The sequence below is a fragment of the Mustela putorius genome, unplaced genomic scaffold (genome assembly GCF_011764305.1).
Source record: "Mustela putorius furo isolate JIRA1106 unplaced genomic scaffold, ASM1176430v1.1 tig00003850_pilon_pilon_pilon, whole genome shotgun sequence".
In the NCBI taxonomy this organism is placed as follows: Eukaryota; Metazoa; Chordata; class Mammalia; order Carnivora; family Mustelidae; genus Mustela; species Mustela putorius.
This window is the reverse complement of record NW_025422002.1, coordinates 11,479,685-12,056,400: the sequence shown is the minus strand read 5'-3', so window position 1 is coordinate 12,056,400 and position 576,716 is coordinate 11,479,685. Positions and strand designations below refer to the sequence as shown.

At 41.7% G+C, this 576,716-nt stretch overlaps 3 protein-coding genes, 2 long non-coding RNA genes and 1 pseudogene across 27 annotated transcripts; 4 read left to right on the top strand and 2 right to left on the bottom strand.

Moving 5' to 3' along the window:
- The first annotated feature begins 77,985 nt into the window (after positions 1 to 77,985).
- TAMM41 (TAM41 mitochondrial translocator assembly and maintenance homolog) lies at positions 77,986 to 138,428 on the top strand. 9 transcript variants are annotated; one of them, XR_006601560.1, is made up of 11 exons: positions 77,988 to 78,406; positions 81,096 to 81,278; positions 83,658 to 83,750; positions 91,622 to 91,772; positions 106,499 to 106,644; positions 115,951 to 116,116; positions 117,561 to 117,623; positions 128,648 to 128,695; positions 133,481 to 133,765; positions 137,074 to 137,156; positions 138,336 to 138,428. XR_006601560.1 is itself a non-coding variant. In XM_045063320.1 (8 exons), exons 1-8 carry the CDS (start codon positions 78,257 to 78,259, stop codon positions 128,592 to 128,594), a joined length of 969 nt encoding a protein of 322 aa, XP_044919255.1. In that variant the 5' UTR covers positions 77,986 to 78,256; the 3' UTR covers positions 128,595 to 128,651. The 9 variants fall into 9 exon arrangements, 6 of the variants coding, with proteins under 6 accessions (XP_044919255.1, XP_044919256.1, XP_044919254.1 ...); XR_006601559.1 differs by lacking the exon at positions 128,648 to 128,695; XR_001178932.2 differs by lacking the exons at positions 128,648 to 128,695; positions 133,481 to 133,765.
- Positions 138,429 to 171,683: 33,255 nt separating this feature from the next.
- On the top strand, positions 171,684 to 326,241 carry VGLL4 (vestigial like family member 4). 6 transcript variants are annotated; one of them, XM_013054628.2, is made up of 6 exons: positions 171,684 to 172,028; positions 186,432 to 186,508; positions 282,987 to 283,176; positions 317,506 to 317,728; positions 322,923 to 323,046; positions 323,491 to 326,241. In XM_013054628.2, the coding sequence occupies exons 2-6, from the start codon at positions 186,445 to 186,447 to the stop codon at positions 323,760 to 323,762; spliced, it is 873 nt and encodes a 290-aa protein (XP_012910082.1). In that variant the 5' UTR covers positions 171,684 to 172,028; positions 186,432 to 186,444; the 3' UTR covers positions 323,763 to 326,241. The 6 variants fall into 6 exon arrangements, with proteins under 6 accessions (XP_012910082.1, XP_044919252.1, XP_004738594.1 ...); XM_045063317.1 differs by lacking the exon at positions 171,684 to 172,028 and adding an exon at positions 172,871 to 173,108; XM_004738537.3 differs by lacking the exon at positions 171,684 to 172,028 and adding an exon at positions 175,640 to 175,764.
- An 898-nt stretch (positions 326,242 to 327,139) lies between these two features.
- On the bottom strand, positions 327,140 to 570,912 carry ATG7 (autophagy related 7). Of its 9 annotated transcripts, XM_004738540.3 has the most exons (20): positions 570,821 to 570,912; positions 553,658 to 553,830; positions 552,917 to 552,971; positions 544,881 to 544,998; positions 542,832 to 542,909; positions 538,990 to 539,106; positions 537,332 to 537,481; positions 528,549 to 528,637; positions 526,832 to 526,953; positions 522,520 to 522,610; positions 521,571 to 521,715; positions 517,891 to 518,049; positions 511,612 to 511,806; positions 509,936 to 510,139; positions 508,072 to 508,187; positions 503,504 to 503,579; positions 490,372 to 490,452; positions 453,364 to 453,486; positions 345,312 to 345,375; positions 327,140 to 327,415 (listed from the first exon to the last, which is right to left on the bottom strand). In XM_004738540.3, exons 1-19 carry the CDS (start codon positions 570,895 to 570,897, stop codon positions 345,337 to 345,339), a joined length of 2,208 nt encoding a protein of 735 aa, XP_004738597.2. In that variant the 5' UTR covers positions 570,898 to 570,912; the 3' UTR covers positions 327,140 to 327,415; positions 345,312 to 345,336. The 9 variants fall into 9 exon arrangements, with proteins under 9 accessions (XP_004738597.2, XP_004738599.2, XP_012910053.1 ...); XM_004738542.3 differs by lacking the exon at positions 345,312 to 345,375; XM_013054586.2 differs by lacking the exons at positions 327,140 to 327,415; positions 345,312 to 345,375 and adding an exon at positions 441,049 to 443,588 and having other exon boundaries at positions 553,658 to 553,827.
- Positions 358,772 to 359,880, bottom strand: LOC101686392 (annotated as a pseudogene).
- LOC123387234 lies at positions 400,074 to 427,323 on the top strand. 2 transcript variants are annotated; one of them, XR_006601557.1, is made up of 3 exons: positions 400,074 to 400,191; positions 400,680 to 400,750; positions 426,724 to 427,323. It is a non-coding gene; the product is annotated as an uncharacterized LOC123387234 (long non-coding RNA). The 2 variants fall into 2 exon arrangements; XR_006601556.1 differs by lacking the exon at positions 426,724 to 427,323 and adding an exon at positions 404,099 to 404,521.
- Positions 570,913 to 570,946: 34 nt separating the features above from the next.
- Positions 570,947 to 576,054, top strand: LOC106005517. The gene is made up of 3 exons (XR_006601558.1): positions 570,947 to 571,015; positions 571,301 to 571,395; positions 575,341 to 576,054. It is a non-coding gene; the product is annotated as an uncharacterized LOC106005517 (long non-coding RNA).
- Positions 576,055 to 576,716: the final 662 nt, after the last annotated feature.

Here is a 576,716-nt window from a genome sequence, read left to right as displayed (position 1 = left end):
GAATTCAGAGAAGTGGAATCTGGTCTTGTGCTACCCTCTGCTCTTCCCTGGCCTCTGCAGTTCTCTTATCTGGTCCCCATTATCAAGCTCTGGTAACTGCTGCTAACATCTATAGTCCTCTTCTGGCTGTCAGTTGAGAAGTCTATGTACTCCTGGCCTTTTCCCCAATTATTATAAATTTTATTATAGATACTATTACATAATATAATTATTATTTCATTATAAATAAATTTTCCCAATTTATTCTCAGCCTCTTTGGTACCCATTACAGAAGGTCACTGGGGAATTCCTAAATGCTTTCCCTCATCTAAAAGAATGCCTTCATCCCGGCCACCCTTACCCAAGCAAATTTGCCCTTCAGAGTGTCAGGTTTGATACAGAGTGACTTCAGTGAATTTACACCCTGGTAAGAGAGGCTCAAGTGCCTCTGTACTTGAATTCTCACTGAACCTATTTAGAATTCCTAATACCCATTTGCAGTCTCAGGGGCGGGCCAGAGCTCTGAGTCCCTCCTCCAAATCTAGGTATTATGTCAGCTCAGCTTTCATCCCTCTAATGCTCATTTTCATCTCCAGATATTCCAACTTATATATCTTTTTTTGGACCTGCATTTTTCTTCATCTGGGGCTTATCTTCCAAACACTTCTCTAAGGTTCTCGGGTTTGCTCTTTTATATATAAAATCAGACTGCTGTAAATCTAGAGATAAACTTTTTTTTTTTTTCTGTCAAAAAGTCCTGGCTCTTGTGTATCAAAAGTACTTTGGCTTCCAAATTTCTGTCCCTGCTGTACATTTCAAATCACCTTAGGAGTAACCGAGAATTAGGCCTTTTTTTTCTCATTTATTTTCCCTCCTGGGTAATGCCCAGAAAATGCTTGAATAATGAGCATAGAACATGAAAGTGCAGGTCTATATATCCTGTAGCATGTGTGTTAGGAGGCAGCATGTGTTAGGAGAGAACAACCTCTTAATAATTCAAAATAGTTTTCTGGGAGTGTGTGGGTGGCTCAGTAGTGGGTCAAGCATCTGACTCTTCACCTCAGCTCAGGTCTTGATCTCAGGATCATGCGTTCAAGCCTTGTACCGGGCTCCACAATGGGTGTGGAGCCTACTTTAAAACAAAACAGAACAAAAGTTTTCTGACCCGTTTGCATGAGAAAATATCTAACAAGATGCAGGCTGGGGTGTTACCAGTTATGATCTCTGGGTGATGGGAGTATATTAATGTAACAGTTATGATAGAAGTTACAGAGAGCCCAACTAACAGTGGCTTAAAATAACAAGGGTTTATTCTTCTCACAAAATAAGAAATCTGGAGGGAGGTGGATGCTGGCTGGCATTGGTTCAGCAATACAACATTGTCAGGGCTAGCATCTGTACAGTTCTCTTGGCCTTTCTCTGTGGTCTCAAGATGGTTGTAACTCACACATTACACTCCATATTCAAGGAAGTCAGGATGGCACAAACCTCATCTGTTCATTTGAGCTAGAAAAGCAACAGCTTGACACTTTTGTCTCTTTGGCCAGAACTGGGTTACATGGCTACCTCAGGTTTGAGGGAAGCTGAAAAAACTAGGGGGCAGGTTGGCGTCAGGTTAGCCAGCCCATGGTGCCTACCACAAAGAGTATTTTCACAATTTTTAACGCTTGCTTCTTTGTGTTTTCCAATTTTTCCACTATTGACAAATAGTGTTTATAATAAGTGCTATCTGTAACTAAATATAAAAAAATAATGCTTAGAAATCAAATGCACTGCCTCATTTGATCCTCCCAATGCCTTGTCCTGTCAATCTGACCCTTGTTTTAAGAGAACATAAAGCTCAGAAGTAAAATGACTCTTCCAAGGACATATGGCAAATTTTTGATAACACTGAACAAAGAATGCGGCTACCCAGACTTCAAGTCCTCTCATTTTTGCACTAAACCAACTTGCTATTAAACATCAGGGGCTTTATAAATGCATCTTCACAGTTATACTGACAAAGAGGCAAGTGAAGGTTAATTAAGCACAACACAAAAGACCCATTGCCCATGTTTCAAGCAACACTGGGTGGAGCTCCCATTAAGCCTGTACTGCCCATGCCTCTTGACTTCCATCCTTCCCTCCCTTCCCTCTGCCCTCCCTCTCACACTTTCTGCCCAGCCTTTCCCACCTGCCACCTCCAGGAAAATGTCAGTCAGTGGAAAGAGCTCCAGCGTTGCCTTCAGCTACATCTGAGTCTGATTCCTGATTCCTCTCCTTAGAATCCATGATACCCTGAGCAAGTTACTTCAGCATTCTGGGTCTCAAGTTCTTTATCTTTTAAATGAAAATAGTTATCCCATAGAGCTAATTTAGTAATTTTATGAAACAGCATGAATGAAATCTTCTTATGTGGTATCCGATGCTTAGTATATGCTCAGTTAATCACAAGAATAGTAATTCTTGCCATAACACAGAAGCTCAACCACTTTGGAAATTTTGACCTTGCATTATTAGGAACTAGGGTAAGCATGAGCCAGAGGAGAAAGGCATTGACTACTCTCTGTTAACAAAGCAGTCACTGGTACAGTACCATTTAGACTTAAAGCAAATGAATTTAGGAGCAGATTTTGAGAACTCAGTTTGCTACATAAATCTCTTAGTATTGTAGAGTTTTGAGCACAAATGGTGGAAATCATGGCTCAAACATTTATCAGCTTTGTGTCAAGTTACCTGACGTCTCTGTGTCACCGTTTGCTTGGGATAATAACAGTACTTAACCTTACAGGGCTGTTGTGAGAAGTCAGTGAATTAATATATGTAAAGCACCTAGAACAGTGCCTGAAACACTAAAGAGTTATATAACTCAAAAAAGAAAAAAAAAGTGTTACATAAGTCTTTGCTATTAATATTATTGTCATATTGTAGTGAACACCTGCTACATGTCCCTACATGTCCAGGGTTATGAAGCCAGGATTTACACTCAGCACTGATTCTGAATCAGCTCTTCTAACCACTCATCAGCCTTTTAGGGAGGAGGGTTCAGATGCATACCAGGCTTTTTGTTTTGCTGAACAGAGATGTGAGTTTGAACCCAGAGCTGTTTTGCTTGGACAACAGAGCGATTATTGCCAAGAGGAATATTTGTTTGCATTCTTAACACCCAACAACATTCAGCCTCTTCACTAAATTCCTTTACCAAATATTTGAAGAATAATGGTTTGAAGGAATGCCAAATTATTAGCCTGCCTAGGATAGACAGTACTTGTACTCACCATTATCTGACCTTGTTTTTCACAAGAAGATTACGCTGTTCGGCCTTCTTGCAACTCTATGGGACTACATGTCTAGTTCTGGATAGCAGGCCCTAGGTATAGTCCACATGTGTCACTTCTAGGCCTAAGCACCTACCAGCAGATACGAGTTCTCATTGCTTCTCTCTTCCCCCTGCCATGATGAATGCAGAGGCCTTATGTTGAGATAATGAAGCTACAAAACCAAAGTGGCCCAACCCAGTGAGTGTAGGCACATGGAAGACACAGTTCTAGGGGTTGGATGGAGTCTCAGTGGACTTGGACCAATCAAGAAATAAATTTTTCATAATAGCCCAGGAGTAAAACAACACAAATGTCCATCGATGGATAAGTGAGTAAATTAAAAGCAGTCTATCCATACAAAAACAACTGATATACATTACAAGGTGGAAAACAGGTCAGACACAGAAGACCACATATTGTAGGATTCCATTTATATGAAATGTCCAGAATAGACAAATCCACAGAGACAGAAAATAGATTAGTGGTTGCCAGGGCCTGGGTTGGGAGAGGGAAGAGGGAGCGACTGTTAATGGGTGGAGAGTTTCTTTTTGAGGTGATAAAATGTTCTAAAATTAGATAGTGGTGACAGTGGCACAACTCTGTGAACAGACTAAAAGCCATTAATTGTGCACTCTAAATGGGTGAATTTTACAGTGTATGAATTTTATCTCAATATAGCTGTTAAAAAGAAATGTTGTCACATTCAAACACAGAGATTCATGGCTAATTTGTTACTACTAAAGCCTAATCTGGTTCAGCGCAGATAAAACGCTGTCCAAGGTGCCCACAGGTGTGTCCTCAGCTTTGGCCACACTTAAGTATGAATAAAGTAGCACGGGAGCATAGAGTAGGGGTCAAGTAACTCCAGCTGCATAGTACTGACAACATCCGAGCTCTGTATTTAATAATGAGTACAATACTCCTCTCCTCCCCCAAAATGGATGATGGATAGGTAGATAGATGATTGGTGGGTGTGTGGGTGTGTGGATGGATGGGTGGATAGAGCATGAGTCACTAATGGTAAGACATGGACTCACTGAAAGAAGTAGTGAGAAAACAATACATAGGCTGGGAGATACAGATCATCAAAGGGTCTTCAATTCTTGGCCAAGGTTTTGGGACTGGATCCAATCAGAGGGTTGTTTTTGTTTTTGTTTTTGTTTTTTACAGAGTGTTAGACTGGGACTATTTGTATTTTAGATCATTCTGGTGGCAGGGCAGACACTGGCTTCCTGTCAGTGAAACCCTGGGTCAGAAGCTGACAGCTTGAGTCTGTAGGTCCCACGAACACATCCTGCTGCTGGGCCTTCAGGCATGCTGGTGCCTCTGCCTGGGACACTGTCCCCCTCACCTCTTTGCCTGGTAACTCCTGCTCATCCTTCAAGCCTCAGCATCAAAGCTACTTCCTTCAGGAAGCTGTCTTGGCTCCACAGACTAGATTAGGGTACCTTATTTTCCACTTTTAGAGTGTGTGGTCCTTCCACACTTGTCTCAGTTGTATTTAATGACCATCTGTAGGATTACTTCAAGACTCTTTGTCTCCCTCACTGAACTCTAAGCTCCAATCAGCGGCCCTTGCCTTCCTCACAGCTGCATCCCCACTGCCCAGTACAGTGCCTGGCAAACAGTAGGTGTTCAATAAATACCTGGTGACCAGGTGAGGGGGTTCAGGAATTGGTAGGTAAATCTGAAATTCTAATAGTCTACTTGAAGGCAAAATTTCTTCTTCTTGACGGAGAAGAAAAGCATGAATTGAACTTCACATGATGGCAGGAAGTGATGAAGAGTTCAGACTTTAAAGCCAGCCTGACTCAACTGTGCCCCAGCTGTGCAATTTAGAGCAAGTCACTTTCCTTCTCTGAAACTCAGTTTCTTTCTCTGTACAATGCAGACAATATTTATCTCATGCAATCAGAATGTTCACAAAGCAGCTAGCACTGCCTCACACAATAGTAAACCCTTGATAACTGACAATAATAAATAACAACAAAAATAGAGCTTTGTTTTCTTAGTCCTGACAATACTCCATTGAGGATTAGGAGTCTGTATTTCCCAAGCTTGCCTAGTTATAAGAATCACCTGGAGGGAGCACTAGGCATTCATATAAATTCAGAGAGTCTTGCCCAGATTCAGTGGGACTGCTGTGAGGTCTAATGAATTTGTATTTTCTTTAAAAAAAAAATTGTAGTTATTTATTTGTCAGACAGAGAGAGTGCACAAGCAGGGGGAGCGGCAAGCAGAGGGAGAAGCAGATTCCCCACTGAGCAAGGGGCCAAATGTGGGGCTTGATCCTAGGACCCTGGGATCATAAACTGAACCGAAGGTGGATGCTTAACCAACTGAGCCAACCCAGGTGTCCCAAATCTGTATTTTCATCACACACTCCAGGTGACTCTTCTGAGTAGGTAAGTTTGAGAAACACTACAGGTGTTATTACAACCTCTACTTTACTGATAATGATGAAGGAGCGGGAGGCTGGCTGAGGACAAAGCAAAAGCTGGCACATTGCACCCCTCTCCACCCGCTCCCCTCAGTAATACGCGTCACATTCCTCAGGCACCCCTGACTACCCTAGAAGGAAAACAAATAGTTAACTTGCAGAGATCACAATCCTGCAAGGCAGGAGTCTCCCTTGGTTTACAAATGTCTTTGAGATTTATAACAAAGAAGTTACCTTATCAATAGCCCAATTTCCAAAGGCACATAACTCAGTTCCTCAAGCCGTAATGTCACCCTCCCCTCCATAAAAACTGAAGGAGGCTGAGGCAGAAGGAAAAGTAAATAAAGTTATATTTCTTCTAAACCCAAATCTCACTAACAAGGACACTTGATAGGAGAAATGTGAAACTTTATCTCTAGATCTCCAAGATAGTGTTGAGAATCATTCCCAAGCATATGGCCCACTGATAGACATCTAAAGGATCTCACAAGAAGATTTTTACTACTAGTAATGAATAACCTTTCTCCCAACAATAGCTAGCCCCTCAAGGTCCTGGAGACCTTGCTTCCAAAATTCCTTAGAGACTAACATCACCCTCTTTGTCCTCACCTACCCAACTCCTGTGTATATAATCAGCCACTTCCCAGGATAACAGGGCAGCAGCTCCTTCTGCCCACTGGTCCTGTCCCTGTGCTTTAATAAACCACCATTTTGCACCAAAGATGTCTCAAGAATTCTTTCTTGGTCATCGGCTCTGGACCTCAGCCCACCGAACCTCACCTAGGTTCAAGAACTTCATCAATAAGGAGAGCAAGTCTTCCCTCTGTGCTTCCCCCATGTACTTTAGTGTACAGAAGAATCACGTGGGGATTCCGATTCAGTAGGTCTAGGGTGAGGCCTCAAGTGCCCCAAGTTTTAGCATCTTTTTTTTTTTAAAGATGTTTATTTATTTGACAGAGAGAGAGAGATCACAAGTAGGCAGAGAGGCTGGCAGAGGGGGAGGGGGAAGCAGGCTCCCTGTTTAGCAGAGAGCCCAAAGCAGGGCTCAATCCCAAAACCCTGAGATTATGACCTGAGCCAAAGGCAAAGGCTTAACCCACTGAGCCACCCAAGCACCCCAAGTTTTACCATCTTTGGAGGTAGAAGTGACACAGTTGGTCTGAGGACCATACCAAGTAGAAGGCGAGAGCCTGGGGAATCAGCTTACTGGTCCCCAGAGCTACATATTGGGTTTAGCTAAAAATGATTATGCCTGGATTCTGCCCCCCTCCTTCCCCACAGATTCTGATGCAATCAGTAGGGCCTGGGCATTGGAATTTTCAAAACCTACATGGATGATTCTACTAAACAGCAAAGTTTGAGAACAACCAGTTTAGGTAAAAGCCATATAGTTCAAATTCACAGAGCTAATAAATGGCCAGGTCAAGATGTGACCCCACAGTCAAGGATCTTTTGAGAAGAGAATACATAATGGTAATGGATATCATTACTAATATTATTATTATTTGAGGGGGGAGTCCCAGAAATAAGGCACAAAGAGGTAGCCTAGGCTGGGCCCAAATCTTCCATCTGCAACCACAAAGTGAGCCAGACCACCAGCACAAGCAGGATATAGTTTAGGAGACAGACGCCTGCTCTTACTCTGCCAGCTGTGGGCAGACAAAAGCAGACAGACGTGGATGTATGCCACTTCTCTCTCCCTCTGGCAAGCCTCCCAATGGCGCAAGCAGCTACAGAGGCCTGAAGTCACCTCACACCCACGCTTACAGCTTTTTGAAGATGGAGACAAAAGCCAGACTGCCCTAGCCGTGAGACGAGAGACGCATGATTGGACAACCTTGAGAAAATTGTAGCAGCCCCTAACTCAATTTCTTGCCAATTATCCTGGCAAAATGTCTCCAAGGAACAGACATCCCCGGCCTGATTAGCTAAGATACCAGACCACTGGAGACAGACAAACATTTTAACAGTAAAATTCATTTGGAAGATTCAAAACAGAGAAGAAAACTGGCTATAATTTCAGAAGCCACAAGAGTTATCACTTGACATGAATAATAAAACTAAAAGCTGTCCTTTTCTGAGGGTCTGCCACGTGCCAGACCCCATGCTAAGTATTCTCCACAAGTTATCTCTTTTAATCCTCACCACCTGATGAAGTCCGTGTTCTTGGCCCTTATGAACCGGTGAAGGGATTCAAGTTCACCAGCTCCCAAGGTCATAGAGCTAGTAAGTGGCAGAGCTGAGGTTTGAACCTCACTCTAAGTTTTCCTTCTCACTCTGTGTAGCTGAGCCTCATAGATCACTGCCTACTTTGGCCTTTAAACAAAGAAAGAAATATTCTTCCAACTAAGCAGTGTAATAATTATCCCCACTGAGCTAATGAGACAAAGAGCCCAGCTGTTCTCTGTACCCACATCCATCTCTCCAAGTGCCTGCCCTCCAGCGAGGAGAGTGACTGATTTTGAGATGGCTGAAAGTCCCCAAAGAGAGGAACAAATGAATATAAGGCTCAGCTTTGAAGGGCACCAGCTCCAGAGAAAGTGAGGTCGCTTGGAGCTGCTTGTCTTTGGTTTTTCATCAGAGCTTTCTGCTGTTTTAATTTGCCCTGGGGATCTGGAAAGACAAGCTCTGTTCTAAAGGCTTCAAGCAGAAACCACTACAGGTGTGGTCATTTAATTTCCTATCTTAGGAAAAGTTAAAAAAAAAAAAAAAGCAGGTGACATTTTGAACCAGCTGGCAGGTTTGGGTTCCAAAGAGCAGGATTGTTCCTAGTTCTTATTTGATGTCTCCACCCCAGGGCACACTGTGGTTCTCTGTCCTCTACCAAGGTGATTCCCAGGATACAGTGTTATCTACCACCCAGCTGATCTCTGAAGCCCAAAACCCTTTCACAGAAGGACAAAAGCTTTCCTTCCATAATTACAGATAAAGCCTTAAGGGATAGCAGAAAGAGCAGAAAGACAGACAAGGTGAGGCCTTTTCCAACCTCTGAGCCGGCAAAGACCTAAGAATCATAAAGTGTGCTTTTCGCAACTCACAACTAAGAATGTCTTAGCAAAAGAAGCTAAGGAAAAGGCTGGGAACAATCTTCAGTTTTAGACTTTTAGTTCACTAACAAAGTAGTGAGCAAAGGATTTGAATTGCCTTTTTTTTTTTTTAACTTGCAAATTAATGAGGAAACCTCTTCCCTCAAATTCAGAGCCAACAGACAAACAAGTGAGTAATTGGAATCCATGGTGGATTTCAAGCTCTTTTGTTGGCTTGAATGCATGTCAGTTGGGAAACTCTTCAGCTAGCAAGCATACAAGCAAATAGTTTGGGAGACCATCTTGGTGGGTTTTTTTTGTTTGTTTGTTTGTTTGTTTTTTGTTTTGTTTTGTTTTATCATTCTGGCTTCCAAACCTAGACACTAACCTCTTCCCAGTTCCTTCCCCAGCTATCAAGTGTAACCTTTGCTTCTCACCAGCTTAGTTTGCAAATGGGTCACATAATAGGAATAATAATAATAGCCAGTCTTCAGAGAATGCTTACAATTTACCAGAGATGGTTTTAAGGGTTTTATTAGAAAGTACTATTTTCATTCCAATGGACTTGCGAAAAAACTGAGACATTGGTACTGGTAACTTCTCCAAGGACACAGACAGTAAGAGGCCAAGTCAGGACTTGAACCCAACCCATCTGATTCCAGAGCCCACACTCTTTTAAAGTTTTCATTGTAAACATTTTACAGAAGGATAACAGAAATGAGGAGAGTGCGTGAGTCATATGGGTACAGCCTCAAGAACTTTCACTGGGTGAATATTGCCCATTAGCAATACTCAGATCGAGAGACGTAGCACAGAAGTGTCCTCCTGCTCAGTTGTAGCTGCTAAACCCCACCCCAGCTAACTTCTACCCAATTTCCTACAATCTAACATCCTACTGTCTTTGCCCTTGTTTGAACTTTATATGAATCTAATCATATAGCATGTACCCTTTTGCGTGTAGCTTTTTTCATTCCTTTGCTTTCAAAGAATGTCGTTAAGTAATGATAATGCAGATGGCTCTCTATCCCATTCTTTTGGCTTATCCTTGGGCCAGTACCACACTGTCTTAATGATTATAAGCTTTATGTTGTATCTTCACATCTGATAGTGGCATAAAGCTCTAGTAATTAAGACAACTTTGTTCTTCAGGATTGCTTTGACAATTCCTCTTTGCCAAGTTTGTTGACCTTCCCAAAATACCTGTTGGGATTTTTTAAAAATTGAGATTGCACTAAAATTATGACTAAATGTAGTGAGAATTATCATGTTGACAATAGTGAGTCTTTCAAGTGAAATGTCTTTTTTTTTTTAGTTCTTTAATTTCTCTCAATAATGTTTTTCAGGTTTGGTGTATTTTTAGCCCTTATACAACTTTCATTCAACTTACTCCTAGATAGTCGATGCCTTGTACGCCATTATAAATAGATTTTTTTTTTAATTTCATTGTCAATTTGTTTGTTGCTAGTATTTAGAAGTAAGATTTTTTAATAAACTGTGTCGAGGGCAGATGCTCCAGGGACCCGGAGATCCGACAACCGCAGAGCTTTGCAAAATGGCGCCTGGCGATTTGCCAGAAGGTGTGTCTAGAGTGACTGATTGTAAACAGGAAGTACTACCTATTGGCTGTTGAACTATTGCTATGCTGTGGGTACTTGGTAACAAGCTTAAGATTGGTGGATGCATATCGCTGTCTATGCTGATTGGCTTAGCCCCCCTATATAAGCGATGGCCATATGAAATAAAGGGCCTTTTTTAAAACCCAACCGGACAGAGGGTCGTTATTATCGCTGCTGGATGGCGATAAAACTGGTCTTATGGCCAGTGACCTTGCTAAATTCATGTATTAATGTAATCATTTTTGTGTAGATTCTTTTGGATTTTTTTATACACACGATCATAATATCTAGAAGTGATGATGTATTTGTTGCTTCCTTTCCAATAACTATGCCTCTTGTCAATCTTTCTTGCTTCAGAGCTCATTCATAAGTACAACGGTATAATCCAAATTGCTATACAGAACACCAGAGCTCTCTGTGGAACAGACTTCCCTCCCAACTCCAACATTTCTGGGATCCCACAGCTTGTATTCTTTATGTGTATTTACTTATCAAATTACAAGTGCTTTCCACCCCAAAGAACAGAAAACCTGATCTTTGTGGCATAAATGAATAGAAGGGTGTTCCATTTTGTTTTGTCTTACTTTGTTTTGCCGGAGTCACCTAATGAGGAGTCTAAATAAATGGCTGCTGCAGCTCCAGCCATCAAATCCACATTCGTGCAGGAAAAAAAAGAAAGGAGGCCATGCTGATACCCTGATGGTTCCAATAATGGAACTGGCGCCTATGTCACATGTCATTTCAACTTCAAGAGAGATGGGGAAAGAGGGGGGCATGCTATTGTGATAATTGACTTAGACCAAATCCATAATTTGGGCCAGACACATTGCCTCTTTGAACAAGATGGTAATTCAGTTATCAAAGAAGAGGGAATGGTATTGGGTGGACAACTTGTCGTGTCTACAACTCAAATAGACTTACCTCCACCAGGACAGGCTTCTGCCTGCTCTCTTATACCCACTGAATATCCCTGTGTCCCCTCTGGACACCATCTTCTGCCACAGCTGAAGCCTGGTCAGTTGTGGCAAACTTCCCTATGAGGTAGCCAGCAAGTGAAGTCAATGCTTTCCACCTCTTTTCATGCTACCCTCTGTTAGAGATGTCAGAATAATGCTGTCTGTGCTCAAAACATCATAGAATTTTTAGTAAAATAAAACACTTAAAATCCTCTCCTTTGCAAGGACCTCAACATAAGTGTCTGGATCTGAACCCAAAACCAAGGGAAAACCACCACTCTGGGCACATGGCCCTACCTGGAGACCATAATATAGTAGTGAGTCAAGCTCATTATGCTAGGTGCCTTCTCTCCTTAGGATAAGTTTCTTCCCAGGAGGCACTGGGATGCTAGTGAGCCAGAATTCTCATCTGAATCCCCACTCAGTCTTGAGCTGGGACCCTGGCTGCACACACAAGGAAGCTTAAAACTAGGAAACCATTTTGGTTTTGACCATATTTCAGCTTGGATGATAAAGCAGTTTTGATTTTTTTTTTTTTTTTTTTTTTTTTAGCTAGCTGGCAAATCAAGAAACCTGGAGTCTAAACCCAATCCTGGCACTACTTGGCAAATTTAATCTTATGCAATTTCATTCCCCTCTCTGGGCTTCAGTTTCCCCATCTGAAAACATAAAAGAAGTTGGACCAGATAGATTCTCATGTTCAGCTCAGCTCAACTCTTTTTAGAACACACTCCCGCAAGAATGTGCTAAAGAAATGTCCCTGTGGGCCCTCAGTATTTGTCAGCTTATACCCTAGGAAGCAGTCCTAATATTATCCCCATATTAAAGATGAGGCTAATTGTGAGTCACCACAGTAAGGCAACTTGCCAATGATGGTACAGCTAGTAAGCAGCAGATTGGCATTTGAACCTGGATCTGTCTGACTCCATCCCAACCTCTAGATCACATAATGTGACCTCTACCAATACTGGTCCCATATTCTCTGAGCATAAAGTCTTGGGAACCACTGTGCAAAACCTTGGCTGCAGCAAAGATATTCTTGCTTCTGGGTGAGTTGAAACAGCTCCCAGGTGAGGGGGAGGGCTGTCATCCACCTACCCATTCTTCCTTTGCATTGTCTGCCTACATGATTACAATTTTCTGTTAAACTTTCAGCTTTCATCTGCTTTCCCCTACCATGCACGTCTTATTTCATGATTTCAATATAAATGATTTCCTGAGAATTGTCATTCCCTAGCCTGCTCAGCCTGCTATAGAAATCAGATTGCACAAATCCACAGCTAAGTTGAATAGAGGAAGTAAACATATGTTTAGCTCCAAGGATCCAGAAAAGATAGCAAGCAGTCCACCACACTTGCCATCTGTGTCATTCACTCAGTGATACATCTTAGGGCCTGCCACATCTGCATGTGTACATTCTCTTCCCTTAGTTTCCACGGGAAACTTACATACACATACCAACAACTCTACCTTGGAAACTTTTTGTGAGAATTTATGTTGTATTGGTTGAACTGTCTCAGTTTTTCCAAAAGCAATCAACTTTTAGGAGGACAAAAAGAAAAAAAAAAGGCAAATGGGAGTATTCAGATTACTAACCATTCTCCAAAGCAAAGGCAGCCAGAATTTCAAACTTGAACTCTGCCCCAGTTCTTACTTAACTGCTGCAGGTTCCTAAGGGAGATTTGCAGAAATCTAAGCAATACAGACTTCTTTTTTTTTTTTTTTTAAGATTTTGTTTATTTATCTGACAGAGAGATCACAAGTAGGCAGAGGCAGGCAGAGATGGGGAGGAAGCAGGCTCCCTACTGAGCAGAGAGCCAGGACCCTGGGATCACGACCTGAGCTGAAGGCAGAGGCCCTAAACTACTGCGCCACCCAGGCGCCCCAGCAATGCAGACTTCTTATGTTGTTGTCTGCTTGGTAGTCCACACTGGAGCAGAAAAGACTCCTATTGCCCCTCTCAGCAAAGCTCTCAGCCAGTGCTTTGGTGAAGAACGATTTTTTTTCCTTCAATCTGTCTTGGACTGATAATTTCATAAAATGTAATAAAAGTGAATTACTAGAAAAAATAAGAAAAAAAGATATTCAAAATAAAAGCCTGAATGTTTTATAATTAGATTCAATAGATTCAATAAATTCAATAGATTTGATTAGATTCAATAAAATTACTCTGTCAAATGGCTATAAAAATTTTTAAACATGTACTCTCAATTCTGCTCTTACTTTGTCACAGACCAGTTTCTAACAGCTTAAAGATCAGCTGTTCTTGAGCCACACTTTGTCAGGTCACAGGGTGGCAGCTATGTGGCAGATGTGCCTCCAGTTACCTCTCCTGCAACCACACCAGGCATTGCTAATTGATCACAACACTCATTCTTGAATGCAGCCCCAGATTCCTTCTCAACACATTCATCCACTCCCCAAATCAGATTGAGTATGGAAAGTGAGAACTGATGGCTCTTCCTATTCCCTCTTTCCAGCCCACACTCTGATCCAGCTCTTCTGACTCTGTGCAGAGCTGCTGTGCTGAGCCATCTACTCTAGGTAGCCCTCTTTTCCACTCTACCAAACATGGATAGGTCTTCCAAGGGTTTAGAGCCTGCCTGCTTGGGACACAGCCCCAGCACTGGATTCATTGAAGGGAAGAAATAGAAATGGGATTCTGAAATTTCAAGGAAAGAAATAGTCAAGAGAATTCTTCCCCCACCCCACCAGCCAGTTTTATTTATGATCTCTTTACACCCCCACCCCAGAAGCGTTTATTAATCACGTGCTTTGAATCTTTTACTAGAGACACCATCTGTGGAACAATGTATCTGACACTATTTTAGGTGATTATTTTTGTTATCTCAATCCATCATAAAACACCCCTATGAAACAGCCATTATTATATCCCCATTTTAACATAGTATGAAACTCAGGGAGAGTGACAAAGTCATGCAGCTGTAAGTGATAGAGCTTAGGTCAAAGATCTGTCACATTCCAAGGTCTGGTTTTAGATTTCTTTAGTCTCACCTCCAACCAGACCCAGCTTTGGAGTAGGGGAAGACACGCTTGAGCTCCCTCTAGAGGTGACACTATGCAACCCACGGTTTTCCCTAAGTGGTACTAGGACAGTCAGCACTTCCCCTCCACACCCCTAGATGGCACTAGAGGGCAGACCAAGGCTCGACTCCAAATTCCACATTCTACCTCAAAGATCGTATATTGATGTGTATGGAGGAACTACAATGTCCGCTCCGAGTCGGTGGGTGTTGCTAAAGCAGTTGATTAGACATTATTCTTTTGCTTCTGCGGCTTCTGGAGTCTTGACATTTTAAAGTGAGAGGCTACTGAGTGTCCACCCAAAAAAAGTGATGGAATGATTCAGTATTTTATCAAAAGCATTAGCTGGAGAATTCACCCATCTGGCCTCAGCAATCTGGCCTCCTAGACAACTGAGGAAATAAATAAAGCCAAATAAAAAAAATGAGAATAACAACTGCTACTATTTATTGAGCTCCATATGCTGAGCACGGTGATAAACATATATACACATATATACATATATATATATATATATACACACATATACATATATATATACTCCTAAGTATATATATTCCTAAAATCCAAACAACATTCCTTTGCATTTCTTCAGTGAAGGGAAAATTTTCATACTTTAGGAAAGTGATTTTTCACAAGACCCTAAAGTCATTTGTTATAGAAGTAGATGAATTAGGTGGGTGATGAAAATGAATCATGCCTATATTTGCTCCAAATGAAGTGATGCTTAGGGAATAATAAGATCAATTTCTTGGGGTGCCTGGATGGTTTGGGGGGTTAAGCCTCTGCCTTTGGCTCAGGTCACGATCTCGGGGTCTTGGGATTGAGCCCTGCGTTGGGCTCTCTGCTCAGGAGGGAGCCTGTATCCCCCCTCTTTCTCTGTCTGCTGCTCTGCCTACTTGTGATCTCTCTCTCTCTGTCAAATAAATAAATAAAACCTTAAAGGGCACGTGGGTGGCGCAGTGGGTTAAACCTCTGCCTTCGGCTCAGGTCATGATCTCTGGGTCCTGGGATCGAGTCCCACATTGGGCTCTCTGCTCAGTGGGGAACCTGCTTCCCCCTCCCCTGCCTGCCTCTCTGCCTACTTGTGATCTCTCTGTGTCAAATAAATAAATAAAATATTTTTAAAAAATAAATAAAACCTTAAAAAATCAATTTCTTCTATGTCTCAGAAACTAGCTATTTAGACTGCTGCACAGGGGGTCATGGAAGATTCTGAACAGTGGCAGCCCTCCAAAAGAATATTTGTAGTCAAGGTAACAGGTCCCCCCCCCCTTTTTTTAAAGCAGCATTTGTTTTCTAAATTGCAAAGGCCATTTATCTCTACTGCAGAAAGTAGAAAATAGAAAAAAAAAAAGTCATCTGTGATTTCCTGTCATTGTTTTGTCGTTTCCAATTTTGTTGTTATTAAAATTATGATGCAGTGAATATTTTCATGTTCATGTATTTTTTTTTTTTTGCACATCTCTGACTATTTCCTTAGTACAAATTTCTAGTGGTGGAATTTCTGGATGAAAGAGTAGATATATTTTTAAAACTTTCAAAATTCATTGCCAAGTTGGTAAGTGAACAATGTTATCTTATTTTAAGATGAGTGTTCTGACTATTAATAAGATGGAAATTTTTATGGGTTTGTTTCTTATTTGTATTTGTTCTTTTGTGGGTTGTCTATTCATAACTTTTGGTTATTTTCATATTGAAGTATTTATCCTTATCTTTTTTTTTTTTTTTTTTTTTGACAGAGAGAGATCACAAGTAGGCAGAGAAGCAGGCAGAGGGAGAGGGAAGCAGGCTCCCTGCTGAGCAAGGAGCCCAATGTGGGGCCCGATCCCAGGACCCTGGGATCATGACCTGAGCTGAAGGCAGCCACTCAACTGACTGAGCCACCCAGGCACCCCAATCCTTATCTTTTCTGTAGGCATGCTTATATAGTAAGAAAACCCACCTTTTGTATGTCCTATGCTTTGCTTTCTCTAATTTGTCCCTTGCCTTTCAATCTTTAATAATTTTCTCAATTATATTTTTTTTTACTTCATGTAGTCAGATATGTAGATCATTTTCTAAATGGTATCTGTCTTTGCTTGCATACTTTGAGAGGATTTTCCTACATGAGATAAATATTCATTAAGGCAACTGCTTTGCAGGGAACATGATTTTGGATGTATATTCACTGGAATATTGTTCTTAAAGTCTCTGTGCTGTATAGTCACACTTTTTAATTTAATCATTCAGTCATTTTTCTTTTCCTTTTTTTTAAAGATTTTATTTACTTATTTGACAGACAGAGATCACAAGTAGGTGGAGAGACAGGCAGAGAAGAGAGAAGTGGGGAAGCAGGCTCCTGCTGAGCAGAGAGCCTGATGCAGGACTCCATCTCAGGTCCCTGAGATCATGACCTGAGCCAAAGGTAGAGGCTTTAACCCACTGAGCCATCCAGGCACCCCATTCAGTCATTTCTCTTAACCACCATCAGATAAGTACCTTCACTTGCCAGGCTCTGTGACCAAGTATTGGGGGTGCTGTGAGGAATATTTCAGGAGCTCAGAAATCACCCTGACCCCACTCCACTTTGGCCAAAGTCAAACTGACAACCCAGGAAGCAGCAGGAAGAAAAAAATGGGGTCGCTCTCCTTGACTTCCTCCTTCTTCTTGATCTTGGTGTGTCCCTAACTCTCAGTGCTTCCTGGAGTTCTAGTCTGGGTCTTCTTTTCCTCTCACTCCCACAAGGTCCCTGGAGGATCACCTCCAATGACTGTGGGGGATAAGGACCCCCCATATCACCCTCCCAAGCATCAGAGCTCTGTAATGCTACCTTCATCAACACCCGTGGACATCTCAGACTCAACATATCCTAAATGGAGCTCATCATCTTACCCACAAACCTCACCTCTCTCGTTCAGCTCAGTAAATGGCTCCAGTATCCACCCAAAGGTCAAACCAGCAACCTGGGGCCACCCTTCATTCCTAGCCTCTGTCATCTCTGTTACCTGATCTATCACCAAATCCTAACGGTTCTACCTCCCCATATAGTTCATCTCTGTTCCCTTCTTTACAAACCCACTACCACGACCTTACTCCAGCCCCTCTTGTCTCACACCTGGGTAACTGCTCAGCCTCCTCACCAAACTCCATGCTTCCTGTCTGGTCCACTTCCAACCCATCTTCCACACAGTAGCCACAGTGATCATTCTAAAGAAGAGTTCTGGACATATCACATCCTCCTCCAATTGGTCCTCACTAGCCTCAGGATGAAGTCCATGCTCATCATAGCCTCCCCTACAAGACCTCTTCTGATGTGGTCCTGCCAGTCTCTCTAAATCGATCTGTTATGTTCCCTTTTCATTCCAACCATATAAATTGTTCATAGATCCCTGAATGTACCAAGGAAGAGAAAGCCTCTAGGGGTTTTCAAATGCTATTTCCTTGGCTTGGAACTTTGTATTCCCACATCTTCACCTGGCTAACTTCCATTTTTCCACAGGGCTCCAGTTTAGATATTACTTTCTCCAGGAAGCCTTAAGTGAAATTCACCCCCATGTCCAATGACTTGATTAAGTACCCCCTCCTCTCTGTTTACAGTCTCCCTTCTTACTTATCTTAAATACTGTACCATAACTGCCTGTTAACTTGTTTTTCTTTCTGTCTAGACTGTGGCAAGACATCATGAGTTATATATTGCATGACTCACAAGATACAATGATGTAAAGAGTGCCTCTAAGTTATGCAGTATACATCCTACACAACTGTATCTGGAAACCTGGCATGTGATCCATGTGATCCCAGAAGAACAAGAGAACTACATTTTGTTCTCACTTGCATAACACATGTGCTCAGAAAATAATTGTTGAATTAATGGATTGATGGATGATTAATGGGTTCATGGAAGGACAGATGAGTACAGAATTTGCCCCCTAGGTTCTCATGTCTCCTGGCCAATGAAAGTCCACATCTTCTATTATCCTTGTCATCCCGTATCTGCTCTGCTCGCTTCTAACCAATTCACTGTTTCCTGTGGCTCCCAAGCAAGTACCTTATTTATGGGGGTTAGTCCTTACATTGCTTAAAATCAAGACTCATTCCTCTTTATTGTTTCCCCAATTCCTAAGAGTTTCCTGAAGGTTTAATCGGGAATGACTGATCACAAAGGATTAAGCGGGTTTTTGTGTTTGACATTATGAAAAGTTAACCAGACTCAGTGCTGTGCTTCCTAGGGTTTAGAAGATTTAAAGAGAAAACAACTCAAATCTTCCTTCCTTCCCCACCTCTTCCCTTCCTTTCACTGTTTAAAGAGAAATTGTCTTTGGAAAATTACAGAGTATTTTTCCCCCCTGTATCCTAGCGAAGAAAAAACAAAGAGTTTATGAGAATTATAATAAAGAGACTGTACCTAGGAAACATTTGGAGATGTACTATGCAGATATGCCAAGTGAATTAAGCCAGACTCTAAAGGCCAAATATCATATAATTCCATTTATATGACATTATTCCAAAGGCAAAATTATAAGGCCAGAAAACAGATTAGTAGCTGCCAGGGGTTGAAAGGTTGGGAAATTTGGGTGGAAGATAGAGCTTTCCTATATCTTGACTGTGGTGGTGGTTACATAACTGTATACGTTTGTCAACCCTTGCAGAACCGAGCAATAGAAAGGTGAATTTTACTGTATATAAATTGTGGTTTAATTTTTTTAACTGAAGAAAGTTGTACCACTTAGAAATCATTAACAACAATGTTAATATGGAATGCAGATGGTAATGTATGGTAAATTGAGTTCTGTTGGGCTTTATTTATTTTTTTATCTGTGGAAATCCACCAAGAATGTCATTTTTCCCATTCTTTTCGATTGTTCTCTATTTTCCCTCCCTTTTCTCAAATAAAACCAGACTTGGGTTTGAAATTTGCATTGCTACTTCCCAGCAGACGAATCCTAGACAAATTACTCAACTTCACCGAGCCTCAGTTTCTGGGTTTCCTTAACTGTAGACAGGGGATAATCATATCCATCTCTCAGGAAGTTTCTGTGGGTGCTTAAAAAAAAGCTAACATAAGTGAAGGTGGGTACTGTGTCCTGGGAAACCTGTAGTGTAAGTAGAGTGCCATTGTATCCATCCATCCATTCATCCACCAATCTGCTCATTCGTCCACCCATCTGTTCATCCATCCATCCTTCCATCCGCCCATCCATTCATCCATCAATCCCTCCATCCATCCACCCATCCATCCTCTGCTGATCCCTTTGAGATGAGAAGGGAAGAATCAATAAATTCACTTTGTGGAGGATCTACTGGTACTCTGGAAAATACTTTTCATTTAAAACTCCTCACTCGGGGCGCCTGGGTGGCTCAGTGGGTTAAGCCCCTGCCTTCGGCTCAGGTCATTATCTCAGGGTCCTGGGATCGAGTCCCGCATCGGGCTCTTTGCTCAGCAGGAAGCCTGCTTCCCTCTCTCTCTCTCTGCCTGCCTCTCCATCTACTTGTGATTTCTCTCTATCAAATAAATAAATAAAATCTTAAAAAATAAAATAAAATAAAACTCCTCACTCAATTCTCCCAATCCCATGAAGAAATTCCGATTCAGAAATATCAGGTTGCACAGCAAAGAAAAGGAGTCTACAGAATGCAATTTTTTTTTTAGTCCCCCATTCCTTCTCCAGGTGTCAAAAATTCCATTCTTCAAGTGTTATCTACTTTGGCCCACACAACAGCTATCAGAGATTCATAGTCTTCTCCCCACTTTATAGTTGTGGAAACTATACAATCCCTGTGGCAAGGGATTGTACCTTGCCCAAGAACACACGAAGCTAGTAAGTGACTTTATTGTATACCTCCAGTCTAGCTCTCATCACTGCTAACTGGTTCAGGGCAAGTTTCCAAGCATGCCAGGCACCCCCCTTTGCCAAATGAAGCCTCAGGCTGTATGTGTTGCAATGCATGATCCAGGCACATTAGAGATACTGTTACTGAGGTAGAAGATGCTTGGGGTTGGAAAGCATCCTGGCAAGTAAAGAATCTTCATAGTGTATGGGCTTTCCCATTTTTCAATGTGACCTTAAACCTGAATCTTTCTGAAAACTTTCTGAATCCCAGTTCCCTTCTCTGTTAAATGTGGTTTATTGGGCATGCCTGTTGGAGTAAGCTATGGTGGGGATTTAATGAGATACTTAATGTGAAAGTACCTGGCATGAGGATGGTCCATAGCACATACTCAATAAAATGTAACTTTTCTCTCCCTTCCTTTTTGCAGTTCCTGTCCTTCCAAATCTCAATTCACCTATAAGCAGGAAGTCACAATATTTATAGCTTATTTACATGCACTGGGGGGCTCAAACCAGCAGCACCTGTTAAGATCATTAGAAGGGAATGGGATTATTTTAGCATCTGTCCATGTTCAGGTCAGAGACTTAAAAGAAATCTAAGGAGATAATTTATGGGGTTCTCTATGGATATTGGGCCTTCAAATCAAAGCCAGCCCCTACACTCCATCTCAGAAGGATTAGGAGTGTCTATGAATGTGCTAAGGGGAGTTGTTAACCCAGTTAACCCATGCCCTGCACAACGCAGCTGGACAGGAACAGAGCCAAGTCTTGGGGCACAGGTAGGTTTTTGAAAGAGGTCCTCACTGCTCACAAGCAAGAAAGAGCAGGCCCCTTAAAACAGAGGTGGAGTAGCCCATAGACATTGACTCATTTCCCAGATTCTCCTGGTTGCAGATAAGGGACAACATTCACACAGGTGGAAGCTGGATGGTGAGCAGATATTGGCTCTACTCCCATCCACGTGGTTCTTTCAGGTCCAAACTCACAAATCCTCTACCTTGCCATGCCATCTCTGCCCCTCTCCTTCTCACCTGGCACAGAAAACCGTTCTGTCATTTCTGAGGACAAGAGGCCTCAAATTCTTCTTTCAGATGTGTCAAATATGGCCTGAGTTCTTTTCACTCTCTTGAAAGCCTAAGCTTTGGGAACTCAAAAGCCAGAAGCAGCACTCTTTCCTCTGCCAACACATCCGTTTCCTGGGATAATTTGTCCCAGAATAATCTAGCTTGGTGGTTAGCAGCAACTACATCAGCAAGAAATTTGCTACAAGTGCAAATTCTTGGCTCCTACCTCAGACCTACTGAGTGGGAAACTCTGGGAGTAGGTCTCAGCAACATTTTAATAGCACTCCAGGCCATTCTGACACAAGCTATAACTTGGAAACAATTGCTTAGCTGATGACAGCATGGTGAGGTGGGGTGGGTTTAGAAACAGCCAAGAAGGAATTGAAAATACTAAGGGCACCCAAAGCAGCTACTATCGTATTAAATATGTTCTCCTCCGATAACAACCAGTAATTGTATTTGTAATGACAAATGTCTTTGACTACTAACGATGTACCATGCACAACACCAAGAGCTTTACCTGCATTGGTCACAACAATATTGTGACACAGGCACTATCATAATTTCGATTTGTCAGCTGAGGGAACTGAGACTCTGAGAGAGGATTAGGGATTTGCCTTTGGTTATACAGGAGCAGTGGGGGCAACACTGGGGTCTTGTGGATGAGGGCGGACAAAATGAGTGAAGGCGGTCAAAAGGCACAAACTTCCAGTTCTAAGATAAATCAGTTCTGGGGATGTCACGTACGGTGTGGTGATTATGGTTACTAATACCGTATATTATATTTGAAAATTGCCCAGAGAGTAGATCTTAAAAGTTCTCATCACAACAACAAGAAAAAATCTGTAACTATGTGTAATGGACATTAACTAAACATCACTCCGGTAATTGTTTCACAATATATACATACAACAAATCATTTCTGTTGTACAGCTAAAACTGCTACAGTGTTGTATAGCAATTATATCTCAGGAAAGAAAATGGGATCTTGTAAATATGATTCAAGAGTTCCATTTAAGCACTAACTTTAAAAAAATATCAGGCAGTAGTATGGAAAGTAGCATTACAGATGACTTCTATGTTCTTCTTTCTATTTTTCTGCAATTTCCACTTCTCTCCATGAACATGTGTTGCTTTTTAATCAGACAGAAAGTTGCTATTTAAAAAAGTAACCTGAGGGGTACCTGGGTGGCTCAGTCAGTTATGCATCTGCCTTTAGCTCAGGTCATGATCCCAGGGTCCTGGGATTGAGACCTGCATAAGGCTCCCTGCTCGGTGGGGAGTCTGTCTCTCCCTTTCCATCTGCCTCTTCCCCAGCTCATGCTCTCTCTCATGCTCGTTCTCTCTCTCTCTCTCTCAAATAAATAAATAAAATATTTAAAAAATTTTTTAAAAATAAATAAATAAGTAATCTGAGGGGCGCCTGGGTGGCTCAGTTTGTTAAGTGCCTGCCTTTGGCTTGGGTCATGATCTTGGGGTCCTGAGACTGAGTCCTGCATCAGGCTCCCTGCTCAGTGAGGAGTTGATTTCTCCTTCTCCTTCTGCCTCTTTCCCCTGCTTGCTCTCGTTCTCTTTCTCACTCTCTCTTCCTCTCTGTCAAATAAAAATCTTCTTTAAAAATGTGATCTGAGGGGCGCCTGGGTGGCTCAGTGGGTTAAAGCCTCTGTCTTCGGCTCAGGTCATGATCCCAGGGTCCTGGAATCGAGCCCCGCATCGGGCTCTCTGATCAGCGGGGAGCCTGCTTCCTCCTTTCTCTCTCTGCCTGCCTCTGCCTACTTGTGATCTCTCTCTGTCAAATAAATAAATAAAATCTTTTTTTTAAAATGATCTGAAAAAAAAAAACAAAAAACCATCTGTACATTATAGGTAAAATAAAACCTATAAAACTTGTAATTATATGTAAATACACACATATATTTTACACAAATATATTGGTTATATCAGTAGTTATTTATTCACAAGAGGAAAAACTAGAAGGCTCAGCATCAGAATGTTTGTAATGATTATCTCTGTGGTAGAGATCTAAATGATTATAATTTTCTTCTACTTGCTGCTCGGTATTCTTGTATAATAAACATAAATTACTTTTGTGATCAGAAAAAGATTTATTTTAAAAATTTGAGGCTTTCTGACTGTAATGCCAGAATTCTCTCATAGCAAACTGTCAGTGCTTATTTTAAAAAGCCTTTTTTTTTCTAGCTTTTTCCAGTAAACCAGTCTTGTTTTTCTGTCACATGTATGACTAACCACTTATCTCATTCCACATCATCCAAGAAGGAATAAAACCTTCCAACAAGGAGCTTCCTGCAAAGCTGCCAGATGATATCTCTGATTCAGATTTTGCCTGCAATCCTGTTGTTCTAAATAAAGACTAGAAATACACTTTGCCTTTCACTAGATAATAGTTGAGGTCTAGCTAATTATGGAATGCTCCTCTCTGGATTTTTGATTATAAGTACACGAGAGGCAATGTTCCCTCCTGGTTGCTTAAAGGATTATGAAAATCACACAGACCTAGGTTCAAATTCTAGCTATTTCCATTTCTTACCAACCCCATTGGCCTTGGGCAAAACACCTCCTCTAGGCTTTAGTTGTCTTCTAAAATTAGAAAAAGTTATGAATGCCTTTAAAGATTATGAGGAACAAAGAGGAAATATATGTGAAATTTCCTAAAGAGCCTGGTACATAGTAACCCTCCCAATCTTGGTTTCCTTCTTGCTGGAAGATTCATGGTTGATTCTGCCAATCGCTAATGGTGGGCTGGTGACTCAGTTTTCAGACTCAGTTTTCTCGTGTGCTAATGAGGATAAAACTTCTCTCATCTTTATACTGAAGTGGTGAATACAGACATGAGCTGCCCACACTCCGCTTGAAAGAAAGACTTGTTGCCCCAGCTGTCAGCTCCTGCAGGGTCGGCTTCAGGGCATGTCCTCATCCAAAGACTGAGTGCAGCAAGGATTTAGGGAAGGGTGCACCCATCTTAGCCCTCTGCAGTGTAGTCCTGATGGGGCTGGCCAAGGTTTTCTCATGTCTGCATTACAGTTCGATTTCTCCTCTTGCCCAATCCTCCTCCTCCTTTTCCCTGCCACAGCTAGTGATCCCCATTAAATATCCTGCATGCCAAACCTTATCTCAGCAACTGCTTATGGAGAATCTAATCTGTGACAGTTGGTATCAGGAGGAGTTTCAAAAAATGGGCAATAGATGTGGGTTTAGACCTAAATCACTCACCAATGAAGACCCCATCACTAATGGTAGGAGGAGCACAGACAGCCCCTGGCACAAGGTGATAATGGTCCAATTGTTAAAACATGCACCTGTGATGAATAGGGATGGCACATACTGATGGCATGCATGAGCTGGTGTGACCTATCAGGTGTTTAGAAGTATGGGCACATAGTAGCTATGAGGACAATGGGATTGGTTGGAGCAATAGTGTTGCATCACTGTCGTAACAAACTACCACAAATGTGGCAGTTTGAACAAACAATAATATATTCTTTCACAGTTCCAGAGGCCAAATGCCCAAAATTGAAGGATCAGCAGGTTTGGTTCCTTCTGGAGACTTTTGATGAAGAATCTGTTCCATGCCTCTCTTCATGGCTGCTCATGGGGGCTTTGTGACTCCAACCTCCACCTCCATCTTTCCACTGCCTTCTCTCTGTGCCTCTTTGTCTCAAATCTCACTCTCCTTTCTCTTAAGGGACATCACCATTGAATGTAGGGCATACCTTAATCCATGATAATCTCATCTCAAGATCCTTAACTTAATTACTTCTATAAAGACCCTATTTCCAAGTAAGGCCACATTCTGAGGTTTGGGGTACACATATCTTTTGAGGGCCACAATTCAACCTACTACAGTAGGTTATGCATAACACCTTGATGCCTTTGATAGCGATCATGAAAAGCTGCTGGATCAAGGGGCAATTGAAAGCCACATGTGAAAGCCCAAGGGACCTCCTGATAGCTTATGGCAGCAGGATGGTGGGGAACCATGGACCAGGCCCAGACCTGATAGAGTGTCCAAGCTCCAGGGAAGATTACTTGATTAAGGCAGTTCTGTCAGGTCAAGGTCAGGGCCCTGGTTGGGAAAACTTGGGCTTCTGACACTCAGGAAGGGGACATCTGATCTCCACTAGAAGCCCTGAGCTAGCATAAGTGGTCCACTCTTCTTATTAAAAGCTAGCATTGCTAACCCCCCACCCCACCTTTTACTTGGAAACCATGGAGAGGCCTCTCTACAACAAATACCTCTGCTTAGGATCTATCCCCACCTCCTATCCTGGCCACCAAGCCTACAGCTAGGTGACATGGTGGGCCTGGAAGGGAAGGAAAGGGGCTATATCCACAAAGAGCTCTAACACCTAGCAAACATGTGCTTCCAGGAGCTAGAGAAACATGGGTAGGATTGGATTCCAAGAATGTTTGATCAAGGCTCCTTATGATCAAGAACACAAGATAGGATTCCAGAGTATTTGTAGATTGCCAAGCACTCTCCCTAGATACAGGAATTGACACCCTGGCAGAGAACTCCAGGAAATGGTTCCTTAGCATGGTTCTGAAAAACAAGGAAAAATCACTGGTCCATGTTAAATAAAGTCTCAATTGTCATGGCTGACCATGGAAGAGACTATTAAAATGCTCAAGGAAGTGGATGTACTATGACATGCCATAAGACTCCCTAGAAGATTATATCCCATAGAAAGGCCCGGAGGCTACACCATTTACCAAGACTTTAAGAATGGGTTGGTGAGGGGAATACTGGCATCACTAAAAATTCAGTGATAAATGGCACTCTTCCATAAGCCAGAATTGATAGTTGGGAGGAATGGTAAGAGCTAGGCTCATTGATAGCAGTGGAGGTGATAGGACCCCAAAATAGAGGCCAGGTGGTGGCATGTAATTGCCAGAAGCCATGTGGATGCAATTATCATAGTGAACAGCAGGGTTGGAGTGGCAGCCAAGGGGCCTGACCTGCAGAGCTGGTTAATAGCGTACAACATCCTTGGCAAAATAGATAGGCAGCTTGTGCATTTGGAGGAAATCAAGGAGGAATGATCTGGAGGCTTAAGACAGTTGTCTTAAGAAAAAGCCTGATTGCTTGCCCAGTTCCAGACCTGAACCAGTTTTTGGACCTATAATTCATTGACTGAATAGGAGACTGGTCCCCTGGAGGAAGGACCCTTGCAACACCATGGCCTGTGTGCATAGAAATTACCCTCCTTCCCTTTCCTATAGGGATCTGCAGCCATTTGATCTGGTAACTGTTCTCTAGAGAAAGGTGAATACACAAGGATTGTTCAACCCATGGCATAAGCTGACATTTTAACTCTAGCCCTGCAGCGTCATTTTCCCCATTAGAGTGGGAGCACAAAAGAACAAGCAATAAATAGGGTCCTGACTCCAGAAACCAGGAAAATGATTTAATCTGCTTTTAGAAATCCTTAATGATCCAGTTTCTGCTATCTCTCCAGACTTCTCATTCAGCTCTTATTCCACGGACTCCACAGAACTGAGCTACTTGCTCTTCCTTAGTGCTTCATCTCCTGGCCCCTTTCTCTCTTAGCCCCAACATCTCTTTCCATCTCTGTCTCTGTCTATGCCTCATCACTCTTCTCTCTCTCCTACAGACCCCTTAGATCTTACTTTCTGTCCTTGTTTATTTCTTTATTCTTTATCTCTATGTCCCTCATCTCTCAATCTCTCTGTCTGTCCATCTCTCTCTCTTCCTCTCTCTCTCTCTCTCTCTCTCTCTCACACACACACACACACCAGGCTCTGTGCATGCTTACTCACCAGTCTCAAATGTTCCCCTCTCCCCCTGCCTTTCTTCTCACTAACTGCTATTTGTGCTTCAAATGCTTTTCCAAGGAAAGAGGAACCCTCCTACACTGTTGGTGGGAATGCTGGTGCAACCACTCTGGAAAACAGCATGGAGGTTCCTCAAAAAGTTGAAAATAGAGCTACGCTATGACCCAGCAATCGCACTACAGGATATTTACCCTAAAGATACAAATGTAGTGATCCAAAGGGGCACATACACCCAGAAGTTTATAGCAACAATGTCCACAATAGCCAAACTATGGAAAGAATCTAGATGTCCATCAACAGATGAGTGGATAAAGAATATGTGGTGTATATATATACAATGGAATACTATGCAGCCATCAAAAGAAATAAAATCTTGCCATTTGTAATGATGTGGATGGAACAAAAGGTATTAGGCTGAGCAAAATAAGTCAATCGGAGAAAGACAATTATCATATAATCTCCCTGATATCAGAATTTGAGAAGCAACATGGGGGGTTTGGGAGGTAGGGAAGGAAAAAATGAAACAAGATGGGATCAGGAGGGAGACAAACGAAACAAACTGAGGGTTGCTGGGGGAGGGGGGAAGGGAGAAGGTGATGGACATTGGGCCATGGACATTGGGGAGGGTATGTGCTATGGTGAGCACTGTGAAGTGTGTAAACCTGGTGATTCAAAGACCTGTACCCCTGGGTCTAATAATACATTATATGTTAATAAAAGATAAAAATTTTATTAAGGGCACCTGGGTGGCTCAGTGGATTAAGCCTCTGCCTTCAGCTCAGGTCATGATCTCAGGGTTCTGGGATTGAGTCCCACAACGGACTCTCTGCTTGCCTCTCTGCCTATTGTGATCTCTGTCTGTCAAATAAATAAATAAAATCTTTTTTAAAAATTTTATTTAAAAAATTTTTGAATGTCCAAATATATGAATCTTCAAAAAAAAAATGCTTTTCCAAGCATCACCTCTGAGACTTAGAGAAGCTGACTTCCTTATTCTCTCTGTGCTTGTCTCAACCACAACATAAACTAGATTCTGTGAAATCATTAGGATTCCCCAAACCGATCTACAGAGTCCGTGCAGTCCTTATAAAAAATCTAAGCTGGCTTTGGGGTGCCTGGGTGGCTCAGTTGGTTAAGCATCTGACTCTTGATTTTAGCTCAGGTCATGATCTCAGAGTCCTGAGATTGAGCCCCATGTCAGGCTCTCCAGTGACTGTGGAGCCTGCTTAAGATTCTCTCTCTCCCTTTCCTTCTGACCCTCCTCTCTCTCTCCTTCCCTCCATATCTCTCTCTCTCTCTAAGCAAAACAAAACAAAACAAACTAAGCTGACTTCTTGGCAGAAATGGAAAAGCTGATCCTAAGATTTATGTAGAAATTCAAAGGATCCAAACTAGACAAACCTATAGTAATCAAGACAGTGGGGTACTAGGCTGAAGGTAGACATATAAATCAATGGATTAGAAGTGACTATTCAGAAATAAACCCTTACATGTATAATCAATTGATTTTTGACAAGAGTGCTGGTATAATTCAATGGAAAATGAACTGTCTTTTCAACAAATGGTGCTGGAACAACTGGATACCTACATGCAAAAGGAGGAAGTTGGAACCCTACCTCATCATATACAAAGTATCATCAGGTCCCAGCCAGCTAAATAGTTATCAAACCATTCTTAACACCTACAAACTCAACAGAAGATCAAAGAGAAGAAAAGCAAGAATTGTAGGAACAGAAAATCGACCACTTCCTGAAAGGTAGGATGTATAGATAAGCGAATCTGACTCTCTCTGCTTGACTTATTTCACTCACTTGCTTCCAGTGAGCTGCAGAGCAGAGGAGCACAAAATCAGAACTTTTAGAAGTCTGCTCCACTGAGGGATGTTGCTCCAGAAGTTAAGTGGGGGTGGAGCCCTCACAGGGAAAGTGTGATCTCAGGACCCATGGGGTCACAGAAAGATCCAGGGTGCATGAGTGTAGCAGAGCCCCCAGGTATCAGAGTGGGGAAGCTGGCTGCAGAGATGGAGCTGAGGAGGTGGCTCTCAGCTCTGGGTTACCTTAGACCATGATCCAAGGCACAATCAGACCACTGCTCTTCGAGCAGGGACCCCACAAGTAGCAGATCTGGGGAGACCCACCTTCCTCCTCCAGGAGGAGTGGCAGGGGACTACACTGCAGGAATCTGCTGGGTTTGGAGACTCCAAACAGGGCCATGCACCAGAGATCGAAATGCTTGGTCACAGGCTGGGTGAGCTCTGAGTGTAGCAGGAGACCAGGAGATGGGAAGGATTGACTGCTTTTCTCTAAGGGTGCACTGAGGAGTGGGGCCCCAAGCCCTTGGTTCCTCTGGCTGGAGATTGGGAGACCACCATTTTTGTTCCTGTCCTCCAAAACTCTATGGAAAGTGCTCAGGAAACAAAAGCTCCCGAGAGCAAAACCGAGGAGATTCCATAGACTACCCCCTGGCAAGGGTGGTACAACCCTGCCTTGGGCAAAGACATTTGAGAATCACAGCAACAGGCCCCTCCCCAAGAAGATCGGCAAGAACATCCACCGAAGACCAAGTTTACCAATCAATGAGAACTGTGGAACTCCAGAGCTAGGGGAAAGCAACACATAGCATTCATGGCTTTTTTCCCATGATTCTTTAGTCTTTCAAAGTTAAATTTTTTTAATTTTATTTTTTTCTTATTCCATTTTTTAAAAGTTTTCCTCTTTCTTATTTTGACATTTTAAACTATTTTATCTTATCAGTACCTTTTTAAAAATGTTTTTAAATTTTCATTGTTATAATCATATTTTATCCCTTCAGTGTATTTAATCTTATTTTTTGTATACATAAGGGTTTTTTTAATAAGAGAATTTTATTTTATTTTATTTTATTTTATTTGTATTTCTCTTCAGCGTAACAGTATTCATTGTTTATTGCACCACACCCAGTGCTCCATGCAATCCGTGCCCTCTCTAATACCCACCACCTGGTTCCCCCAACCTCCCACCCCCCGCCCCTTCAAAACCCTCAAATTGTTTTTCAGAGTCCATAGTCTCTCATGGTTCACCTCCCCTTCCAATTTCCCTCAACTCCCTTCTCCTCTCCATCTCCCCTTGTCCTCCATGCTATTTGTTATGCTCCACAAATAAGTGAAACCATATGATAATTGACTCTCTCTGCTTGACTTATTTCACTCAGCATAATCTCTTCCAGTCCCATCCATGTTGCCTCAAAAGTTGGGTATTCATCCTTTCTGATGGAGGCATAATACTCCATAGTGTATACGGATCACATCTTCCTTATCCATTCATCTGTTGAAGGGCATCTTGGTTCTTTCCACAGTTTGGCGACCATGGCCATTGCTGCTATAAACATTGGGGTACAGATGGCCCTTCTTTTCACGACATCTGTATCTTTGGGGTAAATATCCAGGAGTGCAATTTCAGGGTTATAGGGAAGTTCTATTTTTAAGTTCTTGAGGAATCTCCACACTGTTCTACAAAGAGGCTGCACCAACTTGCATTCCCACCAAAAGTGTAAGAGGGATCTCCTTTCTCCACATCCCCTCCAACACATGTTGTTTCCTGTCTTGCTAATTTTGGCCATTCTAACTGGTGTAAGGTGATATCTCAATGTGGTTTTTTGATATGTTTGCCTGTTTCGTGTGTGTTGAGTTTGAGGAGTTCATTATAGATCCTGGATATCAACCTTTTGTCTGTACTCTCATTTGCAAATATCTTCTCCCATTCCGTGGGTTGCCTCTTTGTTTTGTTGACTGTTTCCTTTGCTGTGCAAAAACTTTTGAATTTGATGAAGTCCCAAAAGTTCATCTTCGCTTTTGTTTCCTTTGCCTTTGGAGACATATCTTGAAAGAAGTTGCTGTGGCTGATATCGAAGAGGTTACTGCCTATGTTCTCCTCTAGGATTCTGATGGATTCCTGTCTCACGTTGAGGTCTTTTATCCATTTTGAGTTTATAGGGTTTTTTTTCCTTTAAAATTTTGGGGTACAATTTCTCCTACTAGATAAAAATATACCCTAAGTCTAGTGCATGGCTTTGTTCTAGTCTCCAGCCCGATTTCATTCTTTCCTCTTTTTTTTTTTAACCAACTTTTTATCTTATTAATTTCTTTTTTAGAATCTTTTAAAATTTTTATCATGACAGTCATATGCCATTGCTTCATTGTGTTTACCCTTATTTTTGTATGTATATACGTTTTTCTTTCTTTAAAATGTTGGGAGGTAGTTTCTTCTAAAAGACCAAAAATACACCCAAAATGAAGTGTGTGGCTTTGTTCTTTTCACCAGTCTAATATATATACATATATATACATACTCGAAACTGGGGGGAGAAGAAAGGGGAGGGGGAGGGAAATATATATATATATATATTTCTCCCCTTTCTTCTCCCCCCAGAACCTAACAGTAACAGACCAGAAAGGAAGAGAGATAATATGCAGTAACAGTCACCTTACAGGTAATGCAATGGCACTAAATTCATATCTTTCAATAGTTACCCTGAATTGTAAATGGGCTAAAAGCCCCAATAAAAAAACACAGGGTATCAGTATCAGGGTATCAGAATGGATTAAAAAATAATAATAATAACCAAGACCCATCGATATGCTGTCTGCAAGAAACTCACTTTAGACCCAAAGACCCAAAGACACCTCCAGATTTAAAGTGAGGGTGGAAAACAATTTACCATGCTAATGGAGATCAAAAGCAAACTGGGGTGGCAATCTTTATATCAGATCAATTAGATTTTAAGCCAAAAACTATAATAAGAAATGAGAAAGGACACTTTATCATATTTAAAGGGTTTATCCATCAAGAAGTTCTAATAATTTTAAATATCTATGCCCCTAACATGGGAGCAGCCAATTATATAAACAAATTAATAACAAAATCAAAGAAACACATCAACAATAATACAAGAATAGTAGGGGACTTTAACACCCCCCTTCACTGAAATGGACAGATCATCTAAACAAAAGATCAACAAGGAAATAAGGGCTTTAAATGACACACTGGACTAGATGGACTTCATATATATATATATGTATATATATATATAACATTCCATCCCAAAACAACAGAATACACATTCCTCTCTAGTGTACATGGAACATTCTCCAGAATAGATCACATTATGGGTCACAAATCAGGTTTCACCTGGTACCAAAAGATTGGGATCATTCCCTGCATATTTTCATACCACAGTGCTTTGAAACTAGAACTCAACCACAAGAGGAAAGTTGGAAAGAACTCAAATACATGGAAGCTAAAGAGCATCCTACTAAAGAATAAATGGGTCAACCAGGAAATTAAAGAAGAATTTAAAAATTTCATGGCAACAAATAAAAATGAAAACACAACTGATCAAAATCTTTGGGACACAGCAAAGGCAGTCCTGAGAGGAAAGTATAGCAATGCAAGCCTTTCTCAAGAACCAAGAAAGGTCTCAAGTACACAACCTAACCCTACACCTAAATGAGCTGGAGGAAGAACAGCAAAGAAAGCCTAAATCCAGTAGGAGAAGAGAAACAATAAAGATTAGAGCAAAAATCAATGAAATAGAAACAAACAAAAAAAACTAGTAGAACAAATCAATGAAACTGGGAGCTAGTTCTTTGAAAGAATTAATAAGACTGATAAACCTCTGGCCAGACTTATGAAGAAGAAAATAAAAAGAACCCAAATTAATAAAATCATAAATGAAAGAGGAGAGATCACAACCAACACCAAAGAAATACAAACAATTACAAGAATGTATTATGAGCAACTATACACCAGCAAATTTGACATTCTAGAAGAAATGGATGCACTCTTAGAGAAGTATAAACTACCAAAACTGAGCCAGAAAGAAATGGAAAACCTGAACTGACCCATAACCAGTAAGGAGATTGAAGTAGTCATCAAAAATCTCCCAATGAACAAGAGCCCAGGGCCAGATGGCTTTCCAGGGGAATTCTACCAAACATGTAAAAAAGAACTAATACTTATTCTCCTAAAACTGTTCCAAAAAAATAGCAATGGAAGGAAAACCTCCAAACTCATTTTATGAGGCCAACATTACCTTGATCCCCAAACCAGACAAAGCCCCATCAAAAAGGAAAATTACAGGCCAATATCCTTGATGAACATGGATATAAAAATTCTCACCAAAATAGTAGCCAATAGGATCCAACAGTACATTGAAAAGATGACTCACCGTGACCAAGTGGGATTTATTGCTGGGCTGCAAAGTTGGTTTAACATCTGCAAATCAATCAATGTGATACAATACATTAATAAAAGAAAGAACAAGAACCATATGATGCTCTCAATAGATGCTGAAAAAGCATTTGACAAAGTACAGCATCCTTTCTTGATCAAAACTCTTCACAGTGTAGGCATAGGGGATACATACCTCAATATCATCAAAGCCATCTATGAAAAACCCACAGCAACTATCATTCTCAATGGGTAAATCTGAGAGCTTTTCTACCAAGGTCAGGAACACAACAGGGATGTCCACTATCTCCATTGCTGTCCAACATACTACTAGAAGTCCTAGTCTCAGAAATCAGACAAGAAAAAGAAATTAAAGGCCCGAATCAGCAAAGAAGAAGTCAAACTCTCACTCTTTGCAGATGACATGAAATTTATGTGGAAAATTCAAAAGGTTCCACTCCAAAACTGCTAGAACTCATACAGGAATTCAATAAAGTGTCAGGATATAAAATCAATGCACAGAAATCAGTTGTATTTGTATACACCAACAGCAAGACAGAAGAAAGAGAAATTGGAGTCAATCCCATTTTCAACTGCACCCAAAACCGTAAGATACCTAAGAATAAAGCTAACCAAAAAGGCAAAGAATCTGAACTCAGAAAACTATTAAGTACCCATGAAAGAAATTGAGGAAGACATAAAGAAATGGAAAAATGTTCCATCCTCATGGATTGGAAGAACAAATATTGTGAAAACCTCTATGCTACCTAAAGCAATCTACACATTTAACACAATCCCTATCAAAATACCATCAATTTTTTTCAAAGAAATGGGACAAATAATCCTAAAATTTATTTGGAACCAGAAAAGACCCCAAATAGCCAGAGGAATGTTGAAAAAGAAAGCTAAAGTTATGGCATCACAATTCCAGACATTAAACTCTATTACAGAGCTGTAATCATTAAAACAGTATGGTACTGGGACAAAAATAGACACATAGACAAGTGGAACAAAATGGAGAGCCCAGAAATGGACCCTCAACTCTATGGTTAACTAATTTTTGACAAACCAGGAAAGAATGTCAGGTGGAAAAGGGTCTCTTCAACAAGGAGTGTTGGCAAAATTGGACAGCCACATGCAGAAGAATGAAACTGGACCATCTCCTTATACCACACACAAAAATAGACTCAAAATGGATGAAAGACCTCAATGTGAGAAAGGAATCCATCAAAATCCTTGAGGAGAACAAAGGCAGCAAGCAAACTCTTTAACCTCAGCAGCAGCAACTTCTTCCTAGAAACATCACCAAAGGCACAGGAAGCAAGGACAAAAATGAACTATTGGGACTTCATCAAGATCAAAAGCTTTTGCACAGCAAAGTAAACAGTCAACAATACCAAAAGACCACCGACAGAATGACAGAAGATATTTGCAAATGACATATCAGATAAAGGGTTAGTGTCCAAAATCTATAAAGAACTTATCAAACTCAACACCCAAAGAACAAATAATCCAATCAAGAAATGGGCAGAAGACATGAACACACATTTCTGCAAAAAAGACATCCACATGGCCAACAGACCATGAAGGAAAAATGAAAAAGTGCTCAATATCACTCAGGATCAGGGAAATACAAACCAAAGCACAGTGTGATACCACCTCACACCCATCAGAATGACTAAAATTAACAAGTCAGGAAATGACAGATGTTGGCAAGGATGTGGAGAAAGGGGAACCCTCCTACACTGTTAGTGGGAATCCAAACTGGTGCAGCCACTCTGGAAAACAGTATGGAGGTTCCTCAAAAAGTTGAAAATGGAGGTACCCTACAATCCAGCAATCACACTACTGGATATTTACCCCAAAGATACAAATGTAATAATCCGAAGGGGCATGGGTTTATAGCAACAATGTCCACAATAGCAAAACTATGGAAAGAACCTAGATGCCCAACAACAGATGAAAGAATAAAGAATATGTGATACACACACACACACACACACACACACACACAATGGAATACTATGCAGCCATCAAATAATTGAAATCTTGCCATTTGCAACAACATGTATGGAACTAGAGGGTATTATGCTAAGCAAAATAAGTCAATCAGAGACAATTATCATATGATCTCTCTGATATGAGGAATTTAAGAGGCAGGGCTGGGGCAGGGGGTAGTCAGGGGGAGAAAATGAAATAAGGTGGGATTGGGAGGGAGACAAACCATAAGAGACTTTTAATCCCACAAAACAAACTGAGGGTTGCTGGAGGGTGGGGGTGAGGGGTAGGGTGGCTGGGTTATGGACCTTGGGGAGGATATGTAATATGTGAGAGCTGTGAAATATGTAAGCCTGATGATTCACAGACCTGTACCCATGGGGCAAATAATACATTACATGTTAATTAAAAAATAATAGAAAATGGATCAAACACATACATATAGGAGCTTAAATTGTAAATCTGTTAGAAGAAAAACAAGCTTTAGTCAAGGCTAAAATTTGAACCTCTTTCTCATCATGGAAATGCAAATCAAAACAACAGTGAGATATCACTTCACACCCACTAGGATTGCTTTACTCAAAAAGACAGATACTAAGTACAATAATTCCTCAAAAAATCAAATAGAATTACCACATGACTCAGCAAGTCTACTTCTGGGTACGTACTCAAGAGAATTGAAAGCAGAGACTCAAACAGATATTTGTACACACATGTTCAGATATTTGTACACAAACGTTCACCATTTGTGCATTATTCCCAAAAGCCAAACAATGAAAGGAAGCAAGAGAAGTGTCATGGACAGATGGATAGATAAAGTGTGGCCTACACATACAATGTAATATATTTATCCTTGAAAAGGAAGGAAAATTCTGACACATGCTACTACATGGATGAAATTCGGATGTTATGCTAACTGAAGTAAATCAGTCACAAAAGGGCAAACACTGTACGATTCCACTCATGTGAGGTACTTACAGTCATCCAGTTCATAGAGATGGAAAATAAGATGGTGGTTTTGGGGGGCCAGGAGAAGAAGGAAGGGAGGGTTAGCATTTCATGGGTACAAAGTTTCAGTTTGGAAAGATGAAAACATTCTCGAGGTGGGTGGTGGAGATGCTTGCACAACAGTGTGCATATACTTAATGCCAATGAACCGCACCATTAAAAATGGTTAAAAAGATAAGTTTTATGTCATGTATATCTTACCACTACAATGAAAAAGAATGTTTTCATTGCCTAAACTTACCCTTGTGTTTTATTATTTATTTTTATTTTTTTAAAGATTTTGTTTATTCATTTGAGCAAGAGAAGAAGTGAGCAAGCAAGAGAGCACAGTGATGGAGAGGGGGAGGGAGGAGCAGGCTCCCCACTGAGCAGGGAGCCCAACATGGGGCTCAATCCCAGGACACCCTGGGATCGTAACCTGAGCCAGAGACAGATGCTTAACTGACTGAACCGCCCAGTTGACCCACCATTGTGTTTTTAAAGAGATAGCATGTTGATCATTTAAAAGTCAAAACACTGTTAAAGACATTGATACTAAATTTAGAAGCACTGGGGAGGCCCGTGCACCTCCCGCGCACTTCATGGCTTCCTCTTATAATGAGTTGGGTAGGATTAGATCAGTCCTACTCCTAGCTCAGAGTATCAGGACCCCTGTGGACTTCAAATACAATTTAAAAGATCCTCTGGTTACTTTCAATATTTCCAAATAAAATTTAATAGAAATATTCTTTTACCTTCCAAAAGTCTGCCCGGAGCAATAAAAAACATCAGGCTTCACAGGTTATTAGTTATAATTTTTATAGAGGAGGGAGGGACAGATTTAAGCTGCTTATGTAACAGTACTGGTGCAAGGGAGGGGACTGTCACCATGGAAGCCAACTGGAGTAGTACTTCAGAGACAGCAAAGGCTTGGCAGTTTGCGCTGGGCCACACTACCCTATGGCTAGAGAAGAAGAGAAGGATGTCACACCTGATGGGTACAGATGGTCCTTATGGCAGACAAACACATCATCCCAGTTAAAGCAGTAGTGCCCTGAAAACTGGAGTCAGGCTCAGCAGCTGGGGGAGGAGAGGAGGAACACAGCACATGCCGCAAGGCAGCCAAGAGGACCAGAGAGCCATTCCTGATGCTCTTGATTCCCTAAATTATGGGTTCTCAAATGACAGCATGCCACAGAATCACCTGGAGGGCTTGCTAAATCACAGGGTGCTAGGTCCTGCCCCCCACATATTTTGTTTCAATAGTAGGCCCTAGGTGGGGACCAAAGAATTAACCTCTAAATAAGTCTTAGATTAACCTCTAATAAGTCTTAGATTAATCTCTAAATAAGTCTTAGCCCAAGCTGCTGGTTTAAGGACCACACTTTTTTTTTTTAAGATTTTATTTATTTATTTGAGAGAAAGCATGAGCAGGGGCAGGGTCAGAGGGAGAGAGACAAGCAAACTCCCAGCTGAATGGGGAACCCAATGCAGGGTTTGACCCCAGGACCCTGAGATCATGACCTAAGCAGTCAGACACTTAACTGACTGAGCTACCCAGGGGCCCCTGAGGACCACATTTTAAAAACCATTGCTTTACTGTATCTATCAGGATTAGCTATGCTATTCTATAGTACTAAATAACTCCCTAAATCTCAGGAGTTTAACACCATAGAAGTTTAGTTCTTGTTCACACCTCAGTCCAATGTAGTTTTCATAGCCTTCTCCCTTATCACACATATGCTAACTTAACTACAGGAAAGAAAGAGAGTATGGGAATGTACATGAGATGTTTTTAAAGGGTGATGCCTGTAGGTGCCTGGGTAGCTCAGTGGGTTGTGCCTCTGCCTTCAGCTCAGGTCATGATTTCAGGGTCCTAGGATCAAGCCCCGCATCAAGAGCTCTCTGCTCAGCGGGGAGCCTGCTTCCCCCAATCTCTCTGCCTGCCTCTCTGCCTACTTGTGATTTCCCTCCTTCTGTTAAATAAGTAAATAAAATCTTTAGAAAAATAAATAAAGGGTGATGCCTGGAAGAGGTTCAAATCACTTCTGCTTCCTTCTGTGATTGGCTAAATCTCAATCATGACTCCAATCTAACTGAGAAATGTACCTGGGCACCCAGACAGAAGGAAAAAGTGTGGTAAACATGCAACTTTATTTCTACCACACAAACCTACTGTCCATTCCCATTGTGCTCCCCTCCTTCTCAGTAACAGATTATTTTTTAATTGAAATACATTTAATTTATAGCATCGTTGTGGCACCTGGGTGGCTCAGTCAGTTAAGCCTCTGCCTTTGGCTCAGGTCATAATCCCAGGGTCCTGGGATCAAGCCCCACATTAGTCTCCCTGCTTGACAGAGAGTCTGGTTCTCTCCCTCCTCCCCACTCATGCTCTCTCTCACTATCTCTATTTCTCTCAAATAAATAAAATATTTTTTTAAAAAAAGCATTGTTTAAATGTAAGGTTTGGTTTGATACATGTTGGTTTGATACATGTATATGTTGTAAGCTCTAGAAGAACTTATTTGCTACTAGCTGCAATTCATACACTTAAACAACATCTTTCTTAGGGCACCTGGATGGCTCAGTCAGTTAAGCATCTGCCTTCAGCACAGGTCATGATCTCAGGGTCCTGGGATCAAGTCCCCTATCAGGCTCCCTACTCAGTGGAGAGTCTGCTTCTCCCTCTGCCTGCTGCTCCTCTTGCTTGTGCGCTCTCTCTCTCTCTCTCTAATAAATAAATAAAATTTTCCCAAAAAAATCTTATTTCCCCACCCCCCAGTTCCTGGCAACCATTATTCTGCTCTGTTTTTATGAGTTTGATTTTTTTATATTCCACATACAAGTGATATCATATAATATTTTTCTTTTCACACTTAGCACAATGTCCTCAAGATCCATCCATGTTGTCACACATGGCAGGGTATCCTTTCCTGGGACTCAATAACATTTCATTATATATATTCACCACATCTTCTTTATCCATTCAGCCATTAACAGACACATAAGTTGTTTCCATATTTTGGCTATTGTGAATGCTGCTATAAACATGGGAGTGCATCTATCTCCTTAATGTCCTTTGGATATATACCCAGAAGTGGAATTGCTGGATCCATACTAGCAGACTTTGTTTCTTTACAAAGGATTTATTCCTCCTCCAGGAGAGAGGAAAGCTGATACCACCTTCAGCTCAAGGAGACTACCTTTTAGATGAAGACAGTCCACCTTGCTCATGATTAATTCAGGTGCCCAGGCTCAAGCCAATATCAGTCTCTTGCCAAATGTTATTGGTCCAGGGGTGAGCATGTGACCCAATAAGCTGAAAGGAATAAGAAGGGTAGAGAGAATTTTGATCTATACAACCAGACTTAAAGCCAGGAAGCATGTGGCTTCAGCTGACATCCACAACCAAATGGAAACCAAGAAACCAAGCTAGGAAATAGAACCTAAAGAAAAAGAGAAAAATGGAGCCAGAACCCTGCTCTATACCTGAAACAATTTACTGCTGAATTTATTCGAAGCTACTTTGAAGCCAGACTTGGTTTCATGTAGCAGAAAGTAGCCAACTGGATATATCTCTCAAAGCACAAGAGTGGGAACAGACATGTTTCATTTGCTGATTCTGTGACCTCTTACCCCAAGGGTTCTACAGATGAAGAAATGGGTTACACTTAATAAATGATGTGGTTTGTGTGATAGCAATTATTTCAGAATGTAGAGTCCACAGGGCATAGCTACAGCAGACTGTAAATTTTAAGGAGGCAGATACCATGTCTCTTCTTTTGCCTGTTATAGACCCAGGGTCCAGCCAGTGCTTGGCACACACATAGGTGCACGTACACACACAGACACACACTTAGGAAATCTGTGCTGAATCAATACTTCATCAGGAACTCATAAAAACTGTGTCCTGGGTGACCCTAGCACAGAGTCTGTCATCTAGTAAATAAATGGAAATCATCATTAAGATTTCTGGAGTTAACTAAACCATTCCATTTTGAAGGTTCCTTTCAAATTTAACTACATTGTTCTAGGACACATTGTATAATGATTAAGAATATAGACTTTATTCATAATTTTCTAAAACTAGAACAATCTAGTGGATGGCTTTAGAGTGGGTTAAGCTAAGCAAAATCTGTAAGGAAAGACAAATACCCACTGACTTCACTCCTATGGAATTTCAGAAAGAACACAGATACACATAGTTTGGGGAGCAAGATAGGCAAATGAGGAAAGAGACTCAGCCTTAGAGTACAAACCAAGGGTTGCTAGAGCGCAGGTGCATGGGCGGGAAGGGTTAAATGGATGATGGGAGGGCTCTTGTGATGAACACTAGCTGTTGTAGGCAGGTGAGGAATTACTAAATCCTACACCTGAAGCAAAGGAATTAACATTACATGGAAACTAACTGGAATTTAAATCAATGAAGAAAAGAAAAAGACCATGTTCTGCTTCATGAAGAGTGAGGTAAAAATGCAGTGATTTTCACTCTCCTATTCTGTAGATGATATAATTTTCAAACACACTGTGGTAGAATATGCTAGCTTCCTATTACATAAGGAGTCCTCAGAAAGCTGCAATGAAAGATTCAGATCTCAGAGCATGTTCATGTTCCATTGATATGCTACTTACAGATTGCCCAGGTAGAAAGGTAAGTGCAGAGAAATCTGACAGAAGAGGAAAGAAGTTGTTAACCATTCAGGAGGTAGCCTTCTGTCTTTCTCGTGAAAGCCTTGGGCCAGTGTAATTTTGGAAGGGGGTGGAGATCCTGGAGCTTTGCAGCAGACAAGGGAGTTCCAGGTCTGGGTAGAGCTCTCAGAGGTCCCAGAGGAGAGCTCAGTGTGTTCTGCAGGAGGCTGTGGGCAGATTGTCTCCAGGGGTGGCTGAGTGGCTCCCGTGTGACAATTGTGACAGGTCAGTGCTGAGCAGGTTCCTGGCTGAGGACAGGTGAGACCCGGGTGGAGAGCAGCTAGAGCACCTTCTTCTGTGCCACAAGCCTCAGCAATACACGCAGCCTCATCATATCTCCTTGTCACTCCAATCCAGACTTCTCCATGTTACCAGGCAGAGACGTTGGTTTGTGCTTCTTTCTCTGCATGTGGGTGAAGTTTCAGAAGTTAGATGGTGGAAACGATGGGTCATCAAACATCTGTTACTCTTTTATTTCCTGCTCTCCTTTCAATCACTGAAGTGAATCAGACCTGCTAGTGGAAAGGGCAATCTGTGTTTTTCTTTCCTGATTTAATTAAACAATGAAAAAACAGGCTTCTGAAATCGTCAAAGAATCCTTTGTGGGGGTTCATGTTTTTCTCTTCCTTGAACCACTTTCTGATATTTGAAATTATTTTTTAGGGGTGTCTGGGTGACTCAGTCATTTAGCATGATCCCAGGTCATGATCCCAGGGTCTTGGGATCGAGCCATGCATTGGGCTCCTGCTTGGCAGGAAGCCTGCTTCTCCCTCTCCCAATCCCCCTGCTTATGTTCCCTTTCTTGCTGTGTCTCTCTCTGTCAAATAAATATATAAAATCTTTTTTTTTTAGAGAAATTACTTTTTAAAGTAAAGCACAGCCTCAGAGCTGTAACAGGGTGTGGTGTCCTTCGTGAGGGGGAGAAATGGAGGAGTGTAATTTGTTTAGGAGCCCGTGGAGTGGCTCATTGTGCTCCCACTGGAGCACAAGCCCCTGTTAGCCTTTCCTGATGCGGGGGGAGGGGTGCTGCTCACCTGGTGGCCCATCCTGGGCTCTGAAACCTGACCCAGTGAATCAGTTGCGACTTGACCTGGGGAATTTATGAAGAAGGCAGAATGAACCCTGGAGTGTGCCTGTATCCTTTGCACTCAGACAACTCCATGGAGCAAAGGAACTCATCACCTGTGAGTCATGTCAGGGTCCCCAAGGCTGTGGGCTTTGCTTCATGGGAAGAAGTTGTGTCTTCACCTTTATTTGAACCAGAGCCATGTTGTCTGGTTATGGAGATCCAGACCTTTACATGACCATGTCATTACTATTCTTGTTATTTTAAGAAAGCAACCTAGACATTGACTTTGAGATACAAATATCCAAATGAAAAACATAAGGACAAATACATATATGAGGACTGGATTTGTGGTATCTCTCATTAGAATGGGTAATGTAGGGCTGCCCGTATGAGAAAAAACAAGGAATTCTATTTGGATAGAAATGTGCTGTGCACACGTGGTGTTTTATGCTATCTTTCCCCTTACTTCTCTGAAGGGAACATAGATTGGTGATTGGAGCTTGGTTTCTGATTTGAAGGAATGGGAGACAAGCGATTTGAAAGAGCAGATTTCATGCTGTGTGGTGCTCCGTGCCCAGGGAGTGAGGGTTTGAAGCTTGGACTTGGAAACATTTGGTGTTCAGGGAGGATGTTGTCTGAGTTTCCCCGCACACAGAGTCGCTCGGCTGGTCTGCCTCATCAGACCAGTTCCTGTCTTTTGAAAGGCAGCCTGAAAGTGGCTTGAAACCCTAGGGCACTTGAGGAATGATCTGGAAGGGACCTGCGTAGGCCAGTGTAGACAAACCCAGGGAATTCCAGAGCTAAGGATGAACACGTTTCTGAGACTGGAGTTTGCTTCCCTGTGAGTAACATTGCGCTGGGGTGGAAAGCAGTCTCTGGGTCTTAGGAGTCACCGTGTCAGCAGGTGTGAGCCTGGCAGGGGAGTCAGATCAGATAGCTGGGAAATAATGAGGCTGCAGCAGTGGGCCATCGCTCTGGATGGGCAGGCCAGCTTGCTCCAGGGACAGGGATCTGCTCCCCAATCAGGCTGCAGATGTGATAGGATACTTGCTTCCTGTTTGGTTCTCCAGCCCTCATCTCAGCAGGGGGCTTGGTGGGAAGCAGCCCACAGGCAGCATTATGGATTCTTGCCCAGTGTGCCCCTTGCTTCCTTGAAGGAGGCACTACAGGTGTCCTCTGCCTAGCATCTGTGAATTCAGCCAGCAGAAGCACTTCTTCCAGAAAAGTGCTGAGAAATCCTCCACTTTGCTTTGCTGTGTGGAAGAGGCCAGTTTTCATTTGGGAGTGGAATCTCATCTCCCACCGTTAGGTTCCAAGGCCACGTGGGACACCAGTCTCCTTGAAGCTCTAGTTCCATGTGGAGCCTGACATAAGAGACTGAGGCTGAAGCTGGGCAGCCTACTACTGCTGCTGCTATTGCTGCTGGTGGTAGTGGTTCCTTCCCGAAAACCATGCAGCAAAGCCTGAGTTGTGATGACATCCCAGGAAAGGGGGACAAGTCACCACTCTGTCTGACCACAGGAGGATGCCAGATGTCAATCACAGGTGGTTAGTGTAGTGGGGAGACATGTCTGTTTCTCAGGACGTTGGCCAGAGGGAGATTTGGACCCTGGGATGCTTCTCTGCTCAGCTTTCTCAGGTGAGCACGTCAGGCAAGGGGAGGACGTGTGTGTGCTCATGGGATCAAGGAAGGTGTCTGTTTTCAGGTTTCATGTGCAAGTGGATTCCTCTTATGGCTCATTTTCCTGATGGTCTTCAGGTGCTGTAGGTGGAACCCTTTTCCCTGGCATCCTGGCCATGCAAGAGCTCTGGTTACCTTTTCCCCCAGGCTCTGGACTAGGAAATCAGAGGGATTCAGTGTGAAACCATCCGTGTAGGCCTCTATTTCTCCCTTGCCAAGATGGACTAGTGATTATGATAACTGCTCTGGAAATATAAAGCAGGAGATAGGGCCGGGTGCTGAAGGGGAGTATTCTTGCTATTCACATAGGGGCCAGATGGGACTTCACCAGGAAGATGATACTTGAGTCAAGACCTAAAGAATGTGAGTGATATCACATCAAAAGTTATCTAAATGGAAGGGAAGGAATATATAAAGGCCCTGGGCAGGAGCATACCAGGTATGTCCAGGAGAAGCAGAAAGGCAATGTGGCCACAGAAGACAGCTTAGGACATGACCTCAGTGAGGTGACAATAGGGTGACAGAAAGGCATTGCAGGGCCATGACCCCATGGGACCCTCTTTCACTGGGCCATCCTGGCTACAGTGTTGAGAATGGATGACACAGGGTTGAGGATGGACAAGGGAGGTCAATGATGAAACTTTTCCAGGAACTCGGGTTAGAGATGGGCTCAAGCATGGACCAGAAGGTGGCCTCGGAAGGAGTGGTTATTTTGGGTACCTACTGAAGATGGAGCTCACAGGATTTATTGACATGTTCGATATTGGGAATGGGAGAAAGGAGGAATTGAGGTAACTTGCAGCAGCTCTTGTTGGTTGTTCTGAGCAAGGCGAAAGAGGAGGTTTCTGGGGGTGGAGGTAGTCCTTGTTCCATCTGTTGAGGAAGGTGTCTTTCATGGTGGATCTGTGGGTATTTGTGTCTGGGAGAACACTTAATATCTACTCCCTCAGTAACTTTCAAGTACAAGTCTCCCCCACTTTTCTCAAAGTTCGTGGTAAGATACTTGGCTTTTTGGAAAGATCTACATTATTACACAGCTCCAGTAGCAGGAAGAAACCTGGTGAGAATTTCCCTCTTATGAAAACAGTCAAAAAGTGGGCATCGCGTTCAACATCTGTTTTGTGTGGAACCACTACAGAGGTGGCATGCACTCCAACCAGCTCATTCCTGGGCACTGCTCTCCACATCCAGCCACCAGCACTTTGAATTGTGTCTGTGAGCATTTGCTGTGCTTTATCTCCATTTATTTTTGACATCTGTTAGGTTGTTGTGTCCTGAGGCCTACAATAAGCCAAAGAGAAGGGATTTTTGGATTCAGCATGCTCACCAATTTGTCTGTAGAAATAAATGGTAATTCAGTTTACACCAGTTTACACCATTTCTACTGTGAAGAATTTCCTAGGAACACCGCATTTTTGAATAAGAGGGGAGCCTGTACCTCATCCTGCAGGGTTAGCTTTAGTCTCCATGCTGCACAGAACATTCCATGACTTGCAGATCTTATCACTCAAACATAGCACCTTTGACCATCTTCTCCCCTTCTCCCCTTCCCTGAATATGGCATCCACCAATCTGTTCTCAGTATTTATGGGTTTGGTACTTTTTTGATTCCATGTGGAATGTCCATGAGACCCTCTGGTGTTTGTCTTTCTGTGTCTGAGTTACTAAGCATAATGCTCTTGAGGTCAATGTTTCCATGTCTGGTTATTGTGAATAATGCTGCAGTAAACATAGGAGTGCATCTCCCTTTTTGAGGGAGTGTTTTGGTGTTCTCCAAAGAAATACTCAGTAGAGCAATTATTGGGTCACGTGGTAGTTGTTTTAATTTTTTCCAGAACCTCCATAACGTTTGTCACAATGGCTGTACCAGTTGACAGTCCCACCAACAGTGCACAGGGTCCCCTTTTGCACACATCCTTGACCACACCTGGTGTCTGTCTCTGAGACAATTGTCGTTCCAACAGTTGTGAGGCGATAGCTGATTGTGGTTTTGACTTGTGTTAACCTGACAATGATTAGTGATGTTGAACAACTTTTTCTCTGTCTATTGGTCACATGTATACCATCTTTGGAAAGTACCTATTCACATATTCTCCCCAGTTTTTATTCAGTTTTTGTTTGGATTTGAAGGAGTGTTTTGGATATTAGCCTCTTTTCACACATATAATTTGCAGATATTTTTTATAATTGCATAGGTTGCCTTTGAAGTGTTTGATCATTTCTTTTGCTATGTAGGAATTTCAATTTGATGTCATTCCACTTGTTTATTTTTGCTTTTGTTGCCTTTGCTTTTGGCATCTGATGTAAAAGAAACTTCACCAAACCACTGTCGACAATCTTCCTACCTGTGTTTTCTTCTTAGAGGATTATGGATGCAGCTCTTATGTTTAAGTCATTCATCCACTTGTAATTTTTGTGTGCAGTGTAAGAAAGTGATCCAGTCACATTCTTCTGCATTTAGTGTCCAGTTTTCCCAGTACCATTTACTGAAGAGACATTCCTTTCCCCATTGTATATTTCCTGCTGTTGTGTCATAAGTTAAGACCATATATGTATGGGTTTCTTTTTCTTTCTTTCTTTCTTTCTCCCTCCCTCCATCTCTTCCTTCCCCTTCCTTCCTTCCTCCCTTCCTTCCTTTTGCTCTTACAGTTTATCTGTTGGGAAAACGTTTTTCCTGTCAGAATATATGCAGTGTGGACTTTATTGATGATGTGTTCATACTATTTCTTAGGACATTTCTCTGACATCTGTATTTTTGTAAATGAGTAAATGGATCTATAGCTTTCAACAGGTTGAACATTTGGGTGGAACTAGTTAAGTAGTATTATATTCTTCCATCAGATACAAGATTGTGTACAAGTAGTATGAGATTATAAGCCATCAGATACTTATTAATTGATTGATTTACTGACTTACTTATTTTTACTCAGTTTAAACTTGTATTCTAAATGTTTTTCTTTCACTCCTTTGTTTTATTATGATCCTATAAAATATTATTTGTTTCAAGGGTACAGGTCTGTGTTCCACCAGTCATACACAACACACAGTGCTCACCACAACACTTACCCTCCTCAATGCCCATCACCCAGCCACCCCCATCACCCACACACCCACCCCTCTCCAGCAGTCCTCAGTTTGTTTCCTGAGATCAAATGACTCTTATGATTTGTCTCGCTCTCTGGTTTCATCTTGCTTCCTTTATTCCTCTGATCCTCTGATTCCTCTGATTCCATGATCCTCTGTCCTGTTTTTTAAATTCTGCATATCAGTGAGATCATATGATAATTGTCCTTCTCTGATTGACCTATTTTGCTTAGCATAACACTCTCGAGATCTACCCATGTCATTGCAAATGGCAAGATTTCATTTTTATGGCATATTTCATTTTTATGGCTCCTATATATAGGAGAATAGATAGATAGATAGATAGATAGATATAGATATATCTCCTTTTTTATCCATTCATATGTTGGTGGACATCCATAATTCTTTTGGTTACTGTGGGCATTGCTGCCATAGACATTGGCGTGCAGGTGGCCTTTCAGATCACTACTTTCATATCTTTTTTTAATTCAATTGTCTTTTTTTATATAGTTTTTTAATTTATTTTCAGCATAACAGTATCATTATTTTTTCACCACACCCAGTGCTCCATGCAATCCATGCCCTCTATAATACCCACCACCTGGTACCCCGACCTCCCACTCCCCCCCCCCCGCCACTTCAGTACTGCAATTACTGGGTTATAGGGTAGCTCTATTTTCAACTTCTTGAGGAACCCCCACACTGTTTTCCAGGGTGGCTTCACCAGCTTGCATTCCTACCAACAGTATGAAAAGGTTCCCTTTTCTCTTCAACCTTGCCAACATCTGTTGTTTCCTGGCTTGTTCATTTTAGCCATTCTGACTCGTGTAAGGTGGTATCTCATTATGGTTTTGATTTGTATTTCCCTAATGTTGAGGGGGTGTCGAGCACTTTTTTATGTGTCTGTTGGCCATTTATATATCTTCTTTGGAGAAATGTCTCTTCATGTCTTTGGGCTATCTCTTGATTGGATTATTTGTTCTGTGGGTGTTGAGTTTGATAAGTTCTTTATAGATTTTGGATACTAGCCCTTTATCTGATGTGTCATTTGCAAATGTGTTCTCTCATTGTTTTGATTGTCTTTTGGTTTGTTGACTATTTCTATCTTGATGAAGTCCCAACAGTTCATTTTTGCTTTTTTTTCCCTTGTTTTTGGAGACCTGTCTAGCAAGAAGTTGCTATGGATTTGGTCAAAGAGGTTATTGCCTCTATACTCAAGGATTTGGATGGATTCCTTTTTCACATTCAGGTCTTATATTGTACACAAAGTTCTTATATCCATTTGGAGTCTACTTTTGTGTATGGCATAAGGAAATGGTGCATTTTCATTCTTTTACATGGGGCTGTCCAATATCCCCAACACCATTTGTTGAAGAGACTGCCTTTTTCCATTGGATATTCATTCCTGCTTTGATGAAGATTCGTTGACCATAGAGTTGAGGGTCCATTTCTCATTCCATTGATCTATGTGTCTGTTTTTGTGCCAGTACCATATTTTCTTGAGGATTACAGCTTTGTAATAGGGCTTGAAGTCTGCGAATGGGATGCCACCAGCTTCAGTTTTCTTTTTTCTTTCTCAGCATTCCTTTGGCTAGTCGGGGTCTCTTGTTGTTCATACAAATTTTAGGATTATTTTTTCCAGTTCTGTGAAAAATGTGGATGGTATTTTGAAAGAGATTGCATTGAATTTGTGGATTATTCTAGATAGCATAGACATTTTCACAATATTTGTTCTTCCAATCCACAAGCATGGAATGTTTTTCCATTTCTTTTTGCCTTCCTCCATTTCATTCATGACTATTCTAGTTTTCTGAGTACAGATCCTTTGCCTCTTTGGTTAGATAGATTCCTAAGTATCATATGGTTTTCAGTGCAATTATAAATGGGATGAAGTCCTTAACTTCTCTTTCTTCTGTCACATTGTTGCTGTAAACAAATGAAAGTGATTTCTGTGCACTGATTTTATATCCTGCCACTTTATGGAATTCCTGGATGAATTCTCGCAATTTGGGGGCAGAGTCTTTTGTGTTTTCCACATAAAGTATCCTATTATCTGCAAAGGGTGAGAGTTTGTCTTATTCTTTGCTGATTCAGAAACCTTTTATTACTTTTTGTTGTCTGATTGCTGAGGCTAGGACTTCTAGTAATATGTTGGACAGCAGTGGGGATAGTGGACATCCCTGCCATGTTCCTGACCTTAGGGGAATGATATTCACTGCAGAATTTTCTTGGATGGCTTTTATGATATTGAGGTATATTCCCTCTATCTCTCCACAGTGAAGAGTTTTGATCAAGAAAGGCTGTAATTTGCCAAATGCTTTTTCTGCATCAATTGAGAGGGTCCTATGGTTCTTGTTCTTGTTCTTTCTTCTATTAAGGTAATGTATTACATTGATTGATTTGAGTTTGTCGAACCACCCTTGCAGGCAGGAATAAATTCTATTTGGTCATGGTGAATCATAATTTTAATGTACTGTTGGATCCTTTCAGCTAGTACGTTGGTGAGAATTTTTGCATCCATATTCATCAGGGATAGTAGTCTGTAATTCTCCATTTCAGTGGAGTCTTTTTCTGGTTTTGGGATCAAGGTAATGCTGTTCTCATCAAAGGGGTTTGGAAATTTTTTTTCCAGTTCTATTTTTTGGAGAAGTTTCAGAAGAATAGGTAGTAAATCTTCTTTACATGTTTGGTAGAATTCCCCTGGGAAACCATCTGGTGCTGGGCTCTTGTTTCCTAGGGGATTTTTGATGACTTCTTCAATTTCCTTGGTGATTATGGGTCTCTTTAGATTCCTTTACTTCCTGGTTCAGTTTTAGTCATTTCTGTGTTTCTGGGAATGCATCCATTTCTTCAAGGCTGCCTGATTTGTTGACATAGAGTTACCATCATATATTCTTATAATTGTTTGTATTTCTTTGGTGTTGGGTGTGACCTCTCCTTCTTAATTCATGATTTTATTGATTTTGGTTCTTTCTCTGTTTTTCTGGAGGGTCTGGCCAGGAGCATATCAATCTTATTAATTCTTTCAAAGAAACAGCTCCTAGTTTCATTGATCTGTTCTACTGTTCTTTTGGTTTCTGCTTCATTGATTTCTGCTCTAATTTTTATTATTTCACTTCTTCTGGGTTTAGGCTTTCTATTTTGCTCTTTCTTCAGCTCCTTTAGGTGTAAGGTTAGGTTGTGTACTTTAGACCTTTCTTGCTTCTTGAGAAAAGCTTGTAGTGCTATATACTTCCCTCTTAGGACCATTTTTGCTGCATCCCAAAGATACTGAACAGCTGTGTTTCATTCTCATTTATTTCCATGAATTTTTAAAATTCATCTTGAACTGACTGCTTGACCCGTTCATTCTTTAGTAGGATGCTCTGTAGCCTCCATGTATTTTAGTTCTTTCCAACTTTCCTCTTGTGATTGAGTTCCAGTTTCAAAGCATTGTGGTCTGAAAGTATGCAGGGAGTGATCCCTATCTATTGGTACTGGTAGAGATCTGATTTGTTACCCAGTATGTGATATATTCTAGAGAACGTTCCATGTGGACTAGAGAAGAATATGTATTCTGTTGTTTTCAGATGGAATGTTCTGTATATATCTGTGAAGTCCAGCTGGTCCAGTATGTCATTCAAAGCCTTTATCTCCTTGTTGATCCTTTGCCTAGATGGTCTGTCCATTGCAGTAAAGGTTGTGTTAAAGTCCTGAGTATTATTGTATTATTGTCCATGTGTTTCTTTGGTTTTGTTCTTCATTAGCTTCTACAACTGGCTACTCCCATGGTAGGGGCATAAATATTTACAATTGTTAGAACTTCTTGTTGAATAGACCCTTTAAGTATGATAGAGTGTCCTTCCTCATCTTTTATTACAGTCTTTGGTTTGGAATCTAATTTGTCTGATAGAAGGATTGCCACCCCAGCTTTCTTTGGGTGTCCATTAGCATGATCAATTATTTTCCACACCCTCACTTTCAATCTGGAGGTGTCTTTGGGTCTAAAATGAGTCTCTTGCAGACAGCATATCCAATGGGTCTTGCTTTTTTATCCAATCTAATACTTTATGTCTTTTGGTTGGGTCATTTAGCCCATTTACATTCAAGGGAATTGTGGAAATGTATGAATTTAGTGCCATTGTATTGCCTGTAAGCTGACCATTACTGTATATAGTCTCTGTTCTTTTCTGGTCTATGTTCCTTTTGGGCTCTCTCTTTGCTTAGAGGACCCCTTTCAATATTTTCTGAAGGGCTGATTTGGTAACCACAAATTGTTTGAGTTTCTGTTTGTCCTGGAAGCTTTTGATCACTCCTTCTATTTTCAAAGACAGCCTAACTACAGAAAGTGTTCTTGGCTGCATATTTTTCTTGTTGAGGACCCTGAATAGATTATGCCCGTTCTTTCTGGCCTGTCAGGTCTCTGTGGCTAGGTCTTCTGCCAATCTAACGTTTCTAATCTTGTAGGTTACCAACTTCTTGTTCCAAGCTGCTTTGAGGATTTTCTCTTTGTCTCTGAGTTTTTCAAGTATTCCTATTAGACGTTGGGGTGTTGACCCATTTTTATTGATTTTGAGGGAGATTCTCTGTGCCTCCTGGATTTTGATGCCTGTTTCCATTCCCAAAGTAGGAAAGTTCTCTGCTATCATTTACTCCAATATACCTTCTGCCCTTCTCTCTCTTTCTTCCTCTTCTTCTGGGATCCCAATTATTCTAATATTCTGGGATCCCAGTTATTCTAATACTGTTTCACTTTATGGTACCACTTCTCTCTTGAATTAGCCCCTTGTGATCCCGTAGTTGTTTATCTCTCTTTCTCTCAGCTTCTTTATTCTCCACCATTTGGTCTTCTAAATCACTAATTCTCTCTCCTGTCTCATCTATCTTATCAGTTAGAGCTTCCAGTTTTAAAAAATATATATATTTTATTTATTTGACAGGAAGAGAAGGAGAGTACAAACAGAGGGAGAAGCAGGCTTCCTGCTGAGCAGGGAGCCCAATGTGGGGTTCAATCCCAGGACCCTTGGGATCATCACTGGAGCCAAAGGCAAATGGTTAACTGACTGAGCCATCCAGGCACTCCTAGAGACTCCATTTTTTATTGCATCTCATTAATAGCTATTTCTTATTTTGACTTGGTTAGAGTTTAATTCTTTTATTTCTCTAGTGTCTTCTATGGATTCTTCTAAGGGATTCTCTAGTGTCTTCTATGCTTTTATCAGCCCAGGTAGTATCTTTAAAATCGTTATCCTAAACTCTCATTCTGACATCTTACATATGTCCATATTGATTAGGTCCCTGGCAATAAGTACTGCCTCTTGTTCTCTTTTTTGAGGTGAGTTTTTCCATCTTGTCATTCTGTCCAGAAAAGAAGAGATGAATAAGAGGACAAAAATACTCAAAAGGCAACAATGACCCCAGAGAAATACACACTAAACAGAAGAGACCCAAAACCGAGGGAGGCAGTGGTAGAAATGAGTATATGATCAGGTGGATGATAGGAACAGAGCCATACATTAGATTTGGGACATATTTTGGTGTGTTAGAAGAAACAGCATCCCAAAATTTTAAAGAAAGAAAAACTCGTGTATATATATACAAAGTAAGGTTAAATACAATGAAGGGATAGAATATGATAGTAAAATGAAAATTAAAAAGGATTTGAAGAAAGACATTGAGAAGTTGATTGAAAAAAGGAAGGAAAAAAATAGAAAAAAAAAAGAAACAAAAAAATTAAAAAAAAATTAAAGTTGAATGATTGAAGAATCATTGGGAAAAAAGCCATGAATTCTATGTGCTGTATTCCCTTAGTGCTGATGTTTTGCAGTTCTCACTGATCGGTACACTTGGTCTTGTCTGGATACTCCTGCTGATCTTCTGGGGGAGGGGCCTACTGCGTTGACTCTCAAATGTCTTTGCCCAGGTCGGAATTGTACTGCCCTTGCCAGGGGCCAAGGTAAGTACTCTGTTTAGATTTGCTCTCTGTAGCTTTTGTTCCCTGAAGACTTTCTGCACAGCTTTAGAGGAGAAGCATGAATGTGGCAGCCTCCCAATCTCTGGCCCTGGAGCTAAGAGCTTGGGGCCCAATCCTCGGTGCACCCACACAGAAAAGTGTTCAAACCATTCATGTATCCCTGGTCTCTGTCCACACTCTGTGCTCACTGGGCCTGTGGCTGAGCATTTCTACCTGTGGAACATGACCCCATTTGGAGTCTCCAAGCCCCACAGACTCCTGCAGCATGCTCCTGCACAGCTTCTTCTGGGAAGGAAGGGGATCTCCCCAGTTCTGTCGCTTCTTGGGCCCCTTCTCAAAGAGCAGTAGTCAGGCTGTGCTGTGAATCACAGTTTATGGCAACCTCCAGCTTACAGTCCACTCATGGGCTCACTCCTTGCAGCTGGCCTCCCTGCTCCAATACCAGGGAACTCTGTTGCCCTCAAGCACCCCTGATCTTCCTGAAACTCTGAGGATCCTGAGACCACATTGTCTCATCCAGAGTTCCACCCCCTGCTTCACTGCCAGAGCAATGTTCCTTATCAGAGAAGACTTCTAAAAGTTGTTATTTTGTGCTCTGCTGACCCTAGCACTTGCCAGTAGCTGGCTGAGAGAGCTCCTTCCCCCACAAAGTCTATCTTCCCATATATAGCTTGAGATTCACTTCTCTACACCTCCTACCTTGCAGAAAGTGGTGGCTTTTCTGTTTGTAGAGATGCAGCTATTCTTTTCTTTGATCTCTGCTTGAGTTTGCAGGTGTTCAGAATGGTTTCATAGGTATCTAGTTGAATTCCTTGGACCAGACGAAATTAAGTTCTCCTACACTGCCACCATCTTGGAATCTCTCTTTCTTCTTCTTTCTCTAGATTGGCTTGGGTATTTGGGGTCTTTTGTGATTCCATATGACTTTTAGGATTGTCTTCTATTTCTTTGAATAATGTCATTGAGATTCAGATAGGGATTTCATCACATCTGTAGATTATTTTGGGTACAGTGGACATGTTAATAGTATTAACTTCTAGATAATGAGCATGGCATATGCTTCCATTTATTTGTGTTTTTCCAAATCTTTGGCCCATGCATTCACTCCCCAACACAAATACGTTTTTTTCCTTTCTTTTCCACCATGTGTTCACAATACCAGGGGTTTATCATTCTTAATTACTTTTATACCTAGATTTTTTTTTTCTTGATGCAATTGTCAATGACATTGCCTTTTTAATCTCTCTTTGTGAAACTTGGTAATCAGTATATAGAAATACAACAAGTTAGGGTGGTGGGGTGGCTCAGTCAGTTAAGTGTCTGCCTTCAGGTCAGGTCATGATCCAGGGATACTGGGATTGAGCCCAGCATTGGGCTCCCTGATGACCATTGGGTCTGCATTTCCCCAACCCTCTGCCTCTCCCCCTGCTTGTGCTCTCTCTCTCTCTATTTCTCTGTGTCAAATAAATAAATAAAATACTTAAAAAAAACAGAAATTCAACAGTTCTTTGGTGTATATTGACTTTGTATATTGACTTTGTATCCTGCAGCTTTACTGAGATTTGTTTATTCTAACAGTTATCTGGTACTCTTATGGGATTTCTATACATAGTATCATGTCATCTGCAAAGAGTGACTATTTTCTTTTCCTATTTAGATGCCATATCTTTTTTTGGTTTTTTGGTTTTTTTTTTTTTTTTTTTTTTTTTTTTTTTTTTTTTGTCTAAATAGCTTGGCTGGGGCTTTCAATACTCTGATGAATGAAAGTGCTAAGAGTGGGCATCTTTCTCTTGTTCTTGATCATAGTGGAAAAGTTTTCAGCATTTTATCCTGAGTATAATGTCTTCTGTGGGCTTATCATATAGGGCCTTTGTTTGTTTGAGGTATGTTCCCTCAATACCCAGATAGTTAGGGTCTTTATCATAAATGCATATTGAGTCTTGTCAGGTGTTCTTTCTGCATCTATTGTAACAATCCTAGGTTTTTATCTTTTATTTTGTTTAGGTGGTGTATCCCATTGGTGGATGTGCAGATTTGGAATCATCTTTGCATCCCTGGAATAAATATCATTGGATCCTTTGTGTGATTCTCCTGATGTATTGTTGAATTAACTTTGCCAGTAATTTGTTGAGGATTTTTGCATCTTTATTCATGAGGGATATTGGGCTTTCCTTTTCTTGTAGCATGCTTGTCTTGTTTTAGTATCAGGATAATGCTGTCTTCATAAAATGAGTCTGGATGTATGCCCTTCTCTCCTTTTTCTAAAAACAGTTTGAGAAGGGTTGGTATTATTTCTTCTTCTACTGTCTGTTTGAACTCCTCAGTGAAACTGTCCGGTCTTGGGTATTTATTTGTTGGGAGGATTTGATCATCAAATCAATCTTTTAATCAATGATCAGTCTTTTCAGATTTTTTTTCCTTCACAGTTCAGTCATTCTAGGTTGTTGTTAGTAACTTATCCATTTCTTCTAGGTTGTCCAAGGTGTTGGCCTCTACTTGCTCATGATACTCTCTTATGATCCTTTGTATTTACGATCCTTGGTATTCATTGTAATAGCTCATCTTTCTTTTTTTTTTTTAAGTTTTTCACATTTTTTAACTTAAATTCAGTTAACCAAGTTATCGTTTTTGATGTAATGGTAAATGTTTCATTAGTATCGTATAACACCCAGGGCTTATCACCACATGTCTCCTCCTTAATACCCATCACCAAGTTATCCCATTGCCCAACCTACCTCTCCTCCAGTTTGTTTCCTATAATTAAGAGTTTCTCATGGTCTGTCTCCCTCTTTGATTTCTTCCCATTCAGTTTTCCCTCCCTTCCCCTGTGGTCCTCCACACTCTTCCTTGTGTTCCACATATGAGTGAAACCATATGATTATTCTCATTCTCTGTTTCACTTATTTCATTTAGCATAACCACCATCTATATTGATGTGAATAGTGGGCATTCATCCTTTCTGATGGCTGAGTAATATTCTATGGTATGTATTTACCACATCTTCTTTATCCATTCCTCAGCTCCTTCCACCATTTGGCTCTTGTGGACATTGTTGCAATGGACATTGGAAAGAGTGTGCCCCTTCTTTTCATGTGTCTCTATCTTTGGGGTAAATACCCAAGAGTGCAATTGCTGGGTCATAGGGCAGTTCTATTTTTAACACTTTGAGGAAGCTCCATGCTGTTTTCCAGATGGACTGCAGCAGCTTGCATTCCCACCAACAGTGTTAGAAGGTTCCCCTTTCTCCACATCCTTGCCAACACTTGTTATTTCCTGTCTTGTTAACTTTAGCCATTCTAACTGGTGTAAGGTGGTATCTCATTGTGGTTTCGAATGATGACAAGTGATGTGAAGCATTTTTTCATGGTCTGTTGGCCATTTGGATGTCTTCTTTGGAGAAGTGTTTCTTCCTGTCTTCTGCCCATTTCTTGAGTGGATTCTTTGTTTTGGGGGGGGGGGGTTGAGTTTGAGAAGATCTTTGTAGATCTTGGATACCAGACCTTTATCTGTAATGTCATTTGCAAATATTTTCTCCCATTCTGTAAGTTAATTAATTGTTTCCTTTGCTGTGCAGAAGCTTTTTATCTTGATGATGTTCCAATAGTTCGTTTTCTTTTGTTTCCCTGGCCTTTAGAGACATGTCTTGCAAGAATTTGCAGTGTCCAAGGTCGAAGGGGTTGCTGCCCGTGTTCTCCCTAGGATTTTGATGTGAGGCAGGAATCAATTATCTTTCTTTCCTGATATATCTGTGTCCTGTTTCTCGGTGAGTCTAGCTAAAATTTCGTCAGTTTTGTTTATCTTTCAAAAAAAGGCAGCTTGTATTTTCATTGATCTTCTGTCTTTTTAGTCTCCATTGGATTTATTTCCACATCCCATTTTGTTATTTCCTTATATCTACTGATTTGGAACTTTGTTCGTTTTTTTTCCTACTTCTTTCCCATGTAAAATTAGATTGGTTATTGGAGAGTTTTCAGGTGGATTGATGAGGACCTGAATTTCTATGAACTTCTCCCTTAGAGCTACCTTTACTGCATTCCATAACTTTTCATAGGTTCTCTTTTTCATTAGTCTCAAGGTACTTTTAAATTTTCCTTTGATTTCTTCTTTGACCATTTGCTGTTTACTAGGATGTTGTTAAATTTCCACATATTTTTGACTGTCCCATTTTCTTCTTGTAACTTATTTCTACTTTCATATTACTGTAGTTGGACATGATTTGAACCAGAGCATGAAGGGAGCATGCCGTTTAAAGGTTAGTTTCCTAGGGTATTTTCTAACAGTGACCCTGGCTTCCATGGGGACATAGAAAGGTTTTGTGAGCCTTGGGGAGGGGGGAGTGATCAACCCTTGTTAGGATTACTGATTACTACCATGCAGTCTGTGTACCACCATTCACACTATAATCCTGATGGACTTGTACTTCCTTAGCAACATTTTGTAGGAGGTGCAGGGGTGACCTTCTCTAACAAAAAGGTGCCATGTGAGTTCATGGCATGGCCCCCAGTATGGTAAATTGGGGGATCACAACCCAACTTTCTGTAGGAAGTGACAGAAATGGGACATGTTGAATTTCATGACAATAGCTGAGGTCCCAAGTGACCCACTAGGTATTGGTGGTGGGTGGGGTAGTGGGGCCTCTGTATCTGTCTCATTAGAATCTGTGGAATTCAGGGAAATCCTCCTGTCTGTTGAGTTGTGTGGAGACAGGTAGACAGCAGTCTCTGGCCAGGCATGAGGGTCACACTGGACCACCACCAGAGACCCAGTGTGTGGTGGGAGCCGCTGCTCAGTTTCCATGAAAATCAATCGGGATCTGGTGACTGTGATTCCTAGCAGCAACATGGAGAAAGGAGGTGGTGGTGGTGCACACTTCCTTGGGTTGTGGTCAGGACTAGTCTGGAGCCCACTGAAATGAACCGTGCCTGGCACTGAAGACACCCAGTCACTGTATCTGTGGGCACTGTGCCCATGGCACTTTTGTGCCAGCCAGCTCCCATGCTATTGCCTCCTACTTTTCACATCTTCATGGTCATGAGACTCTGCTCTTGCCCCATGGCCCCCTGGAGTATTGCCCTCCCTCCATGTGGCCTTCATCCTCTGCCCTGTGCAACCCAATGCCAGGGTAGCCTTCTTGAGAGGCAGCTCTGTCAGTCCCCTGATGGAACACTTCCAGGGATCCCCTGTGAGGTGAGGGTGATACCCTGACCTGGAAGGGCACTATAGGCCCCCCTTCAGGAAAGCCACATCTTCCTTTTCAGCCTGGCCTGCTCTCCCCTCAGTCCCCCTCAGAAAAGCTCTCCCTACTTCCTGAGCTGACAACTCTGACCTTAAAAATCAACATTGTTTTCTGTTTCTCCATGCCTTAGTTCATCCATGGCATGTCTTTCAAACCTCTCACTGGGTTTTCAGCAGTCTTGGAGAGCTGTCTGCTCAAAGAGGGAATGACCTCAGAGGGGCTGCCTTCCCTGCCACCTCCCTCAGCATGTCCCTGAGCCCTGGACCAGCTGTCCCACTGAGTGTTGAGGGACCCAAGCCAGCCCATCCTAAGCCCAGTCTATGTCAGCTGTGTAGACTGATGTGTGCCAGAAGCGGTGGGCAGCTGGCATGGTCCAGGTGCAAGCAGTTTCTCTTTCTCATTCTTTTACCACTCTCCCTCCCAGAGGTAGCTCAGAGCAGCCCCCATGCCCTACATCTCTAGATCCCTTGACCTGTGCCTCCTGCATTCAGCTGGTGAGCTTGGTGGTTTCCTGTTGCTTCTGTCTCCCATACCTGCACCCATGGCAGTTCCTGGATCAGGGGAGGGATCATACTCTTGTCTGTACTTGATCTTCTTCCTATCCCGCACTGAGCCCACCCACCGTTCTGTCTTCCATGGATGTTTTGGAAGCAAGCTTTCTAATAAGGAAACTATTAGCCAAATGGATCCAGGAAAAAACCACTGAATTAGTGATCCAGGATAGAGAACAAACCTGCTCTGAAACCTGTCCTACACTCTGTGACCACCTCATACTAAAACAGAAACAATAATAGCTTTCTGAATTATGAAATGGCACCTATCTCTGTTTACACTCTCTTGAATGCATAGGTGCTGATCCTGGATGGAAGGGGACCATGGCTCCTGTGGGTTAGGATTAATAGTAAATATAAGAATTTGGTGAAATTTGAATTCAAGGCATAGAATGAATAATTATTGTTGAGGAAGTACTCCCAAGTAGGGCATATGAACATTGTGTGCCAAAGCTTTTTCAAATAGGTTACTGAAAGAAAAATCTTTTTTATTGTTTCATTCCAGTCAAGTTAACATACAGCATTATGTTAGTTTCGGGTGTACAATTGCGTGACTCACTAATTCTATATGTTACTCAGCGCTCATCAAGAAAAGTATACTCTTAGTCCCTTTCATTTATTTCACTCATCCCTCCATCCACCTCCTCTTTGGTAACCATCAGTTTGTTCTCTGTTGTTAAGAATTGTCGGAGGCAGGCCCCTGGCCAGGGCGGCCTCCGCCATTAAAAGATGGCGCCTGGCTAGTTGCCAGCTTAGGATTGCCTCGTGAGACTAAGTGGAACGCCCAAAGAGGAAGTAAACAGCATTGGTTGCTAGCGAAGTTGTTCGTTTAGGTGCACAGCTTGATTCGCTCCCTCCTGTACCCTGCTCGCTGATTGGTCATGTAAACGTATATAAGTGTGTAGACTTGCGGAAATAAAGAGAGAGAAGATACCTCTGAACTGGGGCTTCTTGTCGTCCTTGCGGGTCAAGGGCGATAAGAATCTGTATTTCAGTTTGTCTCTTTTTTCTCCTTTATTTATGTATGTTTGTTTCTTCAATTCTACATTAGGGTGACATCATACGGTATTGTCTTTCTCTGACTGATTTCACTTAGGATAATACTCTCAGATCCATCCATGTGGCTGCAAATGATAAGATTTCATTCTTTTTGTGGCTGAGTAATTGTCCACTGTGTATGTGTGTGCATGTGTATGTATACATCTCTCAGCTCATTTAGCACTTTATCAATGGACACTTGGGTTGTTCCCATATTGTGATCTTGTAAATAATGCTGCAAGAAACATAGGGATGCATATATCCTTTTGAGTTATTGTTTTCGTATTCTTTTGGTAAATACCCAGTATGGTGATTGTTGGATCCTGGGGTAGCTCTATTTTTAACATCTTGAGGAACCTCAGTACTGTTTCCCAGAGTGGCTGCACCAGCTTGCTTTTCCACCAACAGTGCAGAAGGTTTCCCCTTTTTCCACATCCTCCCCAACACCTGTGTTCCTTGTGTTGTTGATGGGAGCCATTCTGACAGTATGTAGTAATATCTCATTATACTTTTTATTTGCATTTTCCTGAGGTTGAGTGATGATGAACATCTTTTCAAAGGACCAGTGACCATCTGTATTTCTTCTCTGGAGAAAAGTCTGTTCATGTTTTCTATTTTTTAACTGGATTATTTGTTTTTTGGGTTTTGAGTTGTATCCATTCTGTATATTTTGGACACTAGCTTTTTATTCTATAGGATATTTGCAAATATCTTCTACCTTTCAGTAGGTTGTCTTATTATTATTACTTCTTCAAAGCTCTTCTGCTGTGTGGAAACTTTTTATTTTGATATAGTCCTAGTAGTTTATTTTTGTTTTTATTTCCTTTGCCTCAGGAGACAGTCTAGAAAAAATGTTATTTTGGTCCATGTCAAGAAGTTACTGTCTTTGCCCTCTTGTAGGATTTTTATGATTTCATGTCTTCCATTAAGGTCGCGAAACTGTGTTGAGTTTATTTGTCAGTATGGTATAAGGAATCAAAGTAATTTCATTCTTTAGTGCATAACTGTCCAGTTTGTCCAACACTGTTGTAGAGATTGTCCTCTTCTTTTTTTACATTCTTGCCTTCTTTGTGGAAAATTAATTGGCCACATAATTGTGGGTTTATATCTGAGCTTCTATCCTGTTCCCTTGGTCACTGTGTGTATTTCTGTGCCAGTACCACACTGTTACAGCTTTGCAGTATAACTTGAAATCTGGAATTACGACTTCTCCAGTTTTGTTTTTCTTCTCAACATTGCATTGGCTCTTCAGTATCTTTGGCAGTTCCATACAAATTTTTAGGAGTGTTTGCTTAAGTTCTTTTTGTTTAACTTAAATTCAATGACCCAACTAATGTGCCATCATTAGTTTCAGATGTAATATTCAATAATAGGTCAGATGTGTATAATATCCCGTGCTCGTTGCATCACATGCTCTCCTTAATGCCCGTCACCCAGTTACCCCATCCCCCATCCACCTCCCCTCCAGCAACCCTCAGTTTGTTTCTGTAATGAAAAGTCTCTCATGGTTTTTCTCCCTCTCTGATGCTTCCCATTAAGTTTTCCCTCCCTTCCCCTCTGACCCTCTGTGGTGTTTCTCCTATTTCACATATAAGTGAACTCATGTGCCAACTGTCTTTCTCTAATAGACTTAATTCGCTCAGCATAATACCCTCCAGTTCCAACCAACTGGATATAATGGTAAGTCTTCACCCTCTCAGATGGATGAATAATATTCCATTGTGGATACGAACCACATCTTTATCCATTCATCTGTCCGTGGACATCTGGGCTCTTTCCATAGTTTTGCTAGAGTGGATATTGCTGCAGTGAACATTGGGGGACGGGTGCCACTACTTTTCACTCAATCTGTATCTTTGGGGTAAATACCTGGTAGTTCAGTTCTGGGTTGTAGGGTAGCTCTATTTTTAAGTTCTTGAAGAAACTCAATAACATTTGGCAGAGTGACTGTATGAGCTTATGTTCCCCAGAGCAGTGTAAGAGTGTTCCCCTTTCACCATATCCTTGCCAACATTTGTTATTCCCTGCCTTGATAATTTCAGCCATGCTGACTGTTGTAAAGTGGTATCTCATTGTGGTTTTGATTTGTATTTCCCTGGTGGCTATTGATGTGGAGCACTTTTTTGTGTGTCTCTTGGTAACTGGTATGTCCTCTTGGTAGAAAGTTGTGTTAATGTTTACACCTAGGTCTTAAGCTAGAATAGGGGTAGTCCCAGGAGCATGGAAGGTGTGATTTGCTTAGGTGTGGAGACCTTCACAGACTTCTGAATTGAGGTCTAGAGTTAAGGAGAGTATCAGCCTCAGGCTTTGTGTACAGTATGGTATGAAAGTACAAATAAGCAGGGATTGGTTCTAGATTTCATTCAGATTTCTCCTGCTCTAAATCCTTTCTGAAGTTCCAAAAGGCATGATTTCTGACTTTGTTATAGGATGAGCCCTCTGCTTCACTCATGTATCCCCACTCCCTGGAGATGTGGAGCCAGGCCTCTGGGAGCGTTCCTTTAAAAAGCCAACCTGGGGTTAGGGTGAGTGCCTAGAATCATGGCAGGTTCAATCTGCCAGCTGTGTGACAAGACTCCTGGAGGCCTGAGTTGAGGGTATGGGTCAGGGTGAGTGTCAGCCTCCAGGTTTGTGTCCAGTGGGCCACTGAATGTGGGGGTGACATCAGGTGGGCATGCAGAGTTCTCCTGCTCTGAATTCTTTCTTGAGTTCCAATTGGCATGGTTTCCTTCTGGGCAGCAGGCAGAGTCCTCTGGAATTGCTTGGGTGTCCCTAGTCCCTAGGGCTTTGGTGCCAGGTCTCTGGGGACAGACCCCTCTGAGTCCAACCTAGGGTCAGCATTGGGGTCAGGTTTAGGGTCATGGGTTAGGGTCAGGGCAAGGGTTAGGGGTAGGGTGGGGGTAGGGGTAGGTTTAGGTGTTTGCTAAGGTTAATTTATTTGCCTTTTAATACAAGATGTCCATGCTTAAATAAGACATTTTCTTAGAATATTTTACAGTGAGTAAAGGTTAGCATGTAACCCAAATATTATGGAGAAGAACAAAATGTTCCAAAGCAACACTTAAGATATTTCTTGGCATTTATGTTTTATGGTCAAAATAATTAAAAATTGAGTTGCTCTGTCACTCTTTTCACACAGGATTTGCTGACCATGTCTTTCTGGTCTTGGCTGAAAAGCATCTTTTCAGTGGGCTTCCTTAATGGGTTTCTCTGAATAGGATGGCTTTCTTAGCCCTTAGCCTACTTTCCTTCCTATCACTGATCCATTGATTATATCCCACACTCTTTGCAAGCTCCCAGGTAGGACTAGAGCTATGCTTTTGCACTAAGTAGATACTCCATAAATATTTATTAACTGAACAAATATGTCTTTCTTTTTAATCAAAAATATTTATTTTTTGTCCATGAGTTTTTTTTTTTTTACTATTTCAGACTATATTTGAATAAAACTATTGCTCCATGAACATACATCTGTCAGTGCTGTGGCTTTATTATGTCTTGTGTCATGCTTCCCTGAGCTAGCCAGGGTACTTATGACCCATGTACGAAGCTCAGCTTCAAACCTTAGGGGTGAGTTCTGTGAAGGCACTGGAGGCCTCTGGGGGGCTTTTCCTACTGGACACCACCATGTCATATGGGGCCAGATGTGACATGAGCACCTTCTCTTTCCCTAGCTTTTCCCATCTTCCTCTACCCTCTGTCAGCATGTGGGTTTCCCACCAACCGTGTCCTTGCAGACAAACTCTGAGATGGCCTATGGCTTGGGATTCCATTACCACCACAAAGTCTTGTTGTAACCAGTGTCAGAGATTTCTGTGGCACTGACATGACCTTTGTTCCCAGAATATGCCACATGAAGAGTCTCATGAGAGTCTGGGAGTCCAGGAAAGATAAATTGGTGATTGCAGCTCTAGCTAAAGCCACTCTGGAGGATCATGCTGGAGGCCATCTCACATCTCAGTCTGGCTCTTTCACTGATTTCCAGTATGACCTAGGACAGTCACTTCATCAGGATCATCATTTCTAAAATGAGTAAATGATTTTAAATTAATTGATTCACTCAAGACTATGGAATGAACTTCTAGGAGGTTGTGGGCAGTCTCCAAGATGGATTCTATCTCAGGAGTTCTAACTCCCATCCTCCCCGCTCCTATTGAGTTCCTCCATTGGACAAAATGGCTGTCCCATGGAAATTCCCTAGGGCAACATTGGACTAGCAAGTGTCTTCAGGATGTGCCCCCAGGCCATATGATGTCACTGAGGGTTGATGAGCATTTCTGAACTCAAACCAATGTTTTGGCTAATTGGCCTTGGGCTGTCTTACTTGCACTTAAATAGCAGTGTCTGGATCAGGCCTTCACTGAAACAGCTGAGCTGGCTTAGTGAGCATCTTCCCCAGGACACTAACCCCATGACACTGTGAGGGTACTCTGAGTCCAGACTTAGGTCATGCAATGCGATAAGTGATTCTACATCAGGGTAGATGATGCAAAGTATAGTTTCACAACAAACATGACAAAAAACCTTTAAATGACAGAGTAGTATGTAGTTAAATGTACTCTGTACTATGACAGTGAAGGGAAAAGAGAACGATGGGGTCAGAAAAGAGAATGGAAGTTTCAAGAAGCAGGCTGGAGTAGTCAGGGGGCAGGGGATATCTGGTGGAGGAAGGGACAGGGAGGCTTGTCACAGGTTACAACAGTGACAGAGTGTGCATTCTGCCTGACCCACGACCCCCAGGGGCACTGGGGGCAGTCTAGCTCCAGGGGATCTACAGACTGCAAATTGGCCTGAGCAGAGCCTCCACAGTATGTCTTCTTGTTTCCTGGCTGTGGCTCTTTCTCTGCTTCTTGGGTGAGGCTGTTGATTCTCCTTTTGTTTTCCTCTGAGCTGCACTGTTTTGTGTAAATTCAGTACTGTTAGTTGACACAAATTCTTCCTGAAAAGAACTGGAATAGAAGTCATCCTTGTTTCTAAGTAGAACTGAATATATTTGATAGTAATAGCCTTTCCCCAGGCCCTTGGGCCTTCATCTGCTAGCCAAGTCTGAGATTTTTGAAAACATATTCTAACAGGTTGAAAGAATTAGTTTTGTTTTTAAAAAATTCAACAAAGTCACTCCTTTCATAATCTATAAAATGATCTGTAAACATTGAATGAACAAGGCTTGACAGGATGAAGAATTGGCTTTAGAGTGGGGTTTGCGCCAATGTTTACTCACTGTTGCCCCCATGCGGCCACTCTCCAGATAGCACGTGGCCCAATGTGTTCCAACTTCCAGATTCAAGGGAGAGTAAGACAGAATAAGGTTGGTCCCTAAATTCCTCACCTCCTAAAAACCATCCTCTAATTTATGAGCGATATTCTAAAATGGATATATCTTAACTAGATATTAGGATTAGGGTCAGGGTCAAGTTGCATACATTAACTATGGACAGCTTTTTGTATGTCAATCTTACCTGCCTGAAGAGTTTTTAAAAAATAAAATAGGAGAGGATATAGTCACCAAAGCACTGAGTACATTACCTGTCCCAGGAAGTAGGTAACTAAAAATAATTATTGTTTCATCTTAGCTGAGGACCAGGAGCTGGTCCTACAGGTACTTGGCAGGTAGCATCTGTGGCCAGCTGCCCGTCTCCCCCCGACAACCACACCCAGCTCAGCACATCCTCTGCTATGCTCAAGGGCAGCAAACAGGTGAACCAGGTGCAGGTGTGACTCCCTGCACGCAAGCAAGCATGGCTTCCTTCTGACAGGTAGAGAAGTGGGCCAGCTCACATACACATGACTTGTTCTTTTGGTTCCTTGCTATCTGCCTCCCCTTTCTGTCACCCTGGTCCTGAACCTTTAGCTCCTGTGAGAACTTGGGTTTTCAGATTTCTGTTGACGCTTTGAAGTGTGGATCTGTGTTGCCTTTGTTCCCTGTTCTTGGGTCAGAGATGAAGGTGGGAAAAGTCATTCTACTCTGAAAGCAAGAAAAAGAAATATCAAGTGTGCTCTGCCCCCATCACCTCAGACTTTAAAGAAAGGGCAAACTACATACTTCATGTTCTACACAGTCAATTTTAGGGACGCATATATCCATGTAAACTGAAATTCCTTACTGAACTTTTGCCTTGCAGAGGACAGTTTAGGGACACTGCCCCTCCCCTACCCTGTCATTTCAGTCTGGCCAATGCCCAGTCACACTGACACATGTAGTTACACAAAGTTCACAACTGTGACATCCTCCTGGAGCACTCCCGGTCCCCCTGTCTCCTGGGTCTGGCCAGCCCTGCACACCCCCAGTCCTCCTGAGCATCCCCCATAGTGACACAGCTGAGATCATCCTCCTGGAGCATTCCTGGTCCCTTTGCCCCCTGCTCTGCCAACCCTGCACACCACCAGTCCTCCTGAGTGTCCTCTGTCATGGTACTTGTCACACAAGGTTGTCATTTGTTGTCTCTAGGTCTGTCCTTTCTTCTTGAAGTAGATCTCTCTCAGAGATGCCTGGCTGGATGACAGGTGGATGAATGCTTTTGGGATCTTTTGTCCTGGAACAGCGGGCATCCTTCAAAACCCTGATGGGCAGGGTGAATCTCTTTCCCTCTGTGTGTCCCCAGCCTCAGTGAAACATAGTGCCTAGGACAAGGGATTTGAGGGTCCTCCCAGATGAAGTTTGTTCTATGAAGGTGGATTCCTTCTGAGATCACTATGGAACCACATAATGATCTCAGTGGCCATTCCTATGAGACAGAAAGCATGCTACTGTATTGTATTCTCCTTGCACACTGTGACTATCAAAGAGGAAACACACGTTCACACTCACAAGTTCACACTTACACCTCCATTTCTGAGCATAACTCCTATGTAAACTACAGTGAATTCCTGTTGGGCTGCAGACATGTAGACATGCCATTCAATAAATAGAGGAGGATGGGTATGAATTTCGGGCTAAAAGGATGGAAGTTCTTGCCTCTGGGAGTGAAAAAATTAGATTTTACCCAGAAGGCGCTACGTTCTACTCAAAGAAGTGACATGATCCTATGATCTTGCGACCAGGGATCCACACCTAGTTTTCTGTAAAGTCTTCTGTAAAGATTTTCTGTTAAGTGTTGCAATCCATGTGGTCTCTCTGACAATGACTCCACTCTTGCATTGTGGCTTGAAAGCAGCCACAGACTGTCCATAACTTATGTTCCAGCCATACTTGGTTGAGGGATTATGGGGGGAGGTCCCATTTGGTCCATGGGTGGTAGTTTCCCGTGAGATGTTTGTTTGTGGTTGAATTCCATGTAGGTATTGTTTGGTTGAGTATGTCTCCATTGCCTGGGTATATCTTGCAAGTTATATACCACACAGATGGTCATCTTGTTCAGGCCAAGACCATGGGCACATTTAGGGTTCTCCTGAGTTAGCAGAGAATCTAGCTTGTGCAGACTTTAGAATGAGTCTGATTCAGCCCTCAGCAATGTTATGGAGCACCCGGCTTCCTGGGCCCTCCGTGACACTGGCACAGGCCTGGCCTAGGGAACTTTTGCAGTTGTGATGGAAAAGCCCCTTCCTGGGTGGCTCACCAAATGCTTGGCTCTGCAGGCTGAGACCCAAGATTCCTGCCACCTTATTGTCTGGGACCAGGTCACATGCCCATGGATGAGCCAATCCCTGGAGCCAGGGAGTGGAGCCACAGAGATTGGCACAGGTTGTTAGAACCTGTGTTGTAATGACTTTTCTAATGGTCATGGTGACAAGATCTTCTGGGATGCATCTGTTAATAAAATGAACATTAATTTATGATAGTAAGTGGGTCCAAGATGTTGGCCTAGCATATAGCACCTGTCCCAGCACCTTGGTACTACTGTACTACTCTGCAAAGACAATGGCTGAAAATAAGCAAAGTGGATGAATGGTTCAGCATGCACAAGAGAAGGTGCAGGGACTCCATGGTGTTTCACCACCCATCATTTTGCAGATGAAAAATATGCCTTTTGCATGCTGTGTGGCAAGACTCATTCCAAGTATTTTCTAGTTGGTACAGAAGTCGGAGAGAGCAGCACACTCTATCTGCTAGGATAGGTGTGAGAGACTGAGAGCTTTCAAGAAGGTGTCTGGCTTTTGCAGGGATCACTGTGAGCCTGCACATAGAACTGATGAGGACAGTTCAAGGTTTTGTTTTAAGGATGGAGTATTGGAAGAATGTGGTGCCCCTTGCAATCCTGGGAAGAGGAGAGATCTGGAGTCCACTGTAGTTACTTCGTGTGAGTGGCAGTGATCTGCAGCAACTGCTTCATGAGATGTCCGTCTTTATTGAGTTCTGAGTGTGGTTTCTGTAACATTGTCCTAATGGCTGGGATTTCCAGAGATTTTTTTTGCATAAGAGTTGGTCCACCAGGACCAGTGGGCAAGTCCCGTTCAGCTGCTGAGAAGTGTGTCTCTAGTGGTTGGAGTGTGTATTACAAGCCTAGAGGTCAATGGTGGGGTGGTTACAGTGGTCGGCAGGCTATTTTTATTGATGATTTTTAGGGGGGAATTCCACAGGATAAGATGTTAGATCTTATGGTTAGGGATCCTCATTAAGTGCTCTTAAGGGGTGCTTTTTCTGAATTTCATCTTCGATTTTTTAAATTATTATTATTACTTCCAACAGCCCAGTTGAGGGGTGCCTGGGAGGCTCAGTGGGTTAAAGCCTCTGCCTTCAGCTCAGGTCATGATCCCAGGGTCCTGGGATCGAGCCCCACATCGGGCTCTCTGCTCAGCGGGAAGTCTGCTTCCCCCCCCACCCTCTCTCTCTCTTTCTGCCTGCCAATCTGCATACTTGTGACCTCTGTCTGTCAAATAAATAAACAAAATTCTTTTTTTAAAAAATAGCCCAGTTGGTACCCTAATGAGCAGTGCATTGCAACATTGCCTGCAATTTATTCGTGTGTTAATGAGGATTTGAGAATGGGAAATGTTGTCAATGCCTCCACAAATTTTACACTGGAACAGCCAAATAATAAAATTTTGCTTTTGACACAAAGTAGGAAGCATCCTGCTGTGATTCTTAGTTTAAACCAGGGGAGGAGCACTATTTTGGTACTGGTAATGAGTACCGTAGGCCTTCCTAGGGCATATTATCAGATTCTGTTGGAAACTTTGACTTTGTTATTGTGGAAGAATCAGGAGTTGACCAATTATTTGTCTCCTGTTTCATTTTCCATGAACATTTCCACGATATTTGGTTTCACACTTCTACCATTGTGAAATCAATCCCAACTTTGGCACCAGCTTGCCCTTCTCTGCCAACGGTATGTTTGAGCCAAGAAAAACACTGCTTCTGGGTGACTGGGAGACTCTAGAATCCAAACGCTCTCAGTAGAGAGTTATTGGGATCCTAAATTCTAAACCAACTCCTCACACCCAGACGAAATACATTTCAGATTTAGAAACATTAGAAACATCAGATAGAAATTTTGTTTTCATGATGACAACTAAAGAAAATATGTCATCCCTAAGCCTAACATTAACCCCTAACTTTAATGCTGAAACCTAACCTGACTTTAAAACCCAAACTGGAACCCTGAATCCCAAACCTGAAATGGAACCTGAAGCCAGAACTCAGAACCTGAGCCCTGGATCCAAGCCCTGAACCACACACCCAAACCCTAAACCAGAACTCTGAGTCATAAGCCCTGAACCCAAAACACAGCATGAACCCAAACCCCAAATTTGACCTTGAACTTTATCCTGTAAGCCCTAAGTCTTCAACCCTAAATCATAAACCTAAAGCCCTAACTCTAACTCTAACCATTCCCTTGTCTCTCACCCTAAATCCTCACCCTGATCCTAAACCTAAACCCTCATCTAGAACTCTGACTGGAACCTGAACCTGAACCCAAATTCAAACCCTTCACCACACTTTGTTTATGTATTCACCATTGATGGATATTTGTAGTTTCTACCTTTTGATTCTTGTGAACATTGTTTGGGTTGGGGGCTAGGGTTAGGGTCTTGGGTTGGAGTTAGGGCCAGGCTGGAGACCAAGCTGAGGTCAGAGTGTGGGTCTGTGTCAGGGCCAGGGTCAAGTTTAGTGTCACTGTTTGGGTCAGGGACTGTTGTCATTCCATATTATTTTCAATTTATTTTTCCTTAGATATTTTTGGAGAAGTTGGGGGATATTGGTCTCCATACAGCTTGAATTTCCAAAATGAAATGGCTCCAGCTGGACCCAGGGAGGGCGAAGGTGCTTGCTTCCTTTTTAAAGGTGAGCTTACCTAGTCCTGCACTGCCTCCACTGCCTGCAGAGGGCGCAGGACCCCACCTCCCACCTGGAGCCTGGCATGCAGTCTCAGCTGAGACAGGAGTTTGGCCTCCTCAGGACCCTCTGAGGAGGCTTGTTGGAGGGGGGAATGTGGGTCCATGTGCACACCAACAGGATCTTGGCCTTCTCAGGACGCACTGTGGAGGACCTGTGGCAGCATCCATGCTGACACGACCTGCTGTGGAGATGTGGGTCTGCGTCCACACTGACAGGAACCACTGTGGAGGATGTAGGTCTGCTTCCACACCAACAGAAGCCTGGCCTCCTCAGGACCCACCATGTAGGCTTCAGGGAGGATGTGGGGCCACCTCCATACTGACAGCAGCCCAGTCTCCTCAGGACCTGTCTCTGGAGGAGGTGAGGAGAATCGACCTGAGTGGGGACTGGAAAGGGAGGTGCATGGTCTCAGGACCCCACAGAGGAAGAGCGTGCTCTGTAGATGGTGGGGTTTACGTAGCTTGTGTGCAGTGACGTGGACTCCCACTGTGCTGTGCATGGGGTTGTTAGGTCTCCCCTTTCTGGGCTCAGATCTACTCCCTGGGTCCCCTATCTGTGTTTATGTGCACATGGATTCAGTTCCTGGGGTTCCTCAGACAGTCTGCAGTCAGGGAGCAGATGCCCGCCTTGGTGCTCATGCTACCCTCTGAGCCTTGGCACTGTGGGGTCCTTCCCATATCCACACCTGCTTCAGGGTTGATCCGGTGTCTGGAAGTTTCATAGCAACAGCGTAGACTCTGTGGACGGAGGATTTAGGGTGAGAGACAAGGGAATGGTTAGAGTTAGAGTTAGGGCTTTAGGTTTATGATTTAGGGTTGAAGACTTAGGGCTTACAGGATAAAGTTCAAGGTCAAATTTGGGGTTTGGGTTCATGCTGTGTAGAGAGAGTAGATATTTTCCCAGTGTTGGTTCTTCCTTGAGCACAGAGTGTCTTCCTGTCTCCGTGTGTCTCCCTTCATGTCTGTAATCAGTGCCTCACGGCTGTCAGAGGACAGGTCTGCCATTTCCTTGGTTCAAAGGACTCCTAGGTATCTTTTTGTTTGTTTGTTTGTTTGTTTTTGAGATTTTATTTATTTATTTGACAGACAGAGGTCACAAGTATGCAGATTGGCAGGCAGAAAGAGAGAGAGAGGGTGGGGGGGAAGCAGACTCCCCGCTGAGCAGAGAGCCCGATGTGGGGCTCGATCTCAGGACCCTGGGATCATGACCTGAGCTGAAGGCAGAGGCTTTAACCCACTGAGCCACCCAGGCGCCCCGGACTCCTAGGTATCTTGTTCTTTTGGATGCAGGTGTAAATGAGATTGTTCTCCATAGTTCTCTTTCTGATGGCTCCTTAGGAGCACATAGAAATGCAATTGATTTGTGTATATTGATTTTGTTCCTTGCAAGTTTCTTGAATTTATTAGTTCTGTTCACCTTAAATTCAAACTGCCAGTTATCGGATCAGCAAAATGGGTTTATTTAAGAATAGCAGAGAATTGCAATCTGGGATGAGCAAGCTACAGTCACATCACAGTCAAGTGCAAGAAACAAAGGAAAGGAACATTATTTCATGGAGAGGGAAGAAGAGGCTGAGAGAGTTGTTTGGAAGGAAAGTCCACCGGAGAAAGAAAGGTAGGGGTTCAGGGTGATGGAGGATTCTCACTGGCTGAGCTGTGGGGATGGTGGATTTCTTGTAGGAGATGAACCCTTCAGCTTCCCCTGTGGGGCCTGGAATGGATAAGTTTCTCCTGTGGTGGATTCTAATGGGGTCTGTAGTGGACACTGAGTGGTAGGCTCTGCCTTCCAGCCTCCCTTTATGGCATCCCCAGCCCACTTTACTGAGGCTTCTCTTCATGTTTTTTCACAGTTCTAACCAGTTTGTGGTGGAGCATTGTGGAATATTGGAATATCAGAATATTGGAATTCCAAATCCCACTGCTTCTACTGCACGGGGGCCCCCAATTTAATCCTCCCACGAGTCTCTTGTCAACACATGGCCTCCTACAAGGGTGAGTGGTCACTCCATGGTGAGTGAACTGGATCTGGGAGGGCTTGGCCTCTATCTTGAAGTTTGATGTCCTCTCTGTTTCTGTGATGAGATGCTTGGAGGAGTCATTTCCTCTGTGGTGATTTCAAAGTGCAGTCAACTTGTTACAGTGGCATGAATGCACTTTATCTCCACACTCAGATTCCCCAGCTGTCGTTCCTGCTGGCTTTGATTCAATGGAGGGCTGTGTTGAGGACTTGGTTAAGTTTGAGTGTCCAGCTCTGGTTTGTTGCCCACGGGACTGCTGAATGTAGGGGTGGCTTCAAGGGGCCTATAGATTTCTCCTACTCTGAATCCTTTCCTGAGTTCCAAAGACCATGGTTTCCTTCTGGGTGGCAGGCTGAGTCCTATGTGATTGCTCATGTTCCCCAAGCCCTGGGTCTTTGGATCTGCCTTTTGGTGGTGCATCCCTCAGGGCACAACATAGAGTTAGGGCCTAGGGGCCAGGCAGGACCACTCTAAAGGTGCAGAGGAGAGCTTCTTAGGGGACTAAGGTGAGGGCAGGTCCATGGTGGCCTCAGAATCTGGGTTTCTACCAGGGGCCGCTGAATCTAGGGGTGGCCTCAGGTGGGTATGCAGATTTCTCATGCTCTGAAACCTTTCTGAAGTTCCAAATGGCACAGTGTCCTTATGGCTGGTGATCTTGTATTGCTCTGGTGTCCCCAATCCCTGGCGATATGAAACAAGACCCTAGGGAAAGATCCTCTCAGAACCCAACCAATGGTTAGGGTTAGGGACTAGGGCATTGGCAGGACTGATCTGAAGACCCCGCGGAGAGCTATATGGGGGGCTGAGTTGATGGTGTGGTTGTGGGTGAGTGCCTGACTTTGGGTATGCGTCCAGAGGTCCACTCGATGTGGGCATGGCCTCAAGTGGGCATATAGATTTCTACTGCTGTTAATCCTTTCCAAAGTTCCAAATGGTGTGGATTCCATCTGGGTGGCAGGTGGAGTCCTCTGCTATTGCCCACGTGTCCCCAAACTATGTGGATTCTGTGCCAGGCCTCTGGGGCCAGAACCCTCAAACTATGGGCCAAACCCCAAACTATGGTTTAGGTTTAGGTCCTAAGGACATGGCAGGCCTGATCTGCCGCTGCTATTTCAAACTTTATGGGGCAGGGTGGTTGAGATCAGGGTATGGGGCAGGGTGAGCCTCAGACTCCAGGTTTCTGTCCAGGGAGCCAGTGAATGTGGGTGGCCCCAAGTGGGCATGCATATTTATGCCATTCTGAATCCTTTCTGGAGTTCCAAATGGCATGGTTTCCTTCTGGGTGGCAGACTGAGTCCTCTAGTATTGCTCAGGTGTCCCCAGTCCCTTGTGCTTTGAGGACAGGCCCTTGGAGATGGATCTATCAGAACCTAACCAAAGGTTACAATTGTGGTCCAGGGGTATGGCAGGACCAAACTGAAGGCTCTGTGGAGAGTTTCCAGGGCTGCTCAGTTGAGGGTGTGGGTCAGGGAGATGGTCTGGCTCTGGGTTTTTTGAACAGAGGTCCACTAAATGTGGGCGTGGCCTCAGATGGGCAGGCAGATTTCTTCTGCTGTTAATCATTTCCAGTATTCCAAACAGCCTGGTTTCGTTCTGGGTGGCATCTGAGTCCTCTGGTATTGCTCAGGTCTCCCCAGTCTGGGGGCTTCTGTGCCAGGCCTCTCGTTACAGCACCCTCAGAAACAACACTATGGTAAGAGGCATGGCAGGCCCAATCTTCCAGCACTATTTCTATGATGATGGTTGCTGAGTTGAGGGCATAGTGCCAGCAGATCGGGTCTGCCATGCGCCTAGGCCCTAACCCTAACCCTAGGTTCAGTTCTGAGGGTTCTGTCCTGAGATTCCTGGCACACAAGCCCTGAGATTGGGGACACCTGAGCAATACCAGAGGACTCAGCCTGCCACCCAGAAGGACCACACCCACATTTGATGGATCCATGGACACAAACCCAGAGCCAGACACTACCATAATTCGCGCCATCAATTCAACCCCTTGGGAGGCTCCTACAGCACCTTCAGTTCAGAGCTACCAAGCACCAAGGCCCTGCTGAAAACCCTAGGTTGGGTTCTGAGAGTTCCATCCCCAAGGGCGAGGCCCCAAATCTCCAGAGATTGGGGACACCTGAGCATTACCTGTGGACTCAGGCTATCACCAAGAAGAAAACAGTGACATATGGAGCTCCAAAAAAGATTCAGTGTAGGGAAATCAACATGGCCACCAGAGGCACACACGCATTTAGTGGGCCCCTGGACACAAACCCGACCCTAGAAATGCCCCTGACTCATGCCTTCATCTCAGCCTCCTGTAAAGATCAAAACTGCCTCCATAAAGGGCCTGTCATACCCCCAGGCCCTAACCCTAATCCTAGGTTGGTTTCTGAGAGGTCCATCCACAGAATCCTGACTCCAAAGCCCCAGGCATTGGGGACACCTGAGCAATACCAGAGGACTCAGCATGTCACCCAGAAGGAAACTGTGCCATTTGGAACTCCAGAAGGGATTCAGATTAGCAGAAACCTGCATGGGCAGCTGTGGCCACCCCTACATTTACCCAGCCCATGGACACAAACCCAGAGCCCGACCCTCACCCTGAACTTGGCTCTCAACTCAGTCCTCTGTGAAGATCGAAAGAGCACTGGCAGTCCTGGTCTGCCATAACCCTAGCCCTAACACTTACCATAGTGTCATTTCCGAGGATTTTGTAACGAGAGATTTCATGGGTTTTTTAAAAGATAGACTACCTGAGCCTTGTCCTAGTGAAACCCAACCTAATAAGGTCATTGTTAAAGATACAAAACCAACAGCTGGATAAATCAGAAAAATGAGGCCCAACTTTCACTGAAAATCAAGTGGCATTTACCTGCAGTTTAAACGGCTCTCTAACGTTTGTATTGCATTGGTATGAGAGCTCTAACAGAATCCTAAAGCGATTACATAGAACACCAAGCCTTATTAATAGCCTTCTAACTTAGCAAGCCATGGTAATTTTAAAAAGAACGGATGAACTGCTAGAAGCAAGGAGATTTCTGCTGAAGAATGCAAATGCATTCTCTGCCATTGCTTCTGCCTCTTGCCGGAGAGAGGCAAAATGCACACAGGCATATGATGGAACTTTCCAGTTGATAGTTTTCCATTATCAGGAAGGAAAGTGTTTGTGAAAATGAAAATTACTGATAATTAGTTGTGAATGCCTGTAAGAGAGAAAAATGGAGAAACATTGCAGAATTTTTATCTATATCAAGGGCTGAACCTCGTGGGTGGCCATCTGAATTGGTATAATCTTTTGTAGGGGATTTTGGCAAGGTGCAGACCCTTTGATTCAGCAATTCCACTTCTAGGAATCTTCTTTATAGCAATATTTGTACAAGTACACAAAGGTCTATGTATGAGGAATATTCACTGTAGCATTGTTTGCATGTATGAAAAAAGAAAATAACCTCTGTAACCATTTTGAAAATATTTAAACAAATGATGGCATATCCATATTTTAGAAAAATTTGCTGCTAATGGATGGAATGAGATAAATCTATATATTTGACACAGAAAGATGTTTCTGATATGTTAAGTGAAAAGGGCACATTGCTAAACAGTATCTAGTATTTTAAATTTTTTTAATTTAAAAACTTTTAAAAAACATTTTCAAATGTTTTTAATGTTAACAGATATGTAGCAAATATCTGAAGGAATAGGTACCAAAGATTATCAGTGGCTATCTCTGGGAGATGGTATAATAATTTTGTAATGTTTACACTTTTATGAGCATAGATTACTTTGCAAAGAAGGGGAAGAACAAAAGAAACATGGCTGGCAGAGATATATTCACTGTATTTATGTGAAAGGTTTTAGTGTAATTCTGCAGTTCTGTAATTTCAGATTCCAGCAATCTGGGCAAGGGTGTTATTTGGTCGGAATGAACCCAAATGATTGTGCTCACACAGTGAGAATGAGACACAGTCCCTATTCTGGTCTTTAGCTTGTCCCTTTGGCTAGTGCTGCTGCTCGTCAAACTTGGCTGACAGAGTAGAAGTAGCTGCTTTTCCTTTTCCTTTCCTTTCCTTTTCCTTCTCTTGTCTCACCCATTTTAGAAGGCGCTAAAACACTGTGGTAAAGAACCTGGCCTTTGGAGTTCCTGAGCCTTGGGTTCAGATCCCGATTTCACCATTCTTCTAAGTGTGTGACTTTGAGAAATTTGCTTCTCCTGTCAGGACCTCTGTCTCCTCACGTGAAAAATGAAGATTCTAGACATCCTGCTTACTAGGGTCTTTCAAATGATGAAAAGAGAATAGAAAATGCAAGGAAATTTATCTTGATAAGTCCTGAGTAATACATGGAACTGTTGAATCACTATGATGTACACCTGAAACGAATATAACACTGTGTTAGCTACATTGGAATTAAAATTTTTAAAAAAGAAAGTGTTTGGGAATAACAAATATATCAACAAGTATCACCTACTATTGTTATTGTCTTGCCCTATCAATCTCTTGGTAGAATCTCTTCCATCTACCTTCTGCCTGATAAACTCCTACCCATTCCTCAAGCTCTGGCTTAGATACCATCCTTGCAAAACCTCCTCTGGTCTCTCCCCACACACCTAGAGCTGATTAACAGTCCTTTGTCAGAGCTCCCACAGCGTCCTGGGCTCCCCAGCTTCATTTGCGTGTGACGTTCTGGGTTCTCTTGTCTGTCTCCTTTACAGACCCTGACCTCCTGCAAAGCATCAGCCCTGGTCTACCCATCTCAAATCCTCAGCACTTACCTCAGTACGGGGCTCAAAGTTTGAATTCACATAACCTTTATTTCAACTTGAATTAATCCCCTCTCTGCCTCTATTACCCCTGGCCAGTCATCTTTCATTCCTGGTGAAACTATGGTAACAGCATCCTAACTGCTCTCCCTCCCAATCCAGGCTGACGTTCAGCTCTGAATTTTAGCTGCACTTTTTGTCACAGGCTAATGTGATCTAAGCACACTGCTTTCTATCTCTAAGAGTCAGCTTCCTTATCTGTAAAATGGAGACAATAACCTCCTCCCAGCCAGTAGTCGAGGGGACTCAAGGAAAACTGCGTGTGAAGGGCATCAACATTACCCTTGACCATTGCTACTTCTGCTTTTTGCTTACTTATTTATTTATTTTGGTGAGGGAAGGAGAAAGGGGGGCAGAGGGAGAGAGAGAATCTGAAGCAGGCTCCATGCTCAGCGCAGAACCAACAGGGATTTCCATGTCAAGCCCCTGAGATCATGACCTGAGCTGAAATCCAGAGTTGGCTACTTAACTGCCTGTGTCACCCAGGCGCCCCACTATTTCTGTTTTTTGAAAGGCAGTGTGCACCAGGGAAGAAGAAAAGAGTATCTGAAAAGTCTCTGTCCTGGAAGTTAAAGTACACCCTGTGATTCTGAACAAATTTCTCTAGTTATACCTAAACAGGTGAGCTCTCTCGTAGGGTCTGTTTCCTCCAGAAATTGCATTTGATATGCCCTGCTGTGAGGAGCGTAGCTCCTCAGGCAAAGAAGCAAAGATCTTCTCTACCCTTAGAATTAAATACAAATATCAGAGAACATTGGTGAAGTCTTTTATCATTCATGGAAGACTTTCATGTCCATCATTGGATTTGAAAAGGGCTTTTGTGAGGGGAAAAAAATCACAGCCAAATTTTAACAGTGATAATTTCTGGATGGTGGAATTGGGCATGATTTTAATTTTATGTGTGCTTTCCTAAACCTTCAAAATCTTCGATTTTGGAGTTGGTTGGAGATGATGGTTGCATTACATTGTGAATGCACTAAATGCCACTGAAGTGCACATAAAGTGCACAATTTTATGTTAGCTTTGTGAATTCCACCTTATTAAAAAAAAATCTGCCATATACATGCATGAATTTACAGCCATTTACTGAAATGTGTTTGAGTCGAGAACAAAAACGGATTCTTCCAATTTTAGTATATGTGCTGCCTAAGCGAGCACCAAAAACGGATTCTTAAGCCTCAAAAGCAGTTCAATTAGCCGCACTCTCCGCACCCACATCTCCAAGTCACGGGTCGAGGCAGCCAGCCTGCAGAGCGCTCCTCCGACCGCGAGGGGTCTCCGCAGAGCCCTCGCGTCCCCACCCGTGGAGGAGCGTCTTCTCTTGCGCCTTTGAAGCGTGTGTGCACGCGAGAGGCGTGGGGAGGATTGGCCTCTCGGCCCGCAAGACTGCCCCCTGCTCCGGCGTCCATCCGCGCCGCTCCTCAGGCTTAGGCGAGGTGTGGCTTTTGGCCCGAGTTCTCGCCGGTCCCTTCATTTCCCACCCGCGGCTGCAGCCTTTTGCTGTCCGGGCCGTCCCCCAACTTGCATCTCCCCACCCTGAACCGGCTGCCCCAGTATCGGTTCCCCGGCCCGCTGTCCTCTGCCCTTCGTGCTCCGCGAAGTGTGTCTGTCTATGATCCTGGGCCCCATGGCGCTGCAGGCGCTGCAGAGCTCGGGGGTGGCCTTCCGCAAGATCCTGTCTCACTTCCCCGAGGAGCTGAGCCTGGCTTTCGCCTACGGCTCCGGGGTGTACCGCCAGGTGGGGCCCAGTTCAGACCAGAAGGTGAGCTGGCCCCGGGGCAGGCACCACGCCGGGAATCGGCCTGTTTTCACGAGTTCCTTTTTGCCCTGGATCCTCCAGAGCCCTAGAGCTGCCCCTCTACTCTGCGCATTTCACGTATCCACTAGCAAATTACAAACCGTAGAAATGTTTACCTGGTATGACATCATGAGCTGAGTTTTGAAGGTTAAGTAGGAGCTCACTTCGGTGTAGAACAGGAGATGCAATTATGCGGAGGGCAAAGCTGATGGAGAGGCAAGATGGAAGACAAGAAATAATTTGCCTGTTCAGTGTCCTTAGCCTTGGCTGAACATTAGGGTTTTCTGAGAATTTTTAAAATGCTGATGCCTGGGTTCCACTTGTGGAGATTCTGATTTACTTGGTCTGGGATGAGACCTGGGCTTCGGGAATTAAAAAAAAAAAAAAAAAAAAAAAAAAAAAAAAAAAACTTACCTGGTGAGTCTAATGAGCAGCCAAGTATGAGTCTCATCTATAGCTGTGGGAGAAAGTACGAAATGATGGCGGGTGGTTGTAGGGCCAGGGCAGATGCAGTGAAGTTACCAGCAAAAGCGTGTATATTTACACACGCTCAGAACTTAACAAGAGTCTATTTAGGACTAGGAGTTGTTACTCTTCAAAGTTGCCTGAGTGCAATAGCAGTGAGGGTACAGTTTTCATTATGATTGCCGACTTTTTCCTGTCAATAGGGGGAAAAAGTTTGCTTCCAAGGTGGAAGCAAGATTCAAGACCTATGGAAGTGGTGTAGCAAGGAACTATTTTCATTTAAATGAGGCTGTTACTGACTTTCTCCATTCAGGCTTTAAAGCTTTTGCTAAATCAACATAAAAAGAGCAAGAATCTAAATAGAGATGTTTTCTGGTGAACTGGATTTTTATTTGCTGTGGTTAACGCCCAGCTTAACAATTCATTGTCACACAAACTAAGGAAATGATTGTGATAGGGCCTCCTTGATTTGGACACCTGACTAATCTGTTTTTAGGTTAAAGTTTGCCTGTTCACTTACCGGTAAGGCCATCTATACTTGTTGCTTGAATTTCTGTTTTTCCAACTATACAGTATTTAAGTAATGCTTTGCTTTAAGTTGACAACATATGAAAATTTATAGATTGTAGGTATGTAAGAAATTATAGATCAATGTAGGCTAGTTGTTTTTTTCTAACATACATTAACATAATTACACATTTTTTTAAAAGATTTTGTTAATTTGACAGACAAAGATCACAAGCAGGCAGAGAGAGGAGGAAGCAGGCTCCCTGCAGAGCAGAGAGCCCAATACAGGGCTCGATCCCAGGACCCTGGAATCGTGACCTCAGCCGAAGGCAGAGGCTTTAACCCACTGAGCCACCCAGGTGCCCCTGGTTACACATTTTTTAAAAAAACATGTCCACCCCAAATCTTAAGTTTCACCAGTGGTTTGTGGTTTTTGAGACACTTAGAGCAGGCTTTAGCCTCCTGATTCAATAGCCACTTCATTTTTCAATGGAGATTTTCCTTTGATTAGGCCTGGAATTTCCTCCAAGAAAAGGCCCTTTCTTCCCTTTCCTTCACCCTCATTCCCTACAAGATAACAAGCCTTATAGATTGCAATAAAAAGTCTCTATCCCATCAGTCCCTACCCTCAGTGCCTTACTTAATGTCTTCACTTCTCACCCAGACTTCTGCAGTTAGCCCCCTGTGTTGTTTCCCACTTTTAGTCATCCTTCCCTTCAGTGAGCTCTTCTGCAGAAAGATTTTTTTAGCATGGCAACCCAGCCCTCCTCTGGTCTCCCTTGCTTGTGTTCTTTTCCAGCATATCAAAGTAAATGCAACATCCAGAACATGCCTAGCTCTCATATGCATAAGAGTGCTTTCCTTTAACAAGACTCCCTTCCCTTCCCCATGCTTATCCTTCCACCAAGCCTGCTCAACTCTTGTACCTTCTTCAAGACTCAGATTTATCAGAGTCTTGAAGAATGTAATTTCATAGCAAAGTTTCTCATTTCTGTTCTGACCCCATTTTGAGTAAAATTAGTACATTTTGCATTCCTCTATCAAGTTCATTTAGTGATAATTTGTCTATTCTCCCCAGTAGACTCTCTTTACCTCTACCCCAGGATCTATCAGAGCTCCTCATAGGTGCTCAGTGAGTGGTTGGTGAATGGGTAAGAGTTAAAATAACTTATTTTCCATTACATAATGCTTTTCAGAGCTTATCCATCCTGTGTTATGTGATCTGGAAGAAAAGTGGAACACATGTAGCTACATTTAGATGAAAGGCCATGTGTGGCATAAGCTTCAGCACTCAGAATTTGGAACCAGACTGTGTCTGCCACTCATTAGCTTTGTGTCCATAGGCCTGGAACTTACTCTGTGCCTTGGTCTCCTTTCCTATAAAATTGGTATAATGTCAGTACCTACCTTGTAGGATTGTTTTGAGGCTAGACTGAACTATGATACATACAAAGTATTTGGAAGAGTGCTGGCAGGACCAGACATGTGGAGCAAGCATTGCCCTCACTATGCACGTTGATGAAAGCAAGCTCAGACTGGTTCCAGAGACTTGCTTAGATTTCTGATGACAGCCTCAGGTCTTTTATTTATTAATCATAATGGCATAGAATTTTAGAGCTTTCCACTCTATCTAGGTGCCTTTCGAGGAATTAAAACTAAAATCTCTTTTCTTCATTCTCAGAATGCCATGCTAGACTTTGTTTTCACAGTAGATGACCCTGTCACATGGCACTCAAAGAACCTGAAAAAAAATTGGAACCATTACTCTTTCCTAAAAGTTTTGGGACCCAAGATTATCACCACTATCCAGAATAACTATGGCGCTGGAGTCTACTATAATCCATTGATCATGTGCAATGGTAGGGTAAGTGACTTTGGACGTTTGTCTTAACTTGGGTGGTTATTAAATTAAGTATTACAATACCAGCTAAATATGTATTCTTACAGTCAGGAAGTGTTCACATTCCTGCTGGATAAAGGTGGTTGAGAGAGAGACTGTTAATTACTGCCTTTGGCCAGTGCTTCTCGAATTTGAGGGAGCATCAGATCTCCTAGAGGGCCTCTTAGGCACACAGATTGCTAGGCTCCCCGCCAGAGTTTCTGATTCCGTAGATCTGGGGTGATGTTTGAGGAATTTTTTTCTAAGTAAGATATAATTATAGAACATTGCATTAATTTTGGGTATACAATGTAATGATCCGATATATGTCTGTATTGCAAGATGATTACTACCACAATAAGTTTAGTTAACATTCATCACCACACACAGGTATTGTTTTTTGATTTTTTTTTTTCTGATAGGAGAACTTTCAAGACTTACTCCCTTAGTAACAAGGGTTTACATTTCTGACAGCTTCCAAATGATGTCGCTGCTGCGGCTGGTCTGGAAAACACACTTTGAGAACCACTGCTTTGGTTAGTGGGACAAATACTCAGGCCCACTCAGGATGAGGGTATCACAGGTAGTCAAGAGCATGTGATGCTGTGCAATAGGAACCTTTTGGTGCCAGCAAGTCGGTAGAATTTGAGGAGGCACCCCATGTCCCTGTTGGAGAGTAGCTAAACAGCACAGATCACAGCAGAGGATTGTCTGATGGCAGGAACCCTGCCAAATTTTCACATGAAGGGGCCCAATCTCTAAGAGAGCTGCCAAGAACTAGGCAGGACTGCAGCCTAAGAGGACCAAGGGGGGACTAAGTCATATACCCCCTAGAGATAAGCCGGGCTACTGGTGACATACAGGTTCCATCAGCTCTGCCAGTTCTGCTCTGTGCTGCTGTTGGCTTCGAGCAATCTTACTTTGATATGCTGATGAATCACGTGAGGATCTCTTTGAAATGCAGATAGTGATTAAGGTGGTCTGGAATGGTGCTTGAGATTCTGGGTATTTTGACCAGCGCCCAGGTGATGCTGATACTACTTATCAATGGACCAGGCTTTGAAGGGCAGGAAGTTGGAGTACTGACTTAAGGATTTTGAAGACCTGTCTGAACTTGGCAGAAATGAGTACTATGACTGATTAGTGATGTCTGTATAGCCTTTAGGCCCTCTGTTTACTTTTCTGATTGGGGTCTAATCCTGCTCCAACCTGAATTTTGCAGTTGAGGAAATGAGGGTTCAGAGTGGACATGACTTCTATAAGGTCATGCAACTCGTTATAATGTGAGAGGCCCCTAACTTCCAGGTCAGTGGTGTTTCCATTACTACCCAGCTGTTCTGTGCCTGCATTAAGGAGGGCTTTCTGCTGTATTGTGGCCAGACTGTAGGGTCGATAGTGGCTTAGTGCAGTGTTTCACATCTACTTTAGTCATGCCAAACATGTAACTTTGTTCTTTCTCCATAATTAGTATTATGCTGAGCCTATCTCTAATTAGTGGTTTCAACAATATTATAAGCTCCAGTAGCCAAATGTTGAGGCATAATTATATGCCAAAGGGACTGTACTTTTTAATTAAAATTCTTAAGCTACTTTTTAGATATTTGTAGCCTGAGAAGGCTGTTTGAATACTGAAGTTTAGCAGAGTGAGTCTGAAGTTATTTGTTGAAGCAAATGGGATTTTGTAACCTGGAACAACTACATTCAGGGTTTGTACACATTGCTTTTGAAATGAGCTTGGCCATAATTCCATGTGTTTAGCGCTGATAAAGGGGTTTAATTTTTAGATGTGGCTTTGAAATTATAAGTGTTTGAAATACTTAATAGTGAAAGAGAAATTCACCATGTAAAGGATGTTGGTGAAAACTTCTACGTAAAGAAAATTTCTTGTACTCTGTGATGAACATTGGAAGCCCAGACTGACATTCGGGACCTAGTTTTTGCTCAGCTATTAATGGTGCCTCCTTGGGCACACCATTTATTAGGTCTCTTATTTCTGAAATGAGAAACACGAACTATATCTTTGCTTCTCACACTGTGGTGCAGACCCAGTTTTTATTTCCAATTTGGTGAGGACCAGTATGTGCTAGATAGCAGTAGAGAGCCATTGTGCCTTTATCATCACAAGAGCCTGAGTGAAGATAGTGATTGCTTCACCTCACATCCCTGAGGGGACAGATGAGTCTGGGAAACTAATCCTTTGTGAAAGATTCTGGTGGAGATGTGTGTTTTCACAAGGCAGAAGTTTTAAGTGGTTTTGGAAATCAAAGTGCTACTCTGGTCAGATTTTTTTTTCTTATATTTTGCATTTGCAAAAGCAAGTGTGGTATTTTACTCTCTTTCATGCCCATATCTTTTCTTTTCTAGCTTATCAAATACGGGGTCATTAGCACTAACAGTTTGATTGAAGATCTTCTCAACTGGAATAACTTGTATGTTGCTGGACGACTCCAAAAACCGGTGAGCAAGTGTTTTATTGGCTGCCACAGTTAGGAATGTCTCTCCTCTCTGAACCTGACCTTGCTTTGATCTGTGTGATTACAATGAGATGGAACTCCAAAACAGAAATGAATTTCAGACTCCTTTTACTCCATATAGAATTTAGTGCCAAATAACATCCAGATATTATCCACACTACTCCTGCCTTCTCTCTAAAGATACCCCAGTTGTCTGAATGAGGCTCAGAATCAGTCCATTTGGGCTCAGGAGGATGGCAGAAGAGGTGCCCAGTGCCTCAGTGGAACCTCTGTCAGCATGACCCAAGTCACCATTCCAGAATGTAAGTGCCACGGGGCACTGTTTGTCCACTGATGTATCCCAGCAGTGCCTAGGACAGTGCCTGGGACATAGTAAGCATCCAGCAAACATTTTTTGAGTAAATGAATGAGTCAGGTAGTATTTCAGAAGGGAGTAGATTCTGATCCCCTTTCTTACCCTCCTCAGGCCCATGGTGAGATCCTATTTGAAAGTCCTTCCTTGGGCGCCTGGGTGGCTCAGTGGGTTAAAGCCACTGCCTTCAGCTCAGGTCATGATCTCAGGGTCCTGGGATCGAGTCCCACATCGGGCTCTCTGCTCAGCAGGGAGCCTGCTTCCCCCCCACCCCTCTCTTTCTCTGCCTGCCTCTCCATCTACTTGTGATCTCTCTCTGTCAAATAAATAAATTAAAAAAAAAAAATCTTTAAAGTCCTTCCTTCATTTGGGTTGCCACCAGAGGAGGCTGTGGGGGGTAAGATTCCCCTGGGTTTTAATAAAAACAAAACAGGAAGGTGAAATCAAGAGAATGGCCCAACCGACTGAGCCACCCAGTCTTCCCAAAGGACTTGAACTTTTGACATTGTATTCTTTTTGCAGATATATAGCCTATTTTCTATGAAGGAGTGTTTTCATAGTTGAACGATGCAGAATAGTAATAGTTGCTAATATCACAGCAAGGAACAATTTTCTTTGTGCTGTTAGAGGGTCTCAGGCCCCAAAACAAGGTACATGGTTTGTTCTCAAATGTCTCCCATAAGAGTGATTCTGCTGCTCTTCTTTTTGTCAGTTATAGCAAAAAATTAGAGATTTATACAACCTTAGCTCACTTGGTTGTGTCATAAAAATGTCTATTGAGTGGCATGTGGGTGGCTCAGTCGGTTAAGCATCCAATTCTTGATTTCAGCTCAGGTCATTATCTCAGGGTCATGAGTTTGAGCCCTGCTTTGGTCTCTGTGCTGGGTGTGGAGCCTACTTAAGATTCTCTCACCCTGGGGCGCATGGGTTGGTTCACTGTCTGTCTGCGTTTGGCTTGGGTCATGATCCCTGGGTCCTGGGATTGAGCTCAGAGCTGGGCCTCCACTCAGCAGGAAGCCTGTTTCTCCTTCTCCCATTCCCCCTGCTGTGTTCCTTCTCTCTGTGTCTCTCTGTCAAATAAATAAATAAAATCTTAAAAAAAAAAAAAAAAGAGAGGCGCCTGGGTGGCTCAGAGGGTTAAAGCCTCTGCCTTCAGCTCAGGTCATGATCCCAGGATCCTGGGATGGAGCCCCCCCATCAGGCTTTCTGCTCGGCAGGGAGCCTGCTTCCTCCTCTCTCTCTGCCTGCCTCTCTGCCTACTTGTGACCTCTGTCTGTCAAATAAATGAATAAAATCTTAAAAAAAAAAAAAAAAAGATTCTCCTTCCTCTCCTCTGCCCTTCCCCCCACCCAAATCTCCATTGATGTACATGGGTGGACGCAATTCTCTTACCTTGCTTCTGAACTTAGAATTTAATGGGATAGCTCATTAAAAGATCAGAAACACTTGATCAGGACAATAGGCATATAGGTATGTCCATATATAAAATTTGTCAAGCTGTACCCTTTTGATTGGTGCATTTCACTATGTAATTTTTACTTTAGTAAAAACATTTTTTTTAAGATTTATTTGAGAGAGAAAAAGTGTGTGTGCATATGGGCACAAGCGAGAAGAGAGGCAGAGGGAGAGAGAATTCTGGAGCAGACTTCCTATGGAGTGCAGAGCTTGACTTGAGAGGCTTTATCCTGAGATCATGACCTGAACCAAAATCAAGAGTTTGGCCACCCAATTGACTGAGCCACTCAGGTACCCCAGTAAAACATTTTTCTTAAACTTCAGAAACAATGGGCTTACTGAATTAATTTCATATACATAAATGAATTTCTCATTTCTAAGCTGGATAACTATTAAAGATAATCCAGTAAAACTGGATAATTAGTAAAATAATTTAATAAATAGATATAATTGAAAATTTGTAGATATTATCTTCCCAAATTTTTTTCTTTTTTCTTTTTTTAGTTTATAAAACATGGGGGCACCTGGCTGGCTCAGTTAGTGGAGCATGCAACTGTTGATCTTGGGTTGTGAGTTTAAGCCCCATGATGTAATTAGAGATTACTTAAAAACATGAAAGAGATTTAAAAATAAAATAAATTTATAAAATAATGTAACCTAATGGAAAGACTAATGAAAACAGAATTAGAATCTTCAGGTCTTATTCATTCCTGCCACTTGTTAGCTGTTTATGTGAACTTGGGAAACTTATCTTTTTGAACCTCAGGTAATTTATCTGTAGGATGGAGTAACAAGAAAGTACTTGCCTTCACAAAGGGTTGACAAGTGGAAGCAGAATGATAATGCTGGAAAGAACACGGGTGTTTTAGAATGAGATGTAGGGTTTGGGTCCCAGCTATGTGACCTTGTACCAGTGACTAAATTTCCCTGAGCCTTAGGATATCCTCCTCTGTGGATTAGTTTGACAACATCAACCTTAAAAGGCATTTGAGAAATGCCTCGATCTAAATTGCCTGGCACTTAATAGATACTTAGGAAATGATTGTTCCTTTCTCTTTGTCCTTGCCTATCTCAGAGTTATTTTGAGATAAATGAGATATTTAATGTGAAAATGTTCTATTATTATCTGTACTATGCTTTGTACTTGGAATATTTCAATTTTTTTTAAGATAAGTTTTAGAAAATGAAATGCCATAAAGTCTCAGAATTTAGCACTGGAAATAACCTCAGATTTTATCTAAATGTCACATATCCTGATAAAATAAAAACAGCAACTCAAGACAAGTAGTAGTTGCTATACTCATCTTGATCAAAACTGCATTTCTCAGCTAACTTGTAAAAGAAAATGTTATTGAGGACAATGACTGCCTTTCAGGTTTATTAAACTAATAACTGAAGAAAATTAGGCTATATTAAGACTCATTTGAAAGTGTTGAGCATAATACATGGTAAAAAATAAAATAAAAAATTATGAATGGGTGAATTAACTCTTTCACCCATTAGCATTTTCCTTCCCTGTCCATGGAAATCACTGTTAACCAGAGAATGGTCAGTGGTAATGATCTTTAAACCAATGATTTTTTTTTACCACTAGGTGGCAGCAAGTAGTAGTCAAACGTGAACAAATCTCATGAGAAAGGGTTGGTGGTAGCCTTGTGGACCCCCTCCCCCAAAAAATAAGTGAAGGTCTTAGAATCGTGAAATGAGTACAAATTCTGTTTTTATGTATTTTAAGAGAAGGAGTTGTTTTAAATTATATTGTCTAAACCTTTAAAATTATCTTCCATATTGCAAATAGAACAAAATTTCTCAATTCAGGTCTTTAAAAGGAATACGCAGAGGGTGTATGGGAACTCTGTATTTTTTGGTCAGTTTTGCTGTGATTCTAAAACTGTTTTAAAAAATAAAGTTTATTAGGGGTGCCTGGGTGGCTCAGTGGGTTAAAGCCTCTGCCTTTGGCTCAGGTCATGATCCCAGGGTCCTGGGATGAGCCCGCTGAGCAGGGAGCCTGCTTCCTCCTCTCTCTCTCTCCCAGCCTCTTTGCCTACTTGTGATCTCTGTCTGTTAAATAAATAAATAAATAATCTTTTAAAAAAATAATAAAGTTTATTAATAATATTTTTAAAATATAAAGGAATACCTTGCTTGAAAAGATGGACATTTCTGGGGAAAAAAATAAGTATAAATTAAATTTCTATCATACTTTACCATTAACTTACCTCATAACTGAGGTTAGATAAGTCACTTTTATTTCTAGTGTAGCTTTAAGTTTCTGAGTCACTTACCAAATCATTTTTCAAGGAAAGAGCAATGAAATTTGAAGTATTTAATAGAATCTTGTGGTCATTTCTTTTTTAAGTCAAAAGAACTTTAAAGAAATTTATTTAATTTAATTTATTTATTTAAATTTATTTATTTAACCTAAGTCTGGATTTTTGAATTTCATGCTTTTAGTATATAGATAATTTGGTTTGAATTTTTAAAGCATTCTCATTGATATGTCATAGCCTTTTGCTACCTAGTTAAGAGAATTTTAACTTAATATATTCATTGCAGTATTTTTTCTTATTTTGCTAGTAATATAGATATTTTATAACATAAATTATTGAGTATAATTCACATACCATACAATTCAACCATTTAAAGTGTACAGCGGTTTTTAGTACATTCAGCGTTTTGCAATTATTACCATATTGTAACTTCAGTGATTTACTTTTTGTAGCCAGAAAAATCCCAGTGGTATTAAAGATCCCTGAAAGAGAGTTGGAAAACCTGACTTACTGCTCTTGGCTCTGCCCAGCTGTGAGCAAATGTTTGTGCCGCTAGCCTTTGAAATGCAAAATTTGAGCCATTAATTTACTTATTCAAGAGACGACTAAGTTTCCCCTCTGTGGGTGCTAAAGGAATAGAAAAATACCACCACATTGCTGATCCTGGAAGAACCCACAGTCCAACAGATAGATGATAACGTTTCATCCAGCTCGAATGTTCAGGGTTTCTTCCTGGTCCTCAAGCCGTGACCATTTAGAAAAATTAATGTTTCTGGCCATTTGGAATGGAAAACTTCTGTGGAAAGTGTCATTTGGTTACTAGTTGAGTGAACACTAGGTAGGGCTGTGTTCTTTGTGACTATGACTTTACTGATTGCAATTCAAGGACTGTCTCCATGTGACTGTATTATAGAGGAAACCACCGCATGTGACTCTTTTCTATCTTGAAAGGTACTCACAAATCTCTCAAGTTGAGCTTTTGAAAGTCCCTTCAAGCTTTACTCCTTCCTCTCTCCAGTAACGATTTTCCCCTTGGCAGTAATGTTAATGCTATCTATGCGGTTCAGGTCGGGGCATTCCCAGTAAGATACAAACAGCTATTCACAAATCGAAGGACTTTCTTTTTTTCCCAGGCCTCTCTGGCAGTGTCCCAGGGGTTCACTGGCTTGACTCTGAACCACAAATAACAGTGCTGCTGAGACAAGTGCCTAGGTCACCTTACACTGGAGAGCCAGATCAGCACAGTAGCAGAGTCTTCTGAATTGACATTTTTCCTTTGAGTAAGGATGCTTTTATTTTTATTCTCTTAACCTTACTTAGCAAACTGGGTTTTTTCACTAAGTAGAGTGACTTTCTTGGAGAACAAGTGTATTGCTTTGAATAGGAAAATTTCCCCAAACTTACTCTGATTTGTTAGCATCTTCTGTTTTTGTTGAGTTTCTGTAAAAGCCACTGAAAAGAGAGAGGATGATGAATTATTGAGAAGGACCTGGTGAATGAAGATGAAGAACAGAAATAAGGAAATAAACAGGCTTCACAGGGTTTTAGAAAGAGCTCTGGATAAATCAGGGACCTAGGTCCTCTTTTGGTGTGCCACTACTTCTCAAGGGAAGATCTTTTAACCCTCTGGGCCTCAGTTTCCCAATTAGGAAAATGAGGACGTTGCCCTCCTAGACCTGATTCTTTATGGAATACAAAGTTTGGGAAAGTTATTTAAGGAGTGAACATAGGAGTTATATAGGAACTTAACATTTCTTTTAATCAACTTTCCAGATAAGAAGTTAACCAGAACAACAACAACAACAAAAGTTAACCAGAACAGATCCCTAACTGAATGCATGAAAATAATTCAAAAAATTTAGAACTGGATCTGCCAAGTATAAGGGTGTTACCCTGATTTTTGCCATCAACTCATTATGCAATGTTGGGCAAGTCATGCTACTGGACTGCACCTTCATTTTCCTTTCTGCAGATGATTGCAGTAATGCTAAACTCACCCAAGTGCTGAAAGGCCTAATTAAGGGCTATTAAGTGCTATAATTACAAGGGAGGAGTTGGGAGTATTGAATAAGGCATCTTACCTTCCATAGAGAGGTTTGGTTATTATAAATATTCCCTTAGGAAAAAAGTAGGGACAAAAGGTAAAAGATAGAATTTAGGTTCTTAAGTTAATAAAATAGTTGTTTTATAATACCGTTTTTGACAATAAAAAGAAGAAATTACTTTGAGACATAAATCATCTTTTCTCCTTGCAGTCTAATAAAATTTTAATTTTGTTTCTGATAGTGTATGTCTTTTAATGCCATCTTAATTTTTCTCAGAAAACATCTTTATTTGACAAATAAAAGTCAACTTAAGCCCCATTTTCTAGAATTGGGGAAGATTTGGTGACAGCACTAAATGGTTTACAGAAGGTAGATACATTTCAGATAGGTGAGGGTCCTTATTAGGAACTTGCAGACTCTTCCCTTGTTTATAGACAATCAGTTAGAAGCAGCCTGATGGTTTAAAAAGATTATACTGGGAGTGTAAATTGGCACAAGCACTCTGAAGAGCCATGTGGCATTTCTACTTCTAAATATATACCTGCAAGCAGTGGTTCTCAAAATGTGAAGGTTCCTTGACCATCTAAGAATTTGTCAGAAATGTACATTTTCAGGCCTGGCTTAGGCCTCCTAAATCAGAAATGCTGGGGAATGGGCCTAATAATATGCATTTTAATAAGCTCTCAAGTGATTGTTGGTGCTTGCTAAAGGTGAGAATCTCTGGCCAGGGAAATTCTTGTATTGTGCCCAAAGATAGAGAAGGAAGCTCACTTCAGCTGAGGGTCGTATGCTGTATCTCATTTAATCTAACCAACAACCTTATCAATTTGGTTCTGTTATTAACCCCATTTTACTGATAAGGAATTATGGCCATAGTCACAGAGCTACCAAAAGATGGAGATGGGTCTTGAACACTTTCCTAACTACAGTGCCATCTTCAAAACAGAATCTCAGAGCAGACCGGAACAATTTGTATTTTAATGGATTTGAGGAAAGTCAAAGACAGCACCTTCCACTGTGTATTCAGGAGAAAAATCCTTTTTATTGATCAAGGCATTCACTAGTACATTAGGTACTTTACATTTATTACTTCATTCAATCTTTGCAATAATTCTTTGATGCACATTTATCGCCATTTTATAGATGAGGGCTTAAGTTCAGAGAGATTAAGTAATTTGGTCAAATTCACGAGCTAGTAAATACCTGGACCTGAGCCCATACCTACCCCCAAACGCATGCTGTTTCTACTCTAGCTAATTTTCTTTCCTTTTTTCCTTAGTCAGGTTCACAATCAGTTCAAAATAAAACATGAAGTTCTTAGATTATATATGGATAAGAGTAGAGGTGAGTTCTAAATAAAGAAGTAAAATGCCTTTGTTTACCATAAAATTAAGTAAATAATCATGAGATTATAAAATTTAAAAATACAAAATTTCCCGAAGGATGTTTATTTCATTTATACTGACTTCTTTTTCAAAACCTATGGAGAATTTCCTCATTTAAGAGAAATATTTAGTTTGCTTTCTTTCCTGTATCATGATATCTTTGATTCTGGCAAAGAACACAAGCCTCTGGGATCTCTTATTAGAATAATTATTTCATGTCTACTGGCCTAATATTTCAAGATCTTCAGCGCAAAGGGTTTGGGATAGTTTCAGTCCATGCGTGAACCCATAGCTTGAGCAGTAGTCCACTTTGACATTTTTCTTCTAAATGTTCTGCTTTTTTGCAGGTAAAGATCATAGCAATGAATGAGAATGTTGCTCTTAGGTCAGCCCTTGATAAAAATCTGAAGAGTGCTGTGACCACAGCCTTCCTCATGCTCCCTGAAAGCTTTTCTGAAGAAGACCTCTTTATAGAGATTGCTGGACTCTCTTATTCGGGTTAGTAGACTTGGTGCTCATGTTTTCTGCAGGAAAGAGATGCATTGTTTTTGTTTGTTTGTTTTAAAGATTTTATTTATTTATTTGACAGATAGAGATCACAAGTAGGCAGAGAGGCAGGCAGAGAGAGAGGAGGAAGCAGGCTCCCTGCTGAGCAGAGAGCCCAATTCAGGGCTCGCCTGATCCCAGAATGAGCCAAGGCTGAGGCTTAACCCACTGAGCCACCCAGGTTCCCCAGGAGATGCATTGTTTGAAGACCACGCATACAGACATCCTGCTTCTCGCTCCCTGCTCAGGCCCACTCACTCACTCAGGCCCATAACCCCCCCCACACCCCCATCCCACCACCTCCTCTGGCGGGGAGGGGGTCGGACTGCCAGAACCCCAGGATTTGCCTCCTTGCCTCCAAGGGCTCTTCCTCTCCACCTCTGTATGTAAATCACCCCAGGGTAGTCTTACAGTTGTTACTATTCATTTTCTTTTGGAAACAATTCCAAACTGACAGAAAAGTTTCATTAATAAACAAAGAACTCCCATGTGCCCTCCACTGCCCCTTGCCAATTTTAGTGTTTCCTCACATTTGTGTTATCATCCTCTTTGTCTCAATGGTTTTCTAACTGGAGTGTGCATCCGAATACCCTAGAGGTACTGAGTGCACCCCCACACAGCTGCTTTGGCAGATCAGGGGTGGAACTGAAGAATTTGTATTTCTAGCAAGTGGGTGAAGCTGATGCTCCTGCAGCGATCCCACTCAGAAAACCACTGCTTCTCTTTACCTGTAAAGATTATATCATGTATTTTTTTCTGAAATATTAGAGAGTAGCTCACACATATCCTGTTCCCTTCAAGCCAAATAGTTCCAATATATGTTTCCCAAGAACAAGGACATTCTCTTCTATAACCACAGCACAGTTACCAAATTCAAGAAATTTTACACTGAAATTTTATCAGATAGATGATCCATAGTTCATATGTTGCAGTGATGTTCTTTCCCCCTCAAGTACACAGTCAAGGATCATATTTATTAAAATGCCCTCTCTCTTCTATCTTTTAATCAGGAACACTTCCTTAGCTTTTCTTTTTCTTACATGACATTCACATTTTGAAGACTTAGACCAGTGATGTTTGTGCCCTGATAAGCAGAGTTTTTTCTCTTCTAAGCAATCCAAGAGGAGACATTTGAAGATCATTCGAATCTCCTGCTTCTTATCAAACTTTCCGTCCTAGATAGAGCATTCATTGAAGATTCATGCTCCAACCAGTCTTTATTATGATGGTTACAAGTGGGGACTTTCCAACTCCCCCACTCCTTGACCATTAAGAAAAAGCTTTCCCATCTTCCCCATTTATTGGTTTATTTATCTAAATCTTAACTTCCTTTCCCTTTCTTCTTAGACAAGTGTGTTCCTCAGAGCTGTCAGGGGCCCCTTCAAAGGGAGAGGGGAAAGCTGAGAGGATATAGCCTGGGGCCTCTCACCCTAGCTACAACCAGAGGGGAGCTCCCCTTCCTGTTTAATGTATTAAGGATCCATGTAAAATTTTATTTACAAAAAAAGTAGTCCGTTACTTTAAAAAGTTTGAAACCACTGTCTTAAATAAGTATCTTCTTTCCCAACTTTTAAGTGTGAGTCAAAGAGCTCTGTGCTGAAAACATTTCAAAAGCAGTTTACTCATTTTCTGAATCCCTGTACAGGTAAGATTTTATGAAACTATAATGCTAAAAGAGACTGTGAAGGCCTTGTTCTCGAGTTTTTTTCCCCAAAGTGCAGCTAACAGAACTACAGCTGCAGTTGTAACACTGGAGAGAAGGGAAGTGACGTGCCCTTGGTCTTGGTCACATGGTCAGCTCCACATGGCAGCATCCCTGACTTTCAACAGGAAATGGAGGGGCAGAGGCTGCTGTGGCTGGGTACCAGAATAAATGGGCCTTTGTGCAACATGTAGGAAAAGGGGGTCACCCTGATAAGATGATTCCCTCCCCTTGTTCCCTTGTGAAAAAAGATGGGCCCAAAACCTTTTATAAAGGGTTAGCTTTGTGGGAGAATGATGTAGAGCCAATTTCTCCTTTGCCCACACCATTGCCACTCCTCCATTTCCTCCACTGTGATCAACATCAGCGTAGTGTCAGGTGGATACCAGGAGTTCCTATAAATTCTGAACATTGACTCGAAGTGTCTTGAATGGCATAACTGCCTTTATGTATTAGCAAATTTCAAGTTAGCATGCAAGCTGCTATCAGTCTTCAGCTGATTCTGTTTTGCCTCCTAGATGGGCCCTGTTTTATATTCCTGGTTTCTCCTATACTGTGAGACATGTACAAAGTGTTCAGTGAGTTCTTGCTGACTCATAACAGTATCATTGTCTGTTTTGCTTCTTTTTTTTTTTTTTAAAGATTTTATTTTATTTATTTATTTGACAGAGAGAGATCACAAGTAAGCAGAGAGGTAGGCAGAGAGAGAGAGGAGGAAGCAGGCTCCCTGCTGAGCAGACAGCCTGATGCAGGACTCGATCCCAGGACCCTGAGATCATGACCTGAGCCGAAGGCAGCGGCTTAACGCACTGAGCCACCCAGGCACCCTGTTTTGCTTCTTTTATAATTTTTATGAAGGACTGGTGTGTAGCAGTGCTATACCAGACATAGTAGGTGGGGAGGGGGTTAAGTAGAAAGATTAAAAAATCAGTAGGTCCAGGGATATATAGATAAATCGATCATTGATTCCATCATTGAATTCTCACACCATAACCCTGTTAGTTCAGTCAATATTTCCTGTGTGCCTTCCATGTGCCACACACTATGCTAGGCCCTGGATATACACTGGTGAGCCTGACATGAGTAAGACTCCTCGTGGAGTTCGTGTTCCCTTGGGCAGAGGCAGGTGGTAAAGAAGCAGAAAGGCCATTTTAAAGATCACCAAGTGCAATAAAGAGAAGAAAAGAAATCCTGAGGAGGGTCACCTTTACCTTGGATAGGCAGGGAGGGCCCTCTAAAGTGGTGATGTCTAAGTCCAGATCTAGTAGTGGCAGGGAGCCCACCCTGAGCTGATGGGAGAAGGGCACATGGGGAGAGCTGCTTCCTAAGGGGCAGGTCTTAACCTTGGTGCGCCTGATTCTGGCTTTCTCAGCTTCTAGTTTCTCCCATTTCTCATCTTGTCTCCTCTTGCTCCCTTGCCATTATATTATTTATTGCTTAATTCGGATTTGGATCTGAGAATTTGGCCCAGGATCCTACATTACTCATTTCGCTGAGGTTGGCTTCTTTTTACTGCAAAACTTAGGACACAATACTTGGCACATCCTCTCCAGAGGGAACTGATTCCAAACCTATGCAGTCCCCAGTTTATAAATGAGACATTTTCCAAAAAGCAGTCTATCAGCCAGTTGTTTAGAACTGGGAACATATTTTTACACCAAGACAACAGCATATGATATTCCTAAACCAGGACACTGTATAATTTATGATTACCTACTCCATAAAATAATGAAATTAGAGTAGAATAGTGAGGATAGGGAAGGATCTAGGCCCTACAGGTAGATACCTTTCATGGTGTGAGACCTGCCCCAGGCCATGTGTTGAAAAGCAAGCTTTTCCTCCTTGATTTCTGAGAACCCAATATCCTTGAACTAATTGGATTCTATCCTGTCGGCAAACCTCCCAGGGCCCCCAGAATATTCCAGACTACAAATTAACTCACCAGTTTCATTTTTATTTACAACTTTGGACATTTATTTTCTATGTTGCTCCTAACCTGCATAGGTCAGCATTTCTCCCTGGAATGGGGTAAGGATAGGGAAACAGGAAACAGCATCTCTCCATGTTATTGGACAAGCTCCTGCCAGTAGTTACTAGCAGAGGCAAGATCTGTCTGTATTACTAGTAGTAGTAATAACTCCTTGCATTTTATATAGTATTTAAGGATCACTTTGACTGGCTTGGGGGGTCGGTATTGATGACATTATTGTTGTAAATGATGGTGAGAAAGGAGTAGGTGGAAGATGAGAGCCTGCAGAATAGGGGAGGAGAAAGCTTTCTAATCCTTCGGTTATTCTTAGAAGTCAGCATTTAAGTAAACAGAAAAGGAAAACCAAATGAGCTTTAAAGGGTCACATTGACCTTTCTCATGTAAGTACAAACTATTAAAATGACTAATTTTACATAATGATCCTAGTTTAACATTTATCAAATGAATCAGCATCCCATACCTCATGAAGAATTAAAGCTATAATTTCTGCTCTAAAGAACTTCACATTAATAAACATGTAGTCATAGTGAGTCAGTGATAGACTTAAAAAACAACACATATAGAAAAGGTAGGGAGTGTGAAAGAACATGGCTTATTTAGGGAAGAAGGAATAGATTGATGTGACTGAAGTCCATGCCTCATAACAGGAGAAAATAGCACTTATTGTTATGTGCCAGGAACAACTCTCAATATTTCTGATCTAATAACTAGTTTAATCTTTGCAGTCTTCTTTTGATTTGCATGCTCATTTATTGCCCTGTTTTAAGATGAAGAAACGGAGGCCCAAATCTTTCTGGTAGGTTCATGGGTGGTGGAGCTGGAATTGTAGCCCATGCTCTTCACCATTTATCTTCATTGCTTCTCGGGTATTTTGGAGAAGAGGTTAGGCCCTGGCCAGGCCAGATAAGGCATTGAATACAAAGTCAAATGAGACTGGAATTTGATACCCTGTACACACCTGGGAACCACAGGAAGTTCCAGACATTGTGAGGTGGCATGAGATTTGTTGCTGTAGAAAGATCGTTTTGCCAGCACTGTTCAGGAGGGAGAGAGACTAAAAATAGGGAAAGGCCTTACTCATTGAGCAAATAAGGACAAGAGTCTCCTATGCCAAGCACTCTCTAACCTCTGTGGATGAAGGAAATAAATCAGGCGGGCATCGACCCTGAGATTTGGGGGGCTTTCATTCCAGTTGAAAAGTCAGACAGCAAACTCATGGCAGTGCTAGAATAGGGGAGGAAAGTTAATGTGGCTTATAACCAGGGAAGTCTTTGTGGAAGGTGACATTTGAACCAACGGATAAGGACCCACGAGGAGAGCCCACATGAGAGCTGTCTGGCAGAGAGGGGTCTAGTTAGGACTGTGCCCATGTACAACCAGCCTCACGTCCTCGGCCTCTGGAACAGTGCTGTGGCACAAAGTGGCACAGCACACTGTCCATCTTTGTTGGCTATTGATAGGGTGAGTGGTGATGAGGCCTTGAATTAGAGTAGCATCTCAGCAAAGTGCACAAATTCTTATGAGAAGAATTGACATTCAGCCCTTAACTTCTTAAATTAAGTATCTTATTTTGTACCTTGCTGCCTTTTTTTTTTTTTTAAACATTCTACTCATGGAAGGCAGAATTAGGGAAGTGTTTAAAAGCTGGGGCTCTAGAGTCAGAGGTCTGGGTTCAAAGCCTGGCTGTATTTTTTATTTTTTGTCTTCAGGCAAGTTTCTTAGCTCCTTGTAATTCAGTTTTCTTCATCTTTAAGGAAGGGTTTTATATAGATTAAATGCAATCATACATGTAAAGTGCTTAACACAGTGGCTGGCTCTTGGTAAAGGCTCAGTAAGTGTTATCATTGTCATTTTGGATACGTGATTGTACTCACACAGCCCCTTGATGTAATAAAATGTAATAAACAAAAGAAAGGGAAAGACCACCGTCAGATCTTAGTTTGAATACTGGCTTTGTAGAGGTGCTTGAACCTTTTGGAGCCCGTTTTCTTATCTGTAAAACAGAAGAACTGTCCTGTTATTTCAGTGAGGTAGTATAGAAAAAAGTTCCTAACATCACACCTCTTTGATAGTTGGTGCTTAGAAAATTATTGCTATCATTATTTATTACTGTTAACATAGTATTCCTGGCCACACAGTTTTTTCTTAGGTTGAGACACCATTATTTGCCCATTCAGTGATAGATGGACATCCACGTTGGTTCCACTTACCATTGTTTTATTAATGCCACGGCTGTGAATCACTTTGGAGAAATTACTTTGGTAGGGAAATGGGGGAGAGAGGGTCACTAACTTCCTGGGATGTGTTCTCCAAAACAGAATTTTGTTGTTAGTTAAAAGAATTACAAAACTTGTTACATGTTGACAAAAATTAGCAGGCATTAGAATCCACTTAGATCAAGTGAATTCGTTTGGTCCTTTCTTGTCCTTACGGAGTAAAAAACACCTTCAAGCACTCTTGTGTAAGAGAGAGAATGGGTTTCTTTCAATGCCAGATTGTCTGAACACAAGCTCAGCTACTTCTAGGAATAAGACAAAGCGAGGAAGTTGCCAGTTGAGTGATTCTTGGAGAAAAAAAATTAGAACTGGGTGCCAGCCCTCTGAAGTATGAGTAAACATCCTCATTTCTGGATCCTAGTAAAAGCCAGTAAAGAAACTTCTTCTCTGGAGAGCTATTAAGATTTATTGCATGAGAATCGAACCATCTGAAACCTTGCAAACAGTGCCATTGGATTAGTTGACTATTAGAGATAGACTAAGTAATTTGGAAGCATATTTCTCTATGCTTGGCAAGCTTGAGCTTTTGCTGAAGCCTCAATTGGACCTCTATACTCAGTCACTGGTTAATTTCTGAGTACTCCAGAAGGGATATTAATCGTCAATAATACCTAATGTTTATGGATTACTTACTGTGTGTCAGATATTGTTCTGTATTATGTGTATTAATGCATTTAATTCCTGAATCTTATAAGCGACCTACTGTTATTGCTTCCATTTTATATTTGAGGATACTGAAGCCTAGAGAAGCTAAGTAGCTTGCCTTGGGTCAGGTAGCTTATGAGTACCAAGCTAGGACATAAACACAGGGGATCTGTTTCTAGAACCCTTTGCTCTTCTACCAATGGTCTATTGTGGTGGGTATCATTCCTGGTCCATGCCTGGGACAGGCTTCTCCCAGGTCCCTGGGTGACTTATCTCCCTCCCCCAGCCGCTCCCCTGCCCCTACCCTGTCATCTTTCTCTGCTTGTGTTCTCTTCACAGCACTGTCTGAAATAACTGATTATTTTATTTGTTCGTTAGTTGGTTTGTCTTTGGTCTTTGTTCCACTACTAGAATGTAAAGGGCAGAAATGTTTGTCTTATTTTGTCCTTAGAGTGGTACCTGACACATTCTAGCTGTTTAGTAAATATGTAATGAATGAATGGATGGATGACTGTAATATCGGTTCCTTCTTGAACCAGTATTGTCAACCTGATTCCTCCCCTTCCCTTTCTACACTGATCTATTTTGTGTTCGCTAAAGTGTGGAAAAGAAAAGGTAATTCAAATTCATATCACCGTGTGCATCAGCTATTTATTCCTTTTTTAAAAAAGATTTTATTTATCTGAGAGAGAGAAAGAGGTGCAAAATAGGGGGAGGGGCAAAAGGAAAGGGAGAAGCAGGGAGCCTGACCTTTGGCTCTATTCAGGGATCCTGAGATCGTGACCTGAGCTAAAGTCAGATGCTTAACTGACTGGGTCACTCAGGTACCCCAAAGCTATTTATTCTTATCTCATTGTCTTCCACATGCAAGTGGTATGATATGGTGTCTTTTCTGCAGCCACGGAGATATTTGGGGGAATATATTTTGAATGGTGCAGTAGACTGCCTCCTAGAAATACTGTCCTAGTTATCTGTGTTTAAATAAGTATTGTATTGTCCACATACAGAAGAATGACTTTGGGCCCTTTTCTCATACTATGCACAAAATAAACTCAAAATGGATCATGTATAGAAGAGTCAAATGTAAGACCTAAAAGTCGAAAGCTTTTAGCAGAGTGACTTTGGGTTAGGCAGGGGTTTCTTAGATATACACCAAAAGCACAAGCAACAAAGAAAAAATAGATAAATGGGAAAACTGTATGAAAATTAAACTTTTGTGCTGTAAACAATACCCTCAAGAAAGTGAAAAGGCGGGGCGCCTGGGTGGCTCAGTGGGTTAAGCCGCTGCCTTCGGCTCAGGTCATGATCTCGGAGTCCTGGGATCGAGTCCCACATCGGGCTCTCTGCTCAGTGGAGAGCCTGCTTCCCTCTCTCTCTCTCTGCCTGCCTCTCCATCTACTTGTGATTTCTCTCTGTCAAATAAATAAATAAATAAAAATCTTTAAAAAAAAAAAAAAAAAAAAAAAAAAAAAGAAAGTGAAAAGGCAACCAATAACTTGGGAGAAGAGATTTACAAATTGTATATCTGATAAGGAATAACACCAGAATATATAAAGAATTCTTGGAACGCAATAAAAAGACAAATAACCCAATATTAAAATAGGCAAAGGACTTGAATAGACAGGCTTTCAAAGAAGGTATACAAATAGCAAGTAAGAACTTAAAAAGATGCTCAACATCATTAATCATTAGGGAAATGCCAATTAAAACACCAGAAATGGTCCTTCGTACCCAGTACAATGACTATAATTGAAAGACAAGAACAAATGTTGACAAGGATGCAGAGAAATTGAAACTCTCATGCATCATTGATAGGATTGTAAAAGGGTGCAGCTGCTTTGGAAAAATAGTTTGGCTGTTCTGAAGATATTAAACATAGAGTTACCATATAGCCCAGCAATTCTGCTCTTAAGTATCTACTCAAGAGAAATAAGAACACATATATGCACAAAAACCTGTACACAAATGTTCATCATAGCTTTATTCATAATAAATAGCCAAAAAGTGGGAACAACCCAAATGTCTATCAGGTGAGGAGTCGATTAAAAAAATGTGGTACATAGGGGCACCTGGATGGCTCAGTGGATTAAGCCTCTGCCTTCGGCTCACATCATGATCTCAAGGTTCTGGGATCAAGCCCCATGTTGGGCTCTCTGCTCATCGGGGAGTCTGCTTCCTCCTCTCTCTCTGCCTGCCTCTCTGCCTACTTGTGATCTCTCTAATAAAAAAGTAAAATCTTTTTTAAAATGTGGTACATCCATCCAATGGAATATTATTTAGTCATAAACAGGAATGAATATTGATACATGCTACAACGTGGTGAACTTTGAAAACATAATGCTAAGTCATAAAAGACCACTTATTGTACAATTCCATTTATATAAAATGTCCAGAATAAGGAAATCTAAAGGCAAGTAGATTAGTCTTTGTCTAGGACTGGGAATGGAAGGATGGAGGGAGACAGAGAGTGGCTGCTAATGGGTACAGGGTTTCTTTTTGGGAGGCCGAAATGTTCTAAAATTAGATGGTTGCATAACCCTTTAATATATACTAAAAATACTTTAAAAAATTGAATTATATATTTTACATGGTTGAATTGTGTGGCATATAAATTATATCTTTAAAAAATAACCTGTTATAAAATGAATATTGGGGCCACCTGGGTGGCTCAGTTGGTTAAGCATCTGCCTTTGGCTCAAGTCATGACCTTAGGGTCCTGGGACTGAATCCCACGTCAGGCTTCCTGTTCAGCAAGGGGTCTGCTTCTCCCTCTCCTTCTGTCTTCTGTCCCTTCCCCTGCTCATGCTTTCTCTCTCTCAAATAAATGAGTAAAATCTTTTAAAAAATGAATATTATTTGGGGCCCCTAGAAGTCTCAGTTGGTTGAGCATCTGACTTCTGATTTTGGCTCAGGTCATGACCTTGGGATTGTGAGATCCACATCAGGCTCTGAGCTCAGCATGGAGTTGGCTTGAGTTTCTGTCCCACTGCCCCTTCCCCCTGGCATGTGTGTGCACCTTCTCTCTCTCTCCCAAATAAGTAAATAAATATTTTTTTAAATGACTATTATTCAGCCATATCAACATCCAGTTTGGGCTACTGTTCTTAAACACTACCACATAAGAAATCCCCACTTCTGTAATCCACACTGAAAAGACCTGTTTTGTTTGTTTGTTTGTTTGTTCGTTTTTTTAAGATTTTATTTATTTGACAGACAGAGATCACAAGGAGGCAGAGAGAGAGGAGGAAGCAGGCTCCCTGCTGAGCAGAGAGCCCGATGTGGGGCTCGATCCCAGGACCCTGGGATCATGACCTGAGCTGAAAGCAGAGGCTTTAACCCACTGAGCCACCCAGGCGCCCCAAAAGACCTGTTTTCATAGCACTTCCTGCCTCAGGTAGGGCAAAGATCTTTATATCTCCAATATCTGGTACAGCTCCTAGTACTTACTAGCCACCCAGATATTTACTGAACTGAAATAACAGCAGTATTGCAATGAGTTTAAGAGGGAAAAAGTTAGCCAGTTTTCATTTTCAAAGACTTCGGGCTTCCTCTACCCTGCTGTCCTTTCCACGTCCCATATGCATATCATAGCAACAGTACTATCTGCTTTACCACCTACAAAGCATTTGCTACTGCCTTAACTCATTTAAATCTAAAAATAACCTGGGCACCTGGGTGGCTCAGTTGTTAAGTGTCTGCCTTTGGGCCAGGTCATAATCCCAGGGTCCTGGGATTCGAGCCCCATATTAGGCTCTCTGCTCGGTAGGGAGCATGCTTCTCCCTCTCCCACTTTACCTGCTTACGTTCTCTCTCTCACGGTCTCTCTCTCTCTGCTAAATAAATAAATAAAATCTTTTTTAAAAATAAAATAATAAAAAATAGGGGTGCCTGGGTGGCTCGTGAGTTAAAGCCTCTGCCTTCAGCTCAGGTCATGATTCTTAGGGTCCTTGGATCTAGCCCCACTTCGGGCTCTCTGCTCAGTAGGGAGCCTGCTTCCTTCTCTCTCTCTGCCTGCCTTTCTGCCTACTTGTGATCTCTGTCTGTCAAATAAATAAATAAAATCTTTGAAAAATAATAATAATAAATAACCTAGTGAGGTCAGTGTGATGGTTACAGCCATTTTACAGATAAGAAAACTGACTCAGAAGGGTTAATCTCCAGTCACCCTAGAACACTGCCAGACTTGAAAGTGAGGGTCTTTCCACTGGGCAGTGCAGCCCCTTACGTCCCTACGTTCATAATAAGGCCCCTGGCCATTGGTAGCATGCTGGAATCACAGAGCAGGCCGACTACAGATGCTTTACAAGCCTCTGGGTTTATTTCATTTCAAAGTCGAAGAGAAATCATCCTTTTGGTTACCCATTGTTATTAGACTGGCAGTTTTCTGGCTTGAGCAGTCAAGAGTTAAACTTACCAGTAGAGGTATAAAATAAAAGTCAGCAGTCGGTTTTTCTCAATTCCTGTGTTTTGTTGCAAACATCTCTTGAGGTAAGAAAAATTGATTCTTATGATCAAAATGCTGGGCCATGCTGTGCCCACAATTTTATTCATTTTGTTCAGAAGAAATGGGTAGTAAGCCCATTTGCTTGCTGTTCCCTGTGGCTGAGCTAGTTCTGCTGCACAGCAGTTGGAGAAATTCAATTCAGCAGACGTTTATTGATGTGCCTTCCATGTGCCAGACAGTGCACAAGGAGATGGAGATACAGGGATGAATACACCCCAGTCCTTGTTCTCATAGAGTCCAGAGTATTTTCCAGGCCCTTTAATCATGACATGCAGATGCTCTTTAGGGTAGACTTTGGATTAGTTTGTTTTATATTTTGGTAAAATACAGCCACTCTTAGAAAGTTACTATCTAAAATGTAAGAATTCCTTGTTGAATGTACAAGAAAAAAAAAAAAAAGACACACATGTTTAGAATTCAACGGTGATTGGAACTGATCTTTCACTTCAGAGCCAGCCACATTGGTTTCAGAGTTGGGTGACATTTTTTCCCTTCCAAGATTGATAGAATCCATTTATAGGCTCTAAATAAAAGCCTAAGGATTTACACATTGAAAGTTAACCCAGCTGCCTTTTCATGCACATTTGCCAAGTTAGCACATCTTTGCACCCCATGCATCTATTTAAAAATGCTAGAAGTAATATGCCAGCATTATGGAAGTGAGAGAAATGGAGGAAAACTGCAAAGTACAGTTGTACTAGTCACCTAAAATGTCACTGCCCTGATAACAAGAGGTGGCTGTACCTTTGCACGTCAATCTCCTCATCTATAAAATTGGGAATACTTATTGCCTTCTTTAGGAGGCTTTGCCAGGACTAAATAAGTTAACAGTATAAAGCGTGCACGCCCCAAAAAAGCCACAATAAATGTGTACTTTTTAGAGTAAAAACATTTTTTTTAAAGATTTTATTTATTTTATTTGACAGAGATTACAAGTAGGCAGAGAGGTAGGCAGAGAGAGAGAGAGGAGGAAGCAGGCTCCCCGCTGAGCAGAGAGCCCGACGCGGGACTCGATCCCAGGACCCTGAGATCATGACCTGAGCCGAAGGCAGCGGCTCAACCCACTGAGCCACCCAGGCGCCCTAAAGTAAAAACATTTTTATGTCATCTTTTTGTCTCATTTTTCCTCTTTTTGTACCAAGTTGTTTTCTTGTTGTACTTTTTGTTTTCTTAGCTTCTTACTATTATATGATCACTTTCCATCTTGCTATGTATGGTTATTATAATGTTTAATGGTTGCATACTGTTTTGTGGTAGGATATGGCAGTACCATTGTAACTTATCCATTCCCCTGTTGTTGGACATTTGGGCTGCTTCCAATGTTTCAGTATTATAAATAGGGCCTCAAGAACAGTTGTATATATGCAGTGTATTCTTTTACTTACTGGGAAGTCTAAGGCCCGTGGCTTCATCTCTGTCTAAATGGGGATAGAATAGGTATCTATCTGAGAGGACAGGGATGTGTGGATTAAATGAAGGAATACAGCAAAGCACTTGCATCAGTGCCTGGCTCTTACCAGGTGCTCAGCAAACATTACCTCCATAACTCTGGGTCTGTTCCTTTAGGATTGCTCTATAGAGATGGAGTTGTTTCATCCACTGCTTTCCAAAGGATTTTACCAGTTTAGGATCTCAATGGTATTTTGTGAAGGGACCAATTTCTCTACACCCTCACTACCCCAGGATTTAACTGTGTAACTCTCTTCCCCTTCAAAATGTAGTGAAAAGAGATGCCTGGGTGGCTCAGAAGTTAAGCATCTGCCTTTGGCTCAGGCCATGCTCCCTGGGTCTGGGGATTAAGCCCCACATCAGGCTCGCTGCTCAGCAGGGAGTCTGCTTCTCCCTCTACCCTTCCTGCCTGCTCTGATTTCTCTCAGTCTCACGTTCTCTCTCAAATAAATAAAATCTTCTTTAAAATAAAATGATAGTGAAAATAAGTTTGCCCATATTGGGGCAGCTTGTTACAACTGGAACTCTCTTCTGCTTACTGCCCTGAACAGACCTCATGTCACAAATGTTGGATTGCAGAGGCTGTTTTTATGTTTGTTTTCCTAAAGCTTGTAGTCCTCAGCTGCTTTCCACGAAATTGTGCTTTAAGTTGGTCCTCTGAACCTTTAAAACCCACCATACTTTATTCCTTACTGAAGTACATAGTATTGGGTATCAGTATTTTTTCTAGAACAAAGCGATAGTTTGGTCTAGTAATATCTGTTGTGACACATAATAATTTCAATTATTCCCTCCTCTCCTGCCCACCCCACCCCCCGAGAAAATGAATTGGCAAGGGTAACCATATGTTTGGGTTTGCCCAGTTTTTACTTATCCTGGTATGATTATCCATCACGCCCACTTCACCCTCAAAAGCGACCTGTTCAGATGATGAATTACACTGTCACCTGATGCCTAGGAATTTGTTAGCACCCGGGGTACCTGCCTACTCTTACTACCTCACTGTTTTCCCAGATGACTTTCTACCTGTCAGGAAGGTTTCATCACCGTGCTCTTACCAGCCTTCACCTGGGAGGCCCTCACATGCACCCAGCCTGTTTGGACATGGTTAGCCCAGTAGGGCTTCCCTCAAGTTTTCACATTTCCTTATCTTTTTTCCTCTGCATCTTGCCGATAACTGTCAATGGCATAAGCAGGCCAGGGCACCTCAAATTTGTGTCAGAATTGGCTCTTTGTCTTTCAGAACTGTTTATTCTGCAGCTCAATTCATCCCACAGGCAAGTGTAACATTCCTCATTTCTCACCACTTGCGATGTAAAACATGGTATCTGCTTTCAAGAATTTCATCTTAAATGTAAACCTCTTAATAGGAATCTTTTTTTTTTTTTAAGAATATGGACTTCTTTTTTTTTTTTTTTTTAAGATTTTATTTATTTATTTGACAGACAGAGATCACAAGCAGGCAGGGGAGATGGGGAGGGGGGGGAAGCAGGCTCCCTGCTGAGCAGTGAGCCAGATGCAGGGCTTGATCCCAGGACCCTGAGACGATGATCTGAGCTGAAGGCAGAGGCTTAACCCATTGAGCCACCCAGTGGCTAGGACTCTTAATGCTCGCTGCTCTTGTCCTTATCAAATATGATAGATAAAGTTCTTTATATTCATAAAGTACCTCAAAGCCCTTGCACAAACACACCAAAGAGGTTCAAGCCAAGTAAGCAGTAGCAAGGACACATCCAAGATGACACAGCCATCAGCTCCATGATTAGTCACAGAATTTTGCTCACAGGATGGAAGATTATAAGTATAGGTGCATTTGCATTGGAAAAACAAAAACAAATCAGCTTCTCAATGGTGATTACCTTTTGCACTTAGGTAACTGCATTTTAACCAGAAAAAAGAGCTTTATGATTTGAGAGGCTCTGTTTGCCCCTGAACAAGTGCCTGCATTTCTTGGGTAATGTATTAGTCACAGTTTTAAAGAGGAAAGGCAAATGATTTGAATGTGGGATGCCACCATCTTGAACTAGCATAGGATGAATATGGGGCTGTAGTTTTGTAGGTCAGGATGTGGACTCTCAATGGAAAATTTGTTTTTCCATTTGTTTTAACCAGGCGACTTTCGGATGGTGGTTGGAGAGGATAAGACAAAAGTGTTGAATATTGTGAAGCCCAACATAGCCCACTTTCGTGAGCTCTATGGCAACATACTACAGGAGAATCCTCAAGTGGTGTATAAGATCCAGCACGGCCGACTGGAGGTAAACTGTATGTGAGAAATAATTTATATTGTTTCTAAGGCAAGAGCTATTCTAAGAGGAAGAAGGGTTAGAGCAATATGATTAGTGTGATAACATTTACAGTTTATAAAAAGTAGGTTTCATATGTAAACATACTAGTCCATGTATTTGGAATAATGCCAAAGGTAACATAAGAGACAAGTAATAAGAGGCCACCTTTGGGAAAGGGAACAGGGGCTGATGTGGGAAAGGACCTGTCTTTACCATGTATATCTTTTTTGCCATTTGAAATTCTTACTATATGTACTGATTACCAGTCAAAAACAAGTGAAAATAAATTCTCAGATTCTTCATTCCCAAACCCACTTGCCTCCCCAGACGTAACCTTACTGACAGTTCAGCATATATTCTCCCAGATCTCTTTTTGTGTGCATTTTTGTATTTATTTGTACATATACACATGTATGAGTTTGGTCTTTGTTTGTTTGGTTTGGTTTTATGTAAATGGGCTCTCACATATATTTTTCTGATGCTTATTGTTTTCCTCACTCGTTGGGTTTATTATATCTTGGCTTTCCTTTTGATACATCAAATGAAACTTTCTTCCCGAGTATCTTTAAAAATTATATATATAAATATTTTAAAGATTGTATTTATTTATTTGAGAGTGAGAGCACAAGCAGGGCAAAGGGCAGAGGGAGAATCAGAGTCCCTGCTGAGCAGGGAGCCTGATGCAGGGCTTGATTCTGGGACTCTGGAATCATGACCTAAGCCAAAGACAGACGTTAACCGATTGAGGCACCCCCCAAAATTATATTATTAAATATTTGAAAGTAAATATTAAAGAACTCTTCCTTTGAGGAAAGTATTTTGAATTTAAGATTTTTTAAAACTCTGGAAACCACAGTTATTTTTTATGTTTATCACAAAGAACACTCTTCCTCTTCCAAATAATAGGGGCAACTAATTTTTTTTTTTTAAGATTTTATTTATTTATTTGACAGACAGAGACCACAAGTAGACAGAGAGAGAGAGAGGGAAGCAGGCTCCCTGCCCAGCAGAGAGCCCGATGTGGGACTCGATCCCAGAACCCTGAGACCATGACCTGAGCGGAAGGCAGTGGCTTAACCCACTGAGCCACCCAGGCGCCCCTAGGGGCAACTAATATTATATTAAATATAGAATCAATGGAATTTTTACAACTGAAAGGGAACCTTGAAAAAAAAGGAAGTGTTTTTTTAAAAAAGAGAGAGTAACATGAAATGCCCAGAATTTTGCAAGTTTTTTAAACTTTTTACTTTTCTCAAAGAAATGCACGCACATGGTTTAAAAACCAAATGGGACCTCAAGGTTTATAACAAAAAGTAACAGTTCCCTACTTGGCAACTTCCTGCTTCACAGTGCTTCTTCCCAGAGGCGACTGCTTTCATCTCGTTAGCGGTCCAATGTTTACCTCCATGTTTCTAAACAATATGATGTCACTGTTATTTGTTGATTTTTTTTTCTGTTTTATACTTTATTTTTGTCCTCCTCTGTGGAAGATGAAGATTCTCTTACTCCCTTTTGTCACTCCCATCAACATGCTCTCACGGGTACACACTCACACGCACACACTTCCCTTCCCACCTCATTCCCTCTTGCTCCACGTACAGTTATTTCATAATTTTTGGTTAAGTTAATGTTTTCTATTTACATTATTATGAAACTTACTTTTTCTTCATTGCTGGGATACACTACTATGAAATCTTCTTTCCTGTGCAAATGTGTTTTTCTTGGAGTTAATAATTGTCTCATTTTCTTCATTTGCTTAATTTTTTTAATACCTGTCACTAATTGATACCCTCTTACAGATCTGTATAGCTTCTCTCATCATAGACCAACACATCAGGTATTTTCTGTTTCTTGTTTTTCTTGAGGGTGTTTCTTCCTGGAGCTCCGTGTGCCCTGTTCTTTCTGGACTGGTTGTTTTCTAGCCTTGTGGCACAGCTCTTCTCCTGGAGCATCTTTTCATTATCACCCTGAGGGTTCTTTCCGCCTTCTCTCCTTTCCTAGGTTTTGGTTTTCTGCATTTTTTGTCTTCTTTTTTCATGATTACGCTTTAATTTTGGTGAAATATACCTTTAGTACCTCTCTACCGTAGGTTGCAAGGAAGGTAAATTTTTTGAGACCATGTACCTCTGCACATTCTACTCTTGTACTGATTGATAGTTTGGGGTACGTATTACATTCTAGGTTGGAAATAATTTTTCCCTCAGACTTTTTAAGTCACAGCATCCTCCTTCTAGTGTCTAAGTGTTGTGTTAAAAAGTCCAGTGACTTTCAGATTGCCTGTCCTTTCAGATTGCCTGTCCTTTTTTAGCTCTCAGATAGTGTTTAGGATCCTTTCCCTTTTTCCAGTCTTAAATTTCATGATGATTTGTCTTTGTATATGTGTTTTTCACTATTATTCTGGTACTTCATGAGCGTTTTCAGTCTGGAAACTCTTGAGCTCCAATTCTAAGAAATTTTGTTACTTCTATAATAATTTCTTCATATCCATTTTCTTACTTTGCTCTTTCTGGAATTTCTGTTAGCTGGTTGTCAGACCTCCTGGTTTGATCTTTTTAATTTTTCTTTTCTCCTTCCTTTTTCTTTGCGGTTTCTGTTCTCTTTTCCAGAAGAATTTTTCCAACTGATCTTCTAGCACCACTATTAAATATTTAATTTCCTTTGTTCTTTTTTTCTTATAGCATCCTGTTTTTGTTTTCCAAAGGCATTATCTTTTATCACCCCTTTAGTGGTCTTCATTATAATTTTTGAAGTTTTATCTTCTTCTTTACATTGTTTCTATTTCTCTTACTGTTAGAATCTGTAGGATTTCTCCAGACATCTGTAGGATGTCCAGTAGACATCATCTACTCCCTGGTTTGGAATCAGAAAAGATTGCCTAGCTGCCAACTTTTGGGAAACTGAGCAAGGGAAAAGGGCTGGGAATTTTCTTTAACCCTGAAGATATTTCCAAATTCCTCGCTATGGCCTGTGAAAGCCTGCATGATCTAAGTCCTAATTGATCTCTTATCCTGGGGAAGCTTACAAGAGTAAGATTTATGGACCAAATTACAGTTCCCAGCACTACTGAGGTTGTCACTGACACCCCCCTGCTCCTTCCCGTACTACACATTCCAAACTCCCCTCACCCTTATCTAGCACTTGTGCTGGGCTAGACGAGGTGGCCCAGACCCTCATCCCTAAGGCATCTGAGACCCGGTCACCTTCCCCATTTCAGGCTACGATTGCTGCCCTTTCCCTTTACCATCAAAATTGGGCAAGGGGTACTGAGAGTTGTGCACCAGCAGCTTTACCTCAGATGATCAGGATCAATTACTTCTGACACTGTGGTGACTCCTTTCTGTGTCTGCTGGACTTTTGGCATGGGATCTGAAGAGAGCGGGTGGCAGTCATACCTTTAAGTTTAAAGTCTTGAAGTCGTAGGCATAGGAGGCACACATTTTCTGAGTGGGTCACTGGGAACAATGGGAAGCAAGGCTACCTCTTCCATCCCTTGGTTCCCAGACCTATGCATTCTACTGGTTGGGAATGAGGTACTCTGTAACAGGCATTAATTTAGGATGTGTACTGCACCCCATTCTCACCGGGTATCATCTCCAAGCTGCTGGCTTACCTGTTCTTCATTGCCCTGTCAGGATTTTTTAATGATGGAACTATTAGCATTTGGGGCTAGATAATTCTTTGCTGTATGGGCCCCAGATTTCCTCTTTTTGGGAACTGCTCTATCAGTCTGGCAGCTTTGATGAAGTATATGGTAGTTATAGTGGAGGCATGGTCCTGTGCCCGTTGCTGTAACTCTGTACCTCTTTTGCTCTAAAATGAGTGCCATAAGTGATGTTCCATAGTACAACCATGTTGGTGAAGCAGGCATCCTGTAAGCCTTGTCATGGTATTGGCCAGGTCCTGTAGGCAGGAAGGGCAAACCCATGTTCAGAACATGTGTAACTTCCAGTTAAGATGAATTACTGCCCCTTCCCAGATGGAAGGTGTCCAATGTAGTTAACATCCACCAAGTGGCTGGTTAGTCTCAAGAGATGGTCTTATTATCAGATTCTCAGCTTTGGCTTCTGTTGCTGTCAGGATAGACTTTAACAACAGCAGTAGCTAAGTCAGCCTTGGACTAGGCAGAACCTTGTTCCCTGCCACCATGGCTACTCCTTTTATAAGCCATTGTGCCAGAGGCTTTTGAATTAACTGGCTGAATTGTTCTTTTGGTTATTGTTGATTCTTCTGTGAAGGATACTTTCTCGTGGACATTAGCAAAATACAAAGATCTTCACACTTTGTGCATGCCTCCTGTACGTGCATCCACATACCTCTTCTCCCCAGTTTTTTTTTTTTAAAGATTTTATTTATTTATTTGGCAGTCAGAGATCACAAGTAGGCAGAGAGGCAGGCAGAGAGAGAGGAGGAAGCAGGCTTCCTGCAGAGCAGAGAGCCCGATGTGGGGCTCGATCCCAGGACCCTGGGATCATGACCTGAGCCGAAAGCAGAGGCTTTAACCCACTGAGCCACCTAGGTGCTCCTTCTCCCCAGATTTTTGTCTTTAGTCTTCCAGTATTTTTCCTTTCAGGTCTGGCCAACCAGTGAACCATACTTCACTCCCATGGGTCTTTGTATATTCTTCCCCAGGGCTGCTTTGTCCATGTAAAGTGGATGGCCAGGTGCACTACCGGAAGCATACCCATTTGGGAGGATTTCCCCTCATTAGTGTCTTTCAGGGCTGCCCCTGAGTGAGGCTGTAATGCATCAGTTTTGGCTTGTTCATACCAAGCCAAGTCATCCCTGGAGCAAACTCATCCTTTATCCACCACATGCCAGTCATAAGGGAACCTCCATGTAGCCATGTGCATGAAACAGTGGAGAAATAGGATGGCGTGCACTGGTGCAACAGTGCATAGTCGATGGTATGGGGCCTGGGTTTCCTGCGTGTGCAGCTTACTCGTGCCCTTTGGCCTTACTTATGCTGGTGTACCTCTTCTGTCTTACAGTGGATTACTGTTGAGCCTGCCTGAACTTAACAGTTGGTGAATATGAGAGATCTCAGTTCATGATGGACGGTTCTTGATGCATGGTCTTTTTTTGCTCCACGGTTAGAAGGGTCTCATATCTGGGAGCTGATTTCAAATGATGTATTGTTCTTCACTCCAGAGGGCATGACCATCTCCAGAACCCTAGCAGTCTACATTGTGATTCTCCTACTGAGAGCCCACCACAAGCTTCCTGTGACTTCTTTTTTCTTTTCTTTTTTTTTTTTTTAAGATTTTTATTTATTTATTTGACAGACAGAGATCACAAGTAGGCAGGGGGCGGGGGTGGGGGGAACAAGCTCCCCGCTGAGAGAGAGCCCAATGTGGGGCTCAATCCCAGGACTCCAAGATCACGACCTGAGCCGAAGGCAGAGGCTTAACCCACTGAGCCACCCAGGTGCCCCTGTGGCTTTTTATACCAAAGATACCTTTAGCATTATGGAGTATATATGGAGTATATGGCCCAAGTGAGGGCCTGCTTGCTCTGCTGCCTGGATCTGTTGTAGAGCTCTTTTCTGCTCTGAGCCCACACAACTGGCATCCTTTTATACCACTTCATAAATGGGTCTGAACATTACAGTCAAGTGTGGAATCTGCTGCCTCCAAAACCTGAAGAGGCTTATCAAGCATCATGCTTCAGTCTTAGCAGTAAGAGGTGCAGGATGCACAAAGTTCATCTTTACTTTGGAGAGGATGTCCCAGCATGCATCAGACCACTTGGCCACCAAACTTTTTGTTGATATGGTAGACTCCTGAAACGTCATAGGGTTTATCTTCTACCCTCTGGAGTGCATTTATCTACCAGGCACTCCAGTGTACTTTTGTCTGTTGCTTACCAGGTAACAGCAGCAGCAAAGCATTGATGAAGTGGGTCAGCCCAAGATTACACGGAATGGCCACACTGTCTGGTTTCCTTGGGGGATCTTACAACACAGAATGGGAAAGTTAACAGAGCCCTGAGGCAAACATAGATATACTATTGTCTGTCTCGTGAATGGGAGCTGCTTCTGATCCTCCTTACAAATAAAGATGGAAAAGAGTGCATTCCCTAGTTTTGGCCCCATCCAGATACCTGCAGTTCTGTTGACTTGCTCTAATAGATTTACTGCATCTGGCACAGCAGATGAAACTGGGACTTCCACTTGGTTGAGTTGTGGTAGTCTGCTGTAATCTTCCAGAACACATTTGGATTTTGTGAAGGCCAGACTTAAAGGAAGTATGATGGAGACCATTAGCCTTTGTATTAGTCAGAGTTCTCCAAAGAAACTGAGCCAGTAGGATATATATATAGAGAGATTTATTTTAAGGAATTAAATTGTGGAGACTAATGAGTTTGAAATGTACAGAGCATGCCAGCAGGCTGGAGACCCAGGGAAGAGTATGTTGTAGTTTTAAGTCTGAGGGCAATCTAGAGGTAGAATTCCTTCTTCCTTGGAGACTTTAGTCTTTTTTCTTAAGGCCTTTGGCTGATTAAATGAGGCCTTCCTGCATTATAGAGGGAAATCTGCTTTATTCAGAGTCTGCTGACTTAAATATTAATTATATCTTTAAAAGTACTCTTATAATAATATCTGGACTAATGTTTGACCAAGCAACTAAGCACAATAGTCTAGCCAAGTGACACAAAATCAAGCATCACACCCCTGTATCCTTTAGGTATACAGATAACACTGATACCCTGCTGTTCCTCCTGAGATATGGTGTTTGTTGTTGTTGTTTTTGTAATCACTGTCTTGCATAAGAGGTAAAATGGCAGCTTCAGAGGCTTCCAGTTGGCCTTCCTTAGTATGACAGCTCTAAAATACCAACACAGAGTGTGCGCATTAGGACCACTCCTGGTACCTATTGTGTAGGATTGGGATTGAGTGGATTTGAAACAAGCCGTCATCTGATCCTACGATGGCACTGTGGAACTAGGTGGCCTTTCCTGGTTGTCCCGTCTTGGGGCAAAGAGGCCAGGCCTTTGTACACTGCATTGTCCAGTCATTGGGTCCAAGCCCTCCCTTTGGCTGAGGACAAGTCTGGGAGGGACTCTAAGAGAGGGAGTCAGCCAACTTCCCCAGCAGCTAGTAGAGTGGATACCTTGGCCCTTAAGCCAGGATCTGTGTGGTATAATGCAGCATCCAGTATCCTGTGACCACATGTGCTTTTTTAAAACATCAGCTTTATTGAGATGTAATTCACATACTATAAAATTCAGTGTTTTTTTAGCATATTCACAAAGTTGTGCAACTACCACTACAGTCTAATTTTACAACATTTCCATCACTTGAAAAAGAAATCCCACATCCATTTGTAGTTTCTATCTTCCCCACCCCACAGGTGACCACTAATCTGTTTTCTGCCTCTATGAATTTGTCTATTCTGGACACTTTGTATAAATGGAACCATACAGTGTGTGGCCTTTTCTTATCTGCTTTTAAAATGCAGTTTGACTTCCATGATTTTTTTTCAAATTCTTCTCCTTTATTTACTGACTCTCATGATTTAACTAAATGCTTTCACTTCCATGTTTTAATGAGAATCAAAGAGGATAATTACACAGAATTTAGCAGTTTATTTGAAAATGTCACCTAATGTTCTGTCTTTCAAGCAAAAATTCCAGTGCATTCTTTTCCTCAAAAGAAAGCAGTGGCAAATAATATTTTTTAACTCTTGATATCTCTGAAATTCATAGATAAAGCCTTACAGAAATATAAGATCCTTTTTACTAATCTCAATTCTTAGCCCCAATGTATGAATCCATAAATGTTTATTTCTAATATATTTTACAATAATAGCCACATTTTAAAAAAAAAGATTTATTTACTTGACAGAGATCACAAGTAGGCAGAGAGCAGTAGGCAGGGTGGGGGAGAACAGGCTCCCTGCTGAGCAGAGAGCCCAATGCAGGGGCTTGATCCCAGGACCCTGAGATCATGACCTGAGCTGAAGGCAGAGGCTTAATCCACTGAGCCACCCAGGTGCCCCATAATATCCACATTTCTATCATTTATTGAAACAAATATAAATAGAGTACAAATTCTTTGGATTTAGAATCATTTTAATGATAAATATGAAATTTTTAAAAAAAAAACCCTTTACTGGAGCCAGTGGATAATAGAACTTTGCTCTTCTTTGCATGAATTTTATAGAAAACTGGAAAATCCAGACAATACTCAACAAATACTTGTTATATGAAAAAAAGTAGTAGACTAAGTGAAACTAAGTATTAATAAGTCATATCTAGAAAATCTGGATCTAAAATTTAATACATTCATTTGTCTCATTTTTTCTTACTCTCCTCTTAGTCCAAGTTAAAACCTAAACATTTGGTGAAAGAATATAAGACAGATTCTTACCTGAAAAATAATGGGATGAGCCATTAAGGGCGGTGCTACTGGTTCTCACATTGACAGGCAGGCAGTGTCTATATGATTTTGTAAAAACTTAGTTCCATGAAGTAAAGTATATTAGACTAGGAGTTAGGGAAGCTAGGTGTGGTCTTGGCTCTGTGGCTAAATTTGGATTCAAAGTAAAGTCTGATGTGTAGTTTGTATGTTTTATTTCTGTATTTATCTTTCAACTTGATGTCCTTGGAATATGTGGGGCACAGAAACCACTGGTGTAATTTAATCCTCCTTAAGAAATAACGAAAACTAAGTTTTATTGATGCACTTATTCATTCCTTACTCAGCTAGGGTTTTTGACTACCTACTATGTGCCAGAAGGTTGAAAGCAAATAAACTTGTCTTCAGTTTATTCCTACAGTTAATGAAATACAGCCTGGTGAATAAAAAGGCCCAGAAGGCAGGAGGCACGAGGTTAGAGGTGGCTCTCTCGCAGTGGCAGTAGGACCCTGGTTGTGCCACTCAGTGCCTCTGTGTTTAAAATGGGAGAGAGTGAGTACCTGGATTTGCTGAGCCTCAGTCAATGTTAGTAGCAGCCTCAGTTCCTTCAGCTGCTGGATATAAGACCCATAGGAACTTCAAAACTGAGAGACAGAAATTGATCGTTGAAAGAAGCTTCTATACTTTTTTCATGTAAAAATGGACCATTATAGGAAAGGAGTTGACCTCTTTGAAGGAACTTAGCATGTGAACTCTTGTGCATTCAGTTTCAGAAAGGAGCAAGTCTCCTTAGTGTGCTGCCCAGTCTAGGGAATAGGTTCAGTGTATGTTTATGTGATTTGAAAGAGAAGCCATGTGTCGTTGAATCTTTATAAAATTCAAAGAACTTTGCATAGACATTATCTTTTTTCCCCCCTTAGATAGATAAAAGCCCAGAAGGACAATTCACTCAGCTAATGACATTGCCCAAAACCTTACAGCAACAAATTAATCATATTATGGACCCTCCTGGAAAAAACAGAGATGTAGAAGAAACTTTATTGCAAGTTGCTCATGATCCTGACTGTGGAGAAGTGGTGCGACTAGGTATGTTTCTGGATTTGATATTCAGGAAATGCTGACCATGGGTAAAAAGCAAACTCTGTGACTGAAATGTATTCTTTATTCTTCCTTTCCTGGTGAGATGGAGAGACAGATTGTCTCATGGAAGAAGAAAGCGCTAACAGTCTGGGGTTTTTCCAAATCTAAATTGTCATTTGTTTGAAGTAGGGTGGTGAAAGTACTTCTGTTTTCAGATTCCTGGATCCTAAATCACTGTCAAAGGAAAAAACAATGTTTGTTTTGGTTCTAAGAACATAACTTCTAGAAGTTTTTCCAAAGACTCCTCCATGTCCTTCATGGTGGTCTGAGAAGGAAGGAGACTGGTGACATTTTTAGTGCTTTTATAACATCAGGAATACAGCTTTCACCAGCTGACTCCTGTTCAGTGTGTCTCATCATGTGTTTCGTCAGTTCCCTCTGACATGGCCCATGTTCCACATATTACCCTGGGGCCTTCTCAGTGTTTACCCAAAAATCTTTTTTTTTTTTTTAAGATTTTATTTATTTATTTGACAGAGTGAGAGAGGGAATACAAGCAGGGGAAGAGGGAGAGGGAGAAGCAGGCTTCCCGAGGAGCAGGGAACCTGATATGGGGCTCTATCCCAGGATGCTGGGATCATAACCTGAGCCAAAGGCAGACGCTTAACAACTGAGCCACCCAGGTGCTCCTGTTTACCCAAAAATCTTATCTTCAGAGACCTGCTTCCCTTTGAGGTGTTTACAAGGGCTGTCCGTAAAGAAATAATCATGACTAAAAATGACTCTCTTCTCCAGATGAGCACATTCTCCTGTTTTATTGAGTAAATATTTCTAGAGCTCCTCAAGGATGCAAGCTTAGATACCCTACCCAGTGATGCATTCTCCCGGGGACCTGCCCCAGGCTATCAGGGCATGCATCTAGATTCCCAGGTATCTATTTCTGAAGATAAGTGAGGAGGCACATTGTTTGTTTTCATTTTAACATGATTCTGTCACAATATGATCTCTTCTGCCTTTGTGAGAGGATGGAGGACTGAGGAATGAAAGCTCCTAGATGGAAACTTTGGGTTCTTTTTAATCATTTCAGATGTTGGGGTTGAGAACCAGCAGCCTTAACCAGATTTAAAAGTCATAAAATGAGCTTCGAGGTTGATTTAATCTACCTCCTGTTTTAATTAAGGCGAGGAGGCCCAGGCGCAGAGGGGACCAGGCATTTGTCTGGGCTCCCACAGCTGGTCGGTAACACAGCTGGTTGATGACACAGCTGGCAGCTCTGATCTCCTGGCCCTCAATCCTGATACCCCTCCCATTGTCATTCTGTGACACCAGGGCAGAGCTGGATTTGCTGGTGTTATAGATAACTGGAAAGAGTATTTTGTTTTAGGTTTTAAACGTGTGAAGATGACTAACATCTGGGTTTTTTTGCATCTTTGTTGGTTTTCTCTCACAGGGCTTTCAGCAATTGTGAGACCTTCTAGTATGAAACAGAGCACCAAAGGCATTTTCACTGCTGGTAAGAACTTCCAAAAATCCATGGTTGGTTGTTTTTGGTTTTTTGTTTCTGTTTTTGACAAGACTTACATTTAATTCACAATGTAATGAAGGTTACAGGTAAAAATCTACACATAAAGCGTGAAAAGGCCTATAACACAAATGTACATATTGCTATACAAAGCTCCTATCACCATTTGCTACCCTCGTCTCCTGTGTGTGTTACCTGGGCCGAGTCCTGGGTTATAAGAGCTCTCTTTCAAGGGAGGGGACAGGGAAGAGCCTCTGAACCAACACCTAAAAACATCGTCTTAGAGACATTAGTTATTTGCAAAGTAAAATCATTTCCTTCTTGAAGATCTAGGCTTAATGTACCTGTTGGATCAAAGGTCTCAGTATTCCTGATTAAAATGTAAAGCTGTATCTGTATCCTGCAAGTACTTCTGAAGTGCTAAATTATGACGGTCATGAACTAGGACATAGCACTGGTGTACAGACTGGCAAAACAGCACTGTCATCAGTCTGAAACAGTCAAAACCATGTAAGGTACTGTTGGAAGCCTTACTGCCTCTCTCAGTTTTCCAAATAACTCCTTGTATGCAGGTTATCCCCTCATTTTAGGATTTATGGAAGTCACATGTGCGGATCGTTACCAAAGCAGCAGTACCTTGCCCTTCCACACACTCCCCGACCCCTGCATTTTCACCTTTCCAGAGACACCTGCTGCTAACTCTCCTAGTGGATCGGTTTTATTTCCACTGCCAGTTTGCTAAATAGTATGTGTATACTGCCGCCTCTCTCCTTTTCAGTTGTTGGCATCATCTGTGGACTTCTCACTGTGGCAGATTAGAATTCAGCTCTTGTACCCACCAGGCCACACATGCTCACCCCTCCCATCCCTCAGTCCTCGGGTAGTTACTGTGAACCTTCGGTGAAGCCAGTTGTCAGCATTTACAACATATGAGTCTCTAACTGTGATTCATAGGTGAGCCGTATCATACACTTTTCCTTCCCTGCACAACTTTGTTTTCCCATGGAGATTGTCTTCCCCTGTCTTTTGGGAGGGATCCCCTATCTTCCCATCTCTTATGTCTTTTACTTTTGTGGTGTATACTTGCATTTTGATGAAGCATGCCTCCAGTAACTTCCTGAGTAAGGATGCAGGGAGGCAAATCGGGAGACTGTGTATAACTAGAAATCTCGTTAGCTAATCCTTACAGATAATGGACATTTAAGCTGGAGATAGAAATCATTTCTTTAAGAATTTTGATATCATGGGGCGCCTGGGTGGCTCAGTGGGTTAAAGCCTCTGCCTTCGGCTCAGGTCATGGTCCCGGGATCAAGCCCTACGTCTGGCTCTCTGCTCAGCAAGGAGCCTGCTTCCTCTTCTGTCTCTGCCTACTTGTGATCTCTCTCTGTCAAATAAATAAATAAAATCTTTAAAAGAATAAGAATTTTGATATCATTATTCCAATTATCATCTCATTTGAGGATTGCTCTTGAGATCCAGAGCCATTCTCAATCCTTTGTGTATGTTCTTTCTGGAAGCTGGTTAGGTCTTCACTTGCCCCCAGGGCTCTGATATTTCTCATTAATATGCTTTGATAATGTATCTGTTCTTATCTACTTTACTGGGTACTCATTGGCCTTTCATTTTGGAAACTTAGAAAATAAGAATATAAGAAATTTTTCTTTTATTGTTTTTTTACCTTCTTCCCATCTGTTTTCTCTCTTCTCTTTCTGGAACTCCTTTTATTCAAATATTAGACCTCCTTGAAGAGCCCTTTGGCTTTCTTTCTTTTTTCTCCTGTTTTTGATTTCTGTCTTTTTGCTCTGCTTTCTAGGAGATTTTCTCAACTTTAGCTTCCAACCCTTCTTGAGTATTTCTGCTATTATATTTTTAATTTTCAGGAGCTCTATCTGTGTTCTTTTTTATTCTCTGAATGTACATTTTTTTTTTATTTTTTTAAAGATTTATTGGGGCGGATGCCTGGGCGGCTCGGTTGGTAGCGTGACTGCCTTCGGCTCAGGTCATGATCCTGGAGTCCCGGGATCGAGTCCCGCGTCGGGCTCCCTGCTTGGCAGGGAGTCTGCTTCTCCCTCTGACCCTCCCCCTTCTCATACTCTCTCTCTCTCAAATAAATAAATAAAATCTTTAAAAAAAAAAAAAAGATTTATTGGGGTGCGTGGGTGGCTCAATGGGTTAAAGCCTCTGCCTTCGGCTCTGGTCATGATCCCAGAGTTCTGGGATCAAGCCGCACATCGGGCTCTCTGCTCAGCAGGGAGGCTGCTTCCCCTTCTCTCTCTCTGCCTACCTCTCTGCCTACTTGTGATCTCTGTCTGTCAAATAAATAAAATCTTAAAAAAAAAAAAGATTTATTTATTAGAGTGAGTGTGTGCACATACGTGTGCACATGAGCAGGGGAAGGGGCAGAGGGAGAGGCAGAGAATCTCAATCAGATTTCATGCTGAGCACAGAGCCCCATGTGGGACTTGAGCTCATGATCCTGAGATCATGACCTGAGCTGAAATCAGAAGTCAGACGCTTACCCAACTGAGCCACCCAGGAGCCCCAGAATGTATATATATATTTTTTAATTTAAATATTCTGTTCTTGTCTTAGAGGCTTAAGCATTTGAACATATCTTTGGATATTGCCACATTGCCCTCCGGAGTGGTTACATCAATGTATAGGTCTACTAGCAGGAAATTAGTGTTCTCTTTTCTCCCCATTTCTCTCCAACACTTGGTATTGTCAAATGATGGACTTTCCTGACTCAGTCTTTCTTTATGTGACCATCTACTGAGCCTCTCTAATGTGTCAGCCATGCAGGATACAAAAATGAACACAACATCATTCTGCCTTCAAGGAGTTCGTTTTCTAGAAGGGGAGGCAGATGTGTGAATAGAAATTTGCAATACTGGGTGATAGATGGCGTAGAGGTAATACAAAGTAGGGAATACTCTTTCAGCCTGATTCTGATCCCTGGGCTGAGATTGCCCAGGGAAGTGGGTTTGGTCACCCTCTTACCTCTCACCCCAATGGATACCCAGCTATGTTTGGCCCCAAGGACACAGTGCTGCCCCTCCTGAGTCTTTGGAAAGATTTAGCCAAAAATGCAACAAAGATTTAGTAGCCCATGTGCTGAAAATCTTCCTACTATACAGAAGTACATAGCTTTGCATTTCCAGTTCACATAGTCTTTTTATCTATGTTCCTGCTGGTTTATCCTGGCAAGGCTATAGATGAGGTGTTTTTGTTTGCTTGGGTGGTTCAGGCTATTAATCTGTGATTTGCATGATTGCAGCTTCTTGGGTGAGGCTGAATGCTTTAGGTCTTTCTTTCTTTCTCCACCCCGCCCCCCATTTGGGGCTGTTTGGCCCATAAGGAATTATTGGATTTATGGACTTTTTTTTTAAGCTGTGATCAGGTGTTATGGGTTTTTTTAATTTTTCTTTTCTTTTAGAAATACATATTAAAATTTTTACAGATGAAATGACAGGATGTTTGGGTTTTGCTTGGAAAAAAACATAGTGGAGGGAAGTGGGTTGGGGTAGATGACACAATATTCTCCCTGAATTGATAAATTGTTGAAGCTGAGTGAAGAAACATGGGACATATTCTACTCTTCTTTTATAAGTTTGAGTTTTTGTCTAATAAAATGTTTTTAGAAATCCGTCATCATCACCTCTTGACGCTTCAACGTGAAATGAATCTTTGGTCCTCTTTCCACTTGTTATTTCCAGTGGCCAGCAGAGGGCAGCGGGTGATACAAACTGCAGCCGTTTTCCTGTGGCTGGGCTAGTACCCAGTGTTCCTTCCTGCGTGTGCTCACTGCCTACTTCCCTTTCCTTTCTAAAGATGCCTTATTGGATCATGGAAGGCCAAAATACCTGAATGTATGCAGACTGCTCTGCAGGTGCAGAAACTGTGGAAAGTGATGGGCATCCCTTCAAAGTGTGGGTTTACTTACCTTGTGCTCTGGCTTCTCTGGTTTTATGGTGCTTGTGGGCTGTGAAGTTGACCCAGGCCAAAGGCCTAGAGCCTGGAGCTCATATTCCAATATAACTACTGTGACTTGGGCAAGTCACCCAATTTTTTTTTTTAGTTTTAATTTCATAGAGATAATTATACCTGCCTCACCAGGTTGTGAAAATTACATCTTACGATAAACAAACCCATCTAGCACTGTACATGGACTTTCTCTTTTTGGTACCATTACCTAAAAGTTTCCTGACCCCTCTTTAGAATAGGCCTCTTTGGGGGGGTGGCTGGGTGGCTCATTTGGTTAAGCGACTGCCTTTGGCTCAGGTCGTGATCTCCTGGGATCGAGCCCCTCATCAGGCTCCCTGCTCAGTGGGGAGCCTGCTTCTCCCTCTCCCTCTGCTGCTCTGCCTGCTTATGCTCTCTCACTCTTTCTGCCAAATAAATAAATAAAAATATTTTTAAAAAGAAAGAAAGAAAAGAAAAAAGAATAGGCCTCTTTGCAGTGTCATATTCAGATGACATTTGCTGACCCATTAACCAGGTCTCCAATTGTAGTAAACTAGCAACGAAAGGCCCCAAGTGGCTGGTTTACTGTTTCTTTTCCCTCTGACTTCACAGCAAGTTTCAGAACCTTTATGCTTCTGCATGTTTTCCTTAGAAGCATCTCATTGTGGTCATAGCTGTCACACTGCTCACTTTGCTAAGGCAAGACCCTCAAAGTTCTACTTGTGTTCAGTTTTTCAGCTGGCTGATCCATCATGTGACGGGGGAGAACCTGTGTATTTGATGGAGTTTGTATTCCATAGAAGCCATTCTCACCCCTCCCCTTTCTCACCATCCCACTCAGTGGGGGTGAAAAGGAAGGTTCAGTCTTCCCCTTTAGCTAGTGAATACCTTTTATATTCAAGTTCAGTTCAGAGAGAGCACTAACCAAGGAGCTCCGCTTGGGGTCAGAAGACCTGGATTTGAGTTGTAGCAACTTATTTTTCACTCTCTAACCCTGGCATGTTAGTTAGTCCTCCTTCCTTAAAGTGGAAGGGATACTAATACCCAAGCCACTATGAGTTCAGCATGTCCAGTATGAACCTAGTAGGTGCTTTATAAATTTGGGTGAGTCTAGATCTAAACAACTCTATATTCCTAGACAAGATAGAGGCCAGGAATCTATAACCAGCCCAGAGGATTGCCTTTTCTCATAAAGTGTGTTAGATAACACAGTTGCCTGTTCTCATGTGGTCTGACACTCTGTCTTTATTAGTTCCCTCAATCCCTTCATCAGATACACCCATGTTCAAAGTTGAGTACAGAAATGCCTCCAAACCCAAACACTTTTTCCCCCTTTTAGCCTAACTCACCAACAGCTCAGGAGAAGTGAAAGGCCATTTAGTCTCCTGATACTTGTCTTCTCTTCTTTTCATGGTAGCAGCAGATGGCATCACTTCTCAGACTGGTCACAGAAGACCAGCAAAGCAAAGTGTTGTATTCTGATCAGCAACAGCCTTCACATTACTAACCTGTCTGAGTCTTCTGGTATGGGAATAGGAGAGAGATGGGAGATTTAGTGATAAGACTGAGAAGTAAGCAGCAGCTGGTGAAGGGAGCCTGAAAAGCCAGGCAGAGGAATTCAGAGTTTATTTTTGAGGGTGGAGGGAAGCCAAGGAAGGACTGTAGAAAGACTTCAATGGCTAGAGAGTAGAGAGCAGATGGAAGGGAAATAACATTCTTGCTCAGGAAACTGATTAGCTGTGATTGCAGCCAGTCAGAGAGGAGCTGTGGTTGCCCCCTGAACTCAGGTCATTGCAGTACAGGTAGAGAGAAGAGATGCACACAGTATTTAGAGGTCAAGTTATCTGTTCCAGATGGTTGGAGGGATATGGGAAGTGAAGGAGAGAGAGGAGTCAGAGATAACTCCGTGTCTGGCTTGGGAAGTGGTGCCATTCCCAGAGGTGAGGGAGGTTGGGAGGATGATGAGCTTAATTTCTGAAATCTTGCTTTATTTTTCCCCACCTGACTTTCTGGTCAGTCAGAACTGACTCTGGGGACAAATACCTGTTTACCTCTCTAGCTTCAAAGGATTCACCTGAATTAACAAGACAGGTTTGATCTTGCTGAGAAGTTTCTGGCATGCCTGAAGGGTTCCTTACCAGCCCTTTCCTGGAACACAAGAGAATGGATTGTCAATTACCCTCCGCTTCTGATTTCTTATAACTAAAGTACTTCTTCCATTTTTTGGTATCTACACGTTAAATAAGAAGAACACATAATAATAATTAAGGGTTTTTTTTCTAATGATTTGCTTATTACTTAACCTGAGAGTCCTTTTAATATAAGTTTGTACTTCTGCTTCAAGAGATCTTCTTTGTAGATAATATCTAATTGTGGTTAGAAAATAATTGGAAGAATGTTTGGGGGCTTACTGATTTTCCCTCCTAAATATCTGAAATGTAGAATTATGGGAAGGGAGAGACCTCTCACAACCTACTCATATTGCTGCCTCATATTGTTTCCTGGAGAACCATGTCTGTCACTGGACGCATCTTATTTAAGGTCACACAAGGACTTGTGGTCTTACATGTGTAGTAACTTTGCTGCAGGTCATGTGAAACAGGCTGAAAATGAACAAAAGTAAAACTTGAGGATCCAGATATTGAAGTGGATTTCTATACACTTCCAAAAAAGACTTGACTTTAGATACTAGTCAAAATTTATAATGACTCACTTTCAGTGGATAAAGATGTCTCTAAAGACATTGTTATCTATAGAGGTGTTGCATCTTTATCCATTGGGGAAGGAGCAAAGACGAGGATGATTGTTCTTTTTTTTTTTTTTTTTTTTTTTTTTTTAGATTTTATTTATTTATCAGAGAGAGAGAGGGAGAGAGCGAGCACAGGCAGACAGAATGGCAGGCAGAGGCAGAGGGAGAAGCAGGCTCCCCGCTGAGCAAGGAGCCCGATGTGGGACTCGATCCCAGGATGCTGGGATCATGACCTGAGCCGAAGGCAGCTGCTTAACCAACTGAGCCACCCAGGCGTCCCGAGGATGATTGTTCTTAAAGTTTCTCTCTTAGCAGACTGTCTTCCCTAAAGACACATTCTAAATGCAGACTTCCTAAATCATCATCCTTTTCTCTAGAAAGTGAGCAGAAACCAAAAGTAGGCTTAATGTAAGCCAAGTAGAATTCTGAGGATTGTGAACTCTGTGAGAGCAGAGACTATAAGCATAACCTCAACATCTAGTTCAATGTCTTTTATATTATTTAGATGCTTAATAAGTACTGGTTCAGTGTATTTCAGTGACTGAGTAAATGAAAGATTCTAGGTTTTCTGGTAGTAGGAAAAAAATCTCCATAGATACAGAAAAGTGCACAAATCATAAATTTGGTGAATTTTCACCAAGTAAACATGCCCATGAACCTAGGGCCAAGATGAAGAAATAGAATAGGACTGTCCCCCAGATGGTGTGTCAGTCATAGTCACTAGTCCTCCAGGAGTAACTACTCTCTGACCTCCAATTCCATGCTTCTATTGTGCCCATTTTTGAACTTTAGATAAATCTGTAGTCTCCCAGGCCTTTCACTCCTCTTTACATCAGTGAGATTTAACATGGTGTTGGAAGCAGCGATAGTTCATTTATCTTCATTGCACCAAACCCATTGTATGATTATACCAGTTTATCTACTCTCCTTTAATTGTTTCTTGGAGTGTCCAGTTTGGGGCCCTTACCAGTAGTGCTGCTGTGAACATTTTTGTGACTGTCTTTTGGTAAGCAAACGTATACATTTCTCTTAGGTACATACTTGGGTAGAATACAGCATCCTAGTGTATGTGAATGTTCTTCTTTGGTAATACTATCAAACAGTTGTCCACATTCTACTCCCACTAGCTGAGCTCTAGGTGCATCTCCTCCTCACCTAATACTCTGTGTCTTTTTCATTATAGGAACTCCAGTAAGTGAGTAGTGGCATCATATTAGAGTTTTAATTTCCATTTTCCTGATGACTCATGAAGCTGGGCACTTGTTCATGTTTATTTGGATATCCTCTTTTGTGAAGTGCCTATTCCAGTGTTTTTGTTGTTTTTCTCTTGAATTGTCTGCCTTTTCTTACTGAATTCCTTATTTGGTCTGGATACAGGTCCTTTGATATATGAAATGCAAAAGTCTCCTACTTGGGGGTCTGTCATTTCACTTTCTTGATGGTGTCTTTTGATGAAAAGGCATTCTCAGTTTTATTCAATACAATTTGTCAGTTTTGTCCTTTATGGGTAGCATTTTGTGCCCTGTGTAGGAAAGGTTGCCCACCACAACTTCATGGGGTTTTAGTTTTCCACTTGTGTTGCAGTTAGACTATTAAGGCAGAAAGGATCCTTCATTCCAGTCTATTGGCTCTTAACTTTCTGCAAATCCTGGCTCCCTGTGAAAACCCAACGAAATCTGTACCGTTGGCACAGAAGTGCATGCATGCACACACACAGCAAACTTTCCTGGTTTCCTCCTAACTTGCCTGCAGACCAGTGTTGAAACCTGCCCACAGCCCCCTGTCAGGGAATCCTGAACTAGTCCAACCAGTCTCTTTGCAGATGAGGAAGTTGAAGCCCAGAGAGGGTGTGACACACTGTAAGTTTATGGCCCAGTTGGGACTAGAATTCAGGTCTCTTGACTCCTATTCCAGTGCTCTTTCTTTTTTTTTTTTTTTTAAGACTTTATTTATTTGACAGACTGAAATCACAAGTAGGCAGAGAGGGAGGCAGAAAGAGAGAGAAGGCTCCCTGCTGAGCAGAGAGCCCAATGCGGGGCTCGATCCCAGGACCCCGGGATCATGACCTGAGCTGAAGGCAGAGGCTTTAACCCACTGAGCCACCCAGGCGCCCCTCCAGTGCTCTTTCTAACACAGTTCCCTGCTACGGTCTTTTTAAGAATCTCAGGCAGAGCTGTCAAAGGGAGAGACTTTTTTTTTTTTTTAAGATTTTATTTATTTGAAAGTGAAAGAGAAAGAGAGAGAGCATAAGCCGGGGCAGAGGGAGAGGGTGAAGCAGACTCCCTGCTGAGGAGGGAGCCTGATGTGGGGCTCAATCCCAGGACATCATGACTGGAGCTGAAGGCACACACTTAACTGACTGAGCCACCCAGGTGCCCCAATGAAGGGAAGTTTCTATGCAGTAGCAACAAAATATGGCTGCATGGTGACACTGAGGTACTTTAGATATCTACCTTAAATGTTAAAGTCCAGCATGTCTGTATGTAAGGTTTATGAAGTTGAGCTGGGACTTATCATGGCCAGTGCACCTTCCTCTAGCTGTGACTTAGTGCCCTGGGGTTGCTGTGTTGAACCTTACTGTATGTACCTACCTGTGTTCTGCTTAGTGTCTTGATTGGTTCTGGCTGGAATATTAAAAAGCACCTTACGTAAGAAGTTTCCAGTCTCAATGCTCAAGTGGATGAGGTTCGCCAAAGTGGTTGCTCCAGGGAGAAAATTAAAAGAGGTGGAGGCAGGGAAAGGAGCTCTGAGTTTCTTGACTAGGCTCAGTTCGTTTGCAAGCTGGGCCAGAGTTTCTGGAAGTATTTGCTAACAGTTTTCCTGGTCTGCAGCCTTTTTACCTGCCACTGCCTCTTCAAAGATTCTAAGTGGACTGGGCAGCTTACAGGTAACAGGCCCAGGTATTTTCAAGAGACTACTCAAACCCCAATGCTAGCAGTCTCCAAATTCAGTCCTGTTACCTCATCCACAATGCCTACCTGTGCTTAAAGTGCACTGCCAGAGGTGTGCATTTCAGACTGGCAGCACAAACCACAATTCCTATCTCTTGGGGAAAAAGACCGTTTGGATCTTTGAGCCACACCCTGAAACACAGACTAAGTGATCTCATCCTCAGTACAAAGGAAGTCGAGCCCATAATACCATCTGCAAATAGGCTCCAATTAGACCTGACAGACAAATAGCATCCCCATATTCTACCCCATTTTACTTCTGTCCCATTAGCTCCCAGAGAGTCTCTTCTCCAGTTTCATCAGCTGCTTGTGATTAATGAGGTGAGGGGTGCTAGAAGGTCAGATATCTCAATGAGGTACATCTGTTCCATCATTTCAAAAGCATTTACTGAGTCCCTACTATGTGATAGGGATACAGAGATGAGTGGGACGAGCTCCCCGTCCTTGAGGAGCCCCCAGTCTAGGTGCAGGGACAGATCAGTAAGCTGATGAACACCACACAGTGTGGTTAAGTGTGTATGAGAGGTCAGCACAGGTGCTGTTCTGGGACCAGGAGGAGCTGTGTCTGAATTGGCCTGGGTTGTCCAGGGAGGCATTTCTGTAGAAGGAATCTGAAAGGGGTTGAGGAGTGTACCCGCAGAAAGTGATAGAATGACATTTGTTCTGGGCAGACTGGTGACACACGCAGCTACACAGCAGCAGGGAGCTGGGTTGGGGTGGTCGGAATGCTGGCATAGAAAGGAAGCTGAGGACATCCAGTTAGTTACATACAGAGTTTTGTCTTTGTTTTCCTTTCTCCTCTAAAAGAGCTACTCAAGTCAAAGGTTGATGATAGACCTGTGAGTCAAAAGATTCACTTACTCCAGGGGCACCTGGGTGGCTCAGTGGGTTAAGCCTTAGCCTTCAGCTTGGATCATGGTCTCAGGGTCCTGGGACTGAGCCCCGTGTTAGGCTCTCTGCTCAGCAGGGAGCCTGCTTCCCCCCCCCCCTCTCTCTGCTGCCTCTCTGCCTACTTATGATCTTTCTCTCTCTGTGTCAAATAAATAAATAAAATCTTAAAACAAAACAACAACAAAAAAAAACGGTCTCCTGGGCTTCCCAGTCATCCCATTACTGCTCCACTCCAAAGTTAGGTCTCTGATTAGAATATCATGGAAGCTCCAGCTGAGTATGTAGTCAGCAAGCACCAATTTTTTCACCATCTTTTCTCTTTGTCTTTTAGGTGTGAAGAAAACAGTGGTTTATAGTTCACTAAAGCTACACAAAATGTGGAAAGGATGGCTAAGGAAAACATCCTGATTTTGCTTTTATATGTGTTACGTATAGATTAATAAAATGATCCTTTTTCACAGCACAGTATTTGTTACCTTGACGCACTGCTTGAATTTGAAGATATCTAGGTTTGTATAATATTTGAATTTGAAATGTATGTGTTAGACATTTATCCAAGGGACCCAAATACCTTTGAGGACAAGCAAATGAATAGTTTCACAGGCCCGGGTGGGAATCTGTGAAAGTACTTTTGGCTAGCAAAGGATTGAATAGAACAGGGAAAATGACCTAATGTTCATTCAAGGCCTACACACCAGGTGTGATACATGAACTGCTTCTTTTGATCCTTACCCTACTTCTACAACATAGATATGAGTCCTGCTTTTTTATAGCCAAGGAAACTGAAGGTAAAGAAGTTAACCAACAGAGGGGCACCTGGGTGGCTCAGTGGGTTAAAGCCTCTGCCTTTGGCCCAGGTCATGATCCCAGGGTCCTGGGATCGAGCCCCACATCTGGCTCTCTGATCAGCAGGGAGTCTGCTTCCCTTCCTCTCTCTCTGCCTGCCTCTCTGCCTACTTGTGACCTCTGTCTGTCAAATAAATAAAGAAAATCTTTAAAAAAAAAAAGAACAAGTTAACCAACAGAGACACCTCGGTGGCTCAGTGGGTTAAAGCCCTGCCTTCAGCTCGGATCATGATCTCAGGGTCCTGGTAATTGAGGCCTGCATCGGGCTCTCTGCTCAGCAGGGAGCCTGTTTCCCCTCCTCTCTCACTCGCTCTCTGCCTACTTGTGATCTCTGTCAAATAAATAAATTTTGAAAATCTAAAAAATAAATAAATAAAAAAAGAAGTTAACCACAGACCCACTGGCCCACAGCCCTCAAACTAGTACATGGCTTAGCTGGGACTTGATTCAAGCCTGTTTTACTCAAAAGACCAGTATTACATCCCACTTGAGGCCTCACCTGCAAGATATGAATAATTCTTTCCTGGTTTATTCAGACGATTTCTATGATTATTTTCAGTTATTACTGACCATGGAGCTAAAGACATGGAGCTATGGTTTCTTCTGTACCATTTCTATTCTGTGTCTTGAGATCAAGTGGAAGAGCAGAAAATGTCTTCCTAGAATGAGCTACTTCTGGAGAGATGATGCATGATACGTCAGAATTTATGGCAAACTTAGACACCATTTATACTTCTTCACTTTACAGGTGGGATAAATAAGGCCCAGAAAGGCGGTGACTTCCAAAGTCACATCTATTTGTCGACAGCCTAGACTAAAACTTGCATCCCTACATCCTACTTAATCCCCTTTCACTCAGCCTGTTCTACCCACCCAGCATGTAAGTAAATTATAACAAGGCCTTGGATTTCAGTAGCTTTTACAAGATCAGGAAAAATAAAATCCCTCAGCTCAGTATTATTTTCAGAAATCACAGGACCCCTGACCCTATGTAACTCCAAACTCTAACTTGAATTTAACTGCCCTCAACCCCTTCTTGTATAACTAACCTACTCTAACAAATGGGCAGGAGATAGAGGAATGTCTTTCCCTGGAATTTCAGGTTACAATGGGTTGTGTAGAAATAGATCAGACGTTATGGCCAGTGGAAAAGCCAGGAGAAGACTAAAGGCTCTCAGGGAGGAGAATTTAATTCAACTGGTTAATTCAGTGTTGCTAAGCAACATTAGGTTGGAAGGAGATGGGATTGGCCAAGATAACCATACTTGTGATCCTGAGTAAGGATGCTTGTAGTACATCAAGTGGGGAAGACAGAATTTATCCTCATAATAGAAGATTAGAAGTGGTTGTTGCATGAAGACAAGTTCATTCATTCATTCATTCAGTCATTTAACAAATATTTAATAAATATTGTGTGTCAGGAACTGAAGCTTAATGAATAAGACATTGTCCCAAATCTAAGGATCTTAAAATGCAGTAAAGTAGTCAGGTAAGTAAATTGGGAATTATATTTATCTGATAAATGCTTAATTATAGAGGTAACTATAGGGTGCTTTGGAGATGCCTAAAAGTAATGGCAAATACTGGTTGAGCCCTGACAATGTCAGGCAGTATTCTAAGCACTTTCTATAGATTTATTCATTTAATCCCCACCACAGCCTTATATAATAGGCTCTCTATATTATATATATTATATTATATTATATAATAGGGACTCTTATTATTCCCTAACTTATGCCAGGGGAAACACAGGCACAGAAGAGTGAGGCCTGGCATACCGTTTCAAAGCTGGTAGATGACAGCCAGGATTCAAAACTGGGCCATCAGTTCACAGAGCCCTCCCTCTTAACCTCTGAGTTAGAATATCTTTCAATCACTTTGTGTTTGCACAGTTTGAAGAGAAGGAGCAAACGATGCCCAGCCCATTACTTTAAGAACAAGTAGGCGTTACCCCGAGGAGAAGGAAGAGTATCCAGACACAGAGAAGTGCTTGTTCAAAAGCCCTGAATGAAGAGATCACAGTGTGTCTAGGGAACTAAATTTAGCTCAAGATGAATAAAATGCCAGGCAGATGCTGTACAGAAGTGAGGACGGAGAAATAACAGAGCCCAGATCATAAAAGGTCTTACTGAAGCCTGTCAGTGTATTAATCATTATCCCCAGAGCAGTGGAAAGCCAGTGAGAGATCTGGGGGCTGGAGGGTGGCAAAACTGTATTTGCATTTTATAAAAATCATTATGGTTGCAACATGAAGAATGGATTAGAAGAGGCAAGACTAGGGACACCTGGGTGGCTCAGTTGGTTGGATGACTGCCTTCGGCCCAGGTCATGATCCCAGAGTCCCAGGATCGAGTCCCACCTCAGGCTCCCAGCTCCATGGGGAGTCTGCTTCTTCCTCTGACCTTCTCCTCGCTCATGCTCTCTCTCACTGTCTCTCTCTCGAATGAATGAATAAAAATCTTAAAAAAAAAAAAAGAGGCAAGACTATGGGGTACCTGGGTGGCTCAGCCAGTTAAGCATCTGACTCTTGATTTTGGCTTGGGTCGTGATCCTCAGGGTTGTGGGATTGAGCCCTGCCTCAGGCTCTGCGCTTAATGGTTGGTCTGTTAGAGATTCTCATTCTCCCTTCCCCCGTGCTCGCACTCTAAATAAATAAATAAAATACTAAAGAAAAAATGCCAAGATTCTGGCTAAGGAAACTGGGAACAGTGGTGTGCTATTTCCCAAGCTGGGGATTCAGGAGGAGGCACAGATTTGGGGTGGCATCATAAATTCGGGACTGGGCATGCTGAATTTGGGATGTCTGTGGATGTTCAATAGACATCGGTTACATAGGTCAGAAGCTGACAGTGTAACTGTGAGAGTTGGCAGGTATTAGATGAGGGAGTGGGTGAGATTTCCCCAGGAAGTCTGTAGAGTATGAAGACAGGAGAGCCAAGCTCACAACACTGGGAAATGCCAACATGAAAGGAGCAGGCAGAGAAAGCTAAGGAATAAGGAGAGATCAGAAGAAAACTAGGAGAACAAGATGTCAAGTCATACAGGAGATGGTGAGGAAGAATTAAATTGTATTACTATTCCCAGTAAGAATCTCTTTTCCCTCCCTGCAGCCCCTACCCTATAGGATGACTAATTTTCCTACCTCCAAGGACCTCAGGGTGGCCTTATGACTTTTCTTGGCCAATGAAGAATGGGACTGACATGTCACTTCTGAGCAAAAACTTTAAGAGCCAGCCCAAAGTTTATCATGTCTCATTTTCCCTCTGCCACAGGACTGGGAGTGCTCCCCATAGAGCCTGCTCCCTCGGCACAGGTTCTCTTTTGAGTTGGGACGGTCAAGAAAGGTTTTGTGCAGTCGGTTGGTATCCTGAGTTTTGACAAGGGCAGCAAGGCATTAATTAGAGAAATTATTTTTTCCAACAAATGGTGCTGGGACAATTAAGTAGCCACATCAAAAGAAAGAAATCAAACCTCTACCTCCCACCATATATAAAAATCAACTCAAATGGGTCAAAGCGTAAATATAACAAATGAAAGTATAACACTCGTAGAAGAGAACATGATTAAATCTTCATAACCTTGGATTAGCCAATGGCTTTTTAGACCAGACACCAAAAGCACAAGCAACAAAAGAAAAAATAGATAAATGGGTCTTCATCAAAATTTAAATCTTGTTGGGTGCCTGGGTGGCTCAGTGGATTAAAACCTCTGCCCTCAACTGGGTCGTGGTCCTGGGATCAAGCCCGGCATTGGGCTCTCTGCTCAGTGGGGAGCCTGCTTCCTCCTCTTTCTGCCTGCCTCTCTGCCCACTTGTGATCTCTGTCAAATAAATAAATTAAATCTTTAAAAAAAAAATAACTTTAAATCTTGTGTTCAAAAGACACCACCAGGAAGTTTAAAAGACTACCCACAGGGGCACCTGGGTGGCTCAGTGGGTTAAGCCTCTGCCTTTGGCTCAGGTCATGATCTCAGGGTCCTAGGATAGAGTCCCAAATTGGGCCCTCTGCTTGGCAGGGAGCCTGCTTCCTCCTCTCTCTGCCTGTCTCTTTGCCTACTTGTGATCTCTCTCTGTCAAATAAATAAATAAAATTAAAAAAAAAAAAAAAGATTACCCACAGGGCACCTGGGTGGCTCAGTTGATTAAGCAACTGCCTTCAGCTCAGGTCATGATCCTGGAGTCCTGCACTGGGCTCCCAGCTCCATGGGGAGTGTGCTTCTCCCTCCGACCTCCTCCTCACTCATGCGCTCTCTCTATATATATATATCACTCTCTCTTTCAAGTAAATAAATAAGTAAAATCTTTTAAAAATAAATAAAAGACAACCCACAGAAAAATGGGAGAAAGTAATTGTGAATCATACATTTGATAAGGCGCTGTACTTAGAATATATAAAGACATTTGCAATGCAATAAATACATAATCAACCATATTTTAAAATGTCCAAAAGGTCTGGATACACATTCCTCCAAAGAAGATACATGAACAACCAATAAGTACACGAGAAGATGCTTGACATTAGCCATCAGGATCGCTTCTCGGCCTTTTGGCTAAGATCAAGTGCATTAGCCATCAGGAAAATGCAAATTGGACCATGAGAAACCACTTTTATACCCACCAGGGTGGCTATCATCAGAAGACAGAAAATATCAGGTAGTGGTGAAGATATGAAGAAACGGGAACCCTCATACACGCTGCTTGCGGGAACATCACAGCTGCTGTGGAAAACCGGCTGGTAACTTCTCAAATGGTTAAACACAGACTTATCACATGATCCAGTAATTCCACTGAAAACATGTACTTGCACAAAAACTTGGACAAGAATATTCATAGCACCATGATCCACAATAGCCAAGAAGTGCGAATAACCCAATATCCGTCACTAATGAATGGACAGATAAAACGTGGTATATCCCACACAATGGAGTATGATTCAGCATTAAGAAAGAACAAAATGGGGCACCTGGATGGCTCAGTGGGTTAAGCCTCTGCCTCCAGCTCAGGTCATGATCTCAGGGTCTTGGGATCGAGCCCCACATCAGGCTCTCTACTCAGGGAGCCTGCTTCCCCCTCTCTCTCTGCCTACTTGTGATCTCTCTCTCTGTCAAATAAATAAATAAAAATCTTTAATAAAATAATAAATAACAAAGTTCTGACAACAAATGCTACCACCTGGAGGAACCTTAAAAACATGCAAGGTAAAATAAGCCACACATGACATATTGAAGGATTTGGTATTATATTAAATGCTCAGAAGAGACAAATATAGAAAGAAAGTAGATTAGTGGTTTACCTATGGCTGGGAGTAGGTAATGGGGGGCTTGGGAGTGAGAGCTAAGAGATGCAGGGTGTCTTACGGTTTTTTAAAATGTTCTAAAAGTGATTTTCTTGGTAGATGGCTGCACAACTCTGAATATACTATAAACCATTGAATTGTGCTTAAATTCAGTGGTTAGAGTACATTAAATGGTAAGTTGTATGGTGTGTGAATCATATATCAGTGTTTTAAAATGGGAGAAATGGGGATGCCTGGGTGACTCAGTTAAGTGTCTGCCTTCGGCTTTGGTCATGATCCCGGGGTTCTGGAGTCGAGTTCCAAGTCAGGCCCCTTACTCATCAGGGAGCCTGCTTCTCCCTCTGCCTGCCGCTGCTCCTGGTCATGTCCACACACGTACATGCACTCTCTCTCTCTCTGACAAATAAGATCTTTTAAAAAATAAAAATAAATTTAAAATAAATAAAATGGAGGAAATGTTTCATGGAGGAGAAGGCCCTTGAGATGGTCTCAAAGGAATGTGAGGAGTAAGTGGAGAAAGAGCAAGTAAGAATGAGCACAAAGGCTGGGAAAAAAAGGAGGAGTCAGGGAGTGAGAAGTAGTACTGTGTGTGTGTGTGTGTGTCTAAAAATTTTAGGGGTTTTGTTTGAGGGTCTCACACTAGAACTTCCTGTCCTCTCTTTTTTTTTTTTTTTAAAGATTTTGTTTATTTATTTGACAGACAAAAATCACAAGTAGGCAGAGAGGCAGACAGAGAGAGGAGGAAGCAGACTTCCCACGGAGCAGAGAGCCTGATGCGGGGCTCAATCCCAGGACCCTGGGATCATGACCTGAGCTGAAGGCAGAGGCCTTAACCCACTGAGCCACCCAGGCGCCCCTTTCTGTCATCTCTTAAGTCAAACTAGTCTTGAGGACAAGGAGACAAATCTAAGTGTCATACTCTGTTTCCTCTCTAATGCTATGCCAAAGAAGACCTGGGTTAATAGCTACATTGCTCGTACCCCTCTACTAGAAGACAAGGTTCCTCAGCCTGCTCCCAGAGAGGTTGCTGGGACCTTTGAATTGAGAATCTATGAACCTCATCATGTGAGGAAGCAGAGCTAAAGTAATGGGCCATGGTGACATCCAATCTTACCTGACCGGTGTATCAAGTAGCAGGTTTCTCCCTATTCTTTTACAGAAATTGGAGACACAAGTATGATTCCTAAAACTGGAGCAACCTGGGGGGCCTGAGTGGCTCAGTCAGTTAAGTGGTTAAGCAGCTGTCTTCCGCTCAAGTCATGATTGCAGGTTACTAGGATCCACTCCCATATCAGTGTCCCTGCTCAGCAGAGTCTGCTGCTCCCTCTCCCTCTGCCCTTCCTCCCTGTTCGTGTTCTCGTTCTCTCTCTCTCTAATTAAAACAAACAACAACAAAAAAACAAAAACTGGAGCAACTTGTAAGAGGGAATTTGCTGTGATTACATATTTTCCTCCTTTAGTGTAGTTCTGTAGCCCATCAGCTGACAAGAGGCCCACAGACTTCAGTGTCCTTGTGCAAGTATGACACGCAAAAGCCTCAGTCTGTTAACACAGCTGCTGTCCTTGTGAAGGACAACCTAGCACTGGTGAGAAGTCTTAGGTGGATTCCCTGGGAGAACAGGCTCTACGAGAAGGGGGTCTGCCTGGAGGAGGTGTGTGGAAGCATGCTCTCAAGAGGTGAAGGTGAAGGCAGCCATGGGATCAGGCAGAGGGACAAGCTGAGCTGGGAAGCAGCAGCAACAGGGGCTTCAGTCATTCTTCCAGGGTAGCTCTGGAGCTGGGTGGCCTTGCAGGGTGGTCCCAAATCAAGACAAGCAGGCAGGCCTTACCAAGGCAACAACTGGTTATTGGATGTGGGGCCTACTACCCTTGGTGAGGCAACTCCCTTTGGCTGGTGACAGAGCTCACAGAAAGACTCAGCTGTGAGCCATCAGCCATCAACAGTCCCAGCAGCTGGAGGAACATTTGATCTGGTTCTGGAAGGAAATCTGAATGGTGCTGAAGTCCAAAGGGCCTTCTGGACCTTTTTTAGCTGGTAAAACCTCAGACCCACCCACCATAAAATATATACAGAAGAAATATTCAAACATGAAACATTTATATGCTAACACTCTTCTTGAGCACTTTTCTCTGAAAGTCTCACAGACCTCTTGCCCAATGTGGTCGCCACAAGACACATGTAGTCACAGAGCCCTTGAAATATGACTGGTCCAAATTGAGGTGGGAGGTAAGGATAGACTACACATCACAATTCAAAGACTTAGTATAGTAGAGTGTCCCATTAATAATTTTTTTAAAAGATTTTATTTATTTGAGAGCGAGTGAGAGAGATCATGAGCTGGGGGCAAGGAGAGACAGTGGGAGAGAAGCATACTCTCCGCTGAGTGGGGAGTCCCCTGTGGGGCTTGACCCAGGATCCCAGGATCATGACCTGAGCCAAAGGCAGACGCTCAACTGAGCCACCCAGGCACCCCTCATTAATAATTTTTTAATATTGATTGCATGTTGAAATAAGTATTTGGAATACGTTGGCCCAATATTATTAATATACTAATACTAGTATATGTAATACTAGTTATATGTATAATACTAATCGTATGTATAATACAAAACATATATTGTATGCAATATACAATACTAGCATTATTAATGCTATTATTAGTACTAATTTCACCTATTCCTTTTTATTTATTTATTTTTTATATGCTGCTAACCAATTGAAAATTAACACGTGTGGCTCCCATTAGAACTCCACTGAGCAGCACTGTCACGCACATTTTCTGACAGTCTGGACCTTGTGGGAAGAAGGTCTCTCTTCATTTGATGGCTGGTAAGAACTCTATTCATTTCTTGCAGTCACCCATACCTTGCCTGGAGTAAACTCTCACAAAATGTTATTCAGGAACATGACAATGCAGGAACATCCCATTCAGTTTCACTTACCTCTTTCAGATGCTGCTCCGTAATTTTGTTGGTCAGATTCTTAGTTTCCTCACAGATGGGAAAGAAGAAAGACGTGGGTGTGTCAAGGGTGTGTGAAAGGAAGTGGAGCTTACTAGGAGGTAGTGATATCCCGCAAAGAAAGCAAGTGGGCCAAGATCCCACACTAATGGCTAGTGTCCGTGCAGTCTTCAGAGCCACAAGAAATCTGTGAGTGTGTTCCTGGGCATTATCTAATTCCATCCTCACAAAGTACTGTGACATGTATATTTTCACTGGCCCTATGGGATTAGAAAGTCTGACCTGTTCCTTGGCCATTTGCATGTCTTTTATATTGAAAAATGATTGTAAGCGGATGAGTTGGGTTCCAGTCTAGGTCTTAGTTCAAAGATCAGGATGGAATTTTTTAATCAGATGCATCAACATAGTGATTTAAATACTTACTTCGACCTGATTTGATCCCTGATGGAAGATTCCATTTATGTTTTTCTTTTGTAAGCACACTCGAGTTGTTTAACATAAACTTATTATGCATCTTCCCTAACTCAGAGTTAATTTTAAGGTTTCCTTTTTGGGAGGACCAGATGCTGCAAATAATTTGTTTTTTTCCAAATTCTGGAGCTATTCCAGAATATGAAGCTAATCGAAGCAGATAACTGTGAATTCACTGGGAGGTGACCCATTTCCAATTCTGCAGGTCAGATGGGGGCGGATTTGAGGTCGTTTTTTCACTATTTTAATTAGGAATACAATCACAGCTAGCATAATTGTAGTGATGTCGATGGTTTCATTTAACTAGAACAACAAACATATGTTTTCCAGATATTTTTATTCAAGACCAAAAAAGCAAAAGATTTTTTTCCAATAAAAGAATGAGAATTTTAGAAATGTTTAACTCATTTATAAATGTAAAATACATTTTGTTTTAAAAATATGTACTAAGCAGGCTGTTTTCATCAGGTTGGCATGTGAACCTTAAACTATGTGATTATTTTATACATGATTACGTATGTACATATGATTATGTAGCTAACACTCTTCTCAACTTCTCCTTCCTTTATATTCACAGGACAGACGAAGAAGCATCTTCACTTTCCAGTTCTCAAATATTTCTACATAGTGTCAACATATTGAAAGGAAATACATATTCTCTCTATGCTTATGGCTCTGAGGAAAGTAATTATTAACTCAGAAAGCGACCCTGTTGTTTAAAGGGAAAAATGTGGCCTCTGGGTGTAATCAGACCTGGGTTCAAATCCTAACCCTCCTGCTTATCAGACCTCATTTATCTTCCAAGAAGTTGGACTTCCTCTTCTGGCAAATAGGGATAATCACTACTTTGCAAGGGTTGGCATGAGGTGCAGATTAACTCACTATGGTAGCATTTTATCCACCATAAAGCTTACATGCTTCTTTCTTGATGCATCCCAGTGAGTAAGAAGTGTGACTCCAATTCCAAAGGACCACAAGGAAGGATGGTAACACTGCACCAGTATCTCCTGGTGTCCTACACTTCACCTTAGCATCAAGTTCTCTATAATAACCCTGCAGGTAGGTGGTAATTGTCCCATCTGCTCCCTGCTCTTGTCACTGTACCTCTCAGATTTAAGCTCAAGTTTCTAGTATGCCAAGTCCTCAGTGGGCTTAGGGACAACATTTATTCTAATACTGTTTTCTTATCTGTAAAACAGCAGCAATGTTAATCCTGACATCACACAGTGGCACCTCAACCCCATTTTGGAGTTAGATTAGCTCTGAATACCTTTAGGATTGAATGGAACAACATGCCTAGTAACACCTAGCTCATCACAGCAGGATCTCAGTAAATAATCATGACATCACCTCCACTGGCATAGTGAAATGATTTTAAAACTTCTCAGCACACGTGTCTCTTGAAATTTGTGATAGTTTATATATGGAGATGTGACTGCAGAATGGCCAGGTCCTAGCCACCTTGACAAAAAATTGTGACACAGGCCAGAAGACATAATCCAAGGGTGAATTACTCACATTCACATGGCTACCAGAAATCTCAGGGCACCGGATGGCTCAGTCCATGGTGTGTGCAACTCCTGATCTCGGGGTTGTAAGTTTGAGTGAAGAAATTACTTAAAAATAAAATCTTTAAAAAAAAAAAAACCAAGAAAGAGATCTCCAAGATGGTGGCTGGGAATGTGACGGAAAGGAAGATGGTAAGCAGGATTCCAAAGCCTACGGGGAATGCAGGGAGGCCGTTGGGAGACAGTAATAAAAAAAAGTATTCTGGCTCATGGCCTGCGCCTCAAAGGGTGAGAGGTAAGGTCCAGGGGCAGTCTTGGGAGCCAGGAGAGTGCAGTCTCCACTCCTTGGCCTCTGGCATGTGGTTACTTTGGATGAGCTCCTGCTTTCTTTCTGCCCATTGTACAAGTCAGCCTTGGGCTAGCCTAGCCATCTAGTTAAGAGCCACTCTGGAACTCAGTTACTGCTTTTGTTGGCAGGGTGGGGAGCCTGTCTGGGTCAGCTTGGTTTGATGGAGAAATTTCCAGGTGCACATACAAAGGGAAAGATACCTTCCGATTCCCAGGAAAGAAAAAAAAAAAAAGATACCTCCCAGAGCTGAGATTTTGAAGATGGTGAGAGAACTCTCCCTTGCTCTGTTTTGTCCAGGAAGCTTTCCTGTGCATAAATTGAGCATTCACAGAGTCAGAGAACAAGGGTGCTCAGACCTGTTTTAGATGGCAAGGCACCTGCATGTCAGCGTCCTTTGCGGAAGATGATGAAACACTGGCATTTCTATGCCTCACTATATGAATAATGACTTAGCTCATAATATATTGATGGATTTTGCTTCTAGGTTGGGCTGGAAACATCTGCTTAATTAATTGTGCATACTGTTATAAAATAAAATCACAGCTGTAAGCATACTGGCTTAGGGGAGAAACAAGCAACTTCTAAGTGTCCAGTTTCCAAGTGTCTCCACAACATTCATTTCCGGTATTCACTTGCCAGTAAGTTTGGATATTTTGCTAGTACCTGATAGTAGTCATCAAAGAAAAGTTCTGGGAGAAAAAAAATTAACAAAATACTAGCTTTTAGCTTTTTTTTTTTTAAAGCAAATCAATAGGGGAAAAAAAGATCACATGCAAGGCACTTTGGAGTAAAAAAAAAAAAAAAACCCTGGGCTTATGTTTTGTTTTCTTTTGTGTTTTAAGTGGGCACCATGCCCACCATGGGGCTGGAACTCACAACCCTAAGATCAAGAGTTAGGTGCTCCATAGACTGAGCCATCCAAGTGGCCCGAAAAGACCTGGGTTTAAATCAAGAGTATTAGCTGCATGACAGTGGGCAAGTTACTTAATCTCTGGAACTTGCTTGCTTCCTCTTCTTTAAGATGGAGATAATACCTTCTTGGCAGGATTAGTTTCAAGATTAGCATTCCTGTATGTGAAGTCCCTGGCACTGTGCCAGGCCCACAGTAGGAGGCTTAATAAAGGACCAATATTGTTAGCGTTATTGACACTGGAATGCTTTGTCCAGCTCCCAAAACACCAGTGTTCAGTGGTAGGGAAAAACTAAGTTAGAAAAGGCCTAGAGACAATTGAATTGTGTACCCCATGCAACAGATGAGGCAACAGAGACTCACAGAGGATCCCAAAGTCACACAGCCAGTTTGCTGTGAGCCCATAGAATCCTAACTCCCAGCACCTCACTGCCCTGCTGTGCTATTCTCTTCTGCAAACCCAGAGCCTTTCTCAAACGCCCCAGGTTGTCCCTCAAGGCCACTGGCTGTGGCACGTGTGCTCTGTTGGTAGCCAGCCAAGAGGAGAGAGTGTGCAGTGACTCACCAGGTGAGCCCGTCTGCAGTCCCTAGTTACTGTTCCTGTTAGAGAAAACATCCCTCTCCTGACTGCCCACACGTCTGTGTTTCTTGTTATGTTTCATCCTCCTGCTGTGGCTTTGCTCTGTTTGGAGAATTTGTCAAGTTAGGTGTCTTGTCCCCCCATGAGGTCACAGCCCAGGATGCTGATATGGTGGCCACTTAGAGCAGGGAAGAGCTCCGGGAGCTCAGGCTGGCCTGGGCGGCAGAGTGGGGAGGCTGGCTGCCTGCCTCAGGGCTCCAGTGAGCAGGTTGGGGCAGAGGAAAAGGGACTTGGAGTGAAGGGAGGCATGTCAGCACTTGTCTGCAAGTCACCAGGGAGAGAAAGACACCTGGTACGGGAGGAGGCAGAAAGAACACGAAAGAACCCAGGTGTACCTTGGGGGCCATGCACAGTTTTCACTACCTTACTACCTTATATTTGAAACACGGCTCCATGCCTTCAAAGACTGTGGCTGTCCACCCCCAACAGGACCCCCCTGCTCTTCTGATCCCATCCTGGCCATGTGCCACTCCTGTCCTCCACCCTCCTGCTCAGAGGCTTGGTGCTGGGATGGCCACCCACCAATCACGTCCATGAACTTCTGTTATGTCACTAGCAGCCAATCAGAGTGGCTGATTAGTGTGGGATAACTGGTGTTTCTGCCTTGGGTTGACAGAAGCCAAGCCGAGAGCAAAGAAGCTTGACAGTTTTTGTCAGCAGCAGAACTTTTTAAACGGCTATTTGAAAGCCTGTGTATTTTTACAGGGCCACTCATAAACCTGCTCGTGTCTCCACCCCATGCTGACTGTTGAGCCATCTGCACACCAGGGTAAAAAACTGATATGCAAAGCCTGCTGTAGACACTGCCAGACCAAGAGAGGCATTTGCTCCTAACTTTGCAGCTCCTGGCTCTAGGCCAGGAGCGCAACACATCCCACCTCTGAGTTCTAGGAGGGGCTCTGAACTCATTCTTCTTTACTTAAATTATTTTTACTTAAGTTAACTGGCATCAAGACTTTCTGTGTCAGAGCAAATGGCACTTTGCCAAGACTTTTGACCTTATTATCTAGGCTTCTCCTTGCCTGGGCTGTGGGTTCCTTGGCAGGCTTGTCATTTGGACAGAATCTGTCTCTCCCACCTTGCTGACCTTGCTCAGGGCCCTACAGAAAATTCCAGTGGCCTGAATGAAAGATGTGCTTTGGCACAGCTTTGGGGTACTGCCTGGCCTTTTAGGAAATGCTGGCTGGTGGGTGGGAAGAATAGTCCCATTCCCCAGCCCAGACTGTGTTGAGGGGGCGTCTACTGGTTTTTGTTCTTCCCTTGGTCTAACCTAAGAATCACTAAGCCACAGGCCCCCAAACATATCCATTCCACCTGGTTTTATTTGTCTTTAAGAATTTATTTATTTAGGGCACCTGGGTGGCTCAGTGGGTTAAGCCGCTGCCTTCGGCTCAGGTTATGATCTCAGGGTCCTGGGATCGAGTCCCGCATCGGGCTCTCTGCTCAGCAGGGAGCCTGCTTCCTCCTCTCTCTCTCTCTGCCTGCCTCTCTGCCTACTTGTGATCTCTCTCTGTCAAATGAATAAATAAAATCTTTAAAAAAAAGAATTTATTTATTTATTTGAGAGAGAGCAAGCATAAGAGAAAGAAAGAGAGCAGGAGGGGGAGGGGTTAGGGAAGAAGGAGACTCTACTGAGCAGGGAGCCCCATATGAGACTAGATCCCAGAACACTGAGCTCATGACCTGAGCCGAAGGCAGATGCTCTACTGACTGAGCCACCCAGGCGCCCCACAACCTGGCCTTAGAAATAAAGTTGTACTAGGACACAGGCTTATACATTTGAGTATTGTCTATGGCTGCTTTTCATGTGACAGCAGTAGACCTGAGATGTTATAACAAAGATCATGTTTTGGCAAGACCAACATATTTGCTATTTGGTCCTTCACAGAGTTTGCAAACCTCTTAATTCATCTACCTGGCCACCCCCAGAGTGATCTCTCAAGGCTCAAATCAATCACGCCATTTTTCTGCTTCAAAACAAAAACGAGGAAACTCAAAATCAGCAGTCTATAAACAGAGCTCCTTGGTGCACTCTCCACAACCTGCCCACACCCCCTTCCATCCCTCCTGCCCACCCTTCACCTCTGCCCTTGCTCAGCTCTGACATCACCAGTTACGCCTTTGTCCGTGGCATGCAGGATGCCTGGAATGCCCTCCCACTTTCTCTATCTGCCAAACCCCTAAACATCCTTTAACACCAAATTCAAATATTACCTCCCCTCTGTGCCCTTCCTACATGCCCAGCAGAATTCATCCCTCCTTCCTCTATGCTCCCACAGTTCTTCGGATGGATGTGTGCCACTGTATTGACCGAATGGGATTGTGTGATGTTTATGTGTTTGTCTCCACCACTAGACAATGAACTACTAGAGATCAGGGACCTTGTCTCATTGCCTTTCTGCCTCTGACAGAAATGAAGATGAATCATCTGGATGTTATAAGTAAGTCAGAAACAGACCTTTATAAAAGTCCCAGGAACCTGACTTTGTAAAAGTCCTCTCACTATTGATCTCTGGTTTCTTCTCATCTCTATACTCATCTCATACTCCATACAAATATCACAGGTGCTCAGAAAATGTCTTACTGAGTGACTGTGTAAATGTATAAAACAACATGTGTTTTTTTTTTCTTTCTGTTCTAATATCAAAACACCATAAACATATTGTCTCATTTACTTTATCATCAAGTACGTTCAGGGCTTTTAAAAGACGTCTTCCTTCATCTAAAGATATACAAATGACCAAATGAGCACCTGAAAAGATGGTCAAGATCACCAGCAACTACAATGAGACCCCACTTCACACCCACCAGAATGGCTGTAATAAAAAAGACAGACAGCGGGGCACCTGGGTGGCTCAGTGGGTTAAAGCCTCTGCCTTCAGCTTGGGTCATGATCTCAGGGTCCTGGGATCGAGCCCTGCATTGGGCTCTCTGCTCAGCGGGGAGCCTGCTTCCCCCTCTCTCTCTTCCTGCCTCTCAGCCTACTTATGATCTCTCTTTGTGTCAAATAAATAAATGAAATCTAAAAAAAAAAAAAAGATAGATAGTGATAAGTGTCTGTGAGGATGTGGAGTAATTGGAACGTCCTACGTTGCCGGTGAGAGCATGACACAGTGCAGATGCTGCAGAAAACAACTTGACAGGTCCATAGTTACCAAGTAACCCACTCCCAAGTACATCCTCAAGAGGAATGAGATCCTGCATCCACACAGAAACATGCACAGAAATACTCATAGCAGCATTATTAACAATAGTAAACATGTGGGGCACCCGGGTGGCTCAGTCAGCTAGTCATCTGAATTCGGTCTACGGCCATACCACCCTGAACGCGCCCGATCTCGTCTGAATTTGGCTCAGGTCATGATCCCAGGGTCCTGGGATGGAGCCCTGCATCAGGCTCCCTGCTCAGCAGGAAGTCTGCTTGTCCTTCTCCCTCTGTCCCTTACCTCCATTTGTGCTCTCTCTCTCTCTTATTTTGCTCTCTCTCTCTCAAAAAAAAATAAATAAAATCTTTTTTTTAAATAGCAAAATGTACAATAAAAATATTCATTGACTGATAAATGGATAAATAAAATGTGGCATATTATATACTATGAAATATTATTCAACCTTAAGAAGGAATAAATTCTGACCTGTGCTGTGAGATGTATGAACCTTGAAGACATTATGCTCGATGAGAGAGAAGCCAGTCACAAAAAAGCCATGTATTTAAAATTGTGTTTATATAGAATGTTCAAAATAGACAAGTCCATAGAGACAGAAAATAGATTAATGGTAGCCAAGTTTAGAGGGGATGAGAGTGGAGGAGGAGATAAGCAGGAACCATTAAAGGGTAGGGAGTTGCTTTTTTTTTTTTTAAGATTTTATTTATTTATTTGACAGAGAGAAATCACAAGTAGAGAGGTAGGCAGAGAGAGAGAGGGAAGCAGGCTCCCTGCTGAGCAGAGAGCCCGATGCGGGGCTCCATCCCAGGACCCTGAGATCATGACCTGAACCAAAGGCAGCGGCTTAACCCACTGAGCCACCCAGGCGCCCCTAGGGAGTTGCTTTTTGGGCTGATAAAAATGTTATGGAATTAGGCAGTGGTGATGGTTGTACAACTCTGTGAATTGAACTGTACAGTTTAATCATTGAACTATACACTTTAAAAATAGGTTAATTGTATGGTAGTGGATTACATATTGTTGTTGTTGAAGTACTCTGTAACAAGTAAGAGCTAAAATTGGTGAATTCTATCAATTCAGCTTCCTGGTTGGGAAATTATACTATAGTTTTGCAAGATGTTACCACTGGGAGAAACTGGGTAAAAGGCACATAGGATCTCTCTCTATTCTTTATTATAATTGCACGTGAATCTACAATGTTCTAAAAATAAAAAATTTAATTTAAAAACATACTCTATCTTTTTCCTATTTCTCTCCTCCCCAAATAAGAATTTCTCAGAGCATGATGTCCATGTTCCTTAAATGATATTGTTATTTAATGGCATCTTTTACTGGTTAGAAACCACAGACCTAGCTAGCTCATAGACCTGTGAATTTTTCAAAAAATGACCAGAGTGTTGGATGCAATAAAAATATTTATCGTCTCCGGGGCGCCTGGTTGGCTCAGTGGGTTAAGCCTCTGTCTTCAGCTCAGGTCATGATCTCAGGGTCTTGGGATTGAGTCCTGTGTCAGGTTCTCTGCTCAGCAGGGAGCCTGCTTCCCTCTCTCTCTCTCTGCCTGCCTCTCTGCCTACTTGTAATCTCTCTCTGTCAAATAAACAAATAAAATCTATTTAATAAATCTATTTAAAATATATTTAATGTCTCCAAAAAGTGAAAAAAACTAAAAATCATAATGAATGTTTAAAGATTTTTATTTATTTATATATTTGAGAGAGAGAGAGAGCGAGCAAGCGAGAGAGAAAATGCGAGTAGGGGTGGGAGGGGGGCATGTGCTGATGGGGAGAGGCAGAGGGAGAAGCCGACTCCAGGATAATGACCTGAGCCGAAGGCAGAGGCTTGGCTGATGGAACCACCACCCAGGCACCCCATTAATGACGGTTTAAATGGCTACCCAATATGATCTTACATCAAATAGTGAGGTGCAACGCAGCACATTTATTTCTGTGTGTGTATGTGTGTGTATTATATGCATAATATTTAATGTGGGATATTAAGAGGATTCCAACCAGAGGTGACTTGGTTTTTTAATCTTATGTCTACCTCTTATAAATAAGTTTTTAACTTCTGTGAATCTCAGTTTCATGTTCTGTAAAAAGAAAATTATAACCTCTACTCAATAGACTTGTTGTGAAAGTTAAAATTACAAGAATAACTACTTCATGTAAAAGGCTCAGTGGAGTAACTGCCCCATTGCAAGAACTAAAAAAATGGTAGTTATGATGATGATGATGATAATACCAAGTGTGGCAATTTATGCACTGTTGTCCCTGACGTGTCTTTGTAAAACCAGTAGGTTCTTGGGCCCTCTTGATAATGGGCTGTATTTCACCAGAGCCAGAGAAAAGGCTTCTATTGTCACTTCTGCTACAGGATCGATAGGAAGAGGAGAACAAAGGCCTGATTACACAGGAGGCTCAAGCTAATATTATTTTAAATGAAAGCCACAAAAACAGTGTGGGGAAAAAACACAGAAGGGATGAGGCCAGCTAAGGTTTGCGTCCTGAGGTTGGCTGGTGGTTGACTGAGTCACAAAGCATTTCATACAAATCGTGATCTAACAATCTGACTGTATTTTCCTCGCTAAAACTCAGAATACCTATTCCAAAAAAGCTATTTTCTTTTTTTAGAAATGTGTGTGTTTTGTGGTGTCTTATATATGAAAAGGTTTGTATAGGACTTAAATCACATTTGGTTACACGTTTACTCTTAACTGAAAAGTGTAGGATTGTGTAACATCGGCTCTTGCATGGCAAACCTGAGCTTTAAGGTTGTGTGTGATTGTGTAACCTTTGGGAGAACGGTTTGGAACATCTCTGCAAACATGCCTCAGAGCCTGGCGCCTCACTGAGCACTGAGGAGGCAAAATAGTCCCTGTCCTCAGGCACACCTAGTACTGTACCTATAAAATATAACAAACAACAGCAACAAAACCCACGGGGCGGGGAGGGGGGAACCCAGAGAGATCCGTAATAAATAAAAATCAGTGATTCTATGAATGTTTTAAATCTTCTCAGTCAGAGATAATATTAACACAAAGATGATAATGAAGGTCATCTTCATGTTTCTGGCACTTGTAAAGGATAGTTTTAGAAAAACAGCATAACAGTAGAAATATCACTACTGTACTAGGCAATACAAAGATTAGAATGAAAAGGTTCTGATACTTACCTATTGTATGACTTCAACCAAGTCACTTAAACTCTCTGTGCTTCACTTTCCTCATCTGTAAGAAATGAATACTAATATGTACCTCATAGCTTTGGTGTGAAATTAACTCAGATAAATTGGATTTTATTCAAATATAAGGTAACATTATAGGAAGTTATCGAGAATGTCCTCACTTATGGGCTGTTTACAGATAACCCAGGATTACAGAACTGTATTACTATTTTGTATTATATTGTTTCACATTTTAGACCAAACAAATTCCAGAACAATAGAAAGACACCTCTTAAGATCTTCAATTCATAAAGCAGAAATTTGTGTCCACACCGGGAAGCGAATACTCATCAAATAACAGTGAGTGCCAGTAGTGCTAGGTAAGGAGGGGTCAGGCAGCAAGGCCTGGGTAATAAGAGAGAGTTCTCTGATTGTGCTGTTTGGCATGGGAAGGGGAAGGGTAGGATAGATAAGAAAGCAAAGAAAGACTACGATTTATCTAGAAGACAGCAGTGGGAGTCTAAGACGAAGTCATTTGACAAACATTAACTGAGCACCTGTTTTGTGCCAGAATTTGTGCAAGTCACCAGGGATTGGGGGGTGGGGGTCTGTATTCCTCAGTGTTCTAGATAAGAGGCCTTGGTTTTCGTCTAGATTCTTCACCCTAGAAGATGGAGGAGCTGGGGTGGGGTAGAAAAGTGGAGTTTTTACTGAACCACACAATGTACTTGTTTTCCACACATTTTCATTGATCCACACACCAACTCTGGAAGTCAGCTCTTTTTATCCCCATGTGGCCATGAGGAAACTGAGACTCCAAAAGTTGAACCTAAGTCTATCAAATTTTCCAGGAGGTGCTAAGGAGGAAACCTGAAGCCATGTCTCCCTGTCCCAGGGCACAAGGTGGGGCTCTGTCTCACCACCTTGCAATCACAACCAGAGCCGAAATCAAGAGTCCCAACGCTTAACCGACTGAGCCATCCAGGAGCCCCTGGAGCCCTTCACATCTTAACCTGCCCGACAGAGTCCTGCATGATCTGTCCCAACTGAGCTGTCCTGCCTCTATGTAGTGCTCTCCCTCTTGCCTCTTTCCTGCTGGCCACTTTGGACTTTGCTGTCTCCTGCCTTCATAATGATTTTCTTTCCTTCTTGTACAGAGCTCACTCCTACTCAACCCCCAGGGCTCAGTTAGATATCAGTTCTTCAAAGAAGCATCTTCTGCCCTCCTAAGACTGAGTTGAGACCTTCATTGTGTGCTCCCATGGCTCTCTGTACACTGCCCTTAATAAATGCTAATAAACTCTAGTTGCTTCTTAAATAGCCCCCTTCCCAGCTACACTCAGTCCCTAACCAACTGGGACTGTACCATCCTTGTCCACTAATACATCCTGACCGCCTACTCAGGAAACAGACATATAAGACACTCTCAGTGAGTACATGTTCTCTGCATGAATGATTTTCAAACAATGCTTAAGTGCTGACATGCCCAGTGATTGAAGGGAAGCGACACAGAATTGCTTCTAAATCGCAGAATCAGAGCAAAGATTAAACAACCCTGTGATTTACTTCTGAGTGACTTTCAGATGGAGAGCTCCTGATGGTCTGAAGAATAAGTTAAAAAGCATTGTCATTTTGCTGCCTGGAGCGGGCAGTTAATCAAACCCCAGTGAGACCTGATTCCCAGGCGGGGAATAAACAAAATGACATCATGGTGACACACTCCCAAGGGATCGTGCAAGTTGCCAGCTCTGTTTGCTGGTTGGAAGGGGCTGTCCTTGCTATCTTGGGCTGCTAATCATCTTTGTAAGGCTTAGGATTCTGGAGGTCTCCAGAGATGGGAGACAAACTTCTGTCTCTGGGCTCCTTTCCCCTCCCTGTGACCCCAGGATCTAGCATGGACCTCTGGGTTGGTGCCCTCCACTGTACATTTAGAGCTTCAGGAGACCAGTGCCTCTGCTCAATGTCCCCTCACTTGCACTGCAGTGTAACAGCTCACATCCTTCTAACAAACCTTCATTGTTTGTAAAACTCTCCCACTTTCTCTCTGCTGTTTGATCATGGATCTTATGCTCATTGAGGAAGGAAGATAGATTGAAATTGCAGTGTTCTATGACATTATATATACACACAGACTCAGCTTGGAGATCTGGGCAAATATTTTAACCTCTCGATGCTTCACTTCTCTGTGAAGTAGAATAGTAATAGTAACTACTTCGTAGGAGACTTGCCAAGGTTAATTAATATATATACTGAGCTATCATAGTTCCCAGCACATAGGTAATCACTAAATGTTAACTATTTCTATTGCTATTAATATTATTATGATATTTCACGAAAGGAAATGTGGTCTATTTGAAAGAACATGGCCCCGGGCAAATCAGAAGACTGGGTTTCTATCTTGGATCTAACAATTACTTGGCTGTGTGACTTCAGGGTAGTTATTTAACTTCTCAGAGCCTCAGGTTGGTCAATTATAGGATAGTGGTTAATACTATGAGCCCCCTGAGAACCACTGTGAATATTAGTCAAGAAACTAACTGGAAAACATCTAGTGAAGACCAGACACAGGGTGGACATCCTATTATTCCACATGGAAAGTGCATCACTTCCAATATATAGTAACTGAGAATTGCATTCAAGCTAACCAGTAAAGAGAAGCCAAGGAAAAAGGGAAAGGCAACGCTATCAGACACTGTTGGTAGCATCCTACACTGTTTGTAGGATGCTACCAACAGTGGCTGTTCATTGACTCTGGAATTAGAACCAATGTTTACTGAGTATCTCAAGGACAAGAAAGAGAGCTAACATTTACTGAGTACCTACTACATGCCAGGCACTTTATATAAGTCCATTTGAGCCCCAGAAAGATGTGCAAGGAAGGGATTGTCACTCTATTTTACTGATAATAAGATAGATACAATGATTGTAAGGTCTCGGTGAGTAAACACAAAGGCTGGAATTCTAATCCAGGACTGTGTGATGAGCAAACACAGCTTTTCTCCCCGTTATAAAATATTCAAACATCCAACGTCTGTTGTAAGGGTGAATACACAGTAGTGAGGAGATGAGCAGGGGAGTGTGTTTTATGGAGCGAAATCATTGCAGGTAGTAGAAACAATGTGGTGTATGAGAGAAGCGTGAGCAATCAGATGCTTTACAGAACTGGAGAAGTCTGTCTGGGGAAGGCAAGAGGAGAGGCAGGAGAGGCGTATGGGAGGACTGCCGGTGGCGAGGGTCTTTTGCAGCACTGAGACCCCTACACAGAGACAGGGTCGGGTCATCAAGCAGCCTTCACATTGGCCATTGAGTAAAAGTGGATCGTAAGGGCATGGGAAATGGACCTGGTCTTCATGTTCAACCTGAACATTCCCACCTGACTATTACAGGGTGCTCCGAGGGCTTACAGCTGGTTCTCCTCATGTCAGGTCCTATTCTCAGCTCCTGCACAGAAATGTGTCCTCTGACATGGGTGCTTGAACCCCTATGCCGTCCCCTCACGGTCTTGCAGTCCCTTAACTATTTCCCATCCCCTCTTCCCCGGGATCTCACTCTTCCTAGTTTCTGCCTGGATCCTCGGGACAGGGCAGTGAATGGCCTGGGAGCTGTAAGTTGTGTCAAGGAGGTGTCTGCAAGTTCCAGACTTTCCACAAAACTGAGAGAGTGGCCCTCTCTGTCTGTCTCCTATATCCGTGCACTGTCTTGCTTCCTCTCATCCTTTCTCTGCCTTCAATCCAGTTCCTAAGACTTTCTTTTGTTATCCAGCCAAGGCATCTGCCAAGGCCTGGAAGAACAGTGTGGGGGAGGAAGGAAGAGAAAGTGGATCCCACCACCCCACAAGCAGTTAAACTTTCCCAGTTGCATCATGGGCAGACTCTCATGTTAGCAGTTTCACTCTGGTGGTCAGTGTGAATAGCACCTTTGTTGGGAACAGGACCCCGGGAGAGAGGGACACATTAGGGGGCTGTTGCAGCCATCTGTGGAAGAGCTGTGGTCACCTGGTTTTGCACTATCATCTAGATCAGGCAGGATAGTGAAGAAAAGAGATTTGAAAGTATTTCAGAGGTTTTTAAAAAACTGGTGATTGATTGGCTGTACAAGGTGAGGGAGGGCTACTCACAGTGATACATCCAGGTTTCTAGGTTGGATGTCTGGGTAATAGGTAGTGTTATTACCTGAGCTGGAGAGACAACACATGGAATGGATGGAAGGGAAGGTTGTAAGAGGGCTTTGCATGAGTTTGAGGAGCCCATGGGACAGACAGCTGAAGGGTCCAGGCTGTGTTTGATACATGAATCCAAAGCCCCAGAGAAAGGTCTCAACTGCCAACTAAGAACAATCAAGATCCATCACTTTCCCACCCCCCCAGGTAGAATGAGAAGAGCAAGGGATTCAGGAAAGAATGAGAGCAGTAACACTTAAGGTCCAGGCAGAGAAGCAGCAGCTCACAAAAAACCACAGAGACATGCAAGAGACCTGTGAGGAGAACGTGAGGCTTCCCAGTACATTGAGAATAAATCTGAATTCCTTACTGCTGCCCACAGAGCCCAGCAAGATACTGCCCTGCCCAGTTCCCTCTTTGTCTTTTGCCCTTCCTTAGTCAGATCAGACACATGACCTTCCTCTTTCCTTGGTGCACTGAGTGCCATCCTGTTTTAGGTCTACTCCTTCTGACATCCACCACTTTCCTGGGTCTTTTTTTTTTTTTTTTTAAGTATTTTACCAAGGTGTGATTGACATGTAAAAAGCTGTACAGATTTAAAGTATACAACTCAGTGCGCTTAGGGATACGTATGTATCTGTGACCATCACCACCATCAAAGCCATCAGCAGATTTTATTCAAGTAGAATGTCAATCCGAACCACAAGTCTTTGGGTACCAGAATGATGTGAGAATCAGAACAGCTGTCACAATTGGTAAATATTTCAGAGGTTGGGAACGTAAGTCCAGAAGGGTTGGAAGCCTATTGGGCTTGATTCTGGAAACGGGATCTTATATATCTGCCTCAATACAAAGAAAGCTTTTTAGAAATAGACTCTCCCTAAAGTCTTTTGATCTTGTGGGCACAAAACTGATTCCAAAATGTTCCAGTATCCAATATGGCCACGGTAGTCTTAAAAACCAAAGTCAATTCTTTCCATCCTCAGAAACCAGCATGAGAAAAACAGATCCAGCAGATCTCAGGCTACTTTGGGTGTGAAGGAATATTTCCTCTTGCTTCATATCTGAATGCTATACATCTGTTTTGGATAGTACATTGTATTCATGTGTTTATTCTTTGATTCATAGAACTTCTCATATTATGGAATTGGTTTGTATTGAACATAACTGTAAATAAAAAGAAATAAATGGCTAGAGCACCTGGGTGGTTCAATTGGTTAAGCATCTGCCTGGGGCTCAGGTCATGATCCTGGGGTCCTGGGATCAAGCCTCACATAGGGCTTCCTGCTCAGTGGAGAATCTGCGTCTCCCTCTTCCTCTGCCCCTCCCCTCTGTTTTTGCTCTCTCCCTCTTCCTCTCTCTCAATAAATAAATAAAATCTTAAAAAAAAAAATGGCTGAAAGAGAAAAAAAATCTGGCAACAGATCCTGACCAACTGTAGTAACTAATGGACTAGGCAGTCCATTGTCCCTGTTCCTCAACTATGTAAGTTGGAGTTATAGAGAACTCAGGGACCTCTGGGGGACCCTAATCATTGGAAAGCAAAGAAAATGGGTTTTGGTGGCCAGAACCCAAGGCATATGAATATAGGATTCTAGTTTCCTGATATGTAGTCAAGAGTATGAAGTTTAGGCCCTAGTTCAACCACTTTCTGGGTGTGGGACAAGGAAGTTATTTAGCAAATATAAGCCACTTGGCTCAATCCTAAGCATGAATACAATGAAATTTGCTTCTTAGGGTATGGAGGGTCAAAAGATAGACCATAGATATAAATGCCAAGCAGGACCCCCTCTAAGCTCTCATTGTAGTAACAAAATAATTGCCAAGGGTTCAAATCTCATCCAGATGACTCCTCTGTTAATTCCCACTGAAGAGAACTCTTCAAATAAATAAATAAATAAATAAATAAATAAAGTCAATTTCATTTTCTTTTCTTCATCATTTTACTACCACATGTAAGAGTACAAGACACATTAACATTAATATGAGACATTGAGGCTGAAGAGTGGGATTCTAGTGTTTGATACATAAATACTGTGTCCCACTTGCCTTTTTTCAACTTTTCAACTTTTTAACTTTTTTCAACATTGAAGTGTAATCTAGGTCTATTTTAAGTGTATGGCTTAAGGACTTTTGACAAATGCATACACCTGTGAAACCACCAATCGAGATAAAACTATTTCCACCATTCTGGAAAGTTCCTTCATGCCTCTTTACAGTCATTCCCTCCAGCCTTATCTCTGGTAACCACTGAACTCATTTCTATTAGAAGACACATATTAGATGTGTCTTTTCTGGAATTTCATATAGATAAAATCATATAGTACGTAGTCTTTTATATCTTGAGGGGTTTTTCCTTAGCATAATGTTTTGAGACTCTTCTACGTTGTTACATGTATTAGTAGTTCATTCCTTTTATTGTTGAGGAGTATTCCATTGCATGGATGGATCACAATTTGTTTTATATCTACTTACCTGGTTTTTTTTTTAAAGATTTTATTTATTTATTTGAAAGAGAGAGAGGGCACGTGCACAAGTACAAGCAGGGGGAGAAGCAGGTAGAAGGAGAGGGAGAAGCAGAATCCCCACAGAGCAGGAAGCTGGTTGTGGGACTTGATTCCAGGACCCTGGACCATGACCCAGCCTAAGACAGACACTTAACTGACTGAGCCACCCAGGTGCCCCTATTTACCTGTTGATGGACCTTTAACTTGTTTATGGTCCTTAACTATAATAAGCAAAGCTGTTCTGACATTGTGTGCAAGTCTTTTTGTAACATTTCATTTCTTTTGGGTGTATATCTGGCTTTGCAATTTCAGGGTCACATGATAAGTGTATGTGTAAATTTTTAAATGTTTATGGAGGGGGTCAAACAGTACATGAGAACTCCAATTGCTTTACATCTTTGCTGGCTCTAATACTGTTTTAGCCATGCTAGCAGATATGAAATGGTGACTCATTGTGATTTTTTACTAACTCAGAAAAAACAAACAAACAAACAAACACAAAAAACTGTTAAAAATGCACAGAACAGGGCACTTGGGTGGCTCAGTCAGTCAAGCATCGGATTCTTGATTTCAGCTCACGTCATGATCTTGTTGTTGTGAGATCAAGCCCCCCACTGGGCTCCTTACTCACCATGGTGTCTGCTTAAGATTCTCTCACTCCTGGGCACCTAGGGGGCTTAGTTGCTTAAGCTCTGCTTAGGCTCAGTTCACGCTCTCATGGTCCCGGGATGGAGCTCTGCCCCAGGCTCCCTGCTTACTGGGAAGCCTACTTCTCCCTCTCCTGGTGCCCTTGCCGCCCCCCACCCCCATCTGTGCTCTCTTGTTCGCTTTGTGATAGCCCAAATGTGGAAATAGCCCAGATGTCCTTCAACAGGCCACTGCTTCAACAAACTGTGGTCCATCCATACCACTGAGCAGTAATTACTCAGCAGTGAAAGGAATGGAAAGATTGATACACACAGCAACTTGGACGGATCTCCAGGGACTTAATAATGTCAAGGGAGAGAAACCAATCCCAAAAGGAGGCATACTGTGTTATTCCATTTACAGAACTTTTTAAAATGACAATTTTTAGGGGGACCTGGATGGCTCAGTGGGTTAAAGCCTCTGCCTTCAGCTCAGGTCATGATCCCAGGATCCTGGGATGGATCCCCGCATCGGGCTTTCTGCTTGGCAGGGAGCCTGCTTCCTCCTCTCTCTCTGCCTGCCTCTCTGCCTACTTGTGATCTGTCTGTCAAATGAATAAATAAAAAATCTTAAAAAAAAATAAAATAAAATGACAATTTTTAGAGATGGTGACTAGATTGGCAGTTGCCAGGAGGCAGAGATCGAGAGAGAGGGCACAGCGGAAGAGAGGTTAAGTGTGGGTATAAAATAGCAATGCAGAGGATCCTTGTGGTGATGGAAATATTCTGTGTCTTGACTGTGGATGTGGATATGTGAATACCTACACACATTAATTAAACACACATTATGTACACAAATACACACAAATAAATATAAACAAAGACTGGGAACCGAATCAGATTGGTGGAGTGTATCAATGTCAGTTTTCTGGTTATGGTAGTGTACTATAGTTTGTGTCAGAGAAAACTGGACAAAGGGTACATGGGATCTCTATTATTTATTATGACTACATATAAATCTATAGTTATCACTATGAAATTAAAAAAAAAAACAGTGAAAAACCAGAAAATACTAGGAACTTAAGACTTTAAGAACCATGGGGAAATATTGCAAGATTTTTAAGCAGGAGTGACACATGTCTTCATTTAACACCTATTTTCTGTCCAGTGGTAGGATAACATTATCCTGGTTTCAGTTACAACTGTGACATTTTAATTTAAAATAAAATTTAAAAGATCTGTCTTCATTTTTAACCTGATGTGGTTTCCCAGAGTTTCCAGAAAGACAATTTTATGCAAACTCTGATTCCTCCTGCACCAGAAATAATAAGGATTTGTTCTTTCATTCCTTCCTCAAGCATTTATTAAGCATCTGCTAGGCTCTGTGCCAGGCACATAGATTCAGCAATGAGTAAAAGACAGTCCTGCCTTTGAGACACACTGTGTTGTTAGATTCTGGGTGGGGTGGGGGAGGGAAGTGACTCCAATAAGAAAGGGACTTATAGGAAGAAAGAAAGAAAGAAAGAAAAAAGAAAAGAATTTATTTGACTATCACGTAACCTAAAGCCAGGGGACAAAGGTCCATAGATGGAGCAGTGACCTCACAATGTCACCAATTTCCCAGGCTCCTGCTGTCTTTTTTTCTCTGCCATCTTTAGCATGGTTCCCCAGCCTCAAGCTTACCGAAGTTTGCAAGGTGGCAATGCAGCTTAGCTTGTATAAGGAGGAAGGAGGGGAGAGCAGCAGAGTACCTGCCAGCTGAATCATCAACACTCCCCAAACCCACCAGCTTCCACCTGCATCTCATTGACCACTCGGTCTTGCAAAGGAGTTGGGAAATCAGCATTCTCTTGTTGGGGCAGGGAGAACATGGGTAATGATTGGTAAATAGCAGTCTCAGCAACTACTGAGAAACAATACAGTGTGACAACTGCTTGTGTATGTAATAGAAATAGGACATAAAGGCTGTCATAGAAATATGCGTAAGGGCTGTCATAGGAATATGACATCAAGGCTGTGTCTAGCCTCGAAGCAATCAGGGAAATCTTCACAGAGGAGGAGACTTTTTGAAGAAATGCCCAGTAGAGGGAACTGTGCTGCATGTTCCAAGGCATAAGAGGGTCTATCCTGTTTAAGAGAGAAAGTGAAGTCTGATGGTTCTGGAGCATAAGGTGTTTTCAGGAGTGTTAAGTGAAGAGGCTAGAAGAGTAGCCTGGGACCAGCACAGGAAAAGACTTGCCATTCAATGCTGTGCTAAGAAGTCTGGACTTGGTCCTATTGTGCCGCAGTTTTTTAAACTTTGGCATGTTTCAGAATCATCCCAGGGGTTCGGTGAAACACGGAACGCTGGGCCTCACCACCAGACCTTGCTGGAGTATGTCTGGGATTGGGCCTGAGAATTTGCATTTACATTTCTAACAATTTGCATTTCTAACAAGTCCCTGCTGATCAGGGGACCTCTTTTGGAGAACCATAGGTATAAAGAATAGGAAATGGATAGTTTCCAAGTTGGGGAATAATGTGATCACGTGTTTTTTGAATGATCATCCACGAAATTAACCTAGAATGAGTAATTTCCTGCGGACTGTAAATCTCCCAGACAGCAGCTCCCTAGGAGCACAGCCCTATAAGGTAGGCTGCTGCTCCTAGGGGCCTCGCCTTGCTCAGCACAGATGCTGAGGTGTTGAGGGGATCTGGGTTCCAGGCCTTTCTCTGGGACCAACTGGTTGTATGAACTGGGGCAACTATGTTAACCAATTTGAATGTCAATTAGGACATCTATAACAACAATGACTACCATTTATTATAGTTACACAATCATCTTGTTTAATATAACTGTCCTGAAAGATAGGTATTATTGTTCCATTTTACAGATAAGAAAATTAAGGCTCACATTACAACTTGCTCACCATTCCAAGACTATTACAGGATGGGGGTAGGACTCAAAACCAGAATTTTTTTCCTTTAACTCACAAGCTTACACTCCTTTTCTCTTTCCTTTTTTTTTTTTTTTTAAAAAAAAGCTTATGCTCCTTAACTACATTGCCATGATTTCTGAAACTGAGTTTACAAATGTATTCTTAGGAATTTATGAGTTTTGTAGGAGAATTTTTTAAATTTTGTAATCTTGATGTTAACCTTTAAAAAACTGATAAAAGCAAATACCAGGCTATCTGGATGACCCTTTTAGCTGATTGAATCCTTGCATTTGCGTTTATGCTTACACTGGAATTAGAGGCAAGTAGAACAATTTCAATGATCCCAGGCCAAAGAGCCAGAACATCACCAGTCTTTATTAATGAATGGTGCACCTATGCAAAGTAAAGAGCAAATGACCTCAAGATCAGCTGTACAAATGAAGTGTTCACAGAGGTTTGAATGGAAAAAAGAGAAGTCATCAAGTGGTCCATGGTAGTAATAAAATGAAAACACATGAGCCCATATCAGTCAGTTTCACATTCAGATAATTAACAGCTATTTAATTTCATAAAGCAGCACCATCTGTCATATTAGGTCAATGCTGTTAATGTCAACATTGGTAATTTTGTGGCATTGCTTTATTTACCTTGTTAATGTGTTTGTGTTCGCTAGCTGCTTAAGACCGAGCTACAAGCTTCTAAGGAGCTTATACATATACAAGTGACATGAGAACAAGGATAATGTACATCAACTCTGGGAGTCCAGAATTTTCATTCTTTATTAGGTATCTGCAAATTACTTAACGTTAAGCCAGGGCTCTGGGTTACAGTGAACGGAAATGGTCTCTGGTAATATAAGCAGAAATGGAGTTTAGTGAATAGGGATTGGGTGGCTGAAAAACAAGTGGGAAGACTAGACAACCAGACCCAGAAAGTGGTCAGAGCTGGAGAGGATGGTCAGGGCTTCCACGGAAGCAGCTCTGACTCTCCCAGCACCAGATTCCCCACTTTGGCCCAGGCATTGCCATTCCAAGACCCTTGACACTGCCACCGCCAAGATCCTGGGCAGGAACATCTGGTTGGCTAAGCCTAGACCATTTGCCCACCTCCTGGCTGCCAGGGAGGGACCATGGGGCACTTTTCAGCTTCTGTAAACCTAGCCAATGAAGAATTTCTCCCAAATAGGAAGGACCTCTAGATGCTGGGGAACCAAAGCCTCATTGATATCCACAATTTACTTACTTATAAAACAGAGAAAATGGGACCGGCTGCAGGGATGTCAGCATTAACTAAGACAACCCCATGGGCATCACCTGTAGAGCCCCGCCCACATGTTTGCAGTCATTGCTGAGCACTGTCTGACAAGTCCCACAGTGATGAAGAGCAGCTTCAAAAGGCCTAGATTCTACCTCTGGTTTTTCCATTTCATGGCTCTCACAGTAGTGGGCAGATCAAGAGAGAACCATGCAAGGTAATTTAATGGGCTTGAGAAACCCTTGAAAAGATGGTTTTTTGTTTCTTTGTTTTGTTTTGTTTTTCATTTAAACCAGCTTCTTCTAATGTTCTAAAAACCAGCTAATAAAAGGCCTCTGGCTCAGTTTCTGGAGTTGAGATTCAGAAAACAGAGTATTTATCACTGCAGCATTTTAAGGTTCCCATCCTCCTGAGCTAATCTAGCAAGTGGTCTTGCTTGGAGCATGAGGGATGGGAAGTGTGTGGCTGGGTCTCTTACGGTGCTGGCTAAAAATGCTTCCCCTCAGATCGGAGTGGGCTTCACATGTGGCTGCAATTAACTGTGAAGAAAACCTGCTGCGAGAGGAAACATTGTGCATTCTGTGCTCCATGTTGTGAAACTGTTACCCTTTCTTATTTTGGTTGCAAATCCTCCACTTTGAAAGTGTTTCATTTTAGGAGTTGCACAGGAAGTTGTTGATTGTGTGTTACTTTCTTTGCAAGAATTTCTACAAGAGGAAATAGGTTTGCTTTTCTCCCTCCTTCTCCAGTTACATGAAGATGTTGGGGGAAAAAAAATATGTTTTGGTTACTGCATGGCCTGCCCACCCCTCACCTCTCTGACCTCATCTTCTATCACTCTTCCCCATTCCCACCTACTCCAGCCACACTGGCCTCATGGCTGCTTTTAGAACATACCAGGTACTGTTCTGCCTTTGGGCCTTTGCATTTGCTTTGCCCTTTCCTGGCACACACTCTGTGCCGTATAGGCACAAGACATATAGACACAAAATTGGTGTAAGCAAATATTGGGTTATCTGGATAACCCCTCTGGCTGATTGAGCCCCTGCATCTTCATTTTTGTTTGCATAAACTCTCAACTTCCTTCAGGTTTCTGCTCAAGTGTTTCTTATTATAGAAGTATTCCTGCCTCTAGTAACTTCAGTGCCTGACTTCCCTCGTATTTTTCTCATTTACCCCACCCTGTTGTTCTTTAGGGCCACAGACACACAGTATACTTCTTTAAAGATTTTTATTATTATTTTTATTTTTTTTATTGACAGAGAGAAATCACAAGTAGATGGAGAGGCAGGCAGAGAGAGAGAGAGAGGGAAGCAGGCTCCCTGCTGAGCAGAGAGCCCGATGCGGGACTCGATCCCAGGACCCCGAGATCATGACCTGAGCTGAAGGCAGCGGCTTAACCTACTGAGCCACCCAGGCGCCCCTATACTTCTTTATTTTATATCATCTTCTCCTGCTAGAATGGCATCTTCATGGGGTAGACACTACTGACTAACCACGAGGGCTCAGCACACATTAGACACTCAATAAATTATGTATTGAATGAGTGAATGCATGTAATAGTCACAGTTATCATTTCATAGGTTATAGAATTACATTATCTCTAAAGAGGGGTAAAATTATGCTGATGCAGTTAATGCATTGAGGGTCAAGTGTAATGAGGGTCCCATACCTGTATAAGAAGGTGTGGGGATCAGAAGCCTTGGGTAAAGGGAACTGCAACATTTAAACCCTTAATCTTGACCCTTCCTTTGCAGTCCTGACTTATCACCAACTGTCTTTTCAACATTTCCTTTAGGACGTGTCATAGGCAACTCATACTGCATATGGCCAAAATGGGTCTTTTGATATATCCTGCCTCTAGTATAAATCTGCTTCTCTCCCAACTTCCCATTTCAGCTAATGACTACCTCTACCTTTGCTCAGTCCAAAAGCCAACAAGTCATTCTAGGGGCCTCATTTTCTTTCAAAGCCCATGTGCAATCCACCAGAAAATTTTCCAACTCTATTATAACAGAAATGGCCAGTTGGACACTAAGAATCTGAGTTTTCTTCCCATAGAGTAGAATCGTTGCCCGGAAGTGGCTGCCCACATGGAGACTTCATTTCTAAGCTCTGCGACTTTCAGGTGAGGTCATGTGACTGGTTCTCACCTATGGGATTAAGGGTAAGTGATCTATGCTTAGGCCCAGGAAGAAACGTGTGTGTCCTCTCCATGCTCTCTTTCTCCATCTGCTGGATGAAGAAGATCCTGCAAAGGATTCTGAGGTCCTGGGGCTGGCAGAGCCACAGACAGAGGGATCCTGGATTCCTGAGTCACCACTTGCAGGACAGGCCCCTGGCTCTTCTAGAATACCTGTTTGGACTTTATGTGAAACGTCACCAAGCTTTTGGGTCAATTCTTGCAATAGCTGGCATTGCCTTGACTGATACATATATCACCAAAACACACCTCAAATTTTTTCTCCTGGTTTCCCTAATCTCTTGTTTTGTTTTGACCCGCCATCCTCTAGCATCTGAAAGACTGTGAAAGTCTCCTACCTGATCTCCTTGCCTCTGTCTCCCTGCCAGCTACAGATCAGGTATTTGCAACCTGCAGATTCGTATGCTGAAGCCTAATCCCCAAAAAGTCATTAGAGGGGATTTTTTTTTTTAAGAGCTGCTTGATAATTAGCAGATGTGCACCCAGCCTGTCACCCAAGGGCATCAGTGGCAAAATTCTAGTCCCCCTCTCCCCACCCCCACAAATTCAGGCTAAAGCTGTAATGTCAAGAAAGAAAAATAGAGAGTCCTTGGATTCTTAGAGTTGACTGCAACACAGACTGGGAGGAAGCACCCTTGAAACCCGGAAAGCACGGCAGTAAAGCTAAGAAGAGAAATATTAGCAGAGGTGACATCAAAAGAAGTTTGACATATGTTAATGGTGTAAGTCTTAGGTGGGGCGCGGGGGGGTGGTGGGGTGGAATGCCATCTCTGCTACTTGACATTGCCCAGGAAGACCCATATCGGGACATGCATTATATGGTACTTCCCTGAAAACCCTAAATAAATTTAGTATATTACAATACATGGTTCCAAGGGATTGTCCCATGTGATGGTGTTAGGAAGTGGGACCTTTGGAAGGTGATCAGGTCTCGAGGAAGGAACACTCTTGAATGGATTTAGTGCCCTTATACAAGACCCCAGAGAGCCCCTCTGCTCCTTCCACCATCTAAGAACACAGCAAAGAGATGCTCACTTAAGAAACAGAAAGCTGGCTTTCACCAGACAGCAAATACATACAGGACACCTTGCTCTTGGACTTCTAGTTTTCAGAGCTGAGAGAAATAAATGTTTGCTGTTTAAGCTCCCCCTTGCATGGCATTTTTCTATTCCCCACACAGTCATTAGAGGGGATTTTTATTTATTTTTTTAAAAGATTTTATTTATTTGACAGAGAGAGACCGCAAGTGGGCAGAGAGGCAGACAAAGGGAGGGGGAAGCAGGCTTCCTGCTGAGCAGAGAGCCCTATGCAGAGCTGGATCCCAGGATCCTGAGACCATGACTTGAGCCCAAGGCAGAGGTTTAACCCACTGAACCACCCAGGTGCCCCATTAGAGAAGTCTTTTAAGAACTCAAACCTGTGTTACCCTTTCTCTAAACCCCCTCAAATGGCTTCATTTTACATGCAGAATAAAGTCTGAACTCCTCCCTATAGCCCGCCTACTTCCCCAACTGTATCTCAAACATCTCTCTCCCTCACTGATTACATATGGTACAGCCACTCTGGCCCTCACATGGTTCTTCAAACATGGCACACCTGCTCCTGTTCCAGAGCCTTTGCACTTGCTATTTCTCCTGCCTGGAAATCCTCCCACCAGACTGTGGCATGACTGGTTCTTTGTTACATTCAGTTCTCAACTCAAATGTTACCTCCTCACCGAAGCCCTCCCTGATCACGCTGTCAGACTGAGGCCATTCTGCTGCCACCACCTGTCATTTTCTATTCCCTGTCCCTGTTGTATTTTTTCATTGCTCTTACTACTATTTTTAACTCTTTTAAAGTAACTTATGTGACTTAAAATTATGTTTCCCAGCTGTCTCTCTTCCCACCTCCTCTCCAACACCTCCCCATTAGAGTATAAGCTCCTTCAGGGCCGGACCTTTGTCTGTTTTATTGATAGCCACAGCTTTAACTTCTAGAGTGGCAATTGGCAAACAGAGGGTGCTCTAGACAAAAGGAAGCGGGGGAGGGAAGGAGGATGGGAAGTGAGAAGGAAGGAAGAAGAGAGGAAGAATTGCCCTAATTAGATCAAGGCCCCTCACAGGGCAAACCCAGGGTCCACACCAAGTTCCTGGAGGTGGGATAGGAGTGGGTTGGGGAGACACAGATGGAAGGCAACTGAGCAGCCCTCTGGCTTCTGAAGCAACCTCGAGGATATAGAAATGACATTACCTACCACCCTGAGGCATCAGCTTACTCTTCTTTGCAAAGCTCCCACTCTGGAAGGAAAAAAAAAAAAAAAACCACCCTTACCCTTCTCTTTCCTTCTGTGCAGAAACCTCATCTATTTTGGACCCAAACCTATTTTCCCTACTGCCAATAAGCACTGGAAAGTTTATGGGGCCTTCTTATATATGTAATTCAGAAGCATGTTAAACTGTAAACACAGTATAATGAAGATGTGGTTGCTCAAGATGAGTATTTATTTATTTACATATATCAAATTCTTTCAAAAATAGGTTCATACATTGTGGTGCCCTAAATACAAACACAATCTGCTTATTGGGGATGCCAGCATTATATACAGTAGGAGTGCATTAGACTTTGAACTGGAGCCACTTTTATTGAATATGCAACTGTTCTAATGTACACAAAAATATTTTTTAAAAATACACAAGCTAATATGGATTCATCAGCCTAAGTAGGGTTGACTTGGATTTTAAAGATGTCTTAAGTAATCAACTGTAGGGTCAAACAGAGGAATGATGAAGTGGAAAAAACAGCCATTAAATGATTTTACGATCTTTTTAAGTACTTAAAGCTTAAAAAAAAAAAAAAAACCCTGAATCTTTTTTTTCCCCCCAGTTAGGGCTTTTTCTTTTTTTCCAGTTTTAATATGATAAAATTGACACAGAACACTGGATACCATAATGTCTTGACTTACACATATTGTGAAATGATCACCAGGATGTTTAGGTAGCATCCATCATCTCATATAGATATGAAAAAAGAAAGAGAGAAAAAAGATTTTTTTCCTTGTGATGAGAATCCTTAGGATTTACTCTCTTAACTTTCAAATATATACCAGACATCAGTGTTAACGATTTCATCATATTGTACATTAATCGTGTAACTGGAAGTTTTTACTTTTTGACCACCTTTCTCCTATTATTCCAAACCCTGGCTCTGGCAGTCAAAAATCTGGTCTATGATTTTTCTATGAGTTTGGTTTGTTCATTCATTCGTTTGTTCCTTCCTTCCTTTTAGAGTCTGCATATCCACACATAAGTAGATCATACAAAATTTGTCTTTCCCTGTCTGTCAGTACTTGTCTCTTTGTCTGTCAGTACTTGTTTTACCAGCCCTTTCTAAGCAGGAATCATCACTAATGCATAGGAGAGAAGATAGAAGGGTGGGCAGTGTCCAAGTACGTGTTTTGTGTCATAAAGCTGGAAAATGGTGGGACTGGGGTTTGAACTCTAGTCTGGCGGATGCTGACATCTCAGTAATTCCCATGTGCCAAGAGTTTCTCTATCATCCGACAAATTAGGTCAAAAATGATGTTATGGCGCCTGGGTGGCTCAGTGGGTTAGGGCCTCTGCCTTCGGCTCAGGTAATGATCCCAGGGTCCTGGGATCGAGCCTGCATTGGGCCCTCTGTTCAGCGGGGAGCCTGTTTCCCCCTCTCTCCCTGTCTGCCTCTCTGCCTACTTGTGATCTCTCTTTGTCAAATAATAAATTTTTAAAAAATCTTTTAAAAAAATGATGTTAGAACCTCAGTATATTGCAGTTCCATATGGTAGCCCACAGGGGATGGACCACCAAAAGGAGACATTTCCCTTAAGAGTTGAAGTGTTGATCTGTAAGAGTAGATTTAATGGTTTACTTAGAGATTCTCAACAGGGTCTTTTCTGGGTAAAAAAATGATATGATTGAAAGGTTGGATCAGGATCAGGACAGCTGGTTTGAATCCTGGCTCTGCACTACTAAGGCAAAAGTTTTACCCTCTCTAGCCCCCATTGTTTCATCCACAGAATGGGGTTGATAATGTCTTCTTCATAGGATTAAGCTGCATTAAATGGGAAGGCTCAGTAGAATGCCTTGTACATAGTTGGCACCTAGGAATGTTGATCTTCTTCCTTCCTTGTTTACTTTCTTCTTGCCTATATATAGCACATGCTTGTAAGAGCTGAATGCAAAGCAAGAAACTGGAGCCAAGAGAGATGTGGCAATCTTGGTTTGAAGAATTTCTCTCCTAGGTGGTATTGTCCTCTGAGTGATTCTATACTCAGAGGAAAAGTGCATACTCATTTCTGGTAAGTTCCCTGGCTCAAACCATTCTCTGTCTGAAAGCTAGTTACCTGTGGTCAAATTCTCGATGACTTTGAATCCAGCATCTGCAACATTCTTTTCTCTGGAAGAGGGGTCCTGTTATCTCCTGCCACAGCCCACTGGTTTGTCTTTAAGAAAGATGGCAAGCATCTACTGCCAAGATGAGTTGTTCTTATGGCATTTGAAGGAAAATTCCTTGTGTGAGGATAAATCCAATCCTTGGATCAGTTAGACAGGTATCACTCAGAGATCTGAGGTCTCAGTAATTGTTTTGGCCATAATTCTGGTCTTGCTTAAGATCATTCATTCAGAACCATTCTAGGAAAAGAGCTGACATTCAGAAAATGGTACTTCTCCAAACCTTGGAATATCACCTTCAATGAATTCCACAAACAATTTGAGACTTGGGTTACTGCTACTCAAAATGGTCCTATCACTGGACTCTATCCAGCTGGGTGAAGGGTAAAATTCCTTTTGGGTCATCATGGAGGTTGAGGCTCATTTGTGGGCTCTGAAACAGTTTGCAAGGAAAGAAAGACAGGGAATTAACCGTGTGCTTACCTTGTGCCTGGCACTGTTAGATGCTTTCATACACATCTTGCTAGAAATTCTGCAAATATGTTAACCACTCATAGCCCTATTAATTTACCACATTCCAAAATGTGAGCAGTAGAGGACTTACTTAGCAAGCCAGATCTGGGTTTGAGTTCTGACCACCTGCAACAGAATGATAGCTCAGTGAGAGCAAGGTTTGCTGCTGTGTCCCCAGTGGCTACAAAAGTCCCTTTTACATAGTAGGATCTCAATCCTTATTTGCAAAGTTGGGCTGCTTAGCTCCTTTAAAGCTTCTTTTTCCTCAACAATAAAAGTAGGAAAAATAAAACCTACATAATGGGATTCTTAAAATTACACTTTTTATTTTGAGAGAATCATAGACGCACATGCAGTTATAAGAAGTAATCCAGAGAGATCCTACATATCCGTTCCCCAAGTGGTTACATCTTGCAAAAACTACAATATAATATCACAACCAGAATATTGACATTGGGGAAAAAAAAAAAAAAAAAAGAATATCGACATTGGTCGATCCATTGATCTTGTAGGATTTCCCTTCTAGGATTTTTATGTGGATGAAACATAATTATATGGGCATAATGTGTAGCACAGTATATGTGTATAGTAAGCTTTTAATAAATGGTGGCTAATATCCTGCTAGGGATAATACGGTGTAGACCGTGGTTCTCAAAGGGTAATGTGCATATGAATCCTCTGGGGAGCTTGTTGAAATGCACATTCTAATTCAGTAGGTCTGGGTGGTCTGGGTGGGGCCTAAGAGTCTGCATTACTATCAAGGTCCCCCCCCCATATCTGATGTGGAGTGACAGGCTAAATATGCAGACTCCAGAATTAGACTGCAAGGTTCAATTCTAGTTGCACCGTTATTATTTTGACCCTGGGCAAGTTACTTAACATTTCTGTGCTTCAGTTTCTTCATTCGCTTAAATAATGGGAATATTTACAGTTCCTACCTCATAGGGCTGGGCTGTTGTGAGTCTTAAACCAGATATTTGTTTTAAAGCACTTAGAACAGGGGCACCTGGGTGGCTCAGTAGGTTGGGCCTCTGCCTTTGGCTCGGGTCATGATCTCAGGGTCCTCGGCAGAGAGCCTGCTTCCCTCTCTCTCTCTGCCTGCCTCTCTGCCTACTTGTGATCTCTGTCTGTCAAATAAATAAATAAAATCTTAAAAAAAAAAATAAAGCACTTAGAACTGTGTCCAGACCATAGCAAGTGCTTGTTAAATGTTAGGTATCATTATTACTTTCATTAATTTCTCATTCTGTATTCTTGCACTGAAATAAGATCATTTGAGTTTTTCCACTGGTTACTTTGGTCTCTGGAAAAGTAGAAATTCACCTGTTCCCACTTGATGAGAAAAGAGAAGTTATAGCTAGAAGGAATTTTTGGAGCTCCTCTAATCGGAAATGCCAAACATCAATACACTAGCTCCTATTCCCTGCCCAGAGCAGACATTACTAATCCATCATGACACTTCTGTTTTCATTGAACCTCAGTTGTGGCTTAGAGTCCTTATTAAGAGAGGACTCCAGACAGAGCTGGTGCTCAAGATGACACCTCTTTGCCAAATCTGATCTGATCTAAGTTCTTCACAGGTGTGGAGACTTAGACCCATAGGGGTAAAATGACTTTCATGGGCCCACATCATCACATAGAGAACACACATCTTCTGAATGAGAACCCATATCTTCTGTTCCCTCAGCGCTCTTTGTGAAAACAATTTTGCGTGAAGAGGAGAACAGGAGAAATTCCTGTGAGCACATTATAAGCAAAGGGCCATGGGGTAGAAAAGGACATTTCTTCCTCAGCAGGTTAATGTACTGAGAGAATAATGAGTCTCTACATACTATGAGCACTTCATATTGGCAGCCATCTTGGTGTTTCCCCAATTTCCCTCTTGGAAGTATGACATGAGAGTACATATTGGAAAATAAACTACTTATTTGGAAGTTGGTGGTGGGAAAAAAACCAGCAGCCCTGTTTTTACAATACTGAGTCATTGCAGAGGCTTAAATTGTAAGGAGCAAATGGAAAAGCAAAGGACTTACTCTCACTTGATTGAACAACGGAGGGCCTTTCAACATGTTGCATTGGTCAGAGTCTTGCTGCAGGCGGCTGTTATATATCCCATAGTTTCCACTCTCCCTTGCCCTATCCTTTCTCCTCCTGGACTGTGCCTGATGTCACGGGCCCTCATAGACCCTCATGGACACCCCACTTCAAGGTAGATCAGACTGATGCCCTTTCTATGGACAAGCAGGAAGAGAAGAATCACATTGTCTCCATGAACAATGTGAACTATGACGATACAAAGGGAGTCCATTACCAGGGGAGCAAAAGCCAAGAGGAGCAGTAGTGACCAGGGAGCTCCTTGGTGGAGGGGTAAGGAATTAAGCTAGGGAGGGGCCCAGAGAAACGGAGAGGAGGACTGGCCAATAATACTGTGGACTGTGCAGGAGTAAGGGTAATAGTCCACAGAGTCTCTTTTGGTCCTTCATACTTTCTTTTCCTTTTAATTTTTTAACATTTTAATATAAAAATTTCAAACACAGGCAAGAGCAGACAGAGCAGTATAACAAACCCCCTGTAACCACCACTTGATTTCAACCATGATCAATTCAGGGCAAATTTTGTTTTTTCTCAACCTCTGCTCACCTACCTCCTGGATTTTCTTTCTTTCTTTTAAAAAAAAAAATTTCTGGGGGCACCTGGGTGGCTCAGTTGGTTAAACGTTTGACTGTGGATTTTGGCTCAGGTCATGATCTCAGGGGCCTGAGATAGAGCCCTGCCTTGGGCTCTGCACTCACTGGGGAGTCTGTGTGAGGATTCTTTCCCTCTGCATGCCCCCACTCCTTCCCTTTCTCTCTAAAATAAATAAATAAATATTTTAAAAATATTTCTGGGGTGCCCAGCTGGTTCAGTTGGTAGAGCATGCAACTCTTGATCTCAGGGTCCTGAATTCTAGCCCCACATTGGGTCTAGAGTTTACTTAAAAAAAAAAAAATTTCTGGTACATTTATAAAATCCTTGGTTTGAAGCACATTTTCATTAATGGTCCCTGTACAACCTTTGTTTTTTCAGTTAGCTACTTCAGCAAGTTTTTTTTGTTTTGTTTTTAGAAAGTTGCCCAATGTATTTTTCCTAAAGCGCCCTTCCCCCCTTTAAAAAATTATGGTAAAATACACATAGCACAACATTTACTATTTTAACCATTTTTAAGTGTGTGGTTTAGGCATTCATACTGTTGTGCCACCATCATTTAAGTGGTTATTGTTAATAGTGAACCTGTGAATCCACCATCCAAAAGTGTGGAGCTTGACGATAACCTCCATCTAACCAGTGACCGCTCCCACCCATCCAATGCAGTCCCCTCCCTAGGTAATTACCACTCTGAATCCTCTGGTCATCATCCCCTTATTCTTTTGTATTAGTGTTACTGTAGGTGTATGTTCTCCTACAATTCTTTTTCATTTTATTTGTAACATTACAAATAGGATATTATGCTGTATGTAATCCTGTGGGACTTAACTTCTTTCACCTAATATTGTCAACCCTCATCCCTTTTGGGGTACCTGGGTGACACAGTAGGTTGAGCCACAGACTTGGCTCAGGTGCTGATCTCAGGATTGTGAAATCAGCTCAGCATGAAGTCAGCTTGAGATTCCTTTTCCCTCTCTCTTTGCGCCTCCCACTTGTGCATGCGCACACACTCTCTCTCTTTCTAACATAAATAAGTCTTTAAAAAAAAAAAAAAGATTCATCCCTATTGTTATGTGTTAGCATACGTTGTTTGTTTAGGCTGCTAATATCCCATTGTGTGAATAGTCTATGTATCTGACATGTTCCAGTTCTGGTCCACCTACATCTTGAAGGCACACCCCCTTTTTCTTAGGATAACTTGAGTGTGTCTTTCTTCTGCACAACTAAAACAGCCAGGCTCAAACAACCATGCTTCGATGTTGCTAGAGCAAAGTCACACTAATGCTGACGTAAGGGAAGCAGTGAGATTAATTCTTGGAAAGGTCGAAGACTGGTCACATCCATGAGAAAAGGCCTTCTGTCCCCATGATTTATCTGCAGAGTAAGGTTTGCACTGAGCAGTGATGGAAATTAAAGAGGCAGCTTTAGGACATCCACACTGACCCCAAATGGAAATCATTTAGCAGCATACAAATGGCAGAATTGTCATAAAAATCAAATGAGATAATGATGTGGGAACACTTTGTAAACCCCAAAGCCATTTTATAAATGTGTAGTTGTATTATTATTGCTATCATTATTCATCTGCATTATCTGGGCAAATTATATTCCCATCCCCCCCATGTTAAAGTGGGTGTCTGTTTATAACGTGCCACAGCAGGACTGGATTTAAGGTAGGAAGAGTGAAGGAGGAAGATGTGAGTATTCATTCAATATTCTGCGTAATCCTTGGTCCCTGCAATGGATCTTCAAGGTAAGAATTATCTGTTTTACAGATGAGAAACCTGAGCTTGATGACATACCCAAAATCCTATAACAAACACAAACAGAGTTTGGATTCAAATCCAGGTCTGTCCAAATCCCAAGCCCTTTTTCTGTCTTGCCACACTTCCTGAAATCTGCCCATGCAGTCCTCATTCTTTCCTCATGCCCTGCCCTAACTTGGCAGGATGAAAACCTCCTCTTTATGATCTTTTCAGGGTGGTTTTTTTCCCCTCCTTGTCTAAAACTAGTGATGAAGTAACATGGAGTCTAAGTAAAAATATCTTTGGGAAGACTGGGAGTCTTCCCAGATTTAATCTGTGAATTTTAATCTGGGGACCAAGAGACCAGGGACGGCTATGCTAGGGTTGACTTGTCACTTGGGTTCCCATTTACAGTCGTCCTGTGTGGCCTGGAGGAGAGTATATTTCACCAGGGGCCCTAAGACCCATGTTCTGGTACAGGCAACACCTCTACCTGCTTTAGGGAGAACATCTACTCTGGCTGTAAAATGGAACTATTAATACCTGTCCTGCTACCCAGGGGTGGGGGGCTAAGATCAAATGAAGTAATATGTTGTGATCTGATATGATCAGATTAGGTCACAGATGCCATAAGAGTTTAAAAATGGCAAAGCACCCCCTCTTCTACACCGCCCCCCGCCCCCGCCCCAGCATTAATGTAAGCTGGTATTTCTTTTTATTGCCTCTCAGCAGAGCCTTCTCCCAGGGAAAGCCCTATAGTAGCAGGAGCTCCTAATAACGACCCAGGTTTGAGAACAGCCAGAAGGCGAGCAACCCGAAGCCATTTAAAGCAAACCAGAGGAAGTCCAGTCTCTGACTATTTATTTTATGAAGTTAGCGGCTGGATATGTTAAGCAAATGTTTTCTTAATTGTGGCAGTACGAGAAAACAATGGGGCAAGGGCTGCCGGAGACCGGAGTATCAGGCCTCCACCCCCTCTAACCCCCCTCCCCCCAAATCTCTAGAGAATGACAGGAAAAAATTAAAGACAGGGCTTTTCTTTTCGTGGTCACATGTCTACGCTGCTGCTGTAATGAGAACCTGCACCAATTAGAAATGTTTCACCTCCTCCCCTCTGCCCCTCCCCGGGCACATTTCAGAGCAGCCGGGGTTGTGGACTCCTGGAGTTTGCCAAACACAGCAAACACTGCTGTGTGAGCGGCTGGAAGGGGCTCTTTCCACTCCCACCTCCCTCCCTCCCTCCTCCGCTCCCTCCCTTCCACACTGTTTTCGTTTACTAGGACTTCCTCCTCCGGGCGAGGGAGGGGGAGGAAAGACGCTGCTGGGCGCCTGGGGCGTGAGTGCGTGTGTGAGAGAGAGAGAGAGAGAGAGAGAGAGAGAGAAGTGAGTGGTGGAGGTAAAATGCTGTAATGGGAGGAAACCGAGCCGCTTCTGAGTGCCCGGGACTGCAGCGGCCGTTCTGATCGAAGTGGCACCTGAGCACACACTTCCCCGAGCAAGTGCGACCTGTACTTGCAGGTACGTGTGGCCGCCGGCCTGTCTGGGCAGTCTGGCTTGGGTGTGTGGTTAACGATAGAGTGAGGCAGCGGTCCAGGTCGGAGTCCCGGGGAGCTGGGAGTCCGGGGTGTGCGGGAGGCACCCGTGTGCGCTGAGGTCCCGCGGTGAGCCGGGTGGGAGCGCCGGTCCCTGGACGGGTTGGACGCCCTGGCAGCGGCTGCTTCTCGAAAAGAGGACGGGTGCGGGTGTGAAGCCGAGGGCAGCCGTGGTGCTGCAGGTCATGCTCAGAGGCTCTGGCACTTGCCGGCCGCGCGTGGCGGGGCAGGGGCGGCAGGTCCAGTGGGTGTGGAGTACGGCTCAGCCGTGGACGTTGGTGTCACGTGTACTCTGTCCATTGGTGCGTGGGACCACTGTGTGCGTGTGGGGAACGTGCCTGGCCCACAGCAGCAGGCACCTGGGCGCGCACAACAGCTTCGTTTGTGCGTGTACACTCACACTGAAGGTGTTCCACCGGCTGGGCCTTGAGGGGCATAGATGTGTGTGAGATGCCGGGTCCTTGCACCCTCGGGACCTGGCGCCTCCTCCCGGGGGCTCAGCGCGGCTCCGGGCCCGCCGCGGCGGTTCCCCGCCCGAGCGCGTCCTCACCCGCCTGGTAGGTGAGAGCCGCCGCCGGGCGTGCGGCGGGCGGGGGAGGGGAAACGCGGCTCTCCTTGTTGCACGAGGCCCCGCCCCCGCCTCCCTGCCCGCTCACCTGGCCTCGGCCGCCCACCTGCTCGGTGGGAGGGGCGTGTCCGGGGGCGTGGTCTGGCGGGCCAGGCGGAGCCCGGCAGTGCCCGGCTGAGGGCGGGCGGCGCCTCATTCCAGGGATTCCTCGCGCTTCCGCGCTCGCGTCCGCCGGCTCCCGGCTCGGCGCGCGCCGCCCGCGTGTGCGTGTGGGTGTGCGGAGGGGGAGTCGGTGCGGGAGCGCGGGCGCGAGCGCGCCTGTGCGTCGGCGCGCCCTCGGAGTGCGCCCCGCGCGCCCGGCGGTCCCGCCTCCACCCCGCCGCTGCCCCCCACGGGGCCCGGCCGGCTCAAGGCGGGCGAGCCCAGAGCCGCCCGGCGGTGAGTGCAGGAGGACCCGGCCCGCGAGGGCTGGCCTGCGGGGGAACTCCGGGTGGGCTGACTTGGGCAGGACTGAGGACGTCCTCCTAGAGGGAGGCGGCGGCTGGTTTTCGCGGGGCAATTCGAGGCTCCGGGTTGGAGCCGAAGCTCAGGGACTCTTAGAGGGAGGTCCGGCTCCTGGGGGATCCCGCGAGCAAGGCGTCCTGGGAGTGCGAGGCGCGGCGCTGGGAAGGGGCTCGGCGCGCCATGTAGACGCTTGGTCCTGACCAGAGGCAAAGGAGGGCTGGGTGCAGGACTGAGGGAAGGGGCTGAGGATGGGCTGCTGGGACGGGTCTCTCTTTTCTCTTCCTATACTCCCTGACCCTCTCCAAAACAGAACGGCACACTCTTCCAGCACCGAGTGCAGGCCTCAACGAAACGCAAACGTCTTTTCCTTTTTTTTTTTTTTTTTTTTTTTGTTTTGCTTAAAGTCTCCTTTGATTCCTGACACTGAGGCATTGAAATGTCTTAGGTTAGGATGACAGTACTTGCTGGGGTTATTAACTTAGTTTCTTTGCTCTTTACTGGCATATAGTCATCTATTTAATGTTGGAGATTTAAAAAATCGGTTTCACTTTGATCATTGGTGCTGTATGTTTGCTGGTTGTATTTCCTTCTTTGTGGTTAATAAGAACCAGCAGCCCCGGGGCCACTTCTAGCTTTTATCGCAGCTAGTTGCTCCCTCTATTTGAAAGGTACTATCTTCCAATTTGTAGATTTTGCTAATCTTTTTCTAAATCCAAGAATAAAGGCAAAGGCTTGCATTTGTTTCCTCTGAACTTTCAAAGACAAAACCAAGAAACGATACTTTTCTATTAGTATTTGAAGGTCCGTTTGGCATACCATTTTAGCATACCAAACTTTAACTCTTTCCTCTAGTCCATTAACTTGCAATGTTCATTGTTTCCTCCTTGCCGCGCATGACTGTGAGGAGTAGCGTGGGTAGTTGAAAGAGAGCTTAGGGGTACAGCCTTATGGGGTACGATTTGAACTTGGAACAAGTTGTTTATCGTCTCTAAATCTCAATGCTTTAATTTTAAATAATGCATTTAGGAATACTTTCCTTTAGAAGTTTGTTGTCTTATACTCAAGACACAATTTTGTGTTGGTTGATTGGTTGATTGGTTGATTGTTTTTCTTCTGTGTGTTTCCTGTTGCATCTGGCTGAAAATCATCTCCCTCATGGTAGAAATGATGTAAACCCCTCAAATAGTTATTTGATTTTCGTGCACGTTTAATCCCAGGCTGATTTCCCCTGCCACTGTTTTTGTCACAGTTTGGGGCAGCTTGCTTTTGCTTTCCATTTGGAAGCTAATGCAAACTAATTTTTATGTTGACCAAACACAATACAATTAAGAAGATAATTCTGCTATAAATAACCATGGACTACATTCCAAAACTGTGAATGTTGTAGTAAAAACAGCTCTGGCTTATTTCTGGAGATTTGATTTTAACTCCAATCTCTGTCACCTATTAAGTTTGTGACCAGAAGAAGTTACTTCTACTTACCCTTTGTATTTGATTTTCTTTCTGTGAGAGGGTAATAGTATTTGTTCCCAACATATCACAGAAGTTCAGGAATTGGAGGGAATAATGTGCTTTGAAAGTAGTTTGTATTATGTTATTATAGAAGCCTTTAAAGATTTGAGAGAGCTTCTTAATGACAGTTGTTGCCCCTTCCCCCAACTGATTTAGTACTATGAGTTTACCTGAAGAGTTTAACTGTTCTTACAGACATAATCATTATGAAACCAAAACTTTCACTTTCAGATGTTCTGTTTGACAAGAGTGCTGTAAGGGGAAATTCCTTTTAACTGCTTATGGAGTCAGCCTTGTTGAGAACCTTTGGTGGTTGCCAAAACAAATCCCAAGGAAGATTTTACTTTGTGTCTTTTCTCAGCATCTTTCCTGGGTAGTTTTGCCATGCAGGTTCTAGTTTGCCTTCCTGAAATATAAGTAAAGTAACTGTGACTTCATAAAATAATAAGAGTTGTAAATTCAGGAGGTAAAATTCACATACATTGGGGAAAATTTTAATGTAACTACAATTTCGACACTGTAGCAGTCTTAACACATATCAAGTCTGGTGTTTGGCCTGTGTTAGGTAAGCTCTTGCAGAACCTGGTGAGAGAAAATATTTGTGTGTTAAGTTTGTGCATAACTGAAGCTCATTTGTGATTGTTTTAGGGAGGCCATCTAAACTAAAGGTAATGAAGTCGATATGAGCCTAATAGGAGAGAAGAGGGAATGCTGCCAACAGTCTGTAGCCATTTAGATTCTGACCATGTTAAAACAACTACAGCAACAACAACTGCTTAGAAATTGGATTGCCACTGGGATGTCTGGGTGGCTCAGTCAGTTAAGAGTCTGCCTTTGGCTTGGGTGATGATCCCAGGGCCCTGGAATTGAATTCCATATCGGGCTCCTTATGGGAAGCTTGCTTCTCCCTCCACCTCTGTTCCCACTGCTTGTGCTTGCGCGCGCGCCCTCTCTCTCTCTCTCTCTCCCTGACAAATAAATAAGATCAAAAGAAAGAAGGAAGGAAAGAAAGAGAAAGAAAGAAAGAAGAGATGGAAGAAAGAAATGGGCTGCCAAATACTGAGTATAAACTGCCAAGGTAAGAAAAGCAAGAGCATAAGTGGGAGGTGCTGAAACCAGAAAAATTCTTGCTACCCGGGACGCAGTGTGACAGTTGCTTTGCAAAGGAGGAAAACCTTGTAAAATGCATTGTCTCATGCCTCAGGTCTGATAACCAGATACGGTGCCTCCTTGGATTTCTTACTTCATCTACTTACCAAAATTTATTTGGAAGCCTGAAGCTGAACTTGCAAGACTTTCTCTGTCACTCTGCACATGCACTGAGTGGTGAAAAATACGAGTCTACCTAAGTGCACACTTCTCAGGCGAGGTCAGACAAGGCAAACTACTCTGACTTCTTGTTTCAGTTCTCACACTGTACTCCCTACCTGTGGTCTATTTAGTGCCATATTTTTCTCCTTTGGGGGCTTTTTGTTGGTTTTGGTGTTTACAGTGGCCCTCCCAGCATAGTGATCCCAGGAGCAAGGAGGCTGTGATGTGCCTTTTAGAAAAAATACATGGTGAAAATATGTGCATTAGATAAGCTTCATTCAGGCATGAATTATAGTGCTGTTGGCCATAAACGCAATGTGAATGAATCAGTAATAGATATCACATAAGGTGTCTTTAAACAGAAACACACCTAAAAGCAAGATTTGTTGATCAGTTGACAAAAATGTAACCAGTGGCTCAAAGGAACCTAACCATGTGCTTCCCCTAGGAGCAGTGGCTCAGTGTTCAGTAATTCAGCGTTCTTGAAGACTTTAGAGAGCATGGCTGCGTGAATGATGAGAATTGAGCATATATACTGATGCTGATAAGTAGAGTGCTTCCTAATGGTATAATGTGTCATGGGTTAGAAGGTTTTATCTAGGCTTTAATAGGCTGAGTTGAGATTTGGAACAGTGGACAGTTAGACTTAGATATTATGGGACATATGCCACCTTAGACTTTGATGCAAATTCATGTCTCTCATTCTTGGGGGTAAAAGGTCCCTGAGAAGGATGCCTGGGTGGCTCAGTGTGTTGAAGATCTAACTCTTGATCTTAGCTTAGGTCTTGATCTCAGAGTTGTGAGTTTGAGCCCATTTTGGGCTCCACTAAACAAACAAACAAACAAAAAGAAACCCCAAAACAGACTGAGAGGAAGGGGGGACCTTAGGACTTGTGAATAGGAAATTCTAAGTTTCCAAATAAAAGAAATGGCTGGAACAGGCATATCCAGAGTAAATTAAAAAACCCAGCCAGTTTCCTTTATTTCATATGCTGTGCTGTAGGCCAGCATATGAGCCACCCAGGTGCCCCAAGGATACTGCATTTTATCTGACAGCAGTGTCAAAAAATGGTGGGAATCGTAGTCTGCTCAGAAATCCAGACTTGAATTTTATTTTATTTTTTACTTAGACACATGTTAGTGTGGGCCCGTACAGTTCCTGGGGGATCCTTTGGGGGAGATAAGTAGACTTCAGCCAGCAATGAGGATTTTTTACCAGCACCAGGCAGTCTCACATAAAAGGTCAGGAAATATGCTGTAACCTAAGTTTAGTTGTGCAACATTGGGCTTGCTATATACATGACTCTCAACTGGCACATGACTTAGCTTTCATACTGTCTGTGCAGGTGTAGAGCTGACACTGATACCAAACTGTATTATAGGACCGGAGGATTTAGTTTCTGCATGGTAGCACTGCTTGGCAGCTCCTGTTGCCAGGGTCATCAAGACGACTAAATATCATATCCCGGGGGAGGGGCAGTCAAGGGGGTCCATAGAGCCAAGCCTTGGGCCATTTTAGCATCGGAAAACCTGAAGTGGTTGAGTTGAGCATTGGTTCAGGAGTTTCCATCCAGAGTGGTACCCTTTACTCAGCCCCCGCTGTCTGGGATCTCAGTCTCTATTGAGACGATGGGAGGTGGAGACCAGAAGTAGGCATAGCCGAGTTGATGGCAGACACCTGAGCTTACCTTGTTTCGCCATCTAACGAATCCCACTTTGGAGGACCAGAGATGGATGGCTGCCCAACCCGTAGACTGCCTCCTGCAGAGCTTTCATAGGAGGGGCCTTATATCATTATGAAAGGGTATAAGACTGTCCCAGCTTGCCAGGTTTTATTAGTTTTCTAGGATGAAAGGACTGCCATCAGCTGACTCTTATTCTGGGGCTTCTGTTTGAGATTGGTAGGCACCTAAAAGCCCAACTAGGGATTTTATACATATGTATTTTCAGTTCTCTGGAAATAAGCATAGAACGTTTAGGCATATTGTTCAGATTTAATACACTTGGCCTTGGAATAGATTTTCAGGAGTGGCTATGAGTAGAAGTGAGGAACCGGGTGTAAGTGGAAGCTGGCCAGGCCCTGACACGGTACTTGGTGGGGTGCTGTACATTAGGCAGTAGGGGTCAGTTACACATACCAGCTCTATGCCCAGGTCAGGAACATAGGCCTGGCAGAGGATCCGTCTGTTCATGCTTTCTTTGGCAGTATGACTTTTTCTTCTTCTTCTTCTTTTTTTTTTTTTTTAAAGGTTTATTTGTTTGTCAGAGAGCATGTGCCTGAACAGGGGGAGTACAGGAAGAGGGAGAAGCAGGCTTCCCGCTGAGCAAGGAGCTCAACCCAGAGCCCTGTCCCAGGACCCTGGGATCATGACCTGAGCTGCAGGCAGCTGCAGACCAACTGAGCCACCCAGGCATCCCGACAGTATGACTCTTGGAAGAGTGTTTTGAGTAAGGGTTGGCCTCTCTTTAGTAGTGTGGTGTACAATTTACAGTTGTGAGAAATACAAATAAGGAGCAGATTTGAAAATATCATTCACTGTTCCATAATAGTTATCCATGGGAGCTCAACAGCAGGTTCTCTTGAGCGTGACTAAGTGGAAACTGTCCTTCCTAATACTGAAGTCGTTTTCAGAGCCTGAAGCCTTGAGGGCTTCCCTTTAATTGCTCTGTAGCTGTGGAGCGGGTGGTGGCCAGGGTCACTAGTTCCACTCTCAGAACCCGCTGACTGCGAGCATTTTTCCACCTGGCTTGCTTACCATTCCTGAGACTGCATGCCCGTCTCTCCTCAAAGAAAGTAAAATACGCCGTTTTCTCATTTGTAAGAGGGGAGGGTTGGTTTCCCTTTCCTCGCTTTAGAAACTGTGAAGTTATTGGCTGATGTATCTCAAGTTATAGGGGAGGTACACAGACTGGAAGTCTTGCCTTGGTTGATGATAGAAGGGGTTTCTTTTTGGGAAGGGAGGTATAGCTTAATAAAAAACTAAAAATAAATAACTGCTTTTCTCCAGAAGTCTTTATGAAAATCAGCTTAAGTGTAGTAAAAATAGCATGGATGGTGAGTCAGGGGACTTGGATTCTAGTCTTAGTTTCTTCAGGAAGTCACTTACGTTCTTGGCACTTGGGTTTTTCATCTGCAGAAGAATAGTAATAATCCTCTTTGGCCAACTTACGGCGAGAATCCAGTGAAATAATTTACGTGAGTGTGTTTTGGAAAAGCCTGTGCTTTACAGCCTTATGTGGTGGCCGGAGTTTCGTTGTATCATGTAGTCCACAGGACAAGTTTGTGACTTAGGAAGTGAGCAACATTATTGCCAGTTTCTTTAGGTGAGGGACCTTGGGCCTGGAGAGGTTAAATGGTTGACCCATACAATCAGGCTTAGGCTTGTAGAGCAAAGCCTAGAACAAAGTGGTGGTTGTTGACTGAACAAGTGAAAGTGTTAAAATAGGGCTCAAGTCCTGGCTCCATTGATTTAACAGATGGTAAAGTGTGAAAAAAAAAAAAAAAAGGATCGCACAAACGAGATATTTTCAGCAAGAACATAGAGGAATGGTTGAGAATTGGGTGTTAATGGGAAGAATGTGTGTGGCAAGAAGTTAGTGGGGCATCAGCTGGACACACTATGGAGAAGAAAACAGTGAAGAGGGTAATGCTTGTCTGTATGATGTGCCCAAAGTCATGCTTCCATGTGGCTGCCAGAACCTGGTGATGATTTGGTCTGAAATTTTATTTCAGTTGTCCTCCTCACTGAGATGGACAGCTGGCCAAATTGACCACAGTGTGATATATATTTCGTTTATGTTACTTCTGTAAGGTCTGGGTATAGTTTGTTTTGTTTTGTTTTGGATATAGTTTTAATAGAAATAGGAGATACACAGTGAAAGCCTCTAAATTCTTGATGGCCAAAGGGCCATAATCCCCTGCTATGGTGTGAGGGTTCATACTCCTCCCATCCAAGTACTAACCAGGCCCGACCCTGCTTAGCTTCCGAGATCAGACGAGATCGGGCGCGTTCAGGGTGGTATGGCCGTAGACAGGGTTCATACTCCTAAACTTGCCCTCCAGTTGTGCTTTATTAGCTGAGGCTGGTTTAGATTATCCCAGGAAGTGGCCCTGATTGCAGGGGATAGAGGGATAGAGCAGGACCAACAGGAGTTAGAGATCCTGATTAGCGTGCTTCTGGAAGCTGGAGGTGTCATCAGTATCTCAGGATAGTGATGTCTTCCTGTTTGTGTTTTTTGGCCAAGTGACAGTGTGGCAGGAACATCAGTTTGAATGTGCTTCTCCCCACTCCCACTGGTTTCCCGCCCTTGCTAGGGTGGTTGCTCCATGTTTTCCTAGTCTTCCCCGAATTAATATGTAGTCAGGCCACTTCCTGGCAGAGCCACGGAGTGAGGCAGGCCTGGTGCTGTAGCTTTCACTTGGGAAATCTCCTTAGAACATTTCTGTAACATGTCTTGAAATTCTGTTCTCTTGCCTGGAAAAAAAAAAATCGAATACACCCTGTGATTCTATTTCCAAGATAGGTGCTTTTGTCCTCTTGTTGATCAAAAAGGGACAGTTCTTTGTGGAAGTCCAAAATAATGGCATTCAGATTTATAGCTGAGCTTTTCATTCGCACTGAATGTCCCTACATTTCAGTAGCTTTAGAACTGATCTGTTATTCTCTATTCTCCACCTTAAGCTTTTTATTAGTTTTGGCAATAAGGGAGCTTGAAGTAAAGCATATGGGCTGGCAGAGAAAATACAGACCATTGCTTGCAAAATGAAACAAAATGTATGTTCTGTTTATGATGACTTATGGTCATATTTGTCAGTCATCCCCAGGAAAGGTAAATGGCTAGACTGGAAATGAGTTGCAAGAGGGTAGAACACCTTCACAGGTGCACATGATGTCTTTTTCCAAAACCACTTTCTTTTCACTTGAATGATGTTATGTTTCAGGTGTGAGCATTTCAAGTGATTGCATTTTTGGTTACCATGATACTATAAAGTGGAAACCATCATGGAAAGGAGAACAAAGGAGAACGTGCTACTGGGATATACTTGGCTTTATTTTCTGGATGCTGCGTAATCTTTGGCAAAAGGTAGTAGATGATTTATGGTTCATAAAGGATGTATAATAAACCAGGCGTCCCTCTCCCCTGTGTAAGACCATTCAGCCTTGCACTGAGAATAAAGTCTCAGTTTGTCATACCCCACCAGTCACTACTTTGCCCCACCTTGTGGGCACCTTGTGTTCCCTGAACTGAGGTCATTCCCTCCAAATATCCAAGCCCAGCTTGGGTCTGTCTTGGGTGTTTTGCAAATGCTCTTTGTCTCCTTCCCACCTGCCTCCCTTTGCAAGACTAATTCCTCTCCTTGAGGTCTCAACTTTCCTTCATCTCAGAGACGTCGCCGTGTAAAGTGGTGGTCAGCACCCTTGTTCAAAACATTTACCATCATCATTTGCAGCTTATTTAATATGTTTGCAAAACTTTTGACAAAGATTATTTTAATACATATAAAGCCCATCCACTTCTTATAACACCCTGTGAAGGATAATAGGAATTCATATTCCCATTTTTACAGACGAAGAAACAGACCCACAGAGGTAAAGTCATTTTCCAGGGACACGCAAATAGGAAGTGGCTGAGCCCAGTTCAAACTCAGATGGTTTGGTGTCTGAAGATCATCCTCTTAAATAACCACTATGCTAACTTGTCTCTCAGTGTGGTGTGACCCTCCATCAAACACTGTAACCATTGTCTCCCTCCAACTCCCACAACTTTACTAACATGTTTTTTTTTTTTTTTAATTGCGTTGTGAATATTGTAGAGCTGTAAAACCCTTAAGGTTTTTTTTTTTTAAATTTTCATAAGGTTTAAAAATTTATTTTATTACTGTTTTCTTCCACCTGTATTTGCTTAGGTCTTTTGTGGCTAGATAGTTGCTGGCCTTCATCTCCCACCTGCATATATTGAACCAGCCCTATTGTCCTTCTCTCACACCTGGTTCCTGTCGAAGCCTCCTAACTGATCTGGTTCTACTGACCTCTCACTTTACTCTGTCATGTCAAACCATCTTCTCCAGAACTGCTAAACAAGGATCTCTCGTTAATATCAGATCACCAGCCTGCTCAGAGACTAAATAGTAGCTGCCTCTTGCCTACCATGTTCAGTGTAAACCTGTCCAGCTAGCCTTTGGCTTGTTCCTACAGCCACCCACATCGCGCTCACCCACACTTAACTTCTCCTTCTCTTAACCGGGACTCTCTGTTCTGACCAGAATGGTCTCAGTTTCCCTGTCTTGGGTTTTCATTCCTGTCTCTGCACCTTTCTTCAGGCTTTTGATCCAACATGACCGTACATGTAAGGATAAGACAGGGTCCTTGCGCCCAGGAGATACTCCGACACTGCGAGCCAGGTGAGTAAGAGAGGTCAGGGAGGAGCATGACAGCCTGAGGGAGAGAAATTAGGGAAGGAGATCTTTGAAGTGGCTTTTTGAAGCACACACATGTCTGCTTGAAGCAAAGAGTAAATGTTCACAAGGTATACTCTTCAGCTGACTCTGATCTCTCTTTTATCAGACAATACACATTCTGGTCTTAAACTATATCTTGTCTTTTATTCTCTTTTAAATGTGTCTGTTCGTTACCCCATTCCTTTAAAGAAATTTGTCTGTTAATCTAGTCCTTATACTTTAGGTTCGCCAATAAGATCATAACTCCTTGAAAGCAAAGATTGTATCTTCTGTTTCTCTTTTACTTCTCCCGAGTACTTCCCTGAACTCAGGATAATTGTGTAATAAAAATTGGTTGGTTTCATTAAGTAAGGCTGCAGCAGATGGCAGGTGCCTTGTAGGTGAACCTTAAACACCTAATCCCTTATCTGCCTGCTTTGAACGTTAAGTTGCTTGGAGGTTTGGATTTCATGGTATCTGAGTAAACTTAAATATGTAATGTCCTATGATGCTAGAATTCTGCATCTACTTCTTTGCGTATTTGATGTTTCTATGTTTTGGTATTTTGCTTCTGTGCGTAACACTTAGGTGTATAATTTTCGTAACTTAAGGGATATGTTAACGTGTATCTGTTTGAGGTTAGAATTTTCACCAGGTGAGAGGAGAGTTAAGACTGTGTGATTGGGATGGGTGTGTCCTTCACAAGCTTTGTCCTTCAGCTTCACCGGGAAATTAAGGAATTTGAGTCTAAATACTGTATTCTGGAGTAGAATGTTTATCAGCATTAACTTAATCAGAATAAAAGACTTTAAGTCCAATTCTTGCTTGAATAGGAAACTGACTTAGATGAAGAGAATATAACTGAGTTCTTGAGAGCTGAGCAAACCTTTTCCTGTCCTTCTGTTCAAACTATTTGCTTTCTTTACCTTTGAACAAGTTCAAAAGGCCTTACTCTCAAGAGATGATCTTTTCTATTTTACCAAGAAGATTAGGAATGTGAATGTCATTTTTTTTCCTTCTGATTTTATTCATGTTCCCTTGTCTCTGGAAAAAAAAAACAAACATGAACTGTGGTTGATGACATTGCTGCCCTCACTGACAGCCGGCTTTGACTTTCCACTTACATCTTCCCCTGCCCCCCACTGCCCCATTTCTGGTATTGCGATTTATTTATTTTCCAACCCCCTTCACCTATCCCCTTCCCCCTCCCCGTGCAACCTCCAAACTATTTGCTGGCTCTGACTTTGTTTTCTCGGTTTCACATTGGAGCGACTCTCAAGTTTTGTCTTTGTCTGCTCATATTTCCAGACCTGTCAGTCTGTCTCCAGTGTTCTCCTGTCCCCACAGCTCCTGTAATGCTGCATAGCTGTATCTTTCCAATTGTTTACCTTGCCTTTGGCTTCCCGTTCCATAGAATGGGACTACGTGATGCTACCAGGATAATTTTCATTATCAACGGCCAAGCTAGTTCTCTGCTCAGAGATTTCAGTGGCTCCTTAACGCACACAGGAACAAACCCAAGTCTCAGTCTGTCCACAGTGTGGCCCTAGTCAGAACTCCCATCCCATCCCTGTCTCTTACTTCCTGTCCTTGTTTTACTCTTTTTTTTTTTTCTAGCCAATCGGGGCAACTTGTTCCTGAATAGATTCTTCTTTTGTTCTTCTTTGGAAGAACTTATATATCCATACTTCAGAGGCTCTTAGTTCTGTTTTCTCCACAAAGTCTTTCAGAATTCATTTGTATTTTTTTTCATCTTTATTTCCTTATTTCTATAGGGCTTTGTTTATACCACTGTTTTGGTACTTAACATGTCTTCCCTTAATCCATTATTTTCCTAAGTGTTCCCAGTAGGAACAGTGCAGTTTGAGCCATCAAAAGAAATAAAATCTTTTGCATCCACATTTGCAACAATGTGGATGGAATTAGAGGGTATTGTGCTGAGCGAATAAGTCTATCAGAGAAAGACAGTTACTATATGATTTCCCTGATATGAGGAATTTGAGAGGCAGGACAAGGGGTCGTATTGGGTAGGAAAGGAAAAAATGAAACAAGATGGAATTGGGAGGGAAACAAACAGTAAGAGACTCTTAATCTCACAAAACAAACTGAGGGTTGCTGGGGGGTGGTGGTAGGGATAGGATGGTTGGGTTATGGACATCGGGAAGTGTATGTGCTATGGTGAGTGCTGCAAATTGTTTAAGAGTGATGATTCACAGACCTGTACCTCTGGGGCAAATAATACATTATATGTTAGTAAAAATAATGAAAAAAAAAAGAATGGTGCAATTTAAGAGATTTCATTCCTTTTCCTTTTCTTTCCTCTTTCCTTTCCTTCCCGTTTTCCTTCCCCTCTCCTTTTCTTCCCTTCCCCTTTCCTTTCCTTTCTCTCCATGCCTGTGTTGAGACCATGAGGTTGAGAGTGACAGGCTCTACTGACTAAGGCAGCCAGGCACCCAAGGGATTTCATATGTAGAGAGCTACTATCCCTACTGCCTAAGCCTCATGCAGAAGGAAGGCATAGCAACATATTTGAAGCACAGGAAGGAAAATAAGCAGCTTAATTTGGTTTACTTCAGCATTTCCCAAACTTCTAAAATTTTTTTTTTCTTATAAAATAGAACATATAGTGCAAAACACTTTGGAAGATACTTAAACTAGATTCTTGTAGGCCTGTCTGTTGTACAGATTGGAAACTCTTTGAAAATAACTACTGGCCTTTTATTATTTTCCTGCCTTAGCACCTTGTAGATAGTTAATGTTTATTAAATGAAGTTGCATTGCCGGGCAAGACTTAATGTTTCTTTGGAGACCTGAAATATGATATTAACAAAGCAAGCTGATCTGCTATGTCTTGTAACTGACACATATACAGTCAGTACTCAGTGCCTTTAAAAGGGTGTACTTAAGTTGCACTAATAGGGTGTGCCTATTTTCCCAATAATTGTGTGTGCCTGTGTTTGTGTGTTCATGTGTGTGTGTGTGCATGTGTACTTGTTTAAATAACCCAGAAAAGGAAAATTGGGCAAAGGGCCTGATTTTCTAGGTTTTTCACCATCTTTGAATCTTTTGCAGTCTTTGCTTTTATATGTATGCTGTAATTTAAGAAAACAAAATTTAAAGTAAAACCTAGGCTTATTAAAAAACACAGCACTAGGTAAATTGGTGATGGGTTGTGGTGATAGGAAGTACCATACAAATATGGTATTTTATTTATTTTTTAAAGCATTTTATTTATTTTGGAGGGAGAGAGGCAGAGTGAAAGAGAGAATCCCAAGTAGGTTCCACACCCAGCATGGAACCCAACATAGGGCTTGATCTCACAACCCTGAGATCATGACCCAAGCTGAAACACAAGAGTCGGATATTCAACCAACTGAGCTACCCAGGCGCCCCCATAACATGATATTTAAAAACCAAGATTCCTATTGGAATGGAAAATACCAGTTGCATTGGAATTCACAGACCTTTCATGAGTACATCGAATATATAGTGATACGGTCATGCAGAGTCTCCGCTAAGGAGGTGAATGAACAGAACTGTTCAGTCTTAGTAATTTTTGTTAAAACTAGTAAACCAACAACACACATCACCACAACAAAATCTCAGACTGGTAGTAATACTACATTCATAGAGCAGCTTTTGTTCTGAAGCTGTTTTTTACTAGGTATGTCTGTATGGGCATGTTATTAAGCACACGCATAAAGGTTTATAAGCGCAAATAACATGGGCATGAATATTCACAATATCCCTTTTAGCTCTAAAACCAACTGCTTCCTGGAATCAGCAAGGTTGAGCTTAGTAGACAGAGTGGAATTTAACCCTTTGCTCTAGCTGTGCTGGACCAAATCCACTGAATTTCTTCAGACTGGGAAGAATTTCATCCTCTGACCCTTGATTTGCATGTGGTGGGGGAATCCTTCTAATTGTTAACTACCGCAATTCTAAATGAGTCGTTTGATCTCTTTAAGTTTTTTATTCTCTTTTTTACCTTCTAGGCTCCAACCAGGAATGGAGACACCATTGGATGTTTTGTCAAGGGCAGCATCTCTGGTGCACGCTGATGATGAGAAACGTAAGTCAGAAACTGTATTAAAGTGCTTTTTACCTGTAGCCTCTTGTCTCCCGCATTTTAATAGACTCATGTGTTTCTCCATGCAGTTCATTTTGGTTGTTTTCTTCAGGGATAACAGCTTAGTACCCTCATTTTTATTTTCAAATGCTAGGGATGTTTTATAAATGTCATCTTTGGATGCTGGAGCTCTAAGGATTAACTCTAGGAATTTTTGGCCTTTCTGGCTTCCTGCCTCTTGAGTGGAGATAGTCCTTAAGTGTCTCTGGAAGTTTAGATAAATGTATGTTGCTTGACAGACTAGTTGACCAGGAGAGAATTAGAGATGGAAAAAAATCAAGATCATTCCTGTCATAGGAATATGCAATGCATATAATGGAAAACAGTCTTGAAAATTCCATTTGTATCAGTGAGAAAGAGCAAATATTGGGGAAAAATTCACTAATGTGGTGGAGGACAGACGAAAAGGAAAGAGAACTTGACATGGTCCTCCATGAGATAACACCACAATGCGTTAAAGTGGTTTTCCTGCTCACCCTAAGTTATATTTATGTTATTTAAAAAAAATATTTTATTTATCTATTTGACAGAGATCACAAGTAGGCAGAGAAGCAGGCAGAGAGAGAGAGAGGAGGAAGCAGGCTCCCCGTGGAGCAGAGATCCCGATGTGGGGCTCGATCCCAGGACTCTGGGATCATGCCCTGAGCTGAAGGCAGAGGCTACCCACTGAGCCACCCAGGCATCCCGGTTAATTTGTTTTTAAACGTTCTTGTTCAATGTTAAAATTGCTTCCTGAACAATATTTGTGAGAATGACTGGGAACAAAGTTAAGTGTTCTTTTCCTAAACAATAAAATGCTAATAACAAAAGAAATATCTGAGGTTGGGCTTTTATACATTATAAATTCTTTTTTTTTTTTTTAAAGATTTTATTTATTTATTTGACAGACAGAGATCACAAGTAGGCAGAGAGGCAGGCAGAGAGAGAGGGAGGAGGAAGCAGGCTCCCTGTTGAGCAGAGATCCTGATGTGGGACTCGATCCCGGGACCCTGAGATCATGACCTGAGCTGAAGGCAGCGGCTTAACCCACTGAGCCACCCAGGTGTCCCAATATACATTATAAGTTCTTAAAGATGAATTGCTTTTGAGCTTAGTGCACTATGAATTGGCAGGCTGAAAGGTGCTTGTCTTTAAAATGTAAGCTCTGCCTTTTCATGGGCTAAGACTTTTGGTTTTCTGAGCCTCGGTTTCCTCATTAGTAACATGAAATGGCAACGCTTTAGAAGGTATTTGTGAGGATTCAAGGAGGTATTGCATGGATGGTGCTTGTGTTAGCTCTCAGCTTCTGATGGGAACTGCCGCATTCTGTGCTCTCTTGGCACTTGGTTGGTTTCTGGTAGGATTTACTCTCATCTCTGTATTTGTCTCTGTGTCTGTATCCTCCCACCCTCTCTTACTACCAACACTCTGCAAAGTTATCTTTAGACTAGTGACTGGATGAGATAACAATTAGAGGTTTTTTTTTCTTTTCAACCTCTTCCATAATTTACATTTACTTAGCTTTTGATTGTTCCGAGGATATAACTACCCTTTGGTGTGGTATAATTATCCCTTGTAAGGAAATTGAAGCTCAGGGATGTTAAGTGTCATTCCCAAAGACACTGAGCTAAGGAGAGGCAGCTCAGGTTATAGGCTTTTATCTAACCCACAAAAACTCCTTTAAGCCTCTAAGATTGCAATACATGTTATTGACTTGAATAGCTAGTTACAAGCTTTATTAAGTATGAAAGTAGTTACTTTAGAAGTTTTTATACTTTATAAGACAGTATTTTATATTTGTTTTATAATGCCCACATTTAGTTAGGATTAGTAAAACGAGATGGTGTTTATACAAATAAAAAATAGAAGTAATGACCTCAGGACAGCCCTTTGTGTCTTGGAGGTAGAGAGTAAAAGTTTCTTCTTTTTTTGTGCTACTTTCTCAGGTTCAGCCCTGGAACCCAGCTTCAGGGGCAGTGTGTTCAGGCTGGAGACCAATTCAATGAGCAATGATTGGACAGACACTGCCTTTATGGAGCTGATGAACTTAACTCTTGCAGCTGTAAAATGTATAATAGGGGAAGACGGGGAATACTTGGTGATAAAAATAGAATGATAATTTCAAGGGCTAGAGGAATTCTTACTTACCTCCTGTGTTTAACACAGCAGTTAGTGATTTGCAGAGTCAGGATCTATGCATATGCAAGGCCAGAAAGAACACAGAGTAGAATTTATTCTGGAATATTCTTCTTTGGACTCTCATGATTCCAATTGGTTTAGGAATGGGCTGTCATGATTCTGGAATCCCTCTGAAATAATTTCAGTTTCTCAGGATCCTTTTTTATATTTATTTATTTATTTTAAAAAATATTTTATTTATTTATTTGACAGAGAGAGAGAGATCACAAGTAGGCAGAGAGGCAGGCAGAGGGGGGGGGGGAGCAGGCTGCCTGCTGAGCAGAGAGCCCGATGCAGGGCTTGATCCCAGGACCCAGAGGTCATGACCTGAGCTGAAGGCAGAGACTTAACCCACTAAGCCACCCAGGTGCCCCCCTTTTTTATATTTAAAGGAGAGGAAAAAAGTCCAAAGATGTCTAATCATTATTATTAACATGTAGACACCATTTTTAGAAACATTTTTATTTACAGTGGTGGTGTGTGGATCACCACCCATGAGAGCACAGAGTTAAAAAACTAGGCATTTGTTGTATTTTTTGTTATCTAGTAATGGAAGTATGTGAAAACTTATGCAGGTTATAGGCAAAGTTGAGCATTAAGTTCAGAGTTCTCTAGTAGATTTCTTAAGACCTATTTGGTCTTGTTCAGCCTGAATCAGCTTTCTCTGCCCCAGATTAATTCTATTTTAGCTTTTGTTATAAATTGCTGTTACACTTAACATTCTCTTCAACACTTTAAGAAAGTCTTGTGTATGTAATCTGATTTAGGTGTCTTATTACAAACAGAAAAATGTCCTACTACTTGAGATCAGTTTCCTGACTCCTGTAGGTGACCTGAATGATTGTCTTCTCTTTGGCTCACAGAGAACCGAAAACTCAGGCATTTTTGAAGATGTTATTCTTTGAGCATTTGAAGAGAACAGTGGCTATTAGGACTCGAGTTTATAATACCTGATAGCCTTAAGGCTTCATTATGTCTACTAGCAGAGAATAAAAGAAATATCTCAATGGTGGACTGTAGAGCTGAAGTCAATAGTGAAATGGTGGTTTTGTAGTAACACAATAGTCATTTATCTGGATGGCCTAGAAGGAGTACATTTACATTTACTTAAAATAATTATTCCACTGCTCATGAGACATTGATTTAATCAGCATCCAGGGTAATCCTGGAAGGTACTTATGAAAATACAACGTGAGATTGCCCGTTTTCCATGTGCTGGAGGAATCTTTCCTTTCAGTTGTGATTAATGCTGGTGCTGGGAAGACCCCAACCTTTTGCTAGGTCTGTTTTTTAGCAGTCAAAATTGAAAAAAATTTGAGGACAGGACTTAAGACACTGAGGTTTATTAGTCTCCTGTTTTTCCTCAGCATCTGTTAGGGTGGCTTTCAAACATTTTTGCCAATGCACATAGTACAAAAACATTGTGACCCTTGTATTGATATATTGATATAAATGATACAAAAGCTGCATGCAACAAAGATTACCCTGATTTGCATGGTGAGATGCCTGTTTTGTTCTTTATATTTTACTTTATTTAAAGGAGAGTGGGGTCATGACTCATTAAATAGACTTTAGGATCCACTGATGAATTCGGGCCTGCACTTGAAAGAACATGATTCGGTTATATCCCTTTTGTTGGATAAGCTTGCTGCTGGTTCCTCCCTTAATGTACTGGGAAGACCTGACTAACACATGGGTCATGAAGATATCATGAGCACGTCTGAATACTCTGGTATTCAGACATGCTGGAATAGATTGGTGACTAGACAGGAGTGACATCATCAGATTCTCTTTCAAGAGTACTGGAGGACTTGGCACGCCACTTGTGAGCAAACGTGACTATTCCATTAGAGGCATTTCCTCCCTCTTTCAGGCTCTGTTGTTTCCAAATTTTAGAGGGGAAAATGGTCATTCTCCTTTGCTTAAATTTATTTAGTTCCATCTTGTTCCCTGAAGTGTCCTCCTAGCTGAACCATGGCTGTGTTGAGATTGCCTAGTAGACCTTAATTGAGAGGACAGCCATCTGATCATCTGTAGCCTAATTTGATGGCTTTGATCATTGCATTAGTGATTTTTATTCTTCATAGCTTAAAACACCCAAGAGGGATACTGTGTATTTCCATTCATGACAGTGGCTTGTTGTGGCAGTGATTTCCAAAGCGAGGAGGAAGGAGTGTTTGTAAGCATTCTGAAAATGCCTTACCAGGTGATTCTGTTGTTGGATCCCTTCTCCCAGCTGAGTTAATGGTACTGTGATACTGAGTTAATGATACTGTGGGCAATTCTGGATCTGAATCTGGAAGAAGGAGGGGCTAGGTCCACCTAAGTGTGAGATGCTCTAAAATTCCTTGGCTATCATATGTTCTCCCACCAAATGCACCAGTGGTTTATATTTTGTCCCATTTCCTCTATCTTTCTCTCTCTCTCATATATATGTGCATATATTTGTATAAATATGTGTATATATATATATATATATGTATCAGCATATATATAGATATATGTATATATATATATATATTTTTTTTTTTCCTGAAACACTTGAGAGCAGGAGATATCATGCCTCTGTACTCCTAGGTACTTCAGTTATGTATTTCCTACACATGAGAACATTCTCTTGCATAATCACAATATGGTTATCCTTATTAAAATGTTACTTGAATATATATAAGCATAAAACTAGGCATAAAATCTTTATGCATATAGCACTTTAGCAACTTTTAACCAGAATATGAATTTATAATTTAAATGCAGCCATAAAAGTTAGCCGTGATGTGGTGAATAGTAATCTGCTCCAGCTAAAGCCTGTTTCTCCAGTGTGGTCCTGCTTCCATGCTGGGTTTGATTCTTCAGTGTCAGGTTCCTGTACTGCAAAAGTGCCCTTTGACACAGGTTCTTCCCCATGTTGATCTTTGCAGATTCTTCTAAAATACTCCATTGTACAGATGGTGGTGACATAAGTTGGCCTTCTTTTAGGGCCTGTTTGGATTTCATATTAGGCTTATTTCTATCCTTTTCTCATTAGGCCAGGAAGAAATGCAGAGAGTCCCTGAAATCATGTGCCAGTACCTGGTTGTACAGTAAATGTCTGATTTTTTTCCCCCAGATTTTCCTTTTTGGAAGTAAGCTCTGTGGCCCACATGGGGCTCAAACTCACTACCCGGAGAACAAGAGTCACATGCTCTCTTGACTGAGTGAGCCATTTGTTCCTGCTTATGTCAGATTTTTAAAGATCTCATTAATATAACAACACAAGTTAAAATTCCTCACAGACTTCTGAGCTTTGTCTATGGACTTCAGTTTAATCACTGTATTATCTCATTTAGTTCTCACAAAAACCCTATTAAGTAGGTATTCTGATTAGTTCCATTTTATAGATAAGGGAACTGAGGCTTATAGAGTTTAAATGATTTGGATACTAATTATAGTAATTTGTTATACTAATCAATAAGGATCCACAGCTGGTAGTGGCTGTGCTGAGATTTGAAGTCAGGCAGTGCGACTCTGAAGCCCACGCCCATAATTTCTCTGCTGTCTGCCTTCTCATTGAAGACTGGGTTGCTGAGTGAATGCATAAATGCGCGCGCGCGCGCACACACACACACACACACACACACACACACACAACTTCTGTAAAGCCTACCTCCACTAATAAGTTAGCCAAGAGGTTTTTCTTTGGAAGATGTTTCCCAACCAGTGAAATAGCATTTCTTGAGTATTAAGTAGCTGCAATCAGCCAAATGAGAGGAGGGGTGGTGGCTTGTTATTCAGGAGCCGCAGGGACTCTGCCATGTATGTCCGTGGCTCAGATGCTCGCAGCCACAGAGCTCTTTCTATGGAGCCGCCTTTTCTGGTAAATCTCTCTCAGTTAAGATGCTCTGATGGGGATGGGTGGCCTCCCAGAAGAACAGATCCCTTATTGCCAAAGTAGTTCAAGTCGAGATGTGATAACCACTGTTCAGAGTCATTGTAGGAAAGACTTGGTTGGGGGGTGGGTGGCCACACTGGCTGACCTCAGGTCCTGTGAGTCTGTTAGATCCTAGACTTGCTCAAGGCCAGGATCCTGTTCCATACTGCTTTGTATTCCAAGCTTGTACCATTTCATACATATGGTTGGCATTTAATAAACATTTGTTGGTAATAAAGTAACCACTGTAGTGAAAGGCTCATCTCTAAGGAATGAATTTATTTTACACTAGCAAACACGACTCATTATGATTATCATTATTACTATTAATAATGTACAAATTGAAAGGAGTACTATATTCCACTTGATAGTAATTAATAGTTGGTGAAACATTTTCATTTGATGGTTGTAACAGGAACTTTTCTAGTAGGCTGGGTGGGAGATGTCAGAGAAAAAAAATTAAGCCTGAAAAAGTTGGATGCCTAAATCAAGATTAAAGTGTTAAAAAAAAAAAAAAATTGTGACCCTTCTCTCAGTGCCTTCATGTGTAGTCATGCTGTGATTGCCAAAGACGTGTCCTCTGTTCCTGAGGAGTGCAGCAGACTCTAGGGGAAGGAGGCACGAGGTCTTGGGGGAGCTTGCCTCCTTCTCTGACTCCATGTTCCCAAGCCTCTTTTGGATTTTTGAAATTAAGGACTGTTTTTACTGCCCTTTCTAAAGGTTCGAGTCATTAATAATATGCTTTGTGCTTTCAGTTATTTTCCCTTTTGTGAACAGTGGCATTGAAAATGTCATCTCCTAGAAGTTTATTTTACTTTAAAAAAAAGTCCATGAAGCCTAAGTAAGGTGGGAGAGTATTTCTGTGCTAACTTAAGACACTCTAGGTGTGGTCACCTGCTTTAATCAAAGTTTGCTTCCCAGGGTAAGCACCTGGCATATAATCAGAAGGGCTCCCCTCCAGAGACAGCTACTACAAATGTCTCTGCTATTTTTGTACTTTTATATCAGCTCAAATTAGCATAATAAATGTTAGAAATGGATCTCCACTGGTGAAAATAATGGCTTGTTAATTAGCATAATGGATGTTGGAAATAGATTCTTCTCCCAAATAGCTCTTCAGCCATTTGAGGGTGATTTATTATGTTTCCTTTAAACCAATATTTCTCAGTCTTTAGAAATCCATGCTTTCCTTTAATACACATAAAAATATAATGAGCTACTTTAATGTCGTTTGGAATTCAGTTTTAAATGTCAGAGTCAAGAATCCTTGGATGAAGTACTTATTTTTTTCATTTGATACCCATCTTCAGTGTCCCAGCATGCTCCTTCTTTTCCCTCCCTGCCTGCCCTCACTACCTGCGCCCCACCCTGCGCTCCCCTGCGCCCTCCTCCCCCCTCCCCCTGCCCTCCCCACCCCCAAGCAGGATCATCCCCAGCACCCGCAACCCTTCTCTGTTGCATAGGCCTCTGAACTCAACGTTGGGAGTCACTATCTCCTTTGCCACCTCTGGCTCCTTCATGTCCCTCCTGTAATAGGTACATTCAGAGTAAACAATGATTTTTGTGTGTGGTCTGGGGATTGTATCCCCGGTACTGCCACCAGCTTTGATCTGGAGTTCTTTGGACAAAGGAAGTAGGAGGGCAGACTGGTGCCTAGGGTGGGAAGTGGCCACGCGTCAGACTGTAGAGAGCAGGGGAATCCTGCAGAACACAGGGCTCTTTGCCCCCTTTCAGGAGGCAGCCACAACCCAGCTCCAGTCATTCTCTTGTCAGAGCCAGCTCATGGGGAGGTGGCTGTCTCAGCTCAGGACATCATGCTGGGAACTTGCAGTCAGCCTCCATGGGCACATAGGCTTCTTTGGTCTTTCCTCTCAGTGGAGCCAGTTAACATTACCCTGTGACTCCTTTTACATGGGAATATGGGGCTGGATTTGCCAAATTTTCTGATTCTTAACGACAGACTGAATCCTGGATTTTTATGTAAAATGTGTAGATTTTTTAAAATGCCATGTGAGCTAAACAATCATTTCTCTGCCAAGATCAGACCTGTTAAGTGTTACTCTAGTATGTGCTTTGTGGTCTAGTTTCAATACTTTTATTAACATAACCTAAAATTATAGTAGATTAAAAAAAAAAGCAATCTGCATCAGCTTCTCTCCCTCCTCTCACTGTAGTTGTGAATTACTATAGCAATTCTTTAAGAGCTGAAAACATTGACCCACCTCCTAGTATCTCTCATTAGTTTAATATGGAAGCTAATTTGGATATGTGTGTATTTTTTCTTTGAATTCAGATTTTCTCTTAAAAGATGGAGGCCACATCTTTGCTTCACCTTGTTTGTTTCTTTAAGATTTATGTTTCAGGCTTACAAAATACTTATTGACTAGATATGGGATGTGGATGTAATTTGCAGAAGGAATACGTTTCAGTTTACACTTTTAGGGAAATAGCATCAACTTAGAAAAATCAAACTGTTACATCCTTAGTGGCTTTAGATTTATTGTAACTGCCTTTTTATTGGATCAAGCTCTTGATTCCTTGTAAATGAAATGAATAAATCTTTCCTGAAATCTGGGGAAGTTCCCATTTCCTTCTCTAAGACTACCTCTCTCTTAAACTTTGTATGTGTTGTTTTTTCTCCCTCGGAAAAATATTGGTTAAATGTCACATCTTTTGTGGAACTTGCCATGTTTAACTAGATTGTAGTCGCTTTTTTAATGAACTTGACAAAGCAGAAATCTGTTTTGTTCACCAGAAGGCAGGGACTGAGAAGAATGATTTTTCTTCTCCTTAGCAAAGTGTTCATTGAGGAGCTTCGAATAAAACAGTTTAAATTGCAAAAGAATATTTCATTTAGGAACTCAGGAGGATAGACTGGAATTTGGGGGCAAAATGGCAGCCTGAACACATGCTTTTAACTCCCGTCTTTATAAAAATCCTTTAAAATAACAAAATATAGACATTAAAAAAAATCTGTTATACTGCTAGAAAACCAGAAAAGGTGCCCACCTTCAGTAGACCAAAAGTTAGGAAGAATTCCTGGAAAACTGAAAACAGATGGCAGATGGGATTAGATTGACAAAAGGAAACAAAAACAAAAAATCATAACCCAAAACACAGGTGCAGAAGAAAATGGAATTAATAGAGCTTGCAGTGACTAACTGCTACTGAGGGGAAAGGGCCCTAGAGCCAAATTCAGGAAACTATAAAGTATTGCATTTATGACAGTGACTTTCTGGCAAAGAACTGAGAACTGTGCTCTGAAGAAAGTGGGTGTAGGGATATGAGAGAAGCAGAGTAGAGCTTGATATCAGCATGGGCACCCCCAACAAAAAGCAGGGTGTGCAAAGCAATGTAAGCCCTTCCAGTAGGCAGGATCTTCACCACTAGAGGAAAGATTATTTCTGTAGGTTTGTGTCTGTCTCCCAGCTTGCTGTCTTGCAGGTTTCCCATTCATATGCCCTAAAGCACAGCTGGGTCCATGGACACTCCTCTACTATATAAGAGTAAAGGTACTCCTCTCTGTGTAAGAGAGCATACTCCCCAAGGAGAGACCCATTGCTAGCCAGCCCACAGATGTGCGGGAGCTGCCCTTGTTGACTGCCCTAGTCTTTTCTGCTGAAGTATGAATGAAAATCAAAGGATCATCTGACATTCAAGGAAAACAAATAGGATAAGAGAAAGACCCAGAGTAAGAGACTTCAGGGAATATATGAGAAGTTAAAAACATGTTAGTTGGTATCTTCAAAAAGACTTGAGGTAGTGACTATGTTAAATAATAGCCTGCTTTGAAAAAGTATTATTGCTGCAATAAAGTTCATGGAAATTTAACATAGGGTTATTGAACTTCAGAGATTAAATACATCAGCTTTAGAATCGGGTGTATATGATTAAAGACAAATTTAATGATCTGGAAGATAGGCAACAAAAGTTTGCAGAATATCACAAGGAACTTAGGAAGTAATAGAGATCTGAAACATCCACCAACTGGAAGTTCTGGTGGGGTGAAGCCAAAGAAGTACAGGGACGATGCATTTATAAGAAAAATAGGAAATTAATGGGCCCACTGAACAACCAAAATAATAATAGTCATAGTAGTAGTAACAATAACACCAAAGTAGAAAGAAAAGAATTGGTCTTTTATTTTTATAAATAAAAATGAAAATCAATAAACCTAAATGATAAAAAACTTTTTTTTTTTCTAATAGGCCAATAAGTGACAAATCTTTGGGCAATTTGATTAGAGAAAAGAGGATATATGCCGTTATAGAAAACGAGAGATGACAAAAGGGGCATTATGATGAATATAGATGAGAATAATACACAAACACATATACATGTAGAACAATGAAAAAATGTAAGTGAAATGAATGATTTGAATCACAGAGAGACAGAAACCTGAATTGGTTGATGATTATAGGAAAAATTGAAGAGATAATCAGAGATATGAGTCCTAGCCAGTTTTATAAGTAAATTTTATCAAATCTTCAAGAAACAAATCTCCCTTCTAGTGTGTAGAGCACTTTCTAACTCCTTCTGTAAGGATAGTATAACTATGATACCAGAAGTGGACAGGGAAAGCACAGGGCACATGTATACCTTACAAATCAGTTCCTCCCCCACCTTTTTTTTTCAGTTTCCTTTTTAACATAGATATGAAGATCCCAAATTAAATATTAAAAAAGTCAGTCTAGCAGTGTATTAAAAGAACAACATATTACATGTCTAGATAAATTGTTTGCATCACAGGAATGCAAGGATTGGTCAGTACAAGGAAGTCTTTTTTCTTTTTAAAGATTTTATTTATTTATTTGACAGAGATCATAAGTAGGCAGAGAAGCAGGCAGAGAGAGGGGGGGGAAGCAGGCTCCCTGCCGAGCAGATGCGGGGCTCCATCCCAGGACCCTGAGATCGTGACCTGAGCCAAAGGCAGAGGCTTAATCCACTGAGCCACTCAGGTGCCCCCGTTTTTTTGTTGTTTTTTTTTTTTTTAAAGAAGAAGGAAGTCTTGTAAAGTAATAAATTATTTGTATTACTTTAGTAGATTAAAGAAGAAAAATTCATGTAAGGTGCATGACAAAAATCAAAAAGAAATTCAAAAATTCAGCATCAGAAATGATAAAAACTTAGGAGAAAAGAACTTTCTTACATTGATAAAAGTATATGTTATCAGCATCCGTATATGGTGACAACTTAGCGTGAGCAAAAGAAACTTTCTGACGTAAATAAAAGTAACCCACTAGAAACCAATGATCAGTATGTTTAACAAGACAGTTTAAGTCAGGATCAAGACAGCTCAAATAGCATTAAACTTGAAGTTCCTGGTAATAAATTTTTTTTCAGGTTTTTTTTTTTTTCCAGTTTTTAATTTTATTTTAGCTCCAGTATTGCGAAGATACAGTGTTATTTTAGTTTCAGGTGTACAGTATAGTGATTCAACCTCTGTATATAATGATTCTGCACATTACTCAGTGGTCATCATGATAAGTATACTCTAAATCCCTTTTACCTCTTTCACGCATCCTCCCACACACCTCCCTTCTGGTAGCCATCAGTTTGTTCTCTATAGTTGAGAGTCTCTTTGTCTCTCTCTCTCTCTCCTTTGTTCAATTATTTTGTTTCTCAAATGCTGCATATGAGCAAAATCATATGGTATCTTTCTCTGACTTATTTTGCTTAGCATTATACTCTCTGGTTTCATCTGTGCTGTTGCAAATGGCAAGATTTCATTCTTTTTTATGGCTCAATAATACTCTCTCTCTCTCTTTCTCTCTCTCTCTCACACACACACACACACACACCCTACATCATCTTTATCCATTTATCTATCAATGGACAATTGGGCTGCTCCCATATTTGCCTATTGTAATTAATGCTGCTGTAAACATAGGGGTGCATGTATCCCTTTGAATTAGTGTTTTGTACTTTTTGGGGCAAATACCCAGTAGTTCGACTGTTGGATCGTAGGGTAGTTACATTTTTAACTTTTTGAGGAACCTCCGTACTGTTTTCCATAATAGTTTGCATTCCCACTAACAGTGTACAAGGGTTCCTATTTCTCCACATCTTCACCAATACTTGTTTCTTGTGTTTTTTATTTTAGTCGTTCTGACCATGTGAGGTGATGTCTCATTGTAGTTTTGATTTGCATTTCCTGATGATGACTGATGTTGAATGCCTTTTGTCCGTCTGGATTCTTCTTTGAAAAATGTCTGTTCATGTCTTCTGCCCATTTTTTAATTGGATTATTTGTTTTTCTGGTGTAAGTTCTTTATATATTTTGCATACTCACCCTTTATTGGATATGTCATTTGCAGATATCTTCTCCAATTCATTAGGTTGCTTTTTAGTTTTGTTAATTGTTTCTTCGCTGTGTAGTAGCTTTTTATTTTTATGTAGTTCCAGTAGTTTATTTTTGCTTTTATTTCCCTTGCCCCAGGAGTATAGCTGAAAAATGTTGCTGTGGCTGATGTCAGAGAAATTACTACCTGTGTTCTTTTCTAGGATTTTTATGGTTCAGGGACTACATTTGGGCCTTTAATCCATTTTGAGTTCATTTTTGTTTAGGGTATAAGAACGTGGTCCAGTTTCATTCTTTTGCATGTAGCTGTCCAGTTTTCTAACAGCATTTATTGAAGAGACTTTTTCCCATTGCATATTTTTGCCTCTTGTGTTCAAGATTAATTGGCCATATACTTGTGGGTTTATTTCTGGTTTTTCTGTTCTTTTTCATTGATCTATGTGTCTGTTTTATGCCTGCCTCATACTGTTATGATTACTACAGCTTTTTTTTTTTTTTTAAAGATTTTATTTATTTGTTTGACAGAGACACAGCAAGAGAGGGAACATATGCAGGGGGAGTGTGAGAGGGAGAAGCAGGCCTCCCCCTGAGCAGGGAGCCTGATGCAGGGTTCCATCCCAGGACCCCGGGATCATGACCTGAGCCAAAGGCAGAGGCTTAATCACTGAACCACCCAGGTGCCTGATTACTACTGCTTTGTAATATAACTTGAAATCTGGGACTGTGATACTTCCAGTTTTGTTTCTTTTTCAGGATTACTTTGGCTCTTAAGGGTCTTTTGTGGTTCCACATAAATTTTAGGATTGTACTAGGGGTGCCTGGGTGGCTCAGTGTATTAAGCCTCTGCCTCCAGTTCAGGTCATGATCTCAGGGTCCTGGGATCGAGCCCCACATCGGGCTCTCTGCTCAGCAGGGAGCCTGCTTCCCCCACTCTCTCTGCCTGCTTCTCTATTTGTGATCTCTCTCTCTCTGTTAAATAAATAAATAAAATCTTAAAAAACAATTTAGGATTGTTCTAGTTCTGTGAAAAATGCTGTTGGTGTTTTGATAGGGATTGAATTCTGGCCAGCAAATTTTTGAAAACTGAAAGGTATAGTCAAAATTGTAATTTTCAGATGTTTATAAATAGTCTACTAGAAAAATCATAATGTCCCCATGTATCATAATGCGAAAAAACTACTAGAACTAATAAAAGACTCAAATAAGGTGGCTGATTATAAGAGTAGCATTTAAAAAAAAAAATCAATGTTGTCCTATTCACCTGTAATAACCAGTTAGAAATTACCTCTAGAAAAGTCTTATTCACATACCAACCATAGATACAAAATATTTAGGAAAATACCTAACAAGAAACATGTAAGACCCACATGAAGAAATCATAGAAGGACATGAAGATGATCTGAATAAAAGAAAATACCATATTCCTGAGTAGAAACGTTCAGTCAAATAAAGGTGTCAGTTACATTCATTTTAATCTTTTTAATCCTAATGAGATTGCGTGATTCAGTATGATCCTAGCCAGAATATCAAAGGTATTTTAAATTGACAAAATTATCAAAATTTTTGAAAAATAAAGGGTAGGGAGGGAAGGGACTTGTGATGTCAGGCACTAAAAAACTCTATAAATTGTATTACTATAAAGCAATTAAAATAGGGGTAATATTGGCGTCAGGATACCTACAACAGTATTTATTAAATTTTTTAAAAACTGCAATCTGGGGTGCCTGGGTAGCTCAGTAGGTTGAGCCTCTGCCTTCGGCTCAGGTCATGATCTCGGGGTCCTGGGATTGAGTCCTGCATCAGGCTCTCTGCTCAGCGGGGAGCCTGCTTCCTCCTCTCTCTCTCTCTCTCTCTGCCTCTCTGCCTACTTGTGATCTCTGTCTGTCAAATAAATAAATAAAATCTTAAAAAAAAAAACTGCAATCCATAGCTGCAGTGCATTTTATAGTAAAATCAGATTTGACTATCCAAATTCATAAGATAAATGGAGATAGTGTGCAGGAGTTTTGTTGGGGGGGCTGTCAGGATTGTCCCTTTGGGGGAACGGAAGCACACAGGAGCAGAAGGAGAAGTTGGGCTCCTGGGCAGGCCCAGCAGGTCCTGCCACTCTCTTCTGCCTCAGGCTGTCTTCTGGTGAACCCAGTTTATAGCAGACCTCTGTGCAAACAGATGCTAGTTTAGGATTACTGGGCTGGTGAGGACCTTGATTGTTCTCTTGTTCAACCTTCTTTCTGATGCACAGCTGCCCTCTGCAATATATATATATATATTTTAAAGATTTTATTTATTTGTTGACAGAGATCACAAGTAGGCAGAGAGGCAGCAGGGAGGGAGGGGGAAGCAGACTCCCTGCTGAGCAGAGAACTCAATGTGGGGCTCTATCCCAGGACCCTGGGATCATGACCTGAGCTGAAGGCAAAGGCTTCAACCCACTGAACCCCCCAGGCACGCTTCTCTGCAATATTCTTGTTGTTTAGCTCTCTTCCTCTGCTTGAAGGTAAGAGATGGGAGTTTATTATGTAACTGCACTGTCAGTGTTGAGCACTTGGAGGAGTTAGACTGCTTTTATTGTTGATATTATTATTTTCAAAATTTTATTTATTTGAGGTAAGAGTGTGTGTGTGGGCGGGCACTCGCATGCATAGGCAGGGGGAGGGGCAGAGGGAGAGGGAGAAGCAGACTCCCTGTTGAGCAGGGAGCCTGACACACAGGGACTCTCAGTTCCAAGACCTGAGCCAAAGTCAGATGCTTAATCAGCTGAGCCGCCCAGGCACTCCTGGAGCACTTTTACTATTGAGTGAGAGTCTGCATTCCTGTAATGTTCTCTCCTTAGACCCACTTCTCCCAGCTACTAAGAATACCTCTTCCAATCCTTGTTATTGTTCCAATTTCTACCCTTGGGAAAATTGAAGAAAGTTACATTTCTTTTAAGTTTCTTCTTTAATCCTTTTGAAATATTTCATTTTCTCACCTATTTCTTGTATGATGTCCTTTCTTTATTTTTCCCTCCAGCTTTATTGAGGTATAATTGACAAAACTGTGTATACTTAAGATGTGTAGCATGATGATTTGATATGTGTATGCAGTGTAAATGATACCACATCTTCTTTATCCATTCATCTGTCGATGGATATCTGGGCTCTTGCCATATTTTAGCAATTGTGGACATTGCTGCTATAAACATTGGGGAGCGTGTGCCCTTTTGAATCATTGTGTTTGTATCCTTTGGGTAAGTACCTAGTAGTGGGATTGCTGGGTTATAGGGTAGCTCTATTTTTAACTTCTTGAGGAACCAACATACTGTTTTCCAGAGTGGCTGCACCAGTTTGCATTCCCAACAGTGTAGGAGGGTTCCCCTTTCTCCACATCCTCGCTAACATCTGTTGTTTCCTGACTTAATTTTAGCCATTCTGATTGGTGTGAGGTGGTCTCTCACTGTGGTTTTGATTTGTATTTCCCTGATGCTGAATAATCCTACACCATTTATTGAAGACTGTCCTTTCCCAGTCTGTATTCTTGGCTCCCTTCTCATAGGTTAGTTGACTGTATATGTGTAGGTTTATTTCTGAATTCTCAATTGTGTTTTATTGCCCTAAGTGTCTGTTTTTATCCAGTACCTTACCATTTTGATTACTATAACTTTCTAATGTAGTTTGAAATCAGGAAAGGTGATGCCTTCAGCTTTGTTCTTTTTCCATATTCCTTTGGCTATTCAGGGCCTTTTATGATTCCATACACATTTTAGGATTGTTTTTTTCTGTATCTGTGAAAAATGCCATTGGAGTTTTGGTAGAGGTTGCATTGAATCTGTAGACTGCTTTGGGTAGTATGGTCATTTTAATGGTAGTAATCTTCCAATCCATGGGTAGGAGATGGCTTTCCAGTCTTTAAAAAATATTTTATTTATTTATTTATTGAGGAGCATTTATTTTTTGTTAGTGCATGAGCAGGTAGGGGGGGAGGAGCCGAGGGAGAGGGACAAGCACACTCCATACTCAGTGAGGAGCCTGATGTGGGGCTCAGTCCCAGGCTGCTGAGATCATGACCTGAGCTGAAATCAAGAGTTGGATGCTTGACTGACTGAGCCATCTAGGCGTTCCTCTTTCCGTTTTCTTGTATGACGTCAATTTCTTTCATTCTTGTGGTTTTTTTATGTTCAGAACTTTCACCTCTTCGGTTAAATTTCTAAATCCCTTAGCATTACTAATTTTATTCTACATTGTTATTATTCTTTTCACAAGTGGTTCAAACCAGGCCTTTGTCATATTACTCCCTTTTCCATACATATTATCAGTTATTATGCCATTTTAAGGACCTTTGTGTCAGCTGCTCTTTCTTTCTTTCTTTTTTTTAAAATTTCACTTACTTATTTGACACCAAGAGAGAGAGATCACAAGTAGGCAGAGAGGCAGGCAGAGAGGGGGAGGCAGATTCCCTGATGAGCAGAGAGCCTGATGTGGGGCTCCATCCCAGGACCCAGAGATCATGACCCGAGCCGAAGGCAGAGGCTTATCCCACTGAGCCACGCAGGTGCCCTCAGCTGCTTTTTCTGCCTGAAATACTCTTCTCTCAAATCAGAATTGCCGGCTCCTTCTTCATATTTGGTCCTCAATATGGATGTTTCCCAGGGCCGCAGTATTACTTTCATGAGTCTGAGGCACTTTTGCCTTTGCAGATATCTTTTGTCATTAAAAAAAAAAAAAAGCATTAAAGATTATACTTTATGACTGTATTGGTATGAAGATGAATATGTTAATATTACATATTAAAACATTCTCTGTAGCCTAAGTGTTCACATTTTCTTCTGATTTTGAAACAAACCATTTTCATGGGCCTCCCAAAATATTGCAGGCTCTAGGCACTGTGCCCTTCTTAGGGCAGGGTCGTGCTCTGTTGCATGATATTATGGTATGTATTATATTTCCTGCTTAGTGTCTAGAGGAGAGCCAGGCACATGAATGTAAGAAGAAACCAAGTGATACTAGGCTCCAAGTGGAGAATTCTCTTCTGGCTAAAGTACATGAGAATTGCATATTCCTAAAATGTTTAAACGTTTTTTACGTATTTCTTGTTTTTTGTTTTTTTTTAAGATTTTTGTTTATTTGAGAGAGCGAGAGAATGAACAATAGCATGAGCAGGGGCAGAGGGTGAGGAAGAAGCAGGGTTCCTGCTGAGCAGGGAGCCCAGTGTAGGGCTCCATCCTAGGACCTTGGGATCACAGCTGGAGCTGAAGGCAGATGCTCAACTAACTGAGCCACCCAGGTGCCCTCCCCTCTACCTTTTTTTTTTTTTTTTAAATATTGTTCAATTTTAAGGTTATTTCTAATTTTCCCATTTATGCATTCAGACAACTTCTCCATCTTCTTTTCCCTTTAGGGTTATTTCTTTACAGTGAGTTTCCAGACAGGAATTACTAGGTCCAAATTTGTGTGTATGCCTCTATCATGGCTGTCCTCTAGTCTTAAAACAAAACACTATTCTCCGGTTCTTATTTTATCACATATAGTTGAATTTTCAGTTAAGTAACCTTTTGTTATGTGGTGTGAATCAGTTACTATTTTCTCTTTATTGTTTTAGATATTGTTAGTTTATTATTTCCAAGTATGTATGAAATTCTTGAGGGTAGGAGTCTATATTCTCATCCCAGCACAGTATAGAACTTATTAGTAGGTGCTCAGTTTTGGTTGCTTGGTTGTGAAAAAAAGGGAAGTTTAGAGAGGAAGCTAATTCTGGGGGCAAGATGACAAACATTATTGATATCTGTTCAGACGATCATTTCTAGCAGTCTGCTTTTGGAATTTATTCCAGAAAGATTAACAGTCAACTCTGTGGGAAGGGATCATCTATGAGGGAGAGAAAATCATAGCGGATAAAAGCAAGGCAAATGAGCCCTGGGAAGGGGAAGGAAGGGGAAGGATGCTGCCATGTAAGTGCTATTACAGTGATGTATGCATTTCTACATGCAGTCCTCACAATAATTCCACCCTTCCATCCATCCATTCAACAACTATTTATTGAATGTTTCTGGCATGACAGGTGCCGTGCTAAGTACTGACATGGAGGTATCATCTGCTTTAGCCAGTTGGTGGCAGAGACGGGGTGGGTAATCAGACTTCACTGACTTCATAGTGCATATCCTTTCTAGTATGCTATTTCAACATAGGTGAACATTAAATTGACTATTGGAGGGGCGCCTGGGTGGCCCAGTCGATTAAGCGGCTGCCTTCCGCTCAGGTCATGATCCCAGAGTCCTGGGATCGAGGCCCACATTGGGCTCCCTGCTCAGCGGGAAGCCTGCTTCTCCCTCTCCCACTGTCCCTGCTTGTATCCTCTCTCTTGCTGTCTCTTTCTCTCTGTGTCAAATAAATAAATAAAATCTTTAGAAAAATTGATTATTGGGAGTTAATCATGCACATTTTATTTAGAATTTTGTAAGGGACTTGGTGTAAGTGCTATCCATGAGAAAAAAACAGTATCCACCAAGGCATTAAGTTATGTCTTCCACTGTCCTCCCCACTGCCTTTCTGGAATTAATCTTATTATATTTTGAGACCCTCTATTTTAATGTAGTCTGCCTTGCATTCAAACTTGTTATCTGTCAGTCTGTCGCCCACACATTTTGGATAGTACTTTAAGCAAAATAATTATTTAAAATTGAATATTATTGTTTCTCTTAGTAGGTATGAATTTGTTAGTGTGTTGGTATATTTGATTATCATACTGCTGTGGGAAATAGCACATGGTTGTAATATTAGGGAATATTTAAAAATGAGATGGCTTAGGAACATCTCTTGCCTATAATTTAAAAAAAATGAATATACTTTGTTTTGTGGAAACTTTACAACGTAAACAAGTAAGGGGAACATTATAATGGGCTCTCTTATACTTTCAGTTAAATTAGGATGATATGTTGAGGGTCAGGGCTAAACAAAAGCCAGTTGAAAAGGAAAGCAACATTGTGACCAGGAATGGAATTCTTGCTGGAACATAATTAGTATGTAGGTCAGAATTAATACTATGTTATCTCTGGCGTAAAAAATACCATGGTAATAAGAATTTAGCTATGGGTCAGAGGTATTTTATTTGGTGTGAATCTTTAGGGATTCTGTTCTTGAGACCTGAGCTTTTGAGAACAGTAGCCTTCATTGAAATTAGCCCATGAAATTTTATATATATATATATATATATATATATATATATATATATACATATATATATATTTAATTTTTTGAATATTTTATTTATTTGAGAGAGAGAGAGAGAGAGCGCATGTATGTATGAGCGTGAGTTGGGGGGAGGGGCAGAGACAGAGGGAGAGGGAGAAGCAGGCTCCTTTCTGAGCAGGGAGCCTGACTCAGGGCTTGATCCCAGGACCCTGCGATCATGACGTGAGCCAAAGGCAGATGCTTAAACCACTGAGCCACCCAGGTGCCCCTTCTACTGATTGTTTTTATAACTTCTATTATTTTAATTTTCTGGTGCTCTTTTTAAAAGCCACACCGTCTTCACCACACCATCTTCACCAGTGCTATATCTCTCTGAGGCAATTGATACATTGAAAAAAATTTCCTTTTTCAATGGTCTTTGGGTTGCTTAGATTGTTTTTGTTTTGTGTGTGTGTGTGTGTGTGTGTGGTGTTTTTGTTTTTTGTTTTTTTGGTTTGATTTGGTCTCTTTCTTGCATGTTAGTAGCTTCCCTCATATCTGCTTGTCAGAGAAGAAATGACTGAGGTCAGTAAAAGGCAGAGGGAAGCTTGTACTCTGAACCCCACATGAGATACCACCTTGCTCCTGTCAGAATGGTATTCATCAAAAAGACAAGAAACAAGTGCTGGCAGGATTGTGGAGAAAGGGAACCATGGTGCCCCATTGATGGGAATGTAGACTGGCACAGCCACTATGGAAAACAGTCTGGAGATTTCCCCCCAAATTAAAATCGAGCTATCATTTGATCCAGCAGTCCTCCTTCTGGATATTTATCTGACGGAAACAGAAACAGGATATTGAAGAGACATGTACAGTTACATGTTCATTGTGTCATTATTCACATTAGCTGAGACCAGGAAGCAACCTAAATGTCAATCAGTGGATGAATGGTTAAAGGAAATGTGGTGTCTGTGTATACAGTGGAATATTACTCAGCTATACAAAGAAGGAACTCTTGCTATTTGCCACAGTATGGATGGACCTTGAGGGCATTATGCTAAATTAAATAAGGCAGAGAAACACAAGTGTCATATGACCTCATTTAGTTAGGTACAGTCTTAAAAATAAAAAAAAAACAGGGTCACCTGGGTGGCTAAGTTGGTTATTGGTTAAGTGTCTGCCTTCAGCTCTGGTCATGATCCTGAAGTCCTGGGGTGGAGGCTTCCCTTCCCACTCACTCCTACCCCAAATAAGGCTCCCCACTCAGCAGGGAGTCTGCTTCTCTCTCTTTCTTTCTTTCTTTTTTTTTTTTTTTGCTTCTCCCCACCCTGTTTGTGTTCTCTGTTTCTCAAATAAATAAATAAATAAATAAAGCTTAAAAGTAAAATAAAATTTAAAAAAAACCAACTCATAGGTACAGAGAACAGGTTGGTGGTTGCCAGAGACAGTAATGAAATGAGTAAAGAGACAGTAGATGAAATGAGTAAAATGTATCAAAAGGAACAGACTTCCAGTTATAAAATAAGTAAGTCCTGGGATGTGATGTATGATAGCCTGGTGAGTATAGTTAACAATACTGTATTGTATATTTGAATGTTGCTGAGAGTAGCCATTTAAAATTCTCATCAGAAGAAATTGTTAACTGTGTGGTGATAGATGTTAATTAGGCCTGTTGTGATATTTTCCAATACATACAAATATTGCTTCAGTGTGTTATATACCTGAAACTAACATAGTTATATGTCAATTTTATTTCAGTTAAAAAATAAATAAATGTAGTCAGAATCAGGGTAACTGAAGATCCCTTAAGGAGAAAAAAAAAAAAAGAAAGCATAAAAAAATAAGGAATACATTCGTTAACTTATTTTTAAGCCCTTAACTTTTGAAAGTTGTTATTATTAATGATAACAGAACTAGCCTTTAAGGCGATCAGAATAAGTAATGTATACATTGAGCTCACGAGTAAAAGCAGAATCTCTTATGTAATGCTGTCTTTGGGGGTTGTTGTGATAATACAATATTTAGAAGGTGATAGTACAATATTTATACAAAATATTATGTTGTAGATTTTTAAAAAACTCTCAAACAGACAAATTTGTGTAGCTAACTAATGACAGCTGGCTGAGGACACAGTACCAGTACCATGTTGTTTTTGATAGCTTGTTGCAGGATCATTTGTTTTCATCTTCAGGTTAGTTCAGGTTAATCTGAAAATGCACTTTTTTTTTCCCGGATGGGATAAAGGTAGCTGGGATTCCAAGATTCCTTCTTTCCAAACTAGTAATTATTATTTGGAATTGAGCTTCCTATTTATGTTTACTGATAAGTATTTGTCATTGAGTGGGGGACAGAGAACCTAAAGGCAGGCTTTAGCCCCTCAGCTTCTTTTGTTGAGGCCTCTGAAGATAGAGTCAGTTGCTAATGCCTGAAAGCTAAGCATTCTTCTCTATCCCAACCTTTTCCTATCTCCCCCAAGGTTTTTTCTCTTTTCATTGGCCAAATAAGTCATGACTTACCCTTTGTCATTGATCCATAAAAAGTTCAGTTCTGATTTATCTGTTTAGTACACTGTATCCCCATTTTCTGTCCCCATAAGCAGCCATCCCAGTGGATTTAAGGTGTCTATCTGTATCCTGCAACTTGCTTCTCTTTTTCCCTTTGAGTCACTCATCCAGTTACTATGTGTGGAACATCTGCTCTGTATTTGTCACTCTTTTGGGTACTGGGATACAATGGTGAGCAATCCCGAAACCTTTCTGTCATGGAATTACATGGAGCTTTCAGCTTTCTTCAGTCTGGGATACCTCTTTTATCCAGTATAAAATAGAAATATGTAATGAAAATAATAAATGAATATCTTGACTAAAGTACAGTGGTCTTGTTCATATTTTGAAAAGTTAGTTGTATACTCTAATTATTTCTCAGAAATTCAACTTGAATTCTTGTAGTTATGATTGTCATTTGCTCTGCTTGGTCAATTGTACTTGATGAAAAAATATTTCCTCCCTTCACTGAATAGCAGAAATTTGCTGTGGAACCTGGGCTGGTAGAATAGATGAAGGAGAATTTGCTTTTTTATATTCAGTTGGTGAGTAGCTGACCTAAGTATTCAGTGTGATGTCTGCCCTTTCTTTTTCAGTTAAGGTAAGGAGCTCAGTCTTATCTTTTTTCCTTTCATAGATTTTGGTTGCTGGTAATTTCTAAGGTAAGTGTTTACAGATAGCTTTTATTTCTCAAAATTGGTTGGGAGGCTCTGCCTCCCTGTGGAGTATTAAAAAATGCACAGATGAGGAAGCTGGGAAGACTCTGATTCAATAGCAGTATAGCTTTGAGAGAGTCACAGTCTTTGGTTCTGTGTCCTCACCTGTACAATGAAGAGCCTAGAGAAAGCTGTTTGAAAGGCTCTCTTGCCGTGGTAAGAATTTTAGCAAAGTCTCAGCAAGGGAACGGTGAATAGAGCTCAGGATGCATGTGTCACTACCTTACAGAAGTTTGACAGGTGATGTTTGCACAGGTTTTGACTTGCAAACCTGTGTCTTTGCTAGAAGACTCTTGGGGAATTGTGAGGAGTTTGCTGAGGATTGCAGAGATAGTGAATAAGAGAACGAAGATGTTTTTCAAAATAAGAAAATAGAGGTGCCTGGGTGGCTTAGTTTGTTAAGCGTTCAGGTCTTGGTTTCAGCTAAAGTCTTGACCTCAGGGTCATGAGATTGAGCCCTTCATGGGGTTTGCTTGGATTTCTCTCTCCCTCTTTCTCTCTCTACCGCTCTTCCCCTGCCCCTGCTCTCTGAAATAAGGAAATAAGCCTTTAAAAAAAAAAAGAAAATAGTAGGAAAGTAGAATTTACAACAGGAAAAAACAACAACAACAACAACACTGAACAGAAGCATATGCTTTCTTCTTGAGTTGTTTTAATACTGAGTACAGTCTTTAGAAAGTCACGTTATTGCTTGGGTGTCTGAAAATATCTTTGCAACCTGAATTCACTTGAAGTTGACCTGTACTTAAATTCTAGTTGTATTGTTAAATAGAGTTTGTGCTTTGCAAAGAGGACTCCTAATTGCCCTCTCTCTGGGATGATGATTTGAAGTAACCTTGAACTTTCAGAAAGTCCAAAAGTTCTTGGTTTCCCAATTCCATGACTCTGTAGCAAAATACTGTATGCTGTTGGGAATCTTGAAGAATTTAGAGAAAGAGGAAGAGTTTGGTAAAAGGGTTCAAACTTCTAGCTATTAGACGAATAAGGTCTGAGGCTGTAATGTAAGACATGGTAACTAGAGTTGAGAACATTGCATTGTAAAATTGAATTTTCTAAGACAAGTTAAATGTTCTCACCTAAGTAAATAAAAAAACAAGTAAGGTGATAGGGGCATTAACTAGATGGGGGAAATCCTTTCACTATATATATATGTATAGAAAAACACCACGATGCACACTTAAAATATCTTATAATTTTATATGTTAGTCATACCTCAATAAAGCTGAAATTAAAAAAAAAACAAAAACAAAAGAATTTAGAAAACTTGCCAGGGAAAAAAGTCTTCCTCTGTTTTGTAGGAGATAAGCAGATGGCAAAAGGGGTTTTAGCTACCTGGCAAGCAAGAATAGTTGAGATTTATTAGTTTTGTGACACGTTTTAATGACAGGGTAGAGCAGGATGTGAAAACTGAAACAAGGATGAAGTTAATAAAAAAAAAAAGTAATTGGATTGGTATCAAGAACTTTGCTAGAATTTTAGCCAAATATCCTATTCTTTTTTGAAAAAATGCTAGGCATTTTGAAAACCTATTTTTAAGAGGCGTGTGGCTGGGATCCTGGGCTTTGAGCCAGGGTCTGGCTTTGTGGAATTTTCCCAGTTGAAATTAAAAAAAAAAAAAAAAAAGTGAAATTTTAGATGATATATTCTAAACGAGTCCCTTTCAGAAACATATTGCTGCAGGGAGTGTATTCTCTACCTCTTTGCTGCTCCACTCTGGTCTGTGGTGTTACCTGGGAGATGGTTAGAAATGCTGTCCTTGGGGCACCTGGGTGGCTCAGTAGGTTAAAGCCTCTGCCTTTGGCTCAGGTCATGATCCCAGGGTCCTGGGATGAAGCCCCACATTGGGCTCTCTGCTCAGCAGGGGGCCTGCTTCCTTCTCTCTCTCTGTCTGCCTCTCTGCCTACTTGTGACTCTGTCAAATAAATAAAATATTTAAAAAAAAAAAAAAAAGAAATGCTGTCATAGTCCTCACAGCAGAGCTACCACCCATGGAGAAGATGCATTGTGACCAGATTCCCAGTGAGTCTTGTGCACTCTAAAACTTAGGAGCACAGCTCTACACCACAATAAAAATGTTCCCTGTATTTTTTTTTTTAAGATTTTATTTATTTATTTGACAGAGAGATACAGGGAGAGCAGATAGAGGGAGAGGGAGAAGCAGGCTGTCTGCTGAACAGGTAGCCCAACACGGGGCTTGATCCTAGGACCCTAGGATCATGACCTGAGCCTCAGGTAGTCGATTAATGTCTGAGTCACCTAGGCGCCCCTCTTCTCTGTATTTTTATATTTTCTTTCTTTTTGGGGGGAGATAAGGAGAGGGAGGAGACTCAGTTTTCTTCCCCCAGCCATATCGTGCTGTAATTGGCAAACAAAATTGTACATATTTGCTTTTTTTTTTTTTTTTAAAGATTTTATTATTTGACAGAGAGACAGCGAGAGAGTGAACACAAGCAGGGGTAGTGAGAGGGAGAAGTAGATTCCCCGCTGAGCAGGGAGCCTGATGTGGGGCTCAACCCCAGGACCCTGGGATCGTGTCGTGAGCCGAAGGCACACTTAACGATGGTGTCACCCAGATGCCTTCAAATTGTTCATATTTAAAGTGATGATTTGATACATGGATACATTGTAAAATAATTACCACAATTAAGTGAATAACAATCACCTCATAAATTACCACTTTTAAAATTTTTTTCACATTTTCTTAATTGACCTGGTGAAATTATAATGCAGTACTTTTCTTGCAAAGAAAAGTTTGGGAGGTTTATCTAAATGCCTCATTAACCTCTGAAAACAGCATTTGTGCTTGAGACCCAAAGATAATCTTCCTAAGAACAGGGACTCCTGCTGCTGCTCCTTGTCTTCACTCCGCCCCCTCCTGCACTGGGTCCTTTCTGTGGTGCAGAATAGGGCTCTCCTCAATCAGTGGGCACCAAAGGCAATGGCAGAGGTCACTAGAGAAGTTCTTTTTGTACTTATTTTTATCTAAAACAGAAGGTGGGCATTTATTAATATGTAATATTATTAATATGTAATACTTTGTCTTTTATTTCTATTTTTTTAAAAAAGATTTTACGTATTTATTTGACAGAGAGATCACAAGTAGGCAGAGAGACAGGCAGAGAGAGAGGGGGGAAAGCAGGCTCCCTGCTGAGCAGACAGCCTGATGTGGGGCTTGTTCCCAGGACCCTGAGATCATGACCTGAGCTGGAGGCAGAGGCTTAACCCACTGAGCCACCCAGGCACCCCCTATATGTAATATTATAGATATTGATGATATTGAATATAATTTAGCAATGAATATACATACTTGAAGTATGAATGTTGGAAAGTCTTTAATGATAGTACTTCATTAAATGAAATCCCAAGTATTAACCATGTGTATATATCCTGAAAGGACCCACAGGATTTGGAAAAATTGTCACATGCTCTGTGTCCAGAGTTGAAGATATTTGAACATAATGGCATTTTCAGCTGGAAGGAACATAAGCTTTCCTTACTTTACATGTGAAGAAACTGAGGCCCAAGCAGCAGAAATACTTTTCAAAGGTCCTGATATTAGGAATTAGGATAATGGTTTCCCACGTTATGCTTCGGTTTTCTTTTCATTGTTCCTTTGGCTTCTGAATGCCTTCTGAGGTATCTAGAGATTCCATTGGGGTCCTCAGAGGCCAAAGATGTGGGTGGGAAGAGGAAGGATGATAGGAAGGGGTTCTGGTAGCCTGTCTCCGATCTGAATATTTTTACTTTTAGGTGTTTTAGAAACAGATGACCGCTTTCATACATAACGCATTCCTGCAAACATGTGGACTTCTTAAGAGAAGTCTTACTTGCTGGAAGCGGGATTCTCGTTAGTCTTAAAGAAGCATGCCAGCCAGAGTGGTACATTCAAAAGAATGTTCTAACCATTACTCTAGGATAAAAATATTATAGCACTACTGTCATGGTTCAAGACATTTTTGGAGTTGCCTTAGGGAAGAGTTTATGAAATATGCACAAATAATCAGTTGTATTAGTATTTAAGCTTTGTTTTGGAATAGCAGTTCTATTACCTATTTTAATTATCCTTTTTCACACCACTTCTTTTAATGATCAGGTATTTACTAAAATTCTAATTACATCCTCAAAGAATATTTTCCATCATTTAAAATAAATTCATTTTGGGAAAAAAAAAAAGATCATAGACTTTTTACATAGAGGAAAATGTAAAGATTTCCAAGGAAGAGCTTTGAACAAAGACAATGTTCTGTCTGAGTTACATTTGGAAAAGCAATTAATTAAGTGCCTATTTATTTCAAACCATGCGGTGGGTTCCAAGGCTACAAAGATGAATAATATATGGTCCTGCTCCTTCCTGGTGCACACTGCCCAGGGGAGGAGAAAGAGAGATTTAAATATGAATCACAATGTAGGGGTACAGCCCTCACTGTGTTAGAGAATAAATGAAATTCCAGAGAAAGAAGAGATTATTTCAGCCTGGTTGGTATTTAGTCAAGGACACAGGCCATGGGATGGCCTGTAAATGGGCCTGTAGATGGGATGGGTAGAAGTGATTTTATCCATTGTCTTTGAGTTGAAAGGTGTTTTTACAGGTGTAAAGGAAGTTCTAGATTAAGGGACCAGTGTGAACCCTGGTGTGAAGTCAGTAAAATGCATGGATACATTTGGAGAAGGGAGACGAGGTAGTGTGACCAGAATGCGGGTGGTGGGGCAGTTTACGCCTCTGGAGGGTACGTTCCATGAGAGTAGGGACCTCAGTTACATCCTTGCTCCCTGCAGAAGTACTTGGTCTATAACAGGTGGTCAGCACAAATGCTTAGTGATATAATGGGAAGGTGGTTGCAATCACATTTCAAAGAGCCTTCACTTTTTGCTAAGATGCTTGGACTTTATCCTGTGGCCTTTGAAGGTTTTTGATGAAAGATAAGACAATTTGAGGATGGTTTTCAAAATGTGACTCTGGCTGTGGGACAGAGCTATCCTTCCAATTTTTTTTTCTTTCTTTCTTTCTTTTTTTTTTTTTAAAGATTTTTGTTTATTTATTTGTCAGAGAGAGCGAGCACAAGCGGGGGGGGGGGGCGGAACGGCAGGCAGAGAGAGAAGCAGGCTCTTGGGATTCTGACCTGAGCTTAAGGCAGGCACTTAACCCACTGAGTCACCCAAGCATCCCCTTCCAATATTCTACCCGAAGAGCTTGTCTGCTTCAGTAGGTTGGAGAGGGCCCCATCAGTTTCCTTTCCTGACAGACTCGCAGGTATTGCTGATACTGCTGGTGGCCTCTCTTTAGTAGTAAGGGGAGAATGGATCTGACCATTTTAAAAAGGAAGATGCCTTTGGAAATCGAAGAGGCTGTATTTTGGATTCAGAAGATGAGACTAAAGCTGTTTTGATGTTTAAAATTCTGTCTCCCTTCAAAATACGCTAAGTTTGCTCATTTTTGTTCTTTTGTTTTTGTTTATATCTTAAAGAAATGGGTCACTTCCTGTGGCTTATAGGTAGGAATTTGAGACCCTCATGAAATAGGTCAGAAGGGTTCTCTGATGGTAAGGAACCTTTGTTAATTGCAGAACGAGGAAAATGCAATCCCTGTGGTAATGGTATTTAGAAAGTTTTAAAATGAAGTACCTTTTGAAAAAATTTTTAATGAGCTGGCTTTGATATTTGGTCCCTTTCCATTGTCTTTTACATTTGTTTGTGATACAACAAATATCATCGCCTTTCTTTGTGAAAATGTGGAACACCAAGTCTGTATGCCCTGGTACTACACAGAAGTGATATAAAGTGATTCAAATAGTTCCTAAAATGTTTATGTAGTCTGGTAGGGAAGATAAAACAAGCAGATTAATGGTAACGACTATATATTGTAGTGTGTGTGTGTACAATATATATAGATATATAATAGGATATGTCACTTTTTAGATCAGATAGAATGTGACAGTTTTACCACAAAAACAAGACAGATAACATGTTATGTATATTCAGGAAGAAAGATAAGGGAAGATTATCAGGAAACTGACCAGTCTTGTTTTGTTCCATATTAGCTATCAAAGGAAGCCCAGGCAGTGCAGCCTGTCTTTCAGAGTCAGGCTCGCCTGGCTTTAGTGGATCAGAGCAGGTGAAGAAGAGTAGAACCTTAGGTGGGACTTAGTAAACGTGAGAGGCTGTGGGAGATGACGCCCATGTGTCAGGGATGCCGTTTGAAATAGCAAACTGTGGTCTGAAGAGAGTCAGGCTAGAGATGGGAATCTGTGTGCTCTTTACTTTTAAGCGATTATTGTGTGAAGTGATTTAAAATTGCTGAGTGAAAGGCTGTTGAGATCAAAGAAGAAATAGATGGAACTTGGAAAAGATCAGCATCAAGGTGTGTTGAATGAGAAAGTGAAAGGAGGGAAGGAAATGGGAAAGCCGGAGAGCACTGCGGAGGTAGGGAGGGGACTTCTTCAGGGAGGGGGCGTTAGTAGTTTTTGCTGGAGAAGTTACTAAGAGTGAGAACTAAAGAATGTATTATTAGTGATTTGTGAGAACAAATACATTTCTGAAAAATGTGTGGGTCTAGAGTGGGAATAAGTAAAACTATGTAATAAGTAAAACTGTTAACATTTTGTGACTATTGCTGTTAATTTATTTGTAAGTTGTGTGTTTTATGGAGCCTTAGAAGCCTATAGGTTTATAGGTCTCTGCAGAAAATCTTTTACAGTTTACAGTCTCCTTGGCTCTGGATTCCAGGCCTGATTTCAGTATTTCAGCAGTAGTTATACCAAATATACATTTAAAAATCTTTATATGGAGGCCGAAACACTTGGAGTCATTCTTGACTATCTTTCACACCTCACAAACTACCCACCAGCAAACTGTGTTGCATCTACCTTCAAATGTATCCCAAATCTGACCACTTTTCACCATCGTCATTGCTACCACCCTGGGCCACAGACTCTCGCTCCTCTTGCCTCTACTGCAGAAGCTTCCCAGCTGCTGTCAACTACTAAGGATCCCCTTTCAGTCTGTTGTTGTCAGCCCTATTGCTAGAGTGATTCTTTAAAAATGTAAATCACATCTGGCCCTAGGCTGGCTCAGTTGGTTGAGCACACAGTTCTTGATCTGGTTGAGTTCAAGTCCCACGTTGGGTGGGCATGGAGCTTACTTCAGAAAAATGTAAATCAGATTATGTCACTCCTTTGTTCAAAACCCTTCCAGTGGCTTTCCCTCTCATGCTGAGATAAGAGCTGGTATTATGCTAAGAGAAATAAGTCAATCAGAGAAAGACAATTATCATATGATCTCTGATATGTGGAATTTAAGAAAACAGAGGATCATAGGGGAAGAGAGGAAAAAGTAAAACAGACAAACGGACAAACCTTCAGAGACTCTTAATCATGGGAAACAAACTGAAGGTTGCTGGATGGGGGGGTGGAAGGATGGGGTAACTGGGTGATGGATTTTAAGGAGGGCACGTGATGTAATGAGGACTAGGTGTTATATACAACTGATGAACCACAGCTCAGTACCTCTGAAACCAATAATACCTTATATGTTAATTAATTGAATTAAAATTTGAGAGTTTTTTTTTTTTTTAAGATTTTATTTATTTGACAGACAGAGATCACAAGTAGGCAGAGAGGCAGGCAGAGAGAGAGGAGGAAGCAGGCTCCCTACTGAGCAGAGAGCCCGATGTGGGGCTTGATCCCAGGAGTCTGAGCAGAAGGCAGAGGCTTAGCCCACTGAGCCACCCAGGAGACCCCAAATTTAAAAGGTTTTTTTAAAAAAAGACCCTCAACATAGGGGTTTGTAAAAATAAGAAAAAATTACAAATAAATAAATAAAAAGTTAAAAAAAAACCAAACCCTGATGTTCTTATATAACATCTGAGGCAAGCTGGCCTCACTACTCCTGGAAGCATGCGGCCCGTGCCCCCTCCCCCAACTTTAGGACCTTTGCACTTGTTTCTTCAGCATAGGATCATTTTCCTTCAGATATTTCCGGGGATTGTTCCTTCCCTTCCTTCATATCTTCACTCAAATGCACCTTCTCAGAGCAGCCTTCCTTGTCCCCTGCCTATTCCCCATCTGTGACTTGACTGCATGTTTCTGTTTTATTTTTATCTAATTTGTCTCTCACGTACACTAGAATGTATGATCAATGAGAACAGAATTTTTGTCTTACTTTATTCACTGTAGAATCTCCAGTGCCTTAATGGCCCTGGCACATGGTGGGTGAACAATAAATACGTGCTGAATGAAGGAATACCATCTTCTCCTTCTGGCTGTATTTTGGTATAGACTTTGTTAGGCACCTTCATGCATGGGTGGGACTTGGCTTTCTTTATAGATCTGGGTCTTTCTTTATAAATGTGGTAAAGGTTCTCCTTCCTCCACAGCTGCTCAGTAAGCTCCCTCTGCCCACTCAGAAGTTACTCATCCTCTAGGTTGTGGGCTGGCAGCATGGTGTAAATTGGCTTTGGCAAAGTTAGAGGTGCATGAAGGCATGTTGGGATTTGAATATGGTGAAATTTTTAGAGTAAAGGAAGACATTAAAATTTCTTTCATTTTGGTAGGCAACATTTGGAACTTTATTTTGGAGTTAATCAAATTTATCAAAAACTAAACTAGGGAGACTTTAAAGGAAATCTCCAGCAGTGACTATGCAGTCTCTAGAAGGGGCTATGTATGTCCTGTAAGAAAATGTGGGAAGATGCTGCCCTGTTTGGAGGAAAAAGAGAATGGGAACACACTTGGGCTAACTGGGGTGTCAGTTATATTTTCTGAGAGAGAATTCTGTGAGTTGCAGGCATTTGGGGGTTGGTAGACTTTCATTTTGGACAAATCAAGGTTTAACATCTATTCTTTTCTACTTCTTTGTGGTGAGATATTTAGTTCCAGAACTATGTTCTCTTTGAGGAAATTGTTTCCAGTAATAATTCTTGACGAGTCTGCCTCTCTCACCAAAGTCTAGACTAGTGTCTCTTTTATGTGGAAAGCATCTTACCTCTAGGGCATATCAGAAGCCCTTGGAGGAGTTTATTTTTACAAATGACTCTGTGTGTGTGTGTGTGTGTGTGTGTGTGTGTGTGTGTGTAGATAAATCTTAAGAGATTTTAATGCAGTAAACTTGTAAACTTCTATGACCATGAACGAAAGACAAATGAAATTAAACCAGTAGTAGAGATTTTAAAAAATGATGTAAGCTTATGGTCATTTGCTTTTTGCTTATTAAAAATTAGAAAAAATATATAAAACAGTAACAAAAACTATCTGAAGTCTTCCCTTCTGCCCACAAAATGACCTGCTAGTTTTAGTGTATAGGCTTCAGTTTTCCATACAAATATATAATACATCACAAAATATATATATAAAATATTTATGTATTGTTAGATATACAGTTTTTTATATGAAATATGTATATAAAAATGGAATCACACATATGAACAAAACTGGAGTAAAAGCATATGTTTTGCCTACTTTTTTCACTTAGAATTATTGTGAACATTTCTCCATATCACGAAGTATAGATCTACATCATTTTATTTTTTTTTAATTAAAAATTTTTTAAGCTTTTATTTTTTATTTTACTTTTTACAGAGGGAGGGTGTGCGCAGGAGGGGCAGAGGGAAAGGGAGAGAGAATTAGGCAGGCTACATGCCCAGTGCAGAGCTTAATGCAGGCTTAGTCTCACGACCCTGAGATCGTGACCTGAGCCAAAACCAACAGTCCAACGCTTAAGCTTAACAGACTGAGCTGCCCAGGTGCCCCCTGAATCATTTTAAATGTCTGCATTATATAGATGTACTGTAATTTATTTTATCAGTTTATAAGTTCAGGTTGTTTTCAGTTTTTTATTATAAATAATGTGGTCATGTACATTTTTGTATATCTATTTGTTTCTGTATTAGGGAGGTTTTTTAAAGGTGCTTTGCTAGATATGTGAGAGGTATAATCATTTTTCTTCAAATAAAATACTAAGACACATTGCAAATTTTTTGATTTGTGAGTGTCATATGGGCATTATTACTAAGGTATAGAAACTAGATCTATTTAGCTGTATTTGAAAGGAATTGCCTTTATTGGAAAAAATACGTAAAGTTGGGATTGTCTTAGAAAATTGGGATAGATGTTTGCTACTTTTTAGTATATATTGGCTTGAGCTCATTACCTGCTTTATACTTAGCCCAGGGCTGAGATAATTGATCTTCCTCTTGATGACCTGGTTTAATGGGTTCAGGATGCCGAAGGAAGGCTGAGCTGTTATTCTTTGTGTGCTCTTCTGTAGGTGTTTATTTAAATAGTCGTTCCATGATTATCTCCCAAGTAATTGAAAATTATTTATAAGGGGTAACTTAGTTAACCAGAGCTTTGAATTAATATTCTGTTTCTCCCAAACTTCCAATAAATAGGAGTTTATGGCAGTTGCTTCTTGTATCTACCGTGGATAGTGAAGCCTGTGTATGCCTGTGTCACTGAGTTTAGGTACTTAGGTATTCTAAATTGACAAGAAGTTAAGATGTTTATCTTGACGAGTTAATAGCAATTTAAAGGAGTCTGTTTCTAAATGTGATTGTACCATAGTTTTACTTGGCAAAATTACACAAGCAAATAGAATTTCAATTATCAGGTAATTTACTCACTGGATTCTGATGCATAGGATTTCTCTGTTCAGACAGGTCCTACCAGTTCTAATTTTTCTCAAATACATTTTTAAACTACCTAGCAAATAGTACCGCAGTGGTATGTGGTGTCCTCGTGGGAGCAAGGAGCAAGGAATCTAAAGGAGGGAATTAGAGCGCCATAATCTAAGAGGAAGCGGCAGAAGAAAGTAGTCTTAATAATATGGAGGGACCAGATTGTAGGATGCAGCAAACCATTCTGTTGGCCAGTTCCTTGCTGAAATACTGTGTTCGGTTGTATATTATTTTTAAAAGTGGGTCAGTAACAAACTTCATTCCCATGAAGAAGGAAGTGGAACAGAAGGATGTGGGGTTAAAACTGAGATATGCGTGGAAGGAACTAGGGTTATTTAATCGAGAGAGAGGTCTAAAGGTGAGAGAGAACTGGTGTCTACACGACAGATATTCTTGTTTTAGCTAAGGGATTCGCTTATCCTGTGTTTTTTCCAGTGGGTTTAACTGGGATCTGTGGGCAGAAATGACAGGAATTGATTTAGTTCACAGGAAATAAGAAATGTCTAATAGTAAGGGTTGTCTAGCAGTGGAATAAAAGGCTCACAGGTGGGATGCTGAGCCCTCAGCAGCTGGCGCTAAGGGGGCCACCACTCACTGGTCTTTTGTAGAGTGATTTCTTCAGCTCTAGTGAGGAGGTGAGATTTGGGTAACCCCCAGATCTCTTCCAACTCTGACATGTTTTGGTTTTATACATTGGTCAATGAAATGCTTTAAACCAGATGCTTAGCCATTTAAGTCTATTTCATACCATTTAGTTAAAAAACATTTAAATGCTTTTCTAGCGAGACTTCTGATATCTGTGCTAGCCACAGCCTCTTGCTGTGACCTGACGATTGCCTGAGCATAAGTCCCATCCCAGTGCTATAAATATCCTTCTCCGGTCAGAAATCTCTTTAGGGATGCCTGGGTGGCTCAGTTGGTTAAGCGGCTGCCTTCAGCTCAGGTCATGATCCCAGCGTCCTGGGATCGAGTCCCACATGGGGCTCCTTGCTCGGCAGGGAGCCTGCTTCTCCCTCTGCCTCTGCCTGCCTCTCTGTCTGCCTGTGCTCACTCGCTCTCTCTCCCTCTATCCCTGACAAATAAATAAATAAAATCTTGAAAAATAATAATAATAAATAAAAAATACCATGAAATCATTAAAAAAATCTCTTTAAAGAAAAAAATCTTCAAAAAATTGTTTTTATTATTTTTTATTTTATTTTTAATTTTTTGTTATTTTTTAAAGATTTTATTTGAGAGGGAGCAAGAGAGAGCATGAGCAGGGGTAGGAGCAGAGGGAGAGGGAGAAGCAGACTCTCCTGCTGACCAGGGAGCCCGATGCCGGACTCGATCCCAGGACCCTGAGATTATGACCTGAGCTGAAGGCAGGCGCTTTACTGATTGAGCCACCCAGGTGCCCCAAGGAAAAAAATCATTTATTAAGGTACTTGAGGATGAAGATTTATAAAAGAGAATATCTCAGTATAAAAATTATATCACTGAATTAATTTAATTAACAATGAAAAAAAATCACACTCTGTTTTTTAAAACATTGATGATATAAAGAAAATGCCAATGGAAAGACTGAATATGATTTTTGCAATTTATCTAAGCTTTTCACCTAAAGGCATACAAATTTGTTTACAAGGTGACTTATCACAGCACTGTAAGAGCAAAAAATGTGATAGTGAATAATATTCTTCAGTGGGTACTTTTTTCAATTATAGTAACAACATTCAGCATGCAGCCTACCCTCTTAGCACATTTCTTATTTATTTATTTAGAGCATGAGTGCATGCAAGTGGGAGGAGGGACAGAGGGAGAACCTTAAGCTGACTTCCTGTTGAGTGTGGAGCCTGATGCAGTGCTCAATCTCCTGAGATCACGACTTGAGCTGAAATCGAGTGTTGGACGCCTAACTGACTGAGCTACCCAGGCACCCCTCCCTCTTCACACTTATTTATTTATTTATACAGAGAGAGCGCACAAGCAGGGGGAGTAGCAGGCAGAGGGAGAGGGAGAAGCAGGCTCCCCACAGAGCAGGTGGAGCCCCGATGTGGGACTTGATCCCAGAACCCTGGAATCATGACCTGAGCTGAAGGCAGTCGCTTAACTGACTGAGCCACCCAGGCACCCCTTAACACATTTTTAAATGCACACAAGAGTATTGCTAACTACAGACACCATGTTGTACAGCAGAGCTCTAGAACTTACTCATCTTGTAGAATTGACACTGTGCACCTGTTGAACAGCACCTCCCCATTTCTCCCTTCCCGCACCCCGGCCCCTGGCAACCAATCTTCTACTCTTTCCACAAGTTTGACTGTTTTAGATTCCTCATTACGTGGGATTGGTATTTGTTCTTCTGTGACTGGCTTACTTCACTTAGCACAATGCCTTCCAGGTCCATCCGTGTTGTTGCATATGGCAGAATTTCCTCCCTTTTTAAGGCTGAATCATACTCCATTAGATGCATACACTGTATTTTCTGACTATATTAAAGAAATAGGAAGAATTGGTATAAAAAAATGAAAGCCATGTATACATTAAGATGGTGGTAGTCTGGGTGAATTTTTACTTTCTCTACTATCAAGCTACTAGTTATACAATTTTTCAAAAGTCTTATATATGTAATGAATGATATATTTTATTATAGCTATTAAGATCTCTATATTCAAGGTAAATATGAACTTGGGTAATATAGGTTCTTAAGGATAGGACTTCCTCAGTATTCAAGAAGTTTTAAATAGCCAATTGGAGAGATGTTCACTGTGGGTGTCATTGGTAACCTGTTATTACACAGACTCTGTTGTTCAATCCCAGCTCTCTGGTTCGGGCCCCAGGTTCTCAGCTGCTATTACCGCCGGCTCTAAGTTTAACCTGTTTGTAATGGTTTACAGTTAGAAAGGATTATAGTACACTTCTGGTCCAACCCCTTTGTTTTATAGATGAGAGCATTGAGCTTCAGAGAGAGGAGATGACTCCCTTGTCATCTGGATGTAGACTTGGAACTAGAACCCAGGTCCTAACCTCATGCTTTTTTATTACCTCTCTGCAGAAGTAGTAGTTTGGACTCAGGTTGCCTTCCATCCAGGGATTGTTCTGTGTCCAGCTGCTCTCCTTTTGGAGCTGTTGAGATGGGATTTAGTCTTACAGTGAAATGGAGAAAGAAATGGCAAATGTGTTCTCTTACATTTGTGTTTTGCACAGAAAAATGGAATCTATCATTTTGCTAATCTCAGAAATAACGATATATAAAGAAAGAGTATGTAATGATAGAGCTGTCCAAAGTCTTCAACATAATTTTTTTTTATCAAGTATTAGTACTAATTTAATCTTGAAACCTGAGAATTAAGCAGCACGAATTAGTTAAGATTTCTACTTCCTTTTCCTTTTGCTTCTTTCCTGGCTTATTCTGTATCCTAGACTGATTCAGCCATTGCTATATATATATCTATATCTATCTATCTATCTATATATATATCTCCATCTCCCCAAAAGGAGCCAATGGCAATTTTGTATTACTGTATGTTACTGTGCAGAGTCAAGTATGATTTAGTACTGGTCCTCATCCTCTGGCCCCTTTTATCTTTTCAGGTATATTTTCTACTGACCCTTCCCTAAACTTACAGCTCATGTCATTTTGGTAGCCTGAACATTTTTTGCCCCCTGCTTTTTTGCCTATCCAGCTCTTACTCGTCCCTTGTCTAAAACCTCCTAACTACCTCTGGATGACTCTTAGTAATCTCTCCTCCTGTGGTTACAAAATAATTCTTTATTTATCAGTTTGATTATAAAATGTTTAGAGAAGGGGCACCTGGGTGGCTCAGTGGGTTGAGCCTCTGCCTTCGGCTCAGGTCATGATCTCAGGGTACTGGGATTAAACCCCGCATCGGGCTCTCTGCTCGGTGGGGAGCTTGCTTCCCTCTCTGTCTCTGCCTACTTGTAATCTGTCAGTCTCTGTCAAATAAATAACATCTTTAAAAAAAAATGTTTAGAGAAAAAAATTCAGTCAGTGAAGAAAATCGCTCCCATCTTAAGTTCCTAGTTTTTCTGAGGTAACTCCTGGTAAGTTTCTTTTGTAGCCTTCTCAGGCTTTTTGCTTCATGGTCACAAAATGGCTGCCACATCTCCAGGTATCACATGTGCATTCCAGACAATAAGTCAGGCAAGGAAGAAAAAAGAGTCTCATAACTGGTCTTTTTACTAAGAAAAGCAAAAGCTTTCCTAGAAGCCCAAAGTAGACTTATGTTTATGTCTCACTGGCCAGGCCTGTGTTCTCTGCCTACTCCTAGTTTTCCTAGTGGAGGTAATAGAGAGAAGGGAGTTGGGTGTGTTTTTTGAGTTAGCCATCAGATTGTGTCTGTCACACACAAAATATTATTTTCATACTGAATTTTTATAACAATTGACTTTATAACAAGCCACTTTACTATAGTCTATTGTTTTGAATACTTCTTCAGGTGTGGGTTTTTTTGTTTGTTTGTTTTGTTTTGGGTTTTTTTTTTGGCTTCCTAGTGTGTTATTTTAAATTATGAAAATTCTGCCTTTTCTATTTCAGTTGTTTTTTAATCTCATCAAGAAGCTTTCAGTTCTAAGTAATGGAAAGACTCAAAATGATTTTAAAAATAAAAGGAACCTATTAATTCAAAGTCCAAAGGTAGGACGGGCTTTGGGGCAGTAAGATTCAAAGGTTCCTGGTGTTATCAGGTTCTGGCTTATTTCCCTATGATTTTCTTGAGTGTGTGGCTTTGTCCTTGGGCCAACCTCATCTGTAGAAGCAGCATGGCTTCATCATATGAGCCAGAGAAGACTCTCTCTTCTGGGCTCTCTTAGCTTCTTTCCAGAAAGCCTACAGCAAACATGTGCAAGGAGTGTTCTCATCCTTGAACCAACTCTTGTGATTTCCTGAAGCCTGTCCTTCATACACCTAATTGGGTGTTCACTCATGCCTATCTCTTTTATTGCTTTTAATGTGACATCCATGTCTGTTGCAGCCTAATTTTTTTTTTTTTCCAGTTCCTTTCCAGAACTTTGCTAGCTTTTTTTTCATCTCCTCGTGTGGTCATACTTTTCTTAAAAACAGAGATCTTCAGAGGGCTTATGCCTCTTCTTCTTCTTCTTCTTCTTCTTCTTCTTCTTTTTCTTCTTCTTCTTGTAAATCTCATAGAGAAATACTGTTTTATAACTTTCAAAATTCTTTGCAGCATAATTTGCTTGGTGTGTTTTTGCAAACACCTTGTTATTTGTAATGTTTCTTTGCTTTTTTTCTTTTCTTTTCTTTTCTCTTTTTTATAGTAGGCTCCAAGCCCAGCATGGAGCCCAGTGTAGGGCTTGAACTCATGACCTTGAGATCTGGACCTGAGCTGAGATCAAGAGTCCAGTGCTTAACCAACAGAGCCACCCAGGCATCCTTCCTTTGCTTCTTTCTTTTTTTATTTTTAAAGATTTTATTTATTTGACAGAGAAATCACAAGTAGGCAGAGAGGCAGGAAGAGAAAGAGAGGGGGAAGCAGGATACCTGCTGAGCAGAGAGCCCAATGTGGGGCTCGATTTCAGGACCCTGAGATCATGACCTGAGCTGAAGGCAGAGGCTTTAACCCACTGAGCCACCCAGGCGCCCCTTCTTTGCTTCTTTTATCTTCCATCATTTGGTGATGGTATCTTTCTCATTACTGCTCAGTTTTAAATGGGGCTTTCTGGGGTGGCACTTTGCCCAACAGCAGTGAGTGGGGCGTGTTTGGTGAGAGTGCTGGTGCTAGAGGCAGCTTGACTTTCAGTCTGGTGCCTCACAGCACGTGGTTACTGGCACTCCCTCCTAAGGGTATTTTCTCCAGTGGAACAGGAATTTGCACTGTCCCATGAAGCCCTTAAACCCAGGTCCTTCTTATTTAGTGTTTGAATAGATAAATAAGCAGGTCTATGTATTCATTTTTGTGAGGACATTCACGTTTGATAGTTTTGCTGCTTGGTCCCACAGCTGCCCTGATGAAACTGAACCATATGATGGACCATTTTTGTTGTGGTTTGGTGTCCTGTGTTCTTTTGTTTTTTTTTTCCTTTCCTTTTCTTTCCTTCCTTTCTTTCTTTCTTTCTTTCTTTCTTTCTTTTTTTAAATGATTTGTGTTTTATTGTAGAGAGAGCTGTGCCTACAAGCGCTGGTGGGGGCGGGCCAGAGAAAGTCTTAAGCAGACTTCTCACGGGGCTAGACCTCACGACCGACCCTGAGATCACAACCTGAGCCAAAACCAAGAGTCAGATGCCTAACCAGCTGTGCCACTCAGGAGGCCCTGGTATTCTGTGTTCTGAATCTAAAATGGAGGCAGAGCTGAAATGAAAGTTCGGTTATAAAGCTTGAGTATTAGGATCTCAAAGTTTTTTAATTTCTAGAACTTAATGTAAATGATTTTCACTGGCATTTCATACAGCCAGGTCTCCAAAGAGATATATTTTTTAACCTATACCATTATTCATACAAACAAAAAATTCTACTGGGATAGAGATACGCTGAAATGTGCAAGATGAAACTCAAATTTTGAAATAGGGATATTTCAGAATTTGAAGAACAGTATACTTCATAGTACAAAGGACGGAATTTTCATAGTGACTTGAAATTCAATAGAAGGGAAAAGAATTTGGCATCTTTAGGGTGCCCCTGCCATGAGCACTGGCCTGTTTCAGAGTAAATAAGCGAAAAGGTCTGCTCGCAGGGATACCTGGTCTGTACGGGAGATAAAACCAGGCTGTATTAAATGCCACAATAGAAGGGGTGGCATCCCAGGAGGGTGATTGGTCTTTTGCGGGTGCTGGCATTATCCTCGTTTTTCAAAGGTGGGGAGATAGATCAGAGGCATTATGTAACACACCTGCACTCACGTACCTACTCCGTAACAGCACAAGCTTGAAACCTGCTTCTGACGAGCTCCCGGCATCCAGGATTGGACACTTTATGTATTTCAGTATTTTAAGTTAGTTTTGCTGTGAGTAATCCCTTCAAGTTCACTTACTATATCTGTGGAAAACTCATTGAGCTATATCAAATATTTTATTTTGTTTGTGTCTTGGGAAATACCGTTGGGAATGCCTTTACCCTCAGCTCTGCTTTGAAATTTTGTTCTTGTGAGGGTCTAGATAAATGCCATTTTCCTGATGAAGCCGTACCTACGTCCCTTCAGAATATAGGCTTCCTCCCTCCTTTGCTTCCTGTTGTTAGTAGTTCTTGTTGTTTGTCCTCCAGTATAAACTCTTCAAGGACAGGGACTCTGTCTTACCTTTGGGTCCCCATCTCTTCTAGGCCAGCAAAGTGGTACCTGCATTAACAGGGCACTCTAGCTGTCTTTTTATGGATGTCTGGCTTGTCATATGTCTGGGGTCCCAAAGACAAGTGAACAATACTTAGAGGTAGGAAAATCGTATCTGTGCTGGGTGGATTTTCACTTCCTCTGTAATCCTGAGCAGGATGAATTGTACCTGAGGCGTAGAGGGTAGGCCTCAGATGTGGATGCGAAATCTTGTTGGATATCTCTTTTTCTGGGGCTCAGCAACACTCTTTTATCAACAACAAGAATTCTAAGTGTCTGTATGTAGTGTCTTCTTGCAACAGCCAAATAGCACTTTTCAGGTCTTCAAAATATTTTCCCATTTAGGCACTAAGTGCGCATGGTAGGCATTTCAGTACTTTATAATTGCATATTAGGCAAGTTCTTCTGAGCCTCTTATCTTTTTTGTTCCTTGTTAGCTAAATGTGTATTTACGAGTAAGAATTGAAGACTTGGTTTTTCTTTCATGAAGATTAGTGGGCCACATGCCAGGTGAATAAAAAGAAAGGTCTAGAAAGAGTTCATGTATTCCTTTTCACTCTGGCCTTCCCAGTTTATTAAAATTGGCAGCTGGGTCTTTAATTAGTCATGATATTAAAGCAGCAAACACACTGCAGTGACTGTCAGAAGAGGTTTGGAAGGTTTGCTTAAACAAGAAAAAGCAAGCTTCTATTTTATGCGTCAGCTTTCCAAAGGAAAGTGTATTAGTGTACCTTTCCTTGGTGGTTCCAGGTTCTCTTCTAAAACTAGAAGTGTTTTAACCTCTTTAGAAACAGTTGTACTTTTAGAGCATCTATAAATAAAATCCCGCCATTTCATTATTTGTACGGGAAGCAGACAGCCCTGAGTGTGCAGGTGCAAAGCTGTATTTTCTCATGTTTCTCTCTCTCATTTTAAAACTTGTTTTACTGGGAAAACGGAGAAGAGGGAGCAGGAAGAATCGTTTATTTTGATGCCACGTAAATCGGCATTATTGCAACAAGGATCGTAATTTTCTTCTTGGCAACCTGTACCACAGGGTTGTTAGCACAGATATCCTGTAACAGGAGTCTTTGAGCAAGGAGGATTTCAAAGAACACGGATAGCCGCTCAAAAGTAGTAAGATTATCTGTGAAACTTTTATGGGTGAACTGGTTAGGCTCCTTAACCCTCTAGTAACTAGCTAGAACTGAACTAAACCTGGAACTAAAGACCACCAGGAATTTTAGATCTTTTTATTCTTACTGAGCTGAAAAGCCAGATTCCCCTCTAGGTAGCAGAAGACTTGCCTTCATGTTCTCCCCAAGAAATGTAAAACTTCTGATTACTTCAAGACCTCTTGCTGTTATTGTTGGTATTGTTAATTCAAACCACCAGGAAAATGAACTAAACAATTTTCTTCATGCCCATTGTTAGGCTAAAAGTGTGTGTGTGTGTTTCTCTCCTTTTTTTTTTTTTTTTTTGCCCTGGGAAGACAGTGTGCTCTCTCCACATGACTTCAGTCAGTAAAACCAAAGAAAAATCACCCATAAACCCAGCTGAAACAGCCCTCTCTAAATAGTAAATACTGCCATTTATTGTAAAACATGAAATTCTGTCAGGAGATTGCAAATGAATGTGGCAACCTGTGGTTGGGTAGGGGTAAAGGGTAAAAAGGAAGGGAGGAATTATCTGGAACCCTAGAATTTTCAGGCTGATTCATGCACCACAGAGATTGGAGAAAAGATGTTGTCTATCGAAGTGGGACATACAGTACATTAGAAAGAAGAAAGAGGCTTGGGGAGATTTGTTAGTAAATGTACATTTTGTGTTAAGTCAAGAGAATAAATCTGCTCTAGTATTAGAACCCGTTTTCATTTTCTTTTTCTTTTTTTTTTTTTTTAAGATTTTATTTATTTATTTGACAGAGAGAGATCACAAGTAGGCAGAGAGGCAGGCAGAGAGAGAGGAGGAAGCAGACTCCCTGCTGAGCAGAGAGCCCGATGCGGGACTTGATCCCAGGACCCTGAGATCATGACCTGAGCCGAAGGCAGCGGCTTAACCCACTGAGCCACCCAGGCGCCCCCCGTTTTCATTTTCATTTTATTTTTCAAAAGATTGTATTTATTTGAGTGAGAGAGTGGGGGAGCATGAGCCAGGGGCAGGGACAGAGAGTGAGGGAGAAGCGGACTCCCCGCCGAGCAGGGAGCTCAACGTGGGGCTCTATCCCAGGACCCCAGGATCATGACCTGACCCCAAGGCATATGTTTCACCAACTGATCCACCCAGGCACCCCTAGATCCCTGTTTTTAATGCAGTCTACAGGATAGGCTTTTGTTTCATCCAAATAATGGGTACCTAGTCAATGTGATTTTTAAATATTTGACAACTTTTAGGATAAGTATACTAAATTTAACTGAGCATGCATCATGATCATATTTAAAAAAAAAAAAAAAAAGATGTGTTCCTTTGCAGATCCACAGCCGTCTTAAATTACTTTTCCCTCCTCAGGATACACAGAGGAGGTACACGTCATGGGCCTTCCTGGATTCCCCTTTCAGAAATCCACAGAGGTCTAATTAAGCATAAGGAAACTGCTAACCCACAAGAAGACGACCTTTGTTCCCGCGTTTTTATAGATGTTTCTGTTTGAAGTTCTTTGGGAGTGGGGGAGTGGGCAGGGCTGTCTTACTGTCTGAACAGGCTCCGCTTCTCCACATGGGTTACCAAGAAACCTCATCTGTGGGAAGAATGGCAGTAATGAATCTCTACATTTGTACCTGCTTTGTAGTTGATGCAACGCTGTAATAGCTGTTGTTCACTAGGTCCTCGACGGCCCTGTTATGGGCAAGGGAAGTTTTATTATTCTCCTTTTTTTTTTTTTTTAAAGAATTTATTTATTTATTTGACAGAGAGAAATCACAAGTAGGCAGAGAGGCAGGCAGAGAGAGGAGGGAAGCAGACTCCCCACCGAGCAGAGAGCCCGTTGCGGGGCTTGATCCCAGGACCTTGAGATCATGACCTGAGCGGAAGGCTTAACTGAGCCACCCAGGTGCCCCTATTATTCTCCTTTTGCAGATAAGGAAATTAAGGCTGGGAGAGAGAGAATTCTCTGGGAACTGGGAACCTAACTTTTCTGACTTCGAGTCTAGTGCCTTTTTTTTTTTTTGTAATTATTACTGGAAAGCCAGTCTGAGGTTGGAGAGTGAAAAGGGTAGGCTCCTCATTGCTACCAGCTTCCAGTTTCACCTTGTTTCTCCTCCTTCACCTCCCCATTCCTGACTTCCTCTGTGGAGAGCCATGTTTCCTCACAGCCCTTCCTCCCTGGCTTCGTCCTTAATTCTTAGGCCCTCTTCTTTCTCTTGGGTCTCATTCCCTCCCCAGAGCTGTGGTTTACTGCTTGGGGCCACATTAGTCCCTGCTTCTCTGAGAGGCCGGAATGTAGCTAGTTTTCGAAGCCTGGTTAGAAACTTACTTCTTTATTGGTCAGCTACCAAAGTACCCAGCATTGTGTAGTTTCTGGGAAAATAGTGAAAAGACTGGGAGGGAGATGGACATTAATCACAGGCACATACAAATGTGACATTATAGCTGTCTGAGTCTTCCTCAGGAAGGTTCATGGTGCTGAGTTACTACAAATTCATCATTGCCAGCCTTCTCTTAGACACATATACTGTGGAAATGCTTTTCTGCTCCTCCAGTAATTGCCCTGTCTCATTTCCAGGACCCCTCACACACTAACACACACCTACCCATGTGGGGAGAGGCAGAAAAGCCTGGTTTGTACATTTCTGGTATTAAAACAGTTGAGTATTGGCAGTTTATAAATCTCTAGTTTTATTCTGGCTACTGAGTATCAGTGGTTAAAGAAGACAGGCTGAGAATGTGGGGATTCATTTGTCTCTTCCATGTAAAGCAAAACACAATGTGTAAATTCAAATGATGGAGTTCACAGTCCTGCTTCCCAGTGGGAAGGAAGTTGAGCCCTAAGGTTGGCTCACGTCGCCCCCTAGTCCTGCCCAGGAATAAGTCATTGGGATGTCCTTGAACTCTGGCGAGTGTGGAAGGTAAGGGGTTTCCTCACACAGGTGCTTTACTAAATTCCACTCAACATTCCCAGTGCAGAGCTCCTGAACCTCAAGGAGGGGCACGTGTGAAAATTACATAGGGAACTATTTTCAAACAGTACCAAGTGCAGCTGTTTCCTGGGCATAAATTGAAAAATACATCTTTCTGGGCCCAACTGTGTCCCATCCCAGATTTACTAAATCACCTTCTAGACACAGGGCCTGGGCATCCATGGCTTTCAGAGTCTCCTGGGTGATTGTGATATGTGACCAGGATTGCAAACTGCTCTTCTAGTTGATGGTGGCCTTAAAGCTGTGAAGTCCTCACTAATTGATGCATCACAGCCTGAAGGATGATTGACAGGGCAATGTGTGCAAATCCATCCTTGGAAAAATTTGATTGTGTTGTGAAAAAAATTTGATGGTACTGACTGTTGTTTGACTTAATTAAATATTTGCAACAATAACCTTTTAATTCTACTTTACTAAATATAGTTGGGTGAAAAAGTAAAATCTGAACCATCTGCTTACTTTGTGAAGACTCTGTCTTCCCTCACCAGGGTTTTAGGTCAGTAATCCGAGGAACTTTAAATGCCTACTCCTATAGGCATTGGAGCAAATTAAAAAAAAAAAAAAAAAAAAAAAAAAAAAAAGACATGATCTAGCTTCAAAGAGCTCACAGTGTGGTGAGGAAGGTGGATTTATTTAAAAGTTTAAAGGTATAGTTCTTATAGGTCTGTCTTGATCTTAACATTGCAAATGATCTGATTTTCATATCCAGTTAAAAAAATTTTTTTAGAGAAATTTTATTTATTTATTTGAGAGAGAGAGCATGAGCACAAGTGGAGGAGGGGCAGAGCAAGAAGCAGACACCCCACAGAACAAGAAGCCCAACTCAGGGCTCCATCCCAGGACCCTGAGATCATGACCTGAGCCTAACGCAAGAGGGTTCACCAAACTCAGTCACCCAGGCGCCCCCATACCGTTTTTATTCAGTTGCTTTTTGCAGATCTGATGTGAAACTTGTCCCTCGCAAGTTCATAATCCTTGTGGACTTTAAAAGCTCTTATTTTTAGTTGAAAGTAAGATTTTGGGTGTAGTGGAAAAGCACAGGTTCAGATCCAGAGCCCACCCCTGTTTGTGTGAGTTTGGACAAGCCACTTAGGCTAACTGATACCTGTTTCCTCATCTGTAAAACTGTGATGTCCCTGATAACATTGTTGTGGGGATTAAAAAAGAAACCAGGTGTGAGAAAGAACATGACAGCCATGCTACGCTACTCTGTGAATCACGCCCACCTTCTAGTACTGTCCTTTGTCCTTTTTTTTTTTTTAAATTAACATATAATGTATTTTTTTTCTGGGGGTGCAGGTCTATAAATCATCAGTCTTACACAATTCACAGCACTCACCATAGCACATACCTTCCCCAGTGTCCATAACCCAGCCACCTTCCCCCAACCCCTCCTCACCGCCCCCCCGCCACAGCAACCCTCAGTTTATTTCCTGAAATTAAGAGTCTCTTATGGTTTGTCTCCCTCCCATCCCATCTTGTTTCATTTTTCCCTCCCTTCCCCCCATGAGTCCCCACCCTGCCTCTCAAATGCCTCATATCAGAGAAATCATATGATAGTTCTCTTTCTCTGATTGACTTACTTCACTTAGCATAATACCTGGTTCCATCCATGTGGTTGCAAATGGCAAGATTTCATGTTCTTTTTGATAGCTGCATAATATTCCATTGTGTGTATACGTACACACACACATTTATACACCACATCTTCTTTATCCATTCATCTGTTGATAGACACCTAGGCTCTTTCAATAGTTTGGCTTTTGTTATCCTTTGTCTTTTATCCCTTCATCTTTAGGGAGAAAATAACATTTTGAGACAATAGGAAATTGGCCTCTTGAGCTGTACTGGCCACTGATTATATGGCTAAGGAGAAAATTTCTAATAATGGGTTGCTTAAACCAGGGTTTCTTGATAATGACATTGTTGCCATTTTGGTCTAGCAGATCCTTTGTTGTGGGGAGCTGGTCCTGTGTATTGTAGCACCTTTGGCATATCGCTGGCCTCCATCTGCTGCTAGATGTCCGTAGTATCCCCTATGTTGTGACAACCAGCCATCACCAAATGTCCCCTAGGCCGGGGGGAAGCAGAATTGCTCTGGTTGAGAGCCAGTGGCCTAGACTCTCCCCCTTCTGTTCTGTGTGGTGGAGCCTGTCTCTTTGCCTCTTAAAGCATTTAGGAGTTTTACTGTTGGTCAGAGAAGTATAAAGTAAAACCACAGTGTGGCTGCTCCATATTTACCAGAGTAGTGGGAATGTGTCGGCAAGGGTGTGGAACATCCTGTAGTCCCATACATTGCTGGCAGGACTATGTGTTGGTATGGCTGCTTTTTTGTCATTGTGTGTCAGCTACAGTGGAAAAACATAAAAATGTAAAGCTGCAAAAAAATAAAGTGGGAGGACACACAATATCTGATTTTAAGACTTACCAGAACAACAACCACAATAACAACAACAAAACCCAGCTATATGCTCACCAAAGACATGTACTAGAAGATTTGTGTCAAACATTATAATTGCCCCCAAATAAATAAAAACTGCCTAAATGCCCATCAATAGTAGAATGAAAGAAGTGGTCATCTATTAGGGCAGTGGAATGCTATATAGCCATGAAAAGGAATGATTTTTTTTTTTTTAAACTACACATAAAAATAAGGAAATACTGGGTGCCTGGGTGGCTCGGTTGAGCACCTGACTCTTGATTTTGGTTCAGATCATGATCTCAGGGCCATGAGATTGAGTCCCACGAAAGGCTTCATGCTCAACATGGATTCTGCTTAAGATTCTCTTTTTCCTTCTCTCTCTGCCCCTCCCCCTGCTTGCATGTTCTCTCTCTCTCTCTACACTTGATCTTAGGCAAAAGCCTAAGAAGCAATTCTCTCTCTCTCTAAAATAAATAAATAAAATCTTAAAAAAAGAAAAAAAATCAGTGTAATACTCATAAAGTTGAGTGGAAAAATCTAGTCACAGAAGAATACAGGACATACTCTATATGAGGTGGTCAAACTAATTTATGTTGTGAAAGAGTAGGGTATTAGTTACCTTATGGGGGTAGTACCTAGAAGGGGGCACAAGGCAGGGAAGCATTAAAATCCTCCTTTAAAATACTTGGTGTGGCGTTTATTTTCTGGATGGGATCCTAACTGGTTGAATGGGTGGTTCTGGAGGTAGAAAATGCTGCATACTCAGGTACTGTGAAGGCAGATTGAACTGTTACTTGAAGATTAGTCCAGACGTTGGGATGGTCAGTGATCTTAGCCCTTCAAATGTTAAATCTTGGGGACTTTTCCTCCATTGGATTTCTTCTCTGATTTTTACCGTGGAAGGCAGTTCTAGCCTTGAAGGAATACATCTGTGGATGATTATGGTTTGTGAGAATGTGAATAGCAGAATAATCTTTTATTATTAATATTTTATTTGTGAAGTTTCTTTGGATGGGATTTACTGAACCTAAGTTTTTTTTAGTAATGAAAACCTCTATGGTAAAAGTTTCGTTTGCAACAAAACATTTGCTTATATGTTGTCAAATGTATAAGGTTCTAGCTGTAAACTAATAAGGCATGGTGTTTTGCAAGAGATTTCTCCTTCCTTGGGAATGCTGATTGATTCAGTTCCTTCTCCCAGTACTGATTTATTCCAATTTAAGAACTCAGTTCTGGAGCACAAGGGTAGCTCAGTGGGTTAAGCCTCTGCCTTCAGCTCAGGTCATGGTCCCAGGGTCCTGGGATCGGGCTCTCTGCTCAGCAGGGAGCCTGCTTCCCCCTCCTCTCTTTGCCTGCCTCTCTGCTTACTTGTGATCTCTGTCTTTCAAATAAATAAATAAATATATATATATTTTTTTTAAAAAGAGAGGACCTCAACCTCAAGATATTAGCTAACTTGTTATGGTGATCACTTGGTAATATATATAAATGTTGATTCACTATGTGGTGCACCCAAAACCAGTATAGAATTGTATATCCACTATGCTTCAAAATATATATAAAACATAAAATAATACTTTAAGAACCATTTATATCTTAAATTCATGTTAATAAAGGAAGATTTTATATTCATTCATTTGATAATAATTGAATTGGTTTTGTTAGTATTTTAATGTTGCATAGTTTAGTGATAGTTCAGCTGTTTGTTAAAAAATATTTGCTTTGGGGTCCCACACTGGGTGTGGGGCCTATTTAAAAAAAAAGATATTTTCTGGGACTTTTAAAATTAAATAAGATAAGAGGCTCATTGTATTTGAAATATAATGTCTTACGGTGAAAATGGCCCAAATTGTGCAGTTTGAATTCTCAAAATTGTTGTTTCTATTTAAAATTCACCCATAGAGGGCACTGTTGTATTGAAAGTTTAAATCTTTGCAGCACCTTTTTAAGTTTTTTTAAAAAGTACTTCTATTTGTACTAAAATCTCACTATGTTACAGCAAATAATCTAGTAGTACTTAATAGAAGTGGAGAGTGTTTTGGGGAGCCTGGCTGGAGAAATCCGTAGAGCACATGACTCTTGATCTTGGGGCTGCAAGTTCAAGCCTCATGTTGGGTTAGAGATTACTTAAAAATAAAATCATTAAGGGCGCCTGGGTGGCTCAGTGGGTTAAGCCGCTGCCTTCGGCTCAGGTCATGATCTCAGAGTCCTGGGATCGAGTCCCGCATCGGGCTCTCTGCTCAGCGGAGAGCCCGCTTCCCTCTCTCTCTCTGCCTGCCTCTCCATCTACTTGTGATTTCTCTCTGTCAAATAAATAAATAAAATCTTTAAAAAAAAAAAAAAAAAAAAAAAAAAAATAAAATAAAATCATTAAAAAAAAAAATGTTGAGAGCACTTTAACTTAGAAATGGGACTATTTTACAATCAAAAGTATTTGCTTTTGTGAAAAAGTTGATAAAATGGTGCATATTTTTCATCATTCCTCTGTGAGGAACTCCAAGTTAGAGAAAAAGCTATATTTTATTATATATTTAGGAATTCTTTTCTTGAAAGAAAATGAAGTTAACATAGGAAACCTGACAGATATATAGGTTTACCTCATTGATATTTGAGGCATTTGAAAATTGTTTTTGTTTTGGTATCTTATTGTTTAACAGCTATGTTGTTGAAGACCTAGTAGGTACAAAGCAGTCTTTATAAACTGGTAGGTGACAGATATATAAATTATCTCATAATCTCCTTTGTTTTAGATTTAAGTGCAGTATGCTTAAAATATGGTGGATTATACAGATTAATCCTAGCTAATGGGGTTCTTGAGGTTGGGGTTTAAAGGAGGCCTTTAAGGACCTACGAAACTTTGCATTTTAGACAATATTTAACAGCAAAGAAAGTTTGGTTTCTTAAATCTTTTTTCTTGACAATCAGTCTAGGTGTTAATTTAATCTTTTTTTCTGTGCTTTCCTTCTAAAACCTTCATCTTAGCAATTAATATAATTAGATAAAAAAGGGAAAGTGCCTTACCCAAGGAAATGTTGTACAAGCATCTTCATCATTGTTACTCTTGCTGTTCATACTATACTGAGGAATGTAACCATAAATGGCAGTGGATTCTAGAGATGCTCTTAAGTATTTTTCTACAGTGAGCTTCTTGTTCAGTTGAGACTTTAGGTCAAGGTATAGTCAAACTTACTTTCTTCCTTTGGTTAGGTTTGTTTTGATTATTATTCATGTATCAGATTAAAATTATTTAAAAAGAATAAATGTGTGGTAAAGAGAAAACTTAAACAAGAGCATTAATTACGTATCTAGCTTACCTAGAATCCTGGGAAGAGAGCAATTGAATCCACTAAAGGAACCAAATAGAATAGTAGGGTTATTTCTACTTCCTTGTGTCTTTGAAGAGATTATTGTTAGACTTAATATTAAAAGAGTCCCTCCTTGGAGTGCCTGGATGGCTCAGTTGGTTAAGCATCTAACTCTTGATTTCAGCATAGGTCATGATCTCAGGATTGTGAGATCGAGCCCAGCAATGGAGCCTGCTTGGGATTCTCTCTCTTCCCCTCTCTCTATCCATCCCCACCTCTCTTAAGAAATAAAATAAGATAAGATAGATAAGATAAAATAAAATAAAATATCACCTTCTCCATACACACACCCCATTGTTTACAGCAGCATTATGTACAATAGCCAGATGGAAGCAGCCCAGGTGTCCATCCACTGATGAATGGATAAAGATGTGTATGTGTGTGTGTATGTGTATGTGTGTATGCAATGGAATATTATTCTGCCACAAAAAGAATGAAATCTTGCCATTTATAACAGTGTGAATGGAGCTAAAAAGTTTTATACTAAGTGAAATCAGTTAGAGAAAGACAAATCCTATATGTTTTCACTCATGTGGAATTTAAGAAACAAAACAAATGAGCAAAGGAGGGGGGAAGAGAGAGGGAGCAAACAAAGAACACTTTTAAGGACAGAGAACACACTGATGGTTAGCAGAGGGGATGGGTGACATAGGTGATGGGAATTTAGGAGGGCACTTAACAGTGATGAGCACTGGGTGTTGTACACCTGAAACTAATATTACACTGTACATTAACTAACTGGAATTTAAGTTTTTAACTTAAAAAAAATCAAGTTAAAACAAATTTCCCTTCCCTGCACATGCTCTAATGAGGGCATTTTGTTTTTAAAAACATATCTGGAGAGTAAATTTGATCTTCTGGCTTTTAAGCAGCTCACAGTTTTGGTGATTCTGTTCTAAACTGGTAGTTAACTCTAGCAAATTGAACAATTTAACCTAGTAATCAGCCTGGACTGCTGTCATTGTTACCCACAGAGGTGCTGAGACGCCGCTGTAGTGAACATGCACGGAACACTTGCCGTGTGCCGTGGGGAGCTTTATGCCAAGCCCTGAAGCTCTGTTTCCTTGTGCTCCAGAAGAAAGAGAGGTTTTGGGGAATCGATACTAATATGTGAAATAATTAGTAAACAATAGGAGACAGAAAGCATATGCATATGTGTCTACCTGCTCTGAAAGTTTAAAGTACAGAGAGCTTCTCTTTTGTCCCTTTAGGACATGTTCGAATAAACATCATAAACATCTTTGAATCTCAAAAAGGTCTAAATAAATATTTGGAATCTTTAGTTGTTAAACATGAATCAAAGTGATATGTTGAGGTGTTTACAGATAAGATACAAATGATCCACTGCTCATGCCTTACCAGGGCATGTTTTCTCATTATGCGCTTGCTTTTTAATAAGTGGGGAACCTTCCTCACCCTCACCTTGAGTATATATGAAATATATGTATATTTGTAGTTTAATTAGAAATACAGAAAAAATGTCAGAATGCCCACTCCTCAAAGATAGACACTGTCGTTTTGGTATTTTTTATTATGTTTTTAATACATATATATACTTTTTTCCTATAAATGTGTCTGTCTCATTAATATAGAAGCAAAACTGGTATATTGTGTACATATTACCTTTACATCCTATTTTGATTATATTCAGCTAACATGTAGTACTATATTATCATACAGATCATAGTATAGCCTTTCCTCATGTTGTAATAATTTTGAAGGAATTTTAATAGCTGCATAATATTCTGTCAATATACTATAGGTTTTTGTTGTTATTGTTACTGTTTTTTTAAAGAGCAACAGAGAGAGCTGAGTGGGGGTTGAGGGGAGAGGGAGAGAGAGAATCTTAAGCAGGCTCCATGCTCAGCATGGAGCCCGACATGGGCCTCCATCTCAGAACCCTGAGATCATGACCTGAGCTAAAATCAAGAGTCAGATGCTTAGCTGACTGAGCCACCCAGGGGCCCCTGTATACTGTAGTTTAAATGTAGTCTCTTTGGACTTCAGGTTTTCAAGTTTTCAGCATTGTAAATAAAAGGGTGGTAAGCATCTTTATGTAATGCTTTGATCAAATCTTAGTATTTCCTTGAGGCAGAGTTCTAGAAGTAGAGTCTGGTGCAAAGAAGGGAATACAAACGTTCCACACCCCCCAGTATGTGCATTTTCAACACCACAAATAGCTCGATATGAATGTCAGACTGCTCTATAGAAAGGCATGATCTGTTTACACTTCACTAGCAGTAAACACAGAGTCTACTAGGATCTCACCTCACCAGCACATAAATAAGACTGAAAAGTCTTTGTTGTTATTAATTTGGCAGATACAGAATCACTTAATTTTTAAAATATCACATTTTTTGGGGGAAGGATTTTATTTATTTATTTGAGAGAGAGCTAGGGAAAGCATGAGCCAGGTGAAGGGCAGAGGGAGAAGCAGACTCCCCACTGAGCAAGAATCCTGATGCAGGACTCAATCCCACAACCCTGGTATCATGACCTGAGCTGAAGGCAGCTGCTTAACCAACTGAGCCACCCAGACACTCCCCCTGTGAGGTGTTTTAATCTTACTGATTTTGTCCAACAGATATTTGCTGATTGGCCTACCTTGTGCCAGGCTAATGCCAGACTGACCTTGAAGAAGTGAGGAGTCCATAGTCCTTGCTCTTCAAGTCTAGATGCATTCAGGATTGGATCTGGAAACACAATAACGGAGAACAGGGAGCAAGAAGGTGGAAGGATGGGGGGGGTCCCACAGGACATGAGAGGCGTATGCCAAGTCTTAAGGGGAGAATAGGTGTTTGCTGAGTAGACAGGCTGGAAAAGTCTTGCATGAAGAGAGCATATGCACCGAGGAGTGAAATGTGTTAAAATGTGTGATTCGGTGTGCTTGAAGCATGAGGTCAAAGACTCGCGAGGAGCTGGGAATGGACTCGTCGAGGGAGGTCACTGCACTGCAGTCCACCTTTGTAACTAGCCAGCTGCCAGCGCCAGGCTGCTCAGACTGCCTAGAGAGGACGGGGGAACCAGGTTTTCTGTGTTTTGTTTTTTTCTGCCAGCTTTTATAAAATGCAATAAAACTCAGTAACTAAAACTATGAAAAAATAAACCCTTATTTTTTAAAATTAAGATTTAAATTAAATCTTAACTAAAGAGGCATTAAATTGCTCTGTCAAACTGCTTTGAAAGTTTTGAAATGTTCACTCTCCATTTCCGTATCTATCTCTTATGGATAGTAGCAACCAGTTCTAGAACCCATCCATGGGCCTGAATACCGGGAATTTTGCCACTGATGGCTGTAAATGCAAGTCAAAGTATACACCTCTGGGACTGTCCACACAGATAATGGCCACACAGAGGCCACATTGCAAGTGACATAGCCTCATTTCGGGGAAGTTATAAAGTAATCATACCTTCCTGGACAGCTGTACTGTTTGAATCTGGCTAAGTCACTTATATTATATTAGTTATATATTAGCTGTATATTATGTCATATTATATTATTTAAAAGATTTTATTTATTTACTTGGGAGGAGAAAGAGAGAGAACCTGAGCAAGAGGAGGCACAGAGGGAGAAGCAGCATTCACGCTGATCAGGGAGCCAGACTTGGGGCTTGATCCCAGGACTCTGGGATCGTGACCTGAGTGGAAGGCAGACGCTTAACTGACCCAGTCACCCCTAAATCACTATATTTTATTTTACTTATTTTTTTAAAAGATTATTTATTTATTTATTTGACAGAGAGAGAGAGAGAGATCACAAGTAGGTGGAGAGGCAGGCAGAGAGAGAGAGAGGAGGAAGCAGGCTCCCTGCTGAGCAGAGAGCCCGATGTGGGACTCGATCCCAGGATCCTGAGATCATGACCTGAGCTGAAGTCAGAGGCTTAATCCAAATGAGCCACCCAAGTGCCCCTCAATCACTATATTTTAAAATAGAAAACTCTCCTCCTTAAAATAAAATGAAGTATCTTAAGGGAGGTAAATTTTTTTTCCTCTTTGATAAAAACAAGGGTTTTCAACCTTGACTGCATTTTAGAATCACCTCAGACTCTAAAAATGATACTGATCCTGGGTCCCACCTCCTCGGATAAGTTTGATGCCACCTCAGCATCAGGATTTTTAAAAAGTCCATGTTGATTCTAATGTGCAGCCAACTTTCTCCCATAGGAGACATGCTAATGACTCATCATGTTTTCTGATTGAGACCTGATGTCAAAGAACAGCACAGTAATTATATGCTAAAACTATCATTTGAATTTGAATGTGGTGCTTAAAAATATTAAGACTGTTTGAGATGTAATAATCTAGTGTATTATAGATGCTATCAGAGCTTCTTCTGACCCTCCCTGCCAAATACCATTATTTTAATTACAGTTGATGGTATATATGTCTTTCAGTATAGCTTATTCAGTATCCAGAATACATAACCTAGTGTTAATACCCTTATAAATTAAAGCTCGTGAAATCTTGAGTTGTCTGCTTCACCTGCTCCTATCCAGTGATGGTGGTGGTATTGGGTGTTTTATTAATCTCCTAATAAGATATGATTAGAACAACTTGCCATGAATGTCTAACATCTCAAGTGCAATTATTGCTGGATTTTAAAAATCAAATTCCTTGAAATCATTTATTCAACTCTTACTTTAGAGTATTAAAACTTCAGGTCTTGGTCTACTCTATGCCACTGCTTAATATTTTCTAGATCTCCCAATAGCATACAATATACCCATATACAATAGCATACAATATACCAATATACAAACACTTCCTGTGGTGAATTATTAGTCTATTTGTGGTGCCAAAAGCTAGCTACAGTCTGCAAAGATAAAATGATTTTTCCCCTCTGTTTGCTAGTGTGCTCTGCATGTGCTGAAGGCTCTGAACATTCAGTGATTTACTCATTCAGTAAACAGCTTTTGGGTGCCTACTTGTGCTAGATACTGGAGATATGCAGTGTAAGGCTCTTAAAGGAACAGGATAGGAACAGCACAGCAGCATACTACTAGCCATTAATACATAGATGGAGCAGCTTTCACACACGCAAAGTGAAAATATATTTATTCTCCCCCACACCCCATTGTTTCAAATAGGCATGTGGTTTTGGATATACCTTTCTTACTTGCTTAAACTTCTCTCTCTATTTTATCTTTTTTCCTTCCTGGTTTTGTTGTTGTTGTTGTGTTTTGAAAAATTATTAGGGCAGAAAATACCTTAAAAGTAGTTCTACCGACTGTTTTGGGGTCCTGGGCCAGTCATTTAATCCCTCTGTTGTAAAAAGATGATACTGTCTCTGCTCTGTTCATGTGAGTTGTCCTGAAGATTATGAGGGAAGTTATATGTAACATTAACATCAAAATTTGAAATACACAGTTCAAGTATAAATGGACCTTATAAAACAATTTTTAGAAGAAAGAAAAAAGAAACCTTACATAGATGTGCAGTGTATGTACCACAGCAAAAAACAGTGTGTGTTTCTGGACCCTGACAGCAAAGATGCACCAAAAAGTTAAATTCTATGGAAGTTTGCTTCTATGATGGATTTTTTACTTTTTACTCAGCTCCCGAAAAAGAAACTTCCTGGGTTTTCTTTCTCCTCCTACGGTTCTCCAGTGGCAAGGCTGTTTCCTGTCGAGAGCAGCTCTGCGGCAGCCCCTCTGCACAGACTCTCCACCTCCTCTTTCTCTTTCTTTCAAACACTTAATACATTTAGAGACTGATCTTGTGCAGAAAATATCCCTGACATTTGAAGAGCTCCAGGGATTCAGTGAGCATGCTCCGTGCTCCCTCCCGCTGGGAAGAGGAAGCTCGTTTACATACGAGTCATACCAGGCATAGCCAGCATGTCAGCGCAGTTAACTTGCAGCGGGCTGTGAGGAAAGCGAGTGCGGCTTTGTCCTAGGAAATGTGCTTCGTGTTTTGCTTTTTTCACTCCTTTTTTATTTCGAAGAAAGATTTGTAAAGACTTCTGAAACGTTTTTAAGTGCTCGATTGAGGATACAAAACATACACCGTCTACAATTAAGCCCTTGAAGGGTTTTTGTGTTTGATTTTTCGTGCGTGTTTTTTTTTTCTCTTTTTCTTTCTTCTTCTTCTTTTTTTTTTTTTTTTTTTTTAACTTTTACATACTTTGTTTTGATCATCTGAGGCTGGGCCTCACAGTCTTTGTGAAGTTTGAGAAGAGCCAGGAGCTACTCAGTAATAATTGATTTTTTGAAACATACTCTTTGGGGCAAAAGCAAAGAGCTGGTTTTCTGTGCGAGCCCGATAAATGCTATTTATGAAGATGGACCTGTTGAACTACCAGTACTTGGACAAGATGAACAACAATATCGGCATTCTCTGCTACGAAGGTAGAGGTTCTGTTCTAGAAATTGCTCTTCTCTTGCTTTTGTCAAGGCCACTCCTCCTTTAGGGTTCTGAATGCCTTCTGTGTATTTTCTTCTCTTTCTTGAGATTTCAGGGTGCTTTGAAAGGCGAGTGTTGATTATGTACTATTTTCAGTACAAAGTTTGTTGTTCCTATCTTAGCCTTCAGGGTAACAGTGGGGGAGGGAAGGCAGTGAAATATAAACTGTTAAAAGTTTCCTTTTTGCTTGCAACATATTAACTCTTCACATTTTTAACTCTTGATAATATGATTATTTTTTAATTCTGTTGATGTTCTCTTTAGAGGAAGAACTTCTAGGTCCAGGAAAAGTTAAACATGTTGTGCCCCCCCCCCCGGGTTTGATACTTATTTTAAACATGCACTATCTACAGTATTCATGTTGTATTCCAATCAGTACTTGGGATTTTCATGTAGAGGGGAACAGAAAGTTACAGTGAGTTTTTGTTTTCAGGAGCGATTGTCCCAAACAATGAAGAATTTTTCTATTCAGTTTGGGGGACTGAAAGGGCACCCATGTCACAAAGCACAGGCTGGCTCTTTGTCTGATTTCCCATTTCCTGTACAGCTCTGAGAGAGTTCTGACATTGAAGGATGTTCCCTCCACACTCCGGTCCCTTGTGGAAGTGATTGCACAACACACCAACCAGAAAGCTAAATTGAAAGAAAGGAAGAAAGAAAAAAAGAAAGGAACCTACTCTGAATTCTTATTGTTTATTACCTCCTGTTATAACCATGAGGTGTTTCTCCACTGCCTTGTAGCATTTCGAACTGTTAGTAGTAAGAAGAGAAAAAGCAATTTCTTAATCTGTTGGAAACATTATCTACGTGCAATTTGAAAAAGTGGTAATGGCCTGGGTTTGAGTGGCTGGAGAGGCATCTCCGGGGGAATTTAGCTTGGCAGGAGGAGTGTTTTTTGTTGTAACCACATACAAATCGAGGAGGAGACATCTTTCTGATTCAGTCGAACCAGTTTCCATGTTTTCTCTTGATAGTGAACTAAACGTTTCTTTTGGAAAAGAAAACATTGAAGAAACTTGCATGTAAAATTTCAGGCCTGTTGCCTAATCAGTTGAAAACTTACCCTTTCCCCTTCAAGGAAAATGAAATCTCATTCATACTGTTTGTGTGTGTGTGTGTGTGTGTTTTAAACTCTGGATAAGGATTTCATACTTGGGATATTTTTTTAAAAAGGTATATAAATATTTTTAACTCCTGCTTGTTTCACTGATGAGAATTATGGCGGATAGCTTTCTTTGAATCTGCTGCTTTAAGTAGATCATCTGAAGTCACTCATCTTAAAAGCAAACTTCTTCAGGATGGTGACTGGGCAGCAACAAGTAACTGGGCTTGTTTCTTGTGAAATTAACATACTGCAGTTTTAAAAAACATTTCTTTCTTCACTGAATAAGAAATCACAGACTTTTAAGGCAATATCTGTTGGCTTGTCTTTGTCATTGTGTAATACGATATTTTTCAAAACAAAACAAAACGTAATTATCAGCCTAACTGAGGAATAGACTGACTGCAAGGAAATTGATACCCCATTAATTTTGTATGTTTCCAGTTGCGGGGTGGTGAGGAAAAGCTTATGGAAAGCTTGTCCAGGTTGATTTGTTGTTTTGTAGTCTGTAATGTACTCGAGATAGTCTGCTTTGTAGTCTCCCTCCTTATTTGGGGGAAGAAACTTTGATTTTGAAAGTTGAGTAGATATGTAGGATGATTTGCTGTAGTCTGTTTGGTTTAAACATCTGCTGCTCTTTTCCTTGCTATGAAAGTTAACATTATTTTAACACCAAAATAAATACACAGGAAATGAAGAAAAGCACAGCAAAACTTGAGTGGTGTTTATAGTGGGTTGTTTATGCCCTGGTGGTTTTCTTAGTATAAATACTGCACACATCTGTTCTGAACTCAAAGGGGTGTTTTGAGGATGGGCATAAATCTCAGATGGGAATTTTTTTTTTTTTTTTTTTTTTTTTTTTGGTAAGGAAAGTTGGAACCATTACTGTTCCTTTAAATCCAATACTCTGGAAGTATTCGTATTAAGCATAGCAGCTCACCAGCATTCCAGGGAAGTTATTTGGAAAATGGAATGTACAGTTGGTAGGCAGCATTTAATTTCACTTGGGGCACAGGCAGGCTTTACATCTCTTTAAGAATAAGGGACAATTTAATTTTCTGAAGTTTTAGTTTTAACAATTAAGATGTTGATGGTTATTACTCTCCAGGTTAGTTATACCATATTCCCTGGTTCTGTTGTTCACAGCTCTACTCTGCCAAATAAACCATGTGTCCGCACTGTCATTCTTCAGCCTCTCTGGCAACATATACACAAATAGATCCTTTTTAGCTAGTTATCTTGCAGCATACAAGGCCTTCCTAAAGTCCTACATTTAGAGCAACTGGTTCAGACACAGACTCTGCTTGGTGACTGCTCTCTGGCATCTGACTTTCCCCATACTAGTCTGTAAGCATAATTGAAAAAGAAAATAAAGGAAAAAATTAACTGCAAATAGGTTTGGGGTGGGATCCATTGGGTAGGAGAAGGAGATTGGCAAAGGGCAGAAAGCATCTCAGTCTGGCTAATTTCTGGAAACCCATCACTTTCATTGGTAATGAGCAAATTAGCAGAACTCTGCTTGTGTTAATGAGTCTGTTCAAAAAACCTCATGGTTTATTACCACAACCCTCAACAGTTAACTAGCTCATGCAGTTAACCATACTGCATGTTCATGTTATTCCCATTTGAACCCCAGTTTTGCCTCTATCTCCATGAAAAGGTCATAAGCCAACCTTAGCCTTCATTTTTCCCCTCTAACTCCTGAGAACACTCCGCCAGTAGGCTGAAAGCCTCCTGGAGGCAGGGCATTCTGCCTTGGTCACCACTGGATCCTGGAATCCTGCCACGGTGCCTTATTTGGCTCCCAGAAAGTGGCTGACTGAAAAAAGAAAAAAAACAAACCATGAAATCTCTCCAATAGCAGTGTAGTCACTACTGTATAATTTAGTACTTCATTATATATACATCTCATATTCTCTAATTATTGTAGAGCTGTACAGGGCCTTAGGTATATCTTAGACATTTGACTCCCCCACACCCTCCGCCCGGAGGAAACCAAGGCCCAGAGAGGTAAATTGTCTGTTCAAGTTGATTCAGAAAGTTTGTAGCAGAAATGAGTTGTTGTGAGGACTGAGTGGTTTTCATTAGTCTGTGATTTTTCTGTAGCATTACTGCCTCTCCACGATCATTTTATGTCTTGTCTCCTTAGTTATTAGCTTGTCAGTGATAGGGAATGTGCTCGGTCTTGGGGACCCTCCCAGCACGGCGTGGCAGGGGACATCTGAGATTACAGTGCACAGTGAGCCTGTTCTGGAGTCCTCATTTCCCTGAGAAGCCAGTTGCTGATCTAGATTTCCAGGCTGTTGTGATGTCAGAAAGGAGAGTATGAGAACTCTAAGTGACCAGCCTTGTTGGAATTTGTTCTCCTTGCTGCTCTGGTTTGCTTTACTTTTTTCCTGATTGTGCAGAGGAGGAGGCCCTTTGTAATGCCAGTTCACAAAGAGTGTTTTCCCAAGGGAGTAGAGAACTGGTTAGACCATTGGTTTTTCTCAAGATGGCTGACGGTTCTATTTACATAATTACGTGGTGCTGAAAACATAGGTCCTAATAAATGTGCTCATGGTTGGCCGTGGCTTTAAGCTGCTGTTAGTGATACTTTAATTATGGGTTAAGAGCCATTAGTGTGTAATTTGGTAGAAGAATTCTCCCCTTTTAATTTAATAGTGCGATTTATATTGGGAGAAAGTAAGAATAAATTGCATATTGTGATCATCTGAAAGCTTAAGAGGAGAGTATTCTAAGTTCCTCACATTTTGAGCTACTCATTGTTTTAGAACATAATTACACTTATTTCATCACAGGGTACACTTAAAATTAATTTTCTGGAATTGAAAGGAAAATGCAGACTAGTTGTTGAGTGAGACTTTGCCAGAATTAGGAGTAAGGTTGGGTGACGGGATTTCTTTTGTTTTCTGCCAGTCTAACCAGCAAGCAGTTTAGTGTTCTTTGTCTAATGAGTTCAGAGGCATCAAGGAAACTTAGAGCATTGGGTACTATTAAGGTGAAAAGGCCACAGAGCAGAGCCATTTGAACCCGCCTCTGTTCCAGCCCTGTGTATCAAGTGACCAGCTCTTGATCCTGGGGTGTATTCTGAAGTGGAACATCTGCAACTATTTTGCTGTGGAAATTCATTTTACTTTAGCATTTTGTTTGCAGGAGAGAGAGGTGAAGGGGAGGAGTTGGGGGGGATAGGAAGGGGAAAATTGGGGGGAGAGGAAGGAGGGGTTGGGGGGGATGGGAGCAGTTGTTGGGGGAGAGGAACAGGAGGTGGTTGGGGGAGAGGCTGAGAGGAGTTTGATTAGTAAAACATGCCTAGGTGAGCCCAGGAGATCTCCTGCAAGAGATCCAGCCAGTTTGTATTTCTTCTAATCACAGTTTGTGAAGGGAAGGTGTGATTATACCCTCCTTCCTTCCAGCAACCCTCCCTTGTTTCTCTGCCCTCTTCTGGAAAGATTATTTTACTTGGCTGTTTATCTCTTGGAGCTTACACATGGCTTTGTTTTGGAAGGCAGATTTCTCTTCCTTCCTTCCTCTGTTCCTTCCCTATTGTCTGCATGGCCTTCTATTCTTAGGGTGTTGGGATTTGTTGCTGTGAAGGTTTTTTTAAACACGCCATAAGATACAAAAAGTACCCTCGCGGCTTGTGAGAAGATTCAGAACCTCTCAATATAGCCTCGTTCCGCTCAATTGTGAGGATGTTGCAGAAAACTTGGTTTTGTCTGAAGAAATTAGATCCAGATTTAGCACTTCTGCATATATACAAATATATAAAACCGGTCTAACCAGGGGTTGTTTCTGGCTGTGTTTTATCTCCGTATCTGACATTTATTCAATGACTGTTTGTGTTTAGTGGTATCTCTGTATCGGATATTGAGTTTATTAGAAGTATTCCCTAGTTGGGCTCATCAACATCAGTTTGTTCTATAGAATAGTCCCTCTCCCACATGCTTTTACTTTTAAGTAATCCCTGCACCCAAGGTGGGGCTTGAACTCACAACCCTGAGATCAAGAGGTGCGCAATCCCTTTTTTATTTCTTAATGAACTCATATGTCAGCCCCTTATCCCTCCCCTCAAAGAAACCCCAACCATGGATGCTTAATTTTAAAAGCAGAGTCTGAAAATGATTTTGCTTTTTCCATTTGTTCTCTCTTTGCCTTCCTAAATGTTACATGTTCTGCTAAGTTCTAAGGAACTCTTTCTGTCAGTTTGCTTTGTTATCTTGCCTTCCTTTGTCCTTTTTCCTTTTTTTTTAAAGAATACTGTAGATTGTTACAATTTCAGGGTATTGTGTACAGAATGTGTTTAAATCCTAACAATGCAAATTACTACTAGTTGAAAGGTTATGTACCCTAAATAAAGTAGAAAATCTATTCTTAAAGCTACCTTTACTTTGTGGCTGACTTATATGATCTTTCTGAACTCTTAATAACTTGTTTGTTAACAAAGAAGTCTGTAAACGTAACAAACTGAAATATATTTAGTTAAGTCATCACAGAAAACTCAGTCCTGTCCTTTTCCCACCCAGTATCTGTTCTCTTAAAGGTATATGGAATGCGTGTGTGCTGTGCTGGAATATATTAAGTCTTGGGTTGTCCCTCTCTCTTGCAACACTTTTTATTATGAAATATGTCATATGTACATAAACATGCATAAAACACATGTGTGGTTTGAAAATGAACAACCTTATAATCACCACCAGGTCAGGAAATAATAATTTGTCTCTTTCAAGTATTCTCTCCTTGTCAAAATCCTCCTCGCCCCAGGAGGTCATCACAATTATGTCTTTTCTTCCTATCTCTCCTACCTCTATGTGCAATTCTAAACTAATTAAATTAGTTTAGTGTGTTTTTCCTTTCCTTTTTTTTGTTTTTGTTTTTGTTTGTTTGTTTGTTTTTTTAGCCCAATTGAAATTATTTCCTATGTCCTCTTTTTTGTCTTGCTTGAGGTTTTTTATAGTGGAGATGTCCTTGTCTTTTCCTTGTGAAGCCAGCTTATCTTCACGTGTGGGAATCTTGGCTGTGGAATATATGTGGACGCTCCAGCGTCTTTCTCATTCACTTGCTGCTCACTGTCTACTAAACATAGCTGGTGATGCTTTGGTCCAAACTTTTTTTTTCAGTCAGTGTTTTGTTCACAGTCTTCCTCACCTGTTGAAAGCCCTTGACCATGCAGGTCGTAATGGGAACTTGTATGTCTGAAAAATTCTGCAGTTTGTGAGAGTGCAAAGTGGGGGATGCTCGAGGAGATACATAGCTTAATTAGGGTCTGAACAAGGGCTTTCGTTCTGCATTAATAAGCAATTTGCTTAAAGGCTGAGACTTGTTACAAGTCAACTTTGTTACAGTGCCAGATTTCTTTGGATGTTAATCCGGGGACTTTCAGATACACAGAAAAAGCTTAAGTTGTTCCAGTAGTCAAACAATACTCTACATTGTAGAGAGGTGGCTGTCTGAGGGCAACAAAGATTTGAAACAATCATCTGCATTATGCACAATCTAAAATTATGAATGAAAAAGAATCATCCATATGTATGGGTCTTGATTTTTATTTTATATCTGCTTTGCATGAAAATAGTTGCCTGTTAATTGTTTTTGGCTAATGATTCGATTTTAATAGAGTGAATTCCAGAATTTAATGATTTGTTGCAGATGCAGTCTGCCAAGCAATTTAGCAAAGTTGTTTACACTACCCCAAATCCAGCTGGACAGAGTGAGCCAAGTCTTCTTCCCTGATAACAGTTCAGGGAGTGATGAGTGTAAATTTCTGGACATTTTTTTTCCCCTTTGAAAACAAACACGTCTTCCATTATATGGCAGCACTGTTAGAGTGGCAGGGGATTAATTTAAAATTTTATTTTAATGTCAGCAGCTCTTTCCGGTACCCATTTTCTCCCATTCTTACTATGTGTGTCCTTTTAAATGATTATTTTTTTCTGATGAGCAACTGATAAACTGTTGGCTGAACTCACAGAAAACTCTTGTTTTATTTTTCTGCTGAAAAGTTATGACCTCTTTGCCAGTGCTTAAAATCACCCATGAGAGGGCTTTGAGTAGCTTTCTTAAAGGAATATCCAGTAGCAGCTGTACCAGGCTCTAAGTTCTGTTGGGCAGAGGGCAAAAGAGATGGAAAATAGTAGTCCTTCTCAGGATAAAACCTATAAAAAGTTTTCCAGCACTGCTCTACTGGATTCAGAATTGGTAACAATGACCACTAGTTTCTGGAGACCACGATGGGAGCACTTTTTCTCTGAGAGGCTTTATACTGGTGAAAGATGGCTGATTTGGGGAGGGAGGAGGTGGAGTAGAGTTCTAGAACCAACAGCAGACATCGGACATTGCTCTTGGTGTCCAGCAATAAATGTAATACACATACGCATTCACTTGGTTCTATATTTTGTTCAAAACAGATTGGGAGAGGGCCTTCTTATAGAGCTGGAAGAACTCTTGTGTATCCTTTAAGGAAAAGATAGAAGAACCACCACATCTTGCTTTTCCACCTGCAGACTCTTCTGGATCCACCTCCATCCTTCTTCCCCTTCCCTTAGGCTCACTGAAAGGCTAATTCTTTTATTGGTGCTCATAGATACCAGCTCTTCTGGCCTCAGGGACTTCTCTGTGATCTACTTCTGATTTCCCCTTCTTCCTCTCCTGGTTCTTTCTCTTTATCATGTGCTTAAGCACACAAGTTTTTCCCAACTTTAAAACAAAACCAAACTCATCCCTAAATCTTACCCACTCTCTTGCCCCCCGCCCCTGTTGCAGCTATTAGACTCTTACCTTTGCCAGAAGAGAAGAATGTGGTCAACTTGTTTCTACTTCCTTCTGTCCAGTCTCTCCTCAGTCCACTGTCATCTCACATCATCTCATTTCTGCTCCCACAGCTTCACTTAAGTTGTTCTGGATGAAGCCACTAAGTGATATCCTAGTGGAAAGTTCAGTGGACACTTTTCAGTCCTTACCTCGTTGAATCTCCTAATACCATTTGGTGTTGACTCCTTCCAAAATCTTAAACTTCTTATATCCCTTGGCTCAAATACTCTTTGAATATGCACCCCATTGGGAATTGAGTGCTGGTGAGCATGTGGTGAGCAAAATGGACAGGAGCTTTATGGAGCTCCTGGTGTTGGTAGGAGGGTATGAAAGAGTGAGGCAGGCTGATAAACATTAAAGACAAGCAAGCTGTGGTTGCAGCTTGAGAACAGATTGGAAGGGAAGAAGGAGAGAACGTAGAAATAGGAGAGAATGTGAATGTGCTGCGCTGGTTTAGGCAAGAGATAGTAGTCACTCAGATTGTGGTGGCGGTCATGGAAAAGCAAAGGAGTAGAAGAAAAATTTAGAGAGAAGACTGGCAGTACATGGGGAGAGGCTGGAGTAGGGGACAAGAGAGAAGACATAGAAGACATGGAAGTGCTTCCTAGATTTCTAGCTTGTCCAGGTGAGTGGAAGGAAGGTTCTGCCATTTGCAGAGGTGGGAAATACAGTGAGAGGACTGGGTTCTGGGATGAGATCACGAGTTTAGTTTCAGATATGTTGAGTTTGAAGGATCTTTAAAATTTCGAAGAAGAGCTAAATATTATAGGATTGGATATATGGATCTAGAGCTCAGACAAGAGGCCATTGCTGGTGATACTAGTTTGGGAGAGAGAATAAGTGAAGCTCTGGGCAAGAATGGTCACTGGGGAACAAAGAACAGAATGAGGAGTTGAAGAGGTACTAGGAACTCTTCTCTTAGGTCTCTATCAATTTTCTTCTTTATTCCTAAAATAACCCCACAACTGACCCCTGCCTCTAATCTTGTTCTCTTCTAAGCCTTTATCCATAGTATTACCAGAGTGCCATCCCTTATTTGCTGTTACAGCCCTATTTTTTATTATTCCTTCACCCACACCCTGTAGCCCAGATTCATCAAACTACAGTTCACAGACAGCTGAGGGCGAGAGGTGCCTATCCACCCCTCCCTTTACTGCCCCCACTTCGTGTACTTGAAAACATGTGTATAACTTCTGACTTCCCAAAAACTTAACTACTAATAGCTTACTGTTGATTGGAAACCTTACTGATAATATAACAAAGAGTGATTCATGTATGTTTTGTATATCCTGTGTGTTATATACTGTATTCTCACAATAAAGTCAGCTAGAGAAAAGCAAGTGTTAATAAGAAAATTGTAAGGAAGAGGAAGTACATTTACAGTACTGTACTGTATTTACTGGAAGAAAATTGCATGCAAGGGGACCTGAGCAGTTCAAACCCATTTTGTTCAAGGGTCAGCTGTATTTGAGTGAACCATTGCTTCTCTCTGAAATCCGCGTCCCCTGCCCTTTCTCTTGACTTCTCTTAGTCCCTCAAGTGCAGAGACTCCTCGAAAGTGACCCTCCTCACTCCTGCCTTTTTAGCTGAATTAGGTGTTTTGTTTGTAGTTTTGTGGCATGCCGAGCATGGTTTTGTCAGAGAATTTATTTCACTGTGTTATATACTCCTCAGTCTGCCTTTCTATAAACTCTGGGAGGGCTAGGACTTTGTCTTTCATCTCTTTGTTGTTAGCACCAAACATCTGTGGTGTCTGCTTAGGTATGAATCTACTCCAGGGTCTTTTTGTTAAAGAAACATTGAAATTGTATGGTTAACCCAGGGATTGTCGGTTATTTGGTAACACAAGGAAGTTAACTCTTAGAATGTCCTTAGAGGAAGGAATAGCAGCTGGCAAAGGAGAGGGGAAGAAAGAAAACTGTTTAAGGCTGTTTTTATAGAAAAACTTAGCAAGTAGACTAGTTGGTTGTAATAATTGCTCCTGTTCTTTTTGTTTTCTAATTACTGCACTCTGGATTGTCTGTTAACTAACTGAACATTTATGGGAAACTATTAAATACTTATTGTGTGCCAGGCACTGGTTTATGTGCTGGGGACTTAGCTCTTAACAAAACAAACAGCAGTATCCCTGGGTTTTTGGAGTCTATGTTCTAGCAGGAGAGATGGACTGTGAACAGGTACATAAATAAAGAAGATAATTACAGATTTTGAAGTGTCATTATTAACAGGTTGATGTCTGTTAGCTGATTTACTATTTAGAATAGTTGCATCCATACCTAAAAAGTGACTGCTTTTATTTTTAAGCTTCAAGCTTCAAAGTGCAGATCTGAGTAGGTGATTTATTTCCCTCATGGTGTTGTGAAGGATTTAAAGTACATCAAAGAAACTTTTGGAAAATTTCCTTTGGAATATGAGAAGTCAGGTCTTTTACCCCCCCCCCCCCTTTTTAAAAGATTTTATTTATTTATTTGACAGAGACACAGAGAGAGGGAACAAAAGCGGGGGGGGGGGGGGGGAGAGGGAGAAGTAGGCTTCCCACTGAGCAGGGAGCCTGATATAGGGCTTGAACCCAGGACCTTGGGATCATGACCTGAACTGAAGACAGACACTTAAAGACTGAGCCACCCAGGCACCCCTTTTACTCCCCCCCCCGCCCCCATGCTCAAAGAATCAGACTGCTTCACTCTGTTATACCTAGCTTTTATATTGGGACCTAACATTTATTGTAGCGTTATCACCTTTTCCTTTTCATTTTTTTAAAAATAAGGTTTTATTTATTTGGCAGAGAGAAACAGTGAGAGAATGAACACAAGCAGGGGAAGTAGGAGATGGAGAAGCAGGTTCTCCGCTGAGCAGGGAGCCTGATGCGGGGCTCAGTCCCAGGACGCCAAGATCATGACCCCAGCTGAAGGCAGATGCTTTATGACTGAGCCACCCAGGCCCCCCGCTCTTTTCCATTCATTCATTCATTCATTCATTCATTTTTAAAAGATTTTATTTTTTTATTTGACAGAGAGATAAGAGAGAGAGAGCACGGCACAAGTAGGCAGAGTGGCAGGCAGAGGGAAAGGGAGAAGCAGCCTCTCCACTGAGCAGGGAGACTGATGTGGGGCTTGATCCTAGGACCCTGATGACCTGAGCCAAAGGCTGATGCTTAACTGACTGAGCCACCCAGGCGCCCCTCTTTTTTTTTTTTTTTAAATTAACAAAGGTCAAATGATTTGTTTATGTCCTTAGAAGAATAGAATATATTTAGAATTTAAAAAGTCAGTGAATGTTGGGGAACCTGGGGTGCCTTGGTGGGTGGCTCAATTTGTTAATTTCCAACTCTTGATTTTGGCTCAGTTCATGATTTCATGAGATCAAGCCCCATGTCATGCTGAGTGTGGATCCTGCTTAAGATTCTCTCCTCTTCCCTCTGTCCCTCCTAGTTCCCTCTCTCCCTCCTCTAAAAAAAAAAAAAGGAAAAAAAGAAAAAAAAATCAGTGAGTTTTAAAAAGGCTCAGGAAATCAATTTATATGCTCTTCTTAAAGGACTTCTGGTCAGAAGAGTCCTTCTTAAAGGACTCTGGTCAGACCTTTAAAGTTATTGCCCTGAATAGAATAGATCTTACAATACCCCGGGGGGAGATTTTTATTGTGAGCTCTTTCTCTGTGAAAAGCGTATTTGGGGAGGACTAGATAAAAATGCAAGCCTTGGGCTTCATATGGATAAAGGACTACTGGTGTGTTCTACTTATTTAATTTTTGTTTTTCTTACTTTGTTTTTATTGAGGCATAATTGATGATGGTGCAGTCTTCAGGGCATGGCTTAGAATGATTTTTCCCTCTGTTTATAACTTTTGTAAGAACAAATCAAATCAAGATACAGAACATATCTATCACCCCAAAGTATTCCTTTATGCTTCCTTGGATAGGCCATACACATCCCCCAACGATAACCGCTATTTTGACTTATGTAGTTATAGATTAGTTTTGTCTACTCTTGAGCTTCATATAAATAGAATCATTTGATTTCAACTTTTTGTGCTCAACATATTTTTGAGTGGCGTGTTTGTCAGTGATTTGTTCTTTGTATTGCTGGGCTGAAGTCCATTGTAGGAGTATGTCATAATCTGCCTATCTAGTTTAAGGTTGAGGGACATTTGTGTTGTTTCCAGTTTTTAACTATTATGAATAAAATTGCTTTAAACATTTTTTTTGTGGCAAAATACGCATATGCTGAAATTTATTATCTTAACCATTTTTAGCAGTATAGCTCTTAAATTCATTCACTTGGTGGGACAGCCTCTGAATATTTTTGTCCAAGCATTTTTGGGGATAAATGCACCCCTTTCTCTTGGATACATACGTGTGGACCTGCTGGGTCATTGGTACGTTTCACTTTCTTTCTTCTTTCTTTCTTCCTTTCTTTCGTTCTTTCTTTCTTTCTTTCTTTATTTTTGAGACTTTCATCTGTTTTCCAAAGTGGTTGTACCATCCTGTTCTCCTACCAGTGTTGTATAATGGTTCCAGGAACTATACATCCTCACTGATACTTTGTGTAGCTGGTCTTATAAATTTTAGTCATGCTGGATGTCTCTGGACAATATTAAAGTGTTTTTCATTGTTAACTTAAAATGCGTTACTTGTGGGAATACTAGGAATGACACTGCTGTTTGGTATTTTGTGCAAAAAGATGTATTCTTTACTTTCGATGGGTTGATCGTCTGAAAGGCTGGAATCTGTGTATCCCTTGTCAGATCACAAGCAGAGGTAGTGATTTTGGTATTGTCAAAAAAGGGGTTGTTTTTCCAAATGGGTAAATCCAAGCCGTGGAAACCAGCAGGCAGCCGGATTGAGGGATGTGAACAAACATCAACGTGGCACAGAGGACTCTTTTTTTGGGAACACTTCCCTTTAGTATAGTGTTGCTTTGCCTTATTTTGTATTTAGTAATGATTCATCCAACCACTGGCCTGTTAAAGTAAAGCTCAGGGATTAAGCACTCCTCGCTCCAGTTTGATTTCTCTTCTGGTTTGCATAGCCATTCCCTCCGGTAGGTTCTTTCAGTTTCCCAATTTGGAATGCCCTTCCTGCTTCTTTCCAGCTAGATGAATTCTATATACCCTTCAGGGTGTGGCTCATCCTCCATCTGTGAAACTTTATCTAAAACTTTTTTTAAAGGCAGGAATTGTACTGTGTGTAATCTTTTAAGTCCTCAATGTCTAACAAGATGCCTCGTCTTCTTTCATGTATGACAATGTTTATATCCCCCTCTTGTGAATTTCTGTAGGGTTTATAGCCTGTAATATTCATTTGGCAGTTATATCACCTGTATTTTGTTATCTTTAATGTAAATAGAGTATGATATTAAAAGCAAACAAATGTAACAACTTATATATCTGAATAAGTAAGGTGTTCAAACTTGTCTTCAAAATAATTACCTTGGAAAATTACACATTTAACCTAACATTGTGGTGATCTCATTCTCAGAACATTGCTGTTTTGTTTTTGTTTTTGTTTTTTTATTAAGAAGTTGCCTTTAAGGTCTGAGGTACATTCTTTTGACTGTTTTATATGGTGGCTAGTGATTGTATATATATTGTGTATACATTGTATATACATATATATATATATATATACACACATGTAAGTATTACATATTATATGTTCCATATATATTAGACACTTGTAGAGTGCTGTTTGCCTGGCACAGTTCTGTGTAGGTATGCCTATAAAATGATGAACTCTTTTTTTCCTGTTACTCTAAAGCCAGTTTCACAAATAGAGCTGGAAAATACCATTTTTAAAAAAGATTTTATTTATTTATTTGACAGACAGAGATCTTGAGCCAAAGGCAGAGCCTTATCCCACTGAGCCACCCAGGTGCCCCTGGAAAATACCTTTTAATCAGTGACCATTTTCAGGGTGCCTGGGTGGCTCAGTGGGTTAAGCCACTGCCTTCGGCTCAGGTCATGATCTCAGGGTCCTGGGATCGAGTCCCGCATCAGGCTGCATTGGGCTCTCTGCTCAGCAGGGAGCCTGCTTCCTCCTTTCTCTACTTGCCTCTCTGCCTACTTGTGATCTCTCTCTGTCAAATAAATAAATAAAATCTTTAAAAAAAAAAACAGTGACCGTTTTCTTTGGAATAGGTAGATTTGCATCATTCTAGAATGACTGCTTTGAAAAATGACAAGACTCAATTGTATGTTTAACAAAAACTTTCAAATTCACTTTCACTGCCATCTAGATAGGAAATCATCACATCTAAAGTGCAAGTTACTTGAGGGCATGGAGAACACCATCTTTGTTGTATCCTTCTGCCAGTATCATTTCTCATTGTTTGTGACCATGGCAGGTACTAAGTAAATGTGTGATAATTCAAGATCATAGAGCCCTTATGCTAGAGGGCTGAGATAATATGATTGTTATCAAGTAACAGTTGGGTCTGTTGGGTAGACCAACAATCTCCGGCTTTGACTTTATCGTGTTCCACTTTGCTCACTGATTTGTGTGTCACACAGTACAGTGGCTGTTTGTGACCTTCTAGTAACCTGTTTTTCACTTCACTTTGTGGAAGATGGGAATGCCACTTAGTTTGTCTGTAAGTGATTTTTCTGTAGCATGACTCTTCCATTCCCTTTAAAGAGGTGGGATCATCACAGCTCATAGCTGTCATAGTGGTGTTTAGAGTACAGCCTGGGAAATATGCATGGCACCTTAAAATACTTATTACTGCCTTGTTAATGTTATGAAATCTCCAGCTATGCTAGATTTTACATGTCATGACGAAACAAAACTTCAGGCTCCTGCCTTTCCCAGGTCTTATCTTTTAATTAACAAGAGAACCCTGGTAACATGAGTGACAGTTAAACACTCATCCACCCATATGAGGGCTCCTGTTGCTTTGATTTTGTGTCATATATGTATAGGGCTTTCTCTTTCTTTCTTTCTTGGTACATTTTGTGTGTGTGTATTCAGAATTTCCCTGCCACGGTTGATGTACCTCATTTTAGTTAACCACTGCAGCTGTGCCTGTTGGTTAACTAATTCTTATAATGCCCAGGGTTTACTGAGAATCTTGGAAAGATACAAAGCTGCCCTATTTACTCACCTCATTGTTGGTTCTGTTTCTGCTATAGTTGGTTTAAAAAAAAATAAAGATTTTATTTATTATTTATTTGTCAGAGAGAGAGAGTGAGAGAGAGCACAAGCAGGCAGAGTGTCAGGCAGAGGCAGAGAGAGAAGGAGGCTCCCCGCTGAGCAAGGATTCCTGATGCTGGACTCGATCCCAGGACTCTGGGATCATGACCTGAGTGGAAAGCATTGGCTTAACCAACACCAACTGAGCTACCCAGGCATCCTCCTGCTATAGTTTTTTAAAAAGACGATAGTTACTTTAAAACCTAGGATTTTTAAACAGCTTTGCTGAGATGCAGTTCACATACCACAAAATTCACCCCTGTAAAATGTTACGGCTTACCGATTTTAGTATATTCACAGTTGGGCAGTCATCGCCATGATCTAATATTTTCATTACCCTCCAAAGAAACCTTGTACCTATTAGTAGTCACTCTCCATCCCTCTCTTACCAGGTCCTGGTAACCCCCAAGTCTACTTTCTGTCTCAATAGATCTGCTTATTCTGAACATTTCATATAAATGGAATCATATAGTATATGGTCTTTTGTGACTGGCTTTTTTCATGTAGCATGATAAAGGTTCATTGTCTTGGAGCATGTATCAGTCAGTACTCCATTCCTTTTGATTGCTGAATACAGTCCCTTGTATGGGTATACCACGTTTTATTTATCCAAACAATAGTATTTTTTAAGAAGCAATAATAGAGGGATGCCTGGGTGGCTCAGTCGATTGAGTGTCCAGCTCTTGGATTCAGCTCAGGTCCTGATCTCATGACTTGTGGGACTGAGCCCCGTATCGGGCTCCACACTCCACAGGAGTCTGCTTGGGTATCCTCTCCCTCTGCCCCTTCCCCTGCTCACGTACTCTCTTTCTCTCTCCTCTCAAATAAATAAGTCTGTTTAAAAAAAAAATATTAAATTAAAAAATATATATATGTAATAGCTCCTAGGTGAAGGTTGGGCTGAACAGTATACTGACTACAACGCCTTCTTCACTCTTCTTCAGCTATGAAAAAGCAAGAGAAAACATGTCATTTTATTTGCTGATTAGCATATGAACCCCAGCAAGGTGTCATGGTCCCAACCCAGGGGTATAACTTCTCTAGTGTAATAGCATGGTTTATTTTGAATATCTGAGTGATAATTTCTGCTTACAGGTAGGCTGACAATCTCTGGCTTTGTCTTTACTCCATTTGGCTTTGCTCCCCTATTTATATGTTGCACAGAGCCATAACTGTTTGTGAATTGCTCTGGAGTAATTTACACTGTAGAGGTGGTGATTCTGTTGTGTTTGTGTATGAAATTTTATATATATGTGTCTGTGTGTATGGCAGTGAAACTGGCCTTTTTATTTCAGATCTGTAATTTCACCTGGCTATCTATACTTAGGAGATTATATTATATAAAATAGAAACACATTATATATAATTTATATGTATATATAATTTATATATATATTTATATATAAATTTAAAAATATGTATCTACATCAATATCTCTATCTGTCTGTATGGCTATAGATGGATAGATGGTCTTTGACATTTTCAAGACTGTACTTTGAAAGACTTCAGAACCAAATGTCATTCAACCTAAATCCATAATGGGTTATAAACTAAGTGTTATGTAATTTTGTTCTATGTTCTCATGGGGTCAGAAAGATAAGACTGCCAAATGCTAGCAATCCTACTTAGAATCCTACCTGCTTGTAGGATTTAAAGGAAATGTACGGCCTCAGATGAATGATCTGACACACATGGCAACATGCAGGACTCCTGAGTGCACCCTTCTGTCAGAAAGTAGCATTTGGGAAACAATCTGGGACAAAAGGAAAAGCCTCTGGTACTTCTCAAGTTTTGAAAAGAGAACCCTTTAGAAGTCAGCATGTGATTTTTTCCCCCTAAATTATTATTTTATTTCTTAATTAGTTTTACTTTGTTTCTTATGCTGTAAGTATTTACAGAATGAAGTGACATGTTTTCCAAGGCAGATCCACCAGAGGATTTTGATTTCTCCCTCCACTGACACCAGTCATGCTGAGCAGGTCTTAATGCCGTCCTCAGTTTACCTGCTGTGACCTCTCAGAGAGTGATCACAGTGCTTTTATAGCTGGTCTCAGTTTAAACATGAGGAGGTAGTTGGAAGAAGGCGAGCTGTTTCCTGCTGAGCAAGTTAAGGCTAGTTTCTGGGGTTAAAGTAGAAGTTTCTCTTTGCTCCCTTTCCTTCCCCTTTTGTTTTTCTAGGCTTTGAGAAATTTACAAACTGGTGATCAGAAGGATCTATATGGCTTTTATCGACTATCTTGAAGCTTTTATTGCATAGTTCAAAGCTTTTGTGGGGATGAGTTATTTTGTCATGCAAAAGACGTATAGGAAGTATATGGCAGAATACACATTAAAGAGAGTATAAGGGAGCAGGTGTTTAGTATGCCCATTTTACGTGTAAGGAAACTGAGGCACCACTGAAGGTCATTTAACTTAAACATTCTAACATCTGAAGAAGTGAACATTAAAAACAGTGAGAGAAATATGTCTTTGTTTGAAAACAGAGATGAGCTCTCCTCAAGGCTATGTTTAGCTCTTTTACATGTTATTGTTGGCTGGTGGTAATGGAGAGAGCCTAAACTCTATTCTCTGAACCCCAGCTCTTCAGAAATTTCCTGACTGGATGCTTGAGGATTCAGATACTCGCGATCATCAGTTTTTCCCCTTCCACCAGTTTCTGCTGCAATGTCCCTTGGGCTGTTGGAAATGTTTGTTTGATCATAGTATTGCTTAATCATATCATGGATCAGCTTTGAGAGTGAGGGGGCACAAGAGGAGATTCAAGCAAAATGCAGGAACACCCCTGGGGAACATGCTGGACTTAAAATATTTAGGGTCCCTCACTTTTTCATTAGGACTGGGGTCAGGTCTAGGAATAATCTTTTTATTTTATTTTATTTTATTATTTTTTAAAAGAGATTTATTTATTTGAGAGAGAGAGAGAATGTGCATGTGCATGACCAGGGCAGGGTGCAGAGGGAGAGAATCTTCAACCAGATTCCCCACTGAGCGTGGGACCTGACTTGGTACTCATCTCACAATCCATCCATGAGATCATGACCACAGCTGAATACAGGAGTCAGATACTCAGCTGACAGAGCCACCCAGGCGCCCCTGTGTTTTAAATAAGCGACTCTGGTGTTTCTGATGTGGTCAGAAACCACAGGGACCACACTTCTAAAAGCCTTGTGCTAAGTGAGGATTAGGAGGGACTGAATGAGAAACAAAAAGGAGAATTTCCATGGATTGATAAAAGTAAACGGAGAACCATTGCTGCTCCAAATAGGAGCTCAGTAGATCAAGATTGTACTTAAGTGAAAGTAATTTATTTCCAAATTTCCAGTAATAGCATTTGTCACATAGAGTCAGCTTCATCTCAGTAGTCCTAGAAATATTCATTAGCAGTTTACAGAAAATCCTGAGATTAAAAAATGCAATTTCTCTTCTGTATACAACACCTGTTTTTAACTCTTTGCTAAAACAAAAACCTTTACTGCTTCTGCTTTGTGGATTCTTTCTTCTTTTCCTTCCAGCAAGTCTGCAGTGCCTTGATATTATCCCAGTAGATAATCTGCTGTCTCAGTGAGGAAACTTGATGATGTGTGGGTTGATGTGGAAGCTAGGATTTGGATATGTCTGAGGTGATGTCACTTTCTCCATCTGGGATTATCACCTCTGTGCTTTCAGCCACATTGGGGATCCGTAATAGATCTAATGTGAGCATCTTCAATAAATGTCCATCCACCTTTGGCAAGAAAGATAGAAACTTCAGCCGTGTTAGATATTTGCTGAACTACTGAGCGCTTAAGTAAATGGGCCATCCAGAACCTGAATAGCCCTGAGTGAGTATAAGAAACTGTGAGAGTCTCAGTCCTCAGTTTTCAGTGGAACAGATGGAAGCCTCTCAATTACATGAGCTCACATCTGTCTCTCTGATTTGACTGGGTCTGTGCCATAATGTGCTCTGGAATTACTGATTCTGTAATCCTGAGAAAGCATGGTTGAAGTGAGATTGACAGAGACCTAGACCCTGAAGGTTAATGGCACAGAGAGAATGTGGACCTTGGAGAACTAATAGTGAAATATAAATGCCACTGGTTGCAACCACTCATCCATTTTATTTGCCAAAAACCTAATATAGTCTAGTAGGCCCCAAATTAAAGTGTTTCAGTTTTGTTTTATTTCTTCATTAGTCTAATTCCTGTTGACCTTGTGTCAAGGCTAAAACAATTTAGGAGCATTCTAGCATGGGAGCAGTTTTAACAATCATTGTCAGCATGGTTTTAAAGAAAATAGGTTGGCAAGATGCATGTACGTTCTGCAGTCTGTTAATAGCATGACATTATATTTCTTTATTTTGTAAAACCATTAGAACAAGGCTTTGGGAGGATAGATCGAATTTCTAAAATGGCAGAATGTCTGTGGTGAACATCACTGTTATTTATTTTTCTGGAGTTTGCTACCCTGGTGGATATTTAGTAATAGCTGGGTCCTTGTCATTCAGCATAGATTGGCTTATCACTAAACAGGGTGGAGGGGCACCTGGGTGGCTCAGTAGATTAAGCATCTGCTTTCAGTTCAGGCCATGTTCTCAAGAGTCCTGGGGTCAAGCCCCACATCAGGCTCCCTGCTCAGTGGGAAACCTGCTTCTTCCTCTTCCTCTCTCTGCCTTTTCCCTCCACTACTGCTCACGTTCTCTCTCTCTCTCGAAAATAAAGAAATAAAATCTTAGAAAAAGGAAACAGGATGGAAAGATAATGGCCTTTAAAAGAGCGTTTGTTATAAAATTTGCATGCCTTGTAAAAGAGGTAAGAATGAGGGTCAGATTTTGTGTAAGCGTCTTTTGTTCCCAAGTCTGAAGGCCATGGAATAGATAATTGGTAATAATAGATTTGAATGAGAAGGCAGCCCACAGACTGGAAGAACAATTTGCACAAATCCTATATATCTGGTAAGGGACTTGAATCCAGAACATATAAAGAACTCTTACACCTCAACAATAACATAGATAGTAACCCAATTTAAAATTGGATAAAGGACTTGAATAGACATTTCTCCAAAGAAGATATACAAAGATATACAAATACACAGAAGGTATACAAATATACAAAGAAGATATAAAAAAAAAATTTCATGAGCACATGAAAAGAGATTGAACATCATTAGTCATTAGGAAAGTGCAATTAAAACTACAGCGAAGTACCACTTTATACCCACTAAAATGGCTAAGATAAAACAGACAGTAACAAGGGCTGACAGGGATGTGGAGGGATTGGAACCCTCATATGCTGCTGGTGGGATTGTAAATGGCACAGACACTTAGGAAAACAGTGTGCTCGTTCCTCAGAATGTCAAACTTAGGGCTGCCATTTGACTCAGTGATTCCATCCCTAGGTATACACCCAAGAGAATTGAAAACATAGCCTCACAAAAGTTTGTCCTCAGACATCCATAGCAGCATTATTCAGAATTGCCCCCCACCCCAAAAAGGACCAATGCAAATATCCCTTAACCAATGAACAGATAAATAAGATGTGGTAAATCCCTTAGAATGGAATATTACTTGGCGATGAAAAGGAATGCAGTACTGGTATATATATTACAACATGGATTGGCCTTGAAAACATTAGCTGAGTGAAAGAAGCCAGACACAGAAAGCCACAGATATGATTCTACTTATATGAAATATCTGGAATAGGCAATTATAAAGAAACAGAAAGTATGGTGGTAGTTGCCAGAGACTGGAGAGGGGGTATAGTGTGGGTAGTGACTACTACAGGGTACAGTCTTTTTTGCAGGGAAGAAGTATTCTAATGATTGTTGTACAACCCTGTGCTTACACTAAAACTCATTGAATTGGACACTTTAAATGGGTAAATTGTGTGGTATATGAATTATCTCTTAATAAAGCTATTATACAATTTGGAGATTTGAAGGGGAGAATATTGTTTGTACTCTTATTCCATTTATTTGATTATTTGCAAAATCCTTCATGTGTGATTTGCTTACATGAAAACATTTTGCCAAATATCCTTAGTTTGGTGATGAACCTTACTAATGGCACCTGTAGGTCATCCAATGAATATTTGAGCACCAGGCTTTGTGTCTGGTGCAGGGGGCCCACACTGCTCTTCTCAAGGAGCTGACAGTCTAGTATGTTTTTTTTTATAATCAGTACTAGTTATTGTATAAGAAGCAAGTTAGGCATCATGCATGTTGTAAATTAAGGTACTTTTTTACAGAGAGTAACTTGTGGGGGGGTGTGTTTGGGGCCTGGGGATAAGGATTAGCAGAAGAGGGGGATGGAATTCTAGGTGAAGCTGCCTGCCAAGGGCAGATGTGCAGATGGCAACATAAATTTGTGAGTATGTTGCTTTTCCAGTTGAGTGTCCTCATTGGTTGGTTCCCCATTGCCTCCAAAATAAAGCCCGCACTTGCTTTAGCATGGCTTGGGAGAGGAGGCTGCTACAGAATTTCCATGCAAGAGAGCTCTAGTGGTAGCAGTCTGACCGGAAGTGGGAGAAGGCAGGGCTCATGGCCTTGCCTTATGCTTGTCTGCATAGAAGCTAATTTTTCTTATAATGAACATTTATTTGAGGGGGCCTTCGAGGTGCTAAAGCATTTAGATGGCCAAAGCCCAACCTGTCCCCCACCATCACTGTCTTTCCCTGCTTCGTCACTTACTGCTCTTTCACTTTGCCCTGTACATCCCAGGAGCTTGGCGGTGCCATGCTGTTTCCCACCACTCTGCACTGAGAGCTTGTTTGGTCTGCAGGACTTTTTCCTGTACAAAATTCCTGTTCATCCTTCAAGACCCAGCTGGAGCACCATCTGCTCCTTTAAGCCTCTCTGAATGGCATATGACCTTGGGCAACTTGCTAAGCCACTTCTTTGCTTCCATTTCCTCCTCTCTAAAATGAGGCTCGTAAGAATACCTACTTCACGGTAATTAGGAGGATGAAATGAATTCATGTATATAAGCTTTTGGAACACTAAGTAAATGCTTCTGAGTGTCACCTATCGACCTGATTATTCGTTTTGGGCAGAGTGGAGGGCTCCCTTGTCCTTTCACCCTCTGCCCTTACGTGCACTTCCATTATTAGCAGTAAATACAGGGTGGGAGGGCATTGCAAATTTTTTGGGTTTTTTGTGTGTGTGTGTTTTTTTTAAGATTTTTTTTGACAGAGAGAGATTACAAGTAGTCAGAGAGAGAGGAGGAAGCAGGCTCCCCGCTGAGCAGAGAGCCCAATGCGGGACTCGATCCCAGGACCCTGAGATCATGACCTGAGCCAAAGGCAGCAGCTTAACCCACTGAGCCACCCAGGCACCCCGGCATTGCAAATTTGGTGAAAAGTCTCCGGTGTGGTCAAAACCATACAGATAAGGTTGTACCATGTGTTAAAGGGGGTGAGGTAGGGAGTGCACATTTACTGTACTTTGTAGTCATTCCAGGGAATCTGTCTTGGGATGGAGAGGAGAGCACCTGACTTAATGGCCCCTTCTAATGTAAAATCTTTCCTGCCTGAAGAAGCCTCTGTCTTTGGAGGTACTGGGAATGGGTGGGAAGTTGGGGTACAAGGAAGGGACAGGGTAGAATGAGGAAACTGTGGTGAAATCCGTGTGACTTTCTGGCTCCTCCCTAGCTCTGTTGTGACTGTAGACCAGCTCTGCTCATATACCCAAAAGCCTCGGGCAAGTCTGGGGTGGCCTGCATCAACACACTAAGCATCCTGCATTCAGTTTGTGGAGAAAAATGAGTCTTACTGCTTCACCCAAGACCTCTCAGAATCAGGAACTGTTTCCTTACACACCTGCGGGGCCTACGGAGAAACTCTCTGTCAGCGTAAATGCACTGTTTGAGAGACACCACCAGCTGCAGCAGTCCGTGAACTGCACCACATTTTTTTAATTTTCATTTTGGAAGTGTGGGAATGGTGTTTGCCCCTTTATACTTTGGGTCACCCACTGCTCTGTACATTCAGGAGGAAACCCCTGGAGTTTGTTTGTCCTCGGTCTCTGTGTAGCGGGCATACAGGAGCTCCAGGAATGTCTGGTCCATACCTCCGCTGTCTGCACCTCGGATCCAGGGACTCCTGCTGTCAGCTCACCCAGCCTCTGCTGAACCTTTGAAGTGGAGGGCAAGCCTTTCATCTTTGCTCATTTTCACTTAATGACAGCCCCGCCTTTGATCAGCTCAGTTTTCCTCTTTCTTTGGCTTCCTAATGAGTCACTTGGAGGTAAGGAGAGACTTAAAGTGTAGGCCCTGAACCAGCCACAACTTTTATGAGCACAGTGGTTGTTTGACCTTCATATCTTAAGCAAATATGCCAGAGGAGTCACTCCTTCCTGGCCTTTCATTGATAAAATTTGCTCACTGGCTAATGTAAACTTTAAAAGAGGTGGAGGGGTGTAGACAGGATGGGGAGAAGCAGAAGTGAAATGTAAGCAGCATTCCCTTCTGCAGTTTTAAAATTTCTTTAATTTGGGGAAGCCCCCTTTGCCTTCAGACTCCCCTGTAAAACTTCTTAGCGTCACGGAGGTGTATTGTTTTGGGGAAGCATGTCAAATTCTCCATGCTACTGAAATCACTTGTTTTCAGATAAACTGTTAACCACTTTTTAGTTGATTATTTAACAGTATCTTCTCTTGGCACTTGATAGGGATATAAAAAGTTCCCCTTGATTGAGTATAATTTTTTTCATAAGGATCTTATTTCCAATTACTGTTAAAACCTAGGAAACAAATCTGCATTGGTCCTTTCCCCTCAGACTCACATATCCTTTGGTTAGGCTGCATACGGCTGCCATGCCATTGTTTTTAGTATGACATAAAAATAAATTTGGGGATAATTACCTTTATCTGTAGATGAAATTAATTGTTTGCCTGTCCAGTAAATCTGCAATGAATGGTTTGATACTCTCTCAGACTGGTTAGTATACTTTTAGACTCCAAGTCCAAAAGTGTTTTAGTTTTTGGGTGGGGAATGCAAACATCTTTCAGTAATAGCTTATGTAAACTGTAATTAATAAAATTTTTCCATAAAAGGACCCCAAAATATACTGTATACTATGAAAAAAAAAACAACCCTAACAACTGTGTATTAGCTTGACACTAATTTAATGAAGGATGTTTAATTTTTTTTTTAGAATTGGTTTATTTTAACACAGGGTGGATTTCATTTGAGTCTGTTTTAAATCACTGTAAACAATTTTTCTTCTTGGGACACCTGGGTGGCTCAGTTGGTTAAAGTGTCTGCCTTTGGCTCAGGTCATGATCTCAGGGTCCTGGGATCCAGTCCTACATGGGGCTCCTTGCTCAGTGGGGGACCTGCTTCTCATTCTGCCTGTTCTGCCTGCAGCTCTCCCTCTGACAAATAAATAAAATCTTCAAAAAAAATTTTTTTTTCTTCTCTACGTACCCATTATTGTTTGAGAAGCTTGATATTCTTCACAACTCAGATATTACCCAGGAAATATCTATTAAATGAATTTGGATTATTCATGGACAGTTGGAAACTCTTAGCATAACTCCTGCAATTAAAAACAGTAGACATCTCTGCTCATTTAAAGGAAATGAGTTTTGGTGTGTTGAATTTTTTTGTCTAGCAATAAAAATCATCTTATTAGAATATAAAAATGTCATAACAAAAATGTGGATGTAGAAGGCTAATTAGATTTCTACATCAACCTGGCAAGCCTAAAATACAGACTTACACTTGTAACTCAATCTTTATTTTTCTGCTTATATATTGATAAGGTTGAAAAAGAGTGTAGCTTTCTGGCTTTTCCAGTTTATGTAGTTTCTCAATTTATAAAGAAGATCTTTCCTTAAAATGTCTCTTGAACTTGCCTCTTCACTACACTCACAGATGTGAACAGAGTTGCCCTTCCCCCTTCCACGTGCAGTACTGCCTTGTCCCGTGGCTCAGGTGTGTCCATCCTGGAAGTCACTGGCATAGTGTCTGAAGATTTGCTTTAGCTGTGTCAACACTTACAATGGCTCCCTATCAGATGCTTGTCACACCAAGTCTAAATGCTCTGCCTGTGTTCAAAGCCCTTTATTTATCAGACCCATCTATCTCCTTAGTCCTAACTCTTTACTACTGGAAGGAATGAGCCTTTCATTCCAGTTAGGTTGACCTGTGCACGTGCGCACACACATGGCATCATCCTTGCTCTCTCCATTTTTTCAAACAGTTATCCCCTCCTCGAATACTCCTACCCATCATTTCAAGCATTTAAATCCTACCTGTTTTTCAAATTCTACTCCTAACTATTAGAGCTAGAATTAACGTCTTCCTTTTAACTAAATGCCCATTGCTTTGCCTCCTTTTTTTTAATGTACTAAGTTTATTTTTATCTTCAAATTAATATTTGAACACTTTCTTCAGTTGTACTTCCTAATATGGTAATTATTGATAGAGTCCTATAATAAAAAAAACTCTTTACGGTCCTCAGTTATTACTTTTTTTGTAACTGCTTTATTGAGCTTTGATTCATATAGCACATGATTCACTCAGTTAAAGAATATCTCTTTTATTTCGGCATTTATAATGTTTTTCCTTGTAGTTATTTATCTCCATGACTTATCACTCCTGTAGAACTACAGTTCCTTGAGGCAGAGACCAGATCTGAAAACATCTTTGTATTTTCCTCCATTCCTGGCATAGTACTCCAAACATACCAGGCACGAAAATTTTTTTGAGTGAAATGTATCCCTTCATTTCTTCTGCCAGCTCTAACATCTCATACTTTTTTTCAACTGGGACTAACATCAACAGTTAGCAATTAGCCTTAAAAATAAAGGCTCCACATGTCCGTTTCTGGGATGATAGGCCGGGATACAAATCCCACTTTAATTATCATTGTGGGATGAGGATCATCTCAAGAACAGAGCTTGGGTGGCAGCTTTCAGAGCAAAGGAGACCAGACTAAGGTTGGCCCCTGGAACCTGGGTCTGTCCAGTGGCCTGTTGGCTTACCAGCTTGGTCCAAGCTTCTGTGAAGCAGTGCTCCTATTAGGTGATGTGATTAAGAACACAGTGCATGACCCAGAGAGCCAGGTTGAGAGATATTTTAAAGACTGTAAAAACCTAGGAATGCTGACTTGCCAAGGAGGATCTTGCTAAAGAAGGTAGGATTTGTACCCTAGCCCAGACCCGAGTGAAAGCGAGGGTATGGTTTAGATAGGTGGGAGGGGAGATGGAAGGCCATGCCCAGCAGGAGGGATCGGCACGTGCAGTGAAGTTTGGGAGAAGTAGTGAAACCCAGAGAGAGAGACACAAAGCTAGAGGCTGTGGAGATCTAGACTACCAGTTTGAAGAATTTCAGACTTTATTTCAGCAGTCCAGTCCCTCCGGGATTTTAATCTCTCATGGCTGAAGACTCTTGGCCCAAGGTATAGGTGATATGAGAAGGAAGAATTGAAACACGAGGTTAGTTCCAGTGGCTTTTGTTTGCCTGAGTTATACAGATCACTTATTCAACAGATATTTATTGAATACCTGCTATATTCCAGGAAGAGTATAAGCCAATCCCTGATAACACTGGGTATTTCATGATATATTTTTTTCATTGTCTTTTTTAAAAAATGAAGATTTATTTATTTGAGAGAGGCATAGTGTGCACACATGAGTTGGGGGAGGGCCAAAGGGAGAGGATCTTCAAGTGGACGTCTTAATGAGCACAGAGCCTGACACGGGGCCTGATCTCACAACCCATGAGGCTGTGACCTGAGCCAAAGCCAAGAGTTAGACGCTCAACTGACTGAGCCACCGAAGCGCTCCTAATTGTCTTTTATATGAAAATATTATATCCCAAATCAGACTTGTGCTGATTTGTAATCAGAAACTTTATGTTTTATCCAGCTTAGCTCTGGTCTCTTGTATAACAAATAAGAAGTGCTTAATAAATGAGCAAATGATTGAGTGATAATGACAAGATGCGTACACCCCTTTTTACTACAGCGGGGAAAGGCCACTTTTTCATAGTGGAGACATCTGTGGATGCCATCTTTTTTTTTTTTTTTTTTAAAGATTTTATTTATTTGTTTGACAGAGATCACAAGTAGGCAGAGAGGCAGGCAGAGAGAGAGAGGAGGAAGCAGGCTCCCCGCTGAGCAGATAGCCCGACGCGGGACTCGATCCCAGGACTCTGAGATCATGCCTGAGCCGAAGGCAGTGGCTTAACCCACTGAGCCACCCAGGTGCCCTGTGGATGCCATCTTAAGCAAGTAATCAAGCTTAGCTTCACCAGCAATGGGGTAAAGTGACACCAGGTGCCTCCCAATGTGAGTCGGTGAGATGTGCACAGTATCACCTCCCTAGTATCTTGGCAAAAAATGTTCAACTTGATTGTAATTGTGAGAAAATCTCATCAGGCCACAATAAGGTGTAGGACAGCTAATTGGCCTTGATTTTTTTTTTTTTTAAGATGTATGTATTTCGGAGAGAGAGAGAGAGAGCATGCACGAGCAGGGATCGGGGTAGAGGAGCGGAGAGAGAGAAAGAGAGAGAGAGAATCTCTGTTAGACTTCCCGTTTCAGCTTGGAGCCCAAGTGAGGGCTCGATCTCACAATGATATCATGACCTGAGCTGAAACCAAGAGTTAGACACTCAACTGACTGACCCACCCAGGCATCCCTGGTTTGGATCATTTTTAAATGCAGTGCCATGAAAGAGGAGGAAAGATAAAATTCCTTTAGATAAAAAGAAAGTAAAGAAGCATGACAGCTACATACAGCAGTGTGAGGTTCTTGATTTTATCTGGATGCTCCCACCACTTCCCCCATGGTCTCTGAAAAGAAGGCATTCAGGTCAGAAAATCTGAATATGGATATATGAATTGGATATTAGAAAATGGCAGTTTATCCGCTTTCCCTTGTTGGGTGCAGTGATGGTATTGTAGTGATGAAGAGGAAGGTCAGTGTTCTTGGAAGACAATTGTTGGAGTTTGGGGGTGAAATATGATATAGTACAAGTTACTTCAAGTACTTAACAGCAGTTAGAGCAAAAAAATTAAAAAAGTGTATGTGTGTAGGAAAAACACTGACCAGATGCTTAGATGTACGGGGTAGGATGCTCCTTGTTCATTCAACTTTTGGTGGCTTTAAAATGTTTTTGAAATAAAAAGTTGGAAGAAAATGACTCAAATACCTAATTCTTTCACCAATAAAGTTTACAGAATGTTACTTTAAGTGGCTTGTTTTACAGTCTTCCTGGTTATTAGGCACTTCAATTGTGTGCACGCCTGAGTTCTTAACGCCGCTTTCACTCTCCCAGTCTTGGGTGTCACTCTTTCAGTATTTGAACTGCGTCCTATTTCAATCCTTGGGAAATTCAGTCTGTGGCTTCTGAAACCAGCATGTTTAGCAATGATAAGTAATACAGTGAGTTAATGCATCTCTGTGGGATAACAGCATGGCTTTCTGAGATATTTGATGGAGGATGTTTGTCCCTTTTTTTTTTTTTTAATATTTTATTTATTTATATGACAGAGAGAGGCAGAGAGGCAGGCAGAGAAAGGAGGAAGCAGGCTCCCCGCTGAGCAGAGAGCCTGATGTGGTGCTCAATCCCAGGACCCTGGCATCATGACCTGAGCTGCAGGCAGAGGCTTTAACCCACTGAGCCACCCAGGCGCCCCTCATCTCATCTTTTAAATGGAAATGTTATCTGATAGAATTAAACACAGTACAGTACATGGCCTCTTTTGGGCTGGGAACTTTTGATAAGTTTTTAGTGATTCACACAAAAGTCCTTGAAGGTAGATGAAGAAATGGGGGCTCATGAGAGAGGTGAAGAGACTTTGCCAAGATCACTTTTTCTGATTCCCAAACCCTCTTCTGTAGAGTTTCTCTACTGGGTTAGTGTAGTGAGGGGTACCGAAAGACGTGAGGTACTCCTGCCCATGGGTATGGTGTTATAGGGTGAGCTGGGCACCGGTAGACTCTTCTATAGGCAGACTGTGATGAGTCTATTCCAGAGGTTATGGGGTATCAGAGGAGGGAAGGTCTCCAGGCTCACCTTTCCCTCCCAACATTGTCTTTTTTTTTTTTTTTTTTCCTTTTCCCCTTTCCTCCTCCAGTGGTCAGTGATTTATCATAAGGCTTAATCCTCCAGAAGCTCCTGGCCCAGTCATACTCTCCAGAATTCCTTTCACGTGAAGAATGTTTTGAGAACACAGATACTAGCATATTACCTTCGATGTTTAACCTGTTGCACACCAGAGGTCTTAAAGAGAGAGTTTCTTTGGGTATTTTTCCCCACATACATTATCCACTTCCATTTACCATTTCCTCCACAGCTTAATTTCTCTATTTTATGGTAACTAGAGTCCCTCAGGAGGCAGCTCAACTGTTGAAGAGGCTAGAACAAGCCTTTTTCACTTCAGCTTGTTTGGTGATTCCTTCTAAACACTTATGAGCTCTACCATGGAGGAAATTGAGCCTGATTCTAAGACCATCTGTAAAATCTGTAATTCTCCTCCTTCTCATTAGCAGTAACTTGTCACAAAAGTAGTTTTTCTGGTAAATATAGTGAAGAATTTCTGCTGTTATAGGGTCTTTCCATTAAGGAAGTTTCTGGACGTTTGGGACTAAAAGGTTCTTGGGCTGCCTTTATTGGGTCACATGTTGGTGCTGGACCCTCTGACAGGGATTTGCGAGGAACTGTGACACATTATGTCGATGTTCTAATATCCAGGCAGACACAGCCCTTCCGGCTTCATTGGTAGAGGAAAGCAGTGCTTACATCCCGAGACTGGGCTTCCTGATTGACTTTGAATCCTCTGCAGCTCAGTCAGAACCACACTAGGGTTGGAGGACCAGGAATAGAAGTTGGTGTGGTCACTGGTCTGGCTCAGGAAACCAAGGACACAGACAATTGTTAGATCTTTTGAGTCCCAGTTGTGATTTATGAAAGCCGAAACCCAGCCTGATTCTGAAATCTGATCTTTAGCCTCATTGTGTTGTTGCTAGATACCTGAATTTTTCTTTAAGCTGAAGTGATACGTATAATAAGACATTAATTTCAGTTCTCTTACTTGGTGGTAATTTCACCGAGGTTACAGTATTTTTAAAAAAGATGTATTTATTTATTTGAGGGGGGTGGTGGGGGCAGAGGGGAAGCAAACTCCCCACTGAATGGGACCCCCACCCGCTCAGTGGGGCTCAGTCATGGTCTGAGCCGAAACCAAGAGTCAGCTGCTTAACTCACTGCCTGAACCACCCAGGCGCCCCTGAGATTACAGTGTTGCATATTCCCTGAAGCTACTGTTAAATTGTAAAGTGAGTTCAGTAGAGCAAATGAGGTTGCGGGGATTTTCTTTTTTTAATCCCCAAAACAACAAAATTATTTTAAGCGGTATAAAACGTAATTAAATGAATAGCAACATATGGATGTGAATATAATAATTTTTAATTATCTTCAAAATATCTTCCGTTAGTGCTTTTTTATATTCAGATTAACCTTTCTAGTCAATTTATTTAACATATATTGTCTATTCAGAATGGAGTTTGAGAATTCTAGACATTTTAGTGTTCCCCTGGTTTTTTTTTTTTTTTTTTTTTACCATTTTTATACCAGTCCTTATAGAATTATAGATGTTTAAAACCATTAAGGATTGAGGACACCAGCTCCCCCACCCCAACCCCCGCCCTTCCACATGCACCAGCACTGTCTTGGAGCAGGTACTACCCAGACCTGCTCTGCAGGGTTCTCTTCTTCACCTGTGCAGCTAAGAGAACACCCTGCTCATTTGTGCTGAAGCTCTACACTTTTCCTGGAGCCCAGCCAAGATGTCCACTCTCTCTCAGTGCTGACCCATTGGTCTCCTCTCCTCTGTGACTTCTAATCCCAAAGCAGCATCCATGCATCTTGAGCAGTCCTGCTGTGTTGGGTGAGCTGGAATAGATGAGGTGGCCGGAACTGTTTGGTTCCAAACTGAACAGCTTTCTCCTTGCAAACAGACAAGGGTTTTACACCTGTCCTCACCACTCTTCTTCCCTTCCTACTGTTCTTCCCTGCCTAGTTGGTCCTCCTTGTGCTCTTCAGCTCTGGCGCCATAACAAAGCACCCCAGACTGGGGGCTTAACAAGTGTTTGTTGTGTCACTGTTCTGGAGGCTGGAAGTCTGAGGGCAGGAGGTCAGCAGGGGCGGTTTCTTCTGGAGCCTCTATCCTTGGCTTGCAGATGGCGGTCTTCATGTTAATATGGTTTCCTTCTGTGCGTGTCTGTGTCTTCATCTCTTTTTAGAAGCATACCAATTTACAGGATTAGGGCCCACCCTAATGACCTCATTTAACCTTAATTATTTCTGTAGAGACCCTGTTCCAAAATACAGGCATATTCTGAGGTACTGGGGTTAGGACTTACAAATTTTGGGGGTACAAAGCTCAGCCCACAACACTGCCCTTTTGGACTTCCCCTCCTGCTCTCTCTTCCTTCGTCCCACTTTTATTTTATTTTTTAAAGATTTTATTTATTAATTTGAGAGAGAGAGAGAGTTAGCTAGAGAGCACAAGCAGAGGGAGCAGCAGGTGGAGGGAGATGAGGGAGGTGCAGGTTCCCCACTGAGCAGGGACCCTGATACAGGGTTCAATCCCAGGACTCTGAGGTCATGACTTGAGCCAAAGGCAGACACTTAACCCACTGAGCCACCCAGGTGTCCCTCCCACTTCTTTTCCTTAACCTGATAAAGCATCCTGCATAGCTATAAAGAATATGAAAATGGATCTGAATGCCGTGTTTCTCCTTCCAGCTCTTCTCTGGGTCAGCTCTATGACCTTGAGCAGCTCACTTCATTCTTGAAACACTAGTTTCCTCAGCTACAATTCAGGAATCATTCTTCCCTTCTTGCAATAGAAGACTCTAGTAAGAAAAAACCAGAGTTACAGATCCTATTTTAAAATGCTTTAAAAGTAAAATATACTGACATAAGATACAGGAAAGCTCAGACGAAATGTAATGTTTACAGGATTATTTGGATTACTTGAAATTCTGATTACAATGGGGTATGTTTCAACTCCACATTTACTATGTTTTCTTACCCTTAATCATATTATTAGCAGCCAGCAATATACCGTAAGCATTTTTCTTTTTTTCCTGAGCAATCTTTTTGTTGCTCTGAAAAGACCAGAGCTGCTCAAATCATACTCAGCTGGGGTCTGGCCTCCCCTGCCTGGCTGACTGTACAAGAGTGACCTTTCACTGAGGGTTGGCTTCCAGATGTGAGATTGGGCTCTGCAGGTCTCCTGCTGTGGCACTGGGCTCCCAAGAGTGGCGGTGGGAAAGGGGTGGGGGCGGGGTGGGGGCGAGGGGGCGCGGTCACTGAGTTGTAGAATCAATTGTAATCCCTGCTCTGCTGGCAGACACTACGTCACGTCTTTTATCTCTGCTGGCTCACCCGGGTTTCATCATGTTGCCTAACAGCCCTCCTCACAAAAAGAAAAAAAGGAACCAGAATGGGGATAGCCACCAGTTGAACTGTGTGAAAGAGGTTGACTTCACGGTCTTCTCTCCAGCTGCTAGTCCCTGAGACAAAGAAGTATTATTTGAAAGAGAACGAGTAAGCCCGGGGCTGCTGCCCCGCACAGTCTTGAGTGTGAGAGGAGAGTGCTGCTGTTTATCTGGGTGACTCTTGCCAGTAGGGTGATGTCAGTCTGGTGGCCGTGGGCTGTGGTCAGACAGGAGACGTTTCCACGTAGCCCAGAGGCTTGTGGGTGTGGGGGGAACTGAGCTGTGGTTTTACTTTGATTTAGGTTCAAACATGATAAAAGGGCCGGGGGTGGGGAGTAGAACATCAAGTCTTAAACACCACAACGATTTAGATTGTGGAAGAAAGCTTGGGGGAAGGAAGGCAGTACAGATTTTTGTGAAAAATCTATCCTTAAAAATTACAGCAAGATACTTTTTCTGTTTTTCCTACAGTCATTACCTTCCCCTTCTCCGAAAACACAAACACTGCCATTTCAGCCTTGTATTATTTGACTAATCTTCAAAAAAAAAAAAAAAAAGACCAAAAAAATGCCTTGGTTTTGATTAATTCCTCATGAGGCTTGCCACAGTCTTTTTTTTTTTTTTTTTTAAGATTTTATTTATTTATCTGACAGAGATCACAAGTAGGCAGAGAGGCAGGCGGGGGTGAGGGGGTGGGGGAGTGGGAAGCAGGCTCCCTGCTGAGCAGAGAACCGAGGCCATGCTGGCTTGATCCCAGGGCCCTGGGATCCTGACCTGAGCCGAAGGCAGAGGCTTTACCTCACTGAGCCACCCAGGCGCCCCTAGTATACTTGCTTTTTAATTCCATCTCCTTCAAGGATGGGGTAAGTTAGGAATACTTAGTGGGGTCTGTTTTTTTTTTTCCCTATTGTGTAAAGGGTGCCCTATAAAAGTTGACTATTTCTTGATCAGTGGTTAAAGTGTAACTTAACTTCGGAAGATGTGCATTACGTAGAACAGAGATCTTTCGAGCTGAGGTTAAGCCATCATGGCCATGTAATCAAACCGTTTAATTCTATAAATGAAGAAGCAGAGCTAACAAGGTGGATGCTGTTTTGAGGGCTCTGCACTTGGGTTCCATGTGTATCCATTCTGAGATGCACCATTATCTTGTTGTCCCACTAAGAAAGAAACTGCCTTGCTTATTAAAATATGCCAGTTGATTGTTAAGACAAACTCGGGCTTAGCTCTATTAAAATGTAGGAAGTAAAGCGTCTTGTTAGAATCTTTGCAGGATTCTGAAACGAGGCCCCAGAGCTTGATTCTCCTTCTGCCTGCAGCTCTCCCTGCTTGTGCTCTCTCTCTCTCTCTCTGAGACAAATACATTTTAAAAAGTTAAAAAAAAAATACCAAATACATTTTGAAAATTGAACGTCCTTTGTTATAACCAGAATTTTTTTTTTAAAGTTAAATTGACAATTGTAATGAGGGCAACTTGAGAAACTTGAAACACCAGGCTACTGAGATCTCCTTTCTCCTGCTTAATCCTGAAAAAGAGAGATAATCCTTTCTTCCTTTTCATTTACCAAGCCATTGTGAAATTTAGAATGCACGTTAATTCAAGAGCAAAAAGTCCTTTACACCTCAAGGTAAGTTCCTTTTGGCGTGTATTCTTTCCTCCCCTGCTTGTGGTCAGGGTCTGTATAAGTTTCATCAGTTGTCTCTGCAACAGCCCTTCACACAGCCTTCAGCATGCAGCAGGCGCTCACACATGCAGTCCAATTACAAGCCGGGCTGGCGCTTAACAGAACTCTGATGAATCCAAGTGCCTCCGTAACCTCAAGCGGTTCCTTCCCTGCTTTGCCTTTTCTTAACTTAATAATATTAAAAAAAAAATTTTTTTGACTTCAGCATTGTAGAGAGCTTGTAGCTGTCATAGCAAAAGGTTGATTTTTTATTCCAGGAGAAATAAATGAATAGATGCTTGTTCTTATGTAACAGTTCAGTGTGAAAAACCTGAGGCAGGAAAGGAACTAATAATATTGGAGGGTTTTTTCATCTACTTATAAATATATTTTTATTTTTAGGGGTAATATTTTTATTGAGATATTCACACACCAGTGTAATTTTCACCCATGTAACATATACAATCCAGTGGTTTTTAGTATATTCACAGAGTTCAGCAACCATTACCACAGTCCATGTTAGAACATTTTCATCGATCATCCCCGAAAGAAGCCCTGCATTCACGGGCAGTTACTTTCCAAATGGTGTAACGCCTCCCCCCACAACAGTCACTATTGTACTTTTTGCCTCTTCACATTTGCTTATCCTGGACGTTTCATGTCTGTGGAGTCAGGCAGTATATGGCCTTCTGTGTCTGGCTTCCTTCACTTCTCCTACTGTTTTCTAGGTTCATCTGTGAATCAGTACTTCATTACTTTTTATGGCTGAATAATGTTCTATCATATGGATAGATTACATATTTTCTGTACCAATGTGTCACTTGCTGAGCATTTAGGGTTTTGACTGTCTTATGAATAATGTTGCTCTGAACATTCATAGAAGTTTTTATGTGAATACGTGTTTTAATTTCTCCTGGTTAAATGCCTTGGCGTGGAATTGCTAGCTTATATGGTAACTCTGTGTTTAACCATTCGAGGAACTGCCCAGAATTGTTTTCCACAGCAACTGCACTGTTTTGCATTTACACCAGCAGTGCATGAGGGTCCCAGATTCCTCACATCCTTGTCAACACTTGTCACTTTCTGTCTTTTGATTATAGCCCCACTAGTGTGTGTAAAGTGGTATTTCATTGTAGTTTTGATTTCTGGTTTCCTGACCACTAATGAAGTTAGACATCTTTCTTTTTTTATTTTATTTTTTTTAAAGATTTTATTTATTTATATGGCAGACAGAGATCACAAGCAGGCAGAGAGGCAGGCAGAGAGAGAAGAGGAAGCAAGTTCCCCGCTGAGCAGAGAGCCTGATGTGGGGCTCTATCCCAAGATGCTGGGATCATGACCTGAGCTGAAGGCAGAGGCTTTAACCCACTGAGCCACCCAGGTGCCCCTAGACATCTTTCTATGTACTTATTGGCTGTTTGCATATCTTTCTTTGAGAAAAGCTATTTAGATCTTTTCCTATTTTCAAATTGAGTTATTTTTAGATCTTTTCCTATTTTCAAATTGAGTTATTTTTATTGTTGAGTTTTGAGAGTTCTTTATATATTCTTAAATCTTTTGAAATTTCTTATTTTATGGCATCTTTGATCTTTAACATATCCTGTAACTCTCTAATATGGGCACCCCATTGCCCTGCCTCACTGAGTCCTTCAGGCAGTGTTTACCACCCATCTACTATGTGGAGGGTACTGTGCTCTGCATTTTCAAGCATATAAAATGAATTAAACGTCCCCTGCTTCAAGGAGCACAAAACCAAGTAGGAAGGCAAGTATCATAGGGATACATTTCTGTGGGTATTCAGAAGTGATGACTTTTAGATTGAGCAGTCAAGGAAGACAACCTGAAGGAGGAGGCATTTTAAGTGGCCTTTGCTGGTTGCATAGAATTTAAGTATAAAAGATCAGAGGAAGAAACTGAGCAAAGGCCTTGGGGTTAGATGGTGAGATCCCTGAGCTGTGGTGTCCAGTCTGGTTTAACCTCTAGGGCTGACACTTTGAGACCTTACAAAGGGGGATACTAGGAACAGAGACTGGGAAGGCCGTGGGGCCACCTGTTGGGTATGAATGCAGAAGCAGCTTGGAGTTTATTTCATCATTGACTGTTTGGGGTCCTGCTGGGTTGACATAGCCAGAATGCTGCCATGGAAGACTGAGTTTACAGAAATCTGTAGGTTGATGGGGGTTGGGGGGGGTCACTAAAAGCAGCACTGCCGTGTTTCTGGCTTGGGAACGGAGAAGTGCTTTAGAGGCCAAGAAGGCCTGTAGTTTAGGCAAAGCCGTAGAGGGAAGTGTGTGCCCATATTCACCTCGCCCTCAATACAGTGCCAATGTCCTGATTCCCAGACTATGTGTTCTCTTCAGTTTTTCTAAAATAATTTTAACCTTCCTTTGCCACCTAGACCATAATAAAAGCAAATCCCAGTTTGTAATACAGGATGTTGCTCTAGGGTCCTTGAGTGGAGGCCCCCAAATGAACGATGGTACATAACTGAAAAAACCTATTTCTATACTTATAACTGTGAATTTCTTCCCTTCTATCTGTGGTTTCTTTGCTCTGACCATGTGTGGGCCTTTCACAGTGTTTATGAGGGGATGTCACTCTGATGGGCAGAGGCCATGGCTTCTTGCTTATGGTAAACCATTCACTCTCTGAACCTGAGCAGCTCCTTCCATGTCTAGGGGCACAGTTTTCTCTGTCCAATGAGGGAATTCAAGTGTCCAGGGCCCCTTCCAGCACTAACAACATGCATGTCCCTTGTCTGTAGGGGATTTGGTATAGTTTGTCCTAGCCCTTAGGGGAAAAGAACCACCTGTGGTTCCTCTGTGGGTAGTTTACCTATCAGGTTAGAAATCCCAGTGTTTCCAAAGGATTCTTGTGGACTTTCTTCTTTCTATGTCAGACACCAGCCACTCGGTCTTAAAGATAAGATGGGCATCTACTTGATGAGCTTCAACTGCCAACAAGCACAAACAAGCTTATAGTACGATGGGAATTGGGGAGGGCGGTGGGAATGTTGTTCTCACTCAGAGTTTTGCCTTTTGCATAGCAGTGTGTGCGCGTGTTGTACTGAGCAACTCTTCTTTTTTTGGAGTGATTTGAATTTGGTGCTGTGGTGGCAGGTTTCTATGGCAACAGCTCTTGCTACACATCTGGCATCTGATAAAATGGTTCCCAAAGCCCAGGGGTCCACACAGAGCCCAAGTGCTCCTCATCTCTGTTGAACCTGCCAAAGATGTGGAGAAACACAGGGAGGAGGGCATGGTGGCTCTGTGCCATTTTGATGAGGCTTGATTTGCAATTGCCGAGTTCGTCAGGGTTCCTCCAAAAGTTAGCTGAGCTACTGACACTTTACATTAGAAATGTCCTCTCCCTTTTCTGTGGAGGTGGAGGGTACAAGAGAGGGGAGCATATTTGAAAAGAATATTTTCTGATTTATCACAATATAAATACTAGTATGGCTTTTTATTTGCTTGCATTTTTTTTTTTTTAGATTTATTTATTTATTTGAGGAAGAATGGGCAGAGGGAGAGTCTAAAGCAGACTCTGTGCTGAGTGTGGAGCTCACATAGGGCTCTATCCCATGGCCCTGAGATCATGACCTGTGCCCAAACCAAGAGTCGGATGCTTAACCGACTGTGCCACCCTGGAGCCCCTGTTTGCTTGCTTTTTTAAACCAAAAATTCATAAATAGGAAGTAGAGGACAACCAAAAATTCTACTGAATGTCCGAGTGTGGCAGGCCAGCATATAGCCTGTTTTTAGGTATTTCATTTAAAATGGAAAGTTCCAGTTTGCTTTGGGGCCAAAGTCTCTAAAAGAAATCCTGCCTGGAGGTGTATTATGGGGTCACTGTATATTTGCTAGTTTATATCTTGCTGACTAAATTGGCAAAAGTTTTATTTTTCCTGGTAAACATTCAGGAGGCTTTTCCCTCACTCCTCTCCCTAACAAAATCATATTTGTCATATGTGTATGAAGGAAACGACTGTTAAAACTGTCCACACATCTGTGATGATATGAAAATTAGTGGCGGCAAACAAAGATTTCCTTTCTTAGGTACCACAGGGTCTCAGATGAAGTTGACTTTACCCTAATATTTCTTTCAAATTGTGACCAAGTGAAAACAAAATTGGCCATGCCTTAGAGGCCAATATGAATGAATAGTAACATGACAAAAGGGTTATTATTTGTGAAAAACTTAGGTACCCCTCATATGACTTAGAAAACTAGAAGTTTTCTCTTCAAGTATAATTCTTATTTATAAATTTTAGGTATAAAACATTTATTACAATAAAGGGTTATGTTTATTTTAGTTAATAATGAAGCACAAAGTAATTACTTAGTACAAAATCTTTTTAATTACAGGAATGAAAAGCTCCAAGATGTTGAATCAAATCACAATGTGGATTCTAATTTGAGTGTTTAACTTTGAAAGTGTTTGAGAACTGCACCTGTGTATTAAACTCATGACAAATTATATGCAGATACTTTGTGCTGATAATAAAAAATATATTTAATGTGCCATTTTTAGTGTTCTGTAAGAATGAAATGTTTATTTTTCATTAAGCAGTGTGTTTTCATTTCTCTTAACATTTTGAGCAAATATGTGAATTATTAACCCATAAATTTTCCTCATTCTTTAAAAAAATAACATACCAAAATTGTAATAAAAAAGTAACAGGCAAGAAAAGTGAGTTTCTAGTCGTGATCTAATGAAGCCTGTGTTAGGTCATTCTCTTCTAGGTATAGAGTCCAATACCCACACATCAAAAGATCTTTGTTGTTTTAAATTAACTTTTGAGATGGTTTGTGGTCAGTACTTTTACCCATCTGTTACTTCATTGCAACTTTTAATTTTAAACTCTACCCTAAAGAGTTGGTGAAGACGTGGTAATTGTTTGTCACGATGGAGCTGTTAGCAAATCAGCACAGCGTGCACCCTAACCACGCACAGTGCCGTATATCCCTTACATCTCAGTAAAGTTGGGGGAGGGAAGGGCGTTATTGTGTAGAAAACCACGTTTGTGTAAAACCTCCTGTGCTTGGCAGTTCACCTCGCGCTCAGGCCATGTTCCGAGAATGGCAGGCCGCCCGTTGGGTTGCCAAAACTTTCCACTGGGAGTAGTTTTGCAAGGGGTGGGCGGGCAAGCGGCGCACCAAGGTGGGGGCGTTTCACCTCCTTGGTGACGACATCATCTCTCTTTGCGTAGGTGAAGCTGCTCTCAGGGGAGAACCCAGGATGCAGACCCTCCCTGTGGCATCTGCCCTCACCAGTCACCGCACAGGCCCTCCGCCCATCAGTCCCAGCAAGCGGAAGTTCAGCGTGGAGCAAGGGGACGACGACCTGGACTGTGAAAACGACCATGCTTCTAAGATGAGTCGCATCTTCAACCCCCATCTGTGAGTTCCTTCTTTCTGAAGTGAAGGCGTTCTGGTGGTGGCTTCCGTGTGCTCTGTGCTGGGGCCATGTTCTCTTGTAACTTCATGCCAGCTGTGAAGTGAAAGAATGAACAGTGCTTACCTGCCAGGCGGGAGATTAACTGTTTCTAATAACATGAGAGATGACATCTTCTTTCCTTCCAAATTATTTGTATGACTGTGTGTATGTGTGTGTGTGTGTGTGTGTGTGTTAGGAGAATACATCTTTGGTGAATGTCTTATGGAAATGTCCAGGAAATGGAAGAAAAGGTTAGCCCCTGAGCATACATATGTAAAATGTTTTGCTTAGGAGTCTAGGCTTGTACACATTAAGAAGTAGAGTAGCAGGGCACCCGGGTGGCTCAGTTGGTTAAGCGTCTGCCTTCAGCTCAGGTTGTGATTTGGGTCCTGGGATCAGACCCCACGGCGGGCTCTCTGCTTAATGGGGAGTCTGCTCCTTCCTTTCTTTCTGCCTCTGCCCCCCTCTCATGCTTGCTTTCTCTCTCACTTTCTCTCTCTCAAAATAAATAAATCTTAAAAAAAAAAGTACAGTAGCGCACCCCCCTTATCCGAGGGGTATATGTTCTAAGACTCCCAGGGGATACCTGATACACAGAGAGTACCAAACCCTATATAAGCTGTGTGCTTTCCCAGACATAGATACCTGTGAGAAAGTTTAATTTACAAATTAGGCATGGTAAGAGATTAACAACAACAATAATAAAATAGAATGATTATAATCATATACTATAATAATAGTTATGTGAATGTGGTCTTTCTCTCAGAGTATCTGTTGTACTGTATTCACCCTTCTTCTTGTGGTGGTGTGAGATCATAAAATGTCTGTATGATGCTGGGAGGTGAATGACAGAGGCATTGGGATGGAGCTTTCAGCTGCTGTTGGCTAGAAGGAGAATCCTTTGCTTCCAGGCCACAGCTGATTGTGGAAAGCAAACTGCAGAAAAGCCGGGCAGTGATTGAATTAATTTTCACCTTGTGTATATTCAGGGTATAAACTTGAGATCTTCCTAAGTGGGAAAGATGGCTTTTTGTGTTTACGATAAGGTGCTGCTCGTCGCTTCTGGTATGTGAGCCTGTTGTAGCCATTAGAGCACTTGGCTTGGGGCTAGTCCTCCCTCTGCCACCAGCATTCTCTACAATCATGACATGAGTTGCTCCAACTCTTTGGCCTCAGTTTCCTTATTTGTGAAACAGAGGGGTTGAAATGAAAGTTTTCTGAATCCATACATCTATTAGGAAAATAGCTTGCTTCTGTGCACCTTGTTCCGGCTTCCCCTTTGCACTCTCTTCTGAACACTCACGTCCCACAAAGGGAGCGGAATGTCTTTTCCCATGTTCTCAGCGCTTGGAGACAGCCAGCCAGCTGCCCGGAGGGTCTGCTCTGGCAACTGTGCAACGAGTCGGTATTGTTGGAGTGGGGGAGCTTTTCAGAGGGGGTGAGATAGCCCTGATGATTAGAAGGTGTAGCTTTGTAGATTCAGGTTAGAAGATCCTACTCTTTTTCCCCTCCCCGGGCAGGAATTGATATTTCATAATTATTCACAATGCTTGGCTTCCCCAGTTCTGATTTCTGAGGATGCTGCTGCTTCTGGCAGGAGCGTGACTGCTCAGAGAGTTCCTGTTTTCTCATTGGCGGAGACCCTGCGTAGGGAGAGGCCGCCGCCAAGGCCAGCAGCCCTGTGCTGCCTCAGCGCCCCAGTCCCGAGCATTCCATGCATTCCAGCCTGCTTGGACTGTTGTGTTCAGTCATAAGACATACTGACAGAGGTATTTATCCTCAAATAAATCACGGTAGTGTTAGTCAGAGGCTGAGCCTGCAGTCTGGAGCCCTGGAATTTGCTACAATCAGGAATCTAGCAACAAGGCACTGCAAAACAATGAGCTCTCCCAAATAGGGAGAGGCTGGTCATGTAGGTTCTGGGCGCTCAACTGTTTGTTCATTCTCTTGTTACTAGCAATTTCTTCTCCTCTGCCTCCTCTTTCCTGAAACCCAATTAGGAGACAGTTGGTCTTTTTTTTTTTTTTTTTTTTTGGAACCAAAGGGGAGGTAGCCCTGAAACAGTATTTTTGTGAGCAGACATGCCTTGGTTTAAATGGCTATTCTGCCACTTAATGTACCTGGGCCCACTGTCCTTTGTAAACTGGCAATGATACTAGCTCACGAGACACCTGTCAGGAGCATGAGAGTCAGCATGTGCGGGGAGTTTGGTGCAGTTTTATTACTTTTATTATTGCTGAGTCCCTTATTCTAATATTGCTAACAATGGTAAAGAATAAAAATACTATTATGGTGAACTTAATTTCTGAGTGTGTCTGATTTGCACTCAGAATGTCTGGACTCAAATTTCAGCTTCTTTATCTTTTGGTGGAAGTCATCATAGTTACATCATCATAGGATGATTGTAATGCCTCTTGCAGTGCCTGGCGTCTAGATGGTAAGCACTCAGGCAAAGTCATCATTAATATTATTATTATAACGTTAAAACAGAAAATGAGGGGTGCATGGGTGGTTCAGTTGGTTAAGTATCTGCCTTCAGCTCAGGTGATGATCCTAGGGTCCTGGGATCGAGCCCCACGTCAGGTTTTCTGCTCAGTGGGAAGTCTATTTCTTCTTCTCCCTCCTCCTGCCACTCCCCTGCATGCGCTCTCTCTGTCAAATAAATATATAAATTCTTAAGAAAAAAAAACCAAACTAACAAAATGATTTTGTAACTCCTTAGGTCGTTGCAAATATGATCTTGAAGTACAGATGACTATAAATTATTCATACTATGTTATAATGAGGACACTATAAATAACTTAAAGTATACATAATAGAAATAGAATTGCTGGGTTTTCATGTGCATCTCACAATTGACATCATCACACAGTGTTTTAGGCAAATAGAAAGAGCAGTGGCCCCCTGGGCCACACTGCTTGGACTTCTAGGTGATCAGCATGTGGTCTCTTCATTCTTCTTCTTCTGCTTGGACTTCTAGGTGATCAGCATGTGGTCTGTTCATTCTTCTTCTTCTTCTTCCTTCTTCTTCTTCCTTCTTCTTCTTCTTCTTCTTCCTTCTTCTTCTTTCTTCTTCTTCTTTCTTCTTCTTCTTTCTTCTTCTTCATTTTATTTATTTATTTATTTATGTGACAGACAGAGATCACATAATAGGCAGAGAAGCAGGCAGAGAGAGAGAGATGGAGGGAAAGCAGGCTCCCTGCAGAGCAGAGAGCCCGATGCGGGGCTCGATCCCAGGACCCTGAGATCATGACCTGAGCTGAAGGCAGAGGCTTAACCCACTGAGCCACCCAGGCGCCCCTGTTCATTCTTCTGTCACTGTTCTCCTGTGATGATTATTTGTTTCAGTAAGGGTAACAGTATTTCTATTTGTATCTTCTACGAATGGAATTACAGATTTTATAGGCAAATTGGAAAGATGCTACATCTCTCTTCATATTGTACTTACTATTGTTGGATTTGAGGGAACATTTCCTCTTTGAGCTATAAGGTTGTTCCCTCCTTTTTATTTGATATGTCTAAGGAGTTTTTTTAAAATAATAAATTACAAATTGATATTTGTTTGGAAAAGAATGGCCTAGTATATTTGTCTCTTTAAGGAAATTACAAAATGATTTTTTGCTTTTATCTTCTTAGAACATGTTCATGTTGTGTAGTGAAAATGTGTTTTGTTTATCTTATCACTGAGAAACCACAATAATTCTGGGCATGGAGTGTTGTTGAAAAACAGTTTTGACAACTAAGAGAGTTTCAAAGATGCACTCCTTGGCTGCATTTCATTATAATCATCATATTGAGATACTTTCCAGTATAGAGGAGGAGAGGTTGGGTGTCTCCGAGCCAGAATAGGAAGCTACAGACAGTGACTAAATTTTATCGGACTTAATTCAGTGAGGAGGAAGACAAAGAAGAGAGGTTTCCTTAGTGATTTCTTCAGAACTTGGAAATTGAGAATTCCTGGACTCTTATTCCAACTTTGTATAGCCTGGGTCATTTGAACTCTTCATTGACTTGATATGGTGACTCAGAGAAGTATTTTTTTGCTTGTTTTTTAAGAAAAGTGTTAAGAACATGAATGTTTAATTTAGAAGTTGAAAGATACTGTGTTTCTTAGAAAGAAAGTGGATTAAGTAAGGTATGGGGGCATGGGTGTTGGGATTCCTCTCATGGAAATGTCAAAAAGTAATTTTTTTCTATGACCCTGGTATTCAGGTGTGATCTGCTAAGGAAGAGTTCTCTTACTATATCCATGACCCATATGGACTCATGGAGTACTTCAGCTGGCTCCTGTGTCCTTGTTACGGGCCTTTTTTTTTTTTTTTTTTTAAGTGCTTCTTATTTTCTGGCAAACAATCCTCCTCTTGTAACCTACTGTGTCAGCCATGGAATCAAACATTTCTCCAGGGGACCCTGGTTCCTTTTTGTGGCTAATAGGATTTAGAAGCCAAAATCTGGGTGCTAAGTATTTTTATGCTGTCATTGCCTTTGTCTTTTTGTTGTTGGTTGTTATTGTTATCCCAAGCTTTTTTAATTAAAAATTTTTTTATTGTTAAGTCATCATAAATACATCATTGGTTTGCAATGTTCCAAGATTCATTGTTTATGTAAATGCCCAGTGCTCCATGCAATATGTGCCCTCCTTAATCCCCACCACCAGGCTCACCTATCCCTCTGCCCCCTCCCCTCTAAAACCCTCAGTTTGTTTCTCAGAGTCCACAGTCTGTCATTGCCTTTAGATTTGAGTTGTTGAGTATTATAGACATTAGCTAGATGTGAAAATTCGAATTTAAAATTAAATAAAATTTAAAATTCAGTTCTTCTGTTGCACTAGCCACATTTCATACTTGGTAGATATATTTCAAGCCCAGCAGCCACATGTGGCTAGTGGCTACCTTGTTGTACAGCACAGATATAGAATTGTTCTACCATCACAGAAAGTTCTGTCAGGGGAAAGAGCTAAGAAATCATGAGTTCATATTACTACTCCCAGTTCTAATCCCAATTCCACAGAATTCTTCCTCACTATCCCCCATTCCTTATTTGCATCTCCCTGTTTCCCAGTAATACATTTACTAATTGTTCACTCCTGTAGTTCACATACAATAGTTTCAGAATTGCAGTGCCCATACCACTGTGAAAAACAAACCTACCAAGAAGAGTTCAAGATTTGCTGGCAGTTCATTTTTCAGTCTGTGCTGACTGTGTAACAAAGTACTTGTAACTTTGTAGTTAGTTGCTTCCTCTCCCCACCTTTCCATGTTCTGTTAACCAGAATATATAGTTGGGTTCATTCATTTCTTTTTGCATCTAGCTGTAGATCTATCTTTGTTGATTGTGTTTTATTTTTGAATATGTAAAACATTAACATGCTTCTAAAAGTCAGAACTGTGTTTAAAAGTACTTGGAGGAGTACTTTCCTTTTGAACCTTCCTCTTGTAGGCTGTTATCCTTCTTGTGGTTCTTTTTGTTAAAGTAAGCAGATACACGAATGGTTTCTCAGTTCCCCATCTTTTTCTTAACATACTTTATATGTTTATATGAGTTCTGGTGTTTTCATTCAACCATATACGGTAGACATTTTCCCATGCCCTTCCTTCTCCTAGTTTATGGCTGCATAGCTTTCCACGGTGTGCACGTGCCAGAGGTCAGTTAACCAGTCTCCGTTGTCTGGACATACAGGTAATTTCTAGCATTTTACAATCCTGATAATGCTGCAGTAGTTAAACTTCTGCATTTGTAGTGTCTTGTGTGTTTGCAGTACTATAAAAACTTGAAGGCAGACAATTGGTGGAGTTAAGACAACAGGCTAAATTCATACTGGTTTTGTGACCTGGTTTGGGCTGCTTGGCTGAGAGTTCTGTGCTGAAGAGTACAGTCTAAGGGGACTTTTGCAAAGAAAGCCATTTTCAGCTTTCTCTGTATGTGTGTAGGTATGTGTAGGGTTTATGTGTGTTAAAGGTTTGCCATTGAACAGTTGAGTTAGGTCATCTGTGAGCGGGAGGGAGCATATATTGAGTGCTATATGCTGTATGCTCATACATACATGCAACTGTATGCTCATTCTGTGTTCGATACTTTAAAGATACTGTCTTACTTGATTCTCATAATAAATAAGACCCTTAGACAGGTAGGGGGGTGTGTGAGAGAGAGAGAGAGAGAGAGAAAGCGAGCTCTGTTACTTAGAGAAGCAGAAATTGAGATTCTGAGATAATTGTGGTCCAAAGCAGTGGAGCTGGGATTAGCCCTGTTGTGTGTGAAACCAAAGGTCATTTGCCAAAACTGTATTTTACCCAAGGTAGGATTGCATGCATCTTAACCCACTGAGCCACCCAGGTGCCCCAGATTGCATGCATCTTAAATATGGACATCATATATTTATGACACTTCACCAGTGCAATGTCCAGTACATGGTAGGGACTAAATAATTTCTATGTTGAACTGAATTAGACCCACTTGCAAGAGATTGTGCTCCTCTTCCATCTGGGGGAGGCATCCCCTGGTGATCAGTGTTATGCAGTTGGGATGGGGCAAAACCCTGTAAGCTCACACTGGGATCAAAGCCATGGTCTCTAGGCTTGTGCTCTAACCAGCCGGGTTTGCCACAGACGGAGTCCACACTGAATGGGGAAGGGCTAGTGAAAGAAAACAGTGCCTCTCCTCACGGGTGGCGCTCCTTTGTAATACTGTCCTGGTGTGAAATGTGTCCAGTGCTGTTGTCTTTGCTTCTGTGGCCATTCTTTTGAAGTCTTTTCTCAAGCCTAATGTAGCCAATTCTGCTTTCTCTTTGAATGCATATGCAGCCTCTGGGCTCCTCTGTTTCCTCTGCTCCTCCTTTTCCTCTGTTTCCTTCTTTGGTCTTTGCTTTCTCCTTCCCTTCATTCCCTATTCTTACTCCTCCCACCACCCCCCTGGCCCTAGTTGCCTTCTCTTCCCTCCATAAGCATGAATAGAAAAGAGGGAGAAACAGACAAACTCAAAACCAGTGATTCTTTCAGCTTGACAGAAGGTTGGAGGTGGCCTTTGAAATTAAGTGCTAGTCCTATAAAGGAAACTCAGTAAAACAAAACAAAACATAAAAACTTACTAACTACTGGCTAAAATGGGTTTTGGGGTTTTCCTCTGGGTTTTATTTTTTTGCAGTGGGGTTGATTGTATAAATGGTTACCTCAGATGTTCTGGAGTATCTATAGTTTGTGGTGTCTGTGTGTAAAATGCTTAGCAGCAGTGTCGTGCTCCCTTTGGTGATGCTGTGTTTCTTGTATCTCTTTAGTACCTTTAATTTGGATACATATGGACATGCTTTACCGAGAGTTTATTCCACAAACTCCATGAAAGTGATGAGGACAATCCCTCATTTCATATTAAAACTAGACCCAGAGGAAATTGAAAAGTTGGGGTTATTTTGGTACCTTGACCCTGCGGGCAGCTGGGACCTGGTCAGGTAAACAGTAATACATACTTATAGACAGCATGCTTTACAGATGTGTTCATGTCCACATAAACCTGAGAGGGGGCACACTTTACCACTGAGAATGGTGACCGCTCGGGATCTGCAGCATCCCCGGAATCATGAGAGCCTTTGCCTTGGGGCTTCTTAATAACAGTGAGGATTGATTATTGTATACCAGGCACTGTGCTGAGCACCTCATGGACATGATCTCACCCCATCCTCATGACCCCAGGATGTGGATGCTGTGATTATCCCTTGCTTACAGATGGGAAAACTGAAGTCCAGAGAGGTCCTGTACTTGGTCAAGGTCACACAGCTCACTAATAGGTCACTGGGCCAGGAATCAAAACCCAGGCTCTCTGGTCCCAGAGCCAGATCCTCTTGGTGAGGACGGTACATTTACATTAATAGTGTCAGTATTTAGTCGCTCTGAACCATCTGATCCAGGACATTAGCGCCTTTTGGTTTTAGACAATCTTCTAGTTAAGCACTCTCAAAATGCTACCGATGATGCTTTGGAGATGAGAGGTGGAGACTTCACTTTAACAGTAGCCAGGGTGGGGGCATGAGGTGGTAAAGAGCTGTCAGTAACAAGAAACACTGTAGTAACAGTAACAGTAACTGTGGTCACTGCAGTAACAGTAACTCTGCAAGGCAAATCCTCTCTGAGCAGTGATGGGTCCCTTCGGAGATTGCAAAAGAGAGCTGCCATTTAGCTTCCCCAGAAGAGGCTTGAAATGGTGACTCCGTGTGGCGAGCGCCTGTGTGTGTTTGTCTGTTTGTTCATTTATGCCCAGGAAAGTGCCTTTTTTTTTCTTTTTTTAAAGATTTTGTTGTTGTTTTTGTTAATTATTTGACAGTCAGAGATCACAAGTGGGCAAAAAGGCAGGCAGAGAGAGGGGGAAGCAGGCTCCCTGCTGAGAAGAGAGCCTGTTGTGGGGCTCCATCCCATAACCCTGGGATCATGACCTGAGCCAAAGGCAGAGGCTTTAACCCACTGATCCACCCAGGTGCCCCAAGGAAAGTGCTTTTAAAAGTGTTTTAATTCTTGGGGGACGCCTGGGTGGCTCAGTTGGTTAAGCATCTGCCTTTGGCTCCGGTTACAACCCTGGGATCCTGGGATCGAGCCTCATATCGGGCTCCTTGCTCAGCAGGAAGCCTGCTTTTCCCTCTGTACACCCCCCCCCCCAACTTGTGTTCTCTCTCACTCTCTCTTGCTCTCTCAAATAAATAAAAAAAATCTTTTTGAAAAAATTGTTTTAGTTCTTGTTTAAAAGTTCTAGCCCAGTTTTAGTGGGTTAGAGGCACAGGCCAATAGTAAACTTAGTCTAACAGACTCACACTGGAGCAGTTTAAAATTTGGTTTAAGTAGATAGAGACACATATAATCTTTTTCAGGATCCCGTTCAGGATCAGACACAAAATCCTTTTCAGATTTCATAAATCAAATGCTCTTGAAATAGAATCCCTCAAACTATGCTGTCTCTTCTCTCCCACATCCTTCTTGGCGTCATCCAAATTCGGGACATTTTAGCCTTGGAATATTCTGTATTTTTCTGTAGTTCTACACACAGCCTTATAGGTACTCCCAAAAGTGTTCTGGGGTATTCAGGAGGATATGGATATACATATATATATATATAGTATATACATATATACTATATATATATTATAGTCTTAATTTTAGTTATCCTAAATAATTAACTCAGAAACTGAGATAATGTTAAATTAGGGTTTTTTAAAAAACTCCCCTCCACGTACAGCAAATAGGTATATTTACTTAAAAAAAAAAAAAAGTGAATGAGAAGGGAGCCTGGATCTTAGTAATGTTTCACATTTGGGAAGCATGTTAAAAACCGGTTTGTGTGAGACTGCCCCTACCACGGTCATTGGAGCTGCGGGCCAGCCTCAAGCCTCAGCAGGGACGGACATGGAGCTGGTTTTTTATGGCTGCCCCTGCTCCTTGTGACGTTAAAGGCGCATCTGTGTGTTCCGTGCAAGTGTTTTGCTAATGAAGTGTGGTACCTTTAAATAAAGGTCACAGGCCTGACCTGTGTTGTGTGGGTTGCTTGTTTGTCAGGCTAGAGGCATTTTCTCATTTTCACAGTTCAGCCGAAAACAAAGACCTCCTTATCCAGGCAGGGAGCTGTGCTCTTAAAAGCTGACATCAGCCTTTTCCCAGCAGGCATCACTTCTGCCTTAAGAGTCTTTGCAGAAAGCTGGAAGGGGAGATACCCATCCTGCTACTGGTATTTTTTCTGGTCAAATAACACACAGAGTAAAGAAATGCCAGGAGTGCCAGGAGTCAAAGGAGCAGAATTAGTAAGACTATCGTTTGTCAGGTCCACTCTGGGGACCTCCGTGTTGCTTATCTTTGTTGCCGAGAATATAAACGTGGGGCAAGAACCTTGAAAAAGGAGGACTTTTTTCCTAGAGAGGAATTAGAGAACATTCGGGATATATCGGAAAACTTCCATTAGCATGTAAAGTCACTTTTTAAAATGGCATGTTAAAGCTGGGGAAAAAAAAAAAAACAAAAAAACTATTTTTATTTACAGAGTAAGTCAGAAGCATTTGTTCCAAAGGTGAGGAAACAAAACAACACAGCCTTTGGCTGTTTCTCTGTCCTTCCCGGATCTCTGGGCTCTGAAGCTTTCCAAGTGCTGTTGTCTTGAAGGTGCATCTGGACACAATGGCAGCTATATTTATATATAGTTAGAGGATTAATCTTGAGGTGGCTTTATGACTACAGAGACCTCTTGTTGCAATACAAAGCCAGGCTGTCCTGCAAGTTTAGAAAGTGCTGTCACTTGAGTAGATTGGACCAAGGACCAGGAATAAAATGCTGAGAAGCATTTGCCTGTGTGTGAGTGCCGATGGTTCTTTTATTTTCCTTTCGGGTCTTGCTTGTAAATCCATCATTTGCCTGTGCTACATGCAGCTGGAATATAGCGAAGGAGTTTACAGACCCACTGATCTGTGTCTGGCATAGCTTTCATTTGAGAAGTGCCAGTACCCGGTCTCTATCTTCTTTGCTAAATTCCTGGGTAAACCAACCCTTCCCACCCCCGCCTCCATTTTGAAATTTCTTCACAAATTGTCTGCAAAGCGTAATTAGAGACCTTAATGTTGCAGTAGTATTCTCAGTCTGGCAGTAGCTAGAATCCTTGCCAGACAAGAGATCTGAATTCTGGATCTCAGCCTTCATAGCCCTGACAGAGGCATAATGTACTGCAAAATAGAAGGAAACTGATGTGGGGGGCCTGGGTGGCTCAGCTGGTTGGGCATTGGACTCTTGGTTTTGGCTCAGGTCATGATCTCAGGTGCATAAGGCTCAGTGGGGAGTATGCTGGAAATTCCCTCTGCCTACCCCCCCCCAGACACACATACCCCACACACTCTGTTTCTCTCAAATAAATAAATCTTTTAAAAAAGGGAGGGGGCGTCTGGGTGGCTCAGTGGGTTAAGCCACTGCCTTTGGCTCAGGTCATGATCCCAGAGTCCTGGGATCGAGTCCCGCACCGGGCTCTCTGCTCAGCAGGGAACCTGCTTCCCTGTCTCTCTGCCTGCCTCTCTGCCTACTTGTGATCTCTGTCTGTCAAATAAATAAATAAATCTTAAAAAAAAAAAAAAGAAAAGAAAAGAAGAAGAAGGAAACCGACTTCACTACTGTGCACTCCTCAAAATTATCCTTCTTGCCTTCCCTTTCTTGAAGAGATCTAAGAAGTGCAACTAATGGATCCACATAGAAACCAGCTCCAGAAACTGGGTGAAGGTCAAGTGGAAGAAACAAACCAGCAAACCAGCTCTCATTAGGTCAGGTCACTGTAGAACCAAGTCTGAGAACTGAAACCTCATTGCTTCCCTAAATCTTTCGCTGGCATTGAGCCCCTCAAGGAATGGTTATGGAGTTTTCTAACTTATGAGGAATAATTTCCTCAGCTGCATGTGACCACTGAAGTCCCACTCCTCACAGGTTCAAGGCACCATTGCCCATAGATTGTCTCAGAATGCTCTTGCCTGCACATGCTCTAAGGAAAAAAGTGTTCCCTCACCCAAGTTTGGGAAGTACCTAACCCAATCTTGCAGGTCTGCTTGCTCATGGTAGCACATAGCAGGCTTTGAGAAGTCCGATGTATGGAAACACTGTTTAGCCCACAACTGATCATGTAAGTAGCCATGGACTCCTTCACGCCTTTTTCATGAGACCTGTCAGGAATATTCCAGGAAGCACATTTGCCTAACATAATGAGCATTTTGTTTGGTTTCAAAATTCTGTTATGAACATTCAGATTCACAAAGGTCTGGTGCTCCTGTACTGTTGTAGCAGCTGTTGGAATGAAATGATTGTGTCATTCCTGGATTTGGGACTATTGGATGCCGTCTTTCCTGTCTGGGGCTCTTGGGGAAGTTCCGTTGAGTCTAGAGAGGTTGAGGCAGGCTGAGGTCCTGTCCTCCTTTGACCTTGTGTCTCTCATATTCCATCCTTGGCTCTCTCCCCCTCTCTCAGCTCTTTCTAGAAAGCGTATTATTTCTACTTCCATATCTACTTCCCAGTCCAGTCCTGTGATCTCTGCCAACAACTTATGTATTTTTAAAGACTCGTTTATTTTAGAGAGAAAGTGAGCAAGTGAGCCCGAGCGGGAGGAGGGGCAGAGGGGAGGGAGAGAAGCATACTTTTCTGTGGAAGCCCCCTGTGGAGCTCAGTCTCAACGACCCTGAGATCATGACCTGAGCTGAAATCAAGAGTCAGACACTTCACCGACTGAGTCACCCAGGTGCACCTCTGCCAACAGTTTTAATGAAACTCCTCTCCCTCGTTCCCTGGTGACCCACTTGTCACCAGATCTAGAAGGAAACCTGCAATTCCTTATCTGATTGAACTTCTTCCTTGTGTCTTCCCCCGTGGTTTCTATGGCCCCTTTCTCGCTTTCTTTGGTTCCCCTCCTACTTCTGGGCCTGCTCCACTCAGGATCTTTCAGAGACTTGGCATTACTGCTCTTCTGCTGAGCTGTGTCCTGGTCACTGTCCAGATGCTGCTGAGGAAGCCACATGCCAACTCATGGGTTGGGTTACCACTCCAGGTGGAGGGTTCCCAGATCTTCACGTCTAGCCGAGTCCTGCCCTTTGCACCTGTAGAGCCGCCTGCCTTTGAGATACTGGGTGTGCTCCTTGGGTTGGTGCTGCTTTGCTGGAATTGGTTTTAGTGCCTCCTTCTTCTTCCAGTCTGTCCGCCATCTTTATGATGGGACACCTATCTTTCCACTTGCTCTTGAAGTGGCTTTCTCCCACTTTATCCCTCATGTCAAATCCACTGGCACGCCCTGCTAAATATCGTCCATGTCGGTATGGGCCCCGGCCGTAGCTTAGACCCCGCTTCCACGACAGTGCCCTCTTTCCTGGTCTGGGCACCTTGGAAGGTTTCTGCTATCTTCCTCTCCTCCTCTGTGACTCCAGTCTGCCCCAGAAGACACCACACAGACATCTGTCTGCAGGAGCTTCTGCCCCTGTGCTCCGGCTTGCTGAAGTGAGCCCCTGGGCCTTCACTCCTTCCTGGTACACTTTTCTTGCCTCCCTCTCTTGGCGAATGGGGATTCCTTCTGCTTCGCCATGAACATGTCTTTGTATAAAGGGTAGCACTTTGCTGTAGTTGTGTGCAAATGTCTGTATCCCTCTCCCCAGACTGCACATCCTTCCAGGGCGGGAGCTGAGTCTTACTCACGTCTGTCCCACTAACACCCAGCACCATGTCCGACACCTGCTAGGCGCTAAGTAAGTGTTTGAATGAAAAACAAGTCACTAGGAGAATACTGTTGAAACTCTCTTCCCTTTGGGAAAGATTTTAAGAATTTATGTAATAACCCCTGCATGGCACCACTTACTGTGCTTCTGGGTTTTCCTTGGAGCCTTGATGTTTAGTTCAGAGAAGCTGCCGGAACAAAGAGAACCCCACTGTCACTACCTCCACTGCCTTCCTTTCCCTGTCTATCCCTTGCTCCCCCAAGACAGGAAAGTACATATCCCTAGTACCTGGGCGGAGGTACAGTTTACAAGGTGAAACACTAGCGCTACTCGGGATGCTTGTTTGGGATCAAATGATCTTTTCCTTTAGAGTTTATCATATGAATGAAATGTGTTTTTTCCTTACTTCTCTATTTGTATTTCTTCTTTGCATCATGCTCTGACGCCAGTGTGTGCGTAATGTAATATAAGGTATGTGGAAATGAGAAATTCACTTCAGCTGGACGCACCTCATGCTTCAGAGGGATGGCCAGACATTTCTTCGGGGTGCAAATCAACCCAAAGAGTAGATCTGTTCCTCTGAGAAAAGCAAACAAATACTTGTCCAAGTGTTCATTGCTTTTGGTGTTTTTTTCAAATCTACCTAAAAAGAAAGTTCTCAAAGCCAAAGTGTTTACTGGCTATTCTAGTAGATGTGTTGTGCTTAAATTGTGCTTATTTTATTTGTTTGTGATAGCTTCGGGCTGGCATTGCCAACAGCCCGAGGTCCCTCCGTGTTGGTTTTGAATGATCCGCATCATTTTGCGTTAGGCGTTCAGCTTTAGAGCAAGTGAGAGCAAGTGATAGAGACAGCGCTCTCTAGGAGCCAACAGTGAAACGTGGGTAAAGCTGGGAATGGAGACCTCGCTGCAAGAGGCTGCGATGGCTGCAGAGTACTGTGGTCATCAGATAACCTTGAGAGCTTATTTGGAGGACCTGGCAGAGTTTGTTGGCGAGGGGTGGCGGTGAGGGTGGCTCTGGCTCCTTTTTGACAACAAGATAAAACCCAAGTTCTTTAGGGTGACTTTCAGGGATTTGGATGGTCTGTCCCAAACTCCCTTTTCCCACTTACTTCTGAGGAGATGGCCTTCATGGACTATTGATCATTGATCTATCCCTTAGCCGTGGTTAAATTTTAAAAGAATTTATTTGAATTCACGCTGTTACATACCTTCAAGCAAGCTCCAATGTGGGAAGCAGCTCATGGAGAATTCAGGGTGGTCAGTTTGGATTGTCCAACCTGCCTCATGATTTCCATTTTGAGGCTTATATTTGAAACTAACATTTTCATTGCCCATGGCATCTTAATGTGTATGGCATGACCTCTCCATCCCACTGTTCCTCCCCATATCCCTGTATTGGCTCTTCTGTAAGACTGTGTGACATGCCACTTGGCCTACACTTGGTTAGATCATTCTAGACATACCATCCAAATTTGGTGATAATCTGACTTGCCATCCTTCTCTCCCTCCACTATCCCCTACCCCAGTTTTTTATTCTGGAAAAAGTTCAGATCTACAGAAACACTGAACAACTAATTCAGTGAGTACCTGTCACTAGATTCACCAGTTGTTAATATTTTGCCATATTTGCTTTCCCCTGTATATATGTTTTAACAATGATAAGACCTAATATGCGAATATATTCACATTCAGTAATGTCCTTTATAGATGTTTTTTCTTTAATTCAGGATTCATTTACACAACATACTTTGCATTTAATTTAGGATAGATTTTCCCATTTTGTGGGGGGTGGGTGGTGATGGCGTTGTGGTGGCTAAAGGAGAGGGGACCTGGACAGGGACAAGTGTCAGCACCTTGTGAGGTCTCCCTTGGGACTCCCTTGGGTCCCCTGGCAGGGAGTTGGTTTGTCTGGGAAGCTGGGAGGGGTGGCATTGTACAGGACACATAAAGGCCATATTCAGGCTGTGTGGCTGTTCAGTGGTGGGATGTGAGAGCTCAGAATCCAGCGATGAGGGAAAGGGAGAGAAGTAGAGGAGCGGGAGGCAAAGGATCTGGAACACAGACGGCTGAGATTCATGGAGCAAATGAGAAATTGTCATGCCTCCGGTCGAAGATACCTTTTCATAGATTTTTACTATGAATGCCCCTAAGGCTCATTTCTATTTCTAGCCCATAATTCCCAACAGTTTTACTTAAAACAAAACAACAATACCTTCACTTATTCATGGCGAAGATGGAACATTCCCTGTTCCTTTTCTTCCCATACCTACACAACTCAAACAGAACCTCAGAAGGTTGCTTTCCTATAAGATCCCCAATTTCTTACTGAGAAATAATTCATGTAAAGCTCAGGTGAAGTCTTTTGGCTGAAAACTGGTGCCATGGTGGGGGGGGGCGGGGGTGTCTTCTAATTTTCAGCGGCATGTGTGGTATCTAGTAAAAACAGTCTCAGAATTTTTAAGACTTTATGTCAGTAACTCCTCAATGATGCTGTGATTGGGTTCAGGTATGTAGGTAGGACCTGGAAAGGGGACCAAGTGCTAAGACCTGCAGCTGTTGGCCATGGTGCCTCCCAGCCAAGCATCTTGCCCTGGTGCTGAGAGAGGGTAGGCTGCTCCTCTGGGCAGCAGGAGCTGTGGACTGCTCACTGGGGTATGGAGCTCCTTCTGCCTCCTTTTGCTGAGGTTGTGGGGCTGCCTCATTTTTGTCCTTTTCCAGGATTGGTTATTTAATTCTTCTTTCATTTCCAAGAAATGTAGCACAGTATCTTTCCAGTTAATTCCACCCCCCTTTCCCCTGCTTTTTTCTTCAACTAGCTAGCCTTGTTTTATGTTGCTTGTAACCAAAAGAACTTGTTCACAAATGCAGATATTGTGTTGTTTGCAGTCTGTTGTTTTCAAAACTTCTGGGATGATGTGTGTATAGTTGTCCTTGTTCATAGGTCATATTTCCCATTTTTCTGGAAGTGGGATTTCTGGGTCCAAGGGCACCCTTTTCTACTATGGTGTATTCTGCCAGCTTGGTCTCTAGTAGGTCCTCTGATTTGCATTCCCACGGGTGCATGTGCCTGTCTCCCTGCATCAGCACAAAGTGACTGTTAACATGTATTTGATTTTTGCAAGGTTTGCAGGGGAATCATTGTAGTAACTTGCCCGCCCCCAACTAGGGAACTTGAGTGATCTTTTCACATGCTTATTGGACATTTGGATTTCTTCTTTTGTAACTTTGTATCTTTCTCTCTCTCCTTTAATTAGGCCATTCATCTTCTTTCTCTTCTGAGTTACAACTTTTCATGTCCAGCATCCTCCATCAGCTATGTTAGGAAAATAACCGTTTTCCCAGTTTGTCATTTGCTTTTCAACCTTACTGGTTTTTTGAAATCTTTTTTTTTGGGGGGGGGGGTTTGAATCATTCAATCTTTTATTTAATGGAAGATCTTCTAAAGTGTTCTGGGATGGACTGAAATGTGTTGGTTAGTACCTTGTAACATGTCTGCTGTGTTCCGATAGTGGGATAATTGCATCTACTTAATACATGGTTGCCGTGGAATGGAGAAGGGCTTGTTTGTTGTCTGTGTATTACTTCATTAGTCCATTTTATCTGGCATTTCCCAAGTGCCTCTTTGTTGGTGGCATGGGGGATGTGGGTGTGCAGGGAAGGAGTCAGCCCTGGTTAGGGGAGGGAGCTTAGCTGAGCCTGGTGATGTGCAGGATAGAGCCCTGTGGGGAAGGAACACTCACCGCTTGCCTTTTCTGACTTGTCTGCTTTTTCCCTCCCTCCTCTTCAAGGACATTTGTCACCATCACTGAGCACTGTGCATGGCCAGAGTGCTTTCAGTGTTTGTTTCAATAGCCTCTTGTTGGGTACCATAAGTAAGCTCTGAAATCAAAAGTTTAAATTCTGTTTTTATTTAACCATTTTACCAGATGTTTCCTGTGGTTTGACAGATGTACCATTTACTCGAAAGTTACACTCCTGAGATTCTGAATGTTATGGACACTGTTGCTATAGACAATGATTCTATTAGGGCAGGATTTGGAAGACAACTTTCAAATCATTTTTGAGTTGAAGATGTGTTTTTTGACAGAACAGAAATGCTTATCTTCATAATCTGCTTTTACCTTCTCTGTTAGTGTTCTGATCGGTGGTTTATGAAAGACTATAACCTACTATTTAGAGTTTATTCCATTCAACACCACTGTGCCTCAGTGGGGATTCCTTTCTGAAAACAGCTGGACTCAGGTTTATCCAGGTTTCATTTGTAAAACTCACCTGGGTTGGGGAAAAAAAAAAACAAAACTCCAGTGGTGGGCAGGAGATTTAAATTGGGTTGAAAATCTGGCTTGATGCCCTCCCTTGATGGGCCACCTGACGCTGGTGGTTGATGGAGAAAAGTTGCAGACTTGGCAGTTTTCTGTACCCACCAAAAGCCCATTGAGACAAAGCAAGGACTGCTGTGGTATCTTTGCCTTCCCAGTGCCCACGGTCAGTAGTTCTCTATAGCCCGAGTCCTAACAGAGAAGAGTCTCTCATCCAGGATCCTGCTGATGGGAGGAAAGGAGAAGGAAGTTGCTTCCTACAAAACACACGTGAGACTAGTTGTGGCTGCATGGGAAGAAAAATGAGGATTTTTGACATTCCTTCACTGAGGGGCCAGATACAAGGGTGCCGCAGAGTTGCACGCATGGTTCCATCAGGGCTGGCTCCCTTCTCCATCAACCTTCCCCTCCTGTGTTTTGTTTAGCCTTAGAGTTTTATAAAAGCCTTATGTTATGGAAGATGGAGAAACAAAGAAAGCGGAAATCGCATGCTATAATTCTGACAGCAGATGTATTTGCGCACCGAATGGAACTGTAATGATGCATGTAACATTTTGGCAAGACACCCTGTGTACATAAACCCTCCCAGGAGTTGCTAACCTACCCCAGGACCCGCAGGAGGCTTGGCTTGCAGCGTGGGGGCAGGCAGGCCCCCTCACCTTGCAGCTCTCCTCGCCGATGGGGACTCTTATTCTGACAAGCGATCTGCCTACCCACTTTTGTGCCTGGGCCTGCTTGCCAAGTTTGTGAGGCCCAAGGCTTTCTTGTGGGAGGACGCTGGGCTGTCTTCATGCTCTTTGGCAATGATTAAAGTGAGGTTAGTACCAAAAACCCTTTCATTTTATTCCCTTATCCTTGCTTTTTCAAACCAGATGGCAACCCTGTATTTTCAGCTGTAATTAATTTAAACCATGAGGCAGTGAGTCCTGGGAGAGGTAGAGTTGACTCTGCTCAGAAGGGACAGCAGTGATTTTCCTGCCCAGCCCTCTCCCCTCACCAGATGGCACCTTGTCCCAATCAGAGCCATGTCCCCCGAGTGGCTTCGGCGAGGGGCCCGGGTGCAGAGAGAGGGCCGTGTGCTGGGCTGCCGTGCTGGCCCTCGAGGACACATATGAGCTGGAGGGGTGAACGCACACTAATGATTGTTGCCTTGATGGAGTGGAAGTAACCGGGCTTCAGGTGATGGCTGACATGTTCCTGCTAGGCCCGGCTGTCGTGGGACTGCTCAGGATAATGGGGCGTAGTTTGAGGGGCTACTGATTAGGGAGTACAGGGGACTTTTGCTTCCTACTCACTTCAACTGCCAGGATTGCCTCCAAAAGGGTTAACATATATTCTTCAAGAAAATTACAAGGGAAATAAAAAGCCCATGGCCACAATTGCAGTCTGGAGGTTTTGACCTCAGCTACTTGACCACTTCCCTCTGTGGAAATTGTACTCGAGTCCCCTCTCTGTAGGTTGGATCAATTAGTGATGGAGAGATCCTTCCCATTTAATAGAAAATGAGGGCTTTTGTGTAAGTAACTTGTCAGGTCACTCCACAAAGTGACCTCCTCGCCCCTCCTTGCTCTGAATCAAAGCTCAGGTTAAAATGGAGCAAGGGGACTCCCTCCTGGAGAGCTGGGCGTCCGGGTGCCCTCACTTGTCTGCACAGGCAGACACTTGGGGGTTTAGCTCCATCATTGGAAAAACACATTTTCTGGGCAGCACGGAGGAGTTGCAGGCTGAAGATCTGTTAACGATAATATATGTGCAAAACACTTTGTAAAACAGTACGCTAATGCTCTACAAGTGGTAGTTATTACTATTATTAACATTAGCCATCCTTGGATGACTTGGAGTAATTTTTAAAGGCCCATAGTGAGAAATGAAAACCACAAATTTGTATCTTGTGAGTCTCCAAAATGCTTACTGGTGGTTACAGCGTCATTGACTTCCGTCCCTGTGTGTGCCTGGCTTTGCTGATTTTAGTGAGCTTGGTGATGGATGTTCTTTGTTTACTTAATTTTATTTCAGATATTTACATTATTCATGAGCATTTCTCTTATGGACTGCTTGGACTGTGGTTACCAAGGCTTCCTTCCATTCTTGTCCTTATTGTTATGGGCCAGACCCATCCTTTTGGAAGCCTTTTATTTTTCTCTAGTAGAGAGGGACAAACATGTAGATGATTTGTTGAAACTTATAAGGACTAAAAATGTAGCATAAGTTAGCATATGACCCAGCAAGTCCACTTTACTGGCACGTGCCCCAAAGAATTGAAAGCAGAGACTCACACTGTTATTTGCACACCTGTGTCCATAGCAGCATTATTCACAATAGCCAACAGGTGGAAACAACCCAAATGTCCATCACTGGGTGAAGAGATAAACAGAATATGCACACAATGGAATATTACTCAGCCTTTAAAAAGGAACACAGTTCTGACACACGCTGCAACATGCATGAACCTTGAAGACATTTGCCAAGTGAAGTGTGTTGGTCACAAAAGGACAGATCGTGTATGCTTCCATTTATGTGATGAGTCAGATTCATAGAGAAAGTAGGATGGTGGTTTGGGCAAAGGGGGAGGGGAACAGGGCGTTCGTGTTTAATGGGGACAGAGTTTCTGTTTGGGAAGATGAAAACATTCTGGAGGTGGATAGTGGTGATGGCTGCACAACAGTGTGAATATTCTTAATGCCACTCAGTGCCATACTTAAAAATGACTAAAATGGTGAATTTTGTGTGTATTTTACCACAGTAAAAAAATAATCTAAGAATGCTTGATGAACTTCAGTTCGCTTGAATAAACAATAGTGATTCTGTTATGTGTTCCATACTCAGCTGGGATGAGAGGTGTGTAAGGTGGAGGTAAATTGTTTGGAGGACAGCAGACGTCCAGTTCCCTGGGGATATGATATTTAGTATCTAATACTAGAGAATCACAATATGATGACTCTTGGGGGGGTTGGTAATTGCAATTTAAAGGGTAGTTAGGATTAATGATTACCATTTGGTTTAGGATTCCCCAAGGAGAGAAGAGGGGTGGTGTCATTGGGGTATTAGGGAATGGTGGTCTTCCAGATTCTCCAAAGGTGTTCTAGGAAGAAGTTCAAGAGTTTGGGGAAAATGCCACCTCAACATGGAACAGAATCACCAGGTTCCCTGAGATTCCTTTTCCCTCTTCTTTTCCAGGTTCCAGGTTTGGGATACAGACATGATTTTAATAGCCAGGGGATGGCTCTTAGATGTTAGGGATGTTATAATAGAACCAGGTGGGCAGTTTGATTAGTTCTGAATTCCATGGTTTGCAAATGAGAATATTTGTAAGGAAATACAACTTTATAACTCAGAGAAAAATGAAATAGGCCATATATATATATTTTTTTTTTTTTTTAGGTCCTTTGGGAACTTTGCTTTAAGAATAGAAATTGATGTGTGATTTGTCTTATCAATTGTAATAACCTTTTTCAAGCACCTGCAGGTCCTTAAAATAATCATTAATTCACATCTTGTTCCTATCGTGTAATCTGTGTTGAAAAAAAAAAAAAAGCCAACTTTCCCTCTAGGCTTCGAAAGACAGCCTAGACTATCTAGATGCTCAGAGGGAATTAATGCACTAAATGCCTAGCATTAGTGCCCTGCATAATTTACTTTCCAATAAAAGTTCTTCGAGGGACACCTGAGTGGCTCAGTGGGTTGAGCCTCTGCCTTCGGCTCAGGTCAGATCATGATCCCAGGGTCCTGGGATCGAGTCCTGCATCGGGCTCCTTGCTTGGTGGGAACCCTGCTTCTCTCTCCACCTCTGCCTGCCACTTTGCCTGCTTGTGCGCTTTCTCTCTCTTTCTCACAAATAAATAAATAAAATCTTTTAAAAAGTTCTTCGAGATTCTTTGCTACAACCATTTTAAAGAATATTGGTAGGTCCCTCATTATATTAGATGAATATTTACTCACTTTACCTTACTTCTATTTTCAAACTTTTTAGTCTAGTTATATAGTAACTTAGTAATTTAGCCGAAAAGTTTCTGATGTTAGTCAGGGCAGGCCGGTGGGTTGAGAGAAAAACTGGCCAAATTTTGTTTGGTGCTGAATACATGTACTGAATTAGAGGTTATCCTCTCATACCGAGAAGTCAGGAAATCATTTGGAACTGGTTGCCACCAGCATCAGGTACAGGAAGGTGACTCTGTGTGGTGCCCATAGGGGAAGAGAGGCAGCGGCAAACCCAGCAGCACAGGAAGGACATTGGCCCGTGCACCTCTGACATGTATGCATGTGTAATGCAGATAGGGCTGGCACACCTCTGTCCTTGCTATGGTGGGGTCCCACATAGAGCTGAGTTAAAAGAAAACCACACACTTACTCTATGACCCAGGTGCATCTTGGGTAATGCTGTTGAAAGTGTAGTTCTAGATGACTGGGAGTGTTGAAGTCCTCCTCGAGTGTTCAATTCTGTTGACCTTCATTCTTACTAGACCTTATGTCCTGATGTTTGGCTCAGAAATATGCTACCATAAATTGAGGGGAGTTCTCTTTTCCTGTGTGCTCTGCGTTAGGTCACCTCTGGAGTATTATGTTTAGTTCTGGGCACCATACTCACCAAGGAGTGTTCATTGTAGGGCGTGTGGGGTGGGTGTCAGGGTGGTGGGGGTTCCGACACAGTTGAGAGCAATTCTCTGGTGAAGAGGAATCTGTCGGTGGCAGGGCTGACATAGTAGTTTTCCAGGAGCTAGAAGAGGAAAGAGACTTCATTGAGTCTTTCGAAAGGCTTTCCAGAGGTTTGGACCTTTGTCCAAAGAATCATGCTGGAAAGCAGATTTCATTCATTGTGAGGAAGAACATTTCACTGAAGCTCTTTAGTCGTTGAGTGAAATGCCCGAAGAGGAAGTAAATGCCCATCTCCAGAAGTGTTTGAGAAGGAGCCACCCCTCAGTGATGGAACGAATGAGTCAAGGGTGCGAAAGGCATGCCATAGGGAAGGAGCATAGTGGTGCTCTGATAGGGTTGTGTGATGGCGGCTGGTAGTTACACTTGGGGTGAGTAGAGACGAATGTAGCAGATGTATTGCATCACTTTGCGGCACACCTGAGACAGTGCAACATTGTGCACCAACTGTACTTCGGTTGTTAAAAAAGCAGCAGTATGGCCGTCTTCGTCTTTGGGATGCTCTGATTCCTCGCCTCTCCTTTATTCACAGCCGTCTTACCGTGAAGCTTTCTTCCTCTGAGTAGGACAAAACATCCAGTCTTTTTGCTAAATGGCTTTATAATATTCTCCAATGATTTGTAGCAAAATGCAGAGTAAAAACTAAGAATGAGCCTTCTGAAGAACTCGAATGGAGTTATGAAGGATGGCTCGGTACCAGCCCAGAAGAATGGAAGGAGGAGTAATGATGGAACGTATTTCCAGACCACTCCTTTCTGCAGCGGGGTTGGGGAGTTGAGGATGGCTGGAGTGGGCTCGGCAGTTCCCCCTGTGCCGGTGCTGCTCTGGTCACCAGCTTTGTGAACTCCTCTACCTTGTTTGGACCAGTAAGTGCTGGTTTTTCTTAAGAATCTGTGTGCTCTTTGGTTGGTTCATTCGGAAGTTAGTCATTGTGTGCCAGACACCGGTCCACACACCAACAGGGGGAGTCTTCTGAGAAGTACACTGTGAGTGGAAGTCATTTTCCCAAGTGTGTTTCACCCCAGGTGTGTGTAGAGGGACCTTTCTTCTCTGGGTCTTAGGCCAGTGGATAGCTAAGAAAGGGGGTGCTTCCATCCTCCGCCTTCCTGAGGAGGGTACATAAAGCCATGGGTCGCATACCACTTTTCTAGCACAAGGAAAGTCTTGCCTGTGGATCTTAGAATCAGACGGAGGGTGTGGAAAGTGGGGTGGGAAGCAGCAGGGGCAGCTGTGCCTCTGTGTTGACCCCAGCAAAGCCAGTGCTGACACTGGACAGTCTTGGTGGTCAGGTCCCTTGCTCCCCCTTTTTCTCCTCACCTGGCCCCAGCTGACCCAAGCATTCCCCAAATTAGGCCAGCAGAGCAAAATAGCACCATATTGATTCCTCTTTGTTGTGGAAGGAGGTAGATGATCTTTTCGAGGCTTTTGTCGACCTCAGACATTGTAGCTCAGTTACAGAAGGGGAGACATTATGTTTTCCATCCCATCTCTGGTACAAGGACTCTGTTTGATGCCAAAAATATGAAAGTGGTTGTATTTTTTAAGCATCATTCATTGAGAGAATACATAATGTCCAAAGCTCCTACCAATTTATTAGCAGTAGGAATTTTAAATTAATTCGTGAATCTCAGCCACACATCCATTCTCATGAAAAGTGCAAGAGGGTACACATGTGGGGTATGTGATTCATCTGAGGGGCGAGCAGGGCTTGCCGTGCACGAGGACTCTGGCGTCCCCGGCCCTCAGGTAGGGGCCCACTGTCTTAGTGGCAATCATCGCCAATGGGGGCGGTGGGCGTGGGGAGGGTTGAATGAGATGCTCTACATGTCATGTTCTCGGGTTTTTCCTTGTGTCTCTGCTAATGGTGGGAAACATGTACAGACATTTCTCGTCGAAGAAAACCAATGCCTTATTTGCATGGGGTTGAGCTATTTGGAACCATGGCTTGAGTCTCCTGACTATCTGTGGCAATTCTGCCCTGCCCGCCAGCATCGCTGGGCGTCTCACCTCCTAGGGTGACAGCTCTGGAAAGCTCTTCCTTTGTGCAGCAGGTCAGCTCTGTGAACACTGGAGTGGGAGACGGGGAAGGGCACCCTGTCCAGCCCTGAACTCGCTCAGGGCCTATCTACTCATCCTTTTCACACTGCTCTATCATACCTAGTTGCCCGGCTTCTTGGCCCACCATGAGGAGCAGGGTGACCAGCACGGGCAGTGGCTTCTCCAGGAGTGACTCTAGTCGCTGACCCAAGAATTCAAGCGGCCGAGCCATCTGAGAGAACTCGGGCCGGGCCTGTCACAGAGGCCTGCTCCTTTGCCTCCGAGAGCCATGTTTATGCTGAAGATCCCAAATCACCAAGAACGGAAGGAGATTATAGGATGGTTTAGAGAGGTTTCTAACCAAAATCATTAAGAAATGTATTCTCTTAAGGCTCACATTTGGGTTTTCTCTAGAAGCTTTACTTAAGTGGTTGTGCTGGGTATGTGCAACCCTATGACTCTGGTGATGTCAATCAGGTTTTCTGGGTTCCCCAGGGTCTCTTGTGAGATCTGCAGAGTAATTGTGTTCAAGGAGGGACTTGCTATCCGCTGGAGTTCCTTCCAGTCTCCTGCAGGAGTTCCCAGAATGCTCATGAGGGCTGATCTCGGGAGGAATGGAGGGAAGTCTGAAGAATCTTGAAGCCTGGACAGTATGCAGAGATGTCCTTTTACTAATTTAGTGGCTCTCACTCTTGGGAAGGCTTTGACTGGAAACCCTTGACTCAATTATAGAGATAGTCCGAGTCCTTAACGGTGGAATTGTCACTTAGATACAAACTTCCTCTTACACTCCACACTATTTGTGATCTCACCCCCACTCCCTGCCCTAGAGGAAGGGGCTGTTTCTCAAGCCCCTGCAGGCCATTTTGGCAGAAGAGGAAGGGGTTGGTCTGGTTTGAGTCCCTGCCTCACCACCTACCCACACCTGGTGACCTTCGGTGATCACGCCACCTCTCAGCTCCTGTTCCTTCCGTGTTCCAAGGGCATGGTGATGGGCACCCCAGACGGCTTGCACAGCACTGATGCGGGAAGGAGGACCATACCCACAGTTGGCCTGTGGGCTGGAGGGATTGGTTGTCGGTGAGCCTATCAGTGCAGCACGTTGGAAAGATCTGGTGGGTCATTCATCCCATCATTTGTCCAAAATGTTACTGAGCCAAAAGGTTTTGGATTATAACTTGGCTGATAGGCTTCTTCCATCTTGTATGTGGGGGCAGCTGGGGATGCCTTTCCCTGACTTCCTGAATTGCTCTTGGAAGTGAAGTCAGGGGATAGCTTAACCCTCCAGCTTCCCCTGGCACGCCTGGCCTCACACATACTATGTCAACTTGTGTTGTCATTTCTTGGCACTTTTATTAAATATCCCTCCTATTGACAGGCATGGATGACAAGGTCCAGTGGATCTTGGGAGCCTCTTTGAAAATGAAGCTTTAAGACATTCATGCATCTGCAGGGGGATGGGGTATGTTAATTACAGATAAAGCAGGAAAAAAACATGATTGTGGAGAATAGCTAAAGAAGTATAAAGCAGTGGTGCGGAAAAGCCATGGAAGTTGTACCGGTTCCCCCAGGAGCGCTGTGACAAAGTGCTGTGGAGCAGAGGGCTCAGGAGAAGTAGATTGTCACCCAGTCCTGGAGGCTAGACGGCCCAGATCAGGGTGTCAGCAGGGCCGTTCCTTCTTGAGGGCTTTGAGTGTCCATCTGTTCTTGCCTCTCTCCTAACTTCTGGTAGCCTCAGGCATTCTTGGCTTGTAGGTGGCATTCTCCCTGCGTCTTCACATCGTTTCCTGTCTGCCCTTGTATTCAAATTTCCCACGTTTTATAAAGACACCAGTCCTATTGGATTAGGGCCCACCCTCAGGACCTCATCCTTTTTTTTTTTTTTTTTTTAATTTATTTGACAGACATCACAAGCAGGCAGAGAGTCAGGCAGAGGGAGAGGTGGAGCAGACTCCCCACTGAGCAGAGAGCCTGACCTGGGGCTTGATCCCAGGACCCTGAGATCATGACCTGAGCTGAAGGCAGAGGTTTTAACCCACTGAGCCACCCAGGCGCTCCTCATGACCTCATCTTAACTGGATTATCTGCAAAGACTCCACATGAAATCACATTTATAGTTCCTGGGGGCTAGGACTTCAACATCTTTTGGGGGAAAACACAATTCAACCCATAACAAATGAAAAGCAATTTATAATGGGAAAATGAATGACCAAGAGATGTATGAAAATATGTTCAACTCCGCTGGTAACTGGAGAAATGCAAGTTAAAACATCAAGGAGGAATGACTATGCACCACAAAAATAGCAGAAATCCACAGGCTATCGAAGCCGGACATCGTGGAAGATGCACGTGGCCAGGGCCGGTGACGCATCGCTGGCCGAGGCCGGGCAGAGCGGACAGCTATGTCATGATGGGTTTGGCAGCATCTGTTGAAGTCTGGAAGGTGGTGAGCTCGGCAGCCAGTGGTGTGCTTCTAGACATCTACCTGAGTGGTACTCAGAAACCCTGTTCCCAGGCAGAGATGTACAAGGACAGAAGCACCATGGGTTTTTTATAACGAGGCAAACCAGGGAGATGATCGGGGTGCCTGGTGGTAGAGAGACGGGTAAATACATGATGGTGACTTCCTGTGGAGATGTGAAGTTGTCCCACACAGCAGGCGCACGGCTGGATCTGTAGGTCAGGGCACGGATAGAGCCCCAAAACCACGCAAGGAGGAGAGCATATGGTTGTGAGGCAGTACGTGCAGTATGAGACCGTAATGTAGATTTAGAATGGGCTGGCTACATAGTACTTACAGACAGACTCCTCTGTGGTGAGAGTTCTTAAGCACAGATCGGAAGACGCCCCAAATACAGGACAGCGGTGCATTTAGGGCTGAAGAAGGGGAATGAGCTGGGGCCGGGGAGCACGAAGGAAGGCCTTCAGCCGTGTCTCCCATGTTCTGCTGCATCGACTGCTGCCAGCATTTCCCATAAGAGGAAAGAAAATGTCAGAAGCGCATACCGTATGTGATTTCATTTGTCAGTCCTGGGGGGTGGGTACATAGGTCGTTGTCGTTTTCCCTGCTGTGCTCCCCCTCTCTTGAGAGGGAAAGGTGCAAAGGAAAGGCTTTGGAGCCAGTCACGTAGAAATTAGAATCCTCGTACTGTATTGGTTTTGCAACTTTAGAAGAACTGCCTAACCTTTCTGAACCTCAGTTTACTCCTCTATAAAATGGGGATGATACTTTACATTGTAGTGAGGGGTTTAGTAACAATAAGGGCTAGACTATGATCTGGCATGTAGCACTCAATAAGTGATAGTTCACGATAATAAAGATAATCAAGGTAAATAGAGGGATTCCCTGGCTTTAAACGCATTATATTTTTGGACACTACTTTCTAAGGGCAACATGCCAGTGGTATACGCTCCTCACTGGAACTGTAGGGCACACACGTCCTACAGTGTGCTTTCTGAAAGCTGAACTAGCAGAAGAGGGAGGCTACCTTTGTGGGGAGCTCACAGGGAAGACGGTTATGTGGGTGGATAGATGTGGCAACAGTGTAATTCACCAACTGCGGGGCCCTTCCCACGCAGATTGGACCTTGGATGGTGGTAGGGCTCTGGCTTTTGTCTTGATTGTTAAGCAATGATAATTTCATTTGCAACACAGTGTCTCCCCACAGTTAAAGTCAAAGTCAGTCTCTGTCCCCTTTCTGCTGCCAAGCAGAACGTGCTTGTGATTGAAACAGAGGTCCCAGATTATTCTGTGTCTTTGGGACACTGAATGCCAGTATTTCCCAGCTTTTCCTGCCTGTGACACACAGCTCATCATCCTGAATCCAGGAGGGGACCTCTGCCTTCCCTCTGCCCCACAGCGTCCTGGTGGTGTCACGACCCCTCTGCTTCCAGTCTGTAGTTGGTACCAAGGAGTGACAGGCTTGACAGAGTGTCTTGGGGACACATCCAATGCCCTCTTGCTTGTCAGGAAGCTGTGAATATTACCCTGCTCACTAGGAGAAAGTGGGGGTGGTGTGTGACGGCCTAGGAGACAGTTGGGGGGCAGGAGGACAAAAATTGGGGAAAGTAGTTACAGGGAGAAGACATTTCATTACTGTTTACTCTCAGTATTTAAAAGCTCCCTAAATTCTGCTTGCTCAGAACGTTTCTCTTGCTGGGAATTGCCGCTGAAATTTCCTTAATCCCTCTTTCATTCACCACAGATGCTCTTCGTTGGAGGCACGCATAACGTAGGTACTTCAGTAATTCCCTTGTTCACTGAAGAGGGAAACGTCCACCATGTGCCTAGCCCTGCGCAGGCCTCTGGGGAGAGGGCAGAGCACGAGGGGTGCAGGGCCCTCGCCAGTGTCCTTGGAGCTGGCTGACTGCAAGGCAAGGCGACAAGTGGAGGGCTGGTCCCCTCATGCGTGTCCACTGTTCCCTCTATCCGTGCAGTCCGGAGGCCAGGGAAGGCCTCCTAGAAGCTTGGGCAGAGCAGGCAGTAGAGAAGGACTCTTACAAGGGCCTGGGGGGACGATGGAGGAGCGGTTGGTATGTCTGGCTGATGCCCTGCCTCTCCCTCCATTCTTGGCTAAGTGTTTATCTTCAGCATCTTGCTCCTCTTTTTTGTGAAACTGGGGCAGCACCACCCACCCCGTCATAAACACGAGGAACTCAGTAAGTAATGGCTGTTCGATGCTTTTGGCTTTAAAAAAAAAATCATTATTATTTTTAATCCTGGTAAAGCGTATTTATCATACCATGTACCATTCTAGCCGTTTTAAAATAAAGTTTATTTTGTTTTTTTAATAATCTCTACACCCGATGGCCTCAAACTCAATACCCTGAGATAAAGAGTCACACACTCTACTGTCTGAGCCAACCAGACATCACTGTAGCCATTCTTAAGTGTACCCTTCAGTGGCATTAAGTATGTTGTCTGAGGAAGCTTTTTAAAATTGAAGATGCTTTCCTGACTTTATTGTTTTTACTGAAGATTTTCTTTGAGAGAGAGCATGGGTGTGCACTTGTGCAGGTGAGCTCCTGCTGAGCAAGGAGCCTGATGTGGGGCTCAATCCCAGGATCCTGGGATCGTGACCTGAGCTGAAGGCAGACGCTTAACCGACTGAGCCACCCAGGTGCCCCCTGACTTTATTATTGTTGGTGCTGGGCCATAAAGGTCTGTTACTGTAGGTCTGTCTGTCCTGTAGGTTTCCCAGAGGGCAACTGCTCCAGGAAGAAGTGAAATGGAAGCGGAGGGGCTGCACTGGGGGGAGGGCTGTGTCTTGGCTGTGACCCTCCTCTCATGGCCCCTGCTCCCCAGGGCCTCACCACTGCTCGGGCTCCTTTCTGCTTTGAACCTCTGTTGTCGTGCCCCATGGAGGAGGCCATGGCAGGCCTTTGGTTTGCTCCTGCAGGGGCTGGCTAGGCCCTGCCTCATTCACCTGGGCTGAGAGACCCGCAGCCACGGCGGCCCCCTGGGGCCCAGAATATGCCCTTGAAAGCACCAACTAAAATGTCTTCTACCCATTGCCTCTCCCCTGCTAGAAGAATTCAGGCTCATGTTGGTTTATTTAATAGCTGTCAGTAGTTCATGGAATTCAGCTAAGGCCCCAGAATGTCAAGTGATCCTTTCCAAGGGTTTGGTTTCAACTTCGAGCTCCTGTTTGTCTAAGGGCAGGAAAACCTCATTCTAATGAGAACACAGATGCACACAGCGCCCTTTCTGCGTGTGATGGAGGGATTCTTTTGCCATCTCACTGCACTTTTCCCCAGACCCAGTGGACACTTGGCTTCTCAACTCAGAGAGGGCAGAGGGGCATACGCTGTCCATTCCCTGGAACACTTGGTCCTGGAAGAACGCGGAATAGACATCTTCCCTTTTACCACCTCCCCACATTTGTCCCCCTTTCTGCTTCCTCTCCTTGAACATTGGCAGTGGGGTGCTGCCCCAGGGGGAGTGCATGTTCCCAGCGAGAGGCCGGCGTGCTGTAGAGTCAGCTGCCTGGCCTCGGTGGCGGCGAGGCACCTGGGAGGCCTCTGGGCCGGGCCTGCAGTTGGTTTTTCATAAGCAGACTTTGCCTTTAACTAGAACGGGGGCGACTTGGATCTCCTGGGCGGAAAGCGTGTGGTCTGTCTGCTGTCAGTGAGAGCACATGATTCTCTGGGAAGCTGGGGAGCCTGGGCTATGATTCACTGGAGGAGGGGGGAAACGTGGAAAACAATGTCGGTCTTTAAGCTCTGGGAACCAGGAAAATGAGCTGGAAATGTGAGTAATGTATAATTTTGCTAAAATTGAACACCAAGTTCTTCAGACATTTTCTCTTTGTGTTTGTCAGTGTTTTGCCTGATCCGTGATGCCCTACTGCGTCATGCTTGCAGTTGACTGTTTTTTGGGTTAGCCTCCCCAAAGTTCTCTTCTCTCAATCCTGGGGGCAGGATGAGTGCAGAGCAGGTCTTTGGGGGTGCAGGTTGTGGGTATGGCCCTGGCCTGTCTTGCTGTCTGCCCTGTTAGCTGGATGCCTTTCGACCGTTCCCTGCTGCCTTGGGGCGTCCTTCTCCCCTGGGATGTGGCTTATTATTCCCCAGGCCTCGTCATCTGGCCATCCCAAGGCTTGACGGGTTGATACCTGTCACTGTACTTGGCTGACACTGAAGGGCCCCGGATGTCGGATTTGGGGGATGCGGGCTGCCCTCTGTCCGCACTGGTGACTTTGACATTGGATGGAGATAGGTGCTGCCTGAGCTTGAAACTGCTCCTTGCTGTCAGCCCTGGGCGGCTCTGCCCTCTGACTCTCCAGCATTCTGCCTCCCCTCCGGACCTGGGGCCCTGCTGGCACTGCGGGGCTGTAGCTGCCCCTTGGGAGCCCACGCTTGGCCTGCCGGCTCACAAACCTGCAAGAAGGCGAGGCCGTGTCTTCCTTTCTATAGCCTTCACAGAACAGGGGCTCGGTTAACATTGCTTGAGAAGCTGGGAGTCTGAATCGGACAGAGGTGGATTGGGACTAAGAAGCCCACCGGTCCGTGCCCTGAGTGCCTGCTGTTCATTCAGTGGCCTCCAGGAACGTCGTTTTGGTGGGTGGGGAGCAGGGAGAAGATTGTGTCAAGGAAGCAGTTTATGGATCCGTCAAATATTGTATTTTATCCAGATTGAGAAGAAAACCTGATACTGAGGATGAGTATTGTGATGATGTCGTCTTTTCCTAGTCTGAGAAAATGTATATTTAGCAACAAACACCCGTCTGGAGAAAGTCCTGTCGATCCCGAGTGGGACAGGCTGGTGGGCTGGCTGCGGGGACTTCCTCAGCGGGACTGCCTGATCCCAACTACGTGCTTCCGCAGCCCCTGTGGCCCTCCCTGGGAAGGCCTGTCGTGTCTTCTGAATCGTCAGAGGAAGATGGGATGACGAACGGGCCGGTTTCAAAATTAAGGTTTTTTGTATTTGTTCGGTGCTGTAGGTCTTTGAAAATGGCTGCGGTCGGGCGCCTGGGTGGCTCAGTGGGTTAAGCCGCTGCCTTCGGCTCAGGTCATGATCTCAGCGTCCTGGGATCGAGGCCCGCATCGGGCTCTCTGCTCAGCAGGGAGCCTGCTTCCCTCTCTCTCTCTCTGCCTCCCTCTCTGTCTACTTGTGATCTCTGTCAAATAAACAAATGAAATCTTTTAAAAAAAAGAAAAGAAAAGAAAATGGCTGGGGTTGCCAGGGGCGTGTGTGCAGTGTAGCATTAAACTGTGTGACCAGGACATACTCTTGCATGACCGTCTTAATAGGCTGACAGTGTACTCTCTAATTGCTTTTAAGTCATTCTGTATAGTCAACCAGAGGGTAAGAGGGAGAAAAACCACCCATAAATTAAACACTGTGCCTTCTGCAGTGAATTACCCTACCTTAGAGCTGATGTGGTCCCACTGTATCCCCTGCTCACTTGCACTGGGCTAGCATGATTGTTGGTGTCTGTCTTCTGTTCAGTCCTTGCTGAAACCCCTTGGAGGGATATTCTGCTGTGACCACAGGTAGATGAGGACGCTGGGCTCCCTGGCTTGCCCGAGAGAGGATGTGCAGGACCAAAGCTTGGGGCTCACGGAGCTCGCCACGTCTTGTACTCTTTCTGCTTCGCCCCCATGGGCATATTGATCCAAGCTTGTCCCACGTCCATAGGGTGTCAACACCCCTGTAGCTGGCTCCTCAGACCTCACTTCCCGATTCTGCTAGTCCTTGGTTCCATTACCACAGTGCCTGCCTTTCCTTCCCGGTCACCTGCGTGCTGCTTCTCTGTGTTCACTCATGCTCGCTGTGGGCCTGCCGCACAGGGCAGCATGCTGGGTGGGGAAGGTACCACAAAGTGCAACAGGGCTTGGTGTGTCCGCAGAAGCCCCCAGGGAGGTTGGGGGGCAGTGCATAGATGAAGACATTGCTAATGGTGTGATAGGTTTTTTATGAAAGGTATGCATGGGGCACTTAGGGATTGAGAACAGAGCAGCTAAGGCAAGTCAGCAGGCACGGTCAGCAGTGAGTGGTGTATTTGTGTGTCGGGGGTCACACAGTTAGAGGCTGAAAGTGGCACATCTTACTTGAGGAATGGCAGGAAGATGGTTGTAACTGCAGGGCACCATGGTTGGGGGCATGACAATAGAAAAGTGGTCGGGACCAGAGTGGGAAAGGCCTTGAAGGGGTGCTGAGCTACTGAGATTTGTAACTCAGGGTGGGATGTGGGTTGATCTGCTTTATAAAAGAGGTCATGCTGGAGATATTCAAGTAATGTGGGGCATGTGAATCAGGCTGGCCAGTTGTCTGAGTGTCTGGAGCTTGGGTGTGCTGTGACACTCTATGTAATTGTCCAAGATGTCACCATCGGGGGGAACAGGGCAAAGGGCACATGGGATCGCTCTGTCTTATTTCCTACAAATGCACATGAGCCTATGACAGAAGAAGGCATGCCTGTCACACACAGGCACCTGCCCGTGTGTATAAAATTCCAACTGACGTCTTTTCTGAGGCAGGCTATGACTTTTGCTTTCTTTGGTTTTCTTAGTGTATGAGCCTAGGCTTCTCTGCTATAAAACATTGTGCACTGAGGCAAGAGGATGGTTGCTTGTGGACTCTGAGAATAATTTGCATTCCTTAAAGAAAAGTCACTGAAATTTTTATCTGCCACATTTCTAGTTAAAAGACTTCTCATTTGTTCTGAGAATAAGATTGTGCCAGCAGCTGAGAACATGGTAGATGGCAGGGGCTGAGACCAGAGGCAGAAAGAACCCCTGCAGAACGGGGCAGGAGGGAGCTGGGCCGACCCGGTGTTCCTGGGCTTTGATCAGCTGTGCCTGGCCAGTCATTGTCTGACAGATGCTGCACAGGATGCTGCCTTGAGCCACAGTCGCTCAGATTGTGAGGAGGGTTGGTGTCGGCAGCCCGTCCATGTTCACACGGCACCTGCTGGGTGCTACACGTGTGGCCGAGGTCTCTGGGACTCTTCTGAAGCCAACTGCTGTGGCTGGTGTGTTCCAGACGGTAGAGCTGCACACAGGGAGCCACGGCAGACACCACCCCTTACCAGCCACATGCCCCTGCCCCCCAGTCTTGGTTCTGTCCTCTGGAGAGGAGAACGCTGTGGCGTCTCCTTGGTGCTGTTGGGAGGACCTGGAGAGCTCATGCTGCTGGAGGCCCAGAACAGGATCCACCCTGTAGGAGGTGTCTGGTGACTGCGTCGTCATCCTCTTCATCCTTTTGAATGGCAGATCCTTATCTAACCAAGCTGGCATCAGGCGCATAGGCTGGTTCTCCAGGCTCTTAGCACGTAGAGTTTCTCATACAAGGGCTCTGATAGGCACAGCCATGCGCGGGGCGGCATGCTGAGCAGAGGGGTACCACCTTCATTTGGATGGCCCTGCAGAGCCAACTTCAGACCCTAGTTTAGTGTTGGGGCTCCTCAGCTTCCTGGGGAGATGTTTGACCTGAGCCTCAGGAAATGGAAATGATGATAAATATTTATCCCCAGCATGGAGCAGAATTCAATGAAATAATGAGCTTGTAGCGCCTGGCACAGGGCTGGCATCCCATTCGCCATTCAGGGGATGCCAGGTATTCCCATCTGAGTGCTGTCTCCTGTCTTTCAGGAACAAGACTGCCAATGGAGACTGCCGAAAAGACCCCCGGGAACGGAGCCGTAGCCCCATCGAGCGTGCCGTGGCCCCCACCATGAGCCTGCACGGCAACCACCTGTACACGTCCCTCCCCAGCCTCAGCATGGAGCAGCCCCTTGCTCTGACCAAGAACAGCATGGACGCCAGCAGGCCGGCTGGCATCTCGCCCACGCTGACCCCAGTGGAGCGGCAGCAGGTATGCCTCTGGCCATAGGATTCCCGTTGGTGGCTGACCAGGCGGAGCGTGCAGGAGGGAGGTGGCAGGAGAGGTGGTGCTTACCCTCGGTTCTGAGCTTAGAAAGAAGAGTGGCAGCAGCACGGATCCTTTTACCAAATGCTGCCTTGTGTTTAATTCCCACTGAGACCTGTCTGGGCCTGACCTCCCAGGACTGATAGTCTTGGACAAGACGTTTAACATCTCTGGGGCTGCAGGGTCGGTTCAGGTTTTCAACAGTCTTCCTCGGGAATCCTGTTTCTAGGAGGATCAAGGAAAATCCTGCATTTACCTATTATAACGTCACACAGACAAAGTTAAACGTCAGGTTCCTTTACTTTGGGTTGGAATCCTCTACAGTCAGTGGTTAAAGCGGTTCTTAGCTCCTGCTGGTGAGAAATCTGTCATTGGCAGATAGGGTTGTTTTTTATTAAAGGAAAATAAGGAAATTAATTATTACTTAATAAACACAGTTTGCTTGGTTAAAAAAAAAAACAGTATTTAAAAATTGGGGCTCCTGGGGAAATCCTTTGCATCAAGGTTTGGAATTCCTGCACAAGCCATGGTGTTTCTCTGTGAACCTCTGGGGCCTGTGGCCCAATACGTCCCCGGTTGGTGTTTGCTGAAAACTGATGGGCAGTGAACGAGGCAGGTGCCATGTCCTGAGGAGATGCTGGGTGCAGCTGGAGACTCTGCTGCTGAGCGTGCCACGGCTTCCCTGCAGCACCCCACCGCGCACGACAGCACCCGTGCCTGCCCCAGCTGTTCTTCAGCCCGGCCAGCACTGCCCAGTGCCTGTCTCTGATCCAGTCTGTCGTTGGGACAGATGGTGCTGGTGCCTGGGTATCCCAGCAAGGCTAACATCTCAATTCCTTTGTTTCATTCATTCATTTAACAAAACTTGGTAGGCACCTACTGTGTGCAAGGGGAGGATGTAGAAGCTGGTCAAGTAAGCTAGAGGCACTGACCGTTTCAGTCTTGATGAGTCTGTTATCAAGTGACTGTAGTACTTCAGCTACTAATGTGGCAGCAGATGGCCGCTTACTCTGATAGCAGCTCAGGCCGACTTCTCCCTGCACTCACGGATTGCAAACTTACTAGTGTGGACTGTGCCCTGGGGCTTTGCAAAGCCCTGGAGACACAGAGACACGCATGTAGGATACAGGTCCAGCCTGGAAGGAGCTCGCAGTCCGGTCCGGGAGGTGGGTGTGTGCAGAGGGGGCTGCACTCGGACCACAGGAGATGTGGTTTAAGTATCAGAGACTTGGTTTCTAGGATCAGGGAACTGAGCCCTCTGGCTGTGGCCAGTGCCATAGAGAGTCCCTTGATGTGTGTGTGTGTGTAGGGGGTGGGACTCCACGGGGAAGTTCAGCCTCTAAGCCCATGGCTTGGGTAAGAAGCTCCCCAGAACCCCTGGAACTGTCTCTGCCCAGAAAAGCTATGTCTGAAGCTTTGGAATGGGTTTCTGTGATCTTTGAGTGTCTTCTGGTTGCTTCTGGTCATATTTGCTGTGTGAGAAGTGTGCCGCTGGACGGAGTGACCTGGCTCTTTTATTTTTTTAATTTTTGTATTTTTTTTTTTAAAGATTTTATTTATTTATTTGACAGAGAGAGATCACAAGTAGGCAGAGAGGCAGGCAGAGAGAGAGGAGGAAGCAGACTCCCTGCTGAGCAGAGAGCCCGATGCAGGACTCGATCCCAGGACCCTGAGATCATGACCTGAGCCCAAGGCAGTGGCTTAACCCACTGAGCCACCCAGGCGCCCCAGACCTGGCTCTTTTAGCCAGAGTCTCCCCGATCCGTCTATAAAGTGTGCCCAGCTGCCCAGTCCAGCAAGAGGGTCCCTGACCTGTCAGATGAGCTGTGGGGCTGTTGAACGTGTTTTCTGGGACTGAGAACCTGAGATCTTGGGTGATTCCTGGCTGGAAAACAAAGCTAGTAGCGGTAGAATAAGTTCACAGCTCTCCTGGGTATAGTGGCTTTGGCTTTCCTGACATGGTAGCCCAGACCTAAACTTTAATTCAAGGTTGGGGTTGGTGGTGAAGCAGAGGTTATCAGCTTGCCTCCCCCTCCCCTGCCCCCCCGCCCCGTGGCTGCAGGTCAGCATGTGTTTTGTGCACCTGGTGACCATTCATCGAGCTCCTTCCTATGCCAGCATGGTGTGGCCTGGATGGTCACTGGGGCCTGAGCTTCCTCTTAGATGGTTCCTGAGTTCTGTGCCAGGCACTGTGTTGGCCACACAGCAGTAGGCAGCTCGGCAGCATCCGCCCATGTCCGGGGTTGGGTTTTATTTGTGAGCTGTCAGGGTGGCTCCATTGGGGAAGGGGGCCTGCCACCGCGCAGTTTGGAGCCAGGGCAGTGACGCGGACAGGGCTTCCTGGAGCAACGACACGGGTGGTGGGCAGGCAGTGGAAGCCTGCCTTTCTTGGCTGGAAACTGTGACTCAGATCTCTGGGAACTGGGATAGGAAAGTTCCCAGAGAGGCATGTGTGGGGAGCCTGCTGAAAGTGTCACCCCACTGCATGTTTCTGTGATGGCGGCTCAGAGGGGAGAGTGTGGTCTCAAGAAAGCTGCGGAAGAGCCCATGAGAATGGGCCAATGAGGAGAGGAGGGCTAAAGTTACATATGAACAAGGGCCCCCCCCCCCAACAGTGAATAGTAGGATGGTTCTCTTCCGGATGCTCTCCCCCGAGGGCAGCCCGGTTCTGGGCCCAGCCAGAGCAGGTGGGGCGAGGGCTGAGGGAGTGTGAGTGACCGTCTGGGCCTGGCCCTGCCTCAGGGTGGCTGGGGAAGCTCCAGCAGGTTACTCATTTCTGGCCTCCGTTTTCCCCATCTGGAAAAGGGTGTGTGGGGAGGAGTTTGGGTCATGGGACCTCACTGCACTCAGCATCTGGAGGCAGAGGCCTGTTCCAGGTGGGTGTGTGGGTGCCGAAGCCCTGGCCTGCACTCAGCCAGAGGCCTGCGCCCCTTCATCTCCAGCTGGGAGGGGTCCTGGAGATGATCTGCTGCTACTAGGAGTGAGATTGAAATGTCTTCTTGGTGGCCACATGTTCACCGGTGGGCCCTGCCCAGGGGCCACCTTCTGCTCCAGAGTGGCTATCATAAAAGCTGGACATTGACTTGATTCTTATAGCTTTATTCGGAGCTTCCCCAAATTTGTTCTCCTACACTTTACCTTTCTTCACCTTCCATGACCCCTTCCCCAAAACATGACCCCACTTGGTGACATTTGTGTCAGCCAGGACTCTGGTTGCGAGGAACAAAAACCAGCCTGAGCTGACGTAAGCACAAAAGGAAGGGAGTTTTATTGGGAGGACCTGTGGCGTCTCCTGGAGCCCAGGGTCATGGGTATGGCAGGATCAGGAAGGAAGGGCCAGCCCTTGCCTCTGAGAGCTGGTGAGGAAGCCACATTCTCCCTCCCCGGCTCTGTGCTGGTCCAGTCTCCACATTCTCTTCTCTTTTTTTTCCTCTCTCTCTGCTTCTTAACCTGCACAGCCATTCTGGTACGACCATCCCATGACTCCTGTGGTCAACCTGAATCTCTTTCTTAGTCTGGCTTAGTAGTTGGCCCCAAGCCTGGGTCAGATTTCCAGCGTGGCCAGTGGGACAAGGTCACTTATGGACACGGCTGCCTCAGCCCTGTCTCATGGATGGAGGGCACATTCTACGAGAGGGGAACCAGGGAGATCACAGGCTCAGGGTTAAAAAGAACCTTCAGAAGGTGGACTGCAGGCTGCAGGCTACCCTCCCGGGACAGTAAGACCAGCCCCTGCATGGCAGGGCTCCTGCCACCAAGCCTTGGCCCCAAACTCTCACCTCAGGTGGTCCTCCAACGCCCTCTTCAGCTGCCACTCTTCTTGTCTCATACATGGAGAAACGGAGGGGAAGAGGGTGAGGTTGCTGCCAGATGAAGGGGGAGTGGACCTGGACTCAAAGTCATGTTCTGTCTGCACCACTTTTGTCCGTGCTGCGATGGCTCAAACTCCATGCCTGTGGCTGATGTGTTGAGGTAGTATTGAAACTTCCATTTTTCCTTTCCATGCTGCTGCTGAGCCATGCCTTCCCCCATCTTGGATGTGAGTAATTTTGTGTTAGACTCAGGCACGTCCTGGCCCATCCTTACAGGTCCAGATCTTTATCACAGAACATGTTTTTCACTCCTGTTCATTTCCCATCGTGGGAAGGTTTGCTGTGCAAGCCTTTTTGTCTTTACCCTGGCTACTGATTGAACTCCTCAAAGGCCAGGGGTAGAGAAGCCCTGATGGCTCTCTGAGGAGCCCTTCCATCAGCTCCCCTCTACTTTTTTTGGAACTTCGGGCATATCCTCTTCTATCTTGTCTTCAGTACTGTCAGGAGAGCTCTTTCCTGGATGGAACCTGAGGGAGCTATTTGATTCACAAATATTTTCTGTCCTGGATACTGTGCCAAGGTCTGGGGCTCCAGAAACGCTTCCTGGTTGTTGCTCTGAAGTGTGCGTGGGCTAGCGGGGCCAGGTGCTGGGGTCTTCCTGGTGTACTTGGAAGGCATGATTGACTTGCTAAATGGGGAGGTAGTCGTGGGGAAGGAGAGAATGTCTGTAGAGCAATTTGGGCTGGGGGTGGGGTGCATTTAAATTCATACTTGGATGGACTTCCTGCATTTCCGTCTCCATCAGGATTTGTGTGGTCATAATAGAAACCAACTTGAGCTGTCTTTAGTTTAAGGAGGGTACCGGGAGGGTTCCTAGAAGCCCTTGGGCTATAGGGCACACGCTGAGAAGAGCAGGGACTGGGTTGCCCTGGAGACTTGATGGCAGGAGCTGTGGAGGCTTCTCACGCACCCACAGAGGCCCACTCACTCTGATTTTGCTGTAGCTTAGCAAGTTCACTTGGTTTCGCAGTTGGAGGTGGCAGACAGGCCGGCCTTGCCTTTGCCTCTTGTCAGGAGGGGCTGCAGGACAGGCGCACCTCAGAGTAGCCTTGCCCAGAGGACAGGGACCTGATGGCCCAGAGGACAGTGGCCCTTGGCTCCTTGCAGGCAGGATGAGTGCTCTCCGTGGTGATAGAGGGACAGAGACTTGTTCTGCGTCCCAGCTGTGGCAAGTGTATAAGGACTGGGGTCATCAGCAGGGCTGAGCACCCCTGCTCCTTATCTGACCTCCCAAGCCAGAGCTGACAGCAGCCTCCTCTTCTCCCCAGAACCGGCCTTCGGTGATCACGTGTGCCTCGGCCAGCACCCGCAACTGCAACCTCTCCCACTGCCCCATTGCGCACAGCGGCTGTGTGGCGGCCGGGCCAGCCAGCTACCGGAGGGCCCCGAGCTGTAAGTCACCCTGCACATGGGGCGGCTGGGGTGGGGGCTCGGGCTTCCTCCTTGGACAGGATTCAAGTGGAGTGTTTGCATTCTTTCTACATTGCTGTGGACAGAACAAGTGGCCTCTGGAGCTTGTATTTTTATTGAGGTTGAAAAAGTGTTTTGTGTTGGGGTTTTTGTTTGTTTGTTTTGTTTTGAGCACACATGCACCCAGCATTGTGTCTGGGTTGAGTGGGACAGAGGGAAGAAACCTCCGGGGAAGAAGCTGTAGTGGGACCAGATCTACCATTATCAAGGCCAGGTTTTCTCTCTGAACTCATCCTTAGCTCAGGTGGGCATGCTGCCATGTTACAGGTTCAGAAGAGAGATCTGGCCAAGTGCCAAGCCAGGGCAGGTGGGGACGGGCCCTTTGTCCCCAGAGACCTGACTAACCGCTGTCCCCCTTCCTTACAGCCACCACCACCTGTGACCCCGTGGTGGAGGAGCACTTCCGCAGGAGCCTGGGCAAGAACTACAAGGAGCCTGAGCCAGCGCCCAACTCAGTGTCCATCACAGGCTCCGTGGACGACCACTTTGCCAAGGCCCTGGGCGATACGTGGCTTCAGATCAAGGCAGCCAAGGATGGCGCGTCCAGCAGCCCTGAGTCAGCCTCGCGCAGGGGCCAGCCAGCCAGCCCCTCCGCGCACATGGTCAGCCACAGTCACTCCCCCTCCGTGGTCTCATGAAGGGAGTGCCACCCTCAAACAAGATGTCAATCTGCATGGTTTGCCTGAGCTTTGAACAGTCAGTGCTTAAAAAAAACAAAAACAACAAAAAAAAAATTGTCTGGGTGGGGTAGGGGGAAGGGTAGGGAAGGGATGGTTTATTCGCAAAAACCATGTCGTTGGATTTTTGTTCTGTTTTTGTACTTGCTTGGTTTAATACCAGGGGCCCTCAAACTCGATACCGGGAGCTGCCCGTGGACCATCTAACCTGGCGTCCTGCCTTCCTGCCTCAGTTACCAAAGAAACCTCTGATGCAGGTCTGCTGCCCCGTCGGGGGCCAGGACTCCACGGCGCACGCTTTCTCAGTCACAAGCCATGACGTTGGTGACCCAGATGCTTCGTGCTTTTCAATTTGCTTCTCGAGACCGGGGTGTGTGTGTGGTTTCGCTTCCATTGCGTGTTTGGTCCGGGCCGCATGTGAGTGCGTCTGCGTGCGTGCGTCTACTTGAAGAGAACAGAGAACTGTCGCGTCTGATTTGCACTATTGGAGGAGGGCTTCAGTTGCCTGCCTGACAGCTTTCTGTGAGATGCTAGTACTCTGAGGGCAAACTGCTGAAAAACAAAGGGTTTAAGGATGACATTTCTGACCATTTGTGTCTTGTTTGTTTTTTTAAATTTAGACAAAACAGCTTTGGAAGGGGAAGTCTCATACAGGTTATAGGTCTTTCTCTCTAGATTTCAGGTGCTTGCAACTGGACTGCAGACTCTACCAATCACGGGCATTCTCCCTTTCCTAAACACTGCAGTTTGTTAGACTAGAGCTGAGGTTGGAGGATTCTGTAGTGCTTTCAACGTGATGCATGTTTTAATGGAGAAAAATAGCTGGTTTCTATTAATTGTATAGATATAGTAAACAAGAACCTTAATACTTACTAGCTTCTTTTCAGAATTAGTTTATTTTTGTCATTTACAGTCCTAGATATACTTACTGCTGGTACAGTTGTACTCTGAGATTTGTTTGATATTCACATTACTCCTGAGTCGTGTGGGGCTGGCAGGCCCTGGAGACGGGCAGGCCACTCGTGGGTCAGCCGCCATGTAGGATGCTGGAGGTTTTTGCTGCCAGCTGACGTTTACTTTTTGCATCCCTGTCTGCTTATGACTAGCTATCAGGGGAGTTGGGGTTTGTGTCTTCCAACTTCCCTCCATGCAGAAACTGCTCCCTTTTTTCAACCCTCTTGGCTGAACAGCAGATTACTGACAATCTGTGATATGGTATTTTGTGTGCTTCCTCGTACGCTGGGGCCAAGGCAGTATACATTCCTCTGACTTTATACAGTTATCACTGCATTTATTATCGTTTGCTAGAGTAATAGCTACTAACTAGAAATTAGGCAAAGAAGAAAGCATGACGGACACAGCTGTGGATGTTCAACAGCTGCTCCTCTTTTTGGTAAATGTACATTTCTATCCTACCCCCCACCCCACCCCCCGCCCTGTTCCAGTCTCTAGAAGGCCACCAGAGGGCTTAAAAAGTTGCCTGGCCAGGTGACAACAGGTGCGCCCGCCTCCCCTGTGAGGCTGGTTTTCTGTATAAGAAAAACACAGGTTAGCTGGTTAATTGTAAAAATTGTCACTGGGCAAAAAGGTCAGCAGATCGGCTCTTGTGGTCCCAGGGTGGCTGCAGGTGTTTCCACAGGCAGAAGAAAAGCCCTTCTCCTCTTGCCCCTGCACACATTTCACCCCCACGTAACTGGGCTTCCAGGCTTTCGCATTTGGGCCCCTATATTTTCTGTAGGAAAAATCGGTGAGAACACTTTTTTTATATAGGTAACTTTAAGACCATCATTACGCTGTGCGTAAAGAATGTACAGAGAAATTTGTAGGTATTTTTTGAAGAACAATTAATTTGTTAATGATATGTAGCTATTTAATTTCCCCTTTCCCATTGTAATCATTCATATTTTTTTTGGAAAAAAAAGTTGATCTTTTTTTTTTTTTTTTTTTTTTTTGTCGTAGATTTGTCTGTAAAAGTGCAGGAACACAGTTACTCTATGAGAACACTGCATCTGCCTTAATAGCCACTAGTTTGTTATTGCTCCAGGCTACTGAGCGCTGTGGCGGGAAAGCAGCCGCCGCTGGCGGGCTCTGGGAAGGGCGGGCTCCTCGGGCAGCGGCCTGTCGGCGCCCGGCACTGACCTATCTGGGATAGGCGGGCCCCTGGAGGGGCCCCGGGCACACAGGGAAGCAGAAAACCAAACATTTCACTGGGAAAGGACACACTCCCTGGCCTCAGGAGGAGCACAGTGAGTTCTTCACAGAGCCACGCCGTCGCAGTGCGTTCTGACCGTTCTCTCTCCATGTTTGTAAATCTGTAATATACCATTCTCTGTGGCCTGTTTTTCCTGGAAGAAGAAGAAAAAAAAAGGTTTGGCAGGCCATCTTTTTTTTGTACTTAAAAGTAGCCTTAAGAACAATAATAAAGTGCTCTTAAACCACAGGCTGTGCGTGTGACCAACGGGCTGGGGAACGGCACAGCGGGCCTGCACCTGCATCCAAAGGTGCCCCCTCTGCCCCAGGCAGGCGGGCAGACATCGTCTGTAGCTCCAACTCCCCAAGAAGCCCCATTCACGACCTGGCCTGCAGCAACCCCACCTTTCTCAGAGTCAGCCTTCAGACTCACTGTTGACTTGGGTCCCAGGCCTGAGACAGAAGAAAACACCCCAAGATCACAGTTGGGGAGAGATTGTCCCCCATCCCCACCGAGTCCTTAGGTGCAGCTCTGGGTGTCACAGATGGCCACCAAATACTGCAGTCAGGGCCCTCTGAGTAACACTGAGGAGGGCCTTGAGGGAAGGCGTCTCCTTCCCTTGGCCATAGAGGAGTGGGCTCTGGGGATGTGAGGCCTCCTCTGGGGCAGGTGGGGCGCCCACCCAGGCCATTACTAGGTTGTGGCCCTTCCACCAGTTTAAGGCAGCAGCAGCAACTTTGTTCCTCTCCTGAGCAGGGAGGCAGGGCGGCACAGGTGTTTTGCCCACAGCTGAGGATAGGCCAGGAGGTGGAGGAACCGTCTGGATAGCAGACTCTGGACTGGGGTTCTGGGTTCACTGGGATAGGTGCGGGCCCTTCTGTCCTGCACATCCCTCCCTCTCCAGCAGGCCAGACTGACAAAGTTTATAAGGATCTCTGCCCTCACTGGTACCCAGAGGCCCCTCTCTGGTGTTTGTAGAATAGCCCAGGGAGTCTTATCTGCCCCGCATTTGGCATGTGTTGGGCTCACTGTTCCCCGTCCTTACTAACGCCCTATGGGGGCCAAGCTGGTGGGATCCCGGGAGTTTTGACTATCAAACATTTGACAACAAGAAAAAAAAAACTCGTGGAGGGAACGAAGTCCCAGATCAAGGGCAATGCCAAAGCCAAGGTTATTATTCAGCTCAGAACTGGTAGGATCATGAGTCATAAGAAATGGAGAACGCCAGATGCTCCTGGGCAGCGAAGCGGGGGCCCTGGTCCTCAAGGTATGCAGAGGAGGAGACCACAAAGGTTGGGGGGGCACGGGGCCCAGAATCACCGGTCCTGGGGGCAGCAGTCCCGCTCTAGTGACCCAAGGGTTCCTCAGCAGGCGGCGAGGGTGGGCCACGTCATACGGTCTCATCGTCGCTCATGTCCCAGATCTGTGTGGAGAAGGGGAGACATTCAGTGTCCAGATGGCCGGTGGTGCCCACTGATGTGGCCTCAAATCTATGTGGTGTGTGAGCAAGCAAAGAATGACCGCTCCCACTTAAAGACGACACACCGCGTGCTTCACAACACCCTTGTCGCTAAGGACAGACACCCCAGTTCTTGAATAATGAAAGCAAATCACACAGAAGGGAAGTCTTTTGCCTGAGGTCTCACTGCTAAGTGAGTGAATGGCGGCCAGCCTGGGGGCTGGGGTGCTGGGATCCACATGGGGATTGTGAGCGCCCCTCACCTCCAATGCCCACCACACAGCGCCATCACTGCCCCGCTTTTTTTTTTCCTGCCGCACTGACGCCCTGTCCCGTCATCCTCTCAAATTAATCCAAGTAATCCTGTCTCCTCACGGTCCCCTGGGGCCGGGACTCTGGCCTGTGTACTTGCTCAGAGGAGGCCCCACATGCCTGTGCACACGCTACCCACCTCAGCAGCCTCCCACCCCCGGGGCAGCGCGTCAGCTGTGGTCCAGGTGCCAAATGCACTACAGATGGCACACCTGGACAAGGACTGATGGCTGGCCCTTGGGAATCAGCTCTCTGCCCACCAGTCCCAGGGGAGACAGCCAGGTCCTGCCTCTGTCCCTGTGTGTCTTTGGGGAGCCCAAAACTTTGGGGGCCATCCTTCAGGGGGCAGCATGAATAAGGGGACAGTGGGGCTCTCACAGCATCACCGCTGTTAAGAGGAGTGAGGAGGCCCTGCCCAACTGCCTCTTTCTCTGCTGCCATCTGCCCGGATCCCTGGGAGGGAACCGGAGGCCAGTACAGCGGCCCCTGGGGCTCCTCGCACCCTGGGCTCCCTAGGGGGCTGGTCTCTGAACTTAAGCCTTCAAACTTTCAAAATTCCTAGAACTGGTTGCAAAAGGCCACCTCAACCCTAGCAGAGCTGAGAGAAGGAACATGATGTTTACATGAGGCTGGCCCAGGGAGATGGGGAGGCCCGGCCAAGGTAAATATCAACACCAGCTTGGCTTTCAAAGTCAAGGATGTGGAAAATAAATACAGAGAGAAGGAAATTTCCTTTATCCTGAGGTCCCAGCTGCCTGGGCTGCACACCCATACCCCCTTTCTACATACACCCTACTGTCCCCAAGATACACCAGCAAAGATCCAGATGCCTGTAGGAGCAGGGACGGGGTGGGGAGGAGCCTGGGCTGGGGTCCAGTGACCAGAGTGAGATCAGGCCAGTCCTGCCATACTTGGGGCCCAGCTGCCCACCAAGCTGCTCCAGGGCATGGCTTGAAATGGGCTCCAGGGCCTAGACCCTCAGATGGGGTTTGATGGGGGATGGGATGGAGTGGCTGTAGCCCAAGCAGAGGCTGCCCTTTGGAGCCCCTGGATGTGAGTATCCCCTGGTCCAACCACCTGGGTGCAGAATCAGCTCCCAGAGGGCTGTACTGCTGGGGCTCATCTCTTCCTTCACTCTGACATCCAGTAAACACACACTGGTGGAGCTCCTGGTGGAGGGGGCCCCCTGGGCTATGGCTGCACAGAACTGATGCAAATTTGCCCTCCCTTACTCCAGCACAGCTCTGGAGGTGCAGAGGGAGACAAATTCAGAGAGGTAAGATGCTCACCTGGGATCGCAGAGCGAGTCAGGTACAGAGCTGGGAGCACAGGTGTGTGGGCAAAGGTTACATGAACAACAAAGACTGCCTGGGACAGGCTGCATGAAGGAGGGGGCCACGGTTGGTGTGGGGGGTGCTAAAACCTGTTGGGGATGAGAGGGATGCCAGCCAGGGCCTGGGCCATCTATGTCAACAAGCAGTGCCCTCTGTGAATGGATGGGGTTTTTTAAAGGACATTGGGGGCTGGGGGAGTTGGGTCCAGGGAAGGGCACAATGGAAAAGCAAGAGCTCCAGAGGCTCCATCTGTTGTACTTCACCTCATTGATGGGGAAGGGTCCTCAGCACCAGGCCCTGCGTTTGCCCATAGTGGGAGGAGGGTTGGGAGGGGTACTGGCTCTGCCCCTTGCTCCTGGCATTAGCCAGGTTGTGCAGGGAATCAAGTTAGGCACTCCAAGGGCTTACTATGACAGGGCTCTACAGAAGGGGTGGCGGGTAATGGACTTTTTATAACTGCTCAGGGATTTTCGAGAAAGAGTTCTCTGGGCCCGAGATGGGTTCCTCCACTAGGGCAGACAGTCCTTTTCCCATAGGCTGGGTCCAGGAAGGCAGCAGTCTTAATTGTAAGCTTCCAGAAGCTTGAGCCTCGACAACAACCATATGAACTCATTTATAGGTAGAATCTAAAAATGCTGACCTCAGAGAACCAGAGAGCAGATGGGTGGTTGCTAGGAACTGGGGAAAATGAGATGTTGGCCAAAGGGTACAAACCTTCAGTTGTAAGAGGAGTATGTTCTGGAGATCCTATGTACACATGGTGATTACACTTAAAAATACTATATACTTGAAATTTGCCTAGAGAATAGATCTTAAGTGTTCTCAATACACACACACACTAACCATGTGAGGGGATGGATATGGTAATTAATCTCATGGTGTCAATCATTTCATAATGTATATTAAATCAGTACTTTGTAAAACCTAAATTTGTACACATATTTGTCAGTTATTCTTCAGTAAAGCTGGAGGAGAAAAAAACAAACTTTAGTCTCATCTCACCCTAGAATAAGGCCTTGGGGGTGGGAAGGAATGCTGTGACCTTAGCCTCCCTCAAAGCACCTGATGGACAAGGGACCCCATGAATGTCCTCTTTGTAATGAATGAAGGTTGTATTAAAACTGGCAAAGATTTTAAAAATGTTGATACTCAGTGCTGGCAAGGGAGTGGCAAAACACTTCCAGCAGGAACATAAATTGGTACCATATTTTTCAAAAGAAGAGATTTGGCAAAATATAACACAAAGCTTTAAAATGTTCATACCCTAAGGAAGAGATAAATGATCTCTTTTTGCAGATGATATGCAAGTATACCCAGAAAATTCAAGAGATGAATAAAGACAATATTCAGAAGATAGCAAGGTATAAAATGACCACCAACAAGTCTACCTTCATATATGCAAATGGCAGCCAGTTGGAAAACAGTGAGAGAGAAGAACCCATCATAAGAGTGATGAAAAACAAATTCCTAGGGAATAAACCTACATGAAATGTATAACATTCAAATGAAAAAAACTCATCAGCTCAGCCCCACAGTGGTCCTCGCCAGGGCCTTATGAAAAGCACACTGGAACCAACGGAGAAAGTTCTCCCGTGTGAACTCAGGGAGACTCAGCAGCAAGAAACGGGTCAGGATCACCCAAATCCATACAGAGATTTACCACAATCTCCACTTGAAAAAAATCAACAAGTATCTTTTCTAGAGCTAGACAAGCTGGTTCTAAGGTTTATGGGGGAAAAATAAATAAGCAAAGATGTCTAGGAAAACTTTGGTGAAGAAAAACGCTAAGGAGGTTCCCTTGCTCTATGTTCAAGCAGGTCATAAAGCCAACAACTTAGAAGAGGATTGCGTCACCATGGCAACAGACAGATGGGCCCATGGCATGACCTGAGTCCAGAGACAACAGAAGAGAACATCCAAGTACATATGGAAACTTAGTATCTTAATGATAAGGTGATCACAAGTCATTAGAAAAAGACAACTTTTTAATAGATGATATGGGGACAGCTGGACAGTCATTTGCAAAAAGATAAAATTGATTCCATGTGTCACTGTACATTGGAATCCACTCCAAATGGAACTGATCTAAATGTATGACAGTGAAACTATACAAAACAAACATCAGTGAATTCCTTTATAACCTGGGAGTGAGGAACCTATGGCCTTAAATCTATAAGCAATAAAACAGATACAATGGATTATGTGAAAACACATGTGTGCAATTTTGCACAGAAAAGCTACATGCAAAGTTGGAAAGAGAACAAAGTGGGAGAAAATACCACTTCAGCCCATAAAAGGCTAATCTCCCTAATATACAAATAGCTCTTACAAATCAAGAAGAGAAAGAGCAATAAAAGAACTCTATTTTAAGTAGAATACATGGACAGTCCCCAGAAAAAGATAGGCAAACAGCCCTTAAACCTAAGAAAAGGGGCTCAGTTGTTCAGAATAAAAGAAATGCTAAAATTTCTTAGGACACAAAGAATACTCAGAAGAAAAAAAAATGCCAACTCTTCACAAAAATCAAAACTTCTGCTTTCTAAAAGATACCACTATGTAAATGCAAAGGCAGACCAGAGACTAGAAGAAAATATTCACAGTGTACATAAAAAGGACTTGTAGCCAGAATATACAAAGAACTCCTATGTTCAATAATATAGAGACAGGCAACTTTATTGTTGTTAATTGACAAAAGATGTAGACACCTCACAAGAAAGGAAATATAATGGTCAGTAAGAACCTGGACAGGTGCTCAGCATCCTTAGTCCTCAGGGAAATGCAAACCACAAAGAGACCACCACGCTGTACCTTCTAGAACTGCCAAAATGAAAACGGCCTGTAGTACCAAAGGTCTGTGAGCGCGTGCAGCACCAGGAGCTCCCGTACTGTGGTAAGCAGGAGGGAAACTGGCCTAACCACTTGAGAATAAGGCTGCTGACTTCTAAAGTTAAACCTATAATATGATGCAGCCATTTTACTCCTCTCTACCCCAAAGGCATGAAAACACATGTCCACAAAAAGACTTGTGCAAGTGTGTTCACAGCAGCTCTATTCATAAGAGGCACAAACTGGACTCAACCCAAATGGCCAATGGCAGCAAAGAGAAACAAAGAGTGGTATCACCTCACAATGGGGACTACTCACCATCAGAGGAACGGACCACGAATGCGTGCAGCAACACGTACGCGACTCAGAGCCATTGTGCTGAGTCAAAAAAGTCTGACACAAAGGACTACATACCCTCTGGATCCATTTATGTAAAATTGTAGACGTGGCAAAACTAATCAGTGATGACAGAAGGTAGGTAACTCCCCAACCGATGCACTTTAAATGGTGTCTCATTTTACACAAATTATACCTTAGTAAAGTTGATTTTTTTAAAGCTTCACAGAAAAGGGGCACCTGGGTGGCTCAGTTGGTTGAACATCTGACTCTTGATTTCAGCTCGGGTCATGATCTCAGGGTCGTGGGATGGAGCCTTGAGTTGGGCTCCCTGATTAGCACAGAGTCTGCTTGATGTTCTCTCCCTCCCCCCTTGCCCTTCCCACTGTGCTCGCGAGTGCACGCTCGCTCTCTAAAATAAATAAATAAGAACATCTTAAAAAAAAAGTTAAAAGCTGCACAGAACATTTTCTCACCTATCAGATGGGCACAAATCCCAAAGCTCGACAATACATTCATTCATTGTATTTGTGAACCTGTGGGAAAGCAGCCCTCTGGGTGGAAGCTGATGGGACACAAACAGCACCAGGGCCCTACGGAGGCAACCGGCACTCTCCGACAGAACTCCTCGTCTTGGATTCTGACCCAGCAGGCTGATTTTAGTCTGTCCTAGGGCTACACCTTCACAAATACAACAGGATATGATTCACTGTGCATGGGTCGTTATAGGCAAAAACTGGCAATAGCCCGAGGGGCCGCCAACAGGGGAATTGCTGGCTAAGCTGTTTGCTCACAGCCACATCAGGGCTGTGGCCCTAAAATACAGCGAGGAAGCTCAGTGAACAGTAGGGCGCCATTTCCAGGATCTCCTTAGTGAGGGAAAGAAAAATGCAAGTGTCTGTGGCAAGCCACCTTTGGTGTGAGATGGAAGAGAAAATAAGAACATCTTTACGTTCTTTCACAATTTTGCAAAAGTAAACACAGTGGTGATATACTGGAAATTAATTTTAATGGTTCCCTACAGTAGGTGGGTGGGATGGGGGAGAGGCTGTCTGTGCATCCCTTGTAATTTGAGCATCAAGTCCATGTTTATATAGTCAAAAAATTAAAAAAGAAAAATAACTGAAAGCACAGCAACAAAACCAAGCTAAACAAAGTCCAGATATACAGGACCTCATCGAAAGTAAATGTGCCCCAAAGGACACTAGTAGGACAGTGGAAAGACAATCCACAGAACAGGAGAAAATCTTTGCAACTCATACACCTGATAAGCAATTTGTGTGTAGACCATTTACAACAGTAGTGAAAAGACAACCTAATTTATGAACGAGCAAAGAAGCTGAGTAGATGTTTCTCCAAGAAGGACATAAATGGCCAAGAACAACATGAAAATATACCTGAACATCACTGGTCATTAAGAAAATACAAATCAGAACCATGAAGAGACACCACGTCACACCCATTAGGATGGCTCTGGTCAGAAAAGCAGAGACTCGGTTCTGGGGAGGATACGGAACAGCCGGACCCCATCGATGCTGCTGGGCACAGATGCCACGCTGCAGCCTCTGTGGCAAATGCTCTGGCCATTCCTCCCAGAGTTAACCAGAGTGATCCTGTGGCCCAGCAATCCCACTGCTTGGTGTGTACCCAAGAGAATGGAAACCCACGTCCACACAAAAACTCGTATAGAAACGTTCACAGCATTATTTGTAAAAGTCAAAAAGTGGAAACAACGCAGATGTCTCCCAACTGATGAGTGGGAATGGGGTCTGTCTGGACGGCACGGATTCATTTGCCAAATGCACGCGTGTCTTCAGTCTTCTCCAGGGCCTGAGGACAGTGGTGTGACCATTTACCAAGTAGGCAACTGCAGCCAGAAGATATTAGGTAAACTTGCCCAGGAGACCCAGCTAGAAAGGGTCACACTGAGGCTTTTCCACTTGATCTTACCACTTCCTTATTGTTCAGCACAATTTCTTCTGAAACAAACCGATGAAGGACAACAGTCTCCAAACCTGCTTCCTAGCCCGACGCTCAGTTCCGCTGACTCCCAATGAGTGGCCGCCCAGCCGGACCGCACACACGGGGAACCCTGCACCCACACAGGCCAGCCTCCTACCTGTTCTGGCTGCCACAGCCCCCCGCCTGCTGTCTTCTGACCCCCGTCGGGAGTTGAACCCTCACTCCTGCCCTGAGGCCTGTGCTACCCCTGGCTGCCCCAGGGCCTGGCCCGCGGGGCCCCAGCAGCACCGCAGCAGCACGGAGTTGGGCCCAGCCAGAGGTGGCACTGTGGCATCTCAAGCCAGGGTGGGCCTGAGGACGACCGGACCAGGGTGCTGCTCTGCAGCAGGAGGACCCTCCCACATCAGGACTCACTAGAAGCCAGGCAGAACAGGCAGCGGGACCACACACCCCCAGACAGCCCTATGGTTTCACTTTCTGCTCTCTCCGCATGAGACAGACACATTTGAGAGGAGCCATTCATCATCGAATTCTAAACTTGGGTCCCCTTTCTGGACCGCACTGCCTGGAGCCTGCCACGAACTAAGGTTTTTCTTTTATAAACATGGTAATTACCCTGTGAATGGCATGATTATATTTGTGTGCGTGTGTTAAAAGTGTTCATGTAAACATTTAAAATATACCACAGTTTCTGAAACCCAGTTTGGGCATTTCTTTATTTTTTAATATAAAATGGAAATATCCTGATCTCTCTGGGCCTCTGAGCAGCCCTGCTCCCATACCTCCTCTCTGGGATCCTTATAGGTATGCGTCTTTCTGCGGGAAGGTCAGAGAACAGAGAGGTCTAGGGGGTGGCCTTGGCTGGGGACCAGATGAGGACATCTGCCTGGATTTCCCCAGCAGAATTCCCAGCTGGATTGGGCCCACTTGGGAAAGAACGAAGTCCCCATCATGTTTCCAAATGGAGCCCACTATATCCATCCATGCATTCACTCATCTACAATCACTTATTCAAAAACAGGTTTACTGGGTAGGCACCACTAGGCTGGTGGGGCGGGGCATGGAGGGGGCTGTTCTCCATTTCTTGCCTGTCCAGTCGGTCAGTACCTTCCTTTAAACTATGGGAAATGGAGGGCATTAACCCCCATTTTGTCTGAGGGGCAGGAGTGTGGTAGTCTCTGAGCCCCTTCAGAGCACTTCCAAGGGACTATGGGACCAGCAGAGGAAGAGACTAGGAGGCACCCAGAAGATAGCCCCGAACAGATTTGGAAGGCAGCCAGCAGAGACATGCCCACCATAGGGCCAAGCCAGGCAAGGCTCCCCAATCAGAGCTGAGAACCAGACAGATGACAGAGATTGTAGGGCTCCCATCGCCAGCAGACTGTGGACCTACCCTCAGTCCTTGACATCCTAGGTCAGGTTCAAGGACAGGAAGGGAGGGGAGGAGATGGCCTAGCAGGAGGAGGAAGACGGGGGAGGAGCAGATGACACACTGCAGGCCTGAGTTCAGCAAAGTCCCTCACCCACCCCAGGCATCCTGCAGGTCTCTGCCACAGCTCCAGAGGACAGACACCTTGGTATCCTCAGGAGAGGGGAAGGACTGTTTCCAGGGCCACTTGGTAGACTCTTGAGGCCCAGCAGAGAATAGGATCTGTTGTCCTCAGATGTCATTGGCCCCTGGTTGCTCTCCCTGGGTCTCCACAGTCCTGGAGTACTGTTCACACAGGGGGAGCACAGTGCAGTCCACACTGGTTTCTGCACCCCCAGGCCCCCGTGCATAGCCCTGCTGACCGCTCCAAGCTCACCTCCCACGACTCGTCATTCACCTGCTTCCAGCCATCTGAGCTTGACAGCTCCTCCCTTCTGCAGGGCTCTTGCCCATACTTCCCCTGGGCATGGAAGACCCTCCCCAGGACCTTATTGCCTGGCTGGCTGGCTCCTGCCTGTGTACAGCTGCTGTTTTCTTATCACCCATGTGAAACAGCCTCCCCTCATTCTTTGGTGCAAACAACCCATTTGGTTCCTTCAGCGCCCTACCATGATTTGTCACCATTCTAGACTGTGTATCTGCCTGACTTCCCGTGGGGATGTGAGCCGCCTGAGGGAAGGGCCAGGCTCAGCCCACTGCTGCACTCCAGGGTCTGGTACAGAGTCTGACCCAATACACAGCCTCTGAACAGTGACTCCGAACTGTCTCGTCTGAAAAGAAAGGGCAATTTTTGATGTGAACATACTACCCAAGAACAAAACAGTAGAGAAAGAGGTCCCTCAGTCCAGATGGTTGCTGGGGACTCTGGCAAGTCAAGCCCTGGCCCTCCAAACCCCAAAGGCTGGTGGGGCAAGCCTGTGGGTATCTCCAGGCAGGAGCTGGTGGGCTAAGCAGGCACCAGAGCCAACTTTCCAAAGGGAGGCCTGGGCTCCAGACCACTGAGACCCTTATTTCCTTCCTGGGGCCCACCATGAAGTCCCACGCCAGGCCATGCACAGTTGTGGACAATTCTTGCTTCTGGATTCTAAGGTCCCAGTGTAGGGTGCTAGTCTGAAAGGATGCTCTGCAGGTATTAGTTGGGGGGCCTTTCAGGCTAATCTGTGACCATGCCCAACCCAGGTCCATTCATGCAACATGGGCCTGTGGAGGGCTGCAGGAGGTGCTGCTGGGTAAAGGCCTAGGTTCTGACTCCCCAGTTCCCAGATTCCCACCTGGAACTACATCACACATGGGGACGTGAGCCAACTCAGGAATAATCCTGTGCTCTTTCTCCCAGTAAGTCCAGAATTCCAGAGGATGAACTATGTGACCCAGTATCCATGTCTCTACCATGGGATCTGAAAACTTCCGATCCTTCTGCCCTTCTGCAAAGGTGGATATAGCCAATGTGAACTGCTTAGGTCAGCTGGTATAAGCAGATGATGGTCATAACAGACAAATAAGGGAGAAGAGAAAGGGCAGAAAGTCTGCAGAAGGACGGTTAGAGCAGATAGCTAGGGCGGCCCTGGGGACTGACCACCCGCCCTGTAGGGTACTTCCAAGCACCCTTGCAGGGGACCCTTGCTCTTGCTCCATCCACAGGCCTTTCCCACCCTCCTTCAGTGGAGATGAACCGATCCCCTCCCCACCCCATCCACAGGGCTCTGCACGCTCTTTTATACAGAACTGCTCTGGTACCTTTCTTTTTAAAGATACCTGCTGACTTTTTCACCCTTGGGCCCCAAGCACTCACTACCTCCTCCAACCTGGCCTCTCCTGGGCACCTGATTTGGGAGAGGAATTATGACTCAGCCCCTCTTCTCACAGAACCCCAGCCCCAAACTTAGCCTCCTAGACACCAGGCAGCTGAGGGCTGGGGAAGAAAGTGGGATGGGGTAGCTTGAACTTTGGGGGAAATTTCCAATGCTACAGTCTTCTGGTGGAGGACTGCCCCATCTCCACCCCTACACGTGCCAATTCATGGACCCAGTGTGCACTGACTCATGACCCCACTGCAGCAGGGGTTTTAGCACAAGGGTAAGGTTTTACCAGAAAGAAATAGTTGTGGCCCAGGCAGCTGGCCAGATGCAAACAATGGCTTATACAAAGCACACTGGGTAGCCAGTGGTGAGGGACGACAAAGGAGAAAGGAAATGCTTCGTGCTGGCGGCAGGATGGGGTACCTCTCTCCCTACGGTGGGGTGGAGTGGGGAGAATACCTCTGTCTGGCTACACAACTGATCAAAGGCAGAGGGAAGGGGCAGGGCTTGGGCCTGTGCACACATGCAGCTTGCATGCCACCTTCGTGGGGCCTCCCCCACAGCAACCCCAACTAAGATGCTGTGGACTGCAACTGACAAGAGAAGGGTCTGAAAAAAATGGCCTCTTGTTTCGGAACCTAGATGCAGCGAAAGAGACCAACACACCAGCCCTGCACTCAGAGAAGTGCTGGGAAGGCGCTCAGTTCACTGGCTGAGGTACCAAGAACCCAGCTAACACCTGAAACACACAGAGACAGGGATAGGATGCCCCGGAGAGGGGTCCCTGGGTGGGCTGTCATCTTAAAGGAAGCACAGGAGGTAAGCAGTGGAGAACAGGCTGCTAAGAGCAGCTACTAGGCCTGAGGGAGGGAGAATAGAAAACAAAGTCAAGGCTCAGCTCCCCTCCATGTGGGGAGGTATAGAGCTCAGGTGAAAACACTCAGTGACAGGGAGGCTCCATAACAGTTCACCTGAGGAAGGGCTGCTCATTTCCACCTTCCCACCAGGGGCAGGGTGGGCCTCCAAGGCCAGAAGAGAAGGACAGGAGGCAGGCAGCAGAGAAGGTATGTTTCACGGGGGACAGTAGTCTCAAGCCATCCCCTGGGGCAGAAGAGAGAAATTGGGACCCCTTTCCTTGCCCCCACACCAGGGCAGACTGGACCGGAGAGCTTGGCCCATGTACTGGATGAGTGGGAGGCAGGCATTTAACATGTTTTCAAGCAAGTTCTCATAATATGAGAAAATCATCAGAAACACACACGTTTAAAGAGAAAATAAAACCAAGTGCCCCAATCATATACACTTGTTTTTGTTTTTGTTTTTGTTTTTTTAAAAGAAGAAGAAGAAGGAAAAAAGCAAAACCAAACAATAACCTGCAAGTAATAGAGTCACGGGTGTCCTATTTCTCCTTTACATGTTTTCACAAAGCGCACAAGGCACTTTCCCGGCCAGAAGAAGAGGCGGCTGGGGAGTGGGCCGCTATGCCCCGAGGGCCCCTTGGGGTGAGCATGCTGGCTGCTGAAGTGCCCAGAACCGTAAGAAACCTTGGGTTAGGGAGGAGAGGCTGCCATCTTAACCATGGACTCCGTGGTGAGGCTTCCACGGGAGACCCTGGAATTCCCAGCCCCCAGCACCAGCTCCGGAACATCTCCCCTTACGATTAGTCTGGAAAACGGGACTAGCAGCCCTGCCTTATTTAGCGCCCTCCCTCTGAATGTGTCCTTAAAGGAGCACCAAGATCTGCAAGCTCCTAGGACTGTTTATTGCCCAAGGCCAAGGGTGCGACTGAGGCCTGAGAGGGGTCAGTTGAGTCCAAGGACTGGCAGGATTGGCGGGGAGCAGCCTGGTTTTTGGGCTCTCAACTCCTCATTACCAAGTGACATTCAAAGGCAAAGCCTCCAAAATAGCATCGGCGGCCCCAGAGAATGACTAACAACAGGGTGTGTGTGGCGTGCTTCAGCCTCTCTACTTAGTCTGGGGAGTAATGCAGATTTATTTTGGGGACAGAGAGAAGGAAGGGGACATGTGGGAGAAGGGCGGCCGGGCCCCAGGCTTATTTGCTTTCTTCCCAGCTTCAAAACACATTTTTCAAATTAGGTGGTAAGAATACAGGGCAATTTCTGTGGCACCAACATACTTTCTTTCAAGATATGATTTATATGTTTGGCCCACATTTTAAATGAAATGGTTATTGAGATAAATGGCCGTGCTGGAGGCTGCAAAGTGGTTTCCATTATGTAGTTCTTCTTTTCAGTTCCTTAGAGAACTTTCTGAAAAGTGCCCCTGTAAAAAGATGGACACTTTAGCATCTTTGTTCTCTACCTCAAAGGGCTTTTGGGGTCAACATTGGAGAGACAGTGAAGGGAAGGGAGAAATAAATGTTTGAGAACTCATAGCTCTAGAGCGAGATGAATACAGACTGTACCTGGCAAGAGATAATTTTGAAACTTTATAAATGCTAAGGCAGGTGACCTGGAACATCACGAGAGGGCCCTGATTCAGTCCCCGGCAGACGTTCGAGAAAATGGCTGGTATCCCTACACGGAGTCATGAAGGCGTGGCCTCCATGGGATGAGACAGACACTGGCTCTGACCTTGTACAAAGCTGCAGAAATCAGACAGTGTGGCACTGAAGTAAAGACAGAAAAAGAATGAGCAGGAAGAGACCCACACAAATACTGGGTCAATGGACTCTCAACAAAGGTGCCATGGTAATTCAATGAGGAAAGGAGACTCTTTTCAACAAATGGTGCTGGCACAATTACATACCCACGTGGAGAAAAACAAACCTTGACCTTTACTTCAAACCATACACAGAAATTAACCTGAAATGACTGAAACACGGACAAATATATAAAAGTATAAAATAAAAAATTAATGAGACACGGGGGCAGGCAGAGAATGCTTAAGATACTAAAAGAATGAAACATAAAATAAAAACTTAAGAAACTTGACTTTGTAAAAAACCCAAACTTTTTCTTTCTTAAAGACAAGAAGAAAATGAAAAGGCAAGCCAAAGATATGATGGAAAAAATATATGTAGTACCTATACTTGGCAAAGAACCCATGTCCAGGAAATATAAGGAACTCTTACAACCCAGTAATAATAAGATAATCTACAGAAACTGTGGCAAAAGATTTGAAAGAAATGTCATGAAAAGAAGACACACAGATGGCAAATGAGTACATGAAAAGACATTCCGCATCCATTGTCATAAGAGGATGGAAAGAAAACACCCACAAGCTACCACCACCTACCCAGCTAACCAGCTGAAATGAAAGACTGCCAGCTCTAAGTGCTGACCAGGAGGCAAGCAACTGGAACTCTCAAATGCTGCTGGTGGGAACAGCAAATGGTATGGCCATGTTAAAACCGTGTGATAGTTTAAGAGATTAAACCTATACTTACAACAAAACCCAGCAATTCTAGTCCTAGGTAATCACTTGAGAGCAATGAAAAGATGCGGTCCACACAAAGACTGGTACATAAACACACATTGGAGCTGCATTTGGAACAGTCCCAAACAGGATACAATCCAAATACTCAACAATGAGTGAGTGAACAAGTGTGGTATATTCGCAAAGTAGGATACTATTCAGTGGTAAAAACAACCGAGACGTACCACAACACGGTTGGGTCTCAACAATATCACATTGAGCAAAAGAAGCCAGAAAAAAAGAAGACTTGGCATATGATTCAAAAAAATAATCCTAAAATTTGTATGGAACCACAAAAGACCCCAAACAGCCAAAGCAATTATACGGAAGAACAGAACTAGAGACATCATACATCCTGATCTCAAACTATATTGCAAAGCTACAATAGTTACAACAGAATGGTACTGGTATAAAAATAGATACCCAGACCAACAGAAAAGAATTGAGAGCCCAGAAATAAATCCACGTTCTGATGGTCAGCTAATGTTTGACAAGGGGGCCAAGAACTATTAATGGGGAAAAGGTAGTATCTTCAAAAAATGGGCATTGAGAAAATCAAATAATTACCTGCAAAACAATGAAGCCAGCTCCCTACTTTACAGCATTCACAAACAATAACTTGAAGTTATTGTTAACTTCAAGACTTACTGTTAACTTAAAGATTTAAACACAAGACCTCCTGCTGTGCAACTCGTACAAGAAAACACAGGAAAGAAGCTCCTTGATGCTGGTCTTGGCAATGATTTTTTGAGCTGTGACACCAAAAGTACAAAAGCAACAAAACCAAAACTCATCAAGTGAGACGATGCCATACTAAAAAGCTTCTGCACAGCAAACCAACCGAGACAACAGTATCAGCCAACAACAAGAAGAACAAAACCCCATAAAACGAGAGGGTAACCTATGGAATGGGAGAAAATATTTGCAAACCACATATCTGATAAGAGATTAGTATCCAAAATACATAAAGAACTCCTACAACTCAGTAACAAGAAACTGAACGATCTGATGACAAAATGGACAGAGGAACTGAATAGACATTTTTCCAAAGAAGACACCCAAATGGCCACCAGGTACACGAAAAGGTGCTGGACATCATTAACTGTAAGGTAAATGCAAACTGAAACTACAATAAGATACCACCTCATATCTGTTAGGATGGCTGTCAAGAAGCTAAGAGATGTTTCCGAGAGGCTATGGAGTAAGGCAACACTTACACACTGCTGGTGAGAATGCAAGCTGGGGCAGCCACCATGGAGACAGTATGAAGACTCCTTTGAAAATTAAAAATAGAGGGGCACCTGGCTGGCTCAATGGGTTAAAGCCTCTGCCTTCGGCTCAGGTCATGATCCCAGAGTCCTGGGATCGAGCCCTGCATCGGGCTCTCTGCTCAGCAGGGAGCCTGTTTCCCCCACCTCTGCCTGCCTCTCTGCCTATTTGTAATCTCTCTCTGTGTGTGTCAAATAAATAAACAAAATCTTAAAAAAAAATAAATAAAATAATAAAAATTAAAAATAGAGCTACCATGTGATGCAGCCATTCCACTGCTGGGTATGATATTGAAGAGACTGATGGACCTACCCCCACGCCGCCTGCAACATCACTCCCAATAGCTAAGCTGTGGAAGCAACCTAAATGTCCATCAACAGCTGGATGGATCAACTGAATTATTATTCAGCCAAGAGAAAGAAGGAAATCCTGCCATCCAGGACAGCATGGATGGACCCTGAGGGCTTTATTCTAAATGAGATAAGTCGGAGAAAGACAAATGCGTATGTTCCTCTGATACGTGGAATCTAAAAAAAGCCCAACTCAATAGTAGCTAGCAGAGGATTGGGGGGTGAGGAAACTAGGGAGTTGTGGTTTAAGGGTACCAACTTGCAATCAGTAGATAAATGAGTCCTGGAGATCGAATGCACAGCACAGTGATTATAGTCAACAATACTATGTTATACACTTCAAGGCTGCTAAGAGACTAGATCTTAACTTTTCCCACCATAAGAAAGAAGCAGCTGTAACTTGGTAGAGGCCAACACTAAGGTGGTACTTATTGCCATATAACAAAGTATCAAATTAACATAGTACACATTAGACTCATACAGTGTGCTATGTCAATTATATCTTGACAAAAATAAATTTTAAAAATAAAAGATAAAAGAAAAATATGGTTTCATTTGTATGGAACCCTAGAAAATACAATGGAATCTATAATGACAGAAAGCAGACCCTTGGATGTGGGCTGGGTGTGATCTGACTGTGAAGGGCCCCAGGGAAATCTTTGCCTTTTGGAGTGATAGAAATTGTCCTTATTTGTGGTGGTGCAATGTTGTGTATAAGGTGTGTGTAAAGGTGTGTGTAAAAGTGTGTGAAGATGTGTAAGGCTGTCAAAACCCATAGAAATGTACACTTTTACATACATTTTACTGTAGTGAATTACAATAAATAATTATAAGGAATATGATCTTTTAAAAATTCAGCAAAAAAAAAAAAAAGAAAAGAAAAGAAAGAAACATAGCTAAAAGGGGCAGTTCACAGAATATAAATGCATCTTTATAATAGTTCCCCAAGACATAAAAGAGGAATACTGTCCTTTCCAAAATGGCAGAGGGTTGGCAATCCTAAAGGGGAACCCCATTTCTACCCTTTCAGTTTCCCAGACATTTTACCTAGAAGAGACTGCTTCCCAGTCTCTTAAGGGGGAAACAGAATCATTACAATCTAGTATTTCTTGCTTCTTCAGCTAAATGGCACGCCTTCTCTCATCATGCATCCTGCTTGGGATTCTCTTTTAGTCGTCAAGCAACATTAAATCGCTTAGCCCAGAAGCTAAGAGCTCTGCTTCTGAAGTCAGACTTTCTGGATGGTGTTCCTGCTCTGCCACTTGCTAGCTCTGTGACCTTGGGCAACTTGCTTAATCTCTCTGTGCCTGTTTTTCTCATCTTAAAAACAAAGCACAGGGGCGCCTGGGTGGCTCAGTGGGTTAAAGCCTCTGCCTTCAGCTCAGGTCATGATCTCAGGGTCCTGGGATCGACTCCCACAACGGGCTCTCTGCTCAGCGGGAGCCTGCTTCCTCCTCTCTCTCTCTCTGCCTGCCTCTCTGCCTACTTGTGATCTCTGTCAAATAAATAAATAAAATATTAAAAAAACAAAAACAAAAACAAAGCACAGCACATTGTGATGAGCACTGGGTGTTATACACAACGAATGAATCATTGAATACTACATCAAACCAATGATGTATATATGTTGGCTAATTGAACATAATAATAATGATGATGATGATGATTTTGACAATAATAAGATGACAACAATGACAACAACAAAGCCCAAACTGTACCTCCCTTATAGGGTTGTGATAATTAAACGGAATATAAAGTGCTCAGAAGAGTGCCTGACAGGGCAAACACATGCATATGTGCTGTTATTTGTTTAAAATTGCTGAGAACACAACTTTTAAACCTGAAGCGAAAAAAAAATCCTTGTTCATATCATTAACATTTTTTGAGAAACTTTTGGAAGTTGTGGGTAATCTATCTCCTATAATACCCTAAAAAAAGCTCTCCGTGCTGAAAATAACACAAAGCTATTTCCTCTTTTTTTGTTGTCCCCTCAGGATGAGGATGTCTTAGATGTTATTCACTCACTCACTCGGGCACAAGAATTATTAAATGCTGATTCTGCGTTATATTGAAATAGGACTCAGAGAGAACAGATGACTTGCTTAGGGTCATACAGCCAGGAAAGAGCAGAGCTAGGATTCAAACCCAGGTCTGTGCTTCCATGCCTTGTCTTCTCTTCTCCACCGCACCTTCTGGCAGTCAGGCACCTTTCTGAGCACTTTATATTCTGAGCACTGGTCTATTTTGAGGCTCCATGGGGGTGTTTGACCAAGAGAACTGTACCCTGAAGGGCTGGCAGCTGTATGAAACCGCCTGTGCTGACTTTCAGAAAGGCCTTCCTGAAATGGCCACAAGTCACCTCGGAGGGGACAGCATCACCCAACCCATCCCCTAGGCTTTCCATTATCACGAATCCTGACACAACCCCCATGCTCTATAGCACACTGGGGCTCTAGAATTGCCAAGTCCTTACCTGAGGCTCCCATGAAACACAGGGATGTCAGTTGCCTGGGCCGCATGTTTCCCCGAGCTAGGAGGACCATAAAGGCAGTGTGAAGTCACACACAAGGACCTGCCAGGCTTCCCAGGCCTGGTACCGTTCCTGGACCCCTGCGATGTATAGGAAGTGGCTTGGCTCAGTGACATGGGGTGTGAAGGAAACAGCACCAGACCGCTGGCAAGGTTCTACTACTTTCTAGCTCTGCAATCTTAGGCAAGGAGACTTAATCTCTGAGACTCAGTTTCTATCATCAAACTCACAAAGGTCACCAAGGGTAAATGAAATAATGACTGGAAAGCACTAACCCGGAACCTGGCACTGAGCAGGTCCTTAGGAAATGTGCAAGGCGTCTGGTCCAACTGCGTGAGCCTGCAGGAGCGAAAAGCAGAGTGGGGAGTGAAAACACCTCCTGGCTACTGATTAAGGGCTTTGTAACGGACATTTGGTTTGTTTTATAACCCCCCTTTTCTGCTATATCCAGATCCTTGAGGGAATATGGGGCCTGAGTGGTCAGGAGGAACAGAGCTCTTCATACGGAGGGGTACCCATCCCTTCAACCATGTGTCCACTCAACAAACATTTATGGGATGGCTGCTGTGTAGTAGGGACTATGCTAGGTGCTGGGTGTTAAGTAGCTGATCAGGATAGAAAAGGAAGGCCCTTAGTCCTGGGGGTTCCTGCTTGTGTGAAGCCCATATTCTAATGCAGGCAAACAAGGGGCAAACACATAACCAGATCTAAGAAAAGAGCTCCAAGACATTTAAGTACCATGAAGGAAAAAATAAACACAGAGTGAGATGTGGAAAAACAGAGGAGCCCTGAGTTTAGATAGGGATTTTGAGTAGAGCCTCTTGGAGGTGACATTTCAGCTGAGATCTGAAGGTGAGAAGGAGCCAGCCCATCAAAGGGCAGAGGGAGGGTGGCTGTAGGTGGAAGAAAGAACAGGAGCAAGACCTGCAACTGGAGAGGGCAGGGCTGACAGAGGAACACAAGGAGGACAGACTTCTTTCACACGGTCCACAGTGAAGGGTCTGGGCTTCTTCTAAACCACTGAACTTAGGCAAGAAGTGACATGATCATGGAACGTGCCAGAGTGCATATCTGCAATATATCTTGGAGGGATAATCAGAATATTCATAAATATCGAAGATCAGAATCCTAAAACAACAGAGCTGGAGGCGACCTTACATGTGTCAGGTTCAGCTCCCGGTGTTACTGAAGGTGAAACTGAAGCCCAGAGAAAAGGACATGGGCTAAGCAAGGTCATAGATGGAGCTGGGTCTAGAACCCTAAACTACCAGGGTGGTCCCTGGCTCTCCTAGGTCAGAGCTATGGGCTCAGGGTAGGTCCATGCCTGTGAAAACAGAAGTGAGAGGGTCCCTTCTCCACGGACACCCCCTTTTGGAGTGCACACACACTGAGGTTTACTCTGAAAACAAGGGCAATGACCTCCATGGAACACAAACATCCTCCCTAGGTGTGTGTGAAACTCGGCACTTTCCTTGGGAAATGGAAGTTTTGGCTTTCTTCCTCTGCAGTCCCAGAGAAGGTCCTGGGAAGGCACTGACCTGCTCTGTAATCCAGGCTCCATGGGTAGGATGGAACAAAAGGAGTCTGTGTTGATGATCACCACTGATGCAACGGGGTGGGCACACTTTCTTGAGGCCACATGGGTTGGGGGCTCTGTGGGCCAGCTCAGGGCTTATGAGGAGATGGCCATACTCCCTAGGAGCAGTCCTTAAAGACAGTTCTTTCCCTCCCTAATTTGTCCCTAATGAGCTCTTTCAAACCCACCCGAAGGCTCTCAGTTCTGCTCCAGTCCTGCTCCCGTGGGCCCTTGGGGGAGGCAGTTCTTCCAAACTCCCCCTACTGGCTTGGCTGGCTCTGACCTACTCAGCAGAGAGGGGAAACCTCGATATCCCACTGGCCTGTCTTGAGGCTCTGTCCCTCTTGAACCTGAGAATGCAGGTCCAGCCCATGGCCAGGCTTGGTGGCCAGGCCCGAGAGTGGTTTGGCAGGGGACTCTGCTCATCCATATGGAACCACTTTTTCCCTCTGAAGATGATAAGCTTTGGGGCTCATTTTTTGTGGGCTACGCAAAAATTCTTAAAAAAGGACTGATGTGTTTTACTATGAGAGTGAGGATATAAGCCTAGCAGGAGCCCTGGTCCAGGGGAGTTCCAAAGTACTCTGGAAGGCATGACAGAGCACACAGCTCTTCCAGGAGGCAAAGCCCAGCCTCATCCTGGACTCCCCCAACCTCTGTGCCAAAGAGCCTGGACCTGGATATTCGGAAACTGGTAGGGCCAAGTCGTCTGCAGAGGGGGCCTGGACCTCAAATGCCATATCCACCTGAAGAGCTGGGTTTATAGCAGTCATCTCAGTCTGGCCCGAGGGCCCCCAATCAAGGCCACTGTCCCATCATCATCTCCACACACCTACAAAAGGAGGTTTGCTCTGAACCTCCTCTTGTTCGGCACATGCTCCTCCACCTGCTCTGGAAGGGGCCAATGCAGGAGACTTCCAGGTTGACAGAAGCTGGGGGTCCATGCTAGGGTCTTGGGCATAGTAGTAGGTATCACTAGGGACACAAAGATGGTTAAGATGAGATACCCTCACTCCCCATCCTTGACCCGGCAGCTTGCAATCTGCCCAGGAAAATGATATGCACCTTGGATTACACTACACAGGATTTCTGATAGATGGGCCCAGGGGATTGTTCTGAGCCTGACGGAGCAGAGGGCTAGAGGCTAAGCTGAGGCTCTGCATGGGATGGTCTGGGTCTAGAACCCAAAGGATGGAACATTCCTCAGGAATTCCTGAGAGGGAGGACTCCAAGTAAGGCAGTCAAGGAAGAAATCATTTGGCCCTTTACAGAGGAGGAGGTGATCAACAAGTGAATAAGGGTATGAATTGAAAGCAGAGCTGGGCAACACAGGAAAACAAAGGCACTGGGTGAGGAGGTTTAGGAAGAGGACTGAAGGTCAGCTGAGGTGCAGATCACTGTCAGGAAGTAAGGAAAGCAAGGCAAGCAAGGCTTCTGGGGCAGGGGTCCAAACCAGGGAGAAGTGTCCGGGCTACTGGTTGGGTAAGGCCTGCTGAGGCGAGTGCAAGGTTGCTTCAGCTGAGCCACTGTGGGGCGGGAAGGACACTACAGAGGTCCCAAGGCAGCCAGGTACGTGGTAGCCGGCAGTGACTGGGGCTCTGTCCCCCCAGATGCTGAGCAATACAAGAGACAGAGCCAGGTGAGAGCAGCTTCCCGCTGTGGGTTAAAGAACATCTGCTTCTGAGAGGTGATGACCCACCGGACATGGCTGGGTCGTTTAGGGCTTGACCACCGCCCTGCTAACAAAGCATTGCAGCAGCTCCCTTAAGGACAGCAAATAGGAAAGCACAGTGTGCAGTCCCTGCCTGGCAGCACGTAGCCACCCAGCATGAAGGACAGTCATTCAGGAAGGGCTCTGCTGCCTTCCAAACTGCCTAGGCTTTGGGCAGAGGCCTTCTCCTCTGTGCAAGTGTTCAGCTCCTGGGGCAACACAGGGCCTCTGTTCCAAGACAAAAAGCATGCTGAAGTGACACCAACCATGCCTTTCTTTACCTTGGCAATCTCATGCCCACACCTAAATATAGATGCTTGTGCGGAACATCTGCCTGCTGCCGCAGAATTGGTAAAGTCCAACTTACAGCAGAAGGGCCCAGTGTTAAGACTCTAGAAGCTTTTCACTGTGTGTTGTTAGAATCCCAAGTTCCTTTTTGTTCAGACTGAACATCCTCAGCTACAGGTGAAGAGGACACACGGCCCCGCAGAAGGGGACAACCATGCCCGCAGGTTAGACATGCAGATTTTCACTAGGAGGGAGGAGAAGATGCGGAGCCCAAGGGCCCCAGCCTGAGGTTATCCTCTCTGGTCAGTACTTTTCCAGCCCAGATTGCTCAGAAATACTGTAATTCTCAAGTTTTCCTTTGTGGCTACACATTTCTGATGATGGGAAACCTGGACCTTAAGATACAATGCAAGTTTTTAAAAATTGCCATAACTTGAAAGAACTTAAAATTTTAAGAGCAGAAAAGAAGCGTAGTTCAATTTTTCTTCATAAATACATTCTGGGGTGTCTGGGTGGCTCAGTTGGTTAAGTGTCTGCTTTTACCTCCTGTCATGATCCCAGCCAAGGTTCTGGGATCAAGAAGCCCCTGCTCAGCAGGGAGTCTGCTTCTCCCTCTTCCTCTGCCCTTACCTGGGTTTCTGCTTGCTCACTCACTCTCAAATAAATAAAATCTTAAAAAAAAAACCCCAACAACATTTAAAAAAAAAATCCACTTTATAAACAATTCAGTGTTTCCTGCTTCTAGTTTCTTTCCTTTTTTCTTTTTCTTTTTTAGTTTGTTGATAAACACCAGGCATGAAGTCCACAAGGCTGCATTCTGGTTAACAAAGAACAAAGGAACAACTATGGATTCAAAAACTAAAATCTTTGAAGAATCAGCTCTGTGTCTTCCTTCCCATCTTTCTCTGAAAATAATTTTTAATGACAGTTTCAGTCTTTTTAGAAAAGAGTTTCTGCTTCAATGTATTTATGTAAAGGGTGACTATTTTCAGTGAATGGGGCACTTCTCAGTGGTCCCAAACTACCCTGAGAAGGAGGTAAATGAAAGTTCACACTGGGAGCAGCATCAAACCCAAGCAGAAGAATAACACAAAGCAAACTCGTGTATGGGCCTAGCTTTTTAAAATCACACTTAAAATTCACTTTATCTTTCTTAATAAATTACTGCAAGCTGAACTAGGAAAAAAGTCACTCCAGAGAAGGTTTACAATATAAATAACCACTAAGAGATCATTTTCTTTGTTTTCGTTGGCATGGGTCTTGCTGAGTTTAAATGCACATGCACCATGACGATGAAAGGAGCCCGGATTGTAGGGCTGGGGGACAACAGCCCAGTGTGGCCACCAGAGAGAGACCATTCCAGGCAGATCATGGCCCCAGGCGTCCCTGGGGTCTGGGGGGCTTGAGGTCAGGGACTCTGGGTGCAGAGCACTAAGCCCACACTCTCCTTCTACTCTGCACAAAGGCACCCCTCTAGACTGTTCTATCTTGGGGACCTTCCTCTAGCCCTCCCCTCTCAGGCTGGACCTACTCCTCTTTTCCACCCTTCTGGGAAACCCTCCAGCTTAGCACTTGGGTACCCAGATTGTAGGAGCCAATTCCAACACTGGGGGATAGGGGATGGCATACAGACAAATGAATAAAACTCAGGGCCTCTGTCAGAACACTTTTACTCTATTAATAACAAAGCTTGTTCTTCCTGCCTGCTGGGCATGGCGGTAAAACACCACTCTTATGTTACCTAGATCCATCCTCAGCCCACAGGGAGATGGTGTGACTGCTCACTTGGGGAGCAGAGGAGAGAGAGGAGAGGGGCCTGTGTTCTCCGCTACCCATTCCATCTCCCTTTCTGTACCTCTGGCTCATCCTCCCAGGCCCAACCCTCTGTCCTTTTCCTCTCCTGGGGGTCCAGCACAGGGCACCTCTGGTTTACTCATTGCAGACGACATGCTCCAGGCCAGGGGCTGCATCTCTGTGGCATGCCTGCAGCTCTCACGCAGTGCTAGTAACGGCTCAGTAATCATAAACCAGACATACAGCAGCAAGTTGGCGTCCGCGAATGCTTGTGGAATGAAGGAATAAAAGAACGGGCCACACTGTGTCAATTCTCTCCTTACCATTTTGCTTCTCAAGCTCTCTGAGGGCAGGAACCCTGCCCCACCCCTCACCACCCCCACCACACCAGCACCTACAGGCCTGCACGCTGCCCAGCACAGGAGGCTCAGGGATGCACTTGTCTGTCTGCAGGTGTGACATGCCATCTTGCCCTAAGTCTTAATAAGTTGTTGCTTCCTACAGGATGATTCTGGGGAAAATCAAATAATTGAATGTGATGATTAAATTAAACTGATTGACTGGATAATGCCAGCAAAGTGTTTGGAAGAGTGCTTGGCATACAATAGGCACTCAATACATGTTAGGTGCTGTTATTACTATTCTTATCAGTCTAGTTTTGGCTATTTAAGAAGCTTCAAAATGCTGTGCTGTCATGGTGAAGTTTAGTGAAAGCTGACACACAAACTTGTAGACCATGTGACTGTTGCTTGGGCTTAAGGAGGATTACAAAAGGGTGACACACTCAGTGCCATCCAGCAAAGGCCTGGTGCATGGAGGTGGGGTGTCCCTGTGAGGAAGGTATTTGCCTCACCATGCAGGTCACACACACAGGCTGAGAGGTAAGTAAATGAGAAGCATGAAGTGAGGGGAGGTCCCCTCCGGCCCCCAAGTCCTCCCACCTCTCAGGCAGGACAGCAGGCCTAGGTTCCCAACCTCATGTTCTTCCTCCTTGCTTCCCCCAGAACCCTAGCATTGGCTGGGGACTATGCACAGCCCCTGCACCCTGAGTGCCAGGCCCAGATCGGAACAGCCGGGTTTTAGTCTTGACTGTGACCTACTAGCTGAGAGCAGGGGGCTGAGGGAGGTGAAGCTGGGTCTAAGGAACTCCACACTCCCCAGGGAGGAGGGGCCACCATAGGGAGAAAGGCATCCTCATTTTAAAGAATGAAACAAGGGAAGCAAGGGCAAAAATAAACTATTGGGACTCCATCAAGATCAAAAGCTTTTGCACAGCAAAGGAAACAGTTAACAAACCAAAAGACAATTGATGGACTGGGAGAAGATATTTGCAAACTACATATCAGATAGAAGGCTAGTATCCAAGATCTATAAAGAACTTATCAAACTCAACACCCAAAGAACAAGTAATCCAATCAAGAAATGGGCAGAAGACATGAACAGACATCCAGATGGCCAACAGACACATGAAAAAATGCTCCATATCACTCGGCATCAGGGAGATACAAACCAAAACCACAGTGAGATCCCACCTCACACCAGTCAGAATGGCTAAAATTAACAAGTCAGGAAATGACAGATGCTGATGAGGATGCGGAGAAAGGGGAACCCTCCTATACTGTTGGTGGGAATGCAAGTTGGTGCAGCCACTCTGGAAAACAGTATGGAGGTTCCTCAAAAAGTTGAAAATAGAGCTACCCTATGACCCAGTAATCACACTACTGGGTATTTACCCTAAAGATACAAATGTAGTGATCCGAAGGAGCATGTGCACCCGAATGTTTATAGCAGCAATGTCTACAACAGCCAAACTATAGAGAGAACCGACATGTCCACCAACAGATGAATGGATAAAGAAGATGTGGTATATATACACAATGGAATACTATGCAGCCATCAAAAGAAATGAAATCTTGCCATTTGCAATGACGTGGATGGAACTAGAGGGTATTGGGCTTAGCAAAATAAGTCAATCGAAGAGAGACAATTATCATATGATCTCCCTGATATGAGGAAGTTGAGAGGCAATGTAGGGGGTTTAGAGGTAGGAAAGGAATAAACGAAACAAGGTGGGATCAGGAGGGCAACAAATCATAAGAGACTCTTAATCTCACAAAACAAACTGAGGGTTGCTGGGGGCGGGAGGTAGGGAAAGGGTGGTTGGGTTATGGACATTGGGGAGAGTATGTGCTATGGTGAGTGCTGTGAAGTATAAACCTGGCGATTCACAGACCTTGTACCCTTGGGGCTAATAATACATTATATGTTAATAAAAATTTTTTTAAAAATAAAGAATAAAACAAATGAGTTACTAGTCGTTATTAAAGAGAACCGGAGAGAGAACAATCATGACTAAATGGAGGTCACCGATGGATGGGGAGTTAGGAAGGCAAAGGAGGGGAGCACATTTCATGATTTCATGATGTCCAGGTTGGGTACTAGTTGGAAAGAATTTGATTTTTCTGGCCTGTTTTCAACTAGAGCAAATCATTACTTCCCAATGCAGCATCCAAGTTTCTCAGAAAACCAACTAAAGCCGTTCTTCTGGAAGTAACTTCTGGGAAGACATAACGCAGGTCACTGTGTCTCTTTAAATTCAAAATGTTGCACTTCCTTCAAAGTTTATCTTAGTGTGTTCAACACATCGGCTGGCAACGTGCTCAACAGAAGGAAGTCCACACACGCACACATACACACCCAGGAGCGTTGCTGCGGAGAACGTGTTGCTGCTTGCGAGGCCTTGCTCGCCTTGTGAGTGGCTCTGACAACCGGATGAACTGTTCAGAGCAGACAGTTTGTTTAGTCACGTCTGCTGAGGTGGGAAGGATGTTACATACAGCACATCTGTTCTGGCTCTCTCTGCATGGGCCGTGCGGTCCTCAGGCCTGCCTCTAACCACCCCCATCTCCCCAGCCAGAGCAAGAGGCAGAGCCACAAATGCCAAGGACACATCTTCTCCACCACTTTCTAATTATAAAGGAGCGAGTATGAGAAAAGACTGCAGGCTCCTTCTCTCTCATCAGCCATAGTGAGGGTAAGAACAGGGCAAAGAGCAGGGGAGACAGTGGTGTCTGAAGGTGACAATGTCACAGAGCCACCTCTGCCCCAATGTTCTCAGGGGGAAATACAAACTCCTTACCCAGGCTGGCTTTTCATTGTCCCAAAACATGACCCTCTTCCTTCCACCTGGTTCACATGCCCTCTTGCCTAGCTATGCTGGATGGTTCCCACTGTCACCCGATGTACCATTCCCTGCTTCCAAGGGAGTATTTTTCTCACCACAATGTCCCCCAGGCCCACCTCTGCAATTCCTATCTGTTCTGCAAAAAGCCTTCTCCCACCTCTCTTGCCCCCACATCTGATGGTTTATGTAGTTATGAGAGTTCAACAACATTCTACGTATGACTTCTCTTGTGTCCTTGATTTCTGACCTCATTCTTGCAATGTTGCTTTTAACTTTTATCAAAAAGAAACAACAGATCTGAAATGGAGTCACTTCCACTAAGCCCCACATCAGCAAACTAAGACTTCATACCCAACTTAAGTGCAGTTACAACCTCCCCCTAAATGGGACCTTTTAACCAGTCAATATGGAAAACCCTGGTTAGCATGCGGAGGTAATCTGCTGATAGGATTACCTATCATTCCCTTTTCATTCCCCTGAAGAGGACATTCTTGCCTAAAACAATGTATTTTTTGCTAATAATTTCCTTTTTTCCATTTCCTCTCTTCTTTTAAAAATCTTTCCTTTTTTGCAATTCAATACAGAGGCTGTCTGATTCATAAATCACTCAATAAAGCCAATCAGATCTTTAAAATATACTCAGTTGAATTTCTGTTATTTAACATTTTTCTATGTGCACTTTGTATCGTCCCTCCTACTGGACTTGATGTTACACTATGATGTCAGAGACCAGCCTTCTGTACTATAGTCTTCTCCAGGACTCTGCTGGTGAATAGCACAAAGGAGGTACATAGCCATCTGACTCAGTAGATATTAGTGATAATAAATGACTAACTCTAAACTCCCGGAAGGCAGGAGAGTTGACTTATGCTTCTGTAAGGTACGCGCCATTGAAACTTGGATATACCTGGACACATCAGCAGGGGCTGCCACTGGCTGATTTAACAGTAGTGTCAATAGATATGGGGTGAATGAAGTCAATATTCTTATGGGTTGAAAACAGGATTCAATATAGAAAACACTGTCTTGTGAAATTAGAATGGTAAACAGAACCTTTCTTCATTGAAGTATTTATTTACTTTGCTGCACATATTCCCATGGTCCCCCAAATGAGAAGGTGATAGCAAGCCCATAACTGAAGTAGAAATGCAACAGGCAAAGTGGGGAAGACTGAATGATTCACACAGATAGGCACAGAAACAGAATATGTACCAAATCACTTCCTATTGCATTTCTGCATAGATAAGGATGAGAAATCCTAAAGCAGGAAGGCAGTGTATTGTTTCCACTGCAGTTAAAGTCCTTTCTAGGACATAAGTTTCTCAAACTTTGATATGTTTGCTTCCTAAATAAACTCTGTAGGGTCCTACACTCTTAACAATTGCGCTTACAAACACGAATGCCTGTGTTCCTTCCCACCCAGTCCTGGTACACAGTGATAAATGTGAGGTGTCTGTATAACATGAAAAATAATCCAGTGTCACCGATACCCCAGGAGTTCCCAGGAATACAAATTCTTAACTACAGGAGATAGTTATTCAGGGACAGGTGGAGGAGAATGAGAGTGTCTCAGGAATGCTAAGATAGCTCAACATAAAAAACAAACAAACAAACAAACAAACAAACCTAGTATCTTAGTATACCACATTTCTCATTTTTATAAAAGGATAAAAAATTTAAACATCTTAGTAGATCAGGAAAAGTTAACATCCACTCAACAATTTCAGCAAAACGGCAAATCTGTTAACAAAAGGAAGCTTCCTTAATCTAATAAAACCTACAGCAGATATCATAGAAAATAGTAATACTTGAAAAGCATTCTAAGTAAAGTCAGGAACAATTCAAGGAAATCTGCTGTTAGTGCTTTGATTCAACATTATTTTGGCAGCCTTAGCGAATGAAATAAAACAAGAAAAAGTAAGGAGGTATACAAATGGAAGAAGAAGAGCCCAAACTACTGTTAGTTGAAAAAAGGTACGACAGTCTATGTGGAGAATCTGAAAGGAATTTCAGGAGTGCCTCGCTGGCTCAGTTGGTAGAGACTGCAACTCTTGATCTCAGGGGTTCTGAGTTTGAGCCCCATGATGGGTAAAGGGATTACTTAAAAAAATAAACCCTTTAAAAATAAATAGTAAATAATAAAAGGATATTCAGACAAACTGTGAAAACTAATGAGATAGAACAACAATGTTGTTGGACATATAAGCAACATACAACAACCAATAAAAATCAATTTCAAAAATGTAACAGAAGGAATCAGGACATTATTTTAAAATCTCATTGTTTATAAGTTGGGAGTTTAAAAACAAGGAGGATATGGTTCAAGGTTACAGAAGCTTACTCTCTGCCTATGAATTTGGAAAAAAAGAGCAGCAATAATCAATCTGTATTGGCACAGAATTCTATGGTTTACTGAGTACGATATTTACTTTGTATAGTCAGAAATATATCAGTAAAGAAGAGTTGAGTGGCTGCCAACAAGTGTGCATTTCTTTTTAGGGTGATGAAAATGTTCTGAAACTGATTGTGGTAATGGTTGCACAATATTTTCTGTGAAAATACTAAATATTGTACACTTTTAGTTGGTCAGTTGTAGGACATGTGAATTATATCTCAGTAAAGCTGTTATTAAAAAACAGTAAATTAACAAAAAGACAAAACAAAAGAACTTCTCCAAACAAACACATCTTAGAGCTGACAGTAAAGTGTCACCAGCTTGGTAAATTTTTCCCAACAGGTATAAAGTCTTTTTTTATTTTCTGCTTTAACTTCAGAAGAATTTTTGGAAATATTGTTAACTCCCTTTGGGCTTTATTTTATAGTTGGAGAAACTGAAATGCAGAATCTCGCTCAGTCTGGGAAAGCTTCATGGAGAAAGGGAAATGAGTGGATCTTGTTTGCCCTAGAAAGTTCTGGGGAACTTAAAGAAGAAAATAGGTCTGGAGGATAAAAGCTGACAGCTTTACTGAGGAAGAAAAAGTGTGAATGAGATGATTAGCCTGGAAACTTCCTGAACTTTCACCTGTGCCCTTAGTACCTAGTCAGAGTCTCAGCCAAAGGAAGGATTCAGTAAATATTTCTTTAGTACATAAATAAACAAATGGATAAACACCACCAACAAAAAAGAAATACATATTTTGGTCTTTGTCTGTGGCTTTTGGCTACAGCTCCTAAAATGTTTGGAATTTCCTGGGTGACAGAAGCATCTTCTGTTCTAATGAGATGAGCCTTGGTGGGCTCCTGGATGGAGGCTGGTCCCTAGAAAGACCAAACCATATCAGAAACTTGGAACTTTCAACCCCACCTGCCACCCTTGGGGGAGGGGAAAGGAGCTGGAGATTTAATTAATAATCAATAATCAATCATGCCTACATAACAAATGCTTCATAAAAAACCCCTAAAGTATGGGGTTTGGAGACCTGCAGTATTGAACACACGCAGGTGCTGGGAAGGTGGCAGAGGACACAGAAGCTCCACAACTCTTCCTGCATACCTTGCCCTATGGTCTCTTCTATCTGGCTTTTCCTGAATTCTTTTCTTTCTTTTTTTTTTTTTTAAAGATTTTATTTATTTATTTTAGAAAGAGAGAGAAAACAAGAGTAGGGGGAGCGGAAGGAGAGGGAGAGGCAGAGAGTCCCAAGCAGCATAGTGCCTGACACAGGGCTCAATCCCATGACCCTGAGATTGCAACCTGAGCAGACCAAGTCAGACACTCAACCAACTGAGCCACCCAGGAACCCCTGAGTTCTATTTTTTAAATAATAAGCCAGCAACTGGTAAGTAAACTGTTTTCCTGAGTTCTGGGAGATGCTTTAGCAAATCACTGAAACCGGGGAGGGGGTCATAGGAATCCCTAATCTGTGAGCCAGGTCAGAATGTGCGTAACTTGGGGATCTACTACTTGCAAGTGGCACCTTAAGAAAAAGTGTGAATGAGATGATTAGCCTGGAAACTTCCTGAACTTTCACCTGTGCCCTTAGTACCTAGTCAGAGTCTCAGCCAAAGGAAGGATTCAGTAAATATTTCTTTAGTACATAAATAAACAAATGGATAAACACCACCAACAAAAAAGAAATACATATTTTGGTCTTTGTCTGTGGAAGACCAGTGGAAGGGCAGTCCTGTGTGACTGAGCCCTTAACCTGCCTCCGGGCAGACAGCATCAGAGTCAGATTGATTTGCAGGACACACAGGCTGTGTCCAGAGAGAACTGGAGAACGGCTCAGTGTGGACATCTACAAATTTAGAGGATAGAGGTGTTCTGTGAGTTGGACAAACCATTTTTCCTTCCAACGAGGCTTGTCAAGTTGCACAGTAACACTATAGATTCTCAAATTGTCCTGTGAGGGGTGAATCTATTTTACATGTGAGGAAACAAAGGCTACAGAGTTTCTCAGTCTCTAGTCCTCTGCTTCAAAAAAAGTTTATAACTAGATATTCATTCCGGCTGCATAAAAGATTCTCCATCAACAAACAAGTGAGTACCTACCAAATACCAGGGCAAGGCAGAAACAAATCCCACCGAGGATTTACTGCAAATCTCTTCTGCACGAAGTCAACCACTCAGAACAAAGAGGAGCGGCACTTTTTTTCTACTCCTCTGGAAATAGCTAATGTGAGATTTGAATGGAGGAATAAATGTGCCTAAATTCCATCCTCAATCCTGAAGCAGCTGGGGACAACACAGAATGTGGGCTTGTTGCTGCGTTGTTTCAAGCATTTGCCCACTGATAGGGAGCTGTGTTCTTAATAATGTACAGAGTAGGTACCCTCACCTGAAAGATGACAGGATAATGGGGAGGGGGGCGGTCTGCTGACTCAGAATGCATGGTATTTATTGGTGGCCATAAGAGCAGACTGCACATCCTTTATTAGAATTCTTCCACTTTTTGGAGAAACAAGCAGCAGCTGCCACCATTTTATTATAGGGCACTTTTCTGGTTCTCTAACATGCCACAGTCAGGGAAACCCTAATCCCATTTTTCAGCTCTTTGATGCAGATTTCCCTGGTGGTGCCATGCAGTGGAATGGGCTGCTCTACCAATGGGTGGAAGGAAATGCCTGCTTTACCCTCTGTTAAATGAGGGGGAGGGGGAAGCCTGCCAGGCAGATCATCAAAAATAGGGTATACAGAACAGGGAAAGGTGTGGGGCTCCTTCTGATGGAGAAACATGGGTGAGAAAAACAGAGAATGCTTCAAATGCTTTTTTTTTTTTTTCAGATAAAAGTTTGTTTTATTGAATGACTGATCTGTCTTATTGCCGAGGCCACTATGTACAGACAAAAGAGAGGGAGTTTTATTTCTTGGTCTCTTCCTCCTTGGACAGAGTCTTGATGATTTCCTCCTTCTTGGCCTGAAGCTGCTCTTCTTGGTGCTTGCGAGCCTCCTTGGTCTTTGATCTGCCAGTCTCATCCTGGTCAGCCAGAAGCTTCTTGTAGCTTCTTGTGAGCCTTGTCTGCCTTCAGCTTGTGGATGTGTTCCATGAGAATCCGCTTGTTTTTGAACACGTTACCCTTCACTTTCAGGTACAGGCTGTGATACATGTGGCGATCAATCTTCTTAGATTCACGATATCTTCTGAGTAGTTGGCGCAGAATTCGCATCCTCCTCATCCAGGTTACCTTCTCTGGCATTCGAGTATTGGCAGTACCTTTCCTCTTACCAATGCCCATATGCCTGCCCTTCCAGGGGGCCAAAGTGTTCTTCCAGCACCGAGCCTGGGAATGGACAGTCACAGGCTTCCGGATGATCAGCCCATCTTTGATCAGTTTCAGATCTGCTGACAGGAATTGGCATTGGTGATTTCATTCGTCTCTTGGGGTCCAACCAGACCTTCTTTTTGCCACAGTGGAGGACACTGGAGGCAAGCCTCTTCTGAAGCCTACTTTTGAACAAGATTTTTACAAACTCTTTTGCCTGTTTCAGCCTAGGGCCATATACTTGAAATGATAAAAGCAGTTCTTTCAATTCATTGTTAAATCCTAGAATTCCCACAGCTAGTATCAACATGCCGGGGCTGTGGCTACAGAAAACAAAAGGGTGGGGGCCTGGGCCGGGGGCCACAAGGTGTTCCAGTTAAAACCAGACAAGCAGAAATGCAAGATTTTGTGTCCCACCAACCCTTTCCACAGGCATGGTTGAATTTTCCCCTTCTTGTCCAGTTTTTCCATGTTAGCTGGATTTAGCAACCGTTGTTTTGGCTGTAATCAGAGATCCAGTGTGGTATAATTATTCTAACATCACAAGGTACAGTTTCATTTCCAGAGCTGACATTTTAAAACCTTTGCCAATATTACCAGAGCACTTCCTTTAGAGTATGTGAAAGGAAATCGGTACCAGGGCGACGCAGTAAATCAGGTTTCATTGAAGCCCCTGCCCTCCCAAAGGCAAATCAACATTTAGGGCTCCCAGAGGAAAGGTAGGGCAGATTTCCCCATTACTCTAAATCAAACACTGTGGAGTACTTCACCTCTGCCCAAATGTACATGAGGAAGGAGTCCTGCATATGGTACAAATTAGAAAGCATCCTCCCCCTTCCTCTCTCTAGGCCTAGAGACAAGCTAGATAGCTACGCCTTGTATGCAATGAGTCACCAGGATAGAGGGTAAAATCATGGTTGGGTAAGAACTTTAGGAAGATCATTTTAACAGAATTAGACATTCCCTCCCTCCCTCCACCCTTCCACCAAAGAATGAGGGAAAGGTACTAATTTTAGTTTATACACCAAACATTCACAGATCATTGTCACAATGTCTGGTTGATCCTTACAACTTGAAGATGTTCTAAGGAAGGACCTGAGTTGGGTGTTACAAGCACTGGAGGAAGCATTTCCTATATGACACAAAATGACGTCACCAATATTTTCCAGGTACTTTTTACAAAGTGTGATCACACAATGTCATTAGCCCCTCTGAAAAGCCCTTTGAGGTCTCAGTGTGACCATTTTACAGGTGGGAAAAAAAGGTGGAGACAGGAAAAGCAAGTGACTTAAGGCCATATGGCTGGTGGGTAGCTGGCTGGGACCGGACCTCTGCTCTGTTTGATTCTAGATCCAGAGCTGTCTACGAATTTGTGAAAAGGAGCTTTCTTTCTTTCTTTTTTTTTTTTTAAAGATTTTATTTATTTATTTGACACAGAGAGAGAGATCACAAGTAGGCAGAGAGGCAGGCAGAGAGAATGGGGGAAGCAGGCTCCCCGCTGAGCAGAGAGCCCCAAGCGGGGCTGGATCCCAGGACCCTGAGATCATGATGTGAGGCTTAACCCACTGAGCCACTCAGACACTGAATCAAAACAGTGAGGGTGATCACCGCCTGCCTACAGCGCTTGGCAGCCCTGCTACTGACTGACACGGCTGTGCTTGAATCCAGACACGTCAGACTCGGAGTAGTGGACACACAATGAGCAATCAACACGCTAGCCCCAAGGCTGAGGTTTGTTTGAATTTGTTATTGACAGTCACATGGAATTGCCCAGTAAACAGTTTGAAAATTGGGTGGGCCATTTTGATAGAATTTAGTCTCAATTCCTTGCCTAGGCATGACCGGTTCTGTTCCAAGCCCCTCCCAGCCCTGTGCAGACACAGAAGAGGTGTGTAAAAGCCTTGCACATCCTCTGCTGATTCACTTGGCCAACCTGCAGAGCTGTGAACTCTGTGAGGCTCATCACTCCTCCTTGATTAGCAAGTTCTGAGCTTATTCAGGAATTCCCCAGTGTCTCCTAGCACAGAATGATGTTTCAAATTACTGCAAACTCACCTGTAGCTAGGAGAAAGTAGCCAACACACAAAAGGATGGTTGGCTCCAAAAATACTCAACTTTTGGCTTTTAGATGTCAGGTTTCCCTGACACTCTGCCAAAGAGATTTGCCAGTCTCTGCTGTAGTTTAACCCTTCCAAGGAAAGCTCCCAAACAGAAGATAAGCAGGTAAAAGGAGGTGAATGGGGTCGGGGACATTAAAAAATCTCCTACTCCCAAGAACAACCGCTGGGTTAAGGGCTTGTGCTGTGGGGATGGATCACTCTGAAATGGAACCCTAGCTTGGCCACTTACTAGCTAATTACTTGGGGGTGAGTCACATAAGCTCTCTGCCCCTCAGCGTCCTTTCTAACCAATGAGAATAACAATGGTCACTATCTCAAGCAGCTGTGGTGAAGACTCAGGACATACAGGCCAGGAGGCACTCAAAGGTTTATCTACTCTGTTACTATTGTCAGCAGTTGCCATCTATAGTCACTAAATGCATGGAAAATTCCCCATAAAGCTTCCTGGGACATCCATGCAAAGCTGATCCCCTTGCCGGCCCTGGCAGCACATCCGAAAGAGGTGCAGAGGGCAGAGTCTCTTTGGGGCAGAGTCTCACGTTAGAGGGTCTTCACCGTCCCTTACACAGCTTGCCGCCGCCCACTATCCTACCACTCTGCGCGCCTTGCCTCTCACCTAGAACGTAGGCCTATTCTTCTCCTTGACAGCATACGCATCATCTCTGAGGTTGAGTCGACACCTCTGTGACGCTGTTCTCAGCCACCCTTTCCCAAGCTGGTGCCAGCCACGCTGATTTCCATTAGAACTTCATCAGCACGTGGTGTGCACAGCGGCATTCTCGTCCATCCAGCAGTTTCATGAGTTCCTTTACAGATCCCTAATGTGCTACACCTGTTATCTCACCATTGGTGGTGTGTTGGGGCTCTCCCTCCAACACCTCTGTTAGACAGTTTTACCATCATCCCCTTGTTACAGAACAGGCCACTGAGAACCTGATAACCTACAGCTGTCCACTCCACATTCTTCCCCTCAAATCCCCACGCATGGCCTGGAACAACAGTGCCCTCAAATTAAGCTAACATGGCAGCTTTCATACTAGGAAATGCTTGCATATTTGCAGGGTGTTGGTGCCCTGGAGAGGACTCACAGTGAACTGTGCCTTGTTCTCAGGAGTGAGTGAGATGTGAGGCACTGGAAGGTGAGGGATCCTACCAAATACTGACTTTTTTAAAAAGGGCAAAGTTGCATCCCAAACACACTGCTGGTTACTGACAAGCTGAAGCCTGGACCCACAATGGTTTCCAGAACCAAGCTTGTCAGGTCATTGAAATTTCTGCTGTGAGGCAACAGGGAAGCCTCAGAGGTGCAGGGTCTGAGCTGAGGTCCTGCTTGCAGTATATGCTCGTTATTTGTTGGGGGTCATTGCTTCCATGGGGTGTGAGCTCTTCCAGGGCAGGGACATAACTTCCTCACACCTGGTTCTCCAGCCCATCTGGCATAGCACCTGGCTCAGCAGCCACTAGTAGTGGCCCTAAGGCCTACTGTTTAGCATGTACGTACTGCTGAGCTATAAGCCAGTACTCTTTAAAGATTATTTATTTATTTATTTGTCAGTGATGGAGAGAGAGCGAGCGAGCACAGGCAGACAGAATGGCAGGCAGAGGCAGAGGGAGAAGCAGGCTCCCTGCCGAGCAAGGAGCCTGATGTGGGACTCGATCCCAGGACGCTGGGATCATGACCTGAGCCGAAGGCAGCCGCTTAACCAACTGAGCCACCCAGGCGTCCCATAAGCCAGTACTCTTAAAGGGATTCTATCTCTTTAATCCTTAAAATATCCTTAAAATGTTGAGAGTCTGACTCTTGGTTTTGGTTCAGGTCATGAACTCCAGGTCATGAGATCCAGCCCCATCTGCTGAAGATTCTCTCGCCCACTTTCCCTCTCCTTCTGCCACTGCCTCCACCATCCCCCGCCATGCACACGCAGATGCTCTAAAAATAAATAAATCTTTAAAAAAAAAAAATGTCCTGGGGTACCTGGGTGGCTCAGTCAGCTAAACACCTACCTTCAACTCAGGTCATGATTGCAGGGTCCTGGGATGGAGTCTGCACTGGGCTCCCTGCTCAGTCGGAGCCTGCTTCTCCCTCTACTCCACACTTGTGCTGTCACTATCCCTATCTTTCTCTCTCAGCTAAATAAATAAAATCTTAAAAAAAAATGTCCTGATGAGGGAGGTGGATGTATCATCGTCCCTTGTTTACTGAATGAATAAACAAAAGGAAGGCGGTGGATTTCAGACATGCTAGTTCTCTACCAGCATACTGGTGGAGAAGGAGTTTTATCCAGGGGTGCCCCTGTCATGGTAAAGCAGCATGCTTAGTAGAGAGGTTTGGTGGGGAGGGGGGAGCATTTGGTTGAAGTGGGTTCAAATCCAGCTGTGTCCCTTCTTAGCTGCATGACTCTGGGTAAGTTTACTGAATTTTGCTGAGCCTCAGTTTCTTGGCCTCAGGAGATTCTTATGAAAATTAAGTGAATGTGTGTGCAAAGTCTCAAGCAAGAGCTGCCATTTGGGGAGGTGTTAGGCTCCCTCCTCCCATCACTCACTCCAAGACCAGCACAGCCTCAACCTATGTGAATGTGGTCTCCAAACTATACCCATTTTAAAATGCCAATATGAAGTATCATTATCTGAAAGTAGGGAGAGAAACAAAAAATGGTTAAGGTGTATGAAAACTCTCACCAGTTGACTTCACTGACAGTAAGTAAATAATACTGTGTGCATGACTGTAGGACACTTGTATGCACTGTATCCCTCTACCCCAAGGAGGGTTGGTTGCATAAGAACAAAATCTGAGTAAGATTCACTATCTAAATCTATTCCACCAAGGAAGCGAGGGTTCTGAAATACCCTCATCTACTTATTTCTTCATCATTAAAATGGGGATTGTTTGTAAAACATGTCTAATTACATTCTGCTTTAAACACCCCCCACCCCGAGTCTATCCAGTGCCAAGGTTCATCTGTAGTCCCTCAGCCTGGCAGGGAAACCCCTATATGATATGGCTTCTGCCTATGTGAGCAGCTTTGTATCCCACATCTTGCTCATGTGAATGATTTGCTCAGGCCAAACTGATCACCTCACTGGCCCAAATCTCCTTCTATGTTCTCCCCTGCCTCTCTTGTGGGACTGCTCTGATACTCTGACTACTCAGGTCTTAGACACTGGGAGACCAGTGTACGTACATGTGGCTGTGCACATGTCTTATCCCCAAGCAGATTAGAAATTCCTGGAGATCAGGGACCAAATCTTAGATTTGTTTTCTCCATGGGAATATTTACTTGCTTTCCTTTATGGGAAGCAAAGCATTCCCATCAAATAATAGTCTATTATTAGACTATTCTGGTACATCTAGAAGAACTTTGAATGCAAGAGTTTTTCGACCTTTGGTGCATACCGGAATTGACTGTGGAGCTTTTCTTTTTCTAAGATTCATATGACAGGTACCCAGACTTGGGGGTTCTCTTATGTTACATCTGAGGTAAGGTCCTTGCATCTTTATTTTTTAAACATCCCCCAGGTGATTCTGATGTATGTCAGAGGTTAGCAATTACTGCCACCTATCCCTGAAAGGACACACAGACTTCCTTATGCCCCCGTTCTTTCCTAAAGTACAGGAGAAAGCCTGCTGACTTTGACATAGGTGCCATCTGTGCCACTATACTCCGGCCCTCTCTGAACCTCTTCTTCTGTAAAATGTGAGTATCACTAGCTTTACAGGTTTGTGAAGAACAAATGAGACAGTGAAGATCAAACGAAGACAGTGCAAGTTAAAGCACTTTGTAAACTGTTAAATACAAAATGGTACTTCCGCTACTGCTACTGACTGTATTTAGGCCGGATGGGCCACGTTAGATGGGCTTGATGGAAGCAGAGCCTGGGAAGTAGGGTGCTTATTTGGCCTGAATCAAAAGTAGTGGGGGCCTGCGGGTTCCCAAGAATACAAGACACTTCTCTTCGGTACTTGCCTCTGTGCATTCCCTCAATTTATATCTGAGGTTCTGGACAGGCATAGGGCCCCTATTGTTCTCAGGCAAAAGCATCATTCCCTTTGCCCTAGCAATTCCTCATAACACTGCCTCTGGGGCAAGAATTAGGAATGACTTCTTTATGCTTGAGCTACCTACATAGCAGTCACAAGAGGCAAGGGCCTCTCTCATCAGCAACGGTGTGGGGGACTTAGGGGAGCAGGAAAAAAATACCTAGCAACCAAATCTCCACTCAGCCTTGAGCAAAAGCAGAAAGGGTATTCCTGAATCCTACGCTCAACCCAATACTTTCCTGCACACTCATTGGCCCACGCTCCCAGCCTTGAAAAACACTTGCAGGTTACCTGCCAAGGCTTCAACTTCACAAGTGAGGCAGTCATCTGGTCATTGTAAGAGCTAGGCCTAAAATATGGGCAAAGATGTGAACCAAGATACCGCGGCTGTTTCTGGCCATAGGCATGTGGAATATGTTGTTTAGTTAACCAAAGAGTGGTTTTATCCACACAGTTCATTTATTTGCTGACAAAGACCACGGGGGAGAATATTTGACGCCGAACACTCCATACCTATGATAACTGCAGTGAGAACAGCAGGACAGAGTGGTCAGGAGCAGGCTCTCCAGAGCCCATCTGCCTTAAGATGAGTCCTGGCACTGCCATTTCCTAATTGTAAGCTTAGACAAGTCACTCTACCACTTTCTGCCTGTTTCCTCATATAAAGCGAGGAAGAGAACTTAACCTACCCACATCATGGAAATTCGAGGATGAAACGAGAATGTAAAGTTAGTTATGACAAACAAAACTGGGAATTATTTTTTCTATTGTTTCTATTGCACCTGGGTTCCTTAAGGGACACAAGATGGTTTTAAGGTTTTGGTAGCATTAGTACAGGAAATTCATCGCTGAAAACCTGAAACATACCTTCTCCCCTCCTTCCTTCTTCCCTTTTTCTTCCCCTCCCTTCCTCCCTCAGTCAGAGCTTCAGAGGTTGCAGTATTTTCAAACAATAATAGCATGCCCGTGGGGCGCCTGGGTGGCTCAGTGGGTTAAAGCCTCTGCCTTTGGCTCAGGTCATGATCTCAGGGTCCTGGGATCGAGCCCCGCATCGGGCTCTCTGCTCAGCAGGGAGCCTGCTTCCTCCTCTCTCTCTCTGCCTGTCTCTCTGCCTACTTGTGATCTCTCTCTGTCAAATAAATAAATAAAATCTTTAAAAAAAAAAATAGCATGCCCATCAGAGGACTGACACTCTGGGAAATCTGACAAGTTGGAGTCTCAACATTAAAATTTTGGATTAAAAAATGTTTGAGGCTCAGTAAGGGATAGCCCTGTACTCTGTGTTTATTCACATAGAGACTTTTTTTTTTTTTTTAAATCATGATGAAAAATTTTATAGGGCTAGAATTTCAGAGCTGGAAGGGAACTCTGAGATCAACAGTTCTTTTTCCTTCATTTACCAGATGGGAAAACTGGGGTCAAGAAAGATTAAGGTTGTTTCTATTGTTTACCTTATCATTTAAAATCAATACTTTAAGAAAGAATTATTAAAATTCAATAAAAGCTATTCTCTTTTAATTAACTTCATTGGCTTTGAGGTTCATATCAAGTTTTTTTATCCAGGCCTTAGCAAGCCCCCAACTGTCAGTTTGGGTATGGGCTACTTTGGGAATGCAAAAGCTGTCAAGTGTTTATTCTAAAATCTAACAATTCCCAGATGTCCATCTATATTCCAGGGTCTGGCTGAAGTCTGATGTATCAAAGAAAAGAGCAGTAACAAAGCAGTGATTTGTAAGGAGACCGTGCCTTCCCTGGGTTTTCCTCACACAGTCCGCACGTTGGCAAACACAGCACATTCTAATCCACTTTTCTTTTTTTTTCTTTTTTTAAAAGATTTTATTTATTTGACAGAGAGAGACCACAAGTAGATGGAGAGGCAGGCAGAGAGAGAGAGAGAGAAGCAGGCTCCCTGCAGAGCAGGGAGCCCGATGCGAGACTCAATCCCAGGATCCTGAGATCATGACCTGAGCCGAAGGCAGCGGCTTAACCCACTGAGCCACCCAGGCGCCTACTAATCCACCTTTCTAGCCTTATTCCCCAACCCTCCTTTCCCTGATCCTTACCCTCCTCTTCGTGGACCCCTCACCCACAGCTCCCTCCCCTGCTGGCTGTTTAGGCCAGAGCCAGAGCCCAGGGAGGCACCAGAGTCCTTCCTCTCTCTCACTCACCACCCAACTAATCACTGGCACCTGCAGATTCTACCTTCTCAAATTCATCCACTTCTCTCTGGCCTGCTCTTAGCCAAGCCACTATCCTTCTTGAGCCAGCCTATCATCTGCAACCTGTCCTCTGCCCTGTGGCCATCTTTCTGAAGCAGGGATCTAGCTGATCATGTCATCCTGTGCAGAACTCCAAGGTTCTCCCTACAGCTCTAAACATGAACTCTCCATGTACTTGTGTGCCTGACCAAGCTTTGCATGACCTAGCCCATCCCTCAGCCTCCCTGCCCATCCCTCCCAGCCATGCTGAGCTGCTCTCAGGTCACAGATGGTTTCTCTTCCTCTCTCTTATCTTTGGGCCTTCGCATGTGAAGTTTCTGTGGCCTGGAATATTCTTGCTTTCTTTCTATTTGCAGCTCTTTCTAGTCACACCTTAGATGTACCTCTTCCCCTAGAAAGCCTCTAGTGAAGCCTCCAATGGCCAGCCAGCTCCCTTCTATGGCTTCTTTTGGGTATGTCCTCAACCTCCCTCTGAGCTGGGTGCCTGTGTCCCCTAGCTAGGTCAGGCATGTTTAAGAACAGGGGCAGAGGGGCACCTGGGTGGCTCAGTGGGTTAAAGCCTCTGCCTGCCTTCAGCTCAGGTCATGATCCCAGGGTCCTGGGATCGAGCCCCCTATTGGGCTCTCTGTTCAGCGGGAAGCCTGTTTCCTCCTCTCTCTGCCTGCCTCCTCTCTGCCTACATGTGATCTCTGTCTGTCAAATAAATAAATAAAATCTTAAAAAAAAAAAAAAAAAAGAACAGGAGCAGAGTTTTTTCCTCAAACTCCTGTATGCTCTGCCTTCTTGTTCTCTCACCACCTCCCCCATCAGCTCCTGACAACCACTGATAACTACTGCCTCCGCAGTTATTCCCTTCCTGGACTGTCGTATAGTTGGAATCATAGTATGTGGTCTCTGCACGCTGGCGTCTTTCACTTAGTAATATGCACTGAAGTTTCCTCCATGTCTTTTTGTGGCTTGACAGCTTATTTCTTTTTAGCACTGAGTAATATTCCACTGTCTGATGTATCATAGCTTATTCACCTACTGAAGGACATCTTGGTGCCTCCAAGTTTTGGGAATTATGAATAAAGTTGCAATAAATATCTGTGTGCAGGTTTTTGTGTGGACATAAGTTTTCAACTCATTTGGGTAAAGCAAGGAGCAAGACTGCTGGATGGATGGTAAGGACATGTCTGGCTTTGTAAGAAACTGTTGCACTGTCTTCCAAAGTGGCTAGAGCATTTTGTATTCCCACCAGCAATGAAAAAGGATTCCTGTTGCTCCATATCCTTTCCAGCATTTGTTTTTGTCATTGTTTTGGATTTGGGCCATCTTAATAAATCTGTAGTGGAATCTCATTATTGCTTTCATTTGCAAATCCCCCAATGACAGATGATAGGGAGCATCTTTTCATATGCTGTTTTGCCATCTGTGTATGTTCTCTGCTGAGGTGGGGGTGCAGATGGGGACTCAGCTCAGAGTCTCAGTACTCTACTGGCACAGAGTTGGTGCTCAACAAATACCAGCTTAGGAATTATGTTAAGAAAAAAAAAAACCCCAAAACAAAAAAACCAACCCAACCCAACCCAACCCAACCCAACCCAACCCAGCCAAACCAAAAGGAATGACAGCTGATCCAAAACACACCTCCCTGCTCCCATGCCTTTTTTCTGGCAGTTTCCCACTTTGACATCTAACTGCATATGCCACGTACTGTCAGGATGGTTTGGGTTTCCCACAGACAGCAGTGCTCTGTGCTGGCTTCAAGCTCCCACAACGTTCTTCTGTTTAATCTCTGTTATCATGCGCACTGTATTTAAACATGGAAGACAGTTTTCTAGCTTATCTTTCAATAAGCTGTAAATCGTTTGAGAGGAAGGATTGACCTTACACACTTAAAAAATATTTTTAAAATTTACAAATAGCAAAAAACTGACATTTTGGGGTAAACAATTCTGTGAGTTTTATACACACCTATGTCTGTGTCACGACCAATACAATCTCACTCACTTCTGATTCTCTTCCTGCCCATGGGACAGCATCTTGGTCTTGTAACTATACACTTAAGACATGTTGAACAGAATTACACTATTTCTCAAGGCATAAGGACCCTGAAAAGTGGCAAGTTTTACCAGGTGCCTTTTCTTGAATTAAGATTAAAACCCAATTTATATCAAATCCCCCCCCCCAGGAATAAAGCAATTTTGAAACCTTGACCAGATACCCCTGGCTGTTTCTTGTATTTGGAACATTCTTCACTCTCCTCATCATTCTACCCATACATGCCAGCATCCAGATCAAACACTTTCACAGAACCGTCCCCTTTTCTGAATTCTCTTGATGGATGCACTTCTTCCAAAACTGCCAAACATATGCACATTGATTAGTCACAATGCCTGTCCTGTCTCTGCTACAGGACGGTGGCTCCACACAGGAACCAAGGCTTTTATGCCTCATTCTTCTGTGGCTAGACATGTGCTCTGCCAGGGACTTGATGAACTCACACCTGGCCAATGACTCTTAAAAGCAGAGCAGGTCTAAATGCCCTACTGAATCCACTGTCAACCACAGAAACAGAAATGCAGTGAGCACTGTCTGAGCCTTATTCATGTTGACAGCTAGTGGCTTACACAAGAGTCATCACTATGTTGGCTAATGTATAGTCAATGCACTTGGGCGGTATAGTGTGGGTGACAAGAGTGGGTGGCATTTCCTGGAACAGGCAGACACATCTCAAGTCTCCCTCTCCCAGGGGAAAAACCACCTAGTTCCTTCTGCTCTGGAAATAAGGCCTGAGCACAGGAAATGGCTTGTTGATCTGAAAATGGAAGGTAAAATGGATAGCCCAAACAAAACACTGTAAATGCCCATCTTTGAAGTTTATTACGTTTCTCTTACCAATTCTGAAGTGGGAAGGGGAATATTCTGCTTAATAGATGAGAATATGGGCCTTAAAGTCAGCATGGCCAGACTCAAATTTTGACTACTACTTCCTCTAAGTATGTGATTCGAACAAATAACTTCATCTTTTTAAGCCTTACTTTCCTTTCTGTAACATGGGCATACTAATACTTTAAAGGAGTAGTTATCAGGATTAAATGAGGCAGTTCCTTTAAAGCATTAAACAAAGTATCCGGGACACAACAGATGCCTATAAAACAGTACCTACTATTTTTATTTTTGCTGCTGTTATGCTGTCTACTTTTCATCAAGCATTTCAATTATAATGCCTTATTTTATTTGATCTTCACTATTATTATAAGATGGGACATTAATCCCAGGGAAAGGCAGAACGAAAGCTCAGAACATGGATGGACATCATTGGTGACCTGTTTTGTGGTCCCTTTGGCCAGACTGCAGCACCAGGCTCTAGGGCCCTTGACCCTGTGGTGGAACTCAGAGGTTGAAACAATCTCTTTTACTTCCAGTACTTGGCCCAAGAAGTGAGAAAGCGCTCCAGCCCTCAGAGCTGGCTGGTGGGTGGAAGGGTGGAGGCAGGGCTCCAAGAGGCAAGCCAGTTGTAAAGTTAAGGAGACACTCAAGGCCATGGGGTGGGTGAAGCCACAGATGCTGGTAATTTATCCAGGGGGACTAAGACTACACATGGCATGCTGCCGACCAATTTAACTTATGCTTGAAGCTATCAATTCTACCCCCAAGCCTGGAAATTTGACTGCCAAGAACAGCATGGTCAAAAACACAGGATGAAAAAAAGCAGGATCAATTTTTGCTTCATGTTGAGAATGTGCTGTTTTCGGCATAAAAACCTGGGGAAAGGATGCAAAGAAAGGGCAGTGCCCGAAGGCAAGCCTCTCGTGTCTGACTGCACATGGCATACGTAGGGGTACCCCACCAGAAGGAAAGAGACCTCTGGAGACCTGGGGAAAAGACAACCCTGGGGAAGGCCTGAGCAGGCGATCTAGTTTATCACCTGGGGCAGAGGTGTTAATCACACATGGGGTTGAGGTTACCTCAAACGAGGCAATTCGGTTCATCAGCAGTAACTCAGGACTTTTTTTTCCCCCAACTTGGGGAAGGGGCAAGTCTACAAAGACAAACAAAAGGTAATATTGTAAAATATACATTCAGGTATGAATGTAGGGAATTGTTCTGCCTGAGAGCCGGTGGGTATCTATTTCAGACAAGGTGGCTAGTCCCAGAGATCCTGTGGCCTAATGGGCGGGGTGGGTGCCATTCTCCCGCGGGATGAAAGAAAGAGAATACTGAAAGGGGGTGAAGATATAGGATTTCAGGCAACTCTGTGACAGGCATGCATTTTTCTTCTGATTTCTGCAGACACCAGCTGGCGGGGGGAGACAGGCCCACAGAAGAGAGGATCTCCCCAGTGGAAGAGGAAAACAGGGGAAGCCAGAGGGAGAAAGTCATTCTGGGTTCAAAGAAAATCAACTTAGAAAGCTTCCCTTATAAAAATAGCCATTGGCAAAGCCTAGCCTATTTATAACACCCGACCAAGATCACTATCAGATCCTGGGCTGAATCACAAGACCCTGTAAATAATCCTCACAAGTATGGGGCACTGGCTGCCTGATTTATGGGAAGATATTTGAAGCACCACCGGAGCAACTGAGTCAGGGAAAATTTGAGTGCTGGCACCAAATGGTACACTTGCAAGTGGATCTCACTTTACAGAAATAGATAGGTTCCTGAAAAGTTGGCTCTAAGATTAATTCAATTAATAGAGTCATATTTTCCTAGTGAATCACATTTTAAAACTAGAGATGGACGGGGGGGAAGGGAGACAAAAAAAACCAAGACGATGGTGACCCTAAAACTAAATAAAAACCACTCTTCATTCAGCAAACTTTAAAATCACACTTATTTAAAAGGCCATTATAAATGCTCATAAAATAGAAGCAATCAGTCAGCAAATAGTGCCTATGATGTACAGGGAATTGCACCAGGCTTTGTGGGGGTTCCCCTTGGGAGCTCACAATCTCGGACTTTAAAGAAAATAACATTGAGCATTCATGTTCCATCAGAAAACACCCCCTGGGATGGAGACAAGAGGTGTGCACGAGAGGCTGCCTGGCCCTTGAAGTGCTATTTGGGCTCGGACCAGCTCTGTTTCCCTCCTGCCAGAGCCAAGAGGGTTTGCCGGTTAAGTAGGCCTTTTCAGACTCTTTTCTTCTTTTTTTATAAACTAGAAGCTGTCGGCTATGTGGTGCTGTGTCAAAATTGCTATTTATTTAACTAACTTAAAAAAAAAAAAGAAAAATGAAAAACCCTCATGATCTGGGTACCTTAATAAAATGAGAAGAGTTAAGGTATTTAAAGCTCTCTGAAAAGTTAAAAGCTGCATGCACAACTGAAGGAGTTGTTATTTTAAACTTTAAAGGGCATTTGCTCAAGGGATTTGTTTGTTTGGAAAAAGTCTGCCTCCTTCTACTTTTTATGCTGTCTTGCACATAGCCTATTACTGGTCACTGGTGACAGGACCACATATCTATTTGTTATTGGTTCTGTCAGTACAGATGGTGACATACTGAGTCTACTTTGAATAAGGGACAAACACACCCTGACAGGGATGAGACTGCGGTCTCTGAGCTAATAATGTTGTTGCCGGTGATTGCAGGCATATGCACAGAGTTGGGGCAAAGTAGTTCAAAATATGCTATATCCCTTAGACACTATACATCTCAGGAACTGGTAACACAGGGAGCCTGTCCACAGCTAGTAAGAGTGAAATTCTTCCTGGCATTTCTGAATCAGATCTGAAAATGCACAAAATGTCAGAGAATAAACAGCCATTTTTGAATAATAGGAACACATTTTTTTGTTTGTTTGTTTCAGTTCCATAGTGATGAATGAAGTTGTAGCAGAGACTGCTATTTATCCTAATATCACCTCTTCTCTTCTTCCTTTTACTGGCAGAACTGCTTTCAGATTTTTAATAGCAACGTAAAGGGTTGCCCTGAAGACTACATTTCCCAGACTGCCTTACACTACAGGTGGTTATGTGACCGCCTGTTGACCAATGGGGATGGAAAACACTTCCAGCTCATGTCCTTTAAAAGAGATATCACTGACCCTTGCCCTTTCCACAATCTAGAGGGTGGACTTGGCATTGCCAAGCCAGCTTTGACATCCTCTGGCAAGGGTTCTTAACCCTGAAGTCCACAGATACTCCCCCCACCCCACCACAAGGGATCGATAAATAGGAATGCTGGTCTTGTAAACTTGGATGGGAAGAAAACTATGCAACTTTCTTTTCATTAACGTCTATCTGAAATTTAGCATTTCCTTCAGTTATCATGTAGGGAACAAACCATAAATGGTATCTGCCATATCCATGACTGTCACCAACTGAAATTATAGGTATTTTCATATCACATTTGCTATGGATTATCTTGAAAAAAATCACATACACTTATCAATACTTTGAAATTATAGTGGCCATTAGATTTGCCACCAGATCATTACTTGGTGTATTAATGAAGCACACGTTGTAATATCATGAGTTCATCTTATTTTTTTATACTTTGACAATTATATTTCAACATTAATTAAGTTCTATTATAATCCTACATATTTTATATTAGACATTTAAAAATATTACTCTGTGAAGTAGTCTGTAGGTTTTGTCATAGTGCCAAAGGGATCGATGGCACCAAAAATACATTAAGAAGCTTTACCTAGGGGATGGCAGAGCAATAATATTTATGAAACTCAGGTCTGTGGATGACTTTGTAGAGCAGAACTATCCTTGAAGTTCTGGACCACTCCTTTAGATCAGGGCTGCCCAAAATACTTTCTGGGATGATGAAAATGTTCTATATGTGCTGTTCAATACAACAGTCTCCAGTCAAGCGGCTCCTAAGTGCTTGAAATGTGGCCAGTGCAAATGAGAAACTGAATTTTAAATTTTATTTAATTGTACTTGATTTAAATGTAAATAGCTACAAGTACGTAGTGGCTACCATATTGGATAGCACAGCTCTAGATTGTTATATGAGAGGGAAACAGATTTCCGTCTTGTTTGAACTGCCGTATTTTTGGTCCTCCCCCTGTTATAGTACTTTAACCTATACCTTAACTAATACACAACCCTACCTAGAGTCAATAATAATAATAATATACCAGGGATAGAAGGTACATTTGTACAAACTCAACACATAAAGATACTTGCAAATTGAAACAAGAATTGTAATAGGAATTTTCTAGTTACAAGTCATTCCCATATACATTATTTTGCCTGATATCTATTATCACCCTGTGATAATTATTGTCCCTATCTTATTCTTAAAGAGGTTAGGTGACTTTGCTGAAGTCACACAGAGAGTATAGCCAGGAGTCAAATCCGTATCTTACCACCACCACACCATGTACTTTCCAGCATTTTGACACTCTGGACGGCAGTCCCACCCCCTGATTCCTGGGGAGGAGAGAGGAGGCAGTGGAGGTTCAATCAGTCACCAATGGCCAAATATGTAATCACTTATGCCTGTGCAACGAAGGCTCCATAAAAACTCAAAAGGATGAGGTTCAGAGACCTTACAGGTTAGTGAACAAGAACACTCCCATGTACCACTGTGCTGAGCCCCAAACTCCACAAGGACAGAGCTCCTTTGTTTGGGTCCTCACCCCATTATCTCTTCATCTGGCTACTGATTTATATCCTTTAATAGCCTTTATAATAACTCAGTAATCTACTTAGATGATACCCAGAGTTCTGTGAGCCACTAGTAAATTAACTGAACCCAAGGAGAGGGTCACGGGAACCTCTGATTTCTAGCCCAGTGGATAATCACATGGACTTGTAACTGGCATTGAAAGTGGAATGCAGTCTTGTAGGACTGATGCAAGCTGATATCATCCCTGGGTAGACAGTGTCAGAATTGAGTTGAACTGTAGGACACCTGGCTGGTATCAGAAAATTGCGTGGTGTGGTGTGAGAGACTCCTCCCCCAATAGGAACTGGGTACTAAATCTTTAATGTCTACAGTGTTACTTCTTGACTTCATGATTTTCCCCCCTCAGGCTGAAGCACTGTGTATCCATTTCCCATTTTGGTAAATGAGAATTCAGCTATCTTCCACTAAGTGCCCCCTCACCCCTACAATCACAAACTCTTATCTTACCCTCCTTTCATCTTGTCAACATAATTATAATTCCATTTAGATCAGTATCTAATTGCTCTATCAACGTGCACTGTGTAATATGCTAGGATTACTTTTCATTTCTTCTCCGAGGTTGTTTTCCCTGGAGTTAACAACTGTCTTTTTTGTTTTACTTTGTTCTTAAGTACCTATCCATAATTTAATCCCCAACTTTCTGCCAATTGTCTAAATCTCCTAAATAAATGCTCAGACACATTAAGTATTTAAAGAACTTTATTTCCTTAACAAAATCTGTGCTGGAGCCTTCTTCTGCCCTGATCCAGTCTGTTATAGTTGTCCTTACTGCTTCAGGTCATCCTGATATCTCCCTTCACCATTATTCTGAGGATTCCTCAGTCTCCCTCCTATGTGCCATCTGCTTTTTCCCATTTACCATGTCTTCTTCTTTCTTGGTTTATTTTTGTGTTTTTAGAGTTCATCCTTCAGTGGTTTCCTCAAAAAGGGTGAATAAAAGGTAAATTTTTGAAGAGCTTGTGTACCTGAAAATGGCTTTAATCTAGCTTCATACTCAAGTAAGAGTATGACTGGATATAGAATTTAGTTTAGAAATAATTTTCCTTCATGGTTTGAAAGCATTGTTTCATTGACTTCTGGTTTCTAGTATACTTACTGAGAAATGGAAAACCATTCTGATTTTTGATTCTCTGTGTGTGACCCTATTTTTTCCTCTCTTTAAGTGGTAGTTATTTTTTGACTCCACTGTTCTGAAATTTCATCATGATGGGCCCTGGTGTTGGTTACTGTCATTCACTGTTCTGACCCTTCTACTACAATCTTGAGTCTTTCAATTTTGGGAAAGTTTTTTTTAATTCCTTCTTTATTTTTTCCCAGTGTTTTCTCTCTCTCTCTCTCTCTCTTTGCAACTTCTGTCATCTGGATGTTGGCTCTCCTACCCCAATCCATAATTTGCTTATCCTTTATACCCTATTTTTCATTTCCTTTTAATTCCTGGAAGACATCCTGAATTTCATAGTCTACTCTTTCTGTTGAATTTTAAACTTACTGCATTTTTAATTTCTGAGTTTTTTTTCATTATCTGAATATCCCTTTTCATGGCCCTTTGTTCTTCTTTCATGAATATAATCTTTTATCTCAATGAGAATATAAATAATAGAGGAATATTTTGGAGTACCTAAAATTTTCATCTCTTGACATGGTCTGTTTCCTTCAAATTTAGTTTAGTCTCTGTCTTTAATTTAGATGCCTAGAAATACTTGGTTTCTGCTCCTATTTAAGTAATTACTCAAAAGTTGTTTGAGGTCTACTGTGGACTTCACTGCAAGGTCATCTAGCTGAGCAATCATGTCACAGAGTTCCTGGTATTTTCTCTTTAGGGTTGGGCAAACTCCCTGGAGATGGAGCATTCTCTCTCCGGTCTGAAAGGTATTTAAGCTTGATGATCTGTGTTGTGGAAGCCCAGCGTGGGGAGGTCTGATATCTCTGTATTTAGTATGTAAACATTCGTTCAATCCCATGTTTTCAGTGATATATATTCTACTTTCAACTCTGATATGTCCTGTCCAGAAACTCTGTATTATTCTGACCAGAAAGTAAACTTTGTTTTCTACTTGGAGCTGGGTAGGGAGTTGTCCTATTGTGCAAAAGCTATCATGATTGTTTAGGGATCTAATTGCCTCTTAAGACATTCAACCAACCCTCCTGTTTAAGTCTCATATTTACTTCCCATCTTCAGATGCATCTACTGTCCCCAATTCTCAAGTCTTCAAGTAGATCTGTGGAAACTCTTGGCTTTCTTTACTGGCTGGTTTAGAATTTAACTTTCCTTCTGTCCATATCTTTTAGTTAGTTTGAACTGCTGTATCAAAAGCACCACCGGCTGGGTAATTTAAGCAACAAACATTTGTTTCTCATAGTTTGTGCCAGCAGATTTGGTGTCTGGTGACAGCCTGCTTCCTAGTACATAGATGACTATCTTTTCACTGTATCCTCACATGGTGGGAGGCCAAGGGAATTCTTTGAAATTCCTTTCATAAGGCAACTAATCCCATTCATGAGCAGTCCACCACTATGACCTAGTCAACTCCTAAAGGCCACACATCTCCAAATACCATGACATTGGAGATTAGTTTATCAATTTTAGTGGGATGCAAACATTCAGTCAGTCTGCCGCATTATCTTTCCAGACTCCAAATCTTTTGTTGCCATTGTTTACTCTCCTATTCTTATTAACTTTGAGGGTTAAAAATATCCCTTTACTCTCAGGGTGTCATAAGAAGGATAACAAGGATAACAAATAAACATGCTTGATCTTTTCTTTCCCTTTTTTTTTTTTTTTGGAGGAACACATTCACATAGCTCAAGCTTCAGGAGGAATAAAGATTATATAATGTAGTCTCCCAACCCTAATGCCAAGTCACCCAAAAGCTCTCCTAGGAAGAAACCAATGTCGCCAATTTCTGGCATCCCTCAGCCTACCTTAATCACTCTAGATTTTACTCTATTATTATCAGGCTCTTTGTATCATTTTAGACTTTGCTTTATTGCTATAGCTCCTATCATATTATATGAAGAACTTCTTGAGGAAACATAAAAAAACTGAAGTAGCCTAGCTCTTTGGGGGAGGATTAAAACAATGATAAGAGTTATCTTTTTTTAATCCTTTCTAATTTATGTACACTTTCTCACCTTGTATGACCCTGTTCAGGCACCAAGGAGTAACCACAAAAGCTTCTCCCCAGCTACTGTTAAACCAGCTCTACAAGAAGGGATCTGAAAAACTGTTTTCATGTTAATGACTAATACAGTCTACTCTACCATTCTTCCCCTGAAGTGGCTGAATTTTCACAGGAGATAAAACTTAAGGCCAAAGGAATTAAACTCCAGTGGCTGCCATTTTGGGAGTCACCCAGGACAACAGGTCACTTTTGCCAAGATGTGCTGTTACTGGGACTATGCTTACCAGGAAAATAGGGTCAAGCCAGAGCAGACTCTCAACACTAGATGATTTTCAAACTAGGCAAATGCCAAAGAAGCTATCTCTTAATATAGTGAGCACCAAAGCTGAAAAGGCCAAATGAAACATTCATACATTAATAAAGATGCTGCTTATAGTCATTTTCCAACTAAATAATAATGTTGGGAAACAGTACTGAATAACAAAATTACCATGAAGTAAACTTAGAATAAAAATTATCCATAAACTGTGCTTTTTTAAATGAGTGTCCTAAAAAATGTAACTGAAACTAAGATAGCAAAATGTTAGTTTCCAGTTCTATGATAAAGTAGATGGTATCAGACTCACTTTCTTGCCATAAACAATCAAAACTTGACAAAATATATAAAATAACAGTTATCAGGCTCAGAGAGCAGCCAACACAGAAACTCAAGCAGGGAGCAATTGTTTTGATAGAGGGATGAAGGTGTTTTTTGATAGAGGGATGAATTGTTTGATAGAGGGATGAAGGTGGCTGAGATTTGGGGAGCAGAATGGTAGAGATAGTTGAATGTGAGGGAGGGAACCCAGAAATCTACATGGAAATTTCCCTTGGATCCCTGGCTAACTCTTGGGCTACTGAGCAGTGGCTGAGACTCCTAAAGGTCTGGGAGAAAGCATGTGCTGTGAAGCTGAAAGTGAGTGGAAATGCCAGGTATTAAACAGTATTGAAAAGATGTGGGATTTGGGACAACAGCAGAGTGGAAGACATAGGTGAACACACCAAACATTTACTTATAATTCAGAAAAGTCACCCATAAGATTATCAGTCATACTTAGTTAAGGGGATGCTAGATCTTCCCTAAATAAGGCCTTCTAGTCACTTAGCTGACTGAACAAATTAAAATACTTTGTAGATTACTATTATATAGTTCAGAGTAAATCTAGCATTTACAGTGTCTGGCATATAATAAATATTTACCCCTGAAAACTGTGAAATGCATCAATTATCAAGAGATAAAACAGTGATTAAAAACAGAGTTGATCCAGATATTTGACTTAACCAAAGACTCCAAAATAACTATGATTACTATATTCAAAAGAAAAGAGGTAGAAAAACAATATGAAAAAATAGAATATTTGAACTTAGGAGCCACAAAAATAAAAAAATCCAGAAAATTTCCCAGAACTTCCAAAAACAGAAATCAGAGATTAAGAACTCACTGGATGGGTTCAACAGTGGAGTAGATACACAGCAGACAGGATTAATGAGCCAGTAGATAGGTCAATATTATATATCCAAAATAAAGCACAAAGAGGAAGAAAAAGAAAAAGCAGAAAGTAATATAGAGTTGAGCCATTGTCAGATAATCCAATGTGCATACCACCGGACTCACATTAGGTAGAAAAAGAGAGAATGGAAAAGAAGACAGTTTTGGAAAATATGCCAAATAATATTCAAAATCTGAGGAAACACATCCACCCCACAGATTCAAGAAGCTCAGTGATTCTCAGGCAAGACAATAAACAGAACTAAACCCAGGTACATCACAAACTGATAAAAAGCAAAAATAAAGAGAAAATCTTAAAAGTAGCCATTGGGGGGGTGAGGGTGGTGGGGTGGGGAGGTGGGGGTGGGTGGGAGAGGTGGGGTAGAACAGATTATATATACTCCAGGAAACAACAATAAGAATGAATGTTGATCGAGGTTAAAAACATGCTACTCAACAATGAATAGCTCAGCCAAGAAATCAAAGAGGAAATCAAAATTCTGTATGGAGACACATGAAAATGCAAACACAATGGTTCGAAATCTCTAGGATGCAGCAAAAGTGGTTCTGAGAGGGATGCTTCTAACAATGCAGGCCTACTTCAAGAAGCAAGAAAAATTCTCAAACATTAACAACCTAACCTCACCCCTAAAAGAGCTAGAAAAAAAAGAAGAAACAAAACCCTAAACCAGTAGAAGGAAGGAAATATAAAGATTAAAGTAGAAATAAGTGAAATAGAACTATAAAAAAACAAAAACAAAAACAAAAAACCCCCGACAGAACAGATCAATGAAACCAGGAGCTGGTTCTTTGAAAAGATCAACAAAATTAGTAAACCCTTAGTCAGACTTATTTAAAAAAAAAAAAAAAGAAAGAAAGAAAAAAGGGGGACTCAAACAAAATCAGAAATAAAAGAGAAATAACAACCAATATCACAGAAATACAAAGGATTACAAAAGAATATTATGAAAACCTATATGACAACAAATGTGATAAATCACATAAATGAGAAAAGATAAAAACCATATGATCATTTCAACAGATGAAAAAAAAAGCATCTGACAAAGTATAACCATTCATAATAACTCAACAAAGTAGGTTTAGAGGGAAAAAAACTTACATAATAAAGGCCACCTAGGAAAAACTCAAAGCTAGTATCATTCTTAATCGGAGAAAACTGAGAACTTTCCCCCGAAGGTCAGGAACAACACAAGGATGTCCACTCTCACCACTTTTATTTAACATAGTCCTGGAAGTCCTAACCACAGCAATCAGACAAGAGAAATAAATAAAAAGCATCCAAACTGGTCACGAAGAAGTAAAATTTTCACTATTTGCAGATGACATGATAATATATATAGAAATCCCTAAAGACTCCATCAAAAAAATTACTATAACTGATAAATGAATTCAGTGAGGTCACTGGATATAAAATTAATATACAGAAATCAACTGCATTTCTGTACACTAATGATGAAGTAGCAGAAGGAGAAATTAAGAACACCACCCCATTTACAACTGCACCAAATATAATAAAATACCTGGGAATAAACTTAACCAAGGAGGTGAAAGACCTGTACTCTGAAAACTATAAAACAATGGTGAAAGAAATTCAAGATAACATAAGGAAGTGAAAAGATATTCCATACACACGGACTGGAAGAACACATATTGTTAAAATGTTCATACTACCCAAAGGAATCTACAGATTTAATACAATTCCTACCAAAATACCAACAGCATTTTTCACAGAACTGGAGAAAATAAATCTAAAATTTGTATGGAACCATAAAGGACCCCAAATAGCCAAACCAATCTTGAAAAAGGAAAAAAAGAACAAAACTGGAGGTATTACAATTACAGATTTCAAGAAATACTACAAAGCTGTGGTAATCAGAAAGTATGTTACTGGCATAAAAGTCAACACACAGGTCAATGAAAAAGAATGGAGAGTCCAGAAATAAACCCACATTTACATGGTCAATTAATCTCTGACAAAGGAGGCAAGAATATGCAATGGGAAAAAGACAGTCTCTTCAACAAATTGTGTTGGGAAAACTGGACAGCTAGGTGTGAAAGAATGAAAATGGAAAACTTTCTTACACTATACACAAAAATTAACTAAAAAATGGATTAAGGACCTAAATATGAGAACTGAAACCATAAAAAAATCCTAGAAGAGAGCGCAGACAATAAGCTCTCTAACATGGAGAATAGCAACATTTTTTTAGACATGTCTCTTGAGGCAAGGGAAATAAAAGCAAAAATAATCAGGGATACACCAAAATAAAAAGCTTTTGCACAGTGAAGGAAACAATCAATAAAACTAAAAGGAAAGCTACTGAATGGAAGAAGATATCTGCAAATGACACATTTGATAAAGGGTAATATTCAAAATATAGAAAGAATTTATATAACCTAACAATAAAAAAATAAGTAATCCAATTAAAAATGGGCAGAAGATATGAAAAGACTTTTCTACAAAGAAGATATTCAGATGGCCAACAGATACATGAAAAGATGTTCAACATCATTCATGATCAGGGAAATGCAAATCAAAACCACAATAAGATATCACCTTATACCTGTCAGAATGGCTAAAATAAAAAACACAAGAAACAATAAATGTTGGCAAGGATATGGAGAAAAAGGAACCCTCTTGCACTGTTGGTGGGAATGTGAACTGGTACAGCTACTGTGGATAACAGTTTGGAGGTTCCTCAAAAATTAAAAATATGATTACCATATTATCCAGTAATTCCATTAATAGGTATAACCTAAAGAGTATAAAAACACTAATTTGAAGGGACAAATGACCCCTTTGTTTATAGCAGCATTATTTACAATAGCCAAACTATGGAAGCAGCCTAAGTGTTCACTGATAAATGCATGGATAAAGAAGATGTGGCCTGAGCACGCACGCATGCACACACACACACAGAGACACATGGGAATAGTACTCAGCCTTAAAAAAGAATGAAATCTTGCCATTTGAGGCAATGTGGACAGACCTAGATGGTATAAGGCTAAGTGAAGTAAGTCAGAGAAAGACAAATACCATATGATTTTACTCATATGTGAAATTTAAGAAACCAAACAAAGAGAAAAAGAGACAAAGAAACAGACTCTATAGAAAACTGATGGTCACCAGAGGGGAGGTTAGTAGGGGGATGGATGAAATAGGTGAAGGGGATTAAGAAAACACTTATCGTGATAAGCACTGAGTCATGTACAGTTGTATGAAACTGCTGAATCACTCTACTGTATGCCTGAAACTAATATAACACTGTATGTTAACTATACTGGAGTTTTTTTTTAGAAAGTGAAAAAGAAGAAGAATGTTGATTTAAGAAAAATTACACAAAGTAAAAGATTTTAAGTTCTGAAGAATAAAAAGTCAACTATAAATTCTATACCCAAGGAGGATGTCCTTTAGAAAGAAGTGTGCAGTAAAGATGCTCTCAGAAAAAGAAAATGAATGAGTCTTCATTTCTTGTATAGAGTTCCTCTATGAGTTATACCAAAGGGTATGATGACTATAAGACAGGATGTTCTTCAGGCTCATGAGCAGATGCTCTGATATGGAAGTATACAATTTTAAGAAGGAAATCTGTAGCTTCAAAAAGTAAACATATGTATAAATATAGAGACTACTGACCATTAAAAACAATAGGGGTAATACTGCCTTGTGGGGCTTATCACTTAGTAGAAATAAAATATATGGAAAGTGTAACAAAAACATTGGCAAGGGGGAAATGTAATATACTTTAAGTTTCTTGCTTGCTTTGGCAATGGTGAAGTAAACTGTAATAGATTAACTTGGGAATTTCTATAATAACCCCTAAACAGCTCGAGCTCCACGTTGGGGGTAGAGCTGACTTAAAAAAAAAAGGATAAAAAAATGAAAGATGCTTAAAGATAAATAAAGTCAGAGAAAAGGGAATAAAGAGGAAAAACAGAGTAGATAAATACAAAACAAATGACAAGAGAATTAAATCTAACTAAGTAATTATATATAAGTGGCATATACAATCTAATTAAAAGACAAAAACTGGGGCGCCTGGGTGGCTCAGTGGGTTAAAGCCTCTGCCTTCGGCTCAGGTCATGATCTCAGGGTCCTGGAATCGAGCCCCACATCAGGCTTTCTGCTTGGCAGGGAGCCTGCTTCCTCCTCTCTCTCTGCCTGCCTCTCTGCCTACTTGTGATCTCTGTCTGTCAAATTAATAAATAAAATCTTAAAAAAAAAGACAAAAACTATAATATTGGAATTAAAAAAAACAGAGATGTAGCTAAAAAAACCCAGCAATTCACTTTTCAACAGGTTGAAAATAAATGATTAATACCATGGCAAATAACAAAAAGAAAGCTTTGGGTATGGCAATATGAGCTAAATAGATATTAAAATAAGAAGTACCATGAGAAATAACTAGAGACATTTCACAATGATAAAAGGGTCAATCCAAAAGAAAGATAAATGTCCTAAACATTAATGGATCAAATAACTTAGCTTTAAAAGAAATAAAACAAAGTTGAGGATAAAAAGAAGGAACAAACAAATCTGTAGTTATCACTAGAGATTTTAACACACCTCTCTTACTAACAGACGAAGCAGACAAAACATCAGTAAGGATACAGAAGATTTGAACATGACTAACCAACCCAATTTCACTGACATACATATGCAACAGCTGCAGAATAGAGATTCTTTACAAGTGCACATGGCACATTTACCAAAACAGATTATATTCTTAGCCATCAAGTAGATCTCAACAAATTTCAAAGGATTAAAATCATGTTTTCTGACCACTTTGGAAATGAGATGAAATGCAAGAACAGAACGATGAGAAAAATCTCCAAATAACTGGAAATTAAGCAACACCTGTCTAAGTTACCCATAGGTCCAAGAAGTCCAACAGAAACTATAATTGATCTCTAAAAGCTAACAGGGCCTGTCCAGGGCCAGGGCAGTCAGGCATGAAAAAGAGACTGGAGGATGTTAGCTCTGGAAGGGATCCTGGGGCAGTAGACAAATCCTGTTTTACGCTGGAAGGGACTGCAGTCTTAGAAAGGTCGAGTGGCATGCACAAGGTCTCACAGATAGTCAAGAGGAAGGGCAGGGACACTAAATGTTGGCTCCCTGATTCCAAATGCAGACTTGCCCCCTTTCCTGACTTAAGCATGTGCAGAAATCAACACACGAGAGTTAAGACATGTGGCATGACTCTCATGGATACTCATTTCTTTCATATGCCTCAAACTCTTATCCTTAATTAGATGTTTATACAATTCCTTCCACATTATACTCCATTTTGGTGATTAGAAATAAATAAAGTAGAATAGTAGAAATAAAGTCGAAATAAATAAAGTAAATAAAATAACAAAAGCTGCCCTCTGTCCACCAATCTGCATTTTGCTTATTCCTGACCGAGTAGCTGCCTTCAAATTTATTCTTTCCTTCCTTTTTCCTATCGCTACTGCCTACTCCTGTCTCCTGCTCAGGCCTCCAGCTGTTTCCAATTCATGTCTTTCCTGGCTGCCAAAGGCATTTTTCTAACAGTCCCTACAGAGTCTTTTCTCTGCTTAACACAATTCTATGTGTTCCCCAATTCATCAGGGTGAAGTCCCTTCAATATGCTTCCTTGCCCGGCCTCAACCCACCCACCTTCCTGCCTTTCAAGCCTCATCTCTCTGCGTCATTGTCATTGTTCATCTTCTCTGTTAGCCCTTTTAGGTAAAGTTGAATGGCTTCTCTTCCATGAAGTCTTCCCTGTCCTCATACTGGAATCACTCCCTCTTTGGCACTCTCTACCCTTTCTCTGTACATATCGAGCAGCCTTTATCACATTTCTGATGTTAAAATGGTAAATGCAGGGCACCTGGGTGGCTCAGTGGGTTAAGCCTCTGCCTTCAGCTCAGGTCACGGTCTCAGGGTCCTGGGATTGAGTCCTGCATCGGGCTCTCTGCTCAGCAGGGAGTCTGCTTCCTCCTCTCTCTCTCTGCCTGCCTCTCTGCCTACTTGTGATCTCTTTCAAATAAATAAATAAAATCTTTTAAAAAAATAAAATAAAAAATAAAATGGTAAATGCATGTGCCTGAAGCCTGTAGCACCAGAATACAATCTTACCGAAGGCAGGACTGTAACCCCTATATCTAGCTTGATACTAGAGTAAATGATTGCTCCCAGATCTGGGGTTACAGAGGATAAGGCTTTTCTAACACAGAAGAAATACAAACATCAGCTGAGCTGCCATAAATACAGGTGCCTAGAAGGGATGAGATGGATGGAAGTGAAATGGTATCACCGGCACGCCCTGACGGCACACAGCGGTGTCTGCTATTCACGGTGGTTACTCTGCTGAAAAGGCACTTCCTCTCACAGGGTCTGCCCACTTTCTAGAGGGCCATGACCAGAGTCTAGTGAGATGGGTCAGAGGGGCATAGCCTGCCGGAGTACAGCAGGGTAGTCAATCAGTGGATGGCTTCAGTCATTAGGAGCATCTCCAAAAGGAGCTTTTCTTGCCCACAAAGATATTTCAACTTCAGTAGGTAAACGGAGGTAAAGACCTCAGTTTACTTTGAAGGAATAAAAAAAAAAAATTCCACTCTCCAAATTAAAAGCCCTGAGATAAACCAAAGTGCTGTCTCCCAGATAAACACCCACTTCTATGAATCATGAATTTCTGAAACAGAGAGACAGAACCGTTTGTTCAGTCTGGATCAGTGAAGGATACAGCAATAGTGAGAAAAGGCGGGTACTATGTGCACAAGGAACAAGTGCAAGGATGTTTTTCGGGGCATTATTTGTATCAAAGCTTGGAAACAAATGTTTTTCAACAGAAGAATGCACAGGTCTTCAAGTATGTCGTCAATAAAACCTCTGCTCTGGTGAACACAGCTGAACTGGGGCTGCACCAAGCAGCATGGATGAATCTCAACAATATATTCTTGAGGGGAAAAAATAGTTGTGTAAGGAAAATTACAATGTGACCCCTTCTACATAAAATTTTATGGAAAATAAGGTGATACCTCATTGAGGGAGACATCACACATGCAGTCAGGGTAATAAAGGCACACAGAGCAATGATAAGGAGCATATTCAGGGCAGGGCTTATCCCTGGGGGAAGGGGTGAGGGAAGGCCGTGATCAGGGAAGTGGGGTGGGGCCTCAACCAAATATCCCACTTTTTTTTTTAATTAAAAGAATTTTTAAAATTATTTTTTATGTTTTCAAAAAGATTTTATGTATTCACTTTAGAGGTGGATGGAGACAGAGTGTGAGAGAGTGAAAGCAAGCATGAGCAGGGGGAGGAGCAGAGGGACAGCAGACTCTGTGCTGAGCAGAGAGCAGAGAGCTCCACACTGGGCTTGGTGATCTGAGCCAAGACCAAGAGTCGGATACTTGGCTGATGGGGCCACCCAGGCACCCCGTCTAGTCACTCTTTGGTTGAGTGTGGTATGCATGCTTTCATTGCATTCACTAAGTCTTCCTGCATGCCTGAGGTATTTCATAATAAGGTTAATAGTGAAAAAAAAGTTCTCAAGCATTCTATGCAAAATCTCTAGGGTTAGGTATTTTAATGCTGTGAGGGCAGAAATAGAATCCACCCTGAGTTTATCAATCTCTTTTAAATAAGAGGTGAACTGGGTTCCCTGCCAGGTCTTGCACAGGCAAAATACTGTTTTTAGTGAACCTTGCCTCCCTACTCCTCCCCATCTCCCTCCCTGGCTCCTCAGCTTTAAGACGTACTGAATCCTTTTCTTCTGAGAGCGAGCGAGTGAGCAGATCAGCTGTAACACCACCTGCCCAATGAAATGAGCCTGACACCCGCCACAGAGTTCTGAATCCCTGTGGGCCTCTCAGGTGGCTGTGGTGTCATGGAAAGAATCCTGCAGAGATGGCTCAGGGGGTGTATGGTTACTAGTTGTGCCACTTGTCCACATCTGCAGAACTTTCCTGGCCTTGGTGGCTTCACTTGTAAAGTGGATGGTTTGGATCACTCGGGTATATCCCTTCCAGCTCTGAAATCTTCGGCACCACAAGCTGCATCCAAAAGACTTTCAGTTCTGGTTCTCACCAAGGAGGAAAGCTTGCCACCATTTGCCTCTTGCCCTGAACTCTGACACTGGTGTCAGGGTGAGCAAGTTATTCATTAAGAGTGTTCCACAGAAATGCTCTCCCTGAGTCACAGTGAAAACAGGAAGCCCACACCTTTTTCTTCTGAGGACCATCCCATGTGCTTACCACCTTCCACCAGCTGTAAAAACGTCTTCATGAAACCCCCATTGAGCCAAAGCCAAAGGGTGTTGTGTGCGGGAGGGGGTGGGATATTGGGGCAGGAGGCATGCAGGCTGCTTGCCCACAGGAAACCCGCAGCAAAGTCTGGACAGTCCAAGGAGGAATCTGTCCAAGAAGTCTGCCTGGAGATAAGGCACTTCCTAAGCAGTCTCTGCTCCCTGGGGCATAAATTACTTCATTTGTCCAACAGTAAAACTGAACATAGGACATGGAGCTTAAAATTAAATAAAAATTGTAAGAGCCCCCCCACCGATTAGGATAGAAAATGGAAGCATATGTACAAGATTCACAAACTGAGTCTCCTTCCAGTCCTGTCTCCAGCCAAACAGCTCTCTTGTCCAGTAGCAACCACTGTTTTCAATTTCTGGTATACACCTTATACTATGCATATACAAACTTATAAACACACACACACATACATACACATATGATTCTTTAAAAAACATGCTACACATGTTCTATACCCTGGTTTTGGAAAATTTTTCTTTTGAAAAGTTTAAAACTTAGAGAAAATTTGAATCAGTACCCCTATCCTGTTCCCATAAATATGCTGATATTTTCCCCGCATTTTTCTCTTAATCTATGTTTACTTTTTTCCCCTGAATCACTAAAAAGTATACTGCAGACATCATGACACTTACCTTCTGAATACAACAGCATGTGTCCTGTAAGAATAAGGGTGTCCTCCTACACACCCATAATAACATCACCACACCCATGAAGATTAACATTAATTCAATACTATCATCTTAATATGGAGTCCATATTCAAATATCCCCAAATGTCTCAAAAGGGAACCTTGCTTTTCAAATTTACTACTCTATCCAGGAGAATTTTCTGTATCTTTCAAATAGTGGCTAACATCTATTAAGTGCTTACGGTGCATAAGGCAATCTTCTAAGATTTTTTCTTCTGCCATCCTTGGGTTAATTTTCTTTCCTTTTTTAATAATGTCATAAGTGTGACACATAATTTCTTTTATTTTCCTTCACTTTTGTTATTTATATAAGAACTGAGGTTGGTGAATTTTCCGAAGTACTATATTAGCTGTGTCAAAAAAAAATTACGTGCAGAATTTTCACATTCTTTTCCAGATAGTCTACAATTTTCATTTTGATTTCCTCAATGACTCAAGAGGAGTTTTAAAAAAAATCCCAGTGGTGTTTTTTTGTGTTTTAATTTTATAAATTTGTGTTTCTTAATTTATTATAGAGTGATCAGATATGTTTTCTTGTGCTATTTCTGATCAGATATGTTTTCTTGTGCTATTTCTACTTTTTTAAAAAAAGATTTTATTTATTTATTTGACAGGGGGAGAGAGAGAGAGATCACAAGTAGGCAGAGAGTCAGGCAGAGAGAGAAGGGGGAAGCAGGCTCCCTGCTGAGCAGAGAGCCCAATGTGGGGCTCGATCCCAGGACCCTGAGATCATGACCTGAGCTGAAGGCAGAGGCTTAACCCACTGAGCCACCCAATCACCCCTATTTCTACTTTTTTGATAAGTACCGTGGTTTTCTTTGTTCCTACTATATGGTTAATTTTTGTGGTAATTGAAAAGAAAAAGGTTTCTCAACGAATCTCCCTTATTAGTTTAGGAGTCAGTAGTTTTATGCGTCTACATCCATACCAAATTCAGCATGTTAGAATTCAAATATTTTTATATTTTTAGCCTCAGAGTTTGAGATGTTTTATCTTTACTACTCTATCATGCAATTGTGGTTAATGTTGGTCTTACACGGCACATCACTTCTGCTGAATTAGAGAACCTTAGCGATGGAAAAGAATTTAAAGGGCATTTAAGCCAACCTCCATTTTGTACAGGAATTTCCCTTCCAGCATACCCAAAAGATGTTCAAATGGATTTAACTTGAATTATTGCCATGCTGGGAAACTCAGTACATTGCTGAAGCTGTGGTGCTTATGGCCTCTGTCAGATGGTCAAGAATTAAAGTCCTCAACAAGTATTAACTGGCTACCCACTAGGAGGACTACATTGCTCAATACACTTTGTGGAACACACAAGGGAAGGTTGATACTACTCTAGAGCTGTGGTTCCCAAAGTGTGTCCCTCAGGGCACTGCAGGATGGGGTATTTTAAATTTTTCAGGAAAGCATGACACACACAGTATCTGTCAGGCACTGCAGAAACTACCAGATCAAGGTAGTTTATAGCTCTGACATTTTAGTTTGTACTATATTCCTTCTGATGATCTCAAATCTTTGCAAAACTGGGGTTTTGGCAACTGTACCACAAAAAGTATTATGTGAAATACAACACAGAACAGGAAAGGAATGTGGTAGTGTCCCATCTGATTCCAAGCTTTGGGAAACTATGAAGTACCAAACGGGAACATAAACCCTATTAGTAAATAACTGTGGTTGTTTTTAGAATAAAACAATGATTTTTTTTTTTTCAATTTACGTGCAGTATTTTCTCAAAGAGCTATTAATTGTTAGGTCAGGACTATTTATTGAGTCCTAACTGCTTCATAAATTAAATTTCTGTGTTTTTCTTTTGGCCTCGTGGGCTCTGTGAAATAATTCCTGAAACTCCGAGAGCACTGTCTGAGAATTTCTCTGGGAACTCATAGCTGAGTTTCAGAGACCAGAACTCATGACAGCAATGTAATCAGGATGTCAAATGTCATGGTTATACACTCTCATAGAATCAGTACATGTTTCAGGAGATCAGAATGGAAGGAGTATAGTCAGATGGGAGCACAACATAGAACAGATTCAAACAAGTGGGACTGGACAGGCCCCTGTGGGCTGGGAATGCCTGAAGCACAGACAGGAGAAGGAGACCCTTGACAAGAGCAAAGAGGACTGGGAATGAATATGAGACAGTGAAGACACTGGTCTGGTGGAGGGCCTTGGAGGAGAAGCTAAGGAGTTTAGAGTTTTGATTAGGTGTCTGGTCCCAGCACTGATACATTAAAAACCAATGTTTTAGGAAGATTAATTCAATGGAGTAGTAGATGAACTGGAGGATGAGATGGTAAGAAATTATATCACCTGAGATAGGAGTGCACTTATAAAGGACAAGTTTGATACAATACATAGTAGGCATCAGTTCCCTCCCTCAGCAGCCACACTACATGGAGTCCATACTGCAAAGTTCCTAGAGCTATATCCTAAGAACATGAATCACAGCCCTTGATTGCATGCTTGGAAAATTGCTGTTTTAGTATTCTTTCTAACTGGGGCACGCTGGAATTGACTTTACAGAAATTCTGCTTGGAGATCATAGCCTTGCTTCTAGGAAAGTATACAAAAAGAGAGGTTAAACATAGAATAAGAGGGAAAAAATACTGGATTAAGAGCCAGGATACTTGGAATTCAATCTCATTTGACCAAAAACTCACCAAAGAGTAGTCCCAGAACTCCTCTTCTTCATTCTTAAAATGAGGGCTCTATGATGTGAGACATGAAGAAATTCTAAATTGCCAAAGAGGGCTCATTTCTATCTAAGGAATCGAGTCCAAACTTTTTGTATACTGATAAGTAGAGCCAAAACTGTGGTTTTAATACTTCATTCCAATTTGCATGAAGCATTTATATCAACAAGGGGCTCTATACTATTAAAATATCATAATCTGGGCCTCTGTAAACTATTATTACTATAATAGCACTGAATGTATACAATAGATGGGAATATTGGCAGAGACTTCTAGGGAACAAAAATCAGCCCCATTTTACCAAAGCTGCCCCATGATGACGACTCACAGACAATATTTAAAATAAAAATTAAGCAAACAATCTGCTTTGTGTCTCAAAGGAATAAACAAGCTCTGTATAACCTGCATGAAGATAGAGCAGGAGCGTCCAAGTATGACAGGGAGAATATGATGGAAAATCAGGGGAAATCAGGGAGCAGAATGACTGCTTAGAATCTGACACAGTTACAAACACTAGAAATACCCAATAAAGGCCACATCAGAAGAGACGTTAGCCAAGTCCTATGGGTTTGTGTTTATTTTATTTTAATTCAAGGAATGACAGCTTTATTTTTCCTTTCCAACTTCAGAAGGAATGATAATGCATCCTATGCAATCAGCCCATAAAGCATTTCTGATTCTTTACTCAAATTGGGTAGAAGATCAAATGAGACAGTATTGGAGACACCCCCCCTAGGGTGATGGGATTATTAAATGTCAGGACTTGGTGATGAGTCATAGAAAACGTCTCTGGCTTTTTAAATGGCCCCCAGATATTGCAGTCTCTTTGATAGCCTTAAAACATCTTTTTAGAGGCACTCGTCAAGTGGGGGCACAAAGCCTCAGTAGTCCCCAAAGAAGAACAGGATGAACATGGCCATGGTAGTCTTCTAAATGCAGCTCTGGGTTACAGTTTTTGCTAGGGTAGGTTACAGTGGAGGAGGTGGGGGAGTGGCAAGGGAGGGGGAAGAAAAAACATTCTCTCATCCTTGGGAAACTTGCAGAATGACTTCCCTTGATGAGTTTGTTCAAGCGCAATCTCCACCTCCCACCCTTGCTTACAGGTCAGCGAAACCATTCATAGATTAGGAAGTGACCCACAAGCACCCGAGTGAGGAGAGGGGCGTGGTGGTGGAAATGCTCGGAGAGAATGCCATATCCTGTTTAACTTGGCCTTGCAAACATTTCTTTAGTTAAAGAGCAATAACGTCCTACTTCCAATGGCCTTTCCGTTCATAAAACAGGCTGTTCTCCACATTTATGAAACCACTCTCCCTGCTTCACTTTACCTCTCTTGCATTAATCTCCTCATCTGTGAGACAGAGAATGAGCCCTAATTTACTCACATCATAGCACCATTGTGTAGAAAATGCCTGGAGATAAAAATGTGATACACTTGCAATACATTGTAAGTCCTTACAGTACAAATGAACTGAGTCCCCTGAAAACACTCTTCATCTTGCTATTGGCCACACAGACAAGTATCCTGGTGACCAGAACTACAGAAGGGCTCTCTGAAGCCACAAAAGCAAAACACAAACTTAGTGAGCATGACAGCCACTGGAAATAACACCTTGAAGTTCTGGAATGTTCAGAGTTAGCATGTTAGTACAAATGCAAAACCTCCGATGAGGCTGCAGGTGGATAAAGAAGCCTTGTTGTCCATGTCCTAGCAAGGTGCCTTCCCCTCACAGTCATTAGGAAACTGCCTATGACTCTTTTGCAGCAGAAATAACTTTTGAGTGGTTTGGTCTGGGCACTTCCACTGCCTCTCAACCAATAGAAGAGGGAACTGCCACTATCACTGAAGTTGTGGGGTTGGGGTCTCTGTCACCCTGTGTCCTTGTAGGAGATCACATGAGAGCAAGGACACCCAAATCTCCGTCTGTTACAGTTTCCCACTCTGTTGCCCCACCCTATCTACCCAAATTCTCTCTCATAATCTCCCAATCCCACCCCATGCCTGCTATCTTTACCTTGTTCTCTTCAATTCCATCATAATTCAAGTCCGTGACAGTCCTTGCCTCCTTCCCCAGATGTTCTAGCCCACGGCCATCTTACTAGAACTCATCTGAGCCTGTGCTATATGCCTGTGAGCAACCATATATTATCAGGGTTGGACAAGGCCTCACAGGGCATTTTTTTCCAAAGCTCTACAGAGTGTGTGAATCCCTTCCACAACCCCTCTGACAAGCACCCAACGGAGCCCCATGATTGGTATGAGGTCCAACCTCCAAAAATGTGTGTCCTCCATACCCACACACAGGCATGAGGCCGCATACTCCTTCCACTTAGCAGCTTCAAGTGTGAGTAATTGAACCAGAGTCCCTTCTCTGTAACCACTCCCTAATCCTAACACAGCCTTCCAGAACACAAGCCTCATGTGCCTCACATGTGGGACAGCCTTCAGGTATCTGAGGATGGGACATGGGCATCCCTTCTGTTCTTTCAACTAACTACTCATTCTTTTATTTAAGAATGTTCCAGGTAACATAATTTCCTTTTTTTAAAAATTTTTTATTTCTTTTCAGCGTAACAGTATTCATTATTTTTTTTTCAATACCAAGTCATGTATTTATTCACATTAGTGATAGGCTCACTTTTTTTTTTCATTTATTTATTTTCAGCATAACAATATCATTATTTTTTCACCACACCCACTGCTCCATGCAATCCGTGCCCTCTATAATACCCACCACCTGGTACTCCGACCTCCCACCCCCCTGCCACTTCAAACCCCTCAGATTGTTTTTCAGAGTCCATAGTCTCTCATGATTCACCTCCCCTTCCAATTTACCCCAACCCCCTTCTCTCTAACTCCCCATGTCGTCCATGCTTTTTGTTATGCTCCACAAATAAGTGAAACCATATGATAATTGACTCTCTCTGCTCCCTTCTCCTCTCCATCTCCCCTTGTCCTCCATATTATTTGTTATGCTCCACAAATAAGTGAAATCAGTGAAAGCAGGTAACATAATTTCTGATCCTGGTTCTCAACATCTCTCAGCATCTTTATGTGTGGTCATCAGAAGTGAGGTCAGTATTGTACCCAGGTGTGGGTCCTAGCCATTCAATTTTGAGAAATGAGAGTTCACAGTGCAGAAGCTATTTGTTATGCCCCTTCTTACCACTGATTTACCCGCACTGTGCGACAAGCAGCCACAATCTCTCCTCACAGGTGCTATTTATTGAGTCTCCCTATTCAAGACTCACAGAAACTTTCTTCTTCTTCTTCTTCTTCTTCTTTTTTTTTTTTTTTAATAATCTAAGGACTTCTACTTGTGCCTGCTATATTTCAACTTTTCAGATTCAGCCTTGTGTCTGTCATTATCTCTTTAGATCCTGATTTTAGTGCTCTTCCAGGTTTAGCATCACCCACGAATTAGCCAGATGTGCCAGTTTTATCCTAATCTTAATTATGGATAAAAATGATGAAAAAGTTTTGAGGACTTACTTCTTTTGACATATCATCTTCCCTTTGGGCAGCAAACTATGTTATCCAATACTGTGCATATAATAAATGCTTACATACACTCTCGAATTATTCTAAATTCTCCCCCATATATGTTATAATTACATATCCATGGTAATGATGGAATCTATCTCAATTCCTTCTTGTTGGGTTCATCTTCTCTCTCTTAAGTCTCCCTCTTGCTTTTGCCCTCAGAACTCTGGGAACACAATGTAGCTTGCAGAGTCCAATAAATATACATTATATCAATAATATGTTTCTTAAATCCTTTTTGTGGAGTCTATCCTGATTGGCTGCAAAGCCAGAGTGTAGAAAACCCATTGCATTAAAGCAGATAACATCTGTGATTCCTCTGATTTCCTGTTTGGCTCCAATGTCAATATAATAATAGCTTCTTGTAGATATTTTTACTGTAGGATAAACAGACTAAGCTCCACTTTTAAATACAAGGATTTGAGTATGGCAGTGCATGCCAAAATGGGGGCTTCTGTGTACCTCCTGTAAAATCATTTTCTTGTAATTTTTTCAGTAGAAACAATTCGAGATGGTCAACATTAACACAGGGAATGCAATGATGATACTTCTCTTCAAATACATTCCTCATTCTCAAGAAAACTGAAAACATAATCAGGGGAAAGATAATCCTACTTTGACAGAAAAAGGAAAGCAGGAATCTGAGCGTGTTAGAAGCTCAGTGGATATCTGATGATTCTAAGAACTATACCATTGTTCAGCTTAGAAAACACTATACCTTGAAGTTTGGGCACCCGGAAAACAGAACCAAGGTCCTAGGGAATCTGCTTCTGTCCCTTTTCAGACTCTGGGATTGAGCATGACTGACCAGAAAGGATGGGGATCTTACCTCCCTGACCATGACCTGATTGGGGGGGTGGGGCTGGTGGGGCCAGAAGGGTATATTGGGATGTGTATCAGTGGTGAGGGCAGGAAAAGCATTTCTAAGATGACCACTTCTTTGTTTCTTTTTGGTTAAAACAGGCAATAACAGATTTTGAATTCTTAAATGATATTAAGTAGAAAATTGGGACTTAGGGGTGGACATAAGTGTGAGAAAGTCAAGAACCCAATCCAATGAGAAGAGGTTGAAGCAGTAGTTACCTTTGGGGATACTGACTAGAAATGGGTCTGAGGCTCTGGAGTACTGGAGATGTTCTGAATCTTAGTCTGGGTAGTATTTACACAGGTGTGCAGATCACAAAAATTCATTGAGATGTATACTTAAGATTTGTACAGAATTCATATTTAATTGTATATAAATTATACAATTCTCAATAAAAAGGTTAAAAATAATAAAAGGCTTAAGAACCACTGGCTTAGTAGCCTGGCACTAGCCTGGCCATCCCCTTTAACATACGGTGCTGGTATAGAAGGGGTACCCAGCTCAAAGAATGTCATTAACTTGGAGAAGCTGATAAATTATACCACTCATCAAAGCACTCTAATCTTTCTACAAATTGGATTCTATGTCTTGGTGAGACCTATATACAAAGCTGGGCTGTCCCCCGGAGCAAGGAGAAATAGCATGGACACAGAAGGAAGGAAGGGTGACAGTCCCCAGACACAGCCTTTCAGACCTGCAGGAAGAGGGGTTGTGGGGGGCCAAACTACTGGCTGCAGAGACACAGGTGTGGGGTAATAAGGACCTTTCTTTGCTTCTAGCTCCCGACTGAGGGACAAGAGGTCAAAGGAAACCAAGGGGACAACTTTTAACCCTAGGGAAATGTAGTGGGTCTGAGAAGCGAGACACTGAGGCCTGGGGTCTTGAAAGAGCAAGATGCCCAAACACCACAAGACCCTGAGCACTGCTCTGCTTCCAAGATGTTGCTGGCACTGGGCAAGGGGTGGGCTATCTCTCCTCTCCCACAGCACCAATATATTTGCATCATGAAGTTCCTATAGTTCAAAGGCAGGCAGAGCAGGAGAGCAGAGTCTAGAGAGTAACAGGAGAGGAAGGAAAGATTTTGAGGAGGTGTCTCACACACTCCTACATGTGTGGAATGAAGAGCGCTCTGGAGGCTGTCTCAGACACCCACTGCATTTCACTCCGTTGTCACAGAAGCTGCAGGGGCAAGGGGGTGGCACTGATTTACCACCTGCCCCCAGCCCAGCACTCAGTGTTCTCAGAAATGTTGGCTTGTTTGGTCCTGATAGCCTGCATAGCAGGCAACTTCACTCCCATTTTATAGGTAAGGACACAGCAGCCAGTTCATGAAGATGAGGAGACTTGCCCACAGTCATAGCACTGGCCAAAGGCAGAGGCAGGAACCAGACAGAGATGGAAAGCCATGACTTTCTCCACATTGGCTGGCCTCAAGGCAGGATCTGAGTCTCTGTTCTCCACGCTCAATAAAGTTCTAGCCATTCTGGGGCACTGTGGTATGGATGCTAAGCATAAAGCCTTATGAACTCAGGGTTCATTGTTAAGACTCTGTTTTCACCTTGATTGCAGAGGATAATCATTAAAAAAGACCTATATAGTACTCTGACAATAGGAGAAATTAGGGACATAATGAACTCAGTACTTGCTATGTAAAATATAAGAAATGGGGAACTCCAGGTTTTTGTGGTGAGTCCCACACATTTGTTATTTTGCTATAGGATATATATATAGAATTTATAACTTACAACAAACAGCTAATCTTGACTGAAAAAAATGCTTACGATCCCTAATCTGTTTTGTGATAAAATATATAACCATTTAAAAAATATAAAATCTACCATTTTAGTCATTTAAAAATGTATAGTTCGGTGGCATTAATATGTTCACACTGTTGCACAACAATTACCATCATCCATCTCCAGAACTTTTTCATCTTCCCAAACTCCTGTCCCCACTAAACATGAACTCCCATATCTGTTCTTAAAAGTAGCAGCTTACACAGTACTTTGCCCAGAGCACATGCTTAGGAAATGCTTGTTGAAGAAAAGTGAGATTTATAGTCATACGAGAGGACCAACTATTATATTATATAAATAAAAGAGATTAAAGTGAGTATATTTTTCCATCGCTAAAGACTAACAGCATCCATAGCCAAGAGGAATTAAGAGTAATTTATGACTTGTTTACACTTCTGGCATCAACTCTCATCATCTGTTGTGACTGAGTTCCTCTTGCTCCCTTTAGATGCATTAACAGGTGGTAGTGAAATCTAGTGAAGGGGGTGGGAAAGAAGAGATGGCTGGCCGGCTAGCACTCAGGGATAGTTGTTGAGCTGTCACTCCGTGGAGAGGGACTCGGTGCACTCCAGACAAGCCTCCTTTGACAGATTTGTGTGACTTGGCAGTGATCCTCTGATGGAAATTCACTGAAGAGCATGGATCTCAAATCCTGGTGAGCAAAGCTTTCAGAGAGCTTCTGTGTAAAGAAGCAGCCTAGACAGAAGGCAAAGGCTTCCCCAGTACCCTTTGGGTGAATTGGGGAAGCAGAGAAGTATGGATCACAAGGCATTTTACTGATTCTTGGGCACTGCAAAAGCATGCAAAGCCTCGACAATCAGCCCCTTTACTTAGGAAAGGTCTAGTGTGGTAAAGACACACTGCCCTAAGTGGACAGGGTTGGAGGTAAGCTGTTTGTTGGAGACAAGTTAGCTGGATTTTCAAAAACTGACTGATGGACCAGGCATGCACATAGCAATGGCCACTGGGCCACTGGCTGGCCTCCCTTGTCTTTTTTTGGCAAAAGAAAGAAAAAAAAAAAAAGAAAAAAGAAATTCTGCTAGAGAAAAAATTGGGAAAGTACTGATGTCTATGGTTTTTTACTCTTCTGACCATTGTTGTTCAATAACTTCTCCTTTCCTTCCCGGAAAACATGCCTTACCCATCGATTCATACTTAAAACCCTAGACTAGGAAGGTGATTCTGGACTGGCAGATTTGGATTAGCTGAGAGATGCTCTGTTCCAAGAGAGGGGACCGATAATTATCTGTGCTTTGGAAGTAACTTTATGATGTTTGGATTTTGTGCTGGCACCAGCCTCCGGGTTTGAAACACTCTGCTGTCACATGGTATGCAGCCTCTCCAAGAAAAACTCTATAAAATGAAAATACTTTATTGCCACAGCCTTTGACTTTTTGAGAGTCATACAAATACTGTAATCTCTTGCAACATTTAATTTAATTTAAACTCAGTTCACCTAAAGAAAAAATTAGTTCTGAATCCACCCATTTCACTTCTTAAAAAGCACTAGGCTTCTCTGTGGTGTCACTGTTTTGTTTGTTATGTGCCCAACTGTTATTTCACATATGTGAGAAGAAAATTGGCATCAAGTCCATATGAACTCAACTACTGGCAAAGGCAATGCTGGAGCTTGCCATTGAGAAGATTAGGTTCCCAAGAAATGTCTCTAGCACTGTCCAATATCCACAAACTAAAAAAGTGTGTGTGTGTAAATATACACACACTTACTTGATTTGAAGAAGCTGATGTCCCCAAACCGTCCCAGAGTTCAGGTATTCCATTAGTAGTTTAAGTTGCCATGAGCTTAAATATCTCATTTGTACAAATAAATACAAAACAAAAAATAATTGTGCACCAATTAAAAAGATAAATAGGAAATTGAGAATTTATTTTTATTCAAGTTTGAGCTTGGATATTTTGATTATCTTCCTTGTGTGATTAATAAATAGGATGATTCATAGTTTTCTTATTGATTAGATCATGTTTGGTTGGTATTGGGGGGGTCAGGAAAAGCATTTTTAAATTTTCACTAATTGTTCTCTTTTACTTTTTAAAGGTCTTTTGCTATTTAAGTCTGCCATTTTTCAGACTGCTTAGCCTTTCCCTCAGATTCAAATGTGGAACTAAATCAAGAGAAAAATGGAAAATTTTATTATGCAGAACTGTGGGAAGTGGTTTGATACTGTGAGGTCATAGTTGAAAACTGTGCTGTATGGAACCCTGGATCCTTAGTCTCCTGTAATAAGGTAGCTGTGGTGGCTGGGCCACCACAACAGGCATTTTTATTTCTGTTCCATCTCTTTAGGACCCTCCCCTGAGAGCACACTATTAAAGGCTCAAGAAGGTAAGGTTGGTAAGGTTAGGCAATCATTTGAAACCGAGATGGACTCTTCTATAATTTAGTCTTACAAAGGTGAAATACTTCTAAAAGAATGAGAATCACTTTGGGAAAACATGCAGAGAATATTCTTTAGGTTTGGATACTTCAGATTTTCATATTCATTCGTTAAAATAACCATTGTGTTTTTCTTAGTCACTGGGGAACCCCACCTATGGGAACATATCAAGTTCTCTGATATGATATAGAGTCTCTGATATAGACTCCATCTTCCCTACCCTACCCACAGGGGTGTGATCAAGACCTGGCCAATCAGATGGGGTCATTTCCCTGGCAACAGTAATTAGTCCAGGAGGTGGAATATGACCCAAGTAGGGCCAATCAGAGCCCTTCCTTGAGGCCAGTGTATGGAAGAAGACACGTGTTACCACCGGAGTTGCTCAGTAAGGAAGATCAGAATCTGGGGCTACTAATAGCCATTTTTCCTGCCACAGGGAGAAGCCTAGAGACCTGTCCTCTGAACAAAGCCAAGCACAGTCAGGCTCAGCAGAGAGGTGAATGGAAGGTGAGTCTCAAGAGGGACTGAATCCCAGTTTCTAACCCTGAGCCCTGGTTTCTGCAGCTCTCCCTTTAATCTTATTAGCGGTTCCAATAACATAACATAAACCAAGAAATTTACTCTTTGCTAAGGTTGGTTAGGATTAGATGTTTGTCACATGGAAAGGGTTTTGAATCATGCTGTGGATGATCTTAACTTGGGAATCACAGTATTACTAACTTTAGTGATTGATGACTTTCCGTTAATAAGTGAATGCCAGCTGTCTTTTATGCCAACATTTTGCTAGTTGTATTCCTTATCAATTTATAGGTCAAGAAAGAAATGCGGAAATGCCCAAATCAGAGTGGGGAAAAATGTTTGTTTTTAAAAAAGCAGAATTAGATTAAGTTCACTTCTACCCATTAAGCATTTCTCAGCACATGGAGCAAATTTACAATCTTTGCTGAATGTATTGATTGATTCAGAAATTTGTAGCACAAAAATTCTTACCCACATTTCATCACTATCCTTCATCTACCTTATGGAACAAAAGAGGCCAGGAACCAGACTGGGGAAGAATAAAAGAAGAGCTTCCATTCACAGAAGTGTTTGATTCTGCCTGTCCATATGTTTAGATTCTGCTTCTTTCCCTAATCCAGAGCTGAACATCTCAAAGATGCTGGCAGGTACAAACATGCTCCCTTTTAATTACACTACCAAATTGCTGCAATAGTTGATTGCCAGTTAAATAATTATAATCAAATGCCCATTGTGCATAACAATCATTTAATGACTGCCATCCGAAAACACTATAATAAAGAGAGCTTTAATGAAGAAAACTGGAAAAGGGCCAAGGTTTTATGGTGGTTTGCTTAAAGGGAGAGAGTCATAATCTGTATTTAAGATTAAAAGAAGCCTTTAATCCAGATGCTCAACATTAAACAAGAACGTGGAGTCATGTTTTGATCAAAAGTTACTGCATGCATAAAAGAAAATAATGTAAATGTTCTTAAAAAAAAAAAAAAAGCTCCAGTAAATTATATTAAGTAAGTGTTTGTAACCATTTGGTGTGGGAAAAAAAAAATGAAAAAGAAGAAAAACATCTGATTTTTATTTGGACAAGAATACTTAGCTAAAATAAAAGGGAACAGGATTTTATTTGATTTGTATAATATCACTGAAAATAAGTGAGTTGCCATTCAGCGTACCTGGTACCAGTAATCATTCCCCTCTATGGACCCTATTCATTTTTTGCCCTCATTTAACTAGGCCAGACCTTTATCTTTGGGAGATATAATTATATTCTCACACAATATCCTAAACTGAAATGGTTTGATGATCTCAGTGCTAACAAACAGTAGTTCTCATTGGAGGGGGAGAAACAAAAAACAAAACAAAAAAAATCTCACCACAAAAAACTCAGATCAACTAACAGCTACCGCCCCTGCTGATGTATTTGGCTAACAAATTAAGGCTGGAAATTCCTAGAACTGCAACCATTTTCTACCATCTCATATGGAGCCTGGCCAACGATAAACGCCAGAGACTCCAGATTTTGTTAGAATGAATGCTGGGTGCAAGCTAAAGGCAACATAGTAAGTCCTCTCAAGAAAGAAGAAAGAAACTCATAGAAAACCAAAATAAGTTACCATAAGTAAGAGAAGATTAGGCTCCAACAGCTTTCCTAGTACCTCGGGGCAGACTTGACCCCTGTTAGGTGCCCACAGAAACAGCCAGTCCTCGGAAGGTCACGATGATGTCTTAGGCTATGAAAAGACCCTGAGCGCTTGAGGGAAACCTATTACAGCCAGGGATCATTTCTGTGTCAAGGTAAACACAAAGGGCAGAACAGGCTCCCCTGGTACTCTCAAGATGCCCCAGAAAGCCCAGTTTTGGTATGTGTGTGTGTTGGCGGGGGTGGGTGGTGGGTGGGATGCAGACAGTGAGACAGAGACGAAGGGCACAGATAAACTGAGGGTAGGGAAAAATGCCCACCTGCTCATTTGGGGGTAAAGGGCACAGACAGGTCAGGACAGATTTTCTGAGACCATTCTAACTTAAAACTGACCTAGGAGAAGGTGTAGGAATTCAATGAAGACACCAGGACTTTTTCTGACATTGTAAGTTAAGTGTATCAACAAAATAACAAATTCTCCTTCAAGAAGTTCCCACTTTTTAGTCTGTGTTAGAGGCATCTCTTCACCAGCCTGTACAATGCCAGGGGGAACAGCCTCGGCCTCTGTTTTATTCAAGGCTCTCCCATGGCACTGACCGCAGGCTTTGACAGTGTGCAGCCTGCCCTGGGACGTGTGCTCCTAGGGCAGGCTCTTCACCATTCCTAGGACCAGCTCTTCTTTGCATCTCAAAGTCACCACCAAACTCCAGTGTGTGTCCTGACAAGCTTCCCAGCTCCGCTTCCAGGAGTTTGGTGCCTAGCCTCCCTGCTGCTCCTGTTCCCTTTCCTCACTAGGAGTGGTCAGCATCTAGCTCTCCCCATTGGTTTCTTCCTTTATAAAAGGTAACATGAACACTAAACTCAGCTTATAGGGTTTTTTGCGTGTGAGAAGACTTGAAAAATGCACAGAAAGCCATGCGACTGGCACTGATAAATGTTCACTAAGCAGAAGCTATTAATGATGCACACCATTGCCTCTAGAGGAAAACCCAAATTCAAATTCCTCCATCAGGTGTATGATAACATCGATAATTAAAATGACATAAATTTTCTTGCTCAGCCACTCATCCCAAACATTCTTGTTTCTAGTTTTTTACACCCCGATCCATTCCCCGCATAGCAGCCAAGGCTTTAAAAAATATGCAAATCACTCTCTGACAGTCTCCTACTTAAAACACAATACAAGCTCTTTGTCATGGCCTACGAGAGCCTCTGGTCACTTGTCCCCTGCCTCTGTCTCCAACCTCACTTCCGACCACACCCCCACAATTCACTGTGCTTTCGCCATGCTGACTACATTTCTTCCATTTCTGAAACTGAACAAGCTTGTTCCCACCATAGGTCTTTGCACAAGATGCTCCCCCTGTCCACAGGCTCTTTCCCCAGACACCCACATGTGTGGATCCCTTCTCTGCCTTCAGGTATCAGCTCAGAAGTCGCTTTCTCAGACAGGCCTGCACTAACCTGCTAGTCTAAACTAACTCCTGACTTCTATTTTGTTCTCCTCCCACACCAATTCACTCTACCCCAACATCCCATTTTGTTTGCATCTTTGTGTTCAACATTAGCTGAAAGGGTCTTTGTTTGTTGTGCATGAAGTTCCATGAAAACAGAGACCTTGCCCTGTGTGTCTTGACTACCAGCGCTTACAAGGGGCTGAACTGCAGACACCAAATGAATATGCTGTGTTCCCCCCACAGAGCCCTGCACACTGGCTGCTGCTTACTAGGCATTCAGGAAACCTCCACTGAGCTGAAATGCACTGAATTCAACCAAGACACAGATGTCCAGAGCATGGCTAAAAATCTTCCCTTGGCCACAGTCTTGCCAAAGCAGGTGGACCATGGAGAGAGCTCGTAACTGTGACCTGTGCTTATCAAGGAGTTCATGAAACTTAAAAGGCAGTGGTTGTAAGGGTGAACATATATAAAGATATTTAGGCAAATGTTTCTGGGTTCAACGGAAGGGTGAGGAGATATAAATGCCTAAATTTAGGGCGTACTATAAACAAAGCGGTAGTGGTAAATGAGAATACTGTGCAACTGGAACCAGGGTAACAGTTAAAATAAACTTTTTTCTTAAGATTTATTTATTCATTTGAGAGAGCGAGAGAGCAAGAGAGCACACATATGCACATCCTAGAGAGAGCGTTCGAGAGGGGGGAAAGGCAGAGGGAGAGAATCTCAAGGAGACTCCCTGCTCAGCACAGAGCCCAACATGTGGCTCGATCTCACAATCCTATGATCGATCACGACCTGAGCTGAAACCAAGAGTTGGCTGCTTGTCCGAATGAGCCACCCAGGTGCCCCTAAAGTAAACTCTTGATTTAATATATATATATATTAATTATAATATAATATAATTAATAATAATATAATATAATTATAATTAATTATAATTAATATATATGTTAAATCAAGAGTATATTAAAATTTAATATATATATAAAATTATTAAATCGTGTGTATATATATATATATATCTCCAGTCAGTTTCAGATAGGCGTGGGATGTGGAGGCAGAATTCACCATTTTCTGAACTTGAAGAGCACTATCACCTATCCTGTATCACACAGCACTTAGAAGCTAGGGTGAAAAGTAAGTGAAAGAGAGCAATAAGGTGACTATTTTTAACAATACCAGGGGGCAGGTATTTAAAGAAAAAGGAAAAGACAAGCCACCTGCTTCGGGCCTATCACATCATTTAGCTCTAAGAAATAAGAGAAATATCAGAAATATTAGTAAAAAAGAAAGGAAAGGTAACCAAAAAGGATATCTGTATGCTCAGCCTGCTGTATCATTATCTTTATGATAACCACACCAGTTTCCTAATTTTCTCCAAGTTCTCCCTGACTCTCAGGTTGTGTGATTTTGGTGGACTGTTTACCCTAATGCCACTGGAGATGGGAACATATTCCAGCTCTGACTAGTCAGAGCTACCTCCCTGCCCCCTCTCCCCCACGGTAACTGGGTCACTAGAAACCAGTGAAGCAGGACCTTAGCTAGTACCAGTGGGAAGAAGGCTTGCTTTCCCTGGTAGTTGCTATGGCTGGCAATGGGCTACCAGTGCCATCTTGTTATCCCAAGGCCAGAGCCTTCCTAAGAATGAACAGTGAAGCAGTGTAGAGAAAAGCCAGGCAAGAGAAGAAGACACCACAGACATTTTTTTTAACACTTAGATCTAGGAGTGTCTGAGGCTAGAACTATCCATGAATTTTTCAGTTATTTGAACATATAAATCCTCACGTTTGCTTAAATTTGAGTTAGTGTCTAATTTCCAACCCAAAGAATCTGACTGATACAGTAATTAATCCTGTAGAGTTTAATCCTAAAGGAGGTATCTAAAAAAGCAGTACACGAAGTACTTTTCTGAGTTCTCTTAAAAAGAAAAGAAAAAAAAAGAGTAAGAGAATATGTGAGATGCTGGGAAACCTACATTTCTCACACTAACAATTCTATTGGTCCAAATACGTATATGTATGTGACGTGAATATGCACGAGACAACTGCACTGTGAGATTTCTGTAAACAGAAGGGGACCTTCTATTTATTATGTCCCCAAGCCTTCACCTTAGCTCTCCATCAGAGTCAGGCAATCATTCTTTCAAAGGTGTTCTTAGTTAAGTGCTGAGCATGTGCCAGGTATTATGCTAGGTACTGAGGATATAAAGATAATTAAGACACATTCTTATTCTCAAGAAGCTAGCAAATAATTGTGGTCCAGTGTGACAAGCGTGAGACAGGTACCGGGGGGCCTTCGGAAAGGATGAAAGCTTAAAGGATGGGCACGCATTTGCCAGGTGGAGCGAATAAGTGCCAAGGGACAGGCAGAAGTGTAGGGCAGCTAAGACCAACAAGCTTGAGAGGTATGCTGGAGCCTGCTGTAGGACCTGTCTGTGACTGCCATGCTGAGGAGCCGACCTTACCCCAAAGCAAAGTTCAGCCTCTATAAGATCCTGAGTAACGTGCTCAGATCTCTGTGTCAGAAAGGGAAGCCTGGTGGCTGCTGGAGGCAGGACTGGAGAGGACAGAGACTGAAGGTGGGATTCACTGGGGCCTGTGCTTGTCAATGGTAAATGGCTGTGGGACTTTGATGGAGAAAAGCCACATGAAACTAGGAGGCAAGTATCTGTGGTTCCAACTCAGAAGAACAATGAATGCTAATCCCATACAGGTGACTTGAGAAGAATGCTGGTCAAGATGATTATCTGCATCTTAAATGACATAGACAGAACAAGAGTAATACTGGAAGATGGTAATACATGTCTGCACTTTCCTCAGACTCTGGATCTCACTACCTCCACCCTAAGTTCTTTTTCCAAACTAATGTCCATCCACCCCAGCTTCAGGGAAGGGCCTTTGCTTCACATCTGCTGGTAACCCTTGGAGTTCTCTATGCTATGGCATCCCTACACTTTTTTTTATTAAAAAACTTTATTTATTTATTTCACAGAGAGAGAGAGAGAAAGTGCACGTACATGCGTGCACAAGCAGGGGAAGCAGCAGGCTGAAGGAGAAGGAGAAGCAGGGAGCCCGATGAAGGGCTTGATCCCAGGACGCCGGAATCATGACCTGAGCCAAAGGCAGAAACTTACCCAACTGAGCCACCCAGGAGCCCTCTACATTTAAAAAAATTAGTTTATAAGTGACTATACCTCTCTGAATCTCAACTTCCACATCTGTAAGATGGGAATACTGACATTTACCTCAGGGTGAGGACTGAATAAGACAAATTTCCAAGAGTGCTGTACAGAGCCTGGCACATAATAAATACTCACTACACAAAAGCAGCCACACTCCTGCTGAAGATGAGCTCACTGCACTGGCAAAGATACTCACACCTACCAGCAGCTTTTCATTTCTAGGGACTCCTGGACCTTACAGTTAAAAGACTTTTGTGTTAAGAGCAAGGCAGGAGCACTTTACTGGGTAGTTAGAACAGAGGGACTAACAGAAGCTCAGTAACTCTGAAGGTCCATAGCAATCTGGTCAGGCTGCAGTGGAGGATGCTGGGCAGAAGGGGAATGCATGTTCATGCTCTTGGATGCAGAAATGCAGTATACATGCTGCTCCTTCTCAGTGAAAATGTCATTCTATTGTCACCCCTCCTTTAAAAGCTGGGGAATGTTTTGTGACAGAAGAAAGAAACTCAGGGGACTAACAGGTCTGTTGATGATGTGGCTTTATCTTATTCCTAAAGCCAAACCTACAGAGATAGCTTGTTTATAGAATTTCCTACAATCCTCTTTAACTAAACCCTCCGTGGACAAGTTGGGACTTGGCTACCACTGGGCCTGGCTTAATGGTTTGTGAAAATGCGCAAGCTCAGGGAAAGATGAGAGAGCCATAATGCAAAAATCCAACAAGATTGGGCAGCTGTACACTGCTTCAGCATCTCCATCCTCAAGCCACCCACACAGAGCTTTAGGTGCCAGAGGGGCAAAGTTGCAGAGTTTGCAAACACTAAAAAACCACATTCAGCCACCGAGGGCAATGGTCCCAAACCTACTTTAGACCGAAGATACCTCTTGAGAGTATAATGACACTGAACCTCCCCTCCATAAACACACATACATGCAACCTTTGGTGTACAGGAACCACCCCTGCCCCACCTGCAGGCCCATCTTGGTCCCACAGGAATTTAGAGGAACCAGTTCACAGGGCTTGAAAGAAGAGGTAGGAGAGTCAAGAGTTCCTCTTCTTGGGGCTCAGTTTTTTCTAGGACACAATTCATTGCCATGAATGCCACTTCCTCACAGGGAGATGGCTAATGAATGAGGGGAAATTTAGCCTGAACACTGATCTGTCTGCAGTGCCTAACTCTTAGGGTTATGGGGCATCTTGGAATCTTAGTGGTGTCCAACGTGCTAGGTACATTAAAGTCACCAGGTTTCCCTGGGAAGTAGTAAGAAAGCCTGGTCTCTTCCCCTCAGCTCCAACTAGTTCTCCTATTCTTCTTCTCTTATGCACAGACAGCAGATTCCTTGGGTGATCTGTCTCAGATCCAAAAGGTTAAAAATAATTTGCTAAATACCTTCCTAGATGAATTGAAATCCAAGACCTTTTTGAGCCTTGTCCAGCCATCCCTCAAAGGGTGAGCAGGGCTGAAAGTCATGTTCTTTCCTAGCTGAGACCCTGAGTCAGACTTCTGCCTGTTAATCTTCTGATGTCACAAGTCAAACTGAGCCATGGAAGGCTGAGTAAGCATCTTTAGGAAACAGAAACTCAACTGTAAGAACACAGGTATTTCCAAATGCAAAACATCGCAGCCCAGTCTCTAACTCAGCTACTGTATATAAATTTAGCCATGATACTGGCATGAGAATTAAAAACAACAACAATAACAATAACAATAACAACCAGGAGTCAAAGGTGAAAAGGATAACAAAGTACCACGAGTCACTATCTTAGGCAAGACATGTAAAGTGGTAAAGAACACATAGAAAGACTTTGCCCTTGTGGGAATTCTATTTGAATGGGGGCTGGAGAGGGAGACAGGAAATAAACAAAAATGGCTAATTTCAGATAGTGATTAAGTGCCATATAGAGAATAAAACAGGGGAAAGGGATAAAGAATGGCTGAGGGACTGTTTTTATATCCATTTCATAGATGAGGAAACTGAGGATAACAGAAGTCACGTGGATTGTCCAATGCTTCACAGTGAGCAAGTAGTGAATTTAAACTTAGATGTGTCTGATTCCAAAGCTATTCCTAACCACTAACCCATTATATTGCTTCAGCTTCCAGAGAAACCAAAGAATCTCGAGAACACAGAAGGTGACAAACCATCCTTATTTTTATTTTTATTTTTATTTATTTATTTTTTTAAAGATTGTATTTATTTATTTGAGAGAGAGACAGCGAGAGAGAGCATGAGAGGCGAGAAGGTCAGAGAGAGAAGCAGACTCCCCATGGAGTTGGGAGCCCGATGCGGGACTCGATCCCAGGACTCCGGGACCGTGACCCGAGCTGAAGGCAGTTGCCCAACCAACTGAGCCACCCAGGCGCCCCCATCCTTATTTTTAAAACTCCCTTTCCAGGATATCAGCAAAACTCTGAGATCTATGAACTCAAAGGAGTATACTACAGTTGCCATTTTGATGCTAATGCAACTAACATCTGAGATTTTCTACACGATATTTAACATACTTTAATCCTTAATGCCATCCTCTGAGAGGGGAATTACTGTCCCTATACTTTGATAAAAGAGTTTAAGTAACCTGTTGAAAATCACAGAGCTTAGAAGTGTGGAAGCTGCAATCCAGGCCTTGTGCCTCTGAGTGCATTGCTTTTTCCATTACACCATGCTGCCTTCCAGAAGACTCCCCAAGGAGCTACATTTTTCTCCCACTGGGAGACAAGGCAGTAACTAACTTGGCAGTGCAGACAGAAAGGAGTGACTGTTTTGCATCTCTGCCAAGCAAGCATTCATGCCCTTTGCAATATGACTTGGACACAATACCCAACCAATCTTTAGCAGCTAAGCATTCTAGAATCGGCTGAAGAATTTTCTCACCTTCTCCATATGGGGTCCAAAATTAAGAGGGGGAAAAACATATTTATGTCTCATTCAAAATTCAAAAAGCAATAAATCCTTCAAGGCTCTAGCAAGTTTCTCTAATCCGTTGTAATCATGTTTCCTTGTATAACAAGTCTTGTGATGTCTGTAGCACTGTCTCGCTATAGTAACAGCAGCCCGAATGTTGGAGTTCTTCTTCTTGTGCCTGGGGGATTATTCCATTTTCCACATTAGGAATAAGCCGCAGACTTTAGGTTCTAAAACGGTGCCAGAAATGCTGACTAGAATCCAGATGCCCGAAATACACTTAGAACTAAATTGTACTGCCCTCTGTGAAAGACACAAATGAGAAGAATGTACCAGGTTCTAGAATACTAGTTCAGAAAGCAAAATTATGAACAGAGCCAGCATGGGTTCTGCTGCAACTCAAAGACTCCTTAAAGCTACCCAGAGACTTTCCAATCATCTCTTCCACTTTTAAAGTTTGTTCCCCCTGACTTTAATTTTTTTTTTTTTCCTTACGAAAGAAGCCAAACATACTTGGGAAGGAGGATGTACTATCGACTCATCCTAATAAATTGGGTTTATAGAACTTTCTGGAGGTGTCCTTTTACATTAGAAAAATTGTTTAGGTTTAGGGGAGAGTCAAGATGGGGGAGGAGTAGACTGAGATGACATCTGGTTGCAAGAGATCAGCTAGATAGTTATCAAACCATTCTGAACACCTACAGACCCAACAGGGGATCAAAGAGAAGAGCAGCAATTCTAGAAACAGAAAATCGACCACTTTCTGAAAAGTAGGACATGTGGAGAAGTGAATCTGAAGGGACGGGAAGATAGACCGTGGTGGGAAGGGCCAGCTCCCAGCAAGCAGTGGAGCAGCAGAGCACAAAATCCAAACTTTTAGAAGTCTGCTCCACTGAGGGACATTGCTCCAGAGGCTAAGTGGGGTGGAGCCCTCACAAGGACAGTGTGATCTCAGGTCCTGCGGGGTCACAAGTGTCTTGAGTGTAGCAGAGCTCGCAGGTATCAGAGCAGGAAAGCTGACTACAGAAACGGAGCTGAGCAGTGGGCTCTCAGCTCAGGGTTTCCTTAAACTGTGATCCATGGCACAGTGGTACCACTGCTCTTTGAGCAGGGACACCCCCCCCCCACCACCAAGTGGCAGATTCGGGAGACCCATCTTCCTCTGCTGGAAGAGCAGGAATCTGCTGGCTTTGGAGATTCCAAATGGGGCTGTGTGCCAGAGACACAAACACTCGGTCACAGGCCAGGTGAGCTTGGAGGGTGGCTGGAAACCAGGGAGATGGGAGTGATTGACCTCTTTTCTCCGAGGGCACACTGGGGAGTGGGGACCCGAGCTCTTGGCTCCTCCAGGCTAGAGATTGGGAGGCCACCATTTTCATTCCTGTCCTCCAGAGCTCTACGGAAAGCATTCAGGGAACAAAAGCTCCTGAGAGCAAACTGGAGCAGATTACTTAGCCTGGTCCCTGGCAAGCATGGTGCAATTCCACCTCCGGCAAAGACATTTGAGAATCACTGCAACAGGCCCCTCCCCTAGAAGATCAAGAACATCCAGCCAAGACCAAGCTCACTGATCAAGGAGAACAGTGGAATTCCAGAGTAGGGGAAACCAAAGCATGGAATTCATGGCTTTCTCACCAAGACTCCATAGACTTGCAAAGTTAATTAAATTTGTTAAATTTTATTTCTTTCTTATTCTAATTTTAAAAACTTTCCCCCTTTCCTCTGTAATGTTTTTTAACTATTTTATCTTAATAACTTTCTTAAAAAAATCTTTTTAAACCTTCATTATTATAGTCATATTTTATCCTTCATTGTATCTAACTTTATTTTTTGTATACATATAGGGTTTTTTCTTCTAAAAAATTTTTGGATACAATTTCTTCCCATACATCAAAATATACCCTAAATCTACCACAGGGTTTGTTCTAGTCTCCAGCCTGAGCAAATTCTCTCCACTTTTCTTTTTCTTTCTTTTTTCCAACCAACTTATCAATTCCTTTTTTAGAATTTTTTAAAAAAATTTCATCTTTACAGTCATATTCCATCCCTTCATCATGTTTACCCTTATTTTTGTATATATTTAAGTTTTTCTTTCTTTAAAATTTTGGGATGTAATTTCTTCTAAGAGACCAAAATACACTCAAAATCAAGTGGGTGGCTCTGTTCTATTCACCAGTCTAATTTTTTTTTAACATTTTTAATTTTAATTTTACTTTTTAAATTAAATTAAATTTTAATTTTTTAACATTTTAAAAAATTTCTTTTTACCCCTTTTTTTCTCCCCCCAATTTAGGGTCTCCTCTGATTTTTAATTTTTTAACATTTTAAAAAATTTCTTTTTACCCCTTTTCTTCTCCCCCCAATTTGGGATCTCCTCTGATTTGGTTAGCATACATTTTTCTGGGGTCTTTGCCACCCTTTTAGTATTTTATTTTCTCATTCATATATTCTTATCTGGATAAAATGACAAGGTGGAAAAACTCACCACACACACACAAAAAAGGACAAGAGGCAGTACCGAAGGCTAGGGATCTAATCAATATGGTCGTTGGTAATATGTCAGATCTAGAGTTCAAAATGACAATTCTCAAGGTGCTAGCTGGGCTTGAAAAAGGCATGGAAAATATTAAAGAAACCCTGTCTGGAGAAATAAAAGCCCTTTCTGGAGAAATGAAAGAACTTAAACCTAACCAAGCTGAAATAAAAAAAGCTATTAATGAGGTGTAATAAAAAATGGAGGCTCTTACTGCTAGGATAAATGAGGCACAAGAAAGAATTAGTGATATAGAAGACCAAATAATGGAGAATAAAGAAGCTGAGCAGAAGACAAGCAACTACTGGACCACAAGGGGAGAATTCGAGAGATAAGTGATACCATAAGATGAAACAATATGGGGCGCCTGTGTTGCTCAGTGGGTTAAAGCCTCTGCCTTCGGCTCGGGTCATGATCCCAGGGTCCTGGATTGAGCCCAGCATTGGGCTCTCTGCTCAGTGGGGAGCCTGCTTCCTCCTCTCTTTCTCTACCTGCCTCTCTGCCTACTGTGATATCTCTCTCTGTCAAATAAATAAATAAAATATTTTTTTAAAAAAAGATGAAACAATATTAGAATAATTGGGATTTCAGAAGAAGAAGAAAGAGAGAGGGGGACAGAAGGTATATTGGAGCAAATTATTGTAGAGAATTTCCCTAATATGGCAAAGGGAACAAGCGTCAAAATCCAGGAGGCACAAAGAGTGCCCCTCAAAATCAATAAAAATAGGTCCATACCCCGTCATCTAATAGTAAAACTTACAAGTCTTACTGACAAAAAGAAAATCCTGAAAGCAGCTTGGGACAAGGAGTCTGTAACCTACAGTGGTAAGAATATTAGATTGTCAGCAGACTTATCCACAGAGACCTGGCAGGCCAGAAAGAACTGGTATGATATATTCAGAGCACTAAATGAGAAAAACATGCACCCAAGAATATGATATTCAACTAGGATATCATTGAAAATAGAAGGAGATAAAAAGCTTCTAGGACAAATAAAAAGAATTTGTAAACACCAAACTAGTTGTACAGGAAATATTGAAAGGGGTCCTCTGAGCAAAGAGAGAGCCTTAAACTAGTAAACCAGAAAGGAACAGAGACAATATACAGTAACAGTCACCTTACAGACAATACAATGACACTAAATTCTTATCTTTCAATAGTTACTCTGAATGTAAATGGGCTAAATGTCCCAATCAAAAGACACAGAGTATCAGAATGGATAACAAAACAAAACCTATCAATATGCTGTCTATCAGAAACTCATTTTAGACCCAAAGACACCTCCAGATTTAAAGTGAGGGGGTGGAAAACAATGTACCATGCTAATGGACATCAGAAGAAAGCTGGGGTGGCAATCCTTGTATCAGATCAATTAGATTTTAAGCCAAAGACTATATAAGAGATGAGAAGGACACTACATCATACTCAAAGGGTCTGTCCAAAAAGAAGATCTAACAATTTTAAATATCTATGCCCCTAACATGGGAGCAGCAAACTATATAAACTAATTAATAACAAAATCAAAGAAACTCATCAACAATAATACAATAGTAGTATGGGACTTTAACAGCCCCCTTGCTGAAATGGAGTGATATCTCTCCATATCACAGATCATCCATGCAAAAGATCAACAAGGAAATAAAGGCCTTAAATGATACATTGGACCAGATGGACGTCACAGATCTATTCAGAACATTCCATCCCAAAGCAGCAGAATACACATTCTTCCCTAGTGCACATGCAACATTCACCAGAGTAGATCACATCCTGGGTCACAAATCAAGTCTCAACTGGTACAAAAAGACTGGGATCATTCCCTGTGTATTTTCAAACCACAATGCTCTGAAGCTAGAGCTCAATCACAAGAGGAAAGTTGGAAAGAACTCAAATACATGGAGGCTAAACAGCATCCTACTAAAAAATGAATGGGTCAACCAGGAAATTAAAGAATAACTGAAAAAGTTCATGGAAATAAATGATAATGAAAACACAACTGTTCAAAATCAGTGGGACACAGAAAAGGTAGTCCTGCGAGGAAAGTATATAGCGATACAAGCCTTTCTCAAGAAACAAGAAAGGTCTCAAGTACATAACCTAACCCTACACCTAAAGGGGCTGGAGAAAGAACAGCAAAGAAAGCCTAATCCCAGCAGAAGAAATAATAAAGATCAGAGCAGAAATCAATGAAACAGAACCCCGCCCCCCAAAAACACAAAAAAACCCAAACCAAACCAAACAAACAAAAAACCCCAAAAAACCAGCAGAACGAATCAATGAAACTAGGAGCTAGCTCTTTGAAAGAATTAATAAGATTGATAAGTCCCTGGCCAGACTTATCAAAAAGAAAAGAGAAAAGACGCAAATTAATAAACATGGATGAAAGAGGTGAGATCACAACCAACATCAAAGAAATATAAACAATTATTATGAGACAATATTATGAGAAATATTATGAGAAAGTTACACCAGCAAATTTGACAATCTGGAAGAAATGGATGCATTCTTAGAGACATATAAACTACAAAAACTGAACCAGGAAGAAATAGAATATCTGAACAGACCCATAACCAGTAAGGAGACTGAAGCAGTCATCAAAAATATCCCAACAAACAAAAGCCCACGGCCAGACGGCTTCCCAGGGGAGTTCTATCAAACATGTAAAAAAGAATTAAAAGCTATTCTCCTAAAAATGTTCCAAAAAATAGAAATGGAAGGAAAACTTCCAAACTCATTTTACGAAGCCAGCATTACCTTGATCCCCAAACCAGACAAAGCCCCATCAAAAAGAAGAATTACAGACCAAAATTCTTGATGAAGACAGATGTGAAAATTCTCACCAAAATACTAGCCAATAGGATCCAACAGTACATTAAAAGGATTATTCACCACGACCACTTGGGATTTATTCCAGGGCTGCAAGGCACAAATCAATCAATGTGATATAATACATTAATAAAAGAAAGGACAAGAACCATATGATACTCTCAATAGATGCTGAAAAAGCATTTGACAAAGTACAGCATCCATTCTTGATCAAACCTCTTCAAAGTGTAGAGATAGAGGGTACATACCTCAATATCATCAAAGCCATCTATGAAAAACCCACAGCAAATATCATTCTCATTGCAGAAAAACTGAGAGCTTTTCCACTAAGGTCAGGAACACATCAGGGATGTCCATTATCACCAGTGCATTCCAACATAGTACTAGAAGTCCTAGCCTCAGCAATCAGACAACAGAAAGAAATTAAAGGCATCCAAATCAGCAAAGAAGAAGTCAAACTATCACCCTTTGCAGAGGATATGATACTTTATGTGGAAAGCCCAAAAGACTCCACTCCAAATCTGCTAGAACTTGTACAGGAATTCAGTAAAATGTCAGGATAAAAAAATCAATGCACAGAAATCAGTTGCATTTTTATACACCACCACCAAGACAGAAGAAAGAGAAATTAAGGAGTCGATCCCATTTACAATTGCACCCAAAACCATAAGATACCTAGCAATAAACCTAACCAAAGAGGCAAAGAATCTGTACTCAGAAAACTATAAAGTACTCATGAAAGAAATTGAGGAAGATACAAAAAAATGGAAAAATGTTCCATGCTCATGGATTGGAAGAACAAATACTGTGAAAATGTCTATGCCACCTAAAGCAATCTACATGTTTAATGCAATCCCTATCAAAATACCATCAATTTTTTTCAAAGAAATGGAACAAATAATTCTAAAATTTATATGGAACCAGAAAAGACCTCGAATAGACAGAGGAATGTTGAAAAAGAAAGCCAAAGTTGGTGGCATCACAATTCCAGACTTCAAGCTCTATTACAAAGCTGTCATCATCATGACAATATGGTACTGGCACAAAAACAGACACATAGATCAATGGAACAGAATAGAGAGACCAGAAATAGACCCTCAACTCTATGGTCAACTAATCTTTGACAAAGCAGAAAGAATGTCCAATGGAAAAAAGACAGTCTCTTCAACAAATGGTGTTGGGGAAATTGGACAGCCACATGCAGAAAAATGAAACTGGACCATTTCCTTACACCACACACAAAAATAGACTCCAAATGGATGAAAGACCTCAATGTGAGAAAGGAATCCACCAAAATCCTTGAGAAGAACACAGGCAGCAACTTCTTCAACCTCAGCTGCAGCAACTTCTTCCTAGAAACATTGCCAAAGGCAAGGGAATCAAGGGCAAAAATGAACTATTGGGACTTCATCAAGATCAAAAGCTTTTGCACAGCAAGGGAAACAGACAATGAAACCAAAAGACAACTGACAGAATGGGAGAAGATATTTGCAAATAACATATCAGATAAAGGGCTAGTATCCAAAATTCATAAAGAACTTAGCAAACTCAACACCCAAAGAACAAATAATCCAATCAAGAAATGGGCAGAGGACATGAACAGACATTTCTGCAAAGAGACATCCAGATGACCAACAGACACATGAAAAAGTGCTCCATATCACTTGGCATCAGGGAGATACAAATCAAAACCACAGTGAGATCCCACCTCACACCAGTCAGAATGGCTAAAATTAACAAGTCAGGAAATGACAGATGCTGGTGAGGATGCAGAGAAAGGGAACCCTCCTACCCTGTTGGTGGAGATGCAAGCTGGTGCAGCCACTCTGGAAAATAGTATGGAGGTTCCTCAAAAAGTTGAAAATAGAGCTACCCTATGACCCAGCAATCGCACTACTGGGTATTTACCCTAAAGATACAAATGTAGTGATCCAAAGGGGCACATGCATCCAAATGTTTATAGCAGCAATGTCCACAATAGCCAAACTATGGAAAGAACCTAGATGTTCATCAACAGATGAATGGATAAAGAAGATATGGTGTGTGTGTGTGTGTGTCTATACTTACATACATACATACACACAATGGAATACTATGCAGCCATCAAAAAAATGAAATCTTGCCATTTGCAATGACATGGATGTAACTAAAGGGTATTACACTGAGCAAAATAAGTCAATCAGAGAAAGACAATTATCATATGATCTCTCTGATATGAGGAATTTGAAAGGCAAAGTGGAGGCTTTGGGGTACGGAAGGAAAAAATGAAACAAGATGGGATCAGGAGGGAGACAAACCATAAGAGACTCTTAATCTCACAAAGCAACCTGAGGGTTGCCGGGGGGAGGAGGGTATGGAGAGTGTGGCTGGGTTACAGACATTGGGGAGGGTATGTGCTATATTGAATGCGGTGAAGTGTGTAAACCTGGTGATTCACAGACCTGTACTCCTGGGGCAAATAATACATTATATGTTAATAAAAAATTTTAAAATAAAAAAAATATATAAAAAATGAGAAAGAAAGAAGTAAGACATTTTTATCTGTAGCTAATGTAATTCTGTATATATAATTCTATATATAAAGGTTAAAACATAAATTATTAAAATTAATATTTTATCAAGGTTAAAAAAAGAAAAATTATTTAGGTTTTCATGGATTTCTTTGATAAGTAAATGATTTTTCTCTATGGTTAAGCACTTCTAATTGTTATTAAGATAAATTTATTAAATTCTTTAACAGAAATAAGTTGTTTAACCCTTAAAGTTCCCCCAACAAAGTTGTTATTATTTCCATTCTACAATGAAGGTCTAAGTCTCAAGATACTGCTACTACTACTGCCCAAGGTTACACAGCTAGAACTTTAATATAGGGAACTAGGATCTAGAACCTCTTCTGGAATAAAAAGTTCAAAGCCCTCTCCCCCACTACAGAAGAGCCATCGCTTCTAGCTTCTGGCTGTCACCAAAACTTTCTGAATTAAACTTGATTTTCAGAGCAATAACTTTCTTCTTAACATTGTTTTTCACTCAGGGAGTATTTAATTAAATGGTATAATTACAAGTCCATCTGGCTTTCCCAGGCTATGGAAAGCATACCCCTCCACTGGTGGGAGTAGAAATGTGCAGGGGTTCTAGAAACCAGCCTAGTAGCTGGGGGCATCCAGCCTCTGTGGGTATGAGATAATGCTTTAACAAGAGAGTGTAGTTAATTAGAGAGTCTATAAAGGGAAAGTCAATTAGCAAAGCTGTACTGACTATATAATACTTTTTCAGAGATTTTATTTATTTATTTATTTATTTATTTATTTGAGAGAGCAAGCTAGAAAGTGTGCACTTGTGTGTACAAGCAGAAAAGAGGCAGAGGGAGAAAGAGAGAATTTCAAGCAGACTCTATGCTGAGTGTGAGCCCAACATGGGACTCGATTTCACAAACCTAAGATCACCTGAGTCAAAACCAAGAGTTGGATGTTTAGCCAACTAAGCCACTCAGGAGCCCCAAATGTATAATAATTTTAAAAAGCACATTATGCCTCTTGTTTGTCAACCTGCTTTCAGTTAGGATGGGCTCTCAGGCTAGTTTGACTCCTTTATTTATTTATTTAGAAAGATTTTATTTATTTCTTTGACAGAGAGAACACAAGCAGGGGGAGTGGCAGGCAGAGGGAGAGGGAGCTGAGCAAGGAACCCGGAGCTTGATCCTGGGACCCTGGTGTCATGCCCCGAGCTGAAGGCAGACACTCAAAGGTCTGAGCTATCCAGACACCCCTGGACACCGTTAGTTTTGAATGCCCAGCACCCTTGGGGTTTCTAGTAATGGCAAACATTTTCTGATGGGGACTGCTAACCATGCTCCTTTACAGACTCTGCCTCTCTGGCCCAACTTGACTGGTCCCAGAATGAGCAACAGACCTAAGCTGGGCCCTGGGTTTTTAGTCAGGGACCCGAGAGGCCGGTTCATGTCAGATGATGCAGCTATAAATTAGGAGGCTGTGGAGCTGCCAGCAGCCATGTTTCCTGTCTTGCAGAAGAGGCCTGTCTGCAGGGACAACCCCTGTTCCTGTTATTCCTGAACTGCAGCTTTTCCCAAGGTGTGCCTGATTAACCTCTCTTTCAGTTGTGTGCAATGCTCCATTGTTTCTGTTTGCCTCTGGTAATTCAAGTTGGGTCTATTTCACTTGAAACCAACAGAGTCCTGAATAATTTAGAAACAGTACCAGGAATGGAGAGCTGAAAGGAAGCAAGTCTAAATGCAGAAAAGTGTAAGACGAGGTGGGAGGAGGAGCCATAAGAACCTTCCACATCTGGGGTGGAAAAAACTCCCAATTGCTGCTACAGGCAGTAAAACAATCAGTTTAACGAGGCCAGAGGTTTAGGGGATTTAGGGAAACATCAGATTATTGGAGGCACTGTCCACTTCTTGCAACCTTTCATACAGGGCAAGAAAGAGATGCCTCCCTGAAAGGTAGCCCAGCCAGAAGCAGATAAGGACAGCACAACTAGTATCTAATACCTTGAAGGGAGACCTCTTATGCTTTTGGTCAGCACTCTGAGTCTTTTTTGACTTGCAAAGGGTGATTTTTTTTTTTTCCCCTGCAAGCTGAAGTGAGCTGTTGTTACAGAAATGGTGGGAGTCTGATAAATGGATAGCAATCTATGGGAAGAGCCGGGGCTCTTACAAATGGCGACAGGAAGGCTCCTCTGAACCCAAATGCAAACTGAGAGCAGGTACCCAGCAGAAGTCCTTAAATTAAGTCCCAATGGGATAAGCAGGGGCTCTTAAACAGCTTTTTTAAAAATAATTTTTTTAAAGATGCATTTCATTTATTTTTATTATTTATTTGAGAGAAAGGGAGCAAGAGTGGGGAGGAGGGGCAGAGGGCAAGGGAGAAGAAGATTCCCCACTGAGCAGGGAGCTGGATGTGGGGACTTGATCCCAGGACCCTGGGATCATTACCTGAGCTGAAGGCAGACACTTAACTGACTAAGTCCCCTAGGCGCCCTCTTAAACCACTCTTAGAGGCACTGGTCTCCAGTTACAAACAGAAACCATGATGACTGAGTAGATTTTATTTTACTTTTAAAGATGTGTGTGTGTTTGTTTGTTTGAGGGATGGGAGAGGGGGGAAGAAGGAGAGTGGGGAGAGAGAGAGAATCCCAAGCGGATTCTGTCCTAAGCATGGAGCCGGATGTGGTGCTTAACCCCACAACCCTGAGATCATGACCTGAGCTAAAATCAAGAGTTGGATGCTCAACCAACTGAGCTATACAGGTGCCCCTGAGTAGGTTTTAATGACTGGACCTCTCAAGGTCCAGAGCAATTCCCTAGATTCAGGTTCCACATCTTAGAATAAGATAGGATAAGATTATCTCCAAAGTGTCTTCTTGGTTTTAATCTTTGTTCTTGATGATTAAATATAATATAAAGCTTTATTATTTTCTTAAAACTACCAGGGACAACTCTCCTCATTTTAAGCATTAAATGTAAAGGCAAATAAATGTAGGGGTAAGAGAGAGTAAGCACTTGCTTGTGAGTCTTTGCTCAATTCACTGCGCACTTTCACAGGACGAATTCAAATTTCCTCACCGGCAAATGGGGATCTTAGATACCTGTCTTCATTGGGCAGTGAGAAGGGAAAAAAGAAAGCCATGTGACTTCTTAAGAGAGAGTATGTTGTAGAAATTCTTAACTGGATTAAGGTAACACCCTTTCTAAATACAAAGATTGTCAGCCCTTCTGAAGCCATTTCTGACCCTAACCCCTGCTATAGTTTTCATATGTCTACAGAGAATGTGTTCCCCAATGGACACAGAACTGGCCTGGGGGAAATATCAATGTTGTCTCATCCCTGGCATTTCTGATTTTCCCTTTCAGTGTCCTATTTCACCTGTCCAGGACTGGCTCCCTGTTTCCCTGGCTTCATCTTACCCAAAGATCATACAGCCAAACTTGTAAAATATTGATCCAACATGGTGGATCAATTTCATCCTCTCTTCCTGGGTGTGTAACTGTTTTGACACTCAAAAAAAAAAAATGCCATAATAATGGTAGTGGTGTATGTATTGTGAACAGGATAGCTACAAAAACAATGGGAGATGGTTATGCCAGGTGGCTGCCAAAACACTCTCCCTTAATGGCTTCATACACATGGACTGAGTTCAGGTTTGAACTAACTGGCACCCTCTCTGTGAAGCCTGTCTGTTCTTCCCAGGCATAGACAGCAGCTCTTTTCTTTGTGCTGCCACAGCATTTTCTAAGAATGCTTATTATCTCACTGTATAAAAATCGTTACAATTTATAGGTCTCTGGTTGCAATAAAATTTGTGGAGACAGAGACTTTGACTTATTCATTTTTCTACTGTCTTGTACAAAGCAGGAATTCAATAAATTTTTGTAGGATGAATTAATGAATTATGTGGATCACAACATCCTGTTATCCTCTTAAAAGAAAAGTAACCTCTGAAATCATGCAGTTTCATCCTGAACTAGATTATGGACAGCAAAGATATGGACTTATGATTGTCCAAGGCAGATGTTACTACTCAGCCATGAACCTCTCTCTCATGACATCTGAACCAGGCTTGTGAACCCTTTTCAATATAGTTTACCATGCAGACACCTCTCCTGCTGGAGCGGGCTGGTTTCGCATCCCTGATGTAGATTAAAGACATCTTGGGACGAGAGGACACATGGCTGATGTATGATGTTCTTCACACCAACAAGGAGATGTGCAAAGCAATGCTACACTGTTCTCTGGAATTCAAAATGCCATCTTAAAACAACGTGAAAAGAACCCACTAACTCAGACAGCAAAGGACTGATCCACCCTGTTATGAAGCGCCACAGCCACCTACTTTGTAAACTGGTTATTGCTGCTATAAATGAAACATTCTGCCCTGAGGTGGTTCAGAGCTGAGATGCTGATCTGCGTAACTGGTGGTGAATTAAATCTCTGTGTGATTTCAGAGATGTGAGAGGCAGTATAGTACAGTGGTTATGATCACAGAGCTCAAAGCACTGTTCCTAACTCACATGGCCTCACTATTGTAAGGATTTCATGTATCAATATAGGTAAGGTACTTAGAAGAGTGTCTGGCACATAAGCACATTAAGAGTAAGCACCAGCAGCTATTATTATATGTGGCCTGGCTATAGGCTACCAACCAATCAGTATAAGGTTTGGTCTACACTGGCTCTCTTATTCATGATTCAGTGGTTTCTTTATTAACTGATAGCTATTGCTTTGATAAGAGGCTATTAGAACAAGCATGGCAGGATGACAAACTGTGCTCGCATTTTCCTTTCCTTTCCTTCCTCAACTTCAGGAGCCTTTCTTTAAGTTTTCTAAAATAATAACTTAAAAAAAAAACCCACAAAAAACAACTTGGCTCTTGTCCGTTCTCATTCTAAAGATTTTTAGGCTTAATTATTTCTATGGTATTGAGGATAACTTTCTTATATCTTTTTTTTCTGAACCAGGCAGGATGTACATAAATATAAAAATATTTGTCAGATTCTTGATGAATGTCAGCCAAGACATGTGTCTAAGATGATACATTATATTTTTATGTATCATGCATACCATAATCATATTGAAATATGGGGCAAACCTCATGTAACACTCTGCAGAGATATCAGAAAAGGCTTTCATTATGTTGACGCTTTACTGTAAGTGATCATCATTAAACATGTCATTCCTCCTCTTTACCCTGAGATCACAACTTTTAGGACAGAAAATGAAGCTGAAGTCAGAGAAGCAATTAGCTAGGCTGTAAGAGAAAGATTATCTTGTTGAAACCCATACTCTTTTTCATCTTTTATCCTGATTCACAGAATCAAAGAGTTTACTGTCTTCAATTTTCTAATAAATATTTTTGGAGAGCATGGAGATCCAGAGTAGAGAAGTGATTTGCTTATGATCACCAAGTGTGTTAATAAGATGTTAGTAAGACCCAAATCTGAATTCTAAGCTAGTTTTCCTTCTAAAATACCAAGATGCCTCTCTAGACCACTAAAACAGAAAATGAGGAAATCTGCTTTGAGTAGTCAGTTATAAATGGAAACTATTTTTCTTTCTTTCTTTTTTTTTTAAATATTTTATTTATTTGACAGAGGGAGACAGAGAGAGTGAACACAGGCACAGAGGAAGTGGGAAAGAGAGAAGCAGGCTTCCTCCTGAGCAGGGAGCCTGCTGTGGGGCTTGATCCCAGGACCCCAGGATCATGACCTGAGCCAAAGGCAGATGCTTAACAACCGAGTCACCTAGGCACCCTAAATGGAAACTCTTAAAATGTATTATTTTGCTGTAGCAAAATGGAGAGCTGTTTTGAAAACACTAAGGCAAAAGTTCCACAAAAATCAAAGTTCTCTGGGAAATATTTCTGTTGAAAAAACATTGATTAACTGTTAAAGGCATTCAACATGAGTCATTAACTTAGAGTTATGGGCCAATTCCCAAACTAGGAAATCAGTTCATTCATTCAATCAATACATACCTACTGCTGTCTTATTCCACGCCAGGTCCAGAGACTAGACTGTCCTTGTTGTCGAGGAGCTCAAGGTCTTGGACAACTATTCAACACAAGTGCTACTTCTTCATCTCTTAGGTGTTCATAACAGACATCACTAATTCAATATATGACCATCTTTCCAGCTAAGCTTGAAATTGGCCTAAAAAATCCTTTCAAGAGACCCCCTCCATGTGACCATGAGCAAGCGATAAGAGAGGCAACCAAATTTATCTGTCATCTCGGCACTAGTATTGTTACTACATAGTTATTAGATGCTAAGCAACTGGAAGTCCTTATGGTAGGTACTAGAACCCTAGTCCCCCCATGCAAAAGAGCAAAAGAATGTAAACTCTTATTTAGCATTGACTTAAGTTCTGGATGGAGTTCAATTCTCTTGGGTACCTTAAGAACCCTTGATAAAGGCTCACGAAAGACCAGTTATGTCCCAATAAGAGGCATTCCTCTTTCACTACAACATTCCCTTTCAGCCTGGGCAGCACAGCCCTCCATCTTCTGTCTGCCATCACCCATGGTTGCCATCTGCTGCTGCAGAGTCAGTCACACCCCTTGCCCCAGAGCAGCTGCTTTTCACATCTAGCGATTTCACCAACTGAGGAAAGAACCAGTTACCGACAGTGCCACCTAGTATGGTTCTTCCTGCCCCCAAGAGTTTGGGAAAAAATACTTCTGATCTCCTCCCTTTCAAGGTGAACTCGAAGACAGATGCAGGGCCTCTGTTCTATAAGCCTGGCATCTTTTCTGTCCTTTGTTAGAGCAGTTTTCTTGGGGTCTGATGGGGGGTTGGGGAAACAGGAAGAGGTCTTTTCCTTTTAATGGCTTTTATAATGTCTTTAAACATTTTAATTATCAGTGATAGATGAATAAAGGCCTTGAGAAGCCTTGCTTCCTGGAGGTATGTTATTACCCCACAAAAGCTGAGTGGAGAACAGAACACAGTGCTGTCTGCAAGGAGACAGGTTCGAAGGTGCCCTTTCTTTGTGCCCCAAAGTACATCTCCCTCAGAATGTGCAGACTGTTGTACACTGATCATCTGCATCTTCAGGTAATTCACCTCCAACTGCTGGGCCTCAGGGAGACCAAAGACTTTAGAAATACAGATGTAGGGCACCTGGGTGGCTCAGTGGGTTAAGCCGCTGCCTTCGGCTCAGGTCATGATCTCGGGGTCCTGGGATCGAGTCCCACATCCGGCTCTCTGCTCAGGAGGGAGCCTGCTTCCTCCTCTCTCTCTCTGCCTACTTGTGATCTCTCTCTGTCAAATAAATAAAATCTTAAAAAAAAAAAAGAAATACAGATGTAGCACTAAGGGTGACATAAATTAGGCTTAAACAAGGAAGAGAATGCCACAGGTCTCCACTTTCCATTACATATTCCTGTCCTAACAGTAATGGTGTTCTTTTGTTAGGTAGACATGATGGCTGGTATTGGGTAGAATATAAAGAAAAAACAAGGCTTTTCCCCTTCCCTCAAATGTTTACATTTCCTAAGTAAGACAAGATGTAGTAATGATAACTAAATACCATGGGATTTAAGTATCAGAATAAATAATGTTGCTCCCCACAAAAGGTCCAAAACACAGAATTACCATAACACCTAGAAATTTTACTCCTAGGTATCTACCCAAGAGAAGTGAAAATGTTTGCTCACATAACTTACACACAAATGGTCACAGAAGCATTGTTCATAATAGCCCCCAAATGGAAACAACCTGAATGCACATCAAAATGGCTCAACAAAATGGGATCTATCCATATAAAGGAATAGTACCTGATCTTAAAAAGGAATGATGTGCTGGGGCACCTGGGTGGCTCAGTGGGTTAAGCCTCTGCCTTCGGTTCAGGTGATGATCTCAGGATCCTGGGATTGAGTCCTGCATCGGGCTGCCTGCTCAGCAGGGAGCCTGCTTCCCCCTCTCCCTCTGCTGCTCCCCCAACTTGTGCTCTCTCTCCTTCTCTCACTCTCTGTCAAATAAATAAATTCTTTAATAAAAAAAAAAAAAGGAATGATGTGCTGACACACGGTACAACACGAATGGCTCTTAAAAACATTATGCTAAGTAGAAGAAGACAGTCACAAAAGACCAGCTGCTATAGGAATCCATTGATAGGACTTGTCCAGAAAAGGCAAATCTATAGACACAGAAAGTAGATAAGTCACTGCCTAGGGAGGGAGGAAATGAGGACTGGAGTACTGGGTTTCTTTTTGGGGCAATGAAAATATTCTAAACAGGCCATGGCGATGGTTGTGTTACTCTGAACATATTAAAAAAAAACATTAAACTGTGTATTTTAAAAGGGTGTATTGCAGGATATGTGAATTAGATCTCAATAAAGCTGTTACAAAAAAAACACAAAAGCACACACAACACTATAGAGGTTCAAAGGAGGGATAAAGAGTTTTCTGGCTTAGATGGTTTGAAAAGAGGTATTTACATTTTGAGGAGAAATCCTTAACTGGAGGTGGGGTGGATGGATAGCAACACAGTACAAGCCAAAGGACAGGGGTGCTCTAGACTTGTTAAGGTGGAAGCCTTCAGTGGAGGGGGGGGCAGGACTGGGGACATGAGGCTGAAAACATAGTTGTGCGGCACCTGGGTGACATAGTCGGTTGAGCGTCTAACACTTGGTTTTGGCTCAGGTCCTGAAATCAGGGTTGTGAGACTGAGTCCTGTGTTGCGAGTCTGCTTAAAATTCTCTCTCCCTCTGCTCCTCCCCCCTGCTCTCTCTGAAATACATAAATCTTGAAAAAAGAAAATATAGTTGTTGTCAGCATGAGTGAATCAGAGGGGTGGATGACAGGCCTGGTGAAGGCAGAATCCATTCAGCCTTATGAGTGTTGCTGCTTCCAGGTCAACAAGGAGCAGCATGCTAATCACCTCTCTGTCTGCCTCTCCTACAGCTGTTAGGAGAAATAGAGGACACTAGAGCAAGGAGCTGCTGGGAGGCTGCTTCCACTCCTCTTCAAAATGAGTCCTGCTGAAGTCAGGATCTGTTTCCGACACCCTACCCTTCACCTGCGATGAAGAGCTGGATGTGGGACATCAAAGGGCAGAAGAGGATCACTGGGTGTCTTGGAGCCACTTGCCAGAAACTGATTTTTCTGGACCAGGCTATTTTTTGTATCACCATCATTATTGTTTGGCATGTACAAGTCTTACTGGGTAAAGGGAAGGAATGAATTCTGTGAGAAATTTTAGGACTTTACTACTTGAGAGACATTCCACTTAAAAATTAATGACTTATTTCCTGAAAAGCCTCCAAAAGTCAACAAGGCATTTTAATTATCTTCAGTTTCCAGGTCTAGGAAATGTTAGTTCCTCTTGCATGAAAGAATGTTCATGCACACCTCACTCTGTATAATGTGTGGCTCCACGTGGTAATTTTTTTTATTACACTACTATAATTACTGTTTATACATTAATCATACATGAGAGAAATAAAGCTGACCCTTCATAAATCACTTCTTTCAGTAAGCCCGACTATTTTTCTATACATTGTGCTATTGATCACTATTGATCATTTCATAACAAACATCTGCAAAAATCCAGCTTCCTGGAATTATGGTCCGAGTCTTATCTATGTTTGTATTCTCTACAGCAGCGCCGTCCAATAAAACTCTCTGCAATGATAGAAATGTTCTGTATCTGCACTGTCCAGGAAAGGAGCATTGAACACTTGCCTTGTGGATGGTGTGATTTAGGAACTGGAGTTTTTATTATTTTAATTTTCATTAACTTAAATTTAAAGAACTACATGTGGCCTGTGGCTGCCGCAGTGTAGCCCTACAGGATCCAGAATAATACACTTGTTCCTTGTAAGTGTTCAATAAACATCTGTTGACTGAAAGAAAATTTGCACATCAATAGACAAATTCTGAGCTCCCACTATATGCAGGCACTCTGCTGGATGTTGGGTATATGAGTGAAGCACTGACCCTGAATGAGTTAAAACTCATGCAAGGGACAGCAAACTCGACCCTGATTAACTCAAGCCAAACGTGAACTTTTTGGCTCACATGCCTGGAAAGACTAGGATAATGGTGCCTTCAGGGCAACTTGGCTAAGGGCTTCAAGGATAACACCATGATCATCCTTGTCCTCGCCCTCTCCCTCCTCAGTTAGACTCGGCTCTCTTCCATGTGTGGTCTCCATGCTCAAACTGGCTCTCCACTCATAATCGCTAGAGAGCTGCCCCAGCCCAGAGCTCACACTGTCAAAGCTCCAAGCCCTGACCCCAGTCTCCCAAGCCAAAGGCTCATTAGATCTCATTGGTCATGACTGGGTCAGAACAGATGCCCAGTTCTGCACCAGTCATCACGGCCAGGGAAATATGATGTATTGACTGACTTGGGCCACAATTACATGCTCCAACCCTTAGCCAAGGGTGGAGCCAACTCCACCAGAAAAGCACATGGGATGAAAGTAATGTCCTAGATGGCCTCCCAGAATAAAGCCAAGGTGTGATCATTAGGGAAGAGTAAATTTTGCTAAGTAGCAAACAAAAGACATCCGTTGTAGTCTCTGAAGAGCTCCATGTCTCCCTAGGGAAATCTTAAAGAAAAATGCTGGTTGGTCAGATCTGTTGGCCAGATAGTAAAGAAGATATTATCTTAAAAGAAATACTCAATTTGCAAGATCCATACTGAAATGACAGTAATGTTTACTTACACAGAATTTTCACTGATGTTCACTTCTCCATACCTTAAAACCCTTGAGGGTTACATTTATGAAATCTAGAAACCTTTAGGAGGGAGCAGTCAGGTGACCAGGGCCTGCTGTCTGCAGCCTTCCCTGCCTGAGTCAATCTGGGAGTCCAGATGTCTCCTTCTGTGCCCCCCTGTCACCGAGCACACCGAGGGTGTGCTAGACCTTAGAAGTCCTGACATGTGTGGATGCAGGCAGAGCAGACACAATGCAGCCCACCCAGGGAAGGGACATAACAACTGCCAATTCACACAATGCAATGGGAATTGTCTATTTTCATAAGGGCTACTCCAAGAGAGATTATTTGTGGGCAGGATGACTCACGAGAGAGACAAATGAATTCGCCCCACAGAGAAGACAAAGAGCTTGGAACATCAATGAAATGAGAAAAATTCGCCAAAACAGCTGCAGCACTTTAGGGCCTTTTAAATAGCCTCCTTCTGTCTACTTCTCCACCCCTTTCTAGCTGTTCCCTCTCTCTCATTAAACACTGATGAGGCTTTGCTTTTGTTGGCTCCAAGGGCTAGCTGAAGCTGGGAAATAGTCTTTTTAGCAAGCATATCGTTTTATCCCTCAGAGTTTTCTGGTATTATCTTTTGTGAAGATGATTCTGGATTACTCTGAAACTCCTTGGCTTGTTTTTAGGTGGAAAAAAAGTTAATAAAGCTCGTGGACAGGACTTTCTGCATTTCAAGGACATCCAGTGCTCAGCCCCATGGCAAGAAGGCCCATGACTCCCTCTGCTCTCCTCTGGGAATCCAGAGACCGCTCAGTCCCCTCAACATCAAAGTGACTACCCCTCCTTCTACTGTACAGCGAATGTTCTCACTGGAGTGTGGCTCTCCAGCCATGGTGGAAATTGCTGCAGATATTCCATGCTTGGTAAGAAAGGAGGGGCTGTTAGCAATATCCTCTCTGGGTTTCCTGGATTACTCAGTTCAGCAGTCAGTGGGCCTATCCCCTACCGGACTGGAACGGGGCCTGCAGGAGCCCAGAGACTATGCACTTCCAGCACACAAGAACTGGGCCTCCCTGGGCTTGCCAACTGGCACACAGTAGGTGCTTATTGAATGACGGTCAACTGTGGAATATTATTGGTAACTTGGAGATAGACTGTGCATAAAAAATACTAAACAGAATGGGTCTAAACACTAATGTCTGCAATACTTGCTGTTCCAATAAAGTGTTCAGCTCTTTGACTTTACCCAGTGAACCTCAGTCCCCCAATCTTAACAAATTCTCAACTCTAAGGTGACTCAACTTTAAAGTGCTCTTTATTATGGGTCTCAAGCCTGTGTAAACTAGTTAACTGGTTATGTAAATGTAAGTTAGCTAACTGATTTCCCAGTCCTCAAGGGCTAACTCCAAAGGACTCTAATTCACATTAACATACAATCTGCCCATTTAAAGTGCACCATTCAGTGCACTATTCACAGAGTTATGCAACCGTCATCACGATAGAATTCCAGGACATACCATCTCCAAAAGAAACCCAGAAACCCAGTACCTATTAGTGGTTACTCCTCTATTCCGCCCCAACTCTCTCCCTACCCCTAACCTACCACCCCCACCAGCTCCTGGCAACTATCAATCTACTTTATATCTCTGTAGATTTTCCTAATCTGGATATTTTATATAAATTGAGTATCACTCATTTTTTTAAAGGCCCTTTATTGTATTTTCTATGTATGAGCTTTCATACCAAGTGCTGGAATCACGGACTTAAGTAAAATCCAGTGCGTGCCTTCCAGCCACTCATAGTCCAACAACAATTGCTGAACACAGAACTCTCTACGTTTCCTATTGAGCATAACAGCCACACTGCATATTAGCTGGCAGAGGTCCTCTGTACCAGTGGGATACTCAGGCCAAAAGGCCCACCACTTCCTTTTGAGTTCAACTCTACCAGGTAGATGGTACCCAGTGCTCCATCTCATGTGCTGATTGGGCCTACAAATGTCCACCTTTACTCCTACTTATTTGATCAAGCAGCACCTATACCTGACCTGCCCTTTTCAAAAGATTCTGTCTTTGGTAAAGACTCAGAAGTTTGGCGTTATTTTTAAATGCACCCAACTTGTCTTTTTCTTTCCATCGAAATCAAAGGAATAAAGAATAAATGGACAGTTGGCAGGGGGGCAGTGGGTAGAAGATGGGTTAAATAAGTGATGGGGGATTAAGGAGAGCACCTGTGGTGATGAGCACCAGGCAATGTGTAGAAGTGTTGGATCACTATGTTTTACACCTAAAATTCACATTACACTGTATGTTAACTATACTGGAATTAAAACAGAAACACACACACACACACACCAAATGAGTATCTTTCTCAGGTTTCCAATAAGGTATTTGGGATTTTCCTGTGTGATAACGACCGTAGTTAGCATATCCAAGGTGGAATATACTGAGGTCTTGCTGTAGATCTTAAAAATAAGGTTAGCCTTGCAGAATGGAGCAAGTAAGAACTGACATGCCCTGGAAGACATTAGCCATGTGTGGAAGTTAGGCATCTGAAGAGACTGTAGAAATGCAGTCGAGGAGATTGGGAATTTCCATCTTCAATCAAAGTGACAAAGGACTGATGGCTGGAGATATATTTTAAGTAAGAGAGTTACAACCTACGTAACCCTAGATTATTCGTATGTGGTAACAGGGTCCATATGGATTTTTAAGAAGTCTCAGAATTCACGAAAGAATTTGTTAATGTCTCTGCTGCTGTCCAGAACTTAGCAAGGTGATCTCCCTGGAAAGCAGATCCCTGCAGAACTTGGGGTATCACAGCTCCAGTGCAGTGATCATGAAATCTGATTATATGTCTCCCCAGGTACATATGGGGGGGGTGGACAGAACAAATTAAACAGCCTCACTTATACATCAATCTCTTATGAGTTTGGCTGTTGGGAAATTAAACCTCGAGAGTCTTCATGTTCTGGCAAAACCCAGTTTCTGACTTGAAAATGTAGGACCCATAGAACATGATGATTTACCAAAGCACAAATCTGGAGAACAGAAGTTTGAGAGGTATGAAAACCATGGCCGAACATACAAAGGTCTGCCATTTAGAAGAGGAATACAACTAGCTATAGGCAGGACCAACAAAGCAGTTGTAAGAGCACAGGCTCTGGAGCCAAACTGTTTGGCTCTGACACTTATTAGCTACATGAACTTGGACAACTTAGCCTGCATGCACCTCAATTTCCTCCTCTGTAAAATAAAGTGGTTGTGAAGATTAAATGAGATAATCCAAATAAATGCTTAGTATGACATCTGGAACACAGTAAGTTCTCAGAAGTTAGCATCATGTCATCACTGTCCAAAGACGACAGACCACCCTGTGAGAGGGGGCGTCTCCCAGAGTTCAAATCAAGGCAGAGAGATTTGTCAACTGAGGACCAAATACAAACTTACTTACTTCAAAGCCCAGGACTTCCAATTAGCTCCTCAGCCCCTCAAACTCCTGCTACATGCAATTCAAAACGAAAAAGCTATCTCAGTAGCCAATGTGTTGCTCATGTGGAACTGTCTTTTTTTGGGGGGGGGCATTCAACCTATGTATACCTTATGTGCAAAGCAGCTGTTAGTCAAAAATAATAAGGGGACAAGGTGGTCCTTGCCCTCAAGAAGCTGAACATCAAACGGAAAAGAGAGGATCACAGAACCACGCAGCGATACAGACATATATGTTGGATTTAGGCCAACCATACATTGGTGCTTAACTTTTTATTAGAGAGCCATCACCAAGAGAAGGCTCAGGGAACTCACTGCATTCTATGGAACATGACAAACCTATTAGTATACTAAACCAAACAATCACATTCTCTCTCCCTCCATCTCTCAATCTCCTTCTCCATTTTTTTTCTCTCTCCTTTCCATTCCCTTCAGGGTGCAGCAAAGTAGCACGATGGCTCTGGGACCTTCCAGTCTCAAATTCTCAGGCTCATGTGCTGGCTGGCCCATGGCAACAACTAGTGAAGGTGGACAAGCTGCTTCCATGTTGCAAGTCCACACAGGATTCTCTGGCAGGACACTGAAGGCTATTTTTTATTTGTAACTACTGCTTGAATATCCTTCTGCCTCTCAACTGTTAAGTCCAGAGAAGAGAAGACAAGTGAGTTTTCTTCATCATGTAGCACAGACAGGCTCTCACATACTTATTGAATAAGGCAGGTTTATCCCCTGGCTATTATAAGTAACATCTATAAGAAAAACCACTGATCCTTATTCTCTTAGAGTATCTCCTTCTCCCCACCTTGATGGGTTCTTTCTGTGACATTCCAACCCACATTCCGGGCTTCTTTTAGGTTCCACAGGATCTGGTTGCTGCATTTTAAGCACATTACTCTCCTGTAAAATGTCAGGTAGGGGAGAGAGGCCCCTTGATCTGCCTTGCATTTTGTGGACAAATACCCAGGACCAAAGAACACCAGGAGGCTCCATTCACGTTGGAATAGTCACCAGTTTACTGATTGCTCTGTTGCCTCAAGAAATTCATAGCACCTTCGGGCAAAGGAACAACAGTGTGGTGTTTATTGAACTCTACATCTGGTAGCAATTTGTTCAACAGCAACCAGCTTTCCCCCCTCCTTCACTTCAGTCAAATAATCCACAGGGGCCCATAATCTCCCACAACTGTTCATTTGTGTGAAGCCTGTATTGTGTCTTTATGTTCCTAATTACAGATCTGGGTTTATCAACAAGTTTCAGCATGGTAAGTAATTTTTAAGACTGCAGAGGAGACTAAAGGCCCATGTCTTGAGGCAGGGACACTGCTACTGACCATTGCCGTCTGGACTGAAAGAGGAAGTGGCACACTGGGCCCTGTCCACAGCTCCCCTGCCCCCATTTGGTCAGAAGAGGCAGCCAGAGCACGACCCTTTCCCACCCTAGGAGGTGTGACCTTATTATGGTGTGTGGGAGCTTGGGAGAAGGAATAGCTGAGTTTTATCCTAGAATTAGACATTTGTGTACTACAGAGAAAGGGAGAACCCCTATGCTTCGCTCTAGGAGAAAATTCTTTCTCCCTTTGGAGGCTGGCTGTGAGGGAGACTGAGCAGCTAGTTTCCTAAGGCCTCAATGAATAAAGAGCACTTAGGGATACCAGTAATTAGGTGAGAAGATGAGGTAAATTCAGAAAGCAGAGTAGGTCAAGTTTGGGGGCAAATCTGGGGACTAGCCCCTCCTTTGGAGAGGACGATGCTGCTCTCACCTTCACCACACGGTTCTGAGGGAGGCTGCCAATCCCCAAACCCAGCCTGTGGCCCAATCTGGCCAGTCACAGCAGTCCATCCCTCTCTACTGCAAGTGGTCCAGAGAAGGCATGTGACTCAAGCCTGGTCAATCACAGACTATGTCCCAGGGTTTCCCTTTTGGAGCCACCAGAGAAGATATTCCTAAAGGAAGAACGAGATTTTAGAGCTGCCTGAGGTCATGTTTTTTTGCTAAATGGGAAAGAAAGAGTACCTGTTTGCAGTGAGAGAAAATGGTGCCAATAAAGAGGGAACAAAGAGGTACAATAAAGAGAAAAATGGTTGTGACATTAAATCCCTCTCTGTAAAGTCCCTGGAGCCAAGATTCCATGGCTTAGCTACACATTCTTTATATATGTTAAAGCCAATTTGAGCTTTTGGTTTCTGCCATCATGACCTGGGTCTAGAGGGCTACCAATGGTGTTTCTCTAATAATGATGGCTATGATGGCCAACTAAGTAAATGCAAGTAAACACTCTGAAAAACACGTGCCACGCAAGTGTCAGATAGTGATCGCATACAATCACATGTTATTAGAGGCAGGTGTGCACTAGAAAAATGGCTGACTAGATACCAGGAGAGGGGTTTCTTTAAGAAATTCTCATTTGGGGGACTTCTGAAGACACACAGAGGTACATGGAATGGTACAATGCCTTCTCTCAGTATCCCTCCAGAGGTCCAGTAACCACTGACCCATGTGCATGCCAGGATAGCAGGGGCTTTGACCAACTCTTCCTGGAGCACAGCTGTTCCCTTTGTGCCTTGGTTCCAGGCCTGAGAAGCCACTTGTCTGACTGGAAGTGAAAGTCTGGCTTCTGGCAATGGGACAGAATCTTATAGCAAAAAACCAAAAGTCAGGAATTTATGAGTTCAGCCTTATCAGGCTATACTCGGCCCAGACTCATAAGCTGACATATGCCTCATGCTTTCCAAGGCTCATTTATGATTTCTTAGCATTGTTTTTGGATGTGTATTTTGTCATGATAGAAAACCCTATTAGTGTTGCAAGAAAATCAGCTACAAAAAATTTTTTTTGAACACTGACACTACCTTTCCTTTGTGGACTAAATTAAGGAGTTTCCTCCTCTTTTTTTAAAGATGTATTTATTTATTTGAGAGAGAGAGAGAGAACACCAGCAGGAGGGACAGAGAGAGAGAGAGAATCTCAAGCAGACTCTTTGCTGAATGCAGAGCCTAATGCAGGGCTTGACCTCACAACCTGAGATCATGATCTGAGCTGAAACAGAGTCAGATGCTCAACTGACTAAGCCACCCAGGTGCCCCAAGTTTCTTCCTCTTTAAAACTCATTTACAAAAAGACATTAATGTTCAACAGAGAAATAGTGTCCTAGAATACCTAATGTAGCGAACACACAAGGAGGATGATTCAAAGACTATTTTATCAATATCATGGAATATTATATTAGAAGGGTTATGGAAATCTCTAATCCAACTCAATCAGATTTTCTAGTAGACGTATGCTTTAAACATCAGTATTTTTGAAAAGACAATTCTAACAGACAGCCAGGGTTGAGAACCACCCCTCTAACTCAGTCAGTACCTTTATTTAGTATATGAGGACACTAAGTCCCAGAGATACGGGACTCTAAGACAAACAGTTCATCTGGGATTAGAACACAGGTTTCCAGGCTTCATTGTATTTTTCAAGTGAATAATCAGGTCATCCTATTGTGTTTTCTTTTAACAGGGGCTACATAAGTGGAACATACAAGAATTTTAAAAGTTGAAGTAGAGAAATAGAGAAGTAAAACATCAGGGAAGAGGATTCCAAATTATTAATAAACATAAGCTGTTTAACCTCCTGATAATAGGAAACTACAAATTTTTAAAGAAGCATAATGTCATATTGTTACACATCTAACAGATTGGTAAAAATTCTTAAATATGACAGTACCAGGATTTTAGCAAGGATATATAGCCACAGAAACTCCCATATAATCACTTAAGTTGGTACAATTGCTCTGAAAGACTGTTTGCCATGATCTAATAATGTTCAAGATTCACATTTTCTATGACTCAACAATTCTGATCTTGGTTATACAATCTAGAATGTGCATTTTCAATGTGGGTAATATTATTTCCACAAAAGAACAAAATTTGATTTTTTTTTTAAAGATTTTATTTATTTATTTGACAGAGAGAGATCACAAGTAGGCAGAGAGGCAGGCAGAGAGAGAGAGGAGGAAGCAGGCTCCCTGCTGAGCAGAGAGCCTGATGCGGGGCTCGATCCCAGGACCCTGAGATCATGACCTGAGCAGAAGGCAGCGGCTTAACCCACTGAGCCACCCAGGCGCCCAAATTTGATTTTTGATAAGGGAAAAAATCTTGGCTATCACAATGGCTGTGGCCTTCCAAAGCTCAACTCTGTCCAACAAAATCCTACTCTTTAGGATTAATTTTACAGTTTTTAGTTTAAAATTAATCAAGCTTTCTACTTAGGAGAGCTGATATAGGAAAAATAGGTTGAGAAACACTGACAGAGAAACACTGCTTATGTAGCCTAGGAGATAAATGTAAGAATGCTCTGACCCACACTCTTTATTATAGTCCAAACTGGACAGGCTACCAGTATCCATTTATAGTAGAATCGACAAACTGCAGCATATGTAAACTATAAAATACTATACAGCAACAAGAAGTAACAAATTTCAGCTGCACACAACATGTGTAACCTTCACAATGGTCAGCAAAAGAAGCAAAACATAAAAGATTATATAGGGCTCACTCCCATATATAAAAGTTCAAAGTCAGGCAAAGTGAATTATGTTGTTCATACACTCAACTAAAGCTGTTATGTAAAGCAAGGAAATAACTATCATAAGAGTCAGCAGGGCATTTACTTCAAGGGTTGTGATTCAGGAAGCCAAACATGAGAGGGGTAAAAGGGAATGCTGTACTTTTTGATCTGGGTGTGAATACGACAATCATCCTCTTATATCATATACATAATGTTTTATGCTTTCTTCTGGTTTATGTAATAGCTCACTTGAAAATATTAAGATATAGGGGCACCTAGGTAACTCAGTTGGTTAAGTGCTGCCTTCGGCTCAGGTTATGATCCCAGGGTCCTGGGAATCCTAGGAACAAGCCCTGTGTCAGGCTCCCTGTTCAGTGGGGAGACTGCTTCTCCCTCTCCCTCTGCCACTCCCTCTGCTTGTGCTATCAAATAAATAAATGCAATCTTTTTTAAAAAAGGGGAAAATATTAAGATAAAAAGAAAAAGGGAGGGGAGAAAGCTCTTGATCTTTGCCATTTTCATTTTCCTAAAGCATTGTTGGATCAATGGTCATTCCTCTGCTCCACAATGATACAAAACTGTACCAAATGCACATGGTGCTTTCAGACCTTCCTTATATGATCTCATGAGTACCCCAGCCTTGGGTAGAGAGTCAGAAACCATCTTTCAAAGGAGGTTGGCACTTGAGTTAGAAGGGCCCACAGGAATACCAGCCAGACCCTATGGGGGAAGGAAACAGGACTTGACCAGATGGACGGGCTCAACCAAATCTCAAGTGGGAAGAGGATGGGGCAATGGGACAGAAGTACGCAAGGCAGAACTGCAGAGAATGCACAGGGGCATGTGAGAGACAAAGCTATTCAACAGTCCTTTTGAAGAGTTAATTTCAGAATAGAATAAGAATATTCTTTTAAAGATCATGATGAACTGTGAAGTTGCAACTGTTTGTTAATAGGAGGTTTTACACAGATTTATTTGAAAGTTAATGTGTTTTCTTATACCTGGACTGGAATCAAGTGGTTTTCTATAGGTTCTTTTACAACAAAAGCATTTGTTGCTAATGTTTTTGATGCTCAAGTTCCAGTTAATACAAATTATTTTAAGAGTTAATGAATGTTTCAAGTTTAATTCAAGACATTTATGTTCAAATGCCTATGGTGTAGCAAGAAAAAAATGTATTTAGAAAAACTATAGCAGTTTTCCATATGGCTCATTTGCATTTAGCCTAATGAGAACTGATACTTCTATTACACTTCTAAGATTTCAAAGCACACTGTAACACCAACTTGGTGGGGGTAGGTATTATCCCATTTATCCCATTATACCTTAAGTTTAGTAGCATAATTAAAAACAAATCAATTGGGGCACAGTGGCTCAGTGGCTCAGTGGGTTAAAGTCTCTATCTTCAGCTCAGGTCCTGATCCCAGGGTTCTGGATTGAGCCCTGCATCGGGTTCTCTGCTCAGCAGGGAGCCTGCTTTCCCTTCTCTCTCTGCCTACTTGTGATCTCTGTCTGTCAAATAAATAAATAAAATCTTTAAAACAAACAAACAAATCAATCCATAGCAGCTTACTATATTGGTAATTCGAAACTCAATGATTTTGTCTTGCAACAATAAGATCTGAATATTTCTAATTTAGCACTGATTTTTTTTAACCAGATGGCTGAATAAAGACAAATGGGAGCAAGATTTTAACTTCTCTTATTAGGAAAAAGTAAAGGATGGGAACAAACAAGTTGTCTCTTATCTGTCCTTTTCCCATTGGCTAAGTCTGGAGATAGAATCATGAATGAGTAAAACCTCATTCCCACAGATTTTAAGATGCCAGTCTGTTCTTAAAGACATTTCAAGATTAAGAAAGCACAAGGGAGGCTGGCTGACCAGGGTCCAGGATGGAAGAGTGAAAGAAAACATGCTCTTCAAGAATACTGTTGGAAGGAAACAGACAAAAAGCAAAACTACTCTTTGAAACTGCTCAATCTGAAAGCAGAGGTACTCTCTGTAAAGCAGAACACATCCGTATCTTCCTATCTGCTCTCAGGCACATGAACCGTATTGTAAACCTCAAGATATAGATAAATACTGAGCCAAGTTAAGTTTAACAGTGTCCAGTCAACTTAGCATATCAGTTCAGTTTTCTGAGCTGTAAAATGTTAAGATCCATCTCATAAGACTGGTGGTATGGCACCAAAGGCTAGGTACAAAAGTTCCATGAAAAATGCAGATGATGTAATCAGCCTTAGTTGCTGTGTCTCTCTTGGTCATTTTCATCAGTGATCTCGGATGCTCCCATGCCACAGCCCATTCTGGATCGCCTTCTCTCCTTCTTTCCTACACTTGCAGTACCAATCTTCAGGAACCAGTTCAAATCTATTTCTCGGAGCCGATCCTAGGTTCCTGAAACCTACAGGACTTCCTGTGCCATGTGTCCAGCTCTCTGTGCACACCTACTGCCCCGCAGCCTTGGTTACTCATCTGTTCTACCAACCTAACTGTGCCACGTCAGCCTCCTGAACACCTGGTGTGTGTACCTCTTTGAATCCCCACACCGCCATGAACTTGACAAGGAGTCAACATTTGTTGATTGACAGAAGCCCTGACTAAACACGAACAATATTTAATTTAAAAACAATTTACATCTTAGAACATCTCACATCCCTTCCCTCCTTGGTCTCCTACAGCTAATGGCAAAACAAGACGGATCAAGACTAAGATTTCAGAACCAAGAATCAATTTAATTTTATAGTACCAAAACATGGAAACCCCCCAAATTCAACACAGCAACTGTTACGTTTGCAAATGAGAAGGGTCAGCTGTAAAAATATAGCCCCTGGAATAATGGTCACAGGGCAAACTGCAGGAACATCTCCCCGGGACCTCTACTGCTGATATAGTCAGGAAGTCAGGGCCAGTGGTGCCCTCGGCCAGTGGCCCTCCTCTTCCTAACCCCTACTTTCTCCGTGTCAGACTACATCTTGAAAAACTGTTCCCATCCAATAAAATGCACGACTTTTACCTTACTGTTTTTATAATTCAAAGGCATACATAACTGTCAATAAGAACTTTTGACTGGATCAGGCTAAATGGCATTCCATTCCACTCTGAAACAACAGAATTCAGGAAAACCAACTTGATCAACGTAACTTCATGTCCTAAACATTTTATTTCTGCGTTGGCTTTACAAAATATTGAAAACAGACTTCACAGTCCCATTCCTACCTCCTCAAAAGCCTCAGGCACTGGGCAACCACATGGGAGGATGAACAGGAACCCACTGCTCAGGGCCAGTTGGCTATGAAGTTTGGCTCAATCAGGCTACGATGCCAACGTGATGCCTGGAGATGCCTCACCGGGACGAGGCCTGACTGGAGCAGCAGAACCTCTGAGCTACGCTGCCAAATAGGGAAACTGTCTCTCCCCATTCAGAAATCAGGGTGTTAAGTGCTAAGAAAAAAGATGAAGTTCATACAGCAAGGGACTGATGCTGAATTTTTTTTTTTAACTTTTTTAAGTATACAGATATAAATGAGGAAAAAAGCAAACAAGGGTGTAAAAGGTGCTTTTAAAATTCTGTGGATGACTGGGAAAATAGAAACACATACTGCATTTTAGATGCCATGAGGGAATGATTATTCATTATTCTGTAACAATAATGGTATTCTGTCTATATGAAAAGAATATTTGTATTCTTAGGTGATCCATGCCAAAAATTTAGAGGTGAGGTGTCATGATATGTGAAACTTTCTTTCAAATCGTTCAGGAAAATAGAAGGTATGTGAGTGTGTTTGTGATGTGTTGTGTGGATGTGCTAGCCACAGAAAAAGGGTGAGAGGAGGTGAGCAGAGACTAAGGCTTGGAAACCAAGGCACAATAAAAAGGGGAAAAAAAATCACTATCTCATCTAGACAAAGTTCATTTCTACAAACAATAAGCTAACATGCTCTGACAGCCTGTCACAACTGAAAATCAACACTGCCCTTAGAAGCCAGAGAGAGAAAAGGAGAGAAGGAAGCACACAGGGTCCCAGCTATGTGCACTGGGGCTCCATGTTGTTTTTATTTTCTCTTTGGTTATTATATTGAGATATAATTCACATACCATATAATTCACCCATTTAAAAAAATATATTTTATTTATTTATTTGCAAGAGAGAGAGTGCGAGTGAGAGAGTGAGCACAAGCAGGAGGAGGGAGAAGCAGGCTCCCTGCTGAGCAAGGAAGGAGCCCAATGCAAGACTCGATCCCAAGACTCCAGGATCATGACCTGAGCTGAAGGCAGATGCTTAACCAACTATGCCACCCAGACATCCTTCTTTTCATGTTCTTATTGGATATGGTTATATCTTCTTCTGAGACATGTCTACTTAAATCCATTGCCCAGTTTTTAATTGGGTTTATGTCTTTTTATTATTGGGTTGCAAGAATTTCCGATATAGTCTGGATACCAGTTCCTTATCAGATATATGACTTGCAAAAAATGATTTAAATCACAAAGTTTTAAATTTTGATGTGCTCCAATTTGTCTTTTCTTTTGTTAGGCACTTTTTAATTTAACACTCAAAATAGTCGTGAGGAGTAGGAATTATTGAACTCATTCTACAAATGAAGAAAATGAAACTCAAAGTTAGGCAAATGACCCAAGGTCTCACACAGGGCTGCTACATATGGTCTTACCCTGCACACTGCAAACCGCTGAAAGGCAGCAGTTTGGCCATTTGTTGGGGCTCTGATTTGGACTCAGATCATCTCACCAGCCAGAGTTCAGGTACTATGAGTATTATACTGTAATATGGTTTGTTTTTAAAGAAAATCCTTGGTTTTTATACATGGAACATTCTAAAGATGTTGCCATTCCTTAAGGGCTTTGGAATTCATCATTGGAACCAAGAGGTTGCCAAAGTGGCAGATTTAAGGAACACACTTGATTATGGTGTGGGGAGACTCTAGTTTACGAAGAAGCCAAAAGTTCAGGGCATCAAGACTGGACAATGAGGTAAGTTAAATTAAGCTGGCTTACACCATAATGAATTTAAATACACCACTATACATACCAATCAAGATAAAGTATGAGAAATACTATTTTATGGCTCAAAATAGATCTATATCTCTAAAGAATACAACAAAAAATGTCCCCAGCCATGACAACCCAGACAGGATAGACACTAGAACAGTTAGAAAATGTATAAAAAGTAATCATCTTGATATATTTTAAAACATTTTGACATAAAAACTGGCCATCGTTTTACTTCTTGGTCATACCAGCTATATTTGAAACAAAACCATCAGATTATTAGAGCTTAAAAGGACTTCACATATGGTTCAATCACTTTAATTTAAAGGGGGAAGTTGATACACAAAATTTTCAAGTTATTCACACAAGTACTCAGGAGAACATGAGCAGATCAAGAACTAAAATTTTAGGATGCAGTTTCCATGTTCTATTTCTCAATATCTGATGTTTTAACTCTGCTTTTAGCATTTATGATTCTCTTCTCTCTCCCATACACCTCTAAGTGGATTATACCATCCAAGACTGCTCTTTGGAAGGGTGGAGACTCTGCCCAAACTTCATTGTTTATCCTCCAATTGGATCCTTCCCCAACACCAACTTATCTAAACATCTCAAATCCATGTAGATAACTCTGAAAGCAAATAAAAGGGATTCATTTTATGAAGTGAGTTCTGACGGGATACTGCCAAGCCTTATTTCAAAAACCAGGCTCTCATTTCCAATCTAAGAATTAAATGGCTTTCTGCCTGTTGTTTCTGCCTTTCCTCTGCAATTAGGGGAGAAGGCCAAGGCTGTGTCTCCAGGGATTGCTTCTTAAGGAAAAATCAAGGCAGGATACAGTCTAAGGATGGGCCAGTGCAGGTTGGAAGTGGGCGAGCACAGGCTGTGGGAAAAGTGAACTGGATTCATGAGCAGGCTAGGTCAGTCCCCACAGTGATTTCTCTCCATTGGAAACAGGTCTAAGTGCTGACACGGGGGTTTCCCACAGCTTCTACTGGCCTCCAAAGGCATATTTGTCATCAGAGGCTCTTGATGAAGCTGTACATAAATATCTGACTGTTGTTAAATACAAAACAAAACAAAAAAAATATTCCACAGGAACCAAATCAAAACCATCTGTGAGGAGGAGAGGCCAAAAACTCAGTGTAAGTGCAAAAGGCCCAGCAGAAACACTTGTTAATTGTGTTATTTACTTTGCTGAATAGTAAATTGTCATGCCAATGAAGTCATATCACATGACTAAAAATAATGTTTTTCATATGACTTTCCTGCTATGAGAGAAATGGGCACTTTATTTTCTAGAATTCTGAAATCTGTAGTAGATGAGTCAGAACCTGAGTTTTAATTTAGAATCAACCCTTTGGCTCTCAGCCTTCTTTATTTCTGCCAGCCTGTTCATGATTTTGCATCTTATGCTATTATTGACATTAAACTTTATTTTTAAACGATCATTTGTTAATTTCTGATTCTGCAGGAAAAAAGTTCTGCTTAGCAAATGCTGGACAAAGATGCAAATTCTATTAATGAAGTGCTTTAACTGCAATCTTGCAATCATAGCTGCATGACACAGCCATCAAATATGAATGATATAGTCAAGGCGTGGGAGGAAAACCTAGAGTCATGGAATGTGCAAACCTTCGAAAATGAGAATGAAGCATTTCAGGGGAATTGGATTATGAAATTTTGTTATTTGAATTTCTCAGGGATATAGCTTGCTTTATTACCTCTCTTATGTACCAGTCTTTTCTCTCTACTTACATGGGGTTTGACATTATTTGGCATTTCCCACAGCACAATGTTGAACCCACAGTTGGAACTAACTCAGTACATGTGAACAGGTACTTGATGAAAAATAACCCTAAGAAGGTAAGTCACAGCAAATTTTATGGAAAGATGGCTAAGTCATTTGCATGTCTGATTTATACTGAGCCTTTCTTTCTTCAACAAATTCAGCAGTTTTAAAAGCATTTGATCAGCACTTCAACAACTTCATGACTTGGACATCTTGTGCTTCATCAACTTTAAGGCCATTTCCTTTTGTTCCAACTGGGATAAATAGACAGAGATGAACAAGAGAGAACTCGGGTCAATCTCCAAGTATCCAAACCCATTCTCAAAAAGGCTCTTGAAAGTAAAGATCAGAACTTCATGCAAAACACCTTATTCGGATGGCAACATTTTAAGAGGGCAAAAGCTGGGGGTGGGAGGCTCTCCTCCATGGGGCCTTCTAATACCTCATGAGTAGAATATAACCATAATTTGGCAGCTAGATGGGCTATAGACTAGGGACATGGGTCTCTGTCTAAGACCCCTTCTTTAGGAAACACAACATTTGTAATAACATTTATGAGGGAGCATTTTTAAAATTTTAAGCTACAACTCAAGACAAAATTAATCTACCATTCCTCATTTAAATACTTTTTATTGCATCCTAGCTCTATAGCTTCTCCTCACTGTACTCAATGAAACAGGATAATTTCTTTACCTGCTAAGTCCATCTACCAGTCTTCCTCTTTTTCTCCAAACTCTATCATCATGCTATCTCTAATACCATTCAGTCATTTCCATTCATTTATTCCATTACCTCAAAATCACCATTACCCCAAATAAATTAATCTTTGTAAGTCTGGTCTATTCACCCTTCCCTTCCCTCCTTAACCACACTTCCAGTCCCCACTCTGCACCTTGTATTTCAACCCCTTCTCCCACAGAAACCAACTTGGTGATTTGTCTGTTAATCTTAATCTCAACAGCAATGTGATTACACTAGTAACCTAGACTAAAATAATGGCAATCATCTGGGGTTATCTGATGATGGAAGAAAGGTGGGTGCAAAAGATTGGGTTGCACTAGTCAATCTTCCTAGATCTAGGTGATTCTGTCTTCCAATCCATTATTCCTGTGCTTCTTTCTATGAAAAGGGATTTGTAGTCTCTAGTAGGATCAGCTTTGCATTCTTCCTTTATAAAGGGTCTATATTTGGGGAGATAGACCACAGGTGTTAAAGATAGGGGATTGTTTAAAAGCATCAAAACTTTTCATTTTTTTAATGAAAAAAGAGTTATCTTGCTGTAACATGGATGAGCCTTGAAACCATCATGCTAAGTTAAAGACAGCAGACACAAAAGACCACAAATCATTTGACTTCATTTACATGACATGTCCACAAATAGGCAAATCCATGGAAACAGAAAGTACAGTAGTGGTTGCCAGGCCTGGAAGGAAGGGGGGAAATAAGCAGTGGCTGTTTAATGAGTATGGAGTTTCTTCTTGGGTGATGAAAATGTTCTAAACTCAGTAGTAAGGGTAGCACAACAACTCTGTGAATACACTAAAAACCACTGAATTGTATGCTTTAGAAGGGTAAATTTCATGGTATAGGAATTGCAACTCAATGAAGTTGTTATTAAAAAAAACAACAACACCTTATCTGATTTCAAATAAGCCTGGCTCTACTACATTCTCATGATTCTGAGTAACACACTAAAGACTCTTGGCCTCTAAGACCTTTATTCAGCCCTCCCCTATTTCCCTCCCAATTTTTATTTTTAAAGACAGTCTACTCATCCTTTAAAACTAACTGGTGATGGATGTTAACTAGACTTGTTGTGGTGATCAGTTTGGAATACCTATAAATATCAAATCATTACACACTGAACACCTAATACTAATATATAATGTAATATGTCAATTATAGCTCAATAAAAATTAAATTAGAAATTAATTAAATTTTAAAATTTAACTGGAATACTTGTTCCCTTCTGTGTGAAGCTTTCTTTGACATCCCTACTCCCCAAGGCAGAAGTAACTGCTCTCTGAGCACTTAATATATATAAATGACTAAAATATTTTTGATGATATTAGAATGTACTATTTACATCTGTTTCTCCTATGTTTCTCATATTAGACTATGAGTACATCTCATTGACTTCTGTTTTCAGTTACTACACAGTGACTTGCTATCAAATTTTTTTAAAGCTGTTCAATAATTCCAGTTATAAAAAAAGAGTATTTGTACAAATACACATTTCATAAAAATATATAAAATGATACAGACGCATATAATTATCTGGTTGAATCTTCTGCATTTTCAAAGTTGAGGCATAAAAAGAGCCCAAGATCATGAAACGAGATGGGATCGAGAGGGAGACAAACCATAAGAGACTCTTAATCTCACTAAACAAACTGAGGGTTGCTTGGGGGAGGGGGAGTGTGGAGAGGGTGGTTGGGTTATAGACATTGGGAAGGGTATGTGATATGGTGAGTGCTATGAAGCATGTAAACCTGGCGATTCACAAACCTGTACCCCTGGGGCAAATAATACCTTATACATTAATAAAAATAATTTTTAAAAAAAGAGTCCAAGAGGAAAATTGGGCATTCTTGGTTACATTGTTAAAATAAATAAATCAGGACCTTTCTATATGGAAAGAAGAATTTTGTATTTTTATTACTCAACATCTGTTATTCCATGAGGAATCAAATATGTGAATCAAAATGGTATCTTCACACAGCTATATATTTTTTTGAAATATATTTATTTACATATACGTGCATATTTTTCATAGTAATGTAAAATAATGTAGGTAGGACAAGGAATTTTACTGTTATGAGGTCTTTTACTGAGAATTATCTTAAAACACAGCCCTATTTAAATGAAATACATAAAATCGTTAACAACCAACATAAAAAGAAATAATCGATATTAATAAAGTAATAGTAGGGGACTTTAACAACCCCACTTACATTGATGGACAGATCATCCAAACAGAAAATCAACAAGGAAACAGTGGCTTTGAATGACATATTGGACCAGATGGATTTAACAGACATATTCAGAACATTCAATCCTGAACAGCAGAATACACATTCTTTCCAAGTGCACACACAACATTCTCCAAAACAGATCACATATTAGGCTACAAAACAAATCTCAACAAATTCAAAAAAATCAAAGTCATACCATGGATCTTTTCTAACCACAATGCTATGAAACTAGAAATCAACCACAAGAAAAAAATCTGGCAAGAGCACAAACACATAGAGGTTAAATAACATGTTACTAAACAATGAATGGGTCAACCAAGAAATGAAAGAAGAAATTGAAAATTACATGGAAAAAAATAACATATACATTGAATCTTGGAATACTGAAAAATAAAATTATTTTAAAAAAAGAAAATTACATGGAAACAAATAAAAATGAAGACACATGTCCAAAATCTTTGGGATACAGCCAAAGTAGCTCTAAGAGGGAAGTTTATAGCAATACAGGACTACATCAGGAAGCAAGAAAAATCTCAAACAACCTAACCTTACCCATAAAGGAGCTAGAAAAAAGAAAAAACAAAACCCAAAACCAGCAAAAGGAAGGAAATAATAAAGATTAGAGCAGAAATAAGTGAAAAAGCAGCTTAAAAAATTTAGAACAGATCAATGAAAACAGAGGCTGGTTCTTTTAAAAGATCAACAAAATGGATAAATTTCTAGTTAGACTGATTAAGAAAAATAAAGAGAAAAACTCATGTAAACAAAATCACTAATGAAAGAGAAGAAACCACCACCAACACCACAGAAATCTAAACACTTGTAACAGAATATTATGAAAACTTATATGTCAACAAATTGGACAACTTAGAAGAAATGGAAAAATTCTGAGAAACATGATATTCTAAAAATGAAGCAGGAAGAAATAGAAAATTTGAACAGACTGCCAGCAAAGAAATTGAATCAGTAATAATAATAATAATAAAAAACTCCCAACAAACAGAAGTCCAGAATTCATAGGTGAATTCTACCAAACATTTAAAGAGGTATTAATAATTATTTTCAAACTATTCTAAAAAATATAAGAGGAGTAAAACTTTAAAATTCGCTCTATGAGGCCAGTATCATCCTGATATCAAAACAAGATAAAAAGGCCACAAAAATGGAAACTACAGACAAATATCTCTCATGTATATAGAGATATTTCTCTATATCTCCATATAGAGATGCAAAATTCTCAACAAAATACGAGCAAACAGAATCCAGCAATATATTTTAAAAAATCATACAACATTCCTAAGTAGGATTTATTCCTGGGATGCAAGCGTAGTTCAATAGTCACAAAGCAATCAATGTGACACATCACATCAGTAAGAGAAAGGATAAAAACCAGATGCAAAAAAAGCATTTGATGAAGTACATCCATTTATGATTTAAAAACAACAACAACAACAACAAAACCCTCTACAGAGTAGGTCTGGAGGAAACATATCTCAACAAAACAAAGGCCTTATGGTAAAAGCTCACAGCCAACATCATACTCAATGGTAAAAAACCAAGAGCTTTTCCCCTAAGGTCACAGGACAAGGATGTCCACTCTTACCACTTTTATTCAATACAGTACTATAAGTCCTAGCCAAAGCAATTAGACAACATAAAGAAATCAAAGGCATCCAAATTGGTAAGGAAGAAGTAAAACTCTATTTGCAGATGACATGATACTCTGTATAGAAAACCCAAAAGATTTAAAAAAACTACTAGAACTGATAAATGAATTCAGTAAAGTCTATAGGATACAAAATCAATGTACAGAAATCTGTTGCCTTCATATACACTAATAATCAAACAGCAGAAAGAGAAATTAAGAAAACAATCCCATTTACAATGGCATCAACAAAATTAAATATCTAGGAATAAACTTAACCAACGAGGTGAAAGACCTGTACTCAAAAAGCTATAAAGCATGGATAAAAGAAATTCAAGATGATGCAAAGAAATGGAAAGACATTCCACGCTCATGAGTTGGAAGAAAAAGTATCGTTAAAATGTCTATACTACCCAAAGCAATTTACAGATTTAGGGCAATCCCTATCAAAATACCAACAGCATTTTTCACAAAACTAAAACAAACAATCCTAAATTTATTTTAAAAGATTTTATTTATTTATTTGAGAGAGAGAGGGCGCAAGTGGGGGGAGGGGGAGAAGGAAAGAGAATCGCAGGCAAACTCTGTGCTGAGTGCAGAGTCCAATGCCGGGATTGATCCCATTACCCTGAAGTCTTGACCTGAGTGAAAATCAAGAGTTAGAAGCGTAACCAAGTGAGCCACCCAAACAATCCTTTTGGAACCACAAAAGACCCAAAATAACCAAACCAACCTTGAAAAAGCAATGCAAAACTGAAGATACCACAATTCCATACTTCAAGTTACATTACAAACTGGTAGCAATTAAAACTGTATGGTACTAGCATAAAAACAGATGCACAGATCATTGGAATAGAACAGAAAACCCAGAAATAAACCCACTATATGGTCAATTAGGAGGAATGAATATACAATGGAAAAATATCTCTTCAACAAATGGTGTTGGGAAAACTGGACAGCAACATGAAAAAGAATGGAACTGGATCATTTTCTTTCACTATACACAAGAATAAACTCAAAATGGATTACAGACCTAAGTGAGACCTGAAATCATAAAAATCCTTCAAGAGAGCCCAGATAGGAATCTCTCCAACATGGGAAGTAGCAATTCTTTTCTAGATATATCTTTTGAGGCAAGGGAAATAAAAGCAAAAATAAACTATTGGGACTATGTCAAAATAAAAAGCTTCTGCCCAGTGAAGGAAACAATCTACAAAACTAAGGAAATGATCTACAAATAGGAAAAGATATTTACAAATGGCATATCCAGTAAAAAGTTACTATCTAAAATGTATAAAGACCTAATACAAGTTAATATCCAAAAAACAAATAATCCAATTTAAAAATGGGCTGAAGACATGAACAGATAAATTTCTCCAAAGAAGACATCCAGACAGCCAACAGTTACATGAAAAGATGCTCAATGTCACTCATCATCAGGGAAATGCCAATCAAACCACAATGAGATATTACCTCACAACTGTCAGAATGACAAAAACAAAACATAAGAAACAGCAAGTATTGGGGAGGATATGGAGAAAAAGGAACTTTTGTGCATTGCTGATGGGAATGCAAACTGGTGCAGCCACTATGGAAAACATTATGGAGGTTCCTCAAAAAATTAAAAATAGAACTACCCTACAATCCATTAATCACACTACTGGGTATTTACACCACCACCCCACCCCCCAAATAAAACCACTAATTGAAAGGGATACATGCACCCTTTTGGTTATTGCATCATTATTCACAACAACCAAACTACAAGAACAGCCAGAGTATCCACTGATACATGAATGGATAAAGAAGATGTGGCATATAATACAGTGGAGTACGATTCAGCCATAAAAAAGAATGAAATCTTGCCATTTGCAACAACATGCATACAGCTAGCGAGTATAATGGTAAGTGAAGTAAGTCAGCAAAAGGTAAATATCATGATTTCAGTCTTATGTGGAATTTAAGAAACGAAACAAAAACAAAGAAAAAAAAAGAGAGAAACCAAGAAACAGACTCTTTACTATAGAATACTGATGGTTACCAGAGAGGAGGCATGGGGGAAATGGGGTTGAGGTAGGAAGAGCACACTTATTATGATGGAAAATAGGATGAAATAAAAAAGCAAAAAAAGGGGTCTATTGAGCGGCTGTCTTTGGTTCGGGTCATGATCTCTGGGTCCTGGGGTCGAGCCCCACATCTGGCTCCCTGCTGGCAGAGACCCTGCTTCTCCCTCTCCCTCTGCCTGCCGCTCTGCCTACTTGTGCTCTCTCTCTGTCAAATAAATAAATACAAATATTTTTTTTAAAAAGCAAAAAAAAAATTTTTTAAACTAAAAAGGAAAACCACAACCCTATTTATTTATTTAATTATTATTATTTTTAAAATTTACTTATTTGACAGAGAGTGGAAGAGCACAAGCAGGCAGTGCAGCAGAGGGAGGAGAAGCAAGCTCCCCACTGAGCAGGGAGCTCGATCCCAGGACTTTGGGATCATGACCAGAGGTGAAGACAGTTGCCTAACTAACTGAGCCACCCAGGTAGCCCCCCCCCCCCCCGCCGCCCTTCACAGCCCTATATAAAGCTTTTTAAGAAAATAAATGATCCTTCTCTAATATAAGGATCACAAATTCTAACACCTGAAAGGGTCATTAACTCAAGAGCTTCTTTTAAATGGAGAATATCACCTAAAAAAAACTTTGGGCAAAAAAACAACAAGTGTGTGTCTCCAAAAAGGAAACCAGGTGATAAGGAACAAGTGTAGAAGATTTACTTTACACGCGGAATATTTTTTATATCTTTAAATTTCATATAAAGTACATTATTTATCTATAAAATTTGCATCCTGGCTCCAGCTAACCATCACTATTAAGAAATGCAGGCCTGGGCTTGCCAGATCTGATTTTTCAAAGAAGTTAGAAATGGGAAAATTCAGATTTTTATGTAAAACTTGTAAGGTTTTTTTTTTTAAGAGTTATTTATTTGACAGACAGGGATCACAAGTAGACAGAGAGGCAGGCAGAGAGACAGGGAAGCAGGCTCCATGCTGAGCAGAGAGCCCTACGTGGGGCTCGATCCCAGGACCCTGGGATCATGACCTGAGCTGAAGGCAGAGGCTTAACCCACGAAGCCACTCAGGTGCCCCAAAAACTCGTAAGTTTTAAATGTTGACTTTATTCAGAACTCAGAACACAGGGGAGGGCCAAACAAAACACACCTGCAGGCCATATCTGGCTCACAGGCCAACCAGTCTACCATCTCTAATCAAAAATTTGATGTGTGGGGGCGTCTGGGTGGCTCAGTAGGTTAAAGCCTCTGCCTTCAGCTCAGGTCATGATCTCAGGGTCCTGGAATCGAGCCCCGCATCGGGCTCTCTGCTCAGCAGGGAGCCTGCTTCCTCCTCCTCTCTCTGCCTGCCTCTCTGCCTACTTGTGATCTCTGTCTGTTAAATAAATAAGTAAATCTTTAAAAAAAAATTTGATGTGTGGCTTATGATTCCAACAACAATAAATATAACTGAATGGAGGAAAATTTCAAACAGAAAACTCCGACTTATGGATGAAACCATGTTCCCTCCTGCTCCACCATCTATTTAGTCACTGTTGGTCTATTAAACTTCCCCTTTTCTTCCTGGGTCTTTGAAAAGGCTATTAATGTTTGACCAGCTAAAATGCAAAGCAAGTCAGATCTCACCCAGAATCTGCCCATTATTCTAGCATCCAGCTCTGTTTTAAAGAGTGAAATTTGGAGTCACTTTCAAGTTGCAATTCATCTAGCCAACAAAAGATAAGTATATGAATTATTTCCAGCTCGGTAGAAATATTCCCTCAGCAAACTAGTCAAACAATTGCATAGTTGAAAAGACCTGTAAGTTATTTTAACCTTATCAGGCAGTACAGTGCTACACAAAGGATAAAATGGCAGCCATGATCAACATAATGCTCTGAACCATGTCTGGGAACCAATAACAACTCTGGGGGAAAATCTCAAATTCTCTTCAAATTCAGCACAGATACTGTTCATCTTCTGAAACTGAAGCTAAGAGACTATGTGGGCCTTACTATTGGTTATAAGTGGAGTACTACACATCCATTAAATGCCCAGAGGACACCAAGGCAAGTTAAAGAAGAACTGGTTATAGCTTTTTTTTTTTTTTTAATGTCTATTTATTTAAATAATCTTTACCCCATGTGGGGCTTGAACTCATGACCCCCAGATCAAGAGTTGCATCTTCTGAGTCAGCCGGGTACCCCAGAACTGATTTCAGTTTTATTTATTTATTTTTTCTTTTCTTTTTTTTTTTTTTAAGATTTTATTTATTTATTTGACAGACAGAGATCACAAGTGGGCAGAGAGGCAGGCAGAGAGAGAGGAAGGAAACAGGCAGAGAGAGAGGAGGAAGCAGGCTCCCCGCCGAGCAGAGAGCCCGATGCGGGACTCAATCCCATGATCCTGAGATCACAACCTGAGCTGAAGGCAGAGGCTTAACCCACCCAGGCACCTCATAATTTCAGTTTTAAATGTAGTACTAGAGATGTACTATCTTGCCTCTCTGGTGTGCCTGAAACTCTCCCCTCAATCTGCTAAAAGTTTCAAAGGATTTGACTCTGGTAGATTCAATTTTCTTTACTTAGTGCTACTAGCTCCAATCTTCCAAACAGCAGCCTTAGTTTGCCACCAGCTAGTCCAGTATCCAGACTGAATGTCTACTCAATGACCACTGGAACCTGCCCCAGTGGTAAAGACATACCACCCCAGCAAGGGGTAGGAATGGTGTAGTCATCAATAAATAGGACAATAGGACTAATGGCATCTTTGCAAATGTTCCACTCCTGTGGGACACAGGCGCTCAAGGTTTTCTTTATGCAGCTTGTGGAAATGATAAGACAGGCCACATTTCTCCTAAGAACTTCTTCATGGAAATTAAGATCTGCAATATATTCTAATTGACAAGCAAAGCATAACTCTCTCAGGTTGTGACTGGGGAAGCCATTTTATAGTAGAGTTCAGTGACCTAAGATGTATCCAATTATCAAATAAAAGCCAGGAATATTTCCTCTGAAGAACATGGCCAGAGCCAGTCTCCCCTATCTGACATTCTGATGTGTGGACATCAGAAACAACTCTCCCATGGCCACAGGCACACTGTTTTTCAGACAGGACCAGAGGTGCTTGAAAATCCATAACCCATATTCCCTTTAATTATGTGCACTGGGCACCTGCTATACAAGAATCTGCACACATCAACATACAGTGACTGCAGAAGGTTCCTTCTTTTCTGATAATTAGCAGACTTATTCAGCAATGTTTGTCAAATCATAATTCACTGCTTCCTTACTATGCCATAAATCTGAGTATCAAGTAGGTTTCAAACACACCAGTCCTCAGTACAAAAAGCTTGTTTTATTCTTACCTCAGCAGCTTGGGTCTCTTGGTGCAGCAAAGTGAGGCCTGTCAAGTCTTCTAAGAAGGAATGTGAGGAATTAAACACCTTCGCTAGGAAATTAAATCCTTCTCGTTCATATTGATCAAGAACCTGTAAAACATTTATATTTGTTAAAAGGGGCTGCAGGCTTTAAAAGTATATTACAAGATTTTCACTTCTATAAGCACTTGTCAAAAATGAAACTAAAACTAGAATTAAACATGGGGATAATAATGCACTCTGGAGGGCAAAAACTGGGAGGGCTTAGTATTTATCACTTTCCCTTCTTAGAAACAATGACAATATCCTTTTCCAATTTACAAGACAATTTTAGTCAAATAAGTTTTATGCAAATTCACTAAAAATTCTGTAAAGGCTGGGTTTCCTACTTCTAAAGTTCACCTATTAGGAGGGAAAAAAAAAGGGGGGGCCAGAAAAGAGCCAAGAAAAAAATTAAAAAGGATAAAGACAAACAGACAAATGGATGGGAAATGTGATCTGCTGGCTAGGCATACATCTTTTTAAAAAACAATAGTTCAAAACATAAAAATAAATTTCACTAGGTATGTTACAAAAGAGGATATCCAAATGGCCAATAAACATATGAAAAGTTGATCAACATTACAAGTGATTAGGGAAATGTAAACTAAAACCATAAGGAAATCTTACTTTATAAACACCAAAATGGCTAAAGTAAAAAAGAAGATTTCAAGTACTGGTAAGAATGTAGAACTGGGATTCTCATGGGAGTGCAAAATGAGAAAGCCATTTTAAGCAGAGAGAGTCAACTATCATATGGTTTCACTTATTTGTGGAGCATAACAAATATCATGGAGGACAAGGGGTGTTAGAGAGGAGAAGGGAGTTGGGGGAAATTGGAAGGGGAGGTGAACCATGAGAGACTATGGACTCTGAAAAACAATCTGAGGGGTTTGAAGTGGCAGGGGGTGGGAGGTTGGGGTACCAGGTGGTGGGTATTACAGAGGGCACAGATTGCATGGAGCACTGGGTGTGGTGAAAAAATACTGTTTTTCTGAAAATAAATAAATTAATTTAATTTAAAAAAATAAATGTATATTTAAAATACTAAAAAAAAAAAAAAAAAGAAGAAAAAAGAAAGCCATTTTAGAGGCTTAAGACTTATATGCCTTGTGATCAAGCAGTTATACTCCTAAATATATATACCCTGCAAAAAAGGGTATGTGGTTATGTATCAGAAGACCCAAACAAAGTGTCCACAGCAGCACTATTCATGGTAGTCCAAACTAGATACTATTCAAGTGTGCATCAATAGTAGAATGAATGAACAAAAGGGTATATTCATGCAATAGAATACTACTTAGCAATGAAAGCACACTGTATCTACTTGCAACAATATAGATAATTCTCATAAACATAATGTTAAACGAAAAAGAGAGAAGCAATATTTAATGCACAATTACATTTTTATATATAAAATTTTAAAAAAGAACAGGCAAAATGAATCTAAGTTAGGCGAGTGGTTACCCATGGAGGGACTGTAACTGGAAGGGGCACAAGGGAGGTCCTGGATACTGATAACATTTGTTTCTTTATCTCGGTGTTGGTATACTTTGTGAAAAGCCATCAAGCACTTTTTTGTATATATGTTATCCCCTGGTAAAAAGATTTAAAGCCTGCGTCTTGACAGGAGAACAATACAAGAATGTCTCAGTTCTCAAAAGCAAAGAAAATAATGATTATTGTATTTAAAAATTCAAAGATCACAGGAATTATGAGTGTTTGGAAACAGTAAACCAGAGTGTCTCAAAAATTCTCTCAGAACTCAGAAGAAATAGATGAATGTCTCAAAAGCAGACATGAAGATAAATCCAAGAAATCAATTACGCATGAATAGAAAGGCTGGAGAAGCAGTAACAAAAGAAAACAATTCTTAAAACTTCTCCATAAAAGAGATGAGAATGTATAAATGCTTTGATGCAATAATTCCACTTCAAAGACTTTTCATACAGATACAGCTGTCCATGGGTAAAAGAAGTTGACATGTAATGATGCTCACTAAAACACTCTTTGCAGCAACAAAAGATTAGAAGCCACTACTCTTTAACAGGGAGCTGGTTGACAAAATTATGGTGTATTTATAATTAAGGGCATAAGTTAGATCCATTAAAAGAATGAGGTAGCTCTACAGTATTTATACAAACTTGTTTCCAAGACATACAGGTATATTAAAAGCAACGTCCAGACCATGTGTTTGGTAGTAATCTCTTAAAAATAAAGATGGAGGAGTAAGGAAAAAGAAAGGGAAATGCAGCTGCGTGTATGCTTGTTCCTGCATATAATAAGATCTCTGGAAGTATGCATACACACGACTGGCATCAAGTAGTTGGCTCTGCAAATTCTTCTATACTACCTGAATTTTTAAAATCGTGTGCATATATTACTTATTTAAATAATATTAAAGTCTCTCTTTTTTCCCTTTAGTGCTGGAGAAAGGTCCCAGCAGAGGAGGAGGAAAAAGAGTCCTAAAGCCCTGATGAAGCTAGAGCTGAGCTGGGGGGCAGCCCTCCCCTTCAGCCATGGGAAACTAAACAGCAGTTGTGATGTTAGGAGAGCAGGGAACTGGGGGCTGACAAGTTCTGGGGTCTGACAGCAGGCAGCAAGGTCATCGGCTGTCAGAGAAGGGGGTGGGTGGACCATGGCAATAATGGTCTGGGACAGCTGTGTGGGGAATGTGAGAAAGGAAGTGGAGGACCCTGCTCAGGACAGATAATATATGTTTTGGGAGAAATGTGGTTAAGGACCATGTAAGCGTGGGCACTGATAGGATAAAGGCAACAGGGAGGTCAAAGAAATCAAGGGGCTGCTGAGTACCAGTGAAGGGAGCCAAGGGAGGTAAGGTAAGACCTGCAGACTGGAGGGAAGAGATACACGGGGTATCATGGAGGAGCAAAGGGTGATCAGTATGCCTCAAGGTCACACAGCAAAGCCTTTGGCTGATGAGCCCCAGTAAATTAATCTGACAACCCAATGCCTGGATAAAAAGGCACTTAGTAACTGAATCCCTCAGTAATAAAGAGATTCCTTACAAACAAGAATTTTATCTTAGGAAAATTATGCATGAAAATTAATGATCTTTTTCAAAATGATAAATACTTTGTGCTTGGCGATCATTTATTTCTGAACTATTAAGCTCACTAATTAGCTAGTTTGTGCCACGTTTTCAATAAGGTGAAAGAAGAAACAGGTTTGAAAAAATGGATTAAACATTTTTTAAAAATTAGAATTCCAGGTCCACTTTGTTGGACCTTAATTAATCTTTCAGATTTCAAGTCCATGTTTCCACAGATAATTTTGCAGTGCTACAAATCTGAATAGCAGAAAAACCAACAGCAAGAGCAGTAGGAATAAAAGCCTTCCCCCATAATCAAGATGTACAGAAAGTTTAATGCTGAACACTATTCATAGCTCTGGCTTCAAAAATATGTGGAAAAACTTAATCCTCCAGGGGCATATTTAATCATGCAAGGGTTTTCTAGTATTCCCTTTATGTGCTGGGAAGTTAATCTGTGTTACAAGTATAAGCAGCTTATAAAAGGTACAAAGATATTTTCCCCTACAGTTTGACCTTCTTAAAAAGGAAAATGTGTTTTAAATTACCCCCCAGCCTCAAAAAGATACCATCACAATGAATATGAGCACTGCTACAATATGTCAGTCTGCAAACACACTGAACCTCCTAAGTAATTATATAATACATGGTCCTGAGAAATGTGTACATTACATTTTGACAGGTTATTAAGTACTCTAAAGGTACTGGGAAGTTTGCTAAGTAGAGAAATAATGACTTTTAATTCAAAGATATGGATCCTTTCCTGATGAACATGATTTTCCTTACTTCACTGTTCTCTTAGGCTAGGTGAGCTTTACTCGTGTCACATGCGTACTGCTGGACAAAGACTGTAGAATCTCTTTTTAAGACACGGTTTTAGGAGTATCCATTCTCTTGCTGAGATTCTTTGAGTACTCTTTATTAGATCAAACCCATAGCCCCCAGCTAGGCATTTCAGTCCCTCCAGAAGCCTCCAACTTTGGATAACTCTCTGGAGAATGCCTTTCATAGGGCCTAACATCTGACCTTGCATAACATGCAATGATTTACACTTCATGAGAAGCAGAAGAGATTCATGGTTTGCAACTCTTGTCTATTCTTAAACAAGGATACAAGGAACTGAGTACTCAACAACAAAAAAATAGCTTTTGTGTTTTCTACTTTCAGCTTATCTATTTTCATGCAGTGTCTGCAAATCTCTTATTTTAAGTCTCTGTTGTTTAGAAATTGTATTCACTTACTCTAAATTATTTAAAAAATAAACATGTGTCATGATTTCTAATATTCTCAGGGAAAGCTAGCCCAATATCCCAGATAGAGTAATGAAAGTACGGCTGGTAGACACTAGGACCTTTAATTCCCATCCTACATAGGAGAATCCACAAAAGAAGGGTCAAAATACTCCCATCTGATGGACAGTCACCCAATAGTCTGCAGAGGCTTTGCTCCAAGGATGGCAAACCCTTTTTTGTTGCTAAGGGAGCCATTCCAGCATGGAAAAGCCTCACTTTGGATAATGAGCTGGAAGCATCACTAATAAAACCAGGAAATACCCTGATCAACCGGTTTCTGTCTTTTGGTGTCTGCGATTTCTCTCATCATAATATAAAGGAATCAAAGAGGAGGAAAAAAGGCTCTGATTTCAGCAGCTCTTACAACTACTGTCCCACCTTCACTGCTCCCAGCTCTTGTTTCCTCTTGGTGCTAACCACTGATGGTGACCTGTCTTCCCCATCAAATAAGATCTTTCACTTCCAGCAAGATTCAGCTCAAGTACCAGTTCCCACAGCAAGTCCTGCCTGATTAATTCCACTCCCTGTGATCTTTTCTTCCCTCTTATATTCTGACCCCACTCTCCAGGGCACACTAAGTTGCCAAATGAATTGAAGGAAATGCTCACAGTATCCCTGGTAATCGAGAGTTGCTGGCGTTTCCAACTATCAACCACATGTTTGGTAACTTTGTTTCAGTTTCCATATATCTTAGTGATACAAAGCTGATAATGGAATAGAAAACAGCTTCATATGGAAACATATAGCTATCAATCTAATTAAATCTGTTGCTGTTAACTCACTCTATTGGACATAGGCAGGATTTATCAGACCAAACTTGAAAAAAAAAAGAGAGTTCGAGACATGAAATGGTATTACTGGCATGCCAAAAATATAGAACAAGTATCTTGTTCTTTCCCTAAAGTCACTGTATAGTGTACCATCTTAGGCATCCAAATGCAAAATTTGGGCACAACTATAATTTAGAGGATGTGGAAGAGTTCAAGCCAAAACACCAAATAGTATCAACATCAAGATAACAGACTATGGAACAAAGGTACCAACACTTTAGTATTTTAATTAAACTTCTTATGGTATAATACACAACTGCATTTTAAAAAATCAAATACTGTATCTTAGTTTTTTCATGTACCAAAATCACAATTCTGCTTGAGTCAACTGGCAATGGAAAACAAACTATAACTGGGCATTAACCCACAACTGGGAGCAACTTGGCACATGGAGCAAGACACTTCACCTTTTTGAGCCTGTTTGCTCATCTCTAAAATGGGGAGGCAACTCCACGCCTATTTCCCTACCTACTGAGATACAAAAAGAATTTCATGACTTCAATCACTGACAAAGAATGGTTTATAAAGGGAAGTAAAAATACTAAGCATTTATTACTTTAAAAATATTATTGCCGGGACGCCTGGGTGGCTCAGTTGGTTGAGCAGCTGCCTTCGGCTCAGGTCATGATCCCGGCGTCCTGGGATCGAGTCCCACATAGGGCTCCTTGCTCAGCAGGGAGCCTGCTTCTCCCTCTGCCTCTGCCTGCCATTCTGCCTGCCTGTGCTCGCTCTCTCCCTCTCTCTCTCTGATGAATAGATAAAATCTTAAAAATATATATATTATTGCCAAGGGGTGCCTGAATGGCTCAGTGAGTTAAACATCTCCCTTAGGCTCAGGTCTTGATCCCAGGGCCCTGAGATCGAGTCCCACATCGGGGCTCTCTGCTTAGCAGAGAGCCTGCTTCTCCCTCTCCCCCTGTCTGCTGCTCTGCCTACTTGTGTGCTCACTCTCTCTCTGTTACATAAATACAATCTTTAAAAAATATATTATTGCCAAATAGGGTTTGATAAATACAGAAAACACACGACAAGAAGACATATAATGGTGTCAGTGATAATAGGAGAGCAAGGATCTCTGCAAACTCTCTCCTCTGTAAGAGAAAACAGAACAGTGACAAAGTCTGGGGAGTATTTATTCAGAAAACATCTGAACCTCTGTAAAAACAATGGGCTTTGAGGTTTTCAACATGCTCCATTCCCACCCCTTCCCCTTTCTAGCTCAAATGTAGCCCTGAACACTAACAGGACACAGTCACAGTGGAAACCAGCCTGGCAGCCACTGGAGGGGGTAGACTGGGACTGAAGCTCCTTTAAAGCTCCATTTTCAGAAAAATTCCACCTGTTGGTGATTCCCAGGGAAACCCTGCTTGCATGTTCCTTGCATTTGACCTGACTCAGAACTCACCCAGTGTGAAAGCCTTTCTCCCAGGGCTAGCTGTCAACAAGTATCAGGGACAACTGTTTAACATCATGATCTCCTGAGATGGTAGATAATAGTTGCTGCAACAATGTGCTAACCAAAGAGTGTAAACAAAAGTCTGGGGACTACCATTAAGAGACACTGAAAAGTTCCAACATACTCTTGAGAATCTAGAAGACTGCATAGGCACAAGGTGATATGTATGCCCAAAGCTGTGCACATGCTCAGGAAAGATCTGAGAAAGTCCTAAGCTCTCACTTCTAGTTGAGTATCTGTGCAAGCAGGAGGTGAAAGGTAAGGCAGAGTTCTTAAATGCCTGGCTCAGCACCGAAGGCACTCCCCAATATACACACAGAGCACCTCAGCAGACTGTGATTTATTGGTTCCAGGAAATTCAGAAAATCTGTTTAATCATTAGATGGCAACCAAGCTAACCAAGCAGAAACTTCATGGTGACACAAGACAAAGAACACCAGCTTAATGAAAGTAGTTCAGCAAAGTCACTAAATAACAAATGAACAAACAAACAAACAATAGCTAAGAGCAAAAATAAACCATGGGCAGGGGAGAGAATCTGATTTCCAGATTTAGCACAATATATTACGTGACACATCCAGTTCTCAACAGAAGTTACTAGATAGGGGCACCTGGGTGGCTCAGTAGGTTAAAGCCTCTGCCTTTGGCTCAGGTCATGATCTCAGGGTCCTGGGATCGAGCCCCGCATCGGGCTCTCTCCTCAGCAGTAATCTTGCTTCCCCCTCTCTCTGCCTGCCTCTCTGCCTACTTGTGATCTCTCTCTCTCTCTCTGTCAAATAAATAAATAAATAATCTTTAAGAAAAAAAAAAAAAAGAAGTTACTGGATATGCAAAGAAACCAGAAAATATGTCCCATATACAGAAACAAAACAAAAATGGTCAACAGAAACCATTCCTAAGGAAATTACTAAACAAAGACTTTAAAACAGCTATAGCTATTTTAAGTAAATTTGAAGAACTGAAAGAAACCATGTCTAAGTACCTAAAAAAAAAAAAAAAAAAAGTATGAAAGTATGAAAATGATGCTTGGCCAAAATAGGGCCTCAATAAAGAGAAATAATATAGAGGATCAAAAGAGAAATTCTGGAGTTAAAAAATACAACAACTGAAAAATTCACTAGAGAGACTGAAACCAGTTTTGGGCATGCTGAAGAAAGAATCAGTTAATCTGAAGACAGATCAACTGAAAATATCCAGTCTGTGGGCGCATTTGGTTGGCTCAGTTGGTTACTCTTGATTTCAGCTGAGGTCATGATCTTGGGGTTGTGGGATCAGACCCTATGCTGGGTTTTGTGCTGAGTGGAATCTACTTAAGAGTCTCTCTCTCCTTCTCCCTCTGCCATCTGCATGCATGATCTCTCTTTCTCTCTCTCTCTCTCTCAAAAAAAAAAAAAAAAAAAAAAAAAAAAAAAGAAAGAAAGAAAAGTACCCAGTCTGAGAAACAGAAAATGAACAGAAGTCTCAGAGACCCATACAACAACATGTGCTAATAAAGGAGTTCCAGAAGAGATGGAAGAAAAGAGCAGGGAGAATATTTGAAGAAATAATGGTAAAAACTTCCCAAATTTTATGAAAAACATTCATCTACACATCCAAGAAGCTCAGCTCCAAGAACAATAAACTCAAAGAGATCTATATCTAGACACATCAAAATTAAACTGTCCAGAGACAAAGGGATGATCAGGCAAGTGCAAGTGAGAAATAACCTATCATGTAAAGGGAAATCATTAACAGCTAATGTCACTTCAGAAACCATAGGAACCAACAGTACTGGTATGAAATATTCAAAGTGCTGAAAGCAAAAGACTGTCAACTGAGAATTCTATATCCAACAAAACGGACCTTCAAAAATGAAGGAGAAATTAACAAATTGCCAGATAAATAAAACAAGAGAATTCATCACCAGCAAACCTATCCTGTAAAAAATCCTGAAGTGAGTACTTTAGGTTGAGCTGAAAGGACACTAGACAATAACTCAGATCCTCAAGAAGAAATAAAGAACACAGGTAAAGGAAACTGCAATTTTTTCTTTGTGATTTTTTTCTTCTATGTGATTTAAAATACAGATATATAATCAAATAAAATTCAAGTATACAAATGCATAAAGCAATAATTATACATCTGTGTTGTCATATGAAGATTTAATCTATAGGACAGTAAGCCCAAAGGAAGGGGAGGCAAACCAAAATACAATGGAGTAAAGTTTTTACTGTTATCCAAATTAAAGTGATGTTAAACCCAAACATATGGTTATGAATAGTATTTTGATTGTATACCCTGGAGCAGACACCAAAATAACTAAAAATATATATAGTAAAAGAAAAAGCAAGGGAATTAAAATGGCACATTAGAAAGTATCTATTTAACACAAAAAGGTGAAATAAAGAAAAATAGAGGAATAGAGAAAGAAAAAAAAAAGGCATTAGACATATAGAAACCAAAAGCCAAAATGGAAGATGTAAATTCTATTTTATCATTAAATGTAAATGAATTAAACACCTCCAACTAAAAGGCAGACATGGCAGAATGGATAGATAAAACAAAAAAACATCATCTAACTACATGCTGTCTATAAGAGATTCATTTTAAATTCAAAGACATGAATAAGTTGAAAGTAAAAGAATAGAAAAAGATATTCCATGCAGTTTAAATTATGCATGATAAATAAGTTCTGGAGATCTAATGCAGAGCATGGTGATGACAGTTAACAGTACCATACTACATATTTGAAATCTGTTAAGAGATCTTATACTAAACTCCTCAACACATACACACCCCCCCCCCCCCACAAAATGGTAACTCTGTAGAGGTTATGGATATGTTAACTAGCTCGGTTGTGGTGATCATTTCAAGATACATAAAAACAGCAAGTTACAGCCTTTAAATAATGTATAATTCGTATATATTAATGCTATGTCAAAAATAGCTGCTTAAAAAAAGAGAAGACTCCATGAAAGCAGAAACCGAAAGAGAGTTAACTGGAGAGGCTATACTAATATCAAACAAAATAGACTTTAATACAAAAATTGTTACCAGGGACAAAGAAAGACATAATGAAAAGATATAAGAGATACATATTAAAAAGATACAAAAATTATAATCTGAGGTGTACTTACCAAAACAGCCCCCAAATACATTTAGCAAAAATGTATTTTGCCTTGAATTTTTCAAAATTGAAAAATTTTGAAAAAATGTATTGAAAGGAAAAATTCACAATTAAACAATAATAGTTGGAGATTTCAATACTGTACTTTCAATAATGTATAGAACAACTAGAGGATCACTGAGGAAACAGAAGACTTGAACACTATATATCAATAAAACCTAATAAATATCTATAGAACACTATATCCAGGAACAGCAGAATCCATACTCTTCTCAAAGAATGGAGCAGTCTCTAGGATATACCATGTGTTAGACCATAAAATGTGTCTCAATAAGTGAAAAAAGCTGAAATCATATAAATTATTTTCTCTGATCACAATGCGATGGAATTGGATATCAATTACAGAAATTTGGGAAACTCACAAATATGTGGATATTAACACACTCCTAAAAGCAATGGATAAAATAAGAAATCACAAGGGAAATTAGAAAATATTTTGAGATGAACAAACACACATACACACGTAACATACCAAAAGTTATGAGATGCACTGAACACAGTGCTCAGAGGGAAATTTATAGGTATAAATGCCTGTATTAAAGAATGATTTCAAATCAATAACTTAACTTTCCAACCTAAGAACAGAACAAAAAAATGACCTAAACACAATGAAGAAGGAAATACATGAAGCATGAAGCATGAAGAAGGAAATACAAAAAATTGGGTAGAAAAAAAATCTTTTCAGAAAAACAACAAATGTGACAAACCTTTACTTAGATTGGCCAAAAAGTAAAGGGAAAAGACTCAAATTACTAATGTCAGAAATGAGAGAGGGGATATTATTGTCAATATTTCAGAAATAAAATTATATGGAAATACTACAAACAACTATATGCCAATACATTAGATGACCTAGATAAAAAATGGAAAAATTTTGAGAAAGACACAAAGTGCTGAAACTGATTCAAAGAGAAATAGAAAATCTGGGGTGTTATGCCTCCATCAGAAAGGATGTATCAACATGGACGGGACTGGAAGAGATCATGCTCAGTGAAATAAGTCAAGCAGAGAGTCAATTATCATATGACTTCACTTCTTTGTGGAGCATAAGAAATAACACGGAGGACATGGGGAGATGGAGAGGAGAAGGGAGTTGAGGGAAATTGGAGGGGGAGATGAACCATGAGAGACTGTGGACTCTGAAAAACAATCTGAGGGTTTTGAAGGGGCGGGGGGTAGAAAGTTGGGTGAGCCTGGTAGTGGTATTATGGAGGGCACGTACTGCATGGAGCACTGGGTGTGGTACATAAACAAAGAATTCTGGGACATTGAAAAGAGATTAAAAAAAAAAAAAAGAATGAAAAAATAAAAAGAAAATCTGGGGTGCCTGGGTGGCTCAGTGGGTTAAGCCTCTCTGCCTTCGGCTCATGTCATGATCTCAGGGTCCTGGGATGGAGTCCCACCCACACCGGGCTCTCTGCTCAGCAGGGAGGCTGCTTCCCTTCTCTCTCTGACTACTTGTGATGTCTCTCTCTCTCTCTGTCAAATAAATAAATAAATAAATGTCTTTAAAAGAAAGAAAGAAAGAAAGAAAGAAAATCTGATAGACACATGAAAAGTAAAGAGACTGAAGTAGTAATCACAAACTTCCCACAGAGTAGAAAGCCCCGAAACAGGTGGCCTTGCTGTTTACCAGACATTTAAAGAAGAATTAACCAATCTTTCACAAATCCCCCTGAACAACAGAAAAGAAGGAAACATATCTCAGTTCATTTGACACGGGTATTATCTTGTTACCAGAACCAGACAAAGACATTACAAATACAGAAAACCAAAGACCAATGCCTCTTGTGAATATAAGTGCAAGTATCTTCACCTAAAATATTAGCAAACTGGGGCACCTGGCTGGCTCAGAAGAGCACATGACTCTTGATCATGGGGTTGTGAATTTGAGTCCCTTGTTGGGTGTGGAGATTACTTAAGTAAGTTTAAGAAAAAAAAAATTTTAATTAGCAAACTGAATCTCCAGCAATGTATAAAAAGGATGACACACCATGACAAAATGAGACTTATCCCTGGAAAGCAAGGCTGGTTCAACATATGGAAATCTATGTAATACATCACATTAATAGAGTAAGGAACAAAAATCCACATCATTATCTAAAAAGGCACAGAAAAAGCATTTGACAAAAATCCAACACCATTTCATACTAATAAACAACAAGCTAGTAATAGAAGACAATTTCCTCAACTTGCTAAAGGGCATCAATAAGCATTAATACTATACTTAATGGTGAAAGACTGAGAGCTTTCCCAGTAATATCAGGAATAACACAAGTATTCCTGCTGTTGCCACTTCTATTCAACATTGTATTGGATGTTCTAGTCAGGGCAATAGGCAAGAAAAATAAAAGCATCTGTCTAGATTGGATCTGAAATAGAAAGGAAAAAGTAAAACTCTACTTCCAGAAGACATGATCTTGAAGACATGATCTTATACATGGAAAAGCCTAATAAATCCACAAAATGTTCTTAAGAAAAAAAAAAAAAAAGGACTCCTACTCTTGAGTACAAGAATACATTCTACTCTTGTAGGATATAAGAGCCATATACAAAAATCAACTGTATTTCTATACACCAGCAATGAATTATTCAAAGAAGAAATTAAGAAAAACCACTCCATTTAGGGGTGCCTGGGTGGCTCTGTCGGTTGGGCATTTGAATTTTGATTTCAGCTCAGGTCATGATCTCAGGGTTGTGGGATTGATCCCCGTTGGGGGCTCCATGCTCAGGGAAAGTCTGCTTCTCTCCCTCTGCTCACACTCTTTTTCAAATAAATAAATAAATAAATAAATAAATCTAAAAAGGAACAAGAGGAGGAAGAAGAGGAGGAGGAAGTAGAAGAATGAGAGGGAAAAGGAGAAGGAAAAGAAGACCACTCCACTTGTACAACATCAAAACACATCTAGGTGTAAATTTAATGAATGAAGTGCAATACAAATACACTGAAAACTACACTGAAAAAAGAACTAAATAAATACAAGGACATCCCAAGTTCATGGATTATAAGACTTAATGTTAGTAAGATAGCAATATAGTCCAAATTGATCTAATATTAAGTGCAATCCCTAGCTGGCTTTTAATAAGTGAGGACAGATACTGACAAGCTGATCCTAAAATTCATATGGAAACCTAAGGGACCTAGAACAGCTAAAATAATCTTGAAAAAGAATTATTCCAAGACTTACTAAAGGGTAAGTATTGGTTACTAGATGGCACTAGCATAAGGATAGACATACAGATCAATGGAATAGAGTGCAAAAATAACCCTTACATTTTTGGCAAGCATAACAAGATAATTTAATGGGGTAAAAAATACTCTTTTCAACAAATAGTACAGCAACAATCAAATATCTACATGCAAAAGAATGAAATTAAGCACCACATACAATATACAAAAATTAACTGAAAATGGATTATAGATCTAAATTTAAGTGCTGAAACAGTTAACTCGTAGAAGAAATCAGAATAAATCCTTATGAGCTTGGGTCGGACAACAGTTTCTTAGATGTAGCAACAAAATCCCATAAGAGGCTCAACCCCCTCCACCCCACCCAAATTAGGATGTCATCAATATTAAAAACTATTGTGCTTCAAAGGTTACATCAAGAACGTAAAAAGACAAGCCACAAAATAGGAGAAAATATTTGCAAATTACATATCTGATAAGGGTTTGGTATCCAGAATATATAAATAATCCTTAAAACTTCTCAATAAAAAGCCAAAACCCAAAATAAAAACCCGAATAATTTAACAATGGACAAAGGAACTAAATGGACATTTCCCCCAAAAAAGACACACAAATGACCAACAAGCACATGAACAGATGCTCAACACCAGCGGTCATTAGGGAAATGCAAATCAATACCACAATGAAATACCACTTCACACCCAGTAAGATAGCGCCAATAAAAAAGAGACAAAAACAAGTGTTGACAAGAAGATGGAGATCGAAATCCTCCTACACTAATGGGAATTTAAAATGGTGCAGCTGTTGTGGAAAACAGTTTGGCAGTTTTATAAAATGTTATACAGAGTTACTATATGACCTAATAATCATACTCCTAGGTATATACCCAGGAGAACTGAGAACATATGTTCACACAAAAACTTATACACAAATGTTTATAGCAGCATCATTCATAAAAGCTGTCAAATAGAAACAACACAATATTCATCAGTTGATGAATGGATTAAAAAATGTGGTATATCCATATAATGGAATATTTTTTAGCCTTAAGAAGAAGAGAAATACTGACACATGCCACATTACGAATGAACCTTGAAAGCATTATGCTAAACGAAGGAAGCCTTTTGCAGAAGTCTACATGTATGGTTCCATTTATATGAAATGTCCAGAATAGGAAAATACATACAGATAGGAGATTAGTGCTTGCGAGGGTCTGAGGGAAGCTGGGAATGGGGAATGACTACTTTTGGCATTGGGGTTATGGTTTTGTTTGGGGTGATGAAAATATTCTAATTAGATAGTGTGATGGCTGCACAAGCTTGTGAATATACTTAAAAAACCAAGAATTGTACACTTTAAAGTGAAGAATTTTATGATATATGAATTGTGTTTAATTTTTTTTTATTTTTAAAGATTTTATTTATTTATTTGACAGAGAGAGACATAGCAAAAGAGGGAACACAAGCAAGAGGAGTGGGAGAGGGAGAAGCAGGATTCCCGCCGAGCAGGGAGCCCAATGTGGAACTCAATCCCAGGACCCTGGGATCATGACCTGAACCAAAGGCAGATACCCAATGACTGAACCACCGAGGCACCCATAAATTGAGTTTTAATAAGATAAAAGACCTATATGAACTGTTAGTATGAGGATTCAGTGTAGAGTGTCTGTAAAGCAGATTGAGTAATAAAAAACACTATCTGGAAGGACGAATTGAGGGGTGGATTGATGGATGGATGCACTTAACCTTCCCCCCATCGATCTGTGGACGGCTTCTTAAAAATGTGTCATTTCCAATTAGAGTTGTTTGAAACCAAGTAAGCACGAAGTCTAGTTTATCATCTTAAAAGATGAACAGTACTTCTTAAGATCCTTGCAAAGATAAATATATATAGTGAGGAGAAAGAAAAGAAAAAGGAAGGTCTCCTAAGAAGGTTTCACAACCTTCAAGTTTTGGATAGTGGTAGAAGATCAAAGAACCACGGCAGACCCTTTGTGGAAAAATTAATCTGCTTCACCTCCCCCGACCCGAAAAAAGAAAAGCTAACCGGACACAATTTCATCTAAATCTAAAATAGCTACTCTAAAAACTACAAAACACTTATGAAAGAAGTTGAGGAAGACACAAAGAAATGGAAAAACATTCTATGCTCATGGATTGAAAGAATATTATTAAAATGTCTATGCTACCCAGAGCAATCTACATATTCACTGTAACCCCTATCAAAATAACACCAACATTCTTCACAGAGCTGGAGCAAATAATTCTAAAATTTGTATGGAACCAGGAAAGACCATGAATAGCCAGAGGAACACTAAGAAAGAAAACCAAAGCTGCTTTTGGGCATCACAATGCTAGACTTCAAGCTATTTTACAAAGCTGTGATAATCAAGACAGTATGGTATTGGCATAAAAACAGACACATAGATCAACGGAAAAAACTAGAGAACCCAGAAATGGACCCTCAACTCTATGGTCAATTAATCTTCGACAAAAGAGGAAAGAATATCCAATGGGGAGAAAAAAGTGCCTTTAATAAATGGTGCTGGGAAAACTGGACAGTCACATGCAGCAGAATGAAACTAGGTCAATTTCCTTACATCATACACAAAGATAAACATTCAAAATTGATGAAAGAACTAAATGTGAGACAGGAATCCATCAAAATCCTAGAGAAGAACATAGGCAGCAACCTCTTTGAACTCGGCCACAGCAACTTCTTGCTAGACATGTCTCCAAAGGCAAGGGAAACAAAACCAAAAATGAACTATTGGGACGTCATCAAGATAAAAAGCCTTTTCACAGCAAAGGGAACAGTCAACAAAGCTAAAAGGCAACCTACAGAATGGGAGAAAATATTAGCAAATGACATATCAGATAAAGAGCTAGTATCCATGATCTACAAAGAACTTATCAATCTCAACACCCGATAAACAAATAATCCAGTCAAGAAATGGGTACAAGACATGAACAGACATTTCTCCAAAGAAGATACACAAATGGCCAACAGACACATAAAAAATCAACAACATCACAGTTCAACATCACTCAGCATCAGAGAAATACAAATCAAAATCACAGTGAGATACCACCTCACACCAGTTAGAATGGCTAAAATTAATAAGACAGAAAATGACAAATGTTGGCGCAGATGTGAAGAGGAACCCTCACTGTTGGCGGGAATGCAAGCTGGTGCAGCTGCTCTGGAAAACAGTATGGAGGTTCCTCAAAGTTAAAAATAGAGCTACCCTAGGACCCAGCAATTGCATTACTAGGGATTTACCCCAAAGAATAAATGCAGTGATCCAAAGGGGCACCCACACCCCAATGTTCATTGCAGCAATGTCTGCAATAGCCAAACTGTGGAAAGAGCAGAGATGTCCAAAGACAGATGAATGGATAAAGATATGGTATATATAACAGAATATTACTCAGCTATAAGAAAGGATGGACACTTAACCATTTACATTGACATGGATGGAACTGGAGGTCCAGTTGAGTGAAATATGTCAATCAGAGAAAGACAACTATCATAGAGTTTCACTCATACGTGGAATATAAGAAATAGTGCAGGGGATCATAAGGGAAGGGAGGGAAAATTGAATGGGAAAAAATCAGAGGGAAGAAAACCATGGGAGACTCTTACCTATAGGAAACAAACTGTGGGCTGCTGGAGGGACAGTGGGTGGGGAGATAGGTAATTGGGTGATAGGCATTAAGGAGGCCACGTGATGTGATGAGTACTAGGTGTTATATGCAACTGATGAATTATTGAATACTACATCTGAAACCAATGATGTACTATATGTTGGCTAACTGAATTTAAATTTAAAAAAATCTAAAATAGCTCTCTTTTTAATTCTATCATAAAAGCAAAATAAACTATAATAACAATAACAATAATAATAATTTGACCTTACAAAATTGTGTTGCTTAATAAGCATGATATTATAATGATCAGAATATTTACAAATAGATGATCTGACCAACTAATCTAATCTTTTTAGACTTACACAATGGCAGGTCATAAATTTGAGGAGGGTTTATTTTAAATATGGACAAAAGTCAACAAGGAGATAAACTGTAAAAATGCTAATAAGAAGCCTTTCTAAGAAAGACTATTACCCAAGCCACTCAATACATTCATTTGAATATTTACAAAGCCTGCTCCAGGATATAGGCTTCTTGGGGACATTCACTATGTTTCTGTATGAGAAATATCCTATTTTTTTCTCATCTTTTTTGTTGTGGTAAAATAAATATAAAAAATCTTCCTTCTTAAATATTTTTAAGTGTTCAGGTCAGTGGCCTGAGTGGCATTAAGTACATTAATGATTTCTGCAACCATCCCCATCACCTTCCATCTCCAGAACTCTTTTCATCTTGCAAAACTGAAACTCTACACCCATTAAATGCAAACTCACTATTTTTCTCCCCTAGCCCTGGTAACCACCATTCTACTTTCTCGCTCTAGGAATCTGACTATTCTAAGTACCTTATTTAAGTGGAGTCATGCATTTTTTGTCTTTTTGGGACTGGCTTATTTCATTTAGCATAATATCCTCCAGGTTCCCCCATGTTGTAGTGTGTGTCAGAATTCCCTTCCTCTGGAAGACTAAATAACATTCTGTTAAATGGACAGACCACATTCTGTTTGTTGATTCTTCTATAGATGGACACTGGGGTCCTTCTGTGTTTTAGCTATTGTGAATAATCCTGCTATGAACAGAAGTGTACAGGGGTGTTATTTTTGCCAAGGAGATAATCAAATATTCACTGTAATGCACAATTTTTGCAGAACTATTTTTATACTTGTGATATTCATTCTTTGGTCTCAGGCTTATTAATACCTAATGCTTTGTTGGTTTGTTTTTATTGTATCATTTCATTATTATTCTAATTTATAGAACCAGGTTGGGGAAAAAGAACTGGATTACCTTACCTATTTAAGTATTAACACTAATATGTAAAAGAGAAATTTTTCACCCCAATTAAATATAAATAACTCAAGACAAAAAAAATCCTAAAAAATACAAAAGTAAAACATGTACATTAAGTATAAGTTGGTTTCAAAAAAAAGTGTAAGTTGGTTTCTTAAGTGACCTTCTTTCATCCCATCATCTAAGCTTGTTGAGTTGTGTGACTCAACAATGCCTAAACAGAAGGAATCAGACAAGAACTCTCTCTACCTCTCTATATTCTCATCTGAACACAAACAAGCTTAAATACCCACCACCTTAAAAAATATAATCTCTCTTGATAATCTGTCTTATCACCTTCCCCCAATGACCTCAACAGTAAAAAATGTCATCGAAAAATTTATGTTTCATTCTATGAATAGAGGAAAAGAAGGCAAAGAGAGATTATAATTTTATCTACTGTGAATACCAGTCACTACTTTAAAATGAAATTTTTAGGGACAGAGCTTTTCTTTCTCAGTTCTCTTTTTAACCTAAGTCATATTTTTTCATGACTATAATAAACTAAAGATATTCTTTGAAGGATCATTTGGAGGATCTCAGGACATTAAAAAGAGTACACTTGAAACCCTGATGTAACAAAGTACAGCTTTCTAAAGTCATTCTTCAAAGGCACAAGAACTAGAGTCTTGGTCTGAAAGCACACATCAGAATCCCCTAGAGAGTGGGGCCACATCCCCAGTTCCTCATTAATTAATTAAGAACTTGCATTTCTTGTGAGTTTCCATAAGACATGGATGCTGTGGGTCATAGGACCACACTTTAGAACACATCTTCTTTCTCTAAGCAGGAGGACCTTCTTTTAGACTCAACCCATGAAGAAGCATGTATGTTCCCTTAACATTAAAAACTCATCTTTAGCTGTTCCTCCTAAAAGAAATTACTGTGTGATACTGTTTATTTAGTAGTTTTAGTCAATTCCTTTAATAAACTCTTTGTGGTAAAAAGGTTTTAGGTGCCCTGCATAGAGAGCCAGCTCTCATTAAGAAAATTATTACCTCAAGTCACTTTGTAATGTGTGAATATTGGTTCAGTGACTTTCTTTTCATTCTGGAACTGAGACTTATACAAGTATATATTTGGCAGGCAAGGTCCATTGAGAAAAATTAGGCATTTGATTATATTATTTCATATATTATTCTCTAACTCCACCTGCATGGCCCTTGATGTCACTGCCATAAACTAATAGCCTTTGACTAGAAATAACCCAGACACAGGTATGGTTTGACTCATGGAATATTTGGGGGAAAACACATACTTGAATTAAAACTAAAAAATCAGATGCTTTGATTTTAGAATTCAGATTTCCATTTACTCTTAAAACAAACAAACAAAAAAATAGAAGATCTGGCAACACTACTCCCAGATTTCTACTGGTCAATGATCAGTTAGAGTTGGACCCTAACTGCCCCTCAGAGAGAACCTGAGCTCTAGCTGGCCACAGTCTGCATTCATTTTCTGTCATCTTCACACTAGTTCACTCCATTCATGTATTTATTGGCCTGCCCTATAGGCTTGTATATGTGGAAGCCCAGCATAAGAGGGAATACGTGGTAGAGTCTCAACTTCGGAAAGTATTATACTCTGGCTTAAATAAAGTATGGTATAGGTAAGCTCCTTTGGAGTCAATCCCTTATGGCCTAAGCTTGTTGAGCTGTGTGACCTACCAGTAGGCCACCTCTACTTTTGCGTTAGAAACATTCAGCCTAGAAGGACCCATTCTCTAAAAAGCAGTGTGTCAGATTAAGACTCTTTCGTGTATAGCCAAAAGAATAATGTAAATGATTTTCAGGTGTGAACCTGAAAACACCTGCAAGCACAAAGCTTATACATTATTTTAATCTTTTGGTCATGAAATAAAACATTATATATAACATTATAACATATAATGTATATAATATATAACATATAACATTAATATAATGTTATAATATAACATTAACAGACATAAACCATTACAGCTTAAAATACTATCAAGAACACCAATACGTCAGAAGTCCCTACAAAGCCCACTTTACAATCACAACACCCCACTTGTCTCTCTGAGGTAAACACTGACTTGTAGGATAACCACTTCCTTAGTCTTTTTAATTCTTCCACCTAAGTGTGCTTCCTGAACACCATCCCTTAGCTCTACTATATTTGAATGCTGAACTCAGACATTTATTCATTTGTATCTGACCTTTAAAAATTTAATACCATGTTGGAGGCACCTGGGTGGATCAGTTGATTGAGCATCCACTCTAGGTTTTAGCTCCAGTCATGATCTCAGGGTCATGGGATTGTCATAAGTCAGGCTCTGAGCTCAGTGGGGAGTCTGCTTGAGATTCTCTCCTTCTCCCTCTCCCCACCTTGCACATATGTGCATGTGCTCTCTGTGTAATAAATAAACTCTTTTAAAACATTTTTTAAAATTTTATTTTAAATTTATTTTAAATTTTTATTTGACAGAGATCACAAGTAGGCAGAGAGGCAGGCAGAGAGAGAGAGGAAGGGAAACCGGCTCCCTCGATCCCACGACCCTGAGACCATAACCTGAGCCGAAGTCAGGTTATGAGCCACCCAGGCGCCCCTAAAACATTTTTTTTAAAGAGTTTATTTATTTCTTTTTTTTTTTTTTTTAAGATTTTATTTATTTATTTGAGAGAGAGACAGGGAGAGAGAGCATGAGCGAGGAGAAGGGCAGAGAGAGAAGCAGACTCCCCGTGGAGCTGGGAGCCCGATGCGGGACTTGATGTGGGACTCGATCTCGGGACTCCGAGATCATGACCTGAGCTGAAGGCAGTTGTCCAACCAACTGAGCCACCCAGGCGTCCCGAGTTTATTTATTTCTTTGACAGAGATCACAAGTAGGCAAAGAGGCAGGCAGAACGACAGGGAGGAAGCAGGCTCCCTGCTAAGAGAGTCTGTTGCGGGGCTTGATCTCAAGATCCCGAAATAAGGACCTGAGCTGAAGGCAGAGGCTTTAACTCACTGAGCCACCCAGGTGCTCCACATTTTTCAATACTATGTTAAGATACATGCTAATTGTGTTCTGTTTCCACTCTTGGCTTTGTTCATCTTTTTTTGCTCTTTAGTTTCTACCTTTGGCTTGTTTGTATTTGTTATGCTGCCTTTTCTGACCTCCTGAGATAAATATTTGCTCATTAATTTTAGGCCTTTTTTTTTCTTTTAAGGCTATCCATTTTCCTATTAGGTTACTCCTTTACCTATAGCCTAAAATTTTTACATGAAATACTTATCACTCACTTAAAATACTTAATTTTCATATCTTCCTTTTTTAAGATTTAAGAGAGAGAGAGAGAATTCGTGCACATACACAACTGGAGGAGGGGCAGAGAAAGAGGAGAAGCAGACTCCCGGCTGAGCAAGGAGCCTGACGTGAGGCTAGATCCCAGGACCCTAGGATCATGACCCAAGCTGAAGGCAGACACTCAACGGACTGAGCCCCCCAGGCACCCTCCATTAAATCTTCTTCAATTCATGACTTTTTTAGGGGCATATACTTGAATTTCCAAGTAAATACATGGGGATGATTTTCTAGTTATCTAGTTACTACTGATTTCTAGCATAATTACATTGGGATAAAAGTAAACATTCTGTATAAGTTTTGATCTTTGATATTTGTTGAGACTTGCTCAATGACCCAGGCTATGGTAAATTCTTGTAAAATATTATATGTGTGGTTGACAAGAATAGGTACTTCAGTTTGGTATAACGTGTTCACTAGGCTTCTTATCATGTTGATCAGATTTTTAATTACCAACACTGACCTTTTCTTGTATGCATCTGTGAGACAATAGAAAAAAATAGAAAAAATATATATATTGATCTCTGCCCCCAGTCTCTGGCGCAGACCTCCTGAAACCCTTATAATTTACTAAGTGATAAGAGCACTCTTACCTTGTCTTTTATATTTCCCATCTTTTTGTCTCTTCATGCTTCACCTTGAATAGATTTTTTCATACCAATTTTTTTCTGGTCACTGATTTTCTCTATAAACCTATAAACTATTCACTTTGTTTTTATACTTTGGTTGTAGAATTTAATTTTTTTTAATGTACAAAGCCACATTCTAAAGTTCTCAGTCCCTGCTGAATCTAAAGTTTGGCTTTTATTTAATTCTACAAATGTAGTACATTATAGTCTGCTTCTGATAATTTCAGTATCTAGAATCTCAGAGTCTATTTCTGTTGTCTGTAGCTTCTGTTAGTTCTTGTGTTTGGTATCTTCTTTCTTTGTGTACCTGGTTACCTCTGATTATGGCTGGAAACTATAGTTGAAAAATTATTTGTGGAAGTAATTTGAGGACTGGGATTATCATATTTTCCTTTAAGATTTCATTGCTTTTACCTGGCTCCTCTGGGCATTAGCTACATGCAGTCATCTTAATCCAAGTCAACTTTAAAGTTTGTGGGCCACTCAGATAATGTGAAACAGAGCTGCAGTCAATGTGAGTGTTGGTTTACTTCCAGTTACAATTACACCTCAGTGTATCTCTTCAGGGAGTCCCAGCTCAAAGTGGGGAATGGTTTATCAGACTTCCAAAGCTTGACAAGATCCAGACTATAGTTTTTAACCTTGAAAAGATACCAAAGGTGATCTCAGGCTCTCAACTTCCTCTTCTTGATCAGCAAATGCCCATAAGATAAAAGAGCCCCCAATGTCAGGTTAACTCCTCTCTGTCACATTCTCTCGTAAATCTCAACTTAATAATTCTTCATAATTTATTAGTTCTTAGACGTTTTAGAATATTAAAAAACAATGATATATCTAGTTTCTTTGTGTGACTGCAGTAAAAGAAGTGGTTTGAATTATATGGCTTCCCATGAGTTAAATTACTAATCTTCCAACATTCTTTTATGTATTTATTATATCCTTAGCACATGGCCTAACCTTGTCCATACCTGCCCCAAAGTGAAAGCTCTATGGTATTCCTTGAAGATCAGGATAGGTATTCCTGGTAGCAGCCTTTTAGTATAGAGGCACTATAAAGAATTAAGGTTCAAGTTACAATTCCTATAATTCCTCTGTGACCCTGGACAAAGATTTCTCTGCAAATTGGGTGGGAGATACTTCCATGCATATCAGAAGATTAGATGGAGGAATGGAAAAGAGCTTGAAAAAGCCTATAAAACTAATTCTGTTTCTCCTCCCCACAGGAGAACTATTCATCCATGGCTCTAGTTAACTCATCATAGTAGGCCAGTGGTCAACTGACATTTCAGGTCACTCATTAATGGCTAGCAACATTATGCAAGACACAATATTCCAGGTGCAAATAAAGAGATAGATAATGTTAGATTATAATTTATTTTAAAATACTTCAGCATACATAGTGTGTACATGAATAATGTGCACTATATATTCTCTACATCCTAAGGGTAGTTACTTAGTATTTGAGGCACCCTAATGAGGAATGTATCATCTAGGTGTAGATCACATCTAAAAGACTAAGTAGAAGAAATCCAACTTCCCAAATCGGAGTATACTAATTATAGCTACCTAAATTGACACTGGAGGGTTTTCCTAGTGAGTATAAAGGAGGAGGAAGAGGAATAATTTTTCTGATGAAAGTAATAGTGCTCAAGATATATGGGCTGGATGGAAATATAATCTTATATGCATGAGGATTCTAAAAATCTGGCAAACCAGGCAGCCTACCATTCTTTGCAGTGGCACTCTGGGCCTAAGCTTCTGTTCCTGGGTCTGGACAGTTAATAGAAGAGTTCATCACCTGATATGACTGAAAGATCAGATATATCCTTTAACGAGAATATGTTTGTATCTTTCTCTACTGAATATCTGATGTGAGATACATATGAAAAAGATGAGTTTGGGCTTTTCTCAGTCTGTAAGAACTGGCTGACCAGCTTTTGTGTCTGTTTACTAATAAATGTTCACATGTGTGGCAAAATTTGGTCCAAGATTTGACTTTATCGTTACAAACCACATAGTAGCAAGATAACCTGTAACCATTGGAAGCTACCAATTTCTACCAAGAAGATTAAAATGCAGTTTAGTTTGCAACAATTATGGTGCATCAAATTTCCCAAATGGATCCTGCTGGGAAATAACCTCAAAGCAGGAACATCATGCTGATTAAGCTAATGTACAGACTTGCCATCCTGGACCATCCAAGAGAAAGGCTGTTTCTCTTCAGTAGGAAAACCACAGGAAGCTACAGAGACAGCCTTGGGGTGTGGGTTTTGCTGGGCCTGGAAGCCTGCCAAAAATACTATCATTCTGTCTCGGCCCCTGGAATGCAATGATACCCAAATTTTTTGTTGTTGTTGTTTGTTTTTAATAACTTTTTCCCACTGATTGCCCCCAAACCACCTGGACTCTGTATTTTATTCAAAATGATGTCATTTAAACAATATCTGTATTTAAAGGAATAGATAGATGGGAGGCAAGTATTCTATTTCCATAAGTAGATGAAAAAAAGAAGTATTTGCATTTTTAAAACAGTACTGTCTTAGATTCTTAGCAGCTGCATGTCCCTACCTTCCAAACGTTTTTAAAAACACTTAAGCTGAAAATTAACTAAAACAGCCAAGTGAACTTTTGTCATAAACAACTCCTTTAAGAAAAACTTTGAAACTCCCATTCCTGCCCCCCACACCTGTGCCGGAAGGCACCTAGAGGTTGCTCTAGTGCACATAAATTTTCCTGATGTCACAGTCTGAAATACATTCTTCTGGGTCAGGATTCTCCTTTAAAAGGACAAGTCTCCTTTAAAAGGACAAGTCTCCTAGTTGGTTTACCAAGTTTAACCAACCAGTCCTCAGAACTGCTAAAAATTTTACATGGAATCTTCCCCACCCCTACTCTTCCAGAGACAGTACAGTGGAATTCTATTAGTGTTATTCCTGCCACATCATTGTCTGGGAGATGCTTAATATGGTAGGTAAGTTGAACTGAGAGGGTTGGAAATCGTGGACCTCTGTGTCATTTCGCTGATCCTAATGAGCTCTTGGCTGGGGTAAGATGGGGTAGCCCTCTTGCTGGACACTTTCTGGGAAGCTTGAAAAGGACACTGAGAAGACATCCACAAAATGGTACCAAAGAGAGAAACACTGCAGCATCTGACAGGATGAAGCCAACTCTTCATCCACTTACAGCCATAATATGGAAAGGCAAGATGCTTGGGGCTGGAGAAAGGCTTCCGAGGAACAGTGCGGAACAAGGGCAAGAATAACAGCGCTGGCAGAAGCAGGCCTGGCGCTGTCAGAGAACCACCATCCTAAGTTTCTTATGCCCCTGCCCTCTAAGGGCAAAGAGGAATTCACAATTCAGAGACAACAGTCAAGAAGTCTTTCCCAAGGTCATGCCAGCTCATCTAAAGTTGTGGGCCTGATACGAGTCCCAGATACCTACACAGGAACTTGAGCAAGTAAGAGGATTCACCTCCTCTCCTAGTGCACATTCCCAGGAACATTAAACCTCAGCTTCATTCTGGTTAATAATGAAACCCCTAGATTAAATGCCTACATGACAAGAAAAGTGAAAAGGAAAGAAAAAGACAAAGAATCTAATACCTTGCATATTTGCTCACCTCTTGAGGCCATGCCCTTTTAAACGAATTGCTCATCCTTTTTTGGTTCCCTAACCCTTTTCAGCCTCTAAGGATAGAAAGACTTTATGGCTATAAATTACTAAGTGAGCCTATTTATGAAAAGAAATGGGAACGACATCTGATTTCTGCTTATAAGAAGGAGCAATTAAGAAGATTTATAGTACCAGGTGCCTGGGTGGCACAGTCAGCTAAGCGTCTGACTCTTGATTTTGGCTCAGGTCATGATCACAGGGTTACATGTGTAACCCCCCATATAGGGCTCCATGATCAGCCCAGGAGTCTGCTTCAGAGTCTCCTTCTTCTTCTCCCTTTGCCCCTCCCCCTGTACTCTCTCACTTTCTCTAATAAATAAAAAACGACAAAAAAAAAATTTATAGTACCAACTATAGGACACTTGGCACACAGCTCTCATTTAATCTTCATTGCCACTAAAAAGATTATCTTAACTATTTTCCACTCAAGTGAAGCACAGAAAGTTTGAGATACTTTTCTTTGGTCACACAGTGGGCAGTGTCATCTCTAAAGCCAGTGACCACTTCAATGGCACAAACCATACTAAAACGTCCTGTTATCTCTCAGCCAGCTCATAGACAGAAAGTTAGCATACTCCAAGTTCCTCGCACTGGAACTTTCATTTATTCAGACCCACGAACTGAAGCTCTTGCAGCTTTTTAATTCTTGAAGCTTTCCTTGCAAACTGCTTTATCCCTTGATTCACAACATGCAGCTTCAAATTACTTTGAGCCTTCCCAAAATACCAAACCCACCCTTCAGAGGTCAAGAACTCACGAATGCTGAAGCTCTTAAGAGGAAAATATTGTGAGATCTGAAGCAATTTCCCAAGAAGAACATGTCAACTGTTTTGAGTGAGCACAGCAGAACTGAAACAAGCACATTGCCTCCCCCAGGGACACTGTGAAAGGGCCACTTCTTGGGACTTGCAGTCCTTTTGCACAGTGTGATAGGGTATCGCAGGTCTCATTTTTCAGGTATCAAGGGCCTATTGGAATATTCTTAAAAATAAGCAGTTGAGCGATTAGGCAAAGAACAGCAGATGTTAGGAAATAAAACTGACTCCTCCAATAGAGCCAAGTGACGTGTGTGTTTTTGTTTTCTAACACATTACTCTACTAGGAAGTCAGTTTATACTTGTTTACTTTAAAAAATCTGCTTGCATTATGATTGAAGTCAATTTGTCAGGTCAAATTGAACTAACAGGAAATCTAGATATGGGCCCATAAAGAGTGAAGCTGGACTCACGTCCCACATTTGGGATATGTGAGAGGTATTAACTCAACAGGGAGTAACTCGACTCAGTTACCACTTGTTACCATCTTTTCCCCACGTCAGGGTCCTTCATGAAAGAGCTGCCATGATAGGGAAATGTCAAGCACAACTAAGAACTGAGAGAAACCCAAATTTTCTCTCCCCTTTACAAAGAACACAAAAATATGCTTTTACATGGATTTCTATCCCAAGCTGGAGTGCTGACAAAGTCCTTGAGAGTATCCAAATGCTCCAGCAAATCCAGAGTCAACTACAAAGATACGAATGCTGTCTAGAGTCATGAAGATGGGTAATCTCTGACTACAGGCCTTGGGACTATGCCACAGAGCCCTCATGGGAGGCGAGGCAGTTATCCTAGAGACTGACATTCCTCAAGACCCCACTAGATATGCACTCATGAAGTTTTAACACGGTGGTTCTTATGTCTGTTCTCCCACTGACTGTTTACATTTGGCACACTTGCAGCCATTTCAGGATCACAGGGAAGGTATTTTCCAATTTTAGTCTGATGGCTATAAATTCAAGAGGTCAAATTTGGGTCTACCCTTTAATTATCCACTAGGCATTCTAGAAAAAAATATGTTGTCTTTTCTTCCTTGTGAAGAAAAAAGTCTTCAGTTTCTAGGATGAAAAAATTACTTAAAACTAGAGAAGACTCTAGTGATGCCTAGCTGTCTCAGTTTGTAGAACATGTGACTCTTGATCTCAGGGTCATGACTTCAAGCCCCTGTGTGGCGTAGAGTTTACTTAAAATTCAAAAGAAATTTTTTAAAAATGAGGGAAAGCTAGATATTCTAGAATTTATCACTGTCATCACGTAAATATCACATAGGCAAGTCATAAGGACAGTAATGTTAGGATGAGGATATTCTCAAACTGTTCGTTCACAACTTCTATGGCAAAAAAGCCTGCAGAGGAGCACCTAGGTGGCTCTGCCTTTGGCTCAGGTCATGATCCCAGGGTCCTGCATTGGGCTTTCTCCTCAGCAGGGACCCTGTATCCCCTTCTCTCTCTGCTTGCCTCTCTGCCTACTTGTGATCTCTTTCTGTCAAATAAATAATAAAATAAAATAAAATAAAATAAAATAAAATCTTAAAAAAAAAAAAAAAGGCTGCAGAGATTAAGTTCTTTTAGAAATACCTGGACAGGATACTGGAAGGCCTTCTAGAAAAAATAAAATGGAGACTCTTAAAAATCCTGCAGAAGAGCAAGCAAAACTGTTCTAAGAATCCACTGCCAAAATGTATCTTTTAATAAAATGTTAGGTCATCTTTGATGAATCCCAAAGGCTCCTTGTTTTAATATACCCTGGAAGTGATCTTCCAACATAATAACAAAACATCAAAAGCATCAACTAAAGCAAAGGAGAGAGTAAAAGCTGAAAAAGAAGATCAGAAGGATAAACATTGGGGCGCCTGGGTGGCTCAGTGGGTTAAGCTGCTGCCTTCGGCTCAGGTCATGATCTCAGAGTCCTGGGATCGAGTCCCGCATCGGGCTCTCTGCTCAGCAGAGAGCCTGCTTCCCTCTCTCTCTCTCTGCCTGCCTCTCCATCTACTTGTGATTTCTCTCTGTCAAATAAATGAATAAAATCTTTAAAAAAAAAAAAAAGAAGGATAAACATTCAGAACGCCGAAATACATAATATTCAGTAATAGTTACCACTTATGGCACAATGATAAATCACACCTCTGCACTAACAGGCAAAGGCATTCTGCGACTGAGTTCCTAGACAGTATAGACTATACTACTTCTTTCTTATCCTGTTTTGCTGTTCATTTATTCATCTATTAAATCATAAACTTTTCCTGACATTCAAAACATTTAATCATTTCCTACCAGTTACTAAAAACTAATTACGCCTTCCAAGCTAGGTATATTTCTTGAGTAAGGATGTTTATATAATTCTGGTATAACAAGTTATTTTATCATGTAATAAATTTTACTATCCTATCTAGAAGGTTATCATTGGAAACCTCAGAGGCTCTTATTCACCTCTATATCATTCAAAATCACAGTATCATGAATTAAGAGGGTTTTTTTTACATTTTTTAAAAAATTTTTTATTTTTTATAAACATATATTTTTATCCCCAAGGGTACAGGTCTGTGAATCACCAGGTTTACACACTTCACAGCACTCACCAAAGCACATACCCTCGCCAATGTCCATAACCCCATCCCCCTTCTCCCAACCCCCCTCCCCCCAGCAACCCTCAGTTTGTTTTGTGAGATTAAGAGTCACTTATGGTTTGTCTCCCTCCCAATGAACTAGAGCGTATCATGCTTAGCGAATTAAGAGTTCTAATGTTTATTCAAGTGAACTCCTGGGACAGTAGTCATTAAAATAAATTCATGGAAATATTTATCTGGGTATTTTCAGTATTCAGCTTAGTTATATGTTGTATACAAACTCTGTATGTACAAGCATGTACATCCATTAAAAAAATCTCCTATTTCAAACTGATGGCTCCCTTATTTTAAAAACCCAGCAGTTACTACCATGATCCTCTCTCCCTCCCTCCCTTCTTTCCAAAGCTTTTAAGAGTGGAGGGAGAAGTAAAGAAGATAATATATTTTATGAATATAAAAATAATATAAAACATAAGTTATATTTTATGTAAGTAAAAAGGAAAGAAGAAACATGAGCAGATGATGACTGGGGCTTTGTCCATCAGGAGTCAAATCAATGTACCACTAGAATAGTGACAACTCTGAAAGGGTCATCCTAAATGTAGCTGGGCCTAAAGAAATGGAATAGTAGATCAAGAGACTCTACAATCTTAGTCATAAAACAAAACTCAGTGGTAGATGAGCTCCTGAATCTCTCTTTACAACAGCTGAGGAAAATGATTCTCCAGAGAGAGATGGCCAACTTTCCAAAGCCATAGAAGAGGTCATGGTGGGGCTGGTTACAACACTGGTTCCCCAGTGTCTTATCCAGAACAGTTTGGGAATGGTATCAAAGAAAAACCCATAGAACAAGGGTGCCTTCCTAGGATCCACAGGCATTTTTCAGGCACTTTATAACACCACTGAAATTGTCTGGAAAATTGTGTATGGCTTTACGTTTTTTTGTTTGTTTGTTTGTTTGTTTGTTTGTTTCAGGGAAGCAGGGTCTGCTGCTTTGGTCAGTCTGAACTAGGTCCAGGGTTCAAAAATTTTAGGTACCACTCTGTCAAGGATGGGCTTGGGGTGCAGGAGGGGAGGAGAGGCTAAAAGTGAATAAGATTAATTCCAAACTAAAAGGAACCCAGATTTTCAACAACCTGAAGATTTTACTTGGGCCAGACAGCCAGTGGAACCATGTAAGATAAACTTTCTGGTCTGGATGGTCAAAGGATCCTATAAGGAAAACATGTGTTCAAGCAAACTTGGATTGTTTGTGACCAAAGGTGACAGGGAGAAGAGCAAGCAGTACAAACTTAACTACCAATTAGGTGGTCTCAGAAGACCACTAGTCAGAAGTAACAAGCAAGGCACAGTTCTCTGGAATCAAGGGGGAAGGTTTTGGCAGCATTTGTCATGAGTAATGATGGAAGGTTTCTGCAGCTTCTCAAAACCAGGGCAGCCTTGACCTTCAGTCAGGCTTCTCATTCTACCTGCTTGTACAGTGAGCCCGGAAAGGGTTCCACATACCAGGGGTGACCTATTTCAATCATAGGGCTCTTTGTTTTCTCATTTCTGATGTCAACATCAGTCCCAGAAGTGGGCAAAGGCCTTGGTACTTGGTCACAGGGAACTAAATACACGTCAGCCATTGCATTTCCCTGGGAAACAGAAAATATTTTCCCTACTCTATGGATGAGGAAATTGAAGCAAAGGGAGAAATGTCCAAGGTTTTTCAAGGAGGTGAAGAGCCAAGAGCTCCGAGGTTAGAGCTTGCAGCTACGATACTCCACACTGGCTCTGGCTGGATATTCTGGCTCCTTTAGGGAACCAAATGGCTCTGGAGATTGGGGAAACACTAGTTGCTAAGCACAAGATGTGCGATACAGTTTACACCACTCAACCATGCATATGAAATCCATCACACATTACAACAGAAGACTTGAAGCCTCACTGGGTAAACGAGATAGGAAAAGGGAACCTGGGGGTTACTCATCCTTTTCCAAATCAGAGATTTATGTCCCTTTTGGAAAGGAGAAGGAAAACCTGGCTGCAGCCCAGTTTTGAGTAATATTTGCCACTGAGAAGCTGTATGCAAAAATTCCTGGCACAAACTTTGGAGAGCTCTTCCGATTGGGCTCTGGCCAGTCCTTAAAAATGATTGAGATTTAAAACCCTATCAAATCAGAGAAGCAGGGAGTGTCCTTGGTGCAGAACCATAAATCTCTCTCTCTAAAGCTAATTTCAAACATAAAATAGGAATGTTCAGAGAGAAAAATTATCTACACATACCTCCTTACATAGAAATTTTTTTTCTTAAGTCAGAAAGGGTAGAGGTCAATGGCTAACCGTGGTCTAAATGGCTAGAATACTGTTGATTATCTTCTTTAACCTTAAATATATTTTCTGATTTTACTATAATTAAAATAGATTGCTGTGGAATAAAACATAAAATTAACTAAAGAAAATATAAGTGCTAATAGTCAACAGAGAGCCAGAGCTTATCTCATCCAACTGAGTCATTTAACAAAAGAAGAAATGGAGGCAAGCAGAGAGGGAGCACCTTGCTTGTGGTCACTTGGGCAGCCTGCAAGGGACTCGGAGCCAAGACCCTGGAAATCCCCAGAACGACTTCCTGGCCTCCATACCACACTGTTGCAGCTGCTGGATTCCTTAGGCTAGGAAACCCCCTAAGCTTGGTGCTAGGTGAGAAACAAGTTTATATGGCATTGTAAAATTGAAAACAGCAGCCTCAAATGTCAGACAAAGTACACTAGATTCCAACTCAAGAATAGCTGAAATTGAAATGGCACTCAGAGAGGACGGTTGGGAGAGAACTGGATGTCTGATGCTCTGTCGCAACGGCTACCTTGAACAACTACACTGAACGACTCTGTGCCTATACCAGGCTTTCTTTCTTTTGGCTACTGTTGCAATTCCCCATCTACAGGATCTTCCCCTCTTGTTCTGTCTCCCATGTGTTTCTAAAAATTCCTACTCATCCTTTAACATCAACTCCGAAGTCACCTTCTACAACACCATCCTTGGTCTCTCCTGTTTGAAAAAGTAGTGGGTACTAGCACACCACTGCAGGAGGACACACCTTGACCACACAGCGTGTTACTATATAAGTGAGATGACTGCTGCTGCGTTACAAGTCTGCCGCATCCTCTAAATAGCATTTATTTTAATCATCTTTGTATCTCTGGCACCCAGCAGGGACTCAAATGGCAGCTGAATAAATGAACACCTGCTAACAGCCATACAGGAAGACTTTAACCTCTTTTTGCATATTCATGACTTGCCTTTCTATCCTCAAAAGGGCATATTTGTTGAACCTGAGGCAACAGATTGCTTTGGAGGAGAGGTTTTTCTTAGTTTAAAAAGCTAAATTGAGTATCATTATTTCACACTTAAGTAGCAAAGAAATAAATAGAGAAACGTTAGGATTATATAGTATAAGAAAAATAAATGGACAGGTTGGCAAAAAACAAAAACAAAACAAAAACAAAAAAACAAACATGTAATTTACTACATGAGGATACCAGCCAAAGTGTATTATTCCTACACCCGCTCTATCACTCAAGGCACATGTACACAGATACATACAAAAAGTTAATAGCAAGTCACCATGGGAAGTTTAATCATAACCCATCAACAGAAGAGCTCATGGCATGGTAAACACCAAAGTGTATTATTAGGGTTGCTAATTGCTAATTAAAATCCCCAGATCAGGTTTCTGGGCACAGCTTGCTACATCTGTGCAGTGGGCAGGTCCCAGATGGTATGAAAACCAAGACTGGGGCCTGCTTCTTCATGCAAGGCTATTCCTGCAGAATCACAAAGGTTATGGGTGACAGATTGTGCAATGAGAACAATATCCACATGCAGTCATGTCAGGCACAGTCTTGCTCCCGAATATAGATTTGAGATAAGTTTCTAGTCAACTTCCAGGACCCAGAAATTAGGCTATTGTTGCATGAAATACCAGAAAGTGCCTAGCTTGGTATTCGACATACTGGTATTCATCATACTGTCCTCATTCCTCGATATGGTCTGGGAAGGGAGACACAGGGATTTCTTGGGGTGATGGAAACATTCTAGATCTTGATTGAAATGAGGGGTACACGCATGTATACATTTGTCAGAACTTACAGAATTGTTCTCTCTTAAGATTCATGCCTTCCACTGTATATAAATTTTACCTAGAAAAAAAGGACCATGCATAAAAATTGAACTCTAATTAATAGGTTTATTTTCTGCAGTAGTATGAGCTAGCAATTTTGAAACTATTTTCTGTATATGCTAGACTTGAGCAGGGAGTAAATACACGCAGGATAGTAAGAGCCAGGTTTCTCACCGTTGGAGAAGGTAGTTCAAATACAGGAAGCGGGGAAATAACCTCACCAAAGGGGATAAAATACATCATGTGGCTCCTAACATGAAGATACATCATCATGTCTTTGGTAGTTCTGCCAAAATTTTATAACCTGACTCTAATCATAAGGAACTATTAGACAAAATAAAGATGAGGGAAATGCTACAAAAAAACCAGCAAGACATCACCATGTTTAGGTTAAGAGAAAAAAAAAAAAAAAGGTTAAGGAACTTTTCCAGATTGAGAGAACCCAGAGAGACAGAACAACTAAATGCAGGCAGGCTTGATCCAGAACTGGATCCTGAATTGGTCTAGGAGAAAAAAAACCTATAAAGAACATTACTGGTACAAATAACAACATTTGAAATACTGACAGTGGATTAGATGATAGTATTGTGGCAACATTAAACTGCCTGAATTTGAAAATATATTGTATTTGGGTAAGAGAATATCCTTTTTCTTAGGAAATACACATTGAAGCATTTAGTTGGAAAGGACCACAATGTCTCCAACTTACTCTCAAAGTTGCAAAAAAAAAAGAGAAGGGTGAGGAGGAGGAAGCACGGCGCGAGGGAGGGGAGTGTGCACATACATAAATGGGGCAAAGTGCAAACAAACGGTCAGTCTGGGTAGAGTATAAGGAGGTTCTCTGTACTATTCTTGCAACTTTTCTGTAAGTATAAAATTATATCAAAATACAATCATACCAAAAAATACCCTAACTTACCCCCAAAATATTTAGAGGAAAGGCTAATAGTAACTAATTGAGTGTATTATGAGAAATTCTTTCAAGAATATTGGTTTTAAAATTCCATTTTTTTTCCCTGCTGGTAGCCATCCACAAAAACTTCAGTTGGCTCTAAGCTCCTTTTCGGAACTAAAAACAACTCATATAGCTTCAAATAAGACTTTTTGAAATTCTGGGGCAGATACTAACATTTTAAGAAAGTCTTTTAAGACAATAATCAGAAATTGGAATGAAAATGCCTCTTCATTACCCTCCTCCCTCCAGATTCTTCAGTATTTTTTCTGTAAGATGGAACAATTAATCTGGCTACCTGCCAAGTTAAAACCAAACAAGGCAAGAAACTATTTGTGTGTAGATGATTCGGCCTTCCCTGACATAGTAGAGAACTCTATTCTTCCCCACCTCAGGCCTTATAAAAGGTCTATACACACATATAAATATGGTAATGAACAGAGCATATTACTCAGCAGAGCTTATTCTATTTCTCCCATTTTCCCATTTTTTTTTTTAAAGATTTTATTTATTTGATAGAGAGAGAGATCACAAGTAGGCAGGGGGCGAGGGGAGCAGGCTCCACTGAGCAGAGAGCAGGACACAGGGCAGATTCCAGGATCCCAAAGAGATCAGGATGGAGCGAAGGCAGAGGCTTAACACCCTGATGCACCCAGGTGCCCCTAACTCCCCCATCTTTCTGTCTGTATTTGTGTTAAATTAGATATAAGTATGACCTTGGTCCTGAGGGAGCGGGAGGGATGGTGGGGGATGGAGGCAAAAATACCAAACACTACCAAAGGAAAAAATTACTTCATGGATATCAAAGCAGAATTTTTAAAAAGTCATTTTTAGCCCCAAAGAATCTTTTTGAAACAATAACAACTATGATATTACTCAGTATAAAAATATTATGCTAAGTACGCATTAAGAAAAATTCACATGCACAGCGATGAAACTATAATTGGATTTGTCATTTCAAAGTATTAATGTTGGGTTTGCAGATAATAGAGAATGACATTCTCCTAAGCGAATAAAGAAGTTAGCCAAGTAAGTAAATACTGTGTTTCTACTGTAAGGAAATACGTGCACCAGTGAAGCAACCTTTTCAGCACAAAAGAAATTTAATACCCAGACCACATGAAAAGTGATCGCTATGGGAATAGCACAGCTGTTAAAATCCAAAGCAGTTTGTATTAAATTGTCCAGCATGTTTATGTATCTCAGGACTCTCAGAATGACCACCAAGAGGAATTAACTTTGCTAACAAAAAAAGTGATACCTATATTTAGTTTAATGCTTACAATAAGTGTGAAAGCATTAAAACTGCAAAGCAATTCTCTTTCAAAGAATAGAAGGGACCTCAGTTAGCTGGTATGTTTGTGATTCTTTCACAAACAGTATCTCAAGGGCTAATTTAATTAGAAATAGAACAAGAAAGAATGGGTGTTTGCATTTCACTTACAGAACCCAGTTACCTTTATTTCACTGAAATGCCTGGTCTACAAAAAGCCACAGAAAAACTGTGCCAAATGAGTTCAGCATGAAAATTAATACTGCCAAGTTATTCTGAGACCAATTAGCTCAGCCATTCAAAGAAAAAAAAATGTGCTAACTAAAAAGCATATAATTCTAAAACTTGCATTTCTGAACACAGAAGTAGACATCCTTAAAGCCTTGACTTGAACAGAGAGACAAAAAAAAAACACAAAAAAACAAAAAACCAACCGAGCTCGTGGGTCACTACTGAGAAATGGTAAGCTTTAAATCTAAACACTGACTCTTGGGATGCATAATGATAAAACAGCTTAGCTTACTTCTTGAAGAAAAAAAATTACTCTAAATGTTTCAGCACCTAAAATTAACCAAATTTATCAACATTTTCAAATCTGAATTAAGTTTTTAGATTGGTTAGCATTGTGCTTCTCAGCTTCTCATAGATTTACAGACTGAGTAAAGTCCTCCCCCACTAACATACAAGGGGATGGGTGGAGGGAAGCTTATCAACTCAGAGTGGAGAGAATTTCACCAGAATCCAATCCTTTCTGTACTACCAGATGAGTCTCCATGGCAAAAAAAAAAAAGTCCTAAATTAGAAGTAAGAGGCGAGGGTTTGGGATTAATGACCCCAAAACCATTTTGCCAATATTTGAACATGAAAATCTTATTGAGAAGTTTGAGTTTTAAAAGCCCATTTTAAATCACTGGGCATCAATGGCTTAAAGAAAATACAAAAGAAAATTAGCTATAAATTAGCTATAAAAATTAGCATACAAAAGAAAGTTAGCTATAAATACACAGTATACAGGCACAAGTAACTCAGACTATCTCTAGGCCTATGAAAAAGTGAGATGCCATCACTGTAGTTTGGAGATACATCAGCCGGTTCCCATTACAATGGAGGACATGCCAGCTCTATTTTTAGAGCCTCTGGAAAGATCAAAGCTGAAGGGGCCCTTTTTATGTGCTCCCTAGCCAGGCCCCTAATCTCTGTTTATTTTTTGTCATTATATAGATCTCCAAAAGACAAACCATGAGGGCTGCCTAGTATCTATCCCTCCTCCTCTAAGAACACTTAAAAATTGCTCCATGATGGTCCATGTGAGCAAGGAACCTCTGGGTAGGAGCAAAACCTAAAAGTTCACAATCAAGCTAAAATTATTGTGATGCAAATATTGATACAGAATTACAATATCTAATTCAGTCTCTCTCTGTACTATAAAGCAAACTTTCTCAGGCTGGTTTCTCTGTGAGAATGAATACACATAAATGTCAAATCCCCTCCAGTTTTTTAGACCCCATCCCTCCCCCTCAAAAAAGTCCTCAGTTGGGTTCAGTGCCTCTCACTGGTAAGGGTAACAGATTCATTTTGAAAAACAACTCCCTCAAATGCAGAATGACTTACTTTGGAAGAACAAGCTGTACATTTGTCAAACGCCAGACTGACAGGAAGGACATTATCAAATCGTGACAGAAATCCCCGGATCTAAAAACAAAACAGAACAATTGACATCAAGCTCAGAAGGCCCATACCTGTGAAATATATTTGTAGTTTCTGACAAAAAGTGGGAAATAATATGGTGGTCTTGACAGATTACCAGCAAAAATGAAGTACAGCATGGACAGTCTTCCTTGTACTATAATCAGTTTGAAGAAGAACTATAGCATGTCTTTTATTCCATTAGGAACCTACAAACTTTGTATACAGGATATGATATTGGGTGGGGCTTCACAGGTGAGGCCTGGGATTATGCCAGGCAGAGGTGGTTCTAAATTTACATCTAGTTATTTGCTTGACTTGGAATAGATAGGGATAAAAATGCAAAACATCACCAAATTTATAGGGAAACAGCGCCACCTCAAGCATAAACTTCTGGACTACACCTAACTGCCATTTTCAAGGAATCAGCTATAACCAGGTTTCAAAAACTAGGGTTTAAGTAATTGACTGAGAACATTATACCTCTCTAGAACTATACTTATGCCAAACAGGAAATTTTAAGCTGTTGTGTAGATCAAGAACATACTATTATGAAAAACATGAATGATAAACTGTTAAGTCTCCACAGGACTTGGCATTTATAGTAAGTCAGACAACATGAATGAATCCTCTCATGAGTTAAATTATTTGATCTTCCCCACTGTCTCCATTTTATGTTGATAAAATTCAGATTCAGAAAGGTGACACAACTTGGCTCAGGAAAACAGAAAGTGACAGAGCTAAGATTCAAAAGTAGGCGTCTTTACTCCAAACACGGTCCAGCCTCTTCCTTTTACCTTACCTCCCTTCTTCCCTTTCTCTCATGACATCACAGTTTTGTCTTCAATATTAGATCTCAACATAAATTGATAATCTCACCCGAAAAGAGCAAAACAACCCAGCCACACACTCTTATTGTCTTTAGCTACCCTACCAACGATTTCCCCAAAATAAAAACAAGTAAAACCTGACAAAATCTTCAAAGAAAAAAGCTTTCTCCTGGATTGGGATAACTCCCATCTTCATGCCCGCACTGTACCTATTCTAATTCCATGTTCGTGCTGGAAAACCAAACATGGTTTGGCTGTCTTTTAAATACCCTTTTCAATGTACTCCAAGATCAAAAGAGCATTTGGTAGAAATGATAAATTAGAGACCTGTATTAGTTAGATGGCCTCACTGTGAACCTCTGAAAAATGCAACAATCTTTTAGTTTCCTAAGTCTCAGGAATGTGGTAACCATTTCATTATATAGTACTGGAGGCACAATCAGGGTTTAAGTTTGCTATTCAGGACACCAAAACAGGAGACATCAAACTTCTAGGAAAGACTTTAACAGGTCATAAATGGGAATGCTGAGATCCTCATAAGATAAAGAAGTGAGAGGCTTAAAAGAATTCTCAAAGTGAGTCTTCTCATACCTCAGTTACTTTTATATTACATTTATATATATACATACATATATGTTTATATATAAATACCTTTTATACTAAGTTCAAAAAAAAATGTGACCATATTTTGCACATTTTCTATTAAAATGTTCATTGATATAGCCTATGTTAATGCCTCCACAGGCATTTTGTGGAAGAAAACCACAAAAAGGTTTTCTTCATTCTTTTTTCTCCTACACCTAACATCAAGCTTTATGCTATATAAAGAAATATTGGTAATTTTCTCTGCTAAACTGTCTCATGATTACAGATAGGAGGTAAAGCTGAAGGCAAGGAAGACAGAAGACCAAGATAGGAGCAGGAAGAAAGGCAGGAAAGAAGAAAATAAAAACAAAAAACACAGGTGGTGAGCAAGAAAAGAAAAAGGAACCAAAATGAATGGACTGGCCAAGTATGGTCCACACACTATTGTTTAGCACCCCCAGACAGCTCTTTACTAGGAAACTGTGATTCATTTTCCCAGGAAATGAAGTAAAGTAACATCTGTGTATGAGGCCTTTTAAATTCACCAAGTTGGTATCAGAAGGCCTAGAGCTCAAAGTAATTAGTGTTAGGTAATTTTATTTTATTTTTAAAGATTTTATTTATTCATTTGACAGACAGAGATCACAAGTAGGCAGAGAGGAGGGCAGAGAGAGAGAGGAAGGGAAGCAGGCTCCCTGCTGAGCAGAAGGCCTGACTCTGGGTTTGACCCCAGGACCCTGGGATCATGACCTGAACCTAAGGCAGAGGCTTTAACCCACTGAGCCACCCAGGCACCCCTAGTGTTAGGTACTTTTAAAAAGGAAAGCCTTTTCTCAAACTAATGCATCAGCCTCCTAATGGGTATCTCCACAGGTGAGCTCCCACCTTTCTATATAATGCCACACCCTGCCATTGATGTATTTTTCTAATACACAGCTCCTGGGTGTGTCACTTTTTTTTCTTTTTTTAATCAACTTTCTAGAGCTGAAACAAACACAACAGAGAATTCCTTATGCTGGCATTCAAGATCCCCCACTAACCTGGGACCATCCTGCCTTTCTAATTAAGTCTTAAATTCAGTCTGCTCATAGGCCTCATACAGCTACTAACTAAGCTGAAGTACAACTTCCTTCTAAAGACATTTCTGAGTTCCTGACCTTGTCTCATGCTGAATTCTGTGACTCAGAACCCTTCCTTTTGGAAACAGCTACATAGCCAAATCTCCATCTTCCTTAAAAACCACTCAATGCAAACAGACCTTTCATAAATCCTTAATCTACCTATCATCAAGCTTAGAGATAATGTCTCCATCACATGAAATCCTTCTTTTTGATATTTATTATTAAATACCTTATATAATAGTTATTTTTGAAACCCCAACAGGTTAGTAGAATATAATTAGTGTATTATAAAATTCATCTTTTAAAAGTATATGATTCAGAGACTTTCAGTATATTCACTGAATAATACAATTATCATCAATATCTAATTTCAGAACATTTCATTACCCCAAAGAGAAACTGAGCACCCAGAAACAATTAGTCCTCATTCTTCACTTTCCCCAGGCACTGGTGACCACTAATCTACTTTCTATTTCTGATTTGTCCATTTTACATATTTCCTATAAATGAAATCCTACAAGACTGGCCTCCTTTACTTAGCATGTTTTCACCTATATTATATCCTGTTTCTGTACTTCATTCCTTTTTGTTGCCAAATAACATTCCATTATATGCAAATACCACATTTTGTTTATCCATTCATCAGTTGGGACATTTATTTTGGGTATCAACAAAACTGGGTATACAGTAACTCCCATTATGTTAGGAATTAATGAGTCGTACGGTAACTGTATTTTTTAACATTCTGAGGAACTGCCAACTGTTTTCCAAAGTGACTGTACCATATTATATTCCCACCTACAAGGCCAACACTTGTTATTGTCTTTCTGATTACAGCCATCATAGTGAGTCTGAAGTGGTATTCTCACTGTGGTTTGATTTGCATTTCTCTAATGACTAATAATGCTGAACATGTGCTTCTTGATCATTTGTAAATCTTCTCTGGAGAAATGACTACACAAATTCTTAGAACAATTTTAAATAGGGCGCTTTTTTTTTTCTTTTTATTGTTGAATTTTAAGAGTTTCTAAAAAAGATATTCTGAATACAAGTTTCTTTTCAGATAAGATTTGCAAATATCTTGTCTCATTCTATGGGTCATCTTTGCACTTTCTTGACAGTGTTCCTTTTGAAGTGGAAGACTTTTTATTTTCATGAAGTCTTATTTATGTTTTCTTTGGTTGCCCTGTCTTTTGGTGTCATATATATATAAGAGACCATTGTTTAACCCAAAGTCATGAGGATTATGTTTTCCTCTAGTTTTATAGCTTTAGCTGTTATATTTATGTCTATGATCCATTTTGAGTTAACTTTTGTATATGGTATGAGATAAGCATCCAAATTCATTCCTTTGCATGTAGAAATCCAATTGTCCTAACACTTTGTTGACAAGACTATTCTTCCCCAATTGAATGGTTATCAAGTGACCATGAATTTAAGAATTCATTTCTGGGCTCTCATTTCTATTCTATATAGATCTATATATCTATCCTTATGACAGTACAACACTGTCTTGATCATAGTGGCTTTGTACTAAGTTTTGAAACTTTGTTCTTCTCTTTCAGGATTATTTGGCTATTCTGGGTCCTTTACCTTTCCATATGAATTTTAGGATCAGTTTGTGTGCTATACTGAACAAAAATATTTATTTCTCTTGCCTATAAAGGGTAAGACATAGGTTGAACTATTTGCACTTGGCCATAGCACAGTGACATGCTTTTAAGAGAGACTACATATTACTATGAAATGAATGAATGAGAAAAAACACAAACATCCCAAAGCCTATCAAATTATTCATATCTCAACTATACAGAGAAAACAAGTCGGAAATAAACCACAAGGAAAACTCCAATGTAGCACCATTCACATTTTCCAGGCAATCTGAAGCCCTTCCCCATCACCAATGCTTTAAATCCCCAGTATTAAAAATGCGCTGAATTTCCACAATATGCTCTTCATTCCCCCGATCTTACAAGAAATGAGTAAAATTTAAAGAGCAGGGATTACTACTTAAAATTTCAGCACTTTCCTTAGACATGGTTAGAAATCGCAGAGCAATCTAAAATCCAGGTGCCCTATGCAAAATCCTAATAAATATACTCACACATATTTAAGAGGCCAGTCCCCAATTCACAGTCTAAGACGTTTTAACAATTTGTTCTTAGCTTGGGTGAGGAAAAATTCACCATCATCTTCCCACTTAGAAGTGCGCAAAGGATGTAAAGCAATATGCACAGTGTTTTTCTAAACTTGCCAGAGCAGAGAAAAGAATCCCCTGAAATTTGATTCAAAAGGGCTAGGATAAGGCCTGAGAATCTGTATGTTAACAAGAGCCCCAGGTGATTCTCATCAGGCAAACTTGTGAAACAGGAGCTTTCAGTTACCAAACTTATTTACACCTTCCTGTAGTTTGCTGTATACCACTCAACGTCACCTGTTAGAGGTCAGAAAACAGATGGAAGCTTTTAGCAAAGTTCTCATTCTTTCCACGTTTTCTAAAAATAGCACTACCACACCTACCTAATTTTGCCCACATCTAAAATAACATTCAAATGAAAAGCCTTTATGAAATGACATTAAAGTCATTTCTCCATCCACACAGTAACTAAAAAGTAAGGACTCTTGACACTGCTCAAGGTAAATTCTCTTACTTTTGGGACTGCACACAGTTTATTGTAAACTCTTATTCTAATACTAATATTTGCTGTCAATCTTTCTGTACAGGAGGGTAGGCATTAAACAGCTATTTTAAAATTTTAACTCTACCTAGAAATAAACACTAAGCACATGAGAGAAAACAAAAGAGCAAACAACAAAAAATAACCCATGCTCCAAAAAGATGTTTACTCCCATTTTCACATTTAAAAAAAAAATATTTAAATATTTAACTTCCTTCTAAATGGTCTCCTCTGAACACCAAGAGGGGAAAACTGCCGATTTTATAAACACACATGCCTCTATACCTAGCTTTGGGGCTAATAAGAGCGATTCCTTAGATGGGCTAAACCTTGCCTCCTATCCTACACATTTTATATTTTAAATTTACATTAAATTTCTTCCCTCTTAAAACAGAAAAGAATAATAAATAAAATCGTAAAAAAAAAAAAAACCAGAAAAGAATAAGGAAAAATTTAGATGTCCCATATGGAAGTAGGTCTGTGGTTGCCTGGGACTGAAGGTGGGGATATTACCTGGGAAATGCAAAAAAGAAATTTTGGGGTTCATTGGGATGTTCTACATTTCACTTGGGGTGGTGGTTATATATGTGTATGCGCTTGTTAAAGCTCACTGAAATGCACACTTAAATTATATTATATAAATTATACCTCTTTCTAATCTTAACATTTTCAAAATAGTACAGAAAGGCACAAAATGAAAAGTGTAAGTTCCTATTGCCCTCAACTCCCTTGTCCTCAAAACAACCTCCGGCATCAGCTTCCTGTGTTGCCTTCTAACAACAACAACAAAAATATTTCATGCACAAACCCGCTCTGCAATGTATCTTTGCTAAACCCCCTGAATATGTAAAAGTCTACCCAGGAATGACAAAACCTAGAAGAAATAAAATTAGCTGTGGTTTCTTGGCTCCCTTAGCACTCATAGTCCCCAGGCCCCATCAAGGACAAAAGCGGCCCAAACTGAGTTGAAATCCCCATTGTCAAACACTAGTAAGGTATTGCTGGTATTTGCCTTTGGCTAACAGGGCCTTGAAAGAAGGACAAGCTCCCCTCCCAAGAAGAAAAGAAACAGACAAACAAACTGGCAGGAGATATGAAAAAGCCACAAGAGCAGGGCCTTTAAACTCTTTTTGGCCTTCCTCCTGGCCCTCCCAGCAGGACAGTGGGTGGTCCCAGCCCCAAGGCATTAGACACACCTGTGCCTTGCCTAATTAGCTCCACAGACTCATTGGCAAGAACACCTGCTTGGGCTGGAGGTGTGGGCTGGGGCAAGGTATCAAGGGTCCTTTTGGAAATAGAACTTGGGTTGGTGGAAGCACAGAACTCAAAAGCAAGTTCAAAGAGCAGGATTTGATCTGTGTTAACTTGATGAGTAATGTACTTTGTCCCACAGGATGCCACCAAGAAGTCCCCCCCCCCTTTTTAAATAGACTGAAGCTGTGGATCTCAAATGCCTAACATCCCTGGAGGCTGTCACTCAGTGGATCTGAAGAGGGACGGGAAATTTGATTCTGAAATGGCTCCTGAGGTAACTCATGAGGCACAGCCAGACGTGGGAACCCCTAGATTGGGCTGTCTTCCTCTTAAAGGCTAGCTGACTCCAAGTCTACATCCAGACCTGCTCAGATCTCTTCTGGTCCATTCTTCAGGCAGCAGCCAAATTTTACCATGTTATGTCCAGCTCATGACTTTCCACTGGCTTTCCGCCGCCCCTGAGGTGAGGATCCAAGCCTTTTAAATAGTTTATTGGATCCTGATTGCCTCCCCTCCACCTCATCCCCCGTGCTTCTCCAGGCCTGTGTTATAGGCACACCTGAAGCCCTGCAGGTCCTCAAACTCACCAAGCACCCTTCTTGCCCATCTTCTCCGCCTCTCCTATGCTTCCCTTACAGTGCTTACCCCTCTCCTTTACCCCTTCCGCATAAACAGCTGCTCTCTCCTCTCCTTGCAAGCTGTGTGGGAAGGCATGTCCTGAAATAATGTAGAAAATGGGAAGGGAGGGAGGACAGCACTATTAAGTGCCATCCCTGTGTCCTGTGCTCTTGGATATTTTTGCTCATTTATCTCTATCTACCCTCACAATCATCCTGTGACTTTCTCAGGGAAGTAGCATGGCTTGCCCAAGGTTCCACAATCACCAGTGGCAAAGCCAGGAATCTGAGTTTTGTTCATTCTGGCTCCAAAGCCTGGAGAAGAGAGCTGCAGAGCACGGGAGAGATGAAAAGAAAGAACGCAAGGAAAAGAAGGCCACAGGAATAAAACAAACAAAAAGTCCTGCAAAGAACAAAAACTCAATACCTATAAGGCAGCTATCAGGGCCTGGGTGAATGAAATTATCTTCAGTCCTTTATGCCTCATTGGCTACAAAATCAATAGATCAGGAATAGAAAGGAGCTGCTTCCATTCCGGGCTGCTGCTGGCAGTGTGTACAGCAAAACTGAGTAAAATCAGCTTGAGCTCTAAGCCCACCTTGCCTCTATGGGAAGCAGAGAGCCAATGCCCACAAAGTGCCCACGCTGAGCAGGCACTGTGTGGCCACAACTGAACCAGCTGCATTGACTTCACACCAGTTTCCAGCAGACTTGGCAACTTCAAGAGCTTGGAGTTTGCATAAATAAAACAAAAAATAAAAACAAACTCCAAACTCCAAGAGATAAACTTTGGACATTGAAGGGTCTTAATGAAAATCAATGCCAAAATGGGGAGTAGAGAAATTGCAACACCCCAGGCGCGGCACAGTCACCCTCATTTCAGACAATGGCATCGATGACTACCAATGGTCCTCCTCTCCTTAAGTGAACTGGACACCAAGGGACGGAAGGACTGAGCTGCACATGAGACAGCAACGTTCTTAGAAAAATCCTGCAGAATGGTGCTGGCTAATCTTTTCAGTCCTTCCCAATGTACTCATTGGAAGGCTTCCAGAGTTTTATGGAGATTCTTTGTAACTCCCTATTTAGAAGAGCATAGAAGTTCCATTTAACCATTTTAATTAAAGGTGAAAGAGAAAGATAAAACCAACATTTACTAGTATCCCTTATGTGCCCCAAACTGTGCTAGTGCTTAGTAAATGTGATATAACCTGTATATTAATTCCAGGAGTTTATTATATAATTATCCCCATTTTACTGGCATGAAACATGAAATTCAGAGACAACTGGTAACCTGCCCAAGGCCACACACTAACAAGTGACAAGAGCTGTTTCAAATATTTTGTAAAAGGAGCTAAAGAATGAATGGATTAAAATGTAATTAAGAAGAAAACCCAGAATTCTAATTGGATCTATATGATCATAAAGATTACAGGCTGCCTCCCACATGGGACCTCTCAAACAGGATGGACTCATCAGGTGAGCAAAACTCGGGAGGCACAAATAACATCCTTGGATGGATAAACTTATGCCCAAGTCTTCAGGGACAAGAGGTGCTCTCTAAGACACATTTGAACTCTGCACTATGTGTAATTCATCCCCTCTGTCATGCACCAAGGAAGGCCTATCACCCTCTCTTCTTCTAGGGCCCCACACAGAAAGCACAGATATTGTCAGATTTTGTACCCAGATCCCTCCTTTTAATCAGGGCCTCCCTCTGGAATGAAGTTCCACCACATCCAAATGGCTTGGGGGTATATCCACCGAGTTAGATGATTCCAAAAGCAAATGGAAATAAATACTGGGTGCCCTTGTGTCAGTTACTGAACTTCTCGGAACATCATGGTGCTTGGCACAGTGTTTGGCAATCATCTGCTGAAGGGATGGTTGAACGGAAGGATGGATAGGTCACAAACCAGAACATCTGATAGAGAAACAGCAGACATTTAGACTATTTGTCTTTCCTGACATTCCCATTATCATTATTGGAAGGGTATAGAACCAGAGGGGAGGAAGACTCCCTTTCTTGGGCTACAGCTCAGGAAATGGGCTTTTATTGCTTTTCTTCTTAATCTCCTTCCTCAGCAGTCAGTCCATCCATACCCCTAGAGGCACACTGTGATAAGCATTTCTGAGCAAAGTAAAGAGAGCTTATTTAAAAAGGCCTGAGGATTTGTGGGGGCATAGCCTGTGCAGACAGGCCAGATAACTAGCAACCCAAGGCATGGGTAGGGGACCCAAGCTCTATCTCAGACATGTCTCAGAGGTTTCCCAGGTCAGGTCTCTCTCAGGGTTCTGCCCTAGTTCCACCTTTGTTCTGCTTTTCTGAAAGTAATTAAAATAAAGAATTCAAGAGCCCAAGAGAAACATGGGGTTGGCAAGTCCAAACCCCTAGGAATGGCATACACATTCAGGGTGTTTATTCATCAGTACTTGAGAGCCAAGAGTACATTCACCCAAAGACAAAAAATGTGAACTGCCTGGTCCACAAGTGGGATAAAAGCTGACTGCTAGATTAATGACCATGGTGTTTGGAGGATTGTTGTATTGCCACCTTGTTTTTCATATTCTGAGGGAGGTCCAGTCAAATGATCAGCAGCTCCACAGGCTGCCAATTTCCATCACATTCAGGATCTCTCATGAACCTGCAAACCAACTTCCTAGAGATATAAGGAGTGACCCGTACATTTTCTAACTCTTGAGCTGTGCCTTGCACCAAAGAACCAGAAAAAGGGTCTGACCTCATGGAACTCAGCCACTACCCCAGGAGCCAAGAAAAGCCTTTTTTTTTTTTTTTTTAGGATCCCATTAGATGGAAAGAGAAGAAACAATACTATGCTAAGCTCTGCAATAAAAAAGTTCTCTCTACAAAAGAAGCCAAACTCCAAAGTATGGTAGTATAGTATAGTATAGTATACTATATGATTTCATTTATAGAAAGTTCGAAATTAGACAAAAGTCTCCCACAGTGTCCAGAGTCAAGCGATGCTTGCCTCTGTGTAGGAAGGATGTGACAATAAATGGAAGAAGCATGACGGGGGCTTCAGAGATGCTTGAGAACATTTTATTTTAATTTGTGTGCTGGGTACATGAGTTGTGTTTACTTTGTGATAACTCAGGTTGTATACTTAACAATTTGTAAGAGTTGATGAGCTTTATACAGACAGAAAGAGGATTATGCTTATTGCTGGCTGCTTGCAGAACCCCATCCATGTACACTGGGCCACTTTTAAAAAAGAATAAACCCATAAGCCTAGTTTCTTATCTTTAAATGGTGTTTTCACAGTTTTCAAAATCAGTCAGGTTATTTTCAGGCTGACTATTATGAATATCAAGGCCTAATCAAGCCCTTTCCTGCACTTGGTCAACCTCTGTATGGGCCAAAATCTGCCTGTAATCCCACAGGCAGATCAACTAAGTCATCTTCAGGCCTCCCTGATCTGACAAGGAAAGCAAGAGATACAGAGCCCATAGGCTAAGTTAAGCAACTTTCTCCAGATTACATAATGCGCTGCTGGTGGGGGGGGGAGGGTTGCCATTTCTATCCAAGGGCTATCACTTTTCTACTACAGCTTATTCCACAGGGGCCAATTAACACAATCTCCTTGGGGGACAGAAAAAAAAAAAAAAGCCTCTGGAACTCATGGGGTCGTTCTTTGTATGCAATGCACACAAAGGGGTTTACCAAGTTCTTCTACAAGAGGAAATCTGGAGAGCCAGGAAGAGGAGGAGGGAAGTGCTGAGTCTGCAGCAGGGCATTGCAACACAGCCCAGTGTTTTTGTGGAAACGATGTTCCCCTAATCAAAACAGAGTTGCATAAATGGACTCACTCCACTTAAGAAAAAAAAGGAGAAAAAGAAGAAGAAATTTAAAGCCTATAAATAGGAACCACACAACCCTGATTAATTTTAAAGTTCTTTCTCCACTGTCTTTTTTAGATAGTAGCTAAAAATAAAGGCTTGAAACTTGAAATAATGTAAGCAACTAATCACACACAAGCACAGGGCTTTTCCCATATATGGCTGGGTTATTCTTTAGCCTTTGAAAAGACCAAATGAAGAGATGGCCAACAACCAAAATAATCCTTCAGACATTTGAAAATGAGGAAAAAGAACTAGAAGAGTTGGTGAATGACAAACAATTGTGAAGCTCAATGGGGGTAAATGACGCTGAGAGGGATTAGTTGCCATAGTACTTTAAAAACATGGGCACATGCATTTTGACACTGGACCCTTCTATAAAGAGACTGTTTTGCCCTCTGGCCTTGGCACTAAGAAAACTACAGCTGTGGTGATTTAACATAAAGGACTTAAAGAAGGAGAGAAGTGCAGGGGCATGACTGAAAATTTAATTAAGGCCCTTCTCAGTATGAAATTTGTAAGGGTGATGAGGGCACATCTCAAGGTCAGAAAAGAGGGACAGAGACATGTGAAGAGGGGAAGTAGATAGGGATTCGAATGAGATTCGAGCGTAAATAGCAGAGGTCGGCTCCAGAAGACAGCTTTCTTATGATGGAAGGTTATTACAGTGTCTGTTGGGTTCTGTCTGAAATGTTTCTGTAGAAAGATGAACATATTCATGTCAAATAAATGCAGCATAGTGGCACACAGTCTGTGTGAGACAGAATGGAAAAGCCACATTTGCACTGTGTTTTATGGTCTGCAAAGCCTCATCATAGATACAATCTTGGACACCAGGTAAGGCACCTGCTTTTACTGATATGGAAAGGGGCTCTGAGAGGGTAAGTGACCTAACACACGGTGTCTGATGGGCGACTTAGTGCAAGAGGGCTGGAGTGTCGACCAGAAGGTTACACTCCCCATGGGCAGGCCGGGAAAGTTTCACTCACAATGCCTCACGAAGAGCACCAGTAGGCGTGCCAAATTTAGGTTCATGTTTTGGTTCATCCACTACCTCTCTATGACTGTGGGCAAATAATTTTCCTTCTTCTGATTCAAACCGTCCACTGGAAAATGGTAGGGCTGTCCTAGATGACAGGAAGCAGGAGGTGGGGAGGCATGGGGAGACCATTGTGGGCTGAGGGGCCACCCCACTCTTGTCTTCAGCTGTGAGCCTGTCCTCAGAACCCCCAGATGGGACTGGCGGGCACTGTCACCACTTTCTGTGTGGAGACAGCCTTCCTCTTATACACAGAAATACACAGATAGCACCTGGATAAATGGCTTCCAGAAAGTAAGACTGGAAAATATCTTCATTCCTCCAAAAACACAGTAACGAAAACTAGTGACAAGGCAACATGAATTTGAAATGTTCATTCCATCATTTTTTTTCTCTCTCCTTCTTATGGGAAGGATCTTCTTCATACTTAAGATTCTTTTTTTGAAAAGAAGCCCTACTTTTTGACACTTCTAATGGTTTTCCCATGTATGCCCATAAGGCTTTTTATGTGGCTAGGGACTGAATAATAAAGAACAGCAACAAAAATAGCCAGCATCCTTCACCAAGGGCCTATGACACGCCAGGCACCACTGTCAAGCACTCTTGTACCCATCATTTCTGATCTCTGCAACCACCACACGAGGGCAGTATTACTGTTTCCATTTTATAGACAGGCAAACAAGGGCTCAGACAAGTTTAGGGATTTGGCCAAGGAAGGCCATCTTAATTAACTGAAGGGCTGGGATTTAAACTGTCGTCTGGCCAATTCCAGAGTATGTTCTTGCTGCAGCTTCTTCACTACGAGATCTCCAGTCAACATGCTAAATGCATCCAAGACTCTGGATGATGCTGCTTGTTTACAATTTCTCCTCCTCACCATCCCTGCAAAATGGGATACTTGCCAGGTAGTCTTAAAGCATTCCCACCGAAACTCAAAGCAGCTGGAGGAGAAAGAGGGTGGAAAAGAAGGTGGGCTGAACTGATGATGGTATGATGAGGTGACCCCACATGCGTTCCCCCTGTACCACTAGAACCAGGTCCAAAATTATGACTTCACTTCCAAATCACTAACCTGGTGAGGCACAAGCCCGAGAGAGGTTGGCGGCTCATTCATGCGGTCATCACTGCTGCTGGCAATGGCATAGCCCCTGAAAAAAGAAAACAATTACAGGTACTCGTCTAATAAAACTTTAGGTTTAAGACCCATGAGGATGATCTGGAAGGGGGCCATGTGAGATTTATAAGGATAACCAAAAATGTCCCTTGTGAGAAAGCACGAACTAGCAAAAACCTAATTTCCATGGGAGGGAAAGAGGAAGAAGAGCACACACACACAAAATGCCTGAATTTTGAAGTCAGAAAGGCCAGAGCTTGTGACCACAAGAAAGTTGCTTAACTTCTCTGTGCTCTCGGTCCATTAACTATAAAACAGGAATAAGACCATTATGAGGAATAAATTAGGAATAAATTAGACAAACTGCCAAGTGCAATGTTTGGCATATGCTAAGCAGATTGTTAACTCCCTTACTCTGAGATAGTCTTGTAAAAAAAACATGGGCACATTTTTGTACTGAAATTTTGAAATGGAAAACTTGCCAACCTTAACTTCTTGAGGTGATATGAATGCTACAAAAATGGAGGAAGGAGATAGAACAGTGAGGAATTAATTGGGCAGGAGAATGAATGCACTCTTCCCGAATGATGTCTCCTTATGGCACAGAAGATATGTGACACAGGACCTGGTTTCAGCCTACAACCAGGGCGAACACTGCAGACTGAGGGGGCAGTGTCAAGGAATGGCAGAATCGGCTCTCCAAGAATTTATCCCAGAAACACCCTGTCAGGAGGACACATGACACTTAGAAGGCAGGGGTAGGCGGGGGGTGCGGGGGGGGGGGAGGGATGACAAGATGAGAGGAAGACAAAAAAAAAAAAAAAAAAAAGAAGAAGAAGAAGAAGAAGAAAGCTGCTTATTTTCATTTAACTCTGTTATACCTAGACTAACTATGCATTCTACCAATATTATATAGAGGTCATCTTTTCAATCGTGCAGAAAAACTCTTGAGTCATAGAATAAAGAGAATATTCAATGTTATTTTATGAGAATTAGAAAAACAAATCTTTCAAAAATTCAATTCTCTCCTTTCTGTGTTACAAACAGCATAGCAGGATGATTAAAAAGAGTTTGGAGCAACACTGTCTTGGGTGAAAGCCCAAATATACCACTTACCAGCTTTGTGAATTCCCGCAACTTATCCTCTCTATGACTCAATTTCCCCCTCAAAAATGGGACAGGTAATAATTCTTTCCTGATAGATTGGCTATGAGGATTAAGTGAGTTACTCTTGCAGAGTGATTAGAACAGTGCCTCACACAAGGTAAGCACTATATATAAGCATCTGACAAACAAAATAAATTACAGTGTATTTGTCAGATAATTAGGTGTAAAAATCCATTTGACTTCATTCTGCTAGCTGACACCTGGCAGCAGACCCTTGAGCAGGTATAGAGAGAATCTTAAACTGTTTAATCATTTTTCTTTTACTTTTTTCTTTGTTTCCTTTCCTTTTCTTTCCTCCACCCCTTTCTCATCTCTTCTTTCCTTCTTTCTTTCTTAAAATTACTGGCTCTATTCTTGAAATTAATTTAATTTTACCTCACTTCTATTTATTACAAGATGAATAAATTATATTTTTTATAGGTCATTACATAAGAGCTTCTTTCTTGGAGCAGATAGGGTGTCCAGATCACAATCATGCTAAGCTTTGTATCTTTAATATAACATATATACAGTATAGTATAGTAATCATATAGAGTACCATAAAGCCAAGGTCCAGTTGAAACAAAACATATCAGGTCACTCACTTCTCTACTCTCACATGCAAGCTAGTATACTAGGAGTGCTTAATAAATTAAAAAATATATTTTTAAAAAGTGGTATGGCATCGGTAGGCTAGGTAGTCACGACCAACCCTCCACTGAAAACAAACAGAAAGCTAGATTTCGTATTAAAACTTTTGTTTGAAAGCATGACAGCTACCCAAGTAGGGAAGAAATGCAGAGCCAAGATCTGTGAGAGGAGAGAAGCCCATAGAGCTCAAAACAGCATTCTCAAGGGCAACTTTCTGTCATAAGGTGATTACGAACCTCAAAAAGCAGTGAGGAATCCAGAAGCTGAAGAGTTATATGGACAGACAAATGGACTGGAAGGAAAAACTAGAGTTTGAGGTCTGCCAATAAGGAGGAATCATGAAAAATATTCCAGGTGTTGGACTGGGAACAATGGGGGTTACATTCTAGGAATAAGAGTGAACCAGAAATAGACAACCCCTAATTAGACTTAAGTATTCCAGGACTACTAATGTATTTGGTCTTGCAGTTTTCCAGAAGGAAATGGAAATAACATCATCTGGGCAATTTTTTAATGTCTAATCGTAAAAAATAATCAAGCAAAAAAAAAAAAAAAACAAGCGGATTTGAGAAACTGGGGAAATTGAAAAACTAACTGGTTGTGAAGTGGTATGAAGGAATTACTTTTATTTTTATATGTAAAGTATCTTTACCAAAAAGATATATTTTTATGAATGAATTGCTACATCTTGGATTTGCTTTAAAATAAGCCAGTGGGAAGAGAAAAAAATGGGGATAATAGTATAGATAAATGATGATGGGCCATATGTTGGTAACCACTGAAGCTGGGGGGTCTATACAATGGGGTTTATTATTTTACATATACTTTTTCTTTCATATATGTCTGAATTTTCCATAATCAAAATGATTTGTCTAAAAAAAAAGAAAAAATACCAGGTACTAGAGGAGGTAATACATAACCAAAAGCCAAGGTCAAGGTCAAAAAATAAATAAACAAAAAACAAAACCAACAGACAAGAGAAACAGAATCACAGGAGATCCAGATAATGGAGATACCTTATAAGAATTAAAAGGAAAACATAATTAAATGTTTTTAAGGAATGAAAAAGAGCAAAATCACAATTTCAGCAGAGATTAGGAAATGTATAAAATAAAATCAAATGGAACTTTTATAACTGAAACATAAAATAATTTAAAACTCAGTGAATGGTTTAACACATATTAGACACAGAAGAAGAAAGAATTAGCAAACTGGAAGATAACCCAAAAGCAAACTGGCAGACTAAAGCAAAGAAAGACAAAATACTGAAAAATACATAAAAGGGCATACGTTGATTCTGACATGCAATTAGAGACTCAAAAGGAAAGAAGACAGAAAGGAGCAGGAGCCATATTTTAAGAGATAATGGCTGAGAATTTTACACACGAGAGGAAAGGCATCAAGCCATGGGTTCAAGAAGCACTAGAGAACACAACCAGGAAAAATACATAACTAGGTATATCACAGTCCAACTTCTCACAACCAAAGACAATGAGAAGGCCTTAAAAGCAACTAAGGGCAGGGAAAGAGGAAGAAAAACAAACTGTATCAGAGGAGCAGCAGTGAGTTAAACAACCAAGTCCTCAACAACAATAAAAACACCCACAGATAATAGGACTATACTCTCAATGTGCTAAAAGAAAATTACCCCCATTATCTTCAATTCTATACCCAGCAAAAATATCTTTCAAATATGAAGACAAAGTCATTTTCAGACAAACAAAAACTGAAGTATCTTGTCACTAGTATTCCTAAAGGAAATAATAAAGGGCATTCTTCTGGCAGAAGGATAACAGCCCTGGCTGGAAGCTCCAAGATAAAAAAAAAAAAAAAAAAGAAAGAAAAGAAAAGTAACAAAAAAGGAAAATGCCAGGCAAACATAATGAATACCACTACATAATAATTTCTTCTGGGGTTTTAAAATATATACATAAATCCAAAAAAAATGAGTGAGCAGACACTTCTGTTTGCCAACCCAACATCCATTCTGCACATCTATCTCATCACAACTTTTTTCAGGAGGTAATGTGCCCAGATAAAACAACCATATTTGTCAGTTTCCCTTGCAGCAAAGTGTGGCCACATGATAATAGGAGTTAGAATCAATGGGTGAGTCTTCCAAGAAAGCTCTTTAAAAGGGAGCAGCCTCAACTGAGCTGACAGGTGTTCTCAACTTTAACACAGAAGAAGTACTGGAGGTGGAGGTGGCAAGCATAAGGAAGAAAAGCTGACAGTATCTGGGAGAATGGTAAGAAGGAAAACTTCAGTCCCGATGGCCTAACAAAGCTTTTGTACCAACTCTGGATTGCCTGCCTCTAGGCTTCTTGCTGCATAAGCAAAATAAACTCCCATTTGGTCAATTCACCGAGGATGTTACATAAAGCCCAATGCAATTTCTATCACATGTGATTCATGTATTGCCTTGCAAATGTTCAGGGCTAAGGAGATCAAAACCTACTAACAGAATAAAAGCATGAAGGTCCCTAAGATCTCCACCAAAATGTTTATTTTTCCTTTTCATCAGTTACCAAATAACTCTAGGAGAGTTCAGTTCCAAAAGGATGCAGAGACAGAGCCCCAAAGATCACAAAATAAGCTCCCCCAGGCCAAAGAATCAGACTGGGTTTTTCAACCTTGTATTTTTGAAGAAAAAAATTCTCAGAAGAGTCAGGCTGAGAAAAGGCCAAGCTGTCTTTGTTTAAATGACCATCTCTACAGAGTAAACTCACCCTTCTGGATGCTGCAAAACAGAAACCATCAATTCCACGGCCAGGGCTCCTGCAATCATGGCCAGTCCTGGGCGGCTCACAGTACACTGCTGGTCCAAGGTCCGGTCTCTGGTTGACTAGAGGAAAAATCATTGATGTGTGCTCAAAGTTTCAGTCCACTCAACTGTGCTGTCTGAAGCAGTGATTAGAACAGTGCCTAGCATAAGGTAAGCACTATATAATAGTGCTTACTATCGTCCGCCTCCATGTTAAAGCTACATAAGATAACCAGACACTTGCTCACTGTGGGCAAAGAACATTCAGCCTCAAATAAGATCACTTCTTGGAAGTACCAAGAAAAACAAAATATACAACTTAGGTAACGAAATGAGGTAATTTGCTAAAAGGGAATAACAGTAATGAACAAATCAAAGATTGGGTCCTAGCTGCCCCATATATGGAGTTTTGTCACGTTCTCTTTTAACGGATTCAAATCAACCCCACTGTGCTTGGTAACTGAGGAACACACAGAAAGGAATAATCTTCTGAATAATGCAAATGATTCTGCCCTGCCATTCTAACAAAGCCAATGCCTCAGAGTGCCTGTGGTGTGGGGTAATTTGCCTTTTCTGCAGTCCTCAGCTCCTGTGTGCCTCTCATAGTGTGGACATCATGTCACACTGAGTGTGATTTTTGGGCTGAAATACAAGTATTTTTGCTACAACATGGCTCCAAACACAAGCCCTCATTAGTGCAACAAAAGAAATTCTAATCTTCCAACTTTAGGCAAGTTAATAGGTTGTTAAGGTTGATTTTGACTCTGAAATTTTCACCTTATGAACAGATACAACTTTGTTGCAACTGACTCTTAATCCTACTTCTTGGTAATGATGAAGTAAGAGGATGAGCTGTATATTATAACACCTCTGATGAAGATCATCAAGTCATCCTTCTTCACATGGAGAATATTTATCTTTTTTTCTTTATACAGGAAGGCCATAAAAGCCAGTCATCCAAAAGAGGTAGGAATTATTAAGGAACATGTTTTTAAAGAAGGGGAAAACGAAGGGAAGCATAAAGAAACACCTATGCTTTGTTTCACCAGAAGGGATTATCTGTTCTGATAAAAGACCATTCCTACAGACTGTGCCTTGTGTGGTGGCTTTAACGCCACAGAATCTTACATTTGCACAGTGTACTGCCTGCTGTTCAGAGCACTTTCACATTTGACCCACCTTGCACTATGAGCAATCAGGTTAAAGTATTCTCCCCTCTCCTACTGGTAAAATAAGAGACACCCAGATAAATCTGAATTTGAGATAGACAACGAATATTATTTTAATATGAGCAGGTCTTGAATATTGCATGGGACAAATTCATACTAAAATATTATTCACTTGAAATTCAAAGTTAACTGGGAATCCTGTATTTTCACTTGCTAAATCTGACAATCTTATGGGACTCGGCCCCATTCTGCAGACGCATGGGCAGTCTATGAGTGTTATTTGGAATCACCCCACAAGGCAGTGTCCAAGCCTGGACTGGAATCCGGGTCTTCAAACCCCTCACTTGATGCTGTCTTCAGTGATACAAGCACAGGAAACAGTGCTGAGTGCTGCCAGGGACCAATCTATCCTGCAGTTTCCCTGCTGAGCTTTCCACAAAAATGGTTGGTCACTGCGTTTAAGCTGGTGAACAAGAAGAGCTGTGCACAGTTTATAACACCAATCAAGGCTCGTGGGGAGATAATGTCACTCCCAAATTAGAGAATTCTTCTATTTGTTTAAAGACAGTATTTAAATAGTCACAAAAGAGCTGGGTCTCTTTGCCCCAGTGGGCAAGACAGTTGTAGGAAATACCTGGAAGCACAAAGAAATCTACTTACGTCTCCTGGAGCCACCACATCATTGCAGAAATAGCAGCCAAGTTTGTAGCCAGGGATGTTGGCAAAAAGTGATGAGCCCAGGAGGTCAGTAGGTGCCACAAGGTGACCAGAACACAAGTCCCCAGCTCCCTGCTGCTTAGGTTTCTTCAAGCCATGTCTCATGACAACAAATGTGTCAAATCCCAAGGCAGCATTGATGACCAGCTGTGGATTTCAAGGAATAAAAGTCTAGAGTTAATAGACACTTACATTTTAAGCATGGCTAATTTCATATTTGGTCAACTTTTAAAATTTATTTTATAAATATGTGCATTTGAATGTAATTAGAGTCTAGAAGCCAATGTTAGTAAAAGCTACCCAATACTGAGGATTTGCCTGACCAGTGATTATCACTAATCATCTACTTTGGTTTCATTTAGAAGTCCCAGATGAGGATATTTACAGTTTTATATATCCTATTTACAGATAAGGATAATGAAAGTCAGAGTAGTTACTTCTATAACTTGCCCAGGGTCACTTAGCTGTTAAGAGGTAAATGTATAAAACCAAGTTTTGAGAGTTCTCAGTCACATTCTTTCCACCATTGTGCTATCATCTGCCATGTCTACACACATTTTTTTTTAAAAAAGATTTCATTTGAGAGAGAGAGAGAGAGCAGAGTGAGAGCGAGTGACTGAGAGAGAATACACGACAAGCTGGGGAGAGGGGGCAGAGAGAGAGAGAGAGAGAGAGAAGCAGGCTCCTCCCTGAGCAGGGAGCTAGCCATGGGGCTTAATCCCAGGAGACTGGGAATCATGACCTGGGCTGAAGGCTTAACTGACTGAGCCACCCAGGGGCCCTAACAGACATTTTTTTTTTTTCATAATAGCTTCACTGAGACATAACTGACACACTATAATTCAACCTTCACAGAGATTTTTTAAGGACACTTTTTTTCTCATTTATATTAGAATTTCTCTTAGTTGTAATTTAACTTATTCTCCTAAATTTCTGGTTATATGGGAAGTTCACCAGAAAAAAAAAATCACTCACAATCTCATGGCTCAAACACTTACTACTAATAGTTTTGGGTATTTCTTCCTGTTGTTTTCACGCTTTCTCTTTCCTTGCCCCCTCTTTCTCCCTTCTTCTTGCGTCCTCCCCACCCTCTTGCTAAACAGATGTAAATGTTTATATATTTACAGATATAAACAATTCTTATTAAATGTATACAGTATCATATCTTGCTTTTTTAACATAATGTGATATATTCCATGTTAAGTCTTTGAGAACATAATTGTGCACAGTTGCATAGTATTCCAACACATTTATGTATTGTGATTTATTTAACCATTTATTTAACCATTCCATACTGTTGGCCCTTGAAACTGTCACTGACCAAAAAGTAATAAATGAGACAGTCCTTGTCCTTTTGGAGCTTACATTTTATTTTAAGTAGAATATCCCCTCTAGAAGACGTCAAAGGGTTGCTGTGAAAATTAAACAGAAGAAACCTATTATACTAGATGGTGGTGTATGAGACAAAGACACCGTCCGCCAGCGGAAGCCTTTTGACACCATGTCACTAGGTCATTTGCCAGCACATCTCTCTTCTGGAGGGAAGGCAGATCTCCCTCCAGGTAATGGCACATCAAGTCACAACCAGACACAAGAGCCCCAAGATCCACACAATCTACCTTTCTTTTGCTCGCAGCAATGATGGCAGGGAGCCACCGGCTCTCTCTGGTGTCCATCAACAGGAAAATGACATCATGGCTTTCAATAAGCTGCTCCAGTTGCTCCACATCCCTGCGGGCTTGCTCCAGGGTGACGCTAGAAAAGTTCACAGGGTGTCCAGGCATCGGGATGCTCATGTTGAACCCTCTGGCATTCTGGGGAAACACCCAGATATACAGATGTCTGAAGCAAACATATAGGTTATATCTTAGAGCCCATTTCTCCCCATAGCTACAAGCATGCATGCGTGGTCACTTGCAACCAGAAATTTCTCTGTGCATGATTTTGCTGCTTGTCCCTTTTGCTACCTGTTCCCTGTACCTTCTTTACCTCTACATTCTAGATTATCTTGTTCTGTCATCTCAGGGTCCCTGGGCCTGGATAAAGCAGCAAACAGAGACATACAGATCCTAGTTCCAAAGAAGGAGGTAAGTACTTCCCTTTGACGCAAGGAGGACACTGAAGAAAACTGTAACTTTGGTTTTTCCTATAATCTGAGGACAGGAACCTCTATGAAAATGCCCTGTGCCTGCTCAGGTCCTCTGTCCAGTTGTCTCTCCCTACTGGTTCCCAAAATGCCTCCCGCCACCATTTCCTTAGTGTTTAACATCTCCAAATAGGATCACATAAGATTAGAATGACTGATAGTTATGCTTTAATCTTAGAGGTATATGCACTTTAAAAAAGCTCTCTAAACCAAAAAACTCTCTAACTTACAATAAGAAAATCTACTTAGGAGCATACAGATTTTTTTTTTTTTGGAGGGGACAGAAGGGGGATGAACTATAGCAGAGTGTGGTCCTCAAATGGAACTTCATTCCTTGTCCAAAGTTGTCAGGTGGCCAGGATTCTCTTCAAGTGTGCGGACTCAGGAGTTTTCATAGGGGCTTTAGAACAGCTCTGTAATTTACCACTGGTCCCCTGAAGGCCCCACGGTGTCTTGGCAGATTAACAGTGAGTCACATATAGGTGTCAATGAAGCCAGGGATATTAACTGTCCACAGAAAAGGAAGTGTTCTAGAATCACAAACTGCACCCTTAACTCCCTGCATAAGGCTGGCTACAGGGAGGAGTGTGAAATCATTAGCTTTCTCATTCATTTCCCAAAACCTGTCACCTACCAGAAGAACAGCTGAGGGTGGGGAGGGAGGACAGAATAAATAGGTCCTTTTACAAAGCAAAAAAAAATTTTTTTGTGGATTGTAGCTCTGTTCTTCTTATCTTAAACTTTAAACCTAATCTCCAGGATTCAAGGAAGAGACAAACAATACTAACAAAAGCAGTGATATTTAAAAGAATGAAAAAAAGTTGTAGGCAAAATAGGAAAAGACGCCAGACAGAAAGGACTTCAGAAAGAGGGTTCAAAACAAGTCCATTTTAACAACGAGAACACTACAGAGGCAGCTATCTGGACCTCATTAATTAATTAACTCATTAAGCATTTTGCATCTACCAGGTACCAAATACTATAGTAAACAATAGCAGAGACTACAGTAATGTTATTACCTTATTGTCTTATTACAATTGGCAAAGCATTTTAATTGGTGGTAGCTTGATCCAAAAAAGGTATTATTTAGGTATATTAATGACACCAAGATTAAAGCATAACTACTCAACACCAATTCGGATCTTTTCAGTAATACAGATCCATACCCACTTCACTGACCTCCATAATCCTCTGCTTGCTAAAACTTCAGCCAGTAAGCCTACTCAGGACTGGCTCTCAGCCCACCATTTAGATTCACATACCTAAGGCTGGAATTCAGCAAGTTTCAACATGGCAGTTTTCAACCTTGGCTACACATCAGAACCACCTAGAGAGGTTTTAAAATTCCTAATGCCTAGGCTTTTCCCCAGACTATTTAAATCGGAATTTCTGAGAGTGGGCCCTACCATCAATATTTTCTAAAACTCTCCAGATGATTCAAATGTATAGCCAGGGTGAAAGTTCACAGAAAGTATAACACACAGATTTCAGTTGGGTGTATTTCAACAAACTACATATTAACCACTGCATACACCCAGCAAGACATAGGACACTTCCATCACCCTTGAATATGCTTGTGTGCCCCTTCCCAGTCAATTCACACCGTTCCCATCCCCACTGGGACAACTGCTGTTGCAACCACTTTTTAAAACCCTAGATTAGTTTTGCCTATTTTAGAACCTCATATAAATGGTATCCCGCAGTCTATACCTGTTGATGTTTGGCTTTTTTTGCCCAGCATAATGCTTTCGAGGTCCATCCATATTAGTAAAGTATCAAGAGTTTGTTCCTTTTTGCTGTATGAAAATACCTCAATTTTTTACTTAATGTCTCACTGACCACTATTTGGGTTATTTCTAAATTTTGGCTATTATGAATAAATCCATTATGGAAATTCTTCTGTAAGTGTTTTAGAGTATGTATGTTTTCATTTCCTTTAGATAAACATCTACGAGTGGGATTTCTGGGTTTAGGTTAGTTTAGTTTCATGAAAACCTGCCAGACTGATTTATAAAATGGTTGTTTGAGCAGTAGACCAAGAGCTCTGGTTGCTCCCCAGCCTGACAACATTTATCCCTGTCAGTCTTTTTAACTTGAGCCACTTTAGTGGGCATATCTTCATGGTTTTAATTCCTGTTTCCCTGAGACCACGGATGTTGAGCATTTTTGTGTGTGCACTGGCCATTTATAGGTCTTCACTATGAAATAAATGCCTGCAGAAGTCTTTGGCCCCTTTAAGAAAAATCCTTGTCTGTCCTTTTATTATTGAGTGTGGTAGAGGTTGTTTATGGATTTTGTTTAATAGCTGTTTGCCAAGTAGACATAGCCTGAATGTTTTCTGGGTTTTGGCCAGACTTTTCACTCTCTTAATGGAACTGATTGGGAAGCAGGAGTTTCAGGTTTTGATGAAGTTAAGTCCAAGTTATCCATTTTTTCACTTACGGTCAGTATTTCCTGGGCCCTAGGAAACCTCTGTGTATCACAAGAACACTGTACTACTTTCTCCTGGAAGCTCGGTAGTTCAGCTTTTATGCTTAGTTCTGAACTTACTGGAGTGTCATCTAAGGGCTTAGGGTGCTCCATGAGGGCAATCCATTCTGGATAGGTGGGATTCCAATGTCTTCCAGCCTTGGGGGAACTCTGGAATCTCCACTCTCACAGCAGATAGTAGTGCTTTTTTGCCCAGACTCACAAAGTCACGACCTGAGCTCATGTAGCTTGATCTGGTCAAGGACTCAAGGTGCCGCCCAGACTACTTCTCTGCTCAGCTCCCATGTCTGATACTCTGTCCTGTGCATTCCAGCTCCCTTAGCTGCTCTGAACTTGGATGTTAGTTTCCTCAGCTCATCAAGCCCAGGAACAGCTCCCTGGGCTCCTCATGGGCTCTGGCATGAGCCAGAAAGTTCCTCTATGCAATGGGCTGGGACAAACATTTTTTATTTCCTTTTTGTCTAGGACCATTGTCTTTCCATTGTTCATTGACTGGAAAGAGTCAATTTATGTATTTTACCCAGCTGCATAATTGTTTATGGCAGGAGAACTGGTCCAATAATAGTTACTCATCAGAGTTAAAAACAGACGTCCAGAGTTGGGTTTTAAAAGCTCTATGGTGGTTCCACAATCCTATATTATATTGTCTTGTCTTAGAAAAGGGAACTTCACATAGTTATTTGACTTATTAATGATCAGGTTTTTTCCTATTCAGTTAATTCAACCCCAGGATTACACAGGGTATTTGCAGTAGAATAGTTCTTTCCATGTCTTGTTCACTTAAGACATTTCTGCAGTCTGGTATGAGGAAGGTGATGAGTAAGTATTTATTCAAGCAAAAAAAAAAAAACACCACACCGAACATACAAAGAAAGCACCATAAGCCCGAGTAACCTGTAAGTGAAATTATGATGGACTGCACCAGGACTTAAATGGATTCTGCACATCATCTATTATTTTTTTATAAGGTAGGAAGGATAAAACTGTAACAGACCTGGTTCCTGGCCTCAAGGACTGAATAACCTAGTAAGGAAAGCAAAGTAGCACAATGTAAGTGCCAAGGAAGATGTTTGACCTGGTGGGCTAATGATTTCAAGAAAAGGTAAACTTGATCTCAAATGTCCAGCAAGAGTCAACCCTAGCTTTGGCCCTACCTTCTACCCCAGGGCCTTTCTCTGTATTCCCTGACCTCCACTCTTCAGCTTCCCTGGTTTTCCTTGGTGCCACAGAAGCGCTGTGCTGCCTCCTGACCTCTGGCATTTGTACAGACAGCTCTGATACCCTTCATTTAGCTGATCCCCACTCATCCTGCAGGACTTAGCCTCCTCAAGGGAGTCTAACTTAGGTCAGGCTACCTGGCAAACATCCTCACAGCAACTGAGCTCCTGGTTCATGCACTTACTACAATTATAACTATTTATGAAATCAGTTATTGACCATGCTCCCCCTCTGGACTACAATAGCCCCATGCAGGGAAGACGGAACTTTGTTTTGTTCTCCAGTCTCTAGCACACAGAAGGCCTTAAATATTTAATGACTAAGTAAAAGAATAACTGAACAAATAAATAGGGAGGACTGCACTGGATCACAGAAACATTTGGACAAGGAAAAATTTCAGGCAACTAGTAGCAGAGGTCAGCTTCAAAGCCAGGTCTGTCTGGGCCCTGAGGGGAATTTGTAACACTTTCCAGTCACAGACTGGATTATTCTTCCGAACTATGCACTGCCTCTCACTAATAGAATTAAATGTCTTCATCCTTTGCCACATGACTTTGTAGGACCTCCCACTAGGAAGGCGGAGGAGTTTGTCCAACTCCACTGACCTTGGGCGTGGCCTTGTGACTGGCTTTGGCAAGGGAATGGAGAATGCTGCACTGTGTCACTGGTGAGCTGAGACTTGGGTCTAAGTTTTTACCAATCCTTTTACACTTCCACCTTCTACCGTAAGAAGAGCATGACACAGAAGACTGCTGCTCCCTGAACCTAGATTTTAAAACAATGACACATGGCACAGACTGGAACTTGACTTAAAACCTGGAGTCCAGCCTAGCCCAGCAGCTAAGCCACAGCCAATCTGCAGACCTGTGAATGTGAAATAAATGCTTATAATAGTAAGGCAGAGATGTGAGGATTGTGTGGTATGCAATAATGTAGCAGAAACCTAGCTAATATGATGGGGTTGTAACATTCTAATTTCTTTTGGCATCAAGGTCCTAGCTGGGGACACAGCTGGTATTCATCAATAGTCTTAAATTAAACCCAATAGATGATGTTCCTCTGGATCACTGGTAAAATGGACAAACAACATTGCTCTTTTAAAGCAAGAACTAAAATGAATAGGGGCACCTGGGTGGCTCAGTGGGTTGAAGCCTCTGCCTTTGGCTCAGGTCATGATCCCAGGGTCCTGGGATTGAGCCCTGCATTGGGCTCTCTGCTAGGCCGGGAGCCTGCTTCCTCCTCTCTCTCCGCCTGACTCTGCCTTCTTGTGACCTCTGCCTGTCAAATAAAATCTTAAAAAAAAAAAAAATTTATAAGAACTAAAATGAATAAATCTAAGACTGAGTGATTAAACAGAAAAACCTTGAGAAAGGGGTTTTTTGTTTGTTTTGTTTTGTTTTTAAGCTAGCACTGAGAACCTCTAATGCCACTTTAAGTGTTAGCAGATGCTTTGGAGACATCTAACCTAACTTCTGTCAGATAAACTGATTAAGCATGCAAGATGCACATTTTCTTTTATGGATGATCTTTAAAAAAAAAAAAAAACCAAAAAAAACCCTGCCAGGATTTTGAATCAAATGAACCGAACAAGCTTGTCTCTTACTATCTGGTATTTTCAAAGTAAACAATGCAACTCAAAAACAAGAAAACAGCTTGAGTAAAAAGCTAAATATTTAGCCAGATACTCCTTCTGCACAGACTACATTCAATTTAGTTTCATAAGCCTGTACTAAGTAAGTAACAAGTATTCTGGTGATGAAGAAAGAATATCTAATACCTGAGCTACCAAGAATCCCCTTGGACTAAGGAAGTATATAAAAATATGCCAAATTTTGGGGGGCAGTATTTTGCCAATATTCCCACATTCCTTAACTTAGATTCAGATAATGCTTTAAAACTTACAAAAACTTTTCATAAGTGCTTCATTTATAAACTTGGCCATATAATGGAGTCCTGGGTAGTAAGTGACAAACATCCATTCCCCAAGATTAATCCGAGAAGCTACAGGAGACAAGCTCTGACGTTCCCAAACAGCATCACGTACCACTCCAGGAAATATTTTCTGAAGCCGGTCTGCTGCAGCCAGGGCCTTGGGCTTACCACCTGCTAGGCAATCTTCAAATTCATAGAGAGGCTGCCTCACAGGATTGGAGTAGGAGATATTGGCGTTGTCCACAAATGTGATGTGTCTGACGCCCCAACCCTGCATGGAAACAAGAGATCAGGGTGTGTTTCTGATGAACATGTCACGGAATGTCTCTCTTTAAGGTATTGCTTGGGGGTAGCTTGGGAACCTCAAATACAGGAAACTTCAGAAAATGAATTGTGCAAATTCAGTTTTTGATCCACAGAGGGTCAACTTCCTTTAAAAGATAATATAATTATATACCTGGTGCCTGGCTTCCTGCAGTAATGAGACTAAGAAATGTCAGGATGGGTCTGAATAATAACTCATTATTTTTGACAGTGGCACCAGAGGAAGATCTGGAGGTGAGTCCCATAAGAATTGTCTATGTTGCTGTCTTAAAAGGATTAGTGATAAGCCCCTAAATGTCCTTGCTTTCCCTTAATGAATAATTAAGTATAAATAACAGCTCACATTAAAACTCACTTAAAGCCTGAATTAACTCCTCAGAAAAATAACTTAGAGTTATTCCCCGTCGTATAACGTCAAAGAAGATTTTGTACTACTTCTTCGAGATGTAAAGGCCTTATTAATATTCAGTAATCCACCAGACAATTCTATATTCTCAGAAATAGTTTGCACGATTTCATATACTTCAATTATAACTCCTAGAAAGTCTTATAGAACCACACAATTTTGAAGTGAGATGGAATCTCTAATATCCTTAGTCCAATTATTTCATTCTACAGAGATGGCAAGAGTAGCCCGGAAATCATTTAAGGTCATAGATCTGGTTAATGGTTGGGAAGGAATGAAATCTAGAGTTGCAACCAAATGAAGATGCCTACTTTTTGAAGAGTGAGGTGCAGTGTGTGTATTTTAGCAGATCATAAGAAAGCATAGTGATCTAAGAGCAGCCCTGCTATGACTGGCTACAAAGCTGATTCTGCTCTCTCTCTTATGTCAATATCTTTCCATTAGGGATTCAGAAACTCAATTAGACTGATGGTTCCAAGGGCACAGTCAACAGAAATCCAAGATTTATTTTCAGGGTTGAGAAGGACAGGCCAGTATCCATCCTTTCAAAAGTATAGTTTAGGTTATCTGTTTTGAAAGCCCACTAGTAAACTTTGGTCTACTCACCCAGTTTGGTAAGTGACTTACCAGCAAAGCAGTCTACCATGGAGGCAGAATAAAGTTATGGGAAATATAAAAGTCACTTGTGCTTGGTTTGGGGACATTTATTTCTGAAGTATTTTTACCTTCCTTAAAGCAATGCTGAGTGGACAGCAAGGAAGACAGTCTGGGAAGATGCTGGGCAGTGGGAAGAAAGCCAGGTAAATTACAAACAGACCACAGGTTAGCCACCTGCAGGCGGGTATTTGCTTCTGGGTTTTTGGAATGCTACACAGTTTAAATGGCTAACCTGCCAAGATTAAAGAAAACTGTAACACTTGATGCTGGTGAGGATGTGGTGATGAAAAGCTATTGTACTGGATGAGAATGTAAAATGATGTAATTTTTCTGGAAAACAATTTAGCAATATGTTTCTAGAATCTTTCAAATGTTCCTATCTTCTGGTCTATTTGCAGCAATCTATCCTCAGTAAATGCTTCCAGCAATTTATCCGAGGAAGTAACCGGAAATATTAACAAAAATGTTCCACAACATAATTTACAGTTGTAAAATACTGGAAACAATGTTACCATCTACCACTAGGGGAATGTCTCAGAACAGTATATTTCATCATTTAAGAAGGCATATTCTATAGTCATTAAAAATGCCTGACAGGCATCATTTTTAATTACATGAGAAAGTGTTACAATGTTAATATATGAAAGCAAGGGGAATTATTATAAATAAGATTTTTTAAATATATATTTAACAAACATTGAAGGAAATAAGTGAAAAACTGGTAGGAAAATGGGTGTCTTCTTTTCCTGCTTTATAACTTTTGACACTTTACAAATTTTCTACAGTAGCTTTCCACTGACTTTATAATTTTTAAAAATGTTAAGAAAACCTAAGCACCTAATTCTGGAAGCCAGGTAAAGAACAATAAAATAAATTCCACAAAACAGGAAGATATTAATGAAGATAAAAGTAATTATTAATGAATCTGAAAGCAAAGCAAAACGAGAGCAAAAACTATAGAACTAATAAATAAATCAAGTACTTAGTCCTCCAAAAAGACTGATAAAATAGACACGCCTCTCTAGCAAGTCTGAATAAGAGAAAAAAAGAGAAAACATAAACATGCAACCTTAGGGATGAGGAAAGATTTTTTAAAAAGACAAAGAGAGTCTTGGGGTGCCTGGGTGGATCAGTGGGTTAATGCCTCTGCCTTTGGGTCAGGTCATGATCTCAAGGTCCTGGGATTGAGCCAGTATAGGGCTCTCTACTCAGCAGGGAACCTGCTTCCTCCCTTCTCTCTCTGCCTACTTGTGATCTGTCTGTCAAATAAATAAATAAAATCTTTTTTTTTAATTTTAAAGATTTTGTTTATTTATTTGACAGATTACATGTAGGCAGAGACGCAGGCAGAGAGAGAGGAGGAAGCAGGCTCCCTGCTGAGCAGAGAGCCCGATGCGGGGCTCAGTCCCAGGACCCTGAGATCATGACCTGACCCGAAGGCAGAGTCTTAACCCCCTGAGCCACCCAGGTGCCCCAAATAAATAAAATCTTTAAAAAAAGAGACAAAGAGAGTCTTAAAAGATGCTAAGAGAATACCATATGTATTTTGTGTCAATTAATTTGAAAATTTAGATGAATAAAAGAAAATTTACGAAGCAAATGAAATTAAATATTTACTCTCACTAATAAAAGAAATGCAAATTAAAAAGCTCTGTTTTGTACAAGTTTCTAAAAGTACAACATAGTAAAATGTTTCTGGAAGGTAATTAAGCTTGGGAAAAAACCCCATATAAATATATTGTACATAGTATATATTGTACATTTAAGTGCATGTGAGTATACACACAGGTGCATACACACATACATTCTCTCTAAAATAACAATTCTACTTATAGGGCTTTTTTCCTAAAGAAATAATCCTAGACATATGTAAAGATATAAAAATGTTCATTTCAACAGCATCTCAAAAAAATATGCTGAAGTTGGAAAAAATCGAGGACATGGTCACTAAGTATACATTATACAGAACACACAGAGAACCACAATTACCTTTCTATAAAGTTAAGAATAAAAACCTATTACAGACAGTATACTATGATCCAATTTTTATAAATATAAACAAATGGCAGCAAAGATGACAAATGTCCCTCTATATGTTTGCATCTGCCTATGAAAAGTTCAAGGAATGTGATATTGTGTACTAATCTAGTAAGTCTTCTTAATTCTGGGAAATGGGACTTGAGATGAAGGTGGACAAAGACTTTCTGTTTCTACTTTGTAATAAAAGTATGAGTGCCTTACATTGTTAAAAAGATAACTGAGAAAAGAAAAAGGAAGGGAGAGAGGTAGGGAAAAAGAAAGGGAAGGAGGGAAAGGAAATCTGGGAGGTAGAAGGCAATACGGTATAGCAAAATAAGAAAAGAAGCCACAGCTTCAGAGGTACCATTTGGCCCCCATAAACTTACCATCAATGTCCTAGCTACATTACAGCCCAAGGTGCCAGCTCCAAGCAGCAGACACTTGGCAGACACAATCTTGTCTAAGTCCAAAGTAGGGACCAATCTCCAAAACATCAATTTGAGATTTAAATCCACTGATGACTCAGCTAACCTAGAAAATGACAGAATTATTTATTCATTCAGTCACTCATTTATGCCCCATCTTATCCTAAAAAGGTAGAAAGCATCTGAATAAGAAACTGAGGAACAAATCCTGAGCAAAATGGGATCAAAGGGAAAATAAGATGAAGCTTTAGGGCAATAGGAAGGAGAAATGGCATACAATTTGTGCCACCGTAGACTACTGCCACTGCTAGTGATAGGCCATGAATTTGATACTGAGCCCCTAGCAGCCAAGGGGAAAATGCAGACATGGCCACTTACAGGAGTCATTGTAACTATAAATTTAAAAAGTAAAACAAAACAAACAAAAAAACCCACAACTACTTAAGAGGAAATTTTCCCTAATACTGAAAACAAGAAATATTTTCCACATCCCCTCAAAAAAGGGTGCACTTATATCATCCCTTAAATACAACATTAGTTTCCATTAAATATTTCTCACAATGTCCTTCAATGTAGGCTAATAGGAAAAATCAAAGGACCATGAATAAAGGACTAAAAGGTAGTAGGTACCTGTAACTAACTAGGTTTGAGTGTCTCAGCTCAAAGCAAGAACAAAATTTATAATGTCTAGAAGAGTAGATGAACTGTGTGCTCTTCCAAATCTCCATTGGTGATATTTAGTTTTCACAACCACAATTAAATCAAGTCAGGCAGCAACGACTGGAGTAACACTTGTCATTATAAAAAGCAGCCCCTGCGCTGCCCTGAGTGATGTGGTTGGTCTGACGGAACCTTCTGTGTGTCCTGGTGACAAACAGCCCCATTGGAGAAAACAGCTTCCAAAATATACCTTTTGGGGTCCATACATTCACTGAGGTTCACCATCCTCGGTCCCATGCCGCCTTTCTGGTTTTTTTCCCATCCAACTGCTTTGGGACAATCTTAAAGCAAATAAAATAGGGAGTTGAATGAAGGAAGGAAAAATAAAAACAAGTAAGTAAAGTAGCAAGAGGGCCAAACATTAATAAGCTTTCAGTTCACTTCTTTCTCACAGAGGCTCCAGGGCTTGAACTTGCACGTACTTGCTAAGTGGCTGGCCATCTGCCCCAACTACCCACACCCTTGCGGAGAGACCACCAGACCCGGGCATGGTTTTTCTGTAGAAGGGCTTCTGAAATAACCCTCGATTTTCATCTGAGTAGCCTCCACTTCCCCAGTTCCTGGAAGTTGCTCAAAATAAGACGATCCCCTCTGGGCTATGTATAACCCTGTGCAGGGCTCTCTTACCAAGGAAGACCAGCCAGTGTGACTACACTTTTCCACTGAAGTTCCCACCAGGCTTTCAAACTCTGCATTCAGTTCCTCCTTTCTGTTTCTCATCCTTACCATGTCCCTCTGCTCAGCCTCCCAAGCCTGTCACTGAGCACCTGGCCTATTCCTCTGTTAAGCGGCCCTCTCCTTTAAGTTTATCCTTATCCATTCAGACCTTCCCCTTTCCTGACTTTTCTCTTCTCCACTAACCTCTCTTACTCTCTGCTATGGGTGCCTCAGAACTTTAATTCCAGTTCTCAAAGTGTGCTCTGTGTGATGCTCTGAGAGGATAAGGGTCCTGTGGTTGCTCTATTCTACTATTAGAAAATCTCTTAAGTGTCTCGCTTGCTTTCTAGAAAGCTCCTGCTACTTTCTCACCTTAATGGTAATCTGACTTCCTTGGTGGAAACCTGCTAATGGGGGCCTCTCTTACACTCCTCATATCTTAGGACCTTTGTCACTCTCCCATTCTCACCAAATACCTGAAATTCACACTAAAACCTCAACTCCTTAATAGGGAATTCACTTGACCACATCTATGCTGCTAGCATCCCCTCCAATGTCTGCCTTAAGTAACATTCTCTGAAGGAACAGGAACTCCCTGACTTAAAAATGTATAGGACTGCTGGGAAGAATTGTATGTTTCTAATTTGTATGTTGGTGTTCTTGGCCATTCTCCTACTTTTAAAGATTTTATTTATTTATTTATTTATTTGACAGATCACAAGTAGGCAGAGAGGCAGGCAGAGAGAGAGAGGAGGAAACAGGCTCCCTGCCGAGCAGAGAGCCCGATGCGGGGCTTGATCCCAGGACCCTGGGATCATGACCTGAGCCAAAGGCAGAGGTTTTAACCCACTGAGCCACCCAGGTGCCCCAATTCTCCTACTTTTAGATTGCTGCCAACACTTCTATTTTTCTTTCCTTGGTAACTTTTTAGCTTTTGACCTCTGTTTTTTAAAATAGTATTGCTCAATATAATTATGGGACCTAGAAGGTGTAGATTTTCTTAATGCACTCTTTCCTTTCTGGGATAGAATGACCATTGGAAAACCTTGGGGCCAGTTATCCTCGAAAGCTACTTGGGCCCCACTGTAGCTGGAGACATCATTCACAGTAAGAAGCCAGAAAACGAATGTCCCTTCCCATTTTAACTCAGGCACTCTGAAGTGGTCCATTTTTTTTTTTTTAAATGTAACAAAGTTAAACTGCTATAAAAGAGGAGTTCTTACAGAGGTTAAGAGTTCAAAATTCTTTTTTTCTAGGAAAAGGAGTTCAGACATGTTACTAAATTCATATTTTGTTTGTTTTCCTTAACTACACTTACATTAAATTAAAAAAATACCTCTCTAACATATAGCCAAAAACCTGAAAGAACTTCAGAACAGTTTAGTACTGTAACTAACAACTCTGGCCTAAGTTTTCTCCTGTTACAGATAAGAAGTCATAGATAAAAACAAAATTTCATTTCAAATGAAAACATCTCTGTACTCAAAATGTCACAGCCATTTCTAAGAAATATATATAAAACTAGATATATTAGATATATCTAGATATAGATGTATTACCTATATATATATATTAGATATAGCTTATTAACAATGGAAAAATATATTTAATCCATCAATAGTATTTAGTCAGTCCTATCTGCCTCTATATAAACTGTATCCATAAGCCATGCCCCAAATAATAGAAAAATATTTTTTAGGAGAAAATCAGGTCTTGCTTTCCCACAGCTGAACAAGCAGGAGGAGAACATCAAGGACAAGAATTAAGATGAAGAATGTCCCACTCACAGCAGAGTCTACTGTCTCCTTCCCCTGGCTGCCAGTACAGTTTTGTATCAACAATGGACAGTGGGCTCCTTGCACCACAAGGAGCAAAAGATGATTAAAATTGTACTTCTTATGCCATTGTCATTGCAATTTTGGACTGTCTTCGAAATAATAAAAAATACTACCATATCAATAGCCTTCATTTCATACTATGATACAGAATAACTCTTTACAAAAATTTATTTAAAGTTTTATTTAGAGCTAAGAGGGAAAACATTAATTTACATGAAAAAAAGAAAATTGGCCTTTCCTAAACTAAATAATCTACACTCGATATCAAGTATAAAGAAGATATATTGGGGTGCCTGGGTGACTCAGTTGGTTAAGCAGCTGCCTTCAGCTCAGATTATGGTTCCAGGGTCCTGGGATTGAGCCCTACTTCGGGCTTCGTGCTCAGCAGAGAGCCTGCTTCTCTCTCTCCCTCTGCCTGCTGCTCTGCTTACTTGTGTTCTCTGTCAAATAAATAAATAAAATCTTTTAAAAAAAAGATATGTTGAAGGTATTTATTGGGTGATAGGAAACACCTTTTTCAAAAGGAAATGTACAATGCTTCCAGGCTTTGCCAGCTTCACCAAGCATCAGCGAGATCATCGGAACTGTGAAGGAAGAATCATACAATGACTTTATCATAAAAATGGAAAAAAAAAAGTGCTTCCTCTGAAGGACAGCTGGCAGGATTAAGTGAGTGAAGAAGTGCGGAAGGCACCTGGTGGCCTCCCAGGCACAGACCAGGCACATATCGCTTGTTAGGTAACTCACCCATTCCTCTAGAACTATCTACAACTGTGGCTTAATAACACGCAGGTATGGCACCTCAGTTAATAGCACATGGAAGCTATTTCAGAAGGTGCCAGAAGAGGGTGCTAAATCAAATGCATGGATCTAAAGACAGCAGGAAAGCTGTGGATTTCTTAAGGCTCTCAATTTACAACCTATACCCTTCTTTGCCTAAGCTGAATCCACTGTAAATTTATCCAGGAAATCTATTTAAGACATTTATCAGTGCAATGGCAAAGAATCACCGATAAAATGCCCTCAGAGCCAATCCTGAAACCTTCTGACATCATTATAGAAATGACATCTCAGAAGAGAAGCTAACAGTGCCCTCCCCAACACACACACATTCTCTCTCTCTCTCTGAGGCACAGGACCCCCAGAAGAAAGAAAACAAAGTGCTGTCGTGGAACAATGTAGATGTGGCGAAAAGCAAATTAAACAATTATGTATAAAGGTACCCTGGAAAGCATGTAAGTCATAGAAATCTGAGCGATCATTTTGGAGAATGCTGGGCTTTGTTTAAATAGGAAATTAACATAAATTAGCATTTACTAAATGCCTATAATAAGCCAGATAGTGTTTTGTTTTTATACAGGACACACATTCGTCCTAAGGGAGACTCCATGAGGTAAGTATTATCTTTATTTTACTTGGATTTGAGTATGTATTCTATCTTTGTAACATGTATAAAAATACATAAATGTATACACACACACACACACACACACACACATCTATAAAATATCCATGAGCCCAAGTTTCCTAACTTATGAACTGGAGATAATAGCTGATGTCTACCATTCAGGATCTAGTGAAGAATATTAAATGTGGAAGGAGAAATGGCACTTTTGCTGACTGATTTACTATATGGAGAGAAAGATCACATAACTTTACACAACAAATAAATATGTAAGTATAGTATTTTGTTCTTCCTGTAAGAAAGTTCAGGAATAAAGATTTTATATGAAACAAAAGCTAGGTGGTGGGGGGAGAATCTTCAAGACTGGAGGGAAAAAACAAAGGCCTGAAGGAAATTTCCTGAGGACCATCTTTGCCTTTGTTCCTTTCTGAATAGCAGAGCGTGCCCTCTGTTCAAGGGAAGTGTTCCCATGGGCAAAGAGGTAGGCGCTGTACTTTTCTCTATCTTCTGCTGCCATTGTGAAGGGAATGAAAGGAAAGTTAAACTTGCTTCAGTTCCTGATAAATGATAATTATATGCATTCTCAAAGACCGGCAAATTACCTGGGCTAAATGCCATTTCTGGAAGCTTCACTTCGAAGACGATGCTGTGAGCAATGTCTCTCACCCCCTGCATGGTGCGGTCCCGGAAGCAGAGGACTTCAACAGACTGGAAACTGCTACTCCTTGATGTCAGGCCCCAGGTTTGAATTAATTCATTTTTTTTTTTTTTAAAGGAGGGAAAAGAAAGAGCTCACATAAGAGCTTCAGCAAAACCAGTTGGAGAGTATTCAATACATTGTTAATTATGCCTCACTGAACTCTTGGGGCATGGCCTTAACCTCTGAGAGATTTTGAACACATTCACATATGCTTTTTTTTGTCCAAATGCTTAGAGACCGAACAATGAATTGGCTCTGATTTCTAAATGGATTTTATGTAACAATCGCATTAAATAAATAAATAACTCTGACAAATCCATCTAAAATACAGGGGGGAATAAAGCTTACAAGACATTAAAAGAAACTCTAAGACATTCACGGGTTCTCCTGGCCCCCCTTCTCCCTCTGAACTCATATTTTATGAAATAGCACCTCAGTTAGAAATAGTTAGCAAGCCTATGTGTACTCAGACACACTACCTGGGTAAGCAAGTGTAACAATTCTCCCTCTGGCGACAATCTATAATTAACCATCTTCATTTTTTTAAAAGCATTTTTATGTAAGTAAAACAGATATGAAGACAAGTACACAAATCCTAAACATAAAGGAGCCTATCTCCTGCCTCTCCCAGTCACTGGCCAGCCCCTTTAAGAGTAACTACTACTCTAATGTCTAAGTCTATTTCTGGGTTTTTCCTGCTCTGATCTTTACAGAGAAGGAATCAGAGGGCCTATTCTCTTAAGGGCTGGATTATTTCCACTGAACCTCATGGCATCTGTGTTGACATGAACATCAGCAGTTCACTCAGATTTATGACAACATCACATTCCATCACAATGAATATGCCACAATTTATCGACCATTTTACTGTTGAAGGACATCTGGGTTATTCCCGGTGTTTGATTATAAAGAATAATGCTGCTGTAAGCATCCCTGCATGTGTGTGTTGCTTCTAAGCATACATTTCTATGCATTATCTACCTGGGAAAGAAACTGTTGAGCCAGAGATAGTTTTCACTTTGGTGGATGCTGCCCATTTTTGAGCAGTTTGAGGGTTCCAACTGACTCACATCTTTGACAACACCTGGTGCTGTCATCTTTTTCAAGTCATCTGGTAGGCATGTAGTAGTATCTTAGCATGGTACCTCATTATCTCTATTACTGAGTAGAATCTCATCATATTTTATGTCCATGATGACTAATGATGTTGAGCATCTTTTTAAATGTATATTGACCTCTTAGATACCCTCTGTTTTCATTATTTTAGGGCTAGAAGAAAAGGAAGATAGCAGCAGTAAGAAAATCCTATGTGAGGCTGACAGCTCAGACAGCTGGAGGGAGGGGCTGGAATTTCCAGCTTGGGACATCTGGCTGCTCACTCTGCCCTACTCTGAAATGTCTTTGGTGCAATATAGTCAGTCTGCAGCTCTGCAACATACCTGCTTAGGGGCTCCCACTGATGGAAACTGGATCATGACTGATGAATTAATTTATTATCTGGTTTCTACACCAGAAATGAAAAAATGCATTGGAAATAAAAGAGACACAGACAGAGGCATACACAGTGTCAAAAATAGAGTGACAGAGACAGACAGACACAGACACACACATGTAAATACCATCGGTGCGCTGCTAGGACCAAAAGATTCCTCAAAGGCCATCCAGGATGCTGGGCTAAGTTACAGGGATCATATACACCAATTGTTATCTGTAAAGAGAAAAGATGTTTTGAGTGAGTCAAGTGTCATGTCAGGTTCACAGTACAGACACTGCTAACAATTCCTCTTCCCTTTTATGCTATTCTGCAAAAGCATTAACAATTAGACACTTGAAGGGCTAGAGAGTAGAGAAGAAAGCAAAAGGATCTCACGCCAGACCACAGGGCTTCTAGATGGAGAGGCTATCGAATTCTTCTCTGAGCCTCCACACCTTGCAGTAGGCTTGGCATAGTAGGAACTAGATACATTCAGAAGTAAGAAAGATTGCAGGGAAAGTAACGGGGAGGGAAGACAGTCAACTGTCAGGGCTCACATAGAGAACATCCTCTCATAAAGAGCCACAACCTGTGAAAACTACTAATGTTTATGTAACAAAAAAAATCAAAGAGGGGCCACTACCATTACAAGCCTACAGTCAGATCAAATGAAAAAGTCAGATGCTCTGGGGGTGCCTGGGTGGCTTAGTGGGTTAAGCCTCTGCTTTTGGCTCAGGACATGATCTCAAGGTCCTGGGATTGAGTGCCACATCGGGCTCTCTGCTCAGCAGGGAGCCTGCTTCCCCTCTCTCTCTGCCTACTTGTGCTCTTTCTTTCTCTGTCAAATAAATAAATAAAATTTTTTTTAAAAAGTCAGATGCTCTTGATATTGTTAATATGTATTTCCTTCCACTCCATCCCCTCAAACTCCCTCAGCACTGACCTCTGTCTAGAAAACTCTATCCAACTTCAAACACCATTTCTTCAGTGAAGACTCCCTTTGGTGGGAATAGTCACTCTGCTGTGCTTTCACAGAAATTTGTAGATCATACATACCATTTTTTACTTTTTCTTCTTCCTTGCAAAAGACAATGAGTACGCAGCACCCAGATCTTAATTTCTAAATACCATTCTCCAATAAAAGGAATCAGGGCTCCTTGAACACATGGCTAAGTCTAGGGCTGAGGCGGGGAAAATACAAGATGAGCCTGCAGCATCTTGTATACCAGAAAGTAAGTGCTCAACAAACAAAAGCATGGAGCCATGCCAAGGGGACACCAGAACCAACTGAAACAGCATTTGATGGTCAAGGCTAGAACAATCTGAACAATGCAAATAAATAATGCAGGACTGGATTATAATCCAAAGGTATAAAATAAATACCTGTGAATCCATACTGATATAAATAAATGATGGGATAAATAAAAGTAAGAAGGTGAAGAGGCAAGTCTTCCTTATAGAAGATTTCCAAACAATATACTGCCCTTTCTAGGAATAGAGCTTAACCCTTCTCCTGGAGAGTGGGCTAGACTCAGTGACCTACTCCCAAAGAACAAACAGTAACTTCACAAAAAACAAACCTGGCAAAGACTACCTTAACCACATGATCAAGTTTAACATCATCATGGATGCCGTGTGCATATCAGGCACCTGAGATATGATGTAATGACTAGGGCAGCTCACCCTTGGCAGAGTTCTTCCCAAAAACCCATAATCCTGGTCTAATCATAGGGAATCATCAGACAAATGCAAATTAAGGAACATTCTATCAAAATAACTGTCCAGTACTCTTCAAAACTATTAAGGTCATCAAAAACAAGGAAAGTCTGAGGAATTACTACTGACCAGGGGAGACCAAGGAGTCATGACAACACAATGCAATGTAGTCTCCTAGAATGGCTCCTGGAACAGAAGGAAGCCATTGTGGGAAAAACTGGTGAAAAGGAGAATAAAGTCCAGAGTTTAGGTAAGAGTAATCCACCAATGTTGCTTTCTCAGGTACTATGGATAACATCAGAGAAAACTGAAACTGGGTGAGAGTGTATGGGAATTCTCTCTCCGCGCTGTAGTTTTAGTTTTTTAATAAATCTAAAGTTATTCCAAAATAAAAAGTTTATTTCAAAGAAAAGAAGACAATGAGCATCTGGAGAGCATGGAATATCTTTTTCATTTCCCCATGATCAATTCATGTATACATACCAGATACTTAGTGAATGCATGTTGAATAATGAAAAGATGGATGGATGGATGAGTGGGTGGGAAGGAGAGACGGAAGGAGGGAGTGAGGGTGGATGGGTTGGTGTGTGAAAGGAGGGAGAAAGGGAGGGACAGAGGAAAGATGGCTGGGAGAGAACCATAAATCAACCAACAGGTTCCCTTTATAGGTATAGTTTTGGGTTAAATAAATAAAAACACAGTAGAATTTTAGTTACTCTAGATCCACTAAGTTCCATGAGAATGGGGCCAGGCCAAACAATTCTATTTATTTTACTACAATGCTCAATATAATATTAGACACAAAGCAGAAGCTTAACCCTTACTCAGAGAAAGGAAAAGAAAGGAAACAAAAGATAGAAAGTCAGGAAGGCAGAAGGAAGGCAGGCAAGCAGGAAGGAAAGGCCTAGAAGTCCACCATCCAGAAAAAATCAGCATTAACACCCTGGTATATAATCCCCCTTAATTTTATCTTTGCATAAGTATATTTTTACCACAACTTTTATACAATTATATAATTTTAGTATAATTTTTATTATGAAATGAAAATGAGACAGTGCTATAAATACTGTTTTATAGCTCTTATTCTGTTGTTAACTGTCTTCTATACCAATAAATGTCTTTCTACAACCTCTGTCAGTAGTGGCTGAATGGCATTCCACTGTACTATTGCACCACAACTTTTTTTCTATTTCCTATATGGAAGGACAATTAATTAGCCTTCATCTGTGCTCAAGAAAAATCTCTGAAAATGAATTCTACTCTAGTACTATCAGATAATTACTGCATTATTCCAAGAGTACTCCTTTTTGCTACCTTCTCTATGTGAAATTTTCTTATTCTTAACACTGAAGCTTTTTGTGTAGACACATTTCCTGTCTTTAATGCAAACAGACAGATTCATATTTTATTCAATACAGATTCAAACATATAACTATCCTTTCAGGAAACACAGAATATCTTTATTTGAGACTTCCTTTTCCCTGGGAGATAAAAACACCAGCATCCAAGCTTTTAAAAACATAGTTTGCACAGACTATTCTGAGTACTGCCCCTTGCTACATGACTGTAGCTAAGGCAAATCAGTCAAATCCTTTAAGCCTCAGCTGTTTTTTTTGGGGGGGGTAGTCAGAAAGGGGCAGGGGGAGAGAGAGAGAGAAAGGATCTTAAGCATGCTGGGCATGGAGCCTGACGTGGGGCTTAGTCTTACGACACTGAGATCATGACCTGAACCTAAATCAAGAGTAGGATGTTAACTGACTGAGCACCCAGGTGCCCCTAGGCCTTGGCTTTTTTTTTTTTTTTTTTAAGATTTACTTGAGAGAAAGAGAGTGAGTACGGGGCAGGAGTCGGGCAGGGCGGTAAGCAGAGGGAGAGTGGGAGAAAGAGAGAATCTCAAGCCGACTCCCCACTGATCGCAGAGCCTGACACCGGGGCTTAATCTTGCGACCCTGAGAGCATGACCTGTGCCAAAATCAAGAGTCAGACACTGAAACTGATTGCACCACCCAGGCATCCAGGTCTCAGCTTTTTAAACCTGAATCTCTGGGCAACTACTTCACAGAGACACAGTGAGGATGACAGGGTATGGTACTGACATGAAAAGCCCTGTTTATGTGTAGTGCTATTAACATTATTCATGCTTCCAAATCTCCAGTGGTGAGCCTAGCCATGTGTATCTGTATAAAGTGTTGAAGCGATGCTGGTGCCATTGGATCAGTTCACACACTTACTCGGAGAACCATTAGAGAAGGTGATCTTGTAGACTAAAGAGAAGTCTGTGGGGCCATTTTTCATTACCTTGGAAAGTCTGGACTGGCTCTATGTCTAAATGGGTTCCACGCACCAGTAGTACCACCTGGGAACCTGTTGGAAATGCAGAATCTCAGGCTCCCTGTCTCCAGTCCCACTGGATCAGAATCCATTTTAACAAGGACCCAGGTGAACTGCACGCTCAAGGCAGGTTGAGCAGCACTGCCCTGCTCCTCAACTCTCTCCTGTCTTGGTCTTCATATTTGAATGTGTGTGACAATCACGCTTGGGAAGCTTTCAAAAATCCTGCTGCCTGGGTCCCACCACTTGAGGTCCTGGTTCTGCTAGTCTGGGCTGTGGCTTGAGCATTAGTTATTCTAAAAGCTCGCCAGGTAATTCTAAAGCACAACAAGTTACAAAGACCTCTTGAGAGTGCAGCGGTTGCTTAAAGCGGTCTCGCTCTGTGCGGGCTCAAGCAATGTCTATCACATGCATCTTTCCATCCCTAGTGCCTGGTACAGTAATGGATGTTCAGCAAATTCTGCTGAATAAATGACAGAACTGGCCATTTCTCCAGGCCCCACTATATGGGAAGCTCTGCCCCTTATACCCTATCTTTGGGCAGGGATCCTGGGAGGCAGCTGGAGGGAGGGAGATGATGGCTAACCAACAGAGATCTGAAGCTCACATATAAAGCCATGGTACAGCATCTTGGCTGGCCCTTTTCCCTCCCTTTTCTTTTCTCAACAGTACAGGTTCCCCCTTCAGTGACATTTTCACACTGGGATTGCCCTGGATGAGAATGTGACAGTTTAATCTCAAAGGACTTGCTCTGAGAGATGAGAAAACCCGAAAAATGAGGCATTCCCCCCAAGGCTCCCTCTGAATGAAGAAATTGTCTCCCTTGAGTTTTCTGGTCCTGTTGGCAATCACCACCACTTGGGACACCCTTCAGCTTTATTCCCTTCTGTCAATCATGACAGATGGCATCTGCTAGACAAATTATATTTAAGTAATCATTGCTTTGCCTTCACATTTAAAAAAATTTATCAAAGATATTTACAAGTCTATTATCCAGCAAGAAAAGGGGGAGAAGGGGGAGGCTGGCATTCTACTTCTATAACATTTAAAACAGCTTAGAAGAAGAAAATGACCTAATGTGGTAGAAAAAACCAGAGGTCAGCAGGCATGCATGACCTTCGTATTGAGACTCTGAGTTTCAATTTTCAAATGTGACTCAATAAATCTGGACTCTTAGCAGATGCCTTATTCTCATACAATTTCTCTGTACCTTAGGTTTCTCGTCTTTGGAGAACTCTGCCTGCACATGGAGACTGCACACAAGGCAAGCTCAATGAATGCTAACTATAACAGCAATGTAAATAAACTCTATGTCGTACCTGCACTGACCCTTCTGTACAGTTCAATCTGTTATTGTCACATAGCGATCTACCTTCCATCTCAAAGTTCCCTTTTTCCTAACTGGCAGAGAAAAGAAGGGGATAAGTTCCAGCTTATCAAACACTTTCCACATTTAGGCTTTATCATCTGTAAGTGTAGAGTTGGGACTAAATGAAGTTATAGAAACAAGAATGTCATATTAGATACTGTAAGTGGTGCCTAATTTCAAAGAATGAGTACATTTCTGACACTAAATACAAAGGCAATGAGATAGGAAGGTAGTAAGAAAAAAACCCCAACTTTTTCTGAGCAGAAAAAAACAGGAATCAGTTTCTTAGAGCAACCTGACCTAAGATGAGCTACAGAGTAGGAGTGAACTGCTGAAGAGAAATCTATCAACCACAAAGGGAGGTCAACTTCAAGATGCTTTAAAGTAACTCTCCTACCCACATGAGGCATGCATGAGTACAAAAAGCAAGCATCCAGACAGGAAAACGACAGAATCCATTTGACATTAGACTGAACATCCTTTAATATTTCTTTGATGATTCAAAAGTGATTCCAAAATCTTTAAGTGCTTTCAGAACCAAATCAGGAACCTCAATCACTGTAGGAATTAGTCAGCACAATGCTAGGTAAGCCAGCTTAACTGTTTGGGTAAATAGATTTTTTTGTTGGTGGTAGTGGCAGTCAGAAATCATTATGGGCTAGGAGTTCTGCCTTCTCCACCTGGCTTTGTCACACAATCATTGTGTGAAGCTGGGTAAATCAATTCTTTTATAATACCAATCAGTAGAAAGAAGCAAAATGTAATTGGGGGAAAAAAAATTTGTTTAGAAGATTGTCGAAATAAATGCTCCTTTCTACTTGGCCGAGAGCACACAATTCACTGAAGTAGCTCAGTCATGCTCTGGCTATGGTCCACCCAGTTATTTGCTGAAAAAGTACATGAGAAAGAAAAGAGGGCAAAATTGTCAACTTGAGTACGTTCAGCTGGAGAAATTTCCACACTGCTCCCTTAAAATACACTTATCTGACAAATGGCCATCTACTACTCAAATACTTGATGTAACAGGAAATGCACAAAGGTGATTTCATGTTTTAAAAGTACAGGACACAAAAATCCAAGTATCTAATGCACTGCAATGTCACAGACAGCTGCCAAGATGTGGAGCTTGCTAAGTGAAGAAAGAGGCCTGCTAATAGCATACCAATTGTTGTTCCTTTGCTTCGCTCCTGTCCAAAGATTTTTAAACCCCAGAATTAAAGGCTAATGTTGTTACAATTACAAAATGTTTCCCAAACACCCAATCTTCAATAACTGCTCTGAGGAAAGCAGAAGACTCAAGCAAGCTTTTACAAAAGACTGGCAATGGCACAGAGATATGGGCTGTTTTTGATGGAATCACAAACACTGCCTTGAAAGACAACTAATTGTTAATGATGCGGTTGTCACCATGACCAGTAAGTGGAATCATAGTCTCACTGAGGGAATGAAGTATGTAAATGAGGCCCTTTTTTAATTGGTTCAAATGTGTAAAATGTGTAACATCCCAGGGCTGGTCTGGGTGCATGGCTGGCAGAAGGGAAAACCAGCACAGTTTGTGAGCCATAGTTATGACAGGCAGTGGTAGGCCAGAGCTGGCCTGAACAGACTTGGGAAAGCCAACTGTTACCATCTCTTCCCATCTCTGCGTTCTGTGACTTCATGTTGGCAGCCTGAACTTGGCCATGGTGGGAGGACTGACACCATGAAAAGAAGCAAACATACACAATCAGGGTTTTGCCCCACCGGAGAGCCAGCTGTCAAACATTTACAAGCACACCACTGATCATAGACCTTAAAATGTCCAAACCCTTTAAGTCAGTAGTTCTCTATCTAAAAATCCTTCCTAAGGAAATAATTCAAGGTAAGTGGGTAGAAGGCAGGAATCTGATGCACAGGGAAGCTCCTAATAATGAAGAAGTATCATAAAACTAAATGTCAAAAATTTGATGTTATCTATCAGAAAGGAAGTTGATACAGAGTGTAACGGTATTATGCTAAATGTTACAATAAAAAATAATATGGTATCATCTTAGTCTTTAAAAAATAGAAAAAGATTAGTAGGAAATATACAAATTGTTTACTTTAAAAAAACCTGATACCTTAAAATAATAGTTGAATAACGTCATGAAAATTTAAAAACAGAAAGATGCAGCTGGAAATGAAAATCACAAATGGAACCATCCTTAGTGCAGTTCATTTATCGGCCAGTACTCTCCCACTGGGCAACCAACCAGCACTGTCCAAACTAAAGTGATAAGCTATTTGTTAGTTCTAGTCATATAGTGGCTCTTTCAAAAAAGATCAAAAAGAGAATAGAAAACAGAATGCTTAGTGCCTAATAAAGTATTGTTTTGTGAAGGAAAATGCTAATATAGTTGAGAAAAAAATGCACTTTAAAAAAGGTATCTTAAGTTCAGGCTAAGAAATAATCAGGGCATCTATTAGAGGTCTCTCTTTTCTCAACTCTGATATATCTACATGGCTAATGAAATTATCCCACCTGACTTCGTAAGCTCATAAAATTCATCAATTGTTTATTTTTAATTTACAATCCCTTATATGACTGAGATAGCTCACTATATACACTTCTGAAAGACACAGTACTTTTTCATTTGTTCAGAATTTTATTGAGGACCTAAGACCAGTTTAAGATATTTTGTAGATGCAGATACATTAAGATACAAGCTCTGCCCTTTAGGAGCTTACCATCTAGGATAGAACAAAAAGTAACTTGTATAAGCAAACAGGACAGAAAATGAGATCAGAAAGTAAGTGCAGTGAGATCAAAAAAGGAAAGATTACACATGGCCAGGCCACCCTGTGAGAAGGCTTCACCATGGAGCTGGAATTCCAACAAGGAGAGTTTCTCAGGATTTTCACATAGAGTATGTTTCAGATGATACTGTATGAGGTCAAAGAGAGTTATAGAAAAAGTCCTACATAGACTTGATTCGTGGGAGTAGGGTTGAGGGTGAGGATTCTCTGAAAAAACAGGCAAGCTCACCTGAGAGCAATGGTTTATGAGGAAAACAGCAGAAGATGAAGCAGGAGAAGTGGCCTGGAGCCAGACGGAAGACACCATTAACCCGATCACTGAATGATAGGGTGAATGTGAGTAGTTTGAAGCAAGTGGTGGTAAACAGGATGGAAGCAAGAAGACTCTAACTGTCCAGAACAGAAGTAATCAGGGCCTGAACTATGGTGGTAACTCTGGAAATAAGTTAAAATACAGATACAAAATATATCAGGAAGGAAAACTGAAATAACTTTATCACGAATTGGAAAGGAGGAACCCAAAATTACTTTGAGGTGTAAAAGAGCTAGGAAAATCTGGAGGAGAGGCTGATCTGGGAACAGCAGGGCTGAGAGAGGATGAAGATTAAAGAATGTTCCACAACATTCCTTGGAGGGCTAAAGAAATCTAAGTGATTTTGAATTTTGCAATGATCTATTAAGACATGAACATCAGATTTTTTTTTTTTTTAAGAATAATAAAACGGAGTTTTTCTGACCTTTGTCCTTTGGTCTTGGAAGAAATCACTGTAGTGTTTAAGCAGGGAAACCAGCACCATGTTCTCATCATACTTGATCAAGAAGTAAGGTAGCGCTGGGACTCCTTCTGTGTGACAAAGATCATCATATGCACGCTCAAGGCCTTGAATCTAAGAACAGGAAACACTGAATTATTCTCCAGACAATTACTTTCTAGTTCTGAGCTAAAAATTAATATAAAAGGTACATTAAAGCCAGAAGACTAGAAATGACTGAGCATAGCCCTGTTATTCTTTTGTAGCAAATGAACATAGAAGTACCCAAATAATACCCCTTCACTTCTACGTAACCCTTTCCACGTGCATGGTGGTGTGTGTTAGAGAGGGGCACGAGGTTTTGAGGGGACACTTTATAGTACAGCATGGTGGCTCCCTAAGATGTTAATCACAGTGGTGTAGAGAGAGCTCCAAACATTATTTCTCTCCTATAATAACCAAGCACTGAATCCACCACTGATGAATTTTACCTTGAACCTTTCCTTAAAATAACAGCATTTCTGAGACATACCTCACTTACTAGATAATTCACCCATGTAAAGTGCATAATTCAGTGCTGTTTTTAGCATGTTTGCAGGATTATGCAACCATCAGTGCAATAATTTTAGAATATTTATAGAATGTAGGATAATTTTAGAATATTTATGTCACTCCTAAAAGAAATCTTGTTTACATCAGCAGTCAGTCCCATGGCATTATCCTTTTCCTCTACTTGTCTTTCTTCTTGGGAAATTAGTTCCACAAAACTACAACCTTCAATTTGCCCTAAACAAACTTACTATTTTTTCATCAATGAGGGTTTCTCCCTGGTGTTAGAATTCACGATTTAATGATTGATGTGCTTCATGATTTCAAATCATCTTGCCACTCAATCCTTGCCTCAACGACAGCTGGAATTCTTTGATTTAGGGTCTGTGTTCTACTAGCCTGATTATTTTCACTGCTCTCCACTAGACCATCTCTGATGACTATATTGTCTTTCTTAGACCAAAAAGACTAGATCTCTATCTACCATTTCTGATGTAGAAATTCTACAACCTGGTGTGAGGGTGGTAGAATGTCTTCTACTTGTTCTCAAAGACTCTTCCCAAAGTATACTGCCATAGGATCCTCTATAGTGAAAGTGAAAACCACATTTTGGCAAATTCTTGCAGACTTTCAACATGTTCCTATAACTCCTCCCTACCAGCTTAGCCTTTCACCAAATGTCACTGAAAACTTGAAAAAAGTATCACTCAGTACTCCTTCAAAATGATTTTTACAGGGGCGCCTGGGTGGCTCAGTGGGTTGAGCCGCTGCCTTCGGCTCAGGTCATGATCTCAGGGTCCTGGGATCGAGTCCCGCATCGGGCTCTCTGCTCAGCAGGGAGACTGCTTCCCTCTCTCTCTCTGCCTGCCTCTCCATCTACTTGTGATTTCTCTCTGTCAAATGAATAAATAAAATCTTTAAAAAAAAATGATTTTTACATTTTGTAAATAAGTATGCTCCTAGTACCATCTTTGTAGGATTCCATGGGGACCATCTCTCCATTCAGACAAGTACCTGTCTGTCTTTAGAATGAACTGAAGTATTCAAATGTATTAAACCCAATTTTGCCTGCCTTTTATTTAATTTCTTGATACCTGTTTTGGTGAAAACCTTTGATCCAAGCCCACCGGCCCTTGAATGAGGGGTATACTCTCTGGAAGGCAGAGAGCAGGGAAGCAAAACCAATAGTAGAAGTGGTACTTCTTTAGATCCTAGAAGAAAGGATATAACAGAAGTTATGAGATTAGCACCTATGATTAAACTGGAATGCATCCATTAATGTAATTTCCCCATCGTCATGTAGATAGACACATTGATGCACACAAAATAGGATCAGCTGGTCAGAAAGTCTTATCTCCAACAGAGCTCATGATAGAATACAGAAATTTTGTCTTTCTCTTAAAATATTCCCATACACCACACACTAATACCTCATGATAAACATATTAGCCACTTACTAACAGAAAGTGTTAACTGGCAATTACCATCATCACTGTTAAATACACAAAACCACCCCAGGACGTGATTATTATCCCATTTTATGGACAGAAAACTGAAGCTTAGAGGAAGGTGAAGTACTTGAACAAAACAAAGATACTGAGTGGTGGGGAGTGGGGTAGAATTCTGTTTCCGAAATTTAAGTTCTGTCCTAGTACCACACATACTATGGTACTAGTATGCACTATACTATCTGAGAAGGCCCAACCAGCAGACATGGTTACAGTCTTCAGAGTCAAATGAATGGAGCATATTATTGAAAAGGCTGTGCCATCCATAACCTCTACATGCCTGCGATAATAAAACACTGCTTTCAGAAATGCCTTGTTGGTGTAATTTGAGTAAACAACTATTAAACACTTGCCATGTACAAAGCAATACATTAGACACTCTGACAATAAGAAGATAAATAAAAGCTAGTCGAGCCCTCAGGCAGCTCACTCTCTTTACCGGCAGAGATAAAGTGAGTCCATGATTAATAGCCATGGGTCATAGAAGAGGTTCTGAGAACAAAGGAGCATCAGCAACATTGAGATTACATCTTTAAAGGTATATCTTCCACCAGGGGAAGCGAGGCAGGGACAATGACTCATGAAGCTGTTCTTGAAAACTGTTCCCACTCAGGTTGGATACTCTTGCCTCTGAATTCTTACAGCTTTTGTGGCCTAAGTTACTCCTATGGTGGATCTCATAGTTCTATGGGTGTTTGATAGCTTCTCCATCAGTTTATTGATTTGGCTAATCAGTATTTCTTCTTGATTTGCTAAGAATAAAGAATAGATAGTTGTTTGATGACTTCTTATTAACATATAATTCACACACCATAAAAGTTACCATGTTAAAGTGTAAAAAGCCCCCATCAGTTTATTAATTAGAAACATCCATGGGGCGCCTGGCTGGCTCAGTGAGTTAAAGCATCTGCCTTCGGTTTGGGTCATGATCTCGGGGTTCTGGGATCGAGCCCTGCATCGGGCTCTCTGCTCAGGAGAGAGCCTGCTTCCTCTTCTCTCTCTTTGCCTGCCTCTCTGCCTACTTGTGATCTCTGTCTGTCAAATAAATAAATAAAATCTTTAAAAAAACAAAACAAAACACCCATCCACAGAACTTCCCATTCCCCCTTCTCGCCAACCCCTGGGAACCGCTCATCTATTTTGTCTCTATGGATTTGCTTTTCCTGGGCTTTTCATATAAAGGAAATTTTACCATATAACTTTTTAAATATAAATGTATATATAAACATATGTCTGGGTGAGGAAATCTAGTAATTATAGTTTCCAGTCTCTAATTCTGCTATTAACTGATCAACTAAGAACAAATTCCCATATTTTTTTTTAAGATTTTATTTATTTATTTGACAGACAGAGATCACAAGAGAGGCAGACAGAGAGAGAGGAGGAAGCAGGAAGCTTCCTGAGGGCTTGACTAGCTTTTATTTATCTTCTTATTGTCACAGTGTCTAATGTATTGCTTTGTACATGGCAAGTGTTTAATAGTTGTTTACTCAAATTACACCAACAAGGCATTTCTGAAAGCAGTGTTTTTTTTTTTAAGATTTTATTTATTTATTTGACAGACGGAGATCACAAGAGAGGCAGACGGAGAGAGAGGAGGAAGCAGGAAGCAGGATCCCCACTGAGCAGAGAGCCCGATGCGGGGCTCGATCCCATGACCCTGGGATCATGACCTGAACAGAAGGCAGAGGCTTTAACCCACTGAGCCACCCAGGCGCCCCAACAAATTCCCTTTTGATGGCGGCAAAACAAACTACAAAACAGAAATTAAAGTGTCCGTTCCTTTGAGTCCTAAAAATAGCAGAAAGGAAAGTAAAACATCACAGATTATTCTCTTCCTTATATGATTTGTCATAACTGATCTTTAGTCAAAGGTTAAACAATTCAAGATGAAGGACCTCACAATTTCTAAGAACCTTTATCAGATTATCTTCAAAAGAAAAAGGCTTGAATTTCTTAGAAATTCTTCTCAGGATACAAAGGACCTCAATTAAATTAAACATAAAGCCTTCTGTGTTTGAAGAGACTTTTAGTTTTTTTAAAAGGTAGGTGAAGAACGATCAGTAAAAAGGGCAGCAGGGCAAACACACAGAATTCTTGATACAGAAAACGTATTGATGTTAAAGTAACAAACCTAGAAATCTTTAACTAGCACTACTTATATATCTCTTAGTAGCAGATCTACAAAATTGCTCAAATTTATACAATTAATTCCAAACTACAGCTAGTAATCTCATAAAGAATTTAAACATTTTTATATCTCTCCCGCTATTACACAGAGAGCACTATAACTTGTTAGGAAATGTGCTCCTTATAGATAGCCTCCCTTTGGCATGGCCTTCAGTATGATTTTTATCATTCTCTCCTTTGCCTTGGGCAGCAAATCAGATAGGCAGCATTCAGAAGAAACAGAGGATTAGTTCATGAAGGAAGAAGAAAGGCAAGACCTATAAGTGGGCAAAAGGAAGGAAGGAAGGAAGGGAGTAAGGGAGGGAGGAGGGAGGGAAGGGAGAGATAGATGTGGGGAAGAGGATTAATATCCAAAGCTGATGAAGCTGATAAAACACAACACTCAATATATGTTAACATCAATATGTTTATATGCCTTCTCCAAAGAATTTATCCTAAAGAAATAAAATGAGCAGAAATAAAAATCAGTGTGGCCAATACTGTTCCCTGCAGCATTTTTTAAAGTAGTGAATATTAGAAACAACCTAGATGTACAAGAGTCTAAAGAACATACACTTGATAGAATATTACATAGTCAACTTAATTAGAAAGGCTAACTTTATTTTACACAGAGATATATATGTATACAGATATATACACATGCACACACACGTGTGCAGTGTATATGGCTGGTCTCTATAACCAACCCTTCCATTTCCCCACACTGCCCACCAGAGACCAGGTCCTTGCCCCTACTTCCCTAGGCAGCTGATGTTACACTTACACAAAACATTTTTCATTCTTAAAAAAACATAGCTGTTTGGACAAACTATGCAGTGTGAACTCCTCTAGTCTGGAAGCTGTTGGGGGATAGCCAGGATCCCCAAGATGTCATCTTTTCCTTATGCTGATGGACCCAGCAACTGAGCTCTGTAGGACTGTACTGAACAAAGAAATGGTGACAAAGAACCACTATTTCCTAAAGCTGACTTGACTGTCCCGAGCAAAAAGACTTGGGTCTCGGTGTTCCATTAACCATGCAACTAGCAACAGTATCTTCAGAATGAATTAACTTTGCACTGGTGATAAGTGCCAGCACTATTGGGCGACTTATCAAATGAGTGTTTCTTGAACAGCTCTGAATTCAATAAAACCAGGTAGTAGCTTCAGTGAGAAGAGCGCAGACCGTCCTATTGGGACCCTGGACTTGACTGGGGCATTTCAGCAGTCTAAATATGACTGAGAGTACATTTACTTACTGCAAAGGTCAAGAGGAGGAACTTGTTGAGAAGGACAGGGTTTTCGAGAGCAGCACCTGATTTTATAGCTTCCCATATCTGTCAGAAGAAAGAGAAGGGTCAAGGCAGTTCTCAGGTGTCTCTGAGCTTCTCACAAATGAAGTATAGAGGTGAAAAGCTCCGAGCTCTTCTTTCCTCCAGGCTCAACATCACTTACTCCAGGCTTTAGAGTGGGTTGTGGCCACTCTGGATGGCCTCTCTACCACCGCAAACAAACTCCCTTTGGGGGCTGAGGAAATTGACAGAACCCAGGAGCCTCCTCTCACTCAGACTCAGCATCCGAGGAGGAAAGCAGGCCATTTTCATGCCTTCATTATTTCCTCCAACAAATATTTACTGATTGTCTACTATCTTACAGGCACATCATGATTATAGAATAAAAGACACAGTCCCAGGTGCCTGCGTGGTTCAGTGGATTAAGCAACTACCTTTGGCTCAGGTCATGATCCTGGAATCCCAGAATCTAGTCCTGCATTGAGCTCCCTACTTAATGGGGAGTCTTCTTCTCTCTCTGACCCTCTCCCCTCTCATGCTCTAATAAATAAATAAATTTTAAAAATAACAACAACAGCAAAAACCCTGACACAGTCCCTACCCTCAAGAAGCTTTGGGTTCAGTGAGGGAGACAGGCATAAATGTCCAGATACCCCACCAGGTAGGACATGCTACCTCAAAAAGATGTGGAATTCCTGGGAGGAGCATTGAACTGGGTTGGGAAGGGGTTCTAGGAAGCAGTGATTTGACCTAGGTATAGGGGATTTCTGAAAGTATCACTTGGGATTATCTTGCCCTGAGACATGAAGGAAAGAGAATGAGTTTATGCATACTCAGCAAGTAGTGTGACCAGAAGCAGAAGCTGGTACTGGTCTGTAGCTGCTGAACACAAGGTTTCAGTAGCTAAGATTAGCTACTAAACTTTATGTCACTATGCAAGACAAACAGCTGCACCAAAGGAGCCACTGGGTGGAAGAGGGAAATAAAGAGAATTATTTTCCTACTATTGACATAATAGCCCTGAAGGAGCTGGAGCTGAGAAGAGTAGGCCCCATGTCCGAAAAACTAAGAGGGTGGGGGAAATGCTCGGGCGTGTGAATCGGGGTAAAGGCTGAGCCGCAGGATGAGGGGTGGGATTTCTGTGGGGAACAATCTGTGATTTTTTAAAATGGATGAGAAACCAACCCAGCTCCTTGGAGACAGCCTTTGAAATGTGCTGCCAGACCAGGAGCCCAGGAGCAGTCAAGCTGCAGGCCAAGAAAAACCACCATCATCACCTGGGTCACAAGCTACTTCCATCTCAAGGGATGTTAGGGATGCCTTCCTTAAGACCAAAGGCAGAAGATCTCCTTCTCTGACCGTGGCACCCATACTCATTTTTTTTTTAAGATTTTATTTATTTATTTGACAGAAAGAGAGAGAGAGAGAGATTACAAGTAGGCAGGCAGAGAGAGAGAAGCAGGCTCCTTGCTGAGCAGAGAGCCCAATGCGGCACTCGATCCCAGGACCCTGAGATCATGACCTGAACCAAAGGCAGAGGCTTTAACCCACTGAGCCACCAAGGTGTCCTAGATGGAGTAGTTTAGATTTAGCCTTAAAGATACAAAGAGATAATATAATCATCTCTGACAGCATTACAGTGCTTAGGACTGGAAAGCCATGTGGCACAAAGAAGAGAGAACCCAAAGGCATGTAGAAACAGGGATAGAACTCTTAAAGACAGGTCAAACTGCTTCCAAATGCTAACTGGAGAACAGCAGCAAAGCTTTTTACAACTGCCCTGCCATGGTTTTCTGGCCTATCCCCAGCTGAGAGGCTCAATGTCTTCTCCCTGAACTTCCTGCCAATGTAGGAGACTGTAAGAACCCCCTCTGGGAAATAAACCAAAGCCTGCAAGGATCTTTAAGTACTGACTCTATGCTAGTTTCCCTGACAGACCCATACAGCTGATCAGAACCACTGGGCCTACCAAGACTAGGGAAGACAGAACAGATACATCATCAGTTCCCAGCTAACCTCATCTGCTGCTTGCTCCAAAAGTAGCTTCTTATCTGCAGCCTTGAAAGCCTCAAGTGTGTTGGTGTTAAAGAGCGTTCCAACAGCTGGGCAGCAGTGGGCTGGCGTGGGAGCACTCCTAGACACAGGAGAAAGATGGTTAGGCAGGCAAAGATGGGACAGCAGTGGGAGAAAAAAGACAGTGCTCTGCAGGGCAAAGAGATAATCAAACACACATTTCTTTGGGAAAACATGAACATCCTTGCTTAAGAACTAAAAAACTGGAACTATACACACACACAAAATCTCTATATTCTCTTTACCCTCACCTCTTGTTGTTCTTCCACTGCCCACCACCTCCCACTTCACCTCAAATATACATCCATTATCTAGATTTTACCCTTTCTCATCTTTAACCTGAAAGGGAAACATTATTTATGGAACTTCTACTGCACCAAGAACTGTACAAGTTTTGCATTTTTGCAACAACTCTTTCTCCTGATTAAAGGCTTAAGTAACTCACCTAAGGTCACATAAGATAGGCGGGGCAGGAATCTAAAGCCAAAACTAGCAGACTCCAAGGTATTGAGCTGCCTAATCCCTACTCAAACCCTCACAGGCTTCAAGGCCCTGCTCCAAACCATCTCCTTCCTGGAAGAACCTCCCATTTTCTCTGGTAATGGCTGGCACAGGAAACTGAGCATTACATTTTAGTGTATCTTTAAGACTGACCATCAGAGACACCCGACTAGAGGACAGTAAGCTCCCCGAGGGCAGGGAACATGTCTCCCTCTTCTGTTTCCACACCTCACTCAGCCTAAACAGGCTCCACAAAGAGATGCCACTGAGCCAACTTCCAGTGGTGGTCTGAGTCACACAGACAAAATGTGTCATACCTGGGCTACCTGCCAATCTGTCGTGTCACGTGTGTATCACATTCTATACTGTCCCCTTATGGTCTTCAGAGTAATCAAAATCAGGGGAGAAGAAGACAAGTTAATTCTAAGTACAAACTCAGATTTGGAAATATCTGGTCTCCTCTCTGAAATGATTACCTTGTGTTTTAGAGGTTACAGATGCTAAATGAAAATACTCATTTCATTAGGAGCCTAATATTGTTGTCAATTACAACTACTGCAGAGAGAATGCATTTTTATTGATTGTACAGTTTCAAAGACCTCATGTCTCTTGGAATCTGTACAATTGGGTTCACAGGGGCTGCGAGGATAGAAGATCGAAACCTAGACCAGGTGTGTGGGGGTGTAATGGGTGGCCAAGGCAGCCGTGCCAAATGTTGTCTTTGGGGCGCAAATGCCAAGTCCTGGGAAAAAGTAACTTTCAATGGCCAGAGCCTTCCCGTGGGGGCTGACAAGTTAGCAAATCATAAGCTGTTTCTCACAACTCTACTCCAATAAAATATTTTTCATTCACGTGGGAGGAGGACATCAAAGACAGTCTTAAAGAGAAAGACAAATCACAAAGGAGCAAGACTCAACCTAGAGGGAGGAAGAAAGAACACAGTAGTGGTTGGTACACTAGGCCCCCTACATTCAGACCTGGCTTTATGACATTACTGCTGAACTAGAAGGGACAGAGCTCTGCTCTAATTGTGATACATGCACAAAAAGAAGGGACCCTTCTTCCTAAGTGCCTGACTGTCCCAGGTATGTGAATGCAGTGTTGAAGTGTCATCATAGGAAGTCAAGTAACTGCCAGCATGCTGGCCAGGCTCCTAGAACATTAGTGCTCATGCAAGTTAATCAGAGAGCACAAGATGAAGTTTCAAAGGGAAGAATTTTTCATGAGTAAAGTCCCACCAGGGGAGGTAGCCAAGGAAACAAATTTAAAAAGTGATAGTGGGAGGAAAAGCCATTCTGCCAACCTCTCCAGGTTCAAGTTCACTTGTTCCACAACAAGTGAAGATAGATGGCTCAGACGAAGAGTGGAAAGAGTCCTGGACTTCGAAACAAGAGAATTTAGTCCACATCCTGGTCCTAGACACATATTAGTTTAGTTTCCTAAAATTCCATTTATATGAAATGCCCAGGATAGCAAATCCATAGACAGAAAGTAGATCATGGTTACTGGGCCTGGGGAATGGGAGAAGGGAAGAGTGTGGAGTAACTGCTTATGGGTATAGGCTTGCTTTCTGGAGTGATGAAAATGTTCAAGAATTGGTGGTGGCAGCTGCACAACCCTGTGAATACACAAGTGTAAAAACTGCTGCCTTATACATTTTTAAAGGGTGAATTTTATGATATGTAAATTATATCTCAATGAAACTGTTAAAAGATCAGAATTAGAAATCTTTCCCAGATAGTAAAGCCAACTGTGAACTCTCAATGATGTAGACGAAACAGGTAAAGGACTGATTTTAGAAAGGTCTCAAGCCTGGACCTCCTTGGGGATGCTATCTCTAGGAACTCAGCCTGCACTTCACTCAGTCTCCCAGCCCTGAGTGAGGGAAGTTCTGAAGCTGGTTTGCACCTGTTATTCATACCTGGCCAAAGGCAGGACAGACAGTCAGGGTGGTGGCCAGGACAGAATAAATTCCCCAGAAGACAGACAGAAGTGATTTTGCATTATTTGGAGGAATCTCTGTTCTAACTGCACAGCTATGCAGGCCTACGAGGAACTTTGGGAACCTAGAAGTTATACTTAGTCTGGGGGCATGCATCATGCTTTTTGTAGTTATCTGTGAGTGTCTGTTTTGCAACATCTCTAACAGATTCCACTGCTGTCTTTCCACCAATCGCACCACATCCCATTTTGACAGCCATGCATTTAGGCTGCTTGTAATTGATTTCAACAGTTATATGAGCAACTAGTACATGTCAGATCTGTGTTAGGGGCTAATGAGATAGCAGAGATTAAGAGAGTCTCTGTTCTGTGCTGATGATTTTGCATATGAGTCTAATTTCCTTAACTATTTTTTAGAGTTTTTTTGAGGGCAAGGGTTATGCTTTCTATTTCCCTAATTAAGTCCAACTTGAAGCTTAGTAAAGAAAATATTTCTTCTGACTGCAAAGATAAATGTTCCTCAAGGGAAAGAAGCCCAGAAAACTAATGCTTTAATGAATCAATTTCACAATTATGCAGAGATTGTCCACCAAAATCTACTCTTCCATTCTTAAACAGAAATAGAGTACATATATGCTGCTTGAGGTGGGGCACCACGCTTCCCAGACTCATGCTCTCCCCAGTGGAACCTGAGCAAAGTGATGCATGTCCTTGCCTGGCAAGGCAAAGTGACAATTCAGGTTGTTGGGTTGTTGCTGTTGTTTTTTTAACTTTTTGTTTGGTCTTTCTTTCAAGATTTTATTTCAAACAAGTTAGCTAACGTATAGTATAGTATTAGTTTCAGGGGTAGAATTTAGTGATTCCTCACTTACATATAAAACCGATTGCTCATCACAACATGTGCCCTCCTTAATACCCATCACCCAGTTACCCTATCCCCCCACCTACCTCCCCTTCAGCGATCCTCAGTTTATTTCCTCTAGTTGAGTCTCTTGTGGTTTGTCTCCTTCTCTCTTATTTTATTGTCCTTCCTTTTCCCTATGTTTATGTTTTGTTTAAATACCATACAATTTCACTCCTATGTGGAATTTAAGATACTTTTATTTTAAGTAGGTCCCATGCCCAACATGGGACTTGAATGCAACGACCCTCAGTTTAAGAGTCACATGCTCCACAAACTGTCAGTCAAGTGCCCCCTACAATTCCGTTTTAAGCAATACACAAATACAAGCTCTCTAGAATGATGGGAGCCTTAGAGGTAAGAAGACTGAACCCCAGTCCCAGACTATTAAGTGGGCAAGAAATAAACCTCTTTTGTGTTTGGGCCATTATGTTTTGGAGTCTCGTTTAGCAGTATACCCTACACTAAGACAGCTCTCTCCAGTGCAAAATGGTTGATGCCTGACAAAATACTACTTGACTGCTAATTCACCTCATACAATGTGGAGAACAGGATTCTTATGGTGCTAACCCCTGGCAGAGACCCATTAGGCTTCCAGGGACTCAGAGAATAAGGGATTTATCTGGTGCTATGCAAAGCTGAGATACTCTTGGCATCTACAAATGAGTACTAGGACTGTTAGCTCTTCAGCTGTACCTTATTCCTCTCTCCATGCCCAGTGCCTAGCACATTCTATTGTCAAGATACAGAGGAAGCAATCAATAAGTATTTCTGAAATAAGCATTACCTTTTCACATTTATTACAGCACAGAGCACACTAAAATGCAAACATGTATCTTCTACCTCTATCCATTCCCCATGTTTCTTAAGTCTTTGTATTTCTACCACCTACCCATCCAGCATGTAAGAGGCATTCAGCATCTGATGAGTAAATTTATAACCATTTCCCCTACAAACCCATGCAGGTGTAAGGCAATAAAAACAAAGAAAGAATAATAATGAAAATAATTTGCATATGAAGAACTCCTTTCTTCTGTGGTACTCCAAGTACTTCCATTAAACTCCCTAGCTGTCTTAGTCTGTTTGGGTTGCTATAAGAAAATATCACAGACTGGGTAGCTGATAAACAACAGAAATTTATTTCTCATAGTTCTGGAGGCTGGAAACCCAAGATCAAGGTGTCAGCAAGGTCCAGTTCTGGTGAAGGCCCTCTTCCAGTCACAGACTGCCCATTTAGCTCCACATCCTCAAGTGGTGGCAAGGGCTTGTTAGTTCTCTGGCGGTCTCTTATAAGGCACTGACCCCACTCACGAGGCCTCTGCCTCATGACCTAATCCCCTCCCAAAAGCCCCCCCTCCTGACACCATCACCAGGGTCATCAGGTTTACAACATAGGAAAGGCAGGGACACAAACACTCAGACCAAAACACTAACCATCCTAAGACAGATTCAGAAAATCACAGACTTGTAAAGCTGGAAGGAACATCAGAAGCCAAGTGCCAGAGATGAGGAAACTGAATGTGAGGAAATTAAAAGCACTTATCCTAGGTAAGAGAGTTAACCCGCCTTAGATAAGAGGCTGGCCGGATCCAGCACTGCCACTAGGGCCACGCCTCATTCCTGCCCATCTCCTCAACCACATAGCCTCCAACACTGCAGGTATTCAACAGTGCAATGAAAAGATATGACCAGTCAGATCAAGCAATTTCTGTGAAAGTCATAGCTGCGCAATCACAGATATTCTTACCTCCATCAACTAAAATTTCTGGATCATTTGAGTTTAAGATGTTTAGATTTTGTAATAAGATCAAAACCTAACTTCTATGAACTACTTTTTTCCTGTAACTAATTGTTCCTAAGAATACAATTATTAAAATCTTAAAAAAAAAAAAAAAAACCAGAACATAACCCTTTAGTCTAGTCCAGAGTAAAGATGGGAGCGAGTTTAGCTTTTAATTAATGTTAGAGTCTTGAGATCATATTAAAACTACACTGCTCATATGCCCCCTTGAACAACTCCAGCTAATTTAATGCTTATACACTGTCAGTTTTTTTCCTTATTATCTTGTAATTGTTTCAGAGGTAAGTTAATCTCTACCAAAACAAGAGAGAGATTACCAGGATTTGACTTGTTTTGACAAGCAATCACAAGGAATTTATTACAGAGCAAGAAAGGTCTGAAGAGAACAAGAAACACCAACACATACCTTTTAAAGATAAAAAGACTAATATATTTTTTACTAGGACCACGTTTTGTTTATTTTTCCTAAGCCTTTCTTTCTCCTCAGAGTGTGACACGTTATTTATTTCAGCATATCAGATCCCTGATTTACCTGGTATAGGGAAAAGGACTAATACCATTTTAGATTTATGTTACGCCATTAAATTTTGCAATTTGAGATAGAAGAATCAAATGTGTTGACTTTTTGAGAGATTTTAAAAATATATTCTATGGCTAAAATCAAGAACACAAGAAACAACCGGCATTGGCAAGGATGTATAGAAAAAGAACCTTCATGCACTGCTGGTGGGAATGCCAACTGGTGCAGTTGCTGTGGAAAAGAGTATGGAGGCGCCTCAAAAAATTAAAAATAGAATTACTGTATGATTCAGTAATTGCACTATCGGGTATTTACCCAAAGAATATAAAAACACTAATTCAAAGGGATACATGCACCCCTAATATTTACAGCAGCATTATTTACAATAGCCAAATTATGGAAGTAGCCCAAACTTCCACCAACTGATGAATGGATAAAAAAGATGAGATATACATATATACAATGGAATGTTATTCAGCCATAAAAAAAGAATGAAATCTTGCCATTTGCAATGACATGGATGGAGCTAGAGAGTATAATACCTAGTGAAATAAGAGAAATAAGAGAAAGACAAATACCATATGATATCCTGCATTTAAGAAATTAAACTTAAGGGACGCCTGGGTGGCTCAGTTGGTTAAGCAGCTGCCTTCGGCTCAGGTCATGATCCCAGCGTCCTGGGATCGAGTCCCACATCAGGCTCCTTGCTCGGCAGGGAGCCTGCTTCTCCCTCTGCCTCTGCCTGCCATTCTGTCTGCCTGTGCTCGCTCTCTTCCCCTCTCTCTGATAAATAAATAAAATCTTAAAAAAAAAAAAAGAAATTAAACTTAAGAATTTAAAGACATAAAATAAACAAGCAAAGGGGATAAAAAAGAGAGAGAAATCAAGAAACAGACTCTTCTGTTTTTTATCTTTAACAGATGGTTGCTAGAGGGGAAGGGGATGAAGGGCTGGGTTAAATGGGTATTGGGGATTAGGAAGGACACTTGTCATGATGAGAGCACTAGGTGATATGTGACATTGTTGAATGATTATATTGTACCTCTGAAACTAATACAACACTGTATAATGTGGAAGCATTGACTACACTGAAGCCTTCAATTCTTCAAGTACTAATCGTCTCAGAACCCCTCAATATGGTTTCAGCTCCACTTCTCTGTGTGGAATTCAGTTTGAGACTGCAAAGAGCCTAATCAACAAATCCAATGACCCTTGCATTGAATGCTGACCTTTCTGCTTCTGACACTGTTGATCAACTCTTTCCTTCCTGAAAGCATCCATCTATGGTTTCTGTAGCACTTTTCTGGTTCTTCTTCCTCTCTGAGAATTCTTATTTCCTTTGATAGTTCTGTATCTTCCTTCTTGCACCCCCGATCAGATCCACTCACCAGCCTGGCCCTCTGTTCTTCTTACGTGATAGTCTTCCTCTCTTAGAGCCTCAAGATCTCCTCTGCATGGACGACCCTCTCCCTGACTCCAGGGCCTCCTGGGCATTTCCACCAGATGATGTCATCTCAAACTCAACATGTTTTAAACCAAGTATAACCTCCTCCTAAAATCGTATCCCCCTCCTGGTCTTTCTGTTTCTGTAGAATATAACAAAATGCCCCTGGCTACTCAGACTACAACTTCAGAAATCTATTTCACTCTCCTTCTAAATTTAGCCACCTTGGGCAAGCCATTTTACCTTCTGACCCACAGTTTCCTCGTCTGAAAAAAAGAGAAAAATCACATCTGGCAGGTCTGAAAGGATTATGTATATGAAAACACCTGCATAATTAAGTCAATAAATGTCTCTCTTCTCTCCAGCAGTACTTATGGCTCCCAACCAGGGGAAAAACAAAAAACAAAAAACAAAAAAACCTCTTTGAGAGTGTATATTGTGTTTCTTTGTATAATGCCTTACACAGTGGCTTGTATGTAGAAGTAGCCTAATAAATGTTCACTGATGTCCATGGATAAGCAACTGAAGGAGTAAGTGAAGAAGTATCAATAAGGAATCACAAAATATTAAATAAAATCCAAAGCAGAAGGGCTACTATCTACATCTCAACCAATATAGATGATATTTGACACCTAACAGGCTCTGATAATTACCTGCTGGAAAAAGGTATATCCAATAGTCCTAAGCATCTAGCACTTGTCTCTGGGGGGTACAAGAGAAGTGAAAAGCTGGCCCTGCTTCTGGGGGCTCCTCAAAGGTCCCCCTGTGGCTCACCTAAGTTTAAAGTTAAGAATGTTCATTCCTCACAGAAAGCAAACACTTTAGATTTTAAGCCAAAAAAAAAAAAGAAAAAAGAAAAAAAAATACTCACATGTCAAAAGCACTGAACTCCAATGTTAAGCGAGCTGGCAGCCCAGCAGAATCACCTGGACAGAAGCATTATCACATTTTCCATTATGAGTCAGTAACAGCAGCATTCATAACTAAAATGTCTGTGAATAATTTTGTTCTCTTTCTTGAGCCCTAAGTGCCCTGTCCAATTCCTGGTCATCCATATTCAACAGGGACTTAGCAGAAGATGCCAGAGCTTTTCTAAATTGGAGGAATTTGTCCAGACTATAAAAAAAGATTCATTGAGAAAAAAAATTTCCAATCTCCTCCCTCAGCAATTTTAAGTAGTCAGTATTAATTCTTTGGGTTAATAACGGGAGTCTCACTACTCTCTTTTCTTTTCCCTGCGACAGAGGAAAAGAAGTGAAAACGAGTTTGTGTCAAAAGCCAGGAAGTAAAAGGGGATAAAAGGTATGGCACACAGAATATAATCAATGTTACTGTAATAGCACTGTATGGTGACAGAGAGCAGCTACGTCTGTCGTGAGCAGAGCATAATGTATAAACTTGTCAAATCACTATGCTGTAAATCTAAAACTAATGTAGCACTATGTGTAAATGACATCCAAATAAAAATTAATTAATTAAAGACGGTCAGGAAGTAAAATAGAAACCAGTGAAGAGCATGAATTATAAAAGACAAAGGTAGGAAAGCTGACCCTATAGTGGAGGGCAGAGAGCATAACAGAAGATGACGGGATACCGAGTTACTGTCACCCACCATTGTAGTAATAGCCCTTAATGTCCTTGGGACCTTCATCCAGCCGGTACTCATTCAGTTTCCTCTGGGTCAACTCATGCCAGAATCCAACGTCCAAGGCACTGCTAAAGGGAGCGAACTGCAATTTGGACAGCCCAGGATCCCCCGGAGCTGCTGCCATTATTTGCTGCCTACTAAAAAACAAAACAGAACACAGCAAAATAGCACAACATATGGTGAGGGGAAAAAAAATTGTAATAAGGCATAACCAAAACAAACAAGCAAAAAATGATGGGAGGTATACAGGCTACCTAAAGATCTAACTGAAAATCACCCTGATTTGGCCTATATTGCTAAGTTTCACCTCCTGACAACACAAATGATTTTCTAAGTAAATCCTTTCTCTTAGGCCTTTCTGACCTTTACCCTCTGGGTATCTCCCTTTCTTGTTCAAGTCAGTCTGATGGCAGCAAAAGTGCTATGCCTTCATAGACATAATCAGAGTCACAGAAATTTTTGTCCTCCTGTGTGGTCCTGGAGAACTTCACACATGCAAAACCCGAGTCCAGCAGGTCAGAAACACAAGGCCAACTATACAAGCTCTGAATTAGAGCTGCACTTGAGCACCCCCTGCCCCTGCTGAGGAGAGAATGAACAAATTTCTGCCCACCTAACCTGAATTTTTTTTACATCCCATCTTTTATCTTTTAAATGCACGGAAAATTTGCATTTTACTGTATATACATATTTTAATATTTCATTCTCCCCCTGAAATCATCAAATAAATGTGACCCTCCTGGCAATCAGGCATGCCCACACTGTAACTCTCCTACTCCTGCATGCACACTCAGGGGGACACCACTGCCAGCTGGAGAAGCACAATACTAGAGGACCTTGGTATTTCCAAAAAGCAGAAGTGGGGGAGGTCTCTTCACTTTCCACTCTAACTTCCCTATGACCAGACAGAGTAATATTTCTGCAGCAGAATGTATGAAGAGTCACATTAGATGACAACAGTTCACATCAACCACATCACAGTTTTGAGCCAAGATTATTACATAGCTTTCTGTTTTCCAAACTTGTTGGATTTGGGAATTAAGATCTAGCAAGCTTTCGGGTGCCTGGGTGGAGCCCCAGGTCGGGCTCTCTGCTTAGCAGGGAGTTTGCATCTCCTTCTCCCTTAGTGTGCATGCATGCACATGCTTTCTCTCTCTCTCTCTCTCTCTCTCTCTCCCTCTTTCTCTCTCATAAATAAAATCTTTTAAAAAGAGAGAGATAACAAGCTTTTGACTGATAATAACTAGATGATAAAGTGCAAAGTTAGCACTACATGAAAATGCTAAAATTCCAGGAGGAGAGGAGTAGGGAGTAGGGAGGAAGTCTCAGAGAAGGTGCTCTTTAAAACTCCCCACCGCCTTAGTATGCATTCTCAGTATCATGCGTTAGACAATGCCTGACCCGAGGTTTCAAACTTTCCCCACCTTGAGGGCTTATTAAAAACTAAAGATGAAGCGACACCTCGGTGGCTCAGTCAGTTAAGTGTCTGCCTTCAGCTCAGGTCATGATCTCGGGGTGCTGGGATGGAATCCCTTATCGGGGTCCTTGCTCAGTGAGGAGCCTACATCTCCCTCTGCCGGTTTCTCTCTCTCCCTCTGACAAATAAATACATAAAATCTTAAGCAAAACTAAACTAAACAAAACAAGACTAAACTGAGGATGCCTGGGCTCCAGCTACTGGAGAGAAGGGAGGATGAGGGTGACCAGGAGTCCCCAGGTTTGACTAGTACCCAGGCAGGTCTGATTCAAGTTTGGTACTACTTGATGGGTTCAGGCCACTGGCACTCTTACTTTTGGAGGGCCCACCTCTTAACCATTTCAAATATATTTAAATGTAGCCTCATCCCGTATTAAATAATTTCTGGCTTTTAATTATTTGAAAGGCTTTTTATAATTCTGTACTCTCAGAATGTTCATCTCTTTCCAGGTCACATCTATTTCCATTGGCCCAGGGAAAGCTTATGGATCCCATGCACTGAGAGTTCAGTGCCCAAAGGAGAAACAGACCCTCATATAGGTGATCTGGGGGCTTCGCACTGAGAAACTTGGGTCTAGAATACCCAAATGGCTTCCTCCAATCATTCCCTTCTACTCTTCCTCCACAATATTTTCTGCTATTAGTTTTTGAAAGAATCCATGCTCAGCCCTCTCCTTGGTCTGTAAGTTTTCTCAAAAGCAAAATTATTCATTATCTTTTTTTTAAAGATTTATTTATTTGTTTATTTGACAGAGAGAGAGAGGGAGAGATCACAAGTAGGCAGAGAGGCAGGCAGAGAGAGAGAGAGGAAGGGAAGCAGGCTCCCGGCTGAGCAGAGAGCCCGATGTGGGACTCGATCCCAGGACCCTGAGATCATGACCTGAGCCAAAGGCAGCGGCCTAACCCACTGAGCCACCCAGGCGCCCCAAAATTATTCATTTTCTACATTAATTTCTATTTATATGCCAGTGAACTTTAGGACTATATTTCTAGAGAGCTAACCTCCAAACAAACAGTTGACCTTTGAATAACACAGGTTTGAACTGCACGAGTCCACACCTACATGGAGCTTTTTCCAATAAGGTACAGTACTATAAATGTATTTTCCTTAAGGTTTTCTTAATAGTATTTTCTTTTCTCTAGCTTACTTTAAGAATACACTCTAGGGGCGCCTGGGTGGCTCGGTGGGTTGGGCCGCTGCCTTTGGCTCGGGTCGTGATCTCGGGGTCCTGGGATCGAGTCCCGCATCCGGCTCTCCGCTCAGCGGGGAGCCTGCTTCCCTCTCTCTCTCTGCCTGCCTCTCTGCCTACTTGTGGTCTCTCTCTGTCAAATGAATAATCTTTGAAAAAAAAAAAAAAAAAAAAAAAAAAGAATACACTCTATAATATATATAATCTAGTTGTTTGTGTTAATCGACTATGTGTTAATGCTATGTGTTAATCGACTACTGATGTTATCAGTAAGGCTTCTGGCCAAGAATAGGCTATAAGTAGTTAAGTTTTGAGGAGTCAAAAATTATACATGGATTTGACTATGTGGGGGTCGGCACCCCTATCCCCCACATTGTTCAAGAGTCATCTGTATGTTTTAAAGCCAAGACTTGGATTTCTCACAGACAACTCAAGTTTGGCAAACCCCAAACTAAACATTTCTTTTCTTTCTTTCTTTTTTTTTTTTTAAAGATTTATTTATTTATTTATTTATTTGACAGAGAGAGAGAGAGAGAGAGAGAGATCACAAGTAGACAGAGAGGCAGGCAGAGAGAGAGGGAAGCAGGCTCCCTGCTGAGCAGAAAGCCCGATGCGGGACTCGATCCCAGGACCCTGAGATCATGACCTGAGCTGAAGGCAGCGGCCTAACCCACTGACCCACCCAGGCGCCCTAAACATTTCTTTTCCCAAAATTCTGCCTATTTCCCAGTATGTCCTAGTTAACTTAATAGTACCAACTATATCCGAGGTCAAAACCTCAAAGTCATCTTCAGTTTTCCTATTTTTCACATTCAGTAAATCAGTAATTGCTAGAAGCTAAACCTTAAATGGGCCTCTGGAATGAGATGCAGGTGACAGCTACAGAGCATTGACCAGGACGAGGCACTGCAGCAGGGCATGCACCTGAATTTACTCCTCTCGAAAGCCCTAATAAGTGACAGTTCCGGTTTTACAGAGGAAGAGACCGAGGTTCAGAGAGGTAAGAAGTCCACAGAAGGACATACAGGTAGGAAAGTGCAGTGAAGTGGGGAGGGAGAGGATCCAAATTCCATATGCCCATATTCTTCATGCAATTTTGTGCTTCCTGTATCCAAGTCAGCCTCCCTTCTCTCCTCCATCCCGCTGCACAGGTCAGGCCCACCATCTCATACCTCAGCTCCTGAGTTAACATGCTCACAGGTCACTGCCTTTGTCTTCTTCAATGCTTTCCACTATTCTGTCTTCAAACAAGACATCTATGTTGCTACTGGAACTGATTTGCACTGGCACTCCCTTGTTTAAACAAACAAAATCTTACCAGCTTTACCCCCAGAAAGAGTAAGGTGTCAACACTGTCTCAGCTTGCTTGCTTCCCAGCCTTACGCCTTTCCCTTGGAAACCTCTCCCCATCTCTACCATGAAAACTCCTTCTCATCTATTAAGATTTTTTATGAAGCTTTCATTAACTAACACCCACAGTCAGTGGGCATCAATGGGTCCCTTCTCTGTGATGACAGATGAAAACTTCATTAGGGCGTTTGCCATCACGAATCATACTTGCTTTTTTGATTATATGGTTTTCAAAACTTTTTAAATAATAGCAGTAGTAGGGGTGCCTGGGTGGCTCAGTGGGTTAAGCCGCTGCCTTCGGTTCAGGTCATGATCTCAGAGCCCTGGGATTGAGTCCCACATCGGGCTCTCTGCTCAGCGGGGAGCCTGCTTCCTCCTCTCTCTCTGCCTACTTGTGATCTCTCTCTGTCAAATAAATAAATAAAATCTTTAAAAATAATAATAATAATAGCAGTAGTAGTAATAACTATTCTAATTGAATTTTTATTCTGTGCCAAGCACTAAACATTTTACACATTATCTTAGGACAAGCTCAAAGTGATTGCATTATGCCTAATTTATAGAAGAGAAATGGAGGCACTGAGGTATCAAGTAACTTGCCCAAAGTGACTCAGTTAGGAAGGAAAAGAGCTGAGATTATAATCCACGTTGATTAGCTTCAAAGCCCCAACTCTCTCATCACTATATCTGTACTGCCTCGAAGGGAGACACCCCTTTTCAGAACCTTTTTATTGCCTATCAGCCACACATATGTGAAAAAACCATTTTGAAAAACATTTTCATACTAACTTACTCTCCAACAGAGTCAAAAGAAAAAGGTCATAGCCAGAGTAATCATCCACTATGGAAGGAAATCAACACAGCAGCAGACAGTGGTACAAATGGATCTCTGAAAGCCTCTGTGTGATGGGTCATCAGGCTCCTACACGCTTTAGTCATCCACAACTTACTCTTAAAGGTCAGTGGTAACTCATCATCATTTGGATGACCCGATGAGGTCATCAAGATGGAATTTTGCCAGTGCCAGAGATGAAAAAGAAGACTCTCTCCTATACCACACATCAACAGCGGGAAAAAAATGACTCAGGAAGACCACTCACAAGATGACAGATGGGCATACTAACAAAGTGATATGCATAAGAGACAGATCCTTTAAACATTTTCTGACTTATTTGAGCCTTTAGAAATTTCAAACAGAACCCAAGAGCCTATTTCACAAGAGAAAGTGGTTGGTATTCAGCCACTGAACTACTGCTTGACAGGCTAAGAAAACAGAAAGGTCCTCAGCAGCAGCAATATGTGATGAGGACATTGCTGGAAACATCTGAAGAACACACTCAAGTATAACTGCATCATTTAAGAACCCATACATCTGTGTCACATTGCCATCTCCTTAAGCTGGAAGGGAAGATCTAAGGAAGTAATGATCAGAATGGAATTCTGGAAGGAGTAGTGAGTTATAGGTACAAAGTTATTTGTCACTAACCTAGATCCAAACAGCACCTGTTTCCTTAAAAAAAATGATGTGCCTGTACAACCCTAGACAGCACAAGGTGAGAATTCTGGCCTCTGCTTTGCTTAGAAAGTTAAAGATTTTATCTACCATACTTCAACACTACAAACAGACATAATCAAGGAAGGAAACTGACAGGGGCATCAATATAAGTGTGGTTCAACTTCATTTCTAACTATTTCTATCACATTCAGGATGTGAAACCTGGGAGTTACACAAAATGGGATTGTGTCACTTCCACTGAAAGAGAGAGGCTTTGATGAGGATTCAACACTGTCATGAGCAAGAATCCCAGCAGTAGCCAAAATATCCAGTCAAGATTTAACTTAAATAGCAGGTGGGTAAATACAAACTCTGGGGCTGTGTGTACCACCCAAACGTGGTGCAAATTTCAGACTTTATGAAAATAAAACTAAGTCACACTCAGCAACTTATACAAAGTAGGAGCTCATAAAACACCAATGTCTGAGTACTTGCCAAAAGTGTTTTTTACAAATGGTCCTAAACCTTGGGTAGTGCTGTTCTTTAAAGTCAAATCCCCACAGGAAATGGGTGACAATGGTTGCCTCCCAAGAAAGTGACATAGAGTCAGGAGACAAGGGTGTAGAGAGACTTATTTTCACTGTATGGCCCTATTCTCTCTGAATTTGTGTTCAAAATTCAATGAATTTTGTGTATGTGGAATAATAATAGAGAAATAAATAAAATAATTAAAGAAAAAGTCCCAACCCAAAGGCAAGACAGGGAATGAAAGGCACCCAAGACTACCAGCATAGCAGCTTTAATTCCAAGAAACAACACCTGAGAGATCCCTGGTGCAAACCATGTCTTACTCATCTTTCTTCAGCCCTCAGCACACTGCCTAGACTATATTAGGAGCTCAGTAAATGTTGACACACAATAATAGTCCTCTTCCCCCAAAAAAGGCCAATAGATGGATCCTATAATGAGACAAATTACAGCAGACTTTAAATATTACTAATAGCCTGAACTGTCCAAATAAGAAACAGATTGGCTGGAGAGATAATGAATTTTCCATTAGTGGAAGTGTCCGAGCATATATTAGATGATTATTTGCCAAGTCATATTGTACAAAGGATTACTGTATCAGGCAGTCAGATGAGACCAGGGTTTTGGCAGGCTTTTTCTGAAAAGGGCCAGATAGTAAATATTTTAGTCATTGCATGCCAAAACAGTTTCTGTCATAGTTTCTTCTCCTTTTTTACAATGCTTGAAAAACGTAAAAACAATCCTTAGCTCATGGACTGCATACACACAAAAAGGCCTTGGTCAGGATCTGACCTGAAGGCTGCAGTTTGAGGACCCTCGGACTAGACGATCTTCCACACCCGTCATTTGGTGAAGCAGTCCGCAAGGCCACAGTTGCTGTTCTACAGTAGAAACCCTGTAATGTTGCAAATACATCTTTATGAACTGGAAAACCAAGTCTACACAGAACACTCACACATATGTCAGCATCAGTAAGCTACCATGAAGCCCAATTAATATTTACTGAAGCTCAGAGCATCTGGGTGGCTGACTTGATTTCAGCTCAGACCATGATCTCAGGATCCTGGGATCGAGCCCCACATAGGGATATCAGCTCAGTGGGGAGTCTGCTTGGGATTCTCTTTCCCTCCCCCTATGCCCTCCCCGTGCTCTCTCTCAGATAAATAAATAATGCCATTAGTGGCATGTCACATACAAAACTGGCATATCCCCACACATCTGATGTTTCCTACTTTTTCCTGGACCCCTACTACTACCTTCCAACTTTTCTGGAGCCACCTTGGTGGCCCCACCGCTCCTCACCTCTGACTTGATGCTGAAGAAGCATCAAGCTGCTTAGTGCTCCCCTCACATACCTGCTGTCCTGCCTCCTCAACTCTGAACAAATAGCTAGCTGTCTAAAAGACACCCTTGTCCCTGTGACTGACGCACTTGTCAAAATCCAGCTCAGAGGTTATCTGCTCCAGAAAGCGTTCCCAGAGCTGCCCTTCACTCTCATTACTCTGTTTGCTCTTCTCCATTGGCTACTGTTAATCACTTCTTCTCTGAGCTACCTCCACGTTTAGTATTATTGTCCAGCTCTTCTCTGATCTGTCTACCCCCGTCAATCTGATTGTAAACTCTAAAGCTACAGATCCTGGATCATATTCCTCTCAATATACCATAGTCTCTTGCACAGTGGCTCTCAAACGTTACTAAGATGAGTTCTAGAAACCTTTTTATGGGTACCTTCTATAAGAGAAGCAAGAGAAAGAAATAAGCCAGGCTTCTGCAATTGGGAAGACAAAGCTCATTACCACGGAATGTGGTGATTAGAGTAAGAAATCATGAACAACATATGGAAATAGTCCATATACTCAGAAGGTCTCTAAACCTATTGTTTTTTTTTTTTTTTTAGGACTAAGACCTTAGTAGGCAAGAGATATGCATGTACAAATCAATTGAAGTGAAACCTTAATCAAAAAATTACAAAATTAGTAAAGAATAGATCTTTCTTCCTGAAAATATTCCCAGGGTACAGGAGTTAAAAGCTTACATTCACAGTCACAAAGTAACTTTCCACAAAAAAAATGATTAATTTCAAAGGAGAGAAAAAGTCACTTTACAGTGACAAAATCTGGCAGACACCATCCTCATGGAGGGAATAAAGTTAACAGCAGCATCAGTGGGATGAACAGACATACATGCTATCTGATGGAATGCCACGAAAAGCACAAACATCTACAGCACTCGGCTAAAAACATGACTTGGAGCTCAGTGAGAGGAAATGTCAGGTAAACCCTAACTGAAAAATATTCCATACAATGACTGAGACTGGCTTATAATCTTCCGAAGTGTCAAGGTCTTAAAAGTCAAGGGAAGACTACAGAATTGTTCCAGAGTAAAAGAGAAAGACATGATGACTGAGGGCAACATGTGATCTTGGGTTGACACTCTGCTTCTATAAATGTTGCTACTGAGACAAAATCTGGATGTGATCTCTGGGAGAATGGTATATGAAAGGTCTTTGTCTTATTCTTGTAAGGTTTTTTGCAAGTTTGAAACTGTTCCAAAATAAAATATGAAGACAATTTTAATGCCTGCACACACCTAGCCTATGTTACATTCAGCAGGCAAAACCAATTAACATGACAGAAGTTAGAAGAGTAATTATAGGCTGGGGTGGGGCTAATGACTGGGAAGGGGAAATAAGAAGCCTTCTGGGAAGCTGGACATATTCTATATACCTTGAGCTGGGAGCTGGTTATAGGGCACATATATATGTGAAAACCCATGAGCTATAGATCTATGGTTAGTGCACTTTACTATATGTATACTATACTTAAAGAAAAAAAAAAAAAAGAGACACCAGTATTCAAGCTACCATGACCCTACAAAGAACCTTCCTGTATTCATTTAATGGTTAACAGATGACCTATTTAAATCTAGCTTTGGTGAAAAGAAATTCATTGCTCTAAATAAGGCTAAACGAAGTATCATTTCCATAAATTTCCCTGGCATCTGTTTTAAAGAAGCTAAAGAAGGAAATATTTTGGCTTTGCTGCTTAGATAATTAATTGGAGCAGGAAGGCTCCCTGTTGAGTCTGTCCAACTGGTCTCCCTCTGGTGGGGGGCCAACAGGATTGGACACAGCAAATATTAAGCCAGTATAGGATTTTTGTAAAAATGAAGAAGTAAAATTGGTAGAAGATAAACAACAATCATGGTGATAAAACAAACTTGTCTTCAGGGAAACTAGACCCTTGGAGGGACAGCAGAAAAAGAGACCAGCCTCAATGTACTAAAAAAACGCCTTGCTATCACTTTCCACCTATTTTCATTGGGTTTTTATTTGTCTGCTTTGGGAGGGCAGGGGACTTTTAATGGTTCAGAGAAGGGAGGCTAAAGTGATAGCAATTGGGGGTCTGGTCTTCAGATAGACCCAAGTGTGAGTTCCAGTTCCAACTCTCACTGGCTGAGGAACCACGGGCAAGGAATTTCATCCCCTGTGCCTTGATTTCTCATCTGCAAAATCAGGATAATTGTACCCAAGCCCTGAGGTTGTTGGGAGGGCTAAATGAGAAAGTGTGTGATGTGCCTGTTCCAGTGCCTGGCACAGTCAGCAGTCAATTAATGGTACGGCTATTAGTTCTTGTCAACACATCCTCCCACGTTAGCCAACAGCATCTGACTAATGTGGTTGCCCTTCCCCATACTCACTATGAAAATTTTCTCTGCCTCCAACACACCTCATTGAAGCCTCCCCTCCCTCAAAGGAGCACTGCAGTCACAACAGAGGTTTAATTAAAATGGAATGGATGGTCTCCTGCTATAGGTCATCAAGAAGTCCAGAGGAGTAAGTTCTAAGGGTTAGGAGAACTTTGTGTTCAGTTTCCCTGAGGCCGTGTGGGACCATTCACTTAGCAGAAGTGCCAGAATAACCGCAGTCTGGCCCCAAAGTACCTTCTCTGGGCCAAAATGGAGCACAAAGAGCAGACTTCTGTTCTCGTTCTCCCAGCTGCGAGCTCTGGCAGTCATTAAAATAAGCACCAAACCATATGGCCAAGTCCTACTGACAAACAGAGTATATTCTTAGCTGCTGATGGGTTAAAAAAAAAAAATGAGGTGGAGACGGTCAGGAGTGGGGAGAGGGCCCCTTTGGCATATGGAGCCAATGCATGTTTTGTCAGCTAATAATGCTTTGTGAGTTCATGAGTTTTGGAAATAATGTGCAAGGCTGCCAAAGAGGGAGGTTTACAAGCCCTCCCTTCCAAAAGGAGGTGGGGCAAAGTTCCAAACTTCGAAGACAGATTAGGCTTAACCAGAAGACGAAAACTCAGGACTCCTACAGGGCAACCAGCTGGATTCAGAAGCCTCGATTCCTTTTAAAAAATCACATCAGAGTCAAGATGCCCTTGAGCCAAACCGATGTCTCCACAAGACACCAAGTCATCTAAAATGGCTCTTTTTATGATTGTACTGTGAAGTGGTCACAGCTGATCACATACGCAGAGAAGATAACTGCTATTGCAGATGAGTGGTCTCCCTCGTTCCACATATGCCACCTTTACCCCTACAAATCGACATTATTTGCTTCTTCAAGAAGTCAATCAGAGAACTGACAGTCACCTCTAAACTCTTCAAACTATAACCTTCATTCTCACTGGCTACTTGTGCAAGTTGTTTTTCTTTGGTTTTCCTTCTGCTTTAATAACCTTAAGCTTCACACACACACTGTTCTTGTTCAGCCTGTTTTTGAGAGTGGGTCCACTGGCTACCAGCACTGTAGGGCGTCCAAACCTAGGAGGGAGAGGTAGTGACAGCTGTAAAAGCTGAGAAGGCCTGTGAGAGAGGAGAGACAATACAAGGAAGATGGAGACTGGTTGCCTGCTTTTGAATCCTTTTTGTTACCTGTACCAATCAACAGTGTCACTTTGCTCCATTCTGTATATGAGGGACAGCCACCTGGATTCACCTGAATCACTGTGGAGCCTTGTGTCAACCAACAAGTAAAATCCGTGATACTTTCCTGAAAGCTGGCTGAGTTATGGAGGCTAGCTTCTGAATAACAGAGGCTCTGTGGTTTTCAGTTTCAGTGATATTTAAGGAGTCCTGGAAAAGGAAGAGGGGCTGAAAGATTGGGCCAAGCCAATACTTGATACCAGATATTCAAAATACTGATTTCCAAAGATGAGAATAGGGTTGGATTCTACATCCCACTGGACAGAGATTTTGCTCCCAGGAGGGGTGTCATGTGGGCCTTTCTAGATCACGTGGCACTTTTGTACAATTAGGAAACTGCAACCCTTCCTCAAGACGTTTTACTTCCTTCCCTTAGAAAATTGCTGTAATACACTGATAGGTTGGCTCAAGACATTTTACCCTTTATTGCCAGAAAGTTGGTGCTACAAAAACAAACCCATCATGCCTATGGCCTATACAAAACACCCCTCAGGTGTGGCCTCTTACTCAGTGTACAACTTGGTACAACCGAATGAAGCAGTTCCAAGTAATTATAAGAGGCCATTACGGTTTAAGAATAAGTCATAACAGATTAACAGCACTTCTTTCTTGATCAAAGAACCCCAGACATAGGACTTAGGATATCTGGACTTCAGCAAGGTTTCTGACAAGAATGCTCCAAATATCCTAGTAGACAAGATGAAGATGTCATAACTGGATATACTGACATAATCAGAGGGATCAAAAACTGGTAAAGTAGTCTTATCCAAAAAATGTTGGTTAAGGTATGAACTGATGTTAATAAGGAGCTAATAGGTGTTCATTGGCTCATTCTTTGGTTTTGCCCAATTTATTTTTATTTGTCTGTGTGGACAAATATTCATCAGTATTTACTAAGTATTTCATGTGTGCTGAATCCTGTGTTAGGGGTCTGGAACAAGGAAACAGACACAGAAATCACATAAACAAATATTTTAAATAAGGTATAGTTACCGCATTTTACCAATAACCTGGATAATGATAAAGGTTTGCTTATCAATTCTATACACGACATTAAGCAGGAAGGAATAGGTAATATAATGGATAATAAAAGTTCAGAATAAAAAAGGTTCTGACCAGCTGATATAACAGGCCTATTTTAGTAGGACTAAAAACTTCATAGAGGTAAACATAGGGTCTTAAATCTAAGTAAAAAAAAAAAAAAATTGGACAATGCAGCTGATACACTGGAGGCAGTATGGTAACGGAAGGGCCTAGCTTCATAAGCCAGAGACACCTGAGTTAAAAATCCCACCTCTGCTACATCTAGCCACACAACCTTGGGCAAGTCATTTAATTTCTCTGAGTCTGTTTCCCCACTTATAAGATGGGACATCAACCGTGTATAGTTGTATCACTGTGTGGATTCAACTATAAAATGCATGTATCTGACACAGGAGGTACTCAAAAACATAATTAATGTTTCCAATAAAATGTGTCAGAGACAGAGGGATTTCCACTTAGTTATTCCCTCAATAAACTTCAATACAGTATGTACAAGTTCTTGTGCTATATTTTAGCATTTAACGGCAAAAAGCTAAGGTCTTTGCATTTTAGGATCTAAGTTTTGAGGGTCAGACAGACTAGGAATGACAGTATAACAATCTGTATAAAACTAGTGCTGCAGAGTATAAGTGTTTGTACAGACTGTTAAGGGAGGAGGAAGGAGAGGTACCTAAATTAGACTGAAAAAGCAGGGATTTATATTTTAGTAAAGATCGGTATTTTAGAAAGGGCACTTCAGCACCACTAAGGGCCAGACAGGGCAAGCAGCTCAGAGGCCATGCAGGTATAGAGAAAGAAGTGAGAAGAGCCCAGACTAAGGCAGTAGGAGAGAAAATGGAGGGGGAAATGTGTTAAGAGATATCAAAGAAGGAGAATCTGTAGAACTCTGATGACTACCTGGGACGGGATGAGAGAGAAAAGTCCAAGATGACTCCAAGGCTTTGGCTTGAATGACTAAATGGAAGGAGGAGAATGAGTCAGAATGGATGTAGAAAGAACTGTAGGAGGGAAGCTGATGAGCTTCACTTTGGACTGAGTTTGAGGACTGGTTCTCAGGAGAGATCCCAGCTCAGGGCACAGAACAGGGGTCTTTGGCACACTAAGTGGGAACTGAAGTTGGGGGTGAGAAGAGCACAGAGTATAAGGCAGAGCCTTGGCGAAAACTAGCATGTAAGGGACAAAAGGAGGAAAAAAGGATACAATGGATACAGGGGAAACAGCCAGAGAGATAGCACAAAGCAGGAGTGGTTTTCATAAATGAAGCAATATATCAGCAATATCAGATGTGCTCAGAATTCAAGACAAGGAAGGAAAAAATGTTCAGGAGTTTTGGTAACACAGAGGTGTGAAGACTAGGGAGAGCAATTTTGGAGGACCTGTGGGTGGAAGCAGGATTTTAGTGAATGACGACTTCAGGAAGTCAAGAAATGTGGTTGGGAAGAGGTGGTGTGATGACAGAAGTTAACAGGAAAGTGTTCTGTTTTTCCCAGATATTTAAATGAGAAGAGATGGTTAAGCAGGAAAGAAACAGAATAAATGATGGAACCAAGTCCTAAGGAAAAGAAGGAGATGGAATCTCAGCACAAGTAAAAGAATTAGCCTTAAACATATTTCTTTCACAAAATTAGGCAAAGTTATACGGTCAGCTGGAGATAAGTTTGTAAGTGATAGCAGTTGAGGAGTCTTAACTGATGGTTGCAACTTAGTGAAGTCAAAGGCAAGGTTAGGAAGCTGGGAGAGGAATGAAAATCTGAAAGACAAGGAGGAGATGGGCAAGAGAGCCATCCAAATGCAGATGGGGAGTGCCAAGTAGCACCAGGAGCCCACAGCATGATAGTGGACAGGATGTGTCTACAACAAAGACTGGGGGTGGGGCGGGGTGGTGCTCAGGTCACCACAAAAGAAGTACAGCCCTGGTCTGTATGGTCAGACTCCCCAAGGAAAAAGATCTTCTTTTACATACCACACTCTCAAAGACAGACTGTCAAACAGGATAAGTTCAAGGGAGGGTAATCACAACAAAGATGTGAGAAAACCCCAGAGGTGATCACCTGGGGTTGGCCTGACACCGAGTTGTTGGTACCCAGTCTTCCAGGACCATGGGGTTGTATAATGTCTACTGGGTAACAAAGCAGCATCTCATTATTCTCCCTCAAATACACAACCAGGCCTTACACTAGAGATAGGTAGAAGGATCAGGAAATAGAAAAAAGGAGGAGGAAGGCATTTCAGAACTTCACTTCCCATGGGTCAAAGTGGAGAAAAGAGGCCATTTGGACTTTCAAATAAAATCTCAGAGGCGATCAGGGATAACAAATCAAGGACCACTAATCAAAGAACTTTGTTATTACTTACATCCACACACAGGATCCATCCCCTCCATCCCATATCCCAATTTATCTTCCTCCTCTCCCCATGTGGTGTTATCTATGGTGGTAACTATCAGTCCAGCAAACCCTTTCCTTTGTCCCTTAAACCCACCCATCTGTCTCCCTCCACACAGCCACTGCCTTGGTTCAGGCCTCCCTCCTCTGCCACCTGGACCAAAGCAACAGTGTCCTCACTGGTTTCCCTGTGGCCCTACCCTGTCCAGTGTAGTCACCATGGAACCGTCTGGGTACTTTAAAATAGATGAGAGCATGTCACACCCTGTTTTAAACTTTCACTGCCTCAGCTCTCCAACACCATACCTTCAAGAAAGTCCAGAAATCTTAGCATGGCAATATTAACAGTTAGTTCATCATTTACCATCTACCAACATCAAGCAGGTAACATAAAGCATTCAATTCTCACAGCAACCCTGGAAGGTTGGCTTATGTGAGGAAACTGAAGTTTAGAGTGATTGCCTAAGGTCTCAAAACTAGTTCAATGGCAAAGCCAGCATAGGTACACAAGTAACTTATATTCCAAAATCTGTGTTCTTAATTATGTATTATACAATCTCATGTTGCCCACAAAGCCCTTTGTGATCTGCCTCCTGCTTACCTTTCCACATTCATATCTTAGCCTGGGTGAACTACCTGCAAGTACATCTGCTCACACCATTCCCAATGTCTGCAATTCATCCCACCTCCACTCCTCTTCTCCTAACTATTCTTGCTCATCCTTCAGGCCTATGGGCAATATGTCCTCACAGAAGCCTTCTCTGATGCCTCAGCCTGACTTAACAATTGCTCTAAGTCCTCCTCTGGCAAATCTCAATAGCTTCATACCATAGTGCTGTGGTCTATCTCCCTGACTTAAAAAATAACTCCCTGAGGCCAGAGATGTGCATCTTGACTGAGAGCCCTGTACTTAACTCCTTAAAGAATTTCAAAATCATGTCACATGAGGGTTAGGGAGGAGCTGGCCAAGAAAAATGGAAGGGGAAGCAGAGATGTTTTATGTTTTATGCAGAAACAACAGGAGCAAAGGGTCACAAGTGAGACACAACCTGTAAACAGTTTAACAAGACCAAAGCACAGAGGGATGGAGAAACAATTAGGCAATATGAACTTTCACAAGACTGGCTTTTTCTTCATTCGCATGTTAGCTCCAAAGTCATCTCCTCAGAGAGTGCATCTCTGACTAGCTAGATTTTTTACTAGCTTCCTCCGCTTATCCCCAGTTACTCTCCATCACATTACTGTTTCTTTTTTCTAGGGTCCAACAGGATCTGAAACACCTACCATCCACTAAAAGCACTATCTTATTAACAATTGCCACAACTGCCACCACCACGATCAAAAGGTATGCTCCATGAACAGCACCTCTACATCAGCGGTGCTTATAGTGATGCCTTGAACATAACAAAATTCTCAGTTGTTGTAGCATATACTATGGGTAAATAAATTAAATGTGCTCAGCCTGGAGAAGAAATGGTGTGAAGCAGAAGATAAACTAGCAACTTTCAAAGGTGTGTGCGCAATAAAGTGGAAGGGAGAGCCCAAGGGCCTGAAAGAGGGAAAATGAGCTGAGATTATGGGGTAGCCGCTTTCAGCTCAACATATGGCCTATGTCAAAGCTAGGGAAAGACCAAACAACAATAACCAGAAATAGTGAGTTTTCTACCACTTAAGAAACTTAACCCGTGGGCAGGGGTGTCACAAAAGAAATCCAAGTATTCAATGGGAAAGGGAACCTGGGACCCAGAGGCCTGAAACTGGCAATCACAGATATGCCGGGTTCCAGCTGTAGTTTAAAAACATCTTTTTAAAATTGGTTTTGAAAAAACTGTAGTCGTCAGTGTTTAAAAATCAAGAGATTACACAAGTGCAACACACGAGTTTTGTTTTCATTTCTCCAACTTCATACATGTTAGTGCTGTGCTCATAAGCTCAATTCAGTAAAAATACGTTTGACTCTGATATGACAATATATTTCTTACACCTACATTTACCTTACCTGACTGAATAAGCATTAAACTTTGTAACCCTGGGTCAAACTGAAGAGTAGAGAATCTTAGCTCAGAAAGCCCTTATAAAAAAACTGGCTTCACGGGCGCCTGGGTGGCTCAGTGGGTTAAGCCGCTGCCTTTGGCTCAGGTCATGATTTCAGGGTCCTGGGATCGAGTCCCGTATTGGGCTCTCTGCTCAGCAGGGAGCCTGCTTTCCTCTCTCTCTGCCTGCCTCTCTGCCTACTTGTGATCTCTCTGTGTCAAATAAATAAATAAAATCTTTAAAAAAAAAAAACTGGCTTCACTTAACGCCCTCGCTTCACAAACGACATCACTCCCATTTTACAGATGAAGGAAGAGAGGCTCAGAGAGAGGTGACATGCCAGAGTCACAGAGCAAATGCAGGCAAAGCCAGAATAAGAACCCTGCCGTCCTATCTCCGGTATCCCAACACCGAAGATTCAGAGGATTCCTTGCCAGACGACAGGAGGGGCTGACATAGGACACTAGGAGCTTTCTAGTCAGAAGACCCCGAACTGAACAATTCCCGGGGATGTGGCTGGAGAAGGAGGGTGAGAGCCGGAGTCAGTGACTCCCCGGAGAAGGGAGGATCCTGAAATCCACCAAGACTTTCGCCCACACTGACGAGCTCGCCCCTTCCCACCAGAGCCTCCAAAACTCAACCCACAGGACCCCCCACACTCCCTCACCTGCGCGGCTCACTTACCGCCGCTCAACTTCCGGCAACCACGGCGTCGTCCGCAGCGCGCGCCCCGATGACGCAATATAGCCCCGCCCGCCCATTCTTCAGGGTTAGTGGTGCGCCTGCGCACACGGAGGCGCGGGCCAACCTGGTAAATGAGCCCCTAGCACCGGGCTGAGTGGGAGGAACTTGAGTTGCCCGAAGGCGGAGCGTCAGCAGGTGGGCGAGTCTCCCTGATGAGAGATGAGCTAGTTTATTAGCTGTGGCAATGTGTATACGCCAGTCATGCTTTGAAAAAAAAACTGCTCCACGTTCTCTCTTTCGATTTCAGAGCATGACAGGAATTATGATCATTTCCGTTTTCAAGGAGAGGCAGCTTTAAACGTATCCTAGGTGCCATTAAGGAGACAGGTGTGGAGACAGATGAGAATTTTAACAGGTAAAATCTCATGAAGGTCGTCAGTGATTAACCTGTTCTTTCTAAACCAAATATTATTCTCATAGCTTCCTGCTATCAATGGGATGAAGTTACTCCTTCCAAATTATTTATCGCGCATTTCCAATGTGCCAAGCATTTGTCAGATATTGAAGACACAATAGTGAGTATAAACTTCATGTGACATATAAGGCCATTCAGTTCATAAGGAATGAAAGTGACTCAGATGTAGATCAATAGATTCATAATGATTAGAGTAATTACAATTATCTATTCTGTTTTCAGGGTTTCATATTTTCTAATCACCACAAAGACCCTGAAATATAGATGTCATATTATTGCCATTTTACACGTAAAGGAAGAGAGACTAGGAAAAGTTAAGTGATTTGCTGAAGGTTTCAGAGGTTTAGGGATAGCATTCTTTTTTTTTTTTAAGATTTTATTTATTTATTTGACAGAGATCACAAGTAGGCAGAGAGGCAGGCAGAGAGAGAGGAGGAAGCAGGCTCCCTGCCGAGCAGAGATGCGGGATTTGATCCTGGGATCCTGATATCAGGACCTGAGCCAAAGGCAGAAACTTAACCCACTGAGCCACCCAAGCATCCCTGGGAGAGCATTCTAATGGAAGCATGTTTGACTTTGCCAAATAAGAAAACAAATCCAGACTTAGTGAGGAGATACTTTATTTGAAAGGAATATTGGCAAGGGGGGAGGAAAAGGGAAGAGAAGGAACTATTGTAATAGGGAGACCACTCTGACTAAAAGATCTGTAAGTGGCTAAGGGTTAGGCAACAAAAGTTTTTCCTTGGGCTCCTGGGTGGCTCAATTGGTTAAGGGACTGCCTTCAGCTCAGGTCATGATCCCAGAGTCCTCGGATCAAGCCCTGCATTGCGCTCTCTGCTCAATGGGGAGCCCTGTTTCTCCTTCTCCCTCTCCCTCTGCTACTCTGCCTGCTTGTACTCTCTTGCTCTGTCAAATAAATAAACTCTTTTTTAGAAAAAGAGATAATTTTTCCTTAATAGGGAAGAGTAAAGAAGGCTAGAAAGAACTGAGTGTGGGAAAGTGGGAGGAAAAGGTGGCTTGATCAGATAGTAGTAGGTCAGAGACTGTTTTACCGTGAGGTCAGTCTATTCTCTGCAGGGGGTGTATAGTGGCTCAGGCTGAGGTGTTTGGGTGGCTCAGTGGGTTAAAGCCTCTGCCTTCGGCTCAGGTCATGATCTTAGGGTCCTGGCATCGAGCCCCCATATCAGGCTCTCTGCTCGGCAGGGAGCCTCCTTCCTCCTCTCTGCCTGCCTCTCTGCCTCCTTGTGAGCTCTGTCTGTAAATACATAAATAAAATCTTTAAAAAAAAAAATAAGGGGCTTGGAGGGTATGGGAGAAGCTTAACTAAAGTTGGTTAACAAAGCATTTTGTTTTGATTCATCAGTGGATACAAGTAGTTCAGCTAAACATTTAGAAGGCAAAGAAGAGCAGTTCAGGACTGTCTTGCCTTGTCACAGGTAAACAAGGACGTTATCCATGAGTCTTAACCTAAGTCATAGAGGAGTAGATATTTTTTTGCAGTAAACCCTTCCCGGAGGACAGAAAAGTGGAGGAAGGGTGTTGAAAAACCAATACTTTTCTCAAGAGCTCAGCGATCAGATAAAGTTCCATATTGTAAACTCTTTCTTTATAGCATGTTCCTCTTCTGCCAATGCCCCCTCAGACTGCTCGCTTGGGTCACACCAAACTAATTCTGATGTTTTAAGCACACTCTGTTCTTTTATACAAATCTCCATCCCTGCAATACCCTCACACTTCCTCTGCTTGTGTAATTCTCTCTGTATTCAAAACCAATTTGATGCACCAAAAATAATACTTAGGAATAAATATAACCAAGGAGGTGAAAGACATATATTTTGAAAAATATAAGACAATGATGAAAGAAATTGAAGATGACACAAATGGAAAGATGTTTCATGGTCATGGGTTGGAAGAATTAATACTGTTAAAATGTCCATACTTCCCAGAGCAATCTACAGATTCAATGCAATTTTAGTCAAAACACTGACAGCATTTTTCATAGAATGAGAATAAATACTCTTAAAATTTGTATGGAATTATGAAAGACCCCAAATATCCACAGTGATCTTGGGAAAAAAGAGCAAAGTTGGAGGTATCGCAATCTCAGACTTCAAGATATACTCCAATGCTGTAGTAATAAAAACAGTATGGGACTGGCACATACACAAAAAATACACAGACCAATGGAACAGGATAGAAAGCCCAGAAATAAGCTCATTCTTATATGGTCAATTAATCTATGACAAAGGAGGCAAGTATATACAATGGGAATAATACAGTCTCTTCAATAAATGCTGCTGGGAAAAGTGGACAGCCACATGCAAAAGAATGAAATTGGAGTATTTTCTTACACCAAATACAAAATGGATTAAAACCTAAATGTGAGACCTGAAACCATAAAACTCCTAAAAAAAACACAAGCAGTAATCTCTTGGACATTGGCCTTAGCAATATCTGGAAATGTCTCCTCAGGCAAGGGGAGAAAAGGCAAAAATAAACTATTAGGACTACACCAAAATAAAAACCTTTTTCCCAGCAGAATAAACCACCAGCAAAACAAAAAGGCAGTACAGTGAATGGGAAAAGATATTTGCAAATCATGTATCTGAGATGGGGTTAATATCCAAAACATAAAAAGAACTTACACAACTCAATGCGCATGCGCGTGCGCGCGCGCGCGTACACACACACACACACACACACACACAATCCAATTAAAAATGGGCGAGGACCTGAATAGAGCTTTCTCCAAAGACATGTAGAAGGCCAACAGATGCATGAAAATATGTTCAACATCAACTAATCATGAGGGAAATGCAAATCAAAACCATAGTGAGATATCCTCTCACATTAATCAAAACACCCAGTATCAAAAAGAAAAAAACAAACAAGAAATAACAAGGGTTGATGAAGATGTGGAAAAAAGGGAATATTTGTGCACTGTTGGTGGGAATATAAATTGGTGCAACTACTGTGGAAAACAGTAAGGCAGTTCCTCAAAAAAAATTAAAAATAGAAATACCATGTGATCCAGTAATTTAACTATTGGTTATTTACCCAAAGAAAACAAAAACAGTAATCTGAAAAGATACATGTACCCCTATATTTACAACAGCCAACATATATGAAAGCAGTCCAAGTACCCACTGATAGATGAAAGGATAAAGAAGATACAGTGGACGATTTCTAAGTTGTAAAAAGTTAATGAAATCTTGCTATTTGTAACAACATGGAAAGACCTAGGAAAGACCTACTATGCTAAGTAAAGTAAGTCAGACAGAGAATGACAAATACTATATTATTTCACTTATATATGGATTCTTAAAAAACTAATCAACTCAACAAACAAAACAGAAACAGATTCATAAATACAGAGACAAACTGGTGGTTGCCAGAAGGGAGGCGGTGGCAGGGTGAAAGGGATTAAGAGGTACAAAATTCCAGTTGTAAAATAAGTCTTGGAGATGAAAAGTACAGCACAGGGAATATAGTCAATAATATAATCATGTTGTATGGTGACTTACTGTGGTGAACATTGGATAATGCATAAAACTGTCAAATCAATATATGGACAACTGAAAGCATGTCAACTATATTTCAATCATAATAATGATGATGATGATGATAAACCCATTGAAATGTGGATAAATCTTAGACACAAATGAAAAAAAAGAATATATATATATAATGTAATTACATTTATGCAAAGTTCTAGAATCAACAAAACTAATCTGTAATGATTAGAAGTTAGATCAATGGTTGCCTGGGACATAGCGGGGGCATGAGGAACTTTCTTGGTTGACAGAAATGTTCTTTATCTTGATTGAGATGGAGATGACATGGGTGTATACATATGTCAAAACTCACTGACCTCTACATTTTAAATGGGTTCATTTTACTGTATATATTGAATGTAACAAAGCTGGTTTTTAAAATACCCAGTAGAATGACACCCACCTACCTCTAGGCTTCCCTCTATTAGGCATATATGAGCTTGCATTTAAGTTAGTTCTTTACAAGCTTGTTTTCTCTGCTGGACTTACAGATCCTTATAATTAACACCTTTTGGGAGTTTCTGCCCAGCTCACAATGTCTCTGCTTCTCTGGGAATTGTTGGTCTTCCAGCCATGTTTGTACCACATCCGCCATCTGGCCCCCACCTCCCTTCAGAGTTCATTGCAGCAGAGGTAGACACAGGATGATTCTTTCCTCTAAGCTTTGGACTTTTGAGTTGAGGCTCATGCCTTGGGGCACAAAGATGATGGAGCATCACGAAAGATTCAAGATCAGGACTCTCAAAAAGGCAGAGAATATTCTCAGACACAGCAAGGCAATGAAGCCCATGACACTTAACCAAGACCACAGCGATTCAGATCAATCCACCTTCATCATTTGACTTGCAGTTCAGTTGAGGAGAGCACATCTCCCCACAATGGGAACCACATGCCTTGGCTTTGACAAGAGACTGTGTGAAGACATGTTGGCAAATTAAATCTTAACAGCATTATTTCTTCCCAGGACTTAGAATGCACCCCAGCCAGAATAGCCACAGCATCCTTTTCACCCTGTGTTAGGACTGAAATCTACCTCTGGAATGCTCATTTTCAAAAGAGATACCAGCAATTTTCTACAAGCCAAGTAGCCAAATGGCCAATTAATCAAATGGCCAATCTGCAGACTAATGGATTTTCTGAATGAACACTTTATTAACATTACCAACTTCTAAGATCTATAGCAATCTCTGTTAGATAGAATAGTTTCACAATCTTTTAAAGACTTATGTGATGTGGTAATTGACTGCTTTTCATGTGGTCTTCAGAGAATCATTTGAAGGAATTTCTATTTATCAAAAGCTAAGGATGGTTTATTCTTCTTTTGAATATATTTAACTTCTGAATACATTAATACAGAATATGTTCTTGAATGTAGATTTTTCTTGAGTGTAGTAATATTATGCCACTTGGTTTATGCTCTTTCTGTCCCCCACTTTCTACTTTCCCTTTCCCCAGTTTCTCTCTGTGCCTCAGTTTGCCTAGTTGTAAAATCACGGAACTCTCCCTCATTATATTGGTTTTAGGTTAAAGTGGATAATAGTGGTAAAGTATGGGGTCTGGCACACAGTATCTTCAGCATGTTTTAAAACTACATATGAGTCCCCACTGTGTACAGGACACTCAGCAGGCACCATAAACACTGCATTCAGTAATGCATGGGCCTCATTTTTTAATGCTCTGACAATTTATATTGACCATTTCTTGTTCTTGTCAGACTCAAATCCAGGTCTCTTCAACCCAAAACCAGAGCTCATAAACATTTGTCTTCTTCACTAGTTGCCTCAACCATTTATCAACATAAATAATGGGCATTTGGGAAATGTTTTTTGACTTGGGAACAGACCAACTGCAGCTTTTAAACCCAGCA

What these genes read in the sequence shown, in the direction of transcription:
- TAMM41 (XM_045063319.1), top strand. Translation starts at nt 78,257, where the DNA reads ATGATCCTGGGCCCCATGGCGCTGCAGGCGCTGCAGAGCTCGGGGGTG. An exon ending in CTGGACGACTCCAAAAACCG is followed by an intron (nt 83,751 to 91,621) that starts GTGAGCAAGTGT and finishes GCTTTTTTGCAG; the next exon opens with GTAAAGATCATAGCAATGAA. An exon ending in TGCTGGACTCTCTTATTCGG is followed by an intron (nt 91,773 to 106,498) that starts GTTAGTAGACTT and finishes TGTTTTAACCAG; the next exon opens with GCGACTTTCGGATGGTGGTT.
- VGLL4 (XM_004738537.3), top strand. Translation starts at nt 175,718, where the DNA reads ATGGAAGAAAGAAATGGGCTGCCAAATACTGAGTATAAACTGCCAAG. An exon ending in ACTGAGTATAAACTGCCAAG is followed by an intron (nt 175,765 to 186,431) that starts GTAAGAAAAGCA and finishes TTTACCTTCTAG; the next exon opens with GCTCCAACCAGGAATGGAGA. An exon ending in CGCATCTTCAACCCCCATCT is followed by an intron (nt 283,177 to 317,505) that starts GTGAGTTCCTTC and finishes CCTGTCTTTCAG; the next exon opens with GAACAAGACTGCCAATGGAG.
- ATG7 (XM_013054584.2), bottom strand. Translation starts at nt 570,897, where the DNA reads ATGGGCGGGCGGGGCTATATTGCGTCATCGGGGCGCGCGCTGCGGACG. An exon ending in TTGCCGGAAGTTGAGCGGCG is followed by an intron (nt 553,831 to 570,820) that starts GTAAGTGAGCCG and finishes TTTGTTTTTTAG; the next exon opens with TAGGCAGCAAATAATGGCAG. An exon ending in TGGAGCAAGCAGCAGATGAG is followed by an intron (nt 542,910 to 544,880) that starts GTTAGCTGGGAA and finishes TTCTTCTGACAG; the next exon opens with ATATGGGAAGCTATAAAATC.